This window comes from Notamacropus eugenii, chromosome 3 (genome assembly GCF_028372415.1).
Source record: "Notamacropus eugenii isolate mMacEug1 chromosome 3, mMacEug1.pri_v2, whole genome shotgun sequence".
NCBI lineage: Eukaryota > Metazoa > Chordata > Mammalia > Diprotodontia > Macropodidae > Notamacropus > Notamacropus eugenii.
Genome location: NC_092874.1, coordinates 350,916,790 through 351,493,505, shown reverse-complemented (window position 1 = coordinate 351,493,505; position 576,716 = coordinate 350,916,790). Strand labels below are relative to the sequence as shown.

The 576,716-nt window shown below is 36.4% G+C and overlaps 2 protein-coding genes, 1 long non-coding RNA gene and 2 pseudogenes across 18 annotated transcripts in view; 3 read left to right on the top strand and 2 right to left on the bottom strand.

Moving 5' to 3' along the window:
- Positions 1-225,961: 225,961 nt before the first annotated feature.
- Positions 225,962-550,083, bottom strand: TMEM232 (transmembrane protein 232). 8 transcript variants are annotated; one of them, XM_072597246.1, is made up of 15 exons: positions 549,981-550,083; positions 536,257-536,444; positions 516,859-516,994; positions 507,601-507,712; positions 504,853-504,958; positions 495,614-495,771; positions 485,142-485,241; positions 477,899-478,056; positions 461,122-461,279; positions 459,623-459,746; positions 446,159-446,411; positions 439,908-440,086; positions 419,122-419,360; positions 324,088-324,178; positions 225,962-226,078 (listed from the first exon to the last, which is right to left on the bottom strand). In XM_072597246.1, exons 3-15 carry the CDS (start codon positions 516,975-516,977, stop codon positions 225,974-225,976), a joined length of 1,902 nt encoding a protein of 633 aa, XP_072453347.1. In that variant the 5' UTR covers positions 516,978-516,994; positions 536,257-536,444; positions 549,981-550,083; the 3' UTR covers positions 225,962-225,973. The 8 variants fall into 8 exon arrangements, with proteins under 8 accessions (XP_072453347.1, XP_072453343.1, XP_072453341.1 ...); XM_072597242.1 differs by lacking the exon at positions 225,962-226,078 and adding an exon at positions 316,278-317,306 and having other exon boundaries at positions 536,251-536,447; positions 549,981-550,082; XM_072597240.1 differs by lacking the exon at positions 225,962-226,078 and adding an exon at positions 316,278-317,306 and having other exon boundaries at positions 536,257-536,447; positions 549,981-550,082.
- On the top strand, positions 493,192-506,965 carry LOC140496892 (uncharacterized). The gene is made up of 2 exons (XR_011964435.1): positions 493,192-493,273; positions 506,729-506,965. It is a non-coding gene; the product is annotated as an uncharacterized lncRNA (long non-coding RNA).
- Positions 550,084-553,954: 3,871 nt separating the features above from the next.
- LOC140531642 (ADP/ATP translocase 3-like) lies at positions 553,955-554,850 on the bottom strand (annotated as a pseudogene).
- A 3,710-nt stretch (positions 554,851-558,560) lies between these two features.
- On the top strand, positions 558,561-559,028 carry LOC140531641 (myosin light chain 1/3, skeletal muscle isoform pseudogene; annotated as a pseudogene).
- Positions 559,029-575,645: 16,617 nt separating this feature from the next.
- LOC140496889 (fibrillin-2-like) overlaps positions 575,646-576,716 on the top strand; it is a 132,386-nt gene continuing 131,315 nt past the window's right edge. For 4 of the 9 annotated variants that reach the window (XM_072597232.1, XM_072597233.1, XM_072597230.1 and 1 more), the window contains exon 1: positions 575,803-576,217. In XM_072597232.1, coding sequence (XP_072453333.1) covers positions 576,196-576,217 — 22 coding nt within the window. In that variant the 5' untranslated portion in view covers positions 575,803-576,195. Of the gene's footprint in view, positions 576,218-576,716 lie in introns of all 9 variants that reach the window. The other 5 variants (XM_072597236.1, XM_072597237.1, XM_072597234.1 and 2 more) reach the window with 3 other exon arrangements.

The window sequence follows — 576,716 nt, the reverse complement described above, 5'->3', positions numbered from 1 at the left end:
GAATTGGAGCATACTTGTAAGAATGATAGCATAAATATTTTTCTTTGCTCATTTCAGAACATGCCAATAATAAAGGCTTTCTGAAAACAATATTTTTGTATGTGTAGTTCAAATTTATCCATAATTATTAGTTGCTTAATTAAGTGAAACAAACTTCTCATTGCATGTCAGAGACTTAATTTAATTTGCCCAAAGACAAGCAGTTAACAATATCTGAAAAGCCCTACATTTTTTCAAAGAAATTATGTCAGGGTAACGAAGCAAGAACTCTTAAATGTAGCAGAGGTATTGAAACAGAATGGAAGCCGTATTGTTTGCTACATACACTCTCTGGAATTTAGTGGAGAACATGCATAAACATTAAGCAGATGTGATAATTTCCTTCACTTTCAGGTCTCAGCTGCTTTCCTCTTTCTGCCAGTGGCCCATCCTTAGGCAGGTCACCTCCCCTCTGGCCAAATGTCTCTAATGACAAAGAACTTAGTACCTCTCAAGAGAAGTTAAGTGATTTGTCCAAGGTTAGATGACTAATAAATGGTGGGACCAGATCACAAATTCAGGTATTCTGAGCCAGGTCTTGAACTCAGGTGTTTTCATTCCAAGTAACAAAATTCATTTTTTAAAAAAGTTATTGGTTTAATTCTGAACTTACAAATTGAAAAAAATTAACATCTCCATATATACAGCATAACACAAAATGATTATATATGAAACCATGAGTCTCCATTTCATATTGTACTTTTCAAATATATATATATAATGAATTCTACATATTACTTTCAAAACTGTTCTCCTTGCTTATGTTTCCCTCTGTTTACTTCTGTGCATTTTAAAAATTGCTTCAGTGGTCCTTTTGTTAAAAGTCATTATTGTTAACTCTTCAACCCTTTCCCCTGTGGTAGGTGAAAGATGAAATGACTGAGGGAAAAAAGGTTCAAGCTTCTGAGCATATGAATTTATTGAGCAATACATGCCAATTGCAAAACAAAATGGGGTCAGTACACCTCAGCTTTGTCACTGAACCCCAAATACAGGAAGAGACAAATTTTTATACATTAAAAACCATTCATCAAATAAGACCAGTTAATTAAAATAACACAAGCAGGATACAAACTTAGGTGATCTGATTTCTAATTGGAGGAAATTTTAAGAACTTTCTAAGGTGGGAGAGGCAGAGTGAATAGGTACAATTCCCTGAAATCAGAAAAAGATTTACCTCACTCCCTGTGTCTGTATTCAGTCAAAGGAATGTGGAAACAATAACCAATTGACTAGTATGAGACCATTTTTCAGATGAGATTATAATTGTGAGAAAACTCCTTGTATCAATCTTACTGGGTTTTTAGTCAGAATAGTCCTTACATGAGGGTACTTATGCAGTAAGTACAGAATCCCAGCAGCACAAACAATGCAATAGAATCAAACAATACAGTAAGGTTTTTCCCAATTCCCACAATTGAATGAAGTGTTCTCACAAGACAGAAATTGGACTAAACTCATTATTGAATAGAAAGGGAACTGAGCTAGCTCCAGCACTGAGTCACAAGATGGAGTCAGTGTGAGTCATTCAATTCCCACTACCACTTTTATTTTAATCCTCTCAATTCCCTTACTCCTGCCATTAAAAATAGAAGAAGAAAAAAAACACTTGTAACAATAAGTACAGTAAAGCAAAACAAATCCTGACAAAGGTCATGTCAAAAAATGTACATTCCTTTTTACATCTTGATTTTATCACCTCTGTGTCAGCAGTGCTTAACATACTTTATCATATGCCCTCTGAAAGATATGGTTGCTCATTGCTTTCGTCTGAGTTTTTAAGGCTTTTCCCCCCTTTGCAATGTTATTTTTTGTTTAAATTGTCTTTCATGTTCTATTCACTTCATTTGAATCAGGTCATACATCCTAGGATTCCAAAATAGTTTCTTTGGTAATTTCTTACAGTGCAAAAATATTCTACCATTCATGTGTCACAATTGTCAGGACTAGACCCTAAGATTCCAGATGTTTTTAAAATTTAATTCCCCCTTCAAGGTCAGATTAGTCTTTTAACTGTTCCTTCCCTGGTGTTATCCTCCCTCTTCATTCCAGTCCCCATTCCTTCTTGTTGTCTTGTCAAGTATGATGCATTTCTGTAATGTATATTCAGCTGTCCTTGGTGTAGTCAGCTTAGTGAGTTTCAAGCAATTGCTTCTCCCCTATCCGTTCCTCCATGTTTATAAAATTTTTTCACATACCTTATTTGTGTGCTTTACACATAATCTACACACACACACACACACACACACACACACACACACACACACACACACCATGATAATGTTAGCATCAAGTCACTATATAGCCTTTTCTGCTTGATCAAATAAATTAATCTTTTTGGGTTTCTCTTGAACCTTGTAATTCAGCTTTGCAGAGTAAGTCATTCTTAGTTGTTACCCTTTCTTTAAATCCATCCCTCCTTCCCCCTTGATTCTCTGATTATAGTTGCTATAGATTTATTTTCTTCCTGAACACTGACATTTGAGAATCTCTGTATCTTTATAGTGGCCAGTATATAACCAACTCTCCAGATTCAGTTCTTGAACTTAGGGCATTGCACCAAGGTTAATCTCTACCCTCTGCTGCACTTTTAGATAAGGTGATTGGTCCTGCTAAGTCTGGGCTCAGGTTACCTGACTTCCTGTACTGACCTCTACCTCCCAGGGTTAGACCCTCTCTTACCGTAGATCTTTAAAGACCAGAGAGTTATCTGACACCTCAGAGCCCTCCATGACATCTCAAAACAGATTGCTAGGGACCTTAGAGTCCTGAGGTGTCCCAGTTTGAGCACTGCTGCACCTACACTGGCCACTGATATTTCTGGTGAGTTCTAGGTTGTTAGCTAGTAGCTAGGTGCTCCTGGGCAAGTCACTTAACCTCTGTTTGCCTCAGAGTCCATAAATGAGAATATGCCTAAAAGAATGTCAAACTCAGACTAATATAAAACCAAATGAAGGTCCCAGAGAATAGATGATGACATTTTCTTCCTTCATCATAACGAGGTGGTTGGGGACTACTGGGACAGGATATTACACACATTGTCAATGCAATTACTGTATTTGAAATTTTTGTTTAATTTTTTTTCTTTGTCACAATAAAAAGTTCCATTTAGTGTGAAAGGTAGGTTTTAAAATAGTGATATAAAAGAAATCAATAAAAAAAATTTTTGTAAAGAAAATTTGGTCACTTTCAGCTGAGAGTATCAAGTAGTTGGCACCTGAGCTCAGCTTCTTCTGTGTGATTAATACAAGTAGAAAGTTCCAGGATCATCCAGCCTGTCTGTGTCAGAGACAGGACTGAAGCCCAGGTCTTCGGACTTTAACATCATCTCTTTATTCACTCTATAAGAAGCAGCATAGAAGAAATGACTGATTGTTTATATGAATGTCATATTTGAATCAGTTTTCTTTGTATAGTCAGTTTATCAACTAGTCCATAAGTATAACAGATATTATCTGAAGCTAAAAAAGGTTGTGACTTTCCCATAGTCATACAAGTAGTAAGAGTCAAATTCATATTTTTTCCTTTCTTCAAATTTATTGAGTCACCAAGGATTACTGCACATGTTTTTATTCTTAATCTGCCCTTGATCTCCTTCCCAGACCCAGGGATTTCTTAAGTTTATCTGAACAATGCAAGGTTTGATAAAAATCCTGAATAAGATAATGATTAACTTTTGGCCAGATTTACTGTGCTTTGCATGTGATTGTTGGGATGGGAATGAATGAATGGAAAAGTATTTATTAAGCTCTTAGCTATTCACCACTCTTACCTGTGGCTCCAAGAAGCTGTAGAATGTATAGTGGCCACACCCTGGTGAAACCATCTTGGCAGACAGGCTAAACCAGGTTGAGGGTAACTGACAGATCTTAAACCTTTTGGTGAATTAGGGGGATGTCTACCCAAGCATGTGAAGACTTCCCCCGGTGGAATGGGGGGACGAGAACAATTTGTTCCAACAGGTATGAAGGTGGCTGAAGCAGGAGCTGTGAAGAGCTAAGAGTTTTGTCAGACATCAAAGATGCCAAGGTTATCTGCTGCATCTGGACCACCACCAGCTGTCTTGACTTTTGTCTTGGCACTGGACTTTGATGATTCTAGAACTCTGCTTCACTTCAATTCAATACGAGTAAGTCAAGACATCACCTGTGATGTCACTGGTCCTCTTCAGAAATGAAGGACAAGGAATAGCCACAGGTATATCTAGAACATTTTGAGGGATAAAATGGGACAAGTCATCCTCGTTCCAAATAGTTCAGCATGTTTTCCTAGACTTGCATCTTATTTATTTTCATGCCTGCTCATTCAGTTGGCACTATTGTTAGCAAGTTTATTAGTTGTTTTCTTTTAGCCCTGGCAAAGGGTTTGTGTTATATTTATGGCCGCAAGTATACTATTTGCTTTCAATTTATCCTTTGGAAGACAACACACAGTACTGGAAAGAACTTGGGACTTGGGAGGGTCTGATTGAGACAGCTGCCTAAACAGAAGCAGACAGCTTAGATTCCAACATCTGCTGCAGACAAAAACCTAAAAATCACTCCAGAGCCAACTGTGACCAAGGATTCCAATGAGAAACTTAGAAAGTGAATTCTTCTGCCCCAGAACTGCAGAAAAACTCATCTCAAAATCCACAGAAAATAGAAGGGACCACCAAGAAAGACAATGAACTGGTAGCCTCTCAGTGTTACTCAAAGTGGGCCAAAGGTATGTGCAGACTGTAAAGGTTGTGTGTCTAGAGGAGACAATGAAAGCAGAGGGACCAAGGCAGAGTTAAGATGGAGGGAGAGTCGGTATTTTTGTCTAGTTTTCCCAATACACTTCTTCCACAATAACCTGGAAACACATCAGGCCAAATTCCAAATAGGAAAGCCAAGAAAAAGTCAAAGTGAGTCATTTTTCCAGCCTGACAGAGCTTAGGAAGACAGAGAGGTGTGTGGACACAGGTGTCTCACTACTGGGGCAGAGAGTGGTGACAGTGGCAGCAGTGGAGGAATAGAAAGTGAAGTGAAATAGGGCATCAGGATAGAAAGTGATCTTAGGGCACCCTCAACTAGTACTGAGAGCAGGAACTGGTACTGTCCAACAGCTCTTTTGTCCATTCGGTACTGGGTCACTGATTCAGGGTAGAGAAGAGCATAAGGTCCTAGCTTAGTATTGAACCCAAAACAAATATCAGAAACTTAACGGTGTGGCTCTGAGCTCAAGAACAGAACCTAATGGTTAGTCAAACACAAAACTCTGCAGTGGATTGGGAACATTCCAGCACCTAGAGATGGAAAGGTAGCAGGGATAGAACACCAAGGCAGGAAACAGTGGGCAGAAGAAGATCCCAGGGGATCCGCAGACTAGGGCTGGGAGCAAGAACTGAGACCATCTGGCAGTTCTGTCACTCATTGTATGGATCTGGATCATAGGTCCAGGGTGGATTGGAGTGATCCTGACTGAATATGTGACCCTTGCTAAATATTGAGTACAAAACAAATTCCAAAAGCTTAACTGCATGGCTTTGAGCCAAGGAATAGAGGGGTGACTCAGTTCTAACCATTAGCTCATCACACAATCCTTGTTTTTTCACAGCAGGACAGGAAACCAAGACCAAAGAGAGCCAACAGTTCAGTCTCTTTGAACTTCCAGAAGTCTCCCAGCAGGCTAATTGAGTCCAGGAACAATTTATTGAAACTGTATACAAGTCAACAGATCTAAACCTAGGTCAGGAACTTACAAATTCAGACCAGCAGGACTGAAAACAGACCTTTCCACAGATCACATAACTTTTGGAACACTGAAAACTGGGAGATTCCCAGTCTAAGGTGTGAAAGAAACAGAAGCTCAGACATCTTCCCCTCTTTCCAGAAGTGAAAAGAGTTTAACACTAATATTAAGTCCAAAATCAAGAAGCTGGCTAGAAGATTGAACAAACAACACCCCACCCTTATCCTCCACAAAAGAAGAAAGAAAAAGAAAAAACTGGCCCAAAAGTCTCCTATGGAGATAGGGAAGCTCAGGACACAAACACATAAGATTATGATCTGAAAATACCTACAAGCAAAGTTTCAAAGAAAAATGCAGATTAGACACAAACTCAACAAGAATTCTTACAATAGATCAAGTAAGAGCTAAAGAAAAACAACAAAATGATTTTTAAAATCAAATGAGAGTAGTAAAAAAAAAAAATGTAAAAAAATGGAGAAAAGAAATGAGAGCTATCCAAGAAAAGTCATGGAAAGAGAATTAATGTTTTATAAAAAGCAGTATAAAACCTTGCTGTAAAAAATAACTCTTTAAAAATCAGAATTGGCTGAATAGAAGCTAATGACTTCATGAAACATCAAGAAATAATAAAGCAAAGTCAAAAGTTTGAAAAAATAGAAGAAAATTTTAAACATTTGTTAAGAAAAAACAACTCACTTGGAAAATAAATAGAAGAGAGATAATTTAAGAATCATTGGTCATTGAAAGCCATAAACAAAAAAAATGGCTAATACATCATATTTCAGGAAATTATAAATAAAACTGCCCAGATAGCTTAGAACAAAAAACCAAAGTAGAAATTGAAAGAATCATCAGGTCACCTCCTGAAAGAAGCCAAAAATTAAAACTCTCAGGAATATAGTATTCCAAATCTGGAACTCCCAGGTCAAGGAAAAAATACTTCAAGCAGCCAGAAAAAAATAATTCAAGTACTATAGAGAGAAACTTAAATTCACACAAAATTTAGTATCCACCATCATAAAGGAATGGAAGACTTGGAATGTGATATTTTAGAAGTTAAAGGATCTATAATTACAACAAAAAATAACCTCTTGAGCAAAACTGAGTATAATCCTATGGGGTGGGGGGGAATAGATAATTAATGAAATACAGAACTTTCAAGAATTCCTGATGAAAAGGCCAGAGCTAGATAGAAATTTAACATTCCAACAGAGTACTCAAGAAAATAAAAAGGTAAATATGAATGAGAAATCATAAATGCCTTTTAAAAAGGGATAGCCTGTTTGCATTATTATATAATGATTATACATGTAACCCTTCAGAACTTTGTCATCTCCAAGGATTTTATTGTTGTTGAGTCACTTCAGTCATGGCTGACTCAGAAATGAAAAAGGTGAATTCAAAAGCAATGGAGGTAATTATTAGGAGCTATTTTGTGTAATTATATGCCAATTAAACTGATGATCTAAGTGAAAAGAATGAACATTTACAAAAATATAAATTTCCCAGATTAATAAAAGAGTAAGTAAAATATTTTAACAATGCTATTCTTAGGAAAAGAAAATGAAAAACCAAAATTGAACTCCCTAAGGGGAAAAAAAAAAACCAAAACAAACAAACCCAGGATCATATGGACTTACAAGTGAATTTTTACCAAAAATTTAAAGAAATTAATTCCAATATTACACAAACTCCTTGGAAAAATAGATAAAGAAGGAAACCTATCAAATTACTTCCATGACACAAATATGGTCTTGATACCTAAACCAAGTAAAACCAAAAGAGAGAAAATAAAAATGTAGACCAATATCCCCAATGACTATTGATGCAAACATTTTAAATAAAAAACTATCATGAGGATTACAGAAATATATAATAAAGTAACACACTATGACCATGTGAAATATATGCCAGGAATGCAAGCTTGTTCAATATTAAGAAAACTATAAGCACAACTAACCACATCAACAAAAATAATGGTTTCAATAGATGCAGAAAATTTTGACAAAATATATCAATAGCCATATGAAACCTGCTTTAAACCTGCTCCTGTTAAAAATACTAGAAAACAAGAATTAATGAATCCTTTCTTAAAATAATAAGTAGTATCTATTTAAAACCAAAAGCAGGCATTCTGTAATGAGGATAAACTAGAAGCTTTTCCAATAAGATCAAGGGTGAAGCAAGGATATCCATTATCACCTATAATGTTAATGGGGTTTAAGATCTTCCCCACCCATTTAATAGGTCTTACATGGAATCTATTAAGGGAAGCTTGCTTAGAGGAGGTTTGCTCACTTGAAGGCTTTCCCATCTTTTGGTAATTAGGCACTGAAGCGTGTGGATTGTGACACCTTCTGGCTCTATATATACTCTGAGGTGAAGTTTTGCTTTGGGACTCACTCATTGGAAGAGTGTTCTTATGAACTGATCAGATGAGACTCTGTGTAACCGTAAAGGAGTCCCCAAGCTTTGAAAACCCAGGTGTTGGTGCTTCTCTCTCTGCTAACTATATATGTATGTAATGGTCAGACAGTTGGAACTGTCTTTTGATTTGTGATGTATGTATTGCTTATGGTCAGACAGAAGCTCTGTCTGTTGGCCTCTATGTTATTTTCTCTGCTTTTAATTTCTGTTGTAATTTCTGTTTGTATTTTCTCTGAAGTTCACGGTGCTGACCTTTCCCCTGAATCAAGTGAATGATATATATATGTGTAATTAAAGTGATTGTTGATCCCTTAAAAGTTGCTTTCCTTTAAGAAAAGCACATTCAAGAACCTATACTAGCAGGTCATCCTGGGTATGCTAGGGTGCTTGCTGTTACATCACCATACTATTAAATATTGTATTCAATATTGTATAGTAATAGCTCAAGAAAAAGATATTGAAGGAATACAAATGAGCAATAAAGGGGAAAAACTATCACTCTTTTTAGGTGATAGGATAGTTTATTTACAGAACTTCAGAGTTAACTAAAAAACTAATCAAAACAATGAACAACTTCAGCAAATTTTCAGAATATGAAATAAATCCACACAAATCATCAACATTTCTGTATGTTACCAACAAAGTCTATCAGACAGAAACAGGAAAAGAAATTCCATTTAAAATAACTACAGACAATCTAAAATATTTGGGAGTCTATTTGCCAAGGCACATAGAGGAACAATATGAATACAATTAGAAAACATTCTTCACACAAATGAAGACAGATATAAATACTTGAAGAAATATTAATTGCTCATGGGTAGGCTGAGCCAATGCTATAAAAACGACAGTACTATCTAAATTAACTTACTTATTCATGCCATACCTATCAAACTAACAGAATTACTCTATAGAGCTAGAGAAGATCATAATAAAATTCATTTGGAGTAATAAAAGGTTATTAATATTAAGAGAATCAGTAAAAATAATGAGATACGTGCCAAGCACTACCAGATCTCAAACTATATTATAAAATTGTAAGAACTAGAGAGATTCATTAGTTAAACGGATTGGTATGCAATTTATGGAAGTAAATGAGCACAGTAGCTTAGTGTTGGAATAAACCCAAAGATCCAAGTTTTAGGGAAAGAACTCACTATTTAAAAGGAACTGCTGAGAAATTAGGAAAGTGTCTGGCAAAAACTGGGCATAGACCAACATCTCACACTATGTATTAGGATAAGAGCAAAATGGGTACATGATTTAGATGAAAGGGTAATATCATACGCAAATTATTGGAGCTTGAAAGAAATTACTGGTCAGATCTATGGACAGGGGGAGAGTTCATGATCAAACAGGAGATAGGGTCACAGGAGATAAAATGGATAATTTTGATTACATAAAATTAAAAAGATTTTGTACAAACAAAACTGAGACAGCTAAATTTAGAAGAAAAGCAGAGATCTGGGGGGAGGGGGAATATTTTCAGTATATTTCTCTGACAAAAGTCTTATTTCTAAACTATATGGGGAACTGAGTCAAATTTATGAGAATATGAATGTATTTCCAATTGATAAATGGTCAAAGATATGACTAGGCAGTTTTCAGATTAAAGAAAAAATCAGATATCATTATCCACATGAAACGTGCTTTAAATTGTTACTAATTTTAGATATGCAAGTTTAAATAACCTTGAAGTACCACTATATATATAAGTATAGTATATATCTACACACACACACACACACACATACATACCACTATACATAAGATTGGCCAAGCTGCCAAAAAAGAAAAAAGAAAATGACAAATGCTGGAGCCGATGTAAGAAAATAGGTAAACCAAATGCATTGCTGGTAGAGCTGTGAACTGCTCCAACCTCTTTAGGAAGCATATTGGAACTATACACCAAAAACTATTAAATAATATACTTTTTAAACCTAGCAATGCCACTACTATATCTATACCACAAAGAGATCAAAGAAAGTGGAAAAGGGAATACACACACACACACACACATACACACACACACACACACACACACACACACACTATAGTAAGTCTTTCTGTGGTGGCAAAGAATTGGAAACTGAGTGGATGCCCATCAAATGGGGAATGGAATATAAATGTGATGGAATCTATTGTGCTATAAGAAATGATGAAGGGGATAGTTTCAGGAAAACCTCAGAAGCCTTGTATGAACTGATACAAAGTGAAATGAGTAAAACCAGAGAAATTTATACAGTAACAGCAACATTGCCAAGATAACTCTGAAAGATTCAGTAACTGATCAGCACGATGATCCGCCGTAATTCCAAGGGACTCATGATGAAAAATCCTATCCACTTCCAGAAAGAGAACTGATAGACTCAGAGTACAGATTGAAGCATGTTTTCTTTTGTTTCTTTCTCTCTTTTGATTTTTTTTTTTTGGAACATGGCTAATGTGAGAAAAAAATTTGTATGTGTAAACATGTTTGTAATGGGTTTTATTTTTCTTGCTTTCTCAACAGGCAAGGGAGAGGGAAGGAAGACAAAAAAGAATTTGGACCTGAAAATAAAATATAATTACATTTAAAAAAAATGAAAATGGAGGAGAAAAAAACAAGAGAGAGGAGAAGGAGCCTTTAAGAATACCTCCAGGGTGCTAGAAATGCATAACAGGAAGGAAGGAAATATCAACCATTTATTAAGCCCCTATTATATAGCAGACACCATGCTAAGTGCTTTACAAATATCTCATTTGATCTTCAAAACAACCCTTCAAAATAGACACTATTATTATCCCTATTTAATAGTTGAAATAATTTGAGGCTAACAGAAGTTAAGTGATTTGCCCAGGATTATACAACTATTAAGAATCTGAGGCCAAGTTTGAAGTCAGGTCTTCCTGATTCTAGGCTGAGCACTATCTACTGTGCTGCTCAGATGCCTGGTGTAAGGGGCATGAATGCAGAGAATGCATTTTCAGTACATTATCTTTTATTTCTGAAAAGTCACACACATTTGCAAATGAGGGATAAAAGTTGTGGCTTGCTAAAGTAAATGAGTTATGTTAAAATATTAACAAAAAGCAAATTGAGATTGACTTTCTGGAAGATGCATACTGGTGATAAGATCTATTGGGCTGTGAAATAGTCTCTCCAGGAAAGAAGTAGAAAGCTCCATTACTTAAAGCACAGTAAATTACTGTATTGCCAAGGCAATATTCACAGCACTGGTGGTGACTATGAATATGTCAGCGTAGTTCTCAGTCACAAAATATAAAAGACTCTCCATAGAGAAGACAGAAGAAAAACATTTATTTAAGCACCAGAAAGCCAAATCCCAGAACCAGAAAGCAAAATCTGTCATGGTGACCAAGAAGTTAGTAACCATGATCACAGCAGGGGGCACAGTCATTCTCAAACCTCCCCTCCTCCAGCCAGGGCTTTCTCACTATCAACTGTCATAACGTGTCAGTTGGCCTGTTCTATCCTGTATGATCTGACCCCACTCACTTCATCCCAGTTCTGCTCCACCCTTCCTGTTCCGCCTCTTCAGGAAGCTCCTCCCCTGACATGTGACCCAGACTTCCAAGGGATTTAAGCAGATCATATGGGCCTATTAATTAATGAGAAAGATCTTTCCATTTAAATTACTATTGCAACTACATTAGCCAAAGCATAGAATCACAGATTTTCAGAGTTGGAAGGGATCTCAGCAGCAGTCTAATCCAACCCCTGTTCTATCCATACCTATAAGGAATTCCTTATTAGATCTGTGATGAGTGGTCATCCAACTTCTGTTTGAAAATATCTGAGTGAAAAACCACCACTTCTTGAGGTTCTACTTTTTGATATTTTCTAAAAGTCAGGACCTTCTTTCTGACATCAAGCCTCAATTTGATCTCTTTACGGCTTCTACCTGCTGATCCTGAATCTGCCCTCTGGAGTCAAACTAAACCCTCTTAGATACGACAGCCTTTCAGATTCTCAAAGAAAATGATCCTAAACCCTTTGACTTTACATTTTTCTAGGCTAAATATCCCTTTTTACTGTTCAGTCTTTTTTGGCAAAGATACTGGCCATTTTCTTCTCCAGCTTATTTTACAGATGAGAACTGAGGCAACCAAAATTAAGTGACTTGCCCAGTGTCATACAGTTAGTAAGTGTTTAAAGCCAGATTTGAACTCAAAAAGATGAGTCTTCTTGACTCCAGGCCTGGTGCCCTATAGCTGCCCATAAATGTTCCTACTTCTTTCCAACTGATCCTCATATGATAGGCACTCAAGATCCATCATCAGTTTGGTTGCCCTCTTCTAAATATTTTCCAACTTATCAATAGCCTTCTTAAACTATAGCATCCCAAACTAAATATAATACTTCAGATGTATAAGCAGGGAAGATTCTATATCATATCAATATGAATAATTCAACTCTGGTAAGAAAAATCCTAATGTTTGTTCACTCTAGCTAGCATCACTGGTCAGGCATGTCTTGTTCTGGTCAAACAGAATTTTACTAAGCTTCTTCAAGTCTTGATAGTCTGAGTATATATCACCTTACTTAGATGTCCTGATAACCTCCAGTATTAAGTACCAGATGTGGAATTTTGAACAGAAGTTAGTGATGCCAGAAACACTATCTCTGAGGCTTCTATCTTCAATTTCTTCTTTCATTTTTATGTTTTGGAGAAATCTTGGATTATTTTAAAGGATAGATGAGGAAGAAATAAAGGAAATATCAAGCTAAATCTGAATTCAGTAGAAACTTTTCAATGGAATCCTTACTTCTCCCTTTTCCCAACCTTTCCAGATAGCCATTAATTTCAAGTTGGCAGTATCTTGCGTAACAATCCCTTCTTTGCCACTCCCAAAGCTACCATCCTAGTTTAGATTTTCATTTTTTCATTCCCTCTGGTATAGGCTATTGTTATAGGTTGTCTCTATGTCAATTCATTTTATACACCTTTTGCAGATTAATTTTCTTTATGTACAGGTCTAATCCTAGCATCTCCCTATTCAAAAATCTTAAATAGCTCCCTATTGCTCACCAAAGACAGTTCCAATTATTTATCTTGCCACTTAAGACCCTTCACAATATGACCCCCATTATAACTTTACAGGGTCATCTTATGCTGCTTTCACTCATGTTTCCAATACTAAAACCAAACTTATGATATTTCTGTTTTATGAACATGCTATACTTCTTTACTTTATGCTTTCATTTATTCCATTTCCTATGCCTGGCATCTCTACTTCCCACTGTTCACTAGATGGAATCCTACCTATCCTTCTTATCCTTCCCCGGGAGCTAGAAGTAGGAGTAACAGGTGGAAGTTTCAGGAAGGCAAGTGTAGGTTTGATGTGGAGAATTTCTCAGATCTAATGATCTGCCTCTAGCAGAAATATCTAGCCCTAACTGCACAAATATAGGGCAAAAACTGCCTGTTCTTTCCAGTGTCCTAAGTTCCTTTTTGAGGCTTATCAAAGTTTTCAGGTAGTTTATATAACTTGGGAACTGGTTTCTGGGGGTGGCGTGGGGTGGTAATCAAAAGAAAATTACTTATCCTAAATCAACTAGGATGGACAGGAAGATCGTGGAGGATTTCAGGACTTTCCTTTAAAGTGAAAAATTTTATTAATAGCTGCAAGAGGAAACCTTTTATGTGCTAACTATAAGGAGCTGTGGTCCTGACTAATGAAATTAAAATGTGTTGATTAGCTTCAGTGGATGCTGACCAAAGTAGTGTCACAAATGATCAGTTCTCCCTTTGAAGAAGAAGCCCTGGCAGCAGATGACAGCTACAGAACATGGCAATAGCAGCTCAGCAGAGAAACTACAGAAATAATAGCACCCAGGAGATACCAGCTTTGGAAGCAGAAGTGATTGGCAGCCAAGTAGAAGAGAAGTGAGGTAAAAGTGATTGCCAGAAGATGGCGCCATGAGAGGTGTTCCAGCTGGTATGCAACCAAGGAATTCGAGTTATCTAGAGAATCTTCCTTATTCTACCAACAGCATAGAAACCAATGAGAGATTGTATCCTTCTGTGTATAAGGATGGCGAATCATTCTATTTGGTTTTCCTTTCCCATTTGTTTTATCTTTTTTTTTTTTTTGCTTTTATTAAATGCTTTGTTATTTGATTTATAGTTTTGCCTGTTTTTTTTTTTTAGTGGAAAAGGCATTGAATAGCAGTTTGATTCATATTCATGTGATTGGAATTATGTTGAAATTGTTCGTTACTACCAAATAGCCAGGCAGGTGGGTGACTCAGTTACCAAGGATCCTTCCCTGAGAGTCTTCTCATTGACTTCAGGAGGGAAACAATCTTGTCATGGTCCCCATCAATGACTTGACTTTTAACCTTCCTTGTTGGAAACATACAACTTTACTGAATCATAAGAAAAAAGCAATATCTTATCCTTCCATATTCACTGAAGACCCAGACAACAATCTTCTCACCATTAAACCCCTGTCCAAGATAAGAGGCTCATACATTATACATTTTGCCATTAGAACCTTGTCCAGAAGTTGGATCTCTCACAGTATGTTTTACCAGGAACTAATTACAAACTCTACCTGCAGGGAGCCTTCTGCCGTCTCATCTTGGGATAAGTCAAAAGAAGAAGTGAAAAGTTAAGCCTCTGGAGATCCAGTGACCATGTACTTAGAGACTCAGATATCAAACCCATATCTCCTTATTGATTAATTTCCTACTGCCTAAATAGAGTGGTAGAACCTTCCTAATCTTCCAAGTGTTTTCAACTGATCATACCATCTCCATAAAGTATTATTTTTTATTTCTCTTCTGTTTCATTGCCAAACTTCTTTTCTTTACTTATTTTTAATTATTTTATTTGTCTTCAGTGTTCTACAATCACTTACATATATCTTAGACTTTTTCCCCTCACTTCCCCCCTTCCCCTTCCCTCCCCACTCCCTTCCTGAGATGGTGTGCAATCTTATATAGGTGCTACACATACATTCCTATTAAATACATTTTTACCCTAGTCATGTTGCATAGAAGAATTAAAATGAATGGGAGAAACCACAAAACAAAACATAACACAAGAGAAAATGGTCTGTTTCATTCTGTGATCCAATTCCATAGTTCTTTCTCTGGATATGGAAGGCATTTTGCCTCAAAAGTCCATTGGGAATTTTTTAGGTCCTTGCATTGCTATAAGGACTAAGTGTACCAGAAAAATTCCTCACACACTGTGGTTGTTGCTGTGTACAGAGTTCTCCTGGTTTTGTTCCTTTCACTCAGCATCAGTTCATATAAGTCTTTCCAGGCATTTCTGAAGTCTTCCTGTTCATCATTTCTTATAGCACAATAGTATTTCATTACATTCATATACCACAACTTGTTCAGTCATTCCCCAGTTGATGGGCATGTCCTTGATTTCCAATTTTTGGCCACCACAAAGAGAGCTGCTATAAATATTTTTGTACATGTGGGATCCTTTCCCATTTTTATATCTCTTTGGGATGCAGTCCTAGAAGTGGTATTGCTGGATCAAAGGGTATGCACATTTTTGTAGCCTTTTAGGTATAGTTCCAAATCACTCTCCAGAATGGTTGTATCAGCTCACAGCTCCACCAACAATGAATGTGTTCCAACTCTCCCACATCTTCTCCAACATTTGTCATCTTCCATTTTGTCATGTTAGCCAATCTGATAGATGTGATGTGGTATCTCAGAGCTGTTTTGATTTGCATCTCTCTAATCAAGTGATTTAGAGCATTTTTTTCCTATTATTATAGATAGCTTTAATTTCTTCCTCTGAGAACTGTCTTTTCATATCCTTTGACCATTTATCAATAGGAGAATGACTTGTATTCTTGTACATTTGACTCAGTTCTCTATATATTTTAGAAATGAGGCCTTTATCACAGACACTGGTTACAAAAATTCTTTCCCAGTTTTTTGCTTCCCTTCTAATCTTGGTTGCATTGGCTTTGTGCAGAAACTTTTCAATTTAATATAATCAAAATTATCCATTTTGTACTTCATAATGTTCTCTCTCTCTTGTTTGGTCACAAACTTCTTTTTCAAAAGTTATCTTATGATCTTTCCTTCCACTTCCTACACTTTCTCAATCCTTTCTAGCTCACCTCCTGACATGACCTGTAGCTTCCTACTCTAAAGTAATCAATGATCTGGTATCTCTCTCTCTGTTTTCATCCTCATTGATTCCATTACTCACCATCTCCTGCTGCTTAATATTCTTTTTTCCCTTCCCTTTTGTGATATTGATCTCTCCTGATTCTCTTTGACTGTTCCTTCTTATTTTCCTTTGCCAATTCATTATCCAAGTCCTACCCCTAACAATGTGCCCAACTCTCTATCCTAGGCTCCCTCCTCTTCTTTATTTATACCTTCTCATTTGGGGGATCCTAACAGATTCCTGTATTGCGGATGACTTCCAAACCTACATATCCTCCCTTAATCTCTCTCCTTAATGGCCTCATGTCATCAATTGCAGTGGGATATCTTGAACTGGATGATGTCCCAAGGGTACCTCAAATCCAACTCTAAATGGAACTTATTGTCTTTCCACCAATCTGATGGGTAGCACTGAGTGCCAGAATCAGTGAATGGGAGCCTTACTGCAGCTCTTCAAGGAAGAACCAGATAACTATTTGTTGGGCTTGTTGCAGAGGAGGTTCTAACTCTTGTCAGATTGGGCCACAGAACCTCTGAACATCCTGCTAGCTCTGAGACACATGCTTTTAGATTGTGGTGCTTTTTGCCCATTCTCATTAAAAGGGATGTGGTATATTTGTTAAGGAAAAGCCACTTCCCCATTCTGCATTGTGTAAATCTTTGTTATTAGAAGAAATTCCTTCTTCCTCTAAACTGCCCTACAATCTTATGCTTTTAAGTATTTTTACATTTTGTATTATAGTTACTTGCATATAAGTTTTTTCTCTCTTGAAGAAAGAGAATGCATCTTCTCACTTCCATGCTTGCCACCCACCACTTATTTTCAGTAGTCACTTAGCAAATACTTGTTTAACTTAAATGAAATAATTTATATTAAAGAGAGAAGCCAAAATGTTTGGATTTAAGCAGTGTAGGCCATGAATTCATCTGTCTGATAGATCAGTTAATCATAATTTCAAAATATTTGCCATCCCTACTGATTACCACCTATGAGAAAATAGGTTAGTCTAACTGAAGCAATCAAAGGAAAAGACAGGAGACAGCATGTTCCAGGTGAGTCAAATCACCACCATAACCTTTACCACCACCTCCACTCAGACCCTGATGAAGATAATTTAATACTCCGAGCTCAAGAACCATGGAAATAACAGTTCCTCCTGGCAAATCCACCTTGCTTTCAAACCGGCCCCCATATCCCTCATAAAGAAAGCAACCTTCCTTTATGGGGATGTGACCCAAAAGCTGCTTCTACATTTGTTACAGCCCCTGCTTCAGTTGCCACAGCTATTGGAAAACCAGAAAAGAAAGTTCTCACAACCTAAGTCCTTGGCAGATGTCAGATGGTTTCAAAATCAGAAATAGATGTAGTTTTGTCAGTGGAAAAGACATTTTAGAAAATATATTAGCATCTTCTTTGACACTCCACACTAAGGACCATGGGTCATTTCATCTGACTTGTAGCTAAAACTTCCTCGGTATGTTGTCTCCTCAACTAGAATGTGAACTACTTAACAGGAACAATTGTCTCTGCCTTTGTATTTCCATGCCCAATGCTTACCAAAGTATTTTGCAAATACTTAATAATGATATTCTCATATACTCAATCTAGTAGTATCATAATTATCTTAATGTAAATTATCTATGGCTTAGTAATACAAGGTTGACTTCCCTCTGTTACCAAAAATAGGTAGTCTGACCACTGAAGAACTCCAAGACACATAGACAAAAAAAAGGTAAACTAGTCTGGTATTAGTGTCCCCTACCAAATAGTGAAGATGTTCAGATAACTGTATCTCTTATGACATGAATAATGAATATGAATGCAAGTGAAAGGGGGAAAAATACTTGTTGGATACAACTAATAACATTATGCCTTTCTTTGTGTCCATTAGTTACTAAATCTGTACTTTCCAGACCAGCACCAGTAAAAGTACGAAGGATTATGCAACATATTGACTATTCTATAGCTCTGGCACCAGATTTAGTTTTGGATGGTCCAGCTTCACTTATATTTTCTATGCTTTGAGGATGCCACAGAAGTTAGAGGATCTCTCTCTCTCTCTCTCTCTCTCTCTCTCTCTCTCTCTCTCTCTTTCCCTCCCTCCCTCCAATATATTGCACTTTAAAGTCTTCTACTTTTCTCCATTGAGTGCTTTATAACATATAGCCCTCTCAACTGCATCTATGCAATGAAACACACACTTCAACAGTGCAACTGTTAATCACATTTTAAAAAATCTTAAATAAACTGATTTTAAAACAAAACAAAGATTATGAAAAGCTCATTTCTCTAGCCAGAGAACAAGATGGGGAGTGATGCAAAGGATGGAAAATAGGGATTCACGTGTTTTGTTCTCAGCAGCATGAATAGCTCCATCCATCCAGTATTTGTTCCCCAGAGGATGATGCTCAGTTTTACAGAGAAAGTTATTCTTGACTGTAAGCCTTTGTCTTTTCTCTTCTGGAATATTCCAAGTTCTCTGATTCTTTATAGTGATGGTTGCTTGGTTGATTATATGATACACACACATATATGTATATCATGTACACACATATATTTAGAAGGTCTGGATTTTGGCTGTAATGTTCTTCAGAATTTTCACTTAAGACTTTCTTTCATAAGGTGAAAACAGGATCTTTATAATTTCCACTTTAATCTCTGGTTCTAAGCAATCCAGATAATTTACTTTTAAAATTGGAAGTCTAGGCTCTTTTTTGATCACCATATCCTGATGATCCAATCATTTTTGATTGATTTCTTCCTAATCTGTTTCCCAGGCAAGTTGTTTTTGCTATAAGATAACTTACATATTCTTCTATTTTCCCTGTATTTTTACTTTGTTTTAGCATTTCTTGCTGCCTTATGGTGTTCTTGGTTTTTATCTAGTCTATTTTGATTTTTCAGGGAGTTTGTTCTTGGGCAAGGTTTTGTACCTTTTTTTAAAGCAAATTGTCAATTTCTTTTCCAATTCTTTCTTCCATAACTCTTATTTCTTTCTCATTTTTTTCTCTAGTACTTTCATATAATTTATAAAAACTATTTTAAAATTCTTTTTAAAAATCTCCTTTATATCTTCCAGGAATTCTGGTTGAGTTTGTTTTCCTTTAAGGCTTTGTAGGCTTTTTGGATCTACTCTCTTCTGGGTTCATACCTTTCCTGTTTCCATAATAGCTTATTATAGTGAGATTCCTTTTTGTTTGCTCATTTTTCCAGCCTAATTCCTGACTTCAGACTTAATGTTAGGGCTCCCCTCTGTGTACTTTTAGAGGGAAGATCTGAGTGGTCCTGTTTTTCTTTTCTTGAGATAATGAGTGTTATTTCAGGATCTCAGAGTTGGTTTAGTCTGGGTCCTTGGTAAGCTTTCGGTGTTCCCAAAGCGATCTGATATATGGTAAAGTTTGATTGTTCTCCCCCACCTCCACCCTCTGGTGTGAGCTTGCAGATTCCTTATCTGGTTTTGGGTCTGAACAACAGAAAACTGTTGCTAGACTCAGCTCCTATCAGTGAGTTGTAATGTTTTGCTGGTTCAGTGTAATAGAATAATAGCCTTTCCTTTGGTCTGGGATTCATATTCTTAATATTTCTCTTCAAGCTTCAGACTGAGTTAGATGTTATGTGATTGATCCCACTCCACTGTTGCTTGCTTCTGAGCTTACTCTTCTCTTTGTACACAAAAGCTTGTAGCATCCCTCCCCGCCCCCCCCATCTAAATCTATAATTCCATAACTATCTAATTCACATTCAGTTACCAGTGGCTGAATTTTATTATCCATCCCCAAAGTATTCACATTTAAAAAGGGGTCTCTTGGAATAGGCAATGCTTATCCTGAGGGAACATGCATTTTTGCTTGCCCACTTCCCCTGCTACCTCCTGCCTTCTGGTTATGCTCTCAGACTCCCCAGCACAGGCATCTTTCTAGTGCCTACCATGAAACAAACTTCCCAAAGCCTCATCATTCACAGCAATAGTAGTTGCCGCTAGGGGACTTCAACACATGATCTTGAGGCTTTTAATCATCTGTCTTCCTCATTTCATCTCTGTTCACCTACTGAAACTCTTCCTGGACTTCTTTGGTAATGTCTAACACAGTCTCATCCTTATTTTCCCAAACCCAGTGATACCCAACCCCTACAAGTTAAAGAACAATCCTCTAACTCACCTGTCCCTGAACTCATTCCCATCCATCTGAGCCTTACTCCATGTCTTATTCCAGATCTACCACCCCTCAGATGTTGTCCTTTCGAATGCTTGGTCCAAATTCTGGTATTCTGGTACTCACTGAGACCCAATTTCTCCTTGAGGATATCACATCCTTGACCACTTTTTTTCAGTCCTGGTTTGACTTATACTCACATTCCCTACTTCTAGATTATAGTAACTTACTGAGTCTGCTTCCAGAATCTTAGCAACCTCTGCTCTTTTGAGGTTCATCACTATACAAATTTATCATTTAATTCATTCTAGTGGCCATTATATACCAACTCCCAGGATAGTTTTTATACTTTCTTAATTAGTTTGGTGCCTAGCTCATGTTCTCTCTCTGTACCCCAACTACCTAATTCTTCAATCTGTCCACCTCATCTTCATAAAGAAATAGTCACATCTTTGATCTTGTAATCACTCATAATTGTTCCACTTTCATCTTTATGAGTTCCAAAATTTCTTTATCTGAGGAAATAATTTTATCATTTCATCTCTTCCTATGCCCCTAAACCTCTTTTTTTTATTCTTGCCATAACCCCTAATCTTTTCACCCTTCAGAATTTGCTCAGGCCATGTATTGATAATGCATTTTTGCTTATTGTTAACATAATATTGCTTCATAATGGGAAGATCTTCCTCACCCATGAATGAGCCTGAGGAGACTTGTAGGAAGGTTCATACCTTTTGTTAATTTTCTAATGAAGCACTGGTTCTCAAGAGTTGTGATGCCTTCTGACTCTGAAAAATGTATAAATACTCCAAGGTGAGGTTTTACTTTGGGGCTTACTCATTGGAAGTGCTTGTTTGCTCATAGGAGACTCTGAGCAGCCATTAAGGAGTCCTCCCTTTCCCCCCAACTTTGAAAACTCAGATGTTGGTTTTCTCTCTCTGGTAACTTATGTATGTGTGTAATGGTCAGACAGCTGGATCTGTCTGTTCATCTATGATGTAGATTACTTACATCTGGAAGCACTGTCCGTTGATTAGCATTTTTCTGTATTTTCTCTGAAGTTCAGGGTGCTGACTTTTCCCCCTTAACTAAGTGAATGATACATGTGCTTTATCAAAGTGATTGTTGACCCCTCACAAGTTGCTCTACTTTTAGAAAAGCCAGTCAAAGAATCCATTTATGGTTCTTTCATAAGAAACTGGCTTTCCTGTTTATGTTGGGGTGCTTGCTTTTATCGACCATCACTCCTGTTTTGGCTATACTGTCCTTTCTTGATAGCAACCCTTTGGTGACCCAGTTCTACTTGACATTATTCTCTGCTTTTCAATTTCTTACCTATTGGCCCAATTACCATTTTTTGCCTTATCAAACCCCCAATCTTGAATTATTTCAACTATCTGCTTTCTCTGTGTCTACCCACATTCTACTGAAAAGAGCTAATTGGTTCCACTACTAATTTATGTTGTCTAGTCTTAATTCAATGGTAACCCTTCTATTCCTCTCTAGCTAATTCTTTCTCTCAAATGCTTCTATAAATGTTCTCTTCTTTCTGGAAACCTCCTATAGCACCTTCAGCTTCCTTTCAGTAGAATAATACCACATTTTTCATGGAAAAAAATGATACCATTCAATGAGAGTGCCCTCCTTTCCTCTCCTCTTCTGCATTCATTTGAAAACATCCTCCTCCCATCCAATACACTATTTCTTATTTAATCATAGTCTCTGGTGAAGAGATGACCCTTTTCATTAATAAAATCAACATTTCTACATGAATTCATGATCTCCCTCCCATCTTCTCCACCAGATTGGCCTTACTATCATTCCCCACTCTCTCTAATCTTCAATCACTCCCTACCTACTGATTTCTTTCCTCATGCCCACAAACATCCACATATCTCTCCATCCTTAAAAAACAAAACTAGATTCTACTATATATATATATATATATATATATATATATATATATATATATATATATATATATATATATATATATATATATATATATATATATATATATATATATATATATATTAGGTATTATTGTATATCACTCATCCCCCTTCTCAGCTAAACTTGATAAAGCCATCTATCGTCTGGGTGCTCTCTTGTGAATCTCACTCTTGAAAACTATCTTACAAATTTATCACTGAAATGCCATCATTACTAGTAAATCTCATAGTGACTGATCGGAATGACCTTTTTAAAATTGTCATCCTTTTTGACTTTTCTGCAAAATATTATTCCATTAATTCCCTCTTTCTTAATACTCTTTCTTCTCTCTTTATTTTTTCATGGCACTGCTCTCTCTTGGTTCTCCTATCAGTTATTGGATCATTTTTCCTTAATTTCCATTGATGGATTATTATCCATGTCACATGCTAACTGTGAGTGTTTCTCAGGACTCTTTCCTGAGTCTTTTTTCTCTTTTCTCTTTATACCCTCTAACTGTTGAGGTCATCATTTACCATGGTTTCAATGACTATCTTTGTGTAGATAACACCTAGATTTATATAGCCAAGTCAATAAGGAAACTAATATCTATTAAGTGCTTACTCTATGACAGGCACAGTATTAAATCCTGGGGATACAAATATGAGCAAAAAGAAAGACCATTCCTGCCCTCTGGAGCTTATATTCTAATGGAGGAAAATAGCACATAAAAGGAAACTGAAAATCAAGTAGGTTCGGGGGGCGAGGGAGAGTAGGGTAAGGAACAGGGTTGGAAATAATCCTAGAGAATCAGGAACCAAGGCTGAAGAGGAACAGGGTAAACTTTGCTGGCCTTATCCATTCCTTAAAATGAAGATTCTAGGAAGAGCTGACCAGAAGAAGGGCCACAGACATGGAGGGATCTTCCAGAGTGTGAAGGCTGCTGGGGCATGGTGGAGAAAAATGTCTGGAGAGTCAAAAGAGGAAGCTAGATAGGAAAGAAGGAATGAGTGAACATGGTTGGCCATAAACCAATATGGCTTCCTTAGCCAACCAATCATTTTTAAAAATTTTGAGTTCTCCCTTCCTTGAGAAGGCAAGCAATTCTATTTTTATTATACATATGAGGTCATACAAAACATATTTCTATATTATCCACATTGCAAAAGAAAATGCAAATAAAATAAAACAATAAAGCTAAAGTTAAAAAACGTATGCTTCAATCTGCATTCACAGTTCATCAGTTCTCCCTCTGGAGAGGGATAACATTTGTCATCATGGGTCCTTTGGAATTGTCTTGGATCACTGTTTGATCAGAGTAACTAAGTCTTTCACAGTTGATCATCCTTACATTATTACTGTCACTGTTTTTATGTACAATGCTCTCCTGGTTCGGCTCATTTCACTTTGGATCAATTCATGTAAGTCTTCCAAGGTTTTTCTGAAACCATCTTACTTAATATACATTCTACACAATAACATTCGATCACAATCATATAACAACTTGTTGTAATAGCAATTTAAATGGAAAGATGTTTTTCATTCATTAATAGGACCATGTCACCTGCTTAAATCACCTGGAAGCCTAATGGTGGGAGGAGTTTGCTGAATGGGTGGAACAGGAAGGGTAGAACAGAACTGGGAGGAAGTTAGTGAGAGCAGTTGGGCAAAGGAGAGAGGATGCAGGCCAGTTGGCGCAGCAAGGTTCATGAGTGTTTACTTGTGTGAAGGCCCTGGCAGTATGGGGGAAACTGGGGAATACCTTTGTCTCCAGCAGTGGTAACGTGTATTGATTTCTTGGCTACTGTGACAGATTTAACCTTTTGGTTTTGGGACTTGGCTTTCTGATGTCTGAAAAAATGTTTTTCTTCTCCTTTCTATATGGAGAATCTTTTATACTTTGCAATTGAGAACTATGCTGGCATATTCATAGTCACCACCAGTGCTATGAATATTGCCTTGGTGATACACTTGTTCAGCCATTTCCCAAATGATGGGTATACCCTCAATTTCCAATTCTTTGCCATCATAAAAAGAGCTGCTGTAAATATTTTTGTACAAATAGGTCCTTTCCCCTTTTCTTTGACTACTTTGGGATACAGACCTAGTAGTGACATTGCTGGGTCAAGGGGTATGAACAATTTTATAGTCCTTTGGGCTATAAATTACTCTCCAGAATGGTTGGATCAGTTCAAAACTCCTTCAACAGTGCATTAGTGTCCCAATTTTCCACATCACCTCCAGCATTTGTCATTTTCCTTTTATGTCATGTTAACAAATCTGATAGGTGTGAGGTGGTATCCCGGCAGTGTTTTAATTTGCAATTCTCTAGTCAATAGTGATTTAGAGCATTTTTGATGTGGCTATTGACAGCTTTGATTTCTTCTTCTGAAAACTGTGTATTCAGATCCTTTGATCATTTATCAACTGGATAATGGCTTTTATTTTTATAAATATGGTTCAGTTCATTATATGTTTAAGAAATGAAGCCTTTATCAAAGACATTTGTTGCAAAAATTGGTTTCTGGTTTCCTGCTTTCCTTCTAATTTTGGCTACTTGGGTCATACAGTTCCTTGGTTTTTTAACTCTTTCTGGTTGGTTGCTATTATTATTATTTACTTGGAAGCACTGGATTTTGGCATTGATGTCCTTGTGAATTTTGATTTGGGGATTTCTTTCAGGAGATGATTGGTGAATATTATTTTTACTTCACCCTCTGGCATTTGAAGTTCTTTCATTTATGACTTCTTGAAATGTGGTGTTAGTTGTTTTGCGGGGGAGCATCATGGTTTTGACATTCACTATTCTTACATTATGGCTCTTTCACCTCTTTTCCAGATCAGTTGTTTTGGATATCAGATACCTTAGATTTCTTCTATTTTTCTTAGTCAAGTAGGAGACACAATTAGCTAAATCATGTACCAAGAATATGCCAAATCCTTTCTATATATGAGACAGGGTGCTAGGAACTAGAGATGCAAATACTTTGAATGAAATAATCCCTACAATCAAAAATCAAGAGAAGATAACAAGTAAGCATAAATAGTATGTAACTACATACAAACTAGTTAAAATACAAAGTAATTAGAGAGGAACGCTTCTAGTATTTTGGAAGAGGGATCAATAAAAGCTTTATATATTAGTTGCCTAAATGGTGACTTGAAGAAAGTGAGAAAAATCTGAGAATGGGGGTAAAGAGAGACTGCATAGTCAGGTGTCCTGCATGAGAAGGAGGAGAGTGAGTTTGACTGGATTTTAGAGACTGTAAAGGGAAATAACGAATAATGAGGCTGAAAATTCAGATTGGGACTAGGTAGTGAAGGATTTTAAGAGCTAAATAAGAGTTCTTATTCTATCCTATAGATACTAGAAAGCCATTTAAATTTACTGAATAGGGGAGAAATAGGGTCAAATCTACACTTATGGAAAATCACTTTGGCATCTATGGAGAGGAAGATGAAAATAGGGACAGACTTTTCAGGAAGAAAATAATGGTGTATTTATGTACGTATTTTTAAAAGGAGATTAGTGGAATAGTGGTCAATGGAAATAGGGAAATTTGAATAAGGGGAGAATTGTATTTTTATTTTCAGTTCCAAAATATCTCTCTCTCTTCACTATCCCCAACCATTAAGAAGGTAAGAAATAAAGTATTCATTTTATATAAGATTAGGGAATTTGAAGAAATATCAACTTCCTTAGCATAATGGTAGGAATTTGGGAGGAGAGCAAGGTAGTATTTATCATTTGGCCTATCCCCTGATGAGTGTAATGTCTCCTCTTGGGTAAGTAACTTCTTAGCAAGAATGGATGCAGGGGTGATGAGAGATATCCCCTCCCACACCTTGCTGTCTTTTGGTAAAGGTACCAAGAAAAAGACAGAGTTGCCCCCTCTCAAGCTTGCCAAATTACAAGTTTGTATTTAATTTAAAACACTGAGAACTTACAGAACCTTTTGAATTGTAAAATTGCTGTCACACCATATCAACTCTTATCTTGAAAGTAGCTGAGAATATGGTCCAGAGAGAGGGAGAATTTAAAAGGGGATTTAGTGGGGGGCTTAGTTAAGTGTCAGCTCTTCCTTTTTCTTCTGGAAAACAAAAAAGGGCCGGTTTATTTAAGAGAAGATGGTAAGCTTTCTTTTCATCACTGATGGCTCTGTGGAGCCCAGCACTGACAAGATGTCATAGAAGCTTTCAAGGGCTGGTAAACTATTGCCCGCTGTCCAAATCCAGCTGTTGTGACTGTCTGTTACGGGCTTTAAGCTAAGAATGACTTTTCCATTTTAAAATACATCGTATTTTAAATACAGAAGTATTTATACCCCTGTGTATTTAAAAATGTAAAAACCATACTTAGCACAAGCTGTACCAAAGTAGACATACCAGGATTTGGCCCTGAGGCTGTAGTTTGCCCATCCATGGACTAAAATATTATCTCTAATGATCTTGCAAGGGGTTAAAAAAGAATTTTAATAAAACAGATTAAAGGAAGAGGAAGGTCATTACTCCCTCAACACTGTTCATTAGAGATAATGGGCAACCAGCACCCAGAACAACTTGTGTATTTGGGTTCAGTGGAAGTTTGGAGTAGCTTTACCAGAAATATTAGCCCCAAATCAGACATGAGGAGAGTAACAAGACTCAGTCTGAATTTAGAGCTATCAGAACAAAATTCTCTGGGTGGTACTAAATTACTTTTTTGTCTCAGACCTCAAGATTGAGTGACGATAGTTATTAAAGGTTACAGGAGTGAAGGAATTGTGGTTCAAAGCTGAGACTGTTTCTGCAATGGAATCTGTGCATGAATGAAAGGACTTCCCTCTGCTCCCTCCCTCAAGCCCTTCCTACCCCAGGCCCAACAGAGTCACCAGACACCAGTGAAAGTTCTTCAGCCAGGAAAGGTAGGTTTTAAGAGCATTATTTTGTTTTGCATCCAAAAATCCACATAGAAACATTATATAAAATCTTCTGTTTGGTTTTTAAAACTCTTTATAACCTATCCTCATTCTAATTTTTGAGCTTTCTTAGATCTTAACTCCTTTTCTTCTGCTGCATACGCTTGTCTCCTTGCTATTCAATACCACATAGACTTCCTTTAAAAAAAAATGTTTCTATTGACTTCTGTTGTTTTTCTATCATCATAGATATCCCCAAGAGCCATCCTATATAACAAACAGTCTTTTTAAAAAGAAGGAAGAAAGAAAAAGTTACAAGGGAGGGGGAAAATCAACACAGCTGATTAATGCATTGGAAAAAGTCCAAAAAATATGTGCAATAACACCTAAGGACCTTCCACCTCTGTGAAAGAATAAATTAGGGGATATCCTTTTATTCTTGATCATTATAAATTTATTATATTCATTTTTGTTTATGTGTGTATGTGTTTCCATTTATACTGGAGTCAATGTGTTTTCTTGGCTCTCTATAGTTCACTCTGCATCAGTTCATGGAGATCTCTCCATGCTTCTTTGTATTCATCCCATATCTAATTTCTTACTGAACAATAATATTCCATTACATTCATGTACCACAGTTTGTTTAGTCACTCCTCAATGGATGGATATCTCTTTCCCTCTCCCTTGCAGTGCTTTGCTACAATGAAAAATACTGCTATAAATATTATATATGTATATGTATACATATATATGGGAACTTTTTTCTTCTTATCAATGATTTCCTTAATGTATAAATTCAAATTTTATGGACACTTTATTTGTTTTGTTTCTATAATTCTAAATTGCTTTCCAAGATGATTATACCACCTCACAGTTCCACCAACAATGTATTAGTATATCTATCATTCCACAATACCTCCAATATTGAATATTGCCATTTTTTGTCATCTTTGTCAATTTCAGGGTATAAAGTGAAACCTCAGGAGTGTTTTGACATACATCTGTCTTGCTATTAGTGATTTTGAGCATTCTTTCATGTGGCTGTGAATACTTGGAACTTCTTTCAAGAACTATTTTGTTCATATCCTTTATTTGTTGGGGAAAGCTATTAATCATATATGTATACTTTTATACATATATTTTATTATTTTTATATTTTGGATACCAAACCCTTATGAAAAAATTGATACAAAGATTTTCCCCCATTAAATCACTTCCCTTTATTAAATCACTTCCCTTCTTATCCTAGATGCATCAATTTTGGCTGTGCAGAAGCTTTTTAGTTTCATGTAGTCCAAGTAATCTATTTTATCTTTTGTAAATACCTTTATCTCTTAGTTGGTAAAGAATTCATCTTTTATCCAGAGCTGTGAGAGATTTATGCTCTGCTTCTCTTCCAATTTTTAAAACTATGATCTTTAATATTAAAGTCATATATCCATCTGGAAGGTTCTTTGGAATATGGTCTAAGGTGTTAATCTAAGCTTAATTTCTATTACCCACAAATGCACCACTTCCATGGCCAAGATTTTCAAAATCACCTTATCTGACCATCATCTATTGACTTTTGTCCTCTCCTTCAGGCTTCCCCTACCAAAGCATAGTCTTCATCCACATGCCTACAATCCCTTGATGGCCCAGTTCTCTCCCAGGTCACCTCCCCTGAGTTAGCTACTCTTCCCTCTTTTTCCCATCTTGACCCCTTGGGGAAGCAGTTCAACTTTCCACTATCCCCTTCTCTTGAACTTCTGGCCCCCTTATTATATAGTCTATTGTATCTTGCCAAGCCTCAGCCTTGGATGACTCATATTATCCACTACCTTCACTCCTACACATGTGCTGCTAAACAAAGTTGGAGAAATCTCACAACCATTATGATTGAGTCCACTGCAAATTTATGTTTAATAACCTCAACTTTGCCCTCATTGATGCTAGGCAATTTTTCTATACTTCCTTTCTCTGTTCACTATCTCATTCTCCATAGCAGTTTTTCCAAATGGTTCTATCCCTTCTCAAACCTTCTATGACTCCCTTTGCCCATCATCATTGTGGAGAACCTTGCCTTATGTTTCACTGAAAGAAAATGAGCCTATTTGCTGAGAGCTCCTGCTTTTCCCCTCTCCCTCATTTCCTGTCACTCCAATACCTTCTGCCACTATCTTCTCCTTCACTTTTGTCTCACTTGAAGAGGTAGCCTTATTCCTTACAAAGGCCAGCTACTCTGCCTGCACAAACAATCCCATTTTATCCTATCTCTTCCAACTCTATCACTTATTTTCAGTCTCTCCACACTGACTACAAACATGTCTATGTCTCCACCATCTTGAAGATAAAAACTCCCTCTCTTGATCCTTCCATATCCTGTAATTGTCCTTCTTTATTTCTTCTGCCCTTTGTGGCTGAACTCCTTGAAAATTCTATCTACAATAAGTACCTACACTTTCTCTACTCTCACTCATCTTCCAGCTTCCAACTTCATGATTCCACCAGAACTGCTTTCTCCAAAATTACTAATGATTTCTTAATTTTCAATTAATATTTTCTCAATCCTCATTTTTTTTTACCTCTCTGAAACTTTTGACATAGTTAATCATTCTCTTCTCCTTGATACACTCATATTTCGAGGTTTTTAAGATACTATGCTCTCTTTCTTCTCCTTCTTAATATCTGACTCAGTATCCCCATGCTGGATATTCATCCAGGGCATGCCCTTTAATCATTGGCATCCTTCAATGATTTTGTTTTAGGCTCTCTTCTCTTCTCTATATGACTTCCCTTGATGATCTCATCAACTTCCCTGCATTTAATTATTATTTCTGTTTTTATGATTCTCAACTTACCTATCTTGTCTCTCTTTTAATTGCTGGTCTTGCATCTCTGATTCTTTTCTGGACCTCTCCAATTGGATATCTGGTAGATATCTTAAAATCAACATGTCCCAAACTGGACTCATTATCTTTTCTCCTAAATCCTCTCCTCTGTCCCTATTTCCTTCTTACTATGTAGAGCACCACCATCCTCTCAGTCCCCTAGGTTCATAATCTAAGTGTTATCCTTGATTCTTAATTACCTCTTATCCTCCATATCCAATCTATTTCCAAAGTCTGTCTATTTTACCTTTGCACCTTCTTTCAAACACAACCCCTCCTTTCCTTTTATACTGTCACCACCTTAGTGCAGGCTTTCATCATCTCACATTTGGACTATTGCAATATCCTGCTGGTGGGTCTACCTGCCTCTAGTCTCTCCAATTAGTCCTTCATTCAGCTGGCAAAATGATGCTCCTAAAGCACATGTCTGACCATTTCATGTCCCTACTCAATAAACTCCAGTGGCTTCATATCACCTGTAGGATCAAATCTGAAATCCTCTATAACATTCAAATACCTTTTCAGTCTTCTTACACCTCACTCCTCTCCCTCTCCCACCCCTAATACATACTCTTAGATGTAGTGACAATGACCTCCTTGCTGTTAGACAAATAAGGCATTCTATCTCTCAGCTCCAAGTATTTTCTCTGACTGTCCTCCTTGCCTGGAATGCTCCCCCTCCTCATCCTACCTACTGGCTTCCTTCAAGTCCAACTAAAATCCCAAATTTTATTGGAAGCCTTTCTCATACTCTTTTAGTGCCTTCCCTCTGTTAATTATTTCCTATTTGTCCTGTATGTAGCTTGTCTGTGAATATTTGCTTGCTTGTTTTCTCTTCCACTGTATTGTGAGTTCCTTGAGGGTAAAGACTGTCTTTTGTCTCTTTTTGTATCCCTACTGCTTAGTACAGTGCCTGGCACATAGTAAGCACTTAAATATTTATTGACTTAGTCAACTGACTAATTTCTGCCAGACTTTTCCAATTTTCCCAGCAGTTTTTATCAAATAAGAAAATTTTTCTTAGGTAATTTAAGTTTTCCATTTTATCAAGCACTGCTATTGAGTTTCATCATTCCTGATTCTCCCTCATCTAGTTAGTTCTATAGATCTCTACATTTTAATCAATACCACATGATTTTGATGACTACTGCTTTATAATTCAGTTCTGCAAGTACTATTCTCCTTTCTTCCTTAACTTTCTTTATCATTTCCCTTGATGTTCTAGCACCTTTATTTTTCCAAATGAATTTTATTATTATTTTGTCAAGTCCTATAAAGTATTCCTTTGATAATTTATTTGGTATAGCATAAAAAGTATAAACTAATTTTATTTTTCCAATTATTTCTTCTGTGCAGGGCATAAATTCTGCTCTCATGATTCTTATTTCTTTTTAAAACCACTCAGAAACAGCAAGTTATAGTTTCATGTTATCCTCACATTCCACAGGGTCATCTGTCTCATTAAGTGTTGAGTTATTTTTTTTTGTGTTTTGCAATGGATGCCTGAAGGAGTTTACTACATCTTGATGCCACTGTTAATGTTTTCCCTGTTGATTTATCTGTTTATGCTGTAGGTCTTTGAATTTTCTTCCTTCTGAGATCTTTTGTAACTTCAGTCTTTTTTCTCTTATTTTCCCCTATTGAAAACTTTCTGATTTCCTCCCCTTTGATGGTTTCTATGGATCATGGATCTCAAAGCATCTCAGCCTCTTCCCATACTGGATAATTTACTGTTAACTAGCCTAGGTTTCTGCCACAAGTGACCTCTCGGGGGTTGGAGGGAGAGACAGAACTGGCTTTAGCTTAGGGTTAGCGAAATGATATTTTGCCCTATAAGCCCTTGCCCTTCACTCCAGGGTCTTGTTTTTTTTTTTTTTTCTGTCTGTTACTCAGTTCCCTGGCCCAGTAGTTCAGACCACTGGTACTACTGCATCTAAGGGTTGGTTTCTAAAATTGAAGTTTGGATCTCTGAAGCTCTTGAATGGGGGTTGGAGGGAATCAATGTATGGGTTGAGCTCTGTTTTAAGCCCACAAAGGTTTCCTGCTCCTTTCCTTCTTCTGCTCTCCTACAGAGATCTTTTGCAGTTCCAGAGCTATGCAGACCACCAAGATCTCAGAAAACTCCTTCATCCTGGAGCCCAGATTTCCATAGCAGTGGATATAAGGTGAGAATTCTGGAATTGTGGGTTTAGGTTTTATTGCAAGTCTGTCAATCTGGTCTTCTAGTGCAGCCTGTCTACTGGTAGCAGAGTGCTAAGTGGGGAAGGGGTTCCTGAGTGAGCTTAAGGTAGGCATTAGTTCATGATTTACAAAAAAAAACTTTGGGGTTATTGATGCCTTAGATCATGGAGGCAGCTGAAATTGCTTTATCTTTGATGCGTAATTTCTATTTTGTAGAAGGTTGAAAGGTTGCTAGGATCACTTATTGGTCACTCTACATACTTTTCATTTCATCTGTTTTCATTGTCTGTCTCATACTTATCTTTCCCAGTTTCCTTGAAGTCTCAGCTTAAATCTCACCTTGTGCAAGAAGCATTTCCCTATCTCCTTTAAGTCTAATACTTTCCCTCTGTTGTTATCTCCAATTTGTTGTGTCTATATTTTATTTGTACAGAGTTATTTTCATATTGTCTCCTTTATTAAGTAGGTTCCTTAGAGCCATTCCATCTTGGGTAGGTTCTGACTTTTGGGGAAAGGAAAAAAAACACCCTTCCATCAGCTCCTCTCAATGGTCTCTTCATCTGAGCTGTGTAAGACCCCAAGAGGACTCCATCCTGAGGCCAAATCCCTACAGATGTTGATCACCTATCTGAATTTAGTCCTCAATGATTGACAAGTTCTTCTCATCAGATCATACCCTCCCCATATGAGTGATTTGAACTGGTTGTCATTATTCAGTCCCATTGCCCATTCTCTCACTGTCAACTTCTTGTACTTCCCACAACACAGTTTTCTACCCCAAAGGTCCCATGCTAAAGTGGCACCCACCAAATGACCCACTCCTTCCGCTGCATTCTCTGGAGTGCATGTTTCACAGTTAACAAACTTGTTTACCTCTTAAATCTTTTCCTTTCCCACTTCTTTCATCTTCGGGTGGTCACTGACACCTGCTCCTGCCTGATAACACAGAATCCTTAGTCAAACTTTCCAACAACAGTTACACTTTCACTCATTCTCCTTTAATCATTGGTCAGCTTTGGGGATTTGGAATACAAAGGAACACTCTGTATTCCAAGGAGCTCCCCATGACCACTTTCAAGTTTTCTCTCTCTCACTCAGTGCTTCTACTCTGAGGTTCACTCAGTCTATATCTACTGTCTAGTCCTCCATCTTATTGGTCACTCCACATACTTTCCAATCAAAATTTTGGTAGCTGTTATACAATTACTTTAGGACAATACCTTCAATAAATTCAGTGCCTGGCTTATAGTCTCTGTCTCCTTTTGAACACCTGCCCTTAAGCTAGGGGACTTTAATATGCATATTTATGCTCCCCCAAATATGGTTAATTCCCAATTTTTCAATTTACTCATTTCACACGACTTATTGCTCCACCCCCCACTCCTTAGCTGCATGCAAAGATGATCATGCCCTTGATCTTAGCATTATCCAGAAGTATTCACAAACCTTGAAATTCTCTCATTGGATCACAATCTGCTATCATTTCTTTTCTCTCTTTAACTTACAGCCCTAATCTCTGTTTTTCATCTTTCCCCTGACCTCTCATCCCTGTGCCCCTCAGCTCTTTCCCAGGTTATCTCCCTTGCACTGTCTACAATCTCCCTTCCTTATTTTGATTCCTTGGTATATCTGGAAGAATATTTCAGACCTGGAACTTATACTTCTGTAGGACCCTTTGCAACTGGAACCCCTCCCTCTGATTGGAGGATGGTCAAGTCCTTCCAGAATTTCCATTTAAGAAGGGCACCCAGGCCAGCCATCTCTTCATTTCCTCCCAGGCTGCACTCCTCTGAACTCCCTCATGCTCCTGCCCTGGGTACCTTCTCCTCCTCCCCCTTCAGTGTCCTTTTATGTGTCTCCCACATTAAATGTAAGGTCTTTGAGAGTAGGCACTGCCTTTCTAGTTGGATATAATTATATTTCCAACACTTAGTACAATACCTGACACACATTAAGTGCTTACTAAATGTTTGTTGACTGATTGACAATTCAACTTTACACTATCCAGTTTCTCTTGACTCTCTTGCCCCCCTTATCCTCTCACTGATCTTGCCCTTCTAGGTCTCAGTCTTGGATTACTCTTGCCATCTACCTGCTTTTGCATCTTATATGCTTCTGGGCAAAGATGGAGAAAAAACTTGTAAAACTATGCCAACTGGGCTACTACTTTATGCTACTTACTCTCAAATAGCCCTCTGATTATCCCACTTACCAAAGTGATTTTTCTAAACCTTTTCATCCTTTATCAAACCTCCCAATGTTTCAATGTTTTCCTCTGTCCCCCCCTCTCAACCTTGTCTCATATTTCATTGAAAAAAAATTGAGGTCACCCACTGAGAACTCCCTCTTTTCCATTTCTGCTCATCTGACATCACCCCAGAGCTTTCTGTTACTATTTCCTTTTTCATCTCTATCTCACATAATGAGGTAGACTTCTCCTTATCAAGATCAAATGATCCCATTCCATCCATCTTCTTTAGCAGATTGCCCCTCTTTATCATCTCAACTTTCTCACTTATCTTCACTCTCTCCATTAACTGACTGCTTCCCTACTTTTTACAACCATGTCCATGTCTCCTTCATACTCTAAAACCTCTCACTTTATCCATCCATCACTTCTAGGTATAATCATACATCTTTCCTCCTTTTTTGTGGCTAAACTTGAGAAGGCTATCTACTATTGATGCCCCCACTTTCTTCCTCTAACTCTCTTTTTAATTCTAAAATCTGATTTCTGACCACATCATTCAACTGAACGTGTTCTCTCAAAATTTACCAATTCCCTCTTAGTTGCCAAATCAAATGTCCTTATCCTTTCTGACTTCTCTGCAGCCTTTGACAAGATTTATCAACTTCTCCTCGATGTTTTCTTTTCTCTGTGTTTCCATGACACTATATACTTGTTCTCCTCCTATGTGTCCTCTTTTTCAGACTCTTTTGCTGGAACTTCATCCAGGTCATGCCCACTAATGGCAGGTTTGTCTTCTATACACTTCTCTTTTTCCTCTGTACTATACCTCTTTGTGATCTCCTCAGCTTGTGTGGAGGTAATTATCATCTCTAAGCTGATGATCTCAGATCTACTTATGCAGTCCTAACCTTTCCCTTGACCTTCAGACTTTCATCTCCAATTGCCTGTTGGGTATCTCAGACTATATATTTCATAGACATCTTAGACTCAATGCATCTAAAACTAAACTCATTATCTTTTCCCCAAATCATTCCTTTTACCTTAAATTCTCTATTCCTAGAGTATGATCTTCCTAGTAGATAATAATAGTACTCACTTCAAATAGTCCTTGTAAAGACAAAATGAGAAAATGTGTAAAGCATTTTGTGAACCTTAAAGAACTATGTGAATACTATTGATAGTATTAATGATAATAGTAATAATAATCCCATCATATCACCTGTTTTTTCCAGGTAAGGTTTCCTTTTTTTTTTTCTCCCTTTCCTTCCTTTTACTTTTAGGTCAGGTTCCCTTCCTTTTGTCTCTAGCTTTGTAGGCTCTCTAATCTTTCTACCATTATATAGGCATAAATGATGTAAAATGATTCAAATCAATATGGATCATGCATATGGTTACAACCATTCTGTTGTTTTAAATTAGGTGAGTACACTGAAAAGTATTTCAAAGGGGCTAAAATGAAGATGGCAACATGAAAGATCCTAGCTGAGCTCAGTGCCCCTGACAAACACCCTACAAAGGTAGGACAATGCTTTAGGTAGCAGGTACAATGATTAATAATGATAATAGGGTAACAGTAGTGAGATCCCCTATCTATTCCAGAACTATGAAAATTATTGATCCTGTAGTTTATATTTTATTTCACTGTGTAATTAAGTCTATTCTGTAATCATATTTTGCCCTGTCTTTGTTTCTGAGTAAAGAAGCTCATGGGTTCAAAAGTTCAGTTTTCCTCTTTCACAGTTCCATGCCAAAATTTATTCTCTCTATTGATCACTTTTAATTAAAGAAAAACTCTGAGCTAAATTTAGAGGTTCAATACTCTCATAAAACATTCTAATTCTAAGGAAACTGTTATCCTAACATTACCTACAAAATCACTTTGTGCCAAGGAAGCTTGTTATATATCTGTGTGTTATCCTTGAAAGCCCATAAGCTGACCTGGTCCCATCTATGCTTATCCTTGCCCAATTAAAAGTGGTCTTATTTCATTCTCAGGTGCCAGGGAGTTTGTTATCCCTGGTCCACTACCAAAAGTCTTGGGATATAGTTTGTCCCACAAATCCACAAACATTTCTTTTAGACAGATGATCCTGATCCCGCATGTTTGTGTATGTCCACTTTCTTTAATGTTCAGTCATGGTGCCATCACCCCAGTGATGTGGGCAACTCTATAACCAATTGTATCATTTTCTTACTTACTCTGTCTTGTTCTTTATTCTTTTATTATACCAATGAGCTGTGTCTTCAATTCTTTGTCTCACTGAAGTAGTCATTAAGCCCGTTTTATTGGCAGATAGTACGCTTTTAATAAAATGTTATCTTCCTTGGAGAAATTGTGCCTCCGTCGACCTTTATTGAATTTTACTCTCAACAATAGTATAAGTAAAAAACTGAAAGTGAATGAATATTCTGAGCTATAAATGAGGAGGAATCAGAGGATGCACCAGAATATTTCTGGCAAATTGGGCTGGAGAACAGTAGAATCTTGTTCGTGGTATGACAAAACCACAACACAAAATTAAAACCATCTCCCAGTAGGCCTCTGGACAATGACCACACATCTTGGGTCTCTCTTAAGAGCAAGATTTCTGTAGCAGTAAGGAAAAAGACAAGTTTTCCATAGGGAACTGCCCAGAGAAATGAAAAGGAGTGACAACCAGACAGCCTGTATGTAGGAGCAGTGGGAATAGCCGCCAGGAGATCTAAAGCAATCTTTATCTCTTCTAGTTGCTGTCAGGACTACAGAAAGAACAAAGCCTACTCTAATTGGTGATTATGCAAAGAGGTAACAGAGTCTGAGATAAGACCAGCATTTGTGTTTGGCCATAAGAAGATGGAGGCGGAATCCAGATATTATAGGAGAGGATGGGATCTGACCCCATCTACCCTACTTAGATCTGTAGAAGGGAAATAGCAATGGTATCTAGACTATAGAGGGGGCAAGACAAGGCAGGGCCTGACTACCCCTCCAAGAGTATAGGAAGGAGTAGAGCCTGGCTTTGATAGAGAATCCCAATCCAGCATCTGAGATTGGCGTTAGGAATAGATGGAAGAAAACTAAATATAAGGAATAAATATTATGAGTTAAGATAAATTCATGATGAGTTAGAAGACAATAGCTCCATGATAAATACAAACAGAATCCCAGTACAAAGAATGGTTTATTCATAAGGATTCAGAGTTAATGAATGAAATGGTAAAGAAGTGAAATTAGGTCTCTTAAGGAAAAAAAAATTAGAAAAATAAAATCTTAGAAAGGAAGATGGAATTCATCTCCCATGATTCAGAGTGGACTCTGAAAAACAGAATGGAACAAACATATTCAATGAGATAGTAAGAAATATTAGGACCAAGTCAAAAATTGAAACATTAAAAGAACATGTAAGGTATCTAAAATAAAAAAAAAAAGACCAGAAAAATTGAACAGGGAGAGAAAACTAAAATATCATCAGATTTTGCTGAAATATATGACCAAGTAAAACCCTGCATACCATAACTCAAGAAATCATAAAAGAAAATTGCCTATATTTGCTAGAACAAGAGAACAAAATGAAAATTTTGAAAGAAATCCCAAATTAGAAGCATTAAGAATGCTGAAGACAAAATTTAGAGATTCCAGGTCGAAAAGAAATGCTGTGGATAGCCAAAGAGATCAAGAACCAAGGAATTGTAATTTGGATCACACAAAACTAAACTTCACCTACCATAAAGGAGAAGAAATATTAGAATACTATATTCCAAAAGGCAAATGAAAATGCTTACAGCCAAGAATAATTTATTCTGAAAATTTTAGTGTAATATTATGGGGAGGGAATAGATATTTGATAAAGTAGAATCCTTTAAAGCATTCTTAATGAAAAGACTACAGCTCAGTAGAATCTTTGAAATGCAAACACAAATCAAAAGAAATGCAGGTAAATATACTTGAGCATTTAAAAAGAGTTAAATGATGATGAGCTTACTGTAATAGAAGAATGAGGAATATATGTCCCTTTAGAATTCCCCTGTTACAGGGAAAGCAATACAAAGGCAAACCCAGAGCCTCAATGTCGTTTTATGGGAGGAAATGAATGGGGGAGAAATAGGAATAGACTAAGGAAGAAATATGAATAAAGGGGGAAGAATTTACTATTTCTCATAATTGGGGTATAACAGAGGAAGAATAGACAAAGATGTAAGTGGGAGGTGAGTGGGCCTTCAAATGAACTTCACTCTTATCTGCATTGGGTAAAAACAGTTAAAAAGACTCTGATTTTCATGTAGAAATATATTCAATTCAATAGAAAATAGAAATTTGACAAAAACGTAAATATTAAGAAGTAAAAGGTATAAAAAGAATTTTGGAAAATTTGGACAAGGTAGATTTCTGGTGATTACTAAATAAGAATAGAAATGTTTCTCAGCTTTAAATGTCTTCCAAAAATGATTATGCACTAGAGTATAAAAACTAGGGCATAAAAAAGAAAAGTAATAAATTTTAAACTCTTCTTTGCTTATGACAACACAATAAAAAGGTAATTTAAAGGAAATATGCAAATTTAAATGGAGAATAAGTAAATTAATTCTATAAAGTTGGTGAGTGGACAAAGTTGGTGAGTACAGAAAAAATAGGTAATTTCATGAAAGAAAATGAAAACAAAGATACAACTTTCTAACTTTATACTTGGGATGCAACCAAAGAAATCTTCAAGGAAAATTTTATATAAAAAAAAAACAAAAGAGAGAGAAAGTACAGATCAATGAATGTGGCATGTACCATTATCAACAGATAAGACTAGAAAATCAACAATTCAAAAACCCCACCTAAATACAAAAGTAAAATTTCAGAAAATTAAATTGATAGAACTAAAACAACAAAAAAGAATCAACAAACAAAAAGGTTTTTTTGGGGAGAAGGGGGACAAACCTAATAAAATATTGTCTATTGCTAGGTTGTTTGATCAAAAAAAGGAAGGAAAACTAAACTGTCAAAATGAAAAATAATTAAAAGTAAATGAATATGTAATAAAGGAAATTATTAGAAGTGATTTTGTCCAATTCTATGCCAACTGAAAGTTTGAATAAATGTTTATAAGAGCAAAATCCCCAGATAAACAGAATAAGAGAATGTAAATTACACAATATCAGAAAAAATAATTGAGTATTTCTTTAAAGAATTTCTACAAGGAAAAAAAAGAATGAAAACCAGATTTTCAAATGGATTGTATCAAACATTCAAAGAATTCTAATATTACGTAAATAGCTACAAAATAGGTAAAGAAGGCATCATATCAAATTCCTTTCTATTAGACAAATATTGTCCTGACAAATCAAGAAGACAGGGTAGAGAAGGAAAACTACAGCAATGTTGCCAATGAATACTGACAGAAAAATAGTGAATAAAATATTAGCAAAGAGGCTATAACATGTTTAAAAATTTATAAAGTTATTTTTATATTTGTTGAATATCCTTGCCTCACTGTCAGAAAAAGTGTAAATGTAACAGACAATATAAAAAACCAAAACAATAAAATCAAATGATTATATTACCAATGGATGCCAGAAAACCTGATGATATAACACTGTTTATATTTTAAAAACAACAACAACCATTTAAAAGCATAGGAATAAATTAATTATTGTCAAATAGTGAGTCCTTCTAATAACTGGTATTTTTGGATTATCAAACACTATGCTAATACTACCTGTTTGTTTTTCTATGTGGTATACCTAATCTTTTCCACTGAGTGACCTTTCTTTTATTTTAAAGCACTGTTGAATCATATAAATGATTACTGTATTAGAACACAGTTTGAGATTTGCTACTGATAGACCCTGTTCCTTCCCTCCTCCCCTTTTTTATTATTACCAGTTATTTAGGCTTGTCTTTATTTCTGCCAAAAATGTTTCATAGTTAGATTCATATTGTCCCTGGATGGTTCTTTTTGTTTATTTCTCAAACATTTTGATATTTGAGGCCTACAATGTTACTTGAATTTTTCTTGAATTTTGTCTCCTTTGAATTTCTGAGTGTTTCAATGGCTATTTGTCTTCCCTTTTTGTGGTGATTCTTTGTAGTAGCCACATGCCTATGTGTTTGTGCATGTGTGCTCTCACACACTCTAAATTAGATACTATATATATATATATATATACATATATATATATACGATAAATATGCATATGCATACGTATACACACATATAAGTAAGCAGGCTTTGTGTGTCACTCTCTATTTTAAATTAAAAAGCTCTGGAGACATCTGGCAAATACATTCTAACCAGCTCTTATTGCAGTTTTCCACTTCTGGACAGGAAGGTACCTTTCCTATATTGTAAGCTTTGATGCAGAAATCCAAAATCCTGTTCTCAGATAACTTCTTAGTTTCTTGCCAACTTCTGATCACTTATCAGATTAATTTTTCTCTTTTGACTACCTAGATGATTTAGTGGATAGAGCGCTTGGCCTGGAATCAGGAAAATTTGAGATTAGATTGGACTTTCATCACTTACTCTGGGCAAGTAACTTCGTCCCTCTTTGCCTCAGTTTCCCCATCTGTAAAATAGGGATAATTATAGCATCTACCCCTCCCTTTCAGGGTTGCTGTGAAGATAATTGAGATAATAACTAAAACACTTAGCCTTGTGCCTAGTACAAAGAAAGTGGTACATAATATTAGTATTATTATTGCTATAATAATTATTATTTTGCATTTCTTATCTTCAATAGGCAATAGTGAGGAAAATACAACACATGTTTTCTAGCCTTCAGTTTCTTGTTTAAGCCTTCATAATCATTAGCAATATATTTTGGGTTCCTTTTGGAAGCGTGGATATGGGAGTAACTATCATCTTTTTTTAAAAAAACTTTTCTTTTTCTGAAGTTAAACACCAAAAAACCTGAACATTTTAAAATACAGAGCAGAACACAATAACAGTTATATGTGAAACAATTAGTATCCATTTCATGTAATTTTACTAATCATAATGAATAATAATAGCCATTATTTAGATAGAATTTTTAGTTTGCAAAGCACTTTTAAAAAATTACTCCCCACAACAATCCTAGGTTTGTTATAATTATCTTAATTTTACAGATGTGAAAATTGAGACAAGCAAAGGTTAAGTGAGTTGCCCAGGATCAAATAACTAGTAAGAGTCTGATTTGAAAAATCCTTTTTTAACAGAAAACAAAAACCCCCCACAAATTTCAAACATTACTTTTAAAACTCTCCTGCTTGTCTGTGCTTCCCTTTGAACTTCTATTTTCTTCTGCACATTTAATTTTTTCCCCAATATCCCTCTTTGAGGAGAGGGGGGCAATCATTCTTGCTACCCCCAACCCATTAAAAAGAGAGGAAAAAAAAATCCCTTTGTAACAAATTAGCATAGTTAAGCAAAACAAATTCAAAAAGTGAAGCAAGACCTTCCTTCTGATCCTACACCTTCCATCACCTGCTGCAAGTCCCCCAGGGAAGAAAAAGAGGAAAGGACACCTAAGGTCAGCACAACTTCCATCTGCACCAGCCCCCTCCACTTCCACTTTCCTCTATGTGACTCTATATCCACTTCCTATTGCTCCTGCCTGGTCTCCAACCTCTCTGTTAATAGGAGAGGTAAGGCACGACCTTCTAGCCGACCACCTTGCCTTCCATTTCCTGCTGAACTATCTCTTGCCTGATCTCCAGCCTTCAGAGGGAAGAGGAGGGAGAAACAGGAAACTCCCATGACTGCACTTTCCATTTCATGGTGTCTCCTGATTGATCTCCAGCCTCCTCTTGGAAGAGGAGAAGCATCTTCCATTTAAAAATTAACATTCTCACACATTCTCACCTTGTCCCTAGGCCCCATCCTTGTAGTGTAATAGGTCATATCCTACATAACCTTGTGATTCTGAGCCCCTATGGGCTGTTAACTTTTTTTTCTTTTTACTGAGCCAGTCTCTAACCTGGGAATGACAAAACAGAGTAGACCAGTGAAAAAGTGCCAGTAATCAAGTAACAGTTTAATTAATTAGTTTCATTATGAGGAAAAGATTTGCAAATCAGGAATTCTCCTTAGAATTCCACCTTGCTATAGTAAAGACGGAGATTACATACACAAATCACAAGTGGGAAGGGAGGGGGGAAGGTGGATGACAAACAATCGTTTCCAGGTTTCCCATGACAAGCCCCAGTCCACAATACAGTTGTTCTGGAGTCACCTAGGAAAAATACTGTTTCACATCCTTAATGGTCGTTACTTGATGGGTCACAGGACCAGAGTTCTGTGACAGAAACAGGTTCTATAATATTTGGTTCGTTTCACTTAAGGTACACAGGCACAGGAATGCAGTGATTGTGAGAATGGTGTCAAGGGTTTGATCATTTCAAGTTGCATTGTACGCTTCCGACTCACAAGTCAGAAGAGACAGTTCTGGGAAATCTCAATTATTAGTATATTCATACATTTATATCAATTAATATAAAAATCATAATTCCCTTCACAGGGCCATCATCCAAACTTTAATCTCTATTAAATCGCCATCTGATTCCTTATTCTCATCCCTCTCAGCTGGAGGATTCCACCTAAATGAAGCAAATGTTGATTTGGAATGGTACATTCAATTCAGCTGTTCTAGACTGTATTTTATATTTTATTCCACTCTGTAAGCGATTCTATAATATAACACATTCTATATTCTGGAACAGCTCTAATCCTCCAGTGAAGACACTCAAACTCAAAAATTCAGACTCTCTCAGGCAGGATGTATACTCCCTCCCCAAGTCACTGTTAATTAGAGAGAAACTCTGAGCATGGGAATTGTTATCTCAGCAACACCCACAGATCATTCCTGCCAAGGGAAGTCTGTTTTTTCACATAACTTCAGTTTCTGAGAAGATGAATGATGTCTACATGCCATCCTGGAGAAACAGACTAAGTTCACCTTGTCTCGAGGCCCCATCTTTGTCAATTTCAGGTGGCTTTATCTTTTGCCTAGGTACCTTTGAGGCACCTGTGTAATACCTGTGACTTCTCAAGCTGCAGCTGGCCCCCATAAATTCACAAAAGCACTCCTTACAGACAGAGAGGTGTGCCCAGTGTCTTTTATTGTAACCAATCATAATTTTCTAACTCCATGATGTTATCAATCCCATGTGTGATAATGTGATTTTTGTTCTGTTTTTTGTTTTATACTTTTAAAAATGTATTATACCCTCAATTTGGGGTATTTTGGCTATTTGCTGAGGGGTCAAGAGACCTGCTTTATTGATGGATAGTGCCCCTACTAATAAACCATAACTGTTCTTGGAGAAGCCTGACTTGATTTACCCTTTTGTTAAATATCAAATGTGATACACTGCAAAGTCCCAACTAAACACTACTCATCTTTTTACCATACTCTCTGGAATGCTTGTTCTATAGGCAACAGATTTCCAATCATCCAAAGTTTTTCACTCTCTTACTCCTTATATCTTCTGGTAATAACTGAGCCTTGGCTCCCCACTTATGACAGTGTCCTTGGCAACACTTTCCAGTACTGGTTATACTTTCATTCATTCCCCTCAGGTCACTCATGAAGGTGGGTGAGTTGGAATACTCATTGCTTCCCTTTGCTACTACCTTTTGCATCTTTCACTTAAGAACCTCTCTTCCTTTGAGGTCTGTACAACATGTGTCTTCTACTCAATCAAAATCCTAGCAACTGTTGTCTACAGACCTCTAGGACACTTCATTTCCCTCAATAAGTTCAGTAGCTGGCTAACAATCTTTTTCTCTTCCCCAGCTCCTTTCTTCCTTCTAAGGGAGTTCAACATAAACTCCCATTTCTTCAGCCTACTCACTTCCAATGACTTATTCTTCCCCTTAAGCAATGCAGAAAGATGATGTGGTCATAGCTTTCCATTATCAGCAACCTCTGTGAAGAATAAATTAAATTAACCCCTTAGCATGTCTCCACTGTTGTTCTTGTGGCTGCCCAGATTCTGGCTGGGTGATTTTGCCATCACCCACAAGCAGACCACATCCCCACCGAACAACTCTGAAATTCCCTTTTCTGACCATAGTTTGTTGACTTGGACCTTTCTTTTAGTCTTTCAATACCAAACCCACTTTTCATCCACATCCTGATCTTAAGTCTTTTGACCTCCTCAGTTCTCTCTCAGGTTCTCTCTTATCACCCTTTCATTAGCCACTCTCTTCTTTTTTCCTTATTTTGACTCCTTGGGAAGCTAGCTCAATTTTACATTGTCCTCTTCTCTTGAGTCTAGAACCCCTTATCATATCTCCAATTGTACCTTGCCAAGCCTCAAAGATGGATGACTCCCACCATCCATTACCTCCACTCTTACACATGTGCTGCTGTCCAAAGGTGGAGAAAATCTCTCAATCACTTTGAGTTCACTACAAGTTTATGTTACACAAATGCAACTAGGCCCTCACTACTGATAGATAAGCCTTTTACAGATCCTTTAACAACTCAATATTATATTGTCCACAGTAGCTTTTCTAAACCTTCATTATCCCTCCTCAAATCATCTCAGCTGAGAACTTTGCCTCATGTTTGTAACATAGCCTATAGCAGGTTCATTCTTGATCCAGGCAGTCAGAAGAACAGTGGAGACGTGATAAGGGGTTAATTTGATTTATTCTTCACAGAGGTTGCTGATAATGGAAGCATCAGCTCCTACAGTGTCCTAAGTTTTGACAGGGGAAGATCAAGACAACCACTCACACTCCACAAATCCCCATTCATTGACAAGGGCTGGCTCAATTTATAGAGAAGCATATAAAGAAGGCAACTTGCCAAGTCAGCTCATAAGTTTACACTAACTTTGGCAATATCATGGTAACTTAGCATAGACCATGCACAGTGAGTTGTTTACAGCTTAAATTTAAATGTTTAAGTGCAGTGAAATTGTATACAAGCTATGATCTTGGGAACTTGTAGATTGTTTATGGTCTTAGATCCTGGGAACCAGCATCTTAGAAAGAAAACAAATCCACCTTACATACAATATTTCACTGAAAAAGAAAAAGAGGCCGTTTGTTTTGAGCTCCCTCTTCTACTTTCCTCCTCTTCTCATATTACTCAGATGCCTTCTGCCACTATCTGCTCCTCCACCTTTGTTTCACATGAAGAGGTGGCCCTACTCCTCACCCAAACAAGCGCTTCTCCCTGCACGAATGAACACATGCCATCCTGTTTTCTCCATCACATTGTCCCTTTCATGATCCCAACACTGTCACTTATTTTAAGTCTCTTCCTCTCTACTGGCTGCTTCCCTACTGCCTACAAGCATACCCTTGTCTCACCCATCCTCAAAACCCCCTCACTGATCCTTCCCTCCCCACTATTTTTTCACTTTTTTTTTTTTTTTGCCATTAGTAGCTAAATTTAAGAAGGCCATCTCCAATGGTGTCTCCACTTCCTTTCTTCTTACTCTCACCCTAACCCCCTACAACCTAGCATCTGACTTTATTCTACTGAAACTGCTCCCTTCAAAGTTACCAATGATCTTCTCTTAATTTTCATTCTTCTTGAGCTCACTGCAGCCTTTGACATCGACAAACACTCTCTTCTTTCTAGATTTTAAGAATACCTCTCTCCTGGTTCTCCTCCTACCTTTTTGATTTTTTTTCTTTCTCAATCTCTTTTACTGGATTCTCATCTAGGTCATACCCACTATGGGTATCCCATATACCAACATTGGGTGTCCCACACGGCTTTCTTCTTTTTTTTTTTATGCTGATGATTAACGTAGTTCTTTATCCAGCCTTAACCTCTCTGATGGTCTCCAGTCTCACATCTCTGACTGCCTTTCAGATATCTTGAACTAGATGTCTTGTAGACAACTTAAATTCAATGGAGCTTTTTTCCCAAACCCTCCCCCTTCCAACTTCCCTATTTCTATTGAGGATATCACAATCTTCCTGCTCATTGATAAATTGTTGCCTAGTTTCATTTCAATCTGCATAATTTCATACTTTCCAGAATTCTCTGAAATAATCTTTTACAGTTTCTTAGGACTCAATAATTATTATATCTATAGTTTATAATTTGTTCAGTTATTCCTTAAATGATACTCATTTCCTTTTTTCCTTTCTTTTAATTTCATTTCATGTCCTTTCCTCTCCTCTCCTTTCCTCTCCCTTATCTTCTCTTTTCCTCTCCTCCCCTGTCTAAAGGTCACCTAACACTTTTATTGGATGGTAATGTAGAAGGGGATTTTAAATTAAAATGGGTGCTTATTTATTGGCCTTGAAATCCTAATGATCTGAGAGGTTGCAAGCATTGATTTCAACTGGTCCTTGGTGGTCAAGTAACAAAGTATGGGTGGCTAACACTGTTTTCAAAGTCTGTTTTCAAGTTATCTTAGCCCAGTTATTTTAGCCCATTTATCAACATCTTGAAACAAATTTTTTAAGAACAATAAGATCTTGTTTAGAGCATTACTCATTTTAGGTAATGTTCCAGCTTGTCCAATTATACTTGGTTCATTGTGCGAGAAGGTGAGCATGAAAATTTGTCGAGATGTGGATACACTCTGCATCTAGCAGAATATGTATGAAGACTTAAATAAAGAGAACATAGTTCAATTTATGTTGCTAAGCATTTAAAATAATAATGACATTTTTGGTCATATTTAAATTTAGTTTTATTTTTAGTTATGACATTCAGGAATTATTAAATGTTTTCCATAGTACTCAATTATTTTGCTTGCAATAAATGATTGAGAAATACATATACTATTATATTACATTAATAAGAAGATAAAAACTTATTTTTAAAAATTCCATTGCATATTTCCATTCATGTGAGACCAATTATTGTATTATATATGTAATTATAACAAATAGTATAAATTCAAATAGTGAGACCATTTCTTAGGATTCATTATTTGCACTAATTGGGACCCATCTGTACCTTTTTCTAAGTTTGGCTTACTAACTGACATCAATTGTTAATTGTGTCAGGAAGCACACCTATATGTGGGCTTCTGATCTATTGCAATGGAAAGACATCTTCAAATTCTCAGGGCTACCTACAGAATCAAAGAGCAGCTTTGCTCAACAGAGCTGACCTGCCACTGTAAATGGAGATTTAGCAGAGAAGTTCCAGAGAAGTTTCCATCCTATGTATAGAAAACCTATCCTAATAACTTGCTTCTGGTGGGGATGTAGGATTGCTCTGACCACAGTATCATACCAGATTCTGTGACACAAATATTCTTCTGATACCTAAACATAATAGGCCATGTTAATAAAATACTAAAACTCATATGATCATATCAATAGATGCAGATAAAGCTTTTCATAAAATATAACTCATATTTCTATTAAAAATAAAAAGTATAGGGAGAAAGGCTCCCTTCTTTAATGTGATAATAAAATATCTGCTTAAAACCAAGGAATACCACTATCAGTGATGGAGAAATTCTAGAGGTTTCTCAAAGATATCAGAGGTAAGACAATGTTCATTGTTCAATGTTCATTGTCACCACTCTTATTTGATATCATTTTAGCTAGCTATAACTATAAGACAAGAAAAATAAATTGAGAAAATAAGCAGAGACAAAAAAGAAACAAAATCATTGCTTTTGCAGAGCATATCAAATTTCCAAAGGGTTATTTTATAAAACTAGACAAGATAATCACCATGATCAGCTGAAGAAACAAAAAAGTCAGCAATTTGAAAGGAAACAATGGGGTAAGAAAAGTGTGGGTGAAGTAGTATCATATCTCAAAGTAAACTACAAAGCAATAATCACAGAAGTCTTTCTAAAAAAAGGAAAAATTGATCAATGGGGTGGAATAGGTAAATGTCTCAGAAATAATTGAAGTGATGTTCATTCAAGCCAAGGACATCAGCTACTGCAAGAACTCATTATTCAGCCTACAATGCAGTTTGGCAAAAATTAGATCCAGACCAAAAACTCTAAATGGATACGTGACTTAAATATAAAAAGTCATATTATAAATAAACTAGATAAGAAGGGAAGGAGACACTTTTCATAACTATGGACAAGGAGAAAATTCATAACCAAAGAAAATGTTAAAAAGTTAAAATGGACAATTTTGACTGAATGTAATACAAAAAGCTTTTATACAAACAAAATCCATGTAAGTAGAATTAAAAGGGAAATGGTTAACTGGGAAAAATCTATCTAGAAAATGTATCTGATATGTAAGTCATGTAGAAATTGATATGAATATGTAATAACAAGAACCATTTTCCAATAGACATGAGGTCAAAGGTTACAAACAGGTATTTCTCAAAATTAATCATATGAAAAAAATTCTCCATGTCACTAACAATAAGGGAAACCTAGATGTAAACAACTTGCAGGTTCTACAAATTGGCAAAGGTAAATGAATGAAAAAATATTTATTAAGAGATGTAGAGAAGATTCTGGGAAGATGGTGGAGTAGGTAAGAAAATTCAAGCTCTCAAGATTTCCTCCCACAAAAGAAATGAAATAGTACCTCAGGGTGAATATCCAGCAGTAAAAATAAAGAAGAACAGGGTTTCTCCTGGGATGATTGTAGAGCTGAAGAAAAGTCCCAGGATGAAGTTAGGTCCCAGGTCTGCTTAATTAATAAGTGGCAAACCCTGGGGATAGCTGGGTTGAGAATTACCTTGGTCCCAGCTGCAGGAACTTTTGCCCCCAGGACAGTGAGGCTTGTTGGGTGTCTGAGTCAGGAAAGATTGATGGAACCTCTGCTGACAAGGAACACCAGATCCAGCTTTGCTGTAGAGTCAGGATGGAGGCAAGAAGGAACCAACACATTCCTAGTGACTGCAGAAGTAGTGGGGCAGAGATGCCACTGGCTGTGGGCACTTACGGGAGGCTGGAGGTCTTGGTTCCAGTTCCAGGCTAGAAGAGAGAATTGAAGGAGCATCTGAGGATAGAGGAATCATCCCCCATACCCTATTACTAGAGGTGATTATAAAAACTAAGCTACTACAGATAAAAAAGAAAACACAGGCAAAGGAGAAAGAACCCAACCATAGAGAGTTACTATGGAAGTAGAAAAGACTGGGGTTCATGTTCAGAGGAGGATAATGAAGCAAAGAAACCCTCTTCTACCCCAAAGAGTAATGTCAAATGGTTGTTTTCTCAAAAAGAATTCAGAAAAGAATTAAAAAAAACACCCTTAAAAATCAAGTGAGACAGATTGAGGAAAAACTAAAAAGAAAAGAACGATTCAAGAAAAACAGGATGATTATGAAAGTCAACCAATATTAGAATAGGAGATCCAGAATCTTAAGGAAGAAAAGAAGTCCTTGAAAATCAAAATTGGGGGGGGAGGAGCCAAGATGGCGGAGTAGAAAGATACACATATGCTAGATCCGAACCCACAGCCCATAAAATACCTGTAAAGAAGAACTCCCAACAAATTCTGGAGCAGCAGAAGCCATAGAACAATGGAGCAGAGGAGATTTCTGTTCCAGAGAGACCTGAAAAACGGACCTGAAAGGTCCATTACGCCCTGGACCCGGAGCAGAGCCCAGCCCTGCCTTGGCTGCACAGCACCGAGAGGAGCAGATCCAAGCAGGCTTCAGGAACTGAATCTCCAGTGGCTGAGCAGCTCCCTCCACCCACAGGTGCAAAGGTCAGTGAGAGAGTCTTTTTGGCTAGAGGAGAGGGGAGCGAGATGTCCCCTTAACTCAGGGCCCCTCGGGAGGCAGCAGCAGACAAGGGCTCCCAAGGCAGGCAGGAGCTCAGATCCATTGTTGAAGGTCTCAGCATAAACCCCCTGAGGGAACTGAGCCCTGTGTGGTGGCCTTGCCCCCACCTGAGCACCTGAACTTTATCTCACACTGAATAGCAGCCCACCCCCACCAAAAGCCCTGAGGATGGGAAGCAGCATTTGAATCTCAGACCCCAAGCTCTGGCTGGGCAGATCTGGAGGCGAGGTGGGTGTGGAGAGGATACTCAGAAGTCAAGTCACTGGCTGGGAAAATGCCCAGAAAAGGGAAAAAAAATAAGACCATAGAAGGCTACTTTCTTGGTGAACAGATATCTCCTCCCATCCTTACTGATGAGGAAGAACAATGCTTACCAACAGGGAAAGACATAGAAATCAAGGCTTCTGTATCCAGAACATCCAAAATAAATATTCAATGGGCTCAGGCCATGGAAGAGCTCAAAAAGGGTTTTGAAAATCAAGTTAGAGAGGTGGAGGAAAAACTGGGAAGAGAAATGAGAGAGATACAAGAAAAGCATGAAAAGCAGGTCAACAGCTTGCTAAAGGAGACCCCAAAAATGCTGAAGAAAATCAAAATTGGACAAGGGGAAGTCAGAAAAATCATAAGAGATCAAGAAATAATATAACAAAATATAAAGAATGAAAAAAATAGAAGAGTGTGAAACATCTCATAAGAAAAGCAAATGATATAGAGAACAGATCAAGAAGAGAAAACATAAGAATAATTAGACTACCTGAAAGCTATGAGAAAAAAAAACTTGAAAGGGTAATCAGAATACATGCAGTCCTGTGGTGGGGGGGAGGGGAGAGATGGGGAGAAAATTTGAAATTCAAAATTTTGTGGAAATGAATGTTGAAAACTGAAAATAAATAAATTTTAAAACAAAAAGTGTATATTAGATTTTTTAAAATCTATATATAATAATATAAGAAATATTTAAGAAATAATATAAGAAAAATTCTTATAATAATATAAGAAATAATTAAAGAAAATTATTCTGAAGCATTAGAATAAGAGAGGAAAGTAGAAATAGAAAAAAATTCACTTATCACCACTTGAAAGAGATCCTATGAAGAAAACCCATAGAAATATTATAGTCAAATTCTGAAACCTCCAGCTCAAGGATAACATATTATGAGCAACAAAAAAAAAAAATGTTAAATATGGTGGTGCCACAATTAGAATCACACAATAGCTAGCAGTGGTAGCACTAAAAGAAAATAGGACCTCAAACACTACATATCAAAGAGCAAAAGAACTGAGATTTCGTTGAAAATATCATACCCAACAAAGCTAAGGATAATTCTGAATGATAAAAAGGACATTTAATGAACTGTCAGACTTCTTTCAATGAGGATGAACATGGCATCAAGGTCAACTACCTGAATGACAGTAAATTCTTCAATTTGAAAAGGCTATAAGCCAAGACCAATGTGGAGGGAGTGTTGGTGCATGATTTTCTGTTTGCAGATGATTGTGTACTCAGTGCAGCCTCTGAAGCTGAAAACAAAGTATGGATCAATTCTTTGCTGCCTGTGCTCATTATGGTCTAATAATTAACACCAAGAAAACACAGGTTTTCTTGTGAAAACATCAAGCCACCACCACACCATTCATATGTGGAACCACTGGTTACAACAAATGGAGAAACTTTGAATGCTGTAAATAAGTTCACTTACCTTGGTAGTGTACTTTCCAGGGATGTACACATTGACAATGAGGTTGATGCATGTGTTACCAGAGTTAGCTCAGTGTTTGAGAGGCTCTGAAGAAAAGTTTGGGAGAAAAGAGGTAACTGACTGCCAAACTAAAGGTCTACAGAGCCATTGTGCTGACCTCATTGTTGTATGCCTGTGAAACATGGACAGTCTACCAGTGCCATGCCAGGAAACTGAATCACTTCCATTTGAACTGTCTTAGGAAGATTCTGAGGATCACTTGGCAGGATAAAGTACCAGACACTGAGGTCCTTGCTCTAACTGAACTGCCAAGCATTCAACCTATGCTTCAGAAAGTGCAACTCCGATTGACTGGCCATGTTGTTTGAATGCAAAATGTACACTTGCCCAAAAGACTATTTTATGGAGAACTTGTGTAGGGCAGATGATCACATGGTGGTCAGAAAGAGTGATACAAAGACACTGTCAAGGTCTCTGTCAAGAACTTTGGATTTGACTGTGCAACATGGGAGACACTGGCACAGGACCGCTCAGCATGGCATGTCCACATCTCTCTATGAACTCTATGAGCAAAGCAGAATTGAGACAGCACAAAGGAAATGTAGAATGTGCAAGTTTGGGATATCCACCCCAAATATTCACACGGACTATCTATGCCCAATCTGTAGTAGAGCATTCTGAGCTCGTATTGGTCTGCTTAGCCACCGTCGGACACACAACAGTGATGTCATTTTAGTCCTCTTTGAGAACTAAAGACAACAACTAATCAAGACTTTCAGGACTTTGCTAAAAAAATCCAAACAAACAAATCTGAACTTCATAGAAGATTTGACATATATGAGCCAAGAGAAATATATGGTACATACCAAAGATTTAATACAAGGAAATCAATAAGGACAGGCTGTTTACCTTTTATGTAGGTAAAATCCTATGTGTGTTCCCTGGTTTCTCATGTTTGCTATGCCTGTACTCTTCCCCATTGGTAGTGTAGTAACATGGGAGAGCATACTACAAGTATGGGGACATCCTTACTTGATTATTTGTTATGCTGTTTGATCAAATGAATTGTTTTAAATTATATCTTCTTGCTAGTTTATAAAAATTTAAATGACATGAAGGGGCACGTGAACAATAATTGTCAATGGATGATTAACCACAGAGTACCTTGAACTAGGAGTGGTTTTTTAAAGACTCTTATAAGATGGGGTATTCTGGATCAGGCCTGTTTCAGGCCAATCCAGTAATTCAGGTGCAGGCTTAGAATACAATTTAAAATGTGTAACCTGGGCTTCTCTGAGCATTCCCAGTTATAATGGAGAGAGACTCTTGAGGAAACTTTTGAACACGCCCAATTTGCCTAACATGGAGTCCAAAGCATCCTCTTCTATGCAGGTGGGGGTAGTTTCCTTTGATTTACTGCTTGCATTTTAAAAACTGGCTGAACTGCAGCATCCACTCCCTTTCAGGTGTTCTCTTTTCTGCCACTTTCTCTTGGCTACACTTGTTTTGTCAGCTTTTCTCTGCCACATTTGGCACGGATGTCATGAACCAAACCAATTAAGAGGGGAAAGACTCCCTTTTCCTTGCTCCCTCTCTTAGTTCTGACAAATGGGTTTGGGGCTACTTGTTTTCATGCTGCGCTGTTCGTCCTCAGTTTCAAGTACCAGAGGCGATGCCCCCTAGGACTGGAGTTTGAGCTTTGGAGCCAGAGCTGCAGGTGGGTTAGTACAGCTGTCAGCTCTGCTTGACTCTTATCATTTTGTGGCTTCTACTGCTCTAGAATTTGTTTAGAGGCATTTTTTATGGGTGTTTTGATGGGTTCTGGGGGGAGAGCTCAAGCAGGTCCCAGCTTATACTTTGCCATTTTGACTCTACTCCTCCCATCAAACATTTAAAGAACAATTAATTCCAATATTATATAGACTATTTGGGAAAACAGGTGAAGAAGGAGTTCTATCAAATTCTTTTTAGGATATGAATATGATACTGATACCTAAACCAGGAAGAGTCAAAACAGAGAAAGAAAAGTATAGACCAATTTCCCTACTGAATATAGATGCAAAAATTTTAAATAAAATATTAGCAAAAAGATTACAGCAACTTATCATGAGAATAATACACTTTGATGAGGTAGGATTTATGCCAAGAATGCAGGGTTGGTTTAATGTATCAGCATAAGTGATCATATCAAAAACAAAACAAACAAAACATATGATTATCTCAATAGATGCAGAAAAAGCTTTTGACAAAATACAACACCCATTCCTATTAAAAACATTAGAGAGCATAGGACTACATGGAATCTTCCTTAAAATGATAAGTGGAATCTACCTAAAATCATCAGCAAGCAATATATGCAATGAGGATAAGGGATGCATTTCCAATAAGATCAGGGGTGAAATAAGGATGTCCATTATCACCATTGTTATTCAATATGGTTCTAGAAATGTTAACTGTAGCAATAAGAGAAGAAAAAGAAATTGAAGGAATTAGAATAGACAAAGAAGAAACAAAGTTATCACTCTTTGCAGATGGTATGATGATATACTTAGAGAATCAAATAAAAAAACTACTTGAAATAAACAACTTTAACAAAGTTGAAGGATAAACCCACATAAATCATTGGCATTTCTACATGTTACTAACAAAGTCCAGCAGCAAGAGATAGAAAATAGTATTGCAGAAACTGGACATAGACCAATATCTTACACTGTATACCAAATAAAGTCAAAATGAGTACACGGTTTAGATTTCATGTCTGATATGCTTTTATGTTTGATACTGTAGCTGAGGCTATAAGCAAATTGGGAGAGCAAGGGATAGTTTACCTGTCAGATTTATGGAGAACAGAGGAATTTATGACTGAACAAGAGATAGAGAACATTATGAAATGCAAAATGGATAATTTTGATTACATTAAATTAACAAGTTTTCGCATAAACAAAGACAATGCAACCAAGATTAGGAGGGAAGCAGAAAATGGGAAAGAATTTTTACTACCAGTGTCTCTGATAAAGGGCTTATTTCTAAAATATATAGAGAACTGAGTAAAATTTATAAGAATACAAGTCATTCCCCAATTCATAAATGGTCATAGGATATGAATAGGCAGTTTTCAGAGGAAGAAATTAAAGGTATCTATAGTCATATTAAAAAAAATGCTTTAAATCACTATTGATTAGAGGAATGGAAATTGAAACGACTCTGAGATACCACATCATACTTTTCAGATTGGCTAACATGATAAAACTAGAAAATTATAAATGCTGGAGCAGATGGGGGAAAATTGGAACACCAGTGCATTGTTGGTGGAGTTGTGAACTGATCCAACCACTTTGGAGAGCAATTTGGAACTATGCCCAAAGGGTTATAAAAATATGCCTACCCTTTGACCCTGCAATACCACTTGTAGGGCTGTATCCTAAAGAGATCATAAAAATGAGAAAAGGATCCACATGGACAAAAATATTTATAGCAGCTCTTTTTTGTGGTGGCCAAGAATTGAAAATTGAGGAGATGCAAATCAATTGAGGAATGACTGAATGAGTTGTGGTATATATGAATGTAATGGAAAACTATTGTGTTATAAGAAATGATGAGCTGGTGGACTTCAGAAAAACCTGGAAAGACTTATATGAACTGATGCTGAGTGAGACAGGAGAACATTGTATACAGTTGCAGCTACAATGTGCAATGACTAACCTTGATAGACTTAGCTCTTCTTAGCAGTACAAGGTTCTAAGACAACTCCAAATGGCTCATGATGCAAAATACTATCCACATCCAGAGAAGAACTGTGGAGTCTGAATGCAGATTGAAACATACTATTGGCTCTTTTTTCATTTCATTTTTGTTTGTTTCTTTGTTTTCTTCTGTTTCTTTTCTCTAGTGGTCCACCCCACTGGTTCTAATTCTTCTTTACAATATGACTAATGTGAAAATCTGTTTAACATGAATGTATATGTAGAGTCTATGTTAGATTGCGTTCTGTCTTGAGGAGGGGGGAATGGAAGAAGGTGGAGAAAATTTAAAACTCCAAAACTTTTGGAACTGAATGTTGAAAACTAAAAATAAATTCATTAATTAAAAAAAAAAAAAAGAACCTCACTCTCAGATGGGTACTTTGTAGTACTCCCTTCCCTCCAGAAGGTACATACTCTTCCTGTTGAATGGATGCCAATTTCTGACTTGGGTATATGCTAGAGTTGTATGTTGGGTCCCATTTTCCTCCCTTCCCTTTCTTCTATTCCCCATTACTTGCAATACCCTTGCAATACAACATTATTTGTATTTCATTGAACTGATTCCCATCATTTTATATATTATTCTCAGTGTCTGAACTCATTAAAGGATTGCTTTCTGCAACGCCTCTAGCTGGCTCACAAGCCTTTCCTTAGATATAGACTGGATACCCAGACAAGAACTTAACCTACTGACAGTCATACTGACACTTGGGGAATAGGGCACTGTGAGCCTGATTGTAGAAAGCAAGGATCAATAGGGGAACCCTATACTCCCCAGGAGGGACTCCTGCCAGACGACTGACACAGACTAATCTCCCTTGTGAGATTTCGCCTCTTCAGGTACCTGCACTAATTTACAAAGCACATGCTGCTCACATCTCCTTGATTCAATTTGCCATTATTAGTGGATTCTCCAGTGAACCGATTTCTCCATATATTCTTTTATTGTTGTTCAGTCATTTTTTCAGTTATGTCTGACTCTTTGTGACACCATTTGGGGTTTTCCTGGCAAAATGTTGAAGTAGTTTGCCATTTCCTTCTCCATCTCATTTCATAGATGAGGAGCAGATGCAAACATGGTTAAGTGACTAGTCTAGGGTCACGCAGCTAGTAAGCATCTAAAGTTGGATTGGAAATCACAAAGATGAATCCAGCATTCTATCCACTGAGCCATCTAGCCACTCTATACGCTTTCTAGTGGCTAAATCTCTTTTTCTCAACCTTTAGCAGTACAGAGATAAAATATAGATCTCTGTAAAGACTGATTTTTAATATTTTATAATTTGAACTTAGGCTAGCCAGATACATATATCTCCCCCTTATGACACTGTTCCAGTAGAACTATGTGATTTTACCTAAATAGTATAATATTTCTTAAAGGGTTGTTTTCTGAAAACAACTAATGACATTAGGTGATAACTAATGTCTGACAGCACCCTTTGAGCTCTAGAATTGTGAGTACATAGAGTGAAAATCCAGAAAGGACAATATGAAATGGAGTGATAAGGCCATATTGACTGGGGAATTGCTACTGAACAGATGTTCTGTTGTGAGCAAATACTAACCTTGAGGAATTGCTTTGTTCAATTTTCAGTATTTGAGTACTGAGCTCTGTAAATGTTTGTTGAATTGAATTCCATTTTGGAAAATCTTTAAGTCTAAGAAATAAAATTCTCAATTGTGAAATAGTTGTGGGAAAGGGAGAAAGGCAGAGAAAGGGTATTGGGGTGAGGTTTGGTCATAATATAGACATACGTACATGTAATGCAAATATTTCAAGGATTCATGACTTTGTATGGGTACACTTTTCACTGATGGAGATCACAATGGTTTTGTTATTTTCTAGTTTTCTAGAAAAATTCACTATCTGAAGCCAACCTGATAATAAACTTCTCTCGGTTTATGTAGGCAGGCCCTTGAACCATAGACATACAGTTCATCATCATTCCACCTCTGTTTTATCTTATCTATGTGACTTTGGACACTTAGCAACTCTGGGCTTCACTTTCTTTAAATGTGAAATGTTGGGTTAGATCAGATTGCCTGTGAGGTCCCTTCCAATTCTAAATTGGTGATCCTATGACCACATCTGTACCCCTAACCTTTCAATTAGCTGGCATAGCCTTCAAGAACAAGAACCCCTCTATAGCATGATGAGGCACAGAAATGGGATTTAGTGAGAGATTATACATGTTAACATATGTGTATTGGGAAAAATATTTTTTCTTAGTAATCATTGTCTTGGAGACTCAGAGCTTCCCTCATTCCCCTTTCTTCTAAAGTTCAGTTTCTCCTTCAGAAGGACATTAAGATCTAATCTAAAGCATCTATGCCTGCTCATTGTGTTGCCCAGACAGGTCTGGGAAAATGTTGATTTCTCCTTATGGTCAAGATAGGTGATACAGAAAAACCTAAGTCATGTCCAAGACCCTCACTTTAATATAGCCCACTTCTCAGTGTGTTGACCAATCAGAGTTGATTGGTACCCCTTGGGAACATCTACTCTTCAAAGGGCATATAACTCTGTACTCCCAACCCCCAAATTGAGCCAGTTAGAGAGTCCCAGTTCTGGATGCCAACTCCTGTGCAATGCATGTAGCCATCTTTGAGAGAAATTAAAAACATAGACACAACTTAATTTTGTTTGTCAACTCTGTGAGGCTGACATTAATGCACACATTTTGTGTAATATAAACTCATTTATTACATATGCGTAGAGGTGGCCTTTGGAGAAAATCTAGACAGAATCCTCTAGTTTAAGATATGTGATTAGGTTTGGCTTTTTGAACTAACAACTAGCTCATTGTTCTGAAAGCCCTGTAGCTTCTTGGAAATTTTTAAGCCTTTCAAGATATAACAAATGTATGTACACATCTCTTTCTCACAAGCACATTTCTGTCCCTTTGTCTGTCTCTGTGCCAAGTTCTGTTGTTATCTTGGATACCTCAGTGCTTCAGCCTATGCCACTGGGAGAAATCAGTTTAGTCGTTCCCAAAAATGTGAAAAGAGATGTTTTCCAATTTAAGTATTATCATCTTACCTTTCTTGCCCATAGATGGTAAAGAATCCAAACAACTCAGATGCCAGGGCACAGGAGCAAAACAGGGAGCTGTTGATAGATCCTCTTTGAGGGCTGGGTTTTGTTCCCCTTCTCCCTCTGCCCCCAAGGAAGTGACCACTTGTTTCAGAGAAAATTCTATTTTTGCTCTGGTCCAGACAGCTCCCAGCCTCAGCCTAGTGAGCCTAGGGGGATCTTTTGACTTTTACATTCACTCAAATGCTCATAACTTAAGCTAAAATCATAGCTGATCCCCATCTCTCTGAAGTTGTGGTGAGGACAAGGCTAGGCTGAAGGAAAGATGCAAATTTTTCTTTGAAGTTCAGCCACCTGGACTGGTCTTGTCATCAGGCACAGCTGGCTGGTTCAAGGCATATTTTGTATTGCTTCCTCTTTTCTGTCCTAGGTGATCCAGGGTATTTGGAGGAGGAAAAATTAGCAAATGAAAATTCTATCAGCTAGTGTTCAAAAGCATGCATTAATATACAATTTAAACTTTCCGGGGAAAAATCCCTTTTTTGAATTTCTTTTTTTAAACTTAGTATCAATATATTTTGTTTTTATATGACCTTCATTTCCACTAGTTCTCTTCTCCCTTCCCACCATGAACTATCTCTTACAATGAAAAATGAAAAGAAAGAGTTAAAATCAGGTCAGTAAAGCCAACCCACACATCAGTAGAGTCTGATTATATATCCAATAAAATGTACCCTCTTCCTCACTGCCTCTTAGTCCTCTGTAAGGTGATGAGAGTCATAGAGTTGGAAGAAAACTTAGAGATCATCTATTAGTCTAACTCCCCCATTTTACAGAAGAGAAAAAGGACATCAAGAGAAATGGTACATCTTTTAGAGTTGCTCTATAGAGAAACTTAAAGGAATCTCCAAGGTTTCTTTTGTTTCATCCTCAGCACAATCTTGGGAGGTTGCTAGGAGGAAACAGGACATACAGGAAAAATATGCCCCTGGTTAGTAATGACTTTCTCCCTTGGACCTCAAACAGTACGTTGTTTTGCATCTCTTCAATGGAAGTCTCATGTAATATTGGTTATCTGGGTTTTTGTTGCATCTCCTTTTTAGATATTAAATTCCACAGCTCTTAGCAGTGTTGTAGAAACAGCAATAGTGAAGTATAGTCCTAGAAAAAAAAAGAATGCCAGTGTAGAAACAGCATAGCCATGGAGATCGTGTTAGTTGATAGACAGTCATATGTCCAAGTTCCTAGAGCACTGACAAGATCAAAAATTCTATACCTATCACATCTAAAAAAAGATTTTTAGGCACCACAGTGTGTAGAATGCTGGATTTGTGGTCAGGAATAATTGAATTTTAATTCTGCCTCAGACACTTATTAGTTGTGTGACCTTGGTCAAGTCATTTAAGTCTCTCCAAGTCTTGGTTTTCTGATCTGTAAACATAAAAATATAAAAGAACCTACCACACAGAGTTGTGAAGATCGATTGAGATAAATTTTTGTAAAATGTTTTGCAAATCTTAACATGCTATATAGATGCTAGCTATAAATATTGTATGGATATTGAATATTAATCCTTAGTGTTTCACATATATTGGTTTGGATTCTTTTCAACTAAATTGTAAGCTCCATAACTATAGGGACTTCTTTATATCCTTTAGGTAAGAGTTCTCAACCTAGGGGTCCATGAACTTGTTTTTAAATTGTTTTGATAACTGTGTTTCAATATTATTGATTTCCTTCATAATCCTCTGCTTTTTATTTTATGTATTTTGAAAAATTACCTGAGAGAGGGGACATAAACTTCACCAGATTGCCACAGGGATTCAAGATACAAATGTTAAGAACCTCTGCCTTAGAGGAGCTAGCACAGGGCTGGGCACTAAGTATCACTCAGTGTTATGGATTTATTTGGTGTTCTCTTTATCTTAGGCAATGAGAAAAGCTTGAAAATGTTCTCCATGCCTTTACCATTCACAGCTACTACCTAGATGGAGACTCCTGGAGCAAAAAAAGTCAGTCTTGAGCTGAATGAACCTTCTCACCCTGAGGTGGTTGCTATGATGATCCATCTTTATAGAGTTTAAACTAATCTGTATCTGTGGGAAATGAAAGATGGAAGAAAATATGGAAAAGACTGAGAAGACAAGGAAATAAAGAAATTAGAAATAAATCAGCTGTAAGTCAAACCAATGTTGTTTATAAATGTGGTGTGAAATTTTAAAAAGTATTGATGCGTTTTATTTTGATCCTCAATAATTATTCCAGTAATCCTCCTACAAAGTACCTTCTCTGAAAAACATTGCCTGTCACTTTCCATTTTTCTGGTTTACTGATTATTAACAAAAAAGAAGACTGTGGCTTTAACTTTGATGGTATGCTACTAACATCGTTATGTTGCATTTGACTTGAGTTTTGTGGTAGTTCCTTCCACGTACCAGGTTTTTCTGAGGTGTGCCCTCTTTTCTTTGAACATATTATTCTTCTGTGTTTTTCAACACACTGAACGTAATCTAGACTCTCAACAACCCTGTAAGAAAGGTGTTAAGGGTGTTTTTAAAATCTTCATTTTACAGATGAGACAACTGAGAGCTTAGATGTTTACCCTTGAGACTAAGACTTCTCAGAGTCTGGATATTAAATGAAATTTTTCTCAAGTGTGGACACAAATGGCATTGAAGCCCTTGTGATGGTTTCTGTGGCCTAGGTCAGTAATGAGCTATATGGGCCAGTCTTCCTCTGAGGTCACTCTTTAGTTGAGGGTCAGTCACCACCTTTCTTTGCATCAGACATCTCCCCTCTCCCATTGTCCTATCTGCTTCTTTTCTCACTGGTACCATCTGTGGCATCTGCCCTGGACAGAATTTTAGAGATGGAAGGTACTTTAGAATTTACGTAGTTTAAACTTTTATTTTCTAGATGAAGAAAAAGGCCCAGAGAAGTAAAGACAATAAAATGGGCTCAAAAAGCTAACTAATGAGGGAATTATAACAAATTTTGAGGGCGTCAAACTTCCAGGCTAGTACTCTAGGAAACAACATTGTTTCTTGCCTTGTTTCCTATAGAGCAGAATACAGTCTCATTGTTTCTTCTTTATACATATTTGCGCCAAGTATATAGTCCTTGGAGATTGTTATAAGGATTTTTAGCAGAGATGTGCTCTGCAGTCAGCTTGAACTGGTTCTGGAGATCTGATTGTTAAGTTTTCTGCGCGAGTATTTACACCTTGGAAATCAGCACAAACTACAAATTGGGGCTAGGTTTTTTGTTTTGTTGATTGTGAGTCTTAGTAAAACATAGAGAAAATGTTACTAATGCAGATTCAATTTTAAAATGAGTGATAATTACAAATTCCTCCCACCCCGAAAGTCAATTGTTGGGTTTTAGGCTCACACTTATGTACTTTGCCCCCTGCTTCACCTCCCCAGAGCCTGCTTTACTGTAAAGAAGTCTTGGCATCAGGAGACCTGGGTTCAAGTTCCAGTTCTGATATTTATGCTGTCTGTATGACACTGGATAAATCAAACAATTTTTCTTAAAACCCTCATCCATCAGGCAATATTTGTAACTATTTGCCTTGTAGAATTCATAGGATCATAGATTTGTTGTGAGGAAAGCTGGTAAAGATATATTAAAATGAGCCATTATCATTTCTGTATTCTCTTATTTAAATGGCTGTGAAGTGATGAAGCAGCTAATCCTTGCACGTCTGCTCTTGCTCACTCACTAATACTGAGCAAGAAGTAGCTGGAGGCGCTAGCCTCTTACTGTAGGTTGCTGCTAATCAGCACCAGAGAAATGGACTTGCAAGATGGTGGACTGAATTCTAGGTATGTCCGGAAGTAAAACTTAAAACTATTGAGGTGGCTGAAAACTCTGCCTCAATAGTGGGAAAAACTATTCTTAAAAAAGACCAGCCTATGGAAATATTCTAGTAGATTTTAAAAATAAATAATTTGTGATTAAATCATTTCAATATTCAAAAACCTCCAGTGGTTCCCTCCTGCCTAACAAATAAAAGACTCCTTATTTAGCATTCAAAGACCTCCATAATGTGGCTCTAATTTACTTGTCTAGTTTTGTAATCTTACTTAGTAAATACATTTAAATATTTCACATTCTTGGTAAATTAGATAACTTTACATTCTCATCCTGCTCACTCCTGTCTTTCTGCTTTCACTGTTTCATTACTTACTCCTGGAATAGTCTCCTTTCCTAGACTGCCCCCAACCCAAAATTTCTTTCAGCTGAAGTCTTTTTTCAAAGCCATGTCAAATGTATACCCTCCCCTCCACCTTGACTCCCCATGAAGCTTTCTCTAACTCTCCTCCCATAACCAGGTGACTGCGATTTCTCCTTTCTCAAATTTCTTATAACATTTTGGTTTTTTTCTTTGCCCCATAATTTTCTTATTTTATGCCATAATTAGTTAGCCCACCCTTCCACTTCCCCTTCCCCAATAAACTCATAAGCTCCTTAATGTTAGACAATGTATTCATTTTATTTAGCACCTACAAGGTAAAAGAAACTTAATAAAATCTTGTTGAATTGAATAAAAGATGTCAGTGGAAGCTTTGAGCAGAATTCTACAGAACTATAAATTAGTTCTTCCTTCAGTGGGAGAAGGAAGTGATAGATCTAAACTAACCTAAATTTATGTAGGTTAAATTGACAACCCCCAAGTCTTTGCATTTCTCTTAGCTCTTGATAATTATCAAGACTCTCTTTTTCCATGAAGGAATGAAGACACCTGGCAATTTTCTCTTTACTTTACAGTTAGGGAAATCTAGGCATATATACTATTCAATTCACCTGACTAAAGGGAATGAGAATTTCAGAACCAGGACCAGAACTCAGGTCACAGTTGGACCACAATCAGAGCAATGGGAGAGACTGATGTAAATAACATGTCACAATCTACAAATATTTGTTACTGAGTGTATGATAAGGTCAACATCAACTTGTTCTATGATGTTTTACTACTAGAAGAGGAAAGAGCCTTTTTTATTTTCCTAAAAGGTGGCCCTTGAATTCTCCATTTTTTCCCACAACTATTCCTTCCACTCACTGTATTTAACATTTTCTAATAGTTGGTACTGTGGAAGGCCATCTTTCTTTCAGCACCTTAATTGCATTAATGAAGCACTAGACCAGGCTCTCAATGGTCTTAAATATAAAAGAGAGGGAAATAAAAAGCAGAAAAAGGTAGTCATTGCTCACACAATAATACATGTTTTCTCCTCTCTGTCTAGTTTATTATTTAGAAATAATGCTCTCTGGCATGCCCACTACAACACATATAAATAGCAGAGAGAGAGAGAGAGAGAGAGAAAGAGAGAGAGAGAGAGAGAGAGAGAGAGAGAGAGAGAGAGAGAGAGAGAGAGAGAGAGAAACTATTAGTATGCAAGAGGCCAGGTCTGGGATATTCACTCTAGCTTGTCCTGTCAGTGTGTCTTCTTTTGACATCTGCACCCTGGGTATCCTAGGCAACAGAAGCACTTCCCACAAACAAAAGTTTTATAGATACTGTTTGCTGAATTCCACAGAATAATAAAAAGACTATTTATCTAATCACATGCTGTAAAAAAAGTGTTAAAAAAACCCCCTGTAAGACAGCAGCTTAAAAGTCTGATATTAAAAAGGCAATCTAGTACAAGGCTATATATGGTTTCTCTATAATTCCTTCATGGAAAAAGAAAAGTCAAAAAAGGAAGAAAAACAATATGAATGGGACAAAATTCAAAATAATTCAATGTTGTGTTTAAAGGGCCTCCAAAGCACATCTTGTATTATGCCAAGGATATGATTATAGACATGCAACAGTCTTGTCAAATTTCTATTTTGCAGCATGTACAGATAACCTTATGGAATAAATACCTTCCACATCTTGTTCTGGAGATTGATTTATCTCTCTATCTTTCCACGTTCTTCTTAATCTACAGTTCAGTCCTTGGTATGGTAGAAAGTGAGGTGCTTAAGGAGGTACATAAACTCTTTCAGTACATTAGTGGATAAGATCATTTTAGCAAGACTTAGTGCACCTTTAGTGTAGCAGTGATAGGAGTGATAACTTTACTTAGTCTGGGCTGGTCTTTAAAGGAAAAGGTAGTTGTTTGGCTCCCTTTTAGCCAGAATGACAAAAAGCCAAACCCAGGGGAAACCAGTGTCAGAGGTTTTCCCAGAGCTCTTGTTGGCGGTGGGGGAATGCCTTCCCGACCTAGTGTCATTGCGGTGATTGTGTAGGAAAAGAACAGTGTTTTATCATGTTCTTTACATTTCTTAATGTCAGTAAAGTTGTGGTCCATGAGGGCCTCATTTCCTTTTATTCCCAAAATGGAATCACTGCCCTAACATATTTGTCATAACTGTAAAGAGTTGTTTTATGTTGGCTAGGGCAATTAAAATGCCATAGTTTCTTGTGGCTAAATGTTGTTTGGGACATGTAGGGAGCTCTTTTAGAGGAAAAGAAAAAAAGAAATAAGGAAAGAAAGGAAGAAAGGGAGGGAGGGAAGGAGGAAGAAAGGAACCAAGGAAGGAAGGAAGGACAGAAAGATGGAAGGAAGGAAGGAAGGAAGGAAGGAAGGAAGAGAAAGCTTCCATTCACTCTGTCAAGTTAGTGAAATGGATGGTTAAGGAGTTTGATAGAGGAAGCAAAACTTTTTTGAACTTAATCAGCAGCTTTGGAAGGACTGGATTGCCAACAAAGGAGAAGGAAGATACATTTTTATATTATCATAGACTCAATGTTGGAAATGATTGTCATTGAGTCCAAACATACATGAAAGAGCCTTGCTGGAAAAGTCAGACAAGATTTTTATTTGTACTTTAGTAGTAGCCATAAGTTTGGCTAAGTAGCCTAGGACCTAGAAAGAAAAGGACTAGATAACTTTAAATTCTCTACTTTGGAGTCAGAACAAATGGATAAATTTTGCAGATTTGTACACTGCACATAATTGATTATAAAGAATGTCCATGTCCATCAGAAGCGTTGTACACACTTTGATAAACTTTTCCTCTCAGGAGATTATATTCACTCTTTTTCTATAGCTGAGGGCAAGAGATTTTCCTTCATTACAATGGATACTTATTCAGGATATGGGATTACAGTACCAGTTAAGCCTGTTACACTGTCATCTACTACCCAAGTTCTTATAGAACCTACAAGTGTGTCAATTGTACTATTACCACTGATCAGTAAATACATTTTACCCTGAAACTGGACTCATTGCCATCACATTTGATAGATTTTCAAAATTCTGTACAATCTTCAGGCTGCTGATATCATAGAATGCTAGAATGGACTTTTAAAATTATAGTTTCATCATTACACCCTTGATAATTAGATTGGATTTTTGATAAATCAACCCTACCCCAAGAAAGGGGAGGGTACTCTGCTCCCAAAGTTTCTTGGATCTAGCCTTGGTAGGGGAAGACTATTTAGGTACCTGTTGTTTGCCATTCTCTGTTCAGTCTTCTCAAGAATTTCTTCTTCTTCCATTCTTAATAGGCAGGTTTCCTTTTCTTTGGAGTGGGTCATACAACCAATTCCTAGAAAGAATTTGAGGAAGAGATCAAGCAAAGGGGAAATGGACCTAGGTATACAAAATATTTAAAGCAACTCTTTTTGTGGTGACAAAGAATTGGAAGTTGAGGAGATGAACATCAATTTGGTAAAGGATGAACAAGTTGTGGTATATGATTGTGATGGATTACTATTATACTTTAAGAAATGATAAGGGGGATGGTTTCAGAGAAACTTGAGAAAGCATATATGAACTGATGCAAAATAAAGGAAGCAGAACCAGGAGAATATTGTATGCACTAACAGAAACACTGTAATGATAATTTGCTTAGGTACTCTGATCAAGACAATGGTCTAAGACAATTCAAAAGAGTCATGATGAAAAATGCTATCCATTTCCAGAGAGAGAATTGATCAACTCTGAAACCAGATTGAAGCATACTTGTTTCTTTATTTTTCTTGTTTTTTTTGCAACATGGTAATTATAGAAATACTTGCATGACTTCACAGGTGTAATTGAGATCATGTTGCTTGCCTTTTCAATGGATTGGGGAAGAGCAGAAGAGAGAGAGAGAATTTGCAATTCAAAAATTTTTTAAATGAATGTTGGTGGAAGCTAAGTGGTACAGTGGATAGTGTCATTCTTGTAGCCTAAGGAAGACCTGAGTTCAAATTTGACCTCAGCCACTTACAAGCTGTATGACCCTGGGCAATCCATTTAACCCCAAATGCTTTTCTCTCCCCAAAAATGAATGTTAAAAATAAATAAATTAAAGGAAACGATTTGAAGAATCAAAGAGTGGAAATTTTGGTAGGTTCCTTGCATTTTAATAATATAAAAAGGAGATTTTAACAATCTTTATGATTGTTTCAAATGAGCATTCACCTGAGAGAAAGGGGATATTTTATCAGTTGACTTAATACTAATCTCTAGTTCATGGATATAAATGAAGTTTAAATTAAAAGGGGACAGCCTCTTAGAAAATTATAAATGGACTAAAATTTGTCATAATTCCTGTAATGGTACTCCTAAAGAAGGGGTAATTTTAATTGGTAAACTAGGAACACTGGGTGGGTAGTAGTACCAGGAGGATCATGGTATTAATTTAGACTACTTAGTACCTTGATACAGACTTGTGATGGGTACCAGTGATAATGCACAGTGATGATGCTGAAGTGCTTTACAAATATCTTATTTGTTTTTTAGAACTTATCATGTCAGTATAGACTGGGGGTCATATGTGCTATGGACTTCAATGTTCCTGGTGTTCAGAAGACCTTCTATGAAGACCTTCCTCCAGCATTGCCCCTGTTCTTTTAAGAAGATTGTTTTATTGCTTCTTTCATAAATAATCTGAAAGCTCCTTTTCTAGTCCTGATTGTGCTAAGGTTATTTTAAGACTGTTTCAGTTGTGCAAAGTCCCCCAGCGAATTTCTGAGACTTTGCCAACAAGGGGAAGGGTATGTTAGGCATGAAACCTGTTTTAAGGAGGTAGGGCTCATCCTTGAAGGGAATCAGGGAGATCTTTTGGCTTCATTTACATCTGAAGCATAGTTCCTATAACCCTATTCATTGAATGGGTGTATCTCACACAAAGTGAGAATGCTATAAGAGCTTACCCTGAAAGGGCCAGGGTCTCACATTCCTAATGAATATCAGGCCACTGGATCCAGATGGCACAGGAGAAGAAAGTGAGATTGGTGACCTTGCACAGTGCTCCCATACTCAAATCAAAGTCAACCACAAGTCATGTTGCTGAGATATGGGGTTAAGAAGAATTTGACACAAGGCTTCTTAAAGCCAAAGAAAAACGTATCCTAGAGACAACAAACTCATTTGACTAAGAACTGATTGAAACTTCCCTGGTCTACATTCCCAAGCCAAAGAATTGCTTGGGGCTGATCAGACATTGTCACTTCCAGCCTCTTATTATTTTGTAGATCTCCCAAACTCTCCCCTTCAGAGATGCCCAAGCTTTTTTTTGGACTTTTGCTTTTTATGTTAACTTACATTGTGAAACAATGAGATGCCTAAGCCCTCCCATCTGCAGCCTAGTTACTCTCTTTACTTCAGTGTTCTATATAAACCCTGTTCCCAGCCCACTCCTGGGGTACCCCAGCACTTCCTGGGTGGAAGCCTGAGTTGCAATTCCACTTGCCCTAATTAAAGATAACCATTTTTGTTGTATTGACTATTTTCATTAAAATTTAAGCTGACAAGATTTAATTTAATATCTTAGGAAACTGAGGCTTAGGTCATTGACAAACTGTCCTTATCACTTATATACGAAACATGAGGGTTCGAAGCCCTTCCTTGTGGTTCAGACCATAGGCCAGTCCCACAAACAGGCCATACTGGGAAGCTGTGCTCAGCTTTCTCTTGGATTAATCCTTTCCCTGCTCTGAAATTCCTTTCTCTGCTATGACTAAATAAAACTTCTTTTATTAACTCTTAAATGGATTTCAAGTATCTAATTTCATTCCAATTTTGGAATTAATCTACCAGGGGACTGGTCCAAGTCAGGCCTAACCCATTACAATTGTCCTTTTTCATCATCAGAGCAGCCCAGTAAAGTCATTTGGTAGAGCCCTCTTCCTTATTATTGCTGACTGTGGCTTGTGTGGGATACAGTATATTGAATTTGAACCCCAGCCAAGAAGTTAATAAGAGTGCATTTTGGTGTAAATGAGAGCCAAGTGGTGAAGCAAGTGGCAAAAACTCTGCCTAGAGCTATTCCTAGCCTAATGTATGACCTCAAAAAGGGTAGTCATATACATTTCTATGAGGAAGAAATGGGAACATTTCTTTGAAGCAGAGAAAGAGAATTCTCCAGGTCCTTGAGAATCTAGTGGCCATTGACGTACTAATCAGAAGTCTGAATAAAGCTTATTATACTTTAAAACATTTCTTTAGGGCCCAATTTGGCCATTCTAATTCAGAGAGTACTCTCCTGGGGACCAGAGGCAGCTGCTGGATGCTAAGGGATATGAAACCTGATTAGAAATGACAGCTCTGGAGCCTTTGAGATGGAGCTATAATGTCATAGTTCTTCTCTTTCTGATGGAAGCTCAGTTAATAGGAATCAAGGTGACTCCTACGGGACAGGGATGCGTCCAGACTCTGCAGGGTGAGAAATGGACTTATATGCCTCTCTAAGCCCCACACAGCTAAGGAATTTGCCAAAACGAGAGCACTTTGCCTCATTTTAATACTAGTGAAAAAAGAAGTTATTTGGTTAGTTAGTGAAGTCTCCTGTAATTGAAAGAAAACTATTTTTCAGGTAACATTAATGCATAACCCAAATCTATGAACAGGCAAAATTCAACTAAGGAAAAAAATATTTAGACCTAGTCAAGACACTAGAGTCAAAAGGAAGTGAGTCTGACCTACCTTTACATAAAGTTGCCTCCATTTCCAAGAGAGTAAAGATGAACAGCTCTGATTCCTAAAGTTTTACCTTTATTATAGGTACAATATTTTATGAGTGCCTGGGAAGATCTCTTGTCACAGGAAGCAAGGGAGGCAACACTTTCCTGAATATACCCACACTACCTTGACATACTTTCCTCCTCATCATAGATAATCCTCATGCAAGCAGCTTCCCTGGTGAAACTTTCTAGCCCTAGGAGATCTGATTTATCTCAGCTTCCCTGATGCAGTTATTTGGTCTAAGGCCAATGAAAAAGTCCAAGCCTTGTGGGCTCCAGGCCTTTCATACTTGGTGTATGCCAAAGACCACATGAATCTCTATACCTTGATGACTGACTTCCTGACCAAACTAATTTCCAGATGGAGGGAAAGGGGAACCTTGTCTGGAGAAGCTAAGTACCACCTTATCCTTGTTGCATACCCTTGCTCTGTTTGGGCAAAATAAATCTCTTCCTTTGTTAAATGTTTAATGACTCATGATGGCTTCATTTCATAGGAACATGTAACCTGAAGTAAGAGAGTGCTGGTTTTTGAGCAGCAAAAGCTAAAGGTCATACAGCACAAAGAAACACTGAAATGTAAAGGAGAAGGTCCTTTGATGAAAATAAAACATTCCACACCTTGCTGAGGACCTGAGGTTTACATAGTTCAACTGCATATAGTCAACAAAAATAATGAACTTGCTGGTGGGGTACAGAGTGTATTCATATCTTGTTCCCTCGTCACTCAACTGCATAGAAGTCTAAATTAAGTCTTAGCATTCTAAGCTGAATTGGAATACTATTCCAAGAGACCTTGTTTTGAATGAGGAAGGATAGTCAAATGGGAGTGGTTAGACTTTTCCCACCTCATGACTAAAAATCATAAACCTCAGAGCCTCATCTGAGAGAATCAAAGAGAAGAAGTTTCTGTCACTTGAGTCTTTACTATAGATGAAAAGAACATTTCCACTGAAGAGATCTTAGTACTAACCAGTCAGTGGCTGAAAGTGGTAAAAGGGTGTAGCTGCCCATCAAAGAGGAGTCCAGGAAGTCCAGTGGATTGATCTGTTTAACAGAGGGACCTTGTCCTGAGAAGAATCTAGTAGCTTAGTTATCTAAATGACTCAATCTAACAGCAGATGTCCAGTGACAGGCCAGCCTCCTCAGGGAGAAACCAACACTTTGAGGAGCCAGCTCAGATAAGCAACTCAACTCAATGCCCTGCAGCAAACTTTCGTTTTGGACCTTCTGGAGAAAGAACATCAAGGCCCTGTAGTTCTGGAGTTGTGACTTGCTTGGCCACTTGCTGGTGACACAGCCTCTCGTATAATATTTTTGGTTTATTCAAAGAAGTGTCCAGGCTCAGCTTTCACTCAGTTCTGATTATTTGATTCAAATAAGAAAACAGTATTAGACCTAGTCAAGAAACTAGAGTCCAATGGAGGTGAGTCTGACATATCTTTACATAAAGTTGCCTCAAATCTAAGAAAATAAAGATGAGCAGCTCTGATTCCTAAAGTTTTGCCTTATTGTAGTGAATGTAGTAGTGAGGGCTTCAAGATGTCTTGAGCCTTCTGATGTCACTTCCCCCTTCTGACCACTCTTTCTCTATATTTTTGGAAAATGAAATGCTCCTTCTTTTTATCCTTCTTTTTCCCTTCTTTGTTGACAGGAGAGCAGAGGATTCTTGTATTTATTTGCAATTCTTCTGATGAGGTACAAGCCCAAGCCAAGACTTTTTTCCCTTGGATCAGGAGGGCTTTTGCCCCATTTGTCTGAAGGGCCCCCAGAAAGTCTGGCCTTGGGGATTCTCCTTGGATTCCCCTTCCATTTCTCCCAGACCAGATACTCCCCATCTTCTATTTAGCATTCTTTAGATATTCCTCCCTTTGATCCTATTAACAGCCACTCCCATCAGGATCCTCCCTACAATCTACCTGTATTCACCCCAGGGTACTGGTCATTCCCATACTGCCCCATCAAGACCATTCCAGGGGCCTTAGACTAGTTGGTGGCACCTGAATTCTTCCCTGAGTTTTTTCTGTATTTAAGGTCCATCTTGCCTCCATGAAGGCACTCAGATTCAATCCAGCTCAGTTTCTGTCTAGCTGAGATTCTATCTGGCCCGTTTGTGAATACCGGCTATACAAATGCTTAAGCTCCTTAACAGATAACCCAGTATGGCAGATCTTTAATAAACTTTGTTTTTTTTTGGCTTTCAGAAGGCTCGAATTCATTTGAGTAGGACCCAGCATGTTGGTATTTTGGGGCCCCCAGAACCCCTGAATCTCATTAATTTTGGTTCCCTGAGCAGGAAGAACTGCTAATCTCAAGTTCTTCTGCCAAGACCAGAAGATATGTAACTCTCCCCCTCTCCCTATCCTCTTCTTGCTCTCCAAGCACCTTGGAAGTGGTTTTTGGACCTGACCTCAGGTCCTAGTAGGTCAGGCAGCTAGACAGCTGTTTTGCTGTCAGTCTGACACTCTCAGATTGTCAGTCCAGTGGCTATGTTTGAGGTTGTGGACCTGGGCACATGTTCCAAAGCATAGAGGATGGATGTCCTATCTGGAAGTGTGTACCTAACTCTTTGAATTCTCTGGGTGCTAGGGAATTAGAGAAACATCAGTTATCAGGAAGGGTGTGTCCAACTCTCTGAATTCCCTGGGCACTAGGGAGTTAGAGAACACTCTCAAGCTGTCAGTCCAGTGGCTGTGTTTGAGGCCGTAGACCTGGGCACACCCTCCAAAGCATAGATCAGGAATTGTGTGCCAATTTCTCCGAATTCCCTGGGTGCTAGGGAATTAGGGAAATGTCAGTTTTTTAAAAATTTTTTTCTCTTTTTTTTTTTTTAAAGGCTTGCTTCCACATCCTCTTTCATGGAATGAGGGACTTCCAGCCCCATGCCTGTAATGGGTCAGTCCTCTTCAATCCCCAAAAATTCGCCTTTAGGTTGTGCCAGGCCTAGAGGCCTGTGTGGGCTACCCGAGTCTTCTTACCTCACCTCCGAGGTCTTCGGTTGGCCAAAACCGGATGCTCATATGAGAGAAAGGACGTTCCAGAGTCGAACAAGGGTTGAGCTTTATTTCAGGGTCTCGGTTACAAGTGCAGGGGAGTCTTCCTTAGGAGGAAGAGGGGGAGATTTCCTAAGGAGGCTAGGATCTTAAGGGATTGGAAGTAGAAGTACAAGCGGGGAGAGAGGGGGAGGGGAGAGAGGAAAGAAGAAAAGCGGAGCCTACTGTCCTCTTGGCTCCTCATGTGCTAAGAGAGCTTTCAGGCTTCCTCAATCCTACTTAACCTTCAGCCGCATAGTTTGCATCTGAATACGTGCTGTTAGGTAACTAGGTGTGCCCAGATCGGGGACAATCTCGAGGATGGGGAGATCTCTCTCCCATCATGTTTCTCACGGGAAGAGGCGGAATTACTCGAGATAGCTCAGTTCACCTCGATTCCCTGCCGTTTCCTGGGGGGGTCTCGTGAGAGCTCTAAGATTTAGAAGCTCCCACCTTTACCCGCCCGAGACTGTCCACACGGAATTGAGCTTCCAATCCCAACAAGGTTGTCTCTTACAAAATTGGAAAAAATTTAGCTTCTCTAAAGAACTTAAATAGAAAAAGTTGGTGTTCTTTTGCAACACAGTTTGGCCTCAGTATCACCTGGAAGACCGTGAAGTATGGCCCATTTTTGGGACCTTACAATATAATACTCTTTTACAGTTAGAATTATATTGTTGACAAAAGGAAAAATGGATAGAAATACCTTACATAAGGGCCTTTGTCAAGCTCTCTCAGGACCCCATTCTCAGAAAAGATTGTAAGATGTTTGTAGCCAGAGAGGCCCCACAAAAGGACAATGGGGGTGAATTGGACATTAGAGTCTTGGCCTCACCACCTTCCCTATCTCTCTTCCCACCATCCCAATTCCTATCCCCACCCTAATCTCCCCTAGTCCCTCATTTCCTGCCTCATTTACCTTCTATGTCTCCTATCCTGTATCTCCTCCCAGGGCCCCTCCCCCCTCGGTGACCTGGGCTCAGTTCCCAGCCACAGGTCTTGTTGAAGTGCCCCCCTCTGCAGCCCCTCTCCCTGCAACAACATTCACTCTGGCCTCAGGCCCTGCTCCCACAACAGTCTCTGAGGTGTATCCCCCTCTGACCCCTTCCCTTCCTCAGGTGCCAGCTGATCTTTCACCCTGCCAATGTGATCCCTTGATCTTGCACCCCAATCCAGTTCAGTCAGCATTCCCCAGCCTCTTCCTCATGAAAACCAGGCCTTCCCATCTCTTTAACCAAGCCGCTGCTCCCACAGCACCTCATGTCCAATTCTCCATCTCAGACCTCGCTCAGGTTAAAGAGAAACTGGGGAGATACTCGGAAGACCCCACTAGGTTTACTGAGGGTTTTAGGGACATATCCCTATAATTTGAACTTTCTTGGAAGGATCTGCCAACAGCTTTTGGAGTCTTTAATAACAGAGACCTGCAGCAGAGGAAAGAGAATGCAGGGGAAGGGCCAGGGATAGGGAGCATACTCAATTCTTGGCTGCTGCCATGGCCAAAAAAAGACCTAGGAAGTACCCCTGCAGGGTGTCCCCTTGGAGGAAGCCCGGCTACTCAGGCAGTGGGGAAACCTGCTTTCGATCCACAAGGAGGGTCACTGGTCCAAGGACTGCCCTTCCTGGGCACCCCTCCCCCCCCAGAGGGAGCCCCAGGAACCAATGCCTGTGGAACTGTGCCCATGTGACTAGAGGGACATTGGAGGAAAACCTGGGTACTGGCATTGCTCCCACTTTCTCTACCCCTCTCACCTGGACAATTTTAACACCTTACCTTCCTCCTTAGCTTTTGTCCAGGGCTTGGTGAGAGAGGTGGAGAAAGGGGGAGCACTGCCAGCACCCAGGCTTTCCTGTCATTGGCTAAGTTCTCTGCTTTAACCAGTTACTTTGGCCCTACCTGCTGCTTGACCCCTCGGGTCATAGACATTGACATTGAAGGGGAAACTAAAGAATGACTCTAGACATAACCCCTCCCCAGCCTACTCGAGGATCTGTTATTTAAACACTCCTTCCTTATACCCTCCTCTAGCCCTGTGCCCTTGCTAGAAAGGGACCTGATGGTGAAATTGGGGAGCCAAGTTTTTCTAGTTAATCCTCCCATCTCCCCTTTCCCTCTGTTCGCTAAATCTCCCCATGTTTGCTTGAGAGTGTGGGAGACAGCCGAGCCAAGTGCTTGGGATCTGAGAATTCCAGGGCAAGCTACTTCTGCCACCCCAGCCGTTGTTAGCCTCCCAGACCTTAAAGTGCTCCCCCATCTCAACCAGTATCTGATTAAGCCTGAGACCTGGGAAGGACTACAACCTTTAATTGAAAAATTCCTTAAATATAAAATCCTTGTCCCTTGTTCCTCTCCATGCAACACTGCAATCTTTCCTGCAAAAAAGCCTAATGGAGAATACTCACAATTTTTTTTTGCCTTTGAATGTAATCCTCCTTTATTTGGCCAGGCTTCAGGAAGGGATTTAAAGGACTTGAAACTATCAGGTAGTAGCTTAATTCAGTATGTGCACAATATTCTTATTTGTAGCCCCACCCAGGTGAGTTCTTTGGCTGTTGCCACAGAAGCCCTTAATTTCTTGGGCACTCCAGGATATATGGTCTCTTTGAACAATGTCCAGATAGCATACCAGTCCATAAAGTATCTGGGCTATGAACTCATGCCTACCTCTCTCTCCTTAATCTCCGAGAGAAAAAGGACAATCCTGCCTATCCCTTTTCTAGCCACTAAGAAACAAGTTTGAGTGTCTTTAGGCATGGCTGGATTTGTAGACTCTGGATTCCTAATTTTGGTTTTATTGCTAAACCCCTTTATGACCCTACTCAGGGCACTGACTCAGACTAGGCTAAAGTTTTTGAGACTCTGAAAACTAATTTGACCACCACCTCATCACTACATCTCTCCAATCTGGGAAAACCTTTCACTCTGTATGTTGATGAAAGGAGAAGACAGGATTTGAGAGTCTTAACCCACTTCTTAGTACCTGACCCCAGGCCAGCTGATGTTTTTATTTACTGAAAATATGTTTTCCATGTTCTATATGCCCATGGAGCAATCTGGAAAGAAAGGGGATATCTGACAACAAAAAACTCCCCTATCAAACATGCCCTTCTATGTTTTGGCCTTGCCACAGTCATCATTGATTCTCTCCAGGGAAAATATTTTTTTCTTTTCACTTCTCTCTCTCATGAAGCTGTTTCCATTTGAATTGGCAATGATAGAGCCTTTTTCTCCTCCTCCCTGATACTTTAAATACACTTGGCCTCTGAAAGTGGGAGGATAACTCCTTGGTCAAACTGGGAAACTCATTAGGTGGTGGTGGGGAGTCTACTTTTGCCAAAGTTCCCCTTCCCAGAGGGAAGCATTTCTCAGAGGTCTATGCCACACCTTTTATGTTGGCCATCCCTCTATGGGCTACTCTTTCCATCTCAACACCTTGCTTACAAGTGTATCCGGAACTTTACATTGGCCAGCTGTACCAGTTGTTCCAAGGGAGCATTGACTACTTGCGCCTTTGACCGAATCCTTCCCCCAACTCTCCTAGTAGGTTTAAAGCACAATGCCACAGCTCCTTCTAGTTACAGTACTCTTATTGATCTCTTAAAGATGCCCCTCTCAACTGGGAGCTTAATGTGTAACCATTCTGATCCTTGGAGCACCATTCACTCATACCATAACTTAGTGCCCCCAAATCATATTCTTCATGGGAATCCTGGCTTTTTTCTACACTTGCCCCTATTCTTATTTCTTTCTTTAATTCCTTGGCAGATTTGTCTTTTCCAGAGTGCAAGCCATCAGCTTCCAGATGACAGTCCAGGCTATATACCAACCTCCAACTGAATCCAAGGCCTCCAGCCCACTGGACCTGGCACTGCCCAGGCTCTGAAGTCTGACCCTTTGAACAGGACCCAGAGAACCAGGGACAGCTCTACAGTCCTTGCCAGCAAGATGCAGTTTTAGAAGCTGAGACCTTCACCCCTTACCACAAAAGAATTTGGATCTTATCTGTTTGAGGGAGGAATGATGAGGTACAGGCCCAAGCCAAGACCTTTTTCCCTTGGATCAGGAGGGCTTTTGTCCTATTAGTCTGAAGGTCCCCAGAAAGTCTGACTTTGAGGAGACTCCTTGGATTCCCCTTTCATTTCTCCCAGGCTAGACACTCCCTATCATCTACTTAGCATTCTTTTGATATTCCTGCCTTTGATCCTGTTACCAGTCACTCCCATCAAGATCCTCCCTACAGTCTACTTGTATTTACCCCAGGGTACTGGTCATTCCCATACTGCCCCATCAAGACCATTCCAGGGGCCTTAGACTAGTTGGTGGCACCTGAATTCTTCCCTGAGTTTTTTCTGTATTTAAGGTCCATCTTGCCTCCATGAAGGTGCTCAGATTCAATCCAGCTCAGACTCTGTCTAGCTGAGATTCTGTCTGGCCTGTTTGTGAATACAAGTGATACAAATTTTTAGGCTCCTTAAGAGTCAACCCAGTATGGCCAATTCTTCAATAAACTTTGTTTTTCTTTGGCTTTAAGAAGGCTTGAGTCAAATTCATTTGAGCAGGACCCGGCATGTCAGTGTTTTGAGGTCCCCAGCACCCCTGAACTTCATCACTTCTCTCTTCTAGTTGAGGTGCAGAAGCTTTATCTTAGCTTATCAGCTTTTCTTGGGTGGTTTCATATAGAATTCTTCTCTCAACAGGAGGTATTAAGAATCCATTTTGAACTACTTTTCAGGAAGATTCATATATTGTATCTCAAGGGTTTCTATTGAAGATTAACATACTGAAGTAATTCTGATGCATTTACACATTTGTTCTGAACCAGGACTTTTCTTGATGGACCCTGTTGAACACTCCCCACTCTCTTTCCCTCCATTCTTAAGCACAATTTTGTCTACCTATTCAATAGTTTACGGGCAACTAGGTGGCACAGTGGACAAAGTACCAAGGCTAGAGTCAGGAAAACTCCTCTTCCGGAGTTCAAATTTGGCCTCAGGCACTTACTACTTGTATGACACTGAGCAAATCATTTGACCATGCTTGCCTCAGTTTCCTCATCTGTAACATGATCTGGTGAAGGAAATGGCAAACCATTCTAATATCTTTGCCAAGAAAACCCTAAATGGGGTCATGAAGAGTAGGACACAAATTGAAAAAGACCGAAAACAACAATTTATTAGGATTCATCACCTCAGGGACTTTATTGGTTATTCCTAAAAGAAAATCCATCAGTGGAAAGAATGCTGTATCTTAACAGATATGAGGTGTTGTAGTCTCATAAATAGTTTCTGTAAGAACTTGGTGGAATATTGTGGGCAGTACCCTCCCTCTCAAAGTTTATATACTCATAACTGAAACATTATTTTTAATAATCATCTTGGAGATTCAGGGCTTTGCCCAACCCTCTTCTTGCAAAGTTCAGTTTCTTTTTCAGAAGTACATTATTGATAACGAGATTACATTGAGTCTCCTAATCCTGGTTAATTCCTAAACCACTCTAACTTAATCTAAGGTAAGGAGGCCTTTTGTGTTCTCAGGTTTAGGTGAAGATAGATTCTTACTGAAGTTTTTCTAGTTTTTCTACTTCCTTCTCCAGGAACCAACCAGCATGGGAAATCTTTTTAAAGACTTACTCAAGATCTGGTTGGTTGGTTATTGTCCTTTGTTCTTGGAGAGGACCAAAATGACATCACCATGATAAAGTAAAGTTTCAATGTGGCTGATTAGACCAATATGAGTTCGGAATGCTCTACCACAGATTGGGCACAGATAGTCCACATGAATATTTGGGGTGGATAGTCCAAGTTTGCACATCCTACATTTCCTTTGTGCTGTCTCAATTCTGCTTTACTCACAGAGCACAGCACCCTTCCTGATGTGGGCATGCCATACTGAGTGATTCTGTGCCAGTGTTTCCCATGTGGCACAATCAAATTCAAAGTTCTTGAGAGAATCCTTGTATTGCTTCTTCTGACCACCATGTGATCACCTGCCCCATGTGAGTTCTCCATAAAATAGTAAATGCATATTTTGCATTCAAACAACGTGGCCAGCACATCGGAGTTGCGCTGTCTGAAGCATAGCTTGAATGCTTCACAGTTCAGTTCGAGCAAGGACCTCAGTGTCTAGTACCTTATCTCGCCAGGTGATCCTCAGAATCTTCCTAAGACAGTTCAAATGGAAGTGATTCAATCTCCTGGCATGGCACCAGTAGACTGTCCATGTTTTACAAGCATATAACAATGAGTTCAGCACAGCGACTCTGTAGACCTTCAGTTTGGTAGTCAGTCTAATACCTCTTCTCTCCCAAACTTTTCTTTGGAGCCTCCCAAACACTGAGCTAACTCTGGTAATGCGTGCATCAACCTCATTGTCAATGTGTACATCCCTGGAAAGTATACTACCAATGTAAGTGAACTTATCCACAGCATTCAAAACTTCTCCATTTATGGATGGTGTGGTGGTGGCTGATGGAGCACCTGTGTTTTCTTGGTGTTAATTATTAGGCCAAAATTAGCACAGGCAGCAGAGAATTGATCCATACGTTGTTGCACCTCAGCTTCGGAGGCTGCATTGGGTGCACATTCTTCTATAAGCAGAAAATCATGCACCAACACTCCCTCCACTTTGGTCTTGGCTTGTAGCCTTTTCAAATTGAAGAATTTACCATCTGTATGGTAGTTGACTTTGATGCCGTGTCCATCCTCATTTGACAACATGGCTGAAAACATCCTGCTAAAAATCATGGGAGCAAGCACACAGTCCTGTTTCACTCTGTTGGTGACTGGGAGGACCCAAGAGCATTGTCCAGAACCCAGGCAAACATGCCATCATGAAATACAATACTGATGAACTTCTCTGTGCAACCAAATTTTAGTGCAACTTTTCTAGCCCACTTCCTCACACCAAGAGGTGAGCAGTGAGATCCTTAAAAGGCTGCTCAGACATCAAGGGGGCTGCTGAGTCCCACTGCTGCTTCCACTGAGAAATGACCCTATGGCCTGAACCATCTGTGTGCAGGGTTGTGACTACAGCTTCCCAGTGTATCCACACTTACTGCTTCATCACTTGCCTGTCACCACAGGACTTTGAAGTATAATAGTGAAATGGTATGGGTGATGTCTTTTGATTCACGTATAACTGTTTCTCTTTCCTTCCCAGTTTGATCTAGTTATTTTTTCCTTTTGCTCATTAAAGGGGTCATTCCTTGACTTCACTGAATGGGTATTGACTCCCTCTAAGTGAGTACTTGAAAAAGCTTTAGCCTAAAAAGACCAAAGTCTCCCATTGCATCCTGGGCCATCTCTAGTCATCCTGATCAATATCTGGTCACTGGATCCAGATGACTCTGGAGGAGAAGTGAGGCTAGTGACCTGAACTGCCCTTCCTCACTCAAGCCAAAGTCAAGTACAAGTCATGTCATCATTTCTCTGATGTTATGGTCTTTGAAAACAAAGGATGAACACCACCACCACTACCACTACCATAACAAATTGGATTTAAGTGAGGCAGAGTTGAACGAATTCATCAATCTCACTCTCTACTCCAGAGTCATCATAGTCCAGTGGCAGGACAGAATTAAGACTACTGGCAATGGCTCAGGATTCAGTGGATGACCTTGGCATTTTCAGTGTCTAATCAAGCTCTGAGCACTCCACATTGCCTGCTTCAGCTGCCTTCATGACCATTGGAACAAATTGTTCTCATCCATCCATTCCACTAGGGGAAGTCTTTACGTGTTTGGGGTAGATATACCCCCAACTCACCAATGGGTTTGAAAACCCTTGGTTACCCTCAATCTGCTTTGGCTCATCTGCCGAAATGGTTTACTGAGCTGCAGCTTCTTGGAGCAACAAGTGAGAGATGGGTGGAACAGGTGGACACCAAATATGGAAAGCAGCCCTGAAAAAGGGCTTAGCAGCCATCACACCAAAGGTGCTGGTCCTCCCTGAACACATCCTATACCCCACCCAAGATCTAACCAGATGGTAAGAGAAACTCCAAGTTTGACCTAATTCCTGCTAATTGTGTTGCTCTGGGTCTGGGGAAATGTTGATTCTCCCTATTGTCAAGACAGGTGATGTAGAAATTGATGTCTCTGACCAAAATTTAGGTACTTATTTTACTATGGTCCACCTCCCAGAGTGTTAACCAATCAGAGTTGATAGGCATCTCCTGGGAACAACTACTCTTTGAAGGGCATATAAACTTTGTACTCCAACCTCAAAATGAACTCAGTTCCAACACTGCAGCTCCATGCATATGAATGTAGCCTGCTTTGAGAGAAATAAAACATGGATGGACACTACCTAATTCATTTGCTTTCTTAGACCAAACTCTCAGAGGTTGACATAACTTGTTATTATTAACTAAAATTGGGAATTTTCTTTAGCAACAGTGCCAGCCTAAAGGTAAGCATAGGAATGGATGGAATTGGCATTTAATGAAGGTCTGGGAAAGGGGAAGAGAATAGAAAAAACAATTGGAGAGAAAGAATCAGTGGTTCCTGGAGAAAAAAAAAAAGGACTCGGGGCGGGGGGGGGGGGGGTTGTCCTAATCTTTTACAGTTTTCTAGAGATTTATTTTATCCTTGCCTGAAAAACTGAAAAAACTACAGAGTTGAGGGAGAGTCATGAAGAAAGAGAGAGAGAGAGAGGGACAAAATCCTGTCCCCTTCAACTGAAAAAAGTAGTTAGTAGAAATAGTTCCTAGCTGAAGGTGGAAGAGTTCCCAAAAAGAAGCTTTCAGAATTGAAAAATTTTAGGTGCTTTGAAATTTACATACTTATTTGGGACAACTGTTTGTTTATTCATGGCTTCTGCTTTGTTTTCCTACTTTCAACAAAACTTTCCTCTACACTATTTAAAACCATTTGCAAGCAGATGTAAAATCAGTCTCAGTGACTGCAGAGCATCCTGCCTGCAATTTTCCAAGGTTTTCTCAATAAGCGCTATAAGCCAAGCAAAGTGGGAAAATCCTCCAAGGTGTAGTCAAGACCCTCATATCATGAAAGTCTATTACCCATTGTGTATTTTGCATTTTAACTTACTTTTTTCCTACTGATTCTATGTCTTTTGAAGCTTAATTCTTATTATTTTAGGTCACAATTATTCTTAGGGAAGGTAATTTTTGCACTAGAGAAGAACTCCACATGGAAGCACTCACTGAGTAGCTACCCCATTGCTTAAAACACTTAGTCTAAGTAAACTGTCAGACACCCTACCTATATCCGCATGTTGTAGATGATAAAATTTAGAGGTAATGAGTCACGCTTCAGGTAGCACAGGGGGTAATGAAATCACAGAAGTCTATTTTCAAACATTGCCTAAGAATCCTGGGTTTTAATTGCAAGGGAAAGGATCGAGATACTTGAGGTTAAAGCAAGGCAGAATACATTAATTTGCATTTTCTATTGGATGAGGAACATACATATTTTTGGTAAATTGTTCAAGTACGTCATGTCAGATGTAATTGCATTCAGGAAGACACAACAGCCTCTACTACAGAAATAATTTTCTGTATATAATTTTTTAATTGGGGAAAATTTTAATAAAATCCTCTTATATTCATATTATTAATTAGGTTCACCTTTGGCTTGATTAAATAATCACTATTGACCTCAGGCTCCATTTCGCAGTCATGTCATCATTTTTGTGATGATGTGGTTTTCTTCATCAACAAAGGACAGACACATACACAAAAAAAATACCCAGTAATGAACTGAAGTCAGAGTCTCTAGTAGAAGTTGTTCATATATGTATGTGTTCTTGCCAGGCCTGACTGAGGCCCATTTGGTGTTTCAGATGCAGAACTGGAATAAAATTGGATGCTTGTAGAGCATAAAACATTAAAGAATTGTTGTTTTTTTTTTTATCAATAAGAACTTGACAAACAGCAATAAATATGAATGTTTCTTTGATTAAAAAAAACATAAAAGGAAATAATAAGTGAAACTATGGATCTCTGTTATATACAGCTACCTTTTAAAAGTATATATTACATTTAACATGGTAGTTCCAACACTGCCCTGCTTATCTATTTCTCCTCAACTTCCTTCTCTCTTCTGTATATTATTTTAATATTCCACTGTAAAAGCAAGCACCCTAACATACACAGGAGGGCCTGCTGCACAGGTTCTTAGATCTCCTTTTCTAAAAGGAAAGCAACTTTTGAGGGGTCAACAATCTACTTTAATCAAGCACATATATCATCCACTTTGTTCAGGGGAACAAGTCAGCACCCTGAATTCCAGAGAAAATACAGAGAAATACAGATCAACAGGCAGTGATTCCAGCTTCTTGACCATAAGCAATACATACATCACAGATGAACAGATAGATGCAACTTTCGGACTATACATACATAGAGAGAGAAGTACCCATATCTGGGTTTTCAAAGCTGGGGGGGGGCACTCCTTAGTGGCTGCCCAGGGGAGATTTGTAGGAAGGGCATACCTTTTGTTAATGAGGCACTGGTTCTCAAGGGTTATGATGCCCTCTGGCTCTGAAAAATGTATAAATACTCTGAGGTGAGGTTTCACTTTGGAGCTTACTCACTTGAAGTGTTTGACCAGAAGAGACTTTGATTTGTGGGAAGCGTAGCAGGGAGAAGACTTAGGGATGGTATTGTTCTCTGCATTGTCATTGTGTATAGATTTTTGTTACTATGATAGATTTGGCTTTCTGGTGTCTGAATCAATGTTTTGGTTTTGTCTTCATGTGGAGAGTCTGTTGTATTTTGCAATTCAGAATTGTGTCAGGATTTCATGGCCACCATATGTGCTATGAATATTGCTTTGGTGCTACATTGCCTTTATAGAAAAAACTAGTCTAGCCTCCACTGAAATAGCCTTAGGGATATTATTGGACAACACTGACCTTGGAGATTTGAGAAGCCTGGTGTAGATAACACTGGAGGAGGAAGTTAATGCAGATAAAAGAAAAACAAAAGTTTAAAGATGTCAACAACAACAGCAACCAATGACTCCCTCCAGCAATTTAATGGTATCCTAAGAAGTTCAGTCCATGTGGCAGGGGTGATATCAGGGTAAGTTCACAGTGGATCTCCTGATGTGAGGCAAAGACAACGATCAGAACCACAGAGAAGATGATCCTAGCTTCATAACTGGTCACTTAGGCAGTTAAGAAGTCATTATATTCTTTAGTACAACATAACACAAGTCCTGAGCTGAGACTGAAAGTCATTCTGTATGACCCTTCAGGGTGCCCTGGCTTACCAGTCAGTATCTCTGCTTCTCTAGGTGCCTTATCTGGACTAGGGATTTTCAAATCTTTGCCTCTTTTTGAGGCTGCTATTGATAAAATGAACCCTCCTTCCTCAGAGAGGGTAGTTGTTCTGAGACAATATCACCTGTCTCTTGTTTTCAGAAAGTAAGTCACCTTCAAACAATTATATTCCTTGTTCCCCCAAACCATTCTTGAGGAGCAGTATACTGACCACTAGACAGTACAGTGGAAGCAAGATCTCAGGAGTACTCCTGGAAGCAAGGAACTTTATCAGTTTCACATTAGAGTAAGCAAAGGCCTATGAAGGACCTATCTGTACTACTGTCTATAGAAGTGTGTGAGTCAGTTCCTTCTCTGCTAGGACTCACATACTGCTTTTGTCCAATCTTCTCCCCCTTTTCCAAGGCCTACTCTACATGGCTCTTGGCTACTGTATCAAACTGATGATATCAGGATTTCAGGATCAGTGACACAGTACGAGCATGGACAGTTCCAAGGAGTGCTAGACAACCAGGTCAAGGCTTGGGATCCTGCTCCCAATGGGGATTAACATCTCTGATGCAGAAGTTCTGACTGTTGCCAGCCAGCTTAGCAGAAAGGTCCCAGAAACTTCTGACTTCTGGTACTTATGAGACTACAACTAAGGCTAAGAATGTTTACTTTAGGATGTCTGTTCATTGATCTATGCTCAGGAAAAACCACATAGAGCAGAAAGAATGACCAGATATTTATCTAGCCAGTACTTTTTAAACTGTGAGTTGCAACCACATAGTTTGGCAACAGCAAAAGTTTTCTGAATACACAATGACCAAAAATCAATTAAAAACCAAATGAGTAATGAATTTGAGGTGTTTCTGGAAGCACTTGCCCATCTTGCAGCTTCATTGAAGCCTTGGTTTCGAACACAAAGCATACATACTTTGTGCTGTGCATGCCCTCAGGATGCCAATGAAAGCTGCTGAAACCAAAAAGGGGTCACAAACAGAAAAAGTTTAAAAGTCTAGGTCAGTATGTGGAGTTCTAGCTACCATGTGCAAGTAGTCATCATTTCAATTAGGGTGGAGGAGAACATCAGGAGACAGAAATAGGACCTTCTATTCCTTACTGTAAGAGAGAGAGAAAGAGAGAGAGAGAGAGAGAGAGAGAGAGAGAGAGAGAGAGAGAGAGAGAGAGAGAGAGAGAGAGAGAGAGAGAGAGAGAAAGACAGAGACAGGGAGAGAGAGAGAGAGACGGAGGGAGACAGAGACACATACAGAGACAAAGACAGAGAGAGACAGATGATCCTGATCCTTGTAAGTGATCAGTTAGTAGTAGAAAATGGTTGTGGCTCCACTGGCTTTGCATTTAGTACTGTGGAATTCTCTGTTAGCAAGGAATGTTTAGCCCAAGAAGCCTGACTCTTCATGCTCTGGGATTTTGTACTTGAGTAACCAGGAAGCTATTGTAATGGTTCACGTTTTATTCCCTCTGGACCAGTAGAGTCTTGATGGGAGTATAATTGCCTTTTAGGGCAAAATTAGTCTGGTCTGTATATAGCGGATGTTGTCTTTACCATTATAAACATATGTATGTATTCATGCATGGATTCATTCCACAAACTTCAAAATATTCCATTGATATATTTTGTTTTTACATCACCTTTATTTCGGAATCTCCCTCTCATTTCCTATATCCCTTAGGCACTTCAGTGGAACCAACTAACATGTCAACCAAATCTGACAGCGTACACTACAGTCCATATTCATAGTTCCCTACCTCTGCAAAGAAGGAAGGGAGATATATTATCTTAATTCTTCTGCCAGGTCAACTTTGTTGTAATAATTACATAGAATTCAGTTGTTGTTAAACGTTGTTTTGCTATTTGCTATCATTAAGCAATTAACTATTATGATCTTGCCTATGTGTTCAAGAGGCTATGCTAGTCACTGTAGAGAATGCAAGCAATAATACTTCAATGAATCTGTCATTTTAAGGTAGAGAATGTTGGACCTGGAGCAAGAAAGACCTGACACTTACTAGTTGTGCAAGTCATTTACCTTATTGAGCCTCAGTTTCCTCATTTGTACAATGGGATTAACAATAGCATTAGTACTTAATTTTATTTCAATTAAAAACATTTTATTTTTTAATCAGCCAAAATTTATCTTCTTACCCTTCTGCCCAATTCCTTCCCTCCACCCTCTCAATTAATAATGTAAGAAATTTTAAAAAATGATAAAAAAGTATAGTCAATCAAAGTAAATTTCTACAGTGTCCAAAGAGAACAAAAAACATTTGTGTCCGTGTCCAAAATACATTTGTCTTATTTGGCATTTTGTGTCCTTTACCCTTCTAGCAGGAGGTGGATACCATACTGCACCATTGGCCCTCTGTAATCCTGTTTGGCCATTATTCTGCTAAGATTTTAGCACAATAATATTCATTATCTTTATGTAATGTAACTTGTTCAGTCATTCCCCAATTTATGGTTACTCTTTCAAATTTCCATTCTTTGCCACCCCAAAGAGAGCCTAAAATATTTTTGTATATCCTTAGAGTTTGCTTTGCTTAGGACTGATCCCTTCTATATCAATCCTCCTCTAATTATCCCTCTTTCCCTTTTCCCTCTTCCCTCCTAATTCCCTGTTAAATGAAATGTGTTTCTGTACCCAACTTTGTATCTGTGTTCTTCCTTCTTTTGATCAGTTAAGATGAGAATGAGGTGCAAGTGTCAGCCTCTTTCCCTTCTTACTTGTTTCTATATCTACTTACACTCCCTGATTATCTGAAATAATTTATCCTAATATTCCTTTCCCTTTCCTCCTTTCACTACTGTTCCCCCTTCACCCCCAACAGCATATTCCTTTTCCTTTCTCTTTCCATTCTTAAGATCATCAAGACCTACAGAACCACAATAGACCTAATCTAATTGGACTTCCTGTATGATCACTGATGATGATAGAGTTCAGAGAGGAAACAGTTATCATCTTTGCGTAATTAAATGTAAGTGGATCATCTTTGCTTAGTTCTTTATCATTATTCATTCATTTTACCTTTTTATGTTTCTTTTCAATGTTGTGTTTAATGTCAAAGTTTCTCAGCAACTCTGGTCTTTTCATCAGGAATGCTTGGAAGTCTTCTATCTCATTAAAAATTGTTTTTGCCCCTTCTTACATTATACTCAGTTTTTCTAGATAAGTCATTCTTGGCTATAAGCTCATATGTTTGGCATTCTGGAATATTACATTCCAAGCTCTTTACTTTATCGTGGTAGCTGCAAAATCTTGTGTAAGTTTAACTGTGGCTCTTTGATACTTGAATTCTTTCTGGAAGTTTACAATAGTTTTTATTTGATCTAGAAAGTCTGGATTTTGGCTACAATGTTCCTAGGAGTTTTCATTTTAAGGTTTCTTTTAGAAAGTGACCAGTAAATTCTTTCTATTTTCACTTTACCCTCTGCTCACAAGAGATCTGAGCAGTTTTCTTTTATGATTTCTTGAAATAGGATGTCTACGCTCTTAAAAAAAAAAAAGAAAAGCTTTTGTTGATGGCATTCAGATAGTCTAATGATTCTTAATATTTTCTCCTGAATCTGTTTTCCATGTCAGTATATTCTTATCTAATTTATCAATCATTCAATTTTATTTTAATATTTCTTGTTGTCTCACAGAGTAATAGAAAGACTTCTTTCTAGTTAGTCTGTTTGAATATTCAAGAAGTTTGTTGCTTGGGCCAGGTTTTGTACTTCTTGTGAAAAGCTGTTAATTCCCCTTCCAGTTCTTTCTCTCATAGCTCTCATTTCTCTTCCCTTTTTTCCTTCAAGCACTTTAATTTATAAAAAAAATTAACTCTTTTAAAATCTGTTGCTTTATCTCTTTCCAGAATTCTAGTTGAATTTTTATTCAGGCTTTGTTTTCCTGGGAGCTTTCCTTGTAGATATTTTAGAGTCTTAACCTTCTCTGCTACCATAATAGTATTTTATGGTAGGAATGTTTGCTTGTTCATTTTTCTGAAATGCTTCCTAACTTTGAACTTGATGCTAGAGCTAGGCTCTGTGACTCTTCTGGAGGGAAGATCTGGGCTGGCCTTGCTACTCTTTTCTTGGAGTAGTAAATGTTGTGCTATTCTAGGATATCAGAGACATTCTTGAGACCTACAAGTTTTCAGTGCTATCCAAGGGGCTTGATCCAGGGCAAAATCTGACTGCTGGCCCCCCTGGTCTGAACTCTGCAAGTTCCTGACCTGAGTTTGTATAATGTATAAATATATAGCTAGGTCTATACTTCTATAATAGTTCTATACTTGTATATGAAGATGCATTCTCATCAGTCTTTTGAAGTCATGACTCATCACTGCTTTTAGTCAAAGTTTTGGAGTCTTTCAGAGCTACCTCCTCTGGCTTCCAGTGCTCTTTCCTCAGCATTTTTATGTAAATTAAGTAAAAAAGAATTTTCCCATTGTGACAGTCACGTTTTTTCATCTTGTTGATCTAGAATGGTCCATTTTAGCATCTGGCTTTGAAGCAAATATCAAAAATCTCGTTATACCTAAGCACAATAGAAATATGATTCAGATCCATTCTCAGATTAAGATACAATCAAATAGAAATGAATTCAGGAGAAAAAGCTTAATTCATGCTCACATGGCTAACATAATAAACTTAAATCATCTGTTGTATGGATGGAAGTGTGGTTCATCCTTTGTTTTCAAAGAAGATCAGTGACATGGAGGGATGTTTTAACTTGTGTGTGAATTGGTTTTAAGTGAGGCAGAGGTGCATAAAGTTGTCAACCTCACTGTCTTTTCCAGTCATTGAAGTCCAGTGGCAAGACAAAAGTCAAGATGATTGATGATAGCCTGTGATACAGTGGACAGCTTTGGCATCTTTGATATTTGACCAAGCAGCTCTAAGCACTCCACAATACCTGCTTCAGTCAGCTTTATGACTGTTGGAGCAAATTGTTCTCATCTACTCGTTCTATGGGGGGAAATCTTCACATGCTTGGGATAGACATCCTTCTAACTCACCAATGTGTTTGAGGCCTGTCAGCTACCCTTAACCTGATTTAGCCCACCCACTGAGATGGCTTACTGGAGGGTGGTCAGTGGGTATGCTACAGCTTCTTGGAGCCACAGGCAAGAGTTGCATGAAGGTGGACACAAAAGGTGAATGAGCAGTGCTGAAAGGGATCAACAAGCCCTCACACCAGAGGTACTAATCCTCCTTGAATACCTCATACATCGCTATGGATAGAGGTCCTAAATGAGGGAGTAGCAACCTTTGCATTTGTCTCAGTCTGACTCCTCACATGACTCATAAAACAATGGAGATCTCAGATACATCATAGAACAGTTTAGTACTTAGCAATAATGCATTAATCTCTTTGGAACTTGGAGAAAATTTTGCCCTCATCCAAAGGAGACTGAAGTACTTGATGAGATAAGGAAGGATGATCCTCTTATTAAGAGCATTAAGCAATATTTAATTAAGGTTTCTGTGGTGACTCATCTTTTGCCTTCCACTGGCTGGAGATAATGTTTTTCACACAAGGCACTGTGCTAGTCACCATGAGGAATACGACTGTGGGTAGTATCTCCTACAGACTAATTGCTATAGCTACTATGGGTGTCATATAACATTGTGATTTGGTGAGAACCCCCCCCCCCCCACTCTGCCTCAACCAAGGATTGTTCCCCTCCATTTCTCTAACTTCAATATATGAGAGTTTCTGGGACTTCCTCACCATGACCTCAATCCCTTCTATAATTGCTGCTGTTTTAAAACTATAACTTTTAGGTTGTGGAAAATGAACTCCCTTTAGTGGTACAATACCTCTGGTTCTCCAGAAGCTGAATGATGTCATGCAAAGAGCTCTTGCTTTGGTGTGGGAGTGCCTAGGTTTCAGCCCTGATAAGAGCACTTAACCGCCAGTGATCTTATGTGGATTCATTTTCCTCAGCTGTCAGATGAAGGAATGGGACTGAAGGATCTCTAAAGGCTTACTACAGTTCTAATTTACTATGAATAAGGTGCTTTTCTTGTGCTGTGATTGTCAGATTCTGATAATGCTGGCATAGCCCAGTCCATTTTAGTATTTGGCAGCTTTCCATGAAAGAGGAAGCTTGGGGTTCATGTGATCCCTGGGTGTTGATTGCTTTTGGAAGCCCTGTTTCCTGACACATCTCATGGAGCCTGGGACAACATAAGAGAGAGGAAAAGTGGAACCTGGGATTCGTGAAGGAGGGAGGGAAGAAGATGCTGGGAGGATAGGCTAATCCACAGTTAGGTCAGCTTCACAAGTTAGGATATTGATTAACTTATGAAGGAGAACTGTACTGCCCTTTAAAAATGTGCTAGACAGTTTCAGGAAACTGATAAAGAAACTGGGTTTGAGGAAATTTCAAAGACAGGTGGAAAAAATAGCAAGCCACACAAAAGTCAGGTAGCACAAAGGAAAAATAAGAAGCTCCTAGGAGGCTGATGGAATAAGATAGAATTTTTACTGAGGAATCTGAACCATATGAGAATATTATCTGTTCCATTTTTTTTCTGTTCTGATGTGTTCTGCATCTTTGACCTATTCTAAATAGTCAAGAGGAGCTTGCGTGATCAAAGAACAGGAAGAAGAGAAGACTGTATACAGCTCAGGCAGGGGGTTAGTATATAGTAATTATTATGCAAAGGTCTAATAAACAGGCAAGGAATCAAGTAGAAATGAAAAAAAAAAAATGAACTCAATGTCCTCCTCCCTCTGGGTTTTTTAACCTGCCCTTCACTTTAGTTTCTGCAGGTGATACAAACTTTCTTACCCAGACTGGGATTGTTAGTCCCTCTGTCTCATTTCCCCACACCCCTTCCTCCCTACACTCCCAACATACATCTTGTATCATTTAAGTCTAAGCAGGGAGGCCTGAGTCAGTGATAGATGATACCTGTGACCATGAAGACCATCACCTCTAGGCTGGCTAGGGAATAAAAGTCTCTGGAATAAAAAGATCTAAACTTCTTAGAAATAACTTAGTTCAGAATAAGCATCAGTTCTACAACTCTATTTTGATTTACTAAACTTTGGCAGAAATTTTCAACCTTCAACTGTTTGGTTTAAATTCTCTCATCATAGTAGCAGCAGCAGCGGTGAGTTGTAATGGTAAATAGCATTTATCTGTAACTTTAAGACTTGAAAAGTGCTTTACATGTTATTTCATTTACTCCTCACAACTGTGTGAGGCAGGGGCTATTATTATCTTCATTTTGCATATAGAAAAGTGAGGTTACTAGAAATTATGGAACTTGCCCAGGGTTACACGGTTAGTATATATCTAATGTAGAATTTGAACTCAGATCTTTCTTGGCTCCAAGTCCAAAGCTGTATGCACTGTGCCATCTTGGCTCTACTATCACTTTTGACAAAATAGCCCAAATTCCAGATTATGTATCCTTACAATTGTGGATTACTTAGAGCTTCTAACTATGTAGTTCTTCAATTACTGTTGTTGGAAGCTATCATAGTGCAATGGAATGAGTAGCAACGTATTTGAAGTCAGAGAACTTGGATTGAATCTTTGCTTTCAATTTTGATGATCTCTTCTTTGATTTTTTGTGTTTAACTGGGATTTCAAAAGATTTTTGGTGCTTAATTGGAGTTTCAAAATTTGTTTTTGCAAGTTCTCTATGTGTTTTATTGATAAAAGTGTCTAGGGATAGAAATTTTCCCCAAAGGACTCTTTTAGCTATATCTCCCAAATTTTGGGATGTTGTCTCATCATTGTCATCATCTTTAATGAAATGATTGAAGGTTTCTGTGGTTTGTTTTTTTGTTCCACCTGTTATCTGGGATTAAATTATTTAGTCTTCAATTACTTTTTAATCATTTAATAGCAGCACTTTATTGAATATAGTTTTTATTGCTTTATAATCCATAAAAGATGTGTTTAATATTTTTACTTTTTAATTTTTTGGTGAAAATACTATGTGCACTTGAGAAGTATATATACTCCTTTATATCTTCATTCAATAATTTCTAGATGCATATCATATCTAACTTTTCTAAAATTCTGTTCAGATCTTTAATTTCTTTTATACTTCAGATAGATTTTTCCAAGACTGAAAAAGATAAACAGAGGTCTCCCATTATTATACAGTTTTGTCATTTATTTTTCCCTGTAACTTATTTAATTTTTCATTGAAATACTTAGATACGATGCCCCTTGGTGCATATATGTTTATTATTGATATTCACTGTGTGTGGTACCTTTCATCAAAGTGTGGTTTCCATGTTTATCTTTTTTTAAGTCTGTTTTTACTGTTACTTTAGTTTGAGATCATGATTGGAAACCATGCCTTTTTTTTTACTGAAGAAGAAGCATACTAGATTTTACTTAGGTGACTTATTTAACTGTGTGCATCTTTCTGTTTCAAGTGTTTCTTGTAAATAACATAATATTGGATTTAAAAAAAATGATTCTGTTAATCTTTTCCATTTGTGGGTAAATTTGTCCCATTTATCGTATGGTTATGATTGTCAATTTTATGTTTGCCTTCATCCTATTCACTTATACTTTTTTCATCAAGATCTTTGCTTTTTGTTTGCTAGTTTTCTTTCTCTGTTTTGATTCTCCCTGGCATGGATATGAAGATTATATTTACACCATAGAAGAAATTTGATAGGATCCCTTATTTTTCCTTTTTTTCTTTTTGCAAACATTTTCTTAAGTATGAACACATACACAACAGATAAAAGATATGTTATTTATTACAGTTATATATTGTGATTATCATAGCCTTTGAACTTAATTTTTTTGTGTTCTGAACTTAAACACCAAAAGAAGATCATTTCACAAGAGCAGAATATATAAGGAAAAAAATCTATATAAAACTGTGACTCTCCACTTTACATTACTTGCTTTTGAAAATATAGAGAGATATAATAAATTCTATGAATTATTTTCAAAACCATTCTCCTTATTTCTGCTTCCTTTAGAACTTCCTTTTCTCTTCTATGCACATTGAGAAGTGCAACAATGGCCCTTCTGTTTACTCCTATATTTGAACTTCAATTCTTCTATAAAGCTCTGGTCTTATCATCAAGAATATTTAAGTCATCTCCTTCATTAAAATCCCTTTTCCATCCCCTTTCCCCCTGTAGTGTTATACTTAGTTTTGTAGGTAAGCTATTGATTATAAGCCCATATTCATTGACTTCTGCAATATCATATTCCTAGCTCTCTACTCTTTTAGAGACATAGCTACTAATTTATATATGAAAAGCTAAGTGCTCCATTTTGACCTTTTTACATTGTTTCAGCCACTTCCTCTGAAACAACTGAGAGCTTGTGGTCAGTAGGACACAGGAACCCCTCTCCTAGGCTTATCATCAGTGAAAAGTTCCTAGAACTTCATAGGTTGGGAGTAAATTGTGTAGTCATCTTTCCTTGGGAAAATTAAAAACCTAAAAGCCACATTCATTTAGAATCCTCTGATTTGTAATTCATGAAAAATGGACCTGAATTTGTGACACTTATGAATCTTTCCTCATAGGCTATCTGGGTTGATATACTAAGGTGGGTTGAGGTGCATTTATTGTCCCCATTATTACATTTTGTGTACCCTTTCTGTACTCTTAGGTGATTTCCCCTCTCCTAAGTGCCTAGTGCCCTCATATTTTCTCTTTTCTTGCTCTGTGTAAATCTAATTTCAAGAAAAGATACAATGAGGTCTTTCATATGCAGATATAAATGTCTGACAAGATTTGCTACGTCACCTCTTCTAGGGGTATTTATATTTTAGCACTAAACTATACTTTTAGTAAAAGAAGGGAATTACAGAATTTTAGGTGTTAGAGAATTAGTAGAGGAGATTTGAAGGGAGAGGGAGGGTACTCTTCCCAGTGCTCCCGAAATCATGTAAATCATATCACCCAAGTAGCCATCTCTTCCACTTGCTGGTGAGGATGACTCTGGAACCAGTAAATAGGGTTTCTTGGGACAAATTTGTAGTACTTTGGAGAACAAACTATTTTAAAAGATTTCATCTCATTAACTGTTTATATGTGGTTGAAAGATGCTATTATTTACAAAATAACTTTAATTCTTCATTAAATTAGATCTGGCTAGCTGTCCATTTGGAAACCCTTGTTTTGATTAGTTAAAGTTCTTGTAGATGGGATAGGGATAGGGACTGGACATATGATTTCATTGGAAAGTGGAACTCTCAGGTAAGTACACTTTCTCTACAAATGTAGAAGGACATTTTCTCTCCAAGTTATAGTTTTGGAGAGTCACCTAGAGCCCTGAGAGATTAAGTGATTTGCTCAGGATCACATAGACAGTATGTGTCAGATGAAGAACCTCAACCTGGTCTGAAAGTAATAGGTAACTGAAAGTAATACATTTAAAAATGCCTTTTCTAGAATTATGACTTTATACTAATTCATACAGTGCTCATTAACCTAAATCAGTCAGAAATCTATCATCTAAAGGCTGCTTATAAAAAAAAAAATTAAGCTCAGGGCTGAAAAGAAAATTGGCCCCTTTTTACTGTGGTATCATAAGCCTAAATCTAGTCCATATTCACTACATCTAAAAAGATCAACACTAGTATTCCTTGGAGACTGGGCTATAAGTGGAGTGACTTGCATGTAAATGAGGTAAATGAATTAATTACTGAAAGCTAGATTAAGTTCAGCTGCTGTTCAGCCTAGGGACCTGGTTAAGATTGGCCAGAGTGACAGAAGATCCTTTATTGATGAAGGAAGTTTTAGAATTCAGTCTTATGTATTTAGGAATACTGAGATGGAGAGAAACATTAAAATCCCTTGGTTAAACATGCATGAAATTTCTTAGGGGTTACCAAACAGATATGCAGAAATACACAAGTCTTCTTTTGTTTTCTTTACTGCATAACCTCGGGGGAAACATTGTTTCACACAGCTGACTGGATGAATCTGCAAGGATTCACTGAAATTTGCCATAAGAGTTTTACAAATCATTCCTCAAATGCTAGATGCTCACCATTGTGGTAAACTCATCACCTCACATTGTCCACCAATGCCTATTTATTATCTCTCCCCAAATTAGGGAATTGATATCTTCAATTTTCAAAGCCTTGAGTGGCACATCTTGGTAAAAGTTAATGTTCAAGAGTTTATTAATGTGTTTGAAGCTCTGGGGAAGACACAAACTTTAAATACAAAATATCTGAACTCTTCATTTACGACACCATCTTCCTATCTCAAACCATTATTTTTTAGTCTAGTCACCTACCTACTATCTAGTCTATTAGCATACATCTAGTTTCTCCCATCTTCAATTCATCCTCTATGTAGCTATCATTTTCAAATTTTTATTTGTTTAATTTTTAATTCATGAAATAAAACAAGCATTTCCATAATATAGTACAATAAAAAAAGATGATTACACATGAAATGGCCAATCTATTAAGTACAACTTGCTATTCTTTTAAAATATACAAAAAGTTATGGTGCAAATTTCTTTTCCCTCTTTTTTTCTTTCCTCTCTCCATCCTCTGCCCTAGAGATAGCTACCATTAGACACCAATACGTACATATATGTAAAATCTTTTGATATATACTTCTAATTTTCAGTTCTTTCTCTGGATTCAGATAGTTTCTTCTTTTATATGTCCTTTGTAATTAATTTGGGCATTTATAATAGTCAAAATTATTTATTCACTCAAAGCTGTTCTTAAAATGTTATTATTATTATTATTGTATATAAAATTTTCTCAGTTCCATTTATTTGACTCTTCATTATTTTGTGCAAGTCTATCCATGTTTTCCTAAGATCATCAAGCTCGTCATTTTTTATAACACAATAGTATTCCATCACAGTCATACACCACAAATTGTTCAGCCATCCCCTAATTATTTGTAATCAGGATGTTAGAAGCCTTTCCAGTAAGATCAGGTGTGAAACAAAGATGCCCTTGGTCACCAGTATTATTCAATATTGTATTGGCAATCTTAGCAATAGCAATAAGAGAAGGAAAAAAATAGAAGGAATCAGAATAGAGAATGAAATAATAAAACTATCCTTTTTGCAGATGCTTTGATGATGTACTTGGAAAATCCCAAAGATTTAACTAAAAGGTTAGTTGAAAAAATTAATAATTTTAGCAAAGTAGTAAGATATAAAGTAAACCCACACAAATCATCAATATTCCTACAAATCAAAAACAAATCCCTGCAAGAAGAGATAGTAAAAGATATCTCATTTAAAATAACTCTAGACAGTATAAAACATCCGGGAGTACACCTATCAAAACAAACATGGAAACAAAATGATAAAAAAAATTTTTGCAAATAAACAGTATTCCCCTCAAGATTTTGCAGTAAAGAGAACAAAAGAAGACTTATGTATTTCTACCTATATGTTTGGTAATCCCTAAGAATTTTCATGCATGTTTAAGGAAGTGATTTTAATGTTTTTCTCCATCTCAGTATTTCTAAATACTACTTGCTATATAAGACTACATTCCAAAACTGCCTTCATCAGTAAAGGACCTTCTGCCACTCTGGCCGATCTTAACCAGGTCCCCAAGCTGAATAGCTGAAGAACTTAATTTAGCTTTCAGTAGTTAATTCAGTACCTCCAATTTAAATAAATGGAGGAATAATAATTGTTCATGGGTAGGTAAGGCCAATATAATAAGAATGATAATTTTACCTAAACTAGTTTACAGATTCAATGCCATCTCAATTAAATTACCAAAAAAAAATTTTATTCAATTAAAAAAAGTAATAACAAAATTCATTTGGAAGAACAAAAAGTCAATAATATCAAGCCCTTTGACTTTAAAAAAGGCATAAATACTCTGAGGATGAGGATTTACTTTGGAGTTTACTGAATTGATGTTTGGCCAAATGAGGACTCTGGGAAGCAGCTAAGGAGCCCCCTGGCTTTGAAAACCCAGATGTTGGTACTTCCCTCTCTGGTACCTATGGTCATGCAGTTGGACCTGTCTGTTGAATTGTATGTATTGATTATGGTCAGACAGAGGAAGCCAAACCTGTTGATCTTTGATTTCTCTGTATTTTCTTTGAAGTTCAGGGTGCTGACTTCCCTGAACTAGGTGAATGATATATGTACTTGGTTAAAGGAATGATACATATGTTTGATCAAAGTGATTGTTAACCCTTCAAAAGTTGCCTTTCCTTTTAGAGAAGCAGATCAAAGAATTTGTGATAGCAGGACCCCCTGTGTATGTTGGGGTGCTTACTGTTACATTATTATATGTGACTTTTTCTAATTCCTGCCTTTGTGTAGACCACTGCTCATGCCTCCAACATTCTATACCCTCACCTCCACATCTTAGAATACAAAGTTTCTTTTCAAAATGAAGTTCAAAGGCCACTTCTTAAGCAAAGCATTCCCTGATTTGTCCCAGGTTGTTGATGCTCTCCTTTCCCCAAAATTATTTTGTGATTATTTTTTATATATATGTCTATCCTTACTTCACTCTGAATCAGTTCATGTAGATCTTTCCAAGCTTCTTTGTATTCTTCATGTTCATTTTTTCTAACAGCACAGTAATATTCCATTATATTCACGTACAATAATTTGTTTTGTTGTTCCCCAGTCACATCTGCTTTGTTTCTAATTCTTAGCTAGTGCAAGAAATACTACTAAAATATTTTGGTGTATATGGTGGACTTTCCTCTTCTCAATGGCCTGCTTGGGGGCATAGACTCAGTAATGGAATATTATGGGCATTTTAGTCACTATATTTGCATAATTCCAATCAGTCAATCAATAAACATTTATTCAGTGTCAACTATATGCCAGACCCTATGTTAAACACTAAAGATACAAAAAGAGACAAAAGACAGTCCTTGCCTTCAAAAAACTTACAGTCTAAAGGAGGAGACAACATATAAACAAAGACATACAAAGCAAGCTTTATAAAATAGAAAACAATTAATATAAGGAAAGCATTAAAATCAAGAAAAGTTGGGGAAGGCTTTTTAGTAAAATATAGGTTTTAAGTTGGGACTTAATGGAAACCAGGAAAGTCAAGAAGGTGGAATTGAGAAGGGACAGGTTCCAGTCCTGAGATGCAGTTAGAGGAAATGCCTGGTGTCTAGAGAAAGGAGTGTCTTATTTGTGGTATACTCAGGAGGCCAGTATCATTGGATCAAAGATGATGCACTGGGCACTAAGGTGTAAGAAGGTTAGAAAGGTAGAAGAGGTTAGGTTATGAAGAATTTGAATGACAGAGCATTTTGTGTTTGATCAAGGAAGCAATAGGGAACTACTCAAGTTTATTGAGTAGGAGACATGACATGATCAGACGGTATTTTAAGAAAATCACTTTGGTGGATGAATGGAAAGATTGGAGTGGTGAGGCACATAGGCAGACCCACCAGCAGGCTGAGATGATAAGAGCCTGCTCTAGAGTGATGGCAGTGTCAGAAGAGAGAAGGTCATTTATTCAAAAGTTGTTACAAAAGTCAAATTGAAAAGTCTTGATAACTAGAAATGGAATAGATATGGGATGTGAGACAGAGAGTAAAGAGTTGAGGATGACCCCTAGGTTGTGAGTTTGAGAGCCTGGGAGGATGGTGTTGCCCTCTACATTAATAGGCAAGGTGAAGGAGGAGGTTTAGGGGAAAAGATAATGAATTCTACCTCAGAAATGTTTAATTTAAGATATCTACTGTATATACAGTTGAAGATTTCAGAAAGGCAGTTGGAGATTTGGGATTGAGGGTCAGCAGAAAGTCTGGGCCAAGGTAGATAAATTGGAGAACCATCAGCATAAAGATAATTAAATTCATGGAAACTGGTGATATCACCAAGTTAAATATAAGTATGGAAGGAGAAGAAGGCTGTATTGGCAATGTGTTTTTGCTTATTGTTAATGTAATTTTGCTTCTTAATGTGAAGATCTTTCCCATCCATTAACAGGCCCATGTGACCTGCTTAAGTGACAAAGAAACCTGAGTCACATAAGGCTAGTCATATGGAACAGGAAGAGGTAGAGCTAGAACAGAGCTCAGAAGAAGTTAGAGAGTGATTGGAGCTTGGAAAGGCAGTTGGCTAGTGTGAGTGAGATGGCTTGTTTGTGATTTTGTTTAAGAGAGCTGGTTTGTGGGAAGCCTAGGGATTGGTGTTTCCCTCTGCATTGTTATTGTGTATAGATTTCTTTGTTACAATGATGGATTTGGTTTTCTGCTGTCTGAATAAATGTTTTGGTTCTGACTTCCATATGGAGAGTCAGTTGTAATTATTCTGGCATGGCCACTGTAGGTGCTGTGAATATTGGTGCTACAAGGGCCCAGGACCAAACCCCGAGGGACATCTACGATTAGAGATCATGATCTGGAAGAATATTCAATAAAGGAGACAGCAAAAAAGTGGCCAAATAGGGAGAAGGAGAATCAGGAAAGAGTAGGATACCAACAACCTAGAGAGAAGAGAATATCAAGAAGAAGAGAGTGATCAACAGTGCTAAAGACTATGGAGAGGACAAGGAGAATGAGTCTTGAGAAAAGGTCATTGGATTTGGTAACTAAAAGACTATTGATAACTTTGGAGAGAGAAGTTTTGGTGGAAGGATGTCAGAAGCCAGATTGTAAGAGGTTAAAAAGAGAGGGAGAGAAAAGAAAGAGGAAATCTAGCTACAAAGGGCAGAAGGGAAATAGGATGATACTTGGGGGGGATGGATGGATCAAGCAAGAATTTTTTTTTCAGGATGAAGAGGTATGGCAGGTTTGTAGACAATAGGGAAAGATCCAATAGATAGGAAGAACTGAAAATAAGTGAAAGATTGAGGATGGCAGAGGGAGCAATTTGTTGAAGAAAATGGAATAGAATGGAGCATTTGCACAAGTAGAGGAGTTAGACACGGTAAGTTCCCAGGCCACTTTTTTCATGTGAAACAATGGTGAAGGAGTGAGTGGCAAAAGTCATCTGAGTGATAAGAGATGAGGAAGAGGGGAAATGATGAAGCTCATGACTAATGACCCCATTTTTTTCCTGTAAAATATAAGGCAAATTTCTTCGGTGAGAGTGTAGGAGCACAAAAAGCCATTAGAGGTTTGAAGTGGGGATGAAAAGGTTCTAAATTGTTCTAAAATGATGGTACTGATTTACAATTCTACCAACAATGTGCTAGTATTCCTATCTTCCCACAACTCTTCCAGCATTGACTATTTCCATGTTTCCCAATTTATAGTGTGTGAAATGAATCTTCAAAGTTGTTTTGATTTGCATTTCTTTTATTATTAGTGGTTTGGAAAATTATTTCATATGATTATTAATGGTTTGCAGTTCTTTTAACAACTGTTTTCTTGTGTCCTTTGATCACTTGTCTATTGGGGAATAGCTTTTGGTTACATACACACATATGCACATGCACAACCTTCCACCTACATAGATATATGTATGTATATATGTATATGCTTATTATTTATATATCTTAGAAAACAAATCTTCATCAGAGAAATTATTTATATTATAGGTGCTTCAGTTTCATCTGTTTTACAATTTCTTTTTTTCCATTTTTTCAGTTGTGATTTTCAGTTTTTTGTAATAAAATTATCTGTTTTATCTTTTGCAAATGCCTCTTATCTCTTGTTTAGTTAAGAATATATCCCCTACCCATAGCTCTGAAAGGTATATGATCTATTCCTCATCTTTTTTTTAATAAGACTCAAAAGAGATAATATTTGTAAAGTACTTAGCACTGTGCCTGGCACATAGCAGGCACTTAATGAATGCCTACTTTTTTTGTCTTCTTTCCTTCCTTCCTTCCTTCTTTCCTTCCTTCCTTCCTTCCTTCCTTCCTTCCTTCCTTCCTTCCTTCCTTCCTTCCTTCCTTCCTTCCTTCCTTCCTTCCTTCCTTCCATCTTCATTTCTCCCCTCTTTTATTCTTGCTATTGCTCCCATTTCTAGAACTAAATCAAATAATAGTGGAATGAGAAAACATCCTTACTTAATTCTAATTTTTATTGTAGAAATTTCTAGTATATTCCCATTTTATATCATGCTTGCTTTTGGTTTTAGATGGATACTTCTGGTATTACAAAAGTTTCCTATATGCCTATACTTTGTGGTGTTTTTAGTATAAATAAGTCTTGTACTTTGTCAAAGACATTTTCTACATCAACTGAAATAATTATGTAGTTTTGAATGTTTTAAAATACTATTAATTATGTTGATTAAGCATGTTGATTATTTTCTTAGTGTTGAGCATCCTTATAGCCGTGGCATAAAGCCAGCTTCATCATGATGAATGACTTCTTGGATAAATTACTGTATTCTGTTTTATAGATATTATTTAAAGTTTTTGGATTGACGTTCATTAATGATACTGGTCTGTTATTCTCCTGTGCTTTAACCTCTTCTACTTTAGGTAACAGAGCTACATTTGTCTCATAAAAAGAATCTGACAAGGTAGTTTCTCATTTGAAAAAAAAGCAGGAGTGAGGAGAGAAGACATCATGTAGGAGTATTTTGGCAAAAAAGACTAGACTGAAACTTTCCTTGAAATGGAAGTTCCAGGAAGAACTCTCCAATGGGAGAAGGGTGCACAGGGTTCAAAAAAGAAGGCAGTGTAGAAGTCTGGAGAACAATGATAAAGAGAACTGAAAAGACACAAATTAAGCTCATTCATTCATCCGAGAATCAGACAAAAAGAAGGCCAGTATGATGTAATGACTGAGATAAGAATTCCAACAAGAATGCTTGTGCAAACCCTGGTAAGTGGACTTGAGGCTTGTGCAGCAAATACATGAGTAACAGAAGAAAACACCAAACATGTTTAAGAAACATGATGGACTAAGAGAAGCCTAAGAGGTAAATTCAGAAAAATGCAGGAGCTTCACAAAAAGTGCAAGCAGATTCATAGAGAAAACAGCTTTTATATAAGGATTAAAGGAATGGTTAGAAGAAATGGTGCATGTTCTGAGACAACTGTCTTTGTTTCTACTCTCAGTAATGTCAGGCCTCTGGATGTGTCCTCTACATTTCCCCTTTAGGGGTCTAGAGGACACCCCTGAGGAGCTGAGAGTATTTTACTAATGCTATAGCTCGTGAATATTCACCAGTATGCACTAAATCATTATTGTCAGCTAATTAACCTGCCAGATTTAATTATCTTTTTGAATGACTTATTTTCCTATGTCATCATAGTTGGTACAATTGGTACCAAGTGGTACCAACTCTCTATCAAAAGTCTGTGGAATACTATTCTAAAAAAACATTCAAAGTCCAGAGAAAATTGGGCTCCAGCTTAGATAGTTGATGTGGCAAAGAGTACTTCCTATGTAACTCATAGTTCCAGGAAGTACTTAGAGTCATTATTTTCTATTGACCTTGTTCCTTGTTAAGTATAAATGTAAGTCCACTAACGACTGCTCCTCTTCACCTCTTCCTATGTGTAGATCCCCTACTCAATTCAGCTTGGAACTGGGCTATGCAACAAGCAGATGTCACCTCTTCTTGTACCCTGTAGTAGTTCAGTCATCCTCTGAGATCTCTTCCTATCCTTGTATCTCCTGCCTGGTGCCCAGTCTTTGTTCTTTTTTATTTTATTTAGCACTTAATAGTATTTTATTTTTTAAATTACATGTAAAGATAGTTTTCAACATGCATTTTTGTAAGATTTTGAGTTCTAAATTTTTCTCCCTCTTTCCCTTCCCTCCCTCATCCCCAAAACAGAACATAATCTGATATAGGTTATATATGTACAATCCTGTCAGATATATTTCCATATTAATCTTGTTATGAAAGAAGAATCAGAACAAAAGGGAAAAATCATGAGAAAGAAAAAAGCAAAAAAAAAAAAAAAGTGAAAATGCTTCAATATATATTCAGACTCCGTAGTTCTTTCTCTGCAAGTGGATAGTATTTTCTTTTTTTTTAAATTAATTAATTTATTTTTAGTTTTCAACATTCATTTCCACAAGATTTTGAGTTCCAACTTCTCTCCCTTCCTCCCTCCCACTGAGAAGGCAAGCAATTCAATATAGGTTACACATGTGTAGTTATGCAAAAGACTTCCATAACAGTCAGGTTGTTCCCTCTATTCTGTTCTGCCCCCCACTTATTCTATTCTCTTTTGACCTTGTCCCTTCCCAAAAGTGTTTACTTCTAATTACTCACTCTTCCCATTTGCGCTCCCTTCTATCATCCCCCCACAGCCCACTTATTCCCTTCTCCCCTACTTTCCTGTAGGATAAGATAGATTTTCATAACAAATTGAGTGTGCATTTTATTCCCTTCTTAAGTCAAATGTGGTGAGAGTAAGCTTCACTCTTCCCCTCTCACCTACCCCCTTTTCCTCTCCATTGAAAAAGGTTTTTCTTGCCTTTTATGAGAGATAATTTGCCCCTTTCCATTTCTTCCTTTTTCCTCCCAGTGTATTACTTCCCTCTTCCACTCTCACCCCTTAATTTTAATTTTTCTAGATATCAACCCTTCCTATTGAATTCACCCTGTGCCCTTTGTCTACATGTATACAATCCCTCCAACTACCCAAATACTGAGAAAAGTCTCAAGAGTCACAAATATTACCTTTCCATGTAGAAATGGAAACAGTTCAACTGTAGTAAGTCCCTTATGATTTCTCTTTCCTGTTTATCTTTTCATGCTTCTCTTGATTCTTGTGTTTGAAAGTCAAATTTTCTATTCAACTCTGGTCTTTTCATCAAGAATGCTTGAAAGTCCTCTGTTTCATTGAATGACCACTTCACTCAGCATCAGTCCTTGAAAGTTCAGGTTTTTCTGAAATCTGACTCTCCACTCTTTGTGTTAGTTTTGAATGTAGTAATACTCTGCATACTCATACATTTCTGTCCCTCTAATGTTCCCTAAGCTGGAAAAATTACCCAATATGACTTTTTCTTGGATTTTCTGATAGAGTTAATTCTGATGTGTTTTCTAGAGTTTTGCAGATAAAGTTTTGTAGGAGAGCTAGGCTCTACTAAATGTTACTCAGTCATCCTTACTGACACTCTACCAATAATCTCTGATATTGTATACCTTTATTATACCTTTTCATTATACCTCTTCTTTTTTAAATTCCTTCCATATTCTAGCATTCACTGAGACCTGGCTCCTTTCTGATACCATTTTGTATCTGGGCACCCCTTGTAACATTGGTTAATTTCATATTGGTCCACTCTTGCCAGCTCACTGATCAAGATTAAGAAGTTAGAAAATCCCTTCTTCCCTCCTGCATCTTTCAGACTGTCTTTTTCCATCATTACCTATCATCAGCCTAGGAGATTCTCCCTCCCTCTTTAATTATTTCAGTGCCTAAATCACAATCTCTCTCTCCACTCCAGTTTCTGTTTTCTTACTAGCATATCCACCCTACTCCCCTGTCTGCCCTTAAGAGCAAAAGAAAAACAAAATTCTTACAAATAAGTTTAGTCAAGCAAAATAATTGTCCTTATTGGCCATGTCCCAAAAGTATATATCTCATTTAGTACTTGTAGCACTGCACCCTTCTACCAGGAGGAGAAACAGACAATAAGACTATAAGGAGGTGACCTCAGTTTGTGCTTCTCAGACCTAGATAAATGAAACAAACAAGCAAAAAAGAAGACTATGAGTCGAATTTAGAAGAGTCAGATGTGATTGACCTCTGGAGAGTTTTGAATGAAAATAGAAAGGAATATATCTTTGCTCAGTTCCAACAGTATGTTCATAAAAATTTATCATGTTTTGGGACATAAAATCTTCACAAACAGAAACAGAAAAGCATAAAAGTTAAACTCATATTTTGCAAATCACAAGGACAATAAAATTACATTCAATAAACTGCCTTTGAAGCAAAGATTATAAATTAATTAGAAATGAAATAACAGTCTTAAAGAATGAAAGGGTTTTTTGCTTAATTTGAAGATCTTTCCCATTCATTAATAGGCCCATGTGACCTATTTAAATCACATGGAAGCCTGAGTCACATGAGTCTATGGTGGAAGGAGCTTGTTGAATGGGTGGAACAGGGAATGGTGGGGCAGGAAAGATGAAACAGGAAGATGTGGAGGTGGAGCAGAGATGAGAGGAAGTTGGTCAGACTAGTCAGAGCTGGGAAGGACAGAGAAAGCAGGCAGTTGGGAAAGCAACTAGCATGGGTGGGAGAGCTTGTTCATGATTTGTTTAAGGGAGCTTGTGAGAAGTCTAACAGAGGGAAGGCATGGGGATGGTGTTGCCCTCTGCATTGTTATTTTGTGTAGATTTCTTTGTTGCTATGATGGATTTGGCTTTCTGGTGTTGGGATTCAGTTTTCTGGTGTTTGAATAAATGTTTTGGTTTTGTCTTCCATGTGGAGAGTCTGTTGTATTTCCATATTCAGAATTATGCCAACATATTCATAGCTGTTGTGGGCATTAATTGCATTGGTACTACTCTAGGTCAAAGAAAAAATCATACAAATAATCAATAATTCCATTAGAGATAACAAAAATGAGACAATATGACAAAATTTATATGATGAAGCCAAAGTGGTACATAGGAGAAAATTTATACCTATAAATGCTTTGATCAGTAAAAGAGAGAAAGAATAGATCAATGACTTGGGCATGTAATTAAAAAAATAAACTAGAAAATGAACAAATTAAAAATCCTCAAGTAAATACCAAAATAGAAATCCTAAAAATCAAAGGAGAGAATAACAAAATCATAGACCAAAAAGTTCACTGAAAGAATATGAATATTGAATGAATAAATAAAAATAGGTATTTTTTTTTAAAACTGAGAACAATAAAATAGATAAAACTATTAGGTAATGTGATTTAAAAAAACAAACCAAATTTCAAATATCAAAAATGAAAACAAAATGTATTCATGACCAATGAAGAAAAATTAAAAAAAAATTAGGTGATATTTTGCACAAATATATGCCAACAAAACTAAAAAACAATTAAAATCGATGAAAATAAAAAAATAGAGACTGTCCAGATGAACAGAACAGACAAAAGACTACTTGAAAAACCTTATTTAAAACACCATAGGACTAGGTGGATTTACAAGTGAATTGCACCAAACATATAAAGAATAATTAATTTTTAAAATAGTTTATTTATTTTTAGATTAAGACATTCATTTCCACAAAATTTTGAATTTCGATTTTTCTCCCCATCTCTCCCCTCCCCCACCCCATAACACCTTGCATTCTGATTATCCCTTCCCTCAATGTGCCCTCCCTTCCATCACACCCCATCCTCCCCTTATCCCCATCTTCTCTCTTTTCTTATAGGGCAAGATAAATTTCTATAACCCATGACCTGTATTTCTTATGTCCCAGTTATATGCAATAACAATTTTCAACATTCATTTCTAATACTTTGAATTCCAACTTCTCTCCCTTCCTCCCTCCCCACCCATCCCCCCGAGAAGGCAAGCAATTAAATACAAGCTATATATGTGTTGTTTTGCAAAAGACTTCCATAATAGTCATGTTGTGTAAGACTAACTATATTTCCCTCCATCCTATCCTGCCCTACATTTATTCTATTCTCTCTTTTGACCTTGTCCCTCCCCAAAAATATTTACTTCTAATTACTCCCTCCTCTCATTTGCCCTCCCTTCTATCATCCCCCTCACCCCACTTGTCCCCTTCTCCCCTACTTTCCTGTAGTGTAAGATAGATTTTCATACAAATTGAGTGAGCAGGTTATTCCCTCCTTAAGCCAAATGTGAAGAGAGTAAGCTTCATGTTTCCCCTCTCACCTCCTCCCTTTTCTCCTCCATTGAAAAAGATTTTTCTTATCTCTTTTATGAGTGATAGTCTGCCCCATTCCATTTCTCCCTTTCTCCTCCCAATATATTCCTCTCTCACCCTTTAAATTGATTTTTAATAGATATCATCCCTTCTGATTCAACTCAACCTGTGCTCTCTCTCTCTCTCTGTGTGTGTGTGTGTGTGTGTGTGTGTGTGTGTGGTATGTGTTTGTGTGTATAATCCCTCCACCTTCCCAAATACTGAGAAAAGTCTCAAGAGTTACAAATATTATCTTTCCACATAGGAATGTAAACAGTTCACTTTTAGAAAGTCCTTCATGATTTCTCTTTCCTGTTTATCTTTTCATGCTTCTCTTGACTCGTGTTTGAAAGTCAAATTTTCTCTTCAGTTTTGGTCTTTTCATCATGAAGGCTTGAAAGTCATCTCTATCACTGAATGACCATTTATTCCCTTGAAGTATTATACTCACTTTTGTTGGGTAGGTGATTCTTGGTTTTAATCCCAGTTCCTTTGACTTCTGAAATGTCCTATTCCAAGTCCTTTGATCCCTTAATGTTGAAGCTACCAGATCCTGTGTTATCTGGATTGTATTTCCACAGTACTTGAATTGTTTCTTCCTAGCTGCTAGCAATATTTTCTCCTTGACCTGGGAACTCTGAAACTTGGCCACAATATTCCTAGGAGCTTCTCTTTTTGGGTCTCTTTCAGGAGGTGGTTGGTGGATTCTTCCAATATTTATTTTGCCCTCTGGTTATAGAATATCAGGGCAGTTTTCCTTGATAATTTCATGAAAGATAATGTTTAGGCTCTTTTTCTTGACCATGGCTTTCAGGTAGTCCCATAATTTTTAAATTGTCTCTCCTAGATCTATTTTCCAGGTCAGTTGTTTTTCCAATGAGATGTTTCACATTATCTTCTATTTTTTCAATCCTTTGGTTTTGTTTTGTAACTTCTTGGTTTATTGTATAGTCATTGGCTTCCCTGTACTCCACTCTCATTTTTAAAGAACTGTTTTCTTCAGTGATCTTTTCAACCTCCTTTTCCATTTGGCTAATTCTGCTTTTTAAAGCATTCTTCTCCTCACTGGCTTTTTGGAACTTTTTTTCCAGTGGAGTTAGCCTATTTTTAAAGGTGTTATTTTCTTCATCATATTTTTGGTTCTCCTTTAGCAAACTGTTGACTGGCTTTTCAAATTCTTCTATGGCCTGAGCCCATTTCATATTCATTTTGTAGTTACTGGAGGCAGAAGCCTTGACTTTCTCTGACAGTATGCATTGTTTTTCCTCATCTGAAAGGATGGAAGGAGACACCTGTTCACCAAGAAAGTAACCTTCTATGGTCTTATTTTTTTTTTCATTTTTTGGGCATTTTTCCAGCTAGTTAATTGACTTTTGAATCCTTTGTCAAGAGGAGGGTCCCGGTGCACCTCTTTCCCCCAGGACCATGCTCAGGAGTGAGAAGCAGGTCAGCTGCTCAATTCCCCCAGGGGCTTTGGGCAGGGGCAGGGCCATCACTGAGGGCGGAGGTTCAGATATCCTGCTCAATTCCCCCAGAGGCTTTAAGCTGAGCTGCCTGGATAACGGACCTAGGTTACTTCCTTGGCCACCTTAGCTGCCTGTTGCTGCTGCAGCCTCTTCTGCAGTCTGTGGCCAGTGCTGGAGGGACCCTGTTCTCCTCTCACCCAGCTGGGAAAGCCCTCCCACACTGACCTTTGAAGCTTCTTTGTCCCTTGTGGGATGATGGATCTGGGACACCCCCTGCTGGGGATTCTGCCCCAGAGGCCTGTTTGGGTCCTGTTCCTTCTTGTGCTGCATGGTCAGGGCTGGGCTCTGCTCCACTCTGTGTCCAGTGGGATGGATCTTTCCTGTCAGCCTTCCAGGTTACCTTTGGCTGGAAATTTCTTTCTCTCTGTCTTTCTGTGGCTTCTGCTGCTCTAGAATTTGTTGAGAGTCATTTTTTACAGGTATTTTGTGGGCTGTGGGGGAAGTGCTAGAGTATATGGGACTTTCTACTCTGTCATATTTGCTCCACCCAAGAATAATTAATTTGAGAGAAAGCATGATGTAGTGGTAAGAGAGGGGGCCTCAAAACCTGAAAGATCTCAATTATGTCCTATGTCTGACATATACTGCCTTTTGTGATCTGAGACAAGACCCTTGACCTCTCAATCATATAGGCCAGGGCTTCTTAAACTTTTTCCACTTGTAACCCTTTTTTGTGATTAGACAGCAATCATTGTCATTGTGTGGCCTGAGGCATGGGCAGTGCAAAGAGTACACACTGTGTTTTCAGAACCAAGGCTGCAGTGAAATTGTGTGATGCAACACCAGCGAGTGCTGCCAGAAACACCTCAGATTCATTACATGTTTTATTTTGAATTAACTTTTAGTTGTTGCATGTTCAGAAACTTTTCACTGTTGCCAAATTTTTTGCAATCACTTATAGGGCCATATCCTATTGTTTAAGAAGCACTGCTTAGGCAACTCACAAATACTAGAAGCTGTAGGGAAAATGTTGACCTACAATGGTAGAGGGAGATTTCTTGCCTAGGAATTCCTTATACCAATGAAAACACAAATTCAAAAGAAATAAAAGAAAAATTAATTCCAATACCACAGAAACTATTGGAAAAAATAAGTCCTACCACTTCCTTCTGTGATATAAATATGGTCTTGTTACCTATATTAGAGAGACACAGAATAGAGAAAGAAAACAACAGCACCATAATCTCAAATGAATATTGCTGTAAACCTGTAAAATATAGTATTAGTGAGGAGACAATATTGACATATCACAAAGTTGGTACACTGGTCAGACTGTATTTAAATAGGAAAGCCAAACATTTTCAATATTAGGAAAACTATGGACATAATTGCCATATTAATAACAACAGCAAAGATCATAAGATTATACTAATAGATGCAGAAAAATCTTTTAAGAAGATATGACATCCATTCCTATTTAAAAAAATAGAGGAATAAAATTGAACTTTCCTTAGAACGACAAATAATATCTATCGAAAAGCAAGAGCCAGCATTAGGTGTAAAAGGGATGAGCTATAGGCCTTTCTGATAAGATCAGAGGTGAAACAAGGTTTTCCACTATTCAACAGAATGCTAGAAATTCTAGCTGTAGAAATAAAGAGATGAAAAAGAAACAGAAACGAAACATTCATTTTTTTGAGGATGATATGTTTACTTAGAGAATCCTAGTAAGTCAACTAAAGACTAATTTGAAAGAATTAAGAATTTCAGCAAAGGTACAGGATAAACTCACCACAAATCAACATTTTTGTGTGTTACTAACAAATTATAGCAAGAAGAGCCGGAAAGAGAAGAGAAATTCCATTTAAAATAACAAAAGAGTATAAAAAGCTTGGGTGCCTACCTGCCGAGACACAGTCTAAAATTATCTAGACAAAACCACAAACTGATGGGGTTCAGACTCTGTTTGGGGGGGGGGATGATGGGGTTCATACTCTGGGAACCTCCCTGAATTCCCCTTGAATCTCTCTATCTGGCCTTTCATACTCAAATTTGTAGCCAGGTCCTCCTGAATCTTTTCACTTAACCTGGCCTTTCATACTCAAATGCATTTCATACTAAAATCTGTTGTCCTTGGCCTGGCCTGGCCTTCCATTGTTGGTTACCTCTTGATTGACCCACCTGTATCCCACCCAAGCCCTGCATTGTCTGCTTCCAGTTTTTTTACCTCCCTTCCCCCATTACATCACTTGTTACCTAAATCCCATCAAGATCCTCCTTAGACCCTCCTCCCAGACCACTAGACCATTTGTAGATCTTTCCCATGGATTTTCTGTATATAAACTCCATCTCGCCTCCATGAAGGTTCTCAGATTCAATCTAGCTCAAACTCTGTCTAACTGAGATTCTATCTGGCCTACTTGTGAATACAAGCATTATACAAATGCCTGGGCTTCTTAAGAGTCAACCCAACATGGCAGATATTCAATAAACTTTGTTTTTCTTTGACTTTAAGAAGGCTTGAGTCGAATTCATTCAAGCAGGACCCAGCATGTTGGTATTTAAAGGTACATCACACTTCAACCTCCATATAAACCACTCTTTTCATACACAGAACAGATTTAAATAATTTGAGAAATATCAATTGCCAATGAAGTGACCAAGCTGCTGTAATAATTACAATACTACCTAAATTGATTTACTTATTTTGGGCCATACCAATCGAATTTCCAAAGGATTACTTTAGAGTTTGCGAAAAATAATAAGAAAATTCATCTGGAGGGACAAAAGAAAAAATTCAGCTGGAGGAAAAAAAACAAAAATGTCAAGAGAATTAATGAAAAAAAGTGGGAAGGAAGAGGCCTTAGTAGTACCAGGTCTCAAACTATATTACACATCCATAATCCATTGTCATTGCAATGAAAGGCGGAACATGCCTTTCCTCAGCTCTTTGCCAAAGCAAAAATTATTCATTATGATTATATGATGTTTGCCTTTATTTTAGTGTTTTAATTTATAATATTGCAGTCATTGTATATGTAGTTTTCCTGGTTTTGTTCACTTTATTCCACACAATTGCTTATACATATTCACATGTTTTTTCTGAATTCCTCATATTTATTATTTCTTATGGTGCAATAGCATACTATTATATTACTGTGCCATCTGTTCCTCAATCTATGATTTTTACTTGGTTTTTAAGGTTTATTTTTTGCCAATACAAAATTACTGTTTTTCATCAAAACAAAGAAATTTATCTTATTGTTAATAAGAATTTGTCCTGAAAGCTCTTTTTTATTATCCTTGGCTCAAGGCTGTCTTTTTTAAAAAAAGCATTTAGCATTTGTCCTCAATATTCATGGAATATTATAGGATTGCAATCAGAATTAAATGACATTTAGATACACAGGATTGTGTTCATAACATAATGCTAAGTGGCAACTTCAAAATTATGTGTAGCAAACCAAATTATAGAATTCAGAAATCAAAACAGAAATCTACTTTGGGGGCTAAATTGTCCTGATTATCTTGGATTTCTGGCCTTAATTCACAACTTTCTCCTAAGTAGATAATTGGAATAATTACTATAATTAATTAAGAATTTTTTCCCCTATAATTTTGACCTTATTACCTAGTCTCTAATGCCTAATCTAGAATAAGAATTCTGAAATCAGTGCAGTGTTGTAGAAAGAACATTTCCTTAGTAATGAGAAGGCTTGGGTGCTAGTCCTGACTTTGCTTACCAGTCAAAAGATAAGAAACAAGTAATCTATTTCAGTCTCAGTTTATCATTTCTAAAATGATGGGAATAATACATGCTTAAAAGCTTATTATGAGACTTGAATCCCATAATACTGAAGGGGATGGGACATGTACTGGACCCCTAAAAGGAAAAGACCATGTCTTTGGGACCTATAGCCCAAAACCCCTAAACCAAGTAATCTGGCATTCTCCAGAGGCATCTCCTGTCCCAGTCAACAACCCTTTAACTGCCCTTTCATTGTGACCCTCATTGTCTGTACCTGGCTCCACCCCAAGCTATGCCACTTTTTGATCCCATGCAGATCTTCCCACAGTCTTTCTGCATAAAAGTGTCCATCTTGTCCCCGTTAAATTGCTCAGATTCTTAAAATCTGGCCCACTTGTATTGGTGACACAATAAATCTTGTCTCTGACTAAAAGAAGGCTTGAGTGGTCACATTCTTTAGAGGCAGACTCATGCCCTTTGCTCTAGCACCCTTAGACCACAACAATAGAAGTATACATATGGAAGCATTTTCAAAATCATAACATAGTTTTACAAATATGATATTACTACTAAAATAGCTAAGTGCTAGATAAATAACTTCTATTACTCACTTCTCTAATAGCCTTAGAAACTCTTGGGGAGAAAGATGGAGAAAAGTATAAGGCTTCCCTGGAACAATATAGTATCATTCCTATTTTAAACTTTTTAACAAGTATCTTTGTTGAGTTTCGGAGTGCTGGGGTCCCCAAAATACCAACACTTTGGGTCCTGCTAGAATGAATTCAACACAAGCCTTCTTAAAGCCAAAGAAAAACAAAGTTTATTAAAGATTTGCCATATTGGGTTGCCTCTTAAGGAGCCTAAGCATTTGTAATGCTTGTATTCACAGGCGGGCCAGATAGAATCTCAGCTAGATAGAGTCTGAGCTGGATTGACTCTGAGTGCCTTCATGGAGGCCAGATGAAACGTCAATACAGAAAAATGGTGGGAAAGATCTAGAGGTGGTCTTGATGAGACTGGGGTAACTTGTGATGTAATCAACTGTGGGAAACAGTTGGAAGCAATTGGGAGGTATCAGACAATGGAGGGCTTGAGTGGGAAGAAGGTGGGGCAATCAAGAGGTAACAGACAATGGAGGGCCAAGTTAGGTTAAGGGTAGCAGATTTGAGTATGAAAGGCCAGGTTAAGTGGGAAGATTCAGGAGGACCAGGCTACAGATTTGAGTATGAAAGACCAGGTGGGGAGATTCAAGGGGAGTTCAGGGAGGTTCCCAGAGTGTGAACCCCATCACCTTCAGTACCTTTCAAATTTTTTATTACTTCTGGCTTCATTCAGATACAATCAATTATCTGAATACATCTTTCAAGATTACATAATACTCTCCAGTTCTATCCTGCCTGACACACAGTTTCATACCACCCTTTGAGGAAAATATGATTATGTGACACTTAAAAGTCTTAAGTTAAATCAAATTCTGTTACAAGTGTTTCTGACCTTTACTTCTTATACCACATATTAACTTCCAATCTTTTCCCCTATTGTCTGGAATTATAGAGATTAAGTTGTACCTCCACTATCATGGTAAGGGAAAGAAAGTAGTCAGATTTCCAGTATGCCTAATTATCCTGAGTATGGTTGAACAGTATTTCATTATAACATATCAAACATAATTGCTTAATTTACACATAATATGCTATCTTTGTGTCTAATTAGTACAAATAAAAAGGAAATCAGTAAGTATTGATTACTTTGATTTATTTTTAGTTTGATTATAGAATTAAACTCACTTCTTTAGGAAAAGCTAGACTAATAGCTAAACCAGACTAACATAGAGTCTAGATTACCTACAGATTTAGTGAATAGACAGATTGATAAGACTTTGTTATTTTAGTAGTACACAACTTAGAGTAAGACAAATATTTTTGTAGAAATAAAATAATCATAAGGTTGTAAGTCATTTAAAAGGCTAAATTTCCCTTTCTATTAGCTCCACAAGGGGAGGTTTGCCTAAGGGCTCATTCCCCTTTCTGGTAGTTGGAGAAAGGGGAATTATCCAAAGGCTAAGTTCCTGTCTCCAGTCTTAGTGGATAAGCTCTACTTTTTTTTTTCTTGAGCTAGAAGTTAAGTTAAATGGAATATTTTAAGATTGGCAACTGGAAGATAGGGGGTGAGAGTTAACTTCAAACCACAGGTTCCTCTTTCTCAAAGAGCTTTTCTGTTTACAAAAGGCATTACCTATAGGACTGTTGGGTGAAGAAAGCCTGGGAGAAGTACACTAGTCAGATGACCTGCCTTGTCCAATAGAATTATGTTCGAAACAAGTGTCTATAATTTATTCCACTTTTCTTTTATAAAAATCAGCTTTGTAAATCACTTTTTGCCTCTCACATTGGAAGAGTCAGATGACCTGGTTTGTGATGCAAATGCTAACTTTGCAAATTAAGTCATAAATGTAACATCTTCAGTTTATTTTTATTTCAGATAATTAATTTTAACCCCAGTAAGTCTGAGGTTTTTGGAATTTTTCTAAAAAGAAAACCCATCCAATTCTGCTCAATAGCATTATGGAATTACAGTATGTCAGTGTTAGAAGGGACTTTAGCATTCTGACAATTCAGTTTCAGAGATGAGGAAATTGAACCCTTGTAAGGATCATGAGACATACCTGTGATCACATTGCTAGGAGGTACAGAGTCTAGATTTGTCATTGTTAACCTTTCAGAAGCCAGTTATTTTCTCCTGGACATTATATCTCCAATTTAGAGGTAGGGGTACCTGGACAGTAGTACTAGGGATTTGTTATCTGAATAGCTGAATCTATTTTCTTTTATTTTTCTTTCACAAAGTTCAAAACTTTTATTGATGCTTTGGACATTCTAAATATTTACAGATTACTTCCACTTCATGAAAGATATTTTGTGAAACAAGTAAAACTAAAAATATGATGACTTCATGACTGTGCATGGAATATTTCACATCTTTAGCAATACTCTTACCCCTAAATCTCTTTTTAAATAAAAATAACAAAAAAAATATATTTTCTGTTCCTTCATCTTTCACTCTGTAGTGAAAAGAAAGAAAAACAAAATATTTTGTAACAAAAATGTTTTGTTGCAGAGAACATTAGCATGGGTCTGTATAATCTCAAGGTTCAAAGTGGCAATAGCGTGGGCTAGCCATCATTGAAAAACAGTAGCAGTAATGGGGAGCAAAGTGCATTCCAACTCCCCTAACTTGATTGATGAGTCAATAAATAAAGACTATTTGTAATTGAAAATTACAGGATGGAAGTTCATTTTCTGTAGTCTCACTCAAAGCAGATAGAATTACTGAGATAATAAGTACTTTACCCATGTCAAGTTCTGAAATAAGCCAAACTCATAAGTGGAGGAATAAAGTATCTTTAATCAAGATAATGGGATGACACTGCCATCATGGGAGTTGTCCCACCAAGAGACTCACAGGAAAGATTTTTGAATTTTTAGGAGAAAAGAGGGAGGAAAGAGTATGAGGCAGGAAGGCCTGGTTATGAGACCTTGGTTACCCTTGACAATCCAGGCAAGCATACCTACTCATTCTGGTTAATTTACTTTTCATGATCTAATTTGCTGTAGACCTCAATGAACAGGACAAGAATATTAGGAGCTGAGATCCAGCTCAAGCTAGGTTCCTTTATGAGGTAAAACCGCAGGGTAGGGACTAAGGATGTGGTTCAACTCAGTCTAATCTTAATAATTCCCTGTTCCTCCTCAGCCACTCATTCCCTTGTAAACTCTTCTCCTAGGGAGGCCATAGTGGTTCTATCCCTCAATATAACCTGGGCTCATTGCACATTGCTTTTTCGATTCTTTTCTACCTTCTCTCCCATGTTGCAAGAGAGTTCCACAAAAGACATAGAGTCTCCTGCAAACAGATTCGATAATGCCTCATCGTAATTACCTCCACCAGATTTCCACCTGTAGTCCTCTCTCCATACGAACATTTTGAAAGAAACCTCACTCTGTTGTTGTGGCTGTCCTTGGCTTACTGTGATTATTTATTCCTCCTGCATTTCTGTTGTTTGCAAAGTAAATAATATCTTCTATTTTTTTTTCCTCCTAAGAATGTTTCAAATGCCTCTTTTGAATGATCATCTTTTTTAGTTTATAGTTAAGTTCAGATTTGTAGGGGAAGTGACTCTGACCTACATCCTGAGCTCCTCTGTTCTTTGAATCACGTTATTTGATTTGCTTCTATATTTTCTGCTGAGTATAGAATAGTTTTGTATTACTTGAATTTCCTTCCCTTCATATTTGAAGACCTTTTCCCTTATGGCTTATAAAATTTGCCATTTCTGAATAGAATTATTATTATTATTTTTATTAATTTATTTAACTTTTAACATTCATTTTCACAAAATTTTGGGTTCCACATTTTCTCCCCTTTTGTCCCCTCCCCCCACCCCCAAATCCCCAGCGTTCTAATTGCCCCTGTCTGCCAATCTGTCCTCCCTCCCTCCCCACCCCTTCCCTTTGGAAAGCAAGCAATTCAATATAGGCCAGATCTGTGTAGTTTTGCAAATGACTTCCATAATAGTGGTTTTGTGTAAGAACTAATTATATTTCCTTCCATCCTATCCTGTCCCCCATTACTTCTGTTCTCTCTTTTGATCCTGACCCCCCCCATGAGTGTTGACCTCAAATTGTTCGCTCCTCCCCATGCCCTCCCTTCCATCATCCCCCCCACCCTGCTTATCCCCTTGTCCCCCACTTTCCTGTATTGTAAGATAGGTTTTCATACCAAAATGAGTGTGCATTTTATTCTTTCCTTTAGTGGAATGTGATGAGAGTAAACTTCATGTTTTTCTCTCCCCTCCCCTCTTTTTCCCTTCACTAAAAAGTCTTTTGCTTGCCTCTTTTATGAGAGATAATTTGCCCCATTCCATTTCTCCCTTTCTCCTCCCAATATATTTCTCTCTCACTGCTTGATTTCATTTTTTTTTTTAAGATATGATCCCCTCCTCTTCAGTTCACTCTGTGCACTCTGTCTCTATGTGTGTGTGCATGTGCGTGTGCATGTGTGTGTGTGTTATCCCATCCTGTACCCAGATGCTGAATAGTTTCAAGAGTTACAAATATTGTCTTTCGATGTAGGAATGTAAACAGTTCAACTTTTGTGAAGTCCCTCATGACTTCTCTTTGCTATTTACTTTTTCATGCTTCTCTTCATTCTTGTGTTTGAAAGTCAAATTTTCTTTTCAGCTCTGGTCTTTTCATCAAGAATGCTTGAAATACCTCTATTTCATTGAAAGACCAATTTTTCCCCTGAAGTATTATATTCAGTTTTGCTGGGTAGGTGATTCTTGGTTTTAGTCCTAGTTCCTTTGACTTCTGGAATATCCTATTCCACGCCCTTTGATCCCTTAATGTGGAAGCTGCTAGATCTTGTGTTATCCTGATTGTATTTCCACAATACTTGAATTGTTTCTTTCTAGCTGCTGGCAATATTTTCTCCTTGACCTGGGAACTCTGGAATTTGGCCACAATGTTCCTAGGAGTTTCTCTTTTTGGATCTCTTTCAGGTGGTGATCTGTGGATTCCTTGAATACTTATTTTGCCCTCTGGTTCTAGAATCTCAGGGCAGTTTTCCTTGATAATTTCATGAAAGATGATGTCTAGGCTCTTTTTTTGATCCTGGCTTTCAGGTAGGCCCATAATTTTTAAATTGTCTCTCCTGAATCTATTCTCCAGGTCAGTTGTTTTTCCAATGAGATATTTCACATTATCTTCCATTTTTTCATTCTTTTGGTTTTGTTTTGTGATTTCTTGGTTTCTCATAAAGTCATTAGCCTCCATCTGTTCCATTCTAATTTTGAAAGAATTATTTTCTTCAGAGAGCTTTTGAATCTCCTTTTCCATTTGGCTAATTCTGCTTTTGAAAGCCTTCTTCTCCTCGTTGGCTTTTTGAACCTCTTTTGCCAGTTGAGTTAGCCTATTTTTCAAGGTGTTATATTCTTCAGCATTTTTTTGGGTCTCCTTTAGCAGGGAGCTGATCTGCAGTTCATGCTTTGACTGCATGTCTCTCATTTCTCTTCCCAGCTTTTCTTCCACCTCTCTAACTTGATTTTCTATGAGCTCTTCCATGGCCTGAGCCCACAGAATATTTAGTCTGGATGTTTGGGATACAGAGGCCTTGTCTTCTGTGTCTTTGCCTGATGGTAAGCATTGTTCTTCCTCATCAGAAGGGAAGGGAGGAGATGCCTGTTCACCAAGAAAATAACCTTCTATAGTCTTATTTCTTTTCCCTTTTCTGGGCATTTTCCCAGCCAGCGGTTTGACTTCTGAATATTCTCTTCACACCCACTTCGCCTCCGGATCCTCCCAACCAGCGCTTGGGGTTTGAGATTCAAATGCTGCTTGCCAGCCTCAGGGCTTTTGGTGGGGGCAGGGCTGCTATTCAGTGTGAGATTAAGTTCAGGTGCTCAGGTTGGGGCAGGGCCACCTCTTGGGCTCAGTTCCCTCAGGGGGTTTATGCAGAGACCTTCAACAATGGATCCAGGCTCCTGCCTGCTTGGGGAGCCCCGATCTGCTCCCGCCTCCGCTGTTGCCTCCCAAGGGGGCCTGAGTTATGGGGGCACCCCACTCCCCTCTCGCCCCACCAAAGAGACCCTCTCACCGACCCCTGTCACCTGTGGGTGGAGGGACCCGCGTGGCCGCTGGAGATTCTGTCCCTGAAGCCTGCTCAGATCTTTTCCTCTTGGTGCCGTGGCCGCGGCAGGGCTGTACTCAGCTCCCAGTCCCAGAGCCCAGTCCACGGTGCGAAGGACCTTTTGGGAGAGGTTTGCAGGTCTCTCTGGAACAGAAATCTCCCTCGCTCCAATGTTCTGTGGCCTCTGGGTGCAGAATTCACCATGAGTTACATTTTTGTAGATGTTCTATGGGTTGTGGGTTCAGAGCTATGTGTATGTGTGTCTTTCTACACCGCCATCTTGGCTCCGCCAAATGCTTTGAATAGAATTATTGAACTGAAGTATTATGTGTCTTGGAGTTTGTAGCCTTGGGTTTTATTCTGGAGGAAATCTATGAATTCTGTTTTTTGCCTTTTTCTTTCCTATTTTTATTTTTTAAATGTTTATTTATTTATTTTTAGTTTTCAATGTTCATTTTCACAAAATTTTGAGTTCCAAATTTTATCCCAATCTCTCCCCTCCTCCTACCTCATAACACCTTGCATTCTGATTACCTATTTTCCCTCAATATGCCCTCCCTTCTATTACAGCTCTCCCTTTCCTTATCTCCATCTTCTCTCTTTTCTTGTAAGACAAGATTGATTTCTATACCCCATTACCTGTATTTCTTATTTCCCAGTTGTATGCAAAAACAATTCTCATCATTCATTCCCAAAATTTTGAACTCCAACTTAGCTCCTTTCCTCTCTCCCCACCCTTCCCCACTGAGCAGGCAAGCAATTCAATATAAGTTATACAGTATTGCAGTTTTGCAAAAGACTTCCATATTAGTCATGTTGTATAAGAGTAACTTTATTTCCCTCCATCCTATCCTGCCCTGCATTTATTCTATTCTCTCTTTTGACCTTGTCCCTCCCCAAAAGTGTTTACTTCTAATTATTCCCTCCACTCATTTGCCCTCCCTTCTATCAATCCCTCATGCCACTTGGCCCCTTTTCTCCTACTTTCCTGCAGTATACGATAGATTTTCATACCAAATTGAGTGAGCATGTTATTCCCTCCTTAAACCAAATATGATGAGAGTAAGCTTCACTTTTTCCCTCTCAACTCTTCCCTTTTCTCCTCCACTGAAAAAACTTTTTCTTGCCTGTTTTATGAGAAATAATTTGCCCCATTCAATTTCTCCCTTTCTCCTCCCAATATATTCCTATCTCATAACTTAATTTTATTTTTTTAGATATCATCCCTTCTTATTCAACTCACCATGTGCTCTCTGTCTCTGTCTCTCTCTCTATATGTATGTATGTATGTATGTTTTGTACATGTGTGTGTGTGTGTGTATGTGTGTGTGTGTGTGTGTGTGTGTGTGTGATTACTCCAACTACCCAAATATTTAGATAAGTCTCAAGAGTTACAAATATTATCTTTCCACGTAGGAATGTAAACAGTCCACTTTTAGAAAGTCCTTTATGATTTCTTTGTCTTGTTCACCTTTTCATGTTTCTCTTGATTCTTGTGTTTGAAGTCAGATTTTCTATTCAGTTCTGATCTTTTCATCAAGAATGCTTGTAAGTCCTCTATTTCATTGAATGACCAATTTTTTCCCAAGAAGTATTATACTCAGTTTTGCTGGGTAGGTGATTCTTGATTTTAATCCTAGTTCCTTTGACTTCTGCAATATCCTGTTCCAAGCCCTTAGATCCCTTAATATAGAAGATGCTAGATCTTGTGTTATTCTGATTGTAATTCCACAATACTTGAATTGTTTCTTTCTAGCTGCTTGCAATATTTTCTCCTTGACCTGGGAACTCTGGAATTTGTCCACAATATTCCCAGGAATTTCTTATTTTGAATCTCTTTTAGGAAGTGATCTGTGGATTCTTTCAATATTTATTTTGCCCTCTACTTCTCGAATATTGGGGCAGTTTTCCTTGATAATTTCATGAAAGATGATGTCTAGGCTCTTTTTATGATCATAACTTTGAGGTAGGTCCCATAATTTTTAAATTGTCTCTCCTGAATCTGTTTTCCAGGTCAGTTGTTTTTCTAATGAGATATTTCACATTATCTTCCATTTTTTCATTCTTTTGGTTTGTTTTGTAATTTCTTAGTTTCTCATACAGTCATTAGCTTCCACCTGCTCTTTTCTAATATTTAAAGAACTATTTTCTTCAGTGAGCTTTTGAACCTCTTTTTCCATTTGCCCAATTCTGCTTTTTAAAGCATTCTTCTCATTGGCTTTTTGGACCTCTTTTGCCAATTGTGTTAGCCTATTTTTAAAGGTATTATTTTCTTCAGCATTTTTATGTCTCCTTTAGCAAGCTTTTGAATCATTTTTCATGATTTTCTTGCATTGCTCTCATTTCTCTTCCCAATTTTTCCTATACCTCTCTTACTTGGTTTTCAAAATTCTTTTTGAGTTCTTCCATGGCCTCAGACCACTGCACATCCACTTTGGAGGTTTTGGATGCAGAGGTCCTTACCCTCTAGGTCTTCCTTTGATGGTATGCATTGCTCCCCCTCATCTGAAAGGATGAATGAAAATACCTGCTCACCAAGAAAGTAACCTTCTCTTTTCTTATTCTTTTTCACTTTTGGGGGTCATTTTCCCAGTCAGTTACTTTACTTTTGAGTCCTTTTTCAAGAGGAGGGTATACTATGGGGTCTTGTAAGTTCTCAGTTTCTCCAAGGTGGCACAATCAAGGGAGAGGAGTTTACTCCTCTCCTAGCCTGTGCACAGGTCTGGGAGCAATGCAAAACTTTTCTGCTTATAATCTGTGAGTAGTAGAATTTCTTCTCCACAGCCACCTCCAGCTCTGCCAGCACTTCTCCTCCTAACCCCAGGGCCTGGCTCAGGGCTAAGATTTCCATTAGCAGCTCAATTCCCCCAGTGGCTTTAGGCAGAGGGCTCCAAAAATGGATGCTGCCACTGCAGTGTCTGCTGCTTCTGGGGTCAGACTGTGTTCCTTTCTCATCCAGATGAAAAAAACTTTCTCACTGACCTTTGAAGCTTTCATTGGAGTTTGTGGGTTGAGGGATCTGACAACCACCACTGCTGCTGGAGATTCCACCCCTGAGGCCTGTTCTAGTCCTATTCTCAATGATGCTGAGTGGCCAGGGCTGGGCTGGGTTTTGTGAACTGCTCTCCTCTCAGTGTCCAGTGTGATAGACCTTTCCCGTCAGCTTTCCAGACTACCTTGTGCTGGAAATATCTTTCACTGTCATTTTGTGGCTTCTGCTGCTCTAGAATTTGTTTAGAGTAATTTTTTACAGGTATTTTATGAGTTGTGGCAGAAGAGCTAGAGTATGTGCATCTTTCTACTCCGCCATCTTGACTCCTGCCCCTATGAATTTTCTCAATCAGTATTTCATGTTCAATGGCCAGAAGTTTGGGATAGTTCTCTTCTATTATTTATTTGAATGTTGATGCTGTGTGGTTGACACATCCCGGCACTGGAAATTCAGAGTTTTGAAGGACTGGTTCTATGGGATCACCTGCCATGAAAGTTGCTGTCTTTCATGTTCCAGTAGGTTTCTGCTTCTGAAGAACTGCTACCTTGTGGGCTTTCTGTTATGATCTAAAGAAACTTTTGGAACTTGGAGCTAGGTTCTGCTTGGCATTGGAAAGAGGGAGAGGAGACTGGAGAATGGAGCTGCGTTGTGTTGCAAGATTGTGTTTTGTGTCCTTGAGTTTGTTAGTGTGTTCTCACTGCTTCCGGGGAGTTATACTGAGTGACCTCTTGGTAGGTGTCAGTTTATGTGTTTGTTTTTTTTAACCTTCTTTTGCATTCTTAGTGGATTCTAGACTGTGGAGGCAGCTGAAGCTTTATCCTTGGTGCACAATTTCTGTTTTGGAGAAGTTTGAGAGATCTTGAGGATAGAGACATGTTTATTCCTTCATCTTGTTACTTATGTGATCTGTAAGTCTGAATGTACTTTCCATGGGCCTATTAGAATGAATTTGTTTCCTGTCATTTTATTCAATTACAAAAAGCAATTATTTTGTGCACCTGTGCAATGTCCTTAGAACGTTAAAAATAAAAGAATAGTAAACAGTAGGATAGAAGCTTGTCCCATGACTATTTATGTATTAATTCCATGAAAAAGATGAGAATGACATAGTAATGATGATAGTGGACATAATACTCAGATACTATTTTAACGTTTATGAAATGTTTAAGTACATTTTATCACTTAATTTTCATAATAATACTGTAATACAAGGTTAAAGATGATATAATCCTTATTTTACAGATGAGGAAACTAAGGTTGAGAAGCTACATGGCTTACCCAATTCAGTTGTATTAACAGTAAGTGCTTAAGATGAAATTCAAACACAAGTATTCCTGACTTCAAACTGAATGACCTATCCACAATGGTAGGCAAAGCTATGGAATTATAATGCCTAGTTAATTCTGTGTTGACCTTTGCTGAAGGAGTTCTCTTAGGACCTTACTCATTTTTTTTTATTTCTTTGATCCTTGATAGACTCGGAGGCGGAGCCAAGATGGCGGAGTGAAAGCAACGACTCACCTAAGCTCCTGGAAAAACTCCTTTGGATATCTCTGGGGGGAGAGTCTGACCAGACTTTGGAGGTGTAGAATCCAGTGGGAGACGGACTTTGACAGATTCGGAGCCCAGACTGGACTGGAAGGTCCACGGGAGGGATCTGTTCCGCGGGGGTAAGACCCCGGCGCACAGCGCAGCGCGGTTGGCGCGGCAGGGCGGAGGCGACCCGAGGGGCCCGAGAGTGGCGGGCGAGACCAGCGGAGCAGGAGATAAGCCAGGCCGAGCCAACGATATCAGCGCAACAGCCTTTGAAATCTTCAGCCTAAAGACGGGACTTCAGTGGGTCACTACTTGAACATCCAGGAGCTGGGATGCCGGAGTGATCAGTAAGTGCTCTCCCCTCCCCCCCGATGACCGTGAGGGAACCATAAAATTCTTCCCCAGATTAATCCTGGATCAGTGGGAACAGCAGAAGGGGGCGGGTGGTCTCATAACACCAGAGGCTGGAGAGGTGGCAAAGGGGGATTCTTCCTACTGTGGTGGAGGCGATCTGGAGGGACAGACGACCCAGGGCAGAGAAAATTCGCACTGAGACCCAAGCAAGCCTCAGCCCGGGAGACGAGCCCCAGGAGGGGCGGGAACACGCATTAGCCTCTAGGCGTGCCCCAGCCCTCCAGGGGAAAGGGAAGACAATAGGGAAGCTGGGATCACCATCCCCGGACCTTGCCTTTGCCTCAGGCCAGCTGAGGAGATATCCTGAGACCAGACCACCCCTCCCACACACCTATCAAGCTAAACCCAGGGTTGATCTGGGAAACAACAACAACAACAAAAAAAAAAAAGCCTGCTTTTAGCCTAGACAAACATCAACTCAACTTAAAAGATCTGTATCTTCTGACTGAAAGAACCAAAAGCTATTTCTTTGATCCTTGTTGGTCTAACAGGGTGTATAATTTACTCTTTTAGCTCCTTCTATTTACTACACTTTCAAACCATTCAGGCATGTCTAACCGCTTTGGTTAGACAACAAGCTATAAAAGTAAGTGAGCTCTGTTTCAATGGAAAAGAGATATATTTCAATATTCTCCAAAATCATACCAATCAAAGGCTGAAATCTTTCAAATGTTGTATAAGGCATAGTTAGGTTGGGAAAAATATAGCCTATGGTTAAACCAATGTGTTCCAGAGTAAGCTGTCTGGGAGCAGAGCTTCTCCCATATACTTTTATGGACTATTCTAGAGATAATAATCTCAATAATGATTTCACCATTTTTGGGGTACCATTTCATAAACAGTGTTAAAGGAGGACTCCAGGTCCAAAAAGGGCCCAAAAGGGGACCTAATAAGATTGCTTTTCACCTGGGTGAAGCTGGTTCTGTGGTTTCTGGCAGCTACAGGTATCTCTGAATTTGGCTACAGTTTACTTTGAAAGGATCACTGACATGTCAAGCATCTCTGAGCCTTAGAAATTTTTCTGATCAGCTGATTGTTGTGTAATCCATTGTCTTGCTCCCCTGTGAAGAAGGAGATTCCTTGATTCTGTTGTTAGGCTGGTTACCCAATATCCTTGGTATTTAGAAGGATAAAGAATGGATATGTTCTTCCCTGAAGGGGGTGAAGCAGACTGCTAACTACCCAAACTAGAATCTCGACAATATACAACAAAATATTTGTCAAAAAGATGAAAGAAAGTGATGTTTAATGCAAGAACCTTCATGATAGATATGCAGGACTGATATTTATTAAGAAATATTGCAAGATCATAAATTATATGCACTTGCTGGCTCTGAGGCAGAGAAAGCACAGCCTGGTATTTTGAATGAAACAATTAGAACACACATACTATGAAAGTATGGAACACACATTTATGATAGTAGTCTTTGCAAACAGTCTTTAGAAAGATATATTTACTTCTTTTGTGCACAAAGGTACAATGAAAATGCTCTTCTTTTTTGGCAGTTTGAGGTCTATCTCTTTGTTTCTTGTTTATGCCTTGTCAGCTGATTTTTTCAATTTATTTCCTTTAATAAAGCAAAAAAAGTGCACTGAAAATAAAGTACATCAATGTCTCTGCTCATGCAAACATTCCCAAATTCATAGGACTGCTTTGGACTGTTAATGCGTCTTTGCTAGTCCCTAAACAACTGAAAATTTATATGCAAAAAGAACATTTCACTTCTAAGGCAGTGATTGAAGTCCTGCATGTTTATAGAGTAAGAAATCATTACTACCCATTCAGTGGCTTAAATAAAAAAGAGTTAAGACCTGAGAATTAGGCATCATAAGAACTCAGCTTTATAATTCTGAAGAATGAGTAAGGTCTGCAGACTACAAGAGAATAAGTAAAAAGTGTGATTTAAGAATAAGTAGCCTTTTACCTCAGGCTATACCTTTACATGGTGTGTCATCCAGTGATAATGTGGTCTATACTCTACCTCTTTCCCAGGGGCCAGTATGCCCAGCCAAGTCAGTGATAACTCCAAATCTGTGCCAAATGCTGAAGTGGTCACTTTCAGCTTCTAGGCAGTGGTGAAACAAAACTCAGGACAAGTGCTTAAAAACAGGCAAAGATTATGACTAGCTTCCTGTTGAGCTGACAAGAAGACTATGAAAAATAGAATTTTTATTTGGAATTTGAAACTCTCATGGATGTAACTATGAATACACAACAATTTCCCTGATCTTTAGTTTTACTGGTGGGGGGAAGGTTATTCGGGAAGGGATGATGGTCTATTATGAAGGTAATAGAGTTCTTATAAATATGATACATGATTTACTAAATAACATATCAAATTACATTCTGGAGACATTACTGAATCACAAACACCGATTCCTGAATTTCTGTAAATACATTAGCTATTGAATCAGTGATCACTGACAAGAGTAAATCATATCAAAATCAAGTTTAATAGAACATAGGAATAAACAGAAACATTGCCAGGCAAATTAAAATTTTGATATATTACAGCTGCTAACCTTTCCATCACAATTATACTTATACATACATTTTTAGCATCCTTCCAGTTTGTGACTGATGAGAGGCAATGTAATGCAATGGAGAAAACTGTAGATCTGAAGTCTGGAGATCTGGGTTTTAATATTATCTCCAAGATGGCTAGTTCAATAACTGTGGGAAATTTTCTCTGAATCTTATCTTTTTTTTTTTTTTTTGTAACATCAGGAAAATTATTCTGTACTGACTAATTTACAGAGAGGTTGTGCACCAAGCACTTTGCAAACCCTAAATGTCTAGATAGAATTGTTCTTATTTGCAGTAGTATCTATCTTTTTGACCAAATTTCATGAAGGAATCAAAATGAAATAAAAACATGATTATCCAGTGGCATGAGTGTATCTGGTAGGAAATATCCTTTCTGCAATAGAGAGACCTAGTTTGAAATCCTACATTTTCTATTTACACCTTTGTGACCTTTGATAAGTCCCTTATTCCCTAAACCTCAATTTATTTATCAGTAAAATAAAGTGATTGCAATAGATGACCTTTAAAATGTCTTTCCAGGGGATAGAATCAAGATGACAGAGTAATAGGAAGTGTTTTTTGCATAAGTTCCCCAGACTATCTCCTCCAAAACAAGCTAGAAAGCACACCAGATAGAATTTTGATTGGGAAAGCCAAAAAAAAAAAAAAAAGTATAAGGTGAGTCATTTTTCCACCCTACGGCAACCTAAGAAGACAGAATTCTGCTGACACTGAGGTAGAGACTGGCCGGCAGCACATGGATATAGTGTCAGGGAACATTGTAGAAGGAGTTGAGACAGAGTATCTGAGGAGGAAGCAACAAATAAAATGAAAATCCAAGGGACACCTTAACTGGAGCTGAGAGAAAGAAAAAGGCCAATCTGGCAGCCCTTTGCCCATTATCCAGTTTCAGATCATAGACCAAGGGCAAAGAGTAGTGATCCTGAGTAAGAGTAGGGTCTAGGTAAATACTAAGCATAGAATAAATTCCAATAACATAGTTGTGTGGCTTTAAACCTAGGAGCAGAGTGATGCCTATCCCATTAGTCCAGGACATAAGCTTGCAGTGGATTATCCAGGATCAAAGAAAAGCTGGCAATTCAATAGCTCTGAATTTACACAACTCCCCAGAAGTTCTGGACTCAGTGACTGAGTACAACAATAGTCTCCTGAAATTCAGCTATACACAAACCAACAGATCTAACCTGAAGAGCTCTTACAAGGAGAGCAGTAAAAAAAAAAAACAAAAAACCTGTCCACTTGGGAAGCACTGAAAACATGTAGGCCCCCAGACCAAGCTGCGAAAGCAGCAGAAGGATATAAAAAATCAGCTGCTCAAGTCACACACCATACCTCCCCCCAACCCCTAAAGAGACAGAGTCCAACATTAACATAAAGTTCAAAGTCAAGAAGAAAGCTAGAAGAAGGAGCAAACAAAAAACTGACCATGAAGAGCATTTGGGGTGATAATGAGCTCAAGATCCAAACACATAGGAAGACAATGACTTGAAAACATCTACAAGCAAAGCCTCAAAGAAAAATGTAGTTTTGATACAAATCTAAAAAAGAATTCCTGGAAGTGTTTCTGAGTAAAAGGAGATAAAAATGATTAAAACAACCAAATGAGAAGTATGGAAGAAAGCTATGATGAGAGAATTAACAGATTGAAGAGAGAATTAACAGTTAAAGAGGTACAAAACTTTATCCAAGAAAATAACTCTGTAAAAGTTAGAACTGGTCAAACAGAAATCAATGACTCTATGAGACATCAAATAATAATAGAACAAAATAAACTGGAAAAAATGTGAAATGTCTCAAAGGAAAAACAACTGACCTAGAAAATATACAAAAAAGAGATAATTTAAAACTCATCGCATTATTTAAAACCCATGAAGAACAACAACAATAATGAAGGGAGCTTGTGCATCATATTTTGAGAAAATATAATAGAAAATTGTTCATACGTCTTAGAACTAGAGGGCTAAGTAGAACTTGAAAAAACCTACTAGTTACCTTCTGAAAGAAATACAAAAATATAAATTTCCAGGAATATTGTTATTAATGTACTAAGGGGTCAGCCAACATCACATAAGATTTAGCAGACAACATTATAAAGAAAAGATGGTTTAGAATATGATATTCCAGAAGGCAAAACAGCTAGGATTATAACCAAGAACAGCCTACCCAGCAAAATTTAATATTATCATATAAGGGGGAAAAAGACATGTAATGAAATAGGAAACTTCAAAAAATTCATATTTTACTTTCCCCAAATTACATGTAAAAACAATTTTAACATTAAAAATTTTTTTTGAGTTCCAAATTCTCTCCCCCCTCCACCATTTCTCTTCTGCCATGCCCCCCCTTCACCCCCACCCCCTTTTAAGAAGGTAAGCAATTTCAGTTCTCCTGACACTGGGGTAGAAGCTGACCAGCAGCACATGGCAGTAGTGTCAGGAAGTATTGTAGAGGGAGTTGAGATAAAGTATCTGAGGAGGAAGCAATAGGTAAAAGGAGAACTCAAGGGACCCCTTAACTAGTGCTGAGATAAAGAAAAAGGTCCATCTCGGAACATGCCCATTATTGAGTTCCAGATCATGGGCAAAGAATAGTGGTCAGCCAGCCAGTATCCTGGTAGGTAGGTTTTACATGTGTAGTCATGCAAAGCATAGTTCCATGTCAGCCATTTTGTGACCAAAAACACAGGCAATAAACCCAAGAAAAATAAAGAAAATCAAGAATAAATATCTTTGATTTGCATTCTGGCTCTATCAGTTTTTGGTTTTTTTTCTGTAGAGGTGGACAGCACCTTTCATCATGTCCTTCAGAATTATCTTGTATCATTGCATTGCTGAGAATAACTAAGTCATTCACAGTTGACCATCATACAATATTGTTACTGTATACAATGTTTTTCTGGTTTTCCTCATCTCACTTTGCATCAGTTCTTGTTAGTTTTTACAAATTTTTTCTGAGAGCATCTTGCTTGTCATTTTTTTATGGTATAATACCACTCCATCTCAATAATTCACAGTATTCAGCCATTCCCAAATAGATATTCCCTCAATTTCCAGTTCTTTACCACCACTAAAAGAGTTGCTATAAATCTTTTTGTACATATAGCTCCTCCTTTTATAAAAAATTTCATTGGAATACAGAACTAGTAGTGGTATTGCTTGGTCAAAGGGTATGCATGAATTTTTAGGGGGCAGAGTTCTAAATTGTTCTGCAGAACTGTTGAATCAGTATACTACTTTACCAACGGTGTATTATTAGTGTCTCAATTTTCCCACATCCCCCTCAACTTTTGTCATTTTCCTTTTCTGTCATATTAGCCAATCTTATAGGTATGGGGAGGTAACTCAGAGGTATTTTGACTAGCATTCCTCTAATCAATAGTGATTTAGCAGATTTTTTCTAATGACTATAGATAGCTTTGATTATTTTGTCTGAAAACCACTTGTTCATATCCTTTGACCATTTACCAACTGAGGAATGACTGTTGTTTTTATAAATTTGACTTGGTTCTCTCTATATATGAAAAATGAGGTCTTTGTTAAAGAAACTTGCTGTAAAAATTATACTGCCTTTCTTCTCCTTTTACCCTGTCAATTCTCAAATGTTTTGCTTCTGACGTTTACCCTTCTCCAATCAACTCTCCCTTATTTAAGTTCCACCCCTTCTCCTATCTCCCTCTCCTCCTTCTTTCCATTGTTTTTGTTTTTTCTTAATATAATTTATTTATTTTGAGTTCTACATTTTCTCCCCTCTCTTCCACCCCAGGACAGTGTGTACCCCAACCACTTCTTTCTCCAATTTGTCCTCCTTTCTATCAGCCTCACCTTATCTCATCTCCCTCCCCTCTATTTCCCTTTATTTTTATTTTTTTTCCTGTTTTTTGTCCAATTTGGGTATTTATTTATTTATTTTTATTAATTTATTTAACTTTTAACATTCATTTTCACAAAATTTTGGGTTCCAAATTTTCTCCCCATTTGTCCCCTCCCCCCACCCCAAAACACTGAACATTCTAATTGCCCCTATCACCAATCTGCCCTCTCTTCTGTCATCCCTCCCTTCCCTTGTCCCCATCTTCCCTTTTGTCCTGTAGGGCCAGATAACCTTCTATACCCCTTTACCTGTATTTCTTATTTCCTAGTAGCAAGAGCAGTACTCAACAGTTGTTCCTATAACTTTGAGTTCCAACTTCTCTTCATCCCTCCCTCCCCCCCTTCCCTTTGGAAGGCAAGCAATTCAGTATAGACCATGTCTGTGTAGTTTTGCAAAATGACTTCCATAATAGTTGTGTTGTATAAGACTAACTATATTTCCCTCCATCCTATCCTGTCCCCCTTTACTTCTATTCTCTTTTGATCCTGTCCCTCCCCAAGAGTGTTGACTTCAAATTGATCCCTCCTCCCACTGCCCTCCCTTCCATCATCCCCCCAACCCTGCTTATCCCCTTATCCCCCACTTTCCTGTATTATAAGATAGGTTTTCATACCAAAATGAGTGTGCATTTTATTCCTTCCTTTAGTGGAATGTGATGAGAGTAAACTTCATGTTTTTCTCTCACCTCCCTTCTTTTTCCCTCCACTAAAAAGTCTTTTGCTTGCCTCTTTTATGAGAGATAATTTGCCCCATTCGGTTTTTCCCTTTCTCCTCCCGATATATTTCTCTCTCACCACTTAATTTCATTTTTTTAAGATATGATCCCATCATATTTCATTTGCTCTGTGCTCTCTGTCTCTGTGTGTGTGCATGTGTGTGTGCGTGTATGTATGTAATCCCACCAGCTACCCAGATACTGAAAAGTTTCAAGAGTTACAAATATTGTCTTTCCATGTAAGAATGTAAACAGTTGAACTTTAGTAAAGTCCCTTATGACTTCTCTTTGCTGTTTACCTTTTCATGCTTCTCTTCATTCTTGTGTTTGAAAGTCAAATTTTCTTTTCAGCTCTGGTCTTTTCATCGAGAATGCTAGAAAGTCCCCAGTTTCATTGAAAGACCATTTTTCCCCTGAAGTATCATACTCAGTTTTGCTGGGTAGGTGATTCTTGGTTTTAGTCCTAGTTCCTTTGACTTCTGGAGTATCATATTCCATGCCCTTCAATCCCTTAATGTAGAAGCTGCTAGATCTTGTGTTATCCTGATTGTATTTCCACAATACTTGAATTGTTTCTTTCTAGCTGCTTGCAATATTTTCTCCTTGACCTGGGAACTCAGAAGTTTCTCTTTTTGGATCTCTTTCAGGCGGTGATCTGTGGATTCCTTGAATACTTATTTTGCCCTCTGGTTCTAGAATCTCAGGGCAGTTTTCCTTGATAATTTCATGAAAGATGATGTCTAGGCTCTTTTTTTGATCATGGCTTTCAGGTAGTCCCATAATTTTTAAATTGTCTCTCCTGGATCTATTTTCCAGGTCAGTTGTTTTTCCAATGAGATATTTCACATTATCTTCCATTTTTTCATTCTTTTGGTTTTGTTTTGTGATTTCTTGGTTTCTCATAAGGTCATTAGCCTCTATCTCTTCCATTCTAATTTTTAAAGAACTATTTTCTTCAGTGAGCTTTTGAACCTCCTTTTCCATTTGGTTAATTCTGCTTTTGAAAGCCTTCTTCTCCTCGTTGGCTTTTTGAACCTCTTTTGCCAATTGAGTTAGCCTATTTTTCAAGGTGTTATTTTCTTCAGCATTTTTTTGGGTCTCCTTTAGCAAGGTGTGGACCTGCTTTTCATGCTTTTCTTTCATCTCTCTCATTTCTCTTCCCAGTTTTTCCTCCACCTCTCTAACTTGATTTTCAAAATCCTTTTTGAGCTTTTCCATGGCCTGAGCCCATGGTATATTTATTTTGGATGTGTGGGATACAGAAGCCTTGACTTCTGTGTCTTTCCCTGATGGTAAACATTGTTCTTCCTCATCAGAAAGGAAGGGAGGAAATATTTGTTCACCAAGAAAGTAACCTTCTATGGTCTCATTTTTTTTTTTTCCCTTTTCTGGGCATTTTCCCAGTCAGTGACTTGATTTCTGAGTTTTCTTTCCACCCCCACCACACCTCCAGATCTGCCCAGCCAGAGTTTGGGGTCTGAGAATCAAATGCTGCTTCCCAGCCTCAGGGCTTTGGGTGGGGGCAGGGCTGCTATTCAGTGTGAGATTATGTTCAGGTGCTCAGGTGGGGGCAGGGCTGCCTCACAGGGCTCAGTTCCCTCAGGGGGTTTGTGTGGAGACCTTCAACCATGGATCTGGGCTCCTACCTCCTTTAGGAGCCCCTGTCCGCCTCCCTGCTGCTGCCTCCCGAGGGGGCCTGAGCCACAGGGACACCCCACTCCCCTCTCACCAGCGAAAAAGACTCTCTCACCAACCCTTGTTACCTACGGGTGGAAGGACCTGCACGGTGCTTGAGATTCTGTCCCTAAAGCCAGCTTGGATCTGCTCCTCTCAGTGCTGCATGACCAAGGCAGGGCTAGGTTCCTCTCTGGGTCAGCGGACCTTTGGTGTCTATTTTCAGGTCTCTCTGGAACAGAAATCTTGTCTGCTCCATTGTTCTGTGGCTTCTGCTGCTCCAGAATTTGTTGGGAGTTCTTCTTTAGAGATATTTTATGGGCTGTGGGTTCAGAGCTAGCATACGTGTGTCTTTCTACTCCACCATCTTGGCTCCTGTCTATTTCCCTTTAGAGCAAGGTAAATTTCTATACCCCACTGCCTGTACAGCTTATTCCCCTGTTGCATGCTAAAACAATTTTTTACGTTCATTTTTAAAGCTTTGACTTGCACATTCTCTCTCTTGCTCCTTTCCCACCACCCTCATTGAGAAAACAAGCAATTTGATACAGGTAATGCATTTGTAGCCATGCAAAACACTTCCGTAACAGCCATATTGTGAAAGAATAACCACATTTCCCTCTATCCTGTCCTGCCCTCCATTTATTCCATTCTCTCCCTTGATGCCCCACAATAGTATTTGTTCCTAATTACATCTTCCCTCAATTTGCCGTTCCTTCTACTATCCTCCCTCTCCCATCCTCTTCCCTGCTGCCTTCCTGAAGGGTAAGATAGATTTACATTCTCAGTTGAATATGTGTTCTACCCATACCTTCCTTAAATCAAATCAGATGAGAAGAAGGCTCACTTATTCCCTCTCCCCTCTCCCCTTTTCCCCTCCATTGCAAAAGCTCTTTTTTACCTCTTTTATGTAAGATGATTTATTGTATTCTATCTCTCCCTTTGTCTTTCTCCCACTACATTCTTCTCAACACAGAATTTTGTTTTTGGTATCTTCCCATCATATTCACCTCACCCTGTGCCCTCTGTCTCTCTCACTCTGTCTCTTTCTCTCTCTCTCTCTCTCTCTCTCTCTCTCTCTCTCTCTCTCTCTCTCTCTCTCTCTCTCTCTCTCTCTCTCTCTCTATATATATATATATATATATATATATATATATATATATATATATATAATACACACACACACACACACACACACACACACACACACACACACACACACACACACACATATGTATTCCTTCTAACCACCCTAACACTGAGAAAGGTCTCATGAGTTACAAATACAATCTGCCCATGTAGGAATGTAAGCAGTTCAGTTTTAATGAGTCCCTTATGGATTCTCTTTCCTGTTTACCTTTTCATGTTTCTCTTGATTCTTGTATTTGAGAGTCAAATTTTCTATTCAACTCCAGTTTTTTCAACAAGAATATTTAGAAGTCCTCTATTTCACTGAAATTCCATTATTTCCCCTGAAATATAATACTCAGTTTTGCTGGGTTGGTGATTCTTGGTTTTCATCCTATCTTATTTGACCTCTGGAATATCATAGCCCAAGTCCTCCGATTCCTTAGTGTAGAAGTTGCTAAATCCTGCATTATTGAGTTTCCACAATAATTGAATTGTTTCTTTCTGGTTGCTTGTAATATTTTCTAGTTGACCTGAGAACTCTGAAATTTGGCTACAATATTCCTAGGAGTTTTATTTTTGAGATCTCTTTCAGGAGGTGATTGGTGGATTCTTTCCATTTCTATTTTATGTTCTGGTTCTCGAATATCAAGTCAGTTTTCCTTGATAATTTCTTGACAGATAATGTCTAAGCTCTTCTTTTGATCATGGTTTTCAGGTAAATCAATAATTTTAAAATTATCTCTCCTGGATCTATTATCCAGGTCAGTTGCTTTTCCAATGAGATATTTCACATAGTCTTCTATTTCTTTATTCTTTTGGTTTTGTTTTATAATTTCTTGATTTCTCATAAAGTCATTAGCTTCCATTTGCTCCATTCTAATCTTGAAAGAATTATTTTCTTCAGTGAGCTTTTGGACCTCCTTTTCCATTTAGTCAATTCTGCTTTTTAAAGCATTCTTCTCCTTATTGACTTTTTGGACCTCTTTTGCCATTTGGGTTAGTCTATTTATAAAGATATTATTTTCTTCAGCATTTTTTTGTATCTCCTTTAGCAAGATTTTTTTTCATAATTTTCCTGCATTACTCTCATTTCTCTTCCCAATTTCCCTCTACACTTACTTGATTTTCAAAATCCTTTTTGAGCTTGCACATGGCTTTTAAGACCACTTCATACTTTCTTGGAGGCTTTGGGTACAGGAGGCTTGATCTTGCTGTCTTCTTCCATATGTATGCTTTGATCTTCCTTGCCACAAGAAAATATCTTTTCACCAAGAAGGTAATCTTCTATAGTCTTATTTTTCCTCCTTTTTGGTCATTTTTCCAGTCAATTACTTGACTTTTGAGCTCCTTGTTAAGTGGAGGGTGCACTGCCTCATTTCAGGGGTTTTAAGAGGCTGTTTTCAGAGATATCTCTAGGGACCTGTAAATTCTCAGTTCCTCTAAAGTGGAATGATCAAAGAAAAGGTACTTATTCTTCTCCTGGCCTGTGAGCAATTCCAAGCACTGTTTTCTGCCTGGGAACTGAGAGCAGGATTCCCTCTCCACAGCCACCACCAGCTCTGCCACATCAATGTTCCTCCTTGCCTCAGGACTGCCACCCAGAATTGCCACCCAAATTAGTTGCTTGATTCTCCACTGTCTGTAGGCTGAGAGCTCCAGAAGCAGTAACCACTGCAACAGTGGCCTCCACCATGGGGTTGGGGCCTGGGACTGGACCACGTTCCTCTCTTACCCAGGACAGACTTTTTTCCACTGTCCTTTGAAGCTGTCTTTGGCATTTGTAGATTGAGAATTCTGGAAAGTGCTACAGCTGCCATGATTCAGGGCCCTGAGGCCTGCTCCAGTCCTGTGTATGCTGGCATGGCCCATGCTGGGCTATGCTCTCCTCTGACACTGGGGCAACAGAGCCTTCCTTTCAGCCTTCCAGATTTTATTGGGCTGGAAATCTCTTTCATTCTGTCATTTCATGGTTTCTGGTGACCTAGAATTTGTTTAGAGTAATATTTTACTGGTACTTTGAGGGGTTTTGGAGGAGAGCTCAGTTAGGTCTCTGTTTCTACTCCACCACCTTGACCCTGCTCCCCCTTATGTTCCTATAGTATATAACACATATAATTCCTATACTATATAACACATATCATTCCTATAGTATATAAGACATATTATCCTTATTTTAAGTATAAAAGCTACAGATTTATTTTTATTTTATGATTGATAAATTGTCAAATTGGCTAAGACATTTTCTCACAACTAAATAACACTACTCACCGGTCCAGAAGTTGTACCTAACCAGGCTGAGGAACAAGGCATAAAAAGTAGTCATGTGAATATCATTGGTAACTCAACTTACACTCTTTGTGCCTGTGTACTGCACATTATTCTGGCTAAGGAAAAGTGTCCAAACAGATTAGTAGGGCAATATGACCTTCAAAACTCCACAAGCAGTTATAAAAGTAATAGAACTGAACTTCAATATTTCCCTTGCACCCAAGTTATTTTGAACCTGTTTCAGTTTTTAAAAACTATACACACGGGAAAAAATGCTGACCTAAGAGAATACTAAACCACTCACTCAAATATATGACTAACTTCTAGGTCATCTTTGGATAACATTGATTTCTACACCCAACTAAGTGAATATATTAGTCCCTCTTTGAGCCTTTTCTGATGAGACCAAAGCTTATGTGCTCTACTCCCACCTCTACTCCCAATTCTCCCATCTTTCCTTGTACTATAAAATCTCTTTTGTGGGTCTTTTATGTTGAACAGTTCATCTCATTTCCCTTCCCTCTTCTCCCAGTCTATTCCTCCTTCTCACCACTTACTTTAATTTTTATAGACAATTATCCCATCAAATTCAATTCACACCCTGGCCCTCTTCTCTATATATGCTCTTTCTAACTGCCCTAATAATAAGAAAGTTTTTAGGAGTTAAATGCATGATTTTCCCATGGAGAAAAGTAAACAATTTAACCTTATTGGATCCCTTTTGATTTATCTTTCCTCTTTACCTTATGCTTCTCTTGAATCTTGTATTTGAAAGCCAATTTCTATTATACTCTGGTATTTTCATCAGGAGTGCTTGCACATCCTCTGTTTCATTGAATACATATTTTCCTCCCTGGAAGATTATACTCAATTTTTTTGTGTAGGTGATTCTTGATTGTAATTTTAGCTCTTCTGCCCTCTGGAATGTCATATTTCTCAATCCTTTTCATGGTGAAAAAGTTAAATCTTGTGCTATCCTGATTGTGGCTCCTTGATATTTGAATTATTTCTTTTGCAATACTTACAGGAATTTGACTATAGTATTCCTTGGAGTTTTCATTTTGGGATCTCTTGGGGATCATTTTGTGATCTCTTCAGGGAGATAGATTCTTTCCATTTCTATTTTATCTTCTGTTTCTAGACTCAGGGCATTTTTCCTCGATAATTTCTTGAAAGATGATGTTCAGGCTCTTATTTTTTTTATCATGACTTTCAGGTAGTCCAAAAACTCTTAAATTATCTCTCCTGGATCTATTTTACAAGTCATTTGGTTTTCCTATGTTATTTCACATTTTCTTCTATTTTTTCATTCTTTTGATTATGTTTTATTTTTTTCTTGTTGTCTTGTAAAGTCATTAGCTTCTACTTGCCTAATTCTAATTTTTAAGAAATTTTTTTTTTCTGTGAATTTCTGTACCTCTTTTTCCATTTGGCTAATTCTGCTTTTCAAGGCATTTTTCCATTTACTAGGGTTTTATGCTTCTTTTATCGTTTGACCTATTTTTTAAAGGTGATGCTTTCTTCAGTATTTTTTGTTCCTCCTTTACCAAGCTGTTGACTTTTTAAAATTTTTTCTTGCATTACTCTCATTTCTCTTACCAATTTTTTCTCTATATCTTTTACTTGATTTTTAAAATCCTTTTTGAGCTCTTTCATGGCCTGAGACCAATTCATATTTTTCTTTGAAGCCTTAGATATAGCAGCTTTGATTTTGTTGTTGTCTTCTTTGTTGTTTGTGTTTTGATATTCCATGTCACCATGGTAACTTTCTATAATCATGATCTTTTTCTGCTGTTTGCTCAGTTTTCTAGCCTATTTCTTGACTTTTTAACTCTATCCTAAATTGGACTCTGCTTCAAAAATGGAGGGGGTACTGTCCCAAGCTTTATTTTTTTTTTGTGCAGTTGGATTCAAAGATAATTCCGGGGATTAGGGTGTGTTTTCTGATTCAATATCAGTTTCTCAGATCTAGATTCCAAGAAGTCTTAGCTAATAAGGATAAATCTCCTTTTAATATAGTTCTGATTCACATTCTATAGTCCTTCTTTATTGAATCCTGAAAAAGATTTATCCAAGATTTACCCAAGTCTCAATGCCCCTGAACCCTCAAAGGGTTCCAAATCCCTGGAGAAACAGCTTAAATGTCCTTCAACTGGAAGGTCTCTTTTTCCTCTGGATAGTTCAAAAAACTCTTTCCTAAGAAGTACTTGAAGGACCAAGAGATGGTTTTGTTGGGAAGTCCCCTATTCTATAAGAATATAGGGGAAGTTAAACTTTATCATATGATGAATTACTATAATAATTTACCATTACTATGATGAATGCATATTTGTCTGGAAGAAAGAGGTCCTTTAAATGACTTAGTAGCAATTGTGAGTCCTTTCATGAAGGTGAGGGTACATAGAAGATCTGGGACTTGTTTTCTTCACCTAGGTTTGCAATTGACAGCTTTGAAGTCATATGTGACCTTGTAGGTCCTTAGGTCAGGCCTATTGACTGAGTCCAAGTTTTACAGAAAATATTCTTTTATTAAGGGGGGGGGGGTCTGTTCTGTGAAGTTTGAATTTAGTCAAAAGGTTATACTTGAGCACCAAAAGGGCCACATATGGCCTCAAGGCCACAGGTTCTCCTCCCCTGCCTTAGGCAATAAATAAGGCCTAGGATTCTGGTCTTTGATTTCCTCTACATTAGGTTAAATTGATACTGAATTTTCTCTTTTAATTTTCTGAGATGCACTAAGCTCCTCCTGCAGAGCTAGATTGATTAGACTTCTGACATACTAAAGGCCAGAGTTGTCTAGAGTGGCCCTAAGGTCAATTAAGTAGTGGAAAATCAGAGAGATCTTTAGGACCTTGCCACCAAGGAGTGGGGTATGGTAAGAACAATATCCATTAGGGTTCTTGCCATGTTGGGTAGGCTATTTTCTCCCTTAAAAGACAGAGAAGTTATCTTCGGGATTTGATTAGTCCAGAATACTAAGGTTGAAGCAATTGACACAATTGATTCAGTCCCACTGTAAAATTATCACCCTCATCTGGCTCAATATATAAATGCTGATCAGACCTATTTCAGTATAAATGTAAGGGGGAAGGGGCTGCATCTACTTCAAATGAGGCTGCCTCCTTGATGAGCGTACTTTCAAAGCTGTTGTTACGTAAACATTTTTTGTTAAGTATTATATGGTCTATAGAGAGGTGTCTCATCTTATTTCAATACTGAGCCTAAACCATCTAATTGAACTGAGTCAATCCTGATCTACAATATTTAGCATAAATGAAGTGAGAAAAAGCTTTATAAAAGATTAAAAAGCTAGAAGAACAAAGAAAAAATATTTTTATTTTAAAAAGGAATGTTAATCATATGCAGTACCTTTTCACAACAATAGAATGGCAAAAAGACCATTGAGCATATGCTCCCTCATGTACAGAAAAAGTCAAATCTTAGAAAACAGTTGTGTAAGAAAACAAAGAGACTGGAAACATACTGAGAAAACTGCTTGTTCTTCTAGAGGGGAAGGCAAACTCTAGAGTATCCAATTCAAGCACCTACTGCCACTTACTGTACTAGGCAATGGAGTTACAAAGATAAAAATAAAAGTCCCTGACATCAAAGAACCTGGATTCCAGTGCCTATCATTATGTCTGTAACATAATAAGCAGTTAATAAATGGTTGTTTGATTCTGTTGAAGAAAAATTGCATGTATCAATATAATTAAATAAAAAAATCTATGCAAAGTAATTTCATAGGAGAACCACAAATTTAATATTATGGGCCATTTGTTCATAATAGTAGGGATGTTTCTGAGGATAAAACATAAGGGTAGAGTAGCTAGATCAGACTTCCATAAATGGATTTAAGGGGGGAAAGTGTAACGTCCAAGAAAGAGAGATTTGATTCTGAGTCAAACTGTAGGAGAAAAGCTTGTTATGCTCATCACAGAAGTAATGGCAACGTTGATTTGATTATGAATCCCTGAGAAACAGATAGAAAGGGGCTGGTATTTGGGATAGTGAGTGGAGGATGTCTGAACAGGTACAGTATAGTTCTGCCTGATTGTTCAGGCAATGCCTGGTGCAATCTCAGGACCTGGCTCATTATAAAGGTGGGAAGGACATTGGTGGCACTCACCCTTGAGGTACTTGGTCAATTCTACCCCTGCACTCACTCCAATATTGAGTAAAGATTACCTTTAGTTAATATTGATCTCAAGACTCAGAACAAAGATGGGTAAGCAGAAAAGTCTCAAAACAGAATGAAGAATGAGTTGGTAGAAGAATATATAAAATATGACTTAGTCAGCATTGTATATTTATGGCTGTGGGACTGGATGCCTGGGATACTGCCCCAGGATGCTGAATTATGGAAAAATTTTCTTCCTGTAATCTGGCCTATTTACTCAAAGTTTTGTCGTTTTCCACTGGTCATATACCATGTGGCATCATACTCAGGACAGTTAGGGAGTACAGTGGATAGAGTGGTGTGTCTAGAGTCAGGAAGACCTAAGTTTAAATCTGATTTGTGTGACCAAAGGCAAGTCATTTAGCTGGTTTTGCCTCAGTTTCCTCAACTGTAAAATTGGAATTATAATAAGCATCTACTTCTCAGTTATTGCAAAGATCAAATGAGATTAAATTTGTAAAACACTTAGCACTGTTCTTGGTACACAATAGATGCTTAATAAAGCTTGTTCCCTCCCCTTCTTTTATGGTTCTAAGCATATTTTAGGACTCCCTTTACCCATGGCTCAGTCCCTCCTCCGTTTATGTTTCTTGATCCTCTATGCCAAAGGGACAGGAGCCAGACTTTCTGGGGAAAGAGCCAACCTCTATCCCTGCAGGCCTACATCCAACCAGAACAAACTGGTCTATATCCATGCCCCAAATCACTGACAATATAAACAACTAATTTACTTTTTTCGAAAAGTGCCAAAACGTCTGGTTATGGCTATATCCCTCATCTAGAGAGAAAGCAAAATGATAGAGACTGTTCTCTGTGAGCACAGAAAAAAGAGAGAAAATGTCCATGGTTTAGAAAAGAATCTAACTATAGAAAATAACAAATATACTATATTACCTATTAAATGAATTAGAATCACACAATAACATACTATGTGAGATCTGGGGGGAAACCAAAGTTGGATTTTAAAAGATGAGTAGGAATTTAATACACAAATAGAAGAAGCAAGAGAATTGCAAGCAAAGAAAACAATGTAAGCATAGGTTTGGAGGCATCAGAATATAGATAGCTCCAAGGGAGGAAGCAGTCCAATTTATTTAGAGCATAGTATATACAGACCTGATCACAGAAAGTCAAGAGGAGTTAAGAAGCCTCTTGATGAGGGTGAAAGAGGAGAGTCTAAAAATTGGTTTGAAATTTAATATAAAAAAACTCAAGATCTTGGCAATTGGTCCCATTGTTTCCTGGCAAATAGAGGGAGAAGAAATGCAAGTAGTGTTAGAACTCAAGGATCTTTGCAGACTGCAACTGCAGCCATGAAATTAAAAGATGCGTGCTTCTTGGAAGGAAAGCTGTGGCAAGTATGGACTTTACTAAAAAACAAAGCCATTACTTTGCCAGAAAAGATCTGTATAGTCAAAGTTACAGTTTTTTCCAGTAGTAACATACGGCTGTGAGAATTGGACTATAAGGAAACCTGAAGGCTCCAGAATCAATGCTGTCAAGTTGTGATGCCAGATAAGACTTTTGAGAGTCCCTTGGATGTTAAAGAGGTCAAATCATTCAATACTTAAAGAAATTAATTCCTGCTGTTAACTGGAAGGTCAAATACTGAGGCTGAAGTATTTAAAACTTTGGCCACATAATAAGAAGATGGAACTCAATGGAAAAGACCCTGATGTTGGGAAAGATTAAAGGAAAAAGGAAAAGGAGACAGAGGAGGATGAGAGAGATAAAGAGTGTCATAGAAACAATGAACTTAGGAAGATTTTAAGAGATAGTGGAAGGTAGAAATGCCTCCTGTACTATGATCTCTGAGGTCACAAAAAGTTGGAAATGACTGAACAATTGAACAACATCGACACATGAAGGATGGTAATATGAATTAAAGTTTGAATGATTGGATGGCATAAGATGGTAGAAGGATTTTAAATAAAAGGCAAAGAAGTTTGAACTTGAGCAAAAGGCAACCATTCCAAATAATTTTTCAACACAAAAGTCTACTAGTTTAGAAAAGTCCACTAATGACTACTTAAACAATAGAATAGCTGACTAGTATTGCAAAGTAACCAAACAAGATAATGAAGCCATTGAACAGAGCACCTAGTGTTCAGTAAGACAAAGAACACAAATTACTGGGGCAAGAACTCCCTATTGGTCAGGAATTTGTGTAAACAATGTGGCAGAAATTGGGGTTCCAACATAACATCCCAATAAGCTACAAAAGGATAGATAACCTAAAAAGAAAAATCCTTTAAAATATTGGAGGAGAATACAGTTAACTTAAACAAAGATAAATAGGAGAACTTTTAACCAACAAAAGAATAGAGAAGATACTAAAAAAACAGACAATTCTGACCACATAAAATGTAAATTTTTTGCAAAACCAAACCAAACTAGCTAGGATGAGAAGAGAAGGTGTCAATTGGGAGGAAAAAATCTTCGCATCAAAATGTCTCTAATTGATCTATGATCTTGTCAGTTTTGGAAATCACTTTCACAGTCCACCCCTACTTGCCCATCCTTAGTCATTTATCCATATTTTCCCATAAATTCTCCACAAGAGGGTTCATCCAATTTGCCGAAGGTCTTCCTCAATTTCTCCCAATCTTGTGAATATTATGGTGACTGTCCACCATGCCATCCTGTCTTCTTGACATAAAATACCTTGCTCAAGTAATTAACCCCTATTCATCTCTAAAGTTTCTCATTGTTTATGTGTTATGTTTTTCTCACACTCACCATGAGGCTTTACATTATTTTCTGGTCACACTTGCTTCTTGTTTTTTAGTTCTTCAGAAACAATTGTGTTCCATGCTACATAACACTCCACTATATAATAGCATTGATATAATACTAGGATTACAAAAATGGGCCTTTGCTTTCATGGGAAACTTGGGGTCAGTAAGAAAGAGCCGCAATTTCCCAGAAGCAATCAATTTATTCACCTCTTTCTTTTGAAAGCTGATCTTAACTGTCCATGTATTATGTATCTCAGATAAACACATTGGTGGAAAAGTTTTATGTATCCAAATGTATATTGAAATCTTAGCAATACTGTAGATGTGCGTGTGTTCATCCTTCATTGTTGAAGACCACACCATCAGAGAAATAATGACATGACTTGCACTTGACTTTGTTTTGAGTGAGGGAGGGCTGTGCAGGTCACCAGCCTCACTTCTCCTCCAGAGCCATCTGAATTCAGTGACCAGATATTCATCAGGATGACTGGAGATGACCCAGGATGAGGCAATTGGGGTTAAGTGACTTGCCCAAGGTCACACAGCTAGTGAGTGTCAAGTGTCTGAGGTTCTGAGGTAAGAGCTGAACTCGGGTCCTCCTGACTCCTGCACTGGTGCTCTATCCACTGCACCACCTAGCTGACCCATAACAATACTGTGGATACGCTTTATTCAGTTTAGTCTTTTCTCTGTTGATGGACAGATAAAGCTCCCTAGAGGGATTTTACATCTCTTTCAGGAGGTTCTGGAATAAGCTGAAGCTTAATGCAGTTCGTGTTGGATTTGTAGTCAGGAATTTCTGAGTTCAAATACTGCTTCAAACATACTAACTGTGTGACCCTTAATCTCTTCCTTATCTGTAAAAAAAGGGTAATGATAACATCAGTCTCACAGGATTGTTGTAAAGATCAAATGAAATAACATAGAAATCTCTTTGAAAACCTTAAAGGCCTACATAAAGGTGATGATGATGATGACATGAGCTCTCCAAACCCAAAAGTCCAGTGTGGGTGAATATTTATTGTACAGTTTGTTCAGGACTGTTTGTAACTAGGAATTTTATAACTTGGGAAAATTCTATTGGTAGGGATAAGAGGATTCAGAGGAAAATATGTTACTGTTGGATAGAGTCACACCAGAAGAGGTATCCTATAGTCTTTCCATGTCATGTCTAATCAGTCCTAGAATATACTAGATATGGAATATCCCGGGGAAAGGGAGAAGACCCTCAGACATAGCATTATATTATATATGGATGGTGAATCAGAGGTCCACTACAGGAATAAGTATCACCCCAGATATTAGTGTCCTGGGGGTAAAGTTCTAATTTACGTGCCCCAGTTGTGGCTTTGAGTATTTGTGTGTTATCCCCCTACTAGACTTCTGGATATTGGTAAAGAATCTGCCTACTAGACTTCTTGAAGAAGAGGGCCATGTTTTATCTAACTTTGCATTTTCCCTGGAACATCAGTGCTCTGCACATAGTTGAAATATTGATACATTTTTTGGTAAAGGAACAGATTATATTTGTCTCTAATTCTTGCAATTTCGATGACTGAGACCTGCAAAACAGGGAGAACAAAGCTATTACATCTATTTGACCGCTAAAAGTGTTTGCTAGCTATGTTGAAAATACAGATGCTATACAATGATTGCATTTGATTCAGTCACTTGATGGCCTACTTTTTTAAACTTAGGGGTTTTTTGTATGTTATTTGCTTTCAAAGGTTTTCTTCTTAGCAAATTTGAATTTTATTGAGCCTCTATATGATCAAAGATGCTCTCTGGAATTTTGGAAAATTCGTTTTGGTCATGTGTGGTTGCTTTAGGAAAAAAGGGTATAGTTTAGTTAAAAAATCAGAGTTCCATTCCTGACTCTTGGTATGTGTGTGACCTTGAACAATCCCTTTAACTCGCCTGCCTCTTGGTCTGGTCATCTACAAAACAGATTTGAGATCAATTCTTATTCTTATGAATAACTTCATAATGGTTCTTTAGCAAATCTTCATTTGAGGTCATGTCATCTCTTTTTATGAGAATATAATAGTTTTTAAAATAGTAATTAGTAATATATTAGTAATGTAGGAGGTTTGAAATTCATCCTTATAAAGTTAACTCATGATCCTACATATAAAGCCAAAAGGGAGGCCATCTCCCTCAACCCCTCATTTTACAGATGAGGAAACTGAAGCCTTGAAGGGTGAAAGAACTAGGGTGAAGGAATTTTTTTCAATCACATAGATAGCATCAGATGTAGAATCTGAACCCAGATCTGATTCCAGAATCAAGGGATTTTTGCAATGTATTACATATACATTCCATACCACATTATCTCTAACGAATAGGGTTCAAAGACATTACTTCAAACAAACAATTCATTATAATTGGGGCAGCTAGGTGATGCAGTGGATAGAGCACCAGTGCAGGAGTCAGGAGGACTTGTGTTCAAATCTCACCTCAGACACTTGACACTCACTAGCTGTGTGACCTTGAGCAAGTCACTTAACCCTAGTTGCCTCATCCAGGGTCATCTCCAGTCATCCTGATGAATATCTGGTCAGTGGATTCAGATGGCTCTGAAGGAGAAGTGAGGCTGGTGACATGCACAGCCCTCCTTCACTCAAAACAAAGTCAAGTGCAAGTCATTTCATTATTTCTCTGATGGCATGGTCTTCTTTGGCAATGAAGGATGAACACACAACACACACATTATAATTGACAGTAGAAGGACATATAGAAGGACATAATTCATCTATTTGGGAATCAGTATTCCCTGTTATACATATTCACCCTTTTTTGGTCTCTAGCACTCATGTGTGTGAAATACATTATCCAAAGGGCTCAGAATTTAATGAAGCTATTTGAATCCAGCTTTCTAGAAAGGCTTGAAACACTAAAGGTATTTTATCCTTCCAGTATGGGTTTCCTGCCAAAAGGAAGCCAGGAAAACTCCTAGACTGGTTATTTCTTTATTAGGTGGGTCTTACTGCTTCTTAAAACCCAGTGATTTAAAGATGACATCCATAGAAACCGTTGTAGGAAGTGATAAAACTAACATTAGTTACTGATTTGTTTTTTCATTGTTTTTATGATATTTGGCATGGTATAGGGCAAAGAACGTTGCATTTGGAGTCAGGAGAGAACTAAGTTCCAATTCTGTCACTAGAAAGCTATCTATCTCTTAGAAGCTGTGTGATTCCATGGGCATTATATTTCTAATACGATTACCTGTGTGACCATGGGCAATTAATTTAGTCTCTTTGATTTTAATTTTCTCACTTATAAAATGGGGACAGTAATAGCTATAGCATGTAGAAGTGTTGGGAGAAGAGAATGAATGTAAAACATTTCATAAATGTTCCCTCTAATGAGGGACAGTGTGGTATAATGGTGAGTGCTGAACTTGGATTCAAGAGTGATTTGGGGTGGAGGGGCAGTAGGCAAGTTCTTCATCCTCCCAGTTTTATATGTATAATGACCCATCTGAAATAATCAGCGTAGCACCTACCTCACCAGGTTTTTGTGAACAAGTGAGATAATGTATGGGAAATACTTTCATAATATAAGCCCTTGAGAACTTAAAATTAAGTGAGGGAGAAAAGACATATACAAATAACTATAACAGAAATCAGTGTACATTAAGGTCAAAGTGAAAGTTCAAATAAACCTCTTTGTCATATTTGAGGAGGGAAGACCACTTTGATCTGAGGAAAGATGAGGTTTAGAGAAAGCTTGACAAAATAGGTAGTATCTGAGCTAAACACTGAAGGAGAAGAAAAATTTCAAAAGGTAAAGATGCAAGGAATTGGGGTGAAAGATTCCATTCTAGGCATTGGAACACAGTGATCAAAGGCATGGAGGCCGGAGAGAATACTTTGAAATCAATTGGAAAACAGTGAGATGTCCAGTTTGGCATGAAGTGAATGACATGAAAAGGCAATGGAACAGATAAGTTTAAGTCAGCTTGTGGGGGACTTTGAACATCAATCTAGGAAGTCTGACCTTCATTCAGCAGGCATTAGAGAACCATTGGGCACTTTTGAGTACGGGAATGATGTAATCATAGGGGTTCGTTGCTTTCCTTATTCTCTTTATATCAAATATACTCGTTATTTTAGCTACTTCATTCCAAGTGTGTTGATTCTTCAGGTGCTTTTGAGAATTGTAAACGTTTTTTTCTGAATATCAATAGGACCAACGATTTCCACATAGATATTTACATTAATGGCATTTTAAATATGCATGTACACATGCATATTAATGTCTAGATGTATTTAACCACACCTAATATTATATATGTATGTATAAATACACATATAGGTGGACAATGTATAAATATGTATGTATATATATATGTACATATATATACACATCTATATCTATGTGGATCTCTCTCCCTCTCTCTCTCCATCTCTTTTCTTTCTCTCTCTCTGTCTCTTCCTCCCTTTTCCTCTCTCTCTTTGTTTTTCTCCCTCTCATCTCTGTCTCTGTCTCTTCCCTTCTCCCTCTCTCTCCCTCCCTCTTTTTGTCCCTCTGTCTCTCTCTCCATCTCAGTCTCTGTCTCCCTTTCTCTCTGTCTCTCCAACCATTTTACTGATCATGAGCCCTATCCCATTAACATATTCCATTTCCCATGCACAATTTTCTGCCCCCTTATTCCTATGCACCTCAACACAGGATCCCTATTCTATTCCATTTTGGAAGATCTTCCACTGTGCCTTCTGGAATGCCTTCCTCATAATTAAATTCATTTCATCTTTAACCTCTGCTTTTCTCATACCATTCATATTCTGGAACTCCCTTACATTTGTTTCCCCTCTGATGACCCTGCACCTATCACCATAATTTATAGTACTTATTGAATTTTCACGCATATACTTATTTTACTAGTTGGAATATTACTTGCAGCTGCCGATCGTCCCTCTACCACTGTCACTCAATAATCTCACCTTTTAGGTCCATGCTATCCAGATTTGGCACCTAATGTAGATCCATGTGGATGTTATTTATTCCTTAGGACATTCTTCTTTCCTCAATGAGCTGAATGCATGAATTATAGTCTTTCAATCTGAAATCTTGCCCTCAACTAGAGAAGTTCAATGAATGCTCCCTCAAATAGGCTAATATCTTAGTTCCTCAATTTACTCAGTTTCTCTGACCCACTTCTTCCCTCCACCTCAGCAACAACAAAGATGATCACACTCTTGATCTTACCATCACCCAAATAATTTCACTTGTATATTCACAAACTCAGAGATTCCTTGATCTGATTATAATCTTTCTCTATAACTCATAGCATTGTTCTTTAGCTTCACCATTACCTCCATTTCGTTCTCTTGATTCTTTCCCTAGTAATATTTTCTGTACTGCAGCTGCCCTGAGTTCTCTTTTTCCTATCTTGACTCCTTGCTGAACTAACTCAACTCTATACAACTCCTCTATTCTCATATCTCTCGTTTTCTTGTCCTGTTACCAAATAATGACATACCAGGCCTCAAAGCTGTATCACTTCTACCATTATGGCTCCTTCTTGACCTCTGTGTAGCATTTGACATCATTGATCATCCTCTTTTCTTAGATACTCTTTCCCCTCTAGGTTTTTATGATACTACTTTTACCTGGTTCCTCTTCCTTAGCTGTCTGAAGGACTGATCTTTCTCAGTGTCCTTTGTTAGTTCTTCATCTATGTCATTCCCACTAACCACAGATGTCATCCAAGACTCTGTCCTCGACCTGCATCTCTTATTTGTCTGTACCATCTCACTTGGTGAACTTTTATTGGTTCAATTATCATATTTATGGCAATGATTCTCACATCTCTATGAGTTGTTGATCCCGGGAAACACTCCTGGAAGACCAAATAAATGACTTTTGTACTTCTCAAATTAAATATGCTTTAGGCATCACAAACTCAACATATCTAAATCAAAACTCATTTTTCTTCTCCAAAATAATCTCTTCTTCCTAAGTGTCTCTCATCTGCCTCTCAGAATTGCAGTTAAGGACACTACTATCCCCCCAATAACTGAGGCTTACAACTCCATGGTTGTCCTTAACTCTGCCCCTCACATATCCTATCTATTGTCAAAACTTGTTTCAACCTTCACAACATCATATTTGCCCTTATTTCCACTCAAATAGCTACCAACCTTCTTCAGGCCCTCATCCTCTCTCACTTGTACTAATTCAATAATCTTTTAACTGATGGCCCTATCTTAGTCTCTCTACACTCCAATCTTTTCTCCACTCAGTTGACAAAATGAAAATTTTCAAGTGTAGGACTTCCTGTGTCACCCCACTACTCTCTATATTCCAGGGGTTCCCTATTACCTACAGAAACAAATGTGTTTTGGTCTTTAAAGCTCCTTACAAAATGACCCTTACCAGTCATCATATACTTGTCTTCCCTCACATATCTTTTGTTTCCATGCCTTTGTACTGTCTGTACCTTATGCCTATATTTTTAATGCTCTCCCTTCTTCCTCTTTGCTTCTTGGCTTCCCTGTCTTTATTTAAAACTCAGGCACAAATTTCACCTTTTGCAGGAGGCTGTTATAAGCTCCTATTTCTTTTCCACACCCCAATTCTAGTGACATCTCCTCTGAGAAAACTTCCCATCTACTCTGTTTATCTTATATATACTCATCTATTTACATGTGGTCTCCCTCATTAGAATGTAAGTTCCTTGAGGAGAAAGGATGTTTTGCCTTTGTACTCCCAGTGCCTGGTACATGGATTTATTTGTTAATTGATTGATTACTCTGAAGTTTACACAGCACTGTGTAATCATTATCCAATTGGATTTTCAAAATAATTCTGCAAGGTAGACTTTACAAAGTTATCAACACTATTGTACAGATTAGAAAAGAGATTGACAAAATTTTAGTAAATTGCAGTGGTTCCATGACCTGTGTCAGAGTAGGATTTGAATCTATATCTTCTTGTTTTCAATTCTAGTAGTCTTTTCCCCAAATCCTATCATTCCCCTCAAAAATATACAATAAAAGCTTGTTGAATTGAAATAAAAATAAATGCCAGTTTGTTCCCTAGTTCTGTCTCGGATTGACTCCTAGAAGAAAAAAAATGCCAGAAAAAATGTAAAGACAGAATTATTTCTACTTCTTCTAGGGGTATTTTATGTAAGTGCCCAAGGGACTGATTCAAAAGCTATTGACAGATTATTGGAATTCATTTGGTACTTCTAGAATAAAAAGATAAAGAATTTTACATCAAAACTCAAACTCCATATAATAGTTGATTGGTTTGGAAGGACGAGGGTAGAGGAGTATATTCTACCAAAATCTCTTCCATCATTATAACATCTTCCGTAGAAATGCAAAGGTTGCTATTTGGCACAGGCAGGGAGCTCCCATTATACTGAGATGAGGCAACAGTGACTATAAATTATATTTTCTGTTATTCTTTTATTTTAATAGGCAGTCCTAGGTGGCAAAGCTGAGGGATGAGGAGGAGGATGTAGCCCTCTATAGCAATAAGGAAGATAGGAGGTGGTGGTGGGAGATTTAGGGAGAAAGATAATGAGTTTTGTTTTCAACATGTTTAGTTTATGATATCTCCAACTAGATGACCAGTTTGAGATATCTGAAAGGCAGTTGGAGATACTGATTGGTCCTCTTTGACTTACTGATCCTTTCTTTTCCTTTTCTCCCTCCCATACCTCCTTTTGTACTGGGTTAAAAGTTTCTACCTGAATTGAAGGACATATTTAGCTTTCTTCATTCTGTTTCCCTCTTGACAATAAAAACCTAAGGTCAGAGTCTAGTGCTGATTTAAGGATGCTGGATTTTTCTCTAGTTTCTGATTTGCAGTCATCTATTTGCCTAAGCAGGACAGAAAACTAAATAATGTTTTCATTCAACCACAAACACATTTAATAAGAAGAAATTATCCTTCCTGCTATAATAGTTAAGGTCAGAAAAGTCAGCTCAACAGTCTGAAGAAATCAGTTCTACAACTCTCCCTGAGACACCACTGAATTTAGAAGGTCTGATTTCACAGAGCCTCTGTATTGATAACATTATACAACATGGCTAAAATGGAAATATTTTGCATGACTGCACATGTATCATCGATATCAAATTTCTTGTCTTTTCAAGGAAGGCGTAGGGGAGAGAGGGAGAGAGAATATGGAACCCATAATAAAAAAGAATGTTAAAAATTTTTGTCTAAATGTAATTGAGAAAAAGAATGAAGAAAATTAAATGTGAAAAATATATTTTTATACATTTGTATGAACTATTACATGGCTCCCTAGTGATTAGAGATTTCATGTTCTAAATACATATGAACAGAAACATATTTGCAGTGAGATTGAAAGCCTTAGGAATATTTAGTATTTTACATTCCCCTAAAAATAATTTGACTTATGTATACTTACATAGACATTTAATATGCAGAAATAATAAATCATTCCCCCCATAAAATTGATCTATGCACTAAAACTATTCTTTTGGGAACTTGCATGGTAGCACAAAGTCTGTCAGAGAGACAAGAAATCCTGCTTTGTTAATGGAAATAAGCAGTTATTTGGAGAAGATCAGATCAAGAGAATTAAGGATTTAGGGATAAGATAGAGTTCCTTGGGCACATTTTCGCAGAGCAGGTAATTGATGACAAGACAAATTTCATTTATGAATCTCCAGATATGGAGTTTAGAACTAGTAAAGCATAGAATGTGTGTGAATAGGGAGAGTGAATAGTCTAGTCTGCTTGCAATGTATAGCATATAGATTGGAGTCTATGAGATAAGGCTAGCATCAAATAGTGGAATACATTTGTATTTGTATTTTATTTGTAGGTAATAGGAACTGATTCAACATTCTGAGGACCAGTCTAGCTAAGTACAGAGAACTTCATCCTCACTAAGCTTGGCCCTTTGAAATGAATTGTTTTGGACAGGGTATTCCATGAAACAAAGAAATACACAAAATGGCTTTTAGTCCTTTGTGGTTCTGCAGTGATGGTGGCAGAGGGGTAATAAATAGGTCAGAGGATAGTAGGAATCCCACAGGTTTTCAATAATTTATAAGCTTTGATTTAACTGTAGGTATCCTAAATATGCAATCCCTTTCCAATTATCTGTCCAAATCCCTGTCCAATTAGTAACGTGATAGAACATATTACTAGAAGAAGTCAATTGTGTTGATCTTGACATTTTTGCAATGAAAGAAATTCGAAAACAGAAGTTGAAATTCAGTGGAAGAATGACTTAAATACTTTTGCAGTCATTTATCAGTCATGTCAACACTTTGTGACCCCATTTGGTAACTTCTTGGTAAAGATACTGGTGTGGTTTGCAATTTACTTTTCTAGCTCATTTTACAGATGACGAACTGAGGCAAACAGGGTTAAGTGGCTTGCTCAGTGCAATGATAATTCACTTTTTGGGGGCACAAGATCTAGATTAGAATCAGAGTAGAAAGGAAGTTTCCAGTGGATGGCTATGTCCTGCAGATGTACTGGTTTACAAAGTTTTGCTTTTGTGTTGGGAATGGAAAATTGCAGATTCTTCTCGGTGAGATTAAAAAATCATTCAAAGGAGTTTGGATGGCTGTCTATATAGAAAAAAACAAGGTGATGGAAGAATTTCTATTGTCTCAATTATAACATGTTACTGGATAGAGAACCTATTTAATCTCTCTTATCATTTTATTATATTAGTCTGTATTGTACCATATTACAAACATGTTATTACACACATATCAATAAATAGATGATAAAATAAATTATATTATAGCAACATATATTATAATCATAATGTGAATATAATATGTATTTAGTTATGTATGTATGTATAAATGTATGTGTATAAAGGGGCATTGGCTGTGTTCTCGGAACACCAGTACCTCTGATATGAGGGATGCTGAGTACTTTTCAGGGCTCTTTCCACCTTTGCTGTCTACCTGACTAGTCAAACTTTCGCCTACGGCTCTAAGAAGCTGTAGTATGCACAACAGCTACTGCCCCATAAACTGTTTTGGCAGATAGACTAAACCAGGAAGAGTAACTGAGGGCTTTTATTCTCATTGGTGAATTAGGAGGGTGTCTACCTCAAGCATGTGAAGACTTCCCCTATGGAATGGGTGGATGAGAATGACCTGTTCCAAAGTCCATGAAGGTGACTGAAGCAGGCACTGTGAAACACTTAGAGCTTGGTTAGACATCAGAGATGCTAAAGTCATCAACTGAATCCTGAACCATCACTAGTCTTCTTGATTTTTGTCATAAAATTACCACTGTACTTTGATGACTCCAGAAGAGAGAGTGAGGCAGATCAAAAGACATCTCCCATACCATTTTACTATTTTTACATAACTGGAAGCGGTATAGTGACAGGCAAGTGATGAAGAAGCAGATCTAAGTACCCTGAACACAGGTGGCCTCGGCCATAATGTCATCTTCTCACTTCACTGGACTGAAGCGTCAGGCAGCCCGTTGGGTGTCTGAATAATCTTTTTGAAGGACCACACTGCTCACACCCTGATGTGAGGAAGGGGCTAGAAAAGGTGTCCTAAAAATTGTCTGCTTCACTCAGCTCTGGCCCACTTTCTGTAGCAGGTGGAGATCCCACTCTGTGACTGAAACACAAAAAAAGGTACAAAAACTTTTGCAAAGATGATTTCACTCAACATCAGTACATGCAAGCACATTGATGGACAACATGAAACCCAGTAGACAAGAAAGACAAAACGGTTCTTGTTACAAGAGAATTCAGTGGATATTGTATCAAAATAGCAGCCCTGAATGAAACAAGGTTCACAAATGAAGGTCAGCTTCCTGAAGATGGAGCAGGATAGACATTTTTTTGGGGAGTGGCTGTAGCGAAAGGGAACTCTGTGAAGCTCATGTAGGTTTTGCAATCAAAACTAATCTCATCAACAACCTTGTATGCCTACCAAAAGGAGTGGATGCCAGACTTCAAGACAATGAGATTGCCACTTGCAGGAAAGCGCCACATCACTATCTTCAGTGTATATGTTCCCACCATGAATTATCCTGATGAGGTCAAAGAACAATTTTATGAAGATCTGAGCACTGTCATTATCAACATGCTGAAAAAGGACAAACATAGTCCTGGGTGACTTTAATACGAGAGTAGGTACAGACAACCACACATGGCAGGAAGTCCTTGGGAGAAGTAGAGTTGGAAACAGCAACAGCAATGGTCACTTACAACGGGTGACTTGTCCATCTCATAACCTTCTCATCAGCAAAACTGTCTTCTCTTTACCTAAACACAATAAAACTTCATGAATACACACCCACAGCAAATATTCGCACTTTGTAGACTATGTCATTGTAAGGACAAGAGACAGACAGGATGTGAGAGTGGTGAAAGGCAATGTGTCCACAGAATTCTGGACTGATCATAGAAATGCTCTCCAAGATAAATATTTGCTTTCAACAAAAGCAGCGGCTCCAGGGCAAGATGACTACCTAATGTCAACAGATTAGAGCACTTCTCCAACCAGGAACATTTCTCTGCTAACTTGGAGGGAAAGCTGAGCCAACACATGATTGGCAACAGTGGAACAGAAAAGGAATGGACAGCTTTCAGGGATTTGATGGGCAAAACTACATTTTCTTATCTGGGCCAGGATCTTTGCAAACATCAAGATTGGTCTAACAAAAATGAAGGAGAAGTTTAGAAGCTGCTAAACAAAAAAGTAGAACTCTATAGAGTTTACCAGCAGGATAATTCATCTCTAAGAAGACAACATTAAACTTCATCAAAAGTAAAGTACAAGAAAAGCTTAGAGAGATCCAGGATTCTTGGCTCAGTAAGAAGGGAGATGAAATTCATTTTTATGCTATTAGTAACAACCCCAAAGCACTTTCATGATGCCTTTGAAGGCTCTTTATGGGACAAAGACCAATGGTGTGTCTCAGCTACTAAGTGCTGATGGAGCCATTGTGATTAGTGATAAAGACTTGATTCTGAAGAGATGAGCTGAACACTAGTGTTCTCAAAGACCGTCATCTATCAATGTTAAAGTCATCGACCATACACCTCAGGTTGAAGTCAATTCCTCCTACCCAAACTTCCAACTGGAAAAGAGGTTTTGAATGCCTTTCAGACTCTCTCATGTGCAAAGCACCTGGTATTGATTGTATTCTAGATGAAATTTACAAGGAAAGGGAGGGGGTCCACTGCTCATACACAAACTGGTGTTCTTTCATGTAATATGACAAGAGGAGATTATCCTTGAGGAGTTCAAGGATATCTCCATTGTCCACCTATATAAATGTAAAGAAAATAGATTATCCTCTGTCACAGGGGGAAGGGGCAGGGGGAATCTTTTTCTTAGTAACTGCTGGCAAGATTCTTCCCAGGCTCCTTCTTAATAGATTGATCCTTCACCTGAATGATGATCCTCTACTTGAGAGCCAGGGTGGCTTCAGAAAGGGCTGAGGAATGGTCTACATGGTGTTTGCTGCCAAAACTTCAGAAGAAATGCCAGGAGCAAAACATTAGTTTGTATACAACGTTTTTTGATATGACCAAGGTCTTTGGTACTTAATTGGGAAGACTTGTGGAAAATTATGGCAAAATTTGGCTGCCTGGAGAAGTTTATCAGTATTGTACATGAATTTCATAACTGTGTGCTTACTTGGGTTCTGGTTAACGCACAGTGCTCTTGTGCTTTCCCAGTCACCAGAGAAACAGGGTTGTATGCTTATTCCTATGATTCCCAGCAATGTTGCCATACACCTTCAATAAGGATGAAAACATCAAGGTCACCTACTGCCCTGGTGGTAAATTATCTAACTTGAAAAAGCTGCAAGCCAAGATTAAAATGGAGGAAGAGTTGGTACATGACTTTTTGTTCACAGATGATTGTGCACTCAGTTCAGCCTTTGAGGCCAAAAGGCAACAAAATATGGCCTCATTCTCTTCCTCTAGTGCTAATTTTGATCTAACAATTAATACTAAGAAAACATGTATGATGGCAAAAACACCTGAGTGGTTTGTAATTTTCTTCTCCAGCTCATTTTACATATGAGGAAGTTGAGGCTAACAGGGTTAAGTGACTTGCCCAGGGTCACACAGTTGATAAGTATCTGAAGCCAGGTTTGAACTTGGGAAAAATGAGTCTTCCTGACTTCAGGTCCAGTACTCTATCTACAGTGCCACCTTGCTGCCCTAGTCATAGTAGGGGTTATTATAATTACATAGTCATAGTCATATTATTAAAAAAATGTCTGATCAAAAAAGAAGATAAACTAATCATGTGATGAAGTTGAGGAATACTTAGTATTCTTGGTATGAGGTGAAAGTGAGAAAAGCCATAGTAGAGTGGGAAGTCTGCCTGAGTTGCCCAGGGTGGTTAGGCATGGATAATTTGTTCTTCATGATTGAAGGAAAATCCACATTGATGAGCTTGCAAATTTAGCTGAGCATATGAAGCAATAAGGAACCTCTACATGGATTTAAGCAGACATAGGAAATGACTAAATCTATCAATAAGGAAGATTAAGCTGGCACTTGTATGATGGATCAGAAAGAGAGTTGAAAGGAATCATCTTGTCTAACTCTTTCATCTTGTAGATAAGGAAGCTGAGACTTACAGAAAGGGTCTACATATGTAGGAGGGACTCAGTTTCCTCATTTTTTCTTATCTCTTGTTCTAAGATAATCAAGGTGTTCTTTTTCATTAAAGAATTAGCTCTGAGGGCATAAAACAATTCATTAAATATTTATTTACTCACTTAGTGAAATTTCCTTCCACATAAATATTTCTCTCTTTCTCTGTAACTCTCTCTCTCTGTCTCTCTGTTTCTCTGTCTCCCTCCTCACGCTCTCTCTAACTGATATTGCACTTGAAACTTGAAGAGTTAATTTGTTACAGAATTAAAGCTGACTTTGGAAGCTTGAGTTGGCCTCTTGGAAGTCTCCACAAGTATGATGGTGCTAATTCCTTACAGAGGGACTAAATGATCTTATTTGAGGGGAGGAAAGTGAGGAGAGTTAGGCAATCAGATAGTCAGGAAGTTAAAGAAGGATCATAGATTTAGATTGGGAAGGGATCTCAGAGGCCAACCACTTCACTTTATAGATGAAGGAATTAAGTCCCGGAAAGAAACAGCTGCGTGGTTCTGTGGATACAGTGTTTGAGAAGGAGTCAGGAGGACCTGAGTTCACATATGATTCCATATACTTACAGGCTGTGTGAACCTAAAGTCACTTAACTATTTCCTGACTCGGTTTCTTCAACTGTAAAGATGGAGACCATGAGATAATATTTTTAAAGTGTTTAGCATTGTGCCTGAAACATAAAAGGTACTTAATAAATGTGTATTTCCTTCTTCCCTTAGAAAGATTAAGTGATTTACCCAAGATCACACATACTAAAAGATATTGGACTGACACCCAACAAGACTTCTGACTGAATGTCTTTCTATTGCAAGAGCTACCATTTAACTCTGTAATTCCGTGATGTTATGATTTTTCTAGAGCCTTCCAGTATGTTTTCCATGATCTTCAGGTCTCTATTTCTTACCCTTGATCAAAAAATTTGTGTTTGTGATGCTGGTTGTGTCACAAAATCTTTCTGATCCTTCATGTTTAATGGGGATAGCACTAAATTATGAGGATAAACCAAGATAATATGTATAAAATAATTTATAAATCTTAAAGCAGAACATAAATATGAACTATAATTATTCCAACAAGTTGAATAAAAATCTAAGGTTAAGGACACCTTTATAGATCAACAAAAAGCAGATCAATGAGTTCACCAAATTTTTAGATTGGAGTGACTATAATATTTAGCATATGTGCACACACACAATATACAATACTATGTTATAGACATATTATGAATTCACTCTGACATGATGGCTTGACAAAGTTGGTCTGATTACCAGTGTGGTTTAAAGTTAAGAAGGAACAATTTCTATGTCTACACATACTTTCTGCCTTTGCGAAGCTTCACAGATTCCCCAGGTTGCCTGGTTACAGCATGGTTCCATTACAGTGCCTCTCCTCACTGAAGCAATTCTCTTAACACTTTAATCCTTTGATCTATTCTCTTTCTTTTCCCCCTTTTCTTCAGTGTCCCTGCCCACTGTGAAAGTGTGCCCAGCAGCATGGCACACTCACAGTGAGCTGGGAAGGATATAAAATTTATATTACTGAATATAACAATCTTAGAATATAAGAGACTATCTTTTCACAAAAGCTTGGCAAAGGTTAACAGACTTTTGCAATCAATTCCAGCTTCATTTTCTAGTTCACTCACCTACTTCTCCCCTTAGAGTAATATCAGAACTCTTCTCCTAGCTATATTGCTGACTGAGGAAATAAGGTGCATTCCATTTGGACCAATGTCTATCAGCCCCAAGGTTACAAGTCCAGATAATCACTCAAAACCCAACTTGGGGCTTTTCTGGCCTCTATGAACAGATTTTCCCTGAACTAGTCTCTTCCTTTTCTGGCATATGGTTTAAAATAATGCCATAAAGAGACTCCTTTGACCTATCTTTTTCAAAACACCATTAGGATTTCTCCTATATTGATTCTGAAACATTTGATGTAAGATAGGGCCTTAGTTCCATTTAAAACTCTTTTGTTTCAAATATCTGCTTGCTCCCCCTCATATCATCAGCCTAGGTGGAGCAGGGCCTTGCATACATCTAGATTTACATATATAATTGTCTGCTCAGTATTGGCATATTAGCACAAATATTAGCTTTTTTACCATTTGAATTATAATTGAAATGCTTAAGCCTCAGTCAGAATAAGATTACTCTCAATCCACATGTGATTTTGGAGAAACATTTTTGCTAAAACAATTTTAAGAGAGTTAATTTGAAAGAGGTTATGAGGGATGTTGGATTTTGGAAAGGAGATTCTTGTAATCATATAGAAATCATTACTGCTGTTGAATGTAGATAGAATAAATGGAAATTGGCTTAATTGCCTTTTGTTTTGGTTTTGTGTTATTTTAATAAAGAGCTGCAAACTGAGTTTCATTTTGTGTCAAGATGGATTTGAGCTCATTAAGTTAAATTTTTTTGGACAGGACTCTAAGCCTGTAGAAAAGTCTGATATTGTTGGGGTCTATTTTTGTGTCTCCTTTTCCACAAAGCCAACAGATAGTTCTCAAAGCCCTTCATAAATCACCAGATGAGTTGTCAGACATCACATCCTGGGACTGGGGCTCATTATGATTGAGTCTTTCTTTTTTCACTCTAGTCCTTGACATCCTGCTTAACTTTTTGGTAACTGTCAATCAATCAACAAATATTTATCAATTCCCTGCTATGTATAGTCACCATGCTAAAGCTAGGGAAAAAAAGATTTTTTGAAAAAGATCTCTTTTCTCAAGGAATTTCCATCCTATGAAAGAGGAGAAGTACTTATATAAATATATATAGGACAGATTTAACATAGTTGTATTTCTTTATTTTTATTTTTTTATTTTGAACTTTAAGGACCCCAAAGTGAGCATTTCCGTACACGCAGCAGAATATACACAAAAAAGGATTTTTAGTAATACTATGAATATCCACCTATTACCACTTGCTTTTTTAAAAAGTGTATAATAAAATGGAGGCAGTTTTTAACACAGAGGATAAAGCACCAGAAAGAAATCATACGGACATGAGATCAAATATGACCACAAAAACTTACCCGCCATGTGACCTTGGGTAAGTTATTTAACCTCATCTGCCTCAATTTTCTCAGCTGTAAAATAGGGATAATAACATGTACCTCACAAGGTTGTTGTAAGGATTGAATGAGACAATATTTATAAAAAGTGCTTAGCACAGTGTAGTAAGTGCTACTTCTTTTCTTTTTTCTCCCTAAATCCATCCTACAAAAAACTTTCAAAACTATCCTGCTTGTTTCTGCTTCTTTTTGAACTTCTTTTCTCTTCCGTGCATTAAAAAAGGTTATATTGGTTCCAATTCGATCATCATTATTCCTAAACTCTCTAAACCTCCTGCTCCTTCTCAATTAAAAAAACAGAGAATGCTCTTATTTTATAAATTCTTATTTTGTCTCTGCTTACCTCATAGCATGTTGATTCACATTACCCAGGATTCCCTCAAAGCATTTCATCATTTTTTATAATAAAATTCTATTACTTTGATGCACAATTTGTTCAGCCACTGCTCACTTATTTAAGACACCATCTAAGCCAGTTCCTTCAATTTTAGTTATTTGTTTAACTTCTGTCCCCTTCCAGTCATCCCTTCAGGATAATGAAGTTTGTTTTGTCTTATGACTGTTCGCTACCTGGTATTATCCTTTACTCCACATTCTACATTCACCAAGCTGTGTATATGTTTAACCCTCCTTTGTCTATTTCAGATAAGAGTGAGGTTAATTTTTGGCCCACTCCCCCAAAAGCATCCTAATTATTGGTCTCCTGATTTAATTCTGTGTCTCATATACAGATACATGATACATACCTACGTACATGTATAAATATGTATGTGTATGCGTAGCTTCCAAAAGGATTTTCCTAAAATCATCTAACCATGTAACTAAATAAACTCTAGCAGTTTCTTTTCACCTCTAGGAGCAAATATAAATTCCTCTGATTGATGTGTTAAGTTCTTCACAACTTGGCATTTATTCATGTTTCTTATCTCACTGCTCTTGATTTCTTTTCATGTATTCTATGTTCCAGTCAATTTGGCCTTCTTACTGTTTTTCATACCTGGCACAAAATGTCCAATTTCTTTGCCTTTGCACTGTATGTCTCTCATGCCTAGAATGTCATTTCTCCTTCCCCTGCCTCTTAGAATTCCTTGTTTCTTTACAGACTCAACTCACACACCAACTTCTACATGAAGCCTTTCTTAATTATAGGAGCCCTAATAGCTCATGCTCTGAACTAGAAGCTAAGACATTTGATTTTAGGGAATGCAATACCACAAGAGTGGAAGGATAGGTTATGGCTGGAATTCACCTGGAAGACAGATGTGTTCTCACTGTAGGAGTGGGATGTGAGATGTGTTTGAAGATCAACCTGAGTAACAGATCTCATTGATTCCTGACCATTCAGAGAAATATCTATGAGAATTCCTCTATTTATGATGGAATATTTCAGAAACTATCTCAAAGAAATTTGATGTTGGGGTCACCAAATAATTCAGAAGCCCTTATGCATTACCCATGATGATGAAGTCTAAGAAAAATGGAAAGATCTGGAAGTGTCTAGATTATTGAACTTTGAGGAAAAGAACTAAAGTGGGCTGTACTATGTCATGGGGGTAAGACACACTATTATATTTTAGACAAACAATGGCTTTCAGTTTTGGACTTAGAATGAATACAATCAGATTCCTATGTCTGAGGAAGACAAAAAAATATTGTTTTCATCTCTACAAGTTTGTGGATTCTACCAGTTTGAGCAAAGGCTTCAACATATATTAGGGCACCACCCGTTTTTGAAAGGGTGATGGAGAATGGCAAAATTGCCTTAAAACCTACAAAGTCTTTTAGAGGTAAATATACAAAGTGAAAAAGAGACTTCAAGGACTTAGATCATCTGCCTCACCCATGCTCTGGTATTGACTATGCTGACTTACACAACCTTTCGTTATCCACACAAATGCCAGCCTGGAAAGTTTAAGAGTTATCATTTGCCAAGAGAACAATGATCACATGAGGCCAATTGTGTTTGTTAGCAGAGATTTGACTGACAAGTCTGTCACATTGGTTCTTAAATTTTTTAAAGTCTTTTTAATCAGAGTGTTCAGAGTACTTTATGTTCTTTTTGTTTTTTCACAAAGATTTGAAACATGGCCCCTCATCAGTCAATATTTTCAAGATAACCACCAAAACAGAGCCAAGGTTCAATTCTTAAATTAGATACTTTGAAAATACGTTCAAGACTTCCAAAACTTAAAGGCAATAAAGAGAAGACCTGCTATTGACACAACAGTAAGCAAATGCAAGAAAGAGAGAACAAAGTCTAATAGGATCTCAAGCTCTGAGGCAAGTGGTGCCCTGTCTGGAGAAATGGTTGCTATATCCAAATAATTTCCTATTTGGCACTTTTGAGACTGTACAGTCCCGAATCCATCAGTCTTCTTTCTGTCAGACATCATATTGCCATTCTCTTTCGCTTGATAATCAGGCTTTGAAGTGGGCCATCACTAAGAACTTCAAAGAATATATGGTACAAAATTCCATATAGATAGATAACAGTCCATTGACTTATATATGCCAAGTTGGATACCAATGACCTGAGATGGGTAACAGCATTATTCAATTATGATTATAGACCTGGGAAGACAAATGTTGATGCAGATGTTTTGTTCAGAATGCTATAGAATATTTGGTGGTGTTACCAGAAGTAGGTGTGAAAGCAATCCATACCACTTAAGGTATTAGGTGGCAATATAACCAAGGGATTGGGACTTCTTCCAGATAGTATGCAAAGCACATGTGTAAATCATGTGACATTAAACCAATTTTTCCTGCCGTGGTTGTTTTTTAGATGCTTAGTGGTGAGAACAGATGGTTGATGAAGGAGTAAAAAAAGTGATACAAGCCAAAAAGCATGGTAATGTTCCCATTAGCCTAAAATTCCAGACAGTAGAATGTTCCTTATTGCTGAGACAATGAAAGGAGCTGGATTTGTGCAATGGAGTACTTTACTGGATGGATCTCACACACAGAACCAGGAAGTGGTTGATAAAGTTTATTGCTCAATAACAATAGATATGATCTATGATGACATTGGACATATGGGCCAAGGAAGAGCTCTAGAGCTGGTAAGAAACTGATTTTACTGGTCAAAGATGACTGAAGATGTTATTTAGAAATATGAAACTTGTGCCAGATGTGTACAAAGAAAAATATCCCCAATTTGGGCTGCATATTTAGGAAAAATAGTTATCAATAAACCTTTGGAACATTTCTAAGTTGACTTTCTATCGCTGGAATGAGATAGCAAAAATACGAGTCATATCTTGGTGGTAAGTGACCATTTCATCAGATATGCATAAGCATACCCAACCAGAAGTCAAGTAAACATTTACTATTGCTGAAGTGTTATGGGAAAAGTATTTTTCAGAACATGAATTCCCTGAGAGTAGAACCAAAGTACAGTGGAGTCAATATGTATAATTTCTAGTATATGCATACAATCCACCAAGAGTGATAATGAAGGCTTATATCATGTCTATTACATATACTGTAAATGTGCATTTGCTTTGTTTCAATTTCAGTGGCGCTAATGATCCATCACCTAAGATGCCAGGAAAATCACCTTTGTTGTTTTCAAGAGCTAATGTTTCTTTTTTATACTCTATAGTGACAGGCTTTGAACTTGCCTCAGGAGATCTTTGTAATGAACCACCCCAGAGAGGAATGTGGTCTTTGGTTCAAAGGACCAATTGTATGGGACTCCCTCCTCTTTGGTAGAGATTGATTACACAATGCCCCAGATTCTGTGTGAGTGGATGGAGTTGTTGAGAGCTGGAGATAACAGAAATCTGAGTTCCTTTGGCTTTCAGCTTTGAGAGAGCAAATGCACCATTCCAATCTTTCTTCAAGTCTCTGAAGGGAGAGAAATACTCTAGGAAGACACTGACATATAAAGGAGGTGGTAATCTCTAATATGTTCCTAAACCCAGCTTGCTACACTAGACACACACACAAAAAAACCCCCAACACTTTAGATAATTTTCACTGGGGTGATATCTGAGATTCTTTTGATTGAGATGTTATCTTATTCCCAATAGGAGAATCCATTTAATTTTCTGTAAAGTCTGGTGTGTATTCACCTATGTATATTTTTTCTGATTTCCATTTTGCTATCAGCTTAAATAAATGGACTTATTTATTATGTGTGTTCATTGTTGAACTGGCATTTGGTGGAAAGAGAGTCAAACTTTAGCTAAATAGTTTGGGGTCTTTCTTTCCTGTTTAAAAAATAACTGTCAAGAGCACAGCTTAAACCAAAAAGTTACTTCTCCTAGACTAACAATATTTAAGAGAACATAGAATTCTAGCCCTGTACCTCTTCTCTCTAAAGAAATCAGAATGGCAGCCAGCCTCTAGCCCCAACCTCCTGCTTTCTCTCTTGGCAGGAATCAAAGTGTCCCTAGGAGAGAATTGGGAAGAAGGAAATGGTGGAGATGACTATTTCTGCCTCCCTGTAAGCCACCTCTAGACAGATCTATGTGGTCATAAATAACCTACATGAGCCCAGCATCAATAGCCCCATCATACCATTCCTTGCAGCAAAATTTACATCTATATATTCCAAATAGCTTCTCACTGATGTGTCCTGGGTCAGAGGGGAGTATCACTGTTTTGCCCCTTTTCCATTTCTTCATCCTGCTCACTTCTTATACACATTCTGACCACAAAAAGAGGTCCATTTTTCAGTTCAGTTTTATTTAATTCAATTTAAATTTATTCATCCTACATTCAATTATATGTTAAATAAATTAAAATGACCTTAACTGAACTGAATTGAATTGCAGCATAAAGAGCTCTTCTTTCTCCTCATGTAAAGCAGATGCCTTTTCTCCTTGCCAAAATGAATATCAGAGTCACCTCAGGGTGCCTATGTGTGAGACTGTGTAATTATGTGGTACAGGTACATGGTATGGGAGTTGGGAGGGGAAAGAATCAGACTCATTGTTTGGTGAGAATGAAGGTAAGCTAAGTGACACTTAAGTTGTATGGGACTTGGGGACTTTGTAGAGTGCAAGCTAAATTTTATGCTAGACAGAGGAAGCTCAACATTTCTTAAGTAGGAGCACCTAACTATTCTGTCTTCTGACAATCTGAACTTGGGGAGCCATTAGAATAGTTACTCCTCTGATTTCTCAAGGAGGTTCAAATGTGGGTGTGAGTGTAAGGAAGCTACTTCAATTCTCAGAAAGCCTTCCTATGGTTTCTTTGGGAGGGGAAGGAATTAAGGCCATGACATTCATCTTTTATATTTTTTATTTAGCAGATCATAGCTATGATTTTTTTTTTTGGTGAGCTGTAATCCGTTAGTATGTAATAGAATAACTTATAACTTTAAACTAGTTGTAGAATCTAGACACCAATAATTAGGAAATTCTGAATCTTTCCTCAAAAGAAACTACATTACTGACCTTCTGTCACCTACTAAGTGGAAAGAGGGAGGGAAAGAATTTACTTAACTCTAGGAAAAATAACCCAATTAGTTCCAAAAGTACTATCTGTTAAGTAATTAGAATAAGTGTTTGAAGGTAACTTTGTGCCTTTCTTTCTGAATATTATTTAAAAGCATAATTAACTCTGACAAAAAGCAATGTGATTGTCATTCAGAGTAGCTCTCATGTTAATTTTTTATTAGACAGAACGTTCTTTCTGTCCTTGTTTCTCACCCTGAAGATAGAATGGATCCAGATAGATGTTGCTTCTCAATTCTTGCTTTATTATGTCCTCAGATTTGGTGGGGAATTTATGTGATACATGGTCTTTTTGCTCTTGGAGTGAAAGCTCAACCTTTTCAGCAAAAGTTATTATCAAGTGAATTGTACTAACACTATTTCTGCAGGTTTAAAAATATCCATCATTCAGCTTAGTCCTTCTATTTTGCCGCTGCAGTCAGTGATGAAGAAGGCAAAAATCCCTGATATCAAACTAAAAAGCAAGAGAAATTTACATTTTTATCTACAAGGCATTTGTTTCTAGGCAACAAATTATGATATATCATGTTTAAAAAACAGAAATAATACAAAAAAACAGAAGTACCTGGAAGAACATTTGAAGACACAGATGTTAGATTTTATTTATGCTTGAGATCTTGAAAAATGGAAAATATTTTCAGTTTCTCTGATGGACAGTTGATTGTTTTCAAGGAAAGTGTCTTGGATTGGTTTTGATATAGTCATTTCTTTAACTCAACACTTTGCTGTACCAGGAATATGTCACTTTCCAGGAATTAGATTTTAGGCTACACTTATGCAAATGGAAAACATTTAAAATGCATGCTGGACTTAGAAGTGGGACACCTATACTCAATCCTGTCTATGATTTTTACTATCTAGTCAAGTCATTTAGTCTTTGTGAGTTTCAATTTTCCTCACCAATGTAAGTGAGAATGATTATATTTATACTACCTCCCTCAAAGAAAAGCTATGAGAAAAGCATTTTGTATACCCTTAAAGCACTACAGAAATTTGAATTTCTGTTTCACATAAACTCAAATCGATATTCAACCTTCACTCAAAACTCTAGTAGTTTTTTCTTTCCATTTTCCTAAACATTTAGAAATACTTTCCACTGTAAGAGTGAGATCTAAAGAAACTAAGCTACTGGAGAAATTAGTATCAGAACTTGACTTTGCCTTTATATATCACATAAGAGATTCTGTCCAGTCCATCCAGATGTTGGGGCTGCCCACTGAGTCAGTACATCAGTATCATGGACCTATATGAGCAAAGTGCAAAGTTATGTGGGAGGATGAGATTAGGAATGAGCCATCATTTGGGAAACTACAGTATTCTCAATGTAATTGAATTGTTTACTGCCACAGAATCCATTTCTTGAACACTAATATTCTGCAAGTGATGCTATATGGCTATGAATTACAGAACACCAAGACTTCAGTGGAATTTAATGTACAATAACCTAGAGGTCAGTGGAAAAAGTCTTTGCAAGTGGACTGCGACGTATTTATGATGATGACTTGTATGAAAGAAGGCCCGTAAAAGACATCTTCAAGGACAAGAGTGATCTTATAGCAAAGATGAGAGACAAAATGCGCAACTCAATATTTAGAAAAAGAAATAGGTGAAAATATTCAATACATTGATAAGGAGGGAACAGAATCTTTTATAGAAGGTTTGGAGAAATATATAGGATTATAAAGATGTAAATATAAGAATTCTAAAAGATGAGAGAACATGAGTGATTTTGATTTGTACTCATGGAAAGAATACCTACATCATAGAACTCACAAAGCTAGGAAGTAATAGTCTGTTAGCAGTTTCTAAGTTGCTTAGCTTTTACTATCATCCTTTATCTCTGGGGTAGATATTTGCCTCATCTTTGGGGACAATTGGAAAAAAGCAGCAAATCATTATGTATATAGAATTTTGACCAGTGTTTAATGCTTCTATTTTTGGATGTGTAATTAAGTTACATTGGGCTAGATTCACAGAGGCCAAGAGGGACTTAATAAACAGTTGGCCCTCAAAACAAAAATTGAAGAACTTTTGTCAGGATAATGAAAATTTTCTCTGCAAAAGTCTTGGCATTTTAGTTTTTGTGCTACAATATGTGATACATTGAAAGCAAGAGGGGGAGTTAAAGGGGTTATCTTCCATAGGGATTCCCAACATCTGGGAAAAACAAATGGACTGAGTATTACATTGGTATCCCTACATATTAAAAGAAAGAAAGGAAGGTCTTCACCACCTTGGTTAGATCCTTTGTGGAGGATTCTCAGAAAGATGTGGAGAAGAATCACAAAAAGGAGAAAGGCATAGAGGTTGCCAAGAGCATGTAGTATTGACCGTGAAGAAATCATGGATCTATCAAGGATCAAAGAAGTTACCTTGGTGGCAAGTTCTATTTTCAGTTTGACAGGAGGGATAGTGAAACTAATATTTACTTTTATAATACTATTATTATACTCATTGTAGAACTTTACAGGATTATTGCAAGGAACAAATGAGAATATGTATGTAAAATGCTTTGCAAATCCTAAAAAGAGTGATATAAATATTAGCTATTAATCTAAATATCTAAATTTTGTATCTCACGTAGTGCTTAGCACAATTCCCTACAAATAGTAAGCACCTATTATGACTGAATTGATAATGTAATCTACCAAAGTCATAACCATGCATCAGTGAAATATATTAAATAATATCACACTATTTACTTGCATTACCACTACCCTTCCTTCCCCACTGCCCATGTCTTGAGAGAGAGAGAACTTTCAGAGAAAATGCACCTAGCTCGGATCTAAGAGTGACATAGTAAGGAAAAATGGATGTAGAAAGACAGTTACCCAAAGGGAGAGACAACTTGGAGGAGCATTATTCATTGTACTTAGAAGAAAACCAATTATGGACTCAAGGAAAGACTCCCAGGCCCAAAGTGCTAGGAGTTATGAGTTCCTGCATTGCCATATATCTATATCATCTATATCTCTATCTCTATCCAGATCCCAATACATATCTATATCTTTATATCTCCTACCTGTACGTCTCACTACTGTTGCACCACTATTTGAGCCCACACTTTCTGTGGACCTGTTTCTTAAAGAAGAGAACGTCAGATGTAGCAGACACCTATTGTTGCTATTATTGCACTGCTGTCAAGTAACCAATGTCACCTTTCCCTTATTCTCCCTCAAATCTCCTTGAAAGTCCTCCAAACTACTGCCATTTCCCTGTGAAAGCTTCCACCATCAGCATCACCATCATCCTTCTAGTCTGAAAGCTGATCTTGTTTTCCTTTATTTTTCTTTTTTTTTTAGTTTTAGTTTTAGTTGTCAACATTCATTTCCACAAGATTTTGAGTTTCAAATTTTCTCCCCATTTCTCCCCTCCTCCCACCCCATAATGCTGTGAATTCAGTTTATCCTTTTCCCTAATCTGTCCTTCCTTCAATCACATCCCTCCCTTCCCTTATCCTCATCTTCTCTCTTGTCTTGTAGGGCAAGATAAATTTCTGTACCCCATTACTTGTATTTCTTACTTTCCAGTTGTATGCAAAAATAATTCTCAACATTTGTTCCTTAAACTTTGAGTTCCAGCTTCTCTCCCTTTTTCCCTCCCCACCCATCCCCACTGAGAAGGCAAGCAATTCAACATAGGCTATACATTGAGTACTCAGGCAAAAGACTTCCATAATAGTCATGTTGTGAAAGAATAACTATATTTCCCTCCATTCTATCCTTCCCTCATTTGTTCTATTCTCTCTTTTGACCTTGTCTCTTCCCTTACTTGTAATTACTCCCTCCTCCCATTTGCCCTCCCTTTTATCATCACCTCCACACCCTGCTTATCTCCTTCTCCCCTACTTTCCTGTAGGGTAAGATAGATTTTCTTAACAAATTGACTGTGCATGTTATTCCCTCCTTAAGTCAAATGTGATGAAAGTAAGCTTCACTTTTTCCCTCTCATCTCTCCACTTTTCACCTCCATTGAAAGAGCTTTTTATTGCCTCTTTTATGAGAAAATTTTCCCCATTCCATTTCTCCCTTTCTCCTCCCAATATATTTCTCTCTCACTCCTCAATTTCATTTTTTTAGATATCATCCCTTCCTATTCAACTCACTCTTTGCCCCCTGTCGATATGTATATAATCTCTCCAACTACCCAAATACTGAGAAAAGTCTCAAGAGTTACAAATATATCTTTCCATGAATGAATGTAAACAGTTCAACTTTAGCATGTCCCTTATGATTTCTCTTTCCTGTTCACTTTTTCATGCTTCTCTTGATTCTTGTGTTTGAAAATGAAACTTACTGTTCAGCTCTAGTCTTTTCATCATGAATGCTTGAAAGTTCTCTATTTCATTGAATGACCATTTTTTCCTCCGAAGTATTGTACTCAGTTTTCCTGGGTAGGTGATTCTTGGTTCTAATCCTGTTCCTTTGACTTCTGGAATATCATATTCCACGTCCCTCTATCCCTTAATGTAGAAGCTGCTAGATCTTGTGTGACTCTGATTGTATTTCCACAATACTCAAATTATTTCTTTCTGGTTGTTTGCAATATTTTCTCCTTGACCTGAGAACTCTGGAATTTGGTTACAATGTTCCTAGGAGTTTTCCTTTTGGGATCTCTTTCAGGAGGTGATTGGTGGATTATTTTTTTAAATTTTTAATGTTTTAACAGTTTATAATAAATAAAACAATTCAAACTTTTGGTCAGATTATACTTCTTTTTAAAGCATTTACAATATGGACCACAAAAGAACTTTTTTAAACATTAACCAACTGAGACACAAATAATATTTAAGTTGTTAACTTCACAAGCTCTTGCCCTAATTGTCTCCACACTATTGCTAAGAATTAAAGGACCCTAACTTCTTGTTGTTGGTCTGAAGTCCTATGCCTAATAGCTTGATTTTAGACTTAACCTCGGATGTTCCCCTACCAATAATCTATAATTGAAAAGATCTGATATTAAGTTTGCAAACCTTTTGACTATAGGAAATTACCAGCAAGAGTAGGGACATTGCAGGGATACAATATCTCCTCAACTTCATATCAGTTCCAGGAAGGATTAGATTATCCACTTGCATTCAGTCAGGCTTAAGGTCTGCTAGGTGTTAGTGGGGAAATTGGGTGAGGAGAATCCTACCTCAGCCCAGGCTGAACAGCCGCTCTCCCACCCTTCCCATGAGATCACCTTTTGCAGTTCATACTAGCATCTCATCAGCTTACTGACATCATGAGTTGGAGGCTCAGATCACCTTTCTTGCTACCCATACCTGGAGTTAGACTCAGAAGAACAGTCATTTAATAGTCCCACAGCATCTAAAAAACGGCAAGTTCCAATAACCTGGTTTTTAAATATGATTATAATTTTCATTTTGGCTAAGGAACATCTTTTGAGGCAAGTTATAAGTGGTTTACATGCCTTTCTATGCATGTTCTAGTTCCTGATTAAATAGCAATCATAAAATCAAATTTATCATTAAAACCTTAACTTTTCCATCAATGCCAAATTTTACCTGAGGCTACCTTCCTCTGGGAAATTTAGGCTGAAATTCTTTTCCCCAAACTAAAGATGTCATTGATTTATTCTCAGTAATTAATTCAGTCAATTGTTTTAATACTAATTGCTTTTACCTCACTTTATAACATGTCCAATTTTTCTCCCCATCACTGCCCTCTCCCTGCCTCCTAATACCTTGCATTCTTCCCTCAATGTACCCTCCCTTCTGTCACACCTCACCCTTCCCTTATCCCCATCTTCTTTCTTTTTGTGTAGGGCAAGATAAAGTTCTATACCCCATTCTCTGTAGTTCTTATTTCCCAATTATATGCAATAAAAATTCGCAACATTCATTGCTAATACTTTGAATTCCAACTTCTCTTCCTCCCCCCTCCCTCCCCAGCCCCACTGAGAAGGGAAGCAATTCAATACATACTAAATATGTGTTCTTTTGCAAAAGACTTCCATAATAATCATGTTGTGTATTACTAATTATATTGCCCTCTGTCCTATTCTATTCCTCCTTATTTTTTCCCCTACAACTGATCTTGGCCCTTCTCAAAAGTGTTTATTTCTAGTGACTCTCTTCTCCCATTTGCCCTCCTTTCTAACAATCCTCTCACCCCACTTGTCACCTCTTCTCTTTCTTTCCTGTGGTGTGATATAAATTTTCATATCAAATTTAGTGAGCATGTTATTCCCTCCTTTAGCCACATTTGGAGAGAGTAGCTTCATTTTCTGCCCCCTTTCCCCTTCTCCCTTATGTCCTCTGTTGAATAAGATTTTTCTTATCTCTTTTATGAGTTATAGCCTTCCCTGTTCCATTTCTCCCTTTATCTTCCCAGAATTTTTCCTCCTTCAATCCTTAATTTTTTATTTTATTTTATATTTTTTGTGTGGATATCATCTCTTCTGGTATAACACACCCTGTACTCTCTATTTATCTATATGTGTGTGTGTGTGTGTGTGTGTGTGTGTGCGCACGTGTATGTGTGTATATACCATCTCTCCATCTACCCAAATACTGAGAAAAGATTCAAGAATTAAAAATATTTTCTTTCCATGTAGTAATGCAAACAGTTCAGCTTTAGAGAGTCTTTTAATGATTTTTTCTTTCCTGCTTACCTTTACATGCTTCTTTTCATTCTTGTCTTGGGAAGTCAAATTTTTCTACATGGATCTGCTCTTTTCCTCAACAAGAATGATTGAAAGTCATATATATCATTGAATGACCATTTTTTCCCTTGAAGTATTATACTCAGATTTGCTGAGTAGGTGATTTTTGGTTTCAATCTTAGTTCCTTTGACTTCTGAAATATCTCATTCCAAGCCCTTCGATCCCTAATGTTGAAGCTGCCAGATCCTCTGTTATCCTGATTGTATTTCCACAGTACTCAAATTGTTTCTTTCTAGCTACTTTCCGTATTTTCTCCTTGATCTGGGAACTCTGAAATTTGGCCACAATATTCCTAGGAGCTTCTCTATTTGGGTCTTTTTCAGGAGGTGATTGGTGAATTCTTTCAATATTTATTTTGCCCTCTGATTCTAGAACATCAGGGCAGTTTTCCTTGATAACTTCATGGAAGATAATGTCTAGACTCTTTTTTTGATCATGGCTTTCAGGTAGTCCTATAATTTTTAAATTATTTCTCCTGAATCTATTTTCCAGGTCAGTTGTTTTTCCGTTTCACATTATCTTCTATTTTTTCAAATTTTTGGTTTTGTTTACTAACTGCTTGGTTTAACTCAAAGTCATTCATTTCCCTGAACTCAATTCTCTCTTTCAGAGAACCATTTTGTTCAGTGAGCTTTTGAAACTTCTCCTCCATTTGGCTAATTCTGCTTTTTAAAACCTCCTTCTCATTGTTGGCTTTTTGGACCTCTTTTCCCAATTGAATTAGCCTCTTTTTAAAGCTGTTATTTTTCTCAGCATTTTTTTGGTTCTCCTTTAGTAAGCTGCTAACTTTTTTTAAGGTCTTCTATTGCCTGAGCCCAGTTTAAGTTCTCTTTGGAGGGAAGGGTCTTGACTTCCTCTGACAGTATGCCTTGTTCTTCCTCATCTGAAAGGATGGAGGAAGACACTTGTTCCCTAAGAAAGTAACTTTCTATGGTTTTACTTTTTTTTCCCTTTTTTGGGCATTTTCCCAGCCAGTTACTTGACTTCTGAGTTTCCTCTCCATAGCCACCTCGCCTCCAGTTCTGTCAAGCCAGCACTTGGGGCTGAGAATCAAATGAGCTGCTCCCAAGCCTCAGGGGCTTTCAATGGGGGCAGGGCTTCTATTTAGTGTGACATTAAGAGCAGCTGCTCAGGTGGGGGCAGAGCCACCACACAGGTTTTGGTTCCCACAGGAGGTTTACGAGGAGACCTTCTACAGTGGATGCGGGCTACAGCCTGCTTTGGGAGGCTGACATGAGTTATGGGGGCACCCTGCTCCCCTCTCAGCCAGCTGAAAAGACCCTCTCACTGACCTTTGGAGCCTGTGGGTTGAGGGATCTGTGCTGCTGCTGGAGATTCTGTCCCTGAAGCCTACTCGGATCTGCTCCTCTTGGTGCCATGTGGCCAAGGCAGGGCTGGGCTCTGCTCTGGGTCTGGTGCATGACAGACCTTTTCTGTTGGTCTTTCAGGTCTCTCTGGGACAGAAATCTCCTCCACTCCATTGTTCTGTGGCTTCTGCTGCTCCAGAATTTGTTGAGAGTTCTTTTTTACAGGTATTTTATGGGCTGTGGGGTAAGAGCTAAGCATATATGCTTCTTTCTACTCTGCCATCTTGGCTCCTCCCCCTGATTGATGGATTATTTCAATATTTATTTTATCCTCTGATTCTAGAATATCAGGGCAGTTTCCTTGATAATTTCATGAAAGATAATGTCTAGGCTCTTTTTTTGATCATGGCTTTCAGGTAGTCCCATAATTTTAAAATTGTCTCTCCTGAATCTATTTTCCAGGTCAGTTGTTTTTCCAATGAGATGTTTCACATTGTCTTCTATTTTTTCATTCTTTTGCTTTTGTTTTGTAATTTCTTGGTTTCTCATATTGACTTCCATTAACTTCCATCTGCTCCATTATAATTTTTAAATAAATATTTTCTTCAATGACCATTTAAGCCTCTTTTTCCATTTGGCTAATTCTATTTTTTAAACATTTTTCTCCTCTTTGGTTTTTTGGACCCATTTTGTCATTTGGGTCAGTCTATTTTTAAAGGTGTTATTTTCTTCAGCATTTTTTGGGTGTCCTTTAGCCAGCTGTTGACTTGCTGTTCATGATTTTCTTTCATCACTTTCATTTCTCTTCCCAATTTTTCCTCCACCTCTCTTACCCGATTTTCAAAATCCTTTTTTCAGCTCTTCCATGGCCTGAGGCCATTGCATATTTTTTGGAAGTTTTGGATGTAGAAGACTTGACTTTGATGTCTCCCTCTGATGGTATGCTTTGTTCTTCCTCATCCAAAAAGAGAGAAGAAAATGCCTGTTCACCAAGAAAGTAACCTTCTATAGTCTTATTTTTTCCCCTTTTTTGGTTATTTTCCCAGCCAGTTACTTGACTTTTGAGTCCTTTGTCAAGTGGAGGGTAGATGCTAGGGCCCTGTAAATTCTTAGGAACAATCAAGGGAGAGTTTACTCCTTTTCTGGACTGAGCTCTCGTCTGTGAGCAACCACAAGCTTTTCTGCCCTGGAACTGTGAGTAGGGTTTCTTCTCCACAGTCACCACCAACTCTACCACACCAGTGCTCCTCCTCACCCCAAGACCACCACTCAGGAATGAGACACAGATCAGCTGCTCAATTCCTCCAGGGTCTTTAGGCAGAGGGCTCAAAAATGGATGCTGTTGCTGCAGTGGCTGCTGCTGCCCTAGCGCCAGTGCCAGGGCTGTGACTGGATCCTATTCCCTTCTCACCCAGGTGAAAGAGCTTTTTCACTGACCTTTGAAGCTATCTTTGGTGTTTGTGGGTTGAGAAAGCTGGGAATCTCTGCTGCTGACCATGATTTCACACTCTGAAACTTGCTCCAGTCCTGTCCATGCTGAGTGGAGCAGCTAAGACTGGACTACATTCCACTCTGAGTCCTGTGCTATAGACCTTTCCTGTTGACCTTCCAGGCTTTCTTGGGCTGAAAATCTCTTGGTGGCTTCTACTGCTCTAGAATTTGTTTAGAGTCATTTTTATTTTATTTTTATTTTTATTTTTTTTTATTTAACTTTTGACATTTATTTTCACAAAATTTTGGGTTACAAATTTTCTCCCCTTTTATCCCCTCCCCCCCCAACCCCAAGCATTCTAATTGCCCCTGTGACCAATCTGCTCTCTCTTCTATCCTCCCTCTCTGCCCTTGTCTCCGTCTTCTCTTTTGTCCTGTAGGGCCAGATAGCTTTCTTTATCCCTTAACCTGTATTTTTTATTTCCTAGTGGTAAGAACATTACAGTTGATCCTAACACTTTGAGTTCCAACTTCTTTAGCTCCCTCTCTCTCCACCCCTTCCCTTTGGAAGACAAGCAATTCAATATAGGCCAAATCTGTTTAGTTTTGCAAATGATTTCCATACTAGTTGTGTTGTATAGGACTAACTATATTTCCCTCCATCCTATCCTGTCCCCCATTACTTCTATTCTCCTATGATCCTTTCCCTCCCCATGAGTGTCGACCTCGGATTGCAATCTCCTCCCCATGCCCTCCCCTCTATCCTCCCCCCCACCCTGCTTGTGCTCTTGTCCCCCACTCTCCTGTATTGTGAGATAGGTTTTCCTATCAAAATGAGTGTGCATTTTATTCTTTCCTTTAGTGGAATGTGATGAGAGTAGACCTCATGTTTTTCTCTCGCCTCCCCTCTTTATCCCTCCACTAATAAGTCTTTTGCTTACCTCTTTTATGAGAGATAATTTGCCCCATTCAATCTCTCCGTTTCTCCTTCCAATATTTCTCTCTCACTGCTTGATTTCATTTTTTTTTTAAGATATGATCCCATCCTCTTCAATTCACTCTGTGCACTCTGTCTCTATGTATGTGGGTGTGTGTGCATGTGTGTGTTTGTACTCCCACCCAGTACCCAGATACTGAAATGTTTCAAGAGTTACAAATATTGTCTTTCCATGTAGGAATGTAAACAGTTCAACTTTAGTAAGTCCCTTATGACTTCTCTTTGCTGTTCACCTCTTCATGGTTCTCTTCATTCTTGTGTTTGAAAGTCAAATTTTCTTTTTAGCTCTGGTCTTTTCATCAAGAAAATTTGAAAATCCTCTATTTCATTGAAAGACCATTTTTTCTCCTGAAGTATTATACTCAGTTTTGCTGGGTAGGTGATTCTTGGTTTTAGTCCTAGTTCCTTTGACTTCTGGAATATCCTATTCCATTCCCTTCGATCCCTTAATGTAGAGGGTGCTAGATCTTGTGTTATCCTGATTGTATTTCCACAATACTTGAATTGTTTCTTTCTAGCTGCTTGCAATATTTTCTCTTTCACCTGGGAATTCTGGAATTTGGCCATAATGTTCCTAGGAGTTTCTCTTTTTGGATCTCTTTCAAGCGGTGTTCTGTGGATTCCTTGAATATTTATTTTGCCCTCTGGTTCTAGAATCTCAGGGCAGTTTTCCTTGATAATTTCATGGAAGATGACATCTAGGCTCTTCTTTTGATCATGGTTTTCAGGTAGTCCCAGAATTTTTACATTGTCTCTCCTGATTCTATTTTCCAGGTCAGTTGCTTTTCCAATAAGATATTTCACATTATCTTCCATTTTCCCAATCTTCTCGCTATGTTCTGTGATATCTGTCTTTCTCACAAAGTCCTTAGCGTCCATCTGTACCATTCTAGTTTTGAAAGAACTATTTTCTTCAGTGAGCTTTTGAATCTCCTTTTCCATTTGGCTAATTCTGCTTTTGAAAGCATTCTTTTCCTCATTGGCTTTTTGAACCTCTTTTGCCAATTGAGTTAGGCTAGTTTTCAAGGTGTTAATTTCTTCAACATTTTTTTGGTTCTCCTTTAGCAGGGAGCTGATCTGCTTTTCATGCTTCTCTTTCATCCCTCTCATTTCTCTTCCCAGTTTTTCCTCCACCTCTCTAATTTGATTTTCAAAATTCTTTTTGAGCTCTTCCATGGCCTGAGCCCATTGGGTGGGCTGGGACACAGAATCCTTGATTTCTGTGTCTTTGCCTGATGGTAAGCATTGTTCTTCCTCATCAGAAAGGAAGGGAGGAAATGTCTGTTCTCCAAGAAAGTAACCTTCAATATTTTTATTTCTTTTCCCTTTTCTGGGCATTCTCCCCAGCCAGTGACTTGACCTCTGAATATTCTCCTCACACCCACCTTGCCTCCTAGTCCTCCCAGCCAGCGTTTGGGGACTGAGATTTAAATGCTGCTTCCCGCCTTAGGGCTTTTGGTGGGGGCAGGGCTGCTATTCAGTGTGAGAATTAAGTTCAGGTGGTCAGGTTGGGGCAGGGCCGCCTCTCAGGCTCAGTTCCCTCAGGGGGTTTATGTACAGACCTTCCACAATGGATCCAGGCTCCCGCCCGCTTGGGGAGCCCCTGTCTGCAGCCACCTCTCAGCTTCTATCTCCCGGGGGGGGGGGGCACGAGCCATGGGGGCACACCACTCCCCTCTCAACCCGCCAAAGAGACTCTCTCACCGACCCCCGTCACCTGTGGGTGGAGGGGCTTGTGCCGCCGCTGGAGATCCTGTCCCTGAAGCCTGCTCAGATCTGTACCTCTCGGAGCCGCGGCCGCCGCAGGTCTGGGCTCAGCTCCGCTTCTGCAGCACGACAGACCTTTTGCAAGAGGTTTGCAGGTCCCTCTGTGGGTGGAGGGACCTGCGTGGCTGCTGGAGATCCCGTCCCCATAGCCCGCTTGGATCTTTTCCTCACGGTGTTGCGGCTGCTGCAAGGCTGCCCTCTGCTCCCAGTCCCTGCACCCAGTCTGCAGCGCGAAGGACCCCCCCGCGAGAGGTTTGCAAGTCTCTCTGGAACAGAAATCTCCCTCGCTCCAATATTCCGTAGCCTCTGGGTGCAGAATTCACCGTGAGATGGTCCCCTCTAGCCGTTCTGTAGGTTGTGGGTTCGGAGCTATGTGTATGTGCGTCTTTCTACTCCGCCATCTAGAGTCATTTTTAACAGATATTTTATAGACTATGTGGGTAGAGCCAGAGCAAATCTGTCCTACTCCTCCACCTTGGCTCTGCCTGATCTTATTTTTCTTTATTCCCAAAATAGGAAGAATCACAAATCCTGTGAGTTTTACATCAGCCAACTACTTTCTGGGGTTTGTTACATTCCTCTCCTCATTTGTAAATTTTGTAGTCCCTTACAAAACTAGTTTCAACAGGCCTGACACATGTCCTTATATAACATGGCTCCAAATACCACAGTAAAAAAATTATTAACTGACATCTGAGAAAGTCACCTCATAAAAACATACACAGAAAAAATAAAAAAGCAACAATATATCTACCAGATATAGCACAATAGAGAGAAGCATTTACCAGTTTGTTTCCATAATTAATTGACATTACATGAAAGATATTTCAAACAGACCTTTTCACAGTGGCACATTGTATATTCATAAAATCAAAGAAAAGACTTGGGAAATAATATGTAGGCCACTTAAATGGCATGATAGATCAAATAGTAAGCTAAACAAAATTAGCAAATAAGGAGAGTTACAAAACAGGTATAATACCAACATAAAACCCAAAGCATAGTATGAAAATCCAATAAGCAGAAGCTTATTTGAAAAGCACATGCACCTATGAATACAGGTGATTACATTCAAGACACACAGCACAAGAGTAACATTGACATTATTGACTGGTACATGTGTTGCCCCCAGATGGACCTGGGACATCATGTTCTTACATTCTTGTGACCTATCTACACCTACATCCATGCTTTATCATATGAGAGAATCATAATCCTTATTACACTTATAGTCTTGTCCACCTAAATCTGACTCTACATGCTGCTGAGCATGGTTAGTAGTATTATTGCTAATATAAGGGCTCCAGACAAATTATGGCCAGAATATCCATTGACACTAGTAATATCTCAAGGAAATTCCAAGTTCACTTCAACTGAGGGTATGGTTTTGTCACAGTCCTCCAAAGCCAAAACTTCCAAGATGCTTTATAGATATTTGCATCTAATGTCTCTTATAGAGTGAGCAGAACACAATGGTCACATGTACTTTACTGTCCAAGAGGTAAAATGATAAACATCCCCAATTTTTACTTTTTGTGGTGGCTCAATTTTTAAATTTAATTTTTATTCATTTTGAACTTAAATACAAAAAGACAAAAAAGAATGCTTCCATCTATACAGCAAAACATAAAAAGAGGATTCAATATGAAACTGAATTTCCATTTCACACTATTTACTTTTTTGAAAAACTGTAACCAATACTACACATCATTTTCAAACCTATCATGCTTTTCTATGCTTCCTTTTAAGTTTTCTTTTGTTCTTTGCTGTGCACTTTTTATTTTTTTTTCTCTCTCTCCCAACCCTGTCCTAGAGAAGGCTACCACTAGACACAGATATGTGTATTTATGTAGAACCATATCATACACACTTATGTTTATAAGTTCTTTCTCTTGATATAGATAGTATCTTCCATATAGCTTCTTTGTAGTTGATTTGAGTTTTATAATACTCAAAATGACTTTGTCCTTCAGAGTTGTTTTTAGAAGAATATTACTGTTACTGTATATAATGTTCTCTTGGCTCCACTCACTTCACTTTTCATTATTTCATATAAGTTTTTCCAGGTTTTTCTGAAAGCATCATGCTGGGCATTTTTTCTAGCACAGTAATATTCCATCACAATCATATACCACGACTCTTTTAGACATTACCCAATTGATGGACATTCTCTCAATTTTCAGTTCTTTGTCATCACAAAGGGAACTGCTATAAGTACTTAAGAAGATATAGGTACTTGTTAAAAACTTTTTTATTTTTGGTAAATAATATTTTTTCTATTACATATAAAGATAGTTTTTAGCATCCAGTTTTATAAGATTTTGAGTTCTAAATTTTTCTCCATCCCTCCCTCCCTCTCTAGCCTCTTCCCCAAGAGGGCAAGAAATCTGATATGGGTTATAAATCTTTAATCATGTTAAACATATTTTAGCATTAAGTATGTTGTGAAAGAAGAAATGGAATAAAAGGGGAAAACTATGGGAAAAAAAAGTGAAAAGAGTATATTTTGACCTGCCTTCAGGCTTCGTAATTCTCTGGATATGGATAGTACTTTCCATCATGGGTCTTTTGGAATTGTCTTGGATCATTGTATTACAAAGAAGAGTTAAGCATATCATAACTCATCACTGCACAGTGTTGCTGTTACTGTATATAACGTTCTCCTGATTTTGCTCACTTCATTCAGCATCAGTTCATGTAAGCCCAGATTTTTTTCTGAAATCTGCTTTCTCATCATCTCTTATAGAACAATAGCATTTCATTACATTCATAAGCCCCAGCTTGTTCAGCCATTCTCCAATTGATGGGGGCCCCCTTAATTTCCAATATTTTGCCACCAGAAAAGAGCTACTATAAATATTTTTATACATGTGAGTCCTTTTCTCTTTTTTATAATTTCTTTGGGATACAAATCTTGCAGTGGTAATAGTTGAACCAAAGCACAGTTTTATAACCCTTTGGGTTTAGTTCCAAATTGTTCTCCAGAATGGTTGGATTACTTTAAAACTCCACCAACAATGCATTAATCTTCTAATTTTCTCACATCTTCAATATTTATCATTTTCTTTTTCTGTCATATTAATCTCATAGGTGTGAGGTGGTACCTCAGAGTTGTTTAAATTTTCATTTCTCTAATCAATAGTGATTTATAGCATTTTTACACATGACTAGAGATAGCTTTAATTTCTTCATCTGAAAACTGCCTGTTCATAGCCTTTGACCATTTATCAGCTGAGGGATGACTCACATTCTTATAAATTTGACTCAGTTATCTATATACTTGAGAAATGAGGCCTTACTAGAAACTGTGGCTGTAGAAATTATTTCCTAGATTTCTGCTTCCCTTCTAATCTTGTATGCATCGGCTTTGCTTGTGCAAAACTTTTTAAATTTAATTCAATAATATCCCTTTTGCTTTCAATAATGTTCTCTATTTATTATGTAGCCATAAATTCTTCCCTTCTCTATAGATCTGACAGGTAAATTATTCCTAATTTGCTTATCGTATAACCCTTTGTGTCTAAATTATATACTCATTTTGATCTTATCTTAGTATGCACTGTAAGATACTGGTCTAAGTCTAGTTTCTCCCATACTATTTTTCAATTTTCCTAGCACTCTTTGTCAAATAGTGAGATCTTATTCTAGAAGCTAAAGTCTTTGGGTTTATCAAACAGTAGATTACTATAATCATTAACTACTGTTGCTTGTGTAACTAACCTATTCCATTGATTCACTACTTAATTTCTTAGCTAATACCAAGTAGCTTTGATAATTGTTGCTTTATAATATAGTTTTAAATCTGGTATAGATAGATCACCTTCCTTTGATTTTTTTTCATTAATTCCCTTGACATTCTTGACCTATTGTTCTTCTCGATGAATTTTATTATTTTTTCTAGCTCTACTAAATATATTTTGGTAGTTTCATTGGTATAGTATTGAATGAATACATTAATTTAAGTAGAATTATCATTTTTATACTATAGCTTGGCCTACCCTTGAGTAATTCTTATTTTTCCAGTTGTTTAGATCTGACTTTGTTGTATGAAAATGTTTTATAATTGTGTTCACATAGTTCCTGGGGTTGTTTTGGTAAGCAGATTTCTAAATATTTTGTATTACTTACAATTATTTTAAATAGAATTTCTCATTCTATCTTTTGTTGCTGGACTTTGTTGGTAATATATAGAATTGTTTATGATTTATGTTGGATTATTTTATATTTGGCAACTTTACTAAAGTTGTTAATTGTTTCACCTAATTTTAAGATGGATACTCTAGGATTATCTAAGTATATCAACATATCATCTGCAAAGAGTAATAGCTTTGTCTCCTCATTGCCTATTCTAATTCCTTCAATTTCTTTTTCTTTTCTCTATAGCTAACTTTTCTAGTACAATAATGAATAGCATACTAGTGCAATGTTGTTTGAATGCCAAATGTACGTTTGCCAAAAAGACTATTTTATGGAAAACTTGTATGGGGCAGGTGATCACATAGTGGCCAGAAGAAACGGTACAAGGACACTTCTCAAGGTCTCTCTCAAGAACTTTGGATTTGACTGTGCAACATGGGAGACACTGGCACAAGCTGCTCAGCATGGCATGCCCAAATAAGAAAAGGTGCTGTGCTCTATGAACAAAGCAGAATTGAGACAGCACAAAGTAAACGCAAGATGCACAAATTAGGGATAGTCACCCCGAATATTCACAGGGACTGTCTGTGCCCAACCTGTTGTAGAGCATTCTGAGCTCATATTGGTCTGATCAGCCACAGTCGGACACACTGAAATTTCACTTTATGATGGTGATTTCATTTTGGTCCTCTTGAAGACGAAGGACAGCAACCAGTGCAATATTGAATAATAGTGGTAGTAATGGACGTCCTTTGTTTTCACCCCTGATCTTATTGGGAAACCTTCTAGCTTATCCTCATTACATATAATACTTGCTGATGCTTTTACACAGATCCTATTCATCATTTTAAGGAAAACTCTATGTATTACTATGCTCCCTAGTATTTTTAAGTGGAATGATTACTATATTTTATCAAAAGTTTTTTCTGCATCTACTGAGATAATAATATTATTTGTATTAATTTTGTTATGATATGGACAATTATGCTGAAAGTTTCCCTAATTTTGAACCACCCCTTCATTCCTGATTATAATGTATTATCCTCATGATAAGTTGTTGTAATCACTTCATTAGTATATTTCTAAAAATCTTTGCATCAATATTCACTGGAAAATTGGTCTATAATTTTCTTTCTCTGTTTTAGCTCTTCCTGGTTTAGGTATCAGCACTACATTTGTGTCATAAAATGAATTTGTTAGGACTCCTTTGCATCTTTCCCCAAATAGTTTAAATAGTATTGGAATTAATTATTTTTTAAACATTTGCTAGTATTCACTTGTACATCCATCTGGCCCTGAAAATTTTTTCTTAGTGAGTTCACTGATAACTGACTCATTGTTATTCTTCTAAAATTGGATTTAATATTTTATTTCCTCTCCTGTTTATTTGGGCAATTTATATTTTTGCATATATTTATCCATTTCACTTTGATTGTCAGATTTATTGGCATACAATTGGGCAAAATAGCTCCTAATTATTGCTGTAATTTCCTCTTTATTGGTGGTGAATTCTCCCTTTTAATTTTTGATATTGGTAACTGATTTTCTTCTCTTTTTTTCATCAAATTAACCAAAGGTTTACCTATTTGATTGTTTTTCTCATAAAACCAGCTTTTAATTTTATTTGTTAATTCAATGATTTTCTTACTTTCAATTTTATCAATCTCTCCTTTTTATTTCAGAATTTCTAAGTTGGTATTTAATTAGGGATTTTTAATTTGTTACTTTTTAGTGTTTTTAAGTGCATGCCCATTTCATTGATCTACTCTTACTCTGTTTTATCCATGTAAGCATTTAGATATATAAAATATCCCCTAAGTACTGTTTTGCCTGTATTCTATAAATTCTGGTATGTTGTCTCATTGTTCTCTTTGATGAAATTATTGATTGTGTGTATGATTTGTTTTTGACCTTCTCATTCTTTAGGATTGGATTATTTAGTTTGCAATTAATTTTTTCATTATTTCTTTGTATCATGATCTGAAAAGTATGCATTTAATATTTCTGCCTTTTTGCATTTGATTGTGAGGTTTTCATACAGTAAGACATGGTCAGATTTTGTGTAGCTGCCACATACAACTTAGAAAAAGTTATACTCCTTTCTATTCCCATTTAATTTTCTCCAGAGGTCTATCATATTTAACTTTCCTAAAATTCTGTTGATCTCCTTAACTTCTTTCTTGTTTATTTTGTGATTATTTATCTAGTTCTGAGACAGGGTGGATGAGGCCCCCATTAGTATAGTTTCATTTGTTCCTCTTCACTTAACTTTTCTAAGCATCTGGATGATATACCACTTGGCGCATATATGTTTAGTACTGGTTTGACTTCACTGCCTCTTGTACCTTTTAGCAAGATATAGTTTTCTTCTTTAATTAAATCTAGTTTTGCTTTTTCTTTGTCTGAGATCAGAATTTCTACCCCTGCTTTTTTTTTTTTTTTTTTTACTTTAGCTAAAGGATAATGTATTCTGTTCTAGCCTTTTGCCTTTACTCAGTATATATCTCTGTGCTTTTAATGTGTTTCTTTTAAACAACATATTTTAGGATTTTGGTTTTTAATCTACTCTACTATCTGCTTCCAAATATGGGACATTTCATCCCATTCATATTCACAGTTACAATTAACAACTGTTTATTTCCCTCCATACTATTTTACCCCCTGTCCATATATTTCTCTATCCTTTCACCCTATCCTTCCACACCATTGTTTTTATTCTGACCACTACCTCCCTCAATCTACTCTCCATTCTATCAGCCCCTCTCCCTTCCCCACCCTTTCCCTCCTACGTTTACCCTATCTTCTATCAGTCTTCCCTCCCTTTTCTTTCACTTTCTCCTCCTAATTCCTTATAGGATAAGATAAATTTCTATACCCAGCTGAGTGTGTATGTTATTACCTCTTTGAGTCAAATACATGATAGTAAGGTTCAAACAATGCTCTCCACCCTTTTCTTTCCCTCAACTTTAATAACTCTTTTGTGCCACTTCATGCAATGTTATTTACCGTATTCTGTCTCCTCCTGTCTTGTTCTCATAAAAATCATTTTTTTCACTCCTTAATTATTTTTTATGTTATCACATCAAATCCACTTATATCCACATCCTTTGTCTGTGTATACCCCTGCTAAGTGCCCCAATAAAGATACCATTCTCAAGAATTACAAGTATCTATCATCTTCCCATTTGGGGATGAAAATATAACCTAATTGAAAAACAGGATTTTTTCCCTTTCCTGTTTATCTTTTTATGCTTCTATTGAATCTTGTATTTGAAGATTGAATTTTCTGTTCAGCTCTGGTCTCTTCATCAGGAAAACTTAAAAGTCCCCCATTTCATTGAATATCCATCTTTTCTCCTAAAAGATTATGCTCAATTTTTCTGGGTAGCTGACCCTTGGTTGTAATCCAAACTCTTTTGCCTTTTGAATATCATATTCCAAGCCTTCTCTAATGTAGAAGCTGCTAAATCCTTTGTAATCCTGATTCTGCCTCTGCGATGTCTGAATTACTTCTTTCTGACTATTTGCAGTATTTTTTTCTTGACCTGATAATCCTGGACTTTGGCCACAATATTCGTTGGAGTTTGCATTTTGGGATTTATTTCAGGAGGTGATTGGTGGATTCTTTTAATGACTATTTTGCCCTCTGGTTCTAAGATCTTTGGGTAATTTTGCTACGTAATTTCTTGAAAGATGTTGTCCAGGCTTTTTCTTTGATCATGACCCTCAAGTAGTCCAATAATTCTTAAATTATTTCTCCTGGATCTATTTTCCAGGTGAGTTACTGTTTTAATGAGGTATTTTACATTTTCTCCTATCTTTTCATTCTTTTGATTTTGTTTGACTGATTCTTGAGGTCTCATGGTTTCCACTTGCCCAATTCTAATTTTTAAAGAATTATTTTCTCCAGTTAGGTTTTGTACTTTCTTTTCCATTATGACAATTCTACTTTTTAAGGAGTCATTTTCTTTAGTAGATTTTTTTTTTCCATTTTGCCAATTGCATTTTTTCAGGAATTTTTTTATTCAGTCAGTTTTTGTCCTTCCTTTTCCAATCTGTTGAGTCTCCTTTGCTTAACTCTCATTCTTTCCCCCATTTTGTCTTCTACCTCTCTCATTTCATTTTTACAAGCCTTTTTGAGCTCTTCCAGGAAGGTTTTCAATCTGAGACCAATTCATCTTCCCCTTTGAGGCTTTGCATGGAGACATTCTGACATTGTTGTCCTCTTCTGTGTTTGTATTTTAGTCTTCCCTGTCACCTTAATAGCTTTCTAATAGCTTTCAGGATTCTTTCCTAGTTTTTACTAATTTTTTAGCCTCTTTCATAATGTTTAAAGTTAAGCTCTCCTGCTGGAGCACAGGGGGTGCTGTCTCAAGCTTCTTGTTATGGGAGCCAGGAGCCTGGTCACTGGCTTTCTGCACTAAGGCTTAGGTACTGGTGGATTGTCCACTGATCTGGGGTGGCCCAGTCTAGTGGTTGTGCCAGGGTTCTAGGTCTAGAAGTATGCTTCTATGCTGAGGCTGGAGGACTCACAGTTGGCTTGCTGTGCCACTAGCCTGCTGAGCCAGGACCTCAGCACCTCAGTTACTTATCTGTTTTGTGTCCAAGAGCCTCCTGCTCATTATCCCAGACACCATCTGCACTCAACTGCACCCCATCACTTTTACCTAAGTGAGATAGACATTTCCTTCTAAGTTATCTTAAGCTGGAAAATTGTTTCACTCTATCTTTTTATAGATTCCATCATTCCAGAATCCATTTAGAGGCTTGATTTAATATTGTTTCTGAGGAAAACTTGGGGAACCTCAGGCAACTTGCTCATTTTTCTTCACCATCTTGGCTCTCCCTCCCCACATATGTTCATTCCTACTCATTTATTATTTCTCAGGTATTTTCCGAGTGTGTGAGTCCACTGTGGACTCAAGTTTTTCTTTTCTTTTGCCAATTATTTCTGCTGTAAAAGCTCTAAATTCTGCTGTCACAATTTTTATTTTTTGTAGTTTCATGGTCTTTTTATAATTTACAGGTTCTTCAATCTTTTCAGGTATTGTTTTTTTCCCCTGTGTCTTGAAATATGTATTCATAGAGGGCTCACCTTATCTACTTGATCTAGAAACCATTAGTCTTTCTCTTATTAATAACTTCCCTATTTGTTTATACCTTTATGTTCAAGGTCTTCAAATGAGTTTTCTTCCTCCTGAAACAAATGGTAATTTCAGTATTTTATTTTAAAATTTATTTTCCCTAATGCTCACTTTCTGATTACTTATGCATAAATAAGGTCTAGACACATCATTTGGATTCTCAGGGGAATTTCCCTGGGGATCTTGTTGTCAAAGAGTCAGCCTCCTTCTGTACTAGGCAATTAACAGTTCACCAGCCTTGGTCTCTGCCTGACATGACTTTTGGTGGGATATTACTGATACTAATTGGTTGTTGGGCATCTTTTATCTGGCTTAGTGGAGTGCTACAGAGCTCCACATGTGTCCTCCCATCCCCTCTATTCCTCAGTCTCTGGCTAAGCTGTATGGTAGCATACTTTGCTATTGTAGTGATCCTTAGGAAAACCTGAGTAAATTTCTGCCATTTGGATCTCAGCACTACTAAGATGGTAGATGGAAGAGGGGTGGTGATGTTGCTAGCAGATAAGTGAACTGTATAACCCTCCTGGAACAGTTTTGTGAATACAGAATATTGTATTAGCTTACCAGGCTTTCAACTCAGTTGGGTTTTTGATATCCTAGATTATGAAGATAGTCACAATTGTTTTATCTCATGTTTTGTATCATAACTATTTGGGGGAGGTTTTAGAGATTACAGTTAATCAGAGAAATTTTCAAGTCTTTCATATTGTTGATCATGTTACCTGGAAGTCCATGTGCATACTTCTAGAATAATTTTCATACTATTTGTTTTAAATGCATGTTTTACATGCTATTTACACATAAGCTCTTACATATTTATAGACTCTTCAAAATTCATAACAATAAAAAGAGGAAGGTTAAGAAGTCATCTTATGAATGAATAAATGAAAGCACATTTATTATTACATATTTTGCACCAAACACTGTCCTAATTCCCAGAGATACAAATAAGATAGTGAAAACACCCCTTATCTCCAGCAGTTTACATTTTAATTGGGGAAAACAAAATACTCAGGAGGGTATAGAAATAGCATGGATACAAGATTCCACTAGTATCCTAGGAACAGCTACAGGTCAAATGGCAAGGTCCAGAGGTAATTAGAATGCATTGATGGTCAGGTCCAATGGGCTGGGGAAATGTGTTGGTTAGTGATAGGGATGTTGATAAGTCCTAATATTCCTCTATCAAATGAGAATTATTGTTTTGATGACTCCCTTTCCATCCAAGAGATGTGAATGACCTTGTGCACCTTGAAATTGTGTGCAAGGGATTTAGAGGAGGGGAGAGGACTGATGGGATCTGGTACATAATTACTAAAAAAGAGACAAGAGGTTAAGGAATAAAGTGGACCAGGACTACGGGTTCCTTCTTGTAGTAGGGGTAAGGGATGGAGTCAGTGTCCAACAAGAAGACAAATAGTTAGATAGAGAATTGTCAGGAAGATTAAGTATAGGGGGAAGGTTCAGGGGTTTCTATAGTACTTGTTCCTATAGAGTTAAAGGTGGGTAGGCTGGGGCAGGGATGAGAAGGCAGGGTAGTCATGTGCTCCTACTGGGAGCACATGAGAGGAAATATGAGCCTGTTGGGTGCTGGGCTGAGGCAGGGAGGATGAGTTATCAATTTGTGTGTGTATATGTTCACATGTTCATATGTTTGATTTTGGAAGCCAACTCAGCCCACGAGTTACTTATATGTTTATAATTTTGCCAGCCCATTTAAATATGCCCTAATTATATTATTTCTTTGCACTATCTGTTGAATAAAACTACTTATTGACAGTGAAAGGGTTTTCCTCTCATTTTGTCTTCTTTCCATTAATTTGGATTTCATTATTAAGATAAATTATAATAATGTTTAAAACCCCAGGGGCAAACTGGCTTCATTTGATTTCTTCTTGTAAAAGAGAAAAAAAAAAACTGTTAGTTGCAATCATCTGTGAAATGTAACCCATGCTTTCTCCTTATATTTGAATGTACCTTTCAAAAGAAAATTGATTTGCTTCTTTCTTTTAAAATAGAAAACCATATTGTAAAATCTTATTCCATATTTTATGTACCCCAAATACAAGTAAAAAAATTTTATCAATATTTTTTCAAATTTTGAGTTGCAAATTCTCTCCTTCCTCCCCCTCCATTGAGAAGGCAAATGATTTGACATAGGTTATACGTCAAGTGATGCAAAACACATTTCCATGTAAGTCATTTTGTGAAAAAAGATAAAAGAAAGATAAATATGATTTAAAAAGGTAAAAGAATAAAACCTAAGAAAAAAAGAAAGTTAAAGAAAAGTGTCTTTGACCTGCATTCAGGCTCTACCAGTTCTTTCTCGCAGAGACAGCATCTTTCATTGCAAGTTCTGTCTTGATGATTGTGTTATTGAGAATAGCTAAGTTATTCATAGTATGTCATTATACAGTAATGCTGATACTGTGTACAGTGCTATTCTGATTCTGCTCATTTCACTTTCCCTCAGTTCATGTAAATCTTTACATGTGTTTCTGAGAGCAACCTGATTGTCATTTCTTAAAGAACAGTAGTATTCCATAACAATCATATAAAACAACTTGGTCAGCCATTGATGGACATTCATTCAATTTCCAATTCTTTGTTAAGGGGCAGCTAGATGGTGCAGTGGATAGAGCACTAATGCAGGAGTCAGGAGGATCTGAGATCAAATCTCACCTCAGACATTTGACACTCACTAGCTGTGTGACCTTGGGCAAGTCAATTAATCCCAATTGCCTCATTCTGGGTCATCTCCAGTCATCCTGATGAATATCTAGTCACTGAATTCAGATGGCTCAGGAGGAGAAGTGAGGCTGGTGAACTGCACAGCCCTCCCTCACTCAAAACAAAATCAAGTGCAAGTCATGTCATTATTTCTCTGATGGCATGGTCTTCTTTGGCAACAAAGGACACACACACAATTCTTTGTTAAAAATCACTAAAAGAGCAGCTATAAATATATTTGTACACATTAGTCCTTTTCCTTTTTGTTTTTTATCTCTTTGGAATACAGACCTACCAATGGTATTGCTTGGTCAAAGGGTATACATAGTTTTATAGCTGTTTGGGTAAAGTTCCAAATTGCTTTCCAGAATGGTTGAATCAGTGTAAAACTTCACCAGTAATACATCAGTGTTTTAATTTTCCCATGTCCCCTCCAACATTTGTTATTTTCCTTTTCTGTCATATTAGCCAATCTGACAGATATGAGGCAGTAGCTCAGAGTTGTTTCAATTTGCATTTCTCTCATCAATAGTAAATGAGAGCATTTAAAAAAATATGATAAGATAGCTTTGATTACTTTGAAAATTGCCTGTTCATATCCTTTGGCCATTTATCAGTTGAAGAATATCTCTTATTTTTGTAAATTTGACTCAGTTTTCTATATTTTGAGAAATGAAATGTTTATTAATTCATTGTGAATTTTTTTTACAGTAATGATCACCAGCTACATATTTCCTTCTATCTTATTTTCCCATTTTTATCCTACACTCTCTCCTTTTACCTTATCCATTCTCAAAAGTATTTTGTTTCTGACTTCTACCTTACCCAAATTTCCCTCCCTTCTATCAGTTCCTCTCCTACACTTTCTCTTATCCCCTTCCCTTTCTACTTTCCTGGATGGATTTCTACATCCAACTGAGAGTTTTTAATATTCTCTCTTTGAGCCAATTTCAATGAGAGTAAGGTTCATGTGAGCCCATTCTTGCTTTCCCCATTTTCCTCTCCACTTTAAAATCTCTTTCAGGCCTCTTTTTGCCAGATAATTTATTCCATGCTATCTCTCTCTTTCCCCTTCTCCGAGCATATTCTTATTTTTCATCTCTTAATTTTATTTTTTTTATATAATCATGCCATCATATACTCCTTTTAACTGCCCCAATAATGAATGCATTTTTAGAAGTTATAAATATCATTTTCCCATGTAGGAAAACAAACAGTTTATCATTGTCAGATTCCCTTATCATTTCTCTTTTTCATTTATCTTTTTAATGCTTTTTTTGCATCTTATATTTGAAAGTCAAATCTTCTATTCAGCTCTGGTCTTTTCATTAGAAATTCTTGAAAGTCCTTTATTTCATTGTGTATCAGTAAGCACCCTAACATACCTGCTATCACAGGTTCTTAGATCTGTATTCATAGAAGAAAAGGCAACTTTTGAGGGGTTAACAACCACTTTAATCAAGTACATGTATCAATCTTTTAGTCAAGCACATATATTATTCACCTAGTTCAGGGGAGTCAATACCCTGAACTTCAAAGAAAATACAAAGAAATTTAAGGTCAACAGACATGGCTTCCTCTGCCTGACCATAATTCAACAGACAAGCACAAGTGTCTGACCATACCAGAGAGGGAAGCAGGACATCTGGGTTTTCAAAGTCAGGGGGCTCCTTAGTGGCTTTCCAGAGTCCTCATCTGGCACTCAAACCTTCTTGCAAAAACCAAACCCCAAAGGAAAACCTTACCCTCAGAGTATTTATAGCATTTTTAGAGCCAGAGGGTATCCTAACCCTTGAGAACCAATGCTTCATTAACAAAAGCTGTGGGTATTCTTACGAATCTTCCCTAATCAAACTCCCCTTAATGGGTGGGGGAGATCTTTGATCACAATTAACATTACAAATACATAAACTTTTTCTCCTTAAAGAAACTCTTGTTTCTGTATATTACTCCTAGTAAAGACTCTTGATTGTTAAAGGCAAGATTCAATCAGGCACTTTATTATACTAAAACAAAAAAGAGTAAAAGATACTCTTTTGATTACCAACACACATTGAATATCCACTTTTTCTCCAGAAGGATTATACTAAATTTTAATGGTTAGGTGATTCTTGGTTGCAATCCTAGCTCTTTCACCCTCCAGACTATTATATTCCAAGCCCCCCAATCCATAAATGTAGAAGTTGCTAAATCTTGTGTTATGCTAACTATGGCTCTATGACAGTTGAATTTTTTCTTATTGGCTGCTTACAATATTTTCTCCTTGACCTAGGAGTTCTGGAATTTGGCTATAATATTCCTTGGAGTTTTAATTTGGGGATTTCTTTCAGGAGGTGATTGGTGGATTCTTTCAATTTCTATTTTACCCTCTTGTTCTGTAATGTAAGGGCAGTTTTCCTTGATAATTTCTTGAAAGATGATGTCTAGAGTCTTTTTTTTTTTAAAATCATGACTTTCAGATACTTCAGTGATTCTTAAATTGTCTCTGTTGGATCTATTTTTCCAAGTCAGTTATTTTTCCATTGAGATATTTCACATTTTCTTCTATTTTTTCATTCTTTTTATTATGTTTGATTGTTGCTTATAATTTCTCATAAAGTCATTAACTTCCACTTGCCCAATTCTAACTTTTAAGGAATTATTTTCTTCAATGAGCTTTTGTAATTCCTTCAATTTCTTTTCATTCGACCCATTCTATTTTTTAAGGAATTCTTCTCTTCAGTGAAATTTTGTACCTCTTTTTCCTTTTGACCTATTCTGTTTTTTTAAAGTGCTATTTTCTTCAGTATTTTTTATGTCTCCTTTACCAAGTTGTTGGCTCTTTTTTTCATGATTTTTTTGCATTGATCACATTTCTTGTCTACCTCTACCTCTCTTGATTGATAAATTTTTCCTCTACCTCTCTTACTTGATTTTTAAAATACTTTTTGAGATCTTCCATGGCTTGAGACTAATTCATGTTTTTCTTTGAGGCTTTGGATGTAGGAATTTTGACTTTATTGTCTTCTGAGTGTGTGTTTTGATTTTCCTTGTCACCATGGAACCTTTCTATGGTCAGAATATTTTTCTGTTGTTTGCTCATTTTCCAACCTATTTCTTTACTTTTGACTCTATGATAAAGTGTGACTCTGCTTCCCAAGTAGAGAGGGTTCTAAACTTCTAGGATTTTTGTGCAGCTGTTTTCAGAGGTAATTCTGGGGACTTTTAAGTTTTTGGCTCTTCCAAGGTGGTATGATCTAGGAAGATGGTTGCTTGTTACTGTCCTGTACTGTGTACTGGTTTGTGAATAACTACAAACACTCTTTTCAACCGTGGAACTGTGACCAGGATCTCTGCTCCCCTGTGATTGAAAGCTCTGCTCTGCTAATGTTTCTTCTTGCACTGGGACTAAAACCCAAGATTTCGATCCAGATTCAAGTATAGGCAATAAAACAAAGTCCTGCCCCTGGTGCCAATGAAAGGACCCCTGTAAATCTTCTTTTGACCTGTTGTTCATTTCCTTTACTGTCTGCAGACTGAGAAGTCTGGAAATAGCCACTGCTTCCACTGATTCAGTCACTCTGAGGCCTGCTCCTGGTTTTCTGGGGCCTGGTCTATACTGGTATGGCCTGCGCTGCATTGTGATCCTCTTTCACCTTGGTGAAGCAGACTTTTCCTACTAATCTTCAACTTTGTTTTGGGCTGGAAAATTGTTTCATTCCCTCTTTTCATGGGTTCTCCTTTAGAATTTGTTTAGAGTCATGATTTAAAGGTATTTGGAGAGATTTCAGGGAAAGCTCAGGCAAATCCCTGCCTTTACTCTGCCATCTTGGATCCACTCAAAAACAATAAGTATTTTATTAGGAAATTAATATGCTTGGTTTTTATACTTGATAGATTCAAGGAAACAGAATTTGATGCATGATCTTACCATATTAACCAATTTCCCGCAAAAAAAATGTGGCTTCTAATTAGCTTTTTTCAGAACATTTCACCTCATGATGCCACCTATTTTGCACATGCTCTGTGAAGAGCAGACCATTCTTTGGCACTCACATTTAGTTCTTGTTCTATTGTTGGCTTTTGTATATATTTAATATATTGTCTTCCACTTGGGTGCCATTGTCTTCCATATCAAAAGAGGAATAAAAAAAATTAATGTACATGAGAAGTCAAGGAAAGAAAGAGAGAAAGAAAGGAAGGAAGGATGAAATAAAGAGAGAAAGAAAGAAAGGAAAAAAGAAAGAAAGAGAAAAAAAGGAAGACAAGATTGGCTGTTTCCTGATTGGATTTTAGTTATTCATATGAAGTATTGAATTATTTCCATGGGAAATAAAGTCTGATTCCTATAACATAAGCTTTGCTCTAAATTAATAAGAATATTGTGAAATTCTATTCGAAGGAGAAGAGGGGAAAATCTAATGGCTAGAAGTTCCAGTGAAGTATACTTTTACCCTAAAGAAAGAACTTCCCCATAGTTTGAATAGCCAAAAAATAGAATGTACTCCGCTTTGTGACAGAGGATGTTGCCCATTTATTTATTCATTCTTTCAACATGAATTTATTAAATAGCTGCCATGAGTATAGTATTATGTGGGAGACTGAGGTACTTAAAAAAGCTAATAAAATATGATCCTTGCTGTCAAAGAGCGCATAATCTGATGGGAGGAGAATTTATATACACAGACAAATATGATACAAATTAGGACATGGCAAATTCATAAGAAGAGTATAAAATCCTCTCAGATTAAAAAAAGAAAATATTATTTAAGTTTGGGGGAAGTGGGTTAGTGAGAACCAAAAGCTTCATGTAGGAGGTAAGATTCAGTTGGACCTTCAAAAATGGATTGGTTAGGATGTCATATTAGAAGAGTAAGGAGAGAACAGTACAGCACAAGTAACGGTATGTGATGACATAGGATATATCTAAAGAAAAATAAGCTCATTTCACTGGATGAATAGGGCACATGAAAAGTTTGGATAAGTAGAAGTAGTCCAAGTGAAAGTTTTGATGAGTCAAGTTTTTCAGGTGCTGGGGAGGGGAAAATGGAGCAAGATGAGCAGAATTATGCATTAGGAAAATTCAGCTGACAGTAGTATTTGGGAATGGGGAAGACTGAAATAGAATAAACTTTCAAAAGATGATTAAAATATTCCAAGTGATAGGACCTCAACTAGGAGTGGTGGCAGGAAACTAGTCATGAATGATTAGATTCTAGAGATACTGTTAAAGCATTATTTAAAGGACTAGATGACTAATTAAATATGTGATGTGACAGAAGAGACAAAAATAATGGGTTTCTAAACATGAATGACTAAGATAATGACATTACTATTGATAGAGATGAGAAATTCAGGAACAAGAGCAGAAGAAAATTGTTTAAATTTTGGATGTGAGCTTGAGGTACCAGTGAGATATGGTGCTAGATAGAGATATTTAGTACACAGTTGTGACTCCAGACCTCAAAAGACAGACTGTGCATGAGATGGTGAGTGAGAAGCATAGAGAAATCACCAAAGAGGAAAGTATTTAGCAAGAAGATAAACGGGTCAAGGTTAGAATCCATCATGGCAGCTATTTAACTAGAACTTGGATATATACTTGTTCAAAATATTGTACAAACATACAAACTTTGATAAGGGATGAGACCCCATTCAAATGCTATTTTATTCTGCTAAACATGTGCTATTTATTAATATTTTTATTCCATATTGCCTGTATCACCAGTAGACATGATGTATCTTTTCCATTAAAGCTCATACCTAAAGATAGCCTATGATAATTATTGTGGAATGAGGGCTTATTGGATGATGGAATTTTCTTTCTCCCTCTGGGAACATCTTACTATGTCTTTTTAAGGAACGCATACACTTGCTCTTCCCTTTTGTTTTCTTTCAAGACATAGTGATGCTTATCCTTACAATGCCGTTCTCCTAACTCTTTATTTAAAGTTCGATGCCTTCCTTTCTGTTCTAGGGGTAAATTGCTCTTGCTAGATCAGTGAACGTGCTTCCAAATCAATAAAAATGAAAAAAGTGGAAAGCTAAGATATTTTTAGTGCTTTGGTGAGATTGATTTTCAGTGTACTTCTGAAGGTTTTTAACCTTTTTAAAATTCACCTTATACTTAAGTATTTCAATAGGTGTGGGTATTACTTCCAATAATACAGATGACAACCCATTTATACTTTCTTATCCTGAGTGATCCTTGCTTACATACTACATGTCCTCTCTAGGGGATCCCATCCGTCATTCTGGAGGATTTCCCTTAGATACCTTGATATGACACAGATACAAAAATAGCTTAGAAGATGTCCATCAGTAGTCCTTTGTTCTGACCTTATGATCAGCCCTTCTTTTCTGGTCACACATCTCTCTGATGGCATCTTTTATGCCATTTATCTAGTTGAGTTCTTCACTGGTGATGTGCAATGCTATGATTATATCCACCACGAATATTTTCATTGTGCCTTGGAATACTATCAACTTTAATTCTTTGGAGACTGGAATATTTCATGAGTTGTAGTCAAATAGCATTATTGGAAAAAAAAAACTATGAGATTTTTAGGAGGAACAACAGCTCAAATAGTGATAGAAATATCCAAGAGAAAACCACAGGGCATCATTTTTGGCCTAAGATCAAGGATTAAATTCAGAGACAAATGATAAGGAAGGAACTGTGGAACAGGGATGGGTTCTGCTGGCCCTCTGAAGTCAGAACTGTATCACTCTGACTTTAGAGAAAGATTATAGATTCAACTTTCCTGGGCAGATGAGGGCTAGGTCAAAAACTCTGTTGCATTTACCCTACAACTAGATCAGCATGGTTTACAGAAAAATTTAGGGCTATGATCTAGAAGTAGGATCTCAAATTTGTTCAGGGATGAGTGACCAGAGAAGGGTCTTCTGACCAGATGTTAGCCCATACATGTGTTGCTTTAAACCTGTAGAATTTTTTAGCTAACCTACAGGGTCTGAGATCAACAGCTCTTTACTGGAAGCAAGCCTGCAATTGCCTTCCTGGCTCCAAATGGAAGTCTAGAACATGTAAGTCTTGGGCCAGAAAAGCAGCATTCAGACTGTACCTTATAGGAGAGCACTTATAAACTGTACAGTTTTCTTATCTGAACTGGCACTGAGACTTTTGAAGAAACATTTATTGTTGAAAGAATATATTAGCATGACCCTAGGTAATAAAGACCAGAACCTTATATATAAGGCCTTAATGTAGCATCTGTCTCTAACACAAAGTCTCCAAGTAGGATGTAAGAGTGGGAGAATGAGTAAACAAAAAAGAGATTGATGATAAAAAAAAGACTCTCAAGGCAAAGACCCATTAGAAGAAATAACTTCAAAGTATCTATAAGCAAAGGTTCAAAGGAAAAGACAGCTTGGTCACAAAATCAACTAGAATTCCTGGAAGGAAGGAAGGTAAAAAATTGTTAAAATAGTTAGATCTTGATATTATGACTTCTGGGTCACATGATCAAGAAGATGGAGGTCTAGATATTTTCTCTCATCTTCATGAAATCTCATACCTCTCCAAAACATAAATTATTCAACCATAAGAAAATAATTTCAGTTGTTTCCATAATCTAGGACTTGTGAAACTTGAGGAGAACATCGAAACATAACATACTATTCTGAGTGGTTTAAAAAAGAAAAGAAATGAAAGAAGTGAGAACTGTGAAAGCAGAATGTATGTCCTGAATAGTAAAATATAATTGGCAGAATAGAAAACTCACTAAAGAAATAAAAAAGAGAGCAGTCATTTGGGAATGCAAATGCAGAGGAGCAAAGAATAATTTAGAAAAAGAGAAGCAAAAAGCAATAATATAAAAGGAAAATACTCTCTCTAATCAAGCAAAATATATTGATTTTGGAGAAGATGACAGACATTCAAGTCAAAAAACCCTAAACTCTACAATGCAAGATATAACACAAGAAAACTTCTCAGAACATCTGAACACAGAAAATAAAATGCAATTGAAAAAAATGCAACAATCACCTGGGTGATGGGAGGGACCAACAAAAATTCAAGCTTGAAGATATATCAAGGTCAAATTTAGCAATTTCATGGAGAAAAAACAAATTCTGCAATTGACTTAGAGAAAATTTTTTAAATCGCAAAGAAGGGAAATTCAAGTAACACAAGACCATTCTGTACCCACCTGAAAATACGGAAGGGGAAACAATGTTTTGAAGAACAACAGAGCTCACAATTTGGCCCAGGGTGATCTACTCTGAGATTAAGCACAAATGAAAAAAAATCTGTAACTTCAATAATAAAAAGGCATTTGAAACACTCTTCGAAAGCAAACCAGAACTGAAGGGATGAATTGGTTCTTGAATAAATCAACAACAGAATTGCAGGAAGGATGAACTAATGCAGCAACTAAGGGCAATAACAGCAACACCGGGAAAGCAAAGAGACCAATAAGTGTTTCCATATGTACACAAGGTTGCAGAGATGAGGATGGAAGTCAGGTGGAGGTAATGGCAGGGAGGGGACCCTGGGGCATAAGGAACAGAACCTCATGATATCTTGCCTCCAGGTGAATCAATGTTTTTTTTTTTTTTAAACTATGTTTCAAAATGGGAGTATACATGGAAATAAAGGCAAGGAAAAGGAAAATGTATGATGTGTCTGAGTCAAATCAAGAGCTAGCAATGAGGGGAAAGTGATCTCTGTGGTCCTTACGAATAGAAGAACCTGCAGTGAAATCAGTGAGGAGGAGGAGAGAAGAAATGAAGAGTGAGAAAAAGAGGGAGACCTTGTTTTGGTGGTGAAAGGAGATTTCATCGATGAATTCTCCTATGGGTGGAGAGATGTTCTGTGAAGAGAGATGAGGGCCATGTGGTAAAGGCTGTTTGTAAGCATTTGGTATTTGAAGTCGGAGAAACTGGTTCCTATAATAGCTGGAAAGCATAGAATCAGGGAGATTTTGAGCAGACTAGGGTACAAAGGTGACTAGAGGGAGAGAATGGGGGTATGAGGGACTTGCCATGAGGACTTCTCTGACTCTGACAAGAACTGACATTGTTCTGGAAGTGAGGCACAATGGAAAAGGAGAATCCATGCAGAAAGCTCTACAAGGCAGTGAGAGAAACTGATTGGGGGCAGGAAACTGAGAAAGGATGCTTTAGAAGTTCTGACTTCATGAGGAATATAGAGAATGGAGAGGAATTAGATAAGTATAGGAGTCATGGACCAGAGAAGGAGGGTATATAGTAGACAGGAAGGAAAGATAGGAAACAAAGAAAGTGAGAAAAATATTCTCTGGAAAGGGGGACAAAAATGAAATGTAAAAACTAATGATCAAAAGTAGTTGAAAGAGAAGAGAGAAAAGGGGAATCTAGTTATCTAAGAATAAAAAAGAGGGGAAGAATTATATTACCATATGAAAAGAGGAAAGAATAAAAGGGAAAGGAACATTGAATGGAAAGGAGGGTAAGGGGTAATGGGAAGAGAGTCAGTGGCAATGGAACACCTAAAAAAAGATTAAACTAAAATAATGGAAGAAACATAATATTCACAGTGGAAAAGGAAAAAAAATTATAACTTAAAAATTCAGTATTAAAAGCCCAATATACCAAATAGAAGATATACAATAATATAATATAAATAATATATAATAATAACATGTGGTATTATTATAACATTAATTATGATAATAAATAATATATAATAATATAATATGAATAATATCAATTTCCCATCACTTTCAATGTGAATGGATTAAATAATCTAACAAAATTAAAAGGAGTGACAGATTGAATAAGAAAAACATTTACAATGTTACAAGAAAAGTCTTTAAAAATATAGAAAATAAAAATTTATTTTTTATCAGGTGAATCCAATAAAACAGCAGTTGTAATCATGTTATCTTACAAAACACAACGAAACATTCAAAACTTTATATTTATCCCTTTTTATAAGGCATAAAAAAGAAACTACATTAAGGTGGGAAGGAGACATGGATAACAAACCAATGTGAGTAAAAATTTATACAAAATGGCTTAGAATCCAAATTCATAAAGGAAATATTAACTGATTTACAAATATAAGAAAGCCAGTAATATAAAAGTGACAAAAAATTAACATGTTCCTTTCTCAGTCTTAGATAAGTCTAATAGAAAGATATACAAAATAGATAATATGGAACTGAACTAGCTGCTGGAGAGCTAAAAGACTAATGGTGTCTTCTAAATAAGACTTCAAAAGAACATTCATACTTTTCCATGCCACATGGAATGCTTATAAAAATGACCATGTATTAGGATGGAGAGATATTGCAAACAAATTTGAAAAGACAGAAATAGTAAATATATCCTTCATAGATTATAATGCAACAAAAATATTTTGGGCTCGAGGGATCACAAACAAAAGACACAAATCTCAATAGAAATGTAGCAACATTAACAATGACTAGGTCAAAGAACAAATAGTAGAAACAATAAATAACTGAGTGCAAGAAAACGACAATGGTGAAATAATATACCAAAATTTCTGGGATGCAATTGATTAAAGCAATCTTTGGTGGATAAATCATATCCCTACTAATGTATGTTAACAAAATAGACAAAGAAAAATGAATTAATAAACTGAATGTGACTTTAAAATTAGAGAGTCAACAGATAAATAAAAAATAAGCACAAAAGAGGAAATATTAAAAATCAGAGGAGAAATAGATAAACTGGAAACCTTTCCCTCCTCCTAACAGAAATAATAAATATAACTAAAAATAAACATAACTGAAGCCTAGTTTTTGAAAAGACTAATTAAACTGATAATCTTTTAGCTAATCTGATTAAGAGGGCAGAAAATTAAATCAATAAAATAGCTAATGAGCAAGATGAAATCACAATGTAACCAGAAGAAATAAAAAGAATAATCAGAACATCCTATGCAAATGTTATAATATTAAATGTTATGAAAAAACATTATGTTTCTTCAATTAATTATTTTAGCTTAATCTTTTTTTAGGTGCTAACCACAGTTAGGTGCTAATAAAATTAGAACACAAAAGAAATAGAAGAATTTCTTCAAAAATGAAAAATTCCCAAACATACAGAAGACCTTATCTTAAAAACCCTAATTTCAAAAAAGAAAATGGAACTAGCTATAAATGAACTATCAATGAACATTTAAGTCCCTGTTATGTGCCAGGCACTGTGTTAAGTGCTGGGGATACAAGAAAGAGGCAAAAGATAGTCTATGTTCTCAAAGATCTTACGGTCTAATTGGGGAGAATATATGCAAACAAATATATAAAAAGTAAGCTACATACAGGATAAATAGAAAATAATTAAAATTTAGAAAAAAAAGGGGAGGTTGGGAAAGACTTCCTATAGAAGGAGGGATGTTAATTGGGACATAAAGGAAGGCAGGGAGGTCAGTAGTTGGAGCAAAGAAGGGAGAACATTCCAGGCATAGAGGACAGGCAGAAAGAATGCTGGGAGATAAGAGGAGTATCTTGTTTGTGGAACAACTGTGAAACCGGTGTCACTGGATTGAGGAGTACGCCTTAGAGTGTAAGGTGTAAGAAGATTGAATGAAGTCATGAGTATAGACATTGCCTCAAACTGTGAGTGTGTGTATGTATGTATATATATGTGTGTATGTATAGATATGTGTATGTATATGTGTGTGTATATGTGTACATACATGTACATATGCACACATATCCATATATGTATAATACAACACACATATGTATACACATATACACACATTGCCTCTACCTGTATACATATATGCATTATGTATGTGTACACACACACACACACACACACACACACACACAAGAAGGAATGTGACAAGTGAGGAAATGAAACCTGGTCCTACTAAGCTTCAGAATTTCATTTTCAAGATAGCTATGTGTAATGGTAATTTAAAATGGGAAGATCTTTCTCATTCAGGAGGGAGAACCCAGACACTTAGAAAGATGTTTGTAGGAAATATCAATAGAACCATGGAAAGAAATAGCAAGAGTGTAGTTGCTGGAGGAGAAGACTCAGATGGAAAAGGAGCTGGCTGGTTCATGGGAGAAGCTTTTTATCCTGCAGCGTTCAAACTGTCCTTTAGGAGAGGGAGCTAGAGACTTTCAGGTGGTGGATAAAAAAGCTGTTGGTTTGGCTTACAGGGGTGAAAAGCTAACAAGAGGAAAATGAATGCATACCTTGCACAGGCTGGGCTTGATATAGGCCTAAACACAAGCCAAGACAATGCATGGGAGGAGAATGAAGCAAATGAGGAGACTGAGGTTCAGCCAGTACTAGGAAGGAAGCAGGAGACTCAGGGGGCCCCCACAGTGTTTGAGGAGGTAATTAAGGATTTTACTCAGCAGGAGATCATAGATATTTTGAGTCAGTTAACCCAAAGGATGGGAGAATAGTTGGTACCTTGGATGGTGAGAATCAGAAGAAGTGATACAAGGACACTCTCAACGTCTCTCTTAAGAACTTTGGAACCGATTGAGTGATATGGGAGACACTGGCACAAGACCACTTAGCATAGTGTCAGAGCCACATCAGAGAAGGTGGAAGATGCTGTGCTCTGTGAGCAAAGCAAAATTGAAACAGTTTAAAGAAACTGCAGGATGCGCAAATTTAGAGTATCCACCCCAAATGCTCACATGGACTATTTGTGCCTGACCTATGGTAGAGCATTCCAAGCTCATACTGGTCTGATCAGTCACAATCAAACACATTGAAACTTGGCTCTAGCATAATGATGCCATTTTGGTACTCTTCCAGAATGAAGGACAACAACCAACCAACCCAATCAGCACACTACTAATTTTACAATTACTGTCAGGGCTTCAAATGTTAATCCTTGCTTTTGAGAGTAGGAAAGGTTGATATTTAGTGAAATTAATATTATAATTAGTTATTAATTTTTAATCCATCCTTTTTCTCCTATCTCTGTTAAAACCAACTCCTGAAAAGGTCAGGGAATTTTAGAAGTATGCAACAATAGGTAGTGTAACACCCAAGGCACATTTTCCTTAACTAGGTTGGACAGGACCCCATCCAACTGGGAAATCTAATTTCCTTTTAAATGAAATCCAGCTTGATTGAGCCCTCACCCTGGGAGGCAGAACACCTGTCCTCCATCCCCTCCTTTAGAGTTTAAGGGAACCAGCTCATGAAAGAAAAAAACTAGTTGGAGATGGTCAGATGAAAATGGTGCCCTCTGCTCAGATGCCTTAAGGCTGCTGAGCCTCATGATCAAGCTGTTCTCAACAGGAGGAGTTGAAGACTTCTAGCCAACTTCCCTATTATATTTCCATCAATCAGGGTTGAGTTTCACTTGTCAGGGGAGTTCCTTGTCAGAAGTACACTTCTGATTTAAGACATTTCAGAGTCTCCTTGGTGTCTTTGCTTACCCAGAAAAACCACTGACCATCAATTTATTTAATATTATCTAGTTTAATTAATAAGTTGATTATTAATTACCTGGAAACTTTATCTCAGAAACTTTATTTGTCACAATATGTAATCTTACTTTAGAATAAATCCATACATATTGGGTTGTGACTGGGGATGATTTGAATGATAATAAATAGGCTTCATTAAGAGGCATGTCAGAAACAAATCATTGCATTTTTTGTTACTGTTCAGTCCTTCATTCATGTCCAACCTTTTGTGACTCCATGGACCATAGCATGCCAGACCCCAAATTCATGTTTGTTGTTCATTGTGTTGAGGAAGAAATCTATTCTTTTTCCCATGACAGCCTTTCAGATATTTGAAGTCTGCTGTCATGACATACCTAAATCCTCTTTTTTTTTGTAGGCTGACTTCAGCATATCTTTCAACTTATCCACTTATCAGTATATGCTCATTTGGTATAAAGGATTTAGCGTTAGAAAAACTTTAAAGGTAGAGTAGGAAATAGTATAAAATCTGTAGTCAGAAGACTTGAGTTCAAATACCCCTTCTAGTGACTTGCTACTTGTATGACCTTTAGCAGGACTCTTATTCTCTTTAAATCTCAGTTTCCCTATCTGTAAATGATGAGGATAGATTTCACTTTAGTCCCTCCCAGACCTAAATATATGCTCCTATGATAATAAGGAAAAGTCTACTCCAAAATAGTAACACAATCAGGATTCAAACCCAGACCACATAATTCCTAATTCAGTGCTATCACTGTATTATTCATTATTCTCCAACACTAATTTATTCTACCTCATAATATGACTTTCAGAACTAACAGATATAACAGATATAAGCTATCACCTTCCTCAATCTGATTAGTATACTTTTATTACATTGCTGTAAGGCAAAAGTCACTCAATTTCTCTCTGATGTCTGCTCCTGACTCATTGGATTTCTCTTTCCATGTTGCCTCAGAAACCTTATCAACTTGGAAGTTCCCTTTTTCCCAGTCCTCACCAACTCTGATTGGCCAGCTCCTTCTGGAGATGCCATTGTAAGAGAAGTGTTCAGGCTAGTCTTGTTCATTCCTTCATTCCTCTCCAGGCCTATATCCTGACTCCAAATTTTTTCTCTTCTTTCTTACTTTTCATGTTCCTTTTAGATGTTCTCCTCCCTGCTTCATGGTAGGGATTGCTTTTACTTCTGTTTTGCAGTTTGGCTTCTATTTATAGCCACAGCACTTAGCTCAATACCTAAACCTTTAATAACTACTTGTTGAATTGACTTGGTTCTGGCTTCAGAGGACCTGGATCAAGTCTTAGTCACTTAACAATCTCTTAAAGTAAAACCTGTCCTAATTTAAGCAAACCGATTAAATCATTGCTCTGAGCTATAATTTCCTTCCCTATAAAAAATGGGGTGTTTGATTAGATCAGTAATGTATAAAAAGACCTGTGCGCAGCAAATAGACTTAGACAACCACATATCAATATTATCTATTCTATTGTATTTTGTTTATCTTGTTAATTATTTTCCAATTACATTTTAATTTGGTTCAGGCCACAAGTACTGGGGCACATGTTTGACACTTCTGGATTAGATGATCTCTGATTCTCTTCCAGGGACCACTCAGTGGTGCAGTGGATAGAGTGCGGAACCTGAAGTCAGGAAGATTCATCTTCCTGAGTTCAAATCTGGTGTCAAACCTAGGCAAGTCACTGAACCTTGTTTGACTCAGTTTCCCCAAATGAGCTAGAGAAGGAATTGGCAAACCATTCCAGTATCCTTGCTAAGAAAACTCCAAATGGGTTCATATAGAGTTGGACAGGACTGAAAATAATGGCAACAAATTCTCTTTTTCCCTTTAAATTAATTTATATAATTTTAGTTTTTAACATTCACTTCCATAAGTTTTTGAGTTTTAAATTTTCTCTGCCTTCCTCCCCACACCCTTTTGTAAGACAGTGTGCAATCTGATGAAAGCTCTACATATACCTTCTTACTAAATATATTTTCATGTTACTCAAGTTATAAAGAAAAATTAGAATAAATGGGAGAAACCATGAGAAAAAAAAAAGAGAGAGAGCAAATAGTACACTTCAATTTACATTCTGACTCTATAGTTCTTTGTCTGGATGCAGATAGTATTTTCCATCATGAGTCTTTTGGAGTTGTCTTATATCCTTGCATTGCTGAGAAGAGCTAAGTCTATCAAAATTAGTCATCTCACAATGTGGCTGTTACTGCATCAGTTCATATAAGTCTTTCCTGATTTTTCTGAAGTTCGCCTGCTCATCATTTCTTACAGCACAATAGTATTCCATTACATTCATATAACACAACTTATTCAGCCATTCCCCAGTCTATGGGCATCCCCTCAATTATCAGTTCTTGGCCAACAGAAAAAGAACTGCCATAAATATTTTTGTATGTGTGGGTATTTTCCCCTTTTTATGATCTCTTTGGGATATAGCCCTAGAAGTGGTATTGCTGGATCGAAAGTTATGAACATTTTTATAGCCCTTTGGGCATAATTCCAAATTGCTCTCCAGAATGGTTGGATCAGTTCACAACTCCGCCAATAATATATTAGTGTTCTAATTTTCCTATGTCTCTAGCAAATAAATACTCTTCTAATTCTAAATTTGTGATTGCACTGGACAGAAATTTTTTGACTCATACTGAGTTTGTAGTCAATGAAAAGACCCAAGTCTTTTTCACATACCACATCAACTCCACTTCATATTTGTGCAGTTATTTTTTGAAATTCAGTGCAGAAATTGAGTTTTATATTTGTCAAGTTTCATTTATTTGCAGCTGTCCTATTTTCTAAGCTGTACATATTAGTAAAATATGCCTTCCTGTAATCTTTGTCAAAAAAGAAAATGGGCTCGGTGAGACATGACTTGTTCTTAGTGAAACTATTTTAGCTCCTAGTTATTATCTAACATCTATCTAGGTACTCTCAAAAGTTTAATTTAATACAACAAACATTTGTTAAGAATCTATGATGAGTGAAACATTATACTTGACTACAGAGATTCAGAGACAAAAATGAATCAGGTTGTGCCCTCAAAGAACTTTCCTAGTAGTCGATGTCTCAGTGTCAAAATAAATTGATTTTATAATACACTTTGTTACTTTCTAAGAAAAAAAATAGTAAGAAAAATAGTAAGAAAAGAAATAAGCAAAATAGGCATTAAACAGTCCACTCTTTTTTTGACATTTGTTAACATTACAATATATCCCTTCCTTGTTTATATCACCATGAACATTGTTTTAAAAGCCCTTTTAAAAGATTTGAAAGCAATTCTGTTACTAGGTCTATACCACAAAAAGATAAAAGGAGAGGACTCATAAGTACGAAAATATTGATAGCATCTCTTTTTGGGGCATCAAAGAATTGCAAAGTCAGGGGATTCTTGTCAATTGGTGAATGGCTGAATAAGTTATGGTATATGATCATAATGGAATACTATTGTGCTATAAGAAATGATGAGCAGAATGCTTTCAGAAAAAAACAAACGAACAGCTGGAGTTATATGAACTGATACAAAGTGAAGTGAGCAGAACCAGGAGAAAATTATACAAAGTAACGGCAATATTGTTGTGATGATCAACTGTGAAAGACTTAGCAACTCTGATCAATTCAACAACCCATGACAATACCAAAGGATGAAAAATACTATCTACCTCCAGGGAGAAAATTGATAGACACCAACTTCAGATTGAAGCTTTTTTTCTCTTTATTTTTCTTCATTTTTTTTTTTTTTGCAAAAAAAGTTTTACATGATTTTTTACATAATATATAAAGAATAGTTTATTTTATCTTCTCAATGGGGAAGGTAGTGGAGGGAGGAGAGAATTTGAAACTGAAAATACAAATTTGAAATAAAAAAACAAAGAATAGAAATAAAAGACTAGATTACATTTAATAATCTATGTAAGTAAAAAATTATAACATCTTCAACAAAAATAAAGACTTAAAAGCCAAACTTTTCTTAAAATGAATGTTAGCCTTGCAAACGTTTTTCTTACAGATTTATGCAACTCTTCTACAACCAAAATTATATATTTCTACTTCCATCATTTATATACATAATTTTAGAATTTAGAATACATGTCAGAGAGCTTTATGAGAAGCTCCATTAACCTCTCTATGGGCCTTTTTCCTCTTCCTTCAGAACTATTAACAAGTTATATCATAATAATCTTTTAAGAGCCTTTAATATTTAGATGGTTCTGCAATTTCATCAATTTTAGTATACTCTCCCACAAGTGTGGATCACAAATCCTCTGTGTCATCTCTTCCTGTGTGATTGTTGTTCATGGTCTTTCATAAATACTCAATAGAAGGTTTACCCAATAGGCTGGAGTCCTTTCTCTAAATATTTTAATATTTCATGAATATCAGTTCTTGGGCAACTTGGGCAATCCTTGCTCTTGTTTCAAGACTGGCTCATCTCCTTTGTGACTATACATTTCACAGATGAGGTTTTTATGGTGTTTCAGCAGCAGTAGATAGTTGTTTTGGTTCATTCATAGTCATGAAATTTCCCCAATGGAAGTTAATTCACTCCTCTGCCTCAATTCTTTGTCTAGTAATAATTCATTATCCATTTAAAGTTCCTGAGTAAGATGAATATACTATTGCACTAACTCATTGATCTTCCCATTCAAATAGACCTCACACCATGGACAGTGTGTCTCCCTTATCAATTCCTTTTTTCCAGTGTGGATTGATGTGTTCATTGTACTTAGTGGCTATGCATCCCACTCATACTACTCTGTAGTATCCTGAGTTTGCTGAATTTTTAAGCACTTACTATGTACTTGGCACTTTTTTGCTTAGTGCTGAGAAGAGAGAGAGGGGGAGACAGAGAGAGACAGAGAGAGAGAGAGAGAGACAGACAGACAGACAGAGAGAGAGGAAGAGAGAGAGAGAGTCCCTATCCTCAAGGAGACTGCATTTTAACAGAGGGAAGATAATTAAATAAAAAGGAGCAGAAAAGTGTGAGTGGAGTGGAGCTAGGGAGAATGTATGCCCACACTGGGGCAAGAGGTAGAAGTCCTGAGAGTCTGGAGAGAAGTAAACATGGATGGCCTGAGCACTTCCTTAAATGGTGATTCTGAGCAAGATCTAGTCTCAAATAATGTTTTCTTATCTTTATCCTTCTACTTTGAAGGTATTTTTTACTTTTCTTTTAACGAGTCTGTATCAAATAATATGTTGACCAAGTATGAAGGATGTTGTCAGTTTTATCTTTACAGTTTGTCTCTTCTTCTGCTGCAGCAATGCTGTCACATAAATGACAGCTATGTCCATGGTGGTTTTCTTTCTGATATTTATCATGGGCATCTTGAGGCAAGATGACCTAAGTCCCCATGAAATTTTCTTTTTTCTTGATCCAAGCACTAGATAAAACCTGTTAACTCCCTTATTATTCTCACTAAGAAAGAACTTAAGTATGAGCTAGAACTCACGGATGACAAGGAACCTAAATATGAGATTATTTCAGTTGTAACTTTATCATATCTTGTGGCTTTATTTATAAGAATAATGTCTATATAGATGTATTTTACTTACTCCACAGTATATCACTAGTCATTGAAGAAATATCCCACATTTATACAAGTAAGAGTTAAATTAACATTAGTGTAGAGTTCAAAAGTTCTGTGATTATTAGCACCTTCTTCCCTCTTTTCTGTCACTTGATCAAAGTATAACTATTGCATAGGACAAAAGAATATTTTGCATTTTATTTGCTTGATATGTCACTGTAGTGAAAGAATTTATCATCTAGTGGTAACTTGTCCTGATGTGTCTCTTTGTAATTATCCAGGCTGATCCATGGGCAGGAGACACACTATTTCACAGCAGGGATATTATCTGAAGCCTTTCCAAGTTGGTTAAACCTGTCAGACACTGTACTCCTATAGCTTTTGAGAATACATTCACTTTTGTACCATGAAAAAATATAACTGTGCTGCTTATCCTCATTATATACCACAAATTCTAAGGTTGCACAATTATTTTCTCCCAACCTTTTTTGCTTTCTCTCTGCCCACCAGGTCTTGGGGCTATACATAAAAAGAGCAAGTTATCTAGTGGTGGACTTGTCGATACATGAAAGGTTCCAATCCTGCATGTGTTTTGTGGGGGAAGACCTTTTTGTCTTTATTGCCCAGAAAGGATCTTATCTCCACTCCTTAATGACCATTTTTAGAGAGATGGAGCTAGGGGGATGCAATTATCATGCTCAAAATGGAAAAACTCACTGAGGGCAAACACAAATATGGATAAAGATAGTTTATCCCAACGGAGAAAGAAGCTTCAGGGAATATAACATCCTGTACCAGAGAAGAATGCTTTCTATGGCCTCTCTAAAGAGAGAAAGGCCTTCCAGAATAAAGAGTTTTGAACTGAATGACCCTTTAAAGAATTCTAAGAGGTAGAACTAAGATGGTGAATTAGAGAAAACAACTTTGCTCTCCTAATATTCCCTTCCAAAAAACTTGAAAACAATTCTTCGAATTCAATTCTGGAATAGCAGAGCCAACAAAAGTTCAGGGTGAGATATTTTTACAGTTCAAGACAACTTAGGAGGTCAGGAGAAGTCTGTGACACTGAGGTAGAGGCTGGTCCACAGCACACATTACAGCAACACCAGTGGTGGGCCTTGGAAGCAACAGCAGCAATAGTAGAAGCAGCAGCAGCTGTGGGAGCTCTCAGGCCAGAGATGATAAGGAGATTGGGTTAGTGGTTTGAAAGACACTAGAGGGGACCCCAGTTCTCACAATGGGCACAGGGACAGGCACTATTTGGCAACTTCATTGTTTATACATGCTTCTGAATCACAATTTCAGGGCAGAGAGGAGTATTTGATATCCCAAGAGGAGAAGCCCTGGGGAATAATATTACTTGTGGGTCAAGGGAGCAAAGGCCCTGAAGATCAATCTAATTTCTGGTTACAAAAGAGCAATGATCACACTTCTCTCCAGATCACACTACCTTGAATGCAGCCAAATAAGTCATCAGCATTTCTACATATCACCAAGAAAACCCACAAAGGAAGAAATTGAAAGAGAAAGTCCATTTAAAACAATTGCAGACAATATAAAATATTTGGAACTTTACCTGCCAAGACAACTCGGGGATACAATTTCAAGATATTTTTCACACAAATAAAGACGAGTCTAAACAACTAGAGAAATATTCATTGCTTGTGATTAGCCTGAACCAAACTCCCCTTGGATCACTGTTCTGTTGTGGTAGAGGGACTTGGGTAGCTCAGTGACACTATGAGCTAAGCCATGCAGAGTTACCCAAAACAGAGAAGTCATAAAAAGTGGGGAGTTCTGACAAAGGTAATCCACTGGAGAGAGAAATGGAAAATCACATTATCTTTGCCAGGAAAGTCACATGGACAGTACTAAATTGATAAAATATATGATACTGGAAAATGAGCCTCTCAGGTTGGAAGGCATCCAATATGCTATTGGGGAAGAGTGGATGAAAGCTACAAGTAACTCAAATACTAATGAAGTAGCTGGACCAAAAGCCAAAAGGAAGCTTAGCTTCTGCATCTGGCAATGAAAAGAAAGTCATTGCTGTGAAGATAAATATTGAGTAGGAATCAACATCATGAGGTCTAGGAACCAAGGTATCTTGGAGATCGTCAGAAAGAAGATAGAAAGATTAAAATATCAACATCTTGGGTGTCAGTGAACTTAAATGATCAGAAAAGGTTGAGTTTAACTCAGATGATCACTACATATACTACTGTGAGCAAGAATCCTGTAGAAGAAATGGAGTAGCCTTCAAAGTCAATAAAAGAGTAAATAAAACAGTACTGGGGTATAATCTCAAAAATTTGTTCAAATCTAAGACAAACCATCCAACATCACAGTAATAAGTCTATACCCCGACTACTGATGCTGAAAAGGCTAACGTTGAGCAGTTTTGTGAAGACCTACAACAGCTTCTAGATCTATCTAGAAATACATCTACATCTATCTATAAATAACAGTCCCCAAAGATGTTGTATTCATCATAGAGGATTGGAATCCTAAAGGAAGAAATCAAAAGATAATTAGAATAACAAGCAAGTTTGGCCTTGGAGAATACAAATAAACCAGGACAGAGAACTAATATAGTTTTGTCAAGATAACTCATTGGTCATAAAACAACAACAACAACATTCTTTTTCAACAACCTAAAAAGCATCTCTACACATGGACGTCACCAGATGGTCAATACAGAAATCAGATTAATTGTATACTTTGCAGGTAAAAGTGGAGACGCTCTATACAGTCAGTTAAAATAAATACTGGGAGCTGACTGTGCCTCAGCTCATGAACTTCTTATTGCAAAATTTAGACTTAAATTGACAAAATTAGGAAAAACAACCAGACCATAGAGTTATGATCCAAATAGCACTCCTTCAAATGTGAAGTAGAGGTGATGAATAGATTTAAGGGATTAGATTTGGAAAAGTGCCCAAAGAACTATGAACAAATATTTTTTTGCAATAATTTTTTTGCGATGTTGTTTGCAATAGTGTTCAGAACCCAGCAAAAAAAAATTCAAAGAAGAAAGCAAAATTATTGTCTGATGAACCTTTATAAATATCTGAAGAAGGAAAGAAAGTGAAGAGGAAAGGAGAAAAGGAAAGGTATACTCAATGGAATGCAGAATTCCAGAGAATAGAAAGGAGAGATAAGAAGGTTTTCTTAAATGAACAATGCAAAGAAATAGAAGGAAGCAACAGAATGGGAAAGACAGGAGATCTCTGCAAGAAAATTAGAGGTATCAAGGGAAAGTTTTATGGAAAAAAGGGCAAGATAAAAGACAAAAAGGGTAGGAATTTAACAGAAGTAGAAGAGATTAAGAAGTGACAAGACTATTCAGAAGAACTATACAAGAAAGATCTTGGCATCACAGGTAACCCTGATGGTTAATCAAGCGAGCCTTTGGAAGCATTGCTAACAATAAAGCGATGGAATTCCAGCTGAGCTATTTAAAATCCTAAGAGATGATGCTGTTAAGGTGCTGCACTCAATATGCCTGCAAATTTGAAAAAGTCTACAGTAGCCACTGTATTGGAAAAGATCAGTTCACGTCCCAATCCTAAAGAAGGGTAATGCCCAATAATGTTCAAATTACTGCACAGTTGCACTCATTTCACATACAAGCAAAGATATGCTTAAGCTTCTGCAAGCTTGACTTCAGTAATATGTGAACCAAGAATTACCAGAGAAGTAGAGTGGTTTTTGAAGAGGCAAAGGAGCTAGAGGCCAAATTCCTAACAATCACTGGATTATGAAGAAAGCAAGGGAAGTTCCAGAAAAACATCTGCTTCTGCTTCATTGACTGTGCAAGTCTTTGATTGTGTGGATCATAACAAAATGTGGAAGTCTTCAAAGGGATGAGAGTGCTAGATATTATTACTTCTCTATTGAGGAACCTGTATGTGGGCCAAGAAGCAACAGTTAGAACTGAACATGAAGCAACTGACGGTTTTAAGACTGGGAAAGAAGTATAACAAAAGTGTATATTGTTATCTTATTTATTTAACTTATATGAAGAGTACATCATGTGAAATGTCAGGTTGTATGGATCAAAAGTTGGAATTAAAGTTGAGAAGATGCTACTTCTACAGCAGAAAATAAAGAATTAAGAAGACTCCTAAGGAAAATGTAAAGTTTGCTTGAAGCTTAATATTAAAAGAAAAACTAAGCTCTTGACAATTAGCCCCATAATTTCCTGGCAAGTGGAGGGAGAAGAAATGGAAGCAGCGTCAGATTTTTTATTTTGGGGTTCACTACAGATGGTAACTGCAGCCATGAAATTAAAAAAATGCTTACTCCTTGGAAGGAAAGCTATGATGTATCTGGACAGCATACTAAAAGACAGAGATATCACCTTGCCAACAAAGGTTTATATAGTCAAAGCTATGGTTTTCCCAGTAGCAATGTATGCCTATGAGAATTGGACTATAAGGAAAGCTGAGTGCTTCAGAATCAACATTTTTGAATTGCGTAATGGGAGAAGACTTTTGAGAGTCCTTTAGAAAGCACAGAGCTCAAATAAGTTAATACTTAAAAAAATTAATTCAGGCTATTCACTGGGAGGTCAAATACTGAAGCTGAAGCTTCAATACTTTGGCCACATAATGAGAAGATGGCACTCATTAGAAAATCCCCTAATCTTGGGAAAGATTAAAAGCAAAAAGGAAAGGGTAGAGCAGGGCATAAGACAAGTAGACAGTATTATGGAAACAATGAACATGAGCTTGGGCAGACTTCGAGAGAATATGAAGGACAGAAAGGCCTGGTGTGCTATGGTCCATGGGGTCACAGAGAGTCAGACATGACTAAATGACTGAATAACAAAAACAAAGGATGAGTCAACATAATAAAAATAATGATTCCATGTAAATTAATTTACTTATTCAGGACCAGACTGATCAAATTACCTGAGTTGTTTTATAGTGCTTGAAAAAAAATAATTCTTCTAAAAAAAAAGTCAAGAATATCAAACTAATCAACGAAAAAAATGTGAAAGAATACAGTCTAGTTGCATCAGATTTCAAACTATATTACCAAATAGGAATCAAGAAAATAGTCTGGTACTGGCTAAGAAATAGAGTGGCAGATCAGTGGAATAGATTAGGTACACAATATACAGCAGTAAGTGATCATAGTAATCTGGTGTTTGATAAACCCCGAGATCCAATCTTTTGGGGAAAGAACTCAGAATTTGACAAAAATTGCTGGGAAAATTGGAAAGCAGATCAGCAAAAACTAGGTACAAACCAACATGTCATACTACAAACTAAGATAAGCACAAAATGAGTACATGATTTAGACCCAAGGGGTGATATCATAAGCAGATTAGGGGAGCTGTCAGAGGTAATGGAAGAATTTATGAACAAATAAGAGATGCAAAGGATCGTATGAAATAAAATGAATAATTTTAATTACATGAAATTAAAGAGTTTTTGAACAAAAAAATCTCAAAGCAGTCAAGATTAGAAGGAAAGCAGGAAACTAGGAAAATGAGTTTTTCTAGAGAAAAAATTTTCAAGAGACTAGGAAAATGAAAATGTAGCGAGTTTCTCTGATAAAGTCTCATTGCTCAAAATTTTAGGGAACTTAATCAAATTTGTAAAAATTTACTTGTTTGATAAATGATCAAAAAATATGAAGAGGTAGTTTTCAGATAAAGAAATCAAAATTATCTGTAGTCATATGAAAAAATGCTCTAAATCAGTATTGATTAGAAAAATGAAAATTAAAACATCTCTAAAGTACCACTTCATGCTTTATCAGATTGGCTAATCTGATGGAAAAAAGAAAATGAAAAATACCGGAGGGGATGAGGAGAAATTGGGACATTAATACACCGATGATGGAGTTGTGAACTGGATCAGTCATTCTGGAAACAATTTGGAATTATGCCCAAAGGTCTATCAAACTGTGCATAACCTTTGACCCAGCATTACAATTATTAGCTCTGTATCCCAAAGAGATTAAAAAAAAGAAAAAGGAAAAAGACTTATATGTACAAAAATATTTATAGTAGCTCTTCTTGTGGTGACCAAGATGAGGTCATGTCCATCAAATTGGGTAATGACTGAACAAGTTGTGGTATGTGGTTATGAAGGAACACTATCGTACTATGAGAAATGTTGTGTGATGGTTTAAGAAAAACCTGGGAAGACTTAAATGAACTGATACAAAGTGAAGTGAGCAAAACTAGAACAGTCTGCACAATAATAGCAACATTGTAGCAATGATCAACTGTGAAGGTTTAACTAGTTTAATTAATATAATGCTCAAAGACAATTCCAAAAGACTCATGATGAAAATTGTTATCTGTCTGTAGAGAAAGAACTGATAAACTCTGAATGCAGATTAAAATGTAGTTTTTTCGCTTTGTTTTGCATGTGACATGGTTAATGTGGAAGTAAGTTTTGCATGATTTCACAGGTAAAATCAATATGATATTGCTTGCTTTCTCAATAGATGAGAAAAGATTTGAAGAGGAGAGAATTCTGAACTCAAAAATTTTTTAAATTAGTGTTAAAAATTATAGAAATAAATGTTCTATTCATTATTATGATAGCATCTATCTAAAACCAAGGGTTAGCATTAGGTGTAATGGAGAAATTCTAGAGGGTCTTCCTAAAAGAATCAGGAGCAAGGTGGTACGTTATCACCACTATTTGATGAAAGAAGGGGTTGCTATAACGTTAAGTGAAGAAATAAAAAATAGGCAAAGATTAAATTAAATCACACTTTTATGCAGATGATCTAATATGGTTATTTAGATAATTCTAGAGATTTAACCCAAATTTAACTAAAATAATTAGTAACAGGATATAATGAAACTATACAAAATTACTAGATTCCTCTATTTTATGGAAGGAAAATAGCAGGAAAAGACAGAAAAAGAAATTTCATTCAAAATCATTACAGAATTTACATAAATAATTGGGAATCCATCTATCTACACATGGCAATTACATTAATACAAGTAAAAATTATTTACAGAAATATAAATGAGCCTAAATAATTGGAGAAGTATTCATTATTTATGATTGGGATGTGCCAGAATAATGAAAATTAGAATATTCCCTAAATTAATTAGCTGTTTTAGTGTCATCCCAAACTAATTATAAAGTGGTTACTTGATGAACTTACAAAAACAATAATGGAAGATCAAGACCTAAGGGAAATAGGTAAATTAAATGAGGAATAAAAGGAGGTTTAAGGGTGTGTGAGCAATAATCCTCGAAATGCCTTAATAAAATTTTTAAAATGGAAAATTTGATTATAGGACATTTTAGCAGCATAAGACTTCAAAACAAATGAACATAGTAAGATGTTATTTGATAAACCCAAAGCCATGCATCCCTCAACTACAAGGAAAAAAGAATAATTGTTCAACAAAATCTGATGAGAAAACGACTAGTCAGGAAGAAATTAGATTTAATTAACATCTCACACCACATGCAACAGTAAACTCAAAATAGTCACATGACCTTGAAATCAAAGGTTACATTATAAATGATGTCACACAGAAGGAGATAACTTTTGCAACTTCGAATAAAATTTTTCATTACATCAAATTTTAGAAGTTCTTTCACAAAAAAAGAAGAAAAATCATTAAGTTGGAAAACAAATCTTTACAGTAAAGATTTGAAATCCAACATGCTTGGGATAGGCATAATTTCATTGACGTAGGGAACTCCCTGTATAGGAAAACTTTCTCTACGAATGCAGGTCTTTTCTTTTGTGTATTTTTTCCTTCATCAGTTAAAACAATTTTGTTTGTTTGTTTTGAAATTTGTCCAACATTTTTAATCAGGTTGACTGAAAGTTTAACAATTTTGTTAATATCTTAACAAGACAACTTTTAATTTTGTTGATTACTTTTATATTCTTTTTGGCTTCCAGTGTATCCATTTCTCCTCTTATTTTCAACATTTCCTCTTTTGTATTTATTTTAGGTTTGATTACTTTTTGTCTTTCTCATGTTTTTAACTGAATATTCAATTTACTTATTGCTCATGTTTTTAGATGTTTCTAAACATATATTCTTTTCACTGAAGTCTACTTCATTTTAATTCCAGACATTTAGGTTTATTGTCTCACTGTTATCACTGACTTTCAAATAATTATTAATCATTTGTATGATTTGGTTTTTTGATCTCATTATTTACAGTTTCATTATTAAGTTTACATATATATATAATATATATATATCTGTCTTTAGTTTGTAATTTCTGCATTGGCTGCTTTTCTTTTTGATTGTTATTTTTCTGTCTCCTAGTCTCTCCTTATCACTTACTGCCTCATTGCTCCTGCCTAGAGTTTAAACTTTGCTGTTAAAGTCTAATGACTTTCAGAACAGATACATGTTTTTTTCCATGCCAGTATTCTCTTATTTTTCTGTTTCCTCTCCTCTTCCCCAAGTTTTCTCATTGTCTTTCTTTGCTCCTATCCTATATCATTTTTCTTGGTTCTTTTAATATCTGCTGAAACTTTATATGAAGGTCTGATCCAAACCATAGGATCCATGACCTATCAGATAGGACATTATATAAACTTCCATTCCAATAAACTGAAATTTGCTTTTCTTCAGATCTTCAGCATTTATTTATTTATTTTCCAGGTAAAGTTTTTCCGAACAATTGAGATTTCCTGAATGAACTCTTGATACATGATATATTTCTCACCTTCATTGGTTGTAAGACTACGGGCAAGTTAGGAAATAAGAGAGATGAAATTTGCATGAGAAGACATGTTTGAATTTCTCCTATGCCATTTACCATTTGTATATCAATGTGCAAATCACATTCTCTCTGTCCTCAGTTTCCTCATCTATAAAATTAGATTGCTAAACTAAATAAGCTCTAAATTTCTTTTAAATATCAAATCTGTTATTTTGTGAATTCTCCCAGTCTCAATTTCCTCATTTGTAAAATGGGGACAACACTATTTACATTTTCTACCTCACAGAATAGATCCTGGGAAAGAACTTTATAAACTGTAAACCATAAAATACTATTGTAAAAGTGAGTTATTATTAATATTAGTGTGTGTGTGTGTGTGTCTGCAGAATCCATATAATGTTCTCCCAGAAGAAGGCTGTAAAATGTCACCTTGTGAAATTTGAAATTGAGACTCATAAGAAATAGTGAGCTTCAATTCCATGAAGAAGGGAATGGATCAGATTAGCTGAAAGCAGAAATAATGACATCCCCCAAAAGACTATTTTTAAGTGTGTTGCTGCTAAGGCCAAAGCACTTCCTCAATTACAGCCAGGGATACTTCCTTTAACAAGGAAGATACTGATTTAAATGGTAAGTAATATCAAATAAGTTGTAATGTGAAAAGTTGTAAATCACCTGTCACAGGTAAATTACTGATAAGGATTATTGAAAGAGAAGAGTTGAATACATAAGACTTTATCAGTGTTTCCTCAGTACTAGCTAGGAAAAGGACTTTACTGTCTGTTAGACACAAAGCAGTATCAGGTCCATTTGATACATATAGTGGAGATGGATGATTAAGAAGTGAGAACACTATCAGGTGATTTAGATGTGCAAAGGACATTGGGGGTCATATAGCTGAACCCCTTTATTTGGCTAGTTGGAAGTAGCTTGACCAAGGTCACATAGTTAATATGTAATGGAACTGGGATTTGAACTCAGGTCCTCTTGAGTCCAAACTTAGTGATCTTTCCCCCCCTTTCAATTGATAAATTTTGTTTCAATCTACCATAAAAATTTCAAAAAACTTGTGGTCAAGCGTCTCACAAAGTTTAAACTCTGGAACTGATTGCATAAAAGATTGATTGTGACTGATACCACATACAACATTAAATTTTAGTAGTTTATCATTTGTTAAGAGAGAGATATTATTAAGATAGTGATGCCAAAGGTTGTCGAGCAGTCCAGTTCTCTCACCATAACTTAAAAAATGTCTGGAAAGGATTCCAGCTAGAACAATGAGAAAAAACAAAACTTGAAGAAAAATATAAGAAAGCTTTCCTATCTATTTCAGAACTGCACAAAGCAAGAGCAAAATGAAACTCTGTCAGAAATTGATGAAAGCTGAGAGATGGGTAGCAGTAGGGAAGACAGCTCCTATTAACAGGTCTTAAGACTGAAGACAATGAGAGAAGAGCCATGTTAGCAAGCTGACTTGAGATTACTAAGAGAAGGACTGGGCCAGAGAAATCAATGTGAGCTCTGGTTAATGGACCTGAAGCCAATGGATGGTTGGAATGAGGATTCTCCAAGAAGGTTGCGAACCAGGAAAATTGTAAATGTTAGTAACTGGAGGTCTGGAGACAGATCCCAGACTATCAGGAGATTGAGATTGAAGTCAGAAATGGAAGCGGGGAATTCAAGGGTGAAGAGTACTGTTTGTCTCATCTGCAATGGCAGGAAGAGTGAAATCAAGGCTACAGAAGGTGAAGGACCAAATATGGCCTTCCCCCACAAGAGTATAGGAGGGAGGTAGACACCTGCTCTTGCTACAGGTTTGAATCCAAGAACTAATATTGAAAATATAGATAAAGAGAAGAAAAACAATAGTGAAAATGAAGGAAAAGTATGCTTTAGGAGAATCCAAAGATATAAATCTGAAGAAAGGAGTAACTTAACAAAAAATATGAACAAAACTTCATAAGGAAAAAAATCATGAATCTGCTATAAGGACTACAAGACTACAGGAATAGCTATTAGATCATGTGACTAAAAAGAATAAGGATTAGATATTTGATCCTATCCTTACTACCTCTCATACCTCTCCAATATAGAAGTCATTTGCCAAAGAGAAAGCAATTTCAGATGTTTCTATGACTGAAGATATCAAGAACCCAAATTAGGCTAAAACTCAGTAAAATGACAGCAGAGAAGGTCAGTGTTCCCTAACTCTAATGAGCAAGCACTCCCATAGCACCCTTCCCTTGTGGCCTGCCACTCAGTCATGGAAGCAGACTCATTCCAACCATACACCATAGCATAGTGGCAGCATGTTGGGTTATAACACAGCTGGACCAGAAAGGACAGACAGAGGAAACCAGACAAAACACATGTACAGGACTGTAACAGAGCTCAGCTCTGGCAGTGCTCTGTTCCTCTGAAGGAACAAGATTAGGAGGTGGGCATATCTGTGGCATTTCACTAAGCTTGAGGAAAAGAGCTGAGCTGAGCACCTAACGAGGTCATATTCCATGGCCTCAAAAGTCACTTGGAATGTAGACCTAGTTTGGTGAATCATAAATTGGCCAGTGTGGAATGACACTGAGACAGTTTGAGATTCAAGTCTCAGAGAAACCTCCATTAGAGAAAAGGGAGTCAAGAAGGAAGCAGGAAGGGAAGACAGAGGGGGGAAACTGAAATTACCAAAGATCTCAGGAAGAAAAGAATTCTGATCATAAACAAACCAACAGGGAAATAATTAAAAGCAAAACAAAATATGGCCTTCAGATCTAGTAAAAGAGTTCAGGAATCTATGAATAAATTTTGTAAGACAAATGAAAATAATTCAGATAATTCTAATTATATATTCAAATAGTTAAAAGGAAGACGACCCTGTGGGTTTCCAAAAGAACATAGAACCACATCATGCTATTTATGAGTAGTTTACAGAAGAAATAAAAATGATGAGAGAAGAATTTATGACCAACACAGCAGAAATAGTTGGTAGAACAGAAAATAAGATTCCAGAGTGTCAAGTCTCAAAAAAGAAACAAAAGGGAGAATAACTAATTTGGAATGCAAATACAGTGAAATGAGGAACAATCTAGAAAAATAAAAAAGTCAATAACCTTCACAGAGATCATACTTTTCACACAAACAAAAAATATTGATTCCACAGTCTGTTTGAGATTCAAAGACTGCAAACACAGACAACTTAAGAATTATAGATCTCTCAGAATAACATGACAAAACCTGATTAATAGAAGGCAAGAAATAATACTGTAATACTGCCCACAGCATCTAAACATAGAAAAAATATATAATGTGTAGTGAGGGAATTGAGGGAATTAGGACAACAAGTGATTGACGTGGTAATTAAATAAACCACACTGACTTCATCTTATGACTCAGTTCTGGAGCTAGCTCAATTCCCTTTGTATTCAGTTATGGAACTAGTCAAACATCTGTCTTGTGAGAGGACTTGATTCAATTGTGGGAATTGGGAGAAAACTTTATTGCATTGTTTGAACCTAGCCCTGCGTGACTGAAAAGTTGGATTACCTCCACCTACTGTTTAAGAACTTGGGATATGTTGACCAAAAACTCAGTCAGATCCTAAGACTAATGCAAAGAGTTTTCTCTCAATTGTACTTATTAAGCAATCCATGTATCTTATCTGGAAACTGGCTACATATTGATGAGTTATTGTTTCCATGTTCCTTTGGTGGGTATACAGACATTTGTGGTAATTGGATTGAAGCCACTTTTTCTGACTGTTCACTCTCCCCTTCCCAATTTAGAAAGCCCCTAATCTTTCAATTCAATTCAGATTTCCTAATGTAACCTGATTAATTATTTCCTTTTAATTAATTGATCTTATTTCATTGTTTTTAATGTGTAAAAGTGTTTTTTCCCCTTGTATTTGGGGTCCAGGCTTAAGTTTAGGAGATCTGACCCTAGTTTGTGGACCAATTGCCATTAATTACTGAACGAGTCAGTGTCCTTGGGAGGTCAAACCTTTTTCCCTCAATGATTTCATCTTTCACCTACCGTAGTAGCAATTATATAGTGCCTACTATGTGTCAAACAGTGTTGAATGATTTACAAATGTAATTTCATTTGTGCCCCGGGAAGAAAGTGTTATTATTAATTATACTCATTTTACAGTTGAGAAAACTGAGGGAAATAGATGTAAAGTGAACTGGCTGAGATCACACATCTATTAAATGTCTGAATCTGGATTTGAATTTAGGACTCAGGACTTCCTGTGGAGTAAGACATTACTGAAAGGAATGGTTGGCATCCCACCCAAAGCTTGTGTTTTGGGTTTGCCCAAATTTTATTGAATATTTATATTTTGCTGCTGATGTACATTTCAAGCAACCTATAAAAACTGCCTTTTTGGGAAACTGCTTATGTGCAGGCCAACCAGTTTATACCCTTGCTTAGACTCTGTATAATGTGAGACTTACAGAGATTGGGGAGGATGGTGGAGTCAGCTATAACTTTTTCCAGCTCTCTCCTGTACTGAACTGACTTAATAAAATTCTTTTTAAAAACCTTTTTAGAAGGTTTATTCTCTATAGATACAAGTTGCTTTCCTCTCTCTGAATTTATAAGTCCCAGTGTGATATAACATGGACAGCAGCTTCTTCATCATTTTAACAATTCTTTCCAGTGTCTCTACGTACCAAGAATATTTTTCTTCTGTTCTAAACTATTTGATTTATTAATGCTGCCCTAAAGAATACATAACCTCATCCATTGTTTGCAGCATTCCCCATCTTCCCAATGCAGATTCACATAAACACAATCTTTACCACATTTAGGATTTGAGTCGATCAGTTCGTACAGTTCTCACTCCTTAGAGGATACTACAATTAGATGTGTGACTAATAAAAATACAAGGTAATCACCATAACTCTCACTTTCATTACAGTCAATGCTTGCAGATGCAGCTACTATTTGATCATGTGGATTTTCAATAACTACCCTAAAAGTGGCAAGGTTGTGATCACACTGAATGATTTTGGTACTTCACTGGTCCTTTAACCAGCTGTCTTCAATCTTCACATCAACCTAATACCACTGGAAAATTTTGTTCATCTTACTTACCCCTTTTCTTAATTTTAAAGCTTCTTTCGAGCATCCCAAGGGAGCAATGACCCTTGATGCTTATTTGCATCCCTCCCCGCTCTTTTCCCTTTCAAATTGAAGACTAGATAGAAAGCCTCCAGACAGGATTGTTTTTCAGAGATTGACTCATGGCGTTAGAGGTGGGGTTCTCAATGAACTTATGCATATACAGTTTTATGAGGGAGGTAGATTTAGCTGAGGTCAGTGACCAAGTTGGCTTCTTATCAGAGCGTGGGGATCCAGTCTGGCCCCACAGAATGGCCTGGTGGAAGCTGAGCTTTTTATCATATTTCCTGCAGGACACAGAAAGACAAAGTCATACCTGAAACCAAAGCAGAGCAACAAGCTCTTTGGACAGTCTTCTCAGTCCTACTATTACCTGTAGACAGAGCTCAGGAGGATCCAAGAACAACTTTTGACACAGGGAAGCTTTTCCTTGTGCCTCTTTAGCTTACACAATAGCTAACATATCACACTAACAACTTTGTCTCCTCTCCTCCCCAAGGCTGAAGGTATAAGGACAAGCTGTGAGTGGTCATGCTCCTGCAAGCTTTACAAGGCACAAATAAAAAGTAAGTCTTACCAACACCAAGTAGGGTTCATTTTATGCACATACTGCAATTTAAAGCAGATAAATCTCTCTTCATTATAGAACCTTTCAGAGAGATAAAAAGCTGCACACACAGTGCTCAAGGGCCTTTTCTATTTTGTATTAGAAAGAATTTTTTTAAAGGGCCATGCAATATTAACAGTGTACATATCTAAGTAAGCAGACAAGTCAAATGCTTTGGACTTTGAACTAAGCACCCTGGAGGGAACCTGCACTAAATCTGACTGCTTTGTTCTCTCCACACTTACTTCCTTTGTCTTCTTAAAAGAAAATACACCCTGGTGTAATTGGGAGGGCATTGGACTGAGAACCAGGAAAACATGGGTTTAAATGCTGCCCTGGACACTCTCCAGGTGTGTGTGACCATGAGCATGTGACCTCTTTTCTCTGTGCCTGTTTCTAGATTTGTAAAATGAGGGAGTTGTATTTATTAATGGTCTCTGGGAGCTCTTCTAGCTCTAAATCTAAATGATTGCTATGATCTCTACATCAAAACTGCTAGTGAAAATTTCTAGAGAAAATATCTGACTTGAATATAACCAGGATTATAGATTTTGCTCCATAGTCTAATCAGTGGAATCAAGCAGGGAAATCTGAAGAACATTTCTATTCTAAAGCTGCTCGGACCATTTCAGTAAAATAAATTTAAAATTTTCTAATTTCCTTTACTTTATTTCTTGTTGTGAAGTCTGCTGTTATCTGTGGCATTTTTGAGGAGATTTCATAGTGTAGACAGAGCATGTTTCATCCAGCGCGGGCTAATAGTACCCAGTTATAGTTAGACTATTTCCTACTGGATTCTGTGGATGACTTCAGATTTTTCTCCTTTACTCCCATCCTAACACACCTTTTATGTTCTCTTTAATGTAAACATATCATGAATATAACACATGTAAGATCTATATGCCAGGGACTTCTAAACTAAAATAATCTTAGATAATTGTGGCTTTCACCTCTCCCAATTTTTGCTCTGGAGCACAGAAATATTACTGAAAATGTCTTTCCAGGAGGCATGTAGAGTGTTTCCAGGGCCCTAGCAAATCTGTAAAATTCTTAGGCATCATTTAGAAAGAGAAAGGGGATTGCATCCAGACCTGGAAAGATAGCAAGAACTATTAATTATGTATGGTAGAAAATGATTATCATTTTCATTTTTTTCTGGTGTGATTTCACCTTGTTCTTTTTTAATTTGGTAATTTCAATGTATGTCCTGAAAAATTCTCAAACTTATCCAAAGTTACTCAAACAAAAACTTATCCTCTTTCCCCTCAAACCTGCCCCTCTTGAAAACTTATGTATTTTTATTGAAGCCACCATTATTTACCCATCTCCTAGGTTTTGTAGCCTTGCAATCACCTCTGTTCTCCCTAGTACCTTGTCCATATAGTTAATCAGTTTTTAAATGTTGCTATGTACTATGACATTTACCAAATTCAACCCATTCATTTTAAATATAGTCACCATCTTAGTTCAGACTCCTCTCCATCTTCTTCACATTTTCAACCAACCTTCTAATAGATATTTCTCCTTCAAGTCTCCCCCCATTCCAGTCTATTGTGCAATCAACTCCCAAAGTTATTTTCCTGAGTTTTAGATATGATCATGCCACCATGATCTTCTACCAGATTAACTCCAATGGCTCTCTATTGCTTCTAGAATAAAATATGAACTTCTGTTTGGTTTTTCAAACCCTTAATAATCATCATTGACCAGAATGATCTCTCCAGGCTCATTTTACATTACATCTCTTCCTACACTCTATGATTCAGCAAAACTGACCTTGTTTCTGTTGTACCTTGGCACAGGACCTCCTCTATACCTAGAGTATTTTCCCATCTCCCCACTACCTCATAGAATCCCTCTCCTCCTTCAAGATGAAGCTCAAACACTATGTTTTACATGAAACATTTCATGATCTCCCCAACTGGTCCCCAACCTTTTTCTTACCATCTTATATTTCTTTGTATTTCTAGTCTTTATATTTATGCTGTATGTGTTTATCTAGCATAGAGGTTCAAGGCAACCACTATTGGGATTCCTAGAGGCTCAAAATATCCATCCCTCCCTGTTCAGTACCCAACCACGTGGTTCTTTATTAGGTTGCTTGAGAGCGTGACTTCTCAGTAGAGGAAGTAGGCTCCCTAAATTGCATATGTATTGGCTTATCACACCCCACTTTGGCTACTCTGAGAAGAATTCTATTTATTACTAGGGCTGTGTCCTCATGGGGTGGGGGGAAAAACATTTTCTCAATATACAAACATGAATCAAGTAAGAAATCTAGAAAGAGATCTAGAACAAAATCAAGAAAGAGATGCACAAATGTATCAAAAAATCTAGAAATTGATCTTGAAAGATACCAAGAGAGATCTAGAGAGATCTAGAGAGAGAGACAGACACAGACACAGACACAGACACAGACACAGACACAGACACAGACAGACAGAGACAGAGAGACAGACAGAGAGAGACAGAGAGAAAGAGAGGGACAGGGAGAGAGAGAGAGATCTAGAATGTGATGTAGAAACATTTAGCTGAAATAAACTTTAGTTGTCATTCATTAAGACATAAAGCTATACTAAGGAGCTTTTGATATCTGAATGCCCAGTGATGGGGAAAGGTATATCTATGGAGCAAACAACGGTGAGAATTAAGTAGAGGATAGGTGTGAGGGAGGGGGAGGTTTACTTCCTGGGTATTTTTCTATCATATTTTCTCAGAACTGATTCACTAAAGAGAGTGAAAAGTGGACCTAGTTTCTGCCCTTACAAGATTAACCAATATAAAAAAAAGACAAGACAGATAACTTAGAATGAAAGATATTATTTACCAACGTGGTGAGGAAAGACTGAGTCAAGGGCTGTGCTAATAAGTTCTTTCAACTTCTGAGTACAACCTTATCTAACTCTGTTGTCTTTACTTATTTTCCTAATTCATATTGTGCCAAAATATCATTGTCATTATTGTTTAGTTTTTCAGTCCTTGTGACCCTATGGACCATAGCACAGCAGCCCTTTCTATCTTCCACCATCTCTCAAAGGCTGTATAAGCTCACGCTCATTGTTTCCATTACACTATTTATCCATCTTATCCTCTGTTATTCCCTTCTCCTTTTGCCTTCAATTGTTTCCAACATTAGGGTCTTTTCCAATGATTTCCATCTTCTCATTATGTGTACAAAGTATTTAAGCTTCAGCTTCAGTATTTGACCTTTCTATGAATAGCTTGAATTAATTTCTTTAAGTATTGACTGATTCGATCTCCTTGCTGTCCAAGGGACCCTCAAGAGTCTTTTCCAGCAGCACAATTAGAAAGTGTTGATTCTGCAGTACTCAGTTTTCCTAATAGTTTAACTCTCACGGTCATTCATTGCTACTGGGAAAACCATAACTTGGGCCATACAGACCTTTGTTGGCAAGGTGATATTTGTGTTTTTTTGTATGCTTGTCCAGATTTGTCATAGTTTTCCTTCCAAGGAGTCAGTGCCTTTTAATTTCTTGGCTTCAGTCACTGTCTGCAGTGATCTTTGAGTCCAAGAATATAAAATGTGACACTGCTTTAATTTCTTCTCCCTCTATTTGTGAGGAAGAAATGGGACCAGTTGCCATGTTCTAATTTATTTTCTATGTTAAACTTTAAGCTAGCTTTTACACACTCTTTTCTTTCACCCACGTCAAGAGGTTTCTTACCTCCTCTTCACTTTCTGCTATGGAAGTGGCATCATCTGCATATCAGAGATTGTTGGTATTTCTTCCAGCAACCTTAATTCTGGGTTTTGATTCATCCAGCCTGGCATTTTCCATGATGTACTCTGCATATATATTAAATAAACATACACTTAAGTCTTCTTTCTACTTTCTTTCTTATAGGTTTGCCAGAAAAAAGCAGTTGGCATAAATGAAATTCACAGAGTGATAACTTTTGTAGGAGAGGCAAGATAGTATAATAGAAATTGTAAGGAAATATGAATCAAGGTACCTAGGATACCTCTGGACCTGCCACTACCTTGCTGTGTGGTCCTCAGAAAGCAAATTTCATTTTCTGGGCCTCAATTTCCTGAAGAAAAAAGAGAGATATAGCCTCTCAAGGTCCTTTCTACATGTACAGTTTTGGTAAAGTTCTAGACTATTCTTGTTCAGTCATGTCAATTGTGTCCAACTCTTCATGACCTCCTTTGGGGTTTTCTTGGCAGAGATCCTGAAGTGATCTTCCATTTCTTTTTCTAGCTTATTTCTACAGAGTTTCTAAAATAGTTTAGGCAGAAATTTGACAGGAGGAATTTTCTAACTTCAAGTCAGAAGTCCCTGAAGCCAGGGACTGTGAAAGTAGCACAGAATTGATCAAAAGAAATGACTTTGCTGTATTCTGAGGGCCTCTGATATATTTTTAAGTGTCCTAGCTGGGTACAGACTTAGACAATGCAGAATAAAATAGCTTTAGCCACCCTCTCTCTCATTCTTTTGATGTGGAGAAGGTTATTAACTCCTGTGTGCACACAGATGGTAGCCAAGAGGAGTAGAGGTCCCAAAGTAGTTCTAGAATGAGGCAGCTAGGTGGTGTAGTGGATAGAGTGCAGGGCATTGAGTTCCAATTCTGCCTCAGAATCTTACTAGCCATGGGATCAAGCCACTTAACCCTGTTTGCCTCAATTCCCCATCTATAAAGTGAGCTAGAAAAAGAAATGGACAAATTACTTACTACTCTCTGAGTTTCTGTTTCTTCACATGTAAATTAGATAATTTTATTTACACAATTTATTTTATTGGATGATGGTAGTAGTGGGTTTATTGTTTGCCACATATACATTTTAATGGCAGGGATATGGAATGATCTTACTCCCTAGGCTTACCTTTGCTTCCATCCATTTGCCTGGGAATGTATGAGGGAGACCAAAAGAATTTCTTAGTTAAGAAAATGGGGAGGCAAGCCAGAAAATTCTTGTCTGTGTGGCAGATGTAGCCTTTCCAATGAACATGGCTATATGCAGCTTAACGATCACCAATTAAGCAAGGTGTCACAAGGAATTTCTAACTCCAAGACATATTGAATCTACTGTGACAGAAATTTTGCCCTTGGTGATCAGGAAGTCAATGTTAAAAAGTAGTAGGCACTTTGTTCTTAGTCTGGTAAGTTTTGGGACTTTACTTTTCTATTAAAAGTTGTAAGAAAAGATTGAAGAGATTTAAATTAAAAGAGCATGAGCACAGACTGCTCTTCTCCTTACAGCTGAAGACTCTAGCTGACACCAAAGACACAAAGCAGAAATAAACTCCAAAACTTCAAAGTCTAGTGGAGCCAGACCTGGCATCAACCAGCAGTGACCTCAGCAACACAGAAGCAATGCTGAACAGCCACCACATGAGACCATCAAGATGTAGATCTCATAACAACAGTTTAATGACATCAACAGACATCCAATGATGTAGAAAAGCATATCTGTGGAGCCAATGAAGGTAAAAATAAAGTGGAGGGTGGGGGTAGAAGTGGCAGTCTGTTTGACATATTTGCCTATGGCAGTCACTCCTTTGCCATATTTTCTTAGGACTCATGTTATGGAGCAGAATAAAAAGTGCATTTTGTTTTTCCCTCACTAGATTTCCCCACCATATAAAGAGGCAAGATAGTCATATAGAATTAACAGAGGTATTTACCAAAACTGAAGAGGAAAGGCTGCGTCCAGGGACTGATCTGAATTGGTAAGTAGATGAAGGTTCTTTCAGCCTTCTTTTGACTTTATCTGTGGTTCTACAGTGCTGAAAGTATGAGTTGATTTTCCATTTGTTTACCATGACCACATATGTTCCTTCTGTGTACGCCTTTCCATAACTGTGCTCTGGTTATGGGTTCCTTAGATATGTACCATTCCACATATGTGCATTGGTTAGATATGTTCTCTACATGTGTGCCCCTCCAGAAGGGTTCCCCATTTGTGTTCAATCCTCCAGTAAACAGTATATGTTTTTGTTAGAAGTTGGGCCTCAAATTCAGGGAGGAAATATGTCATTGCTATTTATTAGTTCATTTCATATCTTTGTTTTGAATAAATTATATCTTCTGTTTGACTAGAAAAAGGAGGAATATTAGTGGGGACTTGTAAATCTTACTTTTAGTGGCTCTGGACCTACAGAGTTTCTTGCACCTGGGGTAGCCTTGACTAGGGTGCTCAACATTATGAGAGTTGGGATCGTAGTTTCTGTACGTGTGGGAAGATGAAAGAGCTTTTTAAACTTTAAAATAGTATAGATCTGTGAGTTATTGTTAATTTGCACAAGATCATTCATGCAACTAAGAGGTGGTAGAGTTAGGACCAGAATGAAAGTAGCATGATTCTCAATGCCATGAGCCTTATGCAGTACTACTTCTAGGTAACAGTCAGCCAAGACTATAATTCTAGGGGAGGAGCTAGACTCAGGGCCAACTAGGAAATTAGGTCTATTCCTGGTAAAAGGGAAAAACAAACAAACAAAAAAACCCCATGATAAATACTTCCACAGCTTGTGTGGGACAGATAAATTCTATTATTAAAACTAAGGATATAATAATTTTTTTTCAAAAAAATGTGTGCATGTATGTATGTGCATGTATGAGTGTGTACGTGTGTAATTAGCAAATTCAACTTCTTACCAGTTCTGAGCTTAGTATATTATAGTGGACTAATAATTTGGGTCTAAGTCTTATTAGTAAGTAGATCCTCAGATATTTGATGCATTTTGTAGTTATTTGGAATGAAATCTCCTTATATTATTTTATTTATATTATAGAGAAATTCTGTTCATTTTTGCAGGTTTATATTGCAGATTGTATATTTGCTGAAGTCATCAGTTGTCTCAAGTAGTGCCTTTATTGATTCCCTAGAATTTTCCTGGTATAACATACCCTCAAATAGGGATAGTTTTATCTCCTCTTGACCTAGCTTTATGCCTTTAATTTTTTTCTCTTGTCTTACTGCTGTTGCTAATATTTCCAAAAATATACCAAATAATACTGCAAAAACTGGTCATTCTTGTTTCAATCTTGTATTTATTGCAAAATGTTCCAATGTATCCCCACTGCATACAATGCTTGCTTTTGGCTTTAGATAGATGCTTTTTGTGATATTAAAAAAGATATTTCTGTGTCTACAAATTTTTGTTTTTTGTTTTTGCTTTTTTTTAAAGCATAAAGTAGGTTTCTCAAAAAACTTTTCTGAATCTATTGAGATGATTACAAAGTTTTGGTTTTGAATTTTAATATGGTTAATTATGTTGATTCCCTAATATTGGACCATTCTTGCCATTTGGGGATAATGAATGATTTCTTGGGAAAATTGCTGTAGTCTTTTTGATAGCATTTTGCTTAAAATTTTTGAATCAATATTCATGAATGATATTGGCATATATATAGTTTTCTTTCTGTGTTTTATGTAGCTTCCGGCTTTATGTGGTAAGATTATATTTATCTCAAAAAAGGATTATGGAAGTGTTCTTTCTTAAGGTGAATAACTTTTGAGGTCTGAGTGCTAATTATTTTTTAAAAGTTTGATAGTATTCTGTGAATTCATCAGGACCAGGATTCCCCCCCCCCCCCCCCCCCCAATACCCCAATAGGTCCTTTATAGCTAGATCTATTTTCTTTCTGAAGATCTGGTTAAGGTCACTAGCTCATCTTCTGATAGTCCAAGTATTTCCACATAATATGCTCTCATTATGTTTTTCATTTCTTCTGGTTTTGTGGTGTTTACTCCTTACTCAGGGTTATTTTGTTGATTGGATTTTCTGCTCTCCAGGGAAAAATCAGATTAGTTAAGAGTATCAATTTTATCGGTTTTTTCAAAGAACCAAATTTTAGTTTTATTACTCATTTCTATTGTTTTTGTTTCCAATTTATTTCCCTGATACTTTTTAATATCTTCTCCTTTATGGTTATTTTAGGTATGTTTCTTTTTTGACTTTCTAAATTTTTTAAAGGCACATTCAATCCATTAATCCCATTTTATCATATTTTGTTAATGCATGTTTGCAAAGAAATAGTTTTACCCCTGAGGATGATTTTAGCTGCATCTTAGAAATTTTGGTATGTTGTTTCATCATTATCATTTTCTTTTATAAAGTTATTAAGTGTTTCTATGATTTGTTCTTTGTTTACTTGTTATTTGGAATTTCATTAAATCTCCATTTGGGTCTGTATCTTTTTGTTTGTGCTTCCAGACCCAATAACTACTTTTACTGCATTTTGGTCTGTAACAGATATAAACTATTTCTACCTATTTACATTTCTTTGCAATATTTCTGTGCCTTAATGTGTCATCAATTTTTGTAAAAGTTCCATGTGGTGCTGAAAATATGTACATTTTTTTGTAGTCCAATTTAAAAGATGGCACATTCAATCCATCAATGGAGTTATTGGTTTTGTTATTTATAAAGCACCTACTATGTGCCAGGCATTGTGCTAAATTCTGGAGGTACAAAAAAGAGGCAAAAGAAAGTCTTGGGCATAAAAGAACTTAAAATATATTAGGGGAGACAATATATAAACACATATGCAAAGCAAGCTATATACAGAATAAATAGGAAATAACTAACAGAGAGAAAGCATTGAAATTAAAAGGGGTATGGAAAGTTTCCTGTAGAATGTAGGATTTTAGTTGGCATTTATAGGAAGCTAGGGAGATCAGTTTTTGGAGTGGATGAGGGAGAACAGTCCAGGCAGAAAGGACAGCTGGAAAGAATGCCCAGAGCCAGTGGACAGAGTATCTCGTTGGTGGAAGAGCCAACATGCCAGCATTAGTGGATCAAAGAGTATGTGTCGGGGAATACGTTGTAAGAAGACTGGAAAACTTCCCTCTGAATGTCAAACAGAACACTTTGTATTTGTCCCTGGAGACAATAGGAAGTTACTGGAGTTTATTGAGGTGACAGGATCAGATTTATGTTTTAGGAAAATCACTTTGATTGTTGAATGGAGGATGGATTGGAGTGGGGAGGAACTTGAGGAAAACAGCCCCATTCAAGGGTTTACAGCAATAATCCAGGGATGAGGTGATGAAGACCTTCACTAGAGTGATGGCAGTTCCAGAGGAGAGAGGGAAGGGGCATGTTTTAGAGATGCTGATAAGGTGAAAATGATAGGCTCTGGCAATGGCTTAGATATGGGGTGTGTGTGTGTCAAAGATAATGAGGAATCTGGAATGACTTTTAGGTTGTTTGCCTGAAGCCTAGGAGGATGGTGTTACAGTAATTGGAAAGGTAGGATAAAAGGAGCATTTAGGAGGAAAAATAACGAGTTCTGTTTTGGATATATTTAATTTAATTTGTCTACTGAACATCCAGTTTGAGATGTCTGAAAGGCAGTTGGAGATGTGAGGTTGGAGGTCTGCAGAGAGACTGGAGCAGGATAGATATATTTGAGAATCATTAGCTGAGAGGTGGTTGTTAAAGCCATGGAAACTGATGAGATTACTGAGTGAAACAGTGTAGAAGAAGAGAGAAGACCTAGGACAGAACTCTGAGAGACACTTATGGTTAAAGGTTATGATCTGGAGGAGGATCCAACAAAAGAGAGAGAAGAAGGGGCCAAAAAGGGTTGGAAGAGGAGAATGTGATCAACAGTGTCATGGATATGTTTGTAGATAGTAGGAAATGAGCTAGTAGACAGGGAGAGATTGCAAATAAGTCAAAGATTGGGGAAGACAGAGGGAGCAATCTGTTGAAGGAGATGGGATGTAATGGGATCACTTGAACAAATAGAGAGGTTAGCCTTGATAAGGAGTATGGCCCTTTATCGTGTGAAATGTCTTTTAACTCTAGTTTCTCCAGAAATTTGGTCCATTCCACATTTTCCTCTTTGTTTATCTTTCTGTTAGGATCCAAAACTATTGGATATTGAAATCTCCCATTAAAATTATATTACCCTCTACATCTTCTTGTTGCTTAGATAATATTGCCTTTATAAATTTGGATGCTAAGGCATATGAAGTGTAAAGGCTTATTAATTTTTTCTTTTTAAAAAAATTATTTGTTTTCATTTTTCAGCAATCACTTCTATGAATCTTAAATTTTCTTCCCCTCCCTCCTCAAGAGGGTATGCAATCTTATACGAGTTCTACACATCTATTCTTATTAAACATGTTTCCACATTAGTTATGTTGCATAGAAGAATTAAAATGAATGGGAGAAACCATGAGAAAAATCAAAAGAAAACAAAACATAACACAAGAGAAAATAGTCTGCTTCATTCTGCTTTCTGATTCCATAGTTTTATAGGTCCTTGTCTTGCTGTGAAGGGCTTAGTCTATCAGAAACAATCCTTGCACCCTGTGGCTGTTACTGTGCATGATATTCTCCAGGTTCTGCTCATTTCACTCAGCATCAGTTCAGATAAGTCTTTCCATGTTTTTCTGAAGTCCAACCATTTGTCATTTCTTATAGCATAATAGGATTCCATTCCATTCATATATCACAACTTGTTTAGCCATTCCCCAGCTGATGGGCATTTCCTCGATTTCCAATTCTTGGCCAGCACAAAAAGAGCTGCTATAAATATTTTTGCACATATGGGACCTTTTCCCATTTTTATGATCTCTTTTTGATACAAGCCTGGAAATGATATTGCTGGGTCCAAGGGTATGCACATTTCTGTTGCCCTTTGGGCATAGTTCCAAATTGGTCTTCAAAATGGTTGGATCAGCTCACAGCTTCACCAACAATGAATTAGTGTTCCAACTCTCCCACATCTTCTCCAACATTTATCATCTTCCATAAAGGCTTGTTATCAACATTTATTTGTGGTGTAAGGTTACTTTCAGCACAATGTAGTTTTCTTATTTATCCCATTTGTTTTTTGAAAATTTGTGCTTGCTTTATCAGATAGAATGATTCCAACTCCAGTTCTTGTGGATTGATTTGCTGCATTTTTCCTCATTCTCTTAGTTTTATTTTGTGTATCTTTGGCTCTCAAGAAAAATGGATCAAGTCTGCTTCATGATGAAAACACATTGCTACTCTCATATGGATGAACTTTACACTTCAGCAACTGACCCATTTTATGTTCCCTATGCATGGTATTTCACATTCCACCTCTGATCTTTTCTAGATTGTCTCCTATGTCTCAAATGCTCTCCCTCTTCACTTCTGCCTTTTAGAACATCTATATCCCTTAATGGATCAGCTCATGTTCCACCTCCTTCAACAGACCTTTCTTGATTTTTCTGGTTGTTATTGTCCCCTCTCTTCTCCCAAATTGCCTTGTATACATGTTATATGTACTTATCTGTGTACAAGATGACTTTCTTAGTAGAATATAAGTCAAGAAATTTCTCAATTTAGTCTTTGTCTCTCCATCATCTTGCATTGTGCCTGCCACACAATCAGCATTACTAAGTGTTTATTGATAGGTTAATTGGTTGAGGAAGTAATGGCATCTTACACACACACACACACACACACACACACACGCACACACGCACACACGCACACACGCACACACAAAACCATAGAAAATACATGACCAGTAGGATAAGAAGCCAAGTTATAGTCTGGAAGAAAAAAGCTAGAGAACAGCATATTTCATCTAATGGACACAACCAGTTTTAACGAGCAGCTAATGAAATTGCTCGAGTAAAACAGAACAAGAAAGAAAAGCATAGATTAAGGTTGGGGTCAATATTTTAGGAGGTAAGAGGAAGAATAAACAAGTCAGTGCTAAATGATATTAAGATCATGGCTTTAGAGCCAGACAGGAGAAGGGCATTCCTTAAATAGCATTCCCATAATTGATTCTAGAAAGGGCTGATATTGCCAACAGCCTTAAAAAATGAAACTATATAAAACACAGAGTTGGAAGAGACTTTATATGAATTATTAACTCTAACCCACTCATTTTACAAATTAGGAAACTGAGGTCTACAGAGTTTAAGTGATTTGCTCAATGTCTCACAGATAGCAGAATTAGATTCAATCATTTAGCTTCTGAGTATAAATCAAAAGCTTTTTCCCCCAAATATCATCTAACTCATAGAAGCCTGAGAAGTTTGGCTAGTATCACACTGAGAAAGGATTTGGGTTGCAGTGATTCCAAGGATAAAGAGAAAAGAACATAGTTAGGGAGTGGGAGAAGCTAAGGAAGATCAGGTCCTAGTTCCGTTTATATTTTTTCATTAGGACTGCAAGTACCTACTGTTCCAAGTTTTAAGTCTTGTTGTTAAATTTGTATTTTTCTTCTTCTATATGCTAATTTTAGACTAAATTTCCCTTCCAGTTTAGAACAATAAAATCCTTTATAGAACTTAAAGACATGATATATACTTATTTCAGAAATAGCAGAGTTTGGGAGAAGTTGGAAATCAGATTCCCATTTGATGGAGACTTTGGTGTGAATTTCTGAGGAGAGAAGAATGGATGATAGTAATGACTTCCAAGAAGACAGCAAGAAAAGAGGAGACAGCACGAGACAAGGAATTTGTTTAGAGCCTCAGTGATCATACAGTGGAATCTGAACTAATTTGACCTAAAAGATCAGGGTTAAAATCCTAGCTTCATTTCTTTAACCTTGGGTTTCCTCATCTATAAAATTAGGACAATTATATCTAAATAATCTCACCATGTTGTTTTACATTATAAATGTGATAATGTGTACAATGTCCTTTGTAAGTTGTAAATATTAACTATAAATATCTCTGTGAATGCAATATTATGCCAGTATACTATTAACAGATCATAGAATTGAAGATGGAAGGGACCTTAGAGGCTATCAAGTTCATCCTCTCCTTTTATGGAGGAAGAAAGTGAGGAGGACAGAAGTTATTTGCCTAGGGTAGTATCTGAGGCAGAATTTGAACTCAAGTCTTCCTAACTCCAGTGATTTACATTCTCTACAGGATCACTGTAATGTTATTTATGTTAAAAAGAATTAAAGATCTTTCTCACCCATTAATGGGCCTGTCCATTTAGGGAAACTTGATTAGGGGAGATTTGTTTTGTAGGAAGGCTCACACCTTCCGTTAATTTCTAATGAGGCACTGATTCTCAAGGGTATTGATGCCCTCTGGCTCTGAAAAGTGTATAAATACTCTAAGGTGAGGTTTTACTTTGGGGCTTATTCATTGGAAGTATTTGTTTGGCCAGAGGAGACTCTGGGCAGCTGCTATGGAGGCCCCTGGCTTTGAAAACCCAGAAGTTGGTGCTTCTCTCTCTAGTAACTATGTAACTATGTAATTGCCAGACAGTAGAATCCATCTTTTGATCTGTGATGCATGTATTGCTTATGGTCAGATAGTTGGAAGCCCTGTCTGTTGATCTTTATTTTTCTATTTGTATTTTCCCTGAAGTTCAGGGTGCTGACTTTTTCCCCTGAACTAAATGAATGATATATGTGCTTGATTAAAGTAGACTGTTGAGCTCTCAAAAGTTGCTTTCCTTTTAGACAAATATATCTAAGAATCTATACAGCAGGCGCTCCTGTGAATGTCAGGGTCCTTGCTGTTACAATCACCTATCTAGCTGCTTGTAGAAGGCACCCCAGAAGTGCCACAACTTATTTGTAGTTTTCTTTTTTTCTTTTTGTACTTATTACATCACATTACCTTGTATTGTAAATTATCTCTCCCAGTGTACATGTCTTTTCTTTCCAACAAAATAGCAAGCTCCCTGAGAGTTAGGACTATGCTACATAATTGGTCATATCTTCAGTAGAGCTTTGAACAAGGTAAGTACTCAATAAATGGCTTTTTTTTTTATTTTTTATTTATCACTTCATTCTTTTCGCAAGAGTGAAAGAACAAATAAAAAACATCAGGAAGACCTGAGTTGGCAGGTACCATTGACTTTCTTTGTCAATTAGCAACATTTGTTTATCATTCACTATAAGTCAAGCATTCTAATAGAAACTATAAAGATGAGGAGAGCTAGGAAGTGAGAGACAAAAAATAGCTTCTCCCAAAGAGCCCAGGGTTTACTTTGGGGATGAAAAGACTCATGAAAGGATTAAAGAATGCTTACAAAACAATATGCAAACAAGTACCGATAAACACACTTCAATGATTTGCTGATGTGGATACTATTTCCACTGACACTGATCTTAACCCTTCTAAACTTGGTTTTGAGGGTTGCTTTCAATGGAAAATGTATTTACCTTGGATCCAAAGGGGCTATGAGCCCTTCCAAACTTAATTGGGCTGCTGAACCAAACATGTGGCCTATTTTCCTTTCCATCTTGGTAGCACCTTTATTGGTAGAAACTCTGAGAATCTAGAGTAATCACCATGCCACAGTAGTGAAGGACTTTAGTGGAAACTACATTATATAATAATAGAGACCAATGTGGAAAGGAGACAACCGAATAGGAGGGAAGGAATTGGCAGAATTTTCCCACCATCTACACTCCTTAGTTGGGTCAAAACATGACTTTCTCATAACATTTCTTCCTGTCATTGAGAGCAGTAGTGCTTTGCTAAACCAAAAACATTGCCAAGCAAAAGTGAGCTGGGAACTTTGATGGAATCATGCATTATACTATTTGATTAGTGGGAAACCAAGACCCTTCATAATATTTGAGTAGCTCCTGAATATTCTGATGAGCCAGGAGCACAAATAGAAATGAAATGTAAAGTTATGCACTCTAAAGAGTACTTAGAATTTTCTAAACTTGTAAAAGGAATGATAAATACATTGATATTGCTCTATGGTTTATTTTTTAATTTTTATTTTTTTACTTTTCCTTCAAACCCTCTCAATTATTTAAATAGCAAATGATTTCTTAGAGGAATATTTGGAGAATTAGGTATTTCATCTCTGGCAGGATTTAAAGTCACTTCATTAGCAGGTCTTGGAATTCTTATTTGCCCTCAGGGGACTTGACAGCTTAGAACTCATGAATGTGCATGAAGAGGAACACATACAGCATAATGTGGGTTAATTCGAAATAATGTGATGTATGTTCATCCCTTTCACACTAATTTGGAATGATGAAAGATAACAGTCTTCTCTGGACTTTCTATAGGGCTTCCACTGACTTTAACATTTTGATTTTTCATTTTTTTTAAAGGATAAAATCAAGCATTTCTCATTTCCTGATTTCATGGCTAATGAATGTGCTTTCCTTAAGAGGTTTTGATGTCAGGTTATATCTCAGCCTGAACCACACTTTAATGTGTTATCTGTGGAGTGTGCAACCACTAGAGCTTTACAACATCATTAAATTAGGTAACCATGGGAGCTGTTGCCACAGAGGAAGGTTGAAGGCTTTTCATTTTATTACTAAAGGGTTTCCATTGGAAAGGAAAATGGATGGTTTTTAATTTTTATTTGGTCTTAAGAACTTATAGCAAAGAAAAAAGAGAAGAGGTTTCCTTTGTCTCAGACTGTTATACAATAGGGAATTCAGGTTTGCAAACAGTAAACTGTACGATTTCTAAAATGCTTTATTTAAATTTTTTATGTCAGTTCAACTCCCAGAATTTATTCTCTCTGAAGAGACCTCAAGAGAGAAAATGAACTTAAAGAGTCCTGGAAAGCCAATTTTTCCATGTTTTGGAATTTATCCTCATAAATGATACCTTCTCCCTGCGGGAACGGTGCTGGTGAGTCATAGTGAGAAGTGGCATGTAACAAATTCTGCAGTTTATTTCTCATTTTCATAAAGTTTCAAAGGTTACTAATAGCCCTGAGTGAGAGGACCCTCTTAGAGGAAAAAATAAAACACTGTCCATGGCAGAATGCCATGGTAGGACAAACCAGGGTACACAGGAAAAGCAAATCCAAAGGAAAGAAGGAGATATGAAGGAGGTCATTGTTATATCATTAACAGCTGTGGAGAGAACAACACAGAATTAGTCAAGAGAAATACTATAAATGGTTTTGGAAAAATGATAACTTATGTCTTGCAGCATTTTTTGCTTGATATCACAGTCTTTTGTTGTGGTAGTGAGCTCAGCGTGATGCTCTCCTTTGTTCTAATGTCTCTGTATCATTATGGAATCAGACCCCAACTGTTAGCTGTATGGTCAAGTCACATCTGATTTCTAGAAATTTCCAAGTTCCTACAGATTAATGAGGGACTAGATCAGCAACTTGACTGGTAATTCAGTTTGACTTCAGATTGTATGGTATGACAAGATCTAGTCCCTATGAGTATTGATTATTTTAATCTCAATAAAGGATTTTATTCTCAAGATTAATATGAATCTCATTTTGTTTCGTTTCTTAGTCTATTAAAGCACTAAAAAACCTCACTAAAAGCAAAACCAGATTTTGATTACCACCACTACCACTGCTATTTTCCTTTGTAGACAGTTCATGTCTTATTGAAAACAGAATCTAATTTTAATGTTATCAATTTTTTTTTGCCATTGCAATAGATTCATTGGATCCGGATTATGACAATTTTTTCTTATTAAAAATTGATTGTCTTATGGTCAGTTGGTTGTAAATGAGCGATAGAGACATTTCTAGATGTCACTGTGGTTGAATTTAGCTACTGTGATTTCTATTTCTGTTCTTAACAGAGAGAAGATGGAAGGGAAATATATCTTTTTGTGCAGACAATACACCCAGTAAAGATAACAGTAGGGAGCTCTTGAATTCATGGAATAAATCCTCTTGCCTCGTTCAGGTTGGAAATAAGTAGTAATTCATTGGTGCAAACTTTAATTTACTGTTTTCTTTTGACAATATAGAGGGTTAGTGATAGAGAGAAAACTTTATTACAGAGTATTATTCTTCTAATGGAAAAGAAAGATAGGAAAGGTTACTTATCACCAAACAGTTGCTTCTTATCAAGAAAACTGAGCACCAGTCTTTTTCTGGTATTACTTAAAAAGATGTCTTGTAGCTCTGTTAATTCAACTTTCTTTTGGGCAAAAAGCCAAAGTCAAAGCATTAGGGATTTTTGTTGTTGTTTTAGTCTCTAGACTTTTCCTGTCATGTCTGGATGATCTAGATATGAAGCCATTTTCTCCTGCTATCATAAGGTTAATGGCTCATCTCCTTCAGGGCTGATGGCACCTAGGTGCTGGGGGGAAAGAATTTATGGAAGTAAGCAGCTATCAGTTTTGCAAACATATATGTAATACAGAGGTTTTTCCTCTTTTAATTTTCTTAGAATGTGGATTTACAGTTGGGAAAATTAAAAAAAATTAAGAGGAATATTAAGAATATTAGAAGCACGAAAACCAGAGAAAGCAGAAAAGGGACGAAAAAGCAACTATAAAGGACAAAATATGGGAATGCAAAGGAGTTATTTCTCTTTGTTTCCTCTTGTGATATATCAGTGACATTCATACTATAGCCTTCTTTTGTGTGATGATGTATGGAACCTCTATTTTGCAACATGGAAGAAGTTTCTAATTATGGGAATGGCCAGTTTTCCTTAGGGAGCAATAGCTCTAGTTTTTCTGCAATTGCTAATTCACAGAAACTAATGCTTGCCATTGGGAAAATGCTTGCCATTGGGGGAAAATATTTTTCATCATTTCAAAGTACTACTAGCAACTATTGCATATCTTATCCAGTACATGTCATTGTCATAAGTTTATGGAAGGAAGGTGGTTTCATTCTCATAGGTCCTTTCTAACAAAAGCAAGTATTTTTGACCTGGCATCCATGGACTTGAACAAAAAAAAAATTATATGTATATACACACATATACATATATATATATACACACACACATACATACATAGGTATACACACACACATGCACACACACACACACACACACATATATACACCTAAATTCTGAATTAAGGGAATAAACTCTAGTAGTATTAGTAGTACCTGTGACTTTGTTACCAAATATTTTTTATATTACTGTACAGAATTTGCAGATATCTGAAAATATTGTTTATACTTATCACTGTTTTGGAATTACTATAACTACTAAATGAGGCAGTAGACTGAGCAGGGTTACAGTCTTCCTGTCAATCGACATGCTGTATAGCTGACCAACTATCAGACAATTCTGTCCCCCAAAATCATTCAGCCACCAAATGCAAAATAATGTATTTTCACATTGGTGACTCAGTGTAATTACTGAAAGTGGTTCAAATGATATGATGTTTTCAAAAATAGTTGATTTTTCTTTAAAATTCTTTGAAATAAGTCACCAAGAAAATGTCAGTCTTGCCAATGCTTCAATTATGCAACTGGACAGAACTATAGACATCTTTTAATATAGTCACTTCCTTTCATATGTAGGACTAATATAGTCAATTCGTAACTGTTCAATGAATATACTGTATGTCTTTCCTTCCTTCCTTCCTTCCTTCCTTCCTTCCTTCCTTCCTTCCTTCCTTCCTTCCTTCCTTCCTTCCTTCCTTCCTTCCTTCCTTCCTTCCTCCCTTCCTTCCTTCCTTTCTTCCTTCATCCCTCCCTTCCTCCTGTCTCTCTCTTTGCCAAAACCTTAAACTCAGTGCACTCTGAAGCCTATACTTGAACAACAATAAGTCTCTGCCCAAACTTCACTTGAGGGCTCTTTTTGGGACACTCCTGGCTTCAGAATGATTATCAATAGCAACTATTGCTCTTTCCCTCACAGCTCCATTTACTTATTTTTTGTTTCTTTCTTTTGCTCCTTAAAGGGGCCATTCCCTGTTTACTTCTTAAAGAGGCCTATTCACTGAATGGGCATTATCTCACTCTGAGTACCTGAATAGGCCAAGGTGTCCCATTGCATCCTGGGTCATCTCCAGTCATCCTGATGAATATCTGGTCACTGGATTCAGACTGCTCTGAAGGAGAAGTGAGGCTGGTGACCTCCACAGTCCTCCCTCACTCAAAACAAAGTCAAGTCATGTCATCATTTCTCTGATGGCATGGTATTCTTCAAAAATGAAGGATGAACACAGACAGAAAGACACAGAGTCTAAGCCCTCTGATCCTTTAATGTAGAAGCTAATAAGAACTGTGTTATCTTGACTAAGGCTCCTTGAAATTTGAATTGTTTCTTTCTGGCTGCTTGCAGTATTTTCTCCTTGATCAGATAATTCTGGAATTTTGCTGCAGTATTCCTTGGAGTTTTCATTTTTGGATGTTTTCATTTCAGGAGGTGATTGGTGGATTCTTTCAATGACTATTTAATCCTCTGGTTCTAGGATATAAGGGTAGTTTTCCTATATAAGTTCTTGAAAGATGCTTTCTAGGATCTTTTTTGGTACTGGTTTTCAGGGAGTCCAATCATTCTTAAATTAAATTATTATATTATGTACTTATATCATACAATATTATATAATTAATAATATATATGCATACATACATATGTGAGTGTATAAAATCTAATTTAAATCTATTTTCCAGGTCAGATGATTATCCAATGAAATTATATTTTCTTCTATTTTTTCATTCTTTTGATTTTGTTTTATTTGTTGATTTTGTTGATTCTTGATGACTCATTGAATCATTAGCTTCCACTTGCTTGCTCAATTCTAATTTTTAAGGAATTATTTTCTTTAGTTAGCTTTTGTACCTCCCTTTCCATTTGATGAATTTTAGTTTTTAAAAAGTTACTTTCTTCAATTGATTTTTTTCCCCATTTGATCAATTGCATTTTTAAGGAATTGTTTTCTTCAGTCAATTTTTGTGCTCCATTTTCCCAGCCATTGACTCTCTTGCATAACTCATTTCTTTTCCCAATTTTCCTTCTACCTCTTTTATTTGATTTTTGAAATCCTTTATGAGCTTTTCCGAGAAGGCTTTGGGGTTTGAGACCAATTCATCTTCCCCACTGAGGCTTTACATATAGACATTTTGATGTTCTTGTCCTCTTATGAATTTTTGTTTTGATCTTCTCTGTCACTATTGTAGCTTTCTATGGTCAGGACTCTTTTCTGGTTTTTGCTCATTTTAAGCCTATTTCTTAAATTTTAAAGTCAAATTCTGCTCTTGGGTTACAGGGGACACTGTCTTAAGCTTCCTGTGCTGGGGGCCAGTGGCCTGGTTACAGATTTTCTGCACTGTGGCCTCAGTTGCTGGAGTGGCCTAGTCTATCTATTGTGTTAGGGGTTTGAGTGTGGACAGTTTGTCTTCTTCACTGGAGGTCACACAACTGGCCTACTGTGCCATTGATCTACTGAGCCAGGACCAAGGGACCTTAGCTGCTAATCCATTCTGTGGCTAAGAGCCTCCCACTGGCTTACTTGGATATGGCCTTTACTGGGCTGCACTTCCCTCTTACCCAGGTGAGACAGACCTTTCCTGAAGTCCTTCAAAGTTATCTTAAGCTGGAAAATTATTTCACTCCATCTTTTTGTTGGTTTCGTCATTCTAGACTCTGTTAAAAGGTTTGATTTAACATTGTTTCTAAGGGAAACTGGAAAGGGCTCAAGCAGCTTCCTGACTTTTCTCCACCATCTTGGTTCCACTTAGAGTCTCCCAATCTTTATCTCACATCTGCTCTTATTATCCTGTGTCATGACTCACAGGAAACACAAAGTATCTTAGGAGTTCCCACCCTTATTTGAAGAAGTTTATTAACTTGATCAACCATCAACTCCATGAAGCCTCCTCAGCTTTCATTGCATGGTCCATGAAAGTCAAGAACTCTCTCTTGCTCTGAATATGTTGGTCCAGTTTACTGTCATGCCTCTTGCAATTCCCATTGAGTTAATCTGAGTAGGAGGCTTTTCCCATAGAGTGGTCTCCTCCATATTTGTAGGGCTCTTCTCCTAGTTAAACCACAATGTGAGCTGCAAAGCATTTTTGTCTTAGTCCAATCTGCCATCACCACATCAAATATGGGAGATGTGACTCTTAAACCACCTCTGTCTTGGTTCAGGTTTGATGATGGGATGAAATGAGTTACTTACAAGTTATTTAACAGTTAAAAAAGGTTAACTTTGCTCTAATACATTAAGTTTGCTGTGTTACAGTAAAACTTTGCTGAATTTGCAAGAATTTGGTGGTACTTAGCTTCTCTAGATGCAGTCCGTGTGGAAACTTACCTGGTTATCAGGACTAGTTTTTTTTTTTTTTTTCTTTTTTTTTAATTTTTTTATTTTTTTAATGTTTAACAATCACTGCCATACAATTGGGATTTTATCCCTCCCCACCCACCCCCCACTACCTCCCTCCCTCCCCACGACTGCATACAATTCTGTATAGATTCTACATATACTTTCTTATTGAGTATATTTTCACTATAGTCATGCTATGTAGTCAGACTAAGATAAATGAAAGAATCCGTATAACAAATCAGAACATGATACACAAACAGATACACATACACAAACATGATCTGCTACATTATGTGAGTGACTTCCATATTTCTCTCTCTGAGTGTGGAAGGCATTTTGCCTTGAGGTCCACCATTGGGATTTTTTTTTTTTTTTCAGAAGTTCTTGTGTTATTACAAAAATCTAAGTCTACCAGAAAAAACTCTCACACACTGTGGTTGTTGCTGTGCATAAAGTTCTCCTGGTTCTGCTCCTTTCACTCAGCATCAGGTCATATAAGTCCTTCCAGGCCTCTCTGAAGTCTTCTTGTTCATCATTTCTTATGGCACAATAGTACTCCATTACATTCATATACCATAATTTATTCAGCCATTCCCCAATTGATGGACATCCCCTTGACTTCCAGTTTTTGGCAACTACATAGAGTGCTGCTATAAATATTTTTGTATATGTGGGACCCTTTCCCATTTTTATGATCTCTTGGGGATACAGTCCTAGTAGCGATATTGCTGGGTCAAAGAGTATGCACATTTTTGTAGCCCTTTGGGCATAGTTCCAAATTGCTCTCCAGAATGGTTGGATGCGCTCGCAGCTCCACCAACAATGAATTAGTGTTCCAACTCTCCCACATCCTCTCCAGCATTTATCATTTTCTTGTTCTGTCATGTTTGCCAATCTTATAGGTGTGATGTGGTACCTCAGAGTTGTTTTGATTTGCATCTCTCTAACCAATAGTGATTTAGAGCATTTTTTCATATGATTATAGATAGCTTTAATTTCTTCCTCTGAAAATTGCCTGTTCATATCCTTTGACCATTTATCAATTGGGGAATGACTTGTATGATTATACATTTGGGTCAGTTCTCTATATATTCTAGAAATGAGGCCTTTATCCCCGAGCTTAGCTGTAAAAATTTTTTCCCAATTTACTACATCCCTCCGGATTTTGGTTGCATTGGGTTTGGTTGTGCAAAAACTTCTCAGTTTAATGTACTCAAAGTTATCCATTTTGCATTTCATAATGCATTCTATCTCTCCTTTAGTAAAGAATTCTTCCCTTCTCCATAGATCTGATAAATACACTATTCCTTGCTTCTCCAGTTTATTCATGGTATCAATCTTTATACCTAAATCATGTACCCATTTGGACTTTATTCTTGTGTACGGTGTCAGGTATGGGTCTATGCCTAATTTCCGCCACACTGTTATCCAGTTTTCCCAGCAATTTTTGTCAAACAATGAGTTCTTATCCCAGAAGCTGGGGTCCTTGGGTTTATCAAACAGAAGGTTGCTATATTCCTTGCCTACTGCATCTTGAGTGCCAAGTCTATTCCACTTGTCTACCTCTCTGTTTCTTAGCCAATACCAAGTGGTTTTGATAATTGCTGCTTTATAGTACAGTTTAAGGTCTGGTAGCGCTAGGCCACCTTCCCAAGCATTTCTTTTCATTAGTCCCTTTGATATTCTGGACCTTTTGTTTTTCCAAATGAATTTTGATATTATTTTATCCAGCTCTAGAAAGTAATTGTCTGATAGTTTAATTGGTATGGCACTAAATAAGTATATTAATTTGGGTAGAATTGTCATTTTTATTATATTAGCACGGCCTACCCATGAGCAACTAATGTTTTTCCACTTACTTAAATCTGAGTTTATTTGTGCAAAAAGTGTCTTGTAATTGTGTTCATATAGTCCCTGGGTTTGTTTTGGCAGGTAGACTCCTAAGTATTTTATACTGTCTACCCTAACTTTAAATGGGATTTCTCTTTCTATCTCTTGCTGTTGAACTTTGTTGCTAATATATAGGAATGCAGAGGATTTGTGTGGGTTTATTTTGTACCCTGCAACTTTGCCAAAGTTGTTTATTAATTCAAGTAATTTTTTACTTGAATCTCTGGGATTCTCTAGGTAAATCATCATATCATCTGCAAAGAGTGATAACTTAGTTTCTTCTTTGGCTATTCTAATTCCTTGAATATCTTTATCTTGTCTAATTGCTACAGCTAACATTTCTAGTACCATATTGAATAATAGTGGTGATAATGGACAACCTTGTTTCACCCCTGATCTTATTGGGAATGCATCTAGCTTATCCCCATTGCATATAATGCTTGCTGAAGGTTTTAGATAGATACTGCTTATTATTTTATGGAAAGTTCCCTTTATTCCTACCTTCTCCAATGTTTTTAGTAGGAATGGATGTTGTATTTTGTCAAAAGCTTTTTCTGCATCTATTGAGATAATCATGTGGTTTTTGTTAGCTTTTTTGTTGATGTGATCGATAATGCTAATAGTTTTCCTAATATTGAACCAGCCCTGTAGTCCTGGTATGAATCCTACCTGATCATAATGTATTAATCTCGTGATAAGATGCTGTATTCGTTTTGCTAAAATCTTATTTAAAATTTTTGCATCTATAGTCATTAGGGAAATTGGTCTATAATTTTCTTTCTCTGTTTTGTCTCTTCCTGGTTTGGGTATCAAAACCATATTTGTATCATAGAAAGAATTTGGGAGGACTCCTTCTTCCCCAATTTTCAAGAATAGTGTATGTAGTATTGGAATTAACTGTTCTTTAAATGTTTGATAGAATTCACTTGTGAATCCATCTGGCCCTGGAGATTTTTTCCTAGGGAGTTCATTGATGGCTTGTTCAATTTCTTTTTCTGAGATGGGGTTGTTTAAGTATTCAACTTCCTCTTCTGTTAATCTGGGCAATTTGTATTTTTTAAAATATTCATCCATCTCGTTTAGATTGTCGAATTTGTGGGCATAAAGTTGGGCAAAGTAGTTTCTAATTACTGTTTTAATTTCCTCCTCATTGGAGGTGAGTTCACCCCTTTCATTTTTAATGTTAGTAATTTGGTTTTCTTCTTTCTTTTTTTTGATCAGATTAACCAAAGGTTTATCAATTTTATTAGTTTTTTCATAAAACCAACTATTGGTTTTATTTATTAATTCAATAGTTTTCTTTATTTCAATTTTATTAATCTCTCCTTTGGTTTTCAGTATTTCTAATTTGGTATTTACTTGGGGATTTTCAATTTGTTCTTTTTCTAGCTTTTTCAACTGCAAGCCTAAGTCATTGATCTCCTCTTTCTCTATTTTATTTATGTAAGCATTCAGAGATATAAAACTTCCCCTAATAACTGCTTTTGCAGTGTCCCATAAGTTTTGGTACGTTGTCTCACTATTGTCATTCTCTTGAATGAAGTTGGTGATTGTTTCTATGATTTCTTCTTTAACCCAACCCTTCTTTAGAATTAGATTATTTAGTTTCCAATTGATTTTTGGTTTCTCTTTCCATGGCCTTTTATTACATGTAATTTTTAATGCATTATGATCTGAAAAGGATGCATTGATTATCTCTACCTTTCTGCACTGGATTGTGAGATTTTTATGTCCTAGTACATGGTCAATTTTTGTAAATGTTCCATGTACTGCTGAGAAAAAGGTATATTCCTTTCTATTCCCATTTAATTTTCTCCAAAGATCTATCATATCTACCTTATCCAGAGTTTTATTTACCTCCTTAACCTCTTTCTTGTTTATTTTAAGGTTGGATTTATCTAGTTCAGAGAGGGGGAGGTTGAGGTCCCCCACTAGTATAGTTTTGCTATCAATTTCTTCCTTCAACTCCCCCAACCTCTCCTCTAAGAATCTGGATGCTATACCACTTGGAGCATACATGTTTAGTAATGATATTGCTTCATTGTCTATGGTGCCTTTTAGTAGGATATAGTTTCCATCCTTATCCCTTTTGATTAGATCTATTTCTGCTTTTGCTTTGTCTGAGATTAGGATTGCTACTCCTGCCTTTCTTACATGAGCTGAAGCACAATATATTCTGCTCCATCCTTTGACCTTTATCCTATGTGTATCCCCCCGTTTCAAATGTGTTTCTTGTAAGCAGCATATTGTTGGATTATGGCTTTTAATCCATTCTGCTATCCGTCTCCGTGTTATGGGAGAGTTCATCCCATTCACATTCACAGTTATGATTACAATCTGTGTATTTCCCTCCAACCTCTTTCCCACCATTTGTGCTTTTTACTCTCCCGTCTCCCTTCCCCTCCTCAATAGTATTCACTTTTCTCCCCCTCCTCCTGCAGCCTTCCCCTCCTTCTTTTAGCCCCCCTCCCTTTTAGTCCCCTTTACTCTTATTGCTTCTTTCCTCCCTTTTAGCCACCCTCCCCTTTCTTCCCCCTTCCCCTCCTACTACCTATAGAGCTAGTTAGGATTATCTGCTTAAGGTTATTGTTCCCTCCTTTGAACAAATCAGATGAGAGTACCTCTCAAACAATGCTCATCTCCCTCCCCTCCTTCCCTCTACTATAGTTTTGTACTTCTTCCTGTGATATAATTTGCCATTTTCTGCTTCCCCCTTTCCACACCTCCTATTACATTCCCTTCTCATACTTAAGTCATATTTTTGCCATGACATCATTTACTTTATGCCCGTTCCCTCTACATATATTCCTTTTATCATAATAGCTGCACAGTTCTCAAGATTAACAGGTATCATCTTCCCTTACAGGGAGGTAAACAGATTGCCCTAATTGAGTTGCAAGTTTTTGTTTTTGTTTTTTCCCCTCTGTTTACCTTCTTATGATTCTCTGGAGACCTGCATTTGAAGATCAAATTGTCTATTGAGTTCTGGTGTTTTGGTCAGGAAGCTCTGGAAATCCCTTATTTCGTTGAATGACTTTCTCCTTGCCTGAAATGTTATGCTGAACTTTGCTGGGTAGTTGATCCTCGGTTGGAGTCCCAACTCCTTTGCCTTACGGAATATTGGGTTCCAATTCTTTCGATCTTTTAATGTAGAAGCTGCAAGGTCCTGTGTGATCCTGACTGTGTGACCTTGATATTTAAATTGTTTCTTTCTGGCTGCTTGTAGTATTTTCTCCTTCACTTGATAGCTCTGGAATTTGGCAACTATATTTCTTGGGGTTTTGAGTTTGGGATCCCTTTCCGGTGGGGAACGGTGGATTCTTTTGATGACTATTTTGCCCTCTGAGTCTAGTACTTCTGGGCAGTTTTTCTTGATGATTTCCTGGAAGATATTGTCCAGACTCTTTTCTTCATCATGGGTTTCTGGCAGGCCAATAATTCTTAGATTTTCTCTCCTGGATCTATTTTCCAGGTCAGTTGTTTTTCCAATTAAATATTTTAGATTTTCTTCTATCTTTTCATTCTTTTTTTGTTTGACTGATTCTTGTTGCCTCATTGAGTCATTAGTTTCTACTTGCCCAATTCTAATCTTGATCGTATTGTTTTCTTCAGTTAGCTTTCGCATCTCCTTTTCCATCTGGCCAATTTTTCCCTTTAAGGAGCTATTTTCTCCATTTAATTTTTGTACTTCTTTTTCCATTCGACCAATTTTCCCAGTTAGGTTTTGGGTTTCCTTTTCCATCTGATCAATTTTCCCTATTAGGTTTTGAGTTTCCTTTTCCGTTTGATTAACTCTTCCTTTTAGGGAATTATTCTCTCCAGTTAATTTTTGAACTTCCTTTTCCATTTCTTCAATTTTCTTTTTCAGATTGATGTTCTCATCAGTGAATTCTTTTTTTATGGTTTTAAAATCATTGGCCAGTTTTTCTTTTATATCCTTCTTCAGACGTTCCAGGTAATCTAGTTGTGCTTGCGAGAAATTCATAGTCCCATCTGAGGTTTCAGATGGAAGTACAGTCTCAGCTCTGACCTCTTTGGTGTTTGTGTTTTGGTCCTTATCCCCATAGAAAGATTCTATGGTTTTTTCACTTTTCGTCTGCTTTTTCCGATTCATGATGTTGGCTGAGTGTTGTAGCTTTTGGTTCTTTCAGTCAGAAGATACAGATCTTTTAAGTTGAGTTGATGTTTGTCTAGGCTAAAAGCAGGCTTTTGTTGTTGTTGTTGTTGTTGTTGTTGTTGTTTCCCAGATCAACCCTGGGGTTAGCTTGATAGGTGTGTGGGAGGTGTGGTCTGGCCTCAGGATATGTCCTCAGCTGGCCTGAGGCAAAGGCACGGTCAGGAGATGGTGATCCCAGCTTCCCTATTGTCTTCCCTTTTCCCCTGGAGGGCTGGGGCACGCCTAGAAGCTAATGCGTGTTCCCGCCCCTCCTGGGGCTCGTCTCCCGGGCTGAGACTTGCCTGGGTCTCAGTGCGAATTTTTCTCTGTCCTGGGTCGTCTGTCCCTCCAGATAGCCTCCACCACGGTAGGAAGAATCCCCCTTTGCCACCTCTCCAGCCTCTGGTGTTATGAGACCACCCGCCCCCTTCTGCTGCTCCCACTGATCCAGGATCAATCTGGGGAAGAATTTTATGGTTCCCTCACGGTCATCGGGGGGGAGGGGAGAGCACTTACTGATCACTCCGGCATCCCAGCTTCTGGATGTTCAAGTAGTGACCCACTGAAGTCCCGTCTTTAGGCTGAAGATTTCAAAGGCTGTTGCGCTGATATCGTTGGCTTGGCCTGGCTTATCTCCTGCTCCGCTGGTCTCGCCCGCCACTCTCGGGCCCCTCGGGTCCCCTCCGCCCTGCTGCGCCGACCGCGCTGCGCTGTGCGCCGGGGTCTTACCCCCGCGGAACAGATCCCTCCCGTGGACCTTCCAGTCCAGCCTGGGCTCCGAATCTGTCAAAGTCCGTCTCCCACTGGATTCTACACCTCCAAAGTCTGGTCAGACTCTCCCCCCAGATATATCCAGAGGAGTTTTTCCAGGAGCTTAGGTGAGTCGTTGCTTTCACTCCGCCATCTTGGCTCCGCCTCCTCAGGACTAGTTTTGTGCAGGACATGGTGATTCACATTATCTTTAGAAATTCATTAAATGAAAAGACTGACTGCCTGGTGCTGGAGATTTTCTGATTTTTAAATAATCAGGAAGCTGCTTTCACCAGGGTTCAAAGGTGCTGAGGGAAGCTTTGTAAAGCTAATCCCTAAAGATTATTGAAGGAAGATAGGCATGGGCGTCCCCATATTGTAGATGCAAAGGTGGGGGAGTAGGTAAAAGAGCTTGAGTCAGAGAAATGGTATTTGTCTTATATTAGTCTTATCACATCACATTTCTTCTTACTTTGTGAGTGGCCTTATTCCAAGCTGTAAAATGAGGGAGTTGGACTACATTGGCTTCCCTTTCAATTGTAAATTTATGATCTTGTGATTCTACAATCCCTATTGCAGTGCTCAAAATGAACGTATACAAAATGACAGCTTTGAAAATAATTGCAACTTATGCAGCAACATTTCTTTTTTCGTATTTAAATTTATTTATTTAAGTTTTCAACATTCATTTCCACAAAATTTTGGGTTCTAAATTTTCTCCCCATTTCTCCCCTCCCCCACCCCAAAATGCCAAGCATTCTAATTACCCCTATCACCCATCTGCCCTCCCTTCTAACATCCCTCCCTTCCCTTATTCCCATCTTCTCTTTTGTCCTGTAGGGCAAGATAACTTTCTATATCCAATTACCTGTATTTTTTATTTCCTAATTGTATGCAAGAACAATAATCAACATTTGTTCCTAAAACTTTGAGTTCCAACTTCTCATTCTCTCTTGCTCCCCACTCATCCCTATTGGGAAGGCAAGCAATTCAATATAGGCCATATCTGTGTAGTTTTGCAAATGACTTCCATAACAGTCATGTTGTGTAAGACTAACTATATTTCCTTTCATCCTATCCTGCCCCCCATTGCTTCTATTCTCTCTTTTGATCCTCTCCCTCTCTAAGAGTGTTGACTTCTAATTGCTCTCTCCTCCCACTGCCCTCCTTTCCATCATCCTTCCCACCCTGCTTATCCCATTCTCGCCCACTTTCCTGTGTTGTAAGATAGATTTTCTTATCAAAATGAGTGTGCATTTTATTCCTTCCTTTAGTCAAATGTGATGAGTTTTTCTCTCACCTCCCCCCCTTTTCCCTCCACTGAAAAGTATTTTACTTGCCTTTTTCATGAGAGATAATTTGCCCCATTCCATTTCTCCCTTTCTCCTCCCAACATATTTCTCTCTCACCCCTTAATTTCATTTTTTAAAGATATGATCCTATCCTATTCAATTTATCCTGTGCTCTCTCTCTCTCTCTCTCTCTCTCTCTCTCTCTCTCTGTGTGTGTGTGTGTGTGTGTGTGTGTGTGTGTAATCCCACCAACTACCCAGATACTGAAAAAAGTTTCAAGAGTTACAAATATTTTTTTTCCATGTAGGAATGTAAACAGTTCAACTTTGGTAAGTCCCTTATGATTTCTCTTTGCTGTTTACCCTTTCATGCTTCTCTTCATTCTTGTGTTTGAAAGTCAAATTTTCTTTTCAGCTCAGGTCTTTTCATCAAGAATGCTTGAAAGTTTTCTATTTCATTGAAAGACCCTTTTTTCCCCTGAAGTGTTATACTCAGTTTTGCTGGGTAGTTGATTCTTGGTTTTAGTCCTAGTTCCTTTGACTTCTGGAATATCTTATTCCATGTCCCTCTATCCCTTAATGTAGAAGCTGCTAGACATTTTGTTATGCTGATTGTAATTACACCATACTTGAATTGTTTCTTTCTAGCTGCTTGTAGTATTTTCTCCTTGACCTGGGAACTCTGGAATTTGGCTACAATGTTCCTAGGAGTTTCTTTTTGTGGATCTTTTTCAGGAGGTGATCGGTGGATTCTTTCAATATTTATTTTGCCCTCTGGTTCTAGAATCTCAGGGCAGTTTTCCTTGATAATTTCATGAAAGATGATGTCTAGGCTCTTTTTTGGATCATGACTTTCAGGTAGTCCCATAATTTTCCAGGTCAGTTGTTTTTCCAATGAGATATTTCACATTATCTTCCATTTTTTCATTCTTTTGGTTTTGTTTTGTGATTTCTTGGTTTCTCATAAAGTCATTAGCCTCCATCTCTTCCATTCTAATTTTGAAAGAACTATTTTCTTCAGTGAGCTTTTGAACCTCCTTTTCCATTTGGCTAATTCTGCTTTTGAAAGCATTCTCCTCATTGGCTTTTTGGGCCTCTTTTGCCAGTTGTTAGTCTATTTTTCAAGGTGTTATTTTCTTCAGGATTTTTTTGGGTCTCCTTTAGCAAGGTATTGACTCACTTTTCATGTTTTTCTTGCATCTCTCTCATTTCTCTTCCCAATTTGTCCTCTACTTCTCTTACTTGATTTTCAAAATCCTTTTTAAGCTCTTCCATGGCCTGAGCCCATTGAATATTTATTTTGGATGTTTGGGATACAGAAGCCTTGACTTTTATGTCTTTCCCTGTTAGCAAGCATTATTCTTCCTCATCTGAAAGGATGGGAGAAGATATCTGTTCACCAAGAAAATAACCTTCTATAGTCTTATTTTTTCCCCCTTTTGGGGCATTTTCCCAATCAGTCACTTGACTTTTGGGTCCTTTGTCAAGAGTAGGGTATACTCTGGAAATCTGTAAGATCTCAGTTGCTCCAAGGTGGCACAATCAAGCGTGTACACTAGTCTGGGAGTGGAGAGAGATTTTTGTGCCCAGAATCTTAATAGAGATTCCTCTCTATAGCCACCTGGCCTCCAGTTCCACCAAGCCAGCACTGGAGGTTGAGATTCAGATAAGCTGCAGGGATTGGGCTGCCATTCACTGTGAGATAAAAATCAGCTCTCTCAAGGCCTCTACACAGAGCTGAGATAATAATCAGCTCCTCAGTGCCCCCAGGGTTTTTATGATCCAACAATGGATGTGGGCTGCTGTAGGGGCTGCTGTGGGAACTGCTGCCGCCTCCCCATGTGGCCTCTGTGGCTACTGCCTGAGGCCAGGCTATGGGAAGGCCCTTCTCCCTTCCTGGCCAGCTGAAAAAACCCAGTCACTGCCCTTTGGCACCTGTGGATTGAGAGATCTGTGAACCCTGCTACTGCAACTGAAGATTCAACCCCAAGGGCTGTTCACAAGCCACTAGCCAAGGCTGGGCTGGGCTCTGCTCCACATCTGGTGCAACAGACATTTCCTGTGGGCCTTTCAGGTCTCCCTGGGCTGGAAGTCTCCTCCACTCTGTTGTTCTCCACTTCTGCTGCTCCAAAATTTGTTGAGAGTCCCTCTCTACAGGTATTTTATGGGCTGTGTGGGGAGAGCCAGCATATGTGTGTCTTTCTGCCCCACCATCTTGGCTCTGCTCTTATGTAGCAACATTTCTTTCAGAAGCTATAGAGATCATGAAATCTGCAAAGTACTCCATAGAATACTCTAAATTAAATCAACATATACTTTGATACTCATTGCAAAAGTGTGAATAGTATAAAAAATTTGTCATGAATAATTAAGAAGATTAAAGATTTGTGGATTACCCAGAAGTGTCATACAAATATATTGGGAATACTTTCTTCAAGAAAAGTATTGATGGGTGTTTGGCATTTTGCATATCAAATAACATGACAAAAATCAACTGATTATATTTAAAAGAAAGGTAATAATTTAATATTCTGTGGAAATCATTCTTGGATCAGTTATCTATGTATAACAAAATCACTGATTGGTAGAGAAAAGATAAAAAATTCAAATATAGAAGAAAATAAAAATGAGAGAAAGATGTGATCAAAACAACTCAATCAAGACCTACTCAGACAAGCAATAGTAAAAATGAAATGTGGGTGAAAGAAATAATTTAATCATAGAACATAATAATTTCATACAGAAATTAACCCTTGTAAATAAATCATCCAAACAGAGACCAAAAAGAGCCTAAAAAGCATCTTAGTAAGCAAATACTTGTCAAAGGCAATGGTAGTTTAAAATATAAATACATGTACAATTTTACAAAGAAGGATTATAGAAGATTATGAATAGTATCTCATAGAAGGAAAATAGCAGAAGATAAAATTTAAAGTTTGATGAAAGCTTGGCTAGAGAGAGTAGGGACAGCATGGTACAGAGAGGAACAATGAATCTGGGGACAGAGGACAAGAATCCCTCCTCTGCCATTTACATGTAAGTGAGTGATTTTGTCAAGAAACTTATTCTTTCTATGTCTTACTTTCCTCATTAGTGAAAAAAAGGCTATTGGACTAGAGGGCCTGAAGGCCTCCTTTCAACTCTAAATTTATGATCCAGTAGTCCTATTGAAACTCATCCTGAGGCTCTTAAGAATGAAAATAGAAAGAAGAAAACAAGCAGAAGAAAAATGAAAAAGATTTGCAAAGATTTATGACAAATTCTTTTTTCACCATTAATTCAGTGCTCCCACTACATTTGGACTCTAAAACCATAGTGTGATTTTAGAGGAAGCAGAAATAGTACTAAAAAGAACAAGATGGAAAAAGTACATAAACAGTGATCTTTACTAGAGTAGATGCAGTTATAAGGGTACTGAAGAGCTGATTCACAAGTTATCTGAAGGGGAGGGAGATGTCCAAAGCATGAAAAAAAATGTTGGAGCTAATTGCAGTAGCAACAACACATATGCCTACTTTTCTATTTCTACAAAAAAAAAACAACTTATAAGAATCATTAGCAAATTATTAAGCACATGATGAGGGTATTAGTAAGGGATAGGAAAGCTTTTATAAAAAATAGTCCAAAACAGACCACATTTTAGACCCCCCATTGACATATATGTATGTGTGTGTGTGTATGTGTGTGTGTGTGTGTGTGTGTGTATGTGTGTGTGTATGAGAGAATATATGGGATTCCATTGTGTTTATTGTCTATTAAATACTGAGAAGAGAAAGATATACCAGAATCCCTTCCACATAGATTAGGCTAGTTTTCCCTCCAAAAGTATGGAAGTTGCCAATAAAACTTGAGTCTGGCAGACTAAGGCTCTAGTTATTGATGATGGACTTCTTAGTGATGTAGAGTATGAAAAGTCTGTCCTCTAGTTAATGATTTTCCCACTGCTACTTCATTATAGTGAGAAGATGACCATAGGTTTTGGGCTGCCTGCAGGTTGGGTTGTGACTATGTCTCCCAGTGTATCTGTACCTGTTTCTTTATCACTTGCTCATCACCACTGACCTTCAAGATAGGTAAAAATGACAGAATGGTATGGGTGATGTCTTTTGATTCAAGCATAAATTGAATTTAAGTGAGGCAGCAGAGTTTCTTTAAGTTGTCAATCTCACTCTCTTTTCCAGAGTCATGAAAGTCCAGTGACAAGACAAAAGACAAGATGACTGGTGATTGATCAGGATGCGGTGGATGATCTCGGTATCTTCAGATCTAACCAACCTCTAAGTACTCCACGACATCTGTTTCTAGTGTCTTCATGGTTCACTGGAAGAAATTGTTTGCCTCTGTATATTCCAGGGGGAACATCTTCACATGCTTGGGGCAGACACTCTCCTAACTTGCCAAAGGGTACCCTCAGCCTAGTTTAGCCCATCTGCTGAAATGGTTTACTGGAATGTGGCTGCTTTGCATGCTAGTTTCTTGGAGCCACAGGTGAATGAGGTGGACATCAAAGGTGGATGAGAAGCCCTACAAAGAGGCTTGGCAGCCCTTGTACCCGAGGGCTTAACACCCCTACACCCTTGTGTAGTTATATACAGGATATATACAAGAGTATGAGACCAGTATCAAGGAGTGAAGCTAAATTGAACTGATTCATTATTTTATGCACAAATTCTAAGAATCTCAACTTTCATGGATTTACACAATAGTGGCATAGGAGACCAGGGATTTCAATAGATTCAGTAATATAAAGAGCACTGGAAAGGATGGGCGATTTCAGAATAACCAGGTTCTAGTTATGACTCTCCTAATTAACTAATCTATGTGATTTTTGATAAGCATTTCACATTTCTAGTCTCACTTTTCTTCAACTATATAATAAGCATGGGGCTTTGTACTAGATGATAATTTCCCTTCCAGTTCTCATACTGGATTCCTGACTTCAACCATTACTAGTTATATGAGCAAAGATAAGCCTCTTAAACTCTCTGAGTCTCAGTTTCTTCATCCAGAAAATAGAGAACAGAGTGCCCATGGGCATAATTATTTTGAAGAATAAATGAGATTATGTGCGCAACGTGATTTGAAAACTATGCAAATATTAGGTAGTATTGTGATGATTCTTCAAATGTAATCTACCAACTTATTAGAGACTGTCTATTGTTTTCTCAATTTTTGGTAGTATGTCTTCTTTGTCTATCTAACCAAATTGCAAAATTCCAGGACAGGAATTATATCTTATGCATCTGTACACCCACATCATGCCTATCACAATGTCAGGTATATGATAGGAAACATTAAGTGTACATGGATTAAGAATTCTAGCATTCACTAGCCAGAGAAAGGAGAGGGAGCTTTTATATATTTGGAAGAAGTTTCATAAAACCTCAGGAAGAATTTTAAGGTTAAAATAACTCAAGATCTATATGATTATTAGTATTTCACTATGTTCAGTGTGTACGTAGTAGTTTTGAAGACTCAAGGCAGAGACATTCAATTTTACACTTAGTGGCATAGCCTATGAAATATTTATATTCGTATTCTAAAGAAGTATGCCTGAAGTAAATAAATAATTTACTATGAGGCTATAAATTATTTACCAAGTTATTCTAAATATATACATTATTTGCATTCCACTGCGTTTTTGCTGAAAATAAAATAAGTGGACTGCTATTCTCCCACAGATACAAGGAGACAACAGAAGAGGAGAGTAAAAGCAGTGGTAACAAATTCAAGAAGTTACTAAAGGAAGGATAGTCATCCTTTGAGATTAGGGCCAATAAATATCTTTGTGGAGAAATTTTATCTTTTTTATCTGGTATCTTAAGTATTTAGCCCCACAAGGTAAACTCATTAAGATTCATTTTTGAATGATCATTTTTCTTCCAAAAACCTTAAACAATATAGATGCCTTGTCATTTAGTGCCAAGGATCTCTATGACCCTTTTAGCTGAGTTCACTTTTTCCTCCATTGAATTATTCTATACTGATTATTCAATACCTTTAATCCTCTTCCTTTTAAGTACTTGGTTCCTGTGGTTTGTTTGACTTCTGGTAATTTGATTACCATTTCTTCTCAGACTCTCACAGACTTTCCCTGATCTCTTCCAATTATTATGCCAAGCCTGGCCATCTTAAGTCTGTTTCTCTGTCAGTCTATTTCTCTTATTCTGTCTCCATTGCTTAGCAAAAAGAAGAGTGTTTTTATAGGATCCCCCTCCCTCCTACCTGTTCAGTCCCAACAACATCCCACTCCCATCTGTTTACTATTTAGTTTGAGTAATCTACACACACACACACACACACACACACACACACACACACACACACACACACACACACACACATGCTTACCATCTCCATGGGTACATGTTGGATACAACCCCCACCCCCAGAGAATTCTCCTTTTCTGGATAGGTCACAACTCCTTTTCACCTCTGTTGGCCCTGTCCACTGATGATTTTTCCTTAGCTTCCAAAAGTTTGGCATTGAGTTCACAAGGTTTTGAAACATACTCTTTAATTCTTCAGCATGAAACCACATTTTTATCATCCCTTTGATACATTATTTCCAACTGTAGTCTTAATTATAGTCCATGGAACTGTATAAAATATTTTTTCCAATTACATGTAGAAACAATTTTTAACATTCAATTTTTAAAATTTTCATGTTCCAAATTCTCTTTCTCCTCCTTCTCTTCCCCCTTCACTGAGAAGGTAAGTAATTTGATATAGATTATATATGTGCAGTCATGCAAGACATAATTCCATATTTGTCATGTTATGAAAGAAAACACAGAGTAAAAAAAATAGACAGTAAGAAGGTATGCTTTGATCTGAATTCAGACTATCAGTTCTTTCTGCCAAGGTGGATAACATTGTTCATTATGATTATATCAATAGATGCAGAAAACCTCTTGACAAAAATACAACACTCATTGCTAATAAAAAACACTCAAAAGCATAGGCATAAATGGTTTTTCCTTTAGAATTATAAGAAGCAGCTAACTAAAATCATCAGCAAGCGTTGTTTGTAATGGTGATAAACTAGAACCTTTCCCAGTAAGATCAGGAGTGGAAAAAGGACGCGATAAAAGATCTTATCACCAGTATTATGTAGTATTGTATTGGAAATGGTAATAATAACAATAATAGAAGAAAAATAATTGAAGAAATCAGAATGGGGAATGAGGTAATAAAAACATCTCTCTTTGCAGTCTCCGTAATGATATACTTAGAAAATACTAGGGACGGATTCAACTAAAAAGTTGGCTGAAATAATTAATTTTAGTAAATATAAGATAAACCCATTTAAGTCATTAACATTTCTATATATGACCCACAAAGCCATGCAAGAAGAGATTAACTCATTTAAAATAATTATATAAAATATAAAGTACCTAGGAGTATACCTTCCAATACAAACCAAGGAACTGCATGATATAATTATAATACACTAATTTATACAAATAAAGTCAAATTTCAATAATTGGAGAAATATTAATTGTTCATGGACAGGCAGAGTCAATACAATAAAATGACAATTCTACATAAACCAAGCTACTATGGTAAATGCCAGCCTGATTAAACTACCAAAATTTATTTTACTGACCTAGAAAAAATGATAACAAAATTTATTTGGAAGAACAAAATCTCAAGAATATCAAAGGAATTAATGAAAAAAAATGTGAAGGAAGAAGGTTTAGCAGTACTAGATTTTAAACTATATTGTAAGTCAGTAATTGTAAAAACTATCTGGTACTGGCTAAGAAACAGAAATGTGGGTCCATGGAACAGAGTAGACATACTATACACAATAGTAAATGGTTATAGTAGCCTTGTTTTTGATAAATGTAAAGATTTAAGATTTTGGGATAAGAATACAATATTTGGGGAAAATTTAATAGGAAAACTAGAAAGCACTCTGTCAGAATTTGGGCAAAGATCGATATCCTATGCCATTTACCAAGATAAGGTCAAAATGGATACATAACTGAGTTACAGAGATATTACAAGAAAATTTGAAAAACATGAAATATATTATCTATCAGACTTATGGATAGGCAAACAATTTGTGAATAAACAAGAAACAGAGAGCAGTGTAAGGTGTAAAATAATTTTGATTACATTAAATTTAAGAATATTTTTTATATAAATAAGACAAATGTAGCCAAAATCAGAAGGAAAACGGGAACTATTTTATAGACATAAAGGTATTCTCTCTCAAATATATAAAGAAATTTCTAAAGGCTATAAGAAGATACTTAATTGATAAATGGTCAACTCATATGAATAGATGATTTTTGATAAAGAAATCAAAACAATTTATAGTCATTATAAAATGGTGTAAATCATTATTGATTAGAAAAATCAAATGAAAACAACTTTGGGATATTTTACACCTATCAGAATGGCTAAAATGACAGGGGAAAATGACATATTCAAGGGGATATTAAAAAATTGGGACATTAGTACATAGTTGGTGGAATTGTGAGCCTATCTAATCATTTTGGAGAGCAATCTGGAATTGTGCCCAAAGGGTCATAAAGGTATGTATATACTTTGATCCAGCAATATCACAATTAGGTCTGTTTCCCAAGGTGATCAGGGAAAAAGGAAAAGAGCCTATATGTTCTAAAATATTTATAGCAGCTCTCTTGGTAGTAGCAAAGAATTGGAAATTGAGGTGATGCCCATCAATTGGGGAATGGAGAAATAAATTGTGACATATGATTCTGATAGAAGACCATTCTGTTGAAAGAAAGGATGAGCTGACCCGTTTTAGAAAACTATGCAAAGACTTGCATGAAATAGTGAAAAATGAAGTGAGCAGAATGAAAAGAATATTGTAAACAGTAACAGTAATATTATTCAAAGAATAATTGTGAACAACCAAGTTATTCTGAGTACTAGAAAAACTCAAAAAACTATAAAGCACCTATGAAGGAAGATGCTATCTGCCTCTAGAGAAAGAAATGATAAATAGAAGTGTACATAGTATTGTTTTACATATATTTATAAATCTGCATTCAGTGGTGGCCTTCTCTAGTGCAACCTAAGAAGGGAGGGAGGGATACAGTTTGGGATTTCAAATGTAACAAAAAAAAAATTAAATTAAATTAAAAAAAAAAACTAATAGACTCAAATGTTAAGAAGTCCACCTGACTTTTACAAACAAATGAATTCCTAACTACTGATTTCAATGATTAGATACAACTTTTAATGAATAATTACTACGTAATGAAGTAGGGTATCAATTTAAAATTTTACACTTGGATGGGAAGATTATTTTAGCCTGATCTTTTGTTGGTTTTGTCCTTGCAGAATTTCTTTTGAGGCATCATTTTTAACATTATCTAGAAAGGAATTTGGGAGAACTCAGGTGAGTCCCTGAATTACTCTATTACAAGGATGGGGAAACATTTCAAGCTGGAAGGCTACATTAATATTTAACTATAATCAAATGAGGCTACATTTAAGAAACAAATTAGGTATTCTTAAAATGTACTTTTTTTTGGTAAAAATCTAACTATATGTACTAAATAATATCAAAAAATGAAAACTAATTTTAAAATTAACTAACTTAATTTTAAAGTTAACTAACCTGGGAATGACTTTCTTTTGTCTGCTTTTTGTTTGAAAGCATTTGGTTGCAGCATGAAGGTCTGAAGTTTGATGCTCTAGATGGGCATCAGTCATTTGTGACCTTAAGGGTATCTTGATTTGGGTTAGATAGGAGAATGTAGATCTACAGCAAAAAGTGGTTGAAAAGCAAGAAAGTATTTTTCAGGCATGTAGCTGAAGGCATGGATATTCTATTGCATTTTTCATATTTTAATTGGGATCTTTCTCAGCATCAACCAATAACTTTAAAATGTAACTACCAAGAGCTCAATCAATTCCACATGTAGTTCTTCAGGTGCCTTGGTGATATCAACTAGGTGAGGCTGAAGTGATAATTTGAGTGTGATGCCATTATTCTTAAAGTCATTGTATAATCCAGTTAATAGGTCTATAACAGCTGTGTATTCTTCAAATGATTTGCATATATCAATGACCTTTGCTAACTGGGGAAAATGTTTGTCTGAAATTTCCTCTTGAAGAAGTATTTGGAAAAAGATAGCTTTTTCAAAATGCTTGCCTCATATCATATATAGACTTAGTTTTATCATGCAAAGAAATATTCAAGTCATTTTGTTTTAAAATGATGTCACACAGAAATGCAGTATTCCTGTAGAAAGCATCTTTCAATGATTCAGGTTGCTGATTTTATTCTTTATAAAATTTAACTGTCTGTTTTTGCAGAGAAAAATTTACTAACACTTGTCCCTGTGGTAGCCAATGCACTTTAGAATGATACAGCAAATCCACACCGAATACCTTATTGTTCAACTTTAGCATTTTACAAAACTGATGATGCCATGTTGCATTTGCATGAATATAATTAACAGTACTTATAACTTGATGCAAAGTGTCAATTAAAACAGTAGCTTCAATACAGAGATTTTGCTGATGCAAGATACGATGAAAAGACATGAGAGCCTCTGGACCTGTACAATGAACCCTTCAGGTTTTCTGTCATGGAATGTACACTGTTTGTACACACACTCACTAAATGTACCAAATGGAGTCCAGCTTCATGATATTTATCTTAAAAGTTGTTGAAGATATCTTGAAAATATCTATATTCCCATGTTTTTTTCACAATAGTGCCCAAAGCAAGTAACTCTTTGTAGCAAAGAAAATCTTCTATTATTCCCTGAATCAAGCATAAAACCTATGCTGAGTAAGTAGTATCAGTTGATCATCCAAAATGATCGAATAATATGTATTTTCCTTTAAAGTATTGCATGAAGGTGTTCTGTTAAGTTGAAGGTTAATTCATGCTGCTGATCAGTTATGGTTCTCCTTGAAAGAGGCAGTTGTTTATACTTTGGGAGGTTATAGCTGTCTAAGTATCCTACAGCTCTGACAATGAATTCTTTCACAATATCTACATCACTGAGTGGCTTCCCTTTCCCCCCTAGTATATAAGCTACTTTATAAGTTTTCTATTTATAGAAAAGAATAGCACACATTTATTTATTTACTTTTGGTTTTCAACATTCACTTTTATAAGATCTTAAGTTTTAAATTTTCTCCCCTCCCCTGAGATGGTGTGCAATCTGATAAAGGTCATACATGCATAGTCACATTAAAGGCATTTTCACATTAGTCATGTGCTCAGTGTCATTGTTTCCAGGTCTTATTGCTTCTTGAAAAAATTGTTCTTCCTTTTGCTTTTCATCTTTTAATTTCTGCGGTATAACCTTTCATGCCTCTCCCTCTAATTTAAAACATTTGGAGAGGATTCTGGGAAGTTGGCAGAGTAGGTCAAGATGTTCCTCCATAAAAGAGATAAAATCGTGCCTCAAGGTGAACATAGAGCCATAAAAATAAATAAGAGTAGGGACAGAATAGGGGGTCTCCTGAGACAATCAGAGAAGATCTGGAAAAAAAAATCCCTTTTGTGTTTAATTTAGGTTAAACACCTCCAGGATGGCTGTGGGCACTTACAGGATGTTGGAGGCCTTGGTTTGAGTTCAAGGTCAGAGACCAGAACTTAAGAGGCAAGAGGCACAATCTCCCATACCTTAGCACTAGAGGTGATTATAAAAATTAAACTATTACAAAAATTGTATGGGCAAAGGAGGAAGAATCCAACCATAGAGAGATACTATGGGAATAGAGAAGACTGGAGCTTGCCTTCAGAGGAGGATACTGAAGCAAAGAAACCTTCTTCTACCTCAAAGAGTAATGTGAAATGGTCACATGCCCAAAAAGAATTCACTGAAGAACTTAAAAAAGACTTTAAAAATTAAATGAGAGAGACTGAGGAAAAACTAAAAAGAAAAATAAGAATGATCCAAGAAAAACAAGACTATGAAAAGAATGTCAACCAATTAGAAATGGAGATCTAGAATCTTAAGGAAGAAAATTACTCCATGAAAATCAGAATTGGGGAAGGAAAAGTCAATGAAATTATAAGAGATAAAGAAATAAAAAAAATATAAAGAAGGAAAAAATAGAAGAGAATGTGAAACATCTCATAAGAAAAACAACAATCTGGAGAACAGATCAAGAACAGTAAACATAAGAATAACTGGATTACCTGAAAGCTATGATCAACAAAAGAAAGAATCTTGATACAATAATACAAGAAATAATGAAAGAAAATGTCCTGAAGCATTAGAACAACATGAAAAGTAGAAATAGAAAAAAAAATTCACTGATCACCACCTGAAAAAGATTCTATAAGGAAAACTCATAGGAATACTATAGTCAAATTCTGAAACCCCCAGCTCAAGAATAAAATATTAAGAGGATATTAAGAAATATTAATTATATTTTATATTATATAATTATATTATATATAAATTATATAAGTTATATAATTACATTAATTATATAATATTTCTTATGAATAAGAAATATTAATCAAATATTAAGAAGGAAAAAACAATTTAAATATGATGATAACACAATTAGGATCACAAGATTTAGCAGTGGTGACACTAAAAGATGACTGGTCTTGGAACACTATATATCAAAGAGCAAAAGAACTGGGATTCCATACAAAAATATCATACCCAACAAAGCTAAGCATAATTCTGAAAGAAAAAAGTGGACATTTAATGAATTGTCGGACTTTCAAGACTTTGTTAAAAAGAAAAAACACTGAACTCAATAGAAGATTTGACATACAAGAGCCAAAGGAAATATAACATACATACCACTGGCCAGTTACAAGGGATTCAATAAGGATAGAATGCTTACCTTTTATGTATGTAAAATGTAAAACCTATGTCTAAGATTGTTATTAATAATTAGGTAGCTTATAAGAAAGATTGGGGTAGACTTGAGTATGATATGACTTCAAAAAGTAAAACCATTCAGGAACAGCTAAAAGAGTAATTATACCAATGAGGTGCAAGAGGAAGAACATAGAGGAATTAGATGGGGGCATGAAGCTGTTCTAGAAGCCTACTTTTACTGGAAATGGTTTCAAGAGAGAACAATACATATACATCTAGAAGAATATGTCTTCTAAATTTGGAAAGAATTAGGTTGTTTGGTTGAGTACTGTCCTTCATTCTCTAAGAGGACCAAAATGACATCACCATGCTAGAGTTAAGTTTCAATGTGTCCAGCTGTGGCTGATCAGACCAGTATGAGCTTGGCACACTCAACCACAGGTCAGGAACAGTCCATGTGAACATTTGGGATCCATAGTCTAAATCTGTGCATCGTGTATTTCCTTTGAGCTGTTTCAGTTCTGCCTTGCTCATAGAGCACAACACCTTCTCTGATGTGGGCATGCCATGCTGAGTGGTCTTGTGCCAGTGTCTCCCATGTCATTCATTCCCATAGAAATAAATAAAACTCCAAGGGGATAAGGAGAAGGGAGAGGATAAAGGAGGTATTTTTAGAGGGGAGGGTGAGGGAATAGTTTAAAAAGGGGATATAGAAGGGTGTTAAGATCAATGGGAATGGGAGCATAAGGGAGGGATCTTTAGAAAGTAGGGTGAAGGAATAGGTCAAGGGGAGTACAAATGTACAAAGATTAGGAGTAGAATGTCTTTGGGAAAGTATATGCTTATGTGTGTATGCACATGTATACATGTATGTATATATCAGTATCTATGTAGAAATATATCCATGCTTAATTGTAACATTGGGTTGGGAAGGAGAGGGGTGGAAGGGAGAAAAAAGAACAAAGCAAAAATATACAGCAGAGAACAAAAGAAAACCCACAAGGAAGCAGAAACTAGTGGACAGTTTTCAACATAATGTACAATATTTAATATACAGAATTTTTTAAATGGAAAGTTATAGCTATATATTCAGAGTCCTTTCCTATATTCTTCTGTACATGACATTTTTTCTTTTATATTTAAGTTTATAATGTTTCTTTTTCTTTTCCTATTATATATTTAACCTTTAGTATTTGTCCAATTAGAAAAAAACATAAAAGGAAAGATTAGGAAGAGAATCTCTTAGGGAAAGTATATGTTTATATATACATACGTATATGTATATATGTATGTGTGTGTATCTCTACCTATATATAAGTGTATATGTATATATGTGTGTGTATGTGTGTATCTCTACCTATACATAAATATATCCATGCTTAATTATAGCCTTGGGGTGGAGGGGAGCAAGGAGGAGGGGAGAAAGAAGAATAAAGTAAAGGAGTAACTAGGCAGCACAACGGATAGAGAACTAGCCCTGGAGTCAGGAGAACCTGAGTTCAAATCCACCTTCAAACACTTGATATTACTAGTGGTGAGACCATGAGCAAGTCACTTAACTCCATTGCCTAACTCTCCAAAAAAATATTTGTGGTCCTTATGAGTGTTATAATGCTGATGAACATCTAATTTTTAAAAAAATATTGATATTACAGTATCACAAAGCAAGCAAACCATCTTATCTTTAGCAAAAACAAGATAATATTGCAATTCCTAATCCTCATCAAAAAATTCATTTTTTTTCCCTTCAGCATTTTCTTGGTCTCTTTTGACATGATAGGCTGTTAAGCAGAAAGAATTAAAAAATATGGTTGAGTTGTGCAAATGTTCATAAATTCCACTTCAAACAAAAACACACTGCACCATTGTCAAAAGCTGATGACAAACTAGTGTACTTGACCCCCATAAATGCTTGCCAACCAGCTTCCTGAAGTAGTAGCTCTAGTTAGGCAGTTGTAATCAAATAATGAGCTTAGCAGTCATCAATTTAGCCTTTATGGCTTCCTAGTATTCTAATTATGTTGGTCAATCTGGGAGGATTATTTCATTGAAACTCATTTAATTCTTTGGTATTTTGAATATATTCATTTAAAAATAAAGCTAAAAATACAAAAGATGAACAAAATTCACTAATAAAAAGAAAAGGATTTGTTTTGTAAAATTTGGATTCAGTCATAAGGCCATACTTAAGGTTCTAGAAGATTACATGTGGCCTTGAGGAAACAGGTTCCCCATCCATGATCTACCATCTTGGATCTGCCTTAGATTACCAGACTGTTGAAGTTTGTATTACTCCAACTGTGGGATAACTTTGTTAACCTTTCAATATTCCATCTCTGCCCGTGAATCTATGTAATTCTGGAACAATTCTCCTTCTCAATATATGTATATATTTATCAGAAATCATCACTACCTCAACTGGAATGAGAGTTCAAGGTCCACTGAAAATATAAAGTTCTCTCAATTTTATTTTATTTTTTTTTGCATAAATGTTATATAATCTACTGAAAATACCAATATTTTGCTGTCTTTCCTAGGTTTCTATTGGCAACAAGTGTGGTAGAGTCTTGAGTGAAAAAGTAAATTTCATTAATTAAAAAATATGATTTGCTAATTATCATTCTAATCATTGTGTTATTTTACCCTTGATAAGCATTTTTCCTACAAGGCAATAGTTAACTGGTTTTTACTTGTTTGATTATATACTTTCTATTCATCTCCTTCATCCAAGTTCAAGAAGCCTATGGTATACCACAAAGGAATTACTAATAAATAACTTCTCTAGTTTCCATCCCTCTAAAAGTTTTCAATAATTTCAGTCCATGTTCTGAGGATTAATTAGGGTTTTTGCTGTAACAGATTGTCAGTTTGGGAAATTATTTTTATTGTAGATCATAATTTTCTTTGTGTTTCAGTGAAACCAATTTTGTTTCATTGTGGCCTCAAACAATCTTTGAAATGCTTGATTTCCCCACACCAACATCTGCTTCAGTACTTCTAACAGTCATTGAAATTTGCACTGTAAGAACCACAACTTTTACAAGTTTACTTGTAGTAATATTTAATCCTTGAAACCACAGAACTAAAAACACAAAAAATCAATATTAATCCATCAATAAAAATTTAAGTGCTTACTATGTGCCAGGCACCGTACTAAGCACTAGTCAACAAAACACAACAAAAGAGAGCATGAATTAAATGTGTATGGCAGATAATCTAGCACTCAAATGACAGAAAAATAGCTAAAAGTGAGGAAGACAGCTCAATCTGGTTTTATCTGCTCAAGGCTAGATATTCTGAGTCAGCACAGTGTCAGGAAAAAGCACACACATGATATATATATATATATTTACAAAATATAACCATATCAAAATTATTGCTTGTTTTAAGTAATTCACAAGCCACTATAGATCCTAAATTTGGTACACTACACTTCCTCTCCTTTGCTCTCCTAAGGAATCTTCTTCTATACTTTCCACCTTCAAAATGCTTATTTACTATGTTTCATTTTAGTATAAAACATATTAATTCCATTTATACTCTTTTCTTTCTCTTGATTTTTTTAATTTTCTGATCTCCTTTGCCTTACTAGTTAAATGATAAATAGAAAGAAAGAATGATAGAATGAATAATAGATAAAATGAGAAATAGATAAAATGAAAAATAGATAAAAAAATAAAAAAATAGACAGACAGATAGACAGATAGATAGATAGATAGATAGATAGATAGATAGACAGACAGACAGACAGATAGATAGATAGATAGATAGATAGATAGATAGATAGATAGATAGATAGATAGATAGATAGATAGATAGATAGATGATAGAAGAACAGGAAATTCCTCACTGGGACCTACTCACATTGATCAAATCATAGATTTGATTAAAATAATATTAAAATACTAGGTAATATTAATAGTTAAAATTAGTTAATATTAATAGTTAGAATAATATTGTACCCAGTGGTCTCATCTGTTAAGATAATTTTGAATTCATACCGTCATTCTTATATTTGTTATCCTTCCCAGTGTGTGTCATCTGCAAATTTAACAAGAATGAAATTTATACCTTTGTCCAAATTAATGATAAACTAAATGATGACTAAAAAGCAGGGCCAAGAGTAGTTGCACAGTATCCCAAAGATCTAGGCTGGCATTAAACTATTACTGGTTACTACTTGGGTCCATGCACTCTGTATCCAACTCTGTATCTAATTTGTCTGTATTAACTGCTAACTCAAATCAGTCCATCTATTCTGGAAGACAACATCAATCAATCAACTACCTATATTAAGCACCTATTATCTATCAGACTGGCTAGACACTGGGGATACAAATACTAAAATGAAAAAATATTCCACTAAAAGGAGCTTACATTCCAGAGAGAAAGATTTACATGTAGCAATGTGTTCATCCGTCATTGCCAAAAAAGACCATGCATCATAGATATGATGACATGACACGCATTTGACTTTTTTTTGAGTGAGGGAGGGCTGTGCAAAGTCATCAGCCTGACTTCTCCTCCAGAGCCATCTGAATCCAGTGACCTGATATTGCTCAGCATGACTGGAGTTGACCCAGGATGCATATGTAGTCCTAATGTCTAAATGACTCTAAACAAATTCTAGAGCAGCAGAATTCACCAAATGACAGAGTGAAAGAGATTTCCAGCCCAAGACAGCCTGAAAGGCCAACAGCAAAGGTCTATTGCAGAGGGCTCAGAGAGTGCAACTGAAAAATAAGAAATACAGTTAATGGGGTATAGCAATCTATCTTGCCCTACAAGAAAAGAGAGAAGATGGGGATAAGGGAAGGGAGGGAGGTGATAGAAGGGAGGGCAGATTGGAGAAAGAAGTAATCAGATACATGGTGTCTTGAGGTGGGGGAGGGGAGAGATGGGGAGAAAATTTTGAACTCAAAACCTTGTGGAAATGAATGTCAAAAATTAAAAATAAACAAATAATTTTTTTTGAAAAAAGTGTCTATCTAAAACCCAAAGCAAATGTCATATACAAAGGAGAAACACTGGAAGTCTCCCCACAAATCCAGGAATAAAGAAAGAATACTAGTCTCCTTACTACAATTTGACTTAATTCTGGAAATAATAGCAATAGCAGAAAGACAATAAGAAAAAATAAAAATCGCAAAAATAAAAAATAATTCTTTTTGCTGATTAAATTATGTTTAATTAAAAAATCCAGAAAAAACAAAGATGCCAATTGAGAAAATTAATAGAATCAGCAAAGTTGCAGGCTGCAAAATAAAAACCTCTAAATCAACAAAATATATATCTATATGCATAGATACATATGTATGTATATGCATGTGTATGCATATATAACAAATTCCAGGAAGCAATCATAAAAAAGAAATCCTGTTCCAAACAACTATAAATACATAAAATATTTGGGGCTTAATCTACTAAAGCAAACAAAATACTTGTATAGATTCAATTACTAAATACTCCTTAAAGAAATAAAGAATAACTTAAAAAGTTGAAGAAATATTCGTTGCTCATCACTGTGACAAATAATAAAAAGTAACAACATTACCAAATTATTGGTAGTGTTTGGGCGCAAAGTATTTTTTAAAAATAATTCATTTATTTTTAGTTTTTAACATTCACTTACATAAAATTTAGAGTTTTGAATGTTCTCCCCCATTTCTTCCCCCCTCCCAAAGACAGCATGCAATATGATATAGGCTCTAATTATACATTCATATTAAATACATTTTCACATTGTATGTGTTCATCCTTCATTGCCGAAGAAGACCATGCCATCAGAGAAATGATGACATGACTTGCACTTGACTTTGTTTTGAGTGAGGGAGGGCTGTGCACGTCACCAGCCTCACTTCTCCTCCAGAGCCATCTGAATCCAGTGACCAGATATACATCAGGATGACTGGAGATGATCCAGGATGAGGCTTGCCCAAGATCACACAGCTAGTGAGTGTCAAGTGTTTGAGGAGAGATTTGAATTCAGGTCCTCCTGACTCCTGCATTGGTGCTCTATTCACTGTACCACCTAGCTGCCCCAAATATTTTCATATTAGTCATGATGGAAAAAAAGAGTTAGAACTAATGGGAGGAACCATGAGAAGGAAGAAATAAAACAAAACAACAACAAAAAACCTCCAGCAATGAGTTCTTATCTCAGAAGCTGGAGTCTTTGGGTTTATCACATAATAAATTACTGTGGTCATTGACTACTGTGTCTTGTGTACCTAACCTGTTCCACTCATCAGCCATTCTATTTCTTAGCCAGTACCAAGTTGTTTTGATGATTGCTGTTTTACAATACAGTTTTAAATCTGGTACGGCTAGGTCACCTTCCCTTGATTTTCTTTTTATGACTTCCCTTGATATTGTGGATCTTTTGTTCTTTTAGATGAATTTTGTTATGATTATTTCTAGCTCTATAAAATACTTTTTTGGTAGTTTGATTTGTATGGCACTAAAGTAAATTAGTTTAGGTAGAATTGTCATTTTCATTATATTATCTTGGCCTACCCATGAGCAACTGATATTTTTCCAATTATTTTAGATCTGACTTTATTTATATGAAAAAATGTTGTGTAGCTGTGTTCATGTAGTTAGTTTCTGGGTTTGTCCCAAACATTTTATGTTGTCTACAGTTACTTTAAATTCCGGTTCTGTTTCCTTCTCTTCCTTCTGGGCTTTGTTAGCATTATATAGAATTGCTGATGATTTATGTGAGTTTATTTTATATCCTGCAACTTTGCTAAAGTTGCTTATTATTTCAAGTAGTTTTTTCTTTATTCTTTAGGATTCTCTAAGTATACCATCATATCATCTGCCAAGAGTGATAGCTTTGTTTCTTCATTGCCTGTTCTAACTCTTTCAATTTATTTTTCTTCTCTTATTGCTAAATCAATCATTTCTAGTGCAATATTGAATAATAGTGGTGATAATGGACATCTTTACTTCACTGTTGATCTTGTCGGAAATGCTTCTAACTTGTATCCATTACATATTTAAAAGGCTTAATTTATTCTTTCTAGTATTTTTAATAGGAATGGGCATTACTGTATTTAGTCAAAAGCTTTTTCTGTATCTGCATCAATTGATATAATCATTATATTATGATATAATTGTATGATTTTGTGTTTTTGCTATTGATATCATCAATTATACTTACAGTTTTCCTAATATTGAAGCTCTGCATAACTGGTATAAATCTCACTGTTAAATATTACTGTAATCTCTTTGCTAATGTTTTATTTTAATTTTCTGCATCAATATTCTTTAGACTTATTGATTTATAGTCGTCTTTCTCTGTTTTGGCTCTTCCTGGTTTAGATGTCAGCACCATATTCGTTTCACAAGAGTTATTTTGCATGACACTTTTGCCTATTTCTTCAAATAGATTGTATAGTATCGGCACTAATTGTTCCTTAAATATTTGGAGCAGTACAAGGAAAAAGTTTGTGATCAGGTAAGTGAGAGTCAATTTAAAAAGATGTGGTAAGTTATTTTAATTATATGAACCTGAAAACTCTCTGCAACAGAAAAAATTACTACAGCTAGGTTAAGAAGGGAAGTGTTCAAAAAAAAAGATTCACACAAAATTTCTCAGGTAAGTGTCATTCTATCTATCTGGGTTTCTTTTGCTTAGTCAGTTTGCACACCAGATATCATATTTACCTATGGTTTACATTGAAAAAGTGGCTCAAATTCTTCCCTTTTATAAGAGAAATTTGTTGTCATTCCCCCTGTCACACAACACCTCCCCCCAAAGAATCATTTCTTGCTTTCCTTCTAATTTGACTACATTGGTTTTGTTTGTGCAAATTTTTTTTTGATTTCATGTAGTCAAAATTATCCATATTACTATCCTTTGATTCTTTTTCTGTCTTCTATTAAGATCATCAAAGCATAAGAATAGTCATTCTCAGGTCTTCCATGATATTGGCTTCCCTCTGTGACTGCTGAAATTATGGTTTTCAAGGGATGCTTATATCATCTCTACTTCTCCCATTAGAAAGCAAACACTTCATAATTACATAATATTTTATGTTTCATTTTACTTTCATGTTTGAATTTCCAAGTTTCTACACAGATCTGATCATTTCATCAGAGATACTTAGCTCTTAATTCTCTTTTCAAGTCCCTTAGTTATTTTTTTCCAGTTTTTTTTCTATCACTCTAATTCCATTTATAATGTACTATTAATTCACTTTTTAGAAAATAATTTTTTTTTGAATTCTAGTTGATTTTGTGGACAAGTTTTTCTTTGAGGCTTTGATTATAGGTGCTTTGGGGGCTATTTTACTCTTAGGAATTTATTTCTTGGGCATCACAGACTTCAAAATAATTTATCCTTTTTGTTTATTCATTTGTCCAACCATCTGCTCTGGGCAACACAGCATTGCTGGCTTAGTTAGGGGTTGATTCATTAATTCTGGACCCTCTGAGAGACTTCCTGTTCCCCTGCCCTAGAATTGCTATTCTGGGTGAGAGGCCTAAGTCTACTACCTACCCTCAGACACCGCATCCTCTGGGCTCTGGGCTTTGAATCCATATTCCAATCCCTTCCTGGATGTCCTCAAATGCTTCTGAGCCAGAGACTGAGTCTAATATTAGTTCGGAGTATCCCCAGACTCAAAGCTCTGATCCATAAATCTGTACTCCTGGCCCTCTTAGGAAACATCCTCCAATATGCCTACATTATGTTGGCTTGGCCCCTGATTTGCTCTGCTATCAGATATAAGTATCCTCTTATTGTTTTTTGTATTTCAGAGTTTCTACTCAGCTCCAATCTCTTCATCAGGAATTCTTAGAAATCTACTCTTTCTCTCAAGGTTCTTCCATGATCCCCTCCCACCCCCACCCTGCCTCATAGGATTATATTCATTTTTGCTGGGTGAACTATATCTTTTGCCTCTTGGAATAGCATATTCCTAAGCTCCTCTCTCCTTTATAGACGTAGTCTCTAAATATTTTGTAATCTTGTTTTTTGGAACCTGATTTTCCCCTGGCTACTTCCAATATTTTATCTTTGACTTGGAAGCTCTGGATTGGCTATAGCACTCTTAGGAGTTTTCATTTGGGGAAGTCTTTTTAAAGAAGATGACTAAATGATTCTTTTTCTTTTAAATTTGCTTGCAGGTTCTAATAGATCCAAGTAGTTTCTTTTCTGATTTCTTGATATATCATGCCCTCTATCTGTTTTTTTAATCATGATTTTTCAGATATTCTTTTAATTCTTAAATTATTTCTCTTTGATATCTTTTCCAGGACAATTTTGTTTTTAATAGGAAAAACTTTTTTTTCTTTTATTTTTTCAGTCTTTTGACTTAATTTTAATATTTTTGTTGTTTCATGGAGTCATTGGCTTCTACTTGATCCATTCTAATGTTCAGGGAGTCTGTCATTTGGGTAAGATTTTGTACCTTTTATAATAAGTGGTTAATTTTTCTTCCAACTTTCATAGACCCCTACAGATAGAAATAGCTTTATAGAACACCTTGTCTAGACTCTCTATTTACACCAGAAGAAATAGCACCAAGTTCTCCTGACTCCCAAGTCAGAAAGGTGGTTGAAATTTGACTTTATTTGGAGTTCCTTCAGGAGCAGCTGTGTCAGTATTTGGCCATGGTGACTCAAGACAAAAAGTACATCAAAGACTGGCTTCTTTCATCTCTCCAGGCACACCCTGGTTTTAGCTCATTTCACCTCACTATCCTACCTTGTGATGGCTTACCTTGTCCCATCACATATGCCACTATTTGATTTATTCCATGAAGGTTTTCACAGTGAAGCCACAGGCTCAAATGTTTGGGGAGGGGCAACATTCCTTAATCTTTAGTCAATATAAAGAATAACCAGGTAGGTATAAATCAAATACTCCATTATAATCCCAACCCCTTAAACAAGTTTCCAAGGAGCATATTTTTCTTTCAGAGAGAAAGTGAGGAAAATCAAGTTTAGCCAGTTAACAGACATTACTTAAACATCTACTGTGTGCTAGGCAAAGAAAGGCAAAAGACAGTTACTGTTTTTCAGCAAACTCACAATCTAATGGTAGAGACAACATGAAAACAACTACATACAAACTATATATAGGATAAACTAAAAAATACGCAACAGAGGAAAAACCTTGGAATTAAAAAGGATAAGAAAAAACTTCTTGCAGAAGGTGAGATTTTTAGCTAGAACTTGAGTAAGTCAGGGAATCCAGGAGGGCAAAGATGAGATGGTTGAAGATTCTATGCTTGGGAGACAGTCAGTAAAAATGCAAGAGTTAGTGAAATTGAATGTCTTGTTCAAGGAATGTCAAAAAGGCCAATGTTTGGCTGGATTGTTGAGTTTGGATGAGGGGAGTGTAAGGTATGAATAGACCATTGTTCATAGGAATTTGGCCTTGCAATGAAGTCTTCTCAGGGCCTTAGCTAGTCAAGTCAAGAGAACAAGATTTTGGAGCTGAAGAAATGGTAGTTGGCCCTTTCCTTAAGGCAGAGGCTGGAGACTTGATTAATTTGGTCTTTCTCCTCTTCCTTTGAAAGGGAGAGGTTGGGTACTAGATGGAGCAACATTTCTCCTTTTCCAGCAGGAGGTTGGAAACTAGATGGGAGACTCCAAATATTGAATACCTCCTATTCTTAGTAAGAAAAAAACGAGGAGAAATACTTTTAAAAGAGAACACAGTTCTATTGACTATATTTCTTTGCTTAGTTACTGCTACAAATGAGGCTAGAGATTGTCTTAGGATTCATTAGTACTAAGAAGGGGAAAGGATTAGAAAAAAGGAGTTCAGATAATATGGAATGCGATATCTCAGGGCACTCATACTTGAATGCCTTTTACCCCCTTAGAAAGTGAAGGAAGAATATTAAATTACATCTGTGCCTTTTCAAACTGAGGACTCTATTTAGGAATTTAAAGTACCATTTTTTTTTAAAAGATGGAGTTTCTGAAGGGTACAAATGAGTTCGTTAGGCTGTAATTTGTCCTTTTCTAGAACAATCTCTACCATCTCTCTGCTGCTGCACATGTGGTGCATTACAGGCATAAATCATAAGCTTCATACATGTATATTTATGAATGGAGCCAATACAGAGATTTAAGCATCACTGTCCCAGCTAAATTGTATATTGGTTTTGATGTCATGGTCTTGACAAGCAGCTCTATAATTCAAGTGAGTTTCTCACATTTACCTCCACACAGAGAGAATATTTGACTCTTTGGCTGCCAAACTCAGACTACAATTAAAGGTCTCTGTCATTCTGTTGTCAGGCTGATATTTATAAGATGAGGGAAGGGTAGTAATGTGTGCTTTGTGAATCCCTACTATTAAAAAAATATTTCAGTGGGACTCATGCCTCATTGGAACTTTGACCCTCAAGGAAATACTCTGAAAAAAACACTTTTAGTGTTAATTTTCAAGCAGAAGACTGAATGAAATGAATTTTATATATAGAACTCGTTCCATAATTTCCTTAAATTGAATCATGAAAAAGGTCATTTCAAACATACAAATGGAAAGCAGGCTGAAACACTGCCAACAATGTAAATAGAGACTGATGATATGTCTTCCAATTCACAACCCAGACAGCAAGGCAATATGCAGTGTAATGAAGGGCTCTTTTTGCATGGCTTGCAGTTTTTGGACGAATGCATAAAAAAATTGATACTAGCTTAGGAAACATCTAGAAAGTTTGCATCTAACTTTATCAAGCAGAAGGATTATATGAAATTATCTCTCTTGTCAAATACCATATTACAACTACAAGGTTTCAGATATTTTTGCTAATATGTATTTATAATTCTTGAAGCACCAGCAGTTTTCATATATGCTGCTAACAATATAAAATTAAAACGACTGTTATGACTGCTTGTTTAAGTAATATTTGAAATTTGATCAGCAAAATTAACACAAATATGCAATCATAAAACATAGATATTCTTGTGCACTAGTCTGACAAAGAAAAGTCTATATTTTTAGGAACTATGTTTTGCAACTTTGAACTAATACATTATTCTGATTAACATAAAATATCATAGGGTTCTTAAACTTTCAAATACTACAAAAGGTGTCAACTTTGTCATTCACTATCCACTTCTGAGTTGCAAATCCAGGGTAGACTGAGGAGGGTACTGGTTAAGCAGATTAAGGAGAAGTTGTAGATCTAAGCAGTGTACCTAAACAGGAGTAGCATGAAATCAGTCATAAGTGTCGCTTATTCAGTGCGGCTGAAGCCTACAGAAAAATAACCAAGGCAGGAATACCAGATGAAAGGGAAGCCTGAAGTTCTGTTACTCTGAGCTAACACAGCTTTCCAGGTGGCTGATAGTGAAGTCCCAAACAGTCTACAATTGCTCTGACACAAATACAGGTCAGGAACTTGTAGACCTCAGATTATGGTGGAAGAAGAAGGGGAGCTGATTAGACGTTGCACTGGATCAGACTACTTTGGGAGCATGACATTTTGCAAGTCCCCAGCATGAGCAGTTCTAGAGATCTTGAAGTAACACAACACTTAGTACTCCCAAGAAAATAGCAACAGAACTATCCTAGACCTTTTCTCTAGGAGCACACACAATTTAGTCCAAACATCATGTCTGAAGTCAGGAAGTTGTCTGAATGAGAGAGCAAACAAAGCATAATCCCACCCTAAAATGCAATCATGGTAACAGAGAAACTCAAGACAGAAATAAAAAAGAAAAGAATGACTCCAAATCATCTTCCAGCAAAGACTCAAAGAAATACTTACCTTAAACACCCAGAATACAAACCTAAAAATTCAACTAGAATTTCTGGAAGAGGTGAAGTAAGAGCTAAAAGAAAACAAGAGTTTGAAAATTACTTTATAAATAAAATAAGGGCACTACCTAGTAAAACAAAAAAGGAAAAGAAATGAATCATGAAAGAAATATTTGGAAAGTGAATTAAAACATTAGCACAAGAGGTACAAAAATTTACATAAGCTACAAATGACATGAAAATTAGAATAGACCAAATAGAAACCATGAGACAATAAAAAATATAAGTTAAAATTCAAAAGAAAGAAAAATAGAAGAAAATGTAAGACATGATATAACAAAAACAAGTAACTGGGGAAAAAAGATCAAGGAGAGATATTTTAAGAACTATTTAACTACCTGAATGTCATGACTAAAAAACATCTGGACATTATATTGAAATAAAACCACCCAGATCTCTTCAAACAAGAAAGCAAATTGGATATAAAAGGAATCCACTGGTCACCTTCTGAAAGAAAACCTCAAATGAAAGCTCCTAGAAATGTTACAGTCAAAATCCAGAAGTTCAAGGTAAAAGAAAAAAATTACTATAAGCAGCCAGAATGAAAGAATTCAAATGCCAAGGAATTACAGTCAGTATCACACATGATTTAGCAGTCACAACAGTAAAGGTGCAGAGTGTTTGGAATACAATATTCTGGAACACAGAAGATATAGGTTTGCAGCCAAGACAACTTATCCAGAAAAAACTAAGTATAATTTTGCGAGGGGAGGAAGGGGTTTGGGAAGATGGACCTTCAATTAAATATAAAATTTCTATATTTCTGTTAAAAAGACTAGAGTTGCATAGTAACTTTCAAAGTTCAAACTTAGGAGTTAAGGGTTAACCTTAAAAGACAAACATAAGTGAACATTGATAAAGATCTAAATAAGAACAATCTGCTTATATCCTAATACCAAATTTTATATATATATATGTACACACATATATATACACACATACATATATACATGCATATACATATATATGTATGTATATACACATATACATGCATACATACATATATATGTGTGCATGTATATATATATATATATATATATATATATATATATATATATATATATATATATGTACATAATATGTGTCCCTTATGAATCCTATTACCATTAGAGGTCATAGAGTTAGTTTAATTTGACATAGTTTGAATAGTTCCTTTGTGTCTTGATGACATTAAGAAAAGAATGGAAGGGGAGGGACAGTAAAAACCAAGGTGGTAATGCTGGGTGCAGCGAAGGCAGAAGGTTAGGAAAAATTACCTTATATAATCCAAGTGTAAAAGTAGAGAACTATACAAAAAAAGACAAGGGGATGTGATGGCACTTGAACCTCACGCTCATCTGAAGCATTCAAAGGATGGAAACATGCACAGACACCCCCCCCCCCCCCCCCACACACACACACGCACTCCCTTTAACACATTTGGGCACCAAAATGTGTTTCACTCAACAGGAAAATAGGAGAGGAAAGGGGGAAGAGGGAAGTAGAGGGAGTATGACATTAGAGAAGACTTGAGTCTATATACATATACAAGTATGTCATAGTGCGTTCTTAAATTGAGGAATAGCTAAACAAGTTATTGTACGTAAATGTGAAGAAATATTATTATGATATAAGAAACACTGAAAATAGCTTTTTTATTTTTATTATTATTTATTTTTAGCGTTCTTTCCTTTTTTAAAGATTGAATTCCAGATTCACTCCCTCCCATTCCTTCTTCTACTGAGAAGGCAAACAATATGATGTTAATTATACATGCAAAATCATGCAAAACATATTCCCATATTAACCATATTACAAAAAATTAAAATTAGAAAATTATACCTCAACTTGCACTCAGATTTTTTCCACTGTCTATCTCTGTTTGGAGGTGGATAGTATTTTTCATCATGAGTCCTTTGGAATTGTCTTTGATCACTGTATTGATCAAAGTAGCCAAGTCTTTCATAGTTGATCATCACTACAACATTGCTGTCACTGTGCACAATGATCTCCTAGTTCTCACTTCATTTTGCATCAGTTTGTATAGGTCTTTCTATGTGTTTTTTTCTGAACCATCCCCTTCATCATTTCTTGTAGCACAACAATACTCTATTATAATCATATGCCACAACTTACTCAACCATTCCCCAACTGATGACCATCCCCTCAATGTCCAATTCTTTGCCACTACAAAAAGAACGGCTATAAATATTTTTCTTTGATCTCTTTAGGATATAGACCTAGTAGTGGTGTTACTGGATCAATGAGTATGTATAGTTTATAGTCCTTTAGGCATAGTTCAAGATTGTTCACCAGAATGATTGGACTAGTTCACTACTTCACCAAGAGTTCATGAATATACCTATTTCCCCTAATCCTTTCAAGCATTTGTCTTTCTTCTAGTTGTCAGGTGGTACCTCAGAATTGTTTTAATTTGTCTTTCTCTAATCCATATTGATTCATAGAATTTTTTCATATGACAACAGATAGCACTTATTTCCTCTGAAAACTGTTTTGTTCATATTCTTTGACCAATTAGCAATTAAGGAATGGTTCTTATTATTATAAATTTGACCTTATATATTTGAGAAGTGAGGCATTAGAAAAACTACTTGCAAATTTTTATTTTTAATATCACTTCATATTATATGGTATCTTTTAGCAAAATGTAGTTTGATTTTCTCTTTCACTTAGGTTTACGCCTGAGATCACAATTGCCACCCCTGCTCTCTTCACTTCAGCTGAAGCATAATAGACTCTGCTCCAGCCCTACATTTCAAATCTGTGTGTTTCTTTTTGTCCTGAGTGGGTATCTTATACACAACATATGGTTAAACTCTTGTCCCCAACTCATTCTGTTACCTGCTGCTGTTCTAGGGATTAGCTCTTCTCATTCAAATTTGTAGTTATGTCTACTTACTGTGTATTTCCCTCCATTGCATTTTTCTCTGTTCATTCTTCTTTCTCTTTCATTTATTCTGTCATTCCTCAAAAATGTGTCTTGCTTCTGACCACTGCCTCCTGCAATCTTCTCTCTGTCTTATCACCCTCATCCTTTTAACTTTTATCCCTTTCCCTTCCTATCTCCTTATTAGGAAAAATTGGTCTCTTTACCTGAGTGTGTATATGTATAAACATATGTATATATATACACACACACACATATATATATAAATATATACGTATATATATATACATATATACATATATATATACATATATATACATATATATACATATATACATACATATACACACACACACACACACACACACACACACACACACACACACACACATATACATATATATTGCCCTCTTCACTATAAAAGGTCTTGGCTGTGCTCCTCCTTTATATGAGAAAATTTGTTCCATTCTACTTCTCCCTTCCCTTTTCTCTTATTGCTTCACTCTTTCTTCCCTCTAAATTTTTTGAGATCATCCCAATATAATTGATTCATACACATGACTGCTGTCCATGTAGATTCCATCTAATTGCCCTGATAAAGTTCTTAAGAGTTATACATATCCTCTTCTCACACAGAAATGTAAACAGTTTAATTCCATTGAGTCCCTTATGATTTCTCTTTCATTTTTACTTTTTCTTAAAAAAAAATCTTATGTCTGAATGTCAAATTTTCTATTCAACTCTGGTATTTTCACCAAAAATGCTCAAAAGTCCTCTAATTAATTAAATATTCATTTCACTCTAAAGGATTATACTCAGATTTTCTTGGTAGATTAGTTATAATTCTAGCTCTTTTGCCCTCTAGAATATCATGTTCTGAGTCCTTTGTTCCTTTAACATGGTAGCTGCTAATTCTTGTGTGATGCTGACTGATTCCATGATATTTGAATTGTTTATTTCTGGTTGATTGCAATACTTTCTTCTGGACTTGAGAGCTCATAACTATAACAGTCATTGGGGTTTTTATTTTAGGATCTCTTTTAGGAGATAATTGGTGAATCCTTTCAAATTCTATTTTACCCTATCAATCCAAAATATTGAACAGTTTTCCTGTGAAATTTCTTGAAATATGATGTCTAGGATATTTTTATGATTATGGCTTTCAGACAGTTTAATGATTCTTAAGTTATTTCTCTTCAATGTACTTTTTAGATCAGTTGTTTTTCTAGTGAGATATTTCACCTTTTCTTCCACATTTTCACTCTTCTGACTTTGTTTTATTGCTTCTTAAAGTCTCATGAAGTGATTAATTTTCACCCACCTAATTATAATTTTTAAATTAATTTATTTGTTTTCAGTTTTCTATAATTATTTCCATAAATCTTACATTTTCTCACCCTCCCTTCTTTCTCCCTCCTTGAGACATCATGCAATCTTATATGGGTTCTAAACATATATTATTATTAACCATATTTTCACATTAGTCATGTTGCATAAAAGAATTAAAATGAGTTAGAGAAACCATGAGAAAAAACAAACCAAAACATAACACAAGAGAAAATATTCTGCTTTATTCTACATTCTGATTCCATAGTTCTTTCTCTGGATGTGGATGGTATTTTTCCTCAAGAGTCTTTGGGGAATGTTTTAGATTTTTGCATTGCTGTGAAGGGTTAAGTCTACCAGAAACAGTATTCACACACTGTGGCTGATACTGTGTTCAATGTTCTCCTGGTTCTGCTCATTTCACTCAGCATCAATTCATATAAGTCTTTCCAGGTCTCTCTGAAGTCCTCTTGTTCATCATTTCTCATAGCACAATAGTATTCCATTACATTTTTATACCACAATTTGTTCAGCCATTCCCTGATTGATGGACATCCCCTCAATTTCCAGTTCTTGGCCACCACAGAGAGGTACTATAAATATTTTTGTACAAGTGGGACCTTTACACAATCCAATTCTAATTTTTAAGGAATTATTTTCTTCAGGGAGGTTTTGTACCTCCTTTTCCATTTTACTAAGTTTACTTTAATTGAATTCTTTTCTTCAGTGAATTTTTGTACCTCTTTTACCAGTAGGCCAATTATGACTTTTCAGGTTTTATTTTCTTCAGTATTTTTTTTATTGTTTCTCTTTTACCAAGCTGTTAATTTTCTTTTTACAATTTTCTTGTATCACTCATTTTTGTTTTTACTAATTTTCTCTACCACTACTATCTCTTTTTTTAACTATTCCAGCAATTCTTACTGGTCTTGGTTCCATACAACATCTCTTTTGAGGCTTTGCTTGCAACTGTTTTCACATTGTTGTTTCTTTCTAAGTTTATGTCCTGGTCTTCCCTGTTACCATAGCAATTCATTAATTTTTCAAAGCCTATTTCTTTATTTTGAATTTTATGTTAAAATTGGGCTTTGCTCATCTGGTGTTGGGGAAGCACTATTCCAAGCTTCATGTTTTTTCATGCTGGTATTTTCAGAATTAGTTCTGAGGATATGCAAGTTTTTGGTTCTTCTAACGCAGTATAATCCTGAGAAAGGTAGGGTCACTACTCTGCATTCTTGTCCTTACCCATGAAGTGTCTCTGCTTCTCTGAAGTCACACGTAATAGTGGTCTTCTTGGTTCTGGAACAGTGACCAAAACTTTTGATCCCTCGTGTCTAATTACAAGCATTTCTCTCCATCCTGGAACTGACAACCCGAACTGTTTATGGACAATAGAGTTGTGATCAGTGTGAGCTACACCCAGGGCCAGGAAAGAATACACTGTAATCTATTTTTGACCAGTTGTCTGACCCCTTTGCCATCTCTAGCCTGAAAGCTCCTAAAGTTGCTGGTGATATTAAGATCCCCTCCAAAGCCTGCTGCTGGTGTTCCTGCTGAGCTCTGTGTCTAAGCCCACTCTGATGTTATAGACCTCTCCTATAAACCTACTAAGTTTTCTTAGGCTGGAAAAATGTCTCTGTATGACCATTTGTTTCATCTGCTACTCCAAAATTTGATTTGAGGTATTGTGTTACAGTTGTTTGGAGGGAAATATTGGGTGAGTTCATCTGGGTCCTAGTCTGTACTGTACCATCTTGGCTTTGGTCTTGAGATGGTTTCTTATATGACAACTTATATGAACTGGTATAAAGTGAAATTAACATAACTAGGAGAAAATTACACATTAACAATATTGTAAAGACAAACATCTTTGAAAGAATAAGGATTTTGATGAGTGTAATGATCAACCATAATTTCAGAGAACTAATGATGAAACATGCTAGCCTTTTGATAAAGAGGTAAAAGAAACGTTTTGCTTGAATATATATATATATATGTATATATATATAATATACACACACATACTTACATATGTGTGTGTGTGTGTGTGTTGTGTGTGTAACAGGGATTTTGTTTTTCTTTCATTCTCAATGGGAGGGGGGATAGAAGGAAAAGAGGTAGATTTTTACTGATTAAAAAAAATAAAAAAAATATTTTAAGAATCATTTAAAACTATGACCAAAGAAGAGCCTAGGCAATATATATCAAAAATCATAGAAGAAAATTGTCCAGAGTTCTTAAAACCAGAGAAAAAATAGTAAATAAAATCCATTAAGAGGTAGTTATCTATTGGGAGAAACTCTAACATAAAAATTCCTATATAGACAAAGACTATAGCCAAAATCCAGGACTTCTAGGTTAAAAAAAATACTGCAGGCAGAAAGAATTCAAGTACTAAGGGGCCAAAATCAGGATCACACAATTTAGTAACTCCAAATGGAGTGGAGATCTTGGAATGTGATATTCTATACAGGAAAAGCATAAAGAACACTCAAAGAATAAATTATTCAGCAAAACAGTAGTATCCTACAAGGGTGAAAATTGACTTTTAATGAAATAGGAAACTTCTAAACATTCCTAATGAAGAGACCAAGGCTACACAGACTCTTTGAAATATAAAAACAGAAATTAAGTGAAATACAAAAAAGGTAACATGAAGGAGTAATCCTAAAAAGATTAAACTTGTATTAACTGTTACATTCTAATATGAAAAGATGATACACTTATTATTTCAGGGAACACATGTTCTTTCAGAACCCTAACATCATTAGGGAATATAGAGGAAGTCAGGACAGAATATCTGGGAGTGTTTTCATTATATTTTAATCATCCTTGGGATACAAAACTCAAAGCCTTATAGATGAGAAGATAAATAAACAGAATTAGGGTATTGGGAGCATTCAACATCTGAACCTCTTTCTCTTGAACTGCTCAACAGATGAGCAATGGGGCAGCTAGGTGGTGCAGTGGATAAAGCACCAGTGCAGGAGTCAAGAGGACCTGAGTTCAAATCTCACCTCAGATACTTGACACTCCCTAGCTGTGTGACCTTGGGCAAGTCACTTAACCCCAGTTGCCTCATCCTGGGTCATCTTCAGTCATCCTGATGAATATCTGGTCACGAATTCAGACAGCTCTGGAGTAGAAGTGAGGCTGGTGACCTGCACAGCTCTCCCTCACTCAAAACAAAGTCAAGTGTAAGTCATGTCATTATTTCTCTGATGTCATGGTCTTCTTCAGCAGTGAAGGATGAACATACCACCATCAACAGATGAAAGAATACATATACATATTTGGGTATGGAAATACATTTCACTGGACAAAAAAAACTAAGGGAAAAGAATAAAAGGGAAAGCACATTAAGGGAAGTGATAGTCCTAAGCAAAACAAACTTTAAGTGAGTGGGGTGTATTTTAAAGAGGGTTTAAGAAAAAAAAAAAAGGAAAAAAATGCTTGATTGGCTCTGGGTCATAAAAGAGATAAAAGGGAAAGGAACCTGAGGTAGACTGAACTAAACCTAGAGTGCTAGTGTCAAACATACACACTTTTTTCTTACCATCCTCTTCATTTTTAAAGAAGGGGTAAGAACTGGGAAGCAGGAAAAATGTAAGAGAATAGTTTGGAAGGAATTGCACAATTAATGATCTTAACCATAAATGTAAATGGGATTATTTGTTATTGAGTTGCTTTAGTTGGGTCCAACTCTTTGTGACCCCATTTGGGGTTTGCTGGAAAGAGATACTGGCATGGTTTGTCATTTCTTTCTCCAACTCACTTTATGGATGCGAAAACTTAGGCAAACAGGGCTAAGTGACTTGCCTAAGGTTACACAGCTAGTAAGTGTCTGAGACCAGATTTGAACTCAGGAAGGTGAGACTTTCTGACTCCAGGCAAAGCACTCTATCCATTGTACTGTCTAGCTGTCCAATGAAATTAACTTGCCTGTAAAACAGAAGAGGATAAGAGAATGAATTAGAAACCAGTATTCAACAATTTGCTGTTTAGCAGGAGGACAAATATATCATAAGGATATGGAGTGATAAAATAAGGGCCCGGAAGCAATATCTTTTACAATTTTGTTGAACAAAGGCAGAGATGAGAGCCATGATGTGAGACAAGGAAACAGAAAAAAATAGACCTAATTAAAAGAGATAAGCAAGAAAACTACATTTTGCTGAAATGTAGCCTGAACAATGACTTACTATCAGGATTAAATATACATATATATACACCTAACATCCAAATTCTTTAGGAAAAACATTGAACAATGGAGAAATAGGTAGCAAAACTAGGATAATGTGGGATGTTAATGCTGCAGTTTTGGACCAAGACAAATCTAAATCAAAATAAACAAGAAAGAAGTTAAGGACTTGAATATAATTATAAGAAACTTAAATATAATAGACCTCAAGAGATTAGTGAAGGTAGACAGAAAGGAGTATACTATATTTGTCAGTTGTGTCTAGAACATTTACAAAAATTTGCTAAGCATTAGGGTACAAAACACAGAAAAATCCAGAAAAGCACATATTAAGCACATATTTTGTAGTTCACAATACAATACAAATAATATTTAATAAATGGGCCATGGAAGAAATAACAAAAATTAATTGGAAAACAGCTTAATTTTATGTGAATCAAATAAAAACATAGGAACAATCAATAATTTCATTAATGTTGACAATAATTTAAAAAGACACCAAAATTTTTGTTATTTAACCAAAGCAATACTTTGGGTGAATTTTGTATCCATAAAAACATTCACCATTTTGAGAGAGAGAGAAACAGAGAAAGAGAGAGAGAGAGAGAGAGAGAGAGAGAGAGAGAGAGAGAGAGAGAGAGAGAGAGAGAGACAGACAGACAGACAGACAGACAGACAGACAGACAGACACAGACACACACAGAGACAGAGACAGACAGAGAGAGACAGAGAGAGACAGAGAGACAGAGAGACAGGGAGAGAGAGAATTGACTGCATTGAATTGGGCATACAATCAAATAAAAAAAAGAAACTTAGAAAACCAATAGATTAAAAAACCCCTATTAAATACAAATTAAAGTTCTGAAAATTACAGAAGTGTTAAGAAATTTCAAAGCAAAAAACTGAATAAGTAAATAAAATTGATAAAGTGTTAGCTAATTTAAATTTAAACAAAGAAAGAAAACTTAATTGTCAGGATGGAAAATGAAAAAAATTAATTCATTTCTAATGAACAAGTAGGAGAAATTAACAACTATTTCACCCAGTTGCATGCCAAAAAACAAATCTAAATGAAATAGATGGAATTTTACTAAGATTTAAAGGCTTGAAGCAAGAGAAAACAGAAACAGAGTATTTAAACTTGTCTTATAAAAAGGAAGCAAAGCCATAAATGAACTCTTAAAAGAGAAACAAACTAACAAGTCCAGTTAGATTTAGAAACAATGACAATGAAACAGGTAAAGAACAATTAATTCCGATACTAAAAATGCTATTTGGAAAAATTAGGGAGAGAAGGGGCTCTACCAAATTTTACTATGATACAAAGGTAGGCTTGAATTTAAACCAGAAAGAGTCAAAACAGAGAATGAAAACTATATTCAAGTATTTCTAATGGATATTAGTACAGACATTTAAAACATAATTTTAGCAAATAGATTTCTGGATGTCACAAACATTATGCATTATGATGATGTTGTTTTTATACCAGGAATTCAAAGCTATTTCAACATGCAAGAAGTTATAAATATAACTGATCCTATCAATATTAAAACAATAAAACCATATGATTGTATCACTTGATATAGAAAAATGCATTTGAGAGGATAATAAACCTATTCATTTTTCCCACTTAGTAGTATTTTACTTTTTTCAATGACATGGAAAAATAGTTTTCAACATTCACTTAATTAGATTTTGAGTTCCAAATTTTTACACCCTTCCCCCTTCCCTCTCGAAGAACAACAAGAAATCTGACACAGGCAAATGTATAATCATGTTAAATACATTATTGTAAGTAAAAATATACATATTACATATAATAGTATATAGAAATATATAGAAAACAATAAATATATTATTAGATATTAAATATGAATAAATAAATATAGCCATGTAAAAATCAGAACAAAAGAGAAAACCAACAAGAAAGGAAAAACAAAAAACAACAAAAAGTGAAAATAATGAGCTTTGATCTGCATTCACACTCCATAGTTCTCTTTCTGGATGTGGATAGCATTTTGAATCATGAGTCTTCTAGAACTGTCCTAAATCACTGTATTGCTGAGGAGAGCTAAGTCTGTCATAGTGGATCACGGAACAATGTTGCTCTTACTGTTTACAATGTTCTCCTGGTTCTGCTCACTTCACTCAGAATCAGTTCATGTTAAGTCTTTCCAAGTTTTTCCAAAATTCATCTGCTCCTCATTTCCTATAGCATTGTATTGCATCACAATCATACACTCGAACTTGCTCAGTCATTTTGCAACTGATGGGCATTCCCCACAACTTCCAGTTCTTAGTCAACACAAAAAGAGCTGCTATAAATATTTTTGTACATATGGGTCCTTTTCCATTTTTTTATGATTACTTTGGGATACAGACCTAGTACTGATATTGCTGGATCAAAAGGTACACACACTTTATAGCCCTTTGGGCATAGTTCCAAATTGGCTGTCTGGAATAGTTGAATCAGTTCATAACTCCACCAACAGTAGTGTTCAAATTTTCCTGTTTCTTCTGCAACATTTATCATTTTTCTTTTTTGTCATATTAGCTAACCAGATGGGATTGAAGTGGAACCTCAAAGTTGTTTTAATTTGCATTTCTCTAATCAATAGTGATTTGGAGCATTTTTTTTCATATATACCCTAGATAACTTTAATTTCTTCATCTGATAACAACCTGTTTATATCTTTTGACAGGCAGTGTAGTGAATAGAGCACCAGTGCAAGAGTTAGGAGGACCTGAGTTCAAATCTCACCTCAGACACTTGACACTCACTAGCTGTATGATCTTGGGCAAGTCACTTAACCCCAATTGCCTTATCCTGGGTCATCTCCAGGCATCCTGATGAATATCTGGTCACTGGATTCAGATGGCTCTGAAGGAAAATTGAGGCTGGTGACCTGCACAGCCCTCCCTCCCTCAAAACAAAGTCAAGTACAAGTCATGTCATTATTTTTCTGATGGCATGGTCTTCTTTGGCAACGAAAGATGAGCACACACACATTCTTTGACCATTTATCAATTGTGGAATGACTTACATTCTTACTAATTTGACTCATTTATAAATTTTAGAAATGAGGCCTTTACCAGAAATACTGGCCATAAAAATTACTTCCCAGCTTTCTACTTTCCTTCTCATCTTGGTTGCATTGATTTGTTTGTGCAAAATCTTTTTAATTTAATGTAATCAAAATTATCCATTTTGCATTTCATAACATTCTCTATCTCTTGCTTGGTCATAAATTCTTCCCTTCTCCGTAGTTCTGACAGGTAAACTATTCCTTGGTCTCCTAATTTGCTTCTTGTATCACCTTTATATCCAAATCATGTATCTATTTTGACCTTATTTTGGTATACAGTGTAAGATGTTGGTCTATGCTTAGTTTCTGCCATACTATTTTCTAGTTGCCCCAGCAGGTATGTCAAATATTGAGTTCTTATCCCAGAAGGTGGAGTCTTTGGGTTTATCAAACAGTAGATTACTGTCATCATTTACTATTGTGTCTTATGTACCTAATCAATTCCACTGATCTACCATTCTGTTTCTTACCCAACATCAGATAGTTTTGGTAATTGTCATTGTATAACATAGTTTTAGATTTGGTATGGCTAGTCCACTGTCTCTTGCATTTTTTTCATTAAATTCCTTGACATTTTGGAGGAACCTGTGGCCTCAAGAACATATACGACTCTCTTAGCTTTCAAGTGTGGCCCTTGGACTAAACACAAACTTTACAGAACAAACTCCCGTAATAAAAGGATGCGATCTGTAAAACTTGGACTTAGTCAAAAGCCCTAACCCAGTCTTCAAGGACAAATTGAGGTCATAGGTTCTTCACTCCTTTTGTTCTTCTAGGTGAATTTTGTTATTTTTTTAACTCTATAAAATAATTTCTTGGTAGTGTGATTGGTATGGCACTGAACAAATAAAATAATTTAGATAGAATTGTCATTTTTGTTTTATTATCTTGGCCTATCCATGAACAATTGATATTTTTTCAGTTGTTTAGATTTGACTTTATTTGTGTGAAAAGCATTTTGTAATTGTGTTCATATAGTTCCTAGGTTTGCCTGCTCAGGTAGACTATCAAATATTTTATATTGTCTACAGTTATTTTAAATGGAATTTGTCTTTTAATCTCTTGCGATTGAACTTCATTACTATTGTACAGTAATGTCAATGATTTATGTGTTTATTTTATATCATGCAACTTTGCTAAAGTTGTTAATTATTTCAACTAGTTTTTTCGTTGATTATCTACATATACATCATATCATCTGCAAAGAGTGATAGCTTTGTTTCCTCATTACCTATTCTAATTCCTTCAATTTCTTTTTTCTTTTCATTGCTAAAGTTAACATTTCTACTACAATACTGAGTAATAGTGGTGATAATGGGCATCTTTTTATCACCTGTGATTTTACTGGGAAAGCTTTTACCTTATCCCCATTACGTTATGCCTGCTGATAATTTTAGATAGATACTAATTATAATTTTAAGGAAAATTCCATTTATTCTATGGTCTCCAGTGTTTTTATTAGGAATGAGTGATGGCATTTGGCAAAAGCTATTTCAGCATCTACTGAAATAATCATATTTTTGTTAATTTTGTTATGGATATGGTTAGTTATGCTGATGTTTTTCTAAACTTGAGTTATTTAAATATTTTATTTACTTTTCTGTTAATCTGGGCAATTTATATTTTTATAAATATTCATTCATTTTGCTTAGATTGTCAGATTTGTTGGTATATAGTTGGGCAAAATAACTCCTAATTATTGCTTTATTTTCTTTTTGCTTGGTGGCAAATTCACCCTTTTCATTTCTAATACTGGTAATTTGGTTTTCTTCTTCTTAAAATCAAATTAACCGAAGATTTATTTCTTTTATTTTCTTTTTCCCATGAATCCAGCTTTTAGTTTTATTTATTAGTTTAATATTATTCCTGCTTTCACTTTTATTAATCTCTCCATTTATTTTCAGAATTTCTAATTTGGTATTTAATTGGGGATTTTTAATTTGTTCTTTTCCTATTTTTTTTTGGCTGAAAGCCCAATTCATTGATCTCTTCTTTCTCTATTTTATTGATGTAAGTTTTTAGAGATACAAAATTTCCACTAATAAGTACTTTGACTGAATCCCATAAGTTTTGGTATATTGTCTCCCTGCTGCCATTCTCATTGATGAAATTATAGTTTGTCTCTATGACTTGTTGTTTGATCCACTATTATTTAAAATTAGATTATGTAATTTCCACTTAATTTTTAGTCTATTTTTCCATGGTTCTTTAACATATGGTTTTTTAATTGCATCACGATCTGAACAGGATGCATTTAATATTTTTGCTTTCTGCAATTAATCATGAGATTTTTATGCCCTTATACATGGTCAATTTTTGTGTAAGTGCCATGTACTGCTAAGAAAAGGGTATATTTCCTTCTATCCCCATTAAATTTTCTCCAGAGTTCTATCATATCTAACTTTTCTAAAATTCTATTCACCTTCTTAACTTCTTGTTTATTTTATGGTTTGATTTATCTGCTTTTGAGAGGGGGAGGTTGAAGTCCTTCACTAGTACAATTTTGCTATCTTCCTCCAACTCACTTCTGTAAGAATCTGGATGTTAGACCACTTGGTATATATACGTTTAGTATTGATATGACTTCATTGCCTATCTCACCTTTTAGTAAGGTGTAGTTTCCTTCTTTATCTCTTTTAATTAGATCTATTTTTGCTTTTGCTTTGTCTGATGTCAGGATTGGTAGCACTTTTTTTTTTCACTTCAGCTGAAGTATAAATATTTTTGCTCAAGCCTTTTACCTTTATTCTATGTATTTCTCAGCTTCAAATATATTTCTTGTTATGGTTTTTAATTCACTCTGCTTCCATCTTATGAGAGAGTTCATTCCATTCACAGTTATGATTACTATCTATATTTCCCTCCATTCTATTTCCCCCCCCCCCCATTCATATTTTTCTCTCTCCTTTCACTCTATCCCTCCTCACCGGTGTTTTGCTTCTGAACACCCTTTCCCTCAATCTGCCTTCCCTTCTACCAGCCCACCTCCCTTTTATTTCCCCTTTCCCTTCCTACTTCTTCCTTCCCTTCTGTCCATCCTCCTTTACTTTTCTTTCTCCTTTTACCTCCTACTTCCCTATAGGGTAAGATAAATTTCTATCCCAATTGAATGTGTATGTTATTCCCTCTCTGATTCAAATATGATGAGAGAAAGGTTCAAACAATGCTCACCATCCCCTTCTTTCTCTCTTTTGTAATGGGCCTTTTGTGCCTCTTCATGTGATGTAATTTATCTGATACAGCCTTCCCCTTTCCTCTTTTCCATGTACAATCCTTTTCTTCACCCTGTAATTTATTTTATATCATCACATCAAAGTCAATTTAAACCCACACCTTCTGTCTATGTACACACCTTCTAACTGCCCCAATAAAGATATCATTCTTAAGAGTTACAAACATCATCTTCCCATGTAGAGATGCAAACAGTTTGAACTTATTGAATAACATATTTTGTTTTGTTTTTCTTTACTGTTTACCTTTTTATGCTTCTCTTGAGTTTTGTTATTTGAAGATCAAATTTTCTGTTCAACTCTGGTCTTTTTATCAGGAAAGCTTGCAAACCCCCTATTTCATTGAATGTCCATCTTTTACACTGAAAGGTTGTGCTCAATTTTTCTGGGTAATTTATTCTGTGTTGTAATCCAAGCTCCTCTGCCTCCTAGAATTTCCTATTCTTAGCCCTCTGATCCCTTAATGTAGCAGTTGCTAAGTTCTATGTTATCCTGCCTGTGTCTCCTTGATATTTAGATTGTTTCTTTCTGACTGCTTGCATTATTTTCTCCATGGCCTGATGATTTTGAAATTTGGCTACAATATTCCTTGGAGTTTTCATCTTGGGATCTCTTTCAGGAGATAATTGATAGATTCTTCTAATTACTGTTTTACCCTTTGGTTCTAGAAACTCAAGGCAGTTTTCCTTGGTGGTTTTTTAATAGATGTGTCGAGAATTTATTTTTGATCTTGGTGTTCAATTCTTAAATTATCTCTCCTAGACCTGTCTTCTAGGTCAGTTGTTTTTCCAGTGAGGTGTTTTATATTTTCTTCTATTTTTTTCTTCTGATTTTGTTTGACTGATTCTTGGTGCCTCATAGGATCATTAGCTTCCTCTTGCCCAACTCTAATTTTTAAGGAATTGCTTTCTTCAGTTAATTTTTGTACCTCCCTTTCTATTTGACCAATTCTACTTTTTAAGAAGTCGTTTTCTTCAGGTGGATTTTTTTTCCATTTGACCAATTGCATTTTTTAAGGAATTGTTTTCTATAGTCAATTTTTGTTTTTACTTTTCCAGACTTTTGACTCTCTCTTGCATACCTCTCTTTCTCCCTCTTTTTTTTTTTTCTCATTTGACTTTTAGAAATCCTTTCTGAGATCTTCCAAGAAAGCTTTTTGGGCTTGAGAGCAATTTATATTCCCCTTTGAGGTTTCCCATGTAGTCGTTTTGACAATGCTGTCCTCATCCAAGTTTGTGTTTTGATCATCCCTGTCACCATGGTAGCTTTCTATATCAAGGGTTTTTTTTTTTTTTTGTTTCTTGGTAATTTCTCATCTATTTTTTAGTTTTTAAAGTTGAGCTCTGCTCCTAGAGCACAGGGGACACTGTCCCAAGCTTCTTGAACTGGAGGGCAGGGGTGTAGTCACTGGTTTGAGCTCAGGGGCCTCAAGTGCTGGGTTTGTTTACTGCACTGGAGTGGCCTGTCCCTGGGTTCCAGGACTGACAGTTTTTATTCTCCACTGCCACTAAAGGTCTCACAGCTGGCCTGCCAAGCCAGGATCAGTGGGCCTCAGTTGCTTATCTGTGCTGTGGCTAAGAGCCTCCAACTGCTTTGCCTAGACATCAGTTGTGCTGAGTTTTGTTCCCCTTTTACCCAATTGAGACCAATCTTCATTAAAGCCCTTTTAAGATATCTTAAGCTAGAAAATTGTTTCACTCTGTATTTTTATAGGTTTTGTCACCCAGAATCTATATAAATGTTTGATTTACTGTTGTTTCTCAGAGAAAATGGGAAGAACTCAGACAACTTCCTGACTTCTTCCCACTATCTTGGCTACCTCCTGTTGTTTTTAAATATGCTAGAAAGCATAGGAGTAAAACAACCTTTTCTTTGGATGATAACTAACATCTTTCTAAAATTAAGAGCCAATACTATCTGGAAAGAAAATCAACTAGAGACTTTTTCAGGGAAATATGTGGGTAAAGCAAGGGAATGCATTATCATGAACGCAATTTAACATTGTTTTTGTTTAGTTGTTTCAGTCCTTTGTGACTCTTCATGACCTCATTTTGGATTTTCTTGGCAAAGATATTGGAGTGGTTTGCTTTTCTACTTCGTTTTACAGAAGAATAAACTGAGGCAAACAGGATTAAATGACTTCCCTAGGGTCACACACCCAGTAAAGGTCAGAGGCAAGATTTGTACTCAAGGTTAATCAGACCTGGCACTATATCCACTGTGCCATATAGCTGCACCATACTATTTGACAAAGCATTAGAAATGCTAGCTCCCGCAATAAGAAAAAGAAACCAAAAGAACAAGCTGAGGTGAAGGGGAAACAAAATTGTCACTTTTCCTTCAGTGAGTTTGATGGTTTATATAGAGAATTCTAGACTCAACTAAAAAATAATTAAAATATCAAGTTCAGTGAAATTCTGTTATTTTAGATAAAAATCATATAAGTCGTCAACATTTCTGTATCTTACCAAAAAAGCTCAGCTGGAAAAAATAGAAAGAGAAATTAATTTAAAATAACTGTAGAATGAATTAAATATTTGATAATCTACTTGCTAAAACATAAGCTATATATAAATCAATTGCAAAACACTCTTTACACAGATAAAGACATAAAAAAGTGTTGTCATTCAGTCATTCCAGTTGTGTCCTGTCTGACTCTTTGTGATGCCATGGAGGGTTTTCTTTGCACGTACTCAAGTGGTTTGCCATTGACTTCTCCAGCTCACTTTATAGATGAAGAAACTGAGGCAAAAAGGTTAAATGATTTGCCCAGGATCACACATCTAGGAATTATCTGAGACCACCTATGAACTCAGGAAGATGAGTCTTTCCCACTAAAGACCTGGCATATTATCCGTTATACTATCTAGCTCTCCCGGGTAAAATATTAATTGCTCATAGACAGGCTGAACCAATGTAATAAAAATGACAATGCTACCTAAATTAATTTACTTATTTAGTGCCATACCAATCAAACTACTAAAAAAATTACTTTATAAAGCTAGAAAAAAATTAAAACTTCATTTAGAGGAACAAATATTAAGAAAATCAAGGAGAAAAATATGGGAAGGAAGGGTACCTAGCAGTTCCAGATCTCAAACTATAATATAAAACTATAACCATCAAAGTAATTTGGTATTAGATAATAAATAGAGTTGCTGATTACTGGAACATATTAGCTACACAGTGTATAGAAGCAAATGAGCATAGTAACCTACTGTTTTATGAACCCAAAGATTACAACTATTAGAGCAAGAACTCACTATTTGACAAAAACTGCTGGCAAAACTGGAAAGCAATCTGGCAGAAACTAGGCAAAAAGCAAAATATTAAACTATATGTTAAGATCAGTTCGAAACAAGCACATGATTTAGACATTGATAGTGATACCATAATCAAATTAGGAGAGTATGAAAGAAATCACTTGTTAGATCTATGAATATCTATAATAATCTATGATTATGAAAAATTAAAATATCTTTTAACAAAAAAAGCCAATTTAGCTAACATTAAGAGAAAAGTAGAAAACAAGAGGAAATTCTTTAAAACTAGTATCTTTGATAAAGGCCTCATTTCTCAAATATAAAAAGGAACTGAACAAATTCATAAGCATGTGAATTATTGCTCAGTTGACAAATGGTCAAAGTGTAGGAACAGGCAGCTTTCAACAGAAAAAAAATCAAAGCCACCAATAGTCATATGAAAAAAAAATGCCCTAAATCACTATTGATTAGGGGACGAGCCAAAAATGGCAGAGTAGAAAGACACACATATGCTAGCTCCTAACCCACAGCCTATAAAATACCTGTAAAGAAGAACTCTCAACAAATTCTGGAGTGGCAGAAACCACAGAACAGTGGAGCAGTCGAGAGTTCTGTTCCAGAGAGACCTGAAAAACTGACACCAAAGGTCTGTCTCACACTGGACCCTGAGCAGGGCCCAGCCCTGCCTTGGTTGCACGGCACTGAGAGGAGCAGATCTGATCAGGCTTCAGAGACAGAATCTCCAGCAGCAGAGAAGGTCCCTCCACCCACAGGTGCCAAAAGTCAGTGAGAAGGTCTTTTTGGCAGGCCAAAATGGCAGCTGGGTGTCCCCATGACTCAGGTCCCCTCGGGAGGCAGCAACGGAGGCAGCAGCAGAGAGGGGCTCCCAAAGCAGTCAGGACCTCAGATCCATTGTTGAAGGTCTCCTTGTAAACCCCCTGATGGAACTGAGCCCTGTGTGGTGGCCCTGCCCGCACCCGAGCACCTAAACTTAATCTCACACTGAATAGCAGCCCTGCCCCTGCTGAAAGTCCCTGAGGCTGGGAAACTGCATTTCAATCTCAGCCCCCAAGCGATAGCTGGGCGGATGTGGAGGCAAGGTGGGTGTGGAGAGGAAACTCAGAAGTCAAGTCACTGGCTGGGAAAATGCCCAGAAAAGGGGGGGAAAAATAAGACCATAGAAGGTTACTTTCTTGGGGAACAGGTGTCTCCCCCCATGCCTTCAGATGAGGAAGAACAAGGCATACTGTCAGAGGAAGTCAAGGGCCCTCCCTCCAAAGGGGACTTAAACTTGGCTCAGGCAATAGAAGACCTTAAAAATCAAGTTAGCAGCTTACTAAAGGAGAACCAAAAAAACGCTGAGGAAAATAGCAGCTTTAAAAAGAGGCTAACTCAACTGGAAAAAGAGGTCCAAAAAGCCAACGAGAAGGAGGCTTTAAAAAGCAGAATGAGCCAAATGGAGGAGAAGGTTCAAAAGCTCACTGAACAAAATAATTCATTGAAAGAGAGAATTGAGTCCAGGGAAAAGAATGACTATGAGTTGAACCAAGAAGTTAGTAAACAAAATCAAAAATTTAAAAAAATAAAAGATGAGGTGAAAGAACTCATTGGAAAAACAACTGACCTGGAAAATATATCCAGGAGAAATAATTTAAAAATTATTCTACTACCTGAAAGCCATGATCAAAAAAGGAGCCTAGACACTATCTTCCACGAAATTATCAAGGAAAACTGCCCTGATGTTATAGAATCAGAGGGCAAAATGGATATTGAAAACATTCATCACTCACCCCCTGAAAGAAATCCAAACAGAGAAACTCCTAGGAATATTGTGGCCAAATTTCAGAGTTCCCAGATCAAGGAGAAAATACTGCAACAAGCTAGAAAGAAACAATTTGAGTACTGTGGAAATACAATCAGGATAACACAGGATCTGGCAGCTTCAACATTAAATGATCGAAGGGCTTGGAGTAAGATATTTCAGTTCAGAAAGGAACTGGGATTGAAGCCAAGAATCACCTACCCAGCAAATCTGAATATAATACTTCAAGGGAAAAAATGGACATTCAGTAATATAGACAAATTTGAAGATTTCATGTTGAGGAAAAGACCAGATCTGTATTTAAAAATGTGACTTCCCAAGACAAGAATTAAGAGAAGCATGAAAAGGTAAACAGGGGGGAAAAAGAAAAGAAAAATCATAAAAGACTCTCTAAAGCTGAACTGTTTATATTACTACATCGAAAGAAAATATTTTTAACTCTTGAATCTTTTCTCAGTATTTGGGTATTTGGAGAGATTGTACACACAAACTCACACACATACACATAGAGAGTACAGGGTATGTTATATCAGAAGAGATGATATCCACATACACACACACACACAATAAAATAAAATAAAAATTAAGGGGTGAAGGAGGAAAATTCTAGGAAGAGAAAGGGAGTAATGAAATGGGGAAGGCTATAACTCATAAAAGAGATAAGAAAAATCTTATTCAATAGAGGAGATAAGGGAGAAGGGGATGGGGGGGATATAAAGCTACTCTCCCCACATGTGGCTGAAGGAAGGAATGACATGCTCAGTAAATTTGATATGAAAATTTATGTCACACCACAGGAAAGTAGGAGAGGAGGCAACAAGTCGAGCGAAGGGAATGTTAGAAGGGAGGGCAAATGGGAGAAGGGAGTCACTAGAAATAAACACTTTCGAGAAGGGACAAGGTCAATTGTAGGGGGGAAGAAGAAGGGAGATAGGGTAGGTCAGAGGGCAGTATAATTAGTGTTATAGAACATGATTACTATGGAAGTGTTTTGCAAAACAACACGTTTAGTCTGTATTGAATTGCTTCCCTTCTTAGTGGTGCTGGGGAGGAGGGGGGAGAGAGAGAAGTTGGAATTCAAAATAGTAGAAATGAATGTTGAGAATTTTTATTGTATATTATCGGGAAATAAGAATTACAGGGATAGGGGTATGGAAATTCATCTTGCCCTGCAAGAAAAGAGAGAAGATGGGGATAGGACAGGGGTGGGGTGTGATGGAGAGGAGGGTACATTGAGGGAAGGAGAGATCAGAATGCAAGGTATTAGGAAGTGGGGGGACGGGGTGATGGGGAGAAAAATTGGTCATGTTACAAAGTGAGGTAAAAGCAATTAGTATTAAAACAATAGACTGAATTAATTACTGATAATAAGTCAATGACATCTTTAGTTCGGAGAAAAGAATTTCAGTCTAACTTTCCAAGAGGAAGGTAACCTCTGATAAAATTTGGCATTGATGGAAAAGTCAAGGTTTTAATGGTAAATTAGATTTTATGATTGCCATTTAATCAGAAACTAGAACATGTATAGAAAGACATGTAAGCCACTTAAGACTTGCCTAAAAGATGTTCCTTAGCCAAAGTGAAACTATTATCACATTTTAAACCTGGTTATAGGAACTTGCCATTTTCAGATGCTATGAGACTACTAAGTGACTGTTCTTCTGAGTCTAACTCCAGGTATGGGAAGCAAGAAAGGCAATCTGAGCCTCCATTACATGATGCCAGTAAGCTCATGAGGTGCTGGTATGAACTGCATAGGTGATCTCAAGGGAAGAGTGGGAGAGTGGCTGTTCAGCATGGGCTGAGGTGGGATTCTCCGGATTCAGTTTCCCCACTGACACCTGGCAGACTTTAAACTTGACTGAATGCAAGTGGGCAATCTACTCCTGCCTGGAATTGACATGAAGTTGGGGAGATATTGTTTCCCTGCAATGTTCCTACTCTTGGTGACAATTTCCTATAGTCAAAAGGTTTGTAAGTTTAATACTAGGTCTATTCAATTATAGATTATGGGTAGAGGAACATCTGAGGCTGTCTAAAATTAAGCTATTAGGCACAGGACTTTAGACCAACAACATTAAGTTAGGGTCCTCTTATTCTTAGTAATACTGTGGAGACAATTAGATCAAGAGCTTGTGAAGTTAGCAACATAAATATTATCTGTGTCTCAGTTGGCTTATGTTTAAAAAAAAATTCTTTTGTGGTCCATATCGTAAATACTTTAAAAAGAAGTATCACCTGACCAAAAGTTTGAATTGCTTTATCTGTTATAAACTGTGTTAAAAATAAAAAAAAAACAGTATTGATTAGAGAAATGCAAATTAAAACAGCTCTGAAATACCACCTCATAGATATCAGATAGGCTAAGAAGACAGAAAACAAAAAAGAAAAATTCTAGGTGGGATGTGGGAAAATAAGTACACCAATACACTACTGGTAGAACTGTGAAAGAGTCCAATTATTTTGGAAAGCAGTTTGGAACTATGCCCAAAAGGTTATAAAACTGAACCTCTGACCCAGCAATATCACTATTACATCTTTGCACCAAAGGATTCAAAGAAAAAGGGAAAGGACCTACATGTACAAAGATATTTATAACAGCACTTTTTATGGTAGCAAATAATTGGAAACTCAGAAATACTCACCAACAGCAGAATAGCTGAACAAGTTATGTTATATGAACATGATGAAATACCATTCTGCTGAAAGAATTGATTATGGTGGCAAAGAATAGCAAGAGTCAATGATGGAAGGGTTTTGGAAAGATAGCACACTAATATTGGACGAACTATGAAGTGAAATGTTCAGTTTGGAAAGCAATTTGAAATTAGGAAAGTAAAGTGACAAGAATATCCATATTCTTTGAACTAGAGGCTCCATTAAGGAGCCCCAAGAAAGCCATTAATAAGGAAACATTCCCCATAGCAGCACTTTTTGCTATAGCTTGAAAACAAAGTGGATATCCATCAATTAGGAAATGAAATTTTGATACACTGTGCTGTATATAATACTGTGATGTAAGAAATAATATGTATAAGAAGTAGAGAGAAGCAGGGAAAGATCACATAAATTGAATCAGATTGAATAAATAAAAGCAAAGAAATAATATACACAATAACTACAGTGTAAATGGAAATAACACACCCAAATAATGTAATAAAATTTAAAAGATCAAATGGTACTTGAATAAATAAATATCAGACACCTCCAACCTAGTTATTTTTGAAGATGAAAGGTCGATGGTATTTCAATATATTAATTCATTATGCTTACTTTTCCTTTTTCTCTCTAAAATTACTATTTGTTATATGGGATATTTCTCTATGAAGGTAATGAGGTACATAAGATGATGTGATGATGTAAGAAATGGAAAATATAAAAACATTTTAAAAAGAAATGATAAAGGAGATGGTTTCAGAAGAACCTGAAAAGACATATAACCTAAAGCAAAGTGAAATGTACAGGACTAGAAGAACAATTTATACAGTAATAGCAATATTCAAAGATAATCAACTGTCAAAAACTTAATAACTCTGATCAACACAATGACTCATCACTGTCCCAAAGGACTTATGTTGAAAAATGCTATCCACCTCCAGCTAGAGAGCTGATAGACTCAGAGTGCAGAATGAAGCATATTTTCCCCTTACAGAGAAAAAGAGAATGATAGAAGGGAGGGTATAGTGGAGGAAGTTATCATCAGAAGCAAAACACTTTGGAGGAATGACAGGGTGAAAGAAGAAAGTAGGAAAAACAGGAGGGAAAAGGGATGGAGGGAAACACACAGTAATCACAACTGTGAATAAATGTTTACAGATTTCTTTGATAGAGGTCTCATTTATTAAATATATAGAGAACTTAGTCAAATTTATAAGAATGTAAGTCATTCCCTAATGGACAAATGTTCAAAGCATGTGAATAGGCAGTTTTCAGATGAAGAAATCGAAGCTATGTATAGTCATAAGAAAAAATGCTCTAAATCATTATTGATTAGAGAAATGCAAGTTTAAAGAACTGTGAGGTACCATTCTATACCTGTTAGTCTGGTGAATATGACAAAAAATTAAAATAAAAATGTTGGAGGAGATGTGGGAAAATTGGGACATTTAGAACTGTTCATGGGGTTGTGAATTTCTCCAGCCATTCTAGAGAGCAATTTGGAACTTTACCCAAAGGGCAATAAAACTGTGCATACCCTTTGATCCACTAATATCACTAAGTCTATATGTTAAGGAGATTAAAAAATACATACATACGTATATACATATATGTAAAATGTCCTGTATGTACAAAAATACTTATAGCAGCTCTTTTTGTAATAGCTAAGAATTGGAAACTTGGGGGGATGCCCATCAATTGGGGAATGATTGAACAAGTTGTGGTATATGAATGTGATCTGTTATAAGACAAGAAGAGCAGGATGCCTTTGGAAAAACTTGGAAAGATTTACATGAATTAATGCAACGTGATGTGAACAGAACCAGGAGGCCAGTGCACACAGTAACAGCAATATTGTATGATGATTAATAATGAATGATTTAACTATTCTCATCAATATAGTGATTCAAAAAAATTCTGAAGGACTTAAGATGAAAAATAATATATACTTCCAAAGAACTGCTGGAGTTTGAATGCAGATGGAAGCATACATTTTTAAAATTTCTTCTTTTCTTTCTTTCTTTTTCAATCTGTTTTCTTTCACAACATGACTAATATGGTAATATGTTTTGTATGCGCGTATAATGTATATCAAATTGTTTTCCTTTTTCAATGAGGGATGAAAGGAGAGAATGGAATTCAAGATTTTTTAAAAATGAATGTTAAAAATTGTTTTTATATGTCATTGGAAAAATAAAATTTTTAAAAAATAAATTAGATGCCATTCAAAATGTAAAAAGAAAAGAAATTGGGTGGCAAGATTTCTTATGATGAGTTGAAAGTTAGACTAGATAAAAGCTCCTTTTATTTGTGATTCAGTAACCTTTGTTTTGTCAAATAAATTTAAGACTTCAAAGTAAGTATAGATGGAAGAATTTTTTTGAAATTAGATTTTAGTTATTTAGATGGAACAGTACTATAAATTGGATAAAGGAGAAATTCCAAGGATGTCCTCTGTAATGTGGGTACTCTTTCTTTGTCATCTGCAAGGTGAGAATATAGCATATTCTTCAGCAGCGTTCAATAATGCTCACAGGACACTGTAAGTTGCCTGCATCATGGAGGAATACTGAATTGTGTCTGATGTTCTTTGTAATGTATTCTTTCCAATGATCGCCAATGAATAAATCATTAGAGAGGTTAGGGTTCTGCCCAGGAAACTCAGCTGACTGCTGGTTGAGAGCATACAGCTTCTTATGAGCAATCTGTTATCCAAATTCCTTCAAACTGGTCCTTGAATAACTCTTCTGATAACCAGTCATATATATGTGAGTGTGAATGAGAATTATAAAGTCTCAGGTAGACTCACTTAGGGTGCAAGTTAGATTCTGGATGTTTGTGAAACATGAAAGCAAGTTATAATTTAGAAAATGTCCAGCTTTTGGATATCCTGAACGGCATTCTTAATGACTAGCAAGAGTTAACAAGCCTCACAAAGGATTTGATTTCGAGCCAGGGAGTAAGGACACACTGGTAGTTCAATCATAGTGAATAATAAATACAGCCTGGGAGTATGAATGCACTCTCCACACATAATAGGGCTCAGTAAGCTCTCCCAGATCACAAAATACAATGCCTCGCCTGGATACAGAATGACTGCAGAGATGAGATCATCCTCTCTCTATTTTATATCACACCCTTTCTTCGGTAAGTGTAAACCATTGATGTGTTTCCTCTGCATGCAGGACTGTGCCAATGGCTTATTAGTTGTGTAGGTTGTTTTTTTCCTGGTTTCTCCCTATTTCTCACATCTCATCATCTATATTCTCGTGTGACTTAGTAGTTTTTTTAAAAAGTCCTCTTCACTACACATGGCCCCAAACCCCTTCCCTCTTCTGTGAGAGTTTTAAGAAAGCATAATTAGTTTATACTGGCTCTGGTAGTGATAGTTTCCAGATTCAGACCAGGAGACTCCCAAATCATGTGATATACATGTATATAGGCTTTTAACTGTTTAAATGGTTTTGTGATCTAAATTTCTTCCAAAATGCAGCTTGCAACCTAATCCATTCTGGTCAATCTTGTGTGACTCAGGCCCTTGTCCTCTCATAGGTTTGTCATAGAGACTCCTTTCAACATGTCCAATGACTTCACTTTCCCTCCCAGAAAGATAAGGTGACTTGCCCAAGAGAGCACAAATATGCACCAGAATTGGAATTCAAATTCATTTCTTCTGAAGCCAAATTGGCTCTCATTCCATTACGACATAGGTTTCTCTTGAACCCAATTTGGTTCAGTCCATTTTCCTAAGGAGCTATCCTATCAAATCCTATCTCTGATGAGAGGGGCAGCTAGGTGGTGCAGTGGATAGAGCACCTGTGCAGGAGTAAGGAGGATCTGAGTTCAAATCTTACCTCAGACACTTGAAACTCAGTAGTTGTGTGACCTTGGGCAAGTCACTTAACCCAGTTGCCTCATCCTGGGTCATCTTGAGTCATCCTGATGAATATCTGATCACAGGATTCAGATGGCTCTGGAGGAGAAGTGAGGCTGCTGACCCCCTCCCTCACTCAAAACAAAAGTCAAGTGCAAGTCATGTCATCATTTCTCTGATGGCATGGTCTTCTTCAGCAACGAAGGACGAACACACACATCTCTGATGAGATGGCAGCATGAGATGGGACATCCCTCTTCTCCTTTGTGATCTAGAAAAGGTAATGCCAAAGGCAAAACCCATATTTGATCTTTTATTTTTTCTACATTTTAAAATTCCTAAATAGTAACCTCATTAGAAAAGAAATTAATTTCAAGGATTCCTGGTTACCAAACTTTTAAAAATGGTGAGTGACGTAAAATGTCAAACAATTAGTTTTAAAGGAAAGAACAGTCTAAGAGAAAACTTAATAATTCTTGGAACTCTGATAAGAAGCCTTCATTATATTCAAATTATTACCATAATGTTGTACCTCAAAATGTTGCCAGTCTCCTCCATGAGTCATTACCCTGTTTTCTGGAAGAGGAGAATTCTGACTCATTGGACTCTCTCTGCTAAGGAGGAAATAAGAAAATTGCAATTCCTTTTTTTAAAACTAGCCATATACCAAATATAGCAAGCAGGTGGATGCTAAATCAGGCTTTCATCTTTAATTAAGACAAGAGGGGCTGAGACATATGACTTCAGTCTTTGTAAACAAATACTCCTGATCAAACAGTCATCTTTTAAAGCTAATTTAAATAGGTATCTATTTTAATTAAGGTGAATATGGAATGTGAAAATGACTTCCCCTATTTTCTCTCCTCCTTTTTGGATTGCTCTGTTGCCACTTAAATACTTCCCCAAGGTAAACAGAAAACCAGTATCTGGCAAATCCTTCTTCAGGGCTGAGGTCCCAGCTCTGGGGCCATTGTGTTGCCAAAACCTTCCAGGAATGAAGCAGGGAAGTTGAAGTTCTGATTAATAGAGTATGGCAGTTTAATAATTTATTAACGCTCCCTTAATTGCAATTTACTTGACAGCTCTGTGGAGGAAGTGTACACTCTCTAGTAGAACTGAAACCATAATTAGAAGAACTCAGAAAAGTCTGAAGTTTTATAAAGCACACTATTGAGGAAAATGTTTTTGCCCATGGTTTTATTAAATTTTCTCAGAAATTTAGAGACACCTCTTTAAAGTGATAACACTGTCTTTCTGGAAAAGGACTTAAAGGAAAGCCATTTAGCACTTTGCTAACAATGAAATAAGCCTCTACCTGATGTTATAAAATAGAAAAGTCAAAAATGAAAACAGATGAAAATCTTCTGACTGTGAAAAGAGGCCTAAAGATGAAAGTATCTTTTATGTGGGACAAAAACAATACTGGAAGATAAGTCTTCTCTCTCTCCCATCCCTCATAACTATGCACAGAATCATGGAATTTTCGACAGAGTATCTCAAGTCCAATCCTTACCTGAATGAAATATCTACTATGATGTACCCAACAAGTGGTTATGCTATCTCTACCTGAACACTTCCAGTGACAGAGCTCATAACCCATAAAGGCAACTGTAATTGTTAGGAAGCTTTTCCTCACACGATGTACAACTTCCAACCATTCTTTTTTGGTTCTGCCCTCTAGGGGTAAAGAGAATAAATTTAATTCTTCCTCTGTTTCTTTCCCCCTTTATAATACAAGCTGTCTGAGGGCAGGGATCATCTTTCCTTTTGCCAGTGTTTGTAGCTCCAGTGGTTAGCCCAGTGCTTGCAACATAATAACTGCTTCATTTAATAGCTGCCCTTCAAGTTCTAGCAGACAGTTATCATGTACCTGAAAATCTTCTCATCTCTCAGGTATACATTCCTAGCTTTCTTTTAACCAATAGCCATATGATATAAACTCAAGACACTTCACTATCCTAGTTTCCTTTTTCTGGATGCTTTCTCTCACTTTTCCTTTAACTAAGGGCTTTCAAAAAGGATGACAGAAGACTTGCTATTTTGGTCTTCCAAGTTATATACCACAGAAAGTAGCCCCAAAGAAGTTCACTACCTGGAACACTGACAAACTAAGAGCAGACAACATCTAAGAAAGATGTCAAGTAGTAAAACCCATGGCTTCTTGTCTACATATAAATCCCTAAAGTTTAGGCAATAGACAAGAAGAACTAGAAGTCCCTCCTACCACAAGGGGGCAATTGTGACTTCATAGTCATCATTCAAACTTAGTGGAACAAATCTCATGATACCTTATTTAAAAAATAGGATAGGGAAATGGGCATAGAATAGGATAACATATGACATCAAGGAGGTATGTGCATGTGAGGATATCCAAAAACTAGAAAAGGGAAGCATGACAGAGAATATTTGGGTAAAGTGTAAAGGATAATGAAGTAAAAAAAAAAACATATCAACTGGACAAAGAGGAAATAATGAGAATTTGGGAAACATAACAAGGCAAGGAGACATAATATAGTAGTGGGAGATTTCAATTATCTCAAAACTTGTAAAAACATTATTTCAACATCTAAAAATTTTACCAAAATAATATCTAACAACATCTTGACAGGTGTGAGTGATAACTTCATCCTTAAAAGGTAAAGGAACCAAAAAGGCAAAATTCTGTTTTGGAACTGATTCTATATATCAGGAAGGAAGTAGTGCTAAGGTGGAAATGATGGGAACCCTATAGGGAAGTGATCACTCCATTGTAAATTTTGTGACAGAGGAGAGGAAATCTGAGTATATTTTAACATACTTCCTAGATTTTGGAATAGTAGATTTCTGAAGATAGACAGGATCCCACAAACTAAAGTGCCCCAGGAAAGGTTAGCCCAGGAGGGAAATTCTGAAACAGGCAAACAATTCTAATGATAAGGGGGAAAATGGATTTATTAGAAGAGACTAATGTGGATGCTGAGACTTTGACCTTCACTCAAAGATTTTCTGTCATGCTTTCCTTTTCTAGTTCCTGGATTTCCTTACATAAATATGCCTTCTTAATACCCTACTGCATTTCACCCTCTGCCCCTTACCTATCCTATTTCTTTTTAATAAAGTATATCCATTCAGGGTCATAGTCTAGTCATGGGTTTCATTCCACCAAGTCTCAGTGATATCTTTGAGGTCAAACTTGCCATTTTGTGTGAAGACCATTAGTTTCCCTTCTTGGTTACATAAACTTCTTACATCAAATATGAAAGATCATTTCTCACATTTTTTTCTGTTTTTCTCTCCAGCCTCTCTTGAGCTTACAAACCTACTCAGGTGTCTCTAATCCCCCCAAAAAGCCTTTCTTCATTCTTTCCAAGCCATTTCAAGTCCCAATCTATTTCTTTCTCCCCAACCCTAACCCCTTGTAGTTTATTTATGCCTCTAAACTTAGTTAATCAGGAAGCATTTTTGTGCACTTACTGTAGGCCAGGGACTATGTCAAACACTGGGGATATAAGGAAAGATAAAAACAAGCCCACATTTTAATGGAGAAGAAAGCATGAATAGCTAAATACATGCAATATATGTGCATGCAATAAATATATACACATATACAGACACACATATATGTATATATATGTATACATACATATATACGTAAAATTAATGAAAAGTAGAGGGAATGGAATTCTCTGGGATGGTGTGGGGAGGAAAGCTGAATGTGTCCTGCCCAAGGGGTATTTGAGTAAGTCTTGAAGGAAACCAGCGATGTTAGAAGTCTGAAATGAGGAAGATGGGAATTTTAAGGCATTGAGAGTAATCAAAGGCACAAAGTTGGGAGATGGAATGTTGTGAGTTAGCAACAGCAAGTAGGTCAATGTACTTGGATTGTAGAGTGTGGGGTATTAAAGTGTAAGAAGACTGGTAAGCGAAAAAGGAACTGAGGTATGAAGGATGTTAAAAGTCAAACACAGGATTTATATTTGATCCTGGAAGTGAAAGGAGCCACTGGAGTTCATTGAGTATGTATGCCTGCAGGGGTTAGAAGAGGGACATGGTCAGGACTGTGCTTTAGGAAGTCAAGCCAGCAAGCATTTATTAAGCACTTTTTTCTGTGCCAAAAGAAATATGCTAAGCACTGGGGATATAAAGAAGGGGGAAAAAAAACCACATGTGATCTCAAAGAGTTTACATTCTGTTCTAATGTGAAGGCAACATATAAACCACATGTTGGTATGTGTGTGTGTGTATGTGTATGAGTGTGTGTGTGTATGTGTATGAGAGAGAAACAGAGAGACAGAAGAAGAGAGAGAAAAGGAAATCTTAGAGGGGAAGGTATCAATAGTTAGGAACCTAGAAAAGACTCCTAGACATGATGGCATTTGGACCAAATTTTGAAGGATGTCATGAAAAGTGAGAAGCAAAAGTAAAGAAGAAGACCATTATAGACATGAGGAATAGTTGATACAAAGTCATGGAGATGGGAGATCGAATATTATATCTAGAATTAAAAGTGGACTAGAGTTTTGCCACTACAATATTCACAGCACTGGTGGTCACTATGAGTATGCCGGAGTAGTTGTCAATCACAAAGTATAAAAGACTCTCCATATGGAAGGCAGAAGAAAAACATTTATTTAGACACCAGAAAGTCAGATTCCAAAACCAGGAAGCAAAATCTGTCATGGTGACCAAGAAGTTAATAAACATGATCACTGCAGGGGGCAAAGGCATTCCCAAGATTTCCCCACCTCAACCAGGGCCTTCTCACAAGCAAACCCTCATGAGCCACACCTGCTTGCCTGCATCCTCTCCCCTCTGCCCTGACCTTGCTCATTCACTTCCAGTTCTGTTCCACCCTTCTTGTTCTGCTTGTTCAGCAAGTTCTTCCCACCACATGTGTCTTAGGCCTCCAGGTGATTCAAATAGGTAACATGGGCCTATTGAAGAATGAGAAAGATCTTTCCATTTAAATTGCTATTACAATTGGTACTGCTAGAATGTAGAGTCCAGCAAAGAAGACTACATAGAAAGGGGCTAGGTTATAAAGGTCTTTGAATGCCAAAGAACATACTTGTTTATATTTGATTCTGAAAGTGAGAAGGAGCCACTAGAGACTAGCAGGCAGTTTGTGACACCACCCAACTTACATTTTTTTAAAAAAATCATCTTGGCAGCTGAGTGGAGAACAGGCTGGAATAGGTAAAGACTTGAGGCAGACAGAGCAATTATAAGATTATTTTACTCATCTAGATATGAGATGATGACGACTTGAACTCAGGCTATTGCTAAATGAGCAGAGAGAAAAGGATATAAAAGGGAGATGTGAATATAGAAATAACAATATTTATAACTGATTGACTATATAGGGTAAGTGACAGTGAAGATATAGAGAATGCGAACTTGGGTAGCTGAGTATAGTGGTGCCTTCCACAGTAATGGAGAAGTTGGAATTGGAGAGAGTTTTAGCAAAAAATAACGTATCCTATTTTGGAAATGTTGAGTTTGAGATGCACAGAAGACATCCAATTCAAGATATCTAAGAGACAACTAATGATATGAACTCTAGAGTTAAGGTGATGGCTTAGGGCTAGAAATAAGTTATCTGAACATAGATGAGACAGTATAAAGGGAAAAAGAAAAGAGGGTACAGGGAAACATGGGCACTGTGGTGAGTGGGAAAATGAATTAATGAGGAAGGTGTAAAATTACTGCTCAAGAATAAATCTGTAGTGCATGTCTCTCAGATTTTTTTTATTCCAGCTTTGCTCAGTAGCACATAAATAGAGACAAAAAAAGCAGAAGGTAGGATTAATCCAAGACTGGGTTTTAGCAAGGCATGATCAGTGACATAATAAGGAGGCAAGAAATTACAGTTTAGAAAATAGTGGCTTTTTTTCATGCCTTCCACATGCACAAGTTATACTGTCTTCTCCAGTAGATTGCCCCCTCTCTCACCTTTCTCATTTTTTATTTTATTTCTTCTTCTTCCTCTCTCTGTAGCCTTTGACTATAGAAGATCACTCTCTATATGACACTGCTCAGTCTAACTCTTCTCCTTGACTAACCATTTCATCGCAGTCTCATTTGCTAGATCTTAATTCAGGTTATACTCACCAACCAAGAGGTTCCACCCCACCCCCACCCCCTGCTGTCTCCCACTCTTTTCAAGGCTCTTATTTGGGTTCTCACTATTTCTCTTTCTATATTATTTCAATTGGTGATCTCATTAACTCCCATGGATTCAATGATCACCTCTATGCTGATGGTTCTCAAATCTACATATCCAGCCCAATTTCTGGCTCCTATCTTTAACTCCCTACTGGACATCTCCTACTCAGTGTCTTGTAGATATATAAACTCAACTTGTCCAAAAAATAAATTCATTACCTATCCCCCTCAAACCCAAGCATTTCTTTTGGGTCAAAAACACCACCATTCTTCCAGTTACCCAGGCTCGCAACCTAAATGTCACTCTCAGTTCCTCACTCTCTCACATTGCCAAGTCTTTTCAAGTTTATCTTTGTAACTTCTCTCCTACATACCTCCTTCTGTCCTTTAATATTACTACTATCCTGATGTAGGCACTCATCACCTCACACCTGGACTATTGCAGTAACCTGCTGGTTGATACCCCTGTCACAAGTCTATTATCACTACAGTCAATCCTCCACTCAGCTGTCAAATCAATTTTCCTAAAGTATATGTCTGAACATAGCACTTGTCCTACTCAATAAACCCTAAAAGCTCCCTATTCACTCCAGGATCAAACATAAATATGAAATCCAATGTAAAGTCTTCTGTATGACTTTCAAAATCCTTTATAACCTGCCTCCTTTTACTTTTACAGTTTCCTTATACCTTAAGCTAAGAAATCTGTGATCTAGTCACACTGACCTTGCCTTTCTTCAAATATGTCACTCCATCTCCTGACTCTGGCCACCATCACTGTCACCATCTTCTTCCAACTAGGATTCAGTGACTTGCCCAGGGTTACACATTGGGGGGTGTAGTTAGAACTCCAGGGGGTAACTGGCACCTGGAGGATTGGGGGTGAGTGTACACAAGGAGATCTTCAATAAAATGTTGGAGAAAAAGTTAACAAGAGATGATACAGGGTGATAGGCTGTATAATCAGGGATGTAATGAGAAAGGGATCCCATGACAGAGCAATGTGCTTTTTGATACCTACAATAATTGGCATTGTAATCAAAATTTACAGAAAGTACCTAAAGGGCAGAGCCTAGAATGGATACCCTGCAAGTTTCAATTACAACAAATTATACAAAGAAAAGAGAGACCAGATAATTATAGGGGCCATGAATCAGAGAATGAGGCTCTAGAGTAAATGGAAAGAGAAGGAAGAAAATGAAGGGAATGAAAGAACTCCTTTTTTGGAAAGGGGAGCAAAAAAAAATTTTAAAAATAAAGAGGATTTGTTAAAGGAGAAGAGAGGAAGGGGAAATCTACTTAATTAACAGATGAAAAATGAGAAGAAATAAATATATAACCAAGTAATAAAAGGAAAGAAAAAGAAACTATTAAAGCCTTTTATTAGGGAAAATGGTAACAAATAAGAAGAGGGGATAAAGGGAGGAGTGAAGATAACCAGTGGGAACGGGGCCACATTCGAAAAGATTAAAGTAAAGTAAGAAAGAATAAATACTATGTTTACACCAGAGAAAACTGAGGAAGAAATAGAGGAAATGGAGGAAAATCTTAACTGTAAAAAATTTAGAGACAGTTGGAAAAAAAATACAAACCTAACTGGATGTGAATGGATTGAGCAATCAATAAAATGAAAAAAGAGAGACAAGTTGGTTAAGAAAACAAAGCCCTACAATATTGCTTATAAGAAATATTTTAAAAACAAAGATATACACAAAATAAAACTGAGAAGATGGAAAAAACATATGCACCAGGTGAATCCAAAAAAGCAGGAGTTATCATCATGGTGTCACATTAAGTAAATATAAATATAAAAAAATAAAAAAGGAGTAAACAAGAAAACTATATTATACTAAAAGGAACAAGAAGATGAGTATCCAGAGTAAACGGAAAGAGAAGGTGAATAATAAAGTGAGAGAAATCCTTTTGGGAAAGGGGAGTAAAAAATGAAATTTAAAGAGTTAACAGGATTATCTAAAGGGGAAGAAATGAAGGGGAAATTTACTTGACAAACTTAGATGGAAAAAGAGGAGGAAGAACTATATAACCAGATTATAACAGGAGTGAAAAAGGAACTAATAAATCCTTTTATTGGGGAAAATTAACAAATGAGAAAATAAGGGATAAAAAGATAAAAGGAGGAGCACTTTTTTGTAAGAAACAAATTTCTAAACAACAAACCAATATTAATAATAAACTTGTATGCTCCAAATGCCTCACCATCTAAATTTACAAAAATGTTATGACCTTAGCTTCAAGAAGGCATAGCTCGTGATGGGAGACTTCAATATCCCTCAGTATTTTGCATATGCCTGATAGAAAGGTAAACAAAAGGAAGACATTAACAAAAAATGCTGATGAAATTAGAATTCTATTTAGAGTGCCTTCTAATGGCACAGCAAAAACTGATCATGTATTGGAGCACAATTATTTCAAGCAAATGTAAAAAGGCAGAAATAGTTAATGCATTCATTACAGACCATAAAAAGAAAAAGTTGTTCTGGGATCCTAAACAAAAGATATAGACACAAATAGATACCCAAGAGTGAAATCTCAAATAATGAGAGGATCAAAGAACAGATCATAGAAACAAATAGCAACTATGTAAAAAATGATAATGATGATGAAACAATATATCAAATCCTCTAGGCTGCAGTCAATGCAATCTTTGAGGGGAAATCATAAAATTAAAATTATGTATTAAAATAAAAAAGATCAAGGAATAAACATTTCTCAAAAGAACCGCAAAGTACTCACAACCACATGAAAAAAATGTTTCAAATCACTAATAATAAGAAAAATGCAAATCAAAACAACCTTGAGGTTTTACCTTATATCCTGAAAATTGGCAACAATGATAAAAAAAAGATCCACAGTCACCGTTGCAGGGGTATGGAAAATAGGCAGCCTAATACATTGTGGGAGAAGCTTTGAAATGGTACAAAAACAATTTGGAATTATGCAAATAAATGACTAAAATAATCTATAGCTTTTGAACAAAGGGCTTCAGCAATGGACTTTTGTTCCAAGGAAGGCATTAATAAGAAAGAAATTTTCATATACACCAAATATTTTAGCAGAAATTTTTGTGATAGCTAAAAATTGGAAAGAAAGTAGATGCCCATCCGTTGGGGAATGGCTAAACAAATTGTGGTACATGAATGTAATGTAATATTACAGTGCTATAAGAAATTGTGTATGTGATGAACATAGAGAAGCACAGAAAACTCTATATCAACTATTGCAGAGTGAAGTAAACAGAGTCCCCCCAAAATATTCACAGTAACTACAGTAAAATAAAAGGAAATAACAATGACATGCCAAAAAATCAAAAGTAAATTTAGCAAATTATGATGATCAAGCAGGACTGAAATGAAGCGATATGAGAGGAAACCCCAAACCTACACTTTCATGTTCTAACTCTATGATCTCCTATTCATTCCTTTGTAAGGCTTGAGATTGAGTAAATCAATAAATTTACTCCATCACTTTTAAAGTAATAAAATGTTACACCAACAGGAGTAACCACATAACAATTACTAAAGCAATCATAGTCTTTAGACTAAGTATGAAAAGTCCTTGATCAATTATCACTATTTTCCCCCCTCTCCCCCAAAGGCTACAATTAAGCATGCATATATATACGCATGTGCATATATGTACATGTTATAACATATATGTACACATCATAAAATACATATATGCATACATATGCATAGATATCCATAACCTTACACATATTCACTCAAGCATATAAATGTAAGACCTTATTATGCTTATTTCCCCTATTTCTCTGAAAATGGCCAGCATCTGTCTTCATAAGTCCAAGTCTTTCCAAAGTTTTCCAAATTCACCAGATCATCATTTCCTACACCACAATAATATTCCAACCCAATCACATTCTATTTGGAAGATTGTCAGTGAGACTTTCCCTCCATTTTTCTGGATTCCCTCTATTCTTGGCTACATAGGTTTTATTTATACAGGAAAATTTAATTGAAGATAATCAACATTATCCATTTTACACTTCACCATCGCTTCCATGTTATAATACAATTTAAGGTCCAATAAATTCATCCCATTCACATTCCAAACTATTATTGGTTGTGTATTTTCCTCCTTCCTATATTTCTCACTATCTTTACCCTATTTCTATCCTTTCTCTACTTTACTTCTACCCTCTATCTTGCCCACCTATTCCTTAACTTTTCTCCACTCCAAGAATCCCTCTTTTATTCTCTCCTTCCACACCCTCCTCTTACCCACTTATTTCTTTCTGAATTTGGAAAACTTTTATACTCTTCTAAATATATGTGCATTATCCCTTCTTTAATCCATTCTCATTAATCTACACAACCTTTTACACCTTTCCCCTTATCTTATTCCTTATGCCTCCCTTACTCTCTGCCCCCTCCCTGTGCCCCTTCTTATTTCTTTCTGAATTTAGAATTTTTTTATACTCATATATATACATATATATGTGTATATATATATATACACATATATATGTACATGTGCATGTATTGTTCCCTCTTTAACCCATTCCCAGTGAGAGTAGGGTTCCAGAACTACCCACCCTCCTCCCCCATATAATTCCTCTGTATCAATTTTCCTCTTGCACCTCATTTATGTAAGATAATTAATCTTTTTACCTTTGCCGAAATCATTTTGCTTTTTAGAATCATATTATACTCAGCTTTACTCCACTTGTTCTTTCTAATCACCAAATTACTAAAGACAGTCTTGGATATACAGTTTACATTTCCACGTATAGAAAGTAAACCATTTGTCCTTATTGAGTCCCTTGTAATTAGTTTTTGATATTTGCCCTTATTTTTCTTGGATCTTGTATGACAAATTTTCTATTAAGTTCTATTCCTTTTATAATAAAATCCTGAAAGTTGGGCAATTGATTGAATTTCCTTTTTTCTTTTCATTCAGAAGTATATGTAACATTGCTGGGTATGCTATTTTCAGCTGTTACCCCAGTTCTTTTACTCTTCGATACGTAGTGTGCTAAGACCTGCAGTCTTTCAGTGCAGCCACTGCTAGGTCTTGTAGTAATTCTGACTATGACTCTGCAGTATTTGAATAGGTTTTTTTACTTGTTGCTCATAATATTTTCTCTGTCACCTGGGGATTTGGGAATTTGGCTATGATATTCCTATAGGTTTTCATCCTAGGATATCTTTCAGGTATGATCAATGGATTTTTTTTCTATTTCTCCTTTCCCCTCTTGTTCTAACTCTTCAGAACAATTTAATTATTTCTTGTATTCTTGGATCAGGATTCTTTATATTTGATCATACTTTTCAGGTAGTCATATTATTCTAATATTTTCTCTTTTTGATCCATTTTTCTTATGAAATGTTTCTCATTCTCTTCTATTTTTTATCATTTTAATTTTGTTTTATTATTTCTTGGTCTCTTATAATTTTGCTGGCTTCCCTTTGCCCAATTTTAATTTTTAAGGAGTCATTTTCTTCCTTAAGATTCTAGATCTCCTTTTCCAGTCAATTGACTTACAATCTTCTTTCTTTTTTTTGGATTATTCTTACTTTCTTTTAAAATTCTTCATTCTCTCTCTTTTGATTTTTGAAGTCTTTTTTAAGTTCTCCTATGAATTCTTTTTGGGCAGGTGACCATTTGACATTACTCTTTGGGGAAGGAGAGGCTTTGTTTGCTTCAGCATCCTCTGAAGACAAACCCCAGTCTTCTCTATTCCCACAGTAAATGGCTGAGGTTGGGTTCTTTCTCCTTTGCCTGTTTGTTGTTTTTAATAAACATTTCTTAGCAGCTTCTTATTAAAATCACTTCTAATCCTGAGTGTGAGGAAAAGTGCCTCTGATCCTTCCTGCCGTTATTTTTTGAGCTTTGTCCTGGGGCCAAGTTCTGTACTTCTTTTTCCCTCCAAGCCACAGCTAGGCTCTTCTCCCCTTTATCCTCCCCCTTTCCCTGCCCCGCCCCCCCGCCCCCCATGCCTACTGTGCTGGAAATATTTTACTCCCTAAGAACCCTTCAGTTGCTATGACCTTCAGTTCTCCCCTCTGCCCTGGAACTGAGATCAAGAACTCAGCTCTCCTGTAAGTGCCTAGAGACAGCAGGGTGCCCATCCCACCGCTTCTGTACTCACTAGGCCTTTGCTTTTTTCTTCCAGCAGAACTGCTGAGTCTGGTGTCCCTTGTCAACAGAGGTTCCCTCAATCTTCCCCCACTCAGATGCCCAACTCCCCAACACTGTCCTGGAAGTGAAAATTCCTGTAGGTGAGGTTGAGGCTACCTCCCAGTTGAGCTGCCTCAGGTGTCACTGCTTGCCATTTCAGCAGAGTTAGCTTGGAGGGGTTTACACTTCACTCAGACCAAACCTCCATCCTGGGATCTTTCTTGGGATCTTCTCCCTTGTCCCAGGAGGACCACTGTTCTACCCCAACTCTTGTCTATTTTTGCCACTCTATATTCACCCTGAGGTACTACTTTGTCTTGTTTGTGGAGGAAATCTGGAGCCCTCGGAATTTTCTGACCTAGTCTGCCAATTTGTTTTCCTCTTTGATCAACTATCTTGACTTTGCACAGGAAGTGTGTTCAGATTGATGAGGAAATTTGATAACACCCTTTGGATCCTTGATGCAATGAGGGACCTAATTTGTAACTCAGTGTGAGGCTGGGTATCCTATACAGTTTGTCTTAAAGGTTGTTTATAAAAAAAAATCTAATCAAGGTGCATGTTAGGCTTAACATTAGGCTCAGAATAAATCAATAAAGACTAATTAAAGTATTAAATCATATTTAGTTGATCTATTCTTATCTGTAAATTTTAAGTATTTTAATAAATATAAATGTTTTTCATATGTAAAAGTCTAAAAATGTTATGATCAAATAAGCTGGGTTCAACCAGAAAACTATTACCTTTTTATTTCAAAATGGACATGCATTTCTATTTTTTCAACCACATGGCTGTGAACAGTACCTTATAAAATATAACCTCTAATTCATGTTGTATACTTATTTGGAAATTCAAGATTCCCTAGAAAGTTTTAAGAGATAGTTGTCATCTCCATTTTACAGACAGAGAAGAAATTGAGATCTCCCTTAAATCCCAATCTAAGGTTCATTCCATGAGTCATACATTGGATAGAGTCAAAGAACATCTAAAAAGTTAAGCTCCTGATACAGTTTTGATAATCCCAATCCATTCTTACAGTCTGTCCTGACAGGTTAAAGGTATTACTTATCATTGTTCTATGTAAAATCAGTTTCTAATAATAAGCCAATTCTTGCTTAGTTACATGTACCCATTAAAAAAAAATTCCAGCTGTTCAGAAAGGTGTTTGTTTTGATATACAAAATCCAGACATGAGAATACAGACTCTATTTTATTCTCTATTAGATATCACAGGAGCAATGATAATATTCTTCCTTTAGTTTTCAAGAGATAATTCAAAGGTGGCTTATTAAAAATTACAATTGTTCTACGTCATTGTATGCTACCATGAGTAACAAGCTCTTCTGCTGACATGTGAACAAAATGTGCCAAAGGAAGGTAAGTCATAGTCAACTGGGAGAAAACCTAACCGAACTCCAGAAAAATTTATAATTGGAAAACTTTTACTCAGGTGTGATTGCTAAAGAACTGAGTAATTAAAAAAAAATCTGAGACATTACTTTTAATAAGTTGGAGTTGCAACAGTGATAACTACTTGAAGTGTCCCCAAGTCAATCATAAAGAAGCTTTCCTATGCTGTATACCTCTTCCTCATTAGATGAACTACTACTAATCGTAGGTTTGGATTCTTCAGATGGGGTCTGTCCAGGTAGTACATAGGGTTTGGTTGTCTTGTGTATTTTTTCTTCCCTTCTTTTCATCATTGCTCGATAGTGTTTCAGCTCCTCTTTTCTGTTTTGTTTCCTTTCTTGGGCCAGAAATGTCTCTTCTTCCCGAAGTCTAATCTGTTGTTCCTTCTCCCACTGTTGTATACAGAAAATTTGTTTTATTGAGGAGACTGATATAGGTGCAAGAAGTAAATCAGAAAAGCCTACTTTCACCTTGAATGAATTATTCTCTGAGGATTTTTCAGAGAGTATTAACAGTGACAGACCGGAAAAAAATTTCCCTATTTCCAGAGCACAGGTTCTAATAATAGAGACTGATATCTTTCAGAAAGTGACACTTTTTGACAGTAATTGGGGATGATTGAAGTGGTATTGAGTGACTTTCTTTTTTTGGACCAATTAGGATGAAATGATTTGCCCAGGGTCACACAGCTAATAAATGTCTGAGGTCAGATTTGAACTCCGATCCTCCTGACTCCAGGACCAGTGCTGTATTCACACTGCCACCTATCCCTGCATTATTTTGATTTAAAAACATTCTAGTCAGTTTCAGTTTCTGAAAACTTTCCATTATTTTCTTCAGGAATTTTTATAGCACTATAAAATTATAGCAAGTTTAAATTGGGTTAGGAAAGCATCTGAGGATCCTTAAAAAGATAATTCATTGTTATTTTTTGTAAAGAATGCAAATCATTCAATAGAAGAAGTTCAGTTCAATAGAGAGTGGCAGTTTTATATTTCTACATTTCAAGCCTTAAATAGTGATTTTTCCTTTTTTTTCCTCAATGACAATATTTGCCTAGAGGGAAACCTGGTAGAACTCATAAAAAATGTTGAAAACACAAATCCAAGTGACAAAGTGGCACCTAGTAGTATTAATATGTAATATTGAAGAGAAAATTGTAGAGCAGAGCAGATCTGTACTTATTTTCTCAATAACTCTGTAAAAACAGCCACTTGGGATCACTTGAGTTGGTTACCTACTTTTTATTGAGAGTAGCAACCCAGCTTCTGAAAAATCCTTTGGGAACAAGATATGGAATAAGTATTAGACAGCAGGGGATTCTATTGAAGAATCTGCACTTGGTCCCCAACATTTCCATAGGGAATTAGATTTATTGGCATCCTCTATTTTTATATATTTCATTTCTAAGTACATCTTTCCCCAGCCCCTAACCAACCACTGTAATAAAGAATTAAAAAGAAAAGGATAAAAACAAAGTTTCACAAAACCAACACACACAAAACCCAAGACTGAAAATCTAAGCATTACTGTACCACACCCAAACGAAACATTCAACAATAGTCTTTTACCTCCACAAGAGAGGAAAATGCATTTTTTCAACTTGTATCAAAGTTGCTTTCATGTCTACATCCTAGGATGAAAAGAGGAATGACTAACCCTGAGGGTTAGGGGTTGGAGATGGTGCATGGATTTTCCTGGTAAGTCCTGGGGAATTGGTCATGACTCTGTTTTTGGACATGCTCCATCCAAACTATCAACTGAAATTGGGTCTATGCTATCTGGTAGTGAGAGATGATATCAATCAAATTGAGTATAAAAAATGGTCCTGAATTAAGATAATATGAATATATTGCTATTTCACTGCAGCCAAGAATACTTTTTTGTAATTAGAGTAACAACCTGCAATTTGGAAGATCCTTTCTTGTATGCAATCAAACCATAGCACTGACACATAGTAGAACAAAAACCGTTCCCCAGCTCACAGATACCCTGGTGTTAGATACCCAGGGGGAATGAAACCAAGTAGGTCCAGGAAGGTGTGACCCTGATGGAAATGATTTGGTATCTAGCTAAGTACTAGCTAAGTAATATGTTTATTGTCTGAATTGGTCATTGGATGTATCCAGCAACTCACCTCAATCAAAGTGGGTAGTTAAATACGGGATCATCTGGAAGCAAAGTTTAAGGATAAGAGAACAAATTTGGAAAAAGGAGTGGAATCAAGAGACTGATACTTGGGATATGAGTGAAGGACCTGACATTTAGGTTAAAGTATACATAGTCTAAGTAGAAGAGATTGCTAGTCCATCAAGAGCTGAAGTGGTCAAAAGATTTCATTCAGAGAATGTACTTACGCAGATCAATTAAAAATGGAAAGATAAGAGGGCAAACTGCTTCTAAGACCTACAAATAGGATGAGGAAAATCTTAGGGTGTGACACTTGAGGGAGGTAGCTTTGGGTATAACATTGGAAAGATTACTTGTTTTTACTAAGAATATGTAGAAAGACATACAGAACAGAATGCTTCAATATGATCAGTAGGTTGAAGGTGGAACACAATATGACTGAGCTGAAGGAAGTAGGACATGATTAAACCAGGGTTTTATATGCCACAAAAGTAAGTTTCAGAAAGGCAGTTGATAAACCATTCAATTCCATTCATGATGGGAGTAGAATTGAATTGATACAAGGATCCAAACTGAAAATAAAATTTGAAGGAAGAGGTAGATAAATGATAAATTTCCTGTAACTAGTAAAGGACCAGAGGCAAAATCTAAGAAACTTTATAAACTATGGAAACCTTTCCATCTGCCACTGTTCTTTTTCTTCACCACCCCATTGCTCTGTAGCAGTTATCTCCAGAATGCTTTATAGGAAATACTAGTGAAGTATTTGGAACATGTTATTGGGGAGTAGAGGAAGGAAAAAACCCTGGAAGCCATGTAGAATGAAGGATTCCTGGGGTTTAGAAACCCTGTTAAATAAAGTTAAGTAATGTCAGCTTAAGAACCTAAAAGAAGACAGTCATAAGCCAAGAACTAGACTTCTTGGTGGAAATAATAGCGGGGTTACAGAATATATTAGGTGTCTCGTTCCGCATTGATTTCATTGATTTCACTTGTGATTGATTAGTTGTAATTGGTTAGCATCTCCTGCTTTGGAAACCAATGATGTAAAATATTGTCCACATACCTTTTTCTGGCATGTATAGAAATTCCTAAAAAAGACAGCCTGTTTCCCTCTTAATCAACCATTAAATATATATATATATATATATACACATATATATGATATATGTGTATACACACACACACATGTGTATATATATATACAAATCACCTACTATGTACTAGGTACTAGATTTAATTACCCACCAATAGCTAGTATTCCTAGACAGGACAAGGGAATGTTCAAGGTAAAGAATCATTGTAACACAGTTTTTTAAAATAACAATGAAATATCAAATCAATTTAAAGGCTAAATGGGGAAAGAACATATCAATACTTGTTTTAAGTCTGTGTTCTGCATACCATAAAAAAAATACGAGAGAGAGAGAGAGAGAGAGAGAGAGAGAGAGAGAGAGGAGAGAATGATAGAAAATTAGAGAAAGACATAGAGATAAGAGTACCAAAGGGTTATAGATAAGAGAAAAGGACAACTTTATTTGAAATATAAGGAAATTGAGACCAAAATAATTGAGAAAATTTAGATGCAACTTGAAAGTTATGCTTTGAGAAGCTGACAGGTTTTGACATGCTTTGAATTATGTATACACACATATGCATACATATAGCATATACATACACATATGTGTGCATATAGATTCTATATAGGCTATATAGAATCTATATATAGTATTGGCCTTATAGTATTTCTTTGATTGAAAGGACTCGTTAATATTACATATATATAATGAATTCATAATATTTATTTTTATAAACAAAACCAATAGTGTGTGATGATAACAGAATCTGACCATAGAGAAAATTAAAACTCGAGATTATCGATTTCAAAATAGTTACATGGTAACTCAGAATCAACATGGTAGCATGAGAAGAGCAGTATAGTCTAGCTCTCCATTATCCTTTCTCCACAACATCAAGGAAAGTCAGGAAACAGTCACAGTGAGTTATTTTCCAAATCTAAGGTGGTTTAGAAAGACAGGCAGAAGTCTGTAGACACTGGAGACAAAGTCTGGCCAGGAGTACATTTAGTCTGGAGCATTGTAGTTCCCCAGGGATTGAAAGACGTTTGAGACTAGTAACCGGGGCAGGAAGTACAGGGCAGAAAGAGATGCCAAAATATCTCTGAACTAGCACTGGGTGCAGGAAAAGTGCCACCCAGCAACTCTTGTCTCCCACTATTCAGTTCCTAGTCCCAGATTCAGGATGAAGAGGATTTGTCCCAAGTATAGGTTCTAATTCCAGGAGCAGAACCATGATTCAGCTCTAGCCTTTAAATCAGCGTGGAAGCCTACAGTGGAATAATCAGGACAAGAATAGTTATAGAAGTTGGCTTGGTGAGCTACCTGGTTAAGCGTCAAGTCCATCAGTAGCTCTTAATATCCTGGTTAATATCCTGACCTTTTGGAACAAGTATATAGGTTACTAAAAATAACTCTTTATAAAATGTTCTTCATAATAAATATTCTTCATAAATATAAATCCTCTCAAATTACTGAGTCATATAAAGAGACTAAAGGTGAAACTAATGATTTACTTTAAAAAACTAACTTGGAGTGAGGAACTTTAAAGGAAAAAAAAATCCTGCCTTCACTATTTATAAAATAAGTAGATCCTCAATACTTGTTATTACTTTGCCATATGTGGATGGTGTATACACCCAAGAAGAAATGGAAAATATGTGGAAGCCATTGGTTTCTAATTGCCTCAAATATATTGACTCTGATTTAAACTTGCTCTCCCCTGCCTCTTGTACCCTCTGCATACTAAAGCTGCCTCAGTAACTGATTTGCAGCAAAATGAGGTTAGCAAGTTTATCTTTGAGAAGTTTTTGACTTGTTGCACAAGTGTAGAGATCAACTGAAGTGGAAGTTATATATTATATTTCATGGAGGCTAATATGTCTTTGAAGAACTTTAATCTCTCATATCCAGTAAAGGAATCCCTTTTGTAGTTATATGACCATCTAGTCTCTATTTAGCTTCAAATGGCTGCTAATTCCATTGTTAGAGAATTATAAATTGGATATGTTGGACAACTGTAAATATAGTGAGGTTAACAGTGATCATGTTGAACAAAGCTGGAGAAAATAAAAAAAAAAACAAAAAAACAACCCACCACCACCAACATCCTGACTAGCTCCACAAAGCACTGCTTTTATTCCTCTCTACCTAATTCACTATTCCAGTCCCTACAGAACCTTCTCCAAACCTCTTCATCCCTCTTCAGAACTTCCATAGATTCCCTTAACTGCCCTATCAGCTGAGAACTTTGTCGTATATTTTACTGAAAATATTAAGGTCGTTTTCCAACAGTTCCCTCTTCTCCCCTCCTTTTCATCTTATATCACTCATGACTTTTGTCACTATCTCTTGACTGTTCCTTTTAAGTCTCCTTTGTTGGATCATCATTCAGGTCATATCTGCTAACTATGAGTATCCCACAGGACTCTGTCCTGGGTCAACTTCTTTTCTTCCTTATACTATTTCACTTGGGGATCTCATCAACACCAATGAATTCAATTATCTTCTCAAATGTACTTATCCAGATCTAATCTTTCTGCTGACCTTGAGTTTCATATCTCCAACTGCCTTTCAGATATCTTAACCTGGAAGTCTAGTAGATACCTTAAACTCAGTATGTCCAAAATTGAATTCATTATCTTTCTCACCCAAACATCTCCTTGTCCCAAGTTTTCTATTGCTATGAGAAGTACTACCATTCCCTCAGTCACTGAAATGCCAATGAGTTACCCACAGCAGCCATTATGGATATGTGTGTATATTTCCAGAATAAGTTCATAAAATATAAACTCTCTTCCTGAAAGATGAAACTAAGACATTTATTCAAACACCAGAAAGCCAAATTCATCATAGAAACAAAGAAATCTATACACATTATCAATGCAGAGAGCATGGCCATCCCCAAGCTCTCCTTGTGTCAGGCTTCCCCACAAAGCTCCCTTAGGCAAAATCACTCCCTTTTTCACTCACCTTAGCTGCTTTATAGCTATATCTAACCAGGACTCTATATCCATTCTTACAGTAGGCTGCTGGGCAGGGGCTCTATAGATTAAAGTACAGATAAATCTACATGATGTGGATAAGCATTACCTGGATTTTTATCAGTAAATGCAACAATTTCTTCCTGTCTTTAGAAAGATGAACACAGTCAAATAAGATAAAGGAAAATATTAACTAGGATCATAAGGGCATGATTCCACAGCTGATACTGTTCTGTTGGAAACCTCAGTTTCCAGGTATTGTAGTAAGAACTTAACCTTTATAGTTAACGCTGTGCCTGTATTGTGCTTAAAAAAAAAAAAAAGGCTTATGAGTATTTTCCTCCCTCTTCCCCTGATTCAAACCTCCCTCCCATCTGGAAGTAAGTTTTGTGAAAATTCCTATACATATGGTACAATAGACAAATGCACTGACCTAACAGGCTTTTTACTTCCCCAAACCATTTACATCTTCCAGGGAACAAAATGATTAATAACTTTTCTCATCTGTCAAGGACAAAATATGGTCACTAGGTAGCTAGCTAACTATTAAGGACTGTATTTCATTCAGAGGAAATTAAAAGAGCTCAAAAATTAGATTCTTCTCATAAATCAGTGCTAATTCAAGAAATGGGTAACGCCAGTATTTTACAAATATAAAAAGGCAAACTTTTCCATAATTTAGGAAAGATACTAAAATGTACCACTAGTATCGCAAAACAATTAAATTTAGCAATGCACCTTCATGGCCACACTCTGTAACCCCCAATATTTTCTTTGTGTGGGCTGCATATAACGTTTTAAGTCTTAATGCTATTCTTTCTCATTTAGAGTATATACATACATTCATGCATACATAAATACATACCCTTACATATACATATATACATTTATATACATGTACATACATACATACATACATATATATACATATATATATATATGTACACACACACACATTACCGGTCGAAGAAAGTGAATATTACCTGCTTTTCAACAATAGTTCTTAATGCTGTATCTGCACGGGTAAGGATATCTGGATAGGGACGGACTATTTCTTTTTCTGGATATCTTTCCCTTCAGACAAAAAACACAAAGCCCATGAATAAGCATATGCACTATTACTAGCATGTTTCTGTGAACTATAATTCACATCTTAGCGATTTTATTACATACAGTCAATATGAAATACTTCATGAAGATAGTGTATCCACAAAACTATAGATGTTTTATACAACCCAGTATCCTTAAAAAATTTTTGTCCTTATAGATCTATCATGATGAATTATATGTGGTTTTTACATTTGACTTGAACATTTAGAAAAATGTGCACACATTGCTGAGATTTACAAAAAAATAAGTAAACTAACTCAGTAAGTAAACTAACTCAGTAAATAAGTAAAATATCTCAGTCTCAGAAGAGAGGAATTTGAATCAGTAAGTTACAAAGAGAAAAAAAAGAACACATGGATTTATGAGTTCTACCAAGCATTCAATGGAAAAACATCACAATACTATTATCATTACAAGTAAACAATAAAAAAAATGGCCATATTGATAGTTCTAGTATGAAATGTGTTAGCCACATTACAGGATTTTATAAAAAAAAATTATGTTCTAATCAGTTCTGATATTCTAATCAGTGATAAAAAGTTATTAAAAATATAACAATTATTTGAAATATTGATTTTTTTTATGCTATTATTAAGGATGAACTTTACCCTAAGAATAAAATTTGCCAGATATGTTAACTAATAATTTAATGAAGCCATTGTGATTAGCAAAACTTTGATAAAACCAACCTTTTGTTGTTGAAAATAATGTATGTTTCCTATAAAAACTTTTATCTCTATGAACTAAGAAATCATCCAACCATCAAAGAGTTTAAGTGAGTTTTGAATGCATTTCTTTTATTTTTAGATTTTGTAACTTTTTTACATCCTCAGAACTTCTCTCAGTATCCCTTCCCTAATCTCCTTCTAGAAAATCATCCTACAAAAACAATATTTTTAAAGAAAGAAATACAGTAAGAGACTAAAAAAACCCCCCAAAAATCAATATATCAAAAAAGCCTGAAAATATATGCTATGTACTACACATACTAACCTATCAACTGTGTAAAGGAGGGGAATCGCCATGTCTTCTCGTATCTCTTCTTTGGAGTCATACTTGCTTTCTCTAATTTCACAATATTCACTTTTGAATGCCTTGTGGTTAATCTTTTCATTTACATTATTGTAGTCACTGTCTGTAATGTTTTCTTGCCTCTCCTTACATTCCTTTGCATGAGATCATGGAAATCTTTTCATCCTTTTCTGTATTTATTATATTCATAATTTCTTTTAACACAGTAATATTCCATGACATTCATATGCCACACCTTGCTTCGTCAATCCATAAATGATGATAATCTACTTTGTTTCTAACTCTTTGCTGCCACAAAAAGTGTCACTATAAATATTCTGGTGAATATGAGCACTTGTTTTCTTACAAATGTCCTTCTTGGGATATAAGTCTGACAGTTAAATCTCTGGATCATAGAAAATGGATATTATAGTCACCTTATTATATGATTGCTAATTGCTTTCCAAAATGGTTCTATGATTACCAGCCCCATCACTAATGTGCTTTATTTTTTTGCGTAGTTTCCCATCCTCGCTACATTGACTATTTCCATTTTTTGTCATCTTTGCCAAATTTCAAGTTATCATTTTTCTTCTTCCTCAGATTTCTGGTAATATTAGCCTTTCCCCTCTTTAATCTTCCTGTTGCTCATATTTCAACTCTTTCTTCAGTCTCCTGAGAGCTGGACCCCAAAGCTTTCTCATCCTACTTTTATACGAGAGATTTCACTTTTCACCATCATTTGTCTTAGCTTGATGTTAGTCCTTTGTCCTTCAGGTCTAGTGGAGTCCCACACAAATACTGGCACTCTGCCCAAATTCCTTTTGGTGTCTGTTTCAATATTTTCATTGCTGCTTCAGTTATTTCATACTTCCACTTTCCTATCCTTCTTCTTCAGCTTCCTCCTCTTCTTTTTCCTTTTCACTGGGTTTGGGACTGGACAAAGTTGAGTTCTACTTCTTCTTGCCACAAAATGGTTGGATAAAAGCAGGGGAGAATTCATGGGGGTGGAGACTTGGTAGAGACTACAGTACTTGAACAGGAATTGCTCAGTGGATCTCAGAACATAAGCCTGTAGGTCTGTTGTGCAGATCTTCCATAGTGGCATTTGGAGAGGATGGAAAAGATGTTGAGTGAGCACGGTGGAGGTTAGGGATAGGTCTTTGCTGTTACTCAGGTTATTACCTAGTTAAGGTTTTTGATATAAGTCTGCGAGGGGGAATGCAAAAAGCTGCTATGTTATCTCTTGTGCATAAGTCTTATTTTGGTGAGCTTTGAGAGACCATGAGGGTGAAAAAAATGTTTAGTTTGCCATCTGACTGATCATATGATACACAAATTGAGTCATTTCTTTTAAATACAAAAATGCAGCTCCTTTCAATAGCTTATAAAACAACTGACTGACATGAGAGAAGACAGAAATCTGGTAGCCTAATTTCAGCTAAAACCTTTGCAGAAATTGATTGAAAAAAGGATTAGTATTTGGCAGGAACATTTAATTATTACTTTTTGCTTTTTATTTATGTTTCAATGTCATTGTGTTCTATATCATCAGTAAGACCAAATTTTTAAATAATATAACTTATAATAAGCACTTTGCATCACAATATTAAAACAAACTTTTTCAAAAATAATGGTGCATAGTCATATTTCTTCACTAAAATATTAAATATTACTGACATATTAATTTAATAGCAAAATAAACTTACTCTAATGAAAACACTATATTCCAGTTTCGTAAGAAAAAAATATTTGTGCCACCAAAAAGAAAGAAATTCTTTTAAAATGTTATTTAAGTTTCATCTTATCTTTTGAAAAACTCTTATTGTGTATGGTTACAATGAACAAAATACATGTTGATAGTAATAGTACACTGCATAATTTATATGTATATATGTATTCTGTGTGGGTGTCTGTATGCATATGTATTTAGCATGCATGCTCAAAAAAGTTTTAATAATGCAGGTGCACAATCAAAGCAGTTTGGAGAGAACCAATCTAGAGCATAGGTTATGTACTAATTTTTACGGTAGAGATTGAAATGTATACCTTGGACTTTAAATTAGTTGCTTACAACATAAAGAGCACTATTTTCTAGTATGAATAAGATAAATATATACTCCCTTGGAAAAATGACCCAACTTTTGTGCATTTCTATTGCCTCATAGGAGCAAGGTGGCTCAGTGTACAGAAGTCTGGACCTGAAGTCAGAAAGACCAGATTTCAAATTTGGCCTCCCATAAGGGAGTATAACTGCCTGTTCCTGGGTACATCACTTAAACTTTAGTCTGCCTCAGTTTCTTCAATTGTAAAATGGAGATAATAACATCTCCTTTCTCTCAGGATTGTTTTGAAAATTGAATGAGATAATATTTGTAAAACACAGCACAACATCTGGCACATAAAACTGCACAATAAAGTCTAATCATTTTGGGGTTAAAGGGGACTTAAGAGATTATCTAGTCTAATTGCTTCATTTTATAGACGAATAAGTTGAGATCCAGTGAGTCTGAGATAAATGCAGCAGGGATTGTACACTCTAGGTAGGGACTGCAGGACCATTCCTCTGATAGTGTACTAGAATTCCTTTGACAGCTTCTGGGGATACCAAGCTTTTAGCACTGAAAGGCTTGGTATATTGAGATGACGAAACCATTCACCTATTGAGCAGGAAGGACAGATGAGGCAAAAAACCTTTCAAATGGAGTCATCCCCTCCTTAGTTCTCCTCCAAAGCATACAAGGAACCTTCAAGCACCTCCCTGTAGAGATGAAGACAGGGTTGGTGCCCTTTCCTGACCCTGGTAGAAGTAAAGGGAATACATATAGTAATGAAAAGCATGTCTGGACTTAAGTGGGCCTGAGTCTTGGGCTTCTAGATGCTACTTCTGTTTTATATCTTTTTTAGTATAGGGACTGAACTGCAAAAGCAATAAAGAATGTATCCAATTTTAGAGGCAATCTTGGGAGTTTGAAATGCCCAGAGATTCTGGATAATTTGGTTGGAGCTGACGGGTAGTGGAGAGCAACAAAAAAGAGTTTAACCCACAGCCAGGCTTACCAGAAGACATGAGTAGGAGAATGAAAAGGGAATGTGTATTTGCGAAGCACCTACTATGTTCCAGGCATTTGGACTTTGGCTTGTCCTTCTTTCTCAAAGAGGAGCATGGCATCAAAAAGGCCATGCCATGACTTGCAAGTGAATTGGATCTAAGTGAGGGAGGGCTATGCAAAGTCACTAACCTCACTTTCTCCTCGGGAGCCATCTGGGTCCACTGGCATGACTGGATATGGTCCTGGATGCAGCAGGAGACCTTGGCCAACACTTTACATATATCTTATTGGATTCTCACAGTAATCCTGTAAGGCAGGTGCTATTATTATTCCCAACTTACAGATGAGGAAACTGAGGTTGTGACTTGACTAGGGTCACAGACATAAGAAGTGTCTGAAGCTGAAATTGAACTCAGGCCTTCCTGACTTTAGGTCCAAGACTCTATCCATTGCAATGCCTATGGTTCTGGGGGAAAATTATTTGGACCATGAAGAGATGCGTTGAAATGTAAAATGCCTATTGAGCAGTTCCACAAATTTCTACATGTTCTGAAGTTTAAATCGACCACCTAGGAGAGTATAACAATAGTTATAATTTACTATTTACTGTTTTACTTCTTTTATCAATGTACATTTGTGCATCTTTATGTTAAGTGTTTATTTCATGTTTATTTTATATTATATGTTTATTTTATATTACATATATTTTATATATAATTTTATATTATATATATATACATAATGTATGATTTGTAGTGTGCACTGAGAATTTTTCTACTCCTCTTTTTGGGGAGATCTTAGATATGACCCCTAATCTGAGCTTTAAAGAATTTTCCCTAGGTCTTCAAGATGGGAGTGAAAAAAGTCAGAGACAATGGTAAGAAACTAACCCCTGTCTTTGGAAGTCAAGCTCCCCTAAGATTGAATCTAGTCCTTTTATGAATGAACTGAGATCAGAGACATACCTGAGTTCAGAGGGAGAGGGCACAGCAGGCCACTTCTGAACCCAGAAGCAGGTTATTGTTAAATAAAATAGAAAAGTTTTCTATTGCCAATCACGTATAAAATAAGGATGATCTGGGAATTTTTCAAGTATAAAATACATTTTAGTAAAAGGGTGGTAGTGCTACTCATAGGTAGCAACTCAAAAACTTCTTTAACTTTATAAATTAAAACTATTTAATTCACTCTCTAATTTCCTAGGTACTCATTTAATTTACTTTTTAAAAATTTCTCTTTGCTGATTTTTTGACTAGCTCTTATATTAGCTTTTCCCAAATTTATTTGATTTTTTTAAAGTTTATTTTTCCATGGTATTTCTTTGACTTCCCCTTAACTTTAATCTAGTTTCTGTCATAAAGATAGTTATATTTTGCTTGTTCTTATTGAATTGGCATTTTCCTTCCTTCTTGATTTATCTCTTTAAAGTTTCCCTCATTTAAGATTTATGATTGTTTATCAGTATTTTATCTGTAACCTTTTCCCCTCCTTAGTTGTCTTTTTATAATGTTACTGAATCTGATGGCCTAAAAATAGTTTTTGTCATAAGTAGGCATGAGTGCTAGTTGTTTTTAATTGTACAGAAGGACTGCTATTGTTTCTTGATTATTTTTATAATTGGAAAGATTTTATATACATTGACACTGTCAATTCTATCACCTTGTCAAATGTGCTGTTTTATAAGAAATACATATACACATACATACTGTTTCAAAGTGCTGAAGAACTGCAGGGCTAAGTAACATTCTGCAAAGTGAAATGTAACATACTACAAAAATACAAGGAAATGATGAATTCTTTTAATAACAATTCTAGAATCTATATAGTATTTTAAGATTTGCAAGCTACATTACAAAATCATTTCATTTTATCCTTATGTCAACCCTGGAAAATCTGTGCTTTTATTATCATCTTTTTACAAATGAAGAAACTGAGTTGAAGTGGCTTACACAGTGTCACACGCCTAATAAGTGTTTGAAGTCAATTCCAAGTTCAGAGGTCAGCCCACTCTGCCGTTAGACCCCTACATTCTCTTTGTAGTAGGAAAGGTAAGTAGGACAAGACATGGATTTATGCCAAAAATTTCCAGTCAGAAAAAGACAGTAAGTAATAAGCCACTGAACCATCACTAAGTTTTATTTGCATAATATTTGATTTAATTTTATTTATGTGCTACATATCCTACCATGCAGAAGAGGAACTTAGATTTTATTGTCTCATTAAATTTATTGAGTTTTCATTGACCTTATTTGCAAGATCACGTGTTCCCTGGCTCCGGCTTTGTTATTAGGAGACTGAACTGAGTCAATGTATTTCTTCTTAAAGAAAAACATCATAAATACATGATGCATATCATAATATACACTACCTCTCTTCTAGAGAGATAACATGAGAGGTATTTAAAAAAGCTGTATGTTTCAAGGACTTTTAACAGTGTCTTCATGTTTTGTGATGTACTTCATATCTAAGATAGAGAACATTGTCTTGATTAATTACATAATTCCTGTTTAATGCACCTTTGTACCTCTTCAAAACTGACCTTAAAAATAAGATCTGAATTAAGAAAAACTTGTTTTCAATACTTGTCTACTAAGACAAAGTTTCACTTATAGAGAGAAAGATGTGATGAAGATCCCCTGGGAACTTAGTTATACTGCGCCTCTTTCATTCCCATAGAAATACATAATTGTCTTTCCAGACTATTTTGCATGACTGACTTTATCACCATTAGACTTAATCAATCCCTAGAGCTCCACTTTCTAAGTTTGTCCTGAGATTCTCCAGATCTTTTTTCACTGACCTTGCATCATATAGGTTTGTGGTTCCTGCTTTTTGTAGGTAACTGATCTGCAGAGCAGAGATAAGCCCATAAGCATAAGCTTTGAAATTCATATAAAGACGGTTGCCTCTTCCTTTCATGTAGGATTAAACTACCCTAGAGTGGATGGAGATTTTCCTTATGCTCATGGGAGTAAATTACATTTGAAAATTTTAGAAAGGAAAGATGAGAGACTTGTTACTGACTAGTATGGCATCATGAGAAAGTCTAATTTTCAGAGGCTAGTCAGTCCTGCCTGTGAAGGGAAGTGAGCGATGGCAAAATATCAATAGACTTTATTTTCTCTATCCTTTTTTCTATTCCTTAAAAGCCTAATATTACTACCAGCATGATACAGTGGAAAGAGGAGTGGATTTGTAGGCAGTGGCTTAGGTTCAGTGGTCTGTTTCTGTTACATCACATGTGACCTTCTCCTCTTTGGGTCTCTGCTTCATCATCTGTAAAAATAAAGGGTCAGAGATCTGAGTTCCCTTCTGCCCAGGAGTGTGCTGGAGCCAACTCAACCAGTCCAGGAGAGTTGATTGTTAAACTTTCAGTATGAACATTTACACCTTGGAAATCAGAAAGCACTACAAATCAGGGTATGATTTATTGTTTTGTTGATTGTCCAGTAGACTTAAGAAAGTCATTCTATTCATGTATCTCCCAATTGCTTTCCAAAATGGTTGTACTAATAATTGACAGCTCCACAGAAAAGACACTTGTGTGCTTATACCCCACAAATCCCTCTAAGATCAACTATTCTCATCTTTTGTAGTCTTTGCTAATTTGTAAGGTGTGTGGTGAAACACTGGTGTTGCTTTGATTTTCATTCATCTTATGTTTTAGTGTCTGAGCTTTTTTAAAATGGTTTTTAATAGCTTGCAATTCTTTATGTTCTGCGACTTTCTTCATTCTCTGGACTTCGATAGTATAGTCTACCTTCCTACCTACCTACCTACCTTCTACTCTTAAAACCTCCTTGTTTCATTATTGAGTTCCTCCTAGAATCTCCATTTTACGAAAGAGTTCAGAGTATTCATCCTTCATTTTCTATGCATTTCAACCATACTTTTCCTCATGAGTTCCTCCCCTCCCTGCTTTAAAGTAGTTTTTTTTTAATATACCAGTCTCCTTCATTAGAATATAAGCTCTTTGAAGACAGGGGCTACCTATCTTTTTGCTTTTTGTATTTGCATTTTTAGCATTGTCCACTACATAGTAGATATTTAATAAATATCTTTTGACTTATCTTTGTTTCTCTATTGTGGAATGATTTTTGGTTTTATATATATATATATAAAATTGTAAATTCTGTAGGATATTCTAAAAAATATTGGCATTAATAAATAGGGATTTTTATTTCTTTTCCTTTCTATATAGCTTTAATTTATTTCTCTTCTTATTGAATTACTAGTATTTCTCAAACTATACCAAATAAAAACGGAGAAACTGGACATCGTTGCTTCATATCTGAACCTAACCAGAAAGCTCGTGTGTCCTCATTGCATGTGATACCTGATTTTGCATTTAGATAGATACTTGAAATGCTTTTATTAAATACAGTTTCTTTTATGCCTATACTTCGTAGGGTGGTTTTTTTTACATTTTTTATTTATTTGTGTTTTGTCAAATACTTTTTCTACAACCACTGAGAAAAACAGGTAGTTCTGGATGTTTTTATTTTTAATGGTTGAACCATTCTTGAATCCTTGTTATAAATCCAACTTGTTCATAATGAATGATTTCTTTGATTATTTGATGTATTCTGCTTCATAAGATTTTGTTTTAAAACTTCGAATCAACATTCATTTACAACAATTCCCTATAGTTCTCCTTTGCTCAATTCTTCCTCAGTTTAGATAGTGGGACTACATGTATGTTTGTCTCTAAAAAAGAATCTGATAGTTTGTTTTCTTATCTTTTAAGAATCATGTATGAAACATTTACACTAATTATTCTTTAAAACTCTGAAATAATTATACTTTGAATCCATCTGGACCATCAGGATATCTTCCTTTTTCCCTTACTCTCTTCTCTCTTCTCTCTTTCTCTCTGTCTCTGTCTCTGTCTCTGTCTCTGTCTCTGTCTCTGTCTCTCTCTGTCTCTGTTTCTCTCTCGCTGTCTCTCTCTCTCTCTCTCTCTCTCTCTTATTTATTAAATGCTCATTAAGTGTTAGGAACTGTGCTCAATATGTCAATTTATGTTCACAGCTATCCTGGGAGATAGGAGTTGTCATTGTTTTCTTTTGCAGATGAGGAAACTGAGCAAAAGTTAAATGACTCACTGAGAATCACATGTCTAAGACCAGATTAGAATTTTTCTTACTAACTCCCAGGTTCCATCCACTATGTGTCTTTCATAGTTTCATTACAGCTAGATCAATTTCTTTTTCTGAGATTGAGTTCGTGAAGAATTCTATTTGGTCTTCAATTATTTGAGTATTTTACATTTTTGAAAGTCTGTTTCTTTTGTGCTCTCAGTTTTAATAGCACATGACTAAACAGTAGGTCCTGATGATTTTTTTTCCTGATTTTATTTTAGCAAGGCAATCAAGGTTAAGTGACTTATCCAGGGTCACACAGCTAGTAAGTGTGTCAAGAGTCTGAGGTCATATTTGAACTCAGGTCCTCCTGACTCTAGGACCAGTGCTCTATCCAATATTCTACCTCGCTGCCTCTTGCATCTCACTTGAATAAAATAATTACTCTTTTTAACTGTTCCTAAAGGTTTTATTTTTTAAATTTCATATCATATTCAGATTTATCCCAGTCTTTCTTATGAGCTACCAAATTATTAAGAAGAATCTTATATTTTGCATTTTACTTACATAAAAAGTAAAAGGTCTGTCCTTATTCAGTCCCTGTAATCAGTCTTTGATATATACCTAAAGTTTCTCTTGGCTCTTCTATGTCAAATCTTCTATTAAGTTCAAGGACTTTTTTAGAGTCTTCTGTGTATTTATTGTTTAACAGCAGAATGTCCAACACAGGTCATCAAAACTACGAAATAGTCAGTTGTGCAAAATAGCATATGTAGTGCTTAAGTATAAATGGGAGACATGATTTTTTAAAATAAATACTTAAACACAAATTTATGGTCCTACAAAAGAGCATTTAAACTAGATGGTCTAAGCTGATCTGCCTCCTTGGACCTACAGAAACTGTTATTTTCCCAAAAACCAATAATCAGTATTCTGAATCATCATCAGTTCCACTGTGTGAATAAATGAGTCCCTTTTTCTAAGAGCTTTTTCATGATCTGACCGAGATAAAAAGACAAAAGAAATTTCTTGAAGGTCAGTGGTCGAAAATGTTAAGTGTGGTTACATGATCTATATTCACTGGTTCCTTAGTTCGGATGTACTTAGAATAATTTCTTCAATTTATCATACAGGACAAGCACGAAAGCTCCGCCCATGCCTCTAAGAACATTGGACCAGGCACCCTTGAAGAAAGCTTTGCCACTCTCATCTTCAGTAATCTTCTTCCAGCAGTCAATTGTCCCCGTGTACATGATATCAGCTCCATTGTGCCCAGACTGCATGTCATTCTGAGCCTTACTGTATCAAAGGGATAAGAGACCACACCTGCTACAGCAGTCACTGATTGTGCAATCATCCAGTTTTCACAATATGAGTGTTCTTCGGAGCTGGGAGCATACCTTTTGCTGCATCATAGATGCCAAAGTAAGCTGCTCTATAGATAATGATACCCTGCACCGAGACATTGAAACCTTGATACAAGCCGCGGATTCCATCAGACTTGGAGATTTTCACAAGGCAGTCTCTCAGACCTTTGAATTCTCTCAGTGTCAGATTTCCCAACATCAGCTGCCAAGCAGGTTCTCATAAAATCCAAGGGGTAAACAAAGCAGAGAAATGGCTCCAGCTGCACCCCCAGAGGCAAGATTGCCAACAAAATACCTCCAAAACTGTATGTGCTTGTCCACTCCTCCCCAAAACACCTGTTCATACTTATCCTTAAAGGCAAAGTTAAGGGCCTGGCTGGGAAAATATCTCCTGACATTTGCCAAGAAAGCACCCCTTGTTCCTTTGGAATTCGGACTATACAATCCATCATGCCTTTGTACTGCTTATCTGCGACAATTTGTTTACTTGCATGCTGCACCTGCAATAGTAGCTTAACTCTCTCAATGGGGGCCACCGCTGTCTTGGAGATAACAGCAGCGATGCCACTGGCGAGGAAGTCCTTGGCGAAGGAGATGGACTGTTCTCTCAAGGTTACCGAAGAGGAAGGTGCTGGAGTTGGAGAAAGAAAGCCAGGTGAGAGAGCTTGGAAAGCTGGGGAACTCGCTGCCGCCTGCACACAGCCCCTTGCTACAGCTGAGACTGAAAGGGCCGAGTATTTTTCCTAACAAAGTCTTCAAAGTCTGATAGTTGATCAAATGTCCATTTTGTTTTCATTCAGTATTATGCTTAACTTTGCTGGTATGATATTTTCAGCCAGAACCCCAGTTCTTTTGCACTTGAACATATAGTGTTCCAAGACCTGCAGTCCTTTAACGTCTCTGTTGCTAGATCTTGTGTGATTCTGATTGGGGCAACATCATATTTAAATTATTTTATTCTTGCTGCTTTTAATAGTTTATCTTTGAGCTGGGGGATCTGGAATTTGACTATAATATTCCTATGAGTTTTCCTCATAGGATCTTTTAAGTAGCGATCGTTGGATTTTTTTCTATTTCTACTTTTCCCCTTGTTCTAATGCTTCAGGAAAATTTTCTTTAATTATTTATTATCAATATTTTTTTTGATCATAGCTTTCAAGTAGTCTGATTATTTTATGCTTTCTCTTCTTAATTTATTCTCCAGATCTGTTGTGTTTCTTATAAGATGTTTCACTTTCTCTTCTATTTTTTTCATTCTTCTTATTTTGTTTAATTCTTTCTTGATCTCTTATAACTTTGCTGGCTTCACCTACCCAATCCTAATTTTCAGGGTATCATTTTATTCCTTAGGATTCTGGATCTCCTTTTCTAATTGGTTGACTTCCCTTTATAATCTTCTTTTCTTGGATTATTATTATTATTATTTTTTAGTTTTTCTTCCATCTCTGTCATTTTATTTTTAAAATCTTTTAAAAGATCTTCTATGAATTCTTTTTGGGCAGGTGACCATTTGACATTACTCTTTGGGGGTAGAAGGGGTTTTTTTGCTTCCATATCCTTTTCTGAAGATGAATCCTGGTCTTCCCTGTTCCCATAATAACTTTCAATGGGTGGATTCTTTGTCCTTTGCCTGTGCATTTTTTTTGTGGTAATAGCTTAATTTTTGTAATCACCTCTAGGCCTGGGGTGTGGGGGATGGTGCCTCTTACCCCCTATCTTTAGACCTCCCCTCCTGCTTAGAATCAAAGCCAAATCTTCAGCCTCCTGTAAGTGTCTGAAGCCAGGGGCATCCTGTCCCAATGCTTCTGCACTCACTGGGCATGTGCTCTTTCCTTTTTGCCCTGGCCCACACAGCTGAGTCTGACATTCCTTGACAGCAGAGGTTCCCTCACTATCCCAGGGGGCAAAAAGTTCCTGTGGCTGGAACCCATGAAGCCTCTCAAATCAACTATCCCCAGAGTATGGCACGTGTTATTAAAGGATACCCTAGCCTAGAGGTATTTACTTTTCAAAGGAACCAAACCTTGTCTTGAGATTTTTCTTCTCAAATTGTGTGGTGCCCCCATTCTTATTTATTTTTACCAGCACTTTTTCTTCTGAGTTTGATGTGATTTCATTCTCTATTTTGGTGATTTAACTTTCTCTTCTATTTAATCATATTGGCTAAATGCTTTTCAGTTTTGTTAGTTTTTGCAAAGAACTAGCTTCTAGCTTTATCATTTATATAGTCTCTTTGATTTCCAATTCATCTATTTCTCCTCTACTTTTAAATGCCTTCTCTTGCACCTATTTTGGATTTAGTTTTTGAATTTTGAATTTTGCAAATGAATATTCAGCTCATTAACTCTTTTCTTTCCTATTTTGTTAGTGTATGTTCTTAAGGAAATAAATTCATTCTGAGGTCTACTTTAGTTGTATGCCAAAAATTTTAACATATTGTTTCATCTTTATCATTTTTCATATAATTATTGTTTCTAAAATGCATTACTTGACCTATTTGTCATTTAGGATTGCATTGTTAAGTCCCCATGTGGGTTCGTGTTTTTTCTTTGTGCTGTTAGATGTTTGTTTTTGTGTTATGGTCTGTAAATAATGTTTATTGTTACAATTATATATAATTAATATAGTAGGATATATCCAATTATAATGCCTTTGTACATTTATATATCAATAGTTCTGGATCTGAACATATGGCAGATTTTTGTCAAGTTTCCATGAGGCAGTGCTGAGAAATATCCAGGTGATACCAAAAGTTTTTTACCTTTAGTTTTTCCAGTAATTTGTTAAATTCTACATTTCCTTTTTTGTTACATTTATCCAAAACTGAGAGAAGTAAATTAATATCTCCTGCTGCTATCATCTTTTTGTAATTAAGCTAATACTTTTTACATTATGGACTTAGATGCTATAGCATTTTATGTTTATAAATTTAATATTCAAATTGGTTTGTTGTCTATGGTTTCTTTCAGTATAGTTTAATTTCTTTACTTCTATTTATGCTGTTTATTTTTATTTTTGCTTTGTCCAATAGTATAACTGTAGTTCCTACTTTTCTGATTCATCTGATGAATTCTGTAAATTCCTTATTTTTATTTTGTGTTTGTCTTTGTTTTTAAATGCGTTTCTTGTAAGCAACAGATTGTGTCTTTTGAAGGATGGGATTCTTAGCTGATCCGTTGATTTCTTTTGTTATATTGGATTGTTTAATTGGCTCACCTTTAAATTAATTTTATAATTTCCTCCATTTCTGTCTCTAATATTGCAGAATCTTATTCAAGTGGGCTTTGAACTGCAGGTTACATATAGTCAAAAGCTCAGGAGTAGCCATGGTTCATTTCTGTGTTTCTTTCCTGTGAAAAGAGCTATACTACCTTACCTTGTAGCTTTTTACATGTATGCTTCAACATAGTTTTCCACATTGTGATTCTGCATGATTTGTCTACTGTTCTACAAAGAATCAACAATCATTCATTAAGCATGTAGCATGTGCCAAATAATGTGCTAGTACCTCAGGATGCAAACTCAAAGAATGAAATTATCCCTTCTCTAAAGGACAGTATAATCTAATGGTTATTTCAAATGAGGACTCTTTATGTACCTAAGTCCTGAAGGAATAATATGCTCTAGGAGATCTAAACCACAAGATTTAGAATATAAATGAGCTATCAGTGTGTCTAGTCTAACTTAACAGGCTTAGAGAAGTTTTGACTTACCCAAGCTATGACAGGTAGTGAATAACAAAGCAGAATGGTTTAGATAGCAGAATCTGATATACGTTATTGACACAAACACATTTGAAATATAAAGATGTACACAGAGTTAAAATAAGGTAGGTCAGCAAAATCTATTATGTTTCAGGTAAATTCTCAAAAGCAAGATTAGCAATCATGATCTCAGATAAGACAATAAAGAAATAGACTTGATTTGAAGAGATAAACAGGGAAAATATTTTATACTTAATTGTATCACAAGAAATTCTTAAAATATATGTACCAAACAGTAGAGTCTAATCTCTAGCACTACCTTTGAATGCTAGGACAATTTTTGCCCCTCCTTCTCACACATAAGTGAGGGATCAATGAAAATCTGTAAGATGACTCTGTCTTGCATGACATGTTTGAATTTTGAATATTAGATTTTTAAGGTACTCTTGTTTTCTGTTTTGGAAGAAGGTGTTTCTGGAAGGTATACTTTCATAAAATCAAAGCATTACTTTAATACTAACAACAATTTTCCTTTCCCTTATTTGGGTTATTAATCTTACCTCCCTCCAAAAGGGGAGATTTCAAGCGGAGAAAGCAAAAACTCTTAGCCTCTCTATTAAGCTGGGTTATATCTATGTGAAGAAGAAAAATGAATCTAACATTTCATAGATGACAATGTCCAGGTTATTAATTGTACATTTTCTAACTTAAGGCTAATGAGGGTAGTTGATCAGGACTCCTGTGATCAGTTAATTTCTACCCCTACCTTATCCTTCAGCCCAGTTAATGAAATCACAGAAGATAACAGGGAGAACAATGTGTTAAGATCTTAACTGAGGTGCAGTGTCTACATCTTGTTACCAAATTATAAGATTTTTCTAGAATCATAAATTAGGACTTGAAGGGATTTACAATTCATAAAATCTAAGTCTCTCATTTTGAAAATGAAGAAACTGAGACCTATTAAATGATATTCCCAGGATGTATAACTTATATGTGAGGCAGAATTCAAACCCAGGTCTTCCTGTCTCAAAGCACAGCATGTTTGATGTTATTAGATGATCTAATTATCTGACATACCTCTGATGGCCTTTTAAAAACTGTCAGTTAAGGCAAGAGACAGCTCTCAGGACTGTGAACTTTGTGAGTCATCCAGAAAGCCATTTATGGCAGAAGAACCCAGCCACTGAGAGGAAAATGTTTCTTGATTCTTAGAGAGGAGATTTTTTTCCCCTCTCTGTCTACAATGACCATGGTATCTTGCAGTGAAGCTATTTACGACACCTAATAGGCCCAGTTGGTGAGGGCATAACATTGAAGGAACTCTGCTAGTAGAGAATTAGTGCTTGCTTTGGAAAGTTGAGCTGCAGGTTCATGAAACCCAACTGAACAAGCTAGCCAGGAGACATAATGTGAAAAATGGGAGAAGCATGAGTACATCACAAAACAGCAAAGATCAGCATGGCGCTGTACAGTGTCAGCCACATATGCCCCTAGGTCCCTACGCATATGCCTTTCTACTGGTGTACTCTATTATGAGTGCCCACTTTTCCCACTGATGCTGAATGTAGTTGTGAGAAAATATGCCCAGGTTGATGAGGAAATATTTTGTTCCTTTTGTTCTTACAAGGCCATCTCACTAACTTTTCTTTGAGCTAATAGTATATATTAACTGTTAAAGGTGAGTAGATAAATGGGGACTCATGAATCACAGTTTAAGCAGAACCAGAAGATTACCCTGACACTTGAGGTAACTGTTCTCCCCTGGGAGCCCAATCTACAAGAAGAATTTTGGGGGGAGGGTGGGGTGGGTGACTGCTTGAGATGGATATTACATAAACAAATCATGTATCTTTCCTTAAAAAAACGCATGTGATTGTAACTAAGTGGAAGTAATCAGGAATTTTGTGGATTAACTCAATTCTACTGCCTGAAGGACCAAGATAATGTTCCAATTTAACCAGAAAACATTAAGTTTTGATGAGATCTAAGATTCATATGGTGAGCAAATGAATTTCCTGTGCCAAAAATGGAAAGAAATAAATCGAAGTGATAAAGTCATAGAATCTTGGAGCTGGAAGAAACCATAGAGATCATTTAGTCTGACTCCCTCAATTTGTAAATGAGGGGACAAGAGCTAAAAGTGGCTTAAGATGACATAAGGAGCTAATGCCAAAGCCAGGACGGAGTTCTGGATCTCTTCACTCCTAATCTAATGGTTTTCTCATTTTCCAATGGTGTCTCACTAGAAGGATATTTTCATCTGCATTGTCATCTTATTGGGATAAGAAAAAAAAGGAAGTATTAGAAAAAGGCTAGGTAATGCTGAAAGACAGGAGGAATCACCTGAAAAGAGCAAACATGAGTGATAGCTTCAGAGACAGGGGGAACTGAAAATGGCAAGACTGAGCATACTATATGACTTACCCTCCAAGCTACTGGATATTTAAAATATGACTCTAATTATGTACCTACCAAATGACTAGACTTTTGTTTATATTACTAACCTCTACATAAAAAATGAGAAAGATCTCTTTCAAAGAAGGAAATCAATTAGAAAAAATCAAATGAAAATTTTCTCCCATATGAATATTTTTCCTTACATTTTGTATTCAATGAGTTTGGCTGGTAGCAAAAAGATGAAATCTGTCATATCTAATGTAATAAGCTGATCATATTTTAAAAGCTGGTTTCTGCATTCCTCAGATGTATAGTCTGAAAGATCCTCCCCAATAGGTTCAATTAGGAAGGATTTGAATCACAGTATGAGACTTTAAAATTGTTACTTCATTCATTCATATCTAGTTGAGTTTATATTTTGTGCAATGCAGAGGTACTGGATATTGTACATGGTACAGAATTATAAGTAATTAAATACCTTCCTTCAAGAAACAAGAGAAAAGATCCATGATAGAGGATATTTAAAATTGTTTCAAAATCTTATTAAGAGTTAGACTGCATCACAAATAGGCATATAATTACAGGATTTAGAGCTTGTTGGGAGTATTTAGATCACCTAATCTAAGCGCTTCATTTCTAAAGATAAAGAAACAGAGACCTATGGAAGTAATATTGAGGCTCAGACTCACACAGCAGAATCAGGATTCCAATGGAGGTCTTGATTCCAAATCCACAATCCTCCATTATATGCTAGGTGTAGTATTATTAAAATCAAGAAGTCTTTTATTTTACACGAAATTCTTGAATGTGATGCTCCAAGGCTGACTTGTATATAGCTTTGGCCAACTCGTTTAACTATTCAGTGTTTCAGTTTTTTTTTTCTTTCATAAGATTATAATTCAAGTGAAATATTATTAACATAGTCATAAAAAGAAAACCCATTATTAAAATTAATAAAAATGGATTTAGGAATCCAATAAGATCTTGACGGGCTTGAACAACAAGCTAATAATATGACATCAATATGGAAGAAGGTAAAGTCTTACTTTTAGGTTCAAAAATCATCTTCAGGAGTACATTAAGGGGAGGGCAAGATCAGATTTCACCTGAGGAGGGCAGCCAAGATGTTGATGAGCCTAGAGCCTATGTCATATGAAGATCAATTAAAAGAACTGGCTCTATTCAGTATGGAGAAGCCTCAGAGGGGACTTGATACCTGTGTCACTACTTAGGCTAGTGTCATGGAAAGAGTATATTTTGGGGAGTAAGTGGTAAAAATATTGAACAACAGGAGTGGGCTAAGTAATGAAGGGTTTTAAATGTCAAACAGAGAATTTTGTATTTGATCCTAGAGATTATTGGGAGTCACTCAAATCCTACAATTTAGGAAAATCCATTTGGTGGCTAGAGGATGGACTGGAGTGAGGAGAGTCTTGAAGCAGGCAGATATGTGCAGGCTGTTGCAATAGTTCATGTATGAGGTGATGAGGCCTTACGTTAGAGTGGTTATAGTGTCAGAAGAAAGAAGGGGGCCTATTTGAGAGGTGTTGAAATGGTGAAATTGATAGACTTTGGCAATCTATTATTAGGAGCGAGAAGTAATAAGGAGTTGAAGATGACACCTAGGTTATTAGGCTAATGGACTGGGAGATAGTGTTATCTTTGAAGGTAATAGAGAGAGTAGGAGATGGGGAGGCTTTAGGGAGAATGATAATGAGATCTGTTTTGGATATTTTGAGTTTAAGATTTATACTGCACATCTAGTTCCAGATGTCTGAAAGGCAATTGAATATACATCATCAGAGTTCAGCAGGTTGGAGCAGGATAGGTACTCTTGAGAATCACCAGCAAAGAGTAATAAATCCATTGGTACTGATGACATTTTCACATAGTAGTAAAGAGAGAATATAGAGGTAGTTTAGGGGGAGAAGGGAAAAGGGCTCAGAACCGAAACCCAAGGGACACCTATAGTTAAACGGTATGAAATGGATGAGGATCCAGCAAAGAAGACAAAATGAGTGGTCATAATGGAGGTGAGTCATGCCTCAAGAGAGCGTGGTGTCCCAAAAACCTAGAGAAAAGAGAGTATCAAGGAGGAGAGGGTGATCAACAGTGTGAAAGACTAAGGAAAATGAGGACTGAGAAAAAGTCATTGGATTTTCTAAAAAATCATTAATAGCTTTGGAGAGAGCAGTTTCAGTGGAATGATACAGTTGGAAGTTACATTTTAATAGTCAACTTGAGAAGAAAATGAAAGAGAAAATGGAGGTGCCTATTATAGACAGATTTTTAAAAATAATATTTTATTTCCCTCCAATTACATATCAAAGCCCCATTAGATGTAAAAGCAATGTTTAACATTATTTTAAATTTTTGGAATTTCAAATTCTAACCTTCCTTCCTCTCCTTTCACTCTGAGACAAAAAGCAATCTGATATAGATTATACATCTGCACTCATGTAAAACATTTCCATATTAGTCATTTTGTGAAAGAAAACTCATGAAAGAAAGGAAGAGAAAAAGGGAAGAGAGAGAGACAAAGAGAGAAACCAGGAAGGGAGGATAGAAGAAAGAAAGAAAGAAAGAAAGAAAGAAAGAAAGAAAGAAAGAAAGAAAGAAAGAAAGGAAAAGAAAGAAAGAAAGAAAGAAAGAAAGGAAAAGAAAGAAAGAAAGAAAGAAAGAAAGAAAAAGAAAGAAGGAAAGAAAGGAAGAAAGGAAAGAAGGAAGGAAGAAGGAAAAGAAAAGAAAGAAAGAAGGAAGGAAGGAAGAATGTTTTGATGTATATTCAGACACCAACAATTCTTTCTCTGGAGGCAGATAGCATTTTTCTTTTTTTTTTAAATTTATTTATATACTTTCAGTTTTCAACATTCACTTCCACAAGATCTTGAGTTCCAAACTCTCCCCATCTCTCCCCTCCCCTCACCCCAAGACACTGTGCATTCTGATTACCCTTTCCCCCAATCTGCCCTCCCTTCTATCACACTCCTCTCTTCCCTTTTCCCCACCTCCTCTATTTTCTTGTAAGGCAAGATGAATTTCAATACCCCATTACCTATACTTCTTATTTCCCAGTTGCATGTAAAAACAATTTTTAACATTCGTTTTTAAAACTTTAATTACCAACTTCTCTCCCTTCCTCCCTCTCCACCCATCTCCACTGAGAAGGTAAGCAATTCAATATAGGTTATACATATGTAGCTATGCAAAAGATTTTCATAAATGTCATGTTGTGAAAGACTAACTATATTTCCCTCCATTCTATCCTTCCCTCATTTGTTCTATTCTCTCTTTTCACCTTCTCCCTTTCCAAAAGGGTTTACTTCTATTTACCCCCTCCTCCCATTTGCCCTCCCTTCTACCATCCCCCCAACACCCCGCTTATCCCCTTCTCCCCTACTTTCCTGATAGATACCCTGTAAGATAGATTTTCCTACCAAAACAAATGTGCATGTTATTTCCTCCTTCAGTCAAATGTGATGAGAGTAAGCTTTGCTTTTCCCCTCTCACCTCCCCCCTTTCCTCCTCCATTGAAACAGTTTTTTCTTGCCTCTTTTATTAGGGATAATTTGCCCCATTTAGTTTCTCCCTTTCTCCTCCCAATATATTCCTCTCCTACCCCTTAATTTTATTTTTTAGACATCATCCCTTCCTTTTCAACTCACCCTGTGCCCACTGTCTATATGTATATAATCCCTTCCACTACCCAAATACTGAGAAAAGTCTCAAGAGTTATAAATATTAGGCAGACAGCATTTTTCATCATGAATCATTTGGGATTGTCTTGGATCATTGTATTGTGCAAGCATTCAGAGCTGTTCACCATACAATATTGCTGTTACTATGTACAACGTTCTCCTGGTTCTGCCCACTTTATTATGTATCAGTTCATATAAGCCCTTCTAGGTTTTTATGAAATCCTTCTGCTTGTAATTTTTTATAGCACTTTATACATGTGCTATATAAGTGCTATATATAGCACACTCATTACAATTATATACCACAAATTGTTTAGCCATTCCCCAGTTGATGGGTACCCCTTCAGTTTCCAATTCTTAGCCACCATAAAAAGAGGTGCTATAAATATTTTGGTATAAATAGGTTCCCCTCCCCCCAGCTTAAAAAAATCTGTTTGGAATATGGACCTAGTAGTGGTATTGCTGGGTCAGAGGGTATACATGGTTTTATAGCCCTTTGGTCATAGTTCCAATTGCTCTCCAGAATGGTTGAATCAGTTCACTACTCCACTAGCAATGCATTAGGGTTCCAGTTTTCCCATATCCCCTCCAAAATTTATCATTTTCCTTTTCTGTTAGATGTCCTTTTCAAGGAGTTTAGTTTCAAAGTGTAGAAGAGATGTAGGATGATATTTAGTGGGGATGGAAGGGTCAAGTGAAGAGACATGGGGATGTTTGTAGGTGGTAGAGAATGAATCAGTAGACAGGAAGATACTGAAAATAAATGACAGAGTGTCAATGACCCTATCGGAAGAGTACATGGCAGGGAGTATGTTATAAATAGACTAGAAAAATAGGAGGAACCTATGTTATAAAGGGCTTTGACTGCTAGAGAATTTTATATTTGATCCTGGAAGTAATAGGGAGCCAGTGGAGTTTACTGAGTAGACCTTTAGGAAAAATCATTTTGGCAACTGAATGGAGAATGGAGGAAACAAGATGAGGTGGAACACAATAATTCAAAGAAGTAGAGGGTTAGCCTTCATAAGTAGTCATAAGTAGTCATCATGTGAGACAAGGATGAAAAAGAAGATAGTAGCAGAAGGCATCTGAGTGATAAGAGGTACAGAAAAGGGGAGAAAAAAGAGCTCACAGGAAATAGTTTCATTTTTTTTTCCTTTAAAATATGAAGCAAGGTTCTCAGCTGAGAAGGTAGGGGAAAGGGTGCCATGGAAGATTTGAGAAAGCATGAAAAAATTTGGAAGAGACATTATGGAGAACGAGATAGAAAGTTGATAGGATTGTCTAGCAGTGAGAGCCCAGTTGAGGCTGTGTAACATAAAGTTGTCATAGACTCAAAATGGTTGAATGATTTTCTCCAAGAGCATTCATCAGCATGTGAGTAGGAGCAAAGGTGGCAAATAGTGACAGTGATTTAAAGTTGAGGCTTGACAGGGCATATTTGGCAAAAGAGGAAGGAGGATTTAAGAAATGAAGACAGCATAGAGTTGAACTAGTTCACCAAGGGGGAGAGAGCAGAAGAGAGAGTGCAGGAGAAATGGCCTGGGAGATAACTTAGGGGATCCAAGGGATTAGAGGTCACACATAAACAAAATGTAGAATTTTGTAAGGGAAGGCAGAGAGAGAAGTTTTTAAAAAAATCAATAGATTAACAGGTTTTCAGAATTCTTGGACATGGGGGTGGCACATTTGCTATGATAAGGTCAAGAATATGACCATCTTTTTGTGTGACTAAGGTTAGGATGGATAAGTAATTCATGCAAAGTGAGTAGCTTGAGGAATCGAGTATTTAGCGTGTTTGCGAGTGGGTCAGTATATATATTGAAATCTCCTAGTATGAGGGTAGGACTTGGAAAGGAGAGAAAAACTGCGATCCACATATATAACTCATTGAAGAAGGAAGGAAAGTGACATGGGAGGTCTATAGACAACAGGTAACAGGATTTTAATTGGGTAGTAGATATGAATAGTATGATCCTCAAAAAAGGAGAAGTTACAGCATGACAGAGGTAAGGGGAGAACATGGAAGGAGCAATGAGGAACAAGAAATATTGCCTTGATCATTGAGCCAAGGAGAATGAATGAAAGTACAGCTATTGCCAGAAAGGGTGGCCAAGGAGGCTGTGTTCATCTCTTGGAACCCAAGATGCAATAATAGGAAGTGAATGTAAGGAATGAAAGAGGCAAAGATTTAGGATGAAGAGAAGTTTGTTGCCTATGGAACAGGGATTTCAGAAGGCACAGTGGAAGGGCTGGGTTGTGTTTGCTTGAAATTTTGGGGTTGGTCAGTTAAGGGGGTAGGAAAAAAGGAATTAGGGGGTGGGAAATGGGATTTGGATGATGACCTACAAGTGTTCAGAATCACTGAGAGGTGAAGAGGAGGACCATGCTTGAGAATGGGCCTCACTGAGTGGAAGGTACCACTCTTCTTCCTGAAAGAGGCTGGAGATGGGACTAGTGACAAGTGCAGTATGGCATGGGAGGCACATGGTCAGATGGAGGGGCCTTACTTCATTACTCCTCTTCATTCTAAAGGATAGAAATTAGAAAGGAAAGGGTGCAGCAGGAGAAGGAAGTCAAATTTGCTCAGCAGGAGAAATGTCTTATTTCCCAACAACTTTCTTTTTTCTCTTGCCTTAAAAGACAGACATATCAGGAGATGAAAAGCCTGAGGTCAAAGGGAGTCTTGCTTCCCTCTTTGTACTGGAGACTCTCTGCATCTCTGTTGGGAGATTAGGCTGGCAACAGGGGTAGAAGTTGCCTCGTGTTGGCACGGATGGAAGTCATTGCTTTGGCACAGATGGAAGGTGCTCTGCAGACACCTTGTCACTTTCCCTTAGGGGATGCTGCACCCAGCAGAAGATGAAAGACACAAGACACGCATTCAGAGGAATGTTTGGCTCCTCTTTTCATTTGAAAGAGCAACTTCTGTTGCATATAGTTTTCAAGTTAACATTTAAAATAACAGAGCAATAATAAAATTGCCTGGCTTGTCTGTGTCTCCTTCTGAATTGCTTTTGACTCTCTTGTGTGATTTTAAAACACTTTTCTCTTCTTTTTTGCATCATTATCACTATCCATGAACTTCCTATGATTTCCTTAAATTGAAGTCCTCCCCTGTAACCAATAAGTAAATATTATCAAGCAAAACAAATCAACACATTCTCTGTCTGAAAAATGCATGTTTTATTATGCATCTCTAGTCCATTAAGTCTCTGAAAAGAAATGGGAAGGATGACTAGAGTTCTAAAGTTTTTTCTAAAAATTTTCTTTACACACACACACACACACACACGCACACAAAACACACGCACACACACCACACACATACACACACACCTGAATTCCATTATGTTCACATTACTTCTTTATTAAAAGTGCATCTTAAATTTAACATGGTACTTCCTACACTTCTCTGATTGCGTTACTTTCTGAAATTGCTTTATGCGTATTTTAAATGTTTCATTAACGATTTCTTTTCTTTCAGTTTGAAGTCATTCAAAGTTGTTTTCTCTTTTTTTGGGTATTCCATGAACCTTTAATGAGAAGTCCATTTTTCTAAGTCAAGCCTACTCCATAGGTTTTTAGCTGAAACATGTTTGTCTCTGTTATGGAAGAGATATCTTCTTTCTGAGTACATGTATAGGTACCTGATGATGAAATATATCTACCATAACAAAGAAATTATAGAGCTAACAAACTATGTTCCATTATGCTTACACATCGGTTCAGATCTGACAAAAATAATAAGCCTGAATGAAGATTAGCGTTCTACAAAAGCCTCTTAGGGATAAAATTATGTCAAGAGTGACAGTGAAATGATTCTTGTATATATTGCAACCTTGTACAGTCCTCTTAGGGCATAAAAGTTAAAAAACATACAGATTCATAATTCCATGCTTCATTCAATGTCACAGAAGTTGAGCAAACTTAGTTACACAAAATCATAATCTCACATATTCCCCTAAGGAAACAAACCTAATTAAACAGACTCTACAGGTAAACTAAGTTAAGTTACAGAATACATTACATTTAGAAGCTTCCTGATAGATGATCAAGTGGCAAGATTTACATGTCACTAATATAACTAAGAAAACTAGGGCCAGGAAAATCCTTCTTTACACAGTTAGCTAGGGTTGTTAACAAGCAACCAAATCTTTTGGGGGAGTTCATATTCCTCTTTGGCTTTTTTTCTTTGAGGGGGAGGGAGTAGAAAAAAGTCTAAGATATGGAAGTGATTGTCAAACACTGGAAACAAATAAAATAATTCAATTGAAAAAATGAAAGTGTTCTTTTACATTATTGTGTCATTGTGTAAACTGTTCTAGTTTGACTCACCTTGTTCTAAAGCAATTTATACTAGTTTCTTCATGTTTCCATTATAGATATCATCTTTTATGATCTAATAATATTCCATTATAATTATATACTATCTTTTATTCAGTCAAATGGGATTTTCCCTTAATAATCCTTTTGGAGGACATCCCAAAGTAGTCAGATTTCTTTTGTGTAACTGTACTATTCTGCCCAAATAATTATTTTTAATTATCATGATTTGACTGACAATAAGTTCAGAATTAGAAATTACAATATTAGGCAGAATATTAATAAAACCTTTTTAGGTCTGTCAATCGTAATATAAACAATGGCTATATATTTGTACAATAAATAATGTAATGAATAATATTAAAATAATATATAAATATATAAAATAATAAATAAACTTCTGTATAATTATTACATCGTTGCATAATTATTCTGTATAATTCTGTATAAAATAATAAATAAATTTCTGTATAGTTATTACATATAATAATTATATATCTAATGATACTTGCCAAATTTTAAAAAGTTACTGTTTAAAAAAAGAGGAATGTGAATATAATAAAAAGCATGATTTTATATAATCCTTTCCCATTCTTCATATGAAAAGTTTTGTTGAATAAAGAGATAATTTAATAGTAAATATCATTATTCACTTAAGAAAAAACTTCAATCAGAATCCTTAAAAAATATTTTATGAAAAGTCTTGTCTTCTAAAATATCTATATTTTCATTGCTAAACTGTTCCCCACCCAACACCCTCCAATTTCATAAAATGACAACAAACTACTTTGTTTCCCCATACCAGCACCCATCAAATAAATTTATTAGACGTACATTCTCATTTGACTTAATAGAAATAAAATCACTGCAATAAAACATTGTCATGGGATTAATGTCTTCTGCTCTGAAAATGAAAGTCTTTGACTTGATATTTTATTAAGCAGCAGGAGACCATTATCTTGTGACAACATTCTATTTCATTGGCATCTCAAATATATTCTTAATATCTTTTATATTTATGTTTCTGTAAAGTGAGAGGATTAGAAAAGGCATTATTCTCATGAAAAATAGTTATTATTGCATTGCAAACAGCATTCCAATGTGCATGTTTCAGTTATAAGAAGATATTAATAAGTGTTTCCCATTCCCCCTATTTACTCACAACAAAGCTGGTTCTGCACCACAACTGGGGCTTTGCTTATTGGAATAATAAGCTTCAGACCAATTTTCTTTGTCATTGTTAATATTATACTGTGTCTTCCATTTGCTTACTATAAATCTGATTTCTGAAATCCTAAGGAAATATTTAAAGGCAGAAGTAATTTTCAGGGTTTAATCTGACATACTAACCATGTATCCAAACTTATTCCTGCACTGGTAAATAGATTTCATTCTTTAATTTGGGAAGTACTACCTTCGATCTATCTCTACTAGGTACATGCAAATTGTGTCTAAATACATACCTGCTAAATAGAAAACTGACACTGTTATCCACAAAATGGGTAAATGAAAACTACTTTTATTTGAAATATTCACACAACTGAGGCAAAAGTTCATTTTCTCTTGCCTTGAATTATCTGCGTAACTCTAAGACTGCACAGAAATAGTTTCAATGGGTGTGATGAATGTTAAAAGAAAAATTTTAAAAGGAAAGGAAATCTATTTAATTTATTTTGTGGCACTAACATTGAAAGTCTATATAAAAGACATTCCAATGTTAATATCCTGACAAGATGTTTTGCATTCATTGAGGTCTTTCCCTCATTTAAACCCAATTGATTTGCATGTCATGGCATCACCTCCCTGACGTCATGGTCCTCTTCAAGAACACAGTACAAACAGCAGCAACAGCAACAAAATGCCAAAGTATACTTTAATGTATACATTATTGAACTGTTTGCATTATGCCACTTACATATTAAAATTTTTTTCATCTAATTAAGTTCTGAGAAATTTTGTCTATGCAATGGTAAAAATGTTTTGATTAATCAGAGAACAATAGCGAAGGTATTGATTTTTTTATTTATTTCTGGTTTTATATCTCAGAGATAGTGAAATGAAAACTTTTTGGTACCCATAGAGGAGAATGGATTCAAGTGATGATGAAGTAAAAGAACAGCGAGATTCTCTGAAAATCTATGGACCACCACAGAATTCAACATGACTGAAGGATTTAGGAGGTACCATTTGTGACCACAAGAACTTATAATTATGTAAATAGAGGCAAATCAAAGTGCCTTTTTTTGTTATTGGGTGTGGTTAGCTACAATAGTCAAATCTTTTGGTCTCTGCTTCTGTCTCACTAAAATCAGATGCAACCAATTACAGAAGAAGGAATCCATGCAGGATATTTCCTTCTTAGCTATCATTTATTTAATTGTCTTAAAAACAACTGAACTCATTACCTTCTTCCCCAAACCTGCTAATTTTTTTCTATCAAACTCCAAATTTCAGTCATTTGTGATATTATCTTATATCTCTTATGCAGTTACTAAGACCTATTGACTTTACTTTGACGTCTTGCATGGTCATACTGCTTTCCATTGTCATTCCTCCCACTAGAATTCAAGACCAGATTATCTCCCATCTAGATAATGCATAATGGTCTAAGTCCTGACTGACCTCCTGTCTTTTAGTCTCTTTCTTCCATTTCTTCCTTCATATTGCTTCCAAAGTAATTTTCGTAATGCACAGATCTGATTATATACTGTCTTGCTTAAAAATCTTCAGTAAATCTCCTATTACTTCTGGGATAAAATTTAAACTTCTTTTCTTGGCATTCAAATCACCCTCCTTCAAATCGTGCTTTAATTTTTTTTTCACTCTTTTTCTCACTTGTCTTTATGACAAGAAATACATCAAAAGGGTCTCATGTAGATTATTGATGGCTTCCCCTCCATACTATTTTTCTTTACATATTCTATATTCCAGATAGTTGGGATTATTACCTATGGACAAAACCATCTTGCCTTTTCATACCATTGCACATTTTTCAAAGCTATCTCCAATGTCTGAAACAGAATCTTTCCTTATCTCTGCCTGTTGAAGTTATTCTTTTAATCTAAGGTCCACCTGAGGTGCTGCCACATTTATATCAGGAAGGCCTATCTGGTGGTATATAGCAGGAAATGATATCTGTCTCCTCAGCTCTCTTATTCTTCCTTTGATCTCTCCTAAGCTCATTTTGTTTTTATTAATGTTAACTGTGTATATGTCGAGTCCCCCTACTAGATCATACATTTCTAGATGACAGGGAGCCCATACTATACATATTTGCATTCCCAATCACTTAGTGGGTCCTGCTTAATAAATATTTGCTGAATTAATTTGAATATAATATACATGTGATGAAACATTCTCAAAAGTTGTTAACATGAATCTGGTATAATTTTTATTGACCCTAAATCCCTTACTTTGTTACTGGTCAAATGGGCCATCTTGAAATTAGATTGTAAAATGGTTCACAAAAATGCATAACCTACATTTCAAAATCATTTAGTTCATAACAGAATTTCTAATTCTCAGGGATTAAATTATACAGCAATTTCAAATATATATAATTTGATTGCAACTGAAGAAAAAAATTCTTCATTTTTCCTCTGTTTTGTATAACAAAATATTTAAAAACAAGCCTTCTATATAAGTTATCTGAAGCCACACACAAAGTGGTATCACACTTGATTCAATAAATCAGACCTTTATTAAGAATTTACTATGTGCTAGACTCTGTGTTCCTGTTTTTGTAACTCTAAATGACAGCTACACTCTGTGTTTATATAAATGTCAACACACAACCCTATAGGAGTTATGAATTTAAAGTTACAATAAGAGTAGGCTGTTTCTTTTCTCTCAATATAATTGGCAGTGGAAAGAGAACCTCTATTCTTCTGTCTCATAGGAGAAATGTTCTCCAGAGATTAGGAAATAAAATATTTTTTTTATTTTTTTATCCCTGTGTTCAACAGGTAAATAGAATCTTTTCATTTCTAACTTCTTTTCTTTTTTAATCCACAGGGAGATTTTCAAGTATTATTTCACATGAGATCTGTAGGAACTTCAAAAAAAAAATGTCTTAATTGTCCACACAGGAAAAAACCAGCAGATGAAAATGACTATTATCAGATTATGACATATTTTGATGTGCAAATGGATAACTTGAAGAACTCATCCATTGGTATTATCTAGATCTTGATTAAGACTTTGCAAGAACTGAAAATGAAAAATAAGCTGGGCTTAGAATTTATCATAATGGATTGCTTTTTTTTTTTTTGGTAAATAGGGATTTTTAATGACTACAAGCCTGAAACAATGACCTGTCTTTTGAATGTCAATATTCTTAAGGTAATCATATTAGTATAATAATATATGTAACTTATATTATTATATATGATTATATATGTAATATAGTAAAGTATTATACATCAACGAGACTATATATACATACATATATACTTTGGCATTACAAGATTGAGCCATACAATATTTCAAAAGCATATATATAGAAACATATATATATATACAATATCATGTAAGCATATATATGATATAAGCATATATGTGTGTATATGTATATATACATATACATATACACACACACATACACACACACACACACACACACATATACATATATAAAATATTGCATGGCTGAGTCTTGGAACACCAGTCTCTGAAACTGTAGTTTATGATCAGTTAAAAAGTAAGAGGGAAGATTCTGAGAAGATGGTGGAATAAAACAGGAAATACTGAACTTTCCAAAAGCATCCCACAAATAAGGCAAAATGTTACCTCAGAGTAAGATCTGAGTAGCAGAAAAAAAATTAAAAGTAGGGGTAAAGCAGCTGTCTGACTTGTGAGGAGATCAGGGAAGACCCAACCTCCTAGGGTAGGAGTTTGACCTGATTGAAATGAAAACACCTCTAGGGAGACTCTGCTGAGTCAACACCCTGGAGGCACTTGGGGCAGACTCAGCTTCAGGAACTTGGACTTCACAGACTGGGTGAGAGTCAGACAGCTGAGCAGAGGAAGACTGAAAGACCCTCTGATGTCACTGGAGACCAAGTTCAGATATACCAATCAGATGCCCCATACTGTGGCTGGATGAGAAGAGAGCTCATGCCTGGTGAGTATGGTAGCAGTGAGGTGGGGACTCTGCTGGCTGAAGGCACTTGTAGGAGGGCAGAGTTCCTGCTTCTGGTTCCAGGGCAGAGAAGTGAGTGCTTTCAAACTCCATCAGTTCTTTCTCTGGAGGTGGATAGTATTTTTCATCTTTAATTCTTTGGGATTTTCTTAGATCTTTGTATTGCTGAGAATAACTGTCACTCATAGTTAATAATGGTACAATATTGCTGTTACTGTGTAAAATATTCTTCTGGTTCTGCTCACTTCACTTTGTATCGATTCATTCAAGTCTTCCCAGGATTTTCTGAAAGCATCCTTCTGGTCATTTCTTATAGTACAGTAGTGTTCCATTACAATCACATACCACAACTTGTTCAGCCATTCCACCAACTGATGGGCATCCCTTAAATTTCCAATTCTTAGCAGCTACAAAAAGAGCTACTATAAATATTTCTGTATTTATAAATCCTTTTCCTTTTTGTTTTTTAATTTCTTTGAGATACAGACTGTGATGTCTATTTTATTTCTATCAACTACCTGATGCACCCTTGGTACTGCCTGAACTCCAAGTCATTTGGGGTCACAATCTACTATGTTTTGAAACTATAGCTATGAGGGGGCTAAGCTGTCCTAATTAATGAGTAGTTGAACACAAACTGGTAGAGTTCATTATATCTAGGAAGCCCCACTTCTTCTAATGTCCGCTTCAGCCATCTTCTTGCCACTTGCTCTGGTGCACATTCTCCCCTCTCCTCAACTTTCCACTTCTTTATTCCAGTAATCAAAGAAATCCTATCATTGCTCCTGGAAAGTTTCCTCCTTCCTGTGACTTCCTAGACCAAAAACCCTTCCCTATCTACCAATTCCCTTTATGTGTCAATTACCACATTAAGAATATAAACCCCTTGAGAGCAGCAGCTGTCTTGCTTTTGTATTTCTATCTTCAGCACATAACACAATACCTGGCACACAGTATTTAATAAAAGTTTTTCATTTTAGGCATATATACTTAGAACACGTACCTAGAATATGTAAGTGGTCTGATAGTTTTTTATTACGGTTATTTTTCATTTTTATCCTACAGACCTGTGATTTCATTGGCATTAGGAGTCCCCAGTAAGGTATTCCCTTCTTCTGTACTTTGTAGTGTTAGAGAGTTGCCCAAATAAAATCGGGTTTCAAACATGTTGCCAGGGTGTTATGGTCAGTACATGTCGGAAAGTGAGATCTGAATCCAAGTCTTCTTGAATCTAGATTGCCCCTCTAATAAGGTTAAAAAAGACTTTTTAAAGTAACATACTTTGACAATCCTGAATTTTTATTTGCAGTAGATTTGCTTAGAAATTCATCTCTGATAATCTTTTAAAAAATCTATCTTGACAACTATCCTTATGGACAACATAAATAAATGCTTACAATTAATTAAACAGAAAGCTATTTCAGGGTGGACAATCAATCAGAAGCATGTTTTATCTAATCCTTAACTGATCGGTACTATAATGGTACCTAGCAGTTGTTCCAAATATAAAAATCACATCTGTTTATCTGAGATATCTTTGTTCCATATTTTAAAGTAAGGAACTACTACATACCGTTGAATCTTAAATCGCTTATTACTATGGCTCTGTTGTGTGTTATCCTCCTGTTGCTAATGAATGACTCATTATTATTTTATGAAACAGTTGTTCTAATTTTAGGCATCAGAATCAACTGAAATGTCTCTCTAATCTCATCTTTCTGAATAGGGATGTATAATCCTTTCTAGTTTGATTTCAAATTCTAGCTTGCAAAATAGAACTCTACTAATAGTCTTTCTTTCTAGAAATTTAGTTTTTTAGAAGTATACTACATTTTTAGACTGTCACATGGTATTACTTTGAAGAAAATAATAAAATTTCTTATTTTACTTTAAACTTCATATGGAGATATTAAGCAAGGTCTATGTTGTATCTTTGTATCTCAAGGTTTAATATACCATCCTGAACTTTTGGTGCTTAAAAGTATGTGTTTATTGAACATAATAATGTGCAAAGAAATCAACTAGATTGAAAATAAAAAGACTTGGCTACTATTCTTGATTCTATCACTAATATGATCCTCAGGAAAACACTTAAAAATTGTCACTATAGGAAGCTGTATACATTTTGCTGCCAGTAAAACTTTGTGAGAATTCTTTGGGGGGCAGGGTCTTTTAAAATAGGTGTGGCCTAGAAATGCAATGTTTCAACATCCACAGATTAATCGCATCAGACATGCACTGTGGCATTATGGAAAGAGCACCATTAGGGATTGAGTTCTCATTGTAGCCTCCCCGCTATCACCATGGGCTAGTTAGTTATGATTTTTCTGAGGTACAGTTCCTTCACCTGAGAAATGAGGACATTTGGCCAAAGGATTTCTAAGATCCTTTTCTACTATAAAATTATATTATTTTAAGTTATTATAAGGAATCTTTGGACAAATACAAGCCTATTCATTAGAAAAAATTTGAAAATGGAAATTTAATTGACTAATGAAGGTACTAGAATATGGCAAATAAGTACAATAGGTACACTGAATTTGCTATTAAATGAAAAAGACTTTCTAGATCTGAATGCCTAGGTAAAGAAAAAAAGATAAAGAACATGGGAAGTAATTATTTTTTATATGTTTATGGTTGTGTCAGTCACAGTTATATTGAATCAATTTAAACTAAGAGAATATTTAGTTTTTATTTAGAAGGTTAATTTATGAAAATATATAATACTGTTGTCAATGTAAGCTATAGTACTTGCAAGGCTATCATGGTCACTGAGACAGCTATTATTTCTTGCCTGTGGCACATTCCTGATGGCCTTGTGGTTAGCTGCACCTTTATTCAAATTATAATAATTTATATTTCATGCCATGGACTAAGCTTCAGAAGTTCATTCATGGCAGCCTTCAGCCTTCAGCCATTGCTGTACTACAGCTATTTCAGTCCTCAACATATCCTCCTGTTAATGCTCTTAGTAATTATAATGAAATCAACTAGCTGTTCAGTTTATTTTTGCTTTTGTTTTTCTAATATTTTATTTCTTTAAATTGTCAGTAGGTTGATACACATGTGTTAAGCACCTACTATGCGCCAGACATTAGCTATGTACAAACAAGCTCTTTATAGAATAAATAGGAAATAACAGAGAGAAGGCATATGAATTAAGAGGGACAGGAAAAAGTTTCTTCTAGAAGAGAAATATCAATAAACTTTAATTAAGTGGGCATGGGGATAGAGGGGAAGAAAGGAATGCTTTTGAAGGCCTTTGAAAGTCAAACAGGCTTTTACATTTCTTCCTGAAGATGACATGGAGATATTGGAGTTTACTGAGGACTAGGAAAACATAGTCATACCTGCACTTTAGGAAAATCACTTCGACAATTGAGTAGAGGAAGAAAGGGAGTGGGGAGGGATTATGGGAAGCAGATCCACAAACAGACTATTGGAACTCCAGGTGTAAGTAGATGAGAGCCTGTACCAGAGTTGTGGCAGTATCAGGAAAGGGAAGGAGGTATATTAAAGATATTGTACAGTGGTCATATCTATGAACCTTGGCAGAAGACTGAATTGGAAGAGGGGGAAGTTGAGATATAATGAAGAGTCAGTTTATTCTTGTCAATTTAGCAGTTTCTAAGAGAAACTGATCTCTATAAGCTGCTTTGTAATTATTAATTTTATGACAACAATAATAATGATAAAACGTCAATACTTTGAAGACCAGTGATTTCATCAGTGTAAGCATTACCTTCTTTGACACAGAGAACAAAAATTCCACAATTTAGGAGATTATCTTGAAAAATTTCTGAGTCCAAGCAGCCAATTTGGTAATCAGTCTCCTCAGTCTTAACTAAACTGGTCCTTGAACAGCAGACACATATTCTAACACTTGAAGTGTTATTTTATCTTAGTAAGACCTGCTAGACAATGTGCTTTATTAGCATACCTAAGGTTGCTTTCTATGCCATTATGAGGTATCAGAAAAGGCATTTGATGAAGAAACAGTAACTGTTGATTTTTCTTCCCCAAAAGTCCCATATTAATTCTTTTTCATGGAGTAGAGGTAATTTTTGAATTCTCAAAGTCTATCAGTGGAGCACAAACTGTGGAAATTTCCACTATGCTAGAAAGACTTTGACATAGTTCCGGCAAACAGGATTAGTCTGACTATGGAGAAATGTGTCACCAATATGGGGGACATTAAGTAATAAATTCTCTAAACATAGGAAAAGACAAATGGCCCTTGGTCCCATGTGACTTCTTCCCAACCAAGGGAACCAAGATGGTGAAGTAAGCAGGAAATCACCTGAACTCTCCCAAATTCACCTAAAACAACTATAAAATAGTGCCTCAAAATGAATTCAGGAAAGGTAGAACTAACAAAAGGATTGCAAAAAGCAATTTTCCAGCCCAAGTCAACTTGGAAGATAGTCTCACTTGGATAAACGGGGAGCACAGTTCAAAGAACACAGCATTAGGTGAACATCTAAGTTCTCCTACAAGCCCCAATGAAGCACTAGCACATACAGACACACACACCCTGCACCATGGGACACAGAACAGCACCAGGTAAGCAACCAGGCCCTCTTGTAGCCCCAGGCCCACCATGAAGATAACTGAAGCATCTGGATATTCTACAAAGAACTTTAACAAGATCCTCTCAACTAAACCAACCGATATTTTAATGCTCAGTGACTTCAATACAAGGCAGAGATAAAAAAGAGCAGAAAAAATGTATTGGAAAATATAAGTTATGATTAAGAAAAGAAAAAGTACAAAAGCTTGCAGACTACAGAAAAATGTTTCTCATCTGTAAATCACATTTTTCGGGTTTCTTTTTTCATGGAAAGTGTTGGGAAGCACAGCATATGACAAATGCTGGATAAACAGCTGTAATGATCATTTAAATGGGGAGATATTTCCCATTCATTAATGGGCAAACTTGAGTCACAAGAGTCTGAGTCACATGGAACCTGTGGTAAGAGGAGTTTGCTGAATGGGTGGAACAGGAAGAGGCAGAGCTAGAGCAGGGCTGAGAGGAAATTGGTAAGAGAACAGAGGGAGGAAGGATGCAGGCTGCTGGCTAACAAGAGTTCAAGTGCTTGCTCATGATTTTGTTTCAGAGAGCTTACTTGGGATTTGTTTAATGGAGCTGATGTGGTGCTTGGGTGCATGTACTTGGGACTCAATTCTAAAATCACATTTCTCTTTAAAAATCATATTTCTCCTTAGCCTCAAAATACTATCTCAGGCAGTTTCTCCCCAGGCCAAGGACACAGCCTGCCCTAGCAACAACCGTTATCTCTCTTTCTCCTATAGTAGCCAGCTGCACCTAGTCTGAACCAGCTGTGTACTGTCTTAACAGACTGTGCACTGGGTCATAACAATATTTACTACTCACTGACCAATCCCCTGTATCCTAGATTTAGATATACCTATACTTCCTTACATTTATCTTGTCTAACAAGACATTGATGAGAGTAACTTGGTATTTCTGAGCTAAACCTGACCTTTGGTTGATGTAGTGATGTTTCAGGTCTAAACCCACACTAGCCCCCTCTCAAGCTATTTCCCAATGAATCTTGGGTAAAATACCTGTGCAGTAGATACCAAAAGTATGTATTTCTTGAAGGATTGACCACTCCTTAACCACTCCCTAATCCCAACCCAAAACACCTAGTTAGCATATTTGGCACAAGTGATAACTGTGGAATATCCCATATAAACTTTACCTGTACCCCTTGAAGGTTGCAGGTTCCCTAAGAGCTCTTGCCCACTGAAAAGCACAATAAATCTTTACTTTGACCTCAACAATGCTTAAGTTCATGAATTATTCTCCAGATGACCTGCACCTGGTACCCTGGTCTTCGTGGGGCTCTCACAGCCTGCTTCCAGTCATCAGAGATGGTTTGTGGGAAGCCTAACGGGGGAAGGTGTTGTTCTCTGCATTGTTATTATATATTGATTTTTGTTACTATAATGGATTTGACTTTCTGGTATCTGAATAAATATTTTGGTTCTGTCTTCCATGTGGAGAGTCTGTGGTATTTCATAATTCAGAATTGAACCAGGATATTCATGGCTGCCATTGGCACTGTGAATATCGCATTGGTGCTACAATGGTACAAAACATTCAAGTGGAGAAAAGCTGAAAAAAACTGCATATCTACATATATATATATAATATATATATATATAATATATATATATATATACAAATACATATATATATAATAAACTGTTAAGAAATGATGAATGTGAAAAATTCAGAAAAACAAAAGAAAATTCATATGATTGTAAAAAGAATGAAATAAACAGAACCAAGAGAATTGCATGCCCATTGAGTATTACAATGTAGGTGCATAGATCACTAGAACAAAGTCAAATGCTGAATGAAAAAAATGCATATTCTCCTCCCCTCACACAGCTTAGAAAAGACTAGTAAAAGAACGTAGTAATGTTTACTGTTGGATTCTCTCACTCCATCAGATATTTATGTTTACTCTGAAAGGTGGGATGTTTGTGGATTGAGTTGTATTTGAGAAATTGCACAATAATTAAAACTACCCTGACTTTCAAACAAAAAAATAGGTTTTTGAAAACATCTATGTCCCTCCAGCAACATTGTATAGCAAAAAACAAACAAACAAAAGAAACAAAACCCCAAACAATAACCTAAAAATATCAAAGTTGTAATTGTCACAAAGAATGAATAGTGGTCACAAGATGAATAGTGACTATAAGCAGAAGCAGCATATTATAAATGAGAAGAAATGGCATGAAGGATATCATCAATGTAACATATGACCAAAAAAGGATACTGGTTGGCTATACAGCTAAAACCAGGGAAAAACAAATGGACAGCTGGCCTCCTATGTCTAAGTAGTGTTGAGGTGGGGAGAATTTGAAGGAAGCGCTCAACCACATCATGAGGACTTGTGGGTACATGTGGACAGAGATGGGCTGTGATCCACACCATCGGACACAGTATTTATACTGATGTGATCATAGATTCATTAAGTTCATGATGCTGAAATAGAAATTGAATTTCATATAATGTTTTATGGTTTGCAAAGGACATTACAAATGATTGGTTTGATCTTCACAATCAATATGGTAGCTGCCACAAATATTATTGTACTTTTTATTATCTTTATTTTATAAATGAGAAATTGAAATGGAGGACTTAAATGAATTGCCCCAGTTTTCACACTCTAAGTAATATACAAAGTGATTCAGATATATCTAAAATGAAGTATAGTCTTACCATCTGTGACAGGTAGTGATGGAGAATGGAGTGGAGGAAGAATTTGAGCTATGTTTGGAAGCACAGGAACAAAAAACTGATAAGATATGGAGGTTGTGTAAGGACATTTGGGGCGTGGGGTGTCAAGAAGTAAAGGGAATCATGTTCTGTTTTCTTTCTTTCTAGTCTTTCTCAGTCATTAGACATTAGATAGCAGGAAGCCTAACTAACTAAACAGCATTGAAAAATACTTTTTAGCTTGGAGAAAATTTGGAGGGAAATGAAACTCCTGGTTGAAGAAAGATAAGAGCAAAGCAAGAATCTGGGTTATTATTATTATTATTATTATTATTATTAAACCCAGGGAAAAGAAATAGCAAATCTGTGGATTTTTGAAGTTAACTGAGCCTAAAGTTAAGAAGAGGTTGAAAAGTAGACAAGGTTAAACTTCTAGAAGATGTTTTCACAGGTCAAAAAGTAAAGAAGATACATTACAGAGGTGATTACTCTAATCAAGTTCTATGCAAAAGATTAAGTGAAGATGTTATAAAAAAGTTAGATTTTCAACAGGATTCCTATTTATAGTTTAAAGTTTTTATATTAGTGTTAAATTTATTCTAAAAAGTATCATCTTGAAGATGGTGGAGAAAAGGCAGGGGCTAGCCTGAGCCCTCCCTAATTCTCCTCCCAACAACTTTTAAAAATATCTCAAAACAAATTATGGAGTAGTAAAACCCACAAAATAACAGTGGTAAACAATTTTCTAACCTAAGACAACTTAAAACATTGGCAGGAAAGGTCTGCTGTACCAGAATGAGAGTTGATCGTAGTCCAATGAAGGCTCTGCTAGAACAGGCTGTGCCTCAGCAAATCAGCAGCACTGTTTAGGGCAAATGAATTAACCATGGCAGTGATGGCTTCTGGTACTCTCTCAGCCCACAGACTGTAAGAGGGTCAGACAGCTGCTCAGAAGGAGATTACAGGGGTCCCTTTTCTAACACTTGGTGCAAGACTCTGTTGAATTGCCTATACTTGGATTCAGATGCCATCCTGGGTCTTAGTCTCATGGTGAGGAGGACCACTAGTACACCAGAGCTTGTGGTTACCACAGGAGAGCTGGGAATCTGGCCACAGTTCCAGGACATAAAGAGTGCTAGTGGTCTCTACACCAGTCCTTAGATCATATCATCTTAGAAGAACTGAAAACTTACAGGACCCCTTTCCCCAGAATTAGCTCTAAAAATGGCTGGGCAAGAAACTGAAGCTTAGAACAGTGCCCCCTCCAACTCAGGAGCAGAACCCAAATACAAAGTTAAAAGTAAAGAAATAGGCTGGAAAAATGAGCAAACAAAAGCAAGAAAAAAGAACTTGACCATTGAAAGTTACTATGTGAATTTGTCTCAAGTCCCAGAAGAATTCCTAGAAGAGCTCAAAAAGAATTTTCAAAATTAAGTAAGGGAAGTAAAGAAAAAATTGGGTAGAGGAATGACAATGATGTGAGAAAATCATGAAAGTGTCAACAGTCTGGTAAAAAAGTCACAAAAATACTGGAAAAAATCTTACAAAATACAATAGACTAAATGGTAAAAGAGACAAAAATCCACTGGAGAGTAGAACTCCTTAGAAATCAGAATTGGCCATATAGGTAAAGGTATACAAAATTCACTGAAGAAAGGAACTTAAAAATTAGAATTGGATAAATGGAAAAGGAGGACCTGAAAACCATGATCAAAGGAAGACCCTAGGCATCATCTTCCAAGAAATTGTAAAGGAAAACTGCTTTGATATGCCAGAATCAGATGTTAAGATAGACTTTGAAAGAACCCATCAGTCACTTCCTGAAAGAGATCCCAAAGTGAAAACTCCATTTTTTTTCTTTCTCATGATTCCTCCAATTGGTTCTAATTCTTCAGTACAACAGTATAAATGTGAAAATATGTTTAATAGGAATGTATATGTAGAGCCTATATCAGACTGCATGCCATCTTGGGAGGGGAAAGGTGAAGGGGAGAAAATTTAAAACTTACAGAAGTGATTTTTGAAAACTAAAAATAAATAAATAAATTAAAATAAATAAACAAAATGAAAACTCCTAGATATATTAGAGTTAAATTTCAACATTCTCAGGTCAAAAGAAAATATTGCAAGTAGTCAGAAAGAAACAATTCAAACATCCTGTAGCCTCAGTCAGGAAAATATAAGAGTTAGTAGCTTCTACATTAAAGGATCAAAGGGGTTGAAATATTCAAAAGGACAAAGGAGCTGGGATTACCAAAAAGAATCACCTATCCAGCATAATAGAGTATAATCCTTCAGGAGAGCAAAAAATATGGATATTTAATGAAATATAAGAATTTGAAGAATTCCTGATGACAAAACCAGAGCTGAGTAGAAAATACGACTTTCAAATACAAACTCAAGAGAATCATAAAAAAGTAAATATAAAAGAGAAATCCTAATGGATTCAGGGAGGTTAAACTATTTATATTCTTACATGGGAAGATGATACTTGTAACTCCTAAGAACTTTCTCATTTTTAGGGCAGTTAGAAGGAACATACATAGACAGAGAAAACAGGTGTGAGTTGACTCTTATGGGATGATATCTAAAAAATAAAATTAAGGGGTGAGAAAGAAGAATGCACTGAAGGGGAAAAGGAAATGTAGAATGGGGTAAATTATCTAACATAAAAGAGGCATGCAAGAGCTTTTACATTGCAGGGGAAGATGGAAAGGTAGCAGACAATGCTTGAAGCTTGCTCTGATTGGAATTGGCTCAAAGAGGGAATGACATAGGAAAGCACAAGGCAAAGAGGATAAGAGAAAGGGGGAGGCTGATAGAAGGGACTGGGGGAAGCAGTAGTCGGAAGTAAAACATTTAAAAGATGGACAGGATGAAAGGAGAGAGAGTATGATAAACAGGGGAAATAGGAGGGAAGGTAATACACAGTAATCATAACTGAGAAACATTTTAAAGCAAGTTTCTCTGATGAAGACTTCATTTCTCAAATATAAAGAGAACTAAGTCAAATTAATAAAAATAAGAGTCATTCCAAAATCGATAAAAGGTTAAACATATGAAAAAGCAGTTTTCAGATGAAGAAATCAAAGCTATCTATAATCATATGAAAAGATGCCCTAAATCACTATTGATTAGAGAAATGCAAATGAAAACAATTCTTATGTACCACCTCATACTCAAAAGATTGGCTGATATGACAGAAAAGGAAAATGATACACTTTGGAGAGATGTGGGAAAATTGAGACACTAATGCTCTGTTTGTGGAGTTTTGAATGGATTCAACCATTCTGAAGAGCAATTTGGAACTTCGCCCAAGCACTATAAAATCATGCATACCCTTTGACCAGCAATACCACTACTAATTCTATATCCCTAAAGGGATAAAAAACAAAAAAGGAAAAGGACTTATATGGACAAAAATATTTATAGCAGTTCTTTTAGTGATGGCAAAGAATTGAAATTGAGTGAGTACCCATCAATTTGGGAATGGTTGAGCAACTTGTAGCATATGATTGTGATAGAATGCTATTGTATTATGAGAAATGATGAGCAGGATACTCTCAGAGAAACCTGAAAAGATTTATATGTACTGATCCAAAGTGAAATGTGCAGAACCAGGAAAACATTGCACAAACTAAGTACAATATCGTATAATGATCAACTGTGAATTACTTGGCTATTCTCAGTGATACAACAGTACCAGAGAATTTTGAAAGACCCATGACAAAAATACTATCCATCTCCAGAGAAAGAATTGATGAACTCTGAATGTAGATGGTAATGCACTTTTTCCCTCATTTTTCTATTTTTTTTGGTCTGTATTTTCTTTTACCACATGACTAATATGGAAATACATTTTCCATAACTGTACATGTATAATCTCCATCAAGTTACTTGCCTTCTCAAAGAGAAGGAAGGGAATAGAGAGAACTAGAAACTTGAAATTTAAAAAAAAATGAAGGTTAAAACTGTGTTTTACATGTATTCAGGGAAAAATAAAATATTAAATAAAAAGTATCATCTTTAAGTTTGAAATTTGCTTAAGTCTAGAGGTTTTAAAAATATGTGTGTGCAAATACACAAATATATATAACATATATATTACATATACATATGTTCATATATATATATGTATATTTATGGTGTGAGAATGTATCGTTCTGATTCAAGTGTTCTTGAGTTGAGAGCCATCATCTTGAATCTAAGGAGCATGTGTCCTGGAACACTGAACCAAGGACCAAGGAATATCCTTTTCTTAATACTGAGCTTAATATCTTGACAGCAATGTGTTGTTAAAATTTCCTCAAGTTCTAGAACTGTAAAAAACAATTGCCATGAAGTGATAGCTTTAAAAACCCAGTTATCTGACTTTCATATTTCACTAATACTCTTGTCTTGATAAAACATCCTGAGCTGGGTAGTATCAGGCAGCACCTTGAGCACTGTGGTACCTCATCTCAATACTTTTTATCAACACTACATGTAAACTTCTTAGCTGAGATAATAAAATGTAAATTCTTAAATTATGTACAAATACAGTTAACTGATTGCAAATTATTATAGTGTCAAGAACATAATACACACTAAAAGTTCTTATTGATTACATAACTTTATAACTGGAATGGAATTTCACAATCCCCTGATCCAATCCTTTCATAAGGATTTTATAAGGCTAGTCAACTTATTCAAGGTCAAACAGATGTTTAAACTCTTTCCAGAACTCTGCAGGACCTCTATTGTTGATTCTCTCTTTGAAAACAGCTAGCCCTCTGTTTGGTTAAAAAAAAAAAATACAGGGTAGCTTTATTCAACACGCAAATTAAACCAAGAGAGCACCAGGGACATAGAACAAAAGTTTTATGCCCAATGGTGCATATTCATGTTGTATTGTTTTTTAAACAAAAACAACAAGCTCTTTATGCAATTTAAAACCATACTTTGTGCTAAAATCAAAAAATTGTGTCTAAAATAGTTAATTCATAAGAATTATTGTTGAAAATTCATAGTTTCTATTAGAACTCTTTGTCTTTTTGTTAGTTTTAGATACTAATACTTAGTTTAAGAGAAAATTTCCATTTTTCCCATCCAAAAATAGATGTGTGTTAATTTTTGAATAGTACTTATAATTTTGGATACTTAAGACAATGCAAAATATTAATGGTTATAATAATGATGTACAAAACTCTGCCCTGATTATTTCATTAAAATGACTGATATGTTTTCAAATTGAACTCTTAAGTAACTAAAAAGTATTTTTATGAATTAGGGCTAATGAATAATGGTCTTTTAAAATTTATACAAGATTGATTTAGGATGCCATCTTGTGGCATATTCAATATTTTCAAAATGGTAAAACATACTGCAGTGGAATATTTCTGACCTACTACTGTCTTCTCTTACTGCTGGTTAGCTCTCTTTAGAATCTTATGAGGAAAAAGCATCAAACTTCTGTGAAAGATTTCTACTTATCATCAAAGATAACAACAGGGCTCACACTCCAAAAATATCTAAATACCAGTTCAATTTGGCTCTTCTAAGTCTTTCAACAAGTTTCAAGGAATAGGAAAATAACAAATAGTCTCAATTTCTGGAGGCATCTTAAATTTACTTCCCTGCTAAAATGAATAGGCCAGAGAAGAAGGAAAAGGTGTAACAAGGGATAGTAGATAAGTAGGAATGAAGAGGAGGAAGAGACCACAAAGGAAAGAGATGGAGCAATTAGAAAAGCAAGACAGCCAGGACTATGCAGAATCACAAAAATCAAGGAAGAAGAGTTTCCAGGAAAAGTTCAGCAATATCAAATGTAGCAAAGAAGTTGACAATGAGAGGTAGATAAAGCAATTTGATTTGATAAGGAGTTCATTGATAACCTTTGAAAATCAATTCAGTGGAGATGTCAGAAGGAAAATCACGTTGCTGTGGGTTAGGAAGGGAGTAGTTACAAAGGCAAAGCACTGAATAATAAGTTTAAATGTAATATTTTCCAAGATTAGAAAGCTGGAGATGGATGCCTGCTGGTTAGGGTGGTAGTCCTTCAACATTTCGCTCACCTTGACTCACCCATGGAGGAATCATTCCCAGGTTAGGCAAACTCCTCAGAGAGATCCATCTTTATGCCTTGTTCCTTGGACATATCCAAACAGTGATGTAAAAGGTCTATTTTATATTTATCTTAGGTATGTTGGTGGATATCACCAACTTCTTCTTGAATGTAACATGTAAATTTTATGTTGACTTCATACAAATCAAAATTTCTCAAAAATATTGTGACTTTATCATGCAGATTCCTCCATTATTTTACAAGAGGGCTGTAGAGCTAACCTGTGTGGTTGTCTCAATGCATTTAGCTTATAGTAACTCCATGACTCGTTGGTTAATGAATCAATTTGCCCTAAATACCCAGAGAATGGTTATTCTTATTCTTCTCTTTCTATTTTTGAGTCAGTTTAATTTTCCCCTTCAAATATATGAAACCATTAAAAAGTTAATCTTAAGAGAAAGAAGCATTCCTCTTGCCTCCTTTATTAGGCAATCAACCAATATTTATCTAATATCTACAATATGCAAGACTATAATATATTCTATAAATATATAGTTGAGATGAAATTTGGAATATGTGCATATAAGGATATGTATCAATATATACAAATGTATGTATGTATATATGCAGACCTATACACATGACTTCACACATGTGTGTATGTATACATACACATATCTACATGTATATGTGTGTGTATATATGTCTATATGTGCACACATACATTCAGCTAGGTGGCTTAGGGGAGAGAGCACTGAACCTAGAGTCAGAAAAGCAAGAGTTCAAATCTGATCATCAACATGTATTAACTGTGTGACCTTGGGCAGTCAATTATTCCATGCCTGCAGAAAACTAGAGAAAGAAATGGCAAAGCAATCCAGTATATTTGTCAAGAAAACCCCATGGACAGTTGTTCTACAAGGTCATAAAGAGTTGAACATGACTGAATGACTTCACAAGAAAACCACACATACATATACTCACATACATACAGCAAAAGAATAGATGTTAAAATAGTGACGGAGATGAAAACTGGAGAGAGCAGAATCACTGTAGCAATATTGGTTCCTACATATCCTACAAAATACAGTGACATTACCTGCCTTATGGAGGTGGACACTGAGTCCTATACATTCATAAAATAATTCCAGCAAAAACATCTTAGATAACAGATGGATAGTTCTTCCCTCTTGGGCAAAGGCACAACTTGACAAACTTTTCCCACTTCCCTCTGTCCCAAGGGAAGTTGCTCAAAGTATGTTCTATGAACCAGTAATGATTTGTAATTGTCCTGCTTATAAACCAAATGATTGTGTGCAAACTGTTCTTCTCTACTGTTCATGTTTTCAGTGTCTAGACTGTAGAGAGTCTAGACTTTGGATTGTTTTCATGAATTAATAACTTAATGATGCCATCCCTCACTGGTGTCTCCCCTAAGTAGTCCCTCACTTCCTATTGACTCTGGCAAAGAAAAAAAAATGTTTGTGTGGTACTTTTCATTTTCTTTAACCCAATCAAACTAGTCCATCCAATTTAGCTGCCAAGCTGAACAACAAAATGCCATATTGATATGAGCTATAAACAAAGGAGGCTTCTTGATGATGCAGACCAAAAATACAGAACTGAGAGAGGAGTTCTCACAATGGAGAGAGGGCATAAGGTATTAAAAATAAATGTTATGACTTTCTGGTAAGATAAACTATGAGAGTAACCAAGATCTACTCCTGGAAATATCTAAAAAGGGGCCAAGAAAGATGAATGATACAGAAAATCATCCAAAAAATCTAGAAGGAAGTAGAGGCTATGAGAAGAACCACACCTTGGATACCCCAGCTCAATCTCAGAAGGCAGGAGAGGAAAGAACAGGAGTCATATCAGGGAAGCCTACACAAACTCCAGAAAATGTGCCAAAGGGTAGCAAAGGCAGAGACTCTAGGTAGAGTTACTCTAGGAAAGTAACCTTGCTTACCCAGCAAAAGGGATATGAAGTCAGTTTGTGCTCTGGAGTGGAAGGGAAGTTGCAAGCCAGTTCAAAATCTAGTAGTCTGTGACTTAAAGCATAATCCTGGTGTTGGTTTGTCAGAATATAAGTGGGAACAGATTCAGACCCACAAGTCAGGGGTCTGAATATAGGGAGTGTAGGGAGGCAGTGCCTAACCCTGTAACTCCTTGGAAAACTTAGAGCAACAACAGAAGACGAGGCCATCTCAACACCTGGGTGAGACAATGACAGTACCAGTGCTAGGGGTCTACTGGAGGCTTGAGACCAATATGATTTCCAATGTTCCCTTGGGGCCTATCCAGGGCACAGTTGGAGAAAGAAGCAACTCCCAATTTGGGATCATGAAAGAAAAAGGAGATAGATATTTGCTGAAGTCAGAACTTACAGTGGACCACCAGGAGACTGAGAGATAAGAAAGAGATTGAAGAACAGGGTGAAATCTAATGCCAACCACTCCATTCTGACTGGGAACAGTAATGGTATCTAAACTACAGAGAGGACAGCACAAAACAAGGCTTATTCAACTCATCCTAGAGTGCTGAAAGGGACTAGGCTGAGCACAAAATCCTAATACAAAATATTTAACTAGAGGTTAAAATTATTATTAAAAAGGAGGAAAAAACTGAACATGACAAAGAAATGTAATGGGTTAAGATAAAATCAAGACGTAAATCGAGGAGAAGAGTAATCTCACAACAACTGAAAGCAAGGTAAGAACGGGGAAAAATCTTATATACAAGGACTGCAAAAATGGCGAGAAAAAATGAAGCAAAAGATAAACAATGAAAGTACAGGGGAAATAAAAATTCAGGAATTAAAAAAAATTGAAAAGAGGAAAAATGGTTTAGAACAGGAGGTAGAAAATCTTACCTAAGTAGTTCATTCCTTGTAAAATAGAAAGGAAAAAATGACTGACTCCATACAAAAGAAAAAAATTGAAAAAATACTTTTGTCGTTGTTGGAATGGAAAAAAAGAAAATTGATTCCAATTGACAAATGGAAAACCAACTCGCCTGGAGGTGGAGCCAATATGGTGGATTCAAAGCAGCAACTTGGCAAAACTCTCCATTCCCCTCCAAACAACTTTAAAATAATTCCAAAAATCAAATTGTGGAGCAGCGCAGTCAACAAAAGGTCAGGGTGAGACATTTTTCCAGTTTAAGGAAACTTAGGTGAGCAGGAGAGGTTTGTGGTACCAGGTTGTGGGGCCAGCCCAAAGTGCAGGTAGTGAAGCACAGGAGTAAGCTTTGGAGACAGCTGTGATGGTGGCAGCAGCAACAGCTTCCAGGAACTCTCAGTCCAGAGATTTTCTGGATTCACAGTTCCATGGCAGAGAGGGGAACTAGCACTTCTGTCTGCATGAGAGCAGGGGAACTGGTCATGGTTCTAGGGTCAAGGGGGGAATGGGCCATTCCTGGGTAAAGATGAGGACAGAGACCAGAAAAGCAGTGACTACAGTTGTCCCTAGATCACACCATCTTGGAAGCTCTGAAAACTTGCAGACTTCTAGAACTAGCTCTGAAAACAGAAAACAAAAAAAATCTGAAGCTTGGGACAGTGCATTCCCATAACTAGGTGAGCAGATTCCAACTTTTAACAGAAAATCAGAAACAGACAGGAAAATGAGCAAACAACAAAATAAGAACTTGGCCATAAAAAGTACTAGAGTGTCAAGGAAGATCAAGACACAGACAGAGAAGAGAACAATGTGAAAACTTCTGTAATCAAAGCTTCAAAGATAAATGCTAATTGGATCAAAGAGCAACAAGAATTCCTGGAAGAGTTAAGGAAAGAACAGACTCTAAACATAGAGCAATTTATTTAATTACTTATTCTTTGCTTGGTAACTGTATTTATTGTGTTTCTCTTGTTTGAAGATATTTGAAAGTTGACTATTTTAATCAAACCTGATTTTTTTTTGTAGGGTTGCATCAAATGATTCCATTTTATTGAATGTCTATTTTTTATGCCCATGCTCAAACTTGCAGGGTGTGCCATTTTGTGTGACATCTTGAGCTCCTCTTTAAAAAAATGAATATTCCTTTCCCTTCTCTGCTTACTAGTAAATGTGAATGTGGAATAGTCTTGTTTTATTTACATTTCTTTCATGCGAAGGTGTTTCTTTTCCCTAGCCTTTTAAAGAATTTGTTATTTGTCATTCAATTTCTTCAGTGTAATGATCATATGATATGGAGTTTGAAATGTAAGGCCCCTTTTTTGAGGTGATCTGTAGATTTTTTCAATGTTGGCTGTAATTCAATCTGTAGAAATGTAGAAATGTTTTCTTGCATATTTTCCTTCAGTATTATCTTAGTATTTTTGATTTGTCATGGTCAGAAGATCTATAATCCTTAAGTTGCCTCTAAGCATATTATCTTCAAGGTGAACAAGTTTGATTTTTACTGGAATCGTGTATTCTTTCAGCTTCATTGCCTTATGCTTGTCTGCTTCAAGATTTTCCTATACTTCAGTTCTATTCTAAATCTATTAGAGAAGAAATTCGGAGAAATTTGCTATCCCACATTCATTTTTTTCTCCTATATTTCATAAATTTTAACCTTTATTTCTTCTTCTGAAATGCATTTCATTTATTTTTTTAAAGATTCTAGAATATCTTGTTCCGTTCTCTTGGGACTCCATGGGATTCTGTGTCTCATTTGATATTTTCCATTGTTTCCTCATTTTATTACAGAGCTTTGTAACCAGACATGGTGATACAAAATCCTGGTACTAGGGAAAGCTGAGGTTGCTGGATTATTTGAGCTCAGTAACTCTGAGCTACCACAGGGCTAAAGTAAATCAAGTGTCTGTACTAAGCATGGTACTAATATGGTGAATCCCCCAAAATGAGAGGACACCAGGCTGTCCAAGGAGAGGTAAGTTGACTCAAGTTGGGAACAGAGTGAGTCAAAGCTTCTGTGATAATTAGAAGTAGGATTAGACTTGGGAACGGCCTCTGCACTTTTAATTTGGAGAAGACTGAGAGATTCAGTCACTAAAAAGAAAGGTGACAGAGATTTATAGAGACAGAGAGATACAAAGAGAGACAGAGAGAGGCAAAGAGAAGGGGGAGTTTGAGAGTTTAAAACTCCCCTATCCTTAATTCTAGTTTTAGAAATCTCTCTTTTACCCCACAAGTCACTTTCTTTTATTCATCTATTCGATTAGGTTCATATTGATTTTTCTTCCCCTTGAAATATTTAGTGTTTCAGTCTTCCCCCTTATGTTTCCCTGCCACTAATGTTCTGATCTCTTCCCCCCTTTTATGTTGGGTATCGTCCATGGGATGGAATGTAAAGTTGTCTCAGTCACTTCCCACTTTGGGAGATTGTTCCTTCAAGGACTAAATTTTTATTTTTTAATTTATAACACAGTTTATATCACATAAAACAATTCCAACTTTTGGTGAAGTGATACTTCTTTTAAAGCATTTACAATATAGAGAACAAATGAATTTTTTTTAACATTAATCAACTGAGACACAAATAATAACTATGTATGGTAACTTCACAAGCCCTTGACCTAAATCTATCCACATTATTACTAAGAATTAAAGGACCCTAACTTACTGTTGTTGGTCTAAAGTCCTAAGCCTAATAGCTTAATTTTAGACTTAACTTTGGATGTTCCCCTACCAACAATTTATAATTTAATAGATCTGGTATTAAGCTAACAAACCTTTTGACTATAGGAAATTTCCACTAAGAGCAGGGACATTGCAGGGAAACAATATCTCCCTAACTTTATTTCAATTCCAGGCAGGAGTAGATTGTCAACTTGCATTCAGTCAGGCTTAAAGTCTTCCAGGTGTCAGTGGGGAAATTGAGTCAGGAGAATCCCACCTCAGCCTAGCCTGAACAGCTGCTCTCCCACCCTTCCCATGATATCACCTTTTTGCATTTCCTACCAGCATCTCACAGGATTACTGGCATCATGGATTGGAGGCTCAGACTGTCTTTCTTGCTATCCATAACTGGAGTTAGACTCAGAAGAACAATCAGTTAAACATAGCATCTTAAAATAGCAAGGTCTAATAATCAGGTTTCAAATATGACTATAATTTCATATTGGCTAAGGAACATCTTTTGAGGCAAGTCTTAAGTGGCTTACGTGACCTTCTATACATGTTCTAGTTCCTGATTAAATAACAATCATGAAATCAAATTTACCATTAAAACCTTAACTTTTACATCAATGCCAAATTTTACCCAAGGTTACCTGCCTCTAGGAAACTTAGACTAAAATTCTTTTCCCAAAACTAAAGATGTCTCTGATATAGTCTCAGTAATTCAGTCAATTGTTTTAATACTAATTGCTTTTACATCACTTTGTAACGTCTGATTTTTCTCCCCATCTCTCCACTCCTCCCACCCCCTAATACCTTGCATTCTGACTACCCCTTCCCTCAATGTACCCTTCCTTCTATCACACGCCCTCTTCCCTTATCCCCATCTTCTCTCTTTTATTGTAGGGAAAGATAAATTTCTATATCCCATTACTTGTGTTTCTTATTTCCTGGTTATATGCAATAATAATTCTCAACATTCTTTTCTAATACTTTGAATTCCAACTTCTCTCCCTCCCTATCTCCTTACCCATCCTCACTGAGAAGGCAAGCAATTCAATACAGACAAAATATGTCTTGTTTTTCAAAAGACTTCTATAATAATCATGCTGTGTAATACTAACTACATTGCCCTCCATTCTACCCTACCCCCCTTATTCTTTTATTCCCTCATTTGACTTTGTCCCCTCCCAAAAGTAAGACAGATTTTCACATGAAATTTAGTGAGCATGTTATTCCCTCCTTAAGCCATATGTGAAGAGAGTAAGCTTCACTTTTCCCCTCTCCCCTTCCCTTTTGTCCTCCATTGAACAAGATTTTTCTTATCTCTTTTATGAGTTATAGCCTGCCCCATTCCCTTTCTCCCTTTTTCCTCTAAGTATTTTCCTCTCTCATGCCTTAATTTTTATTTTATTTTTTTTTTGGATATCATCTCTTCTGATTCAACTCAACTTGTACTCTGTGTGTGTGTGTATGTGTATGTGTATGCACAATCCCTGCAACTACCCAAATACTGAGAAAAGTCTCAAGAGTTAAAAAATATTATCTTTCCATGTAGGAAAGCAAACAGTTCAGCTTTAGAAAGTCTTTCATGATTTCTCTTTCCTGTTTACCTTTTCATCTTCTCTTGATTCTTGAGTTTGAAGGTCAGATTTTCTATTCAGTTCTGGTCTTTTCATCATGAATTCTTGAAAGTCCTCTATATCATTGTATGACCATTTATTCCCTTGAAGTATTATACTCAGTTATGCTGGGTAGGTGATTCTTGGTTTTAATCCAAGTTCTTTTGACTTCTGGAATATCCTATTCCAAGCCCTTCGATCCCTCAATGTTGAAGCAGCCAGATCCTATGTTATCCTGATATTATTTCCACAATAATCAAATTGTTTCTTTCTAGCTGCTTGCAGTATTTTCTCCTTGACCTGGGAACTCTGAAATTTAGCCACAATATTCCTAGGAGTTTCTCTCTTTGGGCCTCTTTCAAGAGGTGATCAGTGAATTCTTTCAATATTTTGCCCTCTAGTTCTAGAATATCAGGACAATTTTCCTTGATAATTTTATGGAAGATAACGTCTAGGCTCTTTTTTTGATCATGACTTTCAGGTAGTACAATAATTTTTAAGTTGTCTCTCCTGGATCTATTTTCCAGGTCAGCTGTTTTTCAAGTGAGATGTTTCACATTATCTTCTATTTCTTCAAACTTTTGGTTTTGTTTTTTAACTGCTTGGTTTATGTCATAGTCATTAGCTTCCCTGAACTCGATTCTGTCTTTTAAAGAACTGTTTTGTTCAGTGAGCTTTTGAACTTTGTATTCCATTTGGCTAATTCTGGTTTTTAAAGCCTCCTTCTTCTCATTGGCTTTTTGTACCTCTTTTCCCAATTGAGTTAGCCTCTTTTTAAACGTGTTGTTTTCCTCAGCATTTTTTTGGTTCTCCTTTAGCAAGCTTCTAACTCACTTTTCAAGCTCTTCTATTGCCTGAGCCCATATTATGTTCACTTTAGAGACACTGGAGGCAGGGGCCTTGACTTCCTGTGACAGTAGGCTTTGCTCTTCCTCATCTGAAAGGATAGGAGGAGACACCTGTTCACCAAGAAAGTAACCTTCTATGGTCTTATTTTTTTCCTTTTTGTGGGCATTTTCCAGCCAGTTACTTGACTTCTCAATCCTTTGCCAAGAGGAGGGTCTTATTGCCCCTTCTCTCCTCAGTACCCTGTTCAAGGCTGAGATTCCACTCAGCTGCTCAATTCCCCAGGGCTTTGGGTGGGGGCAGGGTCATCGCTGAGGGCTGAAGTTTAGATCAGCTGCTCCCTACCACTAGAGGCTGCCTGGACAATGGACGCAGGTTGATTCCTGGCCACAGTAGCTGCCTGCAGCCTGTTGCTTCTGCTGCCCCCAACTGGGGTTATTGCTGGAGGAACCCCATTCCCCTCTCTCCTGGCTGGGAAAGCCTTCCCACACTGACCTTTGGAGCTTCCTTTGTCACTTGTGGGTTGAGGAATTTGGGACCCTCCCTGATGGGAACTCTCCCAGAGATCTGTTCAGGTACTGTTCCTCCCACTGCTGTGAGGCCAGGGCTGGATTCCACTCTGCTCAGTGTCCCATGATACAGACCTTTACTCTCAGCCTTCTGGGTTACTTTTGCCTGGAAATCTCTTTTGTGGGTTCTGCTGCTCTAGAATTTGTTGAGAGTCATTTTTTACAGGTATTTTGTGGGCTGTGGGGGAAGCCCTAGAGTATATGCATTTTTCTACTCCACCATCTTGGCTCCATTCTCCCCCAAGGACTTAATTTTCAAATAATATTTGAGGAGATAAGAATGGCCCCAGATGGATTTCAGTCCACTTTCCATCAGGCTAGGTGCAGTCGGTCACATTGGTATCCTGATCCAATTTAGGTGTTGTCTTTTCCTTGTATGGCTAGATTAAATCAATATCTGGTGCATTTTTTTTAAAACTTAGTTGAATGTGGGGAAGGAGAACTTGTTCCAGATGAAGTTTCTGTAACTTTGAAGATTACTAATCTCATGGAGCCCTGTAAGAAAGCAGCATACCTTCCTCTATTTCATCACATGAATAGGAAGAGTCAATATTTGTTGCTTGCTGTCAGCAGGGGATGGTCATGTAGTGAGTTATGTTGGTAGTTTCTATAGCAGAAATTCCAATTTGTTCCAGAGGTAAAATCCTGTAGAGAGGAATGTGTTGTTTTCCGGATGGAGAGATGGAGCAATGTAATGGGGGAAGAATATTAAGTAAATACAATAAATATAAGTGATTAATATCCTCAAGTAATAATTCTCCTTTTTTTTGGTCAAGTGAATTCAACTATAATAATTTTATATCCAGCATGTAATATTCTGTTTCTCTTTTTTGAGCTAGTAGGAACTGAGAAAAATGTACAATCTGCCATCCTGTTGGTCACATGATCTATTATAATGTGACTATAACATTTTTATACTTATTTCAAAAATGGCTTTGGATTTGTAAATCATCAGTATTTTCAGATAAGTCAGAATTGTATATTTTAATGAATTTATTAAATAAATTCACACTCATTTAATTTATCTAATGTACCTTTTGACAATTTTCTTTTATATATCACATGCTTACACTCCATTTGCCTATATCTCACTTAGTCATTATGGAAATTCCTTAAGAAAAGTACTTCTCAAACTCATTAATTTTGGCATCTAGGTTTTCAAGCAAGAAGTCTAACTGTGAATCCTAAACAGAGATCTTAAGTGATATGTTATGTCCTATAACTTTATAAGGTTTGAGAAGATATGGATGACTTCTGAGTGATTTTATGCCTTGTACTTACCCAAAGATCTGAATTTTGAAATTTGGAATATTTTAAAAAATAATTTTATTGAAAATGCTTGTCATTCATCATTTTCTTCATTTGGAGACTCACAATTATCCCTTCTATGATTTCAAACTGATTTGTTCTTAGAAATTTTTTTTCAGATAGAACCTGTATCATTTTTTATTTATCACTTTAATTTTTTTCCTTCAGTTACAGTTACTTTAGATACACATTAGTATATAATGAAACTAAGAAAACTTTCCCAAGAGTGCATTTATTTCCTGGAATTAGTTATTTCCTTTGAGGATAATTTTGTTCTGTGCTCCTTTAGTTTGCTTCATTTTTTAATGAGCAGGGGATTTTTTTATGTGTCTCTATTGCCCCACTCACAATTAAACAAAAAATGTTTTGTATTCCCAAATTGTAATCCTAAGTAAAAGAGCAACTCCTTTCAAGTCACTATTGATATGCTAAGAATACTTTCATATTTAATGATTTCAAGACAACCTTCATGTTTTGGGTACATTTTGGTATACTATTAAGAAGAGATAATGTCATTTTAGAAGCTAAAAATTGAGTTTAATTTTTGAATGTTAAGATCATGAGAAAAGTCTTTTAGGTCTTGAGTTTTTATATAACTATTCAAATACATATAGTTTCCTTTAAATAAATAACCACCTATTGAGGATCCTACCTATGTATATCCCTATTGGGATCACAAAAATTGTTATCAGTTTCATTCATTCATTCAGTTTCATTCTGAATTTCATTATTAATATCTGAATCATCATTTTCACCTTTACTTAAATTCCGAGTTGCTGGTGTTTTTGTAACATTGTTCTTAACATACCTAACAGCTGGTAGTAGATCTAGATATTGTATTATATTATACCTTGAGGTAATTCCTAATTTATGTGTAAAGCAAAATAGCAAAAGTTGAATGATCTTTTTGTTCAAAGCTGAATGATCTTTTAGTTCTTTTAAAATCACAGGAACGCCAAATAGCATGTGTCAGGATTAATGTATCCAGTTAATAGTCTACACAAGTGATGAAGAACAAGCAAGAGGTTTACTCCTTGTCTTATTTATCTTTTTCACACCCAAAACAGAATGCATAGGTTTCTGAACTAGAGGAAAAAATTTTGTCCCCATGACTTAGCTAACTGTATACATAAAAACTATTCAAGTTATTGATGCAAATTGATACAAACTAAGAATTTAAAAAAGGTGCACCTGTATTTTTTAAAGTATTAAGACACTTGCGAAAATAGGGTTATACATTATAAAGATATTTACCAAATGATGCCAAACATGCAACTGACAGAATGTTCCACTATATATGAACACTAAATGATGACACATATGTACATACCTTGGCCTGTGTAATGTTAAGGGAATTTCAAAATCTTCCCTGCCCCTTAATAGGCCCATATGATCTGCTTTGAGCTGTGGTCCAGCCCACAGCCTGAGTTACATGGAGCTGATCCTGAGAGGAGCTTGCCAAAGGGTCCAGAAGAACTAAGAGAGAGAGAGCAGGCAGAGCAGAGTAGAGTACCTAGTGTGACTGAGAGGAGTGATTTTGCCTAAGGGAGCTGATTTGTAGAGAGGTCTGATGGAGGGAAGGCTTGGGGACGGCTGTGTTCCCTGCATTGATAATGTGTATAGATCTATTTGTCACTATGATGGATTTGGCTTTCTGATATTTGAATAAATGTCTTGGTTTCATCTTTGAGGAAGAGAGCTTATATTTTGCAAATTTTCCCTGGAAATACACATGCATATCCATAATGGCTGCTGTGGGTATCGGATTGGTTTTGCAGCCTGCCATGACAGAGCATAAGCAAGAATTTCACAGTGTGCACTGAACTGAAAGAGTTAATAACTTTTCATTATCTTCACCATTTTATAACCTGTCTTAAAAATGAAATTACATAATTTACATCAAAATTCATGTCATTCAATAACAAGGGATGATAAATTCCATTTGCATTTTAAAATTCAGCATCAAAAAATACATATGAAGCACCAAGACACTTCCATGAAACACTTTGTTGGATAGCACATAATCATAGTCAACATAGCATGGTATTTATAGAGAGCTGGACTGGACATCAGAGAATTTAAGCCCATATCCTGGCCCTATTGTTCATTTTATCTCTATGACCTTCAGAAAATTAACTTTTCTGGGCTTCAGTTTCTTCATTTGTAAAAATAATGGGTTGGTTCCTTCTAGGTGTAAATCTTGTTTCAAAAGAAATTACTTTTTTCTGCTCTCAAAAGAAAATGAAGTTATAATTATCTACGGCTAATTTTGAACCATATAGTTTCTCATTGTATTCATATATTCCCTTATGGTATCTATGATTTTTCACATAAGCTAAATAAATTCCATCCATAAAAAAAAGAAAATATGTGGACACATTAGAATCTTATCTAAATAAGTTCTGTCAGGATTGATTTGCCAAGAAACCCCCATAAAATTCAATTGCCGTATTTAATCCTGAAAAGTATGTATTAAATCACAACCAAAAAGCTTTCAATTCTCAATTCACTGAATAGCTCAGAAGTTCTCATTAGGACAAAATTGACTTTGTCAGGAAATCTCTACTGTTATTGCGGACAGTGGCAAAATGACTCAACTGTAATATAACTGAAATCTCAGTCAGTGAATTAAAAAAAAAACCTACAGTAAGAAAGAGTTTCATTTCATTAGGCATTTAGGATGAGATTAGGCCTTTTGGGGCTCAATTGCTAAGCTCTAGATGAGAAGGGCTGAAATGAGGAGAGTAAAAATAAAATGGCAAAAATAGTTTGGAAGAAAAGAAATTGGATGAAACCTTTTGGTTTCGATGTTACGTATAAGCTTATAGTTCAACGTCAAATGGAACAGTAAAGGTTTCACTTCCTCCCCCTTTTAAAAGACTTCTTTATTATCCAGTTACATTTTTAGTTTTCTTGATATTTGATTGGATACATTTAGCTTGCTACCATTTTCCTGAGACATAAAGTCTGAATAATGTCTCATAAAGTTTAGCATTGCCTGTGTGTATATAGAGATGTACTTTTTTTCTCCCTTTCTATTATGAGTGTGTGGTACATTGTCAGATCACCTAAGGGTAAAACTACTACAAAATATATGGTAGGCCAGTACAAAGTGCTCATACTTATACCAATTTTATTTCCCAGGAACAAGTTCCTGGCTTTTTTTTTTATTATTATTGCTTATAAGGTTATCTTTTAAAGTTTCTCTTTAAATTCTTTCTTTGACATTTTTTTTTTGTTTTTCTCCAATATCTTTTCCATTATTTCCTAATCTATAGTACTCATTTTCACCATTTTCCTTTAGTGACTCTTCTTGTTTTCCTTCTTCAGACTCTCTAACTATGCTAAATAATCAGATGTAAAAAGACAAATTCTAAATGTTTTGCCATCATGAAATATTTCTAAATGTGCAAATGTTTGTCATTTTGTATATCAAAATTTAGGATAATTCTTTGACATATTCATGTTGTTCTATTTTGATGCTTTAGAAATATTTGCAGATCTTTTCTCTTTTATTCAGTTTGGCTGGATTATATCTCTGTTTTCCAGTTGATTATAGTATTGTAGCATATATTAGACTTTAAAAACTCCAATGAATTCACTGCAGCTACTGCTTCAGAGCATTGAAATGCATGGTTGTCAAATGACTGAATATCAATGAGGATAGTATGAAAGGTGTTAGAAGAAAATAATTCCCTTGACTTCCCCATGCCAAAGGAACTGGATAAAGATTTAAAATGATGGATTTCTTGAGTGTGACTATTTCTTCTTTCATGTTTCCTTATTTTTAAGAAGCTAAGCCCCAGATGCTATATGTACCTGAAACATTGAATGGAAATATCTTAACTGCTTATAAACCTGAAGTAATCAGGTAATTTGGAATTAGATTGCCTGATGCTATGCTTGTAACCATAAACAAAAATAGCTTCAAGTCAAATTTTAGATTTAATCATCCAGACAATGTCACTTTAGTGACTATACATTTTGTGTAATTTTTCTCCTGTGACACAGACATTTAAAATCTACCTTTAAAAGGTAGAAATCATGTAACATTAACAACAAAAGGGAAATCATAATTGAAAATATGTTTATAATGAAGTAAATTGGATTAAAAGAATGTTAGGATAACTATTCTTTTTAAGTTGAAGAAATTGAAATTTTAAGAGAAGAATTGAATGTTATGATAAAGTTGTACTGTATGAGTCTATTTCCATCCAAACCTTTCTCTTGAAACCCTGAAATCTGGGCATGCACTCCAGGCATTCCATAGAAACTTCTCTGAGATCTCCAGTGACTTTATAATCACTAAAAATATTTGTCAGTTGTCATCTTAATTGAACTGTCTGCACCATTTGACATTGTTAATTAACTCCATGTAACCATCAGATGCCTTTTTGCTCTCTTGGTTTCTGAAATACCATGTTCTTCTGGGTTTTCTTCCTCCCTCTCAAATAGTTTTTCTATCTCTTCCCCTTGGTGAGTGTTCTCCAAGGATTTATTGATAGTGCTCTTCTCTCTTTTCCTTTTCCTTTGGCAATCCTGATCATTCCTTTGTCCCTTTCACTTTTCTGCAAATAACTCCCAAACTTGTCTCTATATCTCTCACTCTTCTTTTAAACAAACATTATAAAGCCTATTGGACACCTTTACTAGAGGTCCCACTGTGGCCTCATATCAAAACTGAGCTCATTTTCTCTTCTCCCTCTTTCTGATATCACTATTTCAGGAGTACAACTGGTTTTCCATGTTCAAAAGTTTACTTTTTTCTTTCCCTTTCAATCAATTACCAAATCTACTAATATAATTCTTACAAATTCTATCTACATGACACCCTCTCCTATATATTTCCATTGCTTTCCACAATGGAAACATATCAAAACCTCCTTTGAGTTCAACTGAAAACATTGAGAAATAATATTCTCTTCAGTTTAAAATACTTTCTAGACTTTTCCCATTAGGAAAATAAGTAAAACCATTATTTATTAAGTGTGATGACCAAGCTTAACTTTTGTCTAGATAAAATCATTTACTCCCCACTTACCTGAAGTTATTGGTAACATGACCCACTTTAAAAAGTTGTCTTCTTTTCCATTCAAAAATTAAAATATTTATCACCATTAATAAGGACTTTCAGTCCTTAAGGGGAATGATAAAGGCTCAGGAATTGAGTAGTGACTATTCTGAAATGTTAAATCTAAACTATATTTTAACATAATATTTCCCTTCTTCAATATTGCTATGAATATTACCTCAAATCATCTTGGAAAAGAGACATGTCTAAGGTATGGGGATATGGGAGCGTGGGAAAGGAACTGCCACTTTTGACATCTATCTTTCAATGCTAAAAATGGCTTGGACATTAGCTTGATGATTAAGTAAATAAACTAATTTTGGAAAATGTTTGCCAAAATGCAGAGTACAGGATTAATATTCTATTTGTTAGGCTATTAAAAAGATCAGGTATTCAGATTCCAACACCCAATAAAAAGTCAGAATGGATCCAATAAAAAGACTTCTTTAAGAGAAGGCATGCTTCAATGGCCAATAAAATAGAGGTAAGACAACATAAATTATTAGAGGAAGTTTTTCAGGGTAACTGTACAGCCTTGCTAATCTTAATTAGATTCATGGAATCTATTTGAGAAAGTGGCCTAGTATATCAAATACTGTAAGAATTATTTATGCATATTTATTCATACTTATAATTAGCTATCCTATGTATGTTGTCATATAAGATAACCCTTTAGCCATGTCAATGGAAGCCTTTCCTCAGTTAATTGTGAGCCTTTCCTTTAATAGTTATGTTACCTATTAGATCTGACTAAGATCATTTTAACCCCACCAGACTACGTGCAATTTTTTTCATAGAGACACTTTCCTTACTGTTTTCTTTAGCAGTGGGCATAAGATCTGGACATCACATCACCTGAATCTGGTAGCTTATGCTATGATCAGAAAAATAATTATTCCCAGTCAATCTGGGAAATCCAGCATCATATTGCTTCTATCCAGAAACTCCCAATTGGTTAAAACTGATCTTTGATGCTTTCTTCACTATTTGTTAGTGACTTGCATAGTGTCTATGAGTCTATTCTGGGATTAGAAATACAAAGGTCTAAGGAGCGACATATTAGAATCAGTAGGTATTGTACAGTAAAGGGGTTGATCATAAGACTTGCCCTCCAGAGGTGCTTGATTCAAGAGATCCTCTTGGTTTTCACATTGTGCTCACCCCAAATGATCAATGGACCCTGCAGTCTGATAAGTAACTGATCTGATCAGCAGATTCTTGGGAAGAGGAAATGAAACTAGAGATGCTTGCATGCCCAGGAAAAAAAAATAACAAATTCCATTTAAAAGAATGGACTTACAATAAAACTCCTGTGAGTCAATGAGCTTTGAAAACAAATTTTCTACTATATAGATGACGTCTATACTGACTATCTTAATTTGAGACAAGTTGGGAAAAGCTCAGAATATGTAATGGAGTAAATAAAAATGTCTCTGTTCTAGGAAATAAAACATTTTTATCTCACATACTTGAGGAATCATACAAATTCTTAGATGATATTGAATTGTTTTTTTTTAAACAATTCTTTCATCTTTTATTTAAATTTAAAATGCATTTAAAACATATTATTGATCTTGTGAATAAATGTTTTTTTAAATATATTTATTTAACTTTTAACATTCATTTTCACAAAATTTTGGGTTCCAAATTTTCTCCCCATTTCACCCCTCCCCCCACCCCAAAACACCGAGCATTCTAATCGCCCCTATCACCAATCTGCCCTATCTTCTATCATTCCTCCCTTCCCTTGTCCTCATCTTCTCTTTTGTCCTGTAGGGCCAGATAGCTTTCTATACCCCATTACCTGTATTTCTTATTTCCTAGTAGCAAGAACAGTACTTGACAGTTGTTCCTAAAATTTTGAGTTCTAACTTCTCTTCATCCCTCCCTCCCTACCCATTCCCTTTGGGAAGGCAAGCAATTCAATATAGGCCATATCTGTGTAGTTTTGCAAATGACTTCCATAATAGTCATGTTGTGTAAGACTAACTGTATTTCCCTCCATCCTATCCTGCCCCCCATTGCTTCTGTTCTGTCTTTGGATCCTGTCCCTCCCCAAGAGTGTGACTTCAAATTGCTCCCTCCTCTGATTGCCCTCCCTTCCATCATTTCCTCCACCCTGCTTATCCCCTTTCCCCCCACTTTCCTGGATTGTAAGATAGGTTTTCATACCAAAATGAGTGTGCATTTTATTCCTTCCTTTAGTGGAATGTGATGAGAGTAAACTTCATGTTTTTCTCTCACCTCCCCTCTTTTTCCCTCCACTAAAAAGTCTTTTACTTGCCTCTTTTATAAGAGATAATTTGCCCCATTCCATTTCTCCCTTTCTCCTCCCAATATATTTCTCTCTCACCACTTAATTTCATTTTTTTAAGATATGATCCCATCCTATTCAATTCACTCTGTGTTCTCTGTCTCTGAGTGTGTGTGTGTGTGTGTGTGTGTGTGTAATCCCACCAACTACCCAGATACTGAAAAGTTTCAAGAGTTACAAATATTGTCCTTCCATGTAGGAATGTAAACAGTTCAACTTAAGTAAGTCGCTTATGACTTCTCTTTGCCATTTACCTTTTCATGCTTCTCTTCATTCTTGTGTTTGAAAGTCAAATTTTCTTTTCCGCTCTGGTCTTTTCATCAAGAATGCTTGAAAGTCCTCTATTTCATTGAAAGACCAATTTTCCCCCTGAAGTATTATACTCAGTTTTGCTGGGTAGGTGATTCTTGGTTTTAGTCCTAGTTCCTTTGACTTCTGGAATATCCTATTCCACACCCTTCGATCCCTTAATGTAGAAGCTGCTAGATCTTGTGTTATTCTGATTGTATTTCCACCATACTTGAATTGTTTCTTTCTAGCTGCTTGAACTCTTTTCTCCTTGACCTGGGAACTCTGGAATTTGGGCACAGTGTTCCTAGGAGTTTGTCTTTTTGGATCTCTTTCAGGCGGTGATTGGTGGATTCTTTCAATATTTATTTTGCCCTCTGGTTCTAGAATCTCAGGGCAGTTTTCCTTGATAATTTCATGAAAAATGATGTCTAGGCTCTTTTTTTGATCATGGCTTTCAGGTAGTCCCATAATTTTTAAATTATCTCTCCTGGATTTATTTTCCAGGTCAGTTGTTTTTCCAATGAGATATCTCACATTATCTTCCATTTTTTCATTCTTTTGGTTTCGTTTTGTGGTTTCTTGGTTTCTCATAAAGTCATTAGCCTCCATCTGTTCCATTCTAATTTTGAAAGAACTATTTTCTTCAGTGAGCTTTTGAACCTCCTTTTCCATGTGGCTAATTCTGCTTTTGAAAGCATTCTTCCCCTCATTGGCTTTTTGAACCTCTTTTGCCAATTGAGTTAGCCTATTTTTCAAGGTGTTATTTTCTTCAGCATTTTTTTGGGTCTCCTTTAGCAAGGCGTTGATCTGCTTTTCATGGTTTTCTTGCATCTCTCTCATTTCTCTCCCCAGTTTTTCCTCCACCTCTCTAACTTGATTTTCAAAATCCTTTTTGAGCTCTTCCATGGCCTGAGCCCATTGAATATTTATTCTAGATGTTTGGGATACAGAAGCCTTGACTTTTATGTCTTTCCCTGATGGTAAGCATCGTTCTTCCTCTTCTGAAAGGATGGGAGAAGATATCTGTTCACCAAAAAAGTAACGTTCTGTGGTCTTATTTTTTTCCCCTTTTTTCCAAGCCAGTTAGCTGACTTCTGAGTTTCCTTTCCACACCCACTTCGCTTCCAGTTCTGCCCTGTGAATAAATGTTGCTAGCAATAGAAATGAATTCTCATCTTTTCTGTTAGTCTGTGCTATCTGTTGTAGCAGTAAGCACCCTGGCATACATAGGATGGCATGCTGCACAGGTTCTTAGATCTGCTAGTTTAAAAGAAAAGCAACTTTTGAGGGATCAGCAATCACTTTAATCAGACACATATACCAAAAGAGAAAATAACTGCAGGACCAGCAAGAGAGGGTTTCCAACTGTCTGACTATAGGCAATACATACATCATTACCAGAGAGAGCAGCACCATCTGGGTTTTCAATGTCAGGGGGCTTCTTATAATGGCTGCCCAGAATCTAATCTGGCACACAAACCTCCTTCCAAAAACTAAGCCCCAAAGCAAACCTAACCTCAGAGTATATGAAGTCTTTTCAGAGCCAGAGGACACAAGCCCTCTTGACTAGTGTCTTATTAGCAATCAGCAAAAGGTGTGGGCCACCATACAAAACAAGCCTCCCCCAATCAAGTCTTCCTCAATAGCCTTACCTGAGGCCTATCAATGGGCAGGGAAGATTTTTAATTTCCATTACATTTTTTTGGTAAAAAGGTGCTGAAGTGAAGTCAATTTACAAGTTTCCACTGACAAAAAAAGTTGTTGATTTGGCTTTCCAGATTTATCTCATATCACTCTCCATTGTCCTCTATGTGTTCATCAAACTGAATTACTCTCCACCCTCTAACCATACCCATTCTTTCCCATTTTCATACCTTTGTTCACATTATTCCCTATGACAGGAATATTTTCTAAGTGAGGACAATGTTATATCTAAGTTTTATTTTTCCTGCCAGATCTAGTAAAATATCTTGGACAACAGAAGCTTAATAAAGGTTTTATTGTATTGAAGTTGTAATGAAAGAGCTACTGGTGGCAAACAGAAAGAAAGACAGTAGAGGAGTTCTTGGATTAGAGGAGCAAAGAAACAAAAAGGCAAAGGCAAAATTTAGCAGAAAAACCATAGGTCTACATAAAACACTTAAGAGTCTTCAAAATATGGAGAATGATGACAAAATTTTTGTGAATTTATACATCAGCTTTGACCCTTAGTATGTTGCAACAGTTTTTTTTTTAAAGTATTAAACTGAGTAAAGAGACTTTAAACAAACTGGGAATTGGTAAACTTGGGTTCCAATTGCTCTATTAATTTGGGAAGATGGTTAAATAGCTAACTCAGTCCTTACTCCCAATGTTTTATTTTTCTTTTTTTCTAAACACGAATTATCCAACTTAGCCATCATCATAAATTTAATTTGCTGTGCCACTGCCCACTTGTACATGGATATGCAGTGCTTAGATACAGTATAGGTCAGAGGTTAGATAAATCCTTTCCTGGTTGTACTTTTTGTTACATGTTAGCATATAGGATCACTGAATCATCTCCATGTCTGATTGATATGGCCGTGGGTTATATTTACATAGTGCTTTTAGTTTCTTAAGGATTTTACCTTACATTTTCCCATTATCTCCATTTAGAATACACTTGGGCCAACTCTTAAGTACTAGGCACTTATCCCAATTTATCAGGGTAAATAGAAAAATTAACTAGTTGACAAAAATATTTTCATCTTATAGTAGTTTTCTAATATTAAGTCATGGAAATTAGTAGCTAATTATCATTTTAAATTCTTCCAAAATTTGTTGAGTAACAGAATAGTATTTTACCAGTGTAACTCAGAGTTTTCATATCACTTGGCCACTTATATTGAATATTTTAGAGTGATGGTTATGAAGGTTTTTATTAATTGGTTGAAATGAGTACTATGAAAAAGATTACTGATACATATAATAATAGAGCACTGCACTAAAAGAGGGAGTTCACAGAAAAATAATACAAACATAATAACAGAACAGATTTCCAAAGATCATTTAATTTCTCCCTATTTGAGAATGACCCACCTCTATATAATTTTATTATTCAGCAACTGTTTTCATAATGTTAGAATTAAAAGATCTTATGAAACTTCCACGTAAGTGGCTCACTTGCCACTTCTTTGAAATTTTAACTTCTAATTTTCAACAATATTTCAAAGACTATTGCTGAAATTCCTATTTTTTTAATCATTCACTGATTAAAGATAATAGTGAAACTTGCTTCAGTTTTTAGACCAACAACAAAAATCACCTTCCATGACAATTATTTCCTATTTCATATATAATGCAAAAGAATCAAAAAAAGTAATGATTTATTCTTCTTCAGAAAGTCTTATTACCACTAAATAGAACCAAAGAATCATTAAATCAGTGTTTAATCTATTTGCTCTCCCCCGCCCAACCTCCTACTATTGATAATCAATTTGCTTCCTGATTTATGGAAGATTTCCAGCTTTTCCATGAATCTTATTTATGCCACATTTCTGTGTCATGCTACCCTATTCCTTTGATTATATAAATGATTTAATGAAGAAATTATATATAACTGGCTGGGGATTAGCTCAAGCCTTGACTTAGATAATATTCTAAAGTTCATATTATCAACTCCCTTTCATCTGGAGATTATACAACATACTCTGTTAAATATGAAAAATTACAACTTCTCTATTCCTAGGATAATATTGCTTGATGCAATATGGTGTCTATACTACTCTTTCCCTTGATTTTTAATAATTATAAATAAAAATATTATTTAAATTAATATTGTCTATTATGTATGATCCCATGTACTATTTTATATAAAGAAGAAACTGAAAAAAGAATTTTGGGGGGGCAGAGCCAAGATGGCAGAGCAGAAATATGCACATTCTCTAGCTCTTCCCCCACAGCCCATAAAATACATGGAAACAATGACTCTCAACAAATTCCAGAACAGCAGAAGCCACAGAACGACAGAGTGAGAGATTTCCAGACAAAGGTAACGTGGAAGGTTGACAGGAAGGTCTATCACACGTGAAGCGGCGTGGAGCAGAGCCCAGCCTTGGACACTCAGCACCAGGAAGAACTGGAAGAGAACAGGCCTCCAGGGCAGAATCCCCAGTACCAGAGGAGGGTCTCAGATCCCTCAACCCACAAGTGCCAAAGAAAGCTTCAAAGTTCAGTGAGAGGGCTTTCCCAACTGAGAGAGAGGGGAGCAGGGTCCTCCACTAGCACCGGCCCAAGGTGGTGGGGACAGTAGCAGTGGTGGTGGCAGCTGCAGTGTTCATTTGTGAAGCACTCTACCTAAAGCCCCTGAGGGAATCAAGCAGCTGATGTGAATCTCAGCCCTGAGCATGGTCCTTAGGTGAGGAGGAGCTCTAGGACCCTCCTTTTGACAAAGGATTCAGAAGTCAAGTAACTGACTGGGAAAAATGCCCCCAAAAGTGAAAAAAAATAAGACTATAGAAGGTTACTTTCTTGGTGAACAGGTGTTTCCTTCTATCCTTTGGATGAGGAAGAACAATGCATACTCTCAGAGGAAGTCAAAGCTTTTGCATCCAGTATCTCCAAAATAAATATCAGGGCCATGGAAGAGCTTGAAAAGTGAGTCAACAGCTTGCTAAAGGAGACCCCCAAAAAATGCTGAAGAAAATAACACCTTTAATAATAGGCTAACTGAACTGGAAAAAGAGGTCCAAAAAGTCAATGAGGAGAAGAAGGCTTTATAAAGCAGGATTAGCCAAAAGGAAAAGGAGGTTCAAAAGCTGACTGAAGAAAATAGTTCTTTAAAAATGAGAGTGGAGCAGATGGAAGATAATGACTATGAGAAACCAAGAAATTACAAAAGGAAACCAAAAGAATGAAAAAATGGAAGAAAATGTGAAATATCTCATTGGAAAAACAACTGACCTGGAGAATAGATCCAGGAGAGATAATTTAAAAATTATGGGACTACCTGAAAGCCACGATCAAAAAAAGAGCCTAGACATCATCTTTCATGAAATTATCAAGCAAAATTGTCCTGATATTCTAGAACCAGAGGGCAAAATAAATATTGATAGAATCCACTGATCACCTCCTGAAAGAGACCTGAAAAGAAAAACTCTTAGGAATATTGTAGACAAATTTCAGAGTTCCCAGGTCAAGGAGAAAATATTGCAAGCAGCTAAAAAGAGACAGTTTTCCTATTGGGGAAAAACAATCCGGATAACATAGGATCTGGCAGTTTCCACATTAAGGAACTGAATGACTTGGAATATGCTATTCCAGAAGTCAAAGGAACTGGGATTAAAACTAAGAATCACCTACCCAGCAAAACTGAGTGTAACACTTCAAAGGAAAAATTGCCATTCAATGATATAGAGGACTTTCAAGCATTCTTGATGAAAAGACCAGAACTGAATAGAAAATCTGACTTTCAAACACAAGAATGAAGAGAAGCATGAAAAGGTAAACAGGAAAGAGAAATCATAAGGGACTTTCTAAAGTTGAACTGTTTACATTCCTGCATGGAAAGATAATATTTGTAACTCTTGAGACTTTTATCAGTATTTGGGTAGGTGGAGGTATTACACACACACACACACACACACACACACACACACACACACACACACACACATATAGACAGAGAGCACAGATTGAGTTGAATCAGAAGGGATGATATCTATAAAAAACAAAATTGAAGAGTGAGAGAGGAATATATTGGGAGGAGAAAGGGAGAAATGGAATGGAGCAAATTATCTCTCATAAAAGAGATAAAAAATTTTCAATGGAGGAGAAAAGGGAGAAGATGAGGGGAAAAGTGAAGCTTACTCTCTTCACATATGGCTTAAAGAGAGAATAATATGCTCACTAAATTTGGTATAAAAATCTATCTTACACTACAGGAAAGTAGGGGAGAAGGGGACAAGGGGGTGAGGGGGATGATAGAAAAGAGGGCAAATGGGAGAAGGAAGTAATTAGAAATAAACACTTTTGGGAAGGGACAGCATCAAATGAGAGAATAGAATAAATGGAGGACAGCATAAGATGAAGGGAAATATAGTTAGACTTACACAACATGACTATTATGGAAGTCTTTTGTAAAATTACACATATATAGCCTGTATTGAATTGTTTGCCTTCTCAGTGGGGATGGGTGGGGAGGGAGGAAGGGAGAGAAGTTGGAATTCAAAGTATTAGAAATGAATGTTGAGAATTGTTATTGCATATAACTAGGAAATAAGAAATACAGATAATGGGATATAGAAAGCTATCTTGCCCTACAAGAAAAGAGAGAAGATGGGGATAAGGAAAGGTAGAGTGTGATAGAAGGGAGGGCAAATTGAGGGAAGGAGGAATCAGAATGTAAGGCATTATGGGGTGGGGGGAGGGCAGAAATGAGGAGAAAAATTGGAACTCAAAGTTTTGTAGAAACGACTGTTGAAATCTAAAAATAAATAAATAACCATTAAAAAAGACATAATAGATGTGATAACTCCTGAAAATCAATTAATGCTTAAATATGCATGTGAAAACATGACCTTGTATTATGTACACTTTTCAGCTACGTATTAATTTAACATGATAGTCTCAAAAATAAGGATTTTTAAAATCAAATAAGAGAAGTAGAGGAAAAATGAGGCAAAGAAATGAAAGTGATGAAGGAAAGTCAACAGCTTTTTAAAGAAGGCACAAAAATACTGAAGAAAATAACATCTTAAAAACAGAATAGGTCAAAGGTTCAAAGAGAAATTGAAGAGAAATCCTTAAAAAGTGCACTTGTCCAAATATAGAAAAGAGGTACAAAAGTTCGCTGAAAAAAATAATTCCTTAAAAGTTAGAACTGAGCAAACAAGCACTCCATGAGACATCAAGAAACAATAAAACAAAATCAAAAGAATGAAAAAAAAAGAAGACAATGTGAAATATCTCATTGGAAAAACACAACTGACCTGGAAAATAGAATGATGATAGATAATTTAACAATTGTTGGACTACCTAAAAGCCATGAGAATAATAAAAAAAGAACCTGGCATCACATTTCAAGAAATTATCAAGGAAAACTGCCCTAATAGAAACAGAGGATAAAATAAAAATTGAAAGAATCCACCAATCACCTATTGAAAGAGGCCCTAAAATGAAATCCAATGAATGTTATAGCCAAATTCCAGAACTCTCAGGTTAAGGAGAAAATATCACAAGCAACCAGAAAGAAACAATTCAAATCATGTCGCCATAATCAGTATGAAACAAGATTTAGCAGTTTCCATATGAAAGGACTGGAGAACTTGGAGTATGGTATTCCAGAGGGTTACAACCAAGAATCACCTACCCAATAAAAGTGAATGTAATCCTTTTGGGGGAGGGGGAGGGAAGTGATAGATATTTAATGAAATAAAGGGCTTTCAAACATCCCTAATGTAAAGACCAAAGCTGAATAGAAAATCTGACATCCAAACACAAGACTCAAGAGAAATATGAAAAAGTAAACAGGAAAGAGAAATAATAAGGGATTCAATAGAGTTAAATTCTTTACATTCTTACATAGAAAAATGATACTTATAACTCTTAAGAAATTTTTAATTAGGATTTAGGGGAGAGTGCTTTAACTTACTAGTCAAAGTGCATCTGTTGAGTATGTACTATATATGCCAGGCACTGTGCTAAGACTTAGTAATACAAAGAAATTAAAACACAAAACAGTCCCTTTTCTAAAGGAGCTCTTATTTCTACTGGGACAGTAATAGTTATTGTTGTTCAGTTGCTTCAGTCATGTCGAATTCTCTATGACTCCATTTGGGTTTTTCTTGGCAAAGATAATGGAGTGGTTTGCCACTTCCTTCTTCATCTCATTTTACATACAAGGAAATGAGGCAAACAGGGTTAAGTGATTTGTCCAGGAATACACAGCTAGTAAGTGTCTGAGGCCAGATTTGAACTCATGAATATGAGTCTTCCTGATTCCAGGCCCAGCACTCTGTCTACTGTGCCACCTAGCTGTCCTCATGGGGTAAACAACATGAAAATAATTAGGTACATACACAAGATATATAGAGTAACTGGAAAGTAATCTCAGAAGGGAAGGCACTAACGTTTGGGGAGGAAAAGATAGAAAATGCTTTATAAAGTTTCATTTTAGTTTAGTATTAAAGAAAGCCAGAGAAATTATGAGACCCAGGTATGGAGGTATGGAAAATTAGAATTTCAGAAATAAAGATGAGCTAGAATTAAAGGAATGCCACATATCTAATTTGCTTATTACATTTTAGCAAAATTTTTATAAGGGTTCTCAAAGCATTCTTGGAGAGAAAAAGGAGAGATATGCAAGAGATAACAGTATAATTTGATGGATTTGGAAGTTGTTTGTTGGGATTGGAAGCTCAATTCCGTGTGGACAGTCTCGGGCGGGTAAAGGTGGGAGCTTCTAAATCTTAGAGCTCTCACGAGACCCTCCCAGGAAACGGCAGGGAATAGAGGTGAACCGAGCTATCTCGAGTAATTCTGCCTCTTCCCGTGAGAAACGTGATGGGAGAGAGATCTCCCCGCCCTCGAGATGGTCCTGGATCTGGGCACACTATTGTTACCTAACAGCACGGTATTGAGATGCAAACTATGCGGCTGAAGGTTAAGTAGGATTGAGGAATCCTGAAAGCTCTCTTAGCACGTGAGGAGCCAAGAGGACAGTAGGCTCCGCTTCTCTTCTTTCCTCTCTCCCCTCCCCCTCTCTCCCCGCCTGTACTTCTACTTCCAATCCCTTAAGATCTTAGCCTCCTTAGGAAATCTCCCCCTCTTCCTCCTAAGGAAGACCCCCCTGCACTTGTAACCGAGACCCTGAGATAAAGCTCAACCCTTGTTCGACTCTGGAATGTCCTTTCTCTCATATGAGCATCCGGTTTTGGCCAACCGAAGACCTCGGAGGTGAGGTAAGAAGACTCGGGTAGCCCACACAGGCCTCTAGGCTTGGCAGTTGTTGTCAACTTGGAAGGAATGGAATGGCACAGGATCCATGCTGGGCTCTGTCTACTTAATATTAATATCATGACTTGGATAAGTCACAGTTGGCATGCTTGGCAAATTTTCAGATGATAGGAACTCTAAGGGGCAACAAGCCTGAGAGGAATATGTGACACAGGGATTTCTAGTTTTGGAAAATATTAAAGAGACAGATTCTCTTAATAACATGGTGATAGTCCTCCTGTTGTCTGCCTTAGTTAGACAACATCTGGAATATTGTACTCAGTTTTATATAGCAGGAATAACATTGTAAGTAGGGCTATATATAAGAAGGCAACCAAGATGGTAAAGAGCCTTGAAATTATGCCATGTAAGAGTTAGTTGAAAAAACTAGGCATATTTAGTTTAGAGAAGAGCAAAGAAGAGCATGATATCCAGCTTTAATTATTTTTAAACGTTATCATATGGAAGAGGGATTTTTTTTTTGGGTGGGAAGAGAATAAAGAACAATGAATAGAAAGTACAAAGAATCAAAGTTAGATATGGCGTCAGGAAAAATCTACAACAATTAGATCTGCCTAAAAGTGAATGGGCCATCTTGAAGTTCTTCATTGGAAGTCCTCAGGCAGAGGCCATGTTGTGATTTATTGGATATGTTAGAAAAAAATATTTTATTTGGGCAGAGAGTAGACTAGATGGTTATTGAGATCCCTTCTAACAATCTGTGACTGTGTGAAGTCACTTAATCTCTAGACTTCTGTCTATTTGTTTGTAAAATGAAAGAATTGGGTTAGATGTTTTCTAAGGTCCCTCTAGGTCTAAACTTACCATAAAGGATATATCATTCTTTTATATTAATAAGCAATAAACTATAAAAGGGCAAAATTGTGGCATGTGCTACTAGTCTTAATCACTACATTAAATTGCTTTTGCTGAACTCTAAGAAATAGACTTTATTAAAAGGCTTTGGATTTTTTGTATGTCAAAACAAAATTTATTTTTCATTTCAATTCAAAAAGCATTTATCAAGTGCCTACCTTGTGCCAGGCACTTTTCTAAAGTGTTATGGATTCAAAAAGAAGCTAAAGATAGTCCCTGCTCACATCTAATGGAGGGGGGTGCGAGTAAACATATAAGCAAATATATACAAAATAAGCTGTATACAGGATAAATAGGACATAATTAACAGAAAGAAGGCCTAAAATTAATAGAGTAGCAATATCACCAACCACTCAACTAGGTCACTGGTGCTCTCTATTCAGTTAGGCCTTTCTTATCCACTTTAGGCCATAGTGAAAGCATTCCCAGAGTAATCACAGATATCCTGGTATATACAGCTTCTGTGCAGTGTAGATGGAGAAAAAGCATGGGTTAGCAGAAAAAATTCAACTCTTAGGGAATCTGAGTCTGAATCTCATCTCTGTCAATTACTATATGTGACTTTGGACAAGTCACTAAATTTATCTTGGCTTGTTCCCTTATTTGTAAAATGAGGTAGTTGGACTCGATTATCTTTAAATTCCCACTAAATTACAGCATTCTATGATTTCTTTCCCTAAATCTTTATCAGGAGCTTTCCTCAAGAATACTAAAATGCAAAGGGAATCCTTCTTGATTCACGAGGGGAGAGAAATATTTTGAAAACACTTGTTGTGGTTGGTCTGAAAGAGATAATGCACCTCTATTAGCACAGAGATGCTACCAAAAAAAAATTGGCTCAATGAAGCATTTGTTATTCAGTTGTGTCTGACTCTTCAAGACCCCATGGAACATGTTGTCTATGGGAATTTCTTGGCAAAGATACTGGCATGGTTTGCCATTTCCTTCTCCACTGGATTAAGACAAAGAAAGTAACTTACCTAGGGTCATACAGCTAGTGTCTGAGGTCAAATTAGAACTGAGATCTTCCTGACTCCAAGCCCAGTGCTCTATTCACAGAGCCTTCTCACTGTCCTCATTGAAGCATAAAGCCTATTAAATGACTGATGGCTATAGATTGGTTTTCTATTGAAAAATACATACCACGTACTGAAAACCTTCAGCAACTTGAAGCTACAGAAAACAGAATTTACTGTTATCTCTGCATGAATTACCTGCATTTGTTCTACTCTGCCAGCTCTTTCATTTTCAACTTAATAGTGACATCCCCTCTTTTATCTTTGAAAAAAGCAAATGGTTAAAAAATATAAGAAGCAGTTATTCTTTGCAAGAGAAGGATTTTCAGCTGTAGGTGCTTATTATTTTATGTTTGTTTTGATTGATCTACACATAACATAACACCTCAGGGGTACTTCTCTCAACTTAAACTCACAGTTTAACATTTCCTTAAACCCACAGGAAGGTTTATTTCCTGGGGTTGAAGGTATTCATTTGGTCTGCATTCACAAAACCATAGCACAGAAACTACAACTGATTTATCTTCAGTAATCAGCTGATTGACATAATTAACTCAAAGTGAAGGTATTTCCTGAAATGACATAGAGCAATAACAGCATATGCATCCAAAACTATCTTTCCATTTCATTTTGTGGCAGCCACAGTAAAAGCTCACATGAATAGAGTTGTCTCTTTGAAGGCATTTAACAGATTATTGCATAGCTACTGCTGCAAGTATCTATAGGGGATGTGGAGTCATGATGGGAGAGTAGATGGAAGAAAAATAGCCTGGTGCCAAAACACATCTCCTCCACAAAGCTCTAGAAAACACACCAGACCAAATTCTAGTAGGGAACTAAGAAACACAGTAAAACATTTTTCTAGCCTAGGTCAGCAGAGAGACACAGGTAAAGGTCTGTGGACAACTGGGTTTGGGTCCAGTCAGGAGAGAATCATGTAGAGAATTTCAGTGCCTAGGAACTAAAAGAGGAAAGAGATTGTGTACTTGGAAAAGAAAAAAAAAACCTGAACATAAAGAGATCCCAGAGGATCCCTGAACTAGTGAAAAGCAGGGGAAACACTTAGCAGCTCTGTTGCTCACTGCCAAGTTTCTTGTAACAAGTCCAAGGCAGACTAATGAGGGGATAAACCCAGGATGGCAGAGAAGAACATCTGTGGTCTCAGGGAGCATGTGTATACTAAAGTAGTATAAGAAAAAAAAAATAGTTTCATGGCTATTCATGAGCACAACAGGAGCTCAGTTCTATCCTCCAGTTCAGGCTGAAACCTTCAGTGCAATAACCAAGGTAGCAATCTCAAACCAAAGAGAAACCTGAAGTTAAATTGCTCTGAAGCTGTAGAGCTTCTTAATGGACTGATAATGGCTGGGAACATCCTAGTAAGGACAAGCCAACAGGCATCTTGCTCAGACATTAACTTGTGTCAGCAACTTGCAGATCTCAGAGTAGGAAAGAACAGTGAACATTAATCAAAGATCATTTTGGAAGCACTAAAGTTTGCAGGTCCCTTACTTGTGCTGTCCTACAGATCCTGAAATAACACAATATCCAATAACCCAAGAAAGCAGCAGAATCCAAAAGTTAAGATCAGCTCAAATATCAGCCCCAGAAATGGTCAGAGTTCATTGCTAACATGAAATCCAAAGGCAAGTGGTAAGTGGGAGGAATGAGGGGGAAAAAATCCTGTCATAAAGAGCTGTCATGTTGACAATGAACCATAACACATTCCCTGAAGGAGAAAATCACTAAAATATAAACAAAGAAAACACTGAAGAAAAGTGCAGCTTGGGGACAAACCCAAACTTAATTTCTAGAAAAATTAAAACGAGTTTTTTTAATTAATTAATTAATTTATTTAACTTTTAACATTCATTTTCACAAAATTTTGGGTTCCAAATTTTCTCCCCTTTTGTCCCCTCCCCCCACCTCAAAACACCAAGCATTCTAATCGCCCCTATCACCAATCTGCCCTCTCTTCTATCATCCCTCTCTGCCCTTGTCTCCATCTTCGCTTTTGTCTTGTAGGGCCAAATAACTTTCTATACCCCTTTACCTGTATTTCTTATTTCCTAGTGGCAAGAACAGTACTCGACAGTTGTTCCTAAAACTTCAAGTTCCAAATTCTTTTCCTCCTTCCCTCCCCACCCCTTCCCTTTGGAAGGCAAGCAATTCAATATAGGCCAAATCTGTGTAGTTTTGCAAATAACTTCCATAATGGTTGTGTTGTATAAGACTAACTATATTTCCCTCCATCCTATCCTGTCCCCCATTACTTCTATTCTGTCTTTTGATCCTGTCCCTCCCCATGAGTGTCAACCTCAAATTGCTCCCTCCTCCCCATGCCCTCCCTTCCATCATCCCCCCCACCCTACTTATCCCCTTCTCGCCCACTTTCCTGTATTGTAAGGTAGGTTTTCATACCAAAATGAGTGTGCATTTTATTCCTTCCTTTAGTGGAATGTGATGAGAGTAAACTTCATGTTTTTCTCTCACCTCCCCTCTTTATCCCTCCACTAATGAGTCTTTTGCTTGCCTCTTTTATGCGAGATAATTTGCCCCATTCCTTTTCTCCCTTTCTCCTCCCAATAAATTTCTCTCTCACTGCTTGATTTCATTTTTTTAAGATATGATCCCATCCTCTTCAATTCACTCTGTGCACTCTGTCTCTATGTGTGTGTGCGTGTGTGCATGTGTCTGTGTGTAATCCCACCCAGTACCCAGATACTGAAAAGTTTCAAGAGTTACAAATATTGTCTTTCCATGTAGGAATGTAAACAGCTCAACTTTAGTAAGTCCCTTTTGACTTCTCTTTGCTGTTCACCTTTTCATGCTTCTCTTCATTCTTGTGTTTGAAAGTCAAATTTTCTTTTCAGCTCTGGTCTTTTCATCAAGAATGCTTGAAAGTCCTCTATTTCACTGAAAGACCAATTTTTCCCCTGAAGTATTATACTCAGTTTTGCTGGGTAGGTGATTCTTGGTTTTAGTCCTAGTTCCTTTGACTTCTGGAATATCCTATTCCATGCCCTTCGATCCCTTAATGTAGAAGCTGCTTGATCTTGTGTTATTCTGATTGTATTTCCACCATACTTGAATTGTTTCTTTCTAGCTGCTTGCAATATTTTCTCCTTGACCTGGGAACTCTGGAATTTGGCCACAGTGTTCCTAGGAGTTTGTCTTTTTGGATCTCTTTCAGGCGGTGTTCTGTGGATTCTTTGAAGACTTATTTTGTCCTCTGGTTCTAGAATCTCAGGGCAGTTTTCCTTGATAATTTCATGAAAGATGATATCTAGGCTCTTTTTTTGATCATGGCTTTCAGGTATTCCCATAATTTTTAAATTATCTCTCCTGGATCTATTTTCCAGGTCAGTTGCTTTTCCAATGAAATATTTCACATTATATTCCATTTTGTCATTCTTTTGGTTTTGTTTTGTGATTTCTTGGTTTCTCATAAAGTCCTTAGCGTCCATCTGTTCCATTCTAGTTTTGAAAGAACTATTTTCTTCAGTGAGCTTTTGAATCTCCTTTTCCATTTGGCTAATTCTGCTTTTGAAAGCATTCTTCTCCTCATTGGCTTTTTGAACCTCTTTTGCCAATTGAGTTAGCCTATTTTTCAAGGTGTTATTTTCTTCAGCATTTTTTTGGGTCTCCTTTAGCAGGGTGTTTGCTTGTTTTTCATGCTTTGCTTGCATGTCTCTCATTTCTCTTCCCAGTTTTTCCTTCACCTCTCTAACTTGATTTTCAAAATCTTTTTTGAGTTCTTCCATGGCCTGAGCCCATTGGGTGGGCTGGGATACAGAAGCCTTGACTTCTGTGTCTTTGCCTGATGGTAAGCATTGTTCTTCCTCATCAGAAAGGAAGGGAGGAAATGCCTGTTCACCAAGAAAGTAACCTTCTATAGTCTTATTTCTTTTCCCTTTTCTGGACATTTTCCCAGCCAGTGACTTGACTTCTGAGTATTCTCTTCAAATCCATTTCGCCTCCAGGTCTGCCCAGCCAGCACTTGGGGTCTGAGATTCAAATGCTGCTTCCCAGCCTCAGGGCTTTGGGTCGGGGCGGGGCTGCTATTCAGTGTGAGATTAAGTTCAGGTGCTCAGGTAGGGGCAGGGCCGCCTCACGGGCTCAGTTCCCTCAGGAAGTTTATGCAGAGACCTTCAACAATGCATTCTGGCTCCTGCCTGCTTGGATTGCCCTGGTCTGCTCCTGCCTCCGCTGCTGCCTCCTGAGGGTGCCTGAGTTATCGGGGCACCCCACTCCCCTCTTTACCTGTCAAAGAGACCCTCTCACCAACCCTTGTCACCTGTGGGTGGAGGGACCTGCGTGGCTGCTGGAGATTTCGTCCCTGAAGCCTGCTTGGATCTAGTCCTCTCGGCGCTGCGTGACCAATGCAGGGCTGGGCTGGGCTCCAGGTCCACAACACGAAGGACCTTTTGCGAGATGTTTTCAGGCTCTCTCGAACAGAAATCTCATCCGTTCTGTTGTTCTGTGGCTTCTGCTTCTCCAGAATTTGTTGGTAGTTCTTTTTTACAGATATTTTATGGGCTGTGGGTTGGGAGCTAGTGTATGTGTGTCCTTCTACTCCGCCATCTTGGCTCTGCCTAGAGTGTTTTTTTTTTTAATTAATGATTTACAAAGCGAATGAGAGTGATAGAGGTAAAAATAGGAAAAGAAATGAGAGCTTTGGAAAAAAGATATGCAAATTTAGAATTGACCAAATAGAAGCAAGGAATCTAGGAGAACTTGAGTCAAAGGTTTGGAAAAAAATGAATGTAAGTAGAAAATGTAAGGTACCAAACTAAAAATAACTGACCTGGAAAACAATTTGAGGAAATAATTTAAGAATCACTTGACTACCTAAAAGCAATAACAAAAAATAGGCCTAGACATTACATTCAAGAATTCAAAAACAAACTGGCTAGATCTTTTAAAACCAAAAATTGAAAATGACATCTAGTCCCCTCCTGAAAGAAATCCTAAAATTAAAACTCTTAGGAATATTACAAATTTGAGAGTTCCTAAATCAAAGAAAAAATATTGCAAGAGTTAAGAAAAACTTCAAATACTAAGGAGCTACAATCAGGATCACATACAATTTAGAATTCATCATAATAAAATGCCTGGCCTGGAATCAGGAAGTTCAAATTTGAGCAAAAATTTGACCTCAGATATTACTTGTATCATCCTGGGCAATTCACTTAATCTTGGCCTGTCTTAGTTTCTCTAAGTATAAAAATGGAGATAGTAACAGCCACTACCCCAACAGGGTTATTGTGAGAATTAAATGAGATAATATTTAGATCATTTAGTATACTGCCTGCCATACAATAGGCACTATGTAAATGCTTAGTCCATGAAATAGGATAGCATGGAAAGTAAAAAGAAAAAATCTAGGAAAAAACGGACCTCTAATGAAATAAGGGAGTTACAAAAATTCCTACTTCAAAAAAAAAAAAAAAACCCACAGCAACACAAAAGAGAACTGGGTAGAAAATTTGATATATAATCATAGTAACCAAGAGAAGTATAAAAGGACAGACATGGGAAAGCAAAGATAAGGGGCTAAACAAGGATGAATTATTTACATTCTTATATGAAGAAATAATATTTGTGTCTCTTTAGAGTGGTGCTATCTATCATCAAGGGTCATTGAGGGAATCTAATTAGACAGTGGGTCTGAGAGTGATTCTCTTATGTTTCAATGGTCTTTGAAGAAGAATGGAAGGGGAGGGAAAGAGGAATATACTAAGAAAAGGAAGAGAGAAGAAAGGAGAAAATTATTTCACATTATCAGAGTGTGGAGGTAGAAGTCATTACAACAAAGAAGAGAGAGTGGGCAACACTTGAACCTTATTTTCATCAGACCAGGTCAAAGGAGTAGAGGACAGGCACACACACACACACACACACACAGTTAGATACAGAAATATATTTCATCAAGTTACAAAACCAATGGCAAAGGGTTAAGGGAAAGAGGGAAATAAGAAGGTAGATTAAGGGATGGATTGATAGAAGCAAAACAAACTCTTAAAAATGGAGCAAGAAACAAATAAAGGTAAAAGTATAAAAGAAGAGAACGAAGGAAAATATACAATTAAGAATTAACAGTGACTATGAAGGAATAAGCTTATACACAAAACAGAAAAGGACAGATGAATAGATTAGAAATCAGAATCCAGCAATCCAGCATATTTGAAACAAAGTTACACACAGAGTTAATTATGTTTCAGCAAAAAGTAAAAAAAGAAAGAAAAAGAAATACACAAGAAAATTATCTTTAAAAATCAGAAGTAAAACTTATTAAAACAAAAGAGTGGGAATGGAACAGATGGAAGCTAATGACTTTATGAAAAATCAAGAAATTATTATAGAAGACCAAAAAAATAGCAGACAATGTGAAATAGCTCATTGGAAAAACAACTGACCCAGAAAATAGATCCAGGAGAGATAATTTAAAAATTATTGGACTACCTGAAAGTCATGATAAAAAAAAGAGCCTACACGTCATCTTTCAAGAAATTATCAAGGAAAACTGCCCTCATATTCTAGAACCAGAAGGTAAAGTAGAAATGGGAAGAATCCACCAATCACCTCCTCAAAGAGATCCCAAAAGGAAAACTCCTAGGAATATTGTAGTCAAATTCCGAGCTCCAAGGTCAAGGAGAAAATATTGCAAGCAGACAGAAAGAAACAATTTGAGTATTGTGAAAACACCATCAGGATAACACAAGCTTTAGCAGCTTCTACATTAAGGGATCAAAGGAATTGGAACATGATATTCCAGAGGTCAAAGGAGCTAAGATTAAAACCAAGAATCACTTATCCATCAAAACTGAGTATAATACTTCAGGGGAAAAAGTGGTCATTCAATGAAATATAGGATTTTCAAGCATTCTTGATGAAAAGACCAGGGTGGAATAGAAAATTTGACTTTCAGACACAAGAATCAAGAGAAGCATGAAAAGCTAAAGAGGAAAGAGAAATCATAAGTGACTTAAAAAGTTAAAGTGTTTACTTTCCTACATAGAAAGATAATATTTGTAACTCTTGAGACTTTTCTCAATAAAGTTGTTGGAGGGATCATATATATATATATATATGTGTATATATACACACACATATATACACACACACACATATATGTATATATGATATGTATACATATATGTATACATATGATATATATATGTAGACAGAGGGCATGGGGTGAGTTGAATATGAAGGGATGATATCTAAAAAAATAAAATTAAGGGGTGAGAGAGAAATATATTGGGAGAAGGAGAAAAGGAGAAATAGAATGGGGTAAATTATTTGTCACATAAATGAAGCAAGCAAAGTTTTTCAATGGAGGACACGAGGTGGGAGATGAGAGGGAAAGAATTATCTTACTCTTATTGGATTTGGCTTAAAGAGTGAATAACATGCACACTCAATTTAGTATGAAAATCCATCTTACACTACAAGAAAGTAGGGGGGAATAGGATAAATGGGGGTCATGGGGGATGATAGAGGGGAGGGCAAATGGAGTAAGAGAAACTTAGAAGTAAATATAGAGTTGGACATGAATGAAAAATGATTGAACAGCAAACAGCAAAATATAAATGCAAATGAGCACAATAGTTTAGTATCAGCTCAAAAATACCAGTTATTTGGGTAAGAACTTGCTAATCAGCAAAATTTGTTGGGAAAACAGTCAATCAGTCTGGCAGAAACTTCATAATAAGGAACATTTCATATCATTTAAGAAGTAAATTTCATAAGGATACATGATTTAGATATGAAGGGTGAAATCAAAGAAATTAGAAGACCATGAAAGAAATAATGTATCAGATCTTTTTCTTAAGAAAGAGTACATGACCAAACAAGGGATAGGGAAGTTCACAGGAGGTAAAAGACAATTTTGATTATACAAAATTTAAAACTATATGCACAAGGAAAATTATTACAACTAAAATTAAAGAAAAGCAGGAAACCAAGGAAAATCTTTGTAGCAAGTTCTAATTTCTAAAATATATAGGGATAAGCTTCAAATTTTCCAGAATAAAAATAATTTGATCAATGGATATATTAATGGATGATAAAAGAGTATGACTAGGAAGTTTTCTGGGGAAAAAAAATCAAAGTTATAAACAGCCACATAAAAAATGCTCTAAGTTAATAATAATTAAGGAAATTTAAGTTAAAACAACTCTGAGATACCAGTGTACACCCATTAGATTGGCAAATTTCACATAAAAGGGAAAATTATACATTCTGGAGGGCTGTAGTAAAAGTGAAATTAATGCACAGTGGGTAGAAACATGAATTGGTCCATTGATTCTGAAAGGTGATTCACAACTATTCTCCAAATGTTATTAAAGTGTGCATACACTTTGACCCAGCAAAACCACTGCTAGTTTCATATCCCTGAAAAAATAAAAAAAGAAGAAAAAAACCTATGTGTACAAAAATATAGCTGCTCTTCTCATGGTGGGAAAGAACTGGAAATGGAGATAGTCCCCCTCAATTAAAGAATGACTGATAAAATGATGGTATACAAAAGTGATATGGTATACCTTTGTGATATAAGAAATGATGGAAGGGATGGTTTCAGGAAAACCTGGGATGCAGTGAAACTAATGTAGTGAAGTGAGCAGAACAAGGAGAACAACTTATACAATATTAGCAATATTGTAAAAAGAATAGAGAAAGACTTAGGAACTCTGATCGACATAATTACCGACAACAACTCCAGGGGACTGAAGAAACATGTTACCCACCTTTAGAAACAGAGGTGATTGACTCAGGAAAGAGTGAGGTATATATTTTTTTTTTTTGAAATGTCAGAATTATTTTGCTTGAGTATATATATTTTAATATATAAAACCATTATATAATATTATATACATACATACACACAAACATAAACATATACATTTGTGTGTGTATGTGTGTGTGTGTGTGTGTGTGTGTGTGTGTAATAGTTTTGTCTCTCTTGTTAAATGGGGCCAGGGGACATTGGAGAGGAAAGTAGGAAGAAATAAAATAAAATTGAATTTTAAAATTTTTAAAAAACACAGAATTCGTTATAGAAGGGATATAGCACCTCCCGTATTTTCAGCTCTCTTTTACGTGCTACATTCTCCAACTAGAAGGCAAACTGAAGGCTACATTCCCAGCACTAAGCCCCCAGCACTAAGCCTACTCCATTGTAAATGCCTAATAAATGCTCTAGGTAGCTAGCTAGCTAACCACTTACTTTAAACAAGGTATCTATCCATTATAAATGCCTCAGTCTTCAAGTCTCCTAGCCTCCAGGGATGATTCTGAAATGCACATGAGAGCACCTCCACTACTCATGCTGATATCAGCATCTTGATAAAAACTTCCCACAAGCTTTCTAAGGAATATTGAGCACAAGGAGGTTTTTGAAGTTTTTTTTTTCTTCACTTCTTCTTCCCATTATTTCACAAGGCTTAGGTTGAGGCTCTTGTGGATCCATCTTCCCTTATATTACTCTAAGGCTAGGGTTTTGTTATACCAACAGGAAAGAGCAAGAGACATCTTATCTCTGAGTCAGAATTGTAGAGATTAAACCATTCCTATGGCTTTCAGAACTCATCCTCATTGTAGATATATTATGACATGAAAATAAAGCTGGAATATTTCTGGCTACTGGATAACATGTAAACATCTTTAGTTGAGGAAACACTTCACTTACGTCTTTACATTTGCCAGCATGTAGTTCAATTCCTTGCACATAGAAGCCACCTAAAAATGTGTGTTGATTGATTAAGGAAATGTCACCTTTGAGTTTCTAGTTAATTTTTGGTAACCAGATTTAAACATTTGATATGTATATCGCTACTAACTTGAAATGAATTTTGGAGCCAGTAAAGCTCCTGAGAAATCAGTGCTTGTAAATTACTAATGAGCAAAAAAGGACAGGAGCTCAGAGCTTCTCCTGACCCCAATAGCTTTCCATCAGTCTCTTCTATCATATAACTTTTCATCCTATTCTCTCAGTCAGTCACTTAATTAGTTTTAAAAATTAAACTGATCAAAATAATAAAGGTAGAGAAACACTGAGAGGATAGAGAAACACTTGAAGTCTTGATGAGGACAGGAGGAAGTAGAATATAAAGAAGGAATGAGACTTTGGAGTATTAGACACTTAAAGGAAGGCAAGATTGATGATGATGATGATAGCGAGCATTTTATAGTGTCTACTCTGTGTCAGGTACTGTGCTAAGCAAATATCTCATCTGATCCTCAAAACAATCTAGGGAGGTGGACGCCATTATTATCCCCATTTTACAGTTGAGGAAGCTGATGCAAAGACACACAGCCAGTAAATATCTGAGGCTAATTTTGAATTCTAGTCCTCTTGACTAAGAATCAGTCGTCTAACTACTGCATATCTAGTGGCCACAAGGCTAGTTGTACAGCCACTGATGGAAATCTTTGGTAGCAAAGAGACAGTCTGTGGGCGCTAGGGTTCTAGAATCTGAGGGAGAACAGAATAAGTAGAATATGAACAAATAAAGGAAGGTTAAAAAAAGTTTAACAACAAACTTCAAAATACTGTTGTCTTACAATGCTCTCCTTCATTTCTGCCTCCCAGTCAATTCTCCTGTGGTTCTCAAACTTGGCACTGATCTTTGAAAAGAAGGGAAAGCTAATAATATGAAGTGAGGGAAAATCTTGCATTCCCAAAATATCTCCTCTGCATTGACTGAAATCCAACTACTTACAGATGCTGGATTATTGAGTAAACAGCTCTGAGAGGGGTTGAAGAGTGCACCATCCATTCTAACTACTTGTTCTGTGGACTGCATGAAATTCTAGGCATTATTTTGATCAATAAAATTCCCCAAGAAAAACCTCTCAACACAACAAACACACCCAAAGATGTAGTTTCATATGTAAGTCATTCCTGCTGTCACATCTGGACAATTTGTTGAATCTACACTTTTGAGCATGCAAGAAACTGGCTTAGAAACCTTGCCTGTAGAAAACCTCAGAAACAAAAATGTTATTCTAAAGTGATATCTTCAAAAAGCCTTGGCCCAAAACTCTTGGCCCTGAAGGAAAACATAGTATCACTGACAAAGAAATACAGATAAATTCTGTACTATATTTAAGTAATACAGTTACATCATATGCCAAATTTTTATAAATTATGTTTTTATGTGGCCAGTAAATCACTATAATGTTTGTTTTTCCAAACTGATTTTTTTATTAGAAATTCTTAATCCTTTCATGTGTCATGGATCCCTTTGAGAGTCCAAGGAAGTTTATGGACTCCTTCTCTGAATAATATTTTAAATAAATAAAGTACACAGAATTACAAAGAAAACCCTTAAAGTGCAATACAGTTGTCAAAATACTAAAGAAACAAGTTCAAACACTGAGGGACAGAATGCTAATTTAGAAAGACAAAAATATGGATCAAAAAGCCAGGAACAATCTATTTCATGCTAAATGCTATCCATACCATATGAAAGATATACTTTTTGAAATCAGGGTATATTGTACACATAATAAAATTACATATGAGAAAACAATATCCATCAAGTGTGAAATGGGAATAGGAGCTGGTAAAGATTCATTGTCACCGGGTAAGTTCCTTTCTTTTTTAAGTTTTCACATTCCAGGCCTAAATAAGTATACCTTAGGACTTGCAGACAGTAAACAATGTTTTCGCCAGTTACCTTTTAACCATGACTTCTTCCTTTATTTTCTGATAAATGGTGCACTCTTAGCTTTCTTTTACTTTTTTATTTTTTGTTTTTTTATTTTTATTTTATTTTTTTTATTTTTTTATTAAATTTATTTATTTAACTTTTAACATTCATTTTCACAAAATTTTAGGTTACAGATTTTCTCCCCTTTTCTCCCCTCCCCCCCAAACACCAAGCATTCTAATTGCCCCTATGACCAATCTGCTCTCTCTTCTGTCATCCCTCTCTGCCCTTGTCACCGTCTTCTCTTTTGTCCTGTAGGGCCAGATGGCTTTCTATACCCCTTTACCTGTATTTCTTATTTCTTAGTGACAAGAACAGTACTCGACAGTTGTTCCTAAAACTTTGAGTTCCAACTTCTTTACCTCCCTCCCTCTCCACCCCTTCCCTTTGGAAGGCAAGCAATTCAATATAGGCCAAATCTGTGTAGTTTTGCAAATGACTTCCATAATAGTTGTGTTGTATAAGACTAACTATATTTCCCTCCATCCTATCCTGTCCCCCATTACTTCTATTCTCTTTTGATCCTATTCCTCCCCATGAGTGTCGACCTCAAATTGCACCCTCCTCCTCATGCCCTCCCTTCTATCATCCCCCCCACCCTGCTTATCCCCTTATCCCCCACTTTCCTGTATTGTGAGATAGGTTTTCATACCAAAATGAGTGTGCATTTTATTCTTCCTTTAGTGGAATGTGATGAGAGTAGACTTCATGTTTTTCTCTCACCTCCCCTCTTTATCCCTCCACTAATGAGTCTTTTGCTTGCCTCTTTTATGAGAGATAATTTGCCCCATTCAATTTCTCCCTTTCTCCTCCCAATATATTTCTCTCTCACTGCTTGATTTCATTTTTTTAAGATATGATCCCATCCTCTTCAATTCACTGTGTGCACTCTGTCTTTATGTGTGTGTGCGTCTGTGCATGTGTCTGTGTGTAATCCCACCCAGTACCCAGATACTGAAAAGTTTCAAGAGTTACAAATGTTGTCTTTCCATGTAGGAATGTAAACAGTTCAACTTTAGTAAGTCCCTTTTGACTTCTCTTTGCTGTTCACCTTTTCATGGTTCTCTTCATTCTTGTGTTTGAAAGTCAAATTTTCTTTTCAGCTCTGGTCTTTTCATCAAGAATGCTTGAAAATCCTCTATTTCATTGAAAGACCAATTTTTCCCCTGAAGTATTATACTCAGTTTTGCTGGGTAGGTGATTCTTGGTTTTAGTCCTAGTTCCTTTGACTTCTGGAATATCCTATTCCATGCCCTTCGATCCCTTAATGTAGAGGTTGCTAGATCTTGTGTTATCCTGATTGTATTTCCACAATACTTGAATTGTTTCTTTCTAGCTGGTTGCAATATTTTCTCCTTGACCTGGGAACTCTGGAATTTGGCCACAATGTTCCTAGGAGTTTCTCTTTTTGGATCTCTTTCAGGCGGTGTTCTGTGGATTCCTTGAATATTTATTTTGCCCTGTGGTTCTAGAATCTTAGGGCAATTTTCCTTGATAATTTCATGAAAGATGATGTTTAGGCTCTTTTTTTGATCATGGCTTTCAGGTAGTCCCATAATTTTTAAGTTATCTCTCCTGGATCTATTTTCCAGGTCAGTTGTTTTTCCAATGAGATATTTCACATTATCTTCCCTTTTTCCATTCTTCTCTCTTTGTTCTGTGATTTCTTGGTTTTGCATAAAGTCATTAGCCTCCATCTGTGCCATTCTAATTTTGAAAGAACTATTTTCTTCAGTGAGCTTTTGAATCTCCTTTTCCATGTGGCTAATTCTGCTTTTGAAAGCATTCTTCTCCTCATTGGCTTCTTGAACCTCTTTTGCCAATTGATTTAGACTGTTTTTCAAGGTGTTATTTTCTTCAACATTTTTTTGGGTCTCCTTTAACAGGGTGCTGACCTGCTGTTCATGCTTTGACTTCATGTCTCTCATTTCTCTTCCCAGCTTTTCCTCCACCTCTCTAACTTGAATTTCAAAATTCTTTTTGAGCTCTTCCATGGCCTGAGCACATTGAGTGGGCTGGGATATAGAAGCCTTGACTTCTGTGTCTTTGCCTGATGGTAAGTATTGTTCTTACTCATCAGAAAGGAAGGGAGGAAATGCCTGTTCACCAAGAAAGTAACCTTCTGTAGTCTTATTTCTTTTCCCTTTTCTGGGCATTTTCCCAGCCAGTGACCTGACCTCTGAATGTTCTCCTGACACCCACCTCGCCTCCTGATCCTCCCAGCCAGCGTTTGGGGTCTGAGATTCAAATGCTGCTTCCAGCCTTAGGGCTTTTGGTGGGGGCAGGGCTGCTATTCAGTGCGAGATTAAGTTGAGGTGCTCAGGTTGGGGCAGGGCTGCCTCTCAGGCTCAGTTCCCTCAGGGGGTTTATGCAGAGACCTTCAACAATGGATCCAGGCTCCTGCCTGCTTGGGGAACCCTGGTCTGCCGCTGCCTCTCAGCTTCTGCCTCCCAAGGGGGCCTGAGTTATGGGGGCACCCCACTCCCCTCTCAACCCACCAAAGAGACTCTCTCACCGACCCCTGTCACCTGTGGGTGGAGGGACTTGTGTGGCCACTGGAGATCCCATCCCTGAATCCTGCTTGGATCTTTTTCTCTCGGTGCCGCGGCCGCGGCAGGTCTGGGCTGGGCTCTGCGTCTGCAGTGCGACGGACCTTTTGCGAGAGGTTTGCAGGTCCCTCTGGAACAGAAATCTCCTTTGCTCCACTGTTCTGTGGCCTCACTGCTCCAGAATTCGCTGTGAGTTACTTTATACAGATGTTGTATGGGTTGTAGGTTCGGAGCTATGTGTATTTGCGTCTTTCTACTCCGCCAGCTTGGCTCCGCCCCTTAGCTTTCTTTTAGACTCATGTTTTTAAAAAGGTATGTCGGAATGAATTTAGAGCATGTGATATAACATTATCATTAGGAGCTTCTAAAGAGTAAAAAAGAATCAAAGGCACATCCATACCCTTGGACATGGAGATTCCACTATCAAAAATACACCACAAGTAGGTTGCTAACAAAATACTTAAGAGTAGTTCTTTTTGTGATAGCAAAGAAGTGGAAAGAAAATGTGGTTCTTGAATGTGCTGTTCCATAAGAAACGTAAGAATGGTGAATACAGAGTAGGAATGAAAAACTTATAAACTGATGCAAAGTGAAGTATGGAAGGCCAGGAAATATAAGATACATAATGACTACCACAATGTAAATGAGAAAATAGTAGTAACAATGGCCACAAAAGAAAAGTATATGTCGTAAAATTATGAATAAGCTTAGCCCAAAATAATAGATGTGAGAAGACACTTTTCTCTCTCCTTCATAAGGTTCACATACTTAACTATGAACCAGAAATTCTGGCAAGTTGTCTCATTATTAGTCTTTCACATAGCAATTCATTGATCTCATGATCTATCCTTTGAGATACTCATGGTTCAGAATGTTTTCACTAGGTCTCCACATAAGTTCTTATCCCTTGCTTCTCCTTGTCTCCACCATTTGCTTGTCCAGAATTGAAGTAGTTTGGAAAAAATGAATAATCTTTCTGGTCATGTGATCCATAAGTCAAAAGTAGTTTTAAGGAAATGTTTGTACATATGCTTGACCATTTATACATTGGAGAATAGCTCTTGGTCTTCTGTCTTCGTGGTAATTCTCTTTATGTTTTAGATGTTAGACTTTATCAGAGATATTTGATGTAAAGATGTTTTCCAATTGATAATTTCCCTTCTAATATTGAATTTATTTATGTAAAACCTTCAATTTAATGTAATAGAAATTGTCTATTAGGCTTTTTAAAAAAAAATATGTTCCATGCTCCATGTTTCAATTTTCTCTTACTCATGGTTGTGAAAGATACTCCATTCACTTTTCTCTTTTTTAAAACTACCATTTTATATTTCATTTGAGTATTTATAAACTATTTAGGTAGATGGCATAATATACTCCTCATTTTTGCAGTAGGCTTCATTGAATATGGAGCCCTTCCTTAAGCATTTATTTTCTTAGGTTTCACAAATATTGGGTCATTGAGTTTCATGGGTTCCTATTCTATTTTTTTCAAGCCAGTATCAGATGGTTTTAGTGACTGCTGCTTTATAATACACTTTGAGTTGGAAGTTATACTTTCCTCTTTGTTCATCTTTTTTCCTATAATTTCCTTTGAAATTCTAGAAACTTTGATAATCTAAATGAATTATTTATTTATTTATTATTTTGTTATTTGTTATTTTTTTATTATTGTTATTATTTGTTATTATTTTGTCTTTCTTCATTTCCTTTTGGTTTATATTATTGTCATTTAGAAAAAGAGATGGCTTATTTTCTATTTTCTTTAAAACTATTGTTCCACTTTCTTGGATGACTCTCTAGGGTTTTCTAAGAAAGCATCTATCATCTGCAAATACAGATAATTTTGAATTTCTTTTGCCAAAGATTGTGACTTATTTTTTTCTTCCTTTATTGTGATAGCTAGCATTTCTAGAACCATGTCAAATTAAAAAAAGAGAGGAGATATCCTGATTTTACTCTTACATTAAATAAGACTACTTATAATCTTCCTACTTTGCTAAGAGGCAAAGTTGTCCACATCTTTTATTCTGCTTCTTCTTTCTCTTCCAGGGAGGAAATAACCCTGGAAATTGAACTGGAAATCATGAAACAAAATGATTAACAGGGAAGAGATACTCTATGTTAGTAAAGAGTAAAGAAATGCCTAATTGTCTTTGACTAATTTGTTTGATTAATTCCTGGTCTTGCATTAGCTCAGATGAATTTTGTTCTCAGGTTTAGTAGATGTGACTTCTATCAGTAAGATTGAAAAGACTATAGAAAGTTGGAAAAAAAATCACAAAAGATTGGAGAAGATCCAATTTAAAAAAAGAAAGAAGACAGAGTCTGTAAAGCATGTAGTGGTGATCTTAATCCTTATTCCTGGGACAATTCTAGAACAGATCATTACATGTGAGCAGCAAGACTTACAAGAAACTGCTTGATTAAGAACAAATTACACCAGGCTAACCTCATTTCCTTTTTTTTTATAGGTTTAAAAAGCTTGGAAGTGATATAGGCATTTTTTTATCGAGAGCTTTGTAAGGGATTAGATAAAGTATATCATACTATTTTTGTGGAGAAGAGAAACAGAAATGAACTAGATGATAATGCAATTAGATAGGACTGGACTCAAAGGCTAGACTCAAATATTAGCTGTTAATATTTCAATATCATCTTGGAAGGATGTTTTCAGAGGAATACCATAGAGATCTATGCATTCTATCTGTGTTTATCAATGATATAAAAAATCTTCATCAAATTTGCAAATGGAATAAGGCTGGAAGAGTTAGTTAAATACACAGAACGATGGTCAGAATCTGAAAAGATTGATAGATTTGAACACTGGGGATGATTCTAATAAGTTCATATTCAATAACAGTATGTGTAAAGATTAATATTTGAGTTCAAAAAAATCAAATTTATAAGTAGAGGACTGGGCAACCATGGATAGAAAACAATTTGTCTGAGAAAAGATATAGTGGTTTCAATGGATGGAAAGTTCAATATGAATCAGCAATGTGATGGAGCAGTCCAAATTGCTAATGAAACCTTCGATTTCACTAAGAGAAACATATAAGGACACACAAATAGGAGGATGAGAGTATCGGTATTCTGCCCTTGTCAAACCCCATCTACAATATCATCAGCTCCCATGGATAAATTATTCTCTTCATGCTAGTAACTCTGAAATCCACCAATCTTCCCAAATGCCCAGCGGACCTCTAGTCTCACATCTCCAACTGCTTTTCAGACATCTCAAAATGAATGGCTACCAGACATAAACTCAATATGTACAAAACTAAATGTGTTATTACTCCTACATCCACCCCACCAAACTGCATCTCCTACATTCTCTGTTATTGTAGAGGATAACACCATACTCTTAGTCCCTCAGGTTTGTAACCTAGGTGCCATCTTCAACCCTTCACTATCTCTCATTCTTCAATATCCAAATCTTTTGCCAAGGTCTGTTGATTTTACCTTTGCAATATACCTCAAATATTCATCTTCTCTCCTCTGACACCACCATGACTCTGTAGAGGCCTTTATCCCTTCACAACTGGGTAATTACAATAGCTTGATCTGTCTGTCCCAAATATCTCCCCACTCCAATCCATCCTCCATTCATCCACCAAAGTGATTTTCTAAAATTACAGGCCCAATAATGTTATCACCCCACTTATTAAACTCCAGTGTCTCCCTATTGCCTCCATGATCAAAAATGAAATCATCTAGTTGGTTTTCAAAGTCCTTCATAACCCAGTCCCTTCCCACCTTTCCTGTCTTCTTAAACCTTACTTCCTGATACATTCTCTTTGATCCAGTAACATTGACCTTGTGGCTGTTCCATGAGCAAGATACCCTATCTCTCAATTCTGGGTATCTTCTCTAGTTATTCCTCATCCATGGAATGTGCTCTCTCCTCAACTCTTCCTACTGGCTCCTTTTAAGTCCCAATTAAAATCCTGTCTTCTAAGATGCCTTTTCTAAACCTTCTTAATTCTAGTGCCTTTCCTCTCTTACTTATTTGCTCTTTCTTCTGAACATAGTTTGTTTGCACATTTTTCCTTGTTCTCTTCTACATTAAAAATTGTGAGTCCCTTGAGAACAGAAATTTTTGCTTCTTTTTATATCTCCATCACGTATCAGAATGTCTGCTACATAGTTATCATTTAATATTTTTTTATTGACTGACCATTCCTGCGTATTGTTCTGGGTGCCAAATATTGTGGTGGATAATTAATAATAACTGGGAAAACAATTCAAGGTATGTGATTTCTTCACAAAACAGGTGTGATAAGTGAGTCAATATACTCCCCAGCTAGTCCAAAATCCTGAATACAGTGAGACAGATTTTTTGTGTATTAAAAACAATCAAATAAGACCAGTTAATCAAAAGAAAACAATTAACAGCATAAAGCCAGGATAAAAAGTTAGGTAATCCACTTTCTAATTGGAGGAGAAATTAGGGACTTTGCAACTTTAGCAAATAGTGAAATTTAGGCAAGTTGTGAGAAAGCCCAGTAGGTTTTAGCATCTTTCTTTTCCCAGAATTGAGAGATGCTGCTTAATTGCATCCATCTGCATTTATGAAACAATAGATGACTTATACCATCTGGTTTCCCATGGATGATTTGCAAAAAATAAAAAGATAGAGGCTAATAAATGTGACAGCAGAATATTGAGTCAGGGCTCAATGAGATAGAATCTAATTGATTTTCTTAATTCTTACTCCAAATCAATTCCATTTTGTAACTGATCTTCACTCCATTCTGTCAATATAAGGACATCAATAAGGTAAAGGCTATCCAAAAGAGGGCAATCATGATGGGAAGGAATCTGAAGCTAATGCCAAATGAGGATTGGTTTGAAGAGCTATGTATGTTTGGTCTGAAGAAGGGAAGAGTGATGGGTTTGTTTGACTACTACCAAACTAAGAAAAATTTAGCTTGTTTGACCCCACAGGAACTTAGAGAAATTGGGAAAAGTAACAAAAGACCTGAGCATGATATCAGGAGAAACTGTGTAGTAGCTCATCAAAAAGGGGAATGGAAAGCCTTGGAAGAGGATAAGTTCCAATTCCTAGAAGGTCTTTGAAAATAATGTGTGATCCTTTATCAAGTATGCTATGGAAGGCACTCCTGTCTAGTATGACGTTGGCTAAATGAACTTTGTGGCCCCTTCCTATATATTTTAGGGACCATCTATCTAAATTCTAAGAATTTCCAAAAAAATCCAATCCAAAGACTTTTTTCTTAGTCTTTATCTGCATTGACTTATCTAAAATATTTGACATTGATGACCTCATTGATACTCCCTCTTCTGGCTTCCATAACAATATATACTTCTTTTCTATCCCTTTACTTTTTCTTTCTAACTCCTTAAATAAGTGTTTCCGAAGAGTCTGGTGACTTTAATACTTGTTTGAAAGTCATCTGAGATAACACAGTTTGTCCCAAAAATCTTAGTGCAGTTTTACATTTTAATTACTTCTAGAATATCAAAACTACAAACTTAAAATAACAAAAATTCAAAGGTTAATTATTAATATTTTAAAATGTTATTTCTTATTAAAATTCAACATAATCATTATCTTGTCTACACATCTCTTTAGTCAATTTCAAAGCTTTGTAAAATCTTTCATCAGCTGAAAGGATCGTATTTGTAATATAAACCTTAAGATTCTTCCAAGAGAAGTTTTCACATAACAGTCTTTACATGACCTCCCAACCCCAAGAAAAATTCTAATGAAGAGAGATCAAGTGACTGAGTTGGCCAAGCAAGAGGACATCTTTTATTGATGCAACAATCTGAGAAAGTGCCATTTGGAAACTGTTCCACATGCAACGTATAATAGAAGACACCTCCATATTGATGAATTAAAATTTTATTTTTCAAAATTCACAAAACTAAGAAAATGCACAATTAAGAAGTTGTTCATGTTGGTAACATTTATACTTCTAAAAATATTAAAGCTTAAAACTGCAATAAAATTATTGGAATGCCCTGCCTATCTATGTTTTTTACAGCTCATTTTCTGTTTTCCATCTGCATTTTCCCCTATTAATGAATTTATTTATCCAACTACTTCAATTAATGCCTCTGTGCAAATATTACATAGTCTGCCTCTTCAACCATGTCTTTTTTCTGAGTTCAAGACCATCATTCTCAACTACTTCTTGGATATCTCCATATGGATTATGGTTAATAAGCATTTCCCAAGTGCCCACTATGTGTTAGATCCCTACGTCCCATCCCTCTATGAGGCAGCCCCAGAACCTTGCAAGGATGAAAGCTTGATTGGGTTCAGTATCCAAAATGCCTCATCTGGTCTGCCTTAAATTGAAAATTGAACACATCCAGGTTGTTAAGTCACTAGATGACCTTTTATTCCTGGATAAGCCCTCCCTCATGAGGGGCTCTGGTATGCAGAAGCCTTGAACTTTGTTGCTACATGTGTTGTTGAATTCTATCTGTTGAAAGCCCTTTGGGTCAATTCTTGGCAATTCTTATATACAGCAGAAGTGTGGTTTTCACATAAGGTGATCAAATGTTCAGTGTGCAGATGGTAGTTAAAATGTTTCTTTGTATGACCCTTTGATGTTTCTTGAACTAGATGATTTTCTGATGTTTTTTTAAGTATTATCTTACTATTTGGGACCTGTCTTTTAACTTTAGCTTGTGATACAGTTCTAATTTGCTGTAAAAACTTAATGGTTGACTTGCTAAAACACCGTATGTCTCAACATGCTCTCACTATATACTCCAATAGTTTACTGTCTCTGATAAAGAGTCAACAACACCAAGGCGGATCCCAAGATAGATACTGGGCTGTCCTTCACACTCTCCATCTGGAGATAAGGTTTTTGGCTCAGATCTTCAGATGAAAATTCCCCATCAAAGTCAAGAAGAAATGCCCTCATCTTTACCATAGAATGAGAAAGAATGGACCACTCCCATCCAGAAGGTCAAATAGAGGAATGCTCTAGAAAGTTCAATGCATTAGAAAGAAAATACCCTCCATTTAAACCCCACTGAAACCCCAAGGCAGCAGAGCAATCAATGACAGTCCCAGTGCTGCTTTGTTGTTTCACATTCTCAGCTGATTAGAGGAGTATTCAGTACTCATGGCTAGGCTATACAGGTATAATAAAAATGACACTATTACTAAAGCCAATCAGATTATCAAAGGGATATTTTACAGAGCTTGATAAGATAATAAAAAATAATTTGGCAAAACAAAAGATCCAGCCTAACAGAAATATGACAAAAAAAAAAACAAAACAAAAACAAAAAACAAACCACCTAAGGACGAAAGGGTAACAGCATTGCTTGACCTCCATCTATATTATAGCAGTAGTCATTGAAAGCATCTGGTAATAGTTAACCATCAGAGACATAGCTCAATGGAACAAAATGACTACAGGGGAGACTCAGAAACAAAGAAACTCAGTAACCCCATGACTGATAAAGCAGAAAACATCTTAGTTAGGAAAAAGTTCTTTTATGATAAAAAAAAAAACAAAACAAACAAACCTGCCAGATAGACTAGAAAGCAGTCTGACAGAAATTAGGCGGGGACTAATTCTTTTCACCATATGTGACCTTATTTTTACAGTTTATACAATGAAATGAATGAGAAGACTAGTAGATGATATACCTGTCATAGTAAGAGTAGGAGATGCAATTACAAAAGATAATACAGATAACTTTGTGTGTCTAAATTGTGTCTTGCTCTAGTTGTTCTTATCACCATGACCCCTTTTCTAGTCAGTATAGTAAGTAAGTTTAAAAGTAGCCAGTGTAAAGGAGCAGTATCATGGAATAAGATTGCAAAGAGGAACCTGAAAGTCACATAAAAACTGTACCAAGGATCATAGGAGTATAATTTACAAATTACATCATATTCTGATACTATGTGCCAAATCAGTTCTGTTGGCAGGGTTCCGGTCCTATGATACTTAAATTTCAGACAAATTCTGGACCCTCACAGTTCCAGACCAACAGAAGAACAAAATGGTGCTGATAACTTTGATATAATGTGGATATGTTATCTTTAAAGTTTGAGATGATTTGGACATGTTAATGAACTAACCCCATAGTGGAAGGAATAAAAGTTAGTCTGTTCCCTCAAAACCCTATAAAAATGAGACCTCAAATACCTCCTCCTTGATAGTATGGCCATAGATTTATTCATGCTGACAATGGAAAAAGATTTTTATAAATTCATGGGTGAGTTATATAGAATAGGTGATCCATGGAAGATAAGACTATTTTGAATTTGTCCCTAGCCTTTTGATATTAACATAGTGTAGGGTAATTATCATGTTCTTCTATAACATTCCATGATGACACTGTAAATAACCAGGGCCTGGTTTGAGTGAATCTGTGGCTATTGTTATAATTTTAAATAAAAATAATGTGATGCAATAATTATAATGTAATATAAATAATAGTAAATAACATAATCTAAATAATTAAAGTAACCCATAAAATTGAAATGAAAATTTTAATTTTTTTGGTCAGATTGACACTCACTATGAATAAAAACTACAAAAAATGACAGAGGACATTCTCACTTATAAGATATATCTCTACAATTTCTACCTTTAGTAGTAATATTGACTGTAAAATTCTTTGAAGAGGTCTTACAATACTAAATCTAAGGGGGTTACTTATTCACTTAGAAGTCATATCAATGATCACGTTTAACAATGTCAGTACTACATATCAGTTTGCTAGAGTGGTTTTCCATCTTTCTACTTGATGTAAAGTCTAGATCTGGCAAAATATTCTATTACACACAAAAGGCAAAAAGAAATTTCCAGGTGCATGCAAGGAAAAAAGAAATGACTTTTGCATTTCAATTAAAGGTAATTGAAAAAAATTCAAAATAATTTGCTATAGTATAACTGTTCTTCTATCTTTGAAAATAATGAATTTGAAAAAAAACCAAAGGGAAATTATATGAAACTAACAACAAAAGTATGTGAAAAACAGCATTATTAGAATTTATTTAAAAAAACAAATAGAAACTATGCGTTTACTAGAAAATGGTTGTGTTTTGTTCAAGGACCTTTAAAGTGTAACACATAAGATGCCCAGAATTATCCAAGATAAATGAGGTTTTACTATACCTGAAAGATACATGTACAACTTTCTTCTCAATCTGATATTCTTTTGGTTTTTGATACTTCGGCTGCTTTTCCTCCTTTTCTTGTCTCTTTAGAAGAAGACTAGTTGGGCCAACAGGTGGTAAGAACAGTCTGGAAAGTGCACAGGCAAGTCTATGTCCTACATACTGGAAGAAAGTTTGGTTCCTTGGAGCTTTTATAGTTGAACAAATGAACGGATTTATGGTGTCATTTAGCTCAGCCTATTGAAAAAGGGGAAAAAAAGAGATAGACATCAGTGGAATAATTTGAACCAATAAAACAATCACATAAATTATTAAGAACTATAATCCAAAGAGAAAAGAAAAGAGAATTTTAAAATATGGGATATGTGTTAATGGAAGCTACATAATAGAGTGGATACAAAGCTGGATTCAGAGTCAGAGAACTTGTCTTTGCCATTTATTATGACCTTGAGCAAATCACTTAAACTCTCTGGACCTCAGTTTCTTCAACTGTGAAGTAAGGAGTTGAATTAGAAGATCTTTAAGGTCGTTTTCAGCTTTGATCAAAAGTCATGTGATCTATGCCACTTGTAAGTCACATATATATGATTTCTATGAACATAATTATAGAAATATGCACATATTTTATACACATATAAAACTATATGTTATTTACATGCATATGTATCTTTTCATCTTCAGTCACGAGATTTGGGTCACCTGTCATACATATTATAAATTATATCATACATATATATAATATATATATATATAAATATATAATTTACAGATGACCAGGATCACATGATTGTTGAATAAAAGTTGAAAGACCCTTTAAAGATTTTATACATATAATATATACACTCATGGTATATACATAAATGTATAGATGCATATGTACATTTATGTATATGTGTTTACAAGAGAAAGATGATAAAGATAGGGAATATAGTGTGAATACATTGGTATAAGTGACTTCTACATGAGGAAACTCCTTCTATCAAAACAGATTGGTACCTTCTCTGAAGTTAAAGTTTTATCCAAGATTTACGCAGCCAGTATGTATTAAAGAGAAGATTTGAATTTGTGTTTCCTTTTTTCTAAAGATACCCTATCCTTCCTCTACATAGACATACACACATACTCACACACACACACACACACACACACACATATATATATCTCACATATAAATTATATGTATATCTCACATACAAATATATAAATATGTATGTCTCTCTATATATATATTTAGTTCGGTGACTGCATTGGTGTTGGGAGGAACTTTCTTTAATAATGCAAATTGGCAGCTATTCTTCAATTTATAATCTTAGAGAGTTGCCTACAGACATTTATGGGTTAAATGACTGATTCAGGGTCACAAAGCTAATGTGTCAAAATATATTCTCACACATTGGCTTTCTGACTCCAAGTTTAGCTCTTTACTACTCCATTCTAATATCTTCCTGTTCTTAAATAACAAACAAGGCATTGTGCAATATATACCATAATACGATACCAAGTAACCATTTAGATGTATTTCTGTTTTTAATCTTAATATATGTATATAAAAGTAAAATTTATATATATATATATACATATATGTATATTTATAAAATACCACATATCAAAATTGTTGCTGCTAGGTCAGTTTTTAGTTGTGTCCAACTCAGTGACCCCAGTGGGGTTTTCTTGGCAAAAATACTGGTTTGCCATTTCCATTTCCAGGTTTCTCATTTTACAGCTGAAGAATCTGAAGCAAACAGAGGTAAAGTGACTTGCTCAGAATCACACAGCTAGTATATGTCTGAGGCTGGATTTGAACTCAGGTCCTCACCCCAGGTCCAACACTCTATTCACTACACCATGTAGCTCCCCTACACAACAAATCACACACACACACACACACACACATAATTTAACCAGATATATAATTTGAAATGACAAAAACTCTGACTTTGTCTTAACAAATATAAATACTATAAACTTTTTGAAATATGAAGGCCACCAATGTGCCCTCAAGCTCTAAATCTGTGATTACACTATTATGACAACAGATATATTATGATAAATTAACATATTGTCATGTATCTCTTTAATTTTTAGCTCAACTCAGAAGACCATCTGAATAAATCAGAATTTACAATTGGAAAAGAAACAAAGAATGAAATTAAAATAGACAACTTTTTTTTAAATCCAATCTGAGTCATTCCAGAAGAAGAAGAAGAAGAAAAAGAAGAAGAAGAAGAAGAAGAGGAAGAAGAGGAAGAAGAAAAGGAAGAAGAAGATGATGATGATGATGAAGGAAGAGATGAAGGAGGAGAAGGAGGAGGAGAAGGAGAAGAAGAAGAGGAGGAGGAGGAAGAAGGAGAGGGAGTGGAAAGGGAAGAAAAAGGAAGAGAAGGAAGAGAAGAGAAAGAAGAAGGGGAAGAAGATGATGATTTTGTTTACCTCATGGGGATTTTCTTCTTTCTTTCTTTGGCAAATATCCAAGATTGATCTTTAAATTATAATACATATTTTATTTTGTATGACACAATCATCATAAACTGAGTAGTTATTTTAAAAATGTCATTTAATGCTCTAATATATGTTTTTATGATTATAAAATACTCTTCTTATAAATGAATCACATGCTTCATTCTGCCACCTCAGATTCTATTTATAGGCTTAAATCTATATTCAGCCTTTTTCCATTCTGTCGGGTTTCGTTTTATATTTTCATTAATACCCATCATCCATCTCTGATAACTATTATCCTGTATCTCTTTTGTCATTTGTAACAAATCTCCTGGTCATATACAATAGGTGCACCTATTTTCTTTCATCTAGCTCTCTTCTTAACCCTTTAATAACCTTTTTACTGATTAAAATATGAAATTATTCTTTTTTTATGAATGTCAGTGCTAATCTCAGTGATTTTAATATCTGCTCTTGGAAAATGTGATTAACCATGTTACCAAAATGGGTATCTAATTAGATTGACAAAATAATGCACAGTATATGTACAGATAATGTGGTATATAATGATAACCATTTTAAAAACAAGCTTGATATAAAATAAAGCAAATAAAAACTGAGAGAAAAACAACTTAAGTAACAGTCAAACAAGATGATTTATTTAGTACTTCCATCATATTTTGTGTGATCCACACAAAAGCTTTAGTGTAGTCAATGAATCAGAAGTAGATGTTTTGCTGGAACTCCTTTGCTTTCTCCATAATTCAGAACATTGGCAATTTGGTCTATAGTTCTTTTACTTCTTTGTAAACCATCCTGCTCTTCCAGTAATTCTCAGTTCACATACTGCAAAAGCCTACTTTACAGAATCTTAAGCATAATCTTGCTGGTGTGTGAAATAAGCACAATTGTTCAGTAATTTGAACATTATTTGGCATTGCCCTTCTTTAGAACTCAGATGTAAAGTCATCTTATCCAACCCAGTGGATTTTCCAAATTTACTGGAATATTGACCCTTTAACAGCATCATCTTTTAGAATTCTACATAGCTCAGCTGGACACCTTCACAAGTCTTACTTGCTAAGAATGTTTCATAAAGCCTACTTGCCTTCTTTCTACAGGATTTGCACTCAGAATTCATTAGTTCTTTCTCTGGAGATGGATAGCATTTTTCATCATAAGTCATTTGGAATTATCTTGGATTACTGTATTAATCAGAGTAGCTAAGTCTTTCACAGTTAATCATCATGAAAATATTGCTGCTGCTATATATGATGATTTCCTGGTTCTGCTCACCTCACTTTGCATCAGTTCATCTAGGTTTTGCCTTTTCTCCTGGAACCACCCCTAGCATCATTTCTTATATCACAACAATACTCAGTCACAATCGTGTGCCGTAATTTGTTCAGCCATTGTCCAGTTTATGGGTATCCCCTTAGCTTCCAATTTTCTTCACACCACAAAAAGAGTTGCTATAAATATTTTAGTACATACAGGTCTCTTCCTTTTTTCTTTGATCTCTTTAGGGTGTAGACCTAGTAGTAGTACTTTGACACAGTAGTGTCAAAGGGTATGCATATTTTTATAGCCCTTTGGGCATAGTTCCAAATTGTTCTCTAAAAAGGTTGGACCAGTTCAGAACACCAACAGTTTATTAGTGTACCTATTTTACCTCACCCTTTCCAGCATTTGTCATTTCTGAGAGGTGTGAAGTGGTACATAAGAGATATTTTAATTTACCTTTTCCCTAGTCAACAGTGATTTAGAGCATTTTCTTCATATATCCATCAACAGCTTTGATGTCTTTTTCTGAAACATGCCTGCTCTTATCTTTTAACTATTTATCTATTGTATAATGTCTCTTAATTTTATAAATTTTACTCAGTTCCCTATATATTTGAGAAAAGAAGCATTTATCAGAGAAATTTGCTTTTTATGTTACTTTTTATTACTTACATTTATATTACATTTTTATAAGGACTTTTAAAAATATTACTTCATTGTCTGTGGTATAAGATCTAGTTACCATGATTATCCCTTTTAATTAGGTCTATTTTAACTTTTGCTTTGCCTGAAATCATGATTGCTACTTCTTTTTTTCCTTTACTTCAGCTGAAGCATAATAGATTCTGCCCCACGTCCTTATTTTAAGTCTTTGTATGTTTGTTGCATGTGTGTCTCTTGCAAATATCATACAAAATGAGTTGTCTGAGCATTAAGCACTAAACACTAAGCACAAGTCACTTAAGGCAACAGCTACAGATTTCAGAAATAATGCTTGAATCTAGGTCTTTCTGACTCCAGGGCTTCTAACCATTACATCATACTGCCTTTCTTTATAGTACATTGTAGTGGAAAGACACTAAATATAGAATCAGAGGCCCTTGGTTCAAATCCTAGCACTTGCTACCATTATGATCATGTATAAATTAAGTAATCTATCTGGATCTCATTCTCCTCATTTAAAAATTAATGTATGAAAGTAGATTGCCTTCAAGGTCTAATGTGGGTTTCAAAATAGAGAAAATAGGAATAAAATTCACCTAGAAATATACAAGACCAAGAATATCAATGGATATAATAGGATAAAGTAAGAATAAATTACTGTTATGTTATAAGTATTAATTATCAATAGTATCTTGTACTGGGCAAAAAAATGGAAAAGGAGATTGATGTAAATTTTTTTTAATGATACTTAGAAGCAAATATTCCCAGCAGTTTTGTGCTAAATAAACCTCTAAAATCAAACTGTGAGAGAAAAGACTATTTATTTTACAAGAATTTCCATGATGGGCCATTAGGTAGCGCAGTAGACAGAGCACTAGCTAAGGAGTCAGGAAGACCCCAGTTTAAATCCAGGCTCAGACACTTACTAGATATGTAACCCAGGGCAAGTCAGTTAACCATGATTGCCTTCAAAAATAATGATAATGATAAAAAAAAAAACAAAAACTACTGGGGAAAACTAGTGACTAATTTAGCAGAGAGTAGATTTAAATCAGAATCGAACAGGATAAAACACAACAACTGAAAAAGAAATCTAGTTATAAAAAAGTAACGTCATACAAGGCTTAGCAGAGAATAGAAGCTTTTACTTTTCACAGCTATAGATAAGGGAAGAATTTATAACTCAGACATAACATAGAGGAAGTAATAAAAAACAAAATAGAACATTTCTCTCTACATAAAATCTGAAAGTTTTTGGACAAATAAAATCAATGAATTTGGAATGAGAACAGGGGAAATGTAACTACATCTAAAAATATAAAATGTAAACCAGGCTACTTGTAAAAAAACAACTCTATTGCACATATTCTCAACCAGGGGGAAAAAAGTATTTTTGTTATTATTGCTTAGTGATGCTGGGCTCTTCCTGACCCTCTAAAACAATGGTCCTTCATACAATAGAATACTGAGCCTTTGAGTGGTCATTCAATAAAAACTGATACAAAGCTAAATAAACATCATTAACTTAAAGCTGCGGTCTCTACTTTTTTAACCACGCACCTCCATGAAAGGTAAAACCCTTTGAGAACTAACTGAGAACACACACACATTTAAAAAATGATATAATGTACGTTAATATGATTATTATAAATCATACCTAAGATAGACATTTTTTAAAAAATAAAAATGAAATGAAATATTCTCTAAGTAATTTTAACATACAAAAACATTTTGAAATCTTTTAACACTATTAATAATAGTAGGAAAAATACACTTGCATACATATTTCATTAGTTTTGAAAATCTTTATTTAGTGCTTCGTGATATAGGGTAAAGATTAGATCACTGATTTCACTTTTAAAGAGAACACTCCTATGAAGAAACTTCTGGAACCTATATTGGTCAGTTTCTTCTCTAGAACCTAAAATCTTAAAGAGTAACCTGGAGAGATCAAGTGGTTTTCCACACAAAACACAACCAATAAATATTAGAGGAGGTATTTAAACCCATATCTTCCAGGTCAGCCTCTTAACTAACCCTAAAGCCCAACTGCATGTGTTGTCGAATATCCTGAAACTCTTCCTATCCTAGGTTGTCTATGCAGTGCTATCAGACATGAAAAATAATATTCCACAAAGATATATACCATCCAAAAGGGAAAGTTTCATCATTGGCTCCATTTACAAAAGTGTGATACTCTTTTTTAAAAATCCTATCCACAATTATGCAAAAGATTTTGTTGGAATCTGACAAGTAAATTTTCATGATTCCCTGATGTCAGTCAGGTTTTCTTGGATATTGTTCAAAAGGTGCTGAATGTTTTATATTTTTAACAAAAATCCACTGAAAGTATTCCCTTAGAAAATTTTTAAATAGATTAGAAAATTCCAAGTTTTTAAAGTGTGCTTTTATGAAAACTTCTATAAATGATACTTAAATTGCTTCTCCAGAAAGGGAACAGGGGAGTTAGTTTCTAAATGCTCTGCCAAATTATGATTACTTCATTAAAGGGATTTGTTAGTAGATGTTCCACAACTGGTTCCCTGAAAAAAAAAGTACATACAACGTACTTTTAAGTTGAGTATGAATTTTTAACATTTTCTCCATCAGTGTCTTAAGTCTATGTAATCAACAAAACAATAAATCAATGCCTAAATTATAGTGTTTATTCTGTAAATGCTCATATTTAAAATTTCACAATCAGTCAAGCAAGTTCAAGCTAGCTGCAGTCCACCCCTGCTACCTTCTATCAATAGCTAAACATATCTACAGGCACAATATATGTGTTAGGTGGGGTTCATCATTAATGGCAATGAATGTATTTCAAAGGATCTTGAAAATTCCAAATCTGAACAATCTGGCTTATTATCAGATATGACTACATAGATCATTATTGTTCTTATGTCACATGTGAGCAGCTAAGTGTCTCAGTGGGCTGAGAGTCAGGAAGACCTGAATTCAAATTTGGCATCTTAGCTGTGTGTGCCTAGGCAAGTCACTTTATCTCTATTTGTCTTAGTTTCCTTGCCTGAAAACTGGAAATACTAATTATACCTACCTCCCTGATGTGAGGAACAAGTGAAATAATAGCTGTAAAGCTCTTAGCACAGTACCTGAGTAGCTACTGTACAAGTGTTGGCTATTACTATTACTATGTGACTATTTTGTGGCTTGTACTAGAAGAAGCAGTGTCAGAAGTACCATTTTCTTGTTGTTCACTTATGCATTCATTTTATCTTCAATCTTTATTTTCCTTTTTGGAATCTTTTTATGTCATCTTTTTGTCACTGCTGATTCAATGAAAATTAGATAATCTACTCCATAAATACAAATGTCCCAATATACAAAAATGAACAAACAAGTGAAGGTTCTATTGTTAACCTTTTCACTCTGTGGAATTTCATTCTTCCTTTGAGATACTGTCAGTTAAGAACAAACACCAAATCCTAAAAAAAGATTTCAGAAAAATTTTTATTCAGCTATTTGGCAGAGGAGAGAGCTAGAAATAGATGTGGCTCCCTCTTTAAGTCTCTGTGACGTTTACGTTATTTAGAGTTCAGGCAAGAATATCAGCACACTAAATGCATGTAAGCAGTTTCCAGAAATGTGCACTTTCCCAGGTAAGGTTGCTTGAGTTGGAAATCAGCTGGTAAGTAAAAATACTCAATCTATTTGAGGAAGTCCAAAACACAAGGTTTGAGTGGACTCAAAACAAGACTTGGGTACCATTTAAGCGTTCCCTCAAGCCATGGCTTCTTTAAATTGTCTCTGATGTCAGCCTGACCTCTGCTGCAAATTTTGGGTTACACATTTTTTTCTAGCTAAATTAAACTATGTTCAAATAATATTAATAAATAATGAAGCATTTTTTCCAAGTTTCTCTTGTAACTTTTAAAAACCCAACATTCTCATACTAATGGAAGCATAATTACAGAAACAGAGAACTGAATCAATATTTCAGAGAAAGTTTGTTAAAATAACCCAACTTATTGGAGACATTCTCTTATCTCCCTATCTTGTCTAGAGCTTGATAGAATTCCTTTAAGGAAGGGTAGGCACCAGATAGGTGACAAAATTTTCCCAACCTATCCTGGTCAGAGGAATCAATTTGAGGAAGCCTTATGGGTTTAAACATTTACTAGGAAACAAATGCACTATACAGTATAAGGAAATTTCCCAGGCATTGAAAGTAATAGCAGAAAAGAAGGCATATGTCCAGGAATATCACAAAAAAAATATAATGTCATGCTACCTTCAATGTAACAAACTTCAATGAACAAACTTAGTTAAGCAAAGTCATAATCTTATACATCCCCTAAGGAGACAAACCTTGTTAAACAAATTCTCTGGGTAAACTAAGTCATGTATCAGATTAAATTACATTTAGAGGGTTCACAAAGGACAGACTGAATGAGGAGATTTATATATCACCAAGGTAACCAAGAAAACTAGGCTGAGCTAACAAATAATTAAGTTATTTTGGGGTAGCTCAAACCTCCTGCTTCTATCTGAGGAATATCAAATAGACAACATTATTTTTCCATAAGTCAGGTGTTGGTCAGGTAAGGTTAATATTAACAGAAGGCAAGGTTTTAATTAATTTTAATTAATCAAAGCTGCATGGATACATGAAAAATAAATAAAATTAATTTGAGCATGCTCCTCTAGAGGGCAAACATAAAACACCAGGAAACATTAAAGCAAGAACAAGGCAACCATGATCATCAATATTAAATAACACAGAGTCTTCTTGTTCCTGGTAACCCACTTCAAATGTCCATTTAATTATTACCTCTCATCTTGAGTCCCAGTTGAGTTCCAGATTTATAATCAGACATTGATTCCTCTGGTTCAAAGTCAGTTGCAGAGATTTCTTAGGTTATGCTATTAAAATCTAAAATTCAGCTCAAAATGTATAGAACTAATCTTACTAACAACCAAACTGTAAGATCATCAGATTAGGAATCCATAATTCATCTAGAAGTTCATAAAATTTCAGTTTTCATATCATCACTTGCTCTTTCTATCTTTACTTAAACTCTGTGTGTATGTCTATAATATGTTTGTAATGTATATATGTATATAATCTGTAAGTAATATAAACAATGCCATCTACAGGAAGAATCTTTAAAAAGATTCATGAGGTTTTATTTGTAAAATGAACCCTTCTGTCTCTCAATATTATGAAACAGTAAAAAAAAAGAAACTAATGATGTAAAATTTTCCTTACAAAATTATTATTGCAGTTTTATGTATAAAAACATTAATCCAATTTTGAGAACTTATTACTAAAACATACTCAAAACCTTAGCCCTATTTGATTCCAGGGAAGAGTAAGCTTTATTTTGGAAAAGCTAATCATGCAGTAAAGTTCTATAATATCATAGTCAGGTTCAGACCAGGTGAGAAAATAACCTGTTCAGAAATGAAAGAACACATTGGGGAAAGTGAGTCAAGAGGCTCTTAGGTTAGCTTATGCAAGATTGTCTCCTCAGCTTTCCTAGACACAGATTTCCACCTCTAACAGTTCCTTCACTTCCTTTGGGCAGCACATGACATTTCCCTTGAATTAGTGTCATTAGTGACAATCCAGAAAATCATACCACAAATCAACATTCAGAAAAATATCAAATTAAAGTCCCAAGAGATTTCATTTAAAAATAGCAAATTCCACTAATCATAGTTTAGGGCTAGATTATTCTTCTTCTCATGTTGTTGCCATAGCAGTTAAAAATAAGCAACATAAGGTCTTATCTTATTCATCCTTTTCAATTTAAATCCATCCTGGAGCAAGAAATCGATGGTTAGAAATTAACAATTGACACATTCTGGAGTTGCACACATACAATGAACATGACGGTTCATTCAAAAACTGAGAAGAATGCTGGACTAATAGATATCCATTTTGCCTACTAATCTCCCAGGCAAATACAAAATCTTTAAAACTGTGGTCTGTTGATACTAAATTATCTCAAAGATGAAACTTAAACATATAGTACTCCAAATAGAATTTCATTAGCCATGACCAAATAATTCATTAGATAAAAATCACTTAAAAAAAGAAACTTATAAATGCTTATGACTTCTAAGCTATGAGAGGTTCTAGTTGTTCATCAAATCATTTCATTAATTTAGAATCTTATAACAAGCTGCCAGTAAAGCTGATAAGATCTTATGACCCTCTGCCCAAACACAATTTCAAAAAATCTCACAGATAAGGACAATTTACAAGTCTGTGGTATTTCCCACTCCCCACCCCAACAGTAATCTATAATTATCTATTTTAAAGCAAAATATACCCAATTAAACAGTTAACAATTTTCAGGCATAGGGTCCACATTCTTTAGCAGCTCAATTCATATTCTAATGGCATTAATTCAATACTTGGCACCACTAAATATTTAACAGTTTTCAAATATTATGACCATGTTCTTTAGCAGCTCAATTAATAATCTAATGGCATTAAGAGAGAAATTAATTTTCTAGTGATACAACGGTATCACTCTATGGGTATCATTTGTCAAATTAACAGCATTTATGACACTGAAATTTCTCAAAAATTACAATAGAAGAAATATTAGAAACCTAGCAATAACATAAGCAATAGTATGGAATTTAAAAACATAAAACAAATAATATCAATTCAATTGAATTCATTTTGGAATCCTCTTATATAGAAAATTACTTCATATATCTATCATTCTGGGATTCTAAATACATTCAAAAATTACTATCAATTATACTTTATAATAATAAATAATACATAACACATAATATATATCATAAAATAATAATTGCAGATAGAATTTCCTGTATTAAAAATATGGTACTAAAGCACTTTACAATTATTATCTCATTTGATACAACAACTCTGGGAGATAAGTGTTATCATTCACCCCATATTACAGATGAAGAAATTGAGACAAACTGAGGTGACTTCTTCAGGGTCATACAATTATTAAGTGTCTGAGATTAAACTTAAACTCAAGTTTTCCTGATCAATGAAGTTTCCTAGAATATAACTTTCATGCCAAATACTAAGTATATTTTTCATTAAATTCTGATCTAACACAGCTATCCTAATAGGAAAACACATCTTATTTTAAATGAGACCACATTATAATTTTTTTTCAGATATCTGTGTCTTGTCCTAGTTAGTTGGTCAGACTAGCCAACCAATATCAGTTCACTCATTCACTTAGGACTATTCCATGTTAGTAAAGGAAATTTAAGGTGGACTTTGATTGAGGTTTCTACTTCACAAGTTCTCTTGGGGATTTTTGAAAGAGGACAACTAGTTGGCCATAAAGATTGCTGTAAAAAAGCACAAAAAAGGGAGTTTTAAAGGTTGGTAAAGATTAAGTCAAATACCTAAAACAGGTCTCCAAATAATCTGTAATATAGAGATTTTTCTCAATTTTCCCAAGGCTTATTAGCTACTAACACTTGAAATTATAGAGCTTACTATTTCTGTTACTTTACTTTCAAAGATTCATGGTGGCAGTCTCACATTCTCATCTGCCTCTTTTGCAATCTACAAAGTTCCGAAGATCAGGACACTCTTCTAATGGCCTTTCAAGGACAGAATGTTAGTATGCCATACTCAAATAATTCCATGCTGCAAATTTATTTCTTTATCTATTTGGCAAATACTATAACTTGTAAAACCATCATCTCTCTGAAACTGCCAACAGGCATTTCTCCAAAAAGCTTCTGACATTCTTCTTATCTCAATGAGATAAAAAAACCTCAAACTCTTTCCCACTCCAAACCCTTATTTTACATTACCCTTCATTCAGGTCAGTGCAAACAGACTCCACCTTTAAAGTTCTTTCCATTCTGCCCTTATCTCTACTTATTTATAGCTTTTTTTGTGTGTGTGTTTTTTCTCCTTCCAGTGGACTTTGATTAAATCCCAACAGACTTCAAAACTCCATCTTTCTTGCTATACTTTCAGTATTTTATTTTATCTTCACTACTTTTCTTAGTTCATCTCCTTTTTTTAAAATCAGATTTGTCTAACACTCCACTGAGTTTCTCCTATATATATTTCCTAATACAGTACCAATTTATTGCTAAACTTTTACTTCTCAAATTGTATAGTCAATTTCAAACTAGTTGAATAAATGATTACATTGTATTGAATCATTTCAAACTACTTTCAGTTCTGCTAATTCTGGAGTCATTGAAATCACCTTCTAAAGCAGTGCCTCTGTCACCCTCCAGGGATGGGAGGGAATAATAGAAGCCTGTGCCATCTCTCTGTATTTTTATCCAAGGGAGCTACAAACCTCTGTAAATATCCACTAAAATATTTCAGCAGTTACAAAGCTTTTAAACCATATCTTGAACATTTACAGTAAATATACTACATTTCAGTTACAATTTTAGTCTCAAGTTTATAATGTAAATTTCTATAAACCAGGAAAAATATTTCTTTTTTCTTTACAATCTCCAATCTGACCAGGATTGTGAAGGCAGAGAAAAAGAAAGTAGCTTATAGTTTGTCCTCTTTATCTCCCCCTGAATGTCTAAACACAATGTCACTGAACAGTCCCTGCTCTTTATATTACAGATTATTTGGAGACCTGTTTTAGGTATTTCACTTAATTTTTACCAACCTTTTAAACTCCCTTTTTTGTGCTTTTTTTACAGCAATCTTTATGGCCAACTGGTTATCCCCCTTCAAAAAATCCTCAAGAGAACTTGTGGAGTAGAAATCCCAAACAAAGTTCACCTTAAATTTCCTTCAGTAATATGGGATAGTCCTAAGTGAATGAGTGAACTGATATTGGTTGGCCCTTCCTGGATCATAATACCATCCCAATGTGGCTACTGGTCATCACAGATCAGATATCAGAAAAAGGTTGAGGATAAACATAGGAAGAAAAAGGAAAGAACTTTGTCAAATGACCAGCCTAATTTGAACCTGATTTTAACTAGCTGAAGATGTTTACCAAGTCTTCCAGCAATCAAACCAAGGAGATTACTCATTTGCAGATCAGGATGACCTGGACTAACCAGCCTTGCCTCTCAGGATTTCCCTGGGTTTTTGCCAGACACAGACCTTCAACATTGGCATCTTCAGTGTCTAACCTTGGTGTCTTCAATGTCTGACCAAACTCTTAGCAGGTTTGAGGCTTATTGTTCCTGTCACCCTGGGTTTGGCCCATCTACCTAGATGATTTTAGTGGAGTGTAGCCGTTGAACATTCTACAGCTTCTTGAATCCACAGGTGAGACTAAAATGTAGGCCAAAAAGTTTATAATCTTTATGTCTTTGATATCTGACTATGCTCTAAGCAGGCTGGAAGTCTGTTGGTTATTCTCAAGCTTAAAATTTATTGTAGATAAAAGCATCCCATTTAAGCAATCTTCTTTATAGTAATAGTCATCCCATAAGAAACTCCCCAGATTTTTGGAGGGAGAGAAAGGAATTGGAGTTTCAATGAAAATAATATCTCTTGAACCTTTACTAGGTTTACAAAGGCAATGAAGAAAGTTGGCAGGCATCTATGGATTCCTGCTTTGGTTTGATTGAGGTTTAGATGCATAGCAGATGGATGCCTCTGGAAGTGAGAGTGAGGCTAATGATTTTGTGCAACTCTGCCTCACTTAAACCTAGTTTAGGTGAAAATCAAGACATTACCCAGTGATATCCTTGGTCCTCCTCCAAAATTCACAAATAACAACAACATGAAGAAGAGGGATGCTGAAGTGATCGTTTAAAATTGAGAGTATACTATGGACTGGGAACTACTCCGGATTGTGTTTGTGTCCACAGTAGTAGGGTTGGGGGAGCGTATTTCTCCATGCATTTCTCTTTCTTTGAAAAGCCAGTGAAAACCCTTTCCTTAGGTCTTTTTTTAGGAGTCTTAGAAGTATTTGTTCAGGGAACTTCCTCATCCTGTAGTAAGATGAAGGAGGGAAAGGAAGGAGCATGAAAGGAAGAAATGGTAAGCAATGGTTATCTCTGCTTGAGCAGAGAGTTTTATCTATTTACCTTTTCATCCCAGGTTAATTAAAGCAGTAAAGATGAAAAATTTGAATAAATGTAGGTATAAATGCAAGAGAACCAGGTGAATTACCTCCTAAGGAGTCTGGAAAAAATAAAGCAAAATGACCTCAATATTCTTGAGATAGCTTCAAATACAGTCACACACAAGGTATGTGATCTTGGGCAAGACACTTAATCTCAGTTTCCTCATAAGGAAAACTGGGATAATGATAAAAACAACTACCTCTCATCATTTTGTGAAGGTCAAATGAGGTAATATTTGTGAAGCACTTAGCACAGTGTCTAACACATAATAGATGTTATGTAACTGCTTTATTATTATTTCCATCTCCCAGATTAAGACTTAGGTGATGAAAGAGAGCAAACCCGCACTTGAGTCAAAACTTGAAAGCAAAATTAGTACTCTTTTGGGGGTAGGGGTGCTGCCCCAATGTGTTCATATTTTGAGTGGTCTCAAGAAGCCATAGGAATGTTGCAGTTTATTAAAATATGACCAGCCCTGTGGAGGTGGGAAGATAGGAACACTGATAGGAGAGTGATTCCCATAAGGATTCAAATTTTGAGCTCTGACAATTCAAAATCCTTGACTGGATTTTTTTTTTTACCAAGATGACACCACTAATGAGCTGAGATCAAAGAACATTATCCAAGTGAATGTCAAATATGTATATTTGTTGCCAGACTAATGGTATTTCCAGAATTTCTCTTTTAGAAATAAGAAATAAATATGTATATCTATTTCTCAAAATGGTTATGAGATTTATTTCTGATTTTGTGGAATGATGACATCCTTTAAATTACTGGATAAGAAATTTTTTTCAAAGGGAGTTGACCTAAGATTATTTAACTATTTGTGCACCTTCATATCTCATCACTATTCTGTTCAGACACATGGTCAAAAATATAGTTTCACTAATAAGAGAGGGAAAGGATGATCCCTTATCTGTACTTTTCTACAACCAGGCTACTTAACAAGCTTAACTAGCAAGGTTTATGGTTTTTCCAACAATTTTACTTGGTATTTATGAAAAGTCTCAATGAAGAGAATATTCTTGTCTTGAACCTGACAATTCTGAATGCTGAATGAAAATCAATATTAATAATGTCAGTAAATTTGAATTGAATTTTGGTGTATGGATAGTGTTCACAATTGCATTATTTTCATTGCCAGACCCTGATACACAGGCCAATAAATGTTAATGAATGATAATACAAACATATGCAATTGGGAAAAGCCACAATCTGTTTCATCTTTGACCCACAGTATGCAGGAAAAGGTAGAAAATTCTATTGTAATTGATTTCTCAAAACACAGGCTCATGTGACATGTAATATGTTATGGTTCCTTGTCAAAGCTATCTCTATCAAGTTATATGTTTAATATTTATAGAGGGAGATCTCTAGCCACAAAACACATCAAAGTATTATATTTAGCATATGAATATGATAGGTACAAAGTATAAACATTTCAGAAATGGAACTAGGGTAGAAGAAGTGAGTGATACAGGAAGCTATAGATATTTAAATGGAAAAATCTGTCTCATAACTTCTATGAAATATTTAGCAATTTATAAATTAAGTGATTTTAGGTTTCATACTTTATCCTGTTTATATTAGGGCTGCCTATTTTTTTAGTCATTTAAACACAAATGTAGCCAGAGGAACGATGGACTAAATTCCCTTTTGCTTAACTCTACATACTAGAATGATTTATACTATTTATTTTTTATTTATACCAATTTATTTATTTTTTATTCATATGAATAGAATGATTTGTTGAGAACATTGAACATATTCAAGCTAAGTAGAAGCCATGGAGCACTCCCAAAGGAGATCCAGAATTGCACAATTTTAGCTTTTCTGCCTGCTTTGTTTTTTGAATCAACTTAAACATCTCAGTGGCAGAAAGAGATTATCTACTACTGAAAACAAAAAACAAAAATTTTCAAGTTTTGGTGTAAAAATAATTAAATTTATGCAAAAGAATGAGTATTAGCTTGATGGAAGTTTTGAATATAATTGTTAGATGTGTTCTCTAACATTCTCACATGCTAAAATAAAAGAAAAATTAAAAAACAAGTTGTTAAATGCATGCAATGAAACCAAATAAACAATACCATGGGGAAAGATGCCTAGTAATTCAGACTATGGGACTTTAAAAAAACAGTTACTCGTCAACAGGATAAATGTTAGTCATTACATCTGTAAATGCAGAAAAGCAGCAATAACACATTATATTCATATCCAGAAAGAAATGTCTAAATCTCCCCAAATTATTTACCTTTACAAATTTGTTGTTTTATTATGTAATTGCTCTCCTGGTTCAGCACATTTCACTTTGTATCATGTCATGCATATCTTTCCAGGGTTCTCTAAAACCATTCCCTTCACCATTTCTTACAGTAAAGTAGTAGAGACATTCATATATCATAACATTTTCAGCCATTCTCTAACTGATGGGCACACTCGCAGTTTCTATTTCTTTACCTTTATGAAAAGAACTGCTTTAAATATTATTATACATATTAGTCCTTCTCCTTTTCCTCTAATATTTTTGTACCTTGTAGTGGTATTACTAGCTTACAATTTAATAGGTTTGGGAACATATTTCCAAACTACTTTCCAGAATCACTGAACCAAAAGTGCATTAATATGTCTGTTTTCCCACAATCCTGCCCATATTTTTTTCTTTTGTAATTTCTGTCAACTTTGACAAATATGATAGGTGTACGATGGTACACCAAAGTTGCTTTAATTTGCATATCTCTAATTATTAGTGATTTAGAGCACTTTAAAAAATGTCTATTGACATATTGGATTTGTTCCTCTCCAAACTGCCTTTTCATATCTTTTAATTATTACTCTATTGGGGAAAGGTTCTTATTTTCACACAGCTGAATCAATTCCCTGTGTATTTTAAAAATTTGACCATTGTCAGAGAAATTTATTGTAATTCTCCCTTATTGCCAGCTTCTAATCTTAGCTGAATTGTTTTTCTTTTGAAAAAAATAACTTTACGTAATGAAAATTGGTCATTTTATTTTCTGTGATGCTCTCTATCTTGTTTGGTCATGAATTCTTCCCCTACCCATAGATCTGCTATGTAATTTCCTCCTTGCTCTTCTAATTTGTTTATGATGTCACTCTTTATGTTTAGTTCATGAGCAAATTTAGAGCTTATTTTAGAATATAGTTGGATATATTGATCTGCTTTCCAGTTTTTCCAACAGATTTTGTTGAATAATGAACTTTTCACCTAATAGGTAGGATGTATGGTTTATCAAACACTAGGATAACGTGCTCCTTTGTTTCCCTATATGGTGTACCTAATCTGTCCCACTCATCAACCTCTTTATTTTTAACCAGTAACAAAAAGTTTGGATGATTGTAGCTTTGTAGTGTAAGAGGCCTTATGCTTCCCACCCTTTTTTTCCTCAATAATTCCGTGGAGAGTCTTGGGCTTCTGTTCATCTAGATAAATTTTGCCATTTTTCTCTAACTACATAAAGCTATTCTTTGGTAGTTTTCTTGGTATGACACAATAAATTAAGTTGCCATTTTTATTATATTTTCTCCATATATTCATGAGCAGTTGATATTTCTCCACTTAGATCTGTCTTTATTTGTGTAAAGAGTGCTTTGTTAGTTGTGTGTAGATATAGTTGCTATGTGTATTTTGGTAGGTAGACTCTTAAGGTTTTTTTTTTTTTATATTTCTATACTAATTTTAAATGAAATTTCTCTTATTTTTTCCTGCTGAATTTTGTTGATAAAATACAGAGACACTAGTGTTTTGGGTGGGTTTATTTTATATCTTGCAACTTTACAGAATATGTTGTTTCAAATAGTACTCAACTGACTCCTTGGGGTTCTCTAAATGCTTGTTCTAGGTGGGCAATATTGCCAATAGTTTCTGAATGTTGTCAAGAACCTTTATTTAAATGGTCAAGTAATGCTTGTTTAACATAGAGTCATGTGTATGAGGTAGTTTTTGCTCAAATTCACAGTGATTCTATACTTGGAATAGAAAGGCAGTTATTAAATGGTCTGTGAGAGCAAAATTCTTTAACAATGATCTGGGAGTTAAACTCCTAAACCTGTACCAGAAAAGGACCCTCTTCAGGAGATTTTCTGTTGTGCCCTCATGCCAGCAATAAAGGGATATATTTGACCACTGGTGTTTATGAAAAATAATATAGAATCTGGCAAATATATACTTTAAAAAAATAAATTTAAGAAAAATACAAATGGAAGTAAGGCTGGGGTAAGTCTGAGACCAACTATTGTTCTTATCATACCTCTTGGTCAAGAACCCTAAATACAACAGTCACTTGTACCCCTTGTCACGTCTGTTCAGATGGATGTCAACTTTTATGACTTTAAAGAAAGGAAATGCAGATGTGGTGGGCACCAAGAGGAGCAGCTGCTGCTCTATTCTGCTGCTGCTGGGAGAGAACAACCACTTCTCCCTCTCTTTTCTCCTCATTTTTCTCAAGAGTTTCCAAAATCCTAGGCAAGCCTTGAATTAAAAAAAATCCACCCTACTACCCACTTCCCATGCCTGAGGGTTACATCCCTTTAGTTTTCAGTCTTCCTAAATAGCAAGAAATTATAAATCCCAGAATATTTTGAAGTCAGTCTATCTCTTTTCCATTTTATATCAGTTTCATTTTACATCAGTTAGTAATTTGAATAATGAAAACCTTATGTTAGATTGAGAGCCCACATCTCATGTTTTTACTTCCTCAGGTAATCTTATACCTATGGTTTTTCTTGTTCTTTTGTAAATCTTCCCCACACCCCTAAATTCTGCTCTTTCTTCAAAACAAATGCTTTCCCCCCCACAGTTCACAAACGCAGAATTTCCTCCAACCTTCCACAAAATTTTCATTTAGCAGAAAGCAATAAGGCTGTGTTTTTACTTTCACTTCTTTTTGCTATGTGCAAACAGTCACATTTGTGCCTGTAGGAGTTCTCTATTATAAATAATAGGAGAATCAGGCAATTATTTCATTAGAAATATCTCAATGCAAAAAAACAAAAAGGAAAAGAACCTCTAGGTACAAAAATATTTCTAGCAGCTCTTTTAGTGGTGGTAAAGAATTGAAAATTGAAGGGATGTCTATCAATTAGGGAGCGGCTGAACAAGGTGTTGGAAATAGTTATGATGGAATACTGTTGTGTTATAAAAAAATGATGAGCAGGATGCTCTCAGAAAAACCTAGGAAGACTTACACATACTGATGCAAAGTGAAATGAGGAGAACCAGGAAAACACTGCACACGGTAACAATTTAATATTGTATGATGACCAATTGTGAATGATTCAGCAGTTCTCAGCAACACAACTGATTCAATACAATTATGAAGGACTTGTGATGAAAAATGCTATCCATCTCCAGAGAAGAACTGATGGATTCTGAATGTAGATGAAACATACTTTTTCTTTCCTTTCTTTATTGTTCTTGCTTGTTTGGTTGTTTTTGGGGGAGGGTCTGTGTTTTCTTTAATAACATGACTAACATGAAAATGTGTTTTGTATGACTAGAGATAAATAGTTATCCCGTTTACAAGACAGGTGAAGGACATAGCACCCCCTGCAATCTGGAAAATCTGTGTAAAAATTTTGACCCTCCCTTCATACCAGAGAATAAGTTTAAATTTTGTCTTTTTCTTTTATAAGGTGTTACAGTATCTTACTGTAAAATCTAAGTTGATATTAAACAATATTATACATATATTTTATGCATTTCTGAGATTCTGTTTTCTGCATTGACCTTTGCCTATCATCTGTGGCTTCAGCAAAATTCCCCCCAAATTCCCAGAATCTGCAATACTTTGAAACCACCATGTGGAAGGGATAATTGTATAACTTATACCAAATTGTTTGTGACCTCAATGAGTATGGGAATGGGAGGGACAAGGGGAGAGAATTTGGAGCTCAGAATTTTACAAAGCAAATGTTAGGAGTTGTTTTTACATGGAATTGGGGAAAAATAAAATATTAAATCATTAAGAGCAGAAAAAAGAAATATTTCAATGGCACATTAGCATGTTAAGCCACGCTTGACTTTTTGTCCCATCACTTATTAACATTATGGCATTAGACAAATTACAAAAGCTGTATGAGCCATTTTATTATCTACAAAATGGAGATAATAATACTGCTTATAATGAGGAAATAATTTGGTCAGTCATAAAGCAGTATTTAAATATGAGCTATAATTTATGCGATTTTCACCAAAAAGCTGATGGTTCTTCCTTATTGTAAAATAATATTTTTTAATGTTTAATTCTACAATTACATTAATTGCATACATCATATCTTCAGATGTGAAAAACACGAAATTCCTTACAAACAGGTGTTGGACTTGAAACCTACCTCGGCTATCTCTATAGCATTCAAGATCCGTGTATCCTTCTCATCCTCTTTTACTGTCTGTAAGGTTTTCCACAATAAATTTCTTAGTCCATCTTGCCTCTCATCTCCATAGAGTTCTCTGGTCATTTTCACTAGATTGTATACTAAGCCATAGTAAACAGCCCAGGTCATTTGACAACCTATTTTAAAAAATCCAGAAACTTCTTATGTATCAATTTGGTTATTTAAGAAATTATACGTGAGGAAAATAAAAGTAACTTTCCTGTGAAATGGCTATGGAGTTCGCATGTATACATAATAATTATCCATAGTTTTTTAAAGTTCTCTTTTAAACATTGTATTATAAATCATCTTTAAAAACAGCTATAATTTACCCTTTGTTGTACATAGAAATAGATATTTGAAATACAGGAGAGAAAGGCTTCTAGAGAACCTTTTTCTTAATCATCCTGTCACAATGATGGAAATGTTAAAAAGAAACTGCTAAAAATTCTCAAAATAAATTTAAAATCATTCAAATGAATAAGCAAATCAAATAAGATCTCTAACACAATGAGAAAGAAAAATATTAAGAAAAGCAGAGGTAAAAATACCTGGAGAAAAAAACTATTTATCAATGACTTCAACAGTAACGTGAAAAACAAAGGTGCACTTTTTTTCAAGATACAATAAAATTTATTATAAACACAATGATGTTTTAAGGAAAATTAAAAAAAAATAAAATAAGGATTTTACCATTGCAAAAAGAAATTGTTCAGAGAAAATTATGGTCTGGCCTGGCCTTGTCCAATAAGGCAAATTCAGGAAATACGACACAGGAGTTTATTAGCACAATAAGACTGCAAATGAACTGTGATTGCTGCTTTTTATAGAGAGAAGTAAACAACTTCCATATAAGGACAAGTGTATTTTGATTGTGTTATTATGAATTAGTGCTGATTTGGCTCCTCCCTCATTACAGTATCATAGGGAGATGCAATTATTTAGTACACATGAACAAGAGTATTTCCAGATCTATCATCTTCTGCAGCCTGGCTACAAATGTACTCAAAGTCTAAACAAGGTTTAAAATGGAGTCACTCAGACTGACTATGCACAAGTAGCTGACTTTGTACAACCCTCATTTTGTGCTCATACTCATAGTATAGCACCACATTTAGATCTATATTGCTGCTCTGTCCTCAACTGCATCATCCTATTCCCTGCTGTTTGTAATTTGGGAGTTGTCTTGGGAATCAGTTCTTTGTACCAAAAGAGACACCACAAAAGCAAGCAATATAGAGTTTCTGCTAGGATACTCCAAAACTAAGAGGTTAGCCATTCCCATGGGGGCCAAGGTTTCTTCCCATACTTTTGGAACTTGTTCCAGGCTTTCCAGACTGAGGCCATATGAGTATGAATGATATCAAAGTTGTCAAGAATCCAATTGCAGCACCCCTGACCTGCAAAAGCACATAATCCTCCTCTCTCTGTCAGAGGAAAATCTAGAGACAGCATATTTTGTAAGGCCACAGTCATAATTGTGGATCTCAGTATTTAGGTCTTTCACTGAATGTATGGTTTTATTAATGAATATTTGTAAAATTTTGTTCATTTTATTTAATAGCACTATCCTGTGTACAGTCCCATATTTATGTAATATGATGGGTTAAAAATGTGTTCAAGCTCCCTCACATAAGGTGGGAGTGTAGTAGAAATTTAAATTGCTGCATATCTGCCTTGCAAGTGTGTGCTAAAAGGCAAGGTAGGTGTGGGCAGGAGATCAAAAAGCACCTCCTTTAACCCATGCCTACTCCATCCAATTTGAGAGGAGTCAGTAATAAGCTTTTCTGTTACACAGGAAATAAAATCCCTATGGGACTATTCTAAAAAATCCACTCATGTGGATTTTTTGTGAGAGTGCCAGGCCTCTCAGCTTAAGAAAAATTAAGAAAAATAATGCCAACCAATTTCCTGACCTTGTGTCCTGTTTTTCTCATAATAAAGAACTGGCAACTTGACAATACATTGCAAACTCAAGGTGGGGGTGCGGGATGATAATTGCTAAAGGTTAATAATCTTTTCCCAAAGAAAAGTGAAAGAGTAAGCAGACTCATTCTTCCAGCCCACAGCAGCACAATTTGGTGTTGTATGTAATGTTGCCTTATTGATTGCAAAATAATAATTACATAAATCCTGCATGTCTGCCTCCAGGCCCAGCAGGAGCATCCCTTCCCCCAAGGACAAAGGGGCTTGTGAATATATCCATAGCAGATGGTCTAGTTTAAATGCATGGGTGGGTTGTTGAACCAGATGTATATAAGTTCTCCCAACCGCAGAATACAAAGCAGGGCATTAAAAGCAAACAAAAGAAGGATCAAACAAATGAGTAGCCAAAGAACACTGATTAGTGTTGGGGTCTTTTTTTCAGATTATCTAGTTCTGGAGGCTAATCAGGGGTTGCTTCTGTTGGGCTGAGGTCAATCATGGCAGGCTTCACATGGGAGTGATGTAATCAGGTCATCTGCTCAGCATTCTTGGTGGTGGTATGACTGATCAGCATGATCTGGAAAAGTCTTTATCCAATGGCTCAACTGGTCACTGCACACCAAAATACATTTGTGGTCCATAGATTGTGGCAGTTCAATAAAGTCAGTCTATAGGTGCTCAGATGATAGGGTACTCATTTCCTCCCCACTTTGTCATAGTTTTCTTCTACAAGGACTTACACTGTTGACAAGAAAAGCAACTGGAGATCAATCTAGATGATCCTTTGTATAAACACTGTGCACAAAGCATGGCTGGTGAACTTGCTGTACAAGATTCATATGTCAATGTCAGTCCAAGGAGAAATAATAAGCAATTTACAAAATAGGCAATAACACAGAGAGAACTAATAATAAAAAAAACAAAACCAAAATTACAATAGGATGAATAAAGAAATTCAATAAGAAGAAACCCAAAGTAGAAACTAATAATTCATCTGAAACTTTAGAGAATTTCAGTTTTTATATACCATTCACTCTTTTTATTTTTACCCCAAACCTGTGTCTGATATGGACATGCCATCAACAGGTTAAAGGAGAAATCTTAAAGGATTCATGAGAGTCTGAATCAGAAAATGGACTATTTTGTTCCTTAATATTATCAGACAGAGATTTCAGAATAGGAAAAAAGATGACTCAAAATTTTCTTTACAATTACCAATGCAAATTTATATGTAAAATCCTTAATTCAATCTTGAGAACTTAATCAAAATTTGTAATTCCTATTAGAGACATTTGGAAGTTAATCGTTTCTATTTAACAATCTAATTTTGTTACTTCCTCAAAGTTTACAACTCCATTAAACCAAGAAATTTTTAATAGCTTATTCCTATTCCTCTCTTTTGAGGATATACACAACAAACATACATTCATACAAACACACATAGTGTGTATACTTCATATAGTCCTAAAAAAATGAGATACATCAAGGACCTAATCTTATGCATGAATATATAATTAGTAGCAAGGGGATGCCAAACCTAAGAACTCATTTATTTAGTTGCTTAAGATATGGAGTTGACCATAATTTCAGATTAAAAATAGTAAGATTTTTCATTCTGCATGCCATGATAGTAACTCAGATGTTTTGTGTTAATCTATTAATTTAGTAGATTTAGTATTGCAACAACAAAACTTCCACTGTTCACCTGTTCTGATTTTACAAATTTTTTATGAAAGGAAAAAAAGAGAGACATGGTTATGACAGTATCAAAGCTGTCCTTTCAAGGGCATGAACTGAGCTGATATAAGCCATTAAGAAAGAGGAAATATCCCTTAGTTCACTTTGATTCCAAGTAAGACTCATAGTTAATAGTTAATCATGTTCCACATTCTTCATAGGGTATTATAACCAGGCTCAGAATTCACCAGGGAGAGAAATTTTCCTGTTCAAAAAGTAAATAGCTCAATGGAAAAATTGAGTCAAGAAAATCCTAACTTTGCCTGTGCAAGGTCTTCTCTCAACTTTCCCAGGTAGAGACATCCTCTTGTAGCAGTTTTTACACTACACTCCCTTGGAGTAGCATACAGTTTTCCCCCAAATGATGCACTATTTATTGGTTTACTGACAATTGAGGCAATCATACCTGAAATCAAACTCAAAATAACATCAAATTATAGTCTCACCAGATTTTCCATCAACTAGAAAAATTTTTACTAATCACAGCTTAGGGATGGGATGGGACTGTCTTCTTCACATTGTAACAACAATTACCAATGAGCACATATGAAGACATCTCATTTATTTCCTCCAAGAATCTTTTAGGACAGAGATCTAGACTGGTGATCAGTGAATTGTCCAGTGTCGGAAGAGGCTGAGAATCTTTCAGCTACAGCATTTAGGGAAACCATCAATAGAAGAGAAAAAGTCAAAAAGTGAGAAAGTGGAGGGAAAAAAGATAAAATCTTTTTTTTTAATCTACACTATGAACTGCTTTTCTCCAAAGGCTGTTTTCCATGCATGTTAAAATCATGCAAAACTCCCTAAAGGAAGAACAAAAGCACTTATTAAGTACCTACTATGTGCCAGGGTCTCTGCTAAAGTGTAATCGCATTTGATTCTTACAACAACCTTGAAAGGCAGGTGTTATTATCCCCATTTTATAGTTGAGGAAACTGAGGCAGATAGAGGTTAAATGACTTCCCAAGGTTAGCTAGTAAATATCTAGAACCAGATTTGATCTCCCATCCTTTTGATTTCAGACCCAGTGCCAGGGATCCCTTACTGCCTGTAATAGATGCAACTACGGAAAGAGCTTCATTCAATATTCCTCTGATTAATGTCAAAAAAGTAATAAAAAATGGAAAATGCCAAAAAAGAAATTTCAAAATGACTCACAGTTAAACAAAACATTCTTTACTCAAACTAAATTTAAACTTTTTCATAAAAAATTGGTTTGATTTTGGTTTAAATTAAATAGTAATAAATTAGTTGAAATACATTTAAACTTATTGAAGTTTGGTCAATAATTTTAGCCCACTGTGAAAAGATCTTTGGATCTCTTGATCTTGTTACACAACATTCAAAGCATCTCTTCCAGGCTTGTGTCATCTGGAGAGCTGATGAGCACACTCTTCAGAAATTCATCAAAGTCTTTCATTAAAAATGCTAACAAGAATAGGATCCTATGTTATACCATTAGAGAAAGTTCTACAACATTAATACTCTTTGAGTATGTTAAATTAATTATAAATCTGCCTAACTGGATTATTATCTAGTTCATATGTCTTTTTCTTTTCTTTCTTCCTTTTTTGTTTTTGAGGCAATGAGAGTTGTGACTAGCCCACCGTCACAGAGCTAGTAAATATCTGAGGCCAGATCTTAACTCAGGCTCTCCTGATGCCAGGACTGTTGCTTTATTCACCATACCACATAGCTAAGTACCTCTCACATCTTCACATTTTTTTTCCTTGGATAGTCTAATCACTTTGTGTCTTTTGACTTCTGTTTTGCCCTCTGCTTCTAATGCATTGGGGTAGTTTTTCTTTATAATTTCTTGAAATATGATGCCAAGGCTATTTTATTGACCATGGATTTCAAGTAGCTTATTAATTCTTAAATTATCTCCCCTTGATGCACTTTCTAGATGTCACCCTGACCATTTGGTGACAGTGCCACTATAGAATTCAATTTGATGTATCATATTAAAATTGTTTAGAGAGGAATGTTGGATAAGTTTGTTTGTGTTGCTGCCTTTACTCTGCTATCTAGACTCCACCAACAGGGAGAGAGGAGTTTAAAAGTGATTAAAATCCTTTACTTCACATTTTGCCTAGAGTTAATTCTGATTCAGAAATAAGATTCATGAAATAGCTTAAAATATTTTTTTCAATTATATGTAAAAACAGTTTTTACATTCATTTAATTTGACTTCCAAATTCTGCCTCTCTGCTTTCTACTCTCCCCTTTCACAGGGAAGACAAGCAATTTGATATAGGTTAGATATCTGCAGTCATATAAAACATGAAAAATCTTGATTGATGTTATTCTGAATCTTTTCCACTACAAGGACTTTAAAATTCTCAGTTGGAAAGTACTTATGTTTAAATATTTTGCAAAGTTCTGTCAAATTCTCTTTAGAGTAAAAAATATGATATTGATTTAATTTCCTCTACCACAACTTTTCAAAAAGCTAAATTAGATATGTTAATGTACATATACAGATAAATTCATATAAATTTGTACCTTTTTAAACTAATCAATAAGATGCTAATGCTTGTACTTACAGTTATCTGACATTTGTGAAGAGAAATATTTTAAAAGGTCTAAAAAATTTCCAGTCTTTAATTCCACAGGTCCTGTTGATTTTGTGTTCTTTAGATCTAGACATTCTGAGAGGTTTTCACAGTCACTGAAGCCCATAAAAGCAATTTTCCGCAAACTGGATGTAGCTGCATGCAGACAAATGTCTCCAAGAATAACTGTATACATGTAGGCTATAATCCACTCCCATGAAGAGTCAATATACCAGCTTTCTTCCTAATAGGCAAAAATCCTTAGATTTTTGTGATTTGTTAGGATTGAGATTTTAGCAAAATAATTCCAAATATGTATATATTAAAGACCATCCTAGAATTTTACCTTAGAAATTACCCACAATACTTTGTACAGTTGGTTGGTTGGTTGTTGTCCCTTCTGGAGAAGACCAAAATAATATCATTATTTTGAAGTCAAGGTACAGTGTGTCTGCCTGTGGCTGATTAGGCCAATATGAGCTCATAAGGCTCTACTATAAATAGTATACATGAATTTTCAAAGTGGCAATGTCTCTAAATTTACACACGTCATATTTCTTTTGAACTACTGCAATTTTGCTTCATTCATAGAGCACAGCGTCTTCTTTGATGTCGGCATGCCATGCTGGGCAGTCCTTTGCCAGTGTCTCTCACACAATTGCTTGCAAAGTTCTGTAGAGAGGCCTAGAGAGTATTCTTGAATTGTTTTTTCTGTTCTTCATCTGAAAGCTTGCCTTGTGTGAGTTCCCTGTAACACAGTATTTTAGGCAAGTATATGTTTGGTATACAGACCATGGGGCCAGCCAACAGGAGTTGAGCTCAATGCAGTAGAGTTTGAATGCCTGACAGTTTAGCTCAAAAAAGGACCTCAGTGAAAGGTATTTTATCTTGCCAGGTGATCTTCAGAATCTTCCTAAGGCAATTCTAATAGAAGCAATTCAGTTTCCTAGAATGGCTCTGGTATACTATCCAGGTTTCACAGGCATGAGGCCAGCACAATGACTCTGTAGACCATCAGTTCAGTAGGCAGCTTAATACCTCTTCTCTCTCACTTTAATTCAGAGCCTTCCAAACACTGAGCCAGCTCTGCAAGTGCATGAGTCAACCTCAACCACTTTGCAGAGCCCTGGGGATGATACTGCCCAGGTAAGTGAACTTATCCACAGCACTCAAAATTTCTCCATTTGATTAGCCAATGATTTTGCATATGGGTGGTGTGTTGCTGGTGTATTGTTAATGTATTTTTGCTAAATTTGAAGATCTTTCCCATACATTAACAGGCTCATGTGACCTGTTCAAATCACATGGAAGCCTAAGTCACACATGGTGGAAGAAGCTTGCTGAATGCGTGGAACAGGAAGGGTGGAGAAGAGCTGGGAGAAAGTTGGTGAGAACAGCTAGAGCAGAGGGAGAGAGGACACAGGCAAATAGACAGCTAGTATTGTGAGTGTTTCTTTGTGGGAAAGTTCCAGCCATGAGGCAGGGGAAGCCTTAGAAATGCAGGGGTCCCTTGAAGTCGTAATGTGTATTAATGTCTTTGTTGCTATGAATAAATCTGGTTTTCTATTGTTGGGATTTGGCTTTCCAGTGTCTGAAGAAATGTTTTCCTTCTGCCTTCTTTAAGGAGAGTATGTTATATTCTGCAATTCCCAACTATGCTCGCATATTCACAGTTGCCTTCAGTGCTGTAAATATTGCCTTGGCAAAACATTTGGTGTCACGGACAGGATATCTGGGTATAAAATCTATACTTGGAGGCAGAAGGGCTTTAGAGGAAGAAATGGACAGCCCAGGATGAAGGATTTATCTTATTCATCTCTAGCAAGGGAATGGGCTAAAAACACTGGACTCTATGAAAACTGGGAATTGAGGTTAAGGAAGGGAGTACTTAGAGCTTTAGAAAGATATTTGAATAGAATAACAATAAAACCAGGTAAAGAACTGGCAGAAATGTTTAGGAGAGACTGGATTTTATTAACAGGTTGCCATATTATGTGTAAAACCAGAGATGGGCTGCTGAAGGGAAAAAATTTCAATGGAAAAAGAGTTAGTGATTTTGCATGGGAATTCTCAGCATGCAGGCTCCCCTTTAGAAGATCAAGCTGGGGATCTCAGGTGGTATAAGAACAAGCTACTGTTCATTTAACTAAGAGGAAATGAAAAATTAACAAAAGGAATGTGCACACAACCTTTGTACAGGCCAGACCTAATTGCCAAAGCAACTGCCAGGGGAGTGCATGGGAGAAAAACTTAACAAAGTCAGAGAAGGAAAATGAAACAATGTTAAAGGAGGAGGATTCTCAGGCAGAAGCACACCCAATAATGAAAGATGAAAGCAGAATGGGGGGGGGCGGGGGAGGGAAACACGGTGTTTAGGGAGAAAACTGAGGATTTTACTCAGCAGGAGATCACAGATACTTTGAGTCAGTTCACCCTAAGAATGGGAGAATCATTAATATCTTGGATAGTGAGAATCAGTGATGAAGGGGCTGGAGGAGTATTGTCAGATGGTGTGGATTGCTTGAAATTAATAGGTATTAGAATACTTTTGTACAGCAAGATTTTAGAGATTTCCCTATGCAAAAAGGTAACAATATGACCAATCTCTTAGCTTTAGCAGCAGGTGCATGTAATAGGCAATATGCTATTGACTCTATATCAGTATCCTGGTATTCACTTAGGGACTGTATAAGAAAGTTAAAGGAGGAGGTAATTAAGACTGCCATAATGATCAGAAATGCAGCTGTATACTATGATACCTCTTAGCAGTTTCCAATAGAAATATCACAGTGAAGAGGGTTCCTTCTGCTTACAAACATATAATTCTGATTCTACTAACTGGGGAGATGGGGCACCCTCTTTCAGAGGTTCTGGACAAGATTTCACAATTTAGTGATTCAAGGGACTGAAGAAAAGATAAATTTCCTTGAAAGAAAAGGGTAAATAGCCTGTGGATTCAAAGTCAGACTAGATTGACAAGGAAAGAATTATTTACTTCTCTATAGAGAACAGATGTAGATTTAGGAAGAATAGATGGTATTCCAACTAATGAACTATATACAAAATGTACTAAGAAAAGGAACTTGATACTAGACTTAATAGAAAAGTAAGAACTGCCCCTACAGATTCTTCTGAACCCTTGTGTCCAAGTTTGTCAAACCTTCAGGGAGAATAGGAAATTGACCAAGCCACAGTTCAGATTAAAGAAATACACAGATGGGATTAGAGACCCCATATCAATTTGACCATATATTGGAAAAATGAAACAAATATTGTTACTAGGGCACCAATAGATACTGGGGCAGAGGCCTGCCTTATATCAGGAAAACCTGATAAGTTTAAACATGGAACTCCTGTCACCATCACAGGACTGGTTGGAGCTAAAATATCAGTCAGACAAGTCAAACTAATGATGAAAATTGGATAAATAACTAAGAAAGACTATGCCATGGTAATTTTACCCAATCCTGAATACATCATTAGAATAAATATATTGAGAGACATGATTTTAAATTTACTTTTGGGAAGATATCAATTTACAGTAAGGAGGATAGGAATTAATACAGTTTTAGTGGGTAAAATAAAAATGGACTTCATCATTTTACCTGAGGCTTCTGAAGTAATGACTTTAAAGCAGTATCATATGCCAGGTAGGCAAGATGAAATTGCCAATACTATAAAGGAATATATTAAGGCAGGAGTGTTAAGTCTCTACAGTCACTTTAAGGAATAATCCTGTCTGGCCAGTATGAAAGTCAGACGGGACATGGAGGATTACAGTGGATTATAGACAATTGAATAAAGTTACTCCTCCTTTGTATGCTGCTGTTCCAGATACCATTACCCAATTTCCTCATCTTGGGTCATCTCCGGTCATCCTGATGAATATCTGGTCACTGGATTCAGATGGCTCTGGAGGAGAAGTGAGGCTGGTGACCTGCACAGCCCTCCCCCACTCAAAACAAAGTCAAGTGCAAGTCATGTCATCATTTCTCTGATGGCATGGTCTTCTTTGGCAACAAAGGATGAATACACACACACCTTAATAGAAATGATCCAGAAATATAAGGAGATTTAGTACATAGCTCAATAACTAAATCAATATTTAGCCAATGCTTTTTTACCATCCCAATAGATTCGAAATAATGGGACCAATTCCCTTTCACTTGGCAGGGCCAGCAATATACTTTTACATGCTTGCCACAATGATACCCGCATAACTCCACTATTTGTCATAGGATTGTGGTTGAACATTTGGATGAATTAGAGCTACCTGGTGTACATCTTACCCACTATGTAGATGATATTATGATACAGGGAACAAATGTAAAAGAAGTGGAGAAGAATTTGACACTTTTAATTGAGCATAGGCAAAGCAAAGGGTGGTAAATTAACCCTGCAAAGATTCAAGGACCAGATCAAATTGTAAAATTTTGGGGTGTGCAATGGAATAAGGGGCTGCAAGAGATTCTCTTGCAAGGCCAACAATAGATTCAGGATTCTCCTATTCCTACCAATCAGAAAGAGGTCCAAAAGGGTATGGATTATTTGGATATTGGAGGTACCACATCCCTTATCTGGGGAAGAGTTTGAAATCCTTATATAAACTGACTAGAAAAAAATATGAATTTGAGTAGGGACATAGGCAGAGTAAAGCTTTTGAAGAATCAAAGGCTTCTATACAATTAGCCCTAGATTTATGGTCTATGCAAAGTGGCCCAGTGGAATTACAAATGATTGCACAGGATGAATATGTAAAGTGCAATTTACAGCAAAAATAACAAAGCCGAAATTTTTGATTTCAGGATTTTAGTCTAGGAAATTCCCTTCATCTGGCATTCAATATAGCCCTTTTGAAAAATAGTTGTTTATACATAGACAGAGGGCACAGGTTGAGGTGCATATGAAGAGAGAATACCTAAAAAATAAAATTTACTGTTCAGTGAAATGTACTAGGAGTAAGAGAAAGGGAGAAGTAGAATGTACCAAATCATTTCACATAAAAGAGGGAATAAAGAGCTTTTACACTGAAGGGGAAGAAGGGGAAGATGAAAGGAAATAAGTGAGCCTTACTGTCATGGAATTTGGTTTAAGAAGGGAATAACACAGACTCACGTGGATATGGAAATCTAATTTATCCTGAAGGAAGGCAGGGGGGAAAGGGATAGGAGAGGGAAGATAATAGAAGGGACAGTAAATTGGGGAAAGGTATAATCAGAAGCAAACACTATTGGGGGAGGACAGGTCAAGGGAAGGAATAGCATAAATACAGAGCAGGATAGAACAGAGGAAAATGTGATTAATCTTTTGCAACGCAGCTATTATGGAAGTGTTTTGCATGGTTACACATGTATGACCTATATTGGATTGCTTGTTTTCTCAATGAGGGTGAGTGGGGAGGGAGGAAGGGAGAGAATATGGAACTCAAAGCTTTAATAATACATGTTAAAAACTGTTTTAGCTTGTAACTGGAAATAAGATGTACAGGCAATGCTGTATAGAAATATATTTTGCCCTATAAGCAAATAGAGGGGCAGGAGATGGAAGAAGGGGGGGATAATAGAAGGGAGGGCATACTGAAGGAAGGAGTGGATGGGGTGAGGAGTGGGAAGAGATGAGGAGAAAATTTTGAATTCAAATTCTTGTGGAAGTGAATATTAAGAACTGAAAAATAAATTATTAAGAATAAAATGGAAAAAATATAGTTGCTAGCTGCATGTTGGGCTTTGGTAGAGACTGAACAACTGACTCTGGGCTTTGATGTAATATTAAGACTTGGAATCCCAATTATGACCTAGGTAATGAGTACCCCAGCTTCTCACAGAATTAGACATCCACAAGAGGCTAGCATAATTAAATGGAAGTGGTATATTCAAAATAGATCTTACATAGACAAAAGTGGAGTTTCTGCTTTACATGAATGTAAGCAAACATAGATACTGAGGGAAATGATATACCCCCTGAACCAAAGCAACAGGTGTCACAGTCCTTGGTAAAATGGAATGAGGGATATGATGGATTAACTGAAGAATAAAAGAGACATGCATGGTTTACTGATGGGGCAACAAAATATTTGGTCCATAAAAGACAATGGAAAGTGAAAACCTGTAACTCATGTACCAGCAGACTTTGGAAAGTACTAGCATAGGTGGAAGTGGTCAATATACTGAACTTATGGTAGTACATCAAAATAGAACAAGGAGGACAGTGTCATATATTCACTGAATTCTGGACAGTAGATAATGGGTTAGCTACATAGATGCCCACGTGGAAAACCAAAAATTGAGAAATTCATGACCAAAAGTCCAGGGCAAAGAATTATGGAAAGTTATATGGGACATGTCTTTGGTTCCTAATTTGTCAGTTTTTCATGTAGATGCTCACGTGGCCTCATCATACCAGAATGTGAGTACAATGTACATGCTTATTGACTAGCAAAGGCTGTTACTCAACATATTGTTCCTACTCTGGCATCAAGTGATGATCTGGTACTAGCAAAATGAGTCCATCAAATGACCAACCATTTAGGGTTCCAGGCCACATAACACATCGATTGGAAAAGAAATGAACTGTTCCACAGGTGGCAACTGGAGAGATAGCAAGGGAGAAAGTACCAGCCCAAATCTGGCAAATATTTTATAATGGACCCCTACCCCAAGAAAAAGGATCAAATTTTATATGTACTTGTGTTCACAGTCATTCAGGTGTACTAATGGTTTATTCCTATAAGAATGTAACCCAGAAAGAGACCTGTAAAACTCTAAAGATCTTAAGTCTACATTATGGAACCCCAATGGAGATTCAAAGTGACAATGGGTCACATTTCAAATGTAATGAAATGAGGAGATATTGTGTATTCAACAATATAGAATGGATATATCATAGTCCATATTATCTACAAATGTTTGGGTTAATTGAAAGAATGAATGGATTATTGAAAGAATGGTTAAGGAAGGTAAATTCTAATAATTCTTATCAACATTGGAAAGATTATTTGTTCACTGCTTAATGTAATTTGAAAAACAGACCATTGGTAGGAAGTACACCTGTAGTGAAAATGATGACCCCAAATATGCAGATTAGAAAAAAACTAACACATAAAATACCAAATATTGAATATTGGACTATAAGGCCAGATGTCCCAGCACCATATCTGAGGAAACCTGATTCAGCAGGATATGATTTACATTGCTTAGAGGACTTTAGATTAGATCAAAGAGAAATAAGAAAAATACCTACGGAATATGCATGAGATTCCCCAAAATCATTTTGGACAGATATTACCTAAACCTAGATTAGCAGTTCAAGGAATACATGTATTTGCTAGAGTGAAAGATTCTAATTATCAAGGAGAAATTATTGTTACATTGTTATATATTGTTACATTGTTATATGTCATTCTCCAAAATTTAGGCAAAGAACCCATACAGTTTTGTAAAAATAATAGAATAGTTCAAGTTATTATTAGTCCTTGTGAAACAATATTCCCTTGTGAAAACTGACCCTTTTTCCAAAATAACTAGCAGAGGAATTGAAAGATTGGGTTGTAAGGAGTGAATAAAATTGGGAGCTAAAGTATGGATAAAATGGAAGCCAGATAATGTTCCAAAGGCTGTGGAAATTATAGTACATGGGAAAGATAATACTATAACTGTTATTCATTCAGGAGATGATGATTATCAAATTGTAGCCTTAACTCATATATTCTACCATTAATGAAGCTATGATGGTAGGTTCATGGACTTCAGAAGCACAGCTGATCTACCCTGTTTCTGTTTATAGTGAGACAAGAGTCTCCCTATTCTTTTTGGCTTTTTGTCTGTTAAACTTGTTTGCTGGGTTTATTTTCTGCAGGCTTAGTACTATCCTCCTGCAGATGCCTGATCACCCTTAGCTGGATGTCACCCCTGTCCACATATGTGATATGTCACCCCTGAACCTGGTCTCAAACAAGCTCTGGATGTCAGCTAAAAACCTGACCTCTTGAATGAGACCTCTTAGGGCTGAGACAGCTCTATGTCCAATTTCAGCAGGAAATAGCTATGGAATAAGAGACCTTTGCACCTTACTCCAAAATTTTGGGTCCCATTTGATCAACAGGGAATGATGGAGTGCTTGTGCTCAAGTTCCACCCTAAGATATTTTCTGGGCCTATTTTGTGTTACACTGTTGTACAGGTCTGCTGACAGCAGTTGCCCAATTGACCTATGTAAAGAATAAGAAAAAAATTTCCCAGTTTTCTGCTTCCCTCCTAATCTTGGCTGCATTGCATTAGTGCAACTAATATCTGTGATAAAGGCCTAATTTCTAAAATATATAGAGAAATGAGTGAAATTTATAAGAATATATGTCATTCTCCAGTTGATAAATGGTCAAAGGATATGAACAGGCAATTTTCAGAGGAAGAAATTAAAGCTATCTATAATCATATGAAAAAATGCTCTAAATCATTATTTATTAGAGAAATGCAAATCAAAACAACTCTGAGGTACCACATCACACCTATCAGATTGGCTAATATAACAAAACAGGAAGATGATAAATGTTGGAGAAGATGTGGGAAGAGTTAGAACACTAATTCATTGTTGGTGGAGCTGTGAGCTGATCCAACCATTCTGGAGAGCAATTTGGAACTATGCCCAAAGGGCTACAAAAATGTGCATACCCTTTGACCCAGCAATACCACTTCTAGGACTGTATTCCCAAGAGATCATAAAAATGGGAAAGGGCCCCACATGTATAAAAATATTTATGACAGCTCTCTTTGTGGTGGCCAAAAACTGGAAATGAAGGGGATGCCCATCAGTTGTGGAATGACTGAATAAATTGTGGTATATGCATGTAATGGAATACTATTTTGCTATAAGAAATGATGAACAGGAAGATTTCAGAGAGTCCTGGAAGGACTTAGATGAACTGATGCTGAGTGAAATGAGCAGAACCAGGAGAACTTTGTACACAGTAACAACCACAGTATATGAGAAATTTTTCTGGTAGACTTAGCCCTTCACAGCAATGCAAAGACCTAAAACATTCCCAAAGGACTCGAGGCAAAATGAAATCTACATTCAGAAAAAGAACTATGAAACTGGAATGCAGAATGAAGCAGAATATTTTCTGTTGTGTTATGTTTTGTCTTGGTTTGGTTTTTCTCATGGTTTCCCTCATTCATTTTAATTTCTCTATGCAACATGACTAATGTGAAAATGTGCTTGATAAGAATGTGTATATAGAAACCATATAAGATTGCATGCCATCTCAGGGAGGGAGAAAAGAAGGGGAAGAAAATCTAAGACTTCTGGAAGTGATTGTATAAAACTGAAATAAATAAATTAATTAAAACAAAAGAATGAAAAAAAATCTTGGTCCAAATGTATTGTTAATGTATTTTTGCTTAATTTGAAGATCTTTTCCATTCATTAATAGGTCCTTGTGACCTGCTTAAATCATATGGAAGTCTAAGTCACATGAGGTGATGTAATGATAATTTAAATGGGGAGATCTTTCATATTCATTAACAAGCCCATGTGAACTGCCTGGATCACAAGGAGTCTGTGGTGGGAGGAGTTGACTGAATGCATGGAACAAAGAGGTAGAGCTAGAGCAGAGCTGAGAGGAAGTTAGTCATGAGAGCAGTCAGAACTAGGAAGGATGAGGGCAAGCCCAGAGTTGGCTATGATTGTGAGAAGGGCATTTTGTTTAAGGGGAGCCTCTTTGTGATTTTGTTTGGGGGAGCTGGCTTGTGGTAAGCCTAGTAGAGGGAAGTCTTGGGGCTGGTACTGTTCTCTGCATTGTCATTGTGTATAGATTCTTGTTATTATGATGGATTTAGCTTTCTGGTGTCAGAATAAGTGTTTTGGTTCTGTCTTCCATGTGGAGAGTCTGTTGTGTTTTGTGATTCAGAATTGCATGGGGATATTCATGGCCCCCATGGGCACTGTGAATATCTTATTGGCACTACAGGTAGGAAGATCTTGCTGAATGGGTGGAACAGGAAGGGTGGAGCAGAGCTGGGAGGAAGTTGGTTAGAGTAGAAGGACAGGACACATTGAAGCAGGCAACTAGGATTGTGAGTGTTTGTGGGAAGACCCCAGCAGTGGTGGGGTGGGGGTGGCAGGAGGCTTGGGAATGGAGGTGTCCCTTGCAATGATAATGTGTATTATCAACTTCTTTGTTGCTATGATGGATTTGGTTTTCTGTTGTTGGGATTTAGCTTTGTGGTGCTGGGATTCTGATTTCTGGTGTCTGAATAAATACATTTCTTCTTCCTCCTATATGGAGAGTCTGTTATAATTTGCAATTCAGAACTATACTGTCATACTCATAGTCACATAGTCACCATTGGTGCTATGAATATTGCCTTGCTGACATAGCTGGCTCTTCTACTTTCTTGGATTTAATTGTTAGGCTAAAATTAGCACAAGCAGCAGAGAATTGATCCATATTTTATTTCCTCTTGGCCTCAGAGGCTACACTGAGTGCACAATCATCTGTGAACAAAAGATCATACACCAACTCTCCTTCCACTTTAATAGTAACTTGTAACCTTTTCAAGTTAAATAATTTACCCTCAGTGTAGTAGCTGAGTTTAATGCCATTTTTAATCCTCACCAAAGGTGTCTAACATTATTCCTGAAAACATCATGCTAAATAACATGGGAGCAAGCACACAGCTCTGCTTCACGCTGCTGGTGATGGGGAAAATGTGAAAGCATCATCTTTCATTCAGAACCTGTGCAAGCATGCCATCATGAAACTAACATACAATACTGATGAACTTCTGCATGAAACCAAATTTTGCCATAATTTTTCACAAGTCCTCACAATTGACAGTAATAAAGGTCTTGGTTAGACCTATCAACATTGTGTAGAAACCTCAGTTCTATTCTTGGCATCTGTCTTCGAGGTGCTGGGCAACAAACACCATATCAACCATTTCCTGGCTCTTTCTGAAACCAAGCTGGCTCTCAGGAAGATGATTGTCTTCCAGGTGAAGGATCAGACTATTAAGGGGGACTGTGGAAAGAATCTTGCCAGCAATGACAAAGAGAGAGATATACTCTGCCCCACTATGATTGTCACAGGAAAATCAATTTCCTTTAGTAATGGACAATGGAGGGCATTCTTTAACTCCTGAGGGATAACTTATTCTTGTCATATAACCCAGAAATTTTCAGTCAGCTTTTTATATAGGCAGTGGACCCCTGCCTCGCAAATCTGAGATGGAATACAATCAGCATTGGGTGTTTTGTTGCCATCGGAGAGAACCCAAAAGGCATTCAAAAGCAAGTCTTCAGTTGGAAGTTTGACTAGAGAGAATATGACCTCAACCTTAGGTATACAGATAATGGCTTCAGCATTGATTGATTGAGAACATTGTAGAAGTGTTCAGTTCAACTCTCTAGGAACATGTCCTTATCACTGAATAATGTGACTCCATTAGCACTGAGTAACTGAGAAGCACCATAGGTTTTTGTCCCATAAATAGCCTTCAAGGCATCACTTTGGATTGTTAATATCAGTGTAAAACTGATTTCACCTGCCTTCTTACTGAGCCAAGTATCTTGCATCTCAGAGCTTCATTTGTATTTTGTTTTCTGATGGAATTAAATATTGCCTTCTCAGAGACAGATTAACAATGCTGCTGGTAAACCCTGTTGTGTTCTTGTTTTTTATTTAGCAGCTTCTGAATTTCCTTACTATTTTTTGTCAAACTAATCGTGATTATTGCAAGTGTTCTGGTCTACATAAGTAAATGCAGTATTGTACACCAAATCTATGAAAGCCACCCTCTCCTTTTCTTCTACACTGTTGCCAACCATATGTTGGTTCATCTTTCCCTCCAATTTAGCAATGGATTGTTCCCACTTGGAGAAGCACTCTAATCTGTTGGTATTAAGTATTCTAGTAGTTGTCTTACTTTGGAGTTGCTGCTTTTATTGAATGTGAATATTTAGCTTGGAGAGGATGAGTCTCTGATCAGTCCAGCACTCTGCACCACATAATGTCTTCATCACTCTCACATCCTGTCTCTTCAACTTCTAATGACATAATCTATTAAATGAAAATGTTTGCTGTAAGGGTCCATCCATGACTTTTTATTTCTTTAGGTAAATGGGAGACAGTGCTAGTGATGAGAAGGTCTTGAGATGCACGGCTCTTCAATAGTAAGCAATCATTACTGTTGCTGTTTCCAAGAACTCGCTGCCATGTTTGTTAGTCTGTATATACTCTTGCATTAAAGTCATTCAGAATTATAAGCTTGTCCTCTTTCATCGCATCAATGATAAGGGTTGCCAGATCTTTATAAGATTTTTCTTTGACTTCATCAGGGTTCATTATGGTGGGAGCATGGAGTTTTCCTGCAAGTGGCAATCACATTGTCATGAACTTGCCTTTTATTCCTTTTCATAGGCATATAAGTTGGTTGGCTAGTTTGGTTTTGATTTCAAAATCTAAGCCAGCTTCACAGTAACCACTATAGTTTTTCCTGCTCTGAATTTGGTAGTCTAGCCTTCCTTCACCAGCCTTATTTCACTCAGGGCTGCTATTTGAATGCAGTTACTGCTGAGTTTTCTTTATAACAACAACTGTTTGTCTTTTTGACCTGCTGAAATTAGTGTTGTCTGTAAGAGTGTGCACATTCCATGCACAATGACGAGTGGAATCATCTTTGCAAAAATTTTTATGTATTTTGTTGTGTGTTTTGACCACAGAATTTTTTCAGAAAAACCTGGAAAGACCTAAATGAATTTATGCAGAGTGAAGTGAGTAGAATTCAAATCCATTCTATTACTTTTTATTTTGTAAATCCCCCAAAAGTCTTTTACATTTAAAAATAAAGTTAATTTTGTTTTCAAATGTGAAAAATCATTTTTAGCTCAGGGCCTAGAAGAGTAATATTTGGCCCTGAGGCTATAATTTACCAACCCTCAATCTTAGGGCAAAATCTGGAGAGTTTCTTCCAAAGGACTCACAGCAGCTGTGAGTTACTCCTTTGTCATTTGTACTAAGTTTGAGCCCACTTACCCCTGTATTTATGGGAAAGTGTGACCCAGGATGAGAGTGAGAGTGGGTAATGTGATTCAGCAATTGCATCCCTGTGGCTAATATTTGCTTCTTAAAGCTAATTATATATGGCTAAATAACAGAAACCGACTAATATTCATGGGGGTACACTTATAGGAACTATAGTCCTAGAAAAGTCCCCTTAATCACTCAGAGTCCCCTATAACTCTGAGGAGGCAGTACCACAGTAGGTTTAGAGAGGAAATAAAAATGTTTTAAATGTTTAGTCTTCAAAGAAAAAAGTGTCTGCTTATTCTATATTCCAATTCAAAATGCTGAAACCAAGAAAACATTCAATTTTAAATAAATAAGAAACTCTCCTGCTGTCCAATTTAGTATTTACTTTCATCAAACACAATTTCCTTTAACATTTAAGTTAGCTGTTACCTGCTTCTGAGGAGACATACATGTTGAAATAAAGTATTTTCCAAGATTCATTAAAACCTTCAAGCAGGACAAGTTTAATTTTGCTGCATCTCCAAGTACAAATAAACCAAGGATTGATTCCAGCCTAAATAATTCAAGAGCAAAATCACAAAATTCTATGAAAAATAAAATGTCAGTCCTTTAAAAAATAAAAACAATCAGCTAAAGGTGACTAGTAGTTCCTGTTTGCCCAGTGTCTGTGGAATCAATGTATGTTTGAATTTGCTGACATCAGATTAAGATCTACTTGAAAGTAGAAAATTTTTATAGAGATTTTATGAAGTACAGTGTATGAATTTACAAAAGCTCTATAAAATGAAAACTTGATCACATATTATTGTATCCATAATGAAGAATGATCACAGAATTTAGAGTTAAAAAATATTTGAACAATTATGTAATCTAACCTCTTCATTTTACTAGTAAAGAAACCATCTGAAGAATGACAGAGCCAGCTACTTACTAGCTGGCTAATCCTAGGCAAGTTACTTAGCTTTGTTTGTCTCAGTTTCCTCATCTGGAGAAGAAAATGACAAACCACTCCAGAATCTTTGCTAAGAAAATCTCAAGTGGGGTCATAAAGAGTTGGAAATTCTCCAGATTTTCAGAGATGGTTTAGAAAATGGGATGTTGGTTGTGTTATCTAGTTCTGAGCAAATTGCAACTTGAATTTATTAGTTCTAAGTGACTTCAAAATTTGGTCTCATAGGTATGGGATGTATCCCCTTAAAATCAACTGACAACAGGGAAAAACTGCCTTAACAACACATATTACTGCTGTTCATCCTGGCAACAAATAAATAGTGTGATTTCCTTTAGGGAAGAGAATCACTTTGGGATTTTTTTGGTCATTTATACACAAAGATTGTTCTGTGAGTGATCATCTATGGCCATTTTTCTTTCAATTGCTCCATTTTCATTTTTCCTCCTTGGTTGACCTCAGGTGGTCTTCTGTGTTTGATTTAAAGCTTTCTTTTCTTATCGAGTATGCAAATTAACATGAGTTTTCAAAACCATATTCCAGAAAGGAAATAAGGTTCATCATTCAAGATTCTTTTTCTTTTGTTATGCTTCACAGAACCTTTTAAGAAATATATTTCTGTGAAGAATGACATATCATATTTCATGGCCCATGCTTACTACATGTAAAATTAAGAAAGTTTTAAATGTTGGAATTGAGATCTTATCAAAAACAAATTTTAGTTAAGACAAATTGCAATGCATGTCATGCAGTTCTTAAGAAAAAAGCTAAAAACAACTTATGGAGAAAATGAATTTAAGAAAAGCACATAATAAGTCTCGGGTTTTCACATTGTGATTATAAATTATCTTTGTTGCCAGCTAAGGTGTGATTAACATTAAAATAAAAAGGTGTTTTTGTTTTATTTATTTATTTTTTTTACTATTTAAGCACAAAAGTTCCTCCACATGTTCCATCAGGTTTAAAAGGGGACTCTTACCAGAATTTTTTCTGAATCTGTCCTTTATGCACAAGGAGATGTTCAAGTACTTCATTTAACTGAGACCTGTGGTTGTGTACACAAGACCAAACAACAATGCAATGCCAAAGAAGGTGACTCACTTCCTGTCTTTTTGAATAAGTCTTAGATTTGTCTTTCTGTGATTTAAAGAGACATGAAAAAAAGTGTTCAAGAATTCTTCAAATTAAAATCTACTTCTATTCAATTTTCACTGTCAAGTAATTTATGCTCTATCAATATTATCTTAAGTACATATTATAGATAAACTTGCTACATACACTTAGCCAAATGCAAGTGCTCATGTCCTCAAAAGGACCCATAGGATGTAGCAAACAGCTAGCTGTGCTTTGAGGGACTCAGTAGTGCTCCGAGCTTAATGGTATGCAAATTGAGGAAGGAAAGGGAACTCCTAGGACACAACACCTACAGCTGTTCTGATAGATTTACATTTCTATTTTATATACAAAAAGACTCTTTAGATGTGCTGGTTTCTATCTTATACTGTATTCAAACCATTCTTTAATCCAGCAAAGAAAAAATGCATTACTACTATTTCTTTGAGATCTGTATACTTCTTGGATGTATCTGGTTATTTAGATGCTGTTTACCTCATTACAATGTGAATTCCTTGAGGGCAAGGTCTCTTTTTACTTTTCTTTTATCCCAGCGTTTAGCCCAGGGATTGCCACACAGTAAATAATTAGTAAAAGTTTTTGATTGGTTGACTGTAGCATTTTCTGGTCTTATTATTTAACAATGGGGGAAGGGAAAAATCATTTACATAATACCTACTATGTGCCAGGCACTGTGCTAAGTAGTTTTTGCAAATATTATCAAATTTGATCCTCACAACAACCCTAAGGAGTAGATGCTTTTATTATCCCCACTTTACAGTTAAAGAAAAAAGATAAAAGGTTTAACTGGCTTGCTGAGGGTCCCATAGCTAATAAATATCTGAGGTGAAATTGATTTCAGATCTTCCTGACTCTAGGCTCAGTGTTCTATCCACTGAGCCACCAGCTGCCTTTAATAACAATCACCACTGAACTTCTGTGAAGAATTAAGTGTTCTGAGAATTGCATTCATTTTTTAAAAATTATTTTTAGAACTGATCATCAAAAAAATTGCCAAGAACTCATATATTCTGCTTCAATTTCTCAAAAGTATCACTTCAAGAGTTTTAAGTAGCAGTAAGGAATAATTGCATGAAAGAAGTAATGGCTAACAAATACAATTTTAAAAACTAGAGTACTATTTCATAAATGTTAATTAAAGAGATTCAAAAAAGTTTCTAGTAATAAATCATATCAAAATATCCAAATGCAGATTTACTATATCCAGATTTACTCTGTTATAATTGTTAATTTAGTAGAAAACTGAAGAAAGAAAATGAATCACTACCTTAAAATTTTTTCACTTAATAGGATAATATGTCATTTGACTATTTTCTGTTCATAAAGATAGGGTCTGAATGACTGGCTACGGTAAATGCAAGAACAGAGAAGAGGAGAGGAAGGAAAAGGAGAGAAGAGAGGAGAGGGGATCCCATAGTATTTATTATTTAACTAATAAAAGAAAAACAAAAATATTAACTCCAGAGAACAATACTCTTCCTTAAACATTCTCCTTTCAATAAGGTTCCTCTCATAAAATTCACACAAAATCCCCTGAAAAATGACATTTTCAAATGACCTCATTAATAGTATAAAGCAAAGAAGGCACAAAATAGAGGCATGAGATCAGCAAAAGGGTTTGACACTATCATGGAGGATATATAGCACTAAGCCAAAATTAATGAGGGACTCTTATAGTGAGGTCATCCAGACACTACCATTTGCTGATGACATTGTACTGACTGAAACAAGACCCAAAATATAGCAGGGCTTCTTAAAGAAGACATATAATTGTTCAAAAGAGTTTAAGCAATCTATTCATACAGAAAAAAACTAAGTCGATGAGAAATTTCTATTGTTCAGACTAGGATAGGATCAAAGGAGCATGGATTTAAAGCAGAAAGAGACCTCAGAAGTCATCTAGTTCAACTCCCTTATTTTTACACATAAGGAAACTGAGGCCAAAAACTTGCTCAGTGTCACCCAAACAATAAGCAGCAGAGCTAAAATTTGAACCTAGGTTATCTCATTTACAATCTAGCACTTATAAGATGCAATTGAGTGGATAACCTATAAAGCTTATCCACTAGTATTTCTACTATTTTGGAAAGACAATGTAAATGAGTAATAAATGGAAGCTCAGACCTGACCCCAATTGAATGTAAGCTCCTTGAAGGTAGGGTCCATTTTATTTTGGGAGTGTGTACCCAATGCCTTGAACAGCAACAAAAAGTACTTAATTAATGTTGATTGTTTTTTGCAATTCTTAAAGCAGTTTTATGCATAAAAATAATTGCCATAAGAGAGAACAACAACAAAAGCCTAGAAAAACCATCTAAACTGAATGTGTTAAGTCAGTGAAAACTTCTCAGGGACCTAAGTATAAAGTAAAGCAGACATAAGACCTGAGTTTCAATTTATCAAAAATCATATGATATGGGGAAACTTGAAGTTGTGAAACTGTCTGTTGCCCCTCTCCCCAGTTTCGCTGACTCCCATTTCCTTATTTCTGAAATAAAGCTGAGGCTTTTGACCAAAAGGGTAAGGGGGAGATGGGTGTTTGTGGTTTTTAGCTTTGTAACTTGGCATCTGCTTCTGTAAGGTGCCTCCCTGCTCCAAGAAACTGGTGAAGGGACTGTCTGCTTCTTGCAAGAACCAAATAAAGGACTTCGTGTTTGTGCTTTGAGATGCCTCTGAGTAGTCAGTTTGAGTAGGGGTCTCTTCATCCCACACATAAACTAATAAACATTTCAATATTTTTGCCAAGTAGAGAGATATTAGAAGGCAAGGGTCCTGTGAAACATTTAAGAGAAAGATGATATAAGATTAGGAGCAATATTATCTCAGAAAATAGTGAAAAGCAGTATAAAGGGAATAAACAGCTTCGTAAAGCTTGGCATGAGACTCAACTGAGTCAAATTATTGCATAAACATTAATATACAAAAATAAAAAGACAAACCGAAGTGTCTCTATAGTTATCTATACTTATTAGATAAGTATCATTAGATAACAGAATTGCCATAAATGCCAGAGAAGAAAAAATAGTACTGAAAAAGAGAAGTTGGGAAAAGTGGTTGAAGTTAGGAAATATTGATCAGAAAAGGAGGTGAGTCAATTTTTAAAAGACCTAGAATCAATGAAGTCTCCAACATTTTCAAGTATATCATTTTATGAAAGATTTATGAAAGGACACAAAGAATTCTATAGAATGAAAAGACAGGAATGGATTTTGATCTGCTCCAATGATGAAGTCACAGAGCCATCCAAGTATCAGAGTAAGTAAGTATTTTCATTCTCTGCTATATACCAGATTATTAGGGTAGCCTGGTAAGTGACATATGAATAATAATAATAATTAAAAAAACCGATTTCTTTGGATGTCTTCCTGGTTTTAGGTCCTGTATCACTCCTGACTAATGTAGTGTACAAAAAAAGTTATGATAGGATATGATGTTAATTGTAAAGAAGAGTAATCTAATTCCTAATAGTCCTTTAAAAATTCTATATACTTCAATTTGCAATATGCAATTAGGGGTATGGGCAGGGATGTGCTGTTTAGCAACCAGCTATCCAAAAAAAGAAAAATGTACATTTCTCATTGCTTCCTAAAGTCTACACAATCTACAAAACAATAAATCATGTGCTGATTTGCAGTACTTGCTGATTCCCCAAGATCAAAATGCTCACACTGAAAATTTAACAATAAGCTCTCATCATTCATTTTGAACTGGTTCCAGTACAGCCCTGGCTATTCTCAAGTGGATTAAAGGGTTGACAATTCTTCAAAAACAAGAAGCAATTTTTCTCAGTATTTTTTACTATCTCATTAGCTAGGAATGGTCCAGGTCCTGTTACCAGGAAGAAATTCAGATAGGGCAGTTTTTCCATTATTCTCATCATCAAGGCAGCTCAACACTATAGAATACATCTGAGAATGAGGATATTTACTCTGATATTTGGATAGGTTTCCTCCTGTAATAACACATCACAATCCATTTCTGCCTTCTTACTGTGGGATTCTTATCTATGTCCTTTCATAAATACCCCATAAAGATCATACTAAAAGTATTGAGGCAGCTAGGTGGGTATAATGGTAATCAAATTAGAATCTTTTGCTGTTTTCATTTAACTAAAAGTGCCTTTGATTGAATAATGTGATTGGGGAGGATATTTCCCATCCATTGATGGGCCTGCCCATTAATACACTGAGGGGAGTTGTTTTTAGGAGGGTCCCAAGTACATTTTGCTTTTACTATGGAGGCACTGGGTCAGAGGGTTATACTCTCTGGCTCTAAAAAATGCCTAAATATTATGAGGGTGAGGTTTTACTTGGGGCTTACTGACTGGAAGTGTTTTAGGCAGATGAAGATGCTGGGAAGCTACTTTAAGGAGCCCTACCCCTCTCATCACTCCCCTGAAATGTCACCCCATCATGTTTCCTTTTCTGGTAACTGGTCAGGCAGCTGAACCTGTCTACTGAATTATGGTCAGACAGAAGAAGCCATGTCTGCTGATTACTTTGGGGTTCACAGAGTTGACTCTCCTGAACTAGATCCAGGATATATGTGCTTGACTAAAGGACTGATACATATGCTTGATTAAAGTGATTGTTAACCCCTCAAAAGTTGCCTTTCCTTTTAATGAATGCAGATTTAAGAAACTGTAACAGCAGGTTCCTCTATGTATGTTGGGGTGTTGGGGTGCCTACTGTTACAGTGCGACAGTGGATAGAGTTCTGTGTCTGGAGTCAGGAAGACTCATCTTCCTGGGTTAAAATCTGGTTCAGGACCTTTTTAACTGTGTGACCCTGAGCAAGTCACTTGATCCTTTTTGTCTCAGTTTCCTCATGTATAAAATGAGCTGGAGAAGGAAATGGGAAATCACTTCCAGTGTCTTTGCCAAGAAAACACCAAATAAAACATAGGTATATTATATTTTAAAACTAAGTGAATAGCTGTAGTTAATCATTATATAAGGATTAGCGGTCCAGTTGCACAATCTAATGGGGAATATAACATGCAAGTATTCATGTCCAAATAGAAATAAATAGGAAGTACTCAACAGACAGAAGATATTAGAATTAAAGAGAATCGGGAAAGACTCCCTGCAGATGGAAAAATTGTAGTTGTGATTTGTGGAAGCAAGGGAAGCCAGGAGGTAGAGACTATGAGTGAGAACATTCCAGCCAGTAAAAATTCCCAGAATTGGGAAATGGAGTGTATTGTTCAAGGAACAAAAAGGATAGTGTCCCTGAACAGGAGAGTACATTAGGCAGTATAAAAATAAGAAAAATTGGAAAGCTGATTCAATATCAAACCAAGATTTTTGCCGACTTGTTTTCCTTTCCATCACTTTGATGCTTTATGAAGTGATTCCTACTCTGTCATACTTTACAAATAAGTTTACATATAGTATTGCTATCCGATGTTTGGTTGTGGGATAATTTTTTAGTTCTGTTGACCTTCCTATAGTGGAAATTGCCTTATATGGACTAATCTTTTGTGATAGTCTATGACAGTGTTTTGTACTTTATCCATTTTCCATTTTGTTGTCCACAACCTGTTTGATCAGACTGAAGATATTTTAATTATCTTCTTCATATCTTTCTCCTTCTAATTTGGCATAGATATTAATTCTGGAAAGACAGCTGATTAGGAAATTATTTACATATCAATAAGACATTAGTCCTCCTGCCAGCATATAGTCAATTAAATCTTGAAGGGATGTTTGATGGCTTTAAAGTCCTATACACACTGACTCTCTTCCTAAAAGAAGTATCTATGATATACAGGCATGAGGCTTCTGTATAATCAATGAACCATTGATATTTTTCTTTTCTCAATCCAGAATCATGTTTTCAAACATATTTTTAAATCTTTTTCCTATCTTAACTCTAAAGTAACTGAAAATCACTGACTGATTTTAACTGTTTGGAGGATATTGTCAAGTACATCAAAGAATTTTTCTATTTCTCCATTCTCCGCAAAAAATAGATATCAGATAAAGCTTCTTCACAAATCTTTACAGTGGTCTTTTGGCTTATGCTCATCATCATAAGTCCTGCAAAGAAAGATGACCAGGTGTCTCTTGAAATTATGTATCTTGTTACTTTTGGACACATGATAGAACCAACTCTGCCAGTTCTTTCATTTATCTCTCCAAGGATGGGAGACATAGTCCCATTTTGTTGAAAATTATTAAAAATTCCTTCTGGTTGCATATGCAGCATTCTCTTCTATATTTCTGATTATATTCAGGAACTTCTGTGACTATATCAACTATATAAACATAGTAAGAAAGATACTATCAATATATTTATATTTCTCTAGTAGCATATTACTTTATTTGTTAATTCACTGTTTAACATGTTTGTTCTTAGAGGACCACAGTTAAGGATATCAATACATTAAGTTTACCAATAGTTAAATTAATGTCTCCCTCCCTGTCACTCTGTCCCTGACACTGTAAAAGGGGCTATACATAACTGAGAGCTATTTTGAATTTTTCTTTGTTTCAGGGATTGTCACAGACATTGGTGACTTACCATGACGGGGCTTTTAGTATTTAGCTAATCTGATTTTCAGGAAACATACCCAATATTTCATAGGGACCATTTCTTCATTCTACTTCCAAAATATTTTCTCATCATATTCCCTCCTCCCTATCCATATTATCACTATCTTTGTATACAGGCTCTCATTGCCATTTCAATAGCTTACCAATTATTTTGCCATCATTCTCTCTCTACTTGGGTCCATTCTTAGTTCTTACCATACTAATACTCTTTATATATAATTTTTTTCTTGTCTGGAGATGGATTTCATTATCCATAACATCTGTGCCAAGAGACTTGATGTTTGAGGGAAATTGTGTAAATTACACTTTTCAAAAGATTGTACATAAGCTTACCATACAGCAGCATTGCCTAACACATGCTCTGACTGGATGAGGAGAGTATAATCAAGTGATGGTTTTAGTACTATAAAAGTCTCCCAAGAAATGCTGCAGTGTTGATAAAGATAGATGTAGAGGACAGAAATATGGATAGAAACATGGCTACATTTTCCCAACCAGTTTGAGAAAAAGTCATGCTTCCTAGACCAAGAGGGAACAACTTCGAATTTTAAGCAAAGCAATTTTGAACTCTAATGTTCAACACTACTATTGTGAACAATCTGACTATGACCCTTTCTTCCTATATTGGAGAAGCAGAGAGATTTCCTGGGGAGCTAATTAGCATACCAGTCCCCAAGAAGTATAGAAGATGACATTCATTTGCTAAGGGTACAGAGAATGTACTTGATTCAATGTCTTCTGTAATTTCATTTTCTATTTCATTCTACTTTATGTTCTGAATTTACATGTCATGTGAGATGCTCCATCATTAAAGATATATTATTCTTTGAAGACATGATAAAATAAAAAGTACTCTAATCTTTTTCTGGGAGTGCTATTAAGCATATCTAAATTCATCGTGACATTCTTCTAGTTGAAACATTTCAGTAGTCCTATGTTGCCAACCAAATGAAGCTCAACCTACTCCAGTCAGCATTCAAGACAAAACAATCTACTGCATTTCTTGCTTTTTAGATTTGTCTTTTATTACCTCTCATCACATGTTCTATACTCTAGTTGCACAAATTGCACTCTGTAGTATGGACAAATTACACTTCTCTTTGTTCTTTGAACATATCCTGTGACTTTCTGCCTTCATGCTCCAAGAACCTCTAATGAAGCAAAAGAGGTTGAAGGTCTTTTGGAACGTTTCCTTAGATAGTGAAAGGCCCTCCCTTCCAATTCTGGTTAGTAGATTGGAAGCAGTTAAAGTCCAAACATGCTCCTCTCTATAAGGCATTTGTCTTACACATCATCACACTTCTCTTAGAGGGTCTCTACTCTTTCTATGTGGAAAGATGTCATCCCAAGTACTCTGTATATGTACCAGAATATTCTATAACATATAGATAGTATAACATATTAGGCTGAGAGGAAGGATAGGCTCCATTAAAATCTAACCTCTGACCATTATGTCACTCTGAGAAAATTCTTTAAGTTTTATGTGCTTTAAGCAGCTCCCTAGAATGTATCTATTATGTAAGCCACAGATTGGCTGCAAACAATTGTTAGATAGAATTCTCCCATAGAAATTTCTTATCCTAACAAAATCACTGATCCTTTATGTTTTCATATAATTACTGTGCATGTGTCTTATCTACCTACTAGATTATAAATTCCAATAGTGCAGGAACAGTTTCATATATAAATTTTGGATCTCTCCCAGAACTTAGCATAATTCCCTACAAATAGCAAGTACCTATAATCATTGAATTGATAATGTAATTTGTCAAAGTCATAACCATGGATCAGTAAAATATATTAAATGATATCATTTTACTTTAGGTACAAAATCTATCAAAACACAGAGAAACTTAATGCAATACAAGAGACACTGCCTAGTTTGTAGCAAATGAAAGACAGAGATGTAGGGACACTGCACTGTGCCTACAAAGCTGAGATATTTCCCAGACGACAGTTGGTAGCATAGAGCACTGGACCTAGAATCAGGAGGACCTGAGTCTGAAGCCAAGCTTAGACACTAGCTGTGTGACATTGGGCAAGTAATTTAACCTTTGTTTACCTCGGTTCCCTTAACTGAAAAAATGCACTTAATCTGGAAGGGTTGTTGTGAGAGCAAATGAGTTGGCTAATATTTTTTTTTTTTTGAATAGCACAACATGTAACAGGTGCTATCTAAATGTTTATTCCTTTTTCTCTCTTCCCCCTTCTGTTGAGCTCACAAGGGCTAAAGTATATGTAAAGTTTCCCTCAAATTAAGGTGATCCACATAGTGAAGATGAGAGTCTTCAGGGAAAGTCCTACTCTTGGGTGAAATTGTTTTGGGTCAAGCAAAGCATTACTGGCAAAGAATCCAAAGGGAAATCACATTAAGGTATATAAATCCAGCAATGAATTTCCTAATAATCAAAAACAACCAAAAAACAGTGGGAGAAAATGGGGAAGTGGAGGGAAGACTGTGAAAGGTGACAATTATATGCTTGGATGAACTGGAAAAGGTACAACGGATTAGCCTGTACTGTTCTTAATTCTTTGGAATTAAGAAGAAACTGAGGTTATCAAGTAGTCCTTATATGTTAATTTGCCATGGTAACATATGGTAGTAATATTCAATTAATATCAGTGATATTCAGAACATAAAATGGGAGTGTAATTATGAGACTAAATAAGGTGGATCAAAATCAGTCAAAATGACATAAGTTCATAGAATTTTGGAGTTGAGGTGCTCTTAGCTGTCATAAAATACCATTCTCTAAACTTATAGATGAGGAAACTGAAATAGGATGAATAATTTAACTTTTTAAATTATAAAAAAGGCATTTCATTATATGAAAATGTCATTACAACATATACTGTTTTAAATACGTGCCCACTTGGTTGAGCTTAACAAGGGAAATATTTATCAACCAATCAATCAGCATTTATTAAAAATGTCTATGGAGGTAACCAGATGGCATGCACTGGGCCTAGAGTTGGGAAGATCTGAGTTCAAATTTAGCTACTGACACTGTGTGATCCTGAGTAAATCATCCAAACTCTATTTGCCCCAGTTTCTTTAACTGTTACATGGGAATAACAATAGTACTTCCCTCTTAGGGTTGTTGTAAGGGCTAACTGAGATAATACTTGACAAGCATTTAGCACAGTGCCTGGCACATAGCAGACACTTAATAAATGGTTGTTTCCTTCTTTCCTACTCTGCAGCAAGCATTAGGGATATAAAGATAAAAATGAAATTGTTCCTGCCCTAGAGAAGCTCACATTCTATCAATGAGACAACATATACACATATAAGCATGTGAAACATAATTACATACACAAATGCAATTTTAAAGGAGAAAATATTGGTGATTATGAAGATCAGGATTGCTAAAAGCAGTCTCAAATAGATTTGTAGCCCCAGCAAGGCTAAATTAAATCAAAGTATATGGATACATTCTTCACTTTCTATAACCCTCATTTAAAAGTTGGGAATCCATATATTGCCACCCAATTATGGCTATTGCCAAACTGTCCTGGCACTGCTTCCTTTTCTACACATTCTTTCATAATGATCTCAACAACCTCCACTTGGTCAACTGTCTATTGGACATTTCTCATAAACTCAACATCTTCAAAACAGTCATCATATTTCACCAAAACCTACACTTCTTCCAAATGTGCCTCTTAACTTTAGGGCACCACCATCTTTTTACACCAATCAAGTTCTCAATCTTGGGATCAGTCATCTTTGACTATTCTGTCTCTCTCAGACCAAATATCTAATTAATTGCTAAATCTTAATAATTATGCTTCAAAAGCACATTTTTTATTTGTTTCCTTCTTTAGACCTTATATGGCATGATAGGAGAAATATTTACCAGAGTTCTCCATCATGTCAATTGGTGCAGTTTTATTCCTTAAAAGGTATAAAACCATAGTGGACAATTAATTGGCTCAGGAGATTAAAGGCTTTTGATATAGCTCTATCTACCATGCCACCTACCTACCCCAAAGTCAAATTGCCAGTATTAAAAATGAAAAAGATGAATTCACCACCAGTGAAGTTGAAAGGAAAGCAATTATTAGGAGCTATTTTGTCCAGTTATATGCAATAAATTTGATAATCTAATTGAAATGGATTAATATAAAAAATATAAATAGCTTAGAATAACCAAAGGGGAAGTAGAATACTTATATAACCCAATCCTAGAAAAGACAATTGAACAAAAAATAAATGAGCTTACTAAAAACAAATCCCCAGGACCAGATGGAATTATAAGTAAATTCCACCAAACACTTAAAGAACAATTAATTCCAACACTACAAAAACAATTTGGAAAAATAAGCAAAGAAAGAATCCTACTGAATTTCTTCTATGACATAAGTATTATGCTGATCCTAAACCATAAGGAGCACAAACAGAGAAAGAAACATGAAGACCAAATTACTTAATGAATATTGATAGAAAAATTTTAAATAAGATACTACAAAGGAGATAATAGCAATATATCAGAAAGACCACAAATGAGGAAAAGGTGGGATTTATACCCAGACTGCAGGGCTGGCTCAAAATTAGGAAGACCATCAGGAACACTGACCATAGCAGTTAAAAGAAAACACAAAAGTCATGTCATTATCTCAATAGATGCAGCAAAAGCTTTTGATAAAATAAACACTCATTACTGTAAAAAAAAAAACCCCACTATGATATAAAGGAATAAATGGAACTTTTCCTTAAAATGATAAATAGTATCTATCAAACACCATCAACTATAATGGGGAGAAGCTAGAGTCCTTTCCAGTAAGATTTAGAGATGAAGCAAGGATGCTCATTATCACAGTATTATTCAATATTGAGTAGAAATGGTAGCTATAGTAATAAGAAGAAAAATAAATTGAAGAAATTAGACTAGGTAAGGAGAAAACAAGCTATCACTCTTTGGAGATGATATGATAGTATATTTATAGAATGATAGAGAATCAACTAAAAAAGTAGTTTAAATAATTAACTTCAGAAAAGTTGCAGGATACAAAGTAAACCCATATAAATCATCAGTATTTCTCTCTATATTACCAACAAAGTCCAGCAGAAGAGATAGAAAGAGACACTCTATTTAAAATAAGTATAGGGGATAGGATTCTGGGAAAATGGCATAGTTCAGAGAATTCCAAGCTCTATGAATTTCTTACACAAACAAGACAAAACACCACCTCGGAGTCGATGGAGGTGGCAAAAATAAACAAGAGTTGGGGCAAAACAGAGATCCCTGGGACAACTCCATATTTGAAGAAGTAGCCCAGGATAGAGGTTTAGCCCTAAATGAAGTGTAAATATCTCTAGGCTAGCTCTGGGGGCAAATGGGTTGGGAGATAACCTCGATCTGGGCCACAGGAATTTTTACCTCTCAAACACTATTGAGGAGTTGAGCACCTGAGCAGGGAGCTCAGATGAGGAAGCCTCTGCTGACAAGGGATGCCAGGCCCAGCACTGCTATCAAGTCACAGTCCTGGGTGAGAAGGAATCAACACATGCCTGGTGAGTGCAGAAGCAGTAGGGAAGGAATGTTGCTTGTTATGGGCACTTATAGGAGAGCTGAGTTTTTGGTCTGAGTTCCAAGCCAGAGGAAAGAATCGAAGGTTATAGCCACTGGGGGAAGGAGGAGTCCTCAGGGAGCAAGAGCATTTCCAGCATAGTGTGCCATGGGTCCCTAGCTGGGGCTTGGAGAAGGAAAGGAGTGCATAGGTTGGGCCCAGGACAAAGCTCAAAAAATAAAATTAAGAAGGATCTGAGACCAGCAGTGCCATCCCACACACCCCAGGATTAGAGGTGATCCTAATTACATACTGCTAAAAATTAAAGAAAAAACCAAAACAGAAAGGAGCAAGCAAAGGAGAAAGAACCCAACCATATACATAGAGAAGACTGAGGTTCATCTTCAGAGGAAGTGAAGCAAAAAGTCTCTCCTATCCCAAAGAGTAACATTGAAGAGTCACTTGCCCAAAAAGAATTCATAAGACTCAAAAAAACTTCAAAAATCAAATAATAGAGATTTTTTTGAAAAGTAAGAACAATCTAAGAAAAAAAAGATTATGAAACAAAGTCAACCAAATGGAAAAGGAGATATAGAATCTTAAGGAAGAAAATGATTCCTTGAAAATTGGAATTGGACAAGGAGAAGTCAGCAAAGTTATACGAGACCAAGAAATAATCAAAGAAAATATAAAGATTGAAAAAATAGAAGAGAATGTGACACATCTCATAAGAAAAACAAGGGATCTGGAGAGCAGATCAAGAAGAGAAAACATAAGAATAATTGGATTACCTGAAAAGTACAATTAGAAAAAAAGAACCTTGATAGAATAACAAAAGAATTAAAGAAAATTATCCTGAAGTGTTAGAATAAGAGGGGAAAGTAGAAATAGAAAAAATCTGCTGATCACCACCTGAAAGACATCCTTAGAGAAAAAACTTCCAGAATATCATAACCAAACTGTAAAACCCCCAGGTTAAGGAGAAAATATTATGAGCAACAAGAAAAAAACAACTCAAATATGACAGAATCACAATTAGAATTACACAAGACCTAGCAGTGGCTACACTAAAAGACCACAGGTCTTGAAACACTATATATTGAAGAGCAAAAGAACCAGGGTTACAGCCAAAAATATCATACTCAGCTAAGTAAATCTTGAATGAAATAAATGGCCATTTGGTGAACTGACAGACTTTCAAGATTCTATTGCAAAAAGACCAGAACTTACTAGAAATTTTAACAGATGCAAGAGAAATATAAGGTAAACATCAAAAACTAATTATGAGGGACTCAATAAGGACTAATCATTTACTTTTTTGTATATGGAACATAAACCATATGTCTAAGACTGTCATTAGTAATTGGGTAGTTTGAAAGAAAGCATGAGGTAGATCTCAGTATGGGTAAATCTTAAAAAAAAAAGGATGTAGGAAAAGGTAAAAAGAGTAATTATTTCATCCAAGTGAGGTTTGAAAGGAAGAACTGATACTGAGGAATTAGATTGGGGCAAGAGGGGGAGGTTGTTCTAGAACCCTACTTTGATCAGGAATGGGTCAAAGAGGCAAATATATGTATATACACATACACACATATATACATACACACACGCATATATATATGTATGAGCATAAAAGTCTTCTAAATTCAGAAGGAAGTAAGATGGTAAGGGGATAGGGAAGGGGAATCGGATAAGGAGGAGCATAGAAAGGTATTTAGATTAATGAGAATGGATAAAGAAGAATAACATGTAATTAAGAGGGTATAAAAATCTTCTGAATTCAGAAAGGAATAAGAGGGTGAGGGGACAGGGTACAGGGAGAGGATAAGGGAGGGATCCTTGGAGGAAAGGTAGGTTAAAGAATAGAAGTGCAAGGTATCGGGTAGAAATAACGTAGAAGAGTTAGGAGGGATAGAAATAGGGTGAAAAGGGTAGTAAGGAAAATAGGAAGTAGGAAAATATATAAGTAATTATAGTTTAGAATATATGATGAATTTACCTTTAAAATGGAAACTCACAGCAGACCATAAATAAACAGAGAGACAAACAAACAAACAAACAGATAGATAAATAGACAAATAAATAAATAAAATAACTATAGCCAGTATAAAATACTTGGAAGTCTACTTGCCAAGAAAAACCCAGGAACTATATGAACACAGCTACAGATCATTTTTCATACAAATTAAGTTAGATCTAAGCAATCTGAGAAATATTAATTGTCTTGTAGGCTGAGACAACATAATAATAATGGCAATTCTGCCTAAATTAATTTCCTTATTCAGTGCCATACCAATCAAATTACCCCCCAAAAAATTATTTCCTAGAGCTAGAAAAAAATAAAATTCATCTGGAAGAACAAAAGGTCAACTATATCAAGATTATCAATGAAAAAATTGTGAAGGACAGTGGCTTCAAAATTTGAAACTGTATTACAATAGGGTGAACTGAAACTGTATTACAAAGTGGTCATCATCAAAGCAATTTGGAACTGGCTAAGAGAGAGAATGGTGGATCAATGAAATAGATTACATAAAATACATTGAAGTAAATGATCATATTAATGATAAAGGTCTCATTTCTCAATTATAGAGGAACTGAGTCACATTTAAGAATAAGAGCCATTTCCAAATTGATAAACTGTCAAAAGATAAGACCAGGCAGTTTTCAAGAATTGAAAAAGAAATGAGAGCTGTGAAGAAAGACTTAGAAGGAAAATAACAATTTAGCACAGAAAGATACAAAACTTGGCCCAAGCAGCAGGTAACTTGAAAATTAAAATGAATCAAATAAGATAATTCCATGAGAAAATAAGAAATATTCAAAGTCTGAAATAATCTAAGAAAATAGAAAGTATTTCCAATCAAAAATAAGAGATCTGGAAAACCAGTCGATGAGAAATTATTTAGGAACCACTGGACAACCTAGATACTATAATCTAAAAAAATTTAGACATCATATTTTAAGAGATTATGGAAGGAAATTGTCCAGATCTTTTGGAACCAAAGAACAAAATGAAAACAGAAACCTTTTAGAAGAAACCCCAAAATAAAAACTCCCCAACGTGTCATTGTCAAAATCCAGAGTTTCTAAGTTCAGGAGTAGGGAACCTGTGGCCTTTGAGGGCACATGTGGCCTTCCAGGTCCTTAGGTGTAGCCTTTTGACTGAGTTCAAGTTTTACAGAACAAATCCTTTCATTAAGGGGATTTTTTCTGTGAAGTTTAGATTCAGTCAAAGGGCCATACTTGAGGACCTAGAGGGTCACATGTGGCCTATGTTTCCCCACCCCTATTCTAGGTCAAAGAAAATATACTGCAAGTTGCTAGAAAGAAAGTGTTGAAGTACTGATGAATCATTCTTAGGATTACATAGTGTTTAGCAGCCACCAAGATAAAGGGACAGAGAGTTTAGCACATGACAATCCAGAAGGCAAAATATATGAACACCAAGAATGATTTTGCACAGCAAAACAGTACCAATGTACAAGGAGGAAACAGACTTTATTGAAAGACAGGATTTACAAGTATTCCTGATTATAACTGAGTAGAGAATTTTAAATTAAATTAAATTTTAAAAAGGTATCAAAAATATTTAAAAGAATAAACAAGAAAGAAGAACGACCTATACATCCAATAATCATTTTAACCAGCTTCATTGAGTGAAAGTATGATGTGTGTGCAAAGCCCTCCTGATCACAATGTCCTTGTAGTCAATAACAAGAGTTGTAGTCAGGCCACCTGTCCATTAATTAATCTTTCCTATGATCCCTGTGAATTTGCACACCAATAGTAACAGACACAATGACTGAGATTCAGAATTATGGGCTATTAACCGGATTATGTATCCATTGTACAACAAGCCACAGCCCATGCTTGTCCCTTAACCATGGAGCTGAAGGGGCTGAGGAGCTGCACACTTGGATGTCTATCCAACTACCTGATTTATGTGCTTATGTTCCTCCTCAGTATCTCAACCCACGATCTCCATACGAAATGGTAGGCACCAATTGTAGATACCAGGTCTGGAGCCACGAAGACTCATCTTCCTGAGTTTAACTCTGACCTCAGACACTGGTTGTGTGACCTTGGGCAAGTCATTTAACTCTGCCTCAGTTCCTTATCTGTAAAATGAGATGGAGGAGGAAACAGCAAACCATTCCAGTATATTTGCCAAAAAATTTCAAATGGGGCCACAAAGAGTCAGACACAACTCAACAACTGAACAATTTTTCAAGTTTATTTTTTAAAATCTGTAATACTAGTGCTTAGAACAGTGCTTGAAGTATAGTAAATTCTTAATAAATTTTGTTTATTCATTCATGTCATTATGCCACCAAAGTAATAGTTATATTAATTTTTAAACTAAAGAAATCCTAGAAAATACATTCATTATTATTAAATATTTTGGATCACTATATATTAATAGCTGTGCTGTTTACACAGAGTCGAGGAAATTTGTCCAGTTAAATACGTCTTTATGAATCCTTATTAAATAACAAGCATGCTTTTTAAATCATACTAATGCTGTCTGATATATTAGATGGTTACCTACCATGTCAGGAAAACCCAGATCCTGTTTTGTATTAGGGTCTACATATGCTTCAGAAAACCCTTTTAGATTACAAATGACTTCACCAGTCTTCTGTATAAAAGCCATACTCGAAAGCATGTTGGGATATTTATAGTAGGCGATTCCACAAAAATAAAGTGCTATTGAATGGGAAAAAAAGTTTTCAAAACATCATTATTATTTTACATTTAATTCCATCTGTCTTTTACTTATTATACTATATTTAACTTCACTACTTAAAATTTGAAAGAACTATAACATTTTCAATTAAGATTTAGAAGATATATTTATGAATCTTTGTGGGGAAATATAATATTGCAATATAAAGAAGTCAAAAGCAATACAGGTAGTTCATTATGACTAAATGACCAGTTAAATATAGTTATTCCTCAATCATGTATGGAATGTACCAATTAGACATAAAGACATGATAGATACATAACAGATGTCTAATCAATACATAAGAATTATTATATGATTAACAATCCGACTCCAGCTTTTTTAGCCCAACCCTTTCCAAAATACTGGTATTAATTGGTGTCATTCAAATGTAGACTCAATACATTCACTATCTTCCTTCTAACTGAAGCTTCAAACTCATTGCATACTTCTAAGCCTGGCTGCCTCCAACAAATCAATCAGAATACTGTTAACTTTCAGGAAGATACAGTGTGGAATATTATAGAGCTGGTCTTGGAATTGTGACCTTCATCAAGTCATTTAATTTTTCAGTGCCCACAGATAATTTTCTAAGACTATAAATTTCCAAGAAGATTCAGATCCATGTTAAAAAAGGAATTTCTTTGTCATGATCATGCCTAAGGGTAACTTCATGAGACACCTATCATACACCCATAAAGGGAAACAAAGGACTTCCAACCCAAATCTCACGTGTGTATTCTCTAAACTTGAACCTACTTTCTCCTGGGCTTTTATATACTTGTAGGACATGTCATAGACTTCATGAAGGAATACCAAGTCTAGCTAACTGAAATAAACTGATAATCGTGGGGAAAAGTCCACAAGTCATAGCATTAGAAAAAATAGTCCAATAGCTCTGGGTTTTCCCTAGAATCCTGAGGGGAGATGAAACAGCCATGATCTGGGGACCCCTCCTAATCTAAGTGAGGGTTAAAAGAATAAAGCAAGGCATGTAGAATAGGTACATATTGTACCTTCGATACGTACAAATTGTCTCCTGGTATAGAATATAATCTCTATGACAACAGTTCATGGTTCTTTTTGGTCTTCGCCTAGGTCCAATGCCCAGCACAGTGTTTCGCACGTGGTAGAAACTTTAATAAATACTTGTTGATCAATGGGCCTGCTACACCTGCAGACCTCAAGAAAAGCATTCCTATTGTCCCTTTTCCAACTTTACAGCACGTTAGGGATCTTAAGACATGAAGGTGAGGGAGGAGTACAAGCACACTATCTGATTCAATTGCATATTATATCAAAATGAGAAGATAAAGACAGGCAAGGAACAAATGGTTTTTTTATTTTATTTTTTATTTTATTTATTTATTTAACTTATAACATTCATTTTCACAAAATTTTGGGTTCCAAATTTTCTCCCCATTTGTCCCCTCCCCCCACCCCAAAACACCAAGCATTCTGATTGCTCCTATCACCAATCTGCCCTCTCTTCTATCATCCCTCCCTGCCCTTGTTCTCATCTTCTCTTTTGTCCTGTAGGGCCACATAACTTTCTATACCCCTTTACCTGTATTTCTTATTTCCTAGTGGCAAGAACAGTACTCAACAGTTGTTGCTAAAACTCTGAGTTCCGACTTCTCTTCCTCCCTCCCTCCCCACCCCTTCCCTTTGGAAGGCAAGCAATTCAATATAGGCCAAATCTGTATAGTTTTGCAAATGATTTCCATAATAGTCATGTTGTATAAGACTAACTATATTTCCCTCCATCCTATCCTGTCCCCCATTACTTCTATTCTGTCTTTTGATCCTGTCCCTCCCCATGAGTGTCGACCTCAAATTGCTTCCTCCTCCCCATGCCCTCCCTTCCATCATTCCCCCCACTCTGCTTATCCTCTTTTCCCCCACTTTCCTGTATTGTAAGATAGGTTTTCATACCACAATGAGTGTGCATTTTATTCCTTCCTTTAGTGGAATGTGATGAGAGTAAACTTCATGTTTTTCTCTCCCCTCCCCTCTTTATCCCTCCACTAATAAGTCTTTTGCTTGCCTCTTTTATGAGAGATAATTTGCCCCATTCCATTTCTCCCTTTCTCCTCCCAATATATTTCTCTCTCACTACTTGATTTCATTTTTTTAAGATATGATCTCATCATCTTCAATTCACTCTGTGCACTCTGTCTCTATGTGTGTGTGTGTGTATGCGTGTGCATGTGTGTGTGTGTGTGTGTGTAATCTCACCCAGTACACGGATACTGAATATTTTCAAGAGTTACAAATATTGTCTTTCCATGTAGGAATGTAAACAGTTCAACTTTTATAAGTCCCTTATGACTTCTCTTTGCTGTTTACCTTTTCATGCTTCTCTTCATTCTTGTGTTTGAAAGTCAAATTTTCTTTTCAGCTCTGGTCTTTTCATCAAGAATGCTTGAAAGTCCTCTATTTCATTGAAAGACCAATTTTTCCCCTGAAGTATTATGCTCAGTTTTGCTGGGTAGGTGATTCTTGGTTTTAGTCCTAGTTCCTTCGACTTCTGGAATATCCTATTCCACACCCTTCGATCCCTTAATGTTGAAGCTGTTAGAGCTTGTGTTATCCTGATTGTATTTCCACAGTACTTGAATTGTTTCTTTCTAGCTGCTTGCAATATTTTCTCCTTGACCTGGGAACTCTGGAATTTGGCCACAATGTTCCTAGGAGTTTCTCTTTTTGGATCTCTTTCAGGAGATGATCGGTGGATTCCTTGAATACTTATTTTGCCCTCTGGTTCTAGAATCTCAGGGCAGTTTTCCTTGATAATTTCATGAAAGATGATGTCTAGGCTCTTTTTTGGTCATGGCTTTCAGGTAGTCCCATAATTTTTAAATTATCTCTCCTGGGTCTATTTTCCAGATCAGTTGTTTTTCCAATGAGATATTTCACATTACCTTCCATTTTCTCATTCTTTTGGTTTTGTTTTGTGATTTCTTGGTTTCTCATAAAGTCATTAGCCTCCATCTGTTCCATTCTAATTTTGAAAGAACTATTTTCTTCAGTGAGCTTTTGAACCTCCTTTTCCATTTGGCTAATTCTGCTTTTGAAAGCATTCTTCTCCTCATTGGCTATTTGAACCTCTTTTGCCAATTGAGTTAGCCTATTTTTCAAGGTGTTATTTTCTTCAGCATATTTTTGTGTCTCCTTTAGCAGGGTGTTTACTTGTTTTTCATGCTTTACTTGCATGTCTCTCATTGCTCTTCCCAGTTTTTCCTCCACCTCTCTAACTTGATTTTCAAAATCCTTTTTGAGCTCTTCCATGGCCTGAGCCCATTGAGTGGGCTGGGATACAGAAGCCTTGACTTCTGTGTCTTTCCCTGATGGTAAGCATTGCTCTTCCTCATCAGAAAGGAGGGGAGGAAATACCTGTTCACCAAGAAAGCAACCTTCTATAGTTTTATTTTTTTTCCCTTTTCTGGGCATTTTCCCAGCCAGTGACTTGACTTTTGAATATTCTCTTCACACCCACTTTGCCTCCAGATCCTCCCAGCCAGTGCTTGGGGTCTGAGATTCAAATGCTTCTCTCCATCCTCAGGGCTTTAGGCGGGGGCAGGGCTGCTATTCGGTGTGAGATTAAGTTCAGGTGCTCAGGTGGGGGCATGGCAGCCTCACGGGCTCAATTCCCTCAGGGGGTTTATGCAGAGACCTTCAACAATGGATCCTGGCTCCTGCATGCTTGGGGAGCCCTTGTCTGCTGCTGCCTCTGCTGCTGCCTCCTGAAGGGGTCTGAGTTATGGGGGCACCCCACTCCCATCTCGGCAAGCCGAGAAGACCCTCTCACCAACCTTTGGGGCCCATGGGTGGAGGGACCTGCGCGGCTGCTGGAGATTCTGTCCCTGAAGCCTGCTGGGATCTGTTCCTGTCAGTGCCACGTGGCCAAGGCAGGACTGGGCTTGGCTCCGGGTCCACAGCATGAAGGACCCTTTGCAAGAGGTTTTCAGGTCCCTATGGAACAGAAATCTTGTGCGCTCTGTTGTTCTGTGGCTTCTGCTGCTCCAGAATTTGTTGGGAGTTCTTTTTTACAGATATTTTATGGGCTATGGGTTTGGAGCTAGCGTATGTGTGTCTTTCTACTCCGCCATCTTGGCTCCACCCCCTTGGAACATATGGTTTTTAAAGTCTAACAACATGAACTTGAATTTTATGTAAAAGATTACAAAATTGCAAGATTCTGAAAAGGCAGATAACATGATCAAAATGACACTTGACAATGATTCTTGCTGCTTTGAAAGGACAAATTGGAAAGAAATTAGAGAAAGAGGTGCCATCAAGGTGGAATGACAAAATAAGAGAATTTCAGCCATAGAAGAGATTTACAAAGTCATCTAGTCCAACCCTTTCAGCACAATAATTCAGCCCACATCTCCAACAAGAAATCACTTAGCCTTCGCTTGAAGGCCTTTGGTGAAGGGATACCTCCAAAATGCAAGCTACTTCTACTTTTGGATAACTCTCAATTGTCAGGAAGTATTTTCCTTATATCAAACTGAAATTTTCCCCTCTTCAGCTTTCACTTGCTGCTCCTTATTCTGACCTTTGTAGCAAAGAAAACAATTTTAATTATGCCTCCAACATGAAAATGCTTTAAATACTTGAAATTTCTTTCCAAACTGTTCCATGATAAAAACTTTTATTTCCTCTCATTGACCTAAGCATGATTTTGCAACCCTTCTCCATTTTTATCATTCTCCCTCCAGATATTTAGGCAGTTTACAAATGTGTTTTGAATATGAAGTATCCCAGAAATGAGCATCTATGATACCCGATGCTCTCTGACCAGAGCAAAACATGGCAAAACAACCACCTTTCCTATGCCTCTCTCAATTCGGCTTCAAATAATGGTCTTTTGGGGCTTCCAAGTCAGTGTTGTCTCATACTGACCTTGCAGTCCATTCAACCCTCCAGATTTTTTTTTTTAAGACAAAGGGCAGTCTATCCATGCCTTCCACATTTTGTACTTGTGAAGTTGATTTTCTGAACCCAATTAAAACTTTACATTTCCCTATCACCTTAATATATAAATCCTCTGGCATTCAAAGTCCTTCCTAATCTCCATACCCTTCCCTCTTTCTAGTCTCCTTATATCTTATGCTCCCAACTACATCCCACATACTCTATAATCCAGTGATGCATTCATCCTTGTTCCTCCAACAAGACATTCTGTTCCATCTCCAGGCATTTTCACTGGATGACCCTGGTATCTGTAATGCTCTCCTTTCTCATTTCTCTCTACTGACTTTCCTGCTTTCCTTTAAGTCCCACTTAAAATCCTATGTTTTATAGGAAACCTTTGCCAGTCCAGCTTCATTCTAGTGAGTTCTCTTTATCTTATATATACCTTACTTGTACATAGTACCATGTAACATTGACCTTCTGGCCTTTCCAAATACAAGACACTCCATCTCTCAACAGTAGGAATTTTCTCTAGCTATCTCTCAAGCCTGGGACACTCTTTCTCCTCTGTTCTGACTACTGACCTCCCTGGCTTCATTTAGGCCCCAATTAACACTCCATTTCTATAGGAAGCCTTCTCTAATCTCTTCATTCCAGTGCTTTCCCTCTTTTAGTTATTTCTTATTTTTCCCCTATATTTAGATTTCTGTGTATATATATATTTGCATGTTGCCTCATTCATTAGACTATAAGCATCTTTAAGGCAAGTACTGTCTTTTATCTCTTTTTGTATCCCCAGAACATAGACCAGTGACTGGCACATAGCCAGTACTTGATAAATGTGAATAATATGAAAGCTGCTTTCTTCATTTGTATATTTAATTTGGTTTTTAGGACCTAGAGTATCAGCTACTGATGGATTGTATGGCCATAGCCAAATTAAAAAAAAATAGCATGATAATACTCAGCATTGAGTCCATTTGAGTGATCACATCACCCAAAGAAATGTATAAGAATATTACAGTATTAGAGAAAGGGGATAGATAAAACTGTGATTTCACTGATATAAGGTATTCTCAATTGAGGAAATTCACTGTCACCTTCTCTACACCTTAGAGCACTAGAAAGTTTCCCAGAGCACTGAGAAGTTAAATGTTTTGCTCAGAATCACAGTATGAGGTTTTCCTTGCTGAAGCCATCTCTCTATCCATATCTCTATATCACCTCTCTTTAAAATAATAACTTTTGGTTCAGATGCAATCCAGCTCAGACTCTGTCTAGCTGGGATTCTCTCTGGCCCCCTTGTGAATACAAGCATTACAAATGCTTAGGTTCCTTAAGAGGCAACCCAATTTGGTGAATCTTTAATAAACTTTGTTTTCTTTGGCTTTAAAAAAAATAAGATAAAATAATAACTTTCAAATTATATAAGATATTCATAACTTATAATACCCCTTCATTAAAGTATTCATTTGATAAAATTTTTCTAAATGATTGCTATACTAAATTATATGTAATATATGCCTACATCATTATGTGACAAAACTTTATTACTGGCATCCAAACACTACATACATTTAGGAGGCTACTACCATTCTTATTCTTAGCTAATATTTAGTAGAACTCTCTGAAAAGATATTTGTTGAAAAATACAATGTCCCCTATTTTTAAAAAAATTAATGACATCTTTTGTTTTTATATAATATTGGTTGCTGAATATATTCCTTTCCTGCCCCCTGCTGAGCAATCAATTCTTGTAACAAATTTTTAAAAAGGAGAGAGAAAAAAGCACTCGAGCAAAACTAACCTATGTATCAACAAAGTGTGATATATATGCAATGTCCTCCATAGTTCACTGTTTCTGAAAAGGGAAGGAGACTAATTGTTTTTTTCCCTTATCTATGGTAAAACTCTGTGAGTAATTGTTATTAAATAACATTTTCATTCGTTCTCATTTCCTTTAAAAAAGTTCCATTTGTATATGCATTTAATTTAAGAACATTCAATAAAATGTCTTTTACTTGCTCTGATAAATAATTTTTCCCATGCAAGCAAATATAATTCAGGATAATGATGATAATTTTGTATTTTCCACTACATAGTAAAAACCTTTTTAAATTTAGCGAATAGAAAGAGATTCTACCATGCAGATATGGCTGAAGTCTAATTAACTGTTCTTCAAAACCTTCCAGATTACCATACAGGTGATAAACAAAGAGCCGTAAAAAGGTCAAAAATCCAATCTGTAAAAACAAACAACACACACAAACACAAAGAAACAGAAAGTGAAGATTGTTACAATAAATCAAATTAAAATGTGAACATATTATTCAGAGAATTAAAAAAAGGAGAACGTGTGCACCATGTGATTCTTTTATGCTAAGTGAGAGAACTGTTACTCAATCAAAAGTATCTTTCAGTTTACACTAGACTTACACAGTACATGAAGTTTGAGATGTAGATTCTATCACATATATATATATATATATATATACACACATATATACACACATGCATATATTTGCAGTTTTATGCATTATAAAAGTTGAATAATGGAAAATAATATATAAAATACATGCCTCCCTCATTTGCACATATTTTTAAAAATATCAGGAATCAAATATAGTAGAATATTTACTATTTTATTTCTCCTCATTTACATGCAAAAACAATGTTTAACAGCTTTTAAACTTTGAGTTCCAAATTCTTTCCCTTCCTCCTTCCCAACCCACCACCTCCCACTGAGAAGAAAAATAATTTGAAATAGGTTATACATGTGTAGTCATGCAAAACATATCCATAAAAGTCATGTTGTGAAAGAAAACACAGACAAAAAATTTTCAAGAAAAATAAGGAAAACAAAAAGTTATGCTTCAGTCTGTATTCATACACCATCAGTTCTTCCTCTGGGAATGGTTAGCATTTTTCTTTTATTTTTGCAGCTATTTTTTATTTATTTATTCATTTCAAAATTTATTTATTTTTAGTTTTTAACATTCATTTCCACAAGATTTTGAGTTCTAAATATTCTCCCCAACTCTCTCCTCCCCCACTCCCAAATACCATGCATCCTGATTACCCCTTTCCCCCATCTGCCTTTCTTTCAATTCTCTCATACCCTTCCCTTCTCTTATCCCCATTTTCTCTCTTTTCTTGTAGGGCAAGACCGATTTCTATACCCCATTACGTGCATTTCTTATTTCCAGTATGCAAAAACAATTCTCGACATTCCTTCTTAAAACTTTGAGTTCCAACTTCTCTCCCTTCCTCCCTCCCCACCTATCCCCACTGAGAAGGCAAGCAATTCAATATAGGCTATATATGTGTTGTTTTGCAAATGACTTCCATAATAGTCATGTTATGTAAGACTAACTATATTTCCCTCCATCCTAATCCTGCCCCCTAATTATTCTACTCTCTCTTTAGACCTCATACCTCGCCTAAAATTACTCTTTCCTCCCATTTGCCCTCCCTTCTATCATCTTCCCATCCCACTTATCCTCTTTTCCCCTACTTTGCTGTAGTGTAAGACAGATTTTCATACCAAATTGAGTGAGCATATTATTCCCTTCTTAAGCTAAATGTGATGAGAGTAATCTTCACTTTTTCCCTCTCAACTCCTCATTTCTCTCTCCATTGAAAAAGCTTTTTCTTGCCTGTTTTCTGAGAGATAATTTGTCCCATTAAATTTCTCCCTTTCTCCTCCCAATATATACCTCTCTCACTCCTTAATTTTATTTTTTTAGATATCTTCCCTTCTTATTCACCTCACCTTGTGCTGTGTGTATGTGTGTGTATGTGTGTATAATCCATCCATACTGAGAAAAGTTTCAAGAGTTACAAATACTATTTTTCTGTGTAGGAATGTAAACAGGTGAACTTTAGTAATTTGCTTATGATATCTCTTTCCTCTTTACCTTTTCATGCTCCTCTTGATTCTTGTGTTTGAAAGTCAGATTTTCTATTCAGGTCTGGTCTTTTCATCAAGAATGCTTAGAAGTCCTCTATTTCATTGAATGACCTTTTTTTCCCCCTGAACTATTATAATACTCACTTTTGCTGGGTAGGTGATTCTTGGTTTTCATCTAATTCCTTTGACTTCTGGGATATCACATTCCATGCTCTTCAGTCCCTTAATGTAGAAGCTGCTAGACCTTGTGTTATTCTGATGGTATTTTCACAATAATCAAATTGTTTTTTTCTGGCCGCTTGTAATATTTTCTCCTTGACTTGAGAACTCTGGAATTTGGTTACAATATTCCTAGGAGTTTTTCTTTTTGGATCTCTTTCAGGAGGTGATTGGTGGATTCTTTCAATATTTATTTTACCCTCTGGTTCTAGACTATCAGGGAAGTATTCCTTGATAATTTCATGAAATATGATGCCTAAACTCATTTTTGATCATGGCTTTCAGGTAGTCCCACAAATTTTAAATTGTCTCTCCTGGAACTATTTTCCAGGTCACCTGTTTTTCCAATGAGATATTTCATATTGTCTTCTATTTTTTTATTCTTTTGATTTTGTTTTTGTAATTTCTTGGTTTCTCATAAAGTCATTAGCTTTAATCTGCTCCATTCTAATCTTTAAAGAACTATTTTCTTCAGTGAGCTTTTCAACCTCCTTTTCCATTTGACTAATTCTGTTTTTTAAAGCATTTTTCTCCTCATTGGCTTTTTGGGTCTCTTTTGCCATTTGAGTTAGTCTATTTTTAAAGGTGTTATTTTCTTCAGTATTTTTTGGGTATCCTTTAGCAAGCTGTTGACTTGATTTTCATGATTTTCTACCACCTGGGGCTATGACTAGGGGAGGATCCTGCTCCCTTCTAACCCAGGTGAAAGAGCTTTGTCACTGACTTTTGAGTCTGTCTTTGGCATTTGTGGGCTGAGGAATCTGGGCACTGCATGCCAGAAGCCTTCCCTGGTTCTATCCATTCTGCCATGCTCCACAAGGTGAATGCTGGGCTGTGCTAGATGGGCTGTGCTCTGCTCTGAGCCTCGTGCGATAGACCTTTCCTGTTGGCCTTCCAGGCTGCTTTGGGCTGGAAATCTCTTTCACTCTGCTGTTTTGTGGCTTCTGTTGCTCTAGAATTTGCTTAGTGTCCTTTTTTTACATGTGTTTTATGGGCTGTGGGGGGAGAGCTTCTACAGGTCCATCCTTCTATTCCACCATCTTGTCTCTGCCAGTATTTTTCATCATAAATCCTTCCGAGTTGTCTTGGATCATTATATTGCTAAGAATAGCTAAGTCATTCACAGATGATCGTTGTTCAATATTACTGATGCTTTGTACATAGTACATTTCACTCTGCATCAATGTAGTAGGATAAATATAAATTTTTGCTGCATCATTTCCAAGAGGCAACAGGAACATAAGACATGAAACTTGTGTGTGTGTGTGTGTGTGTGTGTGTGTGTGTGTGTGTGTACACACAGCATGCAATATTGCAATTTATTGAAATAATAGCACAATTCTTTGGATGGAAACTTTCCATCAATCGGTGTTTTTTTTTTTTTTAATTTCAATTAATACAATTTATTTTCAATTATACAAAGAAGGTGATCCAAGAGAGCAGCAACTACTAACCTACTTTACCAGCTATATAAAAACTTTAAGATTAATATACATACCCATAAGGGGCATCCTTGTTGAGGGTTTTTAAAAGTAACCATTCCTTAGTAGACTACATCTGATAGCTGCCTAGTATTTACTGTTTGTTGCATATTTTTCTAAAGCATTTGATTTTACAGAGCAGAATGATACCTTGAAAGCTCTCCTCCAACAACATTTCTCCTATATGATGTCAAAATTACACAAGATTCTTTGAAAGATGTGATAACAGAGATAACTTTTAGCAAAGAGAGTAGCCACTGTCATGGACAAGATCCAAGGCAAAATTCCAGCTGAACAGGGATTTCCAGTAGATGATTAAAGGTTTTAGTTGTTTCTATTTACAAATGACACCAAGTTGATTGCATTAAGCCCTAGTAGTTCAAAACCAGTCACAAGGCAGCTATTGGCACAGTGGATAGATAGAAACCAGCCCTGGAGTCAGGAGGATCTAAGTTTAAATTTGACCTCACACACTTACTAGCTGTGAGACCCTGGGCAAGTCACTTAACCCTGAATGCCTCCAAAACAAACAAATAAAAAATAAAAACAAATAAAACAAAGTCACAAATGAAAATAGATAGATAGATAGATAGATAGATAGATAGATAGATAGATAGATGAAAAACAATCACAATAGCTTGCTCTATCTGCCAACACAGGAAAAATGGATGAAGAATGCTTGTTTTTCCAGACCTATAGAGCTTATTCATGGATTTGTGTATATTTATGTGTATAGCTTTCCATATAGGTATGTGTCAATACACACACACACACACACACACACACACACTTATGTCTCTCTGCATGTGAGTATATGAAATGCCATATACGACAATATGTATACACACACATAAGCTATTAACATGTATCTATATCTACATAAATTCATATCTATATGAAATATGAAAATGGATATAATCCTGAGGAGAATGGAAAGGTTCATGATCAATGATTAATACCTTAGAAGCAGGGCATTGGAAAGAATGGTAGATAAAAGGATACCTTGGAATAATTTATGAGTAAAAACAATGGACTAGTCACATGACAAGAGTGAAGTATAGCCAACAGATAGTGCATTAGCTTTTTGTCATTGTTGTTGAGTTGTTTCTGTTGGGTACAACTTTTTGTGACACCATTTGGGGTTTTCTTAGCAAAAATACTAGAGTGGTTTATCATTTCTCTCCCTAGCTTATTTTACACATGAGGAAACTGAGGTGAACAGAGTTAAGTGACCAGCTTAGAGCTGGATTTTGACAAAGCTTGAACACTCTCAAAATAGCCGTTGAGAACCCACATGAAGATGAGGTATAAAAATAAGACTTTCAATTAAAATGTGAAATTTGATAGGAATAAGTGTAAAATATTATACTTGCATTCAAAACATCAGCTGTCAAATACAGAATCAGGGAGACAGAAGTCAGCAACAGTTGAAGTAAAAAACGATCTAAGGATTTCAAAATAAATCAATAGTGTGAAATGGTAACCAAAAAACCTAATGGAACACAAAGGTAAATTGAAACAAATAATATCCAAAAAAAGAGAAATGTTAATCTTGTTATGCTCTGCCCTTTCCAAATCATATCTTTAGTACTCTGTTAAATTCTGTGATACAAATTTTAGGAAGAAAACTGACAAAATGGACATTGCTCATTGGACAGTGTTCAGGGTAAGAAAAGGCCTAGAGATCACGTCACATGAAGATTAGTTGAAGAAACTATTTGACAAAGAGAAGTATACTGTTAGAGGGGATAGACATATCTGTCTTCACATATTTGAAGGTCTGTTAAATGGAAGAGGGACCAGTCTGACTATGCTTGACCCAAGAGTGATTAATCAGAAGTTATGAGTTGAAGTTGCAGAGAAACACATTCTAGGTTATATTTTTAGGCATACTAAAACAAAATTTAGACTTGATTAAAGGATAATCACCCTAACAATTACATCTATTAAAAAATGGAATGGGTTTTTTGCAAAGCAGTGGATTCCCCTTCACTGAAAGTCTTTGAGCAAAGTCTTATTTTAGAAATATTATAAAGGAGATTTCAGTTTAGGTATAAGTTGCATAGATGACCCCTGATGTCCCTTCTAAAGTTAATATTCTGTGAATCTTTGCTTTAGTAATTCAGGAGAAATAGTAATTTGATATATTTGCTAAAGTCTAAAAATTTTTTTTTAATATATTCCTTAAACTGTCAAACAACTTGGTTCCTGTAGACTTTCATAGAATGTACATGGGTCTTTCACTGATAAGATGAACAAGACTCCTATATACATTAAAAATACTCATTAATTCAATCTTACTATTAACAATAATTTAGCAGGTATTCAATATTTAATGAATACCTATGATGCAGTAAATGAGTAAGACACAGTCCCTGACCTTAAATATCTTATAGTTTATTAAAAAGGATAATGAAGTCTTCATTCATTTAATCATGTATTCAACACATTTATTGAGCACTCAATATGTACAAGGCACTTTCCTAGGCATTCACTACAAGAGATAAAAGATGAAAAAATCACAGTCAATACTCTAAAGGAAATTTAAATATAGTAGAGAAACCAAGACAAATGTACAAATGCAAGGCAGACTGTGATAATTGCTAAAAAGCCAAGTGCTAAGGGGTTTTAAAGAGGATGTTGTAAGAAGTAATGGGGACTTGAATTAAAATGGTGACAGTGGAAATAAAAAGAACAGGGCATATGTGAGAGACTTTGTAAAGGTTGAATTAATAAAACTTGACAATTGAGTGAATGCTGATTATAAGGAAGGGATGAATAAAATAATAATTCTGGGCTGTGAGACAGAGGTGATTAAATGAGTGACATTACTAATAACAGAAACAGGAAAGTTATGAGAAGGCACAAACTCTGGGGAAGGGATGATGTGCCAGCATTTCAGTTTTTTGTTGTTTGGACATCCAGGAACAGAGTATAGTAAAAGTAATATCCTAATGTCCTGCATCTAAAGATTAAGCTACTTTCTGTTTAAATGGCATTGGAATTATTTCTGAGTCACATCATGGCAGAGCTCTGTTACACAACAGAACTCTACAAGATAATGGAGGAAAAGAGGAAAAGGGGGCAGGAAACTGTGTGGCACTACATGAAAATGGAGGAAAATGGAGGAAAGCAGTGTTGCAACAAGGAGTCAGTTCTACTCTCCCTCTCCCTCCTCCATCCCAATGCTGATGAACCATGAATATCTCTACAGGAGGGTAAGCTAAGTGATTCTGAGATCCAGCCTCCAGGGAAACCACTATTAAAAGAGAAGGAGTCAGAAAGTAAACAATAATGGAAAATGGGGAGGGGGAAGGAATAAAATCATCAAAAATCTCAAGAGGAAAAAAATTTAAATAAAAACTTTGAGTATAAGCCATTAAATTAACAAGGAAGCTACTAAGAGAAAAGGGAATATGGCATCCAGATCAGGCAAAAAGTTCAGGCAGTTGTGAAAAAGTATTGCAAGAGAAAAGAACATGAATCAATACCAGATGAGCTATAAAGAATGTGGATTCCCAAGAGAGAATGGAACCTGAGGAGAATGTTCCTGAATGGCTTATAAAAGAAATAAGAATTATAAGAGTAGAATTTCTGGCCTTTACAGAAGAAATAATTTGCAGAATAGAAAAACGAAGTCAGAGTAGCAAGTCTCACAAAAGAAACAATAACTGATAGGGAACAGAAATGCACTGAAATGAAAGACAATCAGGAAGAAGATGAGAAACATAAATTGATAACACAAAAATAAAGTATTATCTCCATGCAAATAAGACATATATTGATCCGGAAGACAGAAAACATAGAGACAATTTAAGGATTATCAGTCTCCCAGAAGAACATGACAAGGCAAAAAATCTGAAAGAAAAAAGAAATTGAAGAAATATATGTAGACAAAGAAGAAATAAAATTACTGATTTTTGTAGATAATTTAATGGCTTACTTAGAGAACCCCAGAGACAAACTAAAAAAAAGTGAAACAATCATCAGTATTTGAGTATATTACTTCCCATCAAAAATCAGAGGGAGAAAATAAAATTCTATTTTAAAAAATACATAATGTATAAAAGAGTTGAGAGATGCATGGGAACTATATGACAATAAGTACAAAATGTTCTTTACACATATAAAGACAGATCTAAATAATTGGTGAAGTATTAATTGCTCACACGTAGACTGAGATGATATAATAAAAAGACAGAAATACCTAAATAAATTTACTTTTTCAATGTCACACCAATTATACTACCAAAGGATTACTTTACAAAGGTAAAAAAATGATAATAAAATTCATTTAGAGAAAATAAGGTTAAGGGTCTCAAATGAAATAATGGGAAAAAAGTAGGAAGGAGGGGAACTAAATGCCAAATTAAAAATTATATTACAAAAATAACCCTAACCTTCAACTGTAACCTAATCATAAACTTTAATCCTAACTCTAACCCTGGATTCATGGTTAGCTTTTTAAATCGCTTATAAATTATCTTTCCCAAACAAAATACTTTTCAGCCACAGATCCTGTTATGGTTAAAATATCACTTCCATGTTAACTTCCTGGAACTCAAGGATTTTCCACTGGGTGAGCAGCCTATGGAGGAGAGAAACAGAAGGGATCCTACTCATACTCAGAACGGAGAGTAGAGGGTCAGCTTTCTAAAGGTGAAGGTAAGCCTGAATTCCATGGCACCCATAAAATGATTTAATATTGGTTTAAAAAATACATAAATTGATCACTGGAACAGATTTGGTATAAACTATACAGATGTAAAAATATCCAACCAAAGATTCCAGCTACTGTAATAAGAACTAAGTAAAAAAAAAGACAACAAACCTTCTAGGGGAAAAATTGGAAGCCTTCTGGCAGAAATAAGGTCTAGATCAATATCTTATATCATATGCCAAGATAAGATCATGTATAAAGTGTCTCATCATAAACAAATCAGAAGAGGAAAATCTATGGATAGGGGACAACTTCATGACCATGCATAGAGAGGATCACAGAAGATTCAATGGATAATTTTTACTACATAAAATTAAAATATTTTACACAAAACAATATCAATTCAGTTAAAATTAGAAGGGACACTGATAATGGGAAAATGTTGTGTTGTTTTTTTTTTTTTAACAAATTTCCCTGATAAAAGTCTTTTCTGTGATATACAAGGAAGTAACTTAAACTTATGAGTCATTCTCCAAATTATAAATGTTCAAAGCATATGAATAGGCAGTTTTTTCAGGAAGAACTCAAAGATATTAATAGCCATAGGAGAAAAAAATATCATGGTCCACATCACTAATAATTAGAGAAATGAAAATTAAAAGCTAATCTGAGGTTCTACTTCACCATCATCAGACTGCTAAATCTGATCCCCCCAAACAGGAAAATGACAAAAGTTAGAGGGACTATGGGAAAAAAAGACACTTTGATGCACTGTTTATACAGCTTTGAATTGATCTAGCCATTCTGCAAAGCAATTTGGAACTATGCCAAAAGGGTACTAAATTCTGCAATACCACTAATAAGCCTATATCCTAAAGAGATCAGAGAAAAATCAAAAGGACCTACATGTAAAAAACAAACAAAAAACAAACAAAAACAAACAAACAAACAAAAAAGTTAACCTGTTAAAGAAGTTCTTTTTGTGATGACAAAGAACTGGAAACTAGGAGTATATATCAAATGGGGAATAGTTGAACAAAGTGTGACATATGAATGTAATATATGTTAATAAGTGATAAAAGGGATGGTTTCAGAGAACCCTGGGAAGACTCTAATGAACTTATTTAGTCAAGTGAACTGGAATCAGGGAACAATCTATCCAATAACATTATCACAAAAACCAAAAACTTGAAAAAACTTAAGAATTTTGAACAATGTTATGATCAAGTATGATTCCAGAGAACTAATGATGAAACATGCTAACTCCCTCTCAACAGACCAGATTAAGGAATATATTTGGACGTGGTCAATGAGAAGATGTTTTTTAGCTTAACTGCATATCTTCAATTCAGAGAAGGGAAGTGTTTGGGAAAGAAAATATATTTTTACTAAGTAAAAGAAAATTTTAAACAAATTTAAAAAATAATCAGTGGTGATTATCAGAGTGACTGATATCACAAGATTACTACGATAGCATATTAAGTAGGGGCTAAAATCAAAAAAGCATTTTCACATTTTATAGCTTCCCCCCAAAAACAGACTGATACCAGTGGAATAATTCATTACACACACACACACACACACACACACACACACACACACACACATATCAGTTTCACGTTAGGAATGAGAAGATTTAAATATTAGAGTAACAAAAAGCTAACTATAGAAGAACATTATTAAAACTAATATTACCCAAATATTTATTTTTTAATTATGAAATAAAAATTATTAAAAAATTACTAGATATTTTAAGGAGAATTAAACTTGTGATTTCACCAGGTTTAGTGTACTACTTGATGGGAAGCTCTCTCTGCCAACAAAGTTCACTACTTTCTCTGCAGTCTTAAGTTTTCCAGAGATTAAATAACTTTCGGGATCACAGGTCCAATATGTGACAGGTAGAATTTCCTTGTTCAGAGACCATTTCTCTATTCAAAATTCTGCCTCTTGGTAGGAGGACAGACATAGACCAAATCTGTGATTCTTTTGATACAAAAAAAGGTACCTTTGATGAGGAAACATATTCTTTTAAAATAGGTTGGCATTTTCTCTGCAAATTACAATCCCAGAGAGCTGCTAGAACACTGAGAGGCTAAGTGAATTGCCCTTTGTTTGATCCCATGTTTTTTGGGCTTCAAGGCTGGCCACTATGCCAAGCTACTTCTCATGCCTCTGGATATGTTACATCAAACAATAAAGTATATACTAAAGAAAGGAAGAGAAAACTAAACTACAAAAGAAAAATTCATCATAAAACACATAGCCCATTTAAGTACTAAAATACATAGTATGTAGCAAATACATATGTAACAAATTAAGAAAAATGGGCAAATTTAAAGTACCTTTGTCAATTTTATTTCGCTTGAATATAAATATGATTTCTGGGATGCATCACAGCAGATTCTATACAAAACCGATTCAGCAATGAAAAATAATGTTGTCAGGTGGCTGCAGTTCAAGGAGGCGTGATCCAAAGAAGCACAAAGCATACTTAGAGCTTCTGAAATATTAAAAATATGAGCATAAATACACATAAAATCTTGGTATTGTTTTAAAATTTATTATTTTGTGCATCAATTTGGTCTGGCAAAGTGTTAATTGTTCAGTCATCTAAGTCAATGAATGATTAAAGATAATAAACAGTGATTTGAATAATCTTGTAGAACCTCACCTATCATTTAATTACTTGGAACAATTAGAAGAGGCAAAACATTTGAAGATGCCAGAGTAAAGAGAGCATACAAGCTAAGTTTTCCCAACATTCCCTTATAATCAGTTTAAAAATGTGTCAGACTGAATTCTAAGACAGCAGAGGCAACAAAAGGTTGGGGGAAAATTAGTCCAGTTCAGGAAAACTTAGGAGGATGAAAGGAGAGGCCTATGGGATGGGAGATATATCTGGTTAGGAGCAAAGTGAGGTGTCAGTGACACCAACTGTGGGTCTGTGGGGCTCTGCTGGGGATAGGAGCAGCCATGGAAGTATTGGCAGCTCTCAATGGCCAGAGATAATAAAGGCATTGGACACCTTTTCAGAAAGAGATTCCACAGGACCTCTATGCTAGTACTGGGTGCAGGGCTAGACTGATAACTCCATTACCAGTTCCTGGGCAAAGAGAAGCACAGTCACAAAGGAGCAGTGCCCTAGTTTCAAGTGACATTTACAAGGACAAGAAAAGCTGTGGTCTGAGAACTTGAGTAAGAACAAGAGCAAAGTCCAAGAGACCACTGGCGACAACCTTCCCCAGATGACACACCTTGGAAGCACTAGAAACTTAAAGATTTTGAAAATTAATTGTGAAAACATCCAGGCAAATAAGGGCAAAGTTTGGGAGAGTGACATGCCTTTTCCACCCCTCCTTCTGAAGCGAGCAAAACTCCAACATAAAGCTCAAAGTCAAGAAATGTGCTGAAAAACTGAATAAACCAAAAGAGACCTGACCATAAAAAGCTATTATGGTGACAGGGAAATTCAAAACACAAACTCAGAAGAACACAATGATGAGAAAACATGTACAAACAAAACCTCAAAGAAAAATGCAGATTGAACATAAGACCAAAAAGAATTCATATAAGTGCTAAAGAAAGATATTTCAAAAATCAGAGTCATAGAAGGAAAGTTGAGAAAAGAAATGAGGGCAATGTAGGAAAAGTATGAAAAGAGAATTTACAGCTTGGTAAAAGAGGCACAAAAATACTAAAGACAACACCTTAAAAAACACACAGAATTGGCCAAATGACAAAAGATGAACAAAACCTGATGAAAGAAAATAAATCTATGAAAATTAGAAATGAGAAAGTAGAAACGTCAAGAAACAAACAACAAAAAGTCAAATGCATGAAAAAAATAGAAGAAAAGGTGAAATATTTTATCAGAAAAATGACTGGGAAAATAGAAAACATAAATAGCGAAAATAGATTTGAAGGATAAAGGGAGAAGAAATATGCAGAAAATAATCTCTACATAAAAGAAGCAGGCAAGGAAGAGTTGTTACAATGGAGGGGAAAATGAGGAATGGGAAACACTTGAACCTCACTCTCGTAAGAACTGGTTTAAAGAGGGAAGACTATATATACAAACTCAATTTCATAAAGAAATCATCTTACCCAACAATGAAGGGAATCCCTTCCTCTCAAGGAGAAGGGATCAAGATAAAGCAAGGGGTTTAACAATCTGGCTGTGGCCAGATGTAAGACAGACTTTTAAAGAGAGAGATAGAAAGACTGACAGACACAGAGACAGAGATATAGACAGAGAGACAGAGAGAAAAGACAGAGAGAAGAGGTTAGACCAAAGAAAGCAGAATGGATGGAAATAGCAATCATAACTGAGAATATGAATGGGATGAACTCACCCATAAAATGAAAGTGCATAGCAAAATTAATCAGAAACCAGAAGCCAACAATCAGTTGTTTACAAGAAACACAAGGTAAACAGTAAGACACACAGTAAAAATAAGGGGCTGGAACAGAAACTATTATGCTTCAGCACAAGCAATAAAAAGACAGGAGTAGAAATCATGATCTCAGTCAAAATAAGAGCAAAATTAGACCCATTTAATAAAGGAGACAATTATGACACAAATATGACTTTGACACCTAAACCAGAGACAACAAAAACAGAGAATGAAAACTATAGACAAAATTCTAAAATGAATTTTGATACAAAAATTTTAATAAAATACTAACAGGAACACTACAGCAATATATCACAAAGATCATACAATATGAGCAGATGGAATATGTACCAGGAATACAGGACTGGTACAAACTTAGGAAAATTATCAGCACAATTAGCCATATCAATAACAAAAACAACAAAATATGATTATATCAATAGATGCAGAAAAGGCAAAATACAATATCCTGTGCTAGAAAAAACAGGATTAAATAACACTTTTCTTAAACCGACAAGCAATATTTAATTAAAACTAAGAGCAAGTTTTATCTGCAATAAGAATAAACTAGAAACCTTTCAATATTTCTAGTATCTCCTTTGGTGTTAGCAAAAAAATTAGAAACTAAAGGGATGCCCATTAACTGGTAATGGCTGAACAAGCTGCAGTATATGATTGTGATGAAATACTAGTGAGTTGTAAGAAATGATGAAGATGGTTTCAGAAAAATCTTGGAAAACTTATATGAACTGATGCAAAATTAAGTGAGTAGAACCAGGAGAACATTTTTCAAAGTAACAGCAGTATAATAATGGCACTAAACTATGAAAGACTTAACTACTAATGACCCAGAACAATTCCAAAAGAGTCATGAAGAAAAATGCTCTCCCTCTCCAGAGAAAAAACTGCTGAACTCAATGCATATTTACTGATAGTTTGATTCATTTTCTTTATTTTTCCTCACTTTTTTTGCAACGTGTAATATGGAAATGTTTTCCATTATTTCACATCTTATTGATATACTGCTTCCCTTCTCAATCATTAGGGGAGAAATTGGAGGAAGGAAGATGATTTTGAACTCAAAATGTAAAAAGAATATAAAAAATTTTATTGTTAATGTATTTTTGCATAATGGGAAGATCTTTCCCATCCATTAATAGGCTCCTGTGATGTCCCTGAGTTACATGAGTCTGTGGTGGGAGGGGCTTGCTGAATGGGCAGAGCAGGAAGGGTGGAGTGGAGATGAGAGGAAGTTGGACACAGCAGTTAGAGCTGAGGGAGAAAGAGGAAGCAGGAAGGGAGCTGTCAGAGCTTGGGAAGGCCCTAGCAGGGAGAAGGCTTGGGGATAGTGGTGCCCCCTGAATTGCTACTGTATATAATTGTGTATAGATTTCTTTATTGCTATGATGGATTTGGCATCCTGGTGTTAGGATTCAGCTTTCTGGTGTTTAAAAAATGTTTTGAGTCTGTATTCAGAATTATGCCAGTATATTCATAGCTGCCATAGACACTACAAAAATGAATACCTTTAAAAGAGGCAAAATATTTTCATCCTAATATCTAAGACTATAGAGAACCTGGTTTTAGACTTTTCTCTTACCCCTTTTAACATTATATATTTACCCATTAACTTTGCTACCAGCAGAATGGTGAGAAAAAACAATGTGCTTACAACACTGAGCAATAATGGAATTACATGGAGTCAAAGAAATGGGCATGAGGAGGTGTGAATCTAGATGATAAGAAATGGTTCACAAAATAGCTGTGTTGAGACAAGGAGGCTGGGGTAAGAAATAAAAGCAGAATTTGATTCTTTGGATATGAATATGAGAGGAATAAAGTATCATATTAAGGAAGGTATTATCTATAAAAGTGGACATCGAGTCTCTACTGAATATATAAAAATTCCAGAAGAATGATGTCCAACTCTCTCCTAGTTCTCTCAGCTAGGTAATTAAATAAGCCACATCTGCTGGGATATACAGAATAAATAATCATAATAAACCTCTGAAGGTTATAATATAAAAAGATATACTCACATTGTAACAGGAAAATGAGTAAAGTTAAATTTTGTGTTTTTTAACATTACTATTCCTTTCTAAATTTTGAGTTTCAAATTTTCTCCCTCCCTCCAGTTCCTCCCCTCCCCATTGAGAAGGCAATCAATATGATATCAATTATACATGTGAAGTCATACACAATATTATTTCCCTATTAGCCATATTGCCAAAAACAAGCAAGCAAACTAAAATGAATAATATTTTTCAATCTGTACTCAGAATTTACTATTCTCTCTAAGGAGATAGAAAGCATTTTTTTTGAGCCCTTTAACATTGTCCTAGATTGTTGTATTGATCACAGTTAATTCTTTCATACTTGATCATCATCACAATATTGTTACCATTGCATACAATGTTCTCCTCGTTCTGCTAATTTCCTTTTGCATCAGTTCATATAAATCTTCTCTGGTTTTTCTAAATTTAACCCTTTTGTAATTTCTTAAACAATGGAATTCCATCATAATCATATACCACAACTTGTACAGTCAATCCCAAATTGATGGCATTCCCCTAATTTTCCTTTTTCCACCAACACAAAGAGAGCTAATAGAAACATTTTTGTACATATAGATCTTTTCCTTCTTCATTGATCTCTTTGGGACATAGATGTAGTAGTAGCATTGATGGATCAAAAGGTATGAATAATTTTTAGCTCATTTTTTCATAGTTCCAAATTGTTCCCCAGAATGACTGGCCCAGTTTAGAGCTCCTCTAACAGTTCATTGGTGTCCCAATTTTTCATATTCCCTCCAGAATTTGTTATTTTCCTTTTCTGTCATGTTAGCCAATTTGATAGATGTGAGGTGGTACATCAGAGTTGTTTTAATTTGTATTTCTCTAATTATTAATGGTTTATAGCATTTCTTTGTGTGGCTATTGATAACTTTTCTCTCTTTTACTGAAAATTGCCTTTTTGTATCCTTTGACTATCAACTAGGGAGATGATCTTATTTTTCTAAGTTTGGCTCCATTCTCCATGCGTTTGGGAAATGAAACCTTGACCACAGAAACTTGCCAAAAATATACATCTAAAGAGTTTTGTTTGTGCAAAGCCTTTTTAATTTGATGCAATTAAAAATTAACTACTTTGCCTCCTGTGACACTCTCTGCCTCTTGTAAGTCATAAACTCTTCCATTATCCATAAATCTGAACAATAATGTTTTCCATGATTCCCTAATTTATTGACGATGTCATTTTTTATGTCTAGTTCAATTACTCTTTTAGATCTTATTTTGGCTTGTAGTATGAAATGTTGGTCTATGCCAAAATTATGCCAGAAAGCTTTCCAGTTTTCCCAGCTATTTTTGTTGAATAGTGAATTCTTGCCCCCAAAGCTTGGATATTTATATTTATCAAACACTAGATAACTGTATTCATTTTCTTCTACATATTGTATATTTAATCTATCTCACTGATCAACCATCCTACTTTTTATAGAGAACCAGATCATTTTCATGATTTCTACTTTGTAATATGATTTGAGTTTGGTACTGCTTAACTGACTTCACTTTTTTTTTAAATTCCTTTGGTATTTTTGAACTTTCATTTTTCCAGATGAATTTTGCTATTATTTTTCTAGCTCTATAAAATAATTAATTGGTAGTCTGATTGGTACAGAACAGAACAATTTTTTTTAAGTTAGAACTGTCACTTTGATTACATTCGTCTGTCCTACCTATGAGTAATTAATATTTCTCCTCTTGTTTAGATTTGCCTTTATTTGTGTGAAAAATATTTTGCAATTTGGTTCAAATTGTTCCTGGATATGTCTTGGCAGGCAGAATCCCAAGTATTTTATACTGTCAGCAGTTATTAAATGGAAATCCTCTCTCTCTTCCTGTGGCTTTTCTTGGTAATCTACACAAATGCTAATGATTTTTGTGGGTTTATTTTGTATCCTGCAACTTTGCTAAAGTTGTTAATTGCTTCAACTCGTCTTTAATTGATTCCTAGGGTACTCTATATCATCCTATCATCTGCAAAGAGTGATTGTTTTGTTTCCTTGTCACTTATATCTATTTCTTCAGTTTCTTTCTCTTGTTATTGCTATCTCTGGCTTCTAGTTTATTCCCATGACAGATAAGGCTTGCTTTTAGTTTTAGATACTACTTATCAGTTTAAGAAAAGTTCCATTTATTCCTGTACTTTCTGATATTTTGGAAAATATAAATGGGTCTTGTATTTTGTCAAAAGTTTTTTCTCCCTCTATTGATAGAATCATATAATTTTGGTTTTTTTTGTTTTTTTGTTTTTTTTTTACTGATTTGGTCAATTGTGCTTATAGTTTTCCTAATATTGTGCTGCAATCCTGCTAAAAATTCCACCTGTTCATAGTGCATCAACTTTATGACATAGTGCTGCAGTATAATTGCTAGTATTTTATTTAAATGTTTGCATCAGTAGTCATTCAAGAATTTGGCCTAGAATTTTCTTTTTCTGTTATTGCTTTCCCTAGTTTAGGTATCAAAACCCTATCTGAGTCACAGAAGGAATCTGTTAGTACTTTCCTTTATCTTTTTAAAAAATAATCTATATTGTAGGAGAATTATTTGTTGTTTAAGTGTTTCATAGAATTCACTTGTAAATCCACTCTGGTCCTGGGGATTTTTTCTTAAGAAGCTCTTTTATGGCTTGTTTAATTTTTTTTTTAATATTCTATTTCTTTTTCTGTTAATCTGGGTAATGTTTTCCTATGCATTCAACCATTTTATTTAGATTGTTCATTTACTGGCATACAATTCAGCAAAATAGCACCCAGTCCTCCAGCAGAGAGGTCCTCTGTAGTTTCTTTCTGACCCAGAAACCAATCCCCTTTCTGTCTGTGGGAAGTGAGAAATCCTGGTACAATTGTCACTGCTGCTGCTGCTATAGCCCCTAAAGTACTGTGCTCTTGGTTAGCCCCCAATCCAGTGACACAGACTTCTTTGAACCTCTTAAATATCTCTGGCTTGGAAAAATGTCTCACCCTGACTGTTTGTTAGTTATGCTACTCCAGAATTCATTTTGACATGTTATTTTAGAATCGTTGGGAGGGGAACACTGAGAGAGTTTGACTAGAATTCTCCCTCTATTCTGCTGTCTTGACTCCAAGCTGGCTGTTAAATTAAAAAAAAAAAATCAGGGTAGCTGTTCAGCACCAAATAGTGTCTAAAAAGGAAAAAGCAATCTGGAGGTCACAGAAAATTTTAAAGTGACACTATCAGTGTCATCTGATTGTCTTTTGCCCATATTTGCAAGAAACTCCAAGGGTATTTCGAGAGTTAGCAATAAGCCACTTAATCTATTTCATCTGTCAGAATTAGGCATCAATGTAAGTGGAAAACATCATAATTTTAGACTTTGGGAACAAGTAACACGATTTAGAATAAATCTGTGGGTAAAGGCAGTCACCTCAGAAAAGACTGTAGGACACCATGAGATGAGAAGGTCAGAATGATATAAAATCACAGAAAAAACTTTGTTCTCATTTGGAATCTAATACTATTTTTCTTCCCTGAAATCAAACATTAAATCTGTCTGTATCTAAGATTTGCTCTCAATCAAATAGGGCTAATGATACCTGCCCTACCTCACAGAATTGTTTTTGGAATTAAATAATGTCCATAAAAATGTTTTGACAGCCACAAAGCCCTATACAAATGCAAGGAACTGCTATGATTTATATTTTATGTGACATAATAGGTTAATTCCATTTGTTATCCCATTCATATTCTGTCTATGGCTCTGGGAGCCTCCCACTGCTGTCTCATCCTATATATTGTCTATTTCTCTTTCTGCTGTTCTGCAGCATGGACAATTCCATGTAGAATTCCTTATCCTCTATTTATAAATATCTTATTTATCTTTTTAAGGTCTTCTAGGAGTTTAAACTATTTGCTATGAAGAAATAACCAATATAACAAAGCAAAAAGAAGAGAAGTTACAGTGTCACTGAGCCTCACAATAAAAGCTTTTCCTGTTATTCACTGAAATATAAAAGGATTTAGGTTCTCTGGTCTTTTCTCGGTTATTTCTGTACTTCTGCACTGCCTGTTCATTAAGAGCTATCTTCCTTTTATGTAACAAGAACCCTTGACTTGACCCTGGGCATAAATTTTCTTCCCTAGAGTTTTTCTGCCTTAATCATCCTGATTTTACGATCATTCCCCCAGGCTGGAAGAACAGTAAATGTCTGATCACTACATTATAGAGGCCAGAAGCCAAACTAGACAGACCAGGTTAGACCGGACCCCTGGATCTTCTTTTTTAATGAGCACTTTTTCATAAAGAAGATAAGTATAGAATATTTCAATTTTGCAGTTGGTACAAACTGAGATTTCCCTTTTTCTCTCTCCATTTTCCCCACTTATTCTCAGAAAATCCACCTGTGACACAATAGATTCCAACTCCTCTTCCTGAGGTAAAGTAAGCATTGTGGGACCAGGTCTAGCAGAAGAAAAAGGTTCTAGGAATTCCAGCAAGTACCTCTGCCTTTGGCTGTAGCAGTACTTGCAGTAATAAAAGGAAAGACCTTTTTCTTCTTCATTCAGAAGGAAAGAGAAATACCCCAACAAAAGTAAATGAGAATGGACATTTCCTGGGGCAGACTGATGGTGAGACATTCTGGATACAAGTTGGTAAACATATAGCCTACTTTCATCCTCTTCAAAAATATCTGTTGTCTAGTTATGAAGACCTCTGTTCTAGATGCTGTAAATACAAATTATTACAAAATAAAGATATGGGCACAGTCCTTGTTCTCAATAATCATCTGATATAGCACATTAATGTTTCAAAGCATCTTTATACAGGTAAGTATATGGGTATTATTAATCCCATTTTATAGATAAGAATGTGAACCTCGAATCAATAAGCATTTATTAAGTGACTTATACATGGTCACAGAGTTATTAAGTGTCAGAGACAGAAGGTGAAATTAAATCTGTTTCCACCACACTGTGTTGCCCAGTGTAGGTTATATTCTAAAACTACAGGAATGAATTATTTTAGGAGGTTTGCATGAAGTTCCTTTATGCATGAAGAAAACATGAAAATACCTGCACAATTTTTAATTTGGAAGAACTAAAAATTAGATCAACTGAGAAGCACGTAAAGTGGTTACATAATTAGAGTTCATAGTACAGTACCTTCCTGGATTTCTCCTTTGCACTGAGCCAAATAAATTGCCTCAGTCCACGCAGCAGGAAGATCTACATGACTACCCACACCCAGGCTGCTGAGTCCTAATCTTCTCTGTTATGGGGGAAAGGGGAAAATACAAAATGTGAAAAGTTTATTTTAGGGGGAGGTCAATTCATCATGAAAAATTACAGTAATTAACAGTTATATCTACAAAGCCTTCCAGAGTTTTTCACCCCAGAAGAATAAAATGAAAGATTTGTTGGTGTTTATTATCTATAAAAATTATATTTTTTACAAAAGTTTACTTCTTTGAAGTAATCTATAATAATTTCAAGGTTAGAGATGCTGATCATGTGCTATACGTTTACTTTTATTATTTTTATATTACGTGATTTCAATATATTTTTAGAGTTAAAATCTAGACAATTACTCTAATTTTGAAAATGTCAGCATTACTGTTGTTAAAAGTGATTTATCAAGGTTGATTATAAAATCATTTTAAACAAAGTACATTTTGAAGTCATTAAGTTTCATTTTGAAGCTTCATTAAGGTAAATAATACACTTGCTTTCACATGTTTATATTAAGTGTTGGCAAAGTGTTTCTCTTTTCTTAATGAAATATTGTGGGTGAACACTTTAAATGAGGATTAACTACTAACATAGCAAGTGACTTAAAAGTTCCCTGTGCTTTATCAAAGACCATAAATAAAAAAACGATAAAAAAATAAAATAAAAAAAATAAAACATTTTTTTTCTGCTAATCTTGCTGTCATTTTCTTCTTGATTTTGAACATAAGTGAAATGGAAATTTTCTATTTGGTACTGTACCACGAACTTTATCAAATCCAAGCAGTTTTGTGATCATGGACTAATAAATTTCCTCTTCTGTGTAATAAAGGGCTTGGATGATCCCTGATATCCCTTCTAGAGCTAACATTCTATGACATCAATTGCTTTCTTTTAAATATACTATTCTCAAATATTTATTCATTCTTAAGTATAATTTTAGGATAATCCAGGTCTATGTTATCCCCTCCAAAAATTGCATTTGTCTTAGAAACTAATGGAATAAGAAGGAAAAAATTCTTTTTTTTATTACAAATTTTAGTGGAAAACAAATGAATTGTTAATTGCTGTTGTGGAATAGATGTCAAAGGGACACAGAAAACTAGTCATCAAAACTGGAGGGATTAAACTGGCCTAGAGTAATTGCAAACCCCATCTATGCCCTTCCCATTTCTTAGTTGCTCTGTGTAGATCATATTTTAGGCAACTTAATCAGGGCAAGTTTAAGGGCCTTAACGACTACATGATATTTATAACAGGAGAAACCATATATTAGGAATGAAATATGAAAATAAGGCAAATGCATGGATATTACAGTTGATTTATCATAATGCAATGAGGTAGTCTCTGTGAGTTGGAAGTTGATACCAGGCGTCCAAGCAAAAGTCAGAGCAAAAAGAGTTTAGGTTTAGAGACAGAGACTAAAACTCCTCACTAGGACAAGCAAGGTGAGTTGCAGCTGCATGACTAGAAAAATAGTGTTCTGGTCAAAAATGTGTGTTGGAATCCAGCAAACTGAGAGGGTAGCAAGCCACAGAATTGGTGTCAATAGTTAGGAGCAGAAAATTTAAAACTGTATGAGATAATCTTGTCAAATTTCCTCAGTTTTACAGATAAGGAAATTGAGGTCCAAAGACATTATGTTACTTACTCAGAGTTACATTGCTGAAAGTAAGTAGCAGAACCAGAATTTAAACCCAGGTCTATCAAAAATTCCAGCCTTTCTTTCTTATTACCATATTAAGCTGTATTAGGAATATAGGCTATACCAAGAAAGTTTCCCAGTAAATCCTTTTTTTCTAATAAAACTCAGGTTTCTTCAGAATGTCCTGACATGAGACCACCTGGCATTAGGCCAATATCTTTATCTTCCTCCATTCAAGAAGATGGAGAAATATGTCTACATCTTCAAGAGAGTTTGGGACCTCTCCTCGGACCCTGATGAGAATAATCTTCCTTGAATCCTGGATTCAACTCCTGGACTTAACAGAACTACTTTTGAGTTTAAGAAAAACCTACTTTTCTATTAATAAAAACTAATTGCCTCATACATTCTCTTCCCAAAAATGTTGTATTACATTATCAGAGAGTGTCACTGTAATATTGCCATTGTTATATATGTCATGGGGTCATAGATGTTAGAGATGGAAGCATTTCTAAAGGTCTAGCTTAGTGTCCACATTTTAAAGTTAAAGAAATTATGGATAAGAGAAGAAGGATGATGTGATAAGCAGCAAGCTCAAGACCTTCATATCCATAGTTCTTTCCACTGAACAATAAATCTCAGATAAACAGACATGATGGTCTAAATATTAGGGAGTTTCTTTTTCCAGTTGCTTCTTTGAACTAAGCAATTATTACCACCAAAAATACCCTCATTTAGTGAACACGATTCTATACATAATCTTTGTGCTGTATTTCTACTGACAAAAGTTATGTGCTTAACTTTGGACATTTAAGTTGATGCCACTAATAGATTATATCCTGTTATCATTTCTGTGAAATTTGCATAAGTCATTTGATACTGAACAATTTAGTTACAATCTTTAATTCTCTCATCTTTATTCCTGACAATTTGTAATGAAAACAAGCAAATTATTATTCCAACTGTTTCTGCCAGGCTTTAATCATAGGTAAGCTGTCACAAAATGGAAGAAGAAAATCAAATAAACACTATGAAATTACCTTGCATCTAAATAGCATTTTAATAGCCTGGTCCTGTAAGAGTTTCTTGTCCTGTGGATTTTCTGTATCATTGAATTTCCTGATGAACTCTTTTGTGACTAACAAAGGTTTTCTAAACAAGTAAAAAATATCATGGTTATCATTATTGTTTTCTAAATACTCAAATTCAAACTGTTAAACATAACATATTCCTAGGAAAAATGTTTTTCTTTTACCAGAATAATCTCAACTAGGTCAATAATCTAGAATTAAAAGAGCCATAAAATTAGAAGATAAAGTAAGTTTAATGATTGTAAACAGATGAAAAATTCCCAGTCACTCCAGATTTAAGAAAAATTACAAACAACTAAACAGATTAATTCAAACAGTTAAAAATAAGGATTTTTTTGCAGTAAGAAAAATATAGGGTAAGAATGAAACAGACTAGGACAGAAAAAAAATTATAATAAACAATACACAGTAGTAAAGGGCCATAGTAATCTAGTGGTTAATAAATCCGAAGAGCAAAGCCTTTGGGGGTAAGAATTTAACATCAGACAAAAATTACTGGGAAAACTGGAAAGCAGTTTGGCAGAAACTAGGCATAGATCAACATCTCACACTATATACCAAGACAAAGTTAAAATGGACAAATGATTTAGACGTAAAGGGTGATATCACAAGTAAATTAGAGGAGTGTGGAAAAATGTACCTGTCAGATCTATGGACAAAGGAATAATGATCAAACAAAAGACAGAGGACGTTATAGGAAGTAAAGTGGATAATTTTGATTACATGAAATTAAAAAGGTTTTGCACAATCAAAATTAATGCAGTCAAAATTAGAAGGAAAACAGGAAATGGAAAAAATTACAACAAATTTCTCTGATAAAGGCCTCATTTTTCAAATATATAGGAAATTGAGCCAAACTCTGAAAAATAAAGCCATTTCCTAGCTGAAAAATGGTCAAAGAATATGAACAGGCAGTTTTCAGTAGAATACAGCAAAGTTATCCACAGCCACATGAAAAAATGCCCTAAATCACAACGAATTAGAGAAATACAAATTAAAACAACTCGGAGGTACCACTTCACACTTACCAGACTGTATGCTTTCCTACATGGGAAGAGGATACTCATATATCAAATTGCATATCTTCTCAATGAGAGGGGAAGGTAAAGAGGGAGAAAATACATATGGAAATCAAATTTTTAAAAAATGTTTTTACATGTAATTGGGAGGAAACAAAATATTAAATAATTTTTTGAAATGACAAGCAAGATGATTTCAGAAAAGCCTGGGAAAACGTACATGAACTTATGCAAAGTGAAGCAAGCAGAGCCAGGAGAACATTGTATATAGTAAGAGCAATAAGGATGATCAACTGTGAAAAAGGATCCAAGAAAATTCCAGAGGATCCATAATGAAAAATTCCATCTTCCTCAAAAGACAGAACTGATGAATTCTGAATGTAAATCAAAAAAATTTTGTTTTAACTTAAAAAAAAAATTATTGGGTGGTTTTTGCTTTCCTTTCCAAAATGGCTAATATGGAAATGTTTTTGGCATGATTTTACATGAAATCAAAGTGCTTGTCTTTTTAAGAAAAGGAGAGGGTGGGAGAGAGAGAGAATTTGGAACTCAAAATTTTAAAACACAATTGTTAAAAATTCCTTTATATGTAATTGAGAAATATTAATAAAATTTAAAAACAAGACTGTTATTCAAGTTATTTTAGACCAGCTATTGATAAACATTACAAGAAAAACATTTTAACATGCTTAAAACACTACTGATTTTAGATAATGTCCCAAGTCATCCAAACCACATTTGGTTTGTTTTGTAAGAATGTGAATATGCAGATTCACTTTGATATGGATAAAAGTCTGTGCATCTATCAATGTGTATGTAAAAGTTTAAATGAAGATAAGATAATTGCTCTCTAAATTATTTTAAATAACAATGACATTTTCATTATATCATCTGCATATAAGGTTATCATTAGGTACAATATCAGGTAATTTAAAAAAATAGTTTTAAAAAATTTTACTTTTTATAACTATTGTATTATTTTGTTTGTAGTAATCTTGAATCAGAAATACATTCCTATTCTTTCTTATACATTATGTTAATACAAGAAAAATATTTTATTAGGTCTTTAAAAATTTAAATTAATTTTCAGTTTTCAACATTCACTTCCATAAGATTGAGTTCTAAATTTTTCCCCCTCCCCAAGATAGCATGCAACTTGATATAGCCTCAGTATATATATTTATATTAAACATATTTTCACATTAGCCATATTATAAGGAAGAATTAAAACCAATAGGAGGAACCACAAGAAAGAAGAAAGTGAAAAAGTGAAAAAAGTGAGCAAATTGTATGCTTTGATCTGCATTCAGACTCCACAGTTCTTTCTCTGGATGTGGATGGCATTTTCCATCATAAGTCTTTTGGGAGCTGTCTTAGGTCCTTGCATTGCTGAGAAGAACTAAACCTTTCAAAGTTAGTCATCACACAATGTTTTTGTTATTGTGTATAAGGTTCTCCTGGTTCTTCTCACTTCACTTAGCATCAGCTTGTGTAAATCATTCCAAGTTTTAGAAAAAATATTTTTTAAAAAATTGAATCACATATGTAACCCTTGGTTCAAAGAGGCAATTGTATAAGACATTCTTCTCACTTAATACCTTATGCCTATAAGGAGGGCATAAGAGGAGGGCCAGAATTGGGGAGGGTGAGAGAAAAGAAAGATCCAGCTTCTTCTGGCTTCCAGTTTTGAGAGAGAGCGATGGTCATTCCAAACTCTCTTCAGGTCAATGAAAGGAGAGAAAGACTCTGAGAAGTAAACATCGTGACAGGAGCTGAAGTCTCTATCATCTCTTTACCCACAGATTGCTACACAATGGAAACTTCAAAGAGTTTCTCCTGGGGAAACTAATTCTCTGTGTAGGTTGAACTGATTTGTCTTCTTTCCAAGAGGAGAGTAAATTCAATCACTCTTACCTGATATATATTATCTAATGTAAACTATTTCTGATTTCTATTTTGCTATCAACCTGAATAAATGTATTTCTTTGCTATTTACTTCCCTGTCCATTGTGGAACTGGCATTTGGTGGGACAGAAGACCTGCATATCATGTTTGAATCCCTCCTTTCCTCATTAAAGAAATAGGGATGGGGAGTTGTAGTATGAAACTAAAATTTTCATTACTTAGACTAGCAATATTTAAGCAAGTAGAAAGATATAATTCTAGCCTTGTAAACTACGACTCTGAGAAAATCTGAGTGGACTACCTCTAGACCAAGTTGTCAGTGAAAAAGGAACAGGACCCAAACAGCAAGCATTTATTAAGCCCTTACTATGCTGCAGGAACTGAAGATACAAGAGCAAAAATGAAATGGATCATTACATAAACTAAATTCCTCAAGGAATTTGCTATATAGTCTTCCATGCTGCTGACAGTTTAGAAATAACCATTAGGTAAATTCACAGGTATATCAGTCAATAAACAAAGGTGTGTTCAGGGAGGACCAGTACCTTTGGTGTGATAGCTGCAGAGCCCTTTTCAGGGTTCTTTCCACCTTTGGTATCCACCCTGTTCCATCTCACTCTCACCTGTGTCTCCAAGAAGTTACAGCACGTGCAGTGGCCACACCTTGGTAAACTGTTTTGGCAGATGGGCCAAACCAGGTTGAGGGTAACCAAGGGGTTTCAAACCGATTGGTGAGTTAGCAGGGTGTCTACCCCAAGCATGTGAAGACTTCCTCTGGTGGAATGGGCAGATGAGAACAATTTGTTCCAATGGCCATGAAGGCAGATGAAGCAGGCAATATGGAGTGCTCAGAGCTTGGTTAAACACCGAAGCTGCCAAGGTCATCCACTGCATCCTGAGCAATCGTCAGCCTTCTTAACTCTGTCCTGCAACTGGACTATGATGGCTCTGGAGGACAGAGTGAGGCTGACGACTTTGTGCAACTCTGCCTCACTTAAATCCAATTTACACACGAATCACTAAGTGCTTACTATGTGCCAGACACTTTGATAAGTGCTGGGGATACAATAAGAGACAAAAGGTAGTCTCTGCCATCAAGAAACTCGCTGTCTAATGATGGAGATAACAAGCCAAATATGTATGTGTGTGCGTGTGTGTGTGTGTGTGTGTGTGTGTGTGTGTGTCTAAGGTTACATATAGGAAAAATAGGAGGAAAGAATCTTGTCTTTTTAAAGCAAAATACCAGAATTAGGAGGAATTGGGAAAGGCTACCTGTAAAAGTTGAGATCTTGTTCACAGAACAGCAAAGGGGCTAGAGTCACTTGTTTGAAGATTATATTGAAGGAAGTAGGATGTATGAAGGCTGGAAATGTAGGAGGGGGCTAGGGCTTTGAATGCCAAAGAGAAGATTTTATGGTTGATCCCAGAGGCCATTGATTAGCTGGTTGTTGTCCTTTGTAGTGAAAGGGGACCAAAATGACATCATCATGTTGGGGTCAATGTACAGTGTGTCAGACTGTGGATGATCCAATCAATATGAGGTTGGAAGGCTCTATCAGAACTTGGACAAGAATGGTCTCTGTGAACATTTGGAATGGAGATGTCTCTAAATTTGTGCATCTCACATTTCTTTTGATCTATTGCAATTCTGCTTTGCCCATAGAGCACAGCACCTTCTTTGATGCCAGCATGCCATGCTGGACAGTCCTGTACTAGTATCTCCTATGTCTCAAAATTCCTTCCAAAGTTCTACAGAAAGAAATGGAGAGTAACCTTGTAATACTTCTCCTTGTATGAGTTCTCTGTAGCATTGTCTTTTAGGCAAATATTCAAAGGCATCTGAACAACATGGCCAGGCCATCAGAGTTTCACTTTCTGCAGTAGAGTTTGAATGCTTGGCAGTTCAGCTCAAGAAAGGACCTTAGTATCCAGTATCTTATCTTGGCAGATGATCTTCAGAATCTTCCTAAGTCAATTCAAATAGAATCAACCAACTCTGGTTCCTGGCATGGTACTCACATACTATTCAGGTTTCAGAGGTATACAACAACGAAGTCAGCACAATGACTCTACTGACCATCGGTTTGCTAGGTAGCCTAAAACCTCTTCTCTCTCACACTTTTCCTCAGAGCCTCACAAACACTAAACTAGCTCTAGCAATGTGTGAATCAACCTTATCATCCACGTGGACATCCCTAGAAAGAATACTGCCAAAAGAAGTGAACTTATTCACAGAATTCAAAATTTTTCCATTTGCTGTAACCAACATTTTCACATATAGGTAGTGTGGTACTGCCTGGTGGAGAACCTCTGTTTTCTTAGGGTTAATAATCAGGCCAAATCAGCATAAGCAGCAGAGAATCAATCCATGCTCTGTTGCATCTCAGCTTCAAAGGCTGAGCATGTGCAAACAAAAAATCATGAACCAATCCTCTGTCCACTTTAGTCTTGGCTTATAGCATTTTCAAGTTAAATAATTTATCTATATAAGTAGTTGATCTTGATGCCATTTTCATTCTTGTTGATGGCATCCAAGATCATAAAAATGTCATGCTAAAGAGCATGGGAGCAAGCACACAGCCCAGCTTCACTCCATTAATGACTAAGAAAAGTGCAAGAGCATTGTCCGTTATTCAGAACCCGTACGAGAATGCCTTCATAGAACTGGGGTATGGTACTGATGACCTTCAGGCAACCCAATTTTGCCATCATCTTCTACAAGCTCTTGACAGTATCAAAGTCCTAAGTCAAATCAATGAACACTGTGTACAGAGCTTTCTTTTGTTTCTTCAGGTATTTCTTCAGGCAGCAAACACCATATCAACTGTTCCCCAGCCCTTCCTGAAGTCACACTTGTTCTCTGGTAGATGATCATCTTCCAGATGAAGGACCAGCCAATTAAGGAGGACTCTGGAAAGAATCTTGAGAGCACTGAATAAGAGAGAGAATCCTCTGACTGTCAGAGAACAACCTTCTTCCTTTTCCTTTATAGAGACAGATAACTGAAAGAATCCTTGAACTCATGGGGTAAAACCTTCTCTTGCCATACAACCCAGAAGACTTCAGTCAGGGTCATGTTCTTATTACTAATCAATGTGGCTGTGTCAGCACTGACAGAAATGCACCACAGGTCTTTGGCTATAGTCTTCAGGACATCATAAAAGCAGTCCAGATTGTCACTATTAGCATAAAACTGAATTTCATCTGCCTTCTGACTAAGTAAAGAATCTTGCATCTCTGCACTTTACTTCTGATGGAGTTAAATTGTCTTCTTACAGACAGACAAACTATCCTGCTGTCCAACCCTGGGAAAGTTCTCATTTTTCATTTAGTAACTTCTGAATTTTTCCACTGTTTTTATCAAACCAACCCACATGTTTAAGAGTGTTCTGACCCAGATGGGTAAATACAGTGCTGTTACACCAAATCTCTAAAAGCAGCTCACTTCTTTTCTGCTCAACCATTGCCAACCATGTGTTGGCTCAGCTCTCCCCCCAAATTAGCAACAAATTATTCACACACAGAGAAGGACCCTAATCTGTGGACATTGTTATTCTACCCTTTTCTCCCTAATATTGAATTTTTCTTGCATTCTTGGTAACTCCAACTGGACCATAATTATTTTTTTCCCTGAATATACTGCTCCAATGTTATTGTGAAGACAGGAAGGTATCTTTAAATCTGTTGTCTACCTCAATATTTTAGAGTGGGAATCTTTCTAAGCAGGGTTCCCCATCTCATCTCCTTTTCCTTCTCAGTCTTCTTTGTTAAGTGATTCCTCACCTCAAAATTATTACAATATAATATTTCACAGAATTCATGAAAGAAAAACGGCTTAGTGCCTTTGAACACTCCATGTCTTGAATGCTCTTTCTTTTCAACTGTGTCTCTTGAAATCCGTAACTAACTTTAAAGGTCAGTTCCAGTTCTGCCTCCTAAGTGACAGGAAAATGGGAGCTTTAGAATTGGATGATGAAAATCACTTCAGTGGATGAATGTAGGGTGAATTAAAGTGAGGAGAGACTTGAGGCAGTCAGGTTTGCAAGCAAATTATTGCAATAATTCAGGCATGAGATGACGAAGGCCTCCACTAGAGTGGTGGTAGTGGTAGAGGAGAGAAGGGGGCATATTTGAGACACTTTACAAAGTGGAAATCAACAGGCCTTGGCAATAAATTGGATGGGATGGGGACAAGCACGGGGTTGGGAAGGAGGAGAAGAGATAGTATGGAATCAAGAAGAACTCCTAGGTTGCAAGCCTGAGGAACTGGGAAGATTTAGGAAGACAGTATTGCCCTGGGCGGTAATAGGAAAGTCAGGAGGATTTAAGGAGAAACATAATGAGTTCAGTTTGGGACATGTTGAGTTTAAGATATTTACTGAAAATCCAGTTGGAGATGTTTGAAAGGCAGCTGGAAATGGGAGACTGGAAGTCAGAAGAGAGGTTAGAGCAGGATATACAGATTTGAGAATTATCAGAATAGATTTGAGAATCATCAAAATAGATATATATTAGGTATACAGATATCTATATATAGATGTATACATATATATATGCAAAATATATCTATGTAATGTCACAAATAAATGTAAGAAAAATATTTGTATGTTATATTTTAATAAACAGTGGCATACTTATAAAGAGAAAAATGTCAGTATTAATATATTAAAGATGAAACCTCAGATTAGAAAAGATATCTGAGAATCTGTAGGGGGAAATGTAATTATCTAAATGCCTTCTTTAAATACATCTAATTTAAGACTATTTGGAGGAGGGGAGTACAGAAGACCTTGAACAATAACTGATGCAAAAGATTCCAGAGGTGACAACTCCATCCTCTGTTATAATAAGCAACTCTTCAGTCACAGAAATATGATATAAATCTTAGAGTAAAAGTGAAAAAAATCATATTCAGTGTTTCACTTCCACAATCCAACACCTCTGTAAAGGAGAAAAGTGAAATTTCATACTCTTCTTAGGGGTCAGTTTTGGTTATCATAAGGATACCTTAATTAATTTCAGCTTTTCATACTTGCTTGTTCCACTTATATTGTTAGATTTCTTATGTATTATGTTTTCCTGGTTACACGTACTTCACTTTGCATCATTTAATGTCTTCTTATGATTACGTATTTTTTATGTTCACCATTTCTTACAAAATAGTAATAGTCAATTACATTTATTTACTCCAGTTTCTTAGTTATTCTCCAGGTGATAGACATCTACTTTGTTCTTAGCTCTTTGCTAATACAATTAATGTTGTTACATATACTTGTTGTATCATTTACCTCTCTGGAACACAAATCAGTTGTGTATGGGATTTCTGGATCAAAGGAACCATGGTAGAATGGAAGTCTTATTTCAAATCCCACCCAATGGTTTCTACTTATTTGACTATGGGCAGCTCATTTAACCTCTTTGGACCTCATTTTCCTGATCTGTTACTAGCAGGGTGTGTGTGTGTGTGTGTGTGTGTGTGTGTGTGTGTGTGTGTGTGTGTGTGTGTGTGTGTGTGTGTGTGTGTGTGTGTAACAGGTACATCTGATTTTGTAAGGTGAGTTAGCTACTCCTTCATGTTGGTTCCACCTATGTTGGCACTGACACTATTTTCTAGCTCCCCCTTTTCAGAATGACTTTCTCTCAGATCAACTCCTTTATCACCATGGCCAGTAGTAGACAAATCATAGATAATCTCTGGATGTGGAAGCAGTAAGGCCTGGACTGAAATCTTCCCTCAGACACTTACTAGCTGTGCAATCCTGGGCAAGTCATTTTAACCTCTCAGACTCAGTTTTCTCATTTTCAAAATCAGAGGGTTGAATTAAATGGCCTCCAAGGTCCCCTTTAACTCTAAATCTATGATCTTATGATATACAGTTATCTCCTATAATAATTGTCTAAGTATGTATTGTCATAGAAAGTTCCAGAGTTACATAGTCTAGAACTGGCAAGTCTCTTCTAGCTATTCAAACACAAGTTATAAGTGCATGGTCTTTATAAATATATTATTATTATTTTGAAACAGTGAAGTGAAACATCCAATAAAGAATCTTAATACTAAGACATTTATATAGTTTATAGAGTATTTCATATAAAAGAAAGTATTTTATGATCATTTTAGTTCTTGAATTTCAAATGAAAAATGAGTAATATTTTATCCACCCTTCTTGAATCCTGTGACCATACCTATTAGGAGAGTAACTCATAAAACTTGATTATATGGAGAGTTAATGACTCACTTTACAACACAAGAAATAATAAGGTTTTTAAATTTCAAACTTACCTTGACTTTTCAATATTTACTTCAGCTGTGCTTTTTGAATTATGTTTCAAAAGCTCTTCATGATAAGAGTTTGATATTACTCCAAATCTGTTTATAATAGGCACCCTGGTAAAAGGCATATTCTCAGGTAATCAACCTAAAGTAAAATAAGAAAAGATATTTTAAATATGAATATGAATGTTCTACATGTGTACATTACTGGGATAGGGACTAGTATAAATCTCAGATGTAACTTTCCATGTGAAATTGACTGGAGAACCTGCTTCTAGAAGAACTGTGATAATCTATCCAGGAGTGGGAAACCTGCACTCTTGAGGCTACATGTGGACCTCTAAGTCCTCTAGAGCAGCCCTTTGAATGAATCCAAACTTCACAAAATAAATAGAGGGATTTATAAAGTTTGGATTCAGTCAAAGGGCAGAACTTGAGGACCTAGAGGGCCACATGTGGCCTTGAAGTTGCAAGTTCCCCATTCCTGAAGCATCTCACAGAGACCTTGGGTAATGCCTAGACATTCTATAACTAGTGTCAGTCCACAAACCCTCAAGGGCTCACTCTTGGCACAGTTTCTACATCACACATTCCACAAGTTAACTATTAAGATGTCATATGACTGATAGATGAGTCCTTGCATCAGCTTTGTCAATAGATACCTAATGGGCAACAAAACCCAGCATCGACTTTGACTCCTGAAATCTCAGACGCCAAGAATCAAACTCTCCTGACATTTTAAAACTCACAAAGATGAAGACTCTAGACGTCTTTCTTAATCTTAATTAAGTCAAAAGAACAAATGCTGAGGTAGGTGAAGAATTGAAGCCCATATTCATAGTGCCAGTTTGGCCTCAGAGGGAAAGGGCCAAAAGTCTCTTGAGAAACAACGATATCCCACTAGATACCATCAGTGAAGTAGTCACATCAAGAGCAAAGATCCACCAAGAATGTGAGCAGCCAAAAAGAATGAGGCAGAGGCCAACTAAGGTTTTCTGAAGGTGTCTCTCTAGTTCTGCTTTTACAACTGCAGTCAAAGAGGCTGCTGTCCACCAGGCAGTTATCAGAGCAGAACCAGTTATAGAATGCCTACTGTTATGCTTTGAGGAAGTTCCATTTTCCAAATCATAACAAATCTCCTGAAAGTAGATTCCTCTGAGCCTTTTCAACATGAGGAGCTGCATTAGTGGCACTTTATACATATGCCATTCCCTATTACATATATACATATATTTATATGCATGTATGTCATGAAACCTATATATGGAGATGTATTAAAATTTTCAGCTGCATAGTTTCTCAGCACCTCTAAATTCCTACTCAGATGCCCCACTATAGCACTGAGATGTTACAGGGGTCCCGGTTACATCATAAACATGATGGAGGACTAGATGATTTCTTTCATCTCTTAAACCTCTCCAAAACAGAAATTATGCTCAAAAGACAAAGAAACTTAAGGTGTCTTCATGATTTCAGACACCTTCAATCCAAAAGAGGGTTTCAAAAATCCTTCTAGAGTAAGCTCATCCAGCACCCCTCTCCTATCTCCCACATTAAAGGTGAGGCTATATTAGCTGACTACCTACACCCACACACCCATCATTCTTTCGAGAGCTGTGGAGATCCTAGGTCCAGACTGTAGAAATTCTAGGACCAGGACAGATAGCCAGCCACCTCTGCAGGGCTACAGACCACAGAAACTGGGGCTACACAGCTAACATCATTGTGGGCAGAATCTTGCTATAAAAGATTTCTGTAGAAGACCAAGGAGCAAATAAAAACAGGTGAGGCACATTTCTGGGCTTAAAATATAGCTCAATACTACATTTCATACCCCGTCCTCCTCTGAGCCTCAGAGACCCAAACTAAAAAAAAAAATCCATCCTGTAGCACCAGCATGCATAGCAGCTATCTGAAATGCCAGTGTCAGGCCAAAGAACTGAGTAACAGAAAGAGGGGATAGGACATGTTGTGTGTGTGTGTGTGGAGGGGTGGCATTCTGCTAAGCTTGAGAAAAAGTATTGATAATCATTTAAAATGATTTGAACCCCAGTAAAAGCCAAAACCTGAAATAATCAACCAGAAGAGGAACCTTGGACTAACAGATATGCCCTTCTTTGTTCTCTGGGTAAACCCTGAGAATGCCCCTTCCTGTATCAGCCACTATAGGACCAGATGAGGCTGACCAGGAATATTCTTCTTATTTGTAACCACTAAAGGACAGGATGTCTAGGACCAGACGCTATCTTGAATAGTGGAACTTTTCTTATCTTGGTATCCTATGGACATATACTATACAGGGGAAAGACAGATATTCTGGGGTTGTAATTCCAATGGACATTTTGTCAATTGTCTTCTCTTACTGTATTTACAACTTGTTCAACTAGGAAACTTCCTCTCTCATACTGTAGTTAAACACATATGGAGATCAGAAATTTGAGTGATATAGACTTCCTGAGTTGAGATTGCTCTAAAATGCATTTAAGGCTTTTCATTCTTTAATTAGACAGTCAGAATTTTTCTGGCTCTGTGTATACCTGCACCTGCTAGTTTTAAGGGAACAGGCAATATGAATTTATATATTATGTATCCTGTTTGCCTTTTTTAGCCAATCTTTCAGGTCAACAGTACTCAGTATCTAGATGGGGCAGTTTTACACATCCAAAAGTCACTTGAGTCAAAAATTTAAGCTGGTATATTATTAATTGTCCAGCATGGGATGATTGAAATTATCAAAGATCTCAGGAAAACAACAAAAACTCAAAGACATTGAAAACAAACAGATAAATAAAGAGGTGAAACATTAACAGCAGAAAGAAAAATGACCTCCAGATTTAGTAAATGAGTTCAAGCATCAATGCATTAAAACTGCAAAACAAGAGAAAATGATCAAGAGTTTGGATGACAGGACTCTGGAATCTAAGGAGAATGTGGGATCAATATATGCTATTCTTGAGTGGTTCAAAAAAGAAATGAGAATTATGAGAGCAGAATTTATAACCTAAAAAACAGAAACTAGGGGCAGAATAGAAAAACTGGAATTGGCAATGGCAAGTCTCACTGAAACAAATAAAAGACAAAACAATACTTTGGTAATGCAAATATATATAAGTGAAGGAAAATATAGAAGAAGTAAAACAAGTAAAATTAAAAGAAAATATGCTTACTCTGTAAGCAATACATTCAGATCTTAATGATCTTAAAATACATAGAAAAGATCTAAAGATCATATATTTCCCAGAAGAAAATGACTGGACAAAATTGCTTAACATCATAATGCAAGAATTAACTGTAGCTGCAGTGCAATACTCACAGCACCTACAATGGCTATTAATATTATTTAAACACCAGAAAGTGAAGTCCATCAGAGCAACAAAGAAATCTAAACAATAATAATTCAGGGGCACCACCATTCCCAAGCCTTTCCCCTTCTAGGGTCATCCCACAAATGGACACTCACAGCTCACTGCCTGCTTCCTCTCTCTCCCTTAGCTCTAACTGCTGTGTCCAGCTTCTTCTCAGCTCTGCTCTACCCTTCCTGATCCACTCATTCAGCAAGCTCTTCCCACCACAGACTCATGTGACTCAGGCTTCCATGTGATTTAAGCAGGTCACATGGGCCTATTAATGAATGGGGAAGATCTTCCCACTGTGCAAAAATACATTAACAATACACTAGCACAAGTGAGTCTCTCAGAATTTCTAAAAATAGACAATTAAATGTTCATTGAAACAATTCATAGATTGCCTTGAGAAAAAACCCAAGGCCACAAACTCTAAGACACTAAATGGTTAATGCAAATTGATCTATTGCTTTCAAGAAACATATTTAAAAAACAAAGACATTAAAAAACAAGACTGAGGATATGGAAAAATATTTTACATCAAGTAAATCCAAGGTGAGGAAGGTGGTGGCTTGCAAGATCAGAAAAAGTTGTCGTGACATGGAATGAGAAAGATAAATGACAGGATGGGGAATGCAGGGTAAGTGGGACAAAAGCAATTCTTTGGGTATAAGTTGCATGATATTTCAAGATAAGGGAGAAAGGGCATGAGGATACCCTCAAGTTACAGGATGGGCTACAGAATGACCTTCAAAACCACTCAGAGAGCCTGGGAAAGTGACCCTTAATGACCCTTTTGGCACCATTTGTATCCATATCAGCACCACATAGAACTTGCATAAAAACTGGCACAGAGATATTGGAAACAAATGTAAAAAAGGGAGAAGTAGTTAATATATCCTTTACAGACTGTAACACAACAGAAATAGTCCAAGGTTCACAAACAAAAACACAGACCAAAATGGAGATTTAACAATGAAACCCTAAAGTAATGAGTAGATTAAAGAACAAATAATGGAAAGAATAAGTATGGGAAAGTAAATGGTTATGATTAAAAATGTGCCAAAACTTCTAGATTGCAGGGGAGATGTTTGTGAGTGCTATGCCGAGAGAAAATAAACTCTAGCATGTTCTACCAGGTTAGAAAGGTGTAATTATGGATCCAGTAAAAGATTATGCCTACTCTCTGAAGACAGGTCTACCTAAATATGGTGAAGTTTATCCCCAGCAGGCTGATCATCAGGTGATTTCTTTTACCCAAATTCAAAGCATGAAGGAAAGGAATGCAGTACTCTTGAGATTTAGGGGTGCTGAAATAGTGACATGCTGGTCCTGCCCAAATGAATTCAACCCAAGCCTTCTTTCCATCAAAGAAAAACAAAGTTTATTAAAGATTATTATGGTAAACTCTGAAGAAATCTCAGCATTGGCTAGACTCTTAAGGAATCTGAGCACTTGCTAAAGTGATATTAATAAGCCAGTCATGTTGGATTTGCTTATTTTCATGGAAACAAGATAGATCTTTTATACAGAATGACAATGATCCAAGGGTGGCCAAGTAGTCTGAGGTGACTGGTGGAGGGTCTAGGGAGGATCTTGAGGAGGAGTCAAGGGAGGATCTTGATGGGAGTAGCTAGTAGGCTGAGAGAGGATGGGGATAGAGGTCCAAGGCCAGGAACTTAAAGAAGGGAGTTTTGATAGGATCAAGGGTGGGAAGTAGCCAAAGGCTATCTGGAGATAACATAATGAAAAGCTTATGGCCTCAAGAGAAGGTCAGATCAAGTAGGAAGGTTCAAGGAGAGTTCAAGAGGGTTCCTGGAGCCTACCTTGTCAGTACCTTGCTTTCAAGTGCTGCTTTAAAAAATAGAAACTCAAGAGTTCAACAGAGGATGAAGCCCAGCTGTAAATCAGTCACCTGTATGAAACAGTTTCCTGTAATCCGGGAAGTGACTAATCCACCAATTATGCCATAGATATGCTTATGAAGTGAACCTGGTTGGATAATAGGCAAAAATTTTAAGTTCGGGTCCATTTTTACTAGGTACCAATGTAGTAGAGGAAAGGGGACTCCTGAATTGGGAAATTTTTATACTTTTAGTCTTGCTTTATATTCTCAGTAAAATACCTTTGTAAAAATTAATTGATATTAATTAGTCGATTGATGTGGGTTAGATATTGAACTAGATTAAGGTTCTTTAGCAGGCTGGGCTGTTTTGACTACTGTTATAGACTTATATTGCAGGATCTCTGGTAGCACTTCCTAAAAGCTCACATGGTCATAACTGGATCTGTCTCTCTCTGATACACACACACACAAACACACATCACACATACACACACACATACACACACATACACACACACATACACAGCATTCAGGACTTCACTGCAGCTTAGGTGGGGAGATAAACACATCAGTAACTCACAGCCAAGCCCTCTTTCCCCACCTGAAGGTCCTTAGCATTTTGTCCTTCCTCACACAAAAGCTTCTAGGGAGGAGACAAAGGAAGAGAGCAAGGTGGATGTGGGGGGTAAGTGGGTGGTGCAGGGAGAAAAGAGAAGAAAATGGGGAAAGAGGTCCTCTGTTCAAGCCGTTCGTATTTATAGTCAGTTACTACTCAGCTACAATTAATTAAAAAGCTTTTTGCCACAGCACAGTAAGCAAAATATCAACAGTAATAGGCCACCGATATGTTGGGAATGAAATAGATAGAGACTCTGGAGTAGTACAGAAGAACCCTTAGGCATCAGGGATGCCTTTACAATATTACATGGTGAAATAGCATTGCTTTGCACTCAACCTGCTAGCAGACTGTGGTTAGAAGAGTGAGGTCAGAGCCTGTGTGTGCTTTTTATTAAATATAGTAGAAAAAGCAAAAAGGAAATTTAGGCACAGGAGAGAGACATGTCCAAGCATAATGTGTTTTGTTCCCCAAAATTCTCTTTAGCATTCTATCTTAAAAGTATCCGCAACCTAGGGCAGCGAGGTAGTGCAGTGGATAGAGCACCAGTGCAGGAGTCAGGAGGACCTGAGTTCTAATCTCACCTCAGACACTGTTGACACTCACTAGCTGTGTGACCTTGGGCAAGTTACTTAACCCCAATTGCCTCATCCTGGGTCATCTCCAGTCATCCTGATGAATATCTGGTCATTAGATTCAGATGGCTCTGGAGGAGAAGTGAGGCTGGTGACCTGCACAGCCCTCCCTCCCTCAAAACAAAGTCAAGTGCAAGTCATGTCATTATTTCTCTGATGGCATGGTCTTCTTCAGCAATGAAGGACGAACATACATACACATCCATAACCAACAGTTAAAAGAGAATTAAAAAATAAACACACACACATATGTATGCATGCATAACTGAGAAAAAATGTCTAAGCTATATAACAGTGGTGCATCAGAACCTAGAGGATGAAATATATGATGACCCCGTTAAGGCATGAAATAATCAGTAGGATGAAATTAGGCAGAGCACTTGATTCTATGGAGAAACTGAAGTTTAAAAGTAGCTAAGAAAGCCAAGTTAACGTGATTCGTAGAATCACAGAATTTCAAAGCTGGAAAGCCCCTCCAGGGTCATGTGATCCAACACATACTTGAGCAGGAGCTTCACTCTCCACATTCTGGATAAGTGGTTATCCAGTTCACATCTGAAGACTTTGTGTAATAGAGACCTCATTTTCTCTCATGGTAGGACATTCCACTTATGACAGCTCTACTTCTTAGCTTAAGATATAGTAGGAAAAGCACTGGATTTTGAGTCAGAAAACCTGCTTGTGAGTCCCAGCTTCAACATTTATGAGTAGGACAAACCTGTTCAATGGAACCTAGGGCCAAATGCAAAGAGTCGAGTTTAGGTAGCATATTCTAGAGAGGTTAAGAAAAAATTAGAATTTATATGGTGCTTTGTTGGCAAACCACTTAACATGTTATCCCATTTGATGCTTATGATGACTCTGTGAGGCAGGTGTTATTATTATCCCCATTTTACAGATGAGGAAACTGAGGCTGAGAAAGGTTAAGTTACTTGTGAGAGTCACACAACTAGGAAGTGCCTGACTTTGGATTTGAATTGAATTCTTCCTGACTTTGACTGTAGCACTCAGTCTTGGTGTTGTTCAGTCATTTCAGACTGTCTGACTAAATAAAATTTACCTAGTCCAAACCTAACAGATCACGACGCAACATCTAGCCCAGAAAGGATGGGTTTAGATAATGTTGCTGTTGTTTGGTTGTTTCAGTCATGCCCTACTCTTCATGACCTCATTTGGGGTTTTCTTGGCAAAGATACTGAAGTAGTTTGCCATTTCCTTTTCCAGTTCATTTAGCAGATGAGGAACTGTAGCAAAAAGAGTTAAGTGACTTGTCTAGGAAGTGTCTGAGGCCAAATTTGAATTTTTGACTCCAGGGTTGGTGCTCTATCCACTGTGCCACCTACCTGCCCACACTCAAACTACCTTGCCATCATCAAATGAAGTTTAGCTAGTCCAAACCTAAAGATGATGATGCAACATCTGGTCCAGAAAGGACTGGGTTGGATGTTGTTGTTCAGTCATTTCAGTCACACGTCCTAAAATATGGTACCCAGAACTGAAAACTATGCTCTCTCTTTTGTTTAGTATTATACTACTGAGTGTTCTCCTCTAGCAATTAATAATTAAAACAAGTCATTCCTTTTGGAAGGACTGTGCACTGGTTTCAGAGAGAATCTGTAGCCTCTCATGAGACAAAGCCCAGTGGGAAAGAACTGATGGTGGGAGGAAGGATGGTACCTTTAGGAAGGCAGTAAGGCATTCAGCCAAGTCACAAGCTTCATTTATGGAAGAAAAATATTAGGTGAAAGAAGCTCATGATGTCACATTTTATCACCTGCGCTAATTTGTTAAGCAAATGTTTGCATGTCAAGCTTACGTTTATGAAGAGATCACCCCAATCTATCAGACTCTTAATTATGACTTCAAATTTCATCAAAAAAGCAAAAAATAATAGTTGAATAAACCCCTAGAGCTAAAATTGGGAAGGTTGTTCTAGCAGACTGAGAAATCTAGCAGATGTATTAAACCCAGTCTAATATAGAAAACTTCGAGTTTGACCCAGCATACAGTCTTAAAAGAACTAAACTACCTAATAATTAAACAGAAAAATAATAGATGAACTCACTTTAATAGCTAGCATTTATACAGTGCTTTAACCCTATGAGCCCTATCAACATCCCTTTACCATTCCTGACATTTCACAGTTGGTCAATTACATGTATCAAGTGTCTAAGGTAGGAACTAAATTCATCTTTCTGATTCAAAGCTCAGCACGCTTTCACACCGAGGGGTCTCCTCAACTACTGGCAGATTTTTTAAAGGGCTACATTTTACAAGAAAGAGGTTTAACTACAAATTATAATTAACATCTCTAAAAAATTAAACATCCAGCTTCTATTCCACTTTTTATGGAACAAAAATCTGCCTTTCTGTAACTTCTGCCCATTGATTTTAGCTCCTCCTTTTTGGGATCAAGCAGAACAAGATGAATTTCTCATCTGCTTAATAAGCTTTCAAATATATGGAGACAACCATCATGTGCTCCATAAAATCTTCTCTTCTGTAGGTGAAACATCATCAGGTATTTCAATTTATTTATGTCTCTAGTCATTTCTCAACCTCCTAGTTGTCCTCTTCTGTATGTGCACCACTTTTTCTGTGTTCTTCCTACAATGAAAATTCATGTAATCTGACCATAAGATACTGTGAGATGGTCACTTTTTTCATTCTTGACATGAGATCTCTATGAATCCAGGAATCCTAGAGTAGCATTAGCTTATATGAAGTTTGAAGTCCACTAAAATCTATAGATATTTTTGGTATATTGTATCCTTTTCTCTCCTTTCCTGTACTTCTTTGTGTAGTTGATTTTTTGAACACAAGCATAGGACTTTAAAAGTATAATAGGAATAACCAGGAGTTATTACTTGCTTAGTTACTTAGATATTATCTTCCCCATTGTAAGGTGAGCTCTTTGAGGGCTAAAACTGTTTTAGCTTTTCTTTGTATACCTACCACTTACCATGGTATCTGGAACACAAGAACTTAAATGTTTGTTGACTGATTGTTTGATTGTTTCTGGTTAGAGTTCATCCCATAAAGCACATTCAAGAGCTGGTCCCCTCCCAGTGACACATATCCTGTCTACGAATCTGGGTCCCTTCTGGTGACACATTTACCCTGGATCATGACAGCTGACAACATGAACTGACGCTGTGCTAAAAGATGTGGCACTTTGGAATGACTGATTCATATGGCAATAAAACTAAATAACTAAAATAAAATAAAATAAAAACTAAATAAATGTAATAGATGAACTTCCATATAAGTATATAATTCTATAAAAACACAAAATATACAAATTAATAAAATAAGAAAGAGGTAAACTCAATAATCTAATTTCAGATAAAGGAACTCCAGGTAGACATGAACTTCATAGAAGGGGGAAAAGGGAGTGGGGATTGATCCAAGCTTCTGTCTTTTATGTCCTTCTGATACTTTCACAGCTCAGCTTGGGGAACTATAAGTTTTAGGTGTTTCCAAAATGGTATAATCCAGGAAGAGGTCTGTTCTCTGCCCTCCTGGTCTGTGTTCTGCACATTCCTGACACAGTTTGGGTCTATTGGTGTGTGTTATGGTTGAGTTTCCATGGACTATTGCTAGCCTTCTGGGAGGTTCTGCAATTTCAAGGTGACTGAACTACTGGCACCTCACTGGTTTTGGTTTTCTGTCCTAGTTTATTCCACTGCAGGCTTATCTGTGGGACTAAAGGTTAGAAGAGAGTCCCTACTTTGTCCTTGGGCCCAGAGTCACACAACTACGCTTGGCAACTTGTTTCTTTATCCTTACCCAGGTAGGGCTCCTGCTGCCTCACAATTTCAACTGCTCCTTTCTAACTTAGAACTCTGAGAAGGAACTGAGTAATGGACAATAGAACTGCCAGCTAGTATTTGTTTCTGCCCCCATTGCCAGTAAGGGGGTCACCTGGATCTCTTTCTGCAAAGCTGTTCAGTCCCCTTACGATCCCTGGGTGCTAGGCTACTCCTTGACACTGATGCTGACTCCACAGACCACTGCTGCTATACTGTGCTGCAGGTCAGCTTCTACTTAATATCTAAAAACATTTCTACCTATCTCCCTAGGATGGAAAAATGATTCACTGTGATTTTTATTTGGTTTTCCCAATAAGAATTTGGTTGGCATATTTTCTAGGTTGTTGGGGAGGATGGTGTAAAGGAGTCAGGGCAAAATTTCTGCCTTTCACTCTGCTATCTTGACTCTATTTCCCCTTAAATCTTTGTCAGTGACTACTTGTGAGTCTTTTATGTTTTAAGTTTTTTTTTTTCTGATGTCAAAGAAACAAATGGAATGGCCACCCTATTCCTGATCTACTTTGTACATAGAATACTTTTCTACTTCCTTTTGTAGGGACATCCTTGACATGAGCCAAACCTAAATTTTAAGTGATTCTCCCTGAGGCTCTGGAATAAAAGTTTAAAACAAAGTTTAATAAAGAGATTCTGACCCATCTATCTTAAAGCTAGGCTCCCCAAGAACTAAATCCTTTGGGAGGGAGAGAGAAAGTAGTAGAGGTCCAGTGGGCCCAGAAATGGTTCTATGCTGTAACATGTGTATGTGTATAACAATATAGAATAATAATGGATATATATGCATATATATGTATATGGATGTATATGTACATATATATATATATGTGCATGTGTATTATACTCCTTTTCAATTTCATCTTCTTACTCTATACTTAAATAGGTCTATGACTTCACTGATTCAAAAGTTCCCCCTCATAATGAATAACCTGCCTATGTCTGCCCATCCTATTCAATCCTTGCCCACATTCTCCAAAAAGCTTACCACAGGGGAGCCTCCTTAATCTAATTAAAAGACACAAACAGAGGGGCAAAGCAAGGTGCTCAGAATTAAACAGGTTATGGTATAAGATACTGGCAACCTTTTCCTGTATTATCAGCTATTTATAGGATGTTTCAATTAACAAACATTTATTAAACACAATTTTCAGGGAAGGGTGTTCAAATTCAACAAGTCCAAAACAATTAATTATCTTTTCCCATAACTACATCTGTCTTCTGAACTTTCCAGTTACTGTCAGCAGCAACACCATCTTTCTCATTCTCCAGATCAACAACTTTGGTGTTAGCCTAGACTCCTAACTCTTGCTTGAATCATATATCCACTGAGTTGCCAAATCTCCTTATTTCTACCTCCACATTCTAAAATGTAAAGACACATTCTCTGTACTCATTCAACCACCCTCATTTAGATCTTGATAAATTTTTACCCATACTATTACAATAAATTCCTGTCTGGTCTCCCTACCTCAAAGTCTCTCCATACTCCAATTCACCTGGCACACACCCTCCAAAGTGATTTTCCTAAAGCAAAGGAATGATGGCATCATTATATCAAATAGTTTATTGTAATTTGCTGTTCAGCTGTGTCTGACTCTTTGTGAGACCATTTGGGGTTTTCTTGGCAAAGATATTGCAGTGGTTTAATATTTTCCTCTCCCCCTCATTTTAAAGAGGAGGTAACCAGGGTTAAGTGACTTGTCCAGGGTCACACAATTAGTAAGTGTTTGGGGCTAGATTTGAACTAGAGAAGATGAGTCTTCCTGACTCCAGGTCTGAGACTCTATATCCACTGCGCCACCTAGTGGTCAATAACAACAACAAATTCAAAGCCTCTTCATATTCCAATTTAAGAGACACACCCTCCAAAGAGATTTTCTTAAAACAAAGGTATAATTACATGATCTCCCCCACATGAAATAAACTTCCTCCTCTCTTTTATCACTTCTTGTTGCTTAATTGTTTTCAGCGGGGTTCGACTATTTTTCACCTTATTTGGTGTTTTCTTGGCAAAGATAAAGGAATGATTTGACATTTCCTTCTTCAGGTGAATCAGCTTTTGTCAGAACTTTCCACTATTACCTGTCCATCTTGGTTAACCCTGCATGGCATAGCTCAGTTTCTCTGAATTACACAAGCCCCTTGAACACAAGGCAGTGATCTGGGAGCAGACATTTGTTGGATTATAGGGAAAGCAAAAGAGTTCCAGAAAAAACATCTACTTCTGATTCACTGACTACACTAAGGCTTTTGATTGTATGGATCACAACAACATGTGGTAAATCTGTAAAGAGATGAGAGCAACAGATCATCTTATTTGTCTCCTGAGGAACCTGTAGGTAAGCCAAGAAGCAACAGCTAGAACTGAACATGGAACAACTGATTGGGTTAAGATTGGAAAAGAAATACAAGGCTACATATTGTTACTTTTTTAGTTTAATTTGTATGCAGAGTACATCATGAAGAAGGCCAAGCTGCATGAATCAAAAGCCAAAATTAAGGTTGCTGGGACAGATATCCACAATCTCAGATATGCTGAGAATCTCACCCTGGTGGCAAGAAGTGAAGGAGAATTAAGAAATCTCTTGATGGGGGTGAAAGAGGAGAGTGTAAATGTTGGCTTACAGTTTAACATCAAAAAAACTAAGATCTTGGCAACTGGTCATATCACTTTCTGGCAAATAGAGGCAGAAGAAATGCTAACAGTGTCAGATTTTATCTTCCTTGGCTCAAAGATTACTGCAGACATGAAATTAAATGACACTTGCTCTTTGGAAGGAAAGTTATAGCAAATCTGGACAGCATACTAAAGAGCAGAGACATCAACTTGCCGACAAAGGTCTGCTCTGCCAAAGCTTTGAAGCATGTATGTGAGAGTTGGATATAAGGAAAGCTGAGCACCAGAGAATCAATGCTTTTGAACTTTGGCTCTGGAGAAGATTTTTGAGAGTCCTTTGGTCACCAAGGTGGTCAAATCAGTCAATATTTGAATTAATTCAGGCTATTCACTAGAAGGTCAGACAGCAAAACTGAAACTTAAATAATCTGGCCACATAATGAGAAAGTGGAATTATTGGAAAAGACCCTGATGTTGGGAAAGATTAAAGCAAAAGGAAAAGAGGGTAGCAGTGGATGAGACTGATAGATAATATCACGGAAACACTGAACATGAACCTAGATAGACTTCAAGAGATAGCCAGGTGAAGGACTTGGAATACAGTTCTTGGATCACAAAAAGTCAGGCATGACTGAATGACTGAACAATAGCCTTTTTTACTTAAGCGTTTATATTTTTAAATTATAGAATATACTCCTACATAAAATTGGAAAGATAACAAAAATAAGGAAAAATGGAAAAGATATGCCAAAATTTCTATAACAGGCTATATTTTCCATCCACAACGTTATGGTCACCACATTTTTACTCTAAAAATGCAAATAATAATAACCGATATTATATAGCACTTCAAAGTTTGCAAAGTATTTGTTCATATGATATCCTTTAGTCCTCATAACAATCCTCCTTATTTGCTATATAAAGAAGTGAAAATGACACCAAAGAAAACAAAGAGAGAAAGAACAGCTGGATTTAGACTAAGTCAGACTTTGTAGGCAACACAATTTTAAGGTATTAAGGGATTTTTAATACATCTGAGAGAAAAGGATACAGAAAGGTTGGGAAAAGTCATAGATGCTATTACTGACACCAAGCAATAGAGGGAAATACCAGTCTTTACATCTGCTTTACTTTTGATTACTTTCCCCTTTCAGTTGACAGCTTGCTTAAAACATTAAGTTGATGTTCCTATATACAATACATATAATATCCTCTCATCTTCATTCTTTCTTTTAACTTAGTATTAAATTTTGCCTTTCAAATTTTAATTAAACTGACTACACACAGACAGCTAATTCTGTCTATATCAGTAACTGATTATTGGAGGTAGGGGACAAGAACCAAGATGGTGGAGTAAAAGCAGGGAAAGTAATCAGGAAAGGTCTGTTTCATTACTGCAGAGACACACAGGCAGCACCCTAGCAAGGTAGCAGGTGGCCGTGGCAGTAGTGACTTCTAGAGTTCTGAGGCTATGAATGATAAGGGGGTCAGACAATTGGTCAGAAGGAGACTAAAGGGGACCTTGTGCTGGCATTGGGTGTAGGACGCTATTGCAATACCTGTATGAGGTTCAGGTGAGTAGGGGCATGAACAAATTAGCACTTGCAATGGTAAGGAAGGGGAAACCCTAGTCAAAATTCAAGATCAGAAAAGAGTGCTTGTAGTCTCTCACAAACCTGAGCAAAATGAAGAGAACGATGATCATACCTCTCCTTAGATTATGCCACCTTTGAAGAACTAAAAAACTTTACAACCTGTCAGAGTTAGCTCTGAAAATAGCAGCAAGGAAGACATGAAGTTTGAGACAGTATCCCCTCAACCCTGGGAGTAGATGCCAACTTTAACAGAGTAAAAAGACAATAAATAGGCTAGAAAAAAAAAGCAAACAACAAATAAAGGGCCTGACCATAAAAAGCTACTATGGTGACAGGGAAGATTAAGACACAAACACAGAAGATGACAAATTCAAAATATTTACATGCAAAGCCTCAAGGAAAAATGTGAGGGGCAGCAAGGTGGTGCAGTGGATGGAGCACCAGCCCAGGAGTCTAGAGGACATGAGTTCAAATCTGTCCTCAGATATTGAGATTTACTAGCTGTGTGACCCTGGGCAAGTCACTTAGTTCTGATCGCACTACCAAACACACACACACACACACACACACACACACACACACACACACACACACACACAGAAAAGTATGAATCACAAGTCCAAAAAGAATTCCTGCAAGAGGTCAAAAAGGATTTTAAAAAATCAAATAAAAGAAGTAAAGGAATAACTGGAGAAACAAATGAGAGTGATACAAGAAAATTACAAAAAGAAAGTCAACAGTTTGGTAAAGGTTGCATAAAAAATACTGAAGAAAATAATGCATTAAAAAACCAGAACTGGCCAAATGGGAGTGGGGAGAAGCACAAAAAATCTACGTAAGAGAATTCCCTAAAAAGCAGAATTGGACAAAAGGAAAAAATGGTGCAAAAATTCATTGATATAAAGAACTACTTAAAAAAGGAGAATTGACCAAATACAAAAGGAAATACAAAAGCTCACTGGAGAAAATCATTATTTAAAAATCAGAATTATTATTTAAAATTAGAATTTAGAGTTAATTTAAAAATTAGAATTGGGTAAGCGAAAGCTAATGACTCCATGAAACAACAAAAAAAATGAATAAAACAAATTCAAAGGAATTTTTAAAAAATAGAAGAAAATGTGAAATGCCTCACTGGAAAAAGAACTGACCAGGAAAATAGATCAAGGGGAGATAACTTTTAAAATTGTTGGGCTACTTGGAAATTATGATCCAAAAAAAGGGCCTAGATATCATATTTCAAGAAATTATTAAAGAAAACTGCCCTGATATCCTAGAATCAGAACTTAAAATAGAAATTGAAAGAATCCACCAGTCTCCTCTTGAAAGAGATCCAAAAATTAAAAACTTCCAGGAATGTTACAGCCAAATTCATTTCCCAGGTCAAGAAGGAAATAACATAAGCAGCCAGAAGGAAACAATTCAAATATGGAGCCACAGTCAGAATTACACAGGATTTAACAACTTCTACATGAAAATATCAGAGGCTTTGGAATATGATATTCTGGAAGGCAAAAGAGCTAAGATTACAAACAAGAATAATTTACCCAGCAAAACTGAGTATAATTCTTCTGAGGGAAAAAATTGGATGAAATAGAGGACTTTCAAGCATTCATAATAAAAAGAACATAAGTGAATAGAAAATATGACTTTCAAATACAAGACTCAGGAAAAGCATAAAAAGATAAACATGAAAGATAAATCCTAAGGTATTATTTATATTCCTGCACAGTAAGGAAACTTACTTCATTATTATTAAAGCAATAAGTGTTAACAGAGACATGGGTGTGAGCTGACATTAATAGGCTGAGAAAGAGAAATGCACTGGGAGAAAAGGAAAGGAAGAGGTAGAATGGCAAAAACAAATTTACATAAAAGAAGTATGAAAGGAAAAGCTTTTATAATAGAGGGAAAGATGTGGGGCTGGCAGGCAAAACTTAAACAATGATCTCCCTAAGAAATAATTCCTAGAACCAGATGGATTAAAAATTATTTCTGCCAAACATTTAAACATCAATTAATTCCAACACTTCATAAGCTTTTTTGAAAAAAAAAATGGAATATCTATCTAAAACCATCAGTAAATATTATCAATAATGGAGATAATCAAAAAGCTCAGTGCTGAAACAAAAATGCTACTTATCATTAATATTTTTAAACATTTTACAAAAAATGTTGCAATAGCATTAAGAAAAAAGAAATAGAAGGAATTAGAATAGGAAATGAGGAAACAAAATTATCACTCTTGGTAGATGACATGATAGTACTCAGAGAACCTTGGAGAATCAACTAAAAAACTACTTAAAATACAGAACAACTTTAGCAACATCACAGAATATAAAATAAACCCACATTGGTCGTTGGTATTTCTATATATTACCAATAAAAGCAAAACTGAAGAGATAGAAAGAAAAATTCCATTTAAAATAACTGTTGATTATATAAAACACTTGGGAGTCTACCTGCCAAGAAAAATCCAGCAAGTATATGAACACAATTCCAAAATATTTTTTTAACACAAATAAAGTCAGATATAATCAATTGGAAAAACATTAATTGTCCACCTGGGGAGGCTGAGCCAATATAATAAAAATGACAACTCTACCTACATTAATTTACTTATTCAGTGCTATGCCAGTCAAACTATAAAAAAAATGTTTTATGGAGCTATTTAAAAAGCAACAAGATTCTTCTTCTGGAAGAACAAAAGGTCAAGAATATTAAGGGAATCAATGAAAAAAATGTGAAGGAAGGTGACATAGCAGTGGTAATCGTTAAACAGTCTGATATTGCCTAAAAAAGTAGAGTGATGAATCAATGGAATAGACTAGATACATAATACAGCAGTAAGTGACTATAGTAATGCATTGTTTGATAAATGCAAACATCAGTGCTTTTGGGACAAGAGCACTGTATTTGACAAAAATTTCTGAGGAACTGGAAAGCAATTTGGCAGGAACTAGGTATCAACATTTTATACCATATACTAAGTTAAAGCCAAATGGGTATATGATTTAGACATAAAGAGTGATACCATAAGCAAATTAGGACAGAAGGAAATACTTTACTCGTTAGACCTTTGGATAAGGAAAGAATTTATGATCAAAGTAAAGATACAGAGTGTTATGGGATATAAAATGGATAATTTTGATTTTATTAAATTTAAAAGATCTTGCACAAACAAAATCAATGTTAACAAGTTTAGAAGGAAAATAAACTGGGAAGGGGGGTGGAATTACAGCAAGTTTCTCAGATGAAGTCCTCATTTCTCAAATACATAAAGAACTGAGATGACTCAAGAGGAGAAAGTGAGGCTGGTGACCTTGCACAGCCCTCCCTCGCTCAAAATAAAGTCAGGTGCAAGTCATATCATCATTTCTCTGATGATCTTCAGCAACGAAGGATGAACACAACCAACAATACAAAGAGCTGAGTCATTCTTGAAATGATAAATGATCAAAGGATATGAAGAAACAATTTTAGAAGAAATCAAAGCTATCTATAATCATATGAAAAAATTCTCTAAATCTCTATTGATTAAAGAAATTCAAATTAAAACAATTCTGAGGTACTGAGTCTCACACCTATTGATGGGTTAATATGACAGAAAAGAAAAATGACAAATGTTGAAGGAGATGTGGAACAATTGGGATACTAATACACTGTTGGTGGAATTTTATCCAACCAACTGATCCAATCATCCTGGAGAGTAATTTGGAACTATGTCCAAAATAAATGAATCTGGGCATACTCTTTGACCTTTGCAGTATCACTATTATGTCTACACCCTAAAGAGCTCAAAGAAAAAGAAAAAGGACCTATCTGTACAAAAATGTTTATAGCAGTTCTTTTTGTAGTGGCAACAAATTGCCCTTCAAATGGGGAATGACTAAACAAGTTCTCATATATGATTGTGATGGAATGCTATTGTGTTATAAGAAATGATGAGCAGGATGGTTACAGAAAAACATGAAAAGGCTTATGTGAACTGATACAAAATGAAGGAAGCAGAATCAGGAGTACATTATACACAGCAAAGCAACAGTATATAATGATTAATTGTGAATGACTTAGCTATTCTCAGCAATACAATGACCCAAGACAATTCTGAAGGATATATGAGGAAAGATGCTACCTATCTCCAGAGAAAGAACTGATGGAGTTTGAATATATAGATTGAAACATACTTTTTTTTACTTCATTTTATTTTATTTTTTATTTTTGGTCTGTGCAACATGGCTAATATGGGAGGGGGGAATAACTGATCCTTTCTGCTAAAATAGATGTAATTAGGTGTGTCAAAGTCCTTTCTTACTTTAGCTGACCATATCTGCATATAAAAGGGCAAATAACGGAGCTAAACTGGTAGAAGAGACAATGATATTATTATACCTGGAATGGAACTTTATCTCTGTACCTTTTTTTTCTGTCAATTTAGCTATAATGGAGATTGAAAGAGGTTTATGTTTGGAAAATAGGAGAACCCTGTCACTAAACCCATCTGGTAGTCATTGGATAAATCATCATTTACGAGGTTTATAGTCTTGAGAGATTAAAATTTGGAAATATATGGAATACTGACCAATTTCTTGGACCAGAAATTTTAGTAAAAAGAAAGGACAAAACCTAAGGGAATTAGTTAGCTAGGATGACCTACTTTCTGTTCTAAAAAGCTAGACACTTATAGCTGAGAAACTCTTGCTGGAGATATACAATACTTTGTTAGGAAAAACTTCATAGGAAACAAAGCAAGTTGTTGCCTAAGGAAAGGTATATTTTTGTTTGTCTTTGCTGGTTCTAGACAAGGGATTAGAACTGTAACAGGAACTATACTAGAACTATATTTAGTTAGAACTAAATTTTCTTTTAGAACTATAACAAGAAAAAATCTGGGGGCTTTAAAAGAACTGGCAATACCCACTCTTACTTTGAGGAAGACGTAGCCAAGGATTGAATCTGAGTCAGAAGTTGGAAGTACTGGAGCAGCATGTAGGAAGCATTAAACAGCTGAATGGTATCTGGAGGAGGTGTGATTTCCATCAGAGCTGTGTCCACTGGAGTACATTCAATTTCAGCAGCATTGGTTACAGATTGTGAGACCAGTGTGGATCAGACCTGCTGGGGCATCACGATGACACCATTAGAAGACATCAGTGGGCATCAGAGATATGTACTGTCATTTTACTCATGTCTTGGCTATACATGTTCCCTGCAGATGTGACTTCCTACTCATGTGCTTTGCCCATATGCTCCTTGCATATATGTCCCTCCACATATATAGCTTACAGGTGTCCATTCTTTCCAATGATATATTATATAAGTTTGTGGAACAGTGTATCATAGGCCCATGAGAGAGAATGTTTCACTGCAATATTTTTTAGAATGGCATTTCATTACGGCCTTTGCTTTTAACTCCCCTTTTCCACTGGCTCAATATTAAAGGTAAACACATCATCGTATCCTCATGCTATGGTTTTATAGGAATGTGGACTCCTGGGTTAGGTAGAACCTGGAGGAGCCATTTCCTGGGGGACTCATCCTGAGTTTCAAGTGGTGGACATTGCCAGATGCTGCATATGAAATGGTGATTCAAAAAATTCAACAAACATCTTAAATGTATGCAAAGTACAATGATAGGCGTTGAGCATAGGAAGAAAAAAAGCAAATGACAATCCATTGCTGGGGATGGAAGCTCAATTCCAGGTGGACAGTCTCGGGCGGGTAAAGGTGGGAACTTCTAAATCTTAGAGTTCTCACGAGGCCCCCCCAGGAAACGACTGGGAATCGAGGCGAACCGAGCTATCTCGTGTATTTCCGCCTCTTCCCGTGAGAAACGTGATGGGAGAGAGCTCTCTCCGCCCTCGAGATTGTCCCGGATCTGGGCACACTATTGTTATCTAACAGCATGGTATTCAGATGCAAACTATGCTGCTGGAGGGTTTAAGTAGGATCAGGAAAGCCTGAAAGTTCTCTTGGGCGGAGGGGCGTGGAGCGGTGAGGACAACAAGGCTCCGCTTTTCCTCTCTCTTCTCTCCCCTCCCCCTCTCTCCCCACTTATACTTCTACTTCCAATCTCTTATTGTAAGATCTTTGCCTCCTTGGGAGATTCTTCGCTCCCTCCTAAGGAAGAATTCCCCTGCACTTGTAACTAGACCCTGAAATAAAGCTCAACCCTTGTTCGACTCTGGAACGTCCTTTCTCTCATACGAGCATCCAGTTTGGCCAACCGAAGACCTCGGGATAGAGGTAAGAAGACTCGGGTAGCCCTCAGGCCTCTAAGCCTGGCAGTTGGCGCCCCGAACAGAGGACTGGGAGCGCAGATATCCTGGGTGTTTTGGGAACACCCGGAAGGGGCTGTGAAAGACGCGAGTCCCGAATCCTAGATTCGGAAGGAGAGAAAGAGTGAGAGTAGCTTCCCACACCCATGGGAAAAGGGCAGGGATGGGGAATGAATTGCCAGTAATAAAGCCAGAGGAACAAGAGGTCTGGGCTGAGATACTTTATAGGGAATGCAGGGAGGCGGGGGTCACTATAGCGTTAAACGAACTCCGAGAATTTTGTAAAAGGATTTGGAAAGTTTCTCCTTGGCTCAAGCAGACAGGAATATCAAGAGAAAGATGGGGAGTGGCTGGAGAACAAATGACCGCTTATGAGCAACTATGCCCCGGGGAGCTGGAGGATTTAGATTTCCTGATATACGGTGTAATTAAGAGCCTTTTGGAAGGGCCGGAGAGGCCAGGGCGGGATTGGAATGAGAGTGGAAGCGGAGAGAGGGGAGGGGAGAACCCTGGTAAGCAGAAAGTTAAGGAGCGTAAAGAAAAAATAGGTTCGGAGCTCCATCTAGCGGATGGAAAAGGCGAGGCAGGGGAGAATGTACCGTGTCTTCCCTCTGCGCCTCCTTATAGCATGCTCCATTGGTCAGACAGTCCAGGGCCACAGTCCAGTTTGGAAAAGGGAATATGAAAGGCTATAGAGAATGGAGAAGACGTAGGGACATTTCCTGTGCTAGAAATAGCGGACCCCAGTGTCCCCGGTGGGGTTCGGAGGAGCCACATACCTATAGAGTGGAAGAGAGTAGCGACTCTCAAAGAGGCTTGCACCAAGCATGGCCCCAATTCACCCTTTGTCATAGCCATGCTTGAGACTCTCAGTGGTCAGTTCGTTCTGACTCCTAATGACTGGAAGAGCTTAGCTAGAGCCTGCCTTACCCCTGGGCAGAATGTGATTTGGGTATCAAAATTTTCTCAGAGGGTAAAGAGCACTACCAGTGGGCTAGGGGCTCAGGCCCTCCAGGCTTATCAGCGATTTACAGGAACAGGGCAGTTTGAGGCTACAGGAAATCAATTACAGTACTCGGCCGCCGATTATGTCTTGATTGTTGGAATGGCTATTGCGGCCTGGAAGGTTATAGCCTCTAAGAAAGAGAGAGAGTTTCCCATGACTAGGATTACGCAGGGAAACACTGAGCCACTTACTAATTTTGTGGCCAGGCTGCAGGAGGCAGTAGGCCGAGACATGGGAGAGGAGAATCAAGGGACAGAGATAGTGTTGAGGACATTGCTGCGGCAGAATTGTAATCATGACTGCAAAAAGGCAATGCTGGGACTGCCAAAGAATGCATCTGTTGAAGAAATGATACAAAGATGTGACAGGGTAGGAAGTCAGGTCTACTTGGCACAGGTGCAAGGGAAGTACCTGGCCGCAGCCTTAAGTAATATCTCTTTGGAGAAAAAATGTTTTAATTGCGGAAAACTGGGACACCTTAAGAAAGAGTGTAGGAAAGAAATAAGTACAGGGAGGGGCCAGGACCCTTGTTTTTCATGTGGAAAGCCAGGTCACCTAGCTAGACAATGTAGAAAGTCGGGAAACGGGGTGAGGGGCCCCTCGAGGGCCCCGAAAGTGTACCCTTTGGCAGAGAATCAGGACGGCCCCTTGGAGGGAGAATACAGGAGATTATGGGGCCAGAGGAAGGAATGCAACACCTTTACAGCTTAGAGAAGTGCCAGCTTGCAGCTCATCAGTTTACTATGATTCCCCTGAGAGACCCCATACAGGAGGAATCCCTAATATTACAGAACCCTTCTCATGCACCCGTAGTTATATATACAGGAGTTTATCCCACCGGCACCACAGCACTTCCATGCTCCAATGTGGTAGCCGAGCCAGCTCATATCGACAATCAGCTTCCCATAGCTATTGCCCTTCCCTTAAAGCACTCAGTTCAAATCCAGTTACTAAAGGAAATAGGACAGAATAGACCTGAGTGTACAATCTGGCTCAATGGAATTCCCATGACTGGCCTCCTTGATACTGGAGCGGATAGGACCTGCCTTAGCGGTCGCTCAGTACCCCGGCACTGGAAGCTCAAAGAAAGCCAGAGACCAGTGTGGGGAATAGGAGGGTGCCAAAATACCTTAGAGACAATGCACCCAGTAAAGTGGGAGGCAGAGGATCACCAAGGGACCGTATGGCCGTTGGTGATTCCAGGACTTAGTTTTAACATCTGGGGCAGGGACATCATGACCCGCCTGGGGATGAAGCTATCAAATTTTTAGTAAGGGCCATTGCTGTTGCACTGGAGTCCCCATCCTTGAATTGGAAGTCAGACACCCCGATTTGGGTGGAGCAATGGCCCCTGACTCCAGAAAAACTCCAGGCACTACAACTATTGGTTAAAGAGCAATTAGAAAAAGGAAATATAGAGCTATCACAGTCACCCTGGAATGCTCCTGTGTTTGTTATAAAGAAAAAATCCATAAAATTCAGGTTCCTTACAAATGTTAATCAAGCATTTGTGAGCACCTGGCAGCAGCTATACCAAAATAAACAGCCAGTATGCAGCCTTATCAATTTCACCTTAAAGGCGATTCTCGCTAAACAAAAAAGGGGGAGATTAAGAGGTCGCCTAACACAATCAGAGCTTGATACAGCTGTGTATACACACAATTTTTTGCATATCTCCAAAAACTCACATACTACTCCAGCTATGAGATTCCAAGACAACCCCGCAAGGAAAGTAATACCCAGGCTGGAAATAAGGACACATGGGCCATGGTAAAGGATATGGCCTCAGGGAAATGGAAAGGTCCGTATAAGATACTAATATGGGGTCCAGGGTATGTTTGTGTCTCCACAGGAAAAGGGAATGCATGGATTCCTATTAGAAGGATCCGTAGGTGTAAACCGATGTCGGAGATGGCGGAGATGCAGGAGGCGGAGACCCTGGAGAGCCCGGAGACCCCGGAGAAGGATCATGCACCACCTGAGTCTGCTGATGACAGCTTTAACCCTGCTGCCCAGAGAGGAAGCAGCACTCATCCCAACATAGCTGACCACTCCATCTAGGCATCTCTTTCTGGCAGCTGAAGGAGGACTTTGATATCACAAACCCAGGACATTGGGGGGGGAAGGGGTGACCAACTTTTTGGGAGATGACCAACTTTTCGCCTGAATACCACAGGCTTGGCCATTCAGGCTTGGCCGTTGAGATCCATTTGCATGACTGAGGGGGTGGTGATGTGTAAGGCGCCAGCACTAGCTGCTTCTCTTAGAATATGCTTTGGAATTAGTGATTGCCCTGTCTCTTGTTGTAACTCAGCCATTTAGCTTCATCTTTGTTTTATTTGATGCCTCTCTTTGTCAGTTGTGCTAGCTGCAGATTTCTGTGTAAATGAAGTCTTGTTGTGGGGTACTCATATGCTAAAGGCCTTCCTAATCCACTCAGCCTCCAGCCACTGTTTGCTCTAGAGCCATGTGCGTGCAGCGCAAAACAAAAAGGGGGAGATGCTGGGGATGGAAGCTCAATTCCAGGTGGACAGTCTCGGGCGGGTAAAGGTGGGAACTTCTAAATCTTAGAGTTCTCACGAGGCCCCCCCAGGAAACGACTGGGAATCGAGGTGAACCGAGCTATCTCATGTATTTCTGCCTCTTCCCGTGACAAACGTGATGGGAGAGAGCTCTCCCCGCCCTCGAGATTGTCCCGGATCTGGGCACACTATTGTTATCTAACAGCACGGTATTCAGATGCAAACTATGCTGCTGGAGGGTTTAAGTAGGATCAGGAAAGCCTGAAAGTTCTCTTGGGCGGAGGGGCGTGGAGCGGTGAGGACAACAAGGCTCCGCTTTTCCTCTCTCTTCTCTCCCCTCCCCCTCTCTCCCCACTTATACTTCTACTTCCAATCTCTTATTGTAAGATCTTTGCCTCCTTGGGAGATTCTTCGCTCCCTCCTAAGGAAGAATTCCCCTGCACTTGTAACTAGACCCTGAAATAAAGCTCAACCCTTGTTCGACTCTGGAACGTCCTTTCTCTCATACGAGCATCCAGTTTGGCCAACCGAAGACCTCGGGATAGAGGTAAGAAGACTCGGGTAGCCCTCAGGCCTCTAGGCCTGGCAATCCATACCTTAAAAAACTTTATGTTTTACAGATTGCTATCACATATACATACATAAATAAAGATAAAATAATTTGAGAAAGAAGAGAACAGTTAACCACTTGCGGAATCAGAAAGCATTTCATAAAGGATATTTGGTAGGAACTTAAAGGAAGCCAGGGAAACCAGGAGGATGCATTACAGGCATAGTGGACAGTCAGAAGAAATGCCTAGAGCTGAGAGATTCAGTGTCTTATTTGTGCAAGATCAAGGAGACCATTCTCACTGGATCAAAGAGTACATGGCAGGCAGTAAGGGAGGGAATGAGAGGGCCAGGTCAGGAAAGGCTTTGAATGCCAAACAGAGCACTTTATATTGGATCATGGAAGTGATGGGGAAACTACTGGAATTTATTGGATAAGGGAGTGACATGGTTGGAACTACATTTTAGTAAAATCACTTTGGAGGCTGAAGGAAGGATGGATTGGAGTGGGGAGAAACTTGAGGCAGGCTGACCCACTGATATGTTATTGAAATGGTCATTGTATAAGGTGATCAGAGCCTGCACCAGCAAGATCGTAGTATCAGAGAAGGGAAGGGGCATACTGGAAAATAATTGCAACGGTGAAATGAACAGAGAAACTGGCTACAGACTGGATATGGGAGATGCCAAATTTTGCTAGGCTGTTATTTATATAACACCTATACATTCTACCATTGGACTGTCCCGCCTGATACACAGAAGATAAGGGCCAGATCAGTTTCCAGAGAGTGAAGAACCTAACACGAGGGTAACATGGCACCTAGGCAGGTTCATCAAAGCACAGTAGGAAATATTAACAGCATACCAGATCAGTGATCAGGCAACTCAGTACTCAGGAAGCCCATTCCCCAGCTTTATCACAACAAAAGCTAGGGCTTCAGGAGGGAAGCAAAGCACCGAGATTTGACGGGAGGCCTGATACCACCAGCAACAACATGTGAGAGGGACCTGTCAGGTATACAGAAAGGAACAAAGCCAATTTTGGGTTCAGAGCTGTGCAAGTTAAGGCCAAAACCAAATCAAAGCACCTCAAGAGTGAGTCAAAATTCAGTGGTTCATGCAGCAATTAAGGTCTAGACCCAGACAGTAGTACATCTAAAGCAAGCAGAACCTGCCCATACATTTTAAGAAAACAGAAAAGGGTGGAGTCTGACACCTAAGCACAAAGCCTCAATTCAGAAAAAAGCCTAAAGACATGACCAAATAGAAAAAAAACTGAACAAAACTAAGAAATATTATGGACTGAGAGAAGACCAGGTGATAAAAGTAGGAAAAGAGAGCAAATTTACAAGTGCAATGGTTAGACTATATATATCAACAGTTAGAAAAATGACTTTCTGATGATGCTTTCCAATAGCTGGAGAAAGAAGGAAAAGGAAGGACAAAGGAAAAAGGGAAAGACATATCCAACTAAATGCAGAAATCCAGAGAACAGTCAGGAGACAGAAGGAGGCTTTCTAAAATGAGCAATGCAAAGAAATAGAAGAAAACCATAGAAAGGGAAAGGCAAGAGATCTCTTCCAGAAAATTAGAGATATCAAGGGAAAGTTTCATATAAAAATGGGCATGATAGAAGACAAAAGTGGTAGGGACTTAACAGAAGTAGAAGAAACAAAGAAGTGACAAGAATATATAGAAGAACTATCTAAGAAAGATCTTAATATCACCAATAACCATGTTGGTGTGGTCACTGATCGAGAGCCAGACATCCTGGAGAATGAATTCAAGGGGGCCTTAGGAAGCTTTGCTAACAACAAGGCTAGTGGACATAATGGAATTCCAGCTAAGCTATTTAAAATGCTTAAACATGATGCTATAAAAGTACTGCACTCAACTTATCAACAAATTTCAAAAACTCAATAGTGGCCACTGCATTGGAAATGATCAGTTTATGCCCCAATCCTAGACAAGGGCAATGCCAAAGAATGTTCAAATAACGAAATAATTGCCCTCCTTTCACTCACCAGCAACATTATTCTTCAAATTCTACAAGCCAGACTTCAGTAATACAAATTGAATTGAAAATTACCAGAAGAGCAGGCTGATTTTTGAAGAGGCAGAAGAAGTAGAGACCAAATCGCCAACACCTGCTGAATTATGAAGAAAACAAAGAAGTTTGAGAAAAACATCTACCTGTCCTTCATTGTGTACACTAAAGCTTTTGCCTGCACAAATCACAACAAAATGAGGCAAGTCCTCAAAGAGATGGGAGTATCAGAGAAGCTTACTTGTCTTCTGAGTAACCTATATGCAAACCAAGAAGCAATGGTAAGAACTAAACATGGAACAACTGATTGCTTTAAGATTAAAAAAGGAGTATGACAGGCTGTATATTATCACCTTTTTTATTTAACTTATATTTTGAGTACATCATGGAAAAGGTCAAGATGAATGAATCAAAAGCCAGAATTAAGGTTGCAAGGAGAATATCAGCTATCTCAGATATGCAGACAATATCACTCTGCTAAAAGAAAATGAAGAATTAAGAAGCCTCTTGATGAAAGTGAAAGAGGAGTGTAAAAGCTGTCTTGAAATTTAACATCAAAAAGCTAAGATCATGGCAACTAGGCACACCACTTCCTGGCAAACAGTTGGAAAAGAAATGAAAGCACTGTCAGATTTTATATTTTTGGGCCCAAAGATCACTGCAGATGGCAACTGCAACCATGAAATTTAAAAATGCTTGCTCCTTGGAAGGAAAACTGGCAAATCTGGACAGCAAAATAAAAAGCAATGGTTTCACTGACAAATGTCTTGTATAGTCAAAGGCATGGTTTTTACAGTATGAGATGTGGACAACAAGAGAAGTTGAACACCACACAATCAATGCTATCTAATTGAGAATCTCCTGTACAGGAAGGAAATCAAATCAGTCATTACTTAAGGAAATTGATTCAGGCTATTCACTGAAATGCCAAATGCTGAAGCTTAAGCTTAAACATTTTGGTCATATAATGAGAAGACAGGACTCATTACAAAAGACTCTGATTTTGGGAAAGATTGAAGGCAAAAGAAAAGGAGATGACAGAGGATGAGATTTATAGATAGTGCTATGGAAAAAATGGACAGACTTCAGGAAATAGTGGAGGAGAGAGGGCCTCATGTACTATGTAGAGACCATGGGGTCACAAAGAGCTGGACAGGACTGAATGACTAAACAACAACAACCAATAGTTAGCTAATATGTCAAAATTTATAAGTTGCCACTCAAGCAATCATTAAGGAAAATTTTCCATTTCTAAACACTTTCTTCAGCAAAATGGGTGAGGAAAGATAGATGAATTGAGCATACAGTTTTTTAAAAAATAGAGAAGCAATAAATCACCCCCCCCCAAAAAGAACAAAGTACAAATTCTGAAAATCTAAGAAGAAATTAATAATACTGAAAGAAAAAAACTGATTTGAAAAATAAAACTAGAAACATATTTTGGGGGAAAATAATCCAATAAAAATGAAACATTTACCTAGTCTGACCTAAAAAGAGGGAGGTAAGCCAAACTATTTGTGCCAGCAATGAAAAAGTTCACAGTCTAATATTTAATAAAGGAAACTATCAAAACTATTTTGTCAAATTATATGTTAAGAAAAATGACAGCTTAGGTGAAATGGATGAAATATACAAAACATGAAATATCCAGATAAATGGAACTAGATTAATCAATCTTTATAAATATATTCATTAATACATAATTATAATAAACATTAAAATATAATATATAATTATCAATGTATCAATTAATATTTTGATTATTTAATTAATTACAATTAGTAATATTAATCTATTTTACATATCAGGACAGTATCAAAAATGAAATTGAACAAGATACAAACAAATTCCCAAGGGAGAAAAATAGACATAAAAATGAATTCTGGAAAATATTCAAAGTATAGTTAATTACAATATTATGGGACCTATATCAAAAGGTCCCATGAGAAAAGAAAGAATCCTTCCAAACTCTATGATAAAAATCAGCCTCACACTTGCAATGGGAATAAATATGGTAACTTAGGCTGAACAACTTCATTTTAAGTCTCTATTTTTTAACTAAGTAGTTATTGTGTAAGCAGTTTTTCTATATACTAAAAAATAACATAGTTTAGCAATGATGCAATGGTAGGTGTACATCCCCTAAATTGTGTGTGTGTGTGTGTGTGTGTGTGTGTGTGTGTGTGTATGTCCCAAATTTGGTAAACAAATGATATACTTTTGTTAATGAAATTAGGAAACTAAAGTTTTGTTTTATAGTTTCCTTTCGTTGTAAATTTAGGTAATAAGTAATTAATTAGAACTTACCTAGTAATTTGCAATCATTAAGCCAGAATCATTAAAACTGACCAGAGGTAACAGCTATGAATTTGCTCCTAGATCAAGTCCAGAGCAGATTTCTGCATTTCCCAAACTCATAAATTTGAGTATACTGTGTTTGCTCAAGTGCAGCACTGTTTGATGAAGACATGTCAGAACACTACCTCAGAGGGAGACATACAGCTTCTGGCTGGAAGGAATCGTGTGAAAAGCAGGATATTATTAGGAATCAAGTGAATTTATTGCACCAAGAAGTAGTGATTTGTTCCTAGAGGGATTGATGTTTGTATGGTTGAATAAATAACTGTATACTCTATATTAATACAGTTTCACTTCATGCACAGATGAGGTTAAATCTGAATTAACACATCAGCCTAACATAAATCACTTAGGTATGTGTACTATACCTAATCCAGAGAGAAACAAAGCAGAGAAAGAAAACTATGGCCCTAATGAAAATCAATGATAAAAATATGAAGTAAAATATTAGCAAACATATTACAACATACTGAAATAATCATGTGATTGGATTTATAGCAGGAATGCACTGTTAGTTCAGCATAATGAAAACTAAACATAATAGTTTATGATAACAAAAATTAATAAAAATCATGATTATATCAACAAATACTGAAAAGACCTTTGATAAATTCTGATACCTATTTTTGTTAACAAGCATTGCAAAGTACAATAAATTAGACATTTCATCAATGTGGAAAATAGTGTGTATCCAAAAGCAAAGTGAACATTATACATAATAAAGGCTAGAGACTTTTCCAGTAAAATCAGAGTAAACCACGGTTGCCCATTATCCTCTTTAATGTTTAACAAATACTAAAAAAGGCTAACTATAGCTGTAAGATAAGAAGAAATAAATGTAGTCAAAGAAGAAATTAAATATTGACTTTTTTCACATGATGCTATACTACAACACTGTAGTCACCATAATTGGTTGGTTTACCTTAAAAATAGAGAAGGTCAATCCAGAAGCCAATGAACATAGCGGCATATTGTAAAAAAAAAAAAAAAAAAAAAAGGAAGATTTCATTCCACTAGTAAGAACTCATTATTTGTCAAAGTTGCTGAGAAAACTGGAAAACAGCCTTGGCAGAAACTAGATGTAGACTAACTTCATTCCATAAACCTATATAAGCCTCCACATGCACACGTAGGAGTAAGAGGTCATTTTAGAAAAAATTAGGAGAGCAAGAAAAGAATTATCTTTCAGATTTATGAACATATGAATTTATGAATTAGGAAGGAAGAGATCACAGGAGACAAACAATTTTGATGCCATATAATTATTGAGTGTCATGTACTGATATGAATCTTTGTGCCTTAGCTTCTGCTAGCTTGGGTCTATGTGGTTACTCTGGAAGGGACATCAGTGTTGGACTAGCTGCAACATCTGCCCAGAACTCACACTTTCAGATTCCTCCAGCTCAGTTTCCTGAGTTTTTGAAATCTCCAGAGTCAGAAACTCCACTCTCTTCACCTAGAATGGAAAAGAATAAGCAAAGGGACCAAGGACAGAGACCCTGGCGCTTCTGGGGGGAGAAGGTCCCAAAGCCTCTATCCTTAAAGCATGATCGCTCAATGACCACCTAACAAGAGTAACTACAGAGACAGCAACCCAAAGAACTAAGGCCTTTCAAAGGTGAATAGAAGACCTTGTGGTTAATGGTGTGTGTGTGTGCGTGTGTGTGTGTGTTTGTCCTTTGTTGCCGAAGAAGACCATGCCATCAGAGAAATGATGACATGACTTGAGTGAGGGAGGGCTGTGCAGGTCACCAGTCTCACTTCTCCTCCAGAGCCATCTGAATCCAGGGACCAGATATTCATCAGGATGACTGGGGATGACCCAGGAATGAGGCAACTGGAGTTAAGTGACTTGCCCAAGGTCACACAGCTAGTGAGTATCAAGTATCTGAGGTGAGATTTGAACTTAGGTCCTCCTGATTCCTGCACTGGTACTTTATCCACTACATCACTCATCTATTGTGGTTAATAGAACACAGCCAGGTATCGGCTATCTGCAAACGATCCACATTCACTCTAAGACACTTCCCTTTCATGCCATTGTTACTATCCTGGAAGCAAACTTCTTCATTTATTAAAGTTCTATCAGCTAATCAAGTTCATGTCCATGTGCTAAATGCCCATTACATTTATTATATCAAGAATTAGACACCAATAGCACCAATCAGTTGAAAAATGACTTAACTGACTGTAGTTTGAGAATGTAATGGAATAATATTGTTCTATGTGAAAGGATGAAAGGAGTGGTTTTAGAAAAATCTAGGAAGACTTTTTATGAACTGATGAAGTTTGATAAGCAGAAACAGAAGACTAATTTATAAAACAACAACAGAATAAAGGAAAACAATTTTAAAAGATTTAAGAATTCTGATCAGTTCAATGACTTCTTATGATTCCAGAGGACCAATTACGAATCACAATTCTAGAAAAGAGATGTTGAATCAAGATGCAGAATAAAATGTATATTTTTGGCAATGGTCAGTGTGGGAATTTTTTTTTAAACTACTGCTTGTAACTGGTCCTTGACTATTCAGATTTCTTACTGAGCTTGGTTTTTCTTTTTCCCCAATAAGGAGCAGAGTGAGAAAGAGAGGGGTCATGACAGGGTTAAAAAAAAAGCAGAAAAAGAAAGGAGGGTCAATAAAGCATATTTTCAAAAATTAGACAGAAACCCAGAAATAACAAAGAAATATAAAGTATCTTTGTAAATTACAATGAATTTAATGTTATAAATTTGTATTTAGATAAAGTTATAAATAAAATTCCTATGTAAACCTCTTTTTTTCTGATCTACTATGAACATGGAAATGTTGATTTCATTTTGTTAAACTCAGAATAAAAATAAATTTAATAAGATTTCTGGCTCAGACCTGTCTTTTTCTGTCTGATCTCATACTCTTCATGTAATTACCTCTATGATCCTAACATTTGCAGTATATTCGGGACCTAGAGTGCCCTTGCTAGAATCTCACCCTCCCATCCCCTCACCCCTCCACCCTCATGACTAATCTATTTTTCAAGGCCTAGTTTAAATATCATCTCTTCCTGATCTGCTAACTGGAAATGACTTCCCACCTGATCTAAGAGAATTCTTTGTTCTTCTTATGCGGTTGTCATATTCTAATTTTCTTCCATTTATCTATATAAATTTCTCTAACATCTAGTAGAACTTCTATTGGATCACAACTACCTTGTGAGTGTAGATCATGCCTTTATTTTTTCTTCTCTCCTGGAACTTAGTACAATGTTACATCTAATGTTGAAGGAAGGAAGGAAAGAATGGAGCTAATAAATGAAAAAAAAAACCAAACTGTGTGCTTCTGTGAGAAAACCTGACTACTGTTTAGGTTCAAAGATATAAGAGCATTGCTTCTGAACCCAGAAGGCTTCGGGTTCTTAAGCTGGCTAGGCTATCTATTATTTTTGTGAATTTGAGGAAGTTATTTCATCTTTCTAGACCTCAGTTTCTTTATCATAAACCGAAGCAACTGTGCTAGAGGACCTCTGAGGTTCCTTCAAGCTATCAGACCAATGAAAAACTCTACACACCCGCCAGACAGCACCTCAGAAGCATACTCTTACCCTGAACACAAACGCGGAATGAGAAAGGTCCTGAATGGCCCTTATATATCGCTCCCAGTACGACTTGTGCTTCCACATCTGGCGTGGCTTGGGTCCACGTTCTTAGTCTCACCGTGTGTAAACCTGACCCAGCGGGGAACCGGGGCCGGTTAGGTAGAAGGGGAAGGTAGGACGATGGACCTCACCCCAAGGGAACCTGAGCCTGCCCCTCCTGCCTCTCATTGCCCACAGAACTAAGTGATTTCTGTGCCTGGCCCAGGAGCTAGTAGTGTTTCAGGTAACCTTGGTTGTCAGCAGTTTTCCGCTCACCTGCGTGTTTCCCATTCACAAGCTCCCAGCTGGTTGCTAAGGACGCCGTTGGGTCCGCCTGAGGCTTGTGGAGGAAGCGGGAGAGCGAAGGGTTCCTGGACCACTGTTGTGTCAGGGGGAATTAGAATGCAAGCTCTGTTTCCGGGGTGGGGAAGCTGTGGGCTCGAGGCCACATGTGGCCTTCTAAATCCTCAAGTGCGGCCCTGAATCATTCAAAGGGCCGCGCTTGAGGATCATGTGGGCCACGTATGTCCTCCAGGTCTGCTCAGTTTCCTACCGTGCATCCTTATCGGCTTTTATCCTAGAGAAAGAATTAGAGACAAATCTGGCTCACCTGGTAGAGCGATAGAAATGCAGCTCTCCTTAGGACATGGCCTCCATCACCCTCCTTCCTTTGTCTCCCACCCCCTTTACTTTTTGGTACCAGAAACCTGATAAAAATGACCTCTTTGAACAGTTTTTGAATAGCTCATGTGTCTAACATGATACACTTTGGAAAAAGGCATTTCCTAGATGAGCGCTCTCTCCAGGGTTACTTCCCCCAAATGCCCAGGCTTTGGTGGGGAAGACCCAAGTTGTTGGTGACTGCTTTTCACTGTTATTCTAGAAAGGCAACTAGTTGGGTGAGATTTTAACTACTGGCAAACACAGTGCTTTCCATTGATTATCAGATTTAATTAATCAGATTTAATAGATTCAATTAACTTTTAGAAAATTTATTTACTAAGCAAGTACAGTTGTTACATAAACATCCCCACCAAAGTTGCTGGAAATTAGCACATATGGCCAAGGGGTAAACTCACAACTCCTTGTTATTGCAGGTTCTTTTCTCTCTTCAAGGACCTTCTTCCATGAAGGTCCCCTTAGTTGTGGCACCCCTGTGGAGCACCATGGATTGCTGTCTGCATTGAGTTCTGAAACTACCTGTCTTGGTGTGTCTAGTTCCTAAGTGTGTCTCTCAGATTTCAGGGGAAAAGCTATCCACAGCCATTGCTTCTTTGACATTGTTTGACACAGATGTGAGCTGACCTGACCTTTTGAAGTTCACAATATCATCATCTTGTCAGTGGGGAAGGAGGGAGGAGAAAGACTGTACTCTCCCCACTGCCCCCCCCCCCAAAGGGTAATTCTATCTTAGAAGTTCTTCATAACCTCTACAGGATGCACTACTATTTCATGTCCATACAGTTTCTCTACAAAGTCTCCTGCTATTTTTTTTCTCCCTCACACCTTTTTTTAGCTTCCTTTTATGTGTTTTGTTCCTCTATTAAAATGTAAGCTTTTTGAAGGCAAGAAGTTTCTTCTTATATTACCAGGATTTAGGTTAGAGTCAGGTACATAGTGAGGATCTAATAAATGTTTGTTGACTCACTGACAGATTTCACCACTGGATTGACCTGCCTCTCAAATGCCTAATTCTGAACTGGCTTGTTATACATAAAACAAGTTATGCCTGATTTTTTTCAGCCACAAGGCTATGAGGGTCATCTGTCTTTTTCCAAAATCATTAAAGCACTTAACTCTTCCCAGAGTGATTAGGACTTCTTCCTGACTCATCTACCCTTTTGATTAATTGAATGATTGATTCAATTTGTTGAAAGTGAATTTTCAGAAGAACATAATTGGCTCCATATTGTTCTGTATCAGCCATTTTGCTATCTATGTCCCCTTTGAGAACAGCTGCAGCAACTGGTTTCCTTCAGTGTCTTCTTTCCAATTCTAACTGGTACAAGAAGGCTTAATTGGTAAAAAGTAGGATTTCAGAGTCTCTGGAATGTCCCTTTCTTTATCTAGTCTGACATTTAGTTCCCTGTGATTTAGTGAAACCAGATATAACAAGGACATGTTGTTTGTGAGAACAAACCCCAAAACCTGAAATAGTTTTACAAAGAAATTTGTTAGACCATTTGATGGAGAAATTTAGCCAAAAAGAAGAGGTAACTACCTCTTACCAGTTTCTGGAAACTTTACATTATATAGGATTTTGACAAGGGTATTCATATGTGAGTCAAACAAATTGCCTGAAGGGAGCCCAAAATATGAGCAAGTCCTAGGTATAAGGACCCATGTCAAGAATGCTTTGGGTGGATCTAGGAATAGGGGGAACTCCTCCCCCTCAAAAAAATGTGTAGCCATCTCCAGCATTCTTAGAGAGTTACTAAGGTCAGGCAACATTCAGAGTATAAGCAACCTCTAACCACATAAAGTTGTATTTAAACAGTATAATTTTTTCCCAAAAAAATTGTCTGGTTAACTTAAATGATAGTTATCTTTCTGTCTCTTACTGTTGAGTTTTGTTAGTAATATATAGAAATACTGATGATTTATGTGCATTTGTTTTTACCCTGCAGCCTTGCTAAAGTTGTTAATTGTTTCAAGTAGGTTTTTAAGTTGATGTTCTAGGATTCTCTAAGCATACCATCAAATCATCTGAAAAGCGATAGTTTTCTTTCCTCCCTGCCTATACTACAATTTCAATTTCTTCTCTTATTGCTAAAGCTAACATTTCTAGTACGATATTGAATAGCAGTGGTGATAATGGACACAATTGTTTCACTCCTGATCTTATTGGGGAGGGTTCTGGCTTATTGCCATTACATATTTTGCTTGCTTATGGTTTAGAATTGATGCTACTTATCATTTTAAGGAAAATTCCATGTATTCCTATGCTCTCTAATGTTTAATAAGAATGTGTGCTGTATTTTGTCAAAACCTTTTTCTGCATCCATTGAGATTATCATATGATTTCTATTATTTTTGTTATTTATATAGTCAATCATGCTGACAGTTTTCCTAATATTGAACAAACCCTGCATTCCTGGTATAAATCTTACCTGGTCATAATGTATTGTCCTCATGATAAATTGCTGCAATCTCTTTGTTAATATTTTATTTAAACTTTTTGCATTAATACTCATTAGGAAAATCATTCTATAATTTTCCTTCTCTGGTTTGACTCTTCCTGGTTTAGGTATCAGCATCATATATGTGTCAAGGAATTTGTTAGGACTCCACCTCTTTTTCCAAACAGTTTTTATAGTACTAGAATTAATTGTTCCTTAAAGGTTTGGTAGAACTCACTTCTAAATCCAAATGGTCTTGGAGAATTTTCCTTAGCGACTCCATTGGTAACTTGTTCAATTTCTTTTTTAAAATGCAGCTAAGTATTTTATTTCCTTATATGTTATTCTGGGCAATTTAAATTTTTATAAATATCGATGCCACAAAGATTTTCAGATTTATTGACTCACAGTTCGGCAAAATAGTTCCAAATTATTGCTTTAATTTCCTCTTCATTGGTGGTGAATTCACATTTTTCATTTTTAATGCTGGTAATTTTGTTTTCTTATATTTTTTTAACAAATAAATCAGTTTATCTATTTCATTGTTTTTTTTTCATAAAACTAGATCTTAATTTTATTTATTAGTTCGATAGTTTTCTTAATTTCAATTTTATTAATCAGGATCTTTTCTTGATCACAGCTTTCAGGTGGAGGAATAGTTCTTTTATTTTAGAGTCTTCTGTGTATTAATTGTTTAATAATAGAATGCCCAACACAGATCATCACAACTGCCAAATAGTCACCTGTGCAAAAGAGTATATATAGTGCTTAAGTACAAATGGGAGACGTGATTTTTTAAAAAATAAATACTAAGACACAAATTTATGGTCCTACAAAAGAGCATTTAACTAGATGGTCTAAGCTGATCTACCTCCTTGGACCCACAGAAACTGTTATTTTCCCAAAAACCAATAATCAATATTCTGAATCATCATCAGTTCCACTGTGTGCATAATGCATCACAATAAATGAGTCCCTTTTTCTAAGAGCTTTTTCTGGCTCCCCTACAAACACGATCTGGCCTGGAGAAAAAGACAACAGAAATTTCTTGAAGGTCAATGGTCCAAGATGTTAAGTATGGTTAAGTATTTTACATGATATATAGTCACAGTTTCCTTAGTTAGGATGTACTTAGATGTCTTTCTTCAGCTTATCATACAGGACAAGCAGGAAAGCTCCACTTATGCCTCTAAGAACATTGGGCCAGGCACCCTTGAAGAAAGATTTGCCACCCTCATCTTTAGCAATCTTCTTCCAGCAGTCAGTTGTCCCAGTGTACATGATATCAGCTCCTTTGAGCCCAGACTGCATCATCCTTCGCCGCCTTACTGTATCAAAGGGATAAGAGACCACACCTGCTACAGCAGTCACTGTTTGTGCAATCATCCAGCTTATCACAATATGAGTGTTTTGGGGATCTGAGAGTATACCTTTTGCTGCATCATAGATGCCAAACTAAGCTGCTCTATAGATAATGATCTCCTGCACTGAGACATTGAAACCTTGATATAAGCCACAGATTCCATCAGACTTGGTGATTTTCAGAAGGCAATTTCCCAAGCCTTTGAATTCCCACTCAGTGCCAGATTTCCCAACATCAGCTGCCAAGCAGGTTCTCATAAAATCCAAGGGGTAAACAAAACAGAGAGAAGTGGCTCCAGTTGCACCACCAGAGGCAAGATTGCCAACAAAATACCTCCAAAACTGTATGTGATTGTTCACTCCTCCCCAAAACACCTGCTTATACTTATCCTTAAAGGCAAAGTTAAGGACCTGGGTGGGGTAACATCTGATGACATTTGCTAAGTTACCCCACCAGAAGGAAAGCACCCCTTGTGCCTTTGGAATTCAGACTATAAAATCCATTATGCCTTTGTACTTCTTATCTGCTGCAATTTGTTTACTTGCATGCTGCACCTGCAACAGTAGCTTAACTCTCTCAGTGGGGGCCACCACCATTTGGAGATAGCAGCAGTGATGCCACTGGCCAGGAAGTCCTTGGCAAAGGACATGGCCTGTTCTGTCATGGTTATTGAGGAGGAAGGTACTGGAGCTGGAGAAAGAAAGCCAGGTGAAAGAGGGTCAAAAGCTGGGGTTGGAGGAATAATTCTTAAATTTTCTTTCCTGTACCTATTTTCCAGATGAGCTATTTTTCCAATGACATATTTTACACTTTCTTCTATATTCATGACATTGCTTTCTTAGTTCTTTTTTTTAACATGAATTTTCTTTCTTTCTTTCTTAAACTTTTAACATTCATTTTCACAAAAGTTTGGGTTCCAAATTTTCTCCCCTTTTGTCCCCTCCCCCCACCTCAAAACATCAAGAATTCTAATCGCCCCTATCACCAATCTGCTCTCTCTTCTATCATCCCTCTCTGCCCTTGTCTCCATCTTCTCTTTTGTCCTGTAGGACCAAATAACTTTCTATACCCCTTTACCTGTATTTCTTATTTCCTAATGGCAAGAACAGTAGTCGACAGTTGTTCCTAAAACTTTGAGTTCCAACTTCTTTTCCTCCCTCCCTCCCCACCCCTTCCCTTTGGAAGGCAAGCAATTCAATATAGGCCAAATCTGTGTAGTTTTGCAAACGACTTCCATAATGGTTGTGTTGTATAAGACTAACTATATTTCCCTCCATCCTATCCTGCCCCCCATTGCTTCTGTTCTCTCTTTTGATCCTGTCCCTCCCCAAGAGTCAAATTGCTCCCTTCTCCCCTTGCCCTCCCTTCCATCTTCCCCCCCACCCTGCTTATCCCCTTATCCCCCACTTTCCTGTATTGTAAGATAGGTTTTCATACCAAAATGAGTGTGCATTTTATTCCTTCCTTTAGTGGAGTGTGATGAGAGTAAACTTCATGTTTTCCCCTCACCTCCCTTCTTTTCCCCCAAACTAAAAAAGTCTTTTGCTTGCCTCTTTTATGAGAGATAATTTGCCCCATTCCATTTCTCCCTTTCTCCTCCCAATATATTTCTCTCTCACTGCTTGATTTCATTTTTTTAAGATATGATCCCATCCTCTTCAATTTACTCTGTGCACTCTGTCTCTATGTGTGTGTGTGTGTGTGTAATCCTACCCAGTACCCAGATACTGAATAGTTTCAAGAGTTACAAATATTGTCTTTCCATGTAGGAATGTAAACAGTTCACCTTTTATAAGTCCCTTATGACTTCTCTTTGCTGTTCATCTTCTCATGCTTCTCTTCATTCTTGTGTTTGAAAGTCAAATTTTCTTTTCAGCTCTGGTCTTTTCATCAAGAATGCTTGAAAGTCCTCTATTTCATTGAAAGACCAATTTTTCCCCTGAAGTATTATATTCAGTTTTGCTGGGTAGATGATTCTTGGTTTTAGTCCTAGTTCCTTTGACTTCTGGAATATCCTATTCCATGCCCTTCGATCCCTTAATGTAGAGGGTGCTAGATCTTGTGTTATCCTGATTGTATTTCCACTATACTTGAATTGTTTCTTTCTAGCTGCTTGAACTCTTTTCTCCTTGACCTGGGAACTCTGGAATTTGGCCACAATGTTCCTAGGTGTTTCTCTCTTTGGATCTCTTTCAGGCGGAGTTCTGTGGATTCCTTGAAGACTTATTTTGCCCTCTGGTTCCAGAATCTCAGGGCAGTTTTCCTTGATAATTTCATGAAAGATGATGTCTAGGCTCTTTTTTTGATCATGGCTTTCAGGTAGACCTATAATTTTTAAATTGTCTCTCCTGGATCTATTTTCCAGGTCAGTCGTTTTTCCAATGAGATATTTCACATTATCTTCCATTTTCTCATTCTTTTGGTTTTGTTTTGTGATTTCTTCATTTCTCATAAAGTCATTAGCCTCCATCTGTTCCATTCTCATTTTGAAAGAACTATTTTCTTCAGTGAGCTTTTGAGCCTCCTTTTCCATTTGGCTAATTCTGCTTTTGAAAGCATTCTTCTCCTCATTGGCTTTTTGACCCTCTTTTGCCAATTGAGTTAGCCTATTTTTCAAGGTGTTATTTTCTTCAGCATTTTTTTGGGTCTCTTTTAGCAAGGTGTTGACCTGCTTTTCATACTTTACTTGCATCTCTCTCATTTCTCTTCCCTGTTTTTCCTTCACCGCTCTAAGTTGATTTTCAAAATCCTTTTTGAGCTCTTCCATGGCCTGAGCCCATTGGGTGGGCTGGGATACAGAAGCCTTGACTTCTGTGTCTTTCCCTGATGGTAAGCATTGTTCTTCCTCATCAGAAAAGAAGGGAGGAAATACCTGTTCACCAAGCAAGTAACCTTCTATAGTCTTATTTATTTTCCCCTTTCTGGGCATTTTTCCAGCCAGTGACTTGACTTCTGAGTATTCTTTTCACACCCACTTTGCCTCCAGATCCTCCCAGCCAGGGCTTGGGGTCTGAGATTCAAATGCTGCTTCCCTGCCTCAGGGCTTTGGGAGGGGGCAGGGCTGCTATTCAGTGTGAGATTTAAGTTCAGATGCTCAGATGGGGGCAGGGCCACCTCAGGCCTCAGTTCCCTCAGGGGGTTTATGCAGAGACCTTCAACAATGGATCCAGGCTCCTGCCTGCTTGGGGAGCCCTGGTCTGCTCCCACCTCCACTGCTGCCTCCCGAGGGGGCCTGAGTTATAGGGGCACCCCACTGCCCTCTTGACCCACCAAAGAGACCCTCTTACCAACCCTTTTCACCTGTGGGTGGAGGAACCCCCGTGGCTGCTGCAGATTCTGTCCCTGAAGCCTGCTCAGATCTGCTCCTGTCAGTGCCATGCGGCCAACGCAGGGCTGGGCTTGGCTCCGCGTCCACAGCGTGAAGGACCTTTTGGGAGAGGTTTTCAGGCTCTCTGGAACAGAAATCTTGTCTGCTCCATTGTTCTGTGGCTTCTGCTGCTCCAGAATTTGTTGGTAGTTCTTTTTTCCAGATATTTTATGGGCTGTGGGTTTGGAGCTAGCGTATGTGTGTGTTTCTACTCAGCCATCTTGGCTCCACTCCCCCCCCCCCTTAGTTCTTTTACTAGCTGTCATGATCATGTAGAGAGAAGAGAATATCAAAGATTATAGGATGTCCAATTCTGTAGAGAAGTTAAGAAGGATGGGCATTTGTAGTGCCAATGAGATATTCACAGCACCTACAGAAGCCATGAACATGCCAGCTCATTTCTGAATTGCAAAATACAACAGACTCTCCACATGGAAGACAGAACCAAAACATTTATTCATACACCAGAAAGCTAAATCCCAACACCAGAAAACCAAATCCATCATAGGAAAAGAGAAATCCATACAAAATAAAAATGCAAGGGGTACTACTATCCCCAAGCCTTCCCTCTGTTAGGCTTCCCACAAACAGGTTCCCTTAAACAAAATCACAAGCTCTCCCACTCACTCTAGTTGTTGCCCCAACTGCCTGCTTTCTCTGACCTTCCCAGTTCTGACTAGTTGGACCAACTTTCTCCTAGCTCTTTTCTAGCTCTGTCTCTTCCTGTTTCACCCTTCCTGATCCACCCCTTCCTGTTCCACCTACTCAGTAAGCTCTCCCACCAAAGGCTGCATGTGACCCAAACTCATGTGACTTAGGTTTCCATGTGACTTAAGTAGATCATATAGGATTATTAATGTATAGGAAATATTTTCCCATTCCATTAAAAATACATTAATTCCATTAAAAATGCATTTGCAACACAGCATTGAGAAAAGACTTTTAGATTTGCCTATTAACAAATAAATGAAGGGACAGGAGCAGCCCTCAGCTCACTTCATCAGCTTATCAACATCTCCATCATGTCCTTCAGTGCTGACCAGATTGCTGACTTCAAGGAGGCTTTCCTCCTCTTTGACAGTACTGGCAAAAGCAAGATCACATTAAACCAAGTTGATCATGTCCTGTGTGCCCTGGGTACCAATTCAACCAATGAAGGGGTCAAGAAAGTTCTGGGAAATTCTAGCAATGAAGAGCTGAATGCCAAAAAAATTGAGTTTGAGCAGTTCCTGCCCATGATGTAGGCTGCTTCCAACAATGAGGACCATAGAATTCATGAAGGCTTCATTGAGGGTCTGTGTTTCTTTGACAAGGAGGACAATGGCACAGTCATGGGTGTTGAACTTCACCATGTGCTAGCTACCGTGAGTGAAAGGATGAAAGAAGAGGAGATGGAAGCCCTGTTGGCAAGTCAAGAAGACTCCAATGGCTGCATCAATTATGAAGACTTTGTCAAAGACATCATGTCCATATAAACTCCCAAGAACAAGTGATCTCCATGAAGACTGACTGGAAACTAAGCTATGAATTTTAGGAACATTCACATTCAGCTATCCAGATCAGCTGACCAACAAGGTAGGAAAAATCAAAAGAATTTGGACTATACTATACTGAAGGCCCCCCCCAATTTTTTATTCACCTTTCGAGTTTCCTTCAAATCCTCAAGTAGTATTTCTACTGCACAAGTCAAATATCTGCAGAAGCAAATAACCTGGACAAAGTTTCTACAGGTCTGAAGTCTAAGTTATTTCTCTTTCCATGCTATCCACCATGGGTAAATGTGTACCCTTGAAAGAATCTAACAATCATTACATCACTTTGATCACTCAAATAAAAAACAAGAAATGATGAGTTTAAAGGGAACATTTTCAGTTGAGTTGAGGTTGAAAGCCAAACCACAGAGAATTAGGAGGGCAAGTGGAAAGAAAGTGGAAGCCCTAATTGTAGATGACCTTCATGGGCAATGTGGCCATAAAAGGGAGGCAAAATATATGACAGTTAGTGGGAATAGATGGATGAAGTTAGGGTTTTTTATGATGGCAGTAACAAGGTGGCCAGCAGGAATTCAGTCAGTAGACAGGGAGAGACTGAAGATTAGAATGGAGATGGAAGAAGAGGCAATCTGTATAGAGAAGCTGCGAGAGAATTGGATCACTTATCATATATAGGGGGTTTGCCTTAGCAAGAAGAACTACATTTTCATGTGAGACAAGAGTGAAAGAGGAGATTATGACAGAAAAGTGAAGAAAGAGATAATGGCAGAAATGTTATGAGATGAGGAAGAGGGGAGAAAAGTAAATGGCCTCAACCTTTTTAATTTAAATGTAAAGCAAAGTTCTTAGCTGAGAGGACAGGGAAAAAAAGAACCATGGGAAGACATAGATGCTTTAATTATCTGTAGTGCCAATGTGATATTCACAGAACCTATGGCAGCCATGAATGGGCCAGTGCAATTCTGAATCATGAAATACAACACACTCTCCACATGGAAGACAGAACCAAAACATTTATCCAGACCCCAGAAAGCCAAATTCCAACACCAGAAAGCTAAATCCATTATAGTAACAAAGAAATCTATATACAATAACAATACAGAGTGCAACACCTTCCCCAAGACTTCTCTCTTGTTACAAACCAGGGACAAACCAGGTCCCTTAAACAAAATCATAAACAAGCTCTCTCACTCATGCTAGCCAGCTGCCTGCTTTTCTCTCTCACTCACTCTGACCAATTTCCTCTCAGCTCTGCTCCAGCTTTGCCTCTTCCTGTTTCACTTTTCCTGCTCCACCCCTTCCTGTTCCAAGTAACTCAACTCATACAACTCAGGCTTCCGTGTGACTTAAGCAGGTCACATGGGCCTATTAATAGATGAGGGAGACCTTCCCATTAAGAAGTAAAATTACATTAACAATAAGCAAAAATGCATTATCCATACATTATCTCACAGGGAGAGAGGCTATTTGCTGAATGTTCCCCACTTTCAATTATTTCATGTTTGATCCTATATAAAAAGAATGTTCAAGAGAATTAAATTTATTTTTTCATCATGCTACAAAAATTGTTTATAATATGTGGATAAACACTTGGATACATGGATCAACAATTCAACTCAGTGGATAGTTTACTCTCTAGAAGATGAGATTCAACCATTGAAAATGTTTTTGGATTTTGATGAGAGATGAAAGTAAGATTACCTGAGGAAGGAGGTAACACAGTCATGTATGTAGGCAATATGAATTCAGCTAGTAGACAGGGAGACATTAAAATTAGAGCAGAGATGGAAGAGGAGGCAATCTGTGTGGAGAAGCCATATGGTGGGTATTTGTTGTCACTCTTGTTTTTCTCATGTCTTATTATGGCAAAGCTATGATGAGGGAGTACAAGCTTTCCCTCAGGACAGACCTAGCAGAAAATTATGTTTGTCAAAGATCAACACAGTCAAATTCAAAGGACTTGATCACCAGGTTAGTCACAAGGTGGTGAATATTTTTGGATATAGTAATTCATGAAGATACACTATTATGGCATTGTATTGGTGTATGGGGCAGTACACATAGAAGAGAGGTAGCAGAGTGTTCTACAGAGGGCACTGGATATGCAGGGAAACTACATCTTACTAAAAAGTTACCATAGACAATGAAATAACATTAATACCAAATACATAAGCACCAAATGACATAGTATCCAAATTGTTAAAGAAAAAGTTAAATGACTAACCAGAGGAAATAGACAGTTACAATATACTATTGAAAGACCTCATTTTACTCATCTCAGAACCAGAAAAAACTAATTAGAAAATAAACAAGAAAGAAGTTAGAGAGATGAACAGAATTTTATAAAAATTAGATATATATAAAAATTAGATATATTAGATATTTCTGGAGAAAACTGAATGGGAATACAAAAGACTGTACCTTTTAGTTTCTGACTGGTGAATTATTATCAAATAAATAATCTGTAAATCACCTACTATAAAAGGAAATATTGAGGGAAGTGCCTGTTTTGCTCAACTAGTGGAGTGTTCCATTCTTGATGCCACATTGAAAGGCAAGTTCACAGAATAAAGTATATGTAGAAGGTGATAAGGATGGTGAAAGATATATATCAAATAAGGAATAAGAGCAATTAGAAATCTTTAGCCTTGAGAGAACACATTTTATTCTGAGAGCAGAGATGTAATAATTTCTTCAAATATATCTTAGGATCTTCAAATATATCTTAGGATCATACATTTAGAGTTAGAAGGAATCTTGAAGGTCAGTGTAGTTCAATGACCTAATTTTACGGATTAAGAAGCTGAGACCTTGAGTAATAAAGTGGCTCGTCCAAGGTCATGAAGCAACAGGTAGGAGAGACAGGACTCCATCCTGTCTATTTCCCAGTTGAGCACTCTTCTATTGTATACTGTACTACCTAGCTTCAGGAGGAAAAGTGAGGTTGGTGACCTCATAGCCCTCCCTCACTCAAAACAGGGTCAAGTACAAGTCATATCATGTCATCATTTCTCTGATGTCATGGCTTTCTTCTTCAGAAATGAAGAATGAACACAACCTATGAGTAGACTGAGCTGCCTGAGTGGGGAATCCAGGTAGTTGCGTAACTCAGCTCATCCTCTGCCTTCTGTCATCCTCTTCCCTTCCTTTGGGGTATACTGGCTAGATTTCCTTCCTTCCTTCCTTCCTTCCTTCCTTCCTTCCTTCCTTCCTTCCTTCCTTCCTTCCTTCCTTCCTTCCTTCCTTCCTTCCTTCCTTTCTTCCTTCCTTCCACCTTAAATCCAATTCACTTTGAAGGCTGTAGGTTGGACAATAATAGGGCCCTGCCCAAGTTCCACTTAATGGCTTACTTAGAGTGATTATAAATAGTAACAGCTTCTCTTTCCTTCCCAGTGTGATTTAGTTATTTTTTTTTCCTTTGGCTCAATAAAAGGGCCATTCTCTGACTACTTCTTAAAGAGGGCTATTCACTTAATGAGCGTTACCTCCCTCTAAGTGAGTACCTGAAAAGGCCAAAGTCTCCCATTGAATTCTGGGTCATCTCTAGTCATCCTGATGAATATCTGGTCATTGGATTCAGATGGCTCCAGAGGAGATGTGAAGTTTGTGACCTGCACAGCTCTCCTTTACTCAAAAGAAAGTCAAGTGCAAGTCATGTCATCATTTCTCTGGTGACATGGTCTTCTTTGGCAAGGGAGGATGAACACAACACAACAACAACAACAACACCATGACAAACAACATGGCACCTTCACAAAAAAAAACAATAACCACATTTTAGGGTTGAAAAATCTCACAACCAAACACAGAAAAAGAAAAATATTAAATGTAGTCTTCTTGGACCATAATGCATAATGCAATAAAATTTATAATCAATAAAGGGCCTTAGAAGCATGAATTAAAAAATAATTTGAAACTAAATAATCTAATCCCAACAAATGAGTGGGTCAAGGAATAAACCATAGAAACAATCAATAATTTTATTAAAGATAATGAGAACCATGCGAAAACATATCAAAATTTGTAAGAGGGGAAAATTCATATCTCTAAATGCTTATATCAATAAATAAGAGAAAAAATAGATCAATTAATTGGACATGCAACTAAAAAAAATCTAGAAAAAGAAAAAAATTGAAAATTTCCAATTAAACACCAAAATGGAAATCCTAGAAATGAAGAGATTAATAAAATGAATGTTAAAAAAATTGAATTAATTAATACAATCTGAAGCTGGCTTTATGAAAATACCAATAAAATAGATCAGTCATTGGTTACTTTGATTAAAAAAGGAAGAAACAAGAAAACTAAATTGCCTGTACCAAAAATGAAAAGAGTTATTGCACTACCAATGATGATGAAATTAAGGTAATTATTCTGCCCACTTATTTGCTGATAAAACTGATAACCTAAATGAAATGAATGAATATTTCAAAAATACAAATTATCTAGATTAACAGAAGAGGAAACAGAATACTTAAATAATCCTGTTTTAGATAAAGAAATTAAACAATCCATAAATGAGCTCCCTAAGAAAAAATGCCCAGAACCAAGTGAATTTATAAGATAATGCTAACAAATTATTATGGAATAATTAATTCTGTTATTTTATAAACTGCTTCAAAAATAGGTAAAGAAGCAATTGTACTAAATTCCTTTTATGGCCAAAATATGATTTTTATACCTAAACCACGGAGAACAAAAACAGAGAAAGAATATTATAGACTTAACTTTCTTAATGAATATTTATAAGAAAAATTTAAATAAAACAGCAAGGAGACTAGAGCAAAGTATTACAAAGGTTATAAGGTATAATCAGGTGGGATTTATAACAGGAATGCAGGGTTGGTTCAACCTTAAGAAAAGAATAATAACAATTGGCCATACAAATCTCAAAACTTGACATATTAATAACAAAAACAGCAAAAGTTATATGATTATATTAATAGATGCATAAAACACTTTCAACAAAAGGACATATGCATTCCCATTGAAAACCCTACAAAAATATAGGAATTGATGGAGCTTTTCTTAAAACAGATAAGTAGTATCTATCTAAAATAAAACAAAATTAAATTAAATTAAAAAAAACTTTATCTGTAATGGGGAAAAACTGGAAGCCTTATCAAAAAAATTGGGGTGAAGAAGGATGTGTATTATTATTATTCAGTATTGTGCTAAAATGCTTACCACAGTAAAAAAGATAAGACAAAGATGCTGAAAGAATAAGACTAGGCAACGCAAAAACAGTTATCTTTCTTTGCAGATAATATGATGATATAGAGAATCCTAGAAAATCAAAACAATTAGCAATTTTATCAAAGTTGAAGAACATAAAATAAATTCTCAAAAATCATCATAGAAATTAAATATTACCAACAAAACCTAGTAGGAAGAGATAAAGAAATTGTATTTTAAGTAACAGTACACAGTGTAAGATACTTGGCAGTCTACCTGCCAAGACACAACCAGGAACTATAGGAATTCAATTGCAAAATATTTTTCACACAAATAAAGATAAATCTAAATAACTGGAGAAATATGAATTGCTAATTAATAGGCTTAGCCAATATAACAAAAATGACAATTCTACTTAGGTTAATTTGCTTATTCATAGCTATGCCATTCACACTCTCTAAGAATCATTTTATAGAACTAGAAAAAAAATCATCTGGAAGAACAAAAGGTGAAGCAGCCTGGAAGTACCAGATTTCAAACTATATTGCAAAGCAAGTGATCATCAAAAGCATCTGGTATTGGTTAAGAAATAAAGTGCCATAACAGTGGAATAAATTAGATACACAATACACAGTAGTAAATGACTATAGTAATCCAATGTTCGATAAAGACAAAGATGCAAGCTTTCGAGACAAGATTTATTCATCATTTGAAAGAAATTACTGAAACCGGAAAGCAGTTAGGCAGAAAGTGGAACAGACAAACACTTCACACAGTGAACCAAAATCAGGTCAAATTTGGCAAAAGATGTAGGTGTAGAGGATAATATCATAAGCAAAGTAAGGGAACATGAAAAAATTTACCTGTCAAATCTGTGGATAAAGGAAGAGTTTGTGACCAAATAAGAGATAAAAAAGGATCACAGGAACTAAGATAAATAATTTTGACTCCATGAAATTAAAAAGGTTTTACACACACACACACACATACACACACACACACGCACGCACGCACAAAACTGAGACAAATTTATAAAAACAAAAATCATTCCCCAATTGATAAATGGTCAAAGGATATGAACAGATAGTTTACAGAAGAAAAAATCAAAACTATAAAGCATTATGTTTTTTAAAAATGCTCTAAATTACTAGTGATTAGATAAATGAAAATTAAAATAACAGGTATTCTCTCACACTGATCAGGTTGGCTACTGTGACAGAAAAGGAAAATAACAAATGGTTAAGGCATGTGGAGAAACAAGGATACTAATGCCCTGTTGACAGAGTTGTGAACTGGTCCAATTATTCTAGAGAACAATTTGGAACTATTCCCAAAAGGCTATAAAACTACATACCATCTGACCCCAAAAAACCTTCACTAGATCTTTATCATCAAAGTCATTAAAGAAAAGGAAAAGGTCCTATATGTATAACAATATTTATAGCAGTTCTTTTTGTGATGATAAAGAATTGGAAATTGAGAAGATATTTGTATCTGTATTGTAATACCATTTGTAATACCATTGTGCTATAGGAAATGACAAGCAGGACGGTTTCAGAAAAATCTGGGAAGATTTATATGAAATAATGTAAAATGAAGAACTAGGAGAATGTTGTACACAATAACATCAATATTGTACAATAATCAACTGTGAATGATTTAGCTACTTGGATCAACACAATGATCCCAGACAATTCTGAAGGACTCATGATGAAAAATGCTGTTTATATCCAGGGAGAAAACTGATAAACTTGGTGAAGATTAAAGCATACTTTTTTCATTTTTATGCTTCTTTTTATTTTTTTGCAATATGGAAATATGTTTTGCCTGATTTCACGTGTATAATTTATATCAAAAAAAGAACAAAAAAATTTAAAAAGAAATAAAATAAAAATATTCAATAGAGGAATAACTATTGAATGGATAGTTACGTAATTCCTTTTCCAATTCCAAAAATTATTTCCAGCATCACTAGTATGGCCGCATTTCACCCATTATATTTCTTTTTAATCAACTGACTGCATCTCAGGTAGAAAAAATGAAGCATTTTTATTTCTTGCTTAGCTCTCATGGTGGTCAGGAAATAACCTTTTGTATTGAAATATAAGGGCTGAAATAGGGATAGAAAAGGAAAGAAATAAAAGACGTTTTCTGGTCCTAAATGTAATTGGGTAAATAAAACACACACAAAATAAAATAATAACACAAAGTAACATCTCAGGAAGTACAAATTCAGATAGTACATATTGGGTATACATGTTCAGACAGGATAAAAAGGAATAATCTATGAATAGGAGGTAATAATAACAACAGATGACATTTGAATAATGCTTTTAAAAGGTTTTTTAAAGGACTTTCCATATCTAATTTCATTTGCTCTTCACAACATACTGAGGTTCATTAGCATGGAAGCCCCTTGAGGTTAAGGATCCTTTTTGCCTTTTTTTGTATTCCCAACTCTTAGTAAGTATCTGACACACATAGTAATTGCTTTTTGATTGTTTGAGGTTAGAGAATGTTTCCTAGAAAAAAAATGTGTAAATTGTCACACTGAAAGAATGGTAAATAGAGACAGGTGGGATGTGCACAGCATTGGCAATGTATAGTGACCCACAATATAGGGCAGAGCCCCAAAATAAGAAAATATTGTGTGGTATTAGAGGATGGAAAGCAGGTTGTTGAGAAATGTTTGGTGATAGAGAAAAAAGAGAATACCCCCTATGAGGTACTGGACCATCTACTATGTGCCAAATCCTATTACATGTGAGTACTTCCATTAGCAGTAGTAATTGAAGTAGTAGTAGTAGTAGTAGTAGTAGTAGTAGTAGTAGTAGTAGTAGTAGTAGTAGTAGTAGTAGGTAGTAGTAGTAGTAGTAGTAGTAGTAGTGGTAGTAGTAGTAGTAGAAATGGGAGTAGTAATAACTAATATCTATATAATGTTTACTATGTGCCAGGCACTATGCTAAGTGCTTTACAATTTCATTTGATCCTCATAATAACTCCCATTTTACAGAAGAATAAAGTGAGACAAGCAGAGGTTAAGTGATTTGTCCAGGATGACACAAGAAGCAAGTATCCGAAGCTGAATTTGGACTAGACTTCCCACTGTACTGCTAGCCTTCCTGTAAAATGAAAGAATTGAAAGACCTTAGGTTGCTTTGAAATTTTAGTGTCAAAACTACTTTTTATCCCAAGAAATGTTTCTTTACTTTAATTCATTTTGTTAAACACTGAGAAAAACACATAAATCTTAATCTCCACAATTTCCTTGTATCTCTAAAGATTGTTTTTCACCAAAAAATTATTAACTTCTCATTCTTCCATCTTAAGGGATGGAAAGTAGGCGCCCCTATTTTTGCAGTTAATTGCCTGTCCAAGACATTCCAGCAAATTTAGCTTCCTAAATACTTGATCTGAACAATTCTGGTCAAGAAAACAAAACACATGTATGCAATTTATGTCTACATGCATATATAACTCAAAATAGAATTTTATTACTTTTCAGTGTTCTTTTGGTATTCAGACGACCGCCAGGTCCTGGTTGCCTAGTTATTTTTCTGAAATAGCCAGAGAAGAAACTTGGACTTTAAAGCACAATTGCCTACTCACACAGACACAGATATACCCAGAGACCCAGAGAGAGACACAGACACATAGACCCAGAGAGAGACAGATAGATGTGACAGAGACAGAGACACGGAGACACAGACAGAGACACGGAGACACAGACACAGACACACACAAACACACAGACACACAGACACACAGACACACACACACACACACACACACACACACACACACTCTTGCTCATGCGCACACATTCTTTTATTTTTTCCCCACACTTTTCTCCCCGCCCTTCCCCCAACTCACCACTCTAGGGGATTTTGGGAACTTCTAAATCTCACGCCCGCTCCCGGGTGGCGTTTTCAATCCAGTGAAAACGAGTCCAGATCGATACCTTTCACTCGTAAGAGAGGGGGAGAACGGAATATCGTGGCAGAGCTTAATTTGGCTAGTATCCCCCCTCCCATCCTTTCCCCCACTTCCTATCTCCCCAACCTGCGCAAAAGCCTGAAAATCGTGAAAACCCTAAATGCAAAGGGATAGCCCTCCCCGGGACGGGACAGGACAGTGGGTGTGAACCAGAACCTAAGGAGGGGGAGCTCCACTAAAGGGAGGGGTTTAAACCTTCTTCTCATCCACATCCCTGAGGCAATTAAAGGGACTATGGGAGACCTGACTCAAGCTAATTCCTCCTTTGGTCTCCTACTGCCTTTGCTGTCTCTTCTGCTCACTAGTAAGTTACGTCTCCTCCTGCTCCTGTCCCCATACATATCTTCAGTCTCCTGATCTACTCCAAATCACCTCTTTCCAGCCCCTTCATCATTTTCTCTCCCATCACTGTGCACCATTCCTGCCTTCTAAACCCTTTTGTCCAGATTTCCATTTCTCCATCAAATCTTTTAGTTCTCCTTTGGCTTCCTCTCTCCTAGCCACCGCTTGCCCCAAGTTCATTTCTCCCCTTATTCCCTCTCCCCCTCCCAGCTCTTTTTTACTTCTTTTCCCCCTCCCCCAACCTCTCCGCTCTACCCCTCCTCTGGTCCCACGTGCTCGGGGCTGCCTCCTGGACTCCCGGGGACGGCCGTCAGCCTTGGCTTCTAAACCCTTGTTCTCCTTTTATCCTTCATCTCCCTTTAACCTCGGTCCTTTGCGTTCCGCGCCCTTCAGCAGCCTTAGGCTTCTTCAGCTGCCACCGCCCCTGCTGCTGCCTCAGTAGTTCAGCTAAGACGATTTGATCCCACTTGTGGCTCCTTTTACAGTCTGAAGATGCCTCTGAACATCCCCCACCCTGGGGTTATTATTGTTTTATTTTCAAACATTGTCTCGACTTCAGGGAAATCAACCGACCCGGTTTCCTTGTCCACCTTAACTTTTAGTTTTTATTTCTTTATTTTTGGGGGCTTAGTGATTTTTATTCTACTGCTACAACCAGTAGTTCTGCTATTTTCCACTCCTCGGGGGGTGGTTCTTTCGGGTTTCATCGCTGGGGCGATTCTTTCTAGGAAGGGAAAACGAACCAAGAGGAACTTGGTCAGGCGTGGACGCGTCTAAATGAGAGTTCAGAACTGGGGACAGTTCTGAAAACGAAGGGAAGCGGGGTGAGAGATGGCCAAAGAGCTGTCGGACAATTCACTGCTCCCGGGGAAAGAAGGGAGCTCAAGCAAAAAGACCCTGGGCCTAAGTCGCATTGCTTTCCTTGGAATAGAAGTGATTATTCTATTTTATTATTATTTTTAAAACAATCATTAGATTGTTATCACTACTTTCTGGTCTCCTATATTTCAGCACTTTGCATTCTCAGGTTGGGGAACCACGGTGGTTTTGTTTGCAACCTTGTTTTGTGCGAATGGAGTGGATGGCATTTTGGATACAGGGTGCAGTTAGCCAGCGGCAGCCCCTGAAGCAGCCGCCGCTGCCACCTGGGCACCCATCTCTACAAGTCAGTTCTGGAGCTGGAGATTGACGGCATCTACCCCGCCCCGGAGTTTTTGGAAGCTGCAACCACAGCCACTAGAGTCGGAAGGCGAGGCCAGGAGGATTTGCTCAAAGGGTAGGCAGATGTCACTCCACCTTTTACATTTCTGCCCCTTGGCCCCAACTTGAACCACAACGTTAGCTTGGTTTAATCCTATCCTGCTTCTCGTCTCCATATCCTCTTCTTTTTTCCATTTTTCTTGTATTAACATTGTTCCTTCTCTAAACCTCGAGTTCATATTCTCCACCTTTCCTTTATTACACTCAAGTTTAATTGGAAGCTGGATGAGTTTAAATAGCCTCTCCCTAGGTGATTGGCTGGGTGTGCAGAATTTCAGCGGCAATAATAAATATCAAGTGCTCCTTCCTCCAGATTGTGTGCCAGGCAACCTAGGTAGAGTGAAGGCTGAAGTTACAGTGTTAAGACTGGAGAAGATATATGTCTGCTTACTATTAAGAGAGGAACCTTGAGTCCTACCCTAGTTCTGTCAAAACTCAAACCCTGTCCCTACCCCTTTTATAGAGAGACTTTTGCAACCCCACACATTTTAAGTTGTAAATCCTTTGTCTCTGTTTTAAAATGTCATTGAGACAAACAAGGAAAAGTAACCTGGTGAGAAAAAAAAATGAGTTTTGTAGTGAGTGAGAAATGTTTGCTTTGTTGTTTTCAACTGGGGACTGGAGCCGCAACAAATTAATATTTTTCCATATTATTCATTTTTTTAAAAAACAAAGAGTACAAGAGATAAAAGGACATGTTTAGAAGTTTCTGGCTCTCATTAATTCTCACCACCAAAAAGAAATTCAAGTACTGTTTTTTTTTTTCCATCCTTTTCCTCCATGTTAATATGAAACTGTTTATCTATAATTACAGGTATCTTCATGTATATTGCACATTCTTATGTCCTACAAGCCACATGTATGTGGCTCTAGATTCTAGAAAACATATTACTGCTGTCCTGGATAGAAAATGCTCCCAGGAGGAAATCAGTGGATTGTCCATAAATGTCCTATGGCATTTACAACCTAGGAATAACCAACCCAAACTGACTTCTCAGAGTTTTCTTTCTAAGTCATTGTTAAAAAACATCATGGGAAAGTTTGATACTTCTGGTTGTCCTTGGGAATAAGAAGACACATTTTTGGGGTTATGGCTCCATTTTACATTAGAATAAATAGTAAAGCAATTTGTATTAAAACTCTAATTCTTTACTTAAAATTCAAATGAAGAACAATAACCATGTTATAGTTTAGTCTCATTTGACTTTTTGTGACCTTATTTTGTGGTTTTCTTGGCAAAGATACTGAAGTCCTTTTTGTCATTTTCTAGCTCATTTTACAGTTGAGGAAACAGACAAACAAGATTAAGTGACTTGCCCAGGGTCACACAGCTATAAGTGTCTGAGGCTGGATTTGAACTCAAGAGTTTAAAACCATAAAAGTTTCAAATGGGTAGCTGGAATTTTGAACTCTATATCTATTATTCAAAATGAAGTTGAGAAATTAAATAATTACATAGATTATTGAGGTTCTTCAAATCGCTTATACCCAACGAATGAGATATGAGATCAAAATATTTTTGGCAGAATTATCTTAAAAACAGTCTAATTTTATTTAGATGAAATACTCTTATGATGGAATTTTCTAGAAAGTCTAGGCTTATTTACATAGCTTCATTTTTCTATCCCTACTCTAATTACATTTTAATGATCTATTATAAACAGTAAAGATTTATTACATTGGTCATATCTGATATACTGACAAGCTTTGTTATTGACCCAGATTGTCAAAGCAGAGAATAAAAAAATCTTCTAAATAATCTACGTTTGTTAACAAACTTGTGAAGTAATTTTTCTAAAAAAACAACTCCCATAGATAAGTCTCCAAAGTAAGTCTCAGTGAACTTCAGATTTTAATGAGATAACATGCATACAGATATAACATTATTTTGAGTTCTGATTTTTCAGTTACCAAAATGCATTTTTTAGCAGTCTAAATTCAAATTTGGGGACCCATTTTTATATATGCAAGGTGCTTTTGTGCAGCGTCTTTTTTCATAAATCTATAAATTAAATATAAATTGAAATTTCACTTAATCTCCTTGGGTTTATTATTATAGCATGGATAGATTTGTCATGTTCGTTCATGGCAAGATGTAGTGAATATGAGATATTCTTTTAAAACCAATTTTTATTTTAGACGTGACCTTGATTAAGTAAAAAAAAAAAAAAAGTGTTTAAATATATGTGTGCATGTGTGTGTGTGTGTGTGTGTGTGTGTGTGTATAAATGAATAAATGAATGAAGTTTCTAGTGATTCTAAGGCCAGATTTTGACACGATTTTGTTATCCTCACCTCTGATCATTTCAAATGAAATTTTGATGGGACAATAAGATTCTTTATAGCATTATATTTATTAATTTATGAAGACTGTACCTATCATAATACTCTAAGGAAGTGCAGAAATGCAGAAATATTGAACTCTGCACCTTCCTAATAACTCAACTAAGTCAAGATGTAGGGTCATTGAAATATCATTTAAGAAAATGGTAATTGAGGCAACATGATAGCATACACGTACTTTATAAACGTTTGTTGATTGACTGATCTAGAGTCAAACACAAGATTAACACTTGGCCATCTATTTCATTTATTTGTTTTTTGTTTATTTTTTGCACCAGATCTGTAGTTTTATTGGTATAGGGAGCCCTCACTTAGTGATCTCTCAAGTGATGAAGTCTGCTAATACAGAGAAAAATCTGTTCTACAACTTTCAAAATGATGATATTAAAATAAACAAACTATTTAGATTTTAGATAGTTTGGTACTGGTGAGTTTTCAGAAAAATTACTAGATTTTGGAAGAAAAATATATTCCAATTTGGAAACAGTTTTCTTTCATTAGAGTCTTTAGTTAATGAATTGATGAATTAATTAAATTGAAGAATGGTTAGAGACTAGGATTAGAATGGAATTTCCAAGAGCATCTAATCCAATATCCTTATTTTACAAATTAGGAAGTAGACTGATGGTGTAACTTAATAATAATGATGAAACTAGACTAGCAACCCATGTGTTGACTGTAGCTCATTCTTTCAGTATTTCTAAGCTGTCTCTACAGTTCAAGATTTATTTTCCTAAGAATATAATTGGCCTCAACCTAATTTAAATTTTTTTTGTTATATTACTGGAAGATGAAGCAGTTATGATAGTAATAGTTGGTTGGTTGTTGTCCTTCATCTTCAAAGAGGACCAAAATGACATCACCATGATAAAGTGAAATTTCAGCATGTCCAACTGTGGCTAATCAGAGGTATATGAGCTTGGAATGCTCTCCCACAGGTTGGGCACAGATAGTCCTTGTGAATATTTGGGGTGGATATCCCAAATTTGCTCATACTGTGTTTACTTTGTGCTGTCTCACTTCTGCTTTGCTCAAAGAGCACAACATCCTTTCTGATGTGCGCATGCCATGCTGAGTGTTCCTGTGCCGGTGTCTCCCATGTTGCACAGTCAAATCCAAAGTTCTTGAGAGAGACCTTGAGAGTGTCCTTGTATCGTTTCTTTTGGCTACCATGTGATCGCCTGCCCCATGCAAGTTCTCCATAAAATAGTCTTTTTGGCAAGCATACAATTGGCATTCGAACAACGTGGCCAGCCCATTGGAGTTGCCCTCTCTGAAGGATAGTTTGAATACTTGGTGAGTATGATAGCAGTGAGGTGGGGACCCTGCTGGCTGTGGGCACTTGCAGGAGGGCAGGGTTCCCTCAGTGGAATGGGCAGATGAAAACAATTTGTTCCAGTGGCCATGAAGGCAGCTAAAGTAGGCACTGTGAAGGCTTGGAGCTTGGTCAGACATGACCACATACTCAATAAACTCTGTGGATCACCTCCAGGATCAAATGTAAATCCTCTTTTGGGTTTTTAAACCATTGATAACCTCCTAAACTCTCCCCTTGACTGTTCAGTCTTCTTATACCTTATATCCACCCTACCTCCCACCCCCAAGTACACTTTTATCCAGTGATACCAGCTTCCCTGATGTTCCTCACACAAGACACTCCATCTGTTGACTCTGGGCATTTTCACTGGTTGACCTCTGTGAAGAGAAGACCTTTCCTCTGCCTCTTCTCCTCTTGGTTTCTCTGGATTCCTTCAAATCTCAGCTAAAATCCTACCTTTTAATAGGTATCCTTTTCCAATTCCCCTTAATTCACTTGCCTTCACTCTGATAATTATTTCAAATTTATCCTTTATATAGCTTGTTTGTACATTTGTGTGCTCTCTCCTCCATTAGACTGCAAAGCTTTTGAAAGCACAGACTAATTTTTACCTTTCTTTGTATCCCCAGTTCTTGGCACAGTGCCTGACTCACAGAAGGTGCTTAATAAATGTTTACTGACTGACTTTGACTGCAGTGAAGTCTCCCTCTGCATTCCAAACCTCTCTGTCACAAGGTGGGTAGTATGTTTTATCATCTATCCCCTGGAATTGTTGACCAGTGTTCTTAAGTCTTTCAAAACTGTTTTTCATTATAAATTTTTGTTACTGTAAAAATCATATTCTTTGTTCTGGTCATTTTTACTCTACATCAGTTTGTACAACTTTTTTTTTTTTATCATTTCTTACAACACAATCATATTCTGTTACATTCATATACTATAATTTGTTTCAGCTATTCCCCAGTTGATGTTCACCCTATTTTCCAGTTCTTTGCTGTAACAGAAAATAACTGCACAATTTTCATATGCATACATATATATATATACACACAGATATAGATATATATTTATATATCTATATCTGTGTGTGTGTGTGTGTGTGTGTGTGTAATTTTCCTTCTTATCTGATCTGTTTGGGGTACAAACCCATGTTTGTTGATCCATAGGGTATATGAAGTTTAGTGACTTTGTGAGAATAGTTCCCAATTGCTTTCCAGAATGACTGAACCAACTCACAACCCCACCAATAGTGCACAGGTGTACCTGTGTTCCTACAGCCTCTCCACAATTGTCTTTTTTTTCTCTTAATGTTGCCAATCTGATGGGTATGAGATACAGCTTCAGATATGTTTTTCTCTAATTATTAATTATTTGAAGAATTTTTTCATGTGATGGTTGATAAGTTGGATTTCTTCCTTTGAAAATTTCCTGTTCATGGCCTTCAAACATTTATCTAACTTCTAAATTTAAATAATTTTTATATTTTATAGGATATGAGACTTTTATGAAAAAGTCTTGCTACAAAGATTGTTTTCCCAGTTAACTGATTTACTTTCTAATTTTAACTGACAATGTTTTATTTATATAGCTTAAGCAACGTTTGTTGCTGAAGAAATGAATACATAAAAAGGAAAAATGAAGGTTTCCTGGCAAGAGTGGTCAGAAGTCGATTTAAAGAGTAAGCATGTTACTCATGTAAGATTTTTTAAAAAAGCCCTAATGATCAAATCCTTTGAGATTTTAAACCTAACACATAAAATATTATAGTAACTGAATTCAGAATCCATTTCAAGTGATTTTTCTGCTTTCAGAAATAAAGATCATAAGTTGAATTTCATTTAACCAATATTTTATCAGATCAGGAATATGAATTAATTGTCTTTATGTATAGTTTTTTCTCTGCTGTGTATACAGTAGCTACAGCTTAGTTTATCTCATTATGCTAACTCGTTTTTAAGGAATGCAGTTGATAGTGTTACAAATTATATTACAGATTTGTAGCAGCAAAAAAAATACAGAAAGTTCATTTTCATTATTTTTGAAGATGAGACTTCTGCTATTTTGTATTGGTATGACTAAACAGATAAATGAGTCCCCTCCTCCCCCTTTGACTATATCCCTTTGTCTCTTATGCCACTTCTCATAAAAGTCTTCAACTGCTCCCAGTCAAGGAGACATTTCAGTTGTCATTGTGGCAACCAACACAGTGGATCTGCCAAAAGCTTGATGAAATATCTCATAATAACATGTCTTTGTCATCACCTCAGCTAAGCTTGTCCTTCTGCTTAACATTTTGTCATTTTCAATCCAGAAAAACATAAAGTCTATTAAAAAGAAAAAGCAAAACACTATGTATTTGGTTCCAGAATTCTGATCCTAAGAAAAGTGCTCCTGCCAGTTGACAGTGACAGTTTTGGCAGTTGGGAAGAGGAATGAACCCCAGGCTCAGCTCCCCTGATCCCCTCTGCTGCTGGTCACCTGAACAAACCTTTGTTCTATATGACACAGAATTCCTTAACATTTCAAATGAACTATACCTCCCCCTGAAAAGTGAAATTTCACTCTTTAACTTTTGTTTACTTCAGTCTATTTAATTCTTTAAAATCAGACATTGATGAATGCAAGAGTTCCCCTGATCTTTGTGGAAGTGGTACTTGTGTTAATACTCCAGGAAGTTTTGAGTGTGAGTGTTTTGAAGGCTATGAAAGCAGGTTCATGATGATGCAGAACTGTATGGGTAAGTATAGTTGACTTGCTCTCAAAACTTGAAGCAAAAGTAGCATAGACTCATAATCTTGACCCATGCCTGTCAGAGAATTCTTACCACATGGAGATCTAAAATCAGCAAACTAGGTTCACACAGTTTTGTATTAAAATTTGTAATATTTTATAGGAATTATTCCCTGCCTTCAAGTTGGGATTATTGCAACTCTAATTGTGCGGTATTTTAACTCACTTTTCAGGGCACGGTGAATTATGCATTTCTATACTGATGCTTAATCTTACCTCTTCAGTGGATATTTGTTAGATAGCAGTTATCTGTTCTTAAAATTTTGCATTCATTTAGTAAACCTGAAAATTAACACTGAAAGAAAACAAAATCTGTTCTTCCAATAGTTAGTGATGAGTATGTGCTGCTTTCCTTGCCTAGTTTTTAATACTTTTTTTCTTCCCCACTACCTTTTACCCTCAAGTTACTAAACTTAATAATTTAGTAATTTTGAGTTATACTAAAA

Bases quoted from the DNA above. Each gene is read 5' to 3' on its own strand.
- TMEM232 (XM_072597243.1), bottom strand. From the start codon at position 516,977: ATGCCTTTTACCAGGGTGCCTATTATAAACAGATTTGGAGTAATATCA. The intron at 504,959-507,600 runs GTAATTTCATAG...CCCCCATAACAG, and splicing joins AAATGCTATTTAGATGCAAG to AGAAGATTAGGACTCAGCAG. The intron at 461,280-477,898 runs GTAGGTAACCAT...TTTAAATCACAG, and splicing joins ATCTGGGTTTTCCTGACATG to AAAGACAAATCTAAGACTTA.